The sequence below is a fragment of the Drosophila virilis genome, chromosome 2, assembly GCF_030788295.1.
Source record: "Drosophila virilis strain 15010-1051.87 chromosome 2, Dvir_AGI_RSII-ME, whole genome shotgun sequence".
NCBI lineage: Eukaryota > Metazoa > Arthropoda > Insecta > Diptera > Drosophilidae > Drosophila > Drosophila virilis.
In genome coordinates, this window is record NC_091544.1 from 29,303,792 (window position 1) to 29,860,652 (window position 556,861).

Here is a 556,861-nt window from a genome sequence, read left to right on the forward strand (position 1 = left end):
GGATGGCTCCATGTCGAACCCTTTGACAGGGCTTAAAAAAGAAAAAAAACAATTGATGTGCAAATAAAAACTCATTAAATATTAATTGAGTTCGATAATTAAAAGACAAAGTGGACGCGTAAAAAACAAACATAAATCTGTGGCCAAATGTTGCTGCAACATGTTGTTGACTCACAGTTGGCAACAGTTGCCGTTAGCTTCTGTGGCAACATTCGAACGTTTGAATTTTGTACCTGTAACTGCCATTGTCCAGAGTTTTTGTTTGGGGCAACATGTGAAGCCACCCACGAAGGTGCGTGCCGCATGGTTTCATTCATAACTAGACGCGTGGCGAAATGTTGAGGCTTCGTTCTCGTCCTGGTGCTCGTCCATTCGTCGTCGCTGCTCGGCTACGTGCTGTGGCACTTCGTGCAGCGCTCAGCGTCCTTGCCTTGCAATATAAAAACAAGCGTTCTACGCTTCGAGCTCTGAGTTCTTCGCTCGTCGTCAGCCTGTTGCGTTCTGGGACACAGCCCAAAAAAAAAAGACAGAAAAAGCCCAGCTCCGTCAGAATAGGACCAGGTCCTTAAGACCGTCTTTATAGCCCCCAGTTAAGACTTGAATTTCAATATAATTTTTGTGCAAACAAGAAATACTCAAAATATTCAAATTTCAAAATTTCTCTTGTCTCATTTGGTTTAAGTGCCGTCGCGCGTGAGCACATAAAATAAAATTTGTGAGCCAATTTAATAGGCAAACGAGTCGCAAATCTTGAAAACCATAAATATTTACCCAGTGTTAAGATCAAACGAAATATTTTCCCGGCCAATTACCAAATTGATAAGGTGCTAACGTTTTTATGTGAGAAAATTGTTACCACACAGGCAGAAAAAATAAAATAAACGAAACTTATTCGCTTTTTGGTGTCATTTAACGCGTTATCAAGCGGACGATTTGCATTTTGGTGGATTAGTCCATATCAACGATATAACTGGTGGGTAAAATGCATATTTTGAAAAGATTATCGATAAAAAGAAGAAGAATATGTATTAATGTTTCAATTTAAGCAAATTAAGTTAAAATAAATTTCAAAAAACTTAAATAAAGTAAAATATCGGTTAAATTGTGGAAAGGAAAAACTCTGATTTATTCGAATCTATTTTTATTTTAAAATGAATTTAAAATTGTATTAAAAAATATAGTCGAATATGGTGAAAAGTGAAAAATTCATTCAAAAATAGCAAAAAGCTTACAATCTTCTTGTAATGTTGCGATTAAATGCTACAAATGAGAACTTTTGACATAAAATGGATCGATATAATAACTTTTGCAAGGGACTACAAGAAGATTAAAGAAAAACTCTTAATCTTTGACGAGTTTTTTTTAGAATTAGTGAAATTGCTTAGTAACTTACAGACTTACGTTAAATCAAGCAAAAAATAAACAGTTTTTATAAACATGATGGAGAGCTCAAATACTTCTGCGTTAATCTAGAAAATACTTTAAGCATCAAATAATGTGAATATATCAAATAAATCGTTTAGGAATTGAGAAAGTTAAATCGCCTTTTTTAAAAGAAGTAACATTTAATAATTAATCATGTAGTAATTAAAAAAATATTAAGCATTTTCAACTTTTGTGTGTATTTTGTACCCATGCCAATTTACCTTTGTTTGAGGCACACAGCTTAACCCGAAAGAAAGCATCAGTTAAATGAAATGACTTGCAATTAATTATGCCTGAGGCTTCATTTATAGATGTCCATTGGTACAGGAAGATTGGCCAATTTCATTATTTGTAGGCGATTAATTTGCTGGTGGTAGAAAATGTAAAGAATCGCAAACACCAGAAATGGTATTCAACTTCACAGGCAAAATGTGGCCTTTAATTTGAATTTTTATATAAAAGGAGGGAATTCATGGTTTGTTTAGTTGACAGAGTGCCAATGGAAGACACTAGCCAGCTAATTAGTTTTTCCCTTTATGTAATTTTGACATTGTTCGGCAACTTCTGCTGCGGCTCCTTGTGCTCGTTCTGTTCGTCCTGTGTGTCCTGAGCCTGTAATTTAATAGATTGCAAACAAGATTTGAAGAGAATTTTCCACTTTTGATTGGCAACGAAAACTTGCCGTCCTGCTACTTCCATCAAGAAGCGCACAGCTATAGGTCACGTTTGTTGGAGGTCATAAAAGATTGTTTAAGATCGTAATTGAAAGACTTGCGGCAACATTTCCAATTCGATATTGATTTAATTTTTAAATCTTTGCTGCTGTGCAATTTAAGTGTAAGGCTTATCTTGTAGATACGAATATGGTATACCCTAGTATATTTTAGAGAGCGAAATATTTGATAATAATTGCAAAATTATGTATGTGAATAATCTATTTTACCCCGTGAACATTTTGAAAAATGTATAAAATCTGTAGACGTTCAATTGTGGACTATTAGTTACTAAACGAATAGGAAGTAGTCTCAAATAAATCTTTTGCCAGCCAATGGATATTTGCCTAGTCTAGCATACCCGCTAGGCTGGGCTGAAAGACGATTGAATCACAGCATTGCAATTGAATCGCAACATTGAGTAGCAGTGAAAACATTCATTCGCTCATTTATTCACTCACTCGTTTATTTACCATGGATCAGCGGGCAAATCAAATTGTTCGCTCGTAAAAATCTTTTTATCGACCGAAACTTTTGCCTAACTTCGCAGCTATTTGCATACATGTTAAATGCAAATAGACAACAAGACTTTTGCTGTATTATTTTCTTATATATTTTATATATTATTTTATATTTTTATGCATACTTTTTGGTTGTGTTTACAGCACAGATAAAAGCGAGTGAATTCATAGGCACAATCGCTGCAGGCAATCACGATTTCTCAGTGGGGCAGTTCCTTTATTTAACGAAACCGTCGGCAAGGGGGCAGGTGGGACACACAGTGGGGCAGGGCAGTTTTTGTAGGCCCATATCATGCCAAGCATTGTTTAACGCTCAAACAAAATATATTTATTTGCTGAACTTCAAATGCAGCCATTTTCATATGCTGGCATTTAAACAATGTAATTTCATTTTAGACGGCCGACGAATGGTATTTTTTCAACATTTTTTGGCTCCAATAGAGCACAGGAAGCGCACAGAATTGACACATCTATGAATTTGGCTCTCATGCAACTGCTGTCAACATTTCAATATTCGAATATTCCCTAACATTCGCAAATCCTGGCACATGAAATGGCCCCAAATATGACAGCTGCCCGAATCCCGAATGTCATTGCTGCCACTTATTACAGTTACTTACATATGTCTCCTGGGCGTGTCGTAAGCTTCCCAAATAGTTAAACATCCAGAGATTTGCGCCAAAGTCTTACGCTGACAGCTCAGCTTTACTAGAGCTCAGTGTTTGATGGCCAGGGGTGCAAAGGTAATAGAAATAAGTTAGAGGAAAACGATAGTAAAACCACATGGAATAAAATGTGCCCTGCCTTTCGATAACTATTTATTTAATGCGTGCAAAAAGACATTAGAAATTATTATTATTATGATTATTATAAATATTATTATTATGATAAATATTATTACTATTATTATTATTATTATTATTATTCTTATTATTAATATTATTATTATTATTATTTTTATTATTATTATTATTATTATTATTATTATTATTATTATTATTATTATTATTATTATTATTATTATTATTATTATTATTATTATTATTATTATTATTATTATTATAATTATTATTATTATTATTTTACAATAATTTCAAATTATCAGAACTAAGTATTTCATTTCACTAAGGACGTCCTATTGTCTATTAAAAAATGCCATAACTTGTATGACGTTTATCCATTAAACAATATTATATTTTCCGTAAAATTATATTATAAACCGCAAACCAGTCATTTTCCGAACACAATTAAGGCCAAGAGATCCGACTAAATTTATATATAAGGGTTCTGTTTGCGCCCAAAAGTATGCAACAGAAACTAAACACAAAGCCCGTTGCGTATACGTCACGATGTTATAATTGAAAAGAAAAAAGAAGAACTTATCTCGATTTGATGACAATTCAAAGAGCAGCTAACAGACAGATGACGCACGATAACTTGAGACTGACATTTGGCCGAATTTCAATTAACAGTTGGACCTTAAACTCGAGATATGTGTGTATGTATAGAAAGTGAGTGCAGTTTGTACAGTATTAAAGCTTTTTGCTGGCCGTAACAAAACGCATTAATAAATATGTGTATGCGGGTCAAAGGAAAGTAGATTTTTTTGTGCGTCAATGGGAGCCCTCATAAACATTGCTGAAAGCTAATCAAAATAGTCAAAGGATGTGACGATGAATAAATGAGAGGAAGTTACAGTGGGCACCAAGTGAAGGCAAAATCAATTTCCATGCGCCCAACCCATTTAGGGTTTGCAAAAATAGGCACTCGGCAAAGCCACAGCGCTTCCAAAACTGTATTTAGACGGTTTTTGCGTCTATTTATAGATATCGAAAGACTTGAGAGATGCATGCTCTTTCCTGCTCTAAGGTCAATCGGAAATTGTAAGCCAATTTCAAGTCATTGGACTTTTGAGCTTTTGTATACAATTGGTCCCTTTATACTCTGCCCGTGGGCTATTATAAATTTGTCATGCAATGACAGCTACAAGTCGTGTCGATTTTGGCGAGTTTTCAGTCAGTGCTGTCCATTTGTGTCTCTTTATTAACTTGTCTTTCGCTTTTAAATCTTTCTTTAAAATAAATTAAAAAAAATTTAATCAATTCTTAACGAACCTCTGTTCTGAACAATCAATTAGAATTAGTTTTTTTTCTAAGATAAACTCTTTTTAATATGAAAATCAATTGCAGATTTGCTAAAAGTCCGCAAGCGTATTTTGTCTATGGCCTAAAGCCGAAAGCTAATTGTTCATTTTTGTTTGCATAATCAAGCTGGCGCACAAATTGTCCTGTGGCCACAAATCGAATCCCTTTGGCTAACTGCATCCTTATGATGCCTCATTCTGTCAGTTTCTATACACTTCACAGCTCCAGAGCGCCACGTGCCCATCTTCATCTTCATCTCAACCCAACCACAACCCAACCGAAGCTCGTCAGATCCTTCCATCTGTTTATGTTATTTCCACACATTACGTTTATGTTTCGCTGTCGCTGGGCAGAGTCATTTGGCGCGTCCATCCAGCTGAAGTGTTCAGTTCAGTTGAATGTGGGGTTAGAAGAGGTCATGCATGTGCATGAGCCATAAATTATAAGTACACTTCACGATGTCAAAAGGTTGCATATTTCCACGGAGCGTTTCTCACATATTCACGACACGCTTGCAACGTGCAATATCAATGTCAAACTCCAGATACGTTGCGTGCTTATATATTTTATATATATTCTAACAATAAATATTCCCTGATGTTGATAGATTGCCCCTGAATTATGCTCTAAACTGTTGTTGTGCGAGCGAGCGCACGAAATTATAAATGTTATGAAGAGCTTAACATGTGTAGGTGTCAGAACTGGTAAATCGAAATGTTATAAGTCTGAAACAGTTCTTTTAGTATAAATATATGGCTGCTTAGCTGGCTACTTAAAGTAATTTTAAAAAAATAATAGCAAACCGATTGCACATTTACAAACGTCTGGTCAGTAGTAAGTCGTAAGAAGTTTAAAAGCTAGTTATAAATTATGAAGAAGCTTAGTATATATAGCATTTATTACCTGTTAGGTCGTTAAAATCAAGTTTATTTAACCAACCTCATTTTAAGGTGTTAAAATTCCGAAATCAAATTCGGTATAAAAACGCACGGATAAATTGTTAGACCATGAAATGTTAGAGCATGTGGACATATTTTTTAAAGAAAGAAAGAACTGAAATTCAGAAATTCTCATTGTACAAATATAAACACTTTTTTTTTAAAATTTAATTTATGTTTTTTCTTTCGAAAGAGTTTCTATCGAACATGCAATCTAATAGATTAGCTTACTCGCCAAAACTTTTTGATAAAAAATTGTATTACATTTCAGATATTTTCAGGCAATGCATATTTTATAAATTACAGAGACATGCATTTTGATGCTTGATTTTTGCACAACATAAAAAATGATGCTTCCAGATGATGGGTCAGGGTCGGTCCAGCATGCAATTATTCAAACGAAACGATGAAATTCGATTTTCATGTAATTTTATGCAATTTGTGGCTCGGCATGCTGTTAATCGCCCGATTCATGCATCCATTGATTTTGCATGCAAATATTATTGTTTTTATTTATTTATTTACATTTTTTTTGTTCAATTGCAGAATGATGAAAGCCACAGCGTGGTTTTGCCCGGTGCTATTGACTTTACTCAGCGCCACGAGGTTCGTTTGTACCGCACAGCGGGGTGCGGCGACAACAGCAGCGGGTGGTGGTGATGCTGGTGGTGCTGATGGTGCAGGCGGTGGTTCAGCACCAGCAGCAGCAGCAGCTGGCGGCGCGGGCTATGCCAACGGATATCCGCTGGACTATCTGGATGCACAGGCCGTACAGGTGAGTAAGTCGTGTCCCAACAACTTTTCATTCTCGTTCACCTGCCTTTTGTGGCTTTTACCAGTTGTCGCTCATTTTTGTGACAGTTTTTTGTTTTCGGTCTCATATTTCATTGGACATTTTAAAGTGAAAAAATTGATGAATGCTTTGATGTTGCCATCAGAGCATTTATCTGTATGCATTTCATTTACAAAAGTTTACTGGAAAACCCGTAGAAGAAATTCTTTTTTACTCTCACTTAAAATAAAATACAACGTATTTAACCTTATACATAATATACTCTATATATAGTCAAGACATAGCAATAGAGTGTTTACAATTTGTGATTAAGTTTATAAAAGTTTTTGGAATTTTAACTAACAGTAGGCCAAAGCTCTCCTTCTTAGGCACACTTCTCAAATATATGAGAATTTTAAGCCAAATTTGCAACGTGGGCTCTTCTAGTTCATTTCACTTATTGAAAAAAAAAACGGACTCCATAAAAATTCAAACAAAATTTGATTCAAAATATTCAAAAAAAAAATTTCAAGACATTTAAGTGTGCGCCTTACAACTTTTTAAGGTTGGACTCACTGCTGAGGCCAAACACTGCAAATCATATATCTTGATATAATTGGTAAATATATCTCCTATATAAGGCAGTTAGCTTACAGTAACCCCATTTAATTAAGTAGCTTATCGCAAGTTAGTTTGCCTAGCTCTCACAGAATGCATCAGAGTTTCCTGGTAAGTTTTTTATCAGATAACAATTATTGAAGTAGGATTTCCGATGAAATAGCTGTTGATTTCTGCCAGAGACGCAATAAATACGAAGTAATGGAAGTATCTCAATGCTATTGGCAAGTGAAACGCATTTTTTCCGAATACTGCCAACTTATCTTATCGACAGACCGAGCGTGACCACCGACCAAACATGAAGATTGAAAAGCCTGTAAAACAAACAAATTAGTCAATGTATAAAAATGGATTCCACATTTATTTTTTGTTCCTTGTTGAATTTGCTCAATGGAAAATTTTTAATAACGATTTATGTACGCTTCATTAGACAGCTGGAAAAAAAAACTTGTAAACAAGAAGTAAACAAAACATATTATTACCTTGTTTATTACATTTGACAAGAAGATAAATAAAACTTGTAGCTTTGTTGTTTTACGGTGCGAATAAATCGCCAAACAAAGTTGACAAGAAAAGTTCAAGTTTTCGTGCTGTTTAATTTGGCCAACGTGTGCGTTCCACTGAAAACAATAGAGCTGAATGCCTGGAGGTATGCGTCCAACACTTGTCAAACCGACAGCTTAGCTGACGAACATTTCAAAGGACCAACTTCTGGGCCACTCAACACCTGCGAATGTGCTCTTCATATTTATACATTCACTTTTCATAGGGGCCATCATATTTTATCAGCCATTTGCATTGTGAATATTCTATCCGGTCGAGCATTCAAAACAATGAAAACTATTTAAGGCCGAGCTAAAAGTTTTCCAGCGTAAATATTTTAGTCAAATTGAAACTTATGCGATAAGTTTGTTAAAACAATTTATAACAATTTGGGCTGAAACCGTGCAAAGAAGATTTTGATGAATAGTTGATACCTTGTACTCTGCACTTCCATTAATTATTGCAGCTGCCTTAGATAACAAATAATAATCACGGAGTTGTATTCGATTTTCTCAATGAATCAAGGCACCGAACTGTTTATTTGTCCTAAGATCAATTGAAAATAGGTCAAATTAGCAGTAAGAAAACAAATTTTTTATACTGAATGACATTTTGGAAGAGGGAACATTGGGAATCGCACTTTAGTGCATCGAAACTCTAAGCATCCTGATCAGCGTCATCGTCAGCATCTTCATCCTGATCATCATCATCATCATTATCATCGTTTTCATCTGCATCATCATCAGCATCGTCGTCATTGTCGTCATCGTTATTGTCATCGTTATCATCATCGTTATCATTATCATTGTCATCGTCATTATCATCATCCTGCTGAGGTCCACGCGATGGCCCATGTCCAGGTGGACCACGTGGTGGTCCGTGTCCGGGCGGACCACGCGATGGTCCCTGAGCAGGTGGTCCACCTGGACGACCCGGTGGTCCCTGGCCGCCGGGACCACGCTGCGCCAAAACGGCGACAAACAAGACGGCAAAGATGGCTAATGTAATAGCTCTCATGATTAACTTTTAATTGCATTAACTCCGACAAACGCTCTTTTATAGACCCAGCTCCAGTTGTCGCTTATTTGAACAGTTGCCCCCGGGTCAATAGAACAAGACAGTTGGTTATGCCAATCTATTGGCATTGGGCAAATAATTCTCGCAACTAATGCAGTCTGAATGCTTACGTAGAAAGTTTTCCATTGCCATAGTGCGAACATAAATCGATCGAATGGCATGACTAATAGACCCGGTTTATTGTTTTATGTGCTGAGATAAGAGCTACGTTGGAAACATTGTGCGATCTATCGGAACTGACAATTGTTCAACGATTAAAAAGCTGAAATAGCAACGAGAAACATTTACTTATTTATGAAAGCTACTTGGTAACTTATCTTAAGTGCTCTTGGCATTACGATAATGTCATGTTGACATAACAAATTGAAAGTCTGGACAAATTCTTTGCTTTAATCTTTTCGAGTGCCTTTTTGAAAAGTAGTCAAAAGTAGAATGTGTGATTTATCAATCGTATAATTAGAATAAAACCAACTACTTATAATAACATATCATTTCGTTCCTTAATAATACAAAAAACCAACACTTGGTTTTCAATTGTCTTCTTTTGCTATCCTCACGTTACATCGAACTTATAATTAAATTCCTACTTCTGCTTTTAAGGGAGTACTTATGCACTTGCCGATCCGCTGCCCTCCACTGATTCAGTCGTTGACTCAGCGGATTCGCCGGAACCCTCGGTCGTTGATGCTTCGGGTGCCTTGGTAGTCTCGACCGGCTCCTCGGGTGCCTTGGTTGACTCCTCAGGCTCCTGTGTTCCCTTGGTAGACACTTCAGGCTCTTCCGGTGCCTGTGTAGTTTCTGTCGGTTCATCGGTTGCCTTAGTAGACTCCTCAGGCTCCTCTGTTCCCTTGGTAGACACTTCAGGCTCTTCGGGTGCCTGGGTAGACTCTTCGGGTGCCTTGGTTGACTCCTCAGGCTCCTCTGTTCCCTTGGTAGACACTTCAGGCTCTTCTGGTGCCTGTGTAGTTTCTGTCGGTTCTTCGGGTACCTTTGTTGACTTCTCAGGCTCTTCGGGTGTCTGGGTAGTCTCAGTTGGGTCTTCTGGTGCCTGAGTGGTTTCGTCAGTGTCACCCGAACCTTCGGTTGTTGAATCCTCTGGTTCCTCTGGGGTTTTAGTGGTTTCTACGGGCTCTTCTGGCGCCGGGGTAGTCTCCTCAGGTACATCAGGAGTAGATTCTTCTGGTGCTTGGGTAGATTTCTCTGGCGTTTCCGGGGTAGACTCTTCCGGGGCCTGGGTGGATTGCGTTTGAGGTTCCTCAGGCGTTGATTCTACTGGACCCTGAGTAGGCTCCGATTCCACTGGAGGTTCTGGGGTGCTTGGCGGTGCTGGCGGATGTTCAGTGCGAATTTCATGCTTGTTATGATGTTCCCAGCCCTCGTCTCTATGCCAACCGTTCACATCGCTATGCCATCCGCCAAAGTTGCCATGCCATCTGTCCCCATTACGATTCCAGCGGCCATGATCCAAATTGTTGCCCCAGCTACCTGAGTTACCATGCCACTGATCAGCGTTGCCATTCCAGCCGCCACGCTGAACATTTCCTGCCCAGCCTCCGTGGTAGCGTTCCCAACCAAAGCCATTGGGCCTGGCAGCGACCACGGCGCAGAGAACCGCGAATACCGCAATTGTTAGAAGCTTCATTTTGCTATTGTTCGATGTATACTAATCGGCACTGAGTATAGAACGGCTTTTTATATGAAGAAAGCAGGTGGTCATTGTCAGCGCAGTTACCATGGCTCTCAGACATTCTGTCCATTCACTACAAAATATTATCTAATCGCAATCTCAATTATAGTGTCTGATAAGCAAAACGGCGAAAAAAAAGAAAATAAAGTAAATTTCATTGCGTACTAACCACCGACAGGTCTGCGTGTAGCAATACGTGTTCTGCTGATTTCTTTGGGGATTGTGTTTTCAACTGTGTACTTTTTTTTATTTTATTCGAAACATAGATTAAGTTAATCTTTCGATGATGAACTGGTTAAGGCCTTGGTGACTTGAGTTGGACAGGTTAAGGTCTCTTATAACCTCAAGTTATTTTCCATTGTAAAGTAAACAAGGTTTAGGTTTAAGATCTTACTCTGTTTGGCAGCTATCGAACCTTCGGTTATTTTCCATATTCAGTTTGACTTTATCACAACTCAATTGGCGGGGTCTATGGTTGGACTGAGTGATCGATAATGAATTACCAATCGGAATGCGTTAAAATTCGCTTGACTTGATAGCTGGGGGCGTTAACATTTCTCAAGGCTTATCAGATTGAAATGAAAGAGCGTACCTTTAGTTTTGTACGACAGCTTTTAAGAACCTTTAACTTCTACAGACTAGGTTTATTGAACTAAAGACAACACACGCATACAAAGATAATTCTACATAAGCCAAAATGCCGTCCATTTTAATACCACTTAAGCTGCATTTGAGCTAACATCACGATTTGAGTCAAATCATCAAGTTTTATCAAAATGTCGATAACAATTATTTTGGTAACTATTAAGTGCCTCACTATATCTTATCCATATCTTACAATTGTAATCTATATATTTTCCTACGTATAAATACTCCATATTATCATTTGATAAAAGAATTTCCCACACTTAACATTTATGTCTGGCCCTGATCATGATTCCTTTACGTGTTTTCTTTCATGAGTCACACACAAATCATCTAGAATTTTTCGTTGTTATCTGCACTGAATTGTTTACACTATTTTTTTATCTGAAAGCTGCTCGACTTTGCAAATTATTGTAAATATTTATTTATGTGCCTGCAAACAGCAGCGAGAACATATCCCATTATGTTTTTTTAATTAGGCAAATAAAAATATAAGAAAAAAGTGAAGTAGTTCCACGGAAGCGCTTATCAGTGTGAGGGGCTTACCCATCACGCAAAATGATTAATCATCTGATCATTTAAAACTCATTTCCCAAATTGACATTCAATAATTTAAATGTCGGCGCATGATAAGATATTTGAATATTTTTGAATGTGTTCCGAGTTTCACTTTCTCCTTATAATAGAACAAATTTTCAGATCATAGATGTTCCAGAATGTTCCAGAATGTGTGGCTGTCAATTTATGGATAGGAAATATCTTCTTTTATTATAAAAATCAAAACTGATTAGAGCTAGAATATTATTTAATTTATCTCTCTCTTGGACTCTCTCTCTCTCTCCCTCTCATTATATGTATTATTATTATGAAGTCCATGAAGAACTTTTTTTATAGCTTCTATAAATTTGCCATTCATGCTGATATTTCTTCCAGACAACTGTTTAACCAAGTCAAACATTTGCTAACTTGAAAACTTTTTGTATTAAGAACTTCTTATGCGTTGCAATCAGAAGTTGAAAATGAATGCATATAAATGGATCTATCCCCCTCTTTATCTTTTTTCAGGCTGAGTACTCCCTGGTGAAGCGAAATAAACCGTCGCTGTCCATTGTCAATCCGTTGGATGTGCTGCGCCAGCGGCTGCTGCTGGAAATAGCGCGCAGGCAGATGAAGGAGAACACACGGCAGGTGAGGAGTGCACAATGTGGTCTGAGTTGGCCACCATTGTCCACTTTGGTATTTTTAATAAGCGCAAATGAGCACAAGGAAAACTTTTCAGTTTTGTTCCATTCAACCTGCAAGATAAACAAAGGAAAAACCAACGCAAAGAACAATTTTATTTTATACTCTCTGGCAGTTGCGAGTTGAAAGTGCGATTTGATGTAAATGGAAAATTGTTGCAGCTAATCAAAATTAGAGCTGCAAATGGTAAAAAGAAAATAGTTGGAAAGAAACTTAAAAGGTCATGCGCATCGTTTGCGTAAACTTTTTTCATTTAGCGAGCAGCTAAAAGAACAATAAATTTATGTATTTGCAAATAAGCGTCAAATGCCTAGCCAGTGGCAAGGTCGTCTCACGCTTTCCATTTCCCATTTTCCTGTTGCCCGTCTCTCGTTACGCAGTGGTCCATTTGTCAGACACTCGCCCAAAGGCGCATCTTATCGCTGGGCATTGAAAAGCCCGCATGCTAGCCATGTAAATAACACATAGGTAGATATCAAAAGGAAAGCTGATATAAGCAGGAAAGTGTGAATGGGTGTCAATGACTTGAAGATGCCCTCTGACCTTCGCAAATGTAGCCTGAAAACTTACCTATAGACTCGCTTAAATATTAATACTTCTTCAACACATAAAGATGCAAACATTTCCTTACCCGAATCTTTAAGAAATATGTTTCTTGGATATGCACAACATGCTCAAATCTAAACCATATTTTTATAAGGAAACCCATTTGGGCCTTGGCTTAAAACTAAAGAAAACTTCTTTGAAGCCCTATAACACAACATACCAAATATTTTCCATATACAGGGTACAAAATAAAAAGCTTCTGGAGCTTAAGGCTGTTGGCAGCCAACAAGCAAAGGCTTAGTGGCATCCTGTTTGCGTGTATGGGGAAACCTACGCGTCGTATGCGTAATATAAATATTTCACCCTGGCAACAAAGCGAAATTTATTTGGTTACCAAAATGTTGATGCACCCCACAGCGTTAGGTAAAATGTGGCAAGAAAATCAAACGATTTAATGGCAGGAATTCAAACGATTTGGCCCTTGGGTGCCTCTCGAACAAAGATCTCGACTAAGGAGAGGCTGTGCGCTCCATTTACACATGTCAAATCATATGTATATTGATTTGTCAAAGGGACACCATAAAGTGCGGCATAAATACGAGCTCCGTGAAAGGCAAACTCTTCAGTGCACTGAAATAATTGAGTTTTGGGTGTAGAAAAGGAGGAATACTCGTGTGCTTGAATAACAAATTGTGATTCATTTAATAAAGTATTCAATAAGAAATATTTTCATATATTGGAGAATATTTAGTGTTCTATAGTGTAGTATTTTCCTCAGGCGCCAAGGTCGTGGAGTTCTCAGGCTCAGCTGTGGTGGAATCTTCAGGTTCAAGTGTGGTGCTATCCTCCAGCGGCGGTGGTGTGGGGCGATGTCCATGTGGTGGACGCTGTCCGTGTGGTGGACGCTGTTCGTGGTCGTGAGGAGGTCGTTGTCCCTGCGGTGGACGCTGATCCTGGTCCTGAGGAGGACGCTGACCATGGCCTGGTCGCTTGTCTGTGCGTTCTAATAGAACACCAGCATTAAAAATAGATCACTTAAGAACGAACTTAAAGGACTCACCATTCGAATCCTCATCACTGCTTGGAGGGCCTACTGGCCGCTGGTTCTCGCCTCCTTCCTGTGGTGGCCTCTGCTGTTCAAGAGCTCCGTCGTGACCAAGCCTTTGTGGGTAGGCTGCTACCAGCACCACCAAAAGGCTAGCTGCCAGCACTGTAATTGCTATAGATTTCATTGTTGGATTGTTGGTTGTAACTGTTTGAGCATTTGGCTTTTCTGGTGGCTTTTATAAGACTGCGCTCATGTGGGAATACAGAATTCCCAGGCATGCGATACATGTTGGTATAATCTTATCGCGCCCAGACATTCCAGGGAATATCCCAAAAAATGACTAAATTGTTTTTCTTTTATCTAGCAGCAATTTAAGTCGTCATAACATAACAACACGAACTGCAATTCCTCAAGTGTATCACTTCTGTGTACGTCGCTCTTAACAACTATCTTATGGGGTATTCCGATTACTAACTGCAAATTGTTTGCTGATAAGAACATTGATAATACAGCTATTGTATAAATGCAATTAGCTTTTACAATTATATGCCGTGATTACCTATATTATTTTTGTACTTAATATAATGATTGAACAAAAGAAGTAGAAGAAGAAGGGAATAATAAAAATTCGATTTAGAATATATTCAAATAGTGCAAAAAATGAAAATCAAATTAAAAAAAAAAAAAATGTACATGAAAGTAAAACAAGATATATTTTATATTAAACGCGAAACAAGTTACATTACTTCTCACATTTATCTAAACTCGATAAATATCGCTTTGTGGCTCCAATTAAATATATCGTTGACATATATCGTTGACAGAAAGTGCCACGGATTAGAAATTTTTGCGCTCAAAAAAGTAAAATATAATAATATTTTGAGATATTACCTTGATTATTGGTATATATCCATACGTATCTAAATAGCATCTTTATATATTCGGCATATATTCGATAGATATCTGATAAAGTAAACAGTTGTCTGCACAGAGTATTTATTTTACGGCTCAGCCTGGTTCAAACAAGTATTGTAGCATACTTTTCAGGCGATTCCATTGCGCACAATTCGTAGCGTACTTTTTAGAGTATTCAAGTAAAATTGTTTTGCAAACAATTTAGATGAAGATGCATTAAAATTCAGCAAAATTTCCTCTTAAGTATACGGCAAATATAACAAAAAAATATATTCAGTCATGCGAAAATGAATTTAGACCGGAAATAAACAAACTGAAATACTGTAAGTTTAAAATGCAATTAAAATTGTTTAATTAGAGCAAAAATCTAATTGACAGTGTGATAAATTAAATATTTATGCTATTTATGTGCCTGTGGGGCGGAAAGTGGAGCGAATCCCCAAGGAGCTGTGGCGTGGCACACATTGCGAATTGCTCGCAACATTCCCTCTACTCATTTCCTTTAATGTCAAACGTTTTACCTCTTTACTTTTCACACCCTGCGCACAGGTTGAGTTGAATCGGGCCATACTGAAGAACGTGGGTAAACGTGTGTTTCTGGAGCCGGCGACTTGGGGCAACAGCCGCTACCAGCAGCAGCAACAGCAGCAGCAATTGGAGCGACAGCGTGAGCTGCTCCGTCGCGAGCAGCTGCAGCAGCAGCATTTCCCCAGTCAACTCTGGAGCTACGGCTGGCCGCAGTCCGACTCCGGCTCTGTCGCCGGCTCTGTCGCTGGCAACGCAGCAACCCCTCCCGTCTCCTCCTCGGCGATGGCTGCCTCACGGTTTTTTGATTTTCTACAGCCACCGGCGAAACAGCAGCAGCTGCTCGACGATGCTAACAAATCCCTAAACGCCGGCGCCCTCGGCCAGGGCATGGCCAAACATCAGCAGCCAAACGGAAATGAAATTGCAAACGAAACAAATCATTTAAATGGCAATCGCAAAAGCGCAACAAGCCTTCTGGCTGGCATGGAGGAGGATCAAGAGGATAATGGCGAGGACCAAGACGAAATGTTGGATGAGCTTAACTTGAACTGGGCCAACGAGCAGCCGATGGATGATATGGACAGACCCCTAGAAGCAGCAAATGCAAATGGACGGCTTCCCTGGCGTCTAATCTATCGCATGCACAAAAATCCACACTATGCTAATTAAGTGACAGCAGCTAAAGATACAGATACAAATGCAGATGTAGATGCAGATACAGATACAGATACAGATACAGACACAAATACATATACACAACGAACACAGACAGACACTGTTACAGATACAGCAAACAGTTTTAGAGTTTAACTAGATGTTAGTAGTTGCTAAATTGACGGTTCCTAATGGCTGGCTATAAGGCAGGCATATTGTGTGTGCAACCCTCCGATAAAGAAATCCTCCCTCCCCCCCTTAAACGACCTGTTACTTAACGTACTCAAAGCTCACACTCAGACTCACTATTTGAATTTCGTATCGGTATTTGTGACTAAATGGTTTATGTAACGATTCATGCTACCTCTTTCTCAGATGCTCCACTAAAACAAAATATATAAAAACCACATGAAACGAACGTTCCCTTTACTCAACGTAATTATACTCAACAATTGTATTTATTGACTAGAAAAAATATTTTAAAAAAAATATATATAAAAATAATACCACAAAAAAAATTATATATATATATGTATATGTATATGAATTTGTTTAATAGCATAAATGATGTTGATTAATAAAAATAAATAACATGTGTAGTTTTTAAATAAATATTATAAAGTGCAATATGCATGCTTAAAAACATATACCATATAATGTATGTGTGGATCATTAAATGCTTTAGCTATTGAGTTAAATATTAATTTATTAAATAATGTACTTTTAAATTTTAATTATGCTTTTTATGCAAAAAATGTCGCTGAATTCTATTTCTTTGAGAGCAATTTAAATTCTCCGCTGGCGGAATTCGTATTTTCTTTAAGCTTAATATTTTTTCAACATTTTCAATGAGCAAACAGGAATTTTAGCTGCACTATTTATAATGTTCAGATGCTCAAAATGAAAAATAAATTGTTCTGATTGAATTTTAAAGAATATTTACAATAGTAAAAACCTTAAGGATCTCACAGAGTTAAAACTTACTGTCAAATCTGAATGTAACTGTTAACCTAGTCATGCATATTATATCATTATTTTCATTAATCTCTTCTTTTAGCTAATATACGAAAGTTGTAACAAAGTTAAGAAAGATGTTAAAGACACAAAAAATGGTTGCAAGTCATACAAAATACGACTAACGATTTTAATGTAGATGAGCTACTTAATCCTAACCTAAAGTTATGCATGTGAAAACGAAAACTCAATTAAACTATCTACATATATATGATAAACAAATATATTAAAGCTATGTGTTGGAAATGGATCGAGTCGACAAACAAATACACTACTTAACACACACACACACACACTTTTATGTTAATTTATGAGTTTTATGCAAAACGAAAAGGAAATAAAGATAATTTTCTATATGTAAATAAACGATTTTCTCATACATATATAAAGCTGAAGAAATGAAATGTAACGCGACATCAAATGATTCAAAATTATATATATAAATGTTTATATATTACATGGATTATAATCGTATATGTACGCATGTATGTGTATGTATTTATTTTAATGAAACCAGTGAATAATAAAAAACACAAAATATGGAAACGGCATTCAATACCAAAACGCTTGATTTATAATGGGTGCGATTCAAGAATAAAACAATATTATAAGCCACTAACCTAGGGAATCGAACCAGGGCACATGAGACAGACCAAGGAATATATGAGCATTAGTTAGTGTACTGCGCAATCGAAACTAAGACTTTGTTTTAAATTTAACAAAATAAGTCATTTATTTCATTCTCGCACTAGAAGTAATATTATTGTGGCTTTAAGCATCTATTGATTATTTCAAGCGTCTAAAGAACATTTATTTAAGTTCTTTAAACACACAAGCGATTTGATGTATCTTTCGTACCAGCTTTTATGTTTGCTTTGTACAACATATTTTAAAACAAGCTTCCGCAGAACCTAGTAATAAATTAATTTAGGCATGCTAGATAATAAGAGGGGAAACGTTTATTTTCAGTTGACAAGTGTATTTGAAGTGCAGATTGTGCCCAAAACACTTAAGCGTAATTCTAGACATGGGCCAACAGCTAATTATGGTGTACGATGGATGTGCCCTTGGGGTTGCCACTTGAATAGCTCGAGGGCATAATTAATAAACTTGTAGTATCTCTGACGTCTCTTACACGAGACGCTCAACAGACACACAAAACTGTGCCCGGTGTCTCCGTCATAGGGGCCCAAAGAATAGGAATAGGACTCCCAAAAACGATAATTATCACAGTACCATTACGAGCACGAAGCACGTACAAAACAGTCGACAGCAGAACAAACAATGACAGGGACAACAAGTGGAGTGTGTGCTGTGGTGGTGTGCATTTTGTTGTGTGTGGTTGGTTTTTGTTTTTTTTTTTTCTTTTTTTTTTTCTTCCTTTTGAGTCTCAGTATTCATTTGATGTCACAGAGCAACGCAACGCCGCGCAGTGTCCAGTGTTTGGGATTGAAATCGGTCTCGAAATCAATGGAACCCACATACTTGAGGTCGGTACGCTGCGGCTTCCTATAAATTGGGCATTCATACAGCTTGGGATCCTTGCCGGCGGTTGTGTTAATGGCATATATATATATAACCGGCATTTGTTCATACAGGACCTTCATTTTCGACTCAATCAGCTTGCCGCTGCGTCGATCCAGTGAGGCGCCTGCAATAAAAGACCATAAAAAACCAATGTTTAAATCCACGCCAAGTTATGCTTACACCTAATTGTCCGCATGTTAATATGTTGACCAGCATAAAGTTGGCCTACGTTCGGGGAATATGTGTTTGGGCCCACGCATGTGTTTCCCTTTTTGCGGACCCAAATCTTTATTAGCCTGGCAACAAGATTGCCGTGTTTTAATAGACGGGCATAAAGCCAGGAGAAGCGCCCATTCTAATTGTCCCCATTGGCGGGACACGTGCAAAAAACAGTCAAAATTTATGTACTATAGAAAAAATACAGTAGACCATATATGTGTACCACGCTGCGTATGTGTTATTTAATTTCCCCCCCAATTGTGCACACACATTTGGCACTGCAGTCGGATGTGTGCAGTATGCAAATGCCAGCATTGTCGAATTCAACTGTAAGTGCATTCCCTTTTTATTGTCATATGCTTGAATTTGTCTTATCACGTCACTTATAAGCCACGTATAAGCCATAAGAGAACTGCTAGTTGGCACTTATCTATCGCTCCAGCATTCAATGCAATTTTTTGGCTATTGTATAGATAGATCCATTGAGAATACAAAGCTTTGTGTGCCGTGCAAGTTTTGAATAAGTTGTCAAAACACCTGAGAAACTCCATTAACAATGCACGTCATTTTATTATTTGGTTGTGACCGACGGAAGCTACCCTGCACTACATATAGAAGTTGAGGAAATGTCAATCATATGTATTAAGTTCTATTTAAGCCAATTAAGCTTTGATTTACAAGAGTTACATTCTCTGTTTCTCTGTAAGGATGGGAGATTGATATTATATTTCAGAGAATACTCCTAATACTCTATTGTTTGGTAATTTAAAAGTGGCACGTAACATCAAACAACGTACATTTTAACTTATTAATTAAGTTAAGCTAGCTTGTGAAGCATAAATGTTCTTTTACAAAGAATTAAAAACTAGCCGCAAAAAGCTCGTACGAGTTTGGCAAAAAAAAAAACCGCTATACCCATTCTAGAAACAATATACATGTAAAATATGTGACAAATATGCACAAAAGAGGCGCTCGTTTACCTGTTCGTTGGAAAAATGTACAAATTTTGGGTCTCCCACGACCCCAGCTAATCAACAGCTGACCACAACAAAGATTTGCAGGATAAGCAGAACGCAAGCAACACAAATTATGCCTTTAACATTCGTATTATCACACACAGAATTTAGTCAAGCAAAAAAAAATAATAATAAGAAGGATAGAAACCGCACAAACAAGCCGGCACCAATTTGTGGGGTCAACAAAAGGGCATGAGCCTAGGACAAGGACTAAGGAAGCAGATGACATTGTAAAGCAAATATATAAATATATACTTATATATGGCAAATGCGGATACATTAGGTGCAATATATACAAATACAAATGAGATCCTGAATGTGAAGTGTAGCAAAAGAAACTAACAATTCGCACCGGCTTAGCATTTGAATGAGAAGATGATAACGCGCGGTGGTAAAGGCAGGTGTTGATACTTACCTTCCAGAAATAGTCCATGCACGTATACACCCTCTGTGGGATACTCGGTAATGTCCTCCTTGTTGTATCGCGTTATTTGATTCTGCAGCACAACCGAGTCGAGTGCCCAGCCTTTGTGCGCTCGTGTTACCTCCTGACAATTCCAGCGGCACACGCGACGTATACGCAATGCCAAAGCAGCACCAGTTCAGTAAGCACCATCAATGGCCCCAAGCCAGCGCCCGAGTTGTGGCATATAATAAAAAAGAGAAAAAATAATTGCACAAATGTGTGAATAACTTGAAGCATATTGAATATCAATAAATGGTTAGAGGAACATAGTTTCTTTTAAATGTGACAGGAATATAAATCTTTGTTATTTACCTAGAATAATTTACCACAGGATTTACAGATATATGACATATTTCGTTGATTATTAACTTGATGCGAGCCAAGCAATATTCAAAAATCAATGCAAGGTCTGTAACTTATTATTTGTAATAATTTGTCTGTATCAAGGATAACCTAACAATAATAACTATAAAATGTATGTACAATTCATTGGGTATCTTTAAGTACAGCGCTTTATCGTACACCGGATTTTAAAGTTAAATGTTTATCATATCGCTCGAGCAAAAACACGCCACGTATGAGTAATTATTGACAGGACTGCCCCAACAACTAGCAATAGTTTATCCAGCTTAAGTATAACTATTAAATCCGTTTAGCTTCTTAGGACTTGTGTATGACTTCTTCTGTTGGCTCTTTTGTTATTCAAGAACTTTTTTTGAAATACGTTGTCATAGCAAATGGCAACAAATGCAATTTTATTTTTTTCTACTCACTTGCCGCATGGCGGTCAGAAAACCTTGTGGATTAAAGAACCCCGTCATCCAGAATACCTTTTTTGACAAACATTAAAAAAGAAAGATGAAAAGACAACAAAAAGAATTCAACAATTAGCGAGTCTGCTTGCAAAGTTTATCCCAAACTGGTCAAATGGGGGTAGCTATTAGACGGGGCTTACCTTTGGACGATCCGTGGATATCCAGTTACGAAATTGTCCATTGCGCTCCAGCAGCTCAGTATACCAAAAGCCAAGCGTTGTGGACTCCCAGGATATCTGAAAGGTACAAGTGACATGACAGCAATTACCAGAACTCGCCGATACAAGGAAAACTTTTTGCCAGTTGTTTATTAACTCAGAATATGTGTTTGAACAAAAATATACGTGTATGAGCAATATGTGTAATAAAGTGTAAAAAGTGTTACATTTGTATCTAATTGTCAAAGCCCTTGCTAATCTTGATGTTCATAGCACGACAGTACTCCTCCATTTCTTGCAAGGCATGCTGGTGAGAGTCTCGCTTGGAATACTTGGGCAGTTTATATTCAATTGTGGGATGAAACATATCGCTGGTTTTCTTGCCGCGCGTTATGGTGAATTCGCCCTGATCGAATAACTTTCGTTTCATTTCAAACGTCATTTCCGTATTGTGCAAAGGGGCTTGTGTTAGTAGCGCGAGTGAAGATTCACTGGAAATCGTTGTCTTCGATTCAGATATCATCGAAGTAACTGAACTCCGGTGGGCACTTTGCAGTCGGTCCGTCAGCATTTGTGGATTGAAGGGAACCGTTTTCTTTGGAAACGGAGTGCCTGCTTTGCTGGTCTTCATGAATCCATAATCACGATTTCTCAGCGGAATATGTGAGGTGGCCTCCACATTCTCCCTCGCGAAATCCAGGTGCCTCGCCGTGGAAGGTTTTTCGCGCGATTCATGTCCAGTCCCCTTCAACATGTTCACCATTGAATTCTTTAGCTACACCTATTATAAATATCTTCGTATTAAGGTGATCTAAATGCTTAAGAGACATACCGTAAAAAATAAATATATAAAATTTACGATTTGCTTTCTTTGATACAACTGCTCGTATTTTGATAGTGTATTTTTTGTTTTGGCGTGTGAACTGCTTCAGTAAGGGAATAGAACTGAATTTAAGTCTCATTATTTTTACGATCTCCCATTTTCAAATCCCCCAACGCTTGCTTTTCATCTTTATTTGTTTTCTAAAGCGACATCAAATCAAAATTTTAAAAAATGAATCTATCTATTAATAGATTTTAAAACTTAATATTTTTTTAACGATTTTTTCCAAACTCTTTACTAATATTCTAAGCGTAGCTCTTAAATGTACCATTATTTCAAACTTGCATTTAATTTTCCCATTATATTTAATAATTTGCTTTTAAAACTCATCCAATTTATCCAATAATTTACACATCGTTTCATCCCAAAATCGACCACCAAAATGTCGTTAATTATCTCACATTATTATCATAAGTAATTTGCTACATTTATTTGCTTTGATCGCAACCCCCAACTGAGTTGGCAATTATTGTCCTGACCCAAGTAAAAGAGACAACCCAAATATGGAAAAAAATCCCACAATCGTCTGCCCTCCTCCTAAACCGCGTGTCAATTAAAGAAGGTGCGGCGAGGCGTTAAACGTTTACACGCATAAATATTAAAGGCCCAAGACCCACCGCTCAAAATCAATCAAAATTTTATAAGCGGCAATTGAAAACGCGCCAACAATTTGGCAGCCGACTAAACAGTCCCAGCACTGGGACAGCAGGAGCTGTTTATATGCTATGTATAGTATCGTATATAAGATATATATAATATGTTATATATACATTTATTTGAGCAGCTCTGTGCCCAGTTTCGGGTCCAAATTTGTTTGTGCGCCGATAAAAATCTCGTGAGACAATAAAAATAAAAAGAACCAGGCAATGGCCCACGCTGAGCAAATCGCACGTTAAGATTACTTTCGGCCACGTTTCTCTGTGGGACACCACGAACTGTGCATAAACTGGATACAGTTGGCCGGCACCTGAGAGACCATAAAATGTGCCCACACTTAAAGTTAAAGCAAATGCTAGTGCGTAAAATGTGCTCTAATTTAATACACGCGCACACACACCTTCATCCAGGTCTCCGGTATACGGGCATCATACATGGCATCCAGTGACTCCTTGAGCGCCGGACTCATCACAATGGTTCCATCTATGGCCAGCTTCAGATCGCATAAGCATGTGTGGACGCGTTTGATGACGCGTTGCATGCGATCGATTTCCTGCCTAAAAACGTATACAAGTAGGTTAATCAAAACGGGTCTGGACTGGACTGGACTGGATGTCCCGTTCTTGGCTTACCTGAGAAAGATGTTCATGGGCAGCAGGATGCCCATGCGTGTCAGATTCTCACGCACCTCGTACTCATTATACTGGGCCGGCAGCTTGCGCAGCATATCCTCAGCCAGTTGATAGACGATGCTTTCCCGGGTCTCGCCACCCCCGCCGCCACCCTCCTTGGGCTGCACACTAAGTATGGTATCGAGTATGCCTGCAACAACAAAAAAAAAAAAAACAAAAGTGGGCTGTAAGCGATTGCGCAATACTCTGTTCAAATTATTGAGTGGACGACTCCAAAACTGTGGTCAACAATAATTTAAAGCTGTATAGACAAGATCCGTATACCACATTCTGAACAGAGAACAAATACAATGAGTCGCCCGTAGGTCACTTATGCAAATGCGTTAATTGGCTCGCGTGGGTCGCTAATTGGTTTTAGCTTTTGGGAATAAGCCACAAATTCCGCAACTAAAATGTATGGAATTTATTTATCGTTTTCACACAACACAGCACACACCACACACGCGAACACACACCTTCCCACGCACTCAAATGCAAATTGTGTATAAAATCGAGTGCATTTCTAATTTATTGTCTGGTTTTCTATGCGCTGACGTCACAGAAACGAAGTGTAGCACGACTAATTAATAGGCCACCAGATATAAATAGCAACAACTAAAAGCTGTCTGCTGTCGACTACGAGATATCCTGTATGCAGTATTGTAATACTAATAAACTGTACTTACCCTCTATCTCTTACCTTATAATCTTCGAGATATGCTTGAAAACCCAAGCCTGCATATCTGTACATACATATATATTTTGGGGGCAACGAGGGTGGAAAATGTCTGAATATCAAAAGCTATACTAAAAAATTGTAGCTGTTAAAGGCTTTTAGATATTAGCTAATTGACACAACAAACAAAATTAATAAATCCAACTGCAAGAAGTTGAAGTATTGAAAACCTTCTTAGACGGCCTCCCAGTGGGAAAAAAGCAAATTGTGTAAGCTTTAGACCAGAAAACCTTCAACAGACGATGTCATTGACCTGACCACACAAACAGAACGTTAATTTCAATTCCCTAAATAAAAGCCAAAAAAAAAAATGAAAATTGAAATCAGGCTCACCTTTGGCCGAGTTAATCTGGTACGTGATGTCAGCATTAGAATGCAAGCCAAACACTTCAGGCGTGTCGTAGGCGGGCAGACTATTGATGTAATCGATGAAACCCTGCAGACTCTTTGTGCTGGGCACCTTGTAGCCCTTGTAGAACTCAAAGGAATTGGACAACAGCTGTTCGCAGAACCAAACCGAGGTGAATGTGGTCAAAAGGCGCTTGTCAAAATCATCTGTGACACGGCCGCCGTATTGCACTTCGCCAATCATATAGACAAGCGTTTGCCAAGAGACGCCCTTCTTGGGATCCATTTCATCCAGATGATTCTGTATAAACTGCACGCTAGCGGCAAAGTCCGCTTGATTGAATTCATAGGGTATATTCCAGCCGAGTGGACCGAATTTGCGTCGTTCCTGGACGATGGTGTGCAAAAAGGCAACTGTATACAGCAAGCAAGGCCATTGCGTCGCGGAGGTGTAGTCCAAAAAGTCCTGCGTAAAGGCCTGCAAAAGGGTAATGACAAAAAATGTGAGAGCGTCGAGATAAGATTGGCTACACTTAAAACTAATTCTGCTAAACTCTACTTTTTTTTTGGTGTATGTATAGAGAATATTGGATGACGATGACTTCGACAGAGATGAAATTTAAGCACATGAAATTACAGACTTTTTTAAGTTTACTTTAAAATAAATTTGTTTAATATGTGCAAAAGTTAAATATGAAAACATGATGTGATATATAAAAACCTCGTTTAATCGAATTTTTCATTTTTAAGCCTCATTAAATGAAAATCTCCATTAATCGAATTCCTGTGTAAATTGTAAGAGACGTAATTCCCTTGCCACTTCGAATTATCGCCGTTTAATGTACATAACGTTATGAACTGGTCCCTCAATCAGTATATTGAGAGTATTAAGGTATCTAAAGGGTGCTGCTTATTTAAAATAAACTTTTGTAAGAAATTTAAATTTTAAACAAACCATAACTAAATATGTTGATTCTGATTGGGCTGGGAGTGAGTCTTACAAAAAAAGTACAACTGGATACTTCTTTTAAATGTTTGGGACATGTCTGATATGTTGGAACATAGTTATGGAAGCTCTATATCTTAAATCGTAGATATCTAGTATAAAACTTGAATCAAGTGGGTTTATAAAAATACTAGAGGTTAATAAAGATTGCAATTTGTCTGGACAAATGTGTAATATTGTTGCCAGAAGCTGGTTATTTAATTGTGCGCAACATAAGGCTAATCTAAACATTTATAAATTGGTTTGAATATTATTCATATGTTGCTTTAAAGCAATGTTTTGAGCAGTCTAGCAAAGGACTTACCTGGTAGCTGCGCTTCAGACTGGCGCGTATGCCCTGCGGCGGCTCGTTAGTAAATTTGAGCGCCATCTGGAGCAGGCCAATGGGAAACTCCGAGTGTGGCTCGGTGGTGACCCACATGCGAAAGGTATCATCAATATGCTCCGTCTCGACCAGCATATCAATAACCTCCGAGCAGAAGGGCAACGATAGATGCACATTTTGAAGCAACACCCAGCCGCCATTGGCCATAGACTCCATGATCATTTTGCGCGCATGATACTCCTGGCCCTGGCCCATGGAAACGCATTTAAGGGCTGCCGAAAGAAGATATATGGTAAATATGAAATGGCTTAAAGCTGCACTCTAATTGCACATACTGATGCCCTTCTGCTTAGCCAGTGCACCAATTTGTGTAGTCGGATCAGAGCCAATGGACAGTAGGCAGACAAAAGGTGTGCGTGGCTCCGACTCAGCCCAGGTAGCCTCCAAATCTAAGATTTGCATCTCACTATACTCGGAGCCCAAGGATTCTGTGTTAAGTAGAACATTAGAAGTGGTCGAAGTGAATGCTTAAATCAAAAACATACCTTCTATATACTTCTTGGCCTGGGATATTGTGCGATCAGGACACCAGGAACGAATGAGCAACAGCTTGCGAAAGCTGTCTAATAAAGCATTATAGCCACAAGGTATCTCTTCATTCTCCGGTTTCTCGCACTCATACCAGCTGCGCCAGTCTCGCTCGTTTAGCTCTATGATTTGCAACACCGTGGAGAAGGTTTCCAGCTTGCTAATCTCCACCAAGTTCAACCAGGTGATATCCAAAATCCAGCGGAATGGCTTGGGCGCCACAGCATTCAAATCCAACGAAGCGCCACCCTTGATAAAAGTCAAGAACTCCTCATGGCTAATATTGCCATTATGGTAATCAATCTTAATAGCCAGCATCAGGGTGAAGAGCTGCTTGTGGCGCTCGTAGAGACTGCGATTGGTGAACTTGTAGACCTCATAGGTGAGATAGCGTAGGATAATATTGATGCGCTCCTCGGTGACGCTCGACTTGGTTGACTTGGTAATTGAGTTGTTGAATATGACTAGAAACTGTTTCAGAGAGTTCTGATACATGGCATTCACATTGCTCATCTCGACAATCAGAAAATAGAGAATGGAACCCCGCTTTGCCACCGCACGGAACTCCTCGCGCGCCTTCATAATCTTTCGTTCGGTTACCTCAGAGATTTTAAGCTTCTGATTGACCTCCTCGGCGGTGGTTTTAGTCACGCGCAGCACCTCGATCAGCGCCTCATCATCCACCAGAGAGCCCTGGGAAGAGCTGAGGCGCAGCAATAGATTCGCCTCGAGTTCCTTCATGTTGCGCTGATTCTGCATGACCGTCTCGAAGAGCGCTACTCGTTCCGCTTCCAGATCGGACTTCTCCATGAGTATGACACGTCCTAGCAGCTGATCCTCCAAACCACGCATTGTCACTGTGAAATCAATAATTGAGGTCTTGGCGCTGACCTCCGGACTGAAGGCAGGATTGGGCAGCTTGGTGGTTATGTAAAGCATAAAGCCAGGCATTACATCGCACTCCTTATCGCCCACCAGCACCTTTTCAATGCTGCCCGACTTAATGAAGTTCTTCTCCAGCACATTGTCTATAACCGGATCCAGATCTATGCCCACATCCTCAATAAGCAAGGGTCTGCCCAGAGACAACGAGTCCTCAAGATGCGTGCGAAAGTATTTGTGATTCAGCGAGGTTATCTGCAGCTCATTGCGATCCTCCTTGCACTTGATCCAGATCTTGCCCTGTGTCTGCGGATCCACCAGCAGCGGATAGCTACTCGACTTGGTCGCAATGAGCGCATTCTGCACGGATAAATCATCATTGGGTAGTCCCTGGAGCGTCCATTCGGACACAGTTGAGGAGTCCACCAGCATATTGATAATGTTTAGACCTGTGGTGAAGGGTATGCACTTCTGCTTCAGTATGCCCATCCAGGTCCTAATTAGATTAGCTCGAAATTCTTGGTTGTAGGGGCCGCAATAGGATAGAAATCCTGTGGCTAGAAGCACATCGCCCACCAGCTTGCCAAGCTGTATTTTGAACTCCTTACTCTGGTTGGTCCAGCGATGCTTCTCATCGGACAAGCCATTGATAAGGGCCGTGGCGGCCGTCATCTTGCGCAGACATACATTTGCTGCATCCATAAGGCGTTGCTTTTCACCTACGGCCTTGTCGTACTGATCCTTGACAGCCTGGAGTGCATCCTCGCGCTCGCGCAGCTGCTCTTCGGCACCAGCCAGATCGTCCATAGCAAGCTGGAGGAATATACGTGCGAGTTTTGGGCTTTTCACATTCTGCTTATTAAACCTACCTTGAGGCGCGCCTCCTGCAACGTGAGATTTGCCTTCAGCGGAAGCACCTCTTTGTTGACGCTATGAAAGAAGCCCATGGCCTTTGTCCAGGAAAGGAGACCGGCAACGTCACCGCATACACGACGCGCCATGTCCATGTTGTAATCCTCCATGCGGAAGTAGGGCTGCAGCAAATCAATCATCTCATCATTGATGGTATCCTTGGGGTAGTTCTGCAGCTGCAGCAGGAACGTGGCGCTAGCCATCATCTAGGGATTATCAGAGAATAGCCTGGAGTAAGAATTAGTTTGGAAGAGAACGTGACTGACCTTAAGCGACTCCTGCCAGGAGGGTTTGGGGCACGGTGTACCGGAGTCGGGTATGCACGGATGCAGCTTACGTTTGAATAGGATGAGCACGCAGTCCATGATGCGCATGATGAGATGCGGCGGTCTACCTAGCTTGCGCACCGTGGCTATGTGAGCGGGTTTGATAGTGTTAAGCGCATTCTCGGCCTCCTCCAAGGCAGGCTTTGCCGCCTCCAACTTTTCCTCGGCCAAGGCCTTCTCATTAGCAATACATGCAACGAGAGCCTCGGCCTTGTCCTTGACAATGAGCACCTGATTCTTGACTATCTCCGCTTGCATTGCACGCTCGGTAACCTCAACTAGCACAGATTCAGCGTTCTTGGAGGCTTCGACTAGCTCTTCCTCCATGACGACTAGATCTTTTTTAAGGATCTCAACAGAGGCGGAGGCCTCTTTCAGTTTCTCCAAACCCGTATCCATCTTCTCCACACCATCGCGCAGCTCTTGCTGCTTGAGCTGGTAAATGTTCTTGTAACCGGCAATGAAGTTCAGATAAGACTTGGGTGTCACGTGAGTGGCGCGACGGAAACGCTGGAAATATTCGTGCGATGTTTCCGCAACAATGTCCTGAATGGAGCCGAGCGCATTAACCAGCTCTTCCTTAACGGCCGGTGTACACTCAATCTCGAAGTGGCTGAGAAAGTGTCTGGCAACCGAGACCAATGCGTCCTTGGGCCACGGATGCAGCCAATCGATGGTGCAGCCGGAGACCAAGGCGGGAAAACGCTGCACCCGCGACCTAAATGTCTCACCCACTGGCGAGAAACAAAATGCCACATGCAAATTGGTGCAGGTGCGCGCCAAAAAGAATTCCATCACACTTTCCGGGGTCGCTGTTTTGCGTTGATTCTCGCGTTTCATGACCGGCGTCAACTCCTGCACGATTTCGGCCTGCTCATCGCGCGAGAAGAGATTTGATATGACACCGCTCGAGAGTATATTATTTAGATACTCGAGGAAACCTTCCTCTTTGATATCCATATCGGTGAAGAGAAAGGTTGTGCCCTTGCCCTGAACGCCGCAGGTGCGATAGAGCAGCTTTAGGTCCTCTAAAAAGTTGGCCACATTGTACGAACGCGTCAACGCAATTTGGAATGTCTTGTAGCCGGCAATAAAGGATGCCAATTTCGTCAGCGACTGTTTTCCAGAACCTCCGACCCCGACCAGCATGACGTTGCCTCTCGGATGCCGAATGATGCGGGAGATCTTCACCAAATGCAGCATTGCATCTGGGAAGAACACCAAATCCATTCCGGAGCCTCGCACCATCTCATTGAATTGGGCGAGAAACATAACGAGACGCTCGCGAAGCGCTTCATACGAGTTATGAGAGTTCACCGGTTCATAGACCTTGGGTAATTCCATATCAGTGTCCTCACCCTCCTCGCCAGTCGGCTCGGGGGCATCCCGCATGAAGTCCACAAACACCGGATTCGGTATTATCATTTGGGAATGGGACTCACCCAGCTCCTCGCGCACTAGCGCCGCCAACTCTGAGCCGAACCATTCCTTGTCCTGGAATGTGGTAAAACGATCGGCAAATACACGCGTACACTCATGCTTCCACAATGACATGAGTACGCTCTCCGCGGTAATCACTGTGGATAAGGTGCCAACCATGCCCTGCCAGATGCGCGACAAGTCGCGCAGACTGAATACGTAGTGGAATTTGGCCGGCGTAGGCAATAGTTTTTCGCGCGTGCGCTGCCACAGATGGCGTGTCACCAGGATCAATTTCTTGACCAGATTCCGAACTTCGGGCACAAACCCGCGCTTGGCATTGTAATGACCCTCACCGATAACGCGGAAGATCTTATCAATGGAGTCGTTGTCGGGTATATTGCAATTAAAGACGCAAAACTGTCGCTTCAGGCGAGATGGTATATCATTGCGTCCACCGCCGGGCAGGCCCATGGCCGCCACATATTGTACATCCACAATGGTGGTGAAATCGCCTGGTTTCTCCAGGCTATAGAAGCCCTTCATGTCCATGGACTGTCGCACAATCTCGTTGGTTATCTGATCGCCCCATTCATTGATCTCGGGCAAATTGATGTCATCGATGAAGACGATCAATTTACGACCACCGGGTGGTCCAAATGTGACACCAACACGCTTCTCCACATAGCTTTCGATTGTGCGCTGAAACTGATAGGGACTGGTTGCTGATGAGAAATTAAACGACCTGCCCATGTAGGTCTCAATGTTCATTTTCCTCATGAAGTTCTTCATAATGACAGTCTTGCCGGTGCCCTGTTCGCCGATGACCATCACGGCGCGCTCCTGATTGGCAATGGTGCCGATCAGATAGTCGATACGCACATTGTCCACAATGGGCACCAGAATGCTTAAATAGTCCGGTGTGGAAAGCTCCGGATACATGTAGGGTGTGACTAGCGTCTTCCACGACTGCCACACGCCCGTTGGAGAAACGAAAAAGTCAAATATTGTATTCTCATGGGCACTACCCTTCGGATAGTCCAACAGCGGAAACGATGCCTTAACAAACAGATGCATTTTAACGCGATCGCTAGTTGAGAGATAACCCCCTAGACCCCAGGCCAACGCGAATACATACAAGCGCTGCAAATGCTCCGGCGTACACATATCCTCCTTCTCCAGTACGGCGCTTTCGTCGGGCACATCGTCTGTTAAAGTAAAGCTCATCATTTATAATGACTGTAGTTATTCGTTAAGCTACGAACACACATATAGCATACACATAGACGACACAAACGATGAAACACAAATATTGGAGAGGTTAGTGAAAGACAGAGACACAGGCTTACATAGGACCTACAACAATTGGACGCACACAAGGTGGGAAGGAGAAGCGAGTTTGTATCAAAACGTATCCAGAACTTATTAAAATAAAGATCAAATAACATGAAATACCCATGAAATACAGTTAGTCGCCTAATTGAAAAGCAAGTCCGTTAGAAAATAAAAACATTTAATTTAGTGGAGGATACGTTTTAAAAACAAACGCCAGTTTCCTTCCCTGAACACACATGGAATAGTTAAGAGGGTGCAATTAGTAGGATTATTTAGGGAATTATTAAAGGGTTACAGCACCAGCTCAATACAAGCATACAGAAGCAGTTTTTAGCAGAGTTAATTTAAAAGATTTTTTGGAAAGTTAGCTCTACGAGTAAAGTTTTACGTTTTACATTTATCTATTAGGTATTACGGATTGTATACTTTACCGACAATCTGACTGCCAATCGATTGCCGTCGCGCTTCTTCGATTTGTTTTTGATGCTCAAAACGCTTGGCCGCTGATGATTGAATGTTTCGGATGGGTATAGATGCTATAGCTGCTAACTCGCTTTCAATAACAACTTACCATCTTGACTCTCCTTGCTGGATAAGCTCACAGCCTGCTCATCATCCTTTTTGGAGGGTATTAGACCCTCCAATATAAACAGCATCTGCTGCACTATGTTGCACTGTAGCACAGGCATTTGTAGCTTCACATTCTGTGCACCCCAATTATAGACCTCGACAAAGGTCTGCTCAAAGAGATGGGAGAACGTAGATTTCTCACCAGGCGCGCGATTCTTGAGCCACGCCTGAACAACTGCCGGATTCAAAATTGTGAATAAAAACAAGCAATTTTCTGGTAGAAAAACTTACTCGGTCGAGAATCCAAGCCAGAGGAGCTCATGTAGACCATGCCGTTGCGTGAAACCGTTGCCGGCGATGCATTATCAATATTATGTGGCTCAAAGATGATCTTAACCGTAGGCGCCATGGTCAGCCGATCGCCATTGGCCAGGGTTAGGGTCTTATTATCATCCAGCACAGAGTTCAAGTTCTCTATCCAAATGCTGTCCACAGGTCCATCCAGAACCAGCCACACATGTTCGCCAGCTTTTAGCTTAAGCGTCTTCCGCCACAATGCCGAGAAGATGCCATCGGTCCAGTCATTGGTGGCCACATCGAGGCGTCCAAACATCTGAGCCGCCGTTATGGCCTTGGGATTCATGCGCATCTCCCGATGGCTATCACCCATTTGTGTCATGGCTTTCATTAGGGTGTGGATGCAGGTGCTTTTGCCTGCGCCACTGGGACCCAAAGTCATGATGCCATGTCGCACATTCTGCGTCTCATAGAGCTGTATTAGCTTAAGAACCCATGGAGGATGGTAGACCAGACTAGCCTCTTCCGTTTGGTGTAGTATAGCTGCTTCCAATTCAGGGTAGTTGGTCTTTTCGAGAGTCTGTTAGAGAAATTGATTAGGAATACCCATTCATTTTTTATAGACATCGATTTTTAGGTCACCTGATTGGGAAACAAATCCGACACCAGCGAAATGAATAATGGCTCATCGTCGTCTATCAGCTTGGATAGATTCATGTCGCGCAGGACCCGCATCACAATCGTACTCTCGCTATCCTTAGAGTTCCGGCGCTTTGCTGCGCCCAATGTGCGCAGCACCGATAATATGTTTCTTAGACCGAAATCATAGTGAACCTGTTTGGTTAGCTGCTCCTCGCACAGCTTGTAAAGGGTATAGAATTTGCGTGCCAACGTGATGTTCTCCAAAAAGCCACAACTAGCCAATTTAACTCTTATGATTATCTGTCTATCCGGCACCATCATGGCCACCGTGCGAAATTGAATTTTCAAGTTCTCCGGCAGCTCCTTGCGACCAGCATATCCAGGATTCTGAATGCCACGTGGGTAAACATTTAAAATCGCTTTACACAAGTTTCTATTGCACTGGCTGTGTGTAGAGCAAATAAATAGCAAATGCTTGCAAATATTGTGCATGGCTTACGTTAAATCCTAACACACACATACATAGTACGATAAAACCACACACACCTCTAAAATCCCCTCCACATCCCACCCTTTCGCCTTCTCCACCTGGCAGCCATTACTCAACCACCTGGTGGTACATTTTGATGCATCTGCGAGCGATTCGCATAAGTCGCAACCATCAATAAGTTTATCAAATACAAATTGATTTATCATACTCGCACTTTATGCGCTTCTCACTCATTCACAAGTTCAGTCAGTCAGCCAGTCTGTCAGTCAGTCAGTCAGTCACTCAGTCTGGCTTTCTGTCAGTTCGCGAGCTTAGAGACTGTTAGGGAATGAAATATAGTTAGAGTATGAACATGTTAATGGTGTACATTTTATTTAGACTAAGGCTGGCTGAAAGGAATCCTGGTGGGGTTTTTAACAAAAATGTTATTTAATAACTTGTATAAGAGTATTAGAGTAAAGATAGTTAGATGGACAAATATATAAATGGATTAATTTTAACCATGCTTTAAAGAAAAGTTTGCGCCCATTTATAAACAATCTTTAAAAACAAACTATATGCTCTTGTCTAAACAGTTTTAAGCCTCGTAAAGACTGGACTTGAGTTGAAATGATATTCGATTGCCAGCATATTCCATCAAATTAGTAGCAAGTGCTTATAGATAAATTTGGGGAACATAATCTAGACATGCAATCAACTTGTTAGACGGAAAAGCTGTCCCATGTTAGCCAAAAGTGAAAACTCATTTGTCATGTTACGGGGACATTTGATATGAGCAGCATTTGAAATACTAGCTATAAAAAAAAAAAAAACAAAACTAAACAAAATAGCCCCAATCGATTTTGAGCTACGCTAATCTAAATGTAAACAGTGTCCATGCGTTGGAGGAGCGAGGTGGGCGTGGCAAGCGCATGTGACAAGCGTTATTGTTGGGCTGCCTGCCTGGTTGTTGCCTACAGAAATAAGCAAAGCAGCCACAACAAAGGATTTAGCCAATAAACTGGGACGCACATACAGGGACTGCGACAGCGACAGAGTGTGTGTGTGTGTGGGTGTGGGTGTGTTTATGTGTGTTAGCTGTCACATAATGTTTCATCAGAATCAAAATGCACACTAAAGGGGCTAAAAATGTTACATAAATGCGACCAATAATTCAGTTAAGCAAATTAAAATTGCGCATACGATCCGAATACCCAAAGCCAGCCAAAAACTGCCCCGTTGCCAGCCACTGTATGTGTGTGTGCACATTATATAAGAGTTCCGGCTTTATCACTAGTCGGCAGCAGCTAATCACATTACCCATTGATAGTTGCCAACGTTGGTAATTAAAATACGGCACTCGCCAGTTTTTGGCTGTCTGTGAATAAACCATTTACTCGTCTAAAAGCCAGGAATAATCACATTCTGTATACGCTCTCGTAGAGAGCGAGAGGGTAGCCCAATGCAAATGTGGCCCAAAGTAAATACATGTCTAGCTGGTCTGTGTGTATGTGTTGCTGTCAATTTTATTATCGCTTAAGTTGAGCAAAATTTCACATGACTAATAACGCGGCATTGCAAAAGCTGCTGTCACTTTCTCTCACCCCCCAGCGACATTAATGTGTTTGCTTTTTTATGCTTTTTTTTTCCAGACCAGAGCTTGCTGACGCTTCTTTACAACATTTTTTTTTACGGGAACCTATATGTATTTTTAATAAATATCAATTTGGCTTGAAAGCCTTGCGCTTGACACATCTTTTTGGCATTTAATTTGTTTTTTTTTTTTTTTTGAGCGTCTGTTTGTGGTGCGTTGCATTTTTGTCTGGTTTTTAAATTTGGATTGACTGAAAAAACGCTTTTGCAAAATATATTCACATAGCGTTTATAAAATCGCCTGGTATTTATTATAGCAAGCAATACAAATAGTTCACGATTCGAAACTGACTTCAATCCCTTAATATCGCCTAATATATGATTTTATTGGCACTAGTTTGAGCTAAGCAACAGTTGGCGTTTGGTTTATTGTAAAAATAAAATTAGAAGTCTTGAGCCTTATCTTTTTTTTTGATAAGTTTAAAAGTCCACGTCAGGCTATATTTAGTACATTAAAATCTATGTACAAAGTACACATTCTGGTGTGTCAGCCTTAATGGATACGGACGACATGAAACGCACACAGACAAAGGGATAACGTGTCTTATTTAAAAATAAATTTAAGTACATAATACAGACAGCTGCCTGTTATATATCCATATAAAAATTAGGCATGCTGAAGAATACCCTTTATATACTTTTTATGTGTACTGGGTATAATCAAAATATTTATATATCAATTTATGCCTTATATAAATGGACCGTTCATTGAACTGGGAGGTAAAAAAGCAAAAAGCGTTACTTGAGTTGTCAAAGCCCGCACACACACTTTTTCTCAGACACAACACAAGGTACGCATCAGGTGCAATTTGCGATGCAATTTAATGAAATAAGCGTAAAGTAAATTTGAAGAAAATGCAATTGAGCTGAGTTGAGTACGTGATAAAGTGAACTAGTTGAATTAGAAGACCTATTAGCTAGGCACCATGGGCTGATAGATAGTGTAGAAGAAAGTAATAGAAAATACAAACCATGGTTATGAAGATGCCAAACTCGGGATTCATTTCGATGGTGTCGCCATCCGTGAATAGGAATGTCTTCTTTTTCTCCTTCTTGGCGGTAAGGACAACGGCCACCTGTTGGGCGGCCACAGAGAGAACGGGCAGCTCAATGCGATTGAATTCGTCGAAACAGCCCCAGCTGCCGGACTGCGCCAGACCCTTGTAGATGCGTCCCAGACCCCTGGACAAAGAGAGTTGTGCGAAATTGAATGAGTTGTTACCCACCGATGTGGGCTGCATTTTAAGTACCTTGCTTGTGGGCGTTTTACCTGTAATCCATTTGATCGGAACAATTAAAAACGACAACATACTTGGCCAACGTCTTGCCCATATCCTTCACTGTTTCCGTTTTTCCCGTGCCCGCCGGTCCACATGGTGCGCCGCCCATACTGAGTGTCAGCGCCTGGGCCAAAGTAATGTAGCAACTGGAAGATGAAGACGAAGGGGACGGTACATGGTAAGGCCACAGAAAATTGCATTTAAAATGCAAAAGTCTAGAAATTAATACGCTATATATATTATTTCTATAATATTTATTTCCTTGGAGGCAACTGAACTTAACATGAGCATGAATTTCGTATACGCCGCATAACACACAGCCCATTTAGCTAAAGCAGGTGCTGGCAGCCAAAAGCTAAGCTATTCCCTTTGGCATCCTTGCTGCCAGGATATCAAAATAGGCGCGAAATTTACAATGACGTACAGCAAAGCATCGAGCCCAAGGACTACGTTGAGACAAACAATGGTGGTGCAGGAGGCAGTGCGAAAAAAACGAAAGTTAGGCAGAAGAGCTGTCGGCGGCAAGGCAAAGTTTAAATATCCTTGCAGGTATACACGAATAAAAATTATATTTTGATAAGGGGACTTGAAATAATTCATTATATAGCTTAAAGTTTCCTATATTAATTTTAATTCTGACTGAAGTCGGCTATATCTAATAAAATTTCTTTATTTATTATCGTTAATTGAGAAGTTGGATTATGACTCCTAAAGAAACCTACAAGAACTCCATCTTCAACCAAATAATACTATGGTAGCATTACGATATAGTTCTTCGATTCATCAGAAAGATATATACCAAATGTATCCAAGGCAGCCTGAAAGCTGAGATATGATGATGAGCAAATGGGATGCAGTTCTCAATAGACGAGTTGTATTTTTTATTTTGCTGGCTGAACAAACAAAATATATTGTTTATAAATAATAATAATGTACATATGTCTGCCTAACTTTCACCGCGAATAACACCCACGCTTTGCGACCTAATCATAATACCCGTTGTAAGTGTATGGAGAAAAACGCCTCGGGATGTTTGATGAAATATGCCGTCACTTGGCTGGCTTTCCGCGGGGCCCTCAACAACGTTTTGGGTGTCCAAAAACTTTATTTATATTCCGCTAAGTGAAATTTATCTTTGCGAGCATGTCAACGACGTCGTCCTAGTAGTAGTAGTCGTCGTCGTCGTCGTCGCCGTCGTCATCGTCCTGCGTGGGCTGCCAGTCGTTGAGTAGGACCATAAAAAGGATACCAATGCTGCCACAGTGGCTGCCACTGTTTGTTGCCACTGTCTGTTGCCATTTGGTATCGACTTTGAACTTGTTTAAGTGCCGACCAGCAATTGTTGCCCATGTTTAAGTTTTGTTTGGCCAGCGCAAGGAAGTGCGGTAAATGCCCAACCCAAAAATTTGTCGATTGCTTTGCAAAAGTTTTAGCACGTGCCACAAGAAATGTAAATACAATAAATTAATTTATCTTAAGTTCTTCCCTTGGTACGCTGCGTGCAGGCAATCAAGTTGAATGATATGACAGTAGCTACGAGACTGAATTTTAATTGGGATTCCAAGTGAAGCTATGGGTAAGCCAAGGTGTATGTGAGTAATCTGTTAGTTACGCATTATTTGTGGCATGTACTGTCTAGGGGAGCAAAATATAGATTATAATTGAAGCTTTAATGTCTTTACTCTTTTGGTTGCTTAATGCTTGTAATTCCCAACATGTTAAGCACTTGAAAAGATGACAAGGCAACCTTCAGGTTCATAGAACCATAAGGTTTTTGATATAACTAAATATATGCTCATTTTTTAGCTTTTATAACTTTTTAGATGTTAGTAATTATTTATATAAAAAACGCCAGCCGGCCAAACTAATATTCATAGTAGAGGACTAGTGCAAATCCTGTCTAACCTATAGAACTTTATGGAGCATTTGCGGGAATGTAAACAGAGAATTTCTGTTTGAGATAACATAATTAATTAATTCATTTAGATGAAATCTTAGGCCAACTTCCAGTAAGTATTCTACACAAAAACTCATTAATTTGCATTACATAGGTATGAAATATGTTCACAAGCTAAACTATCTCAGACCTCGCATGTGGTTTCACTTGACATTGTTTCTATGCAAAACCTGAATGATGCCACAATTCTGCGCACAGATTGTGATTTACCATTAGCTTTTCTCTTTTAGTTACTTACAATATGGTTAAAGCTTCAAAGTTAAAATTAACTTTACCAAGCTGCCAGTTTTATGCAATTTAAACGGAAACTTTTTAATTCAATTTAAAACAACACACACACATGACAAGAACTGAAGCGTATAACGTTGACGAAAAATTGAATTAAATTGTAAAAAAAAATATATATATATTGTGTTGATAAATCACATACCGATCCGTTAATGGCGTTATGACCAAACGGTCTGTGCAACCCAGATACTCATTCTGATAGGTAAAGGTAACATCTGTGACAGATATCCAGGTCTTGTCCAGATCCTCCTTGAAATAGAAGCGGCATTGCTTCAGCCACTCAAAGTCATTCGACGATTTGATGTTCATGCGGCACTAAAGGATGGAGAATATATTAGAGAAGTGTATGCCTTAGTCATTAATGTCCTACCAGTATATCAAAGATATCACGCTGATGCACATGAATAGTGATTAATGTTTCAAAATTGGTTCGCTCGCGCTTGGATAGATTGCGTGTCGTCTGATCGATAAGGGTGTTGAGCATCTCGAGGAATTTATTATTCGTCTCAGACATGACCTTCCTCTCATGCCTGGCCTGCATCAGAGCCATTTCTGCATCGCGTGTCCAAATCATTTGTATACCCAATAAACCGATTTGAGCCGGCACCTTCTCGAGGAAAGTCAACAGCGTAAAATTCGGATCGTTTATTGTCGCATATGCGGTGCGTATTATTGAATGCAGTGACTGCTGTGCTGTGACCAGCAATTGAGTTAGCCATGTCTCGACCGAACCCTCAGCACGTATGGCCCGATCCAGCTGTATCATCTCACCTTCACTGCTAATAATCGCCATCATTTTATTGTACTCAACATCATGGAATCTGAAAGAGTATAGTATTTAATTGGTGTATGTGTGCTGGCTTTCATTTTATTTGTACTCACTTGACGCATTTGGTATTGTCGAAGATGTTCAGCAAATGATTCTGTATGGTATGCGAATCGGAACCCTGCCCAAGTATCTCGAGCAGCGCTGGATCCGATACGAAAAAGAAACGCGGAAACATAATGCGTTTGCGTTCCAAATAACCACTCAAAGATTTCTATGGTACGAAACAAATATAAATAATAAATTTAATGTAGATAAAGATTAAATACATAGACGTTATTTTTTCTTATTAGTTTTATTAAATAAGTACCTGGCAAATTTCCAGCTGCTCCTGAAGATGAGGCAGCAGTTGCTTGAGTAGGTCATCGCCCACGCAACAGGCCACAACGCCTGTTTTATTTATTCAAAGGATTTATAATTATAGTTACAATTATGTTTAAGGGAAAATGAAATAGTTAGATTTAGAGCTTTGTAATACTTTAATAAAAACATTAAATTTCTATGAAAAATATTCGAAAGTTATTTCGTTTGACTAACCTGGAGTCTCGTGAGCGCGCTGTACGAAAGAATTTGAAAAATGCGACACATGAAAATCAAGTAAAAACTATTTTGTACCTGCATGATTTTTTGCCAGGACTTGTCGATTTTCGAGAAGCGCTTGGCCTCTTTGGGCAGCTGCTTGGCTATGTCGCCGCCCACAAAGACAGCCTCCAGATAGACCCACATGTTTTGCACAAGCAGCCAGCGTTCCAGTATCTCGTTGGAGTTGGACAGATCGTAGACCCATTGCTGGATTTGTTTGCGGAAGGGCGCATTATAGCGATTCGATAGCAGTGAGCCAAGCACCATGAGACTATCCTCTAGCTGGCCAATGGTCTCCGCAGTTGTATCGCCACGCAGCAGCAGTTCGCCGCGATTGTTGAAGCTCATGAATTGCAGCTCGTGTACGGACCATTCGTTGGTCACCTGCTTCAGCTTGGCCTCTATATCCTTCTCCTTCATGGCACTAATGCAAATGTCTTCGATGTCCTCTTTGTGCTTGAGTAGCGGCGCCTCCAGTATGTTCTTGAGCGAGAAACCCTCCGAGTCGAACTCGAAGATGTAGCGAGTAACGTCCATGATCCGCTGCCAATGGCGTGGCTTCATGGCTTTATTCGCCATCAACTCCAATAACGGGCACATGTCATTGAAATCATCGATGGTCTTCTTCAGAGCATGAAAGGCGGGCCATTCCTTCAACCCCTTGGGCAGCTTGCGACATCGATTCTGGAACTCCATCAGCTCATTGTTAATCTCCTCAATGTCCACCTCGTTCCAGGGTATATCATAGTAGCTGCTAACCCTATCAATAACATCATTATAGAGCTTGTAGAGCTTTTGCAGCAAATTAAGCTCCTTGCGTATTTGGCCCAGCTCTGGGTAATCCGTTTGTGGCAGACCGAAGAGTTCCTCGCCGCTTTGGTACGTCTGTAGGCGGCGCCACATGCCCTCAAAACGATTCTGGAACAAAATCAAACGGTCGGAAGCTTCACGCGGCGTCAGACCCGCCTGCATGGGTCCCGCTGTCCGATATTCCGTCACATAGGCAATCTTATCCTGCTTAAAGTTGTCTAGATTGTTGCGCAAATCGCCCTGGAACGCCGGCTGCATATCCAACAGCTTCACCTGCGCCTGCAGTGCTCCAGCTAGCAAATTCTGAAACGTTGCCCGCAAATTGTCCACCAAATCGAATTGTTCCCGCTCCACCTGCACCTCATAACGGGTGAGAACATTGAAGGCCTCCTGGTAGTTGGGACAAAAAATGAGCAAGAATCTTTTGGCAGATCTAGAACGCACCTCAATGGGATCTATACGCATCTCCATGTCCACCTCCTGTTCCCTTATCTTGCTTAATGTCTCCATTATCATGCGCACGTCGTCCAGGTCACGTATGGGCCGGTCCAGTTTACGATCCATTTCATTGATCACCGCATAAACATAATCCATTTCCTTCTTGTACTTCTTCTTCATGGCCTGGCCAATTTTGTGGTTACAGGCTGAAAATAGAAACAACCGAAAAGTGTTTACACCTACGAAGGATATCGAAACCCATTAATCAATGCGCGCCAAGCTGACAATGCGGGGCAGGGGGCTAATTGATTTTCGCTTTGGCATTCATGGATTCAGACACGGCAGCCTATCCGGTGCTGTCTGTTGCTCACAAACACACATTTATTACCCGGTGCTTCCTTTGCACAGCTAATTCGGCCAAATATATTTTATCACTTAATTGGAAACCAATAAATTTGAATAGCTGCCTGCTTAAGACTATTTGTCTAGCAATCGTGAGTGCGTGTGGGTGTCAAATTTGTGGCTGATAAGCTGCTAAATGTCGTAGGTGTTGCCGTTGGGAATTAGAAACGAATTTCATGTGGTTTAGGCAACACAACAAGGTAAATAGGTGAGGAAATAAATTGTTGGGGTAGCCGTAGGTACGAAAAACGCAAAGAAGCTTTATTAAGGCGCAAGAAGGATGTGGCTGAACATATGACCCATACACTCATCAATATATAGATTTATACTTTCACAAAACGCACAGATTACATGCGAAAAACGTTTAAATACTGCGTATAATCTATGATAGGCTTGGAAGACAAAACTGCAAGCAAAATGTCAATCTAAGTCCGTTTTAAATGAAACTTGATCTACATCAACACTATCAATAAATAAATCAAAATGATGTTAAAGTTGTTGTGCTTTTTAAATTGTACTTATCATAGATATATGATATAAACCAGCTGGACTACTCACACTTGATCTCAATGGCCAAACCATACTTGAGCCTTTCATTATAGACAGCTACGCATTGTCCAAAGATCTCCATGTCCGGTTCAACGAGCAGATTTGCATCCAGTTCCGCCAGGCAACGCAAAGTGGACTCAAATTGCTGCAGTCCAAACTCCATCAGCTGCCGCGTGGTGCGATCGTTTTTCCAAAGAAAGTGATAGGGCTTCCAGCGTTTGATGTAGGTTTGAATCTCCAGCTTGATGTTCTTGGTGCAGCTGGAGAGCTGATTGAGTGCCTTGGCCACCTCTTTGTTATCCATAATAGCCGAGTAGAAGCTCTTGAGCATGTGCGGCATCTGTGGTCGTTCCTCAGAGGCTAGGCAATAGATTTTGCGGCGTCGATTCTTTGATCCGCCAGCGGCGTCCGTGTGATTGCGTCCGACGCGCGGCTGCGCCGTCATCGAAACTTGCTGCGGTTGGTAAGACAAGATTTTTGTGAACATTGCGAAGCTATTTAGCGGTGTGGTACGAACCGGCGGATCCTTGCCGCTAGTCCATTGCGCCACACCCTTCGCAATGCCCGTGATATTCTTGCCAGCCGTCACCAATATATCCTGCAGCTCGTCCAGACTCGGCTTGATAACCACATTTGGTATCTGCAGCTGCGCGTGTAACGCAAAGATCGGCTTCTTTGATGCCGTCTCATGCTCATCGGCGATGAACCGACGCCGCATTGTGTCCAGCGCCGCACGTATCACCTTAATCAGCACATCGATGACCTTGCGACTATAATAGCGACGCATTTCGACGACGGCATTGCATACCATATCCTAACACAGATAAAAGGTTATTAAATGCGTCTCTAGTTAGCCATAAGAACTCACTTGCATGCCCTTGGGCAAACTATCTGAAGTGGAGAGCAGCGTCAGCGGATTCTCAAAACAGGACCACAAAATGCTCCAGTCCTGCTGCTGACCGCCCCCACCTGTACCAGTTCCAGATGTTGCTCCTGCTCCTGACGTGTTTGCACCTGAAGTTCCTGCAGCTGCAGCGCCGTCCTCCACTTTGCGCCCTCCCGAGCCCGTCTGTTCACCCTTGGGCGTGGCTATTGGCCAGGTTTTGCATATATTTAGTTTAGCTACATAACAATTGCACGACTTACCATCGAACAACGTAACCACATCATCCCCGGCAATCTCCTTAAACGTCTCCGTTGCCTTGTCCACCAAGTTCAAGACTTCCTCCACTGCCTCCGAGACCATTTGACTTTTCCGATTAAGTTCAATGGCAGCTTTTCTGTGGATCACAAATATATTTTAATTATATATGTATATAGTTGCACGTTAAAACAAAAAACTTTTATTTGCTGCTGATTGACTACACATTCACCTGTAAAATCGTTTAAAAATAGTGAATAGAAGAGCAAATCAAATAGTTTGGGGGCAATTCAACTGCACTTAATGATGAATGCCCTGAGAATATGCTTTCATTAAACCTAAAAGTTGAGTGCAAAGAAAAAACCAATTGTGCTTCCCTAACCCACTCACACACACACCGCACACAAACACACTCTTTCACATGCAGATCAAGTTTTCTATCTATGCAAATGGAAAATCTCATACATAAATTAAAATTGATAAATTCAATAAATCACACAAAAGCCAACAAAGTCTACCGCAGGCAGCCAAGTTGATGGCAAAGTTCAAACGAGTTTTGTTGCCACATGCCACACACACACACACACACCAGCGCTAGCTGAGCTGACAGGTAGCAAATTTACCTGCACGCCTCCTCGCTGCGCTCCAAAAATTCATCAACTGTCCAGATCTCATCGTCTGCGTCAGGAAACAAATGTGCAAAGTTTTCGAGAGCATAAAATTATATAAAGACCCAGGAGTGGGGTTCAGCAATTAGATACTGGCAGCTGTGGCAGTAGAGCACCCACCTGCTGGCAGTATTTGGAGCGATACCTCCTGCATCCACATGAGCACGTTGAGTATGCGGTTCGAGTAGATGTCATGTACGCGCGCCACCAGCACCTCAAAGGTCTCAATGGCCTGCTTGCAGCGCTCATAGAATTGTGTCCAGTTCTGGTTGGTCCACTACAAAACGGAAGCGTAATTGTCAGGTGCTGACGTCAGCGTACCAAATGCGCCACTTACATTGATGCTATGCAGACCCGGCTTCAGCATGGCCGTTAGACGAACCAGCTGTGGCAGGAACAGTGGACGCACCTCCAGCTTGACAGCCTTGACCGTTGACAGAAACATTTTGATAAGGCTCTGCGCACAGATATGCAAATTAACAAAGGAAATAGTTGAGGTACTTCTTGTGCAGACTCACGTTTAGCGAGTCCTGAATGGTAATGAAGTACTGTTGTCGACTCATCAGCGTGGCTGCCACAATGGGCAGCTCGATTTTCAGCTTGGCCAGCATCTTGGCCTCCCGTATAAGCAATGGAATTGTCGGATGCAAATTTACAAACAAGCGATCGCCCTGCAGACAGAGCAGCGGCTGGAGCAAGCAGGCATCTGCGACACTTATGTCCTGATCCAACCAAATGGATACAATCTCATCCTCATATTCCTGCAGCACGTCCAGCACATTATTAAAGCGTACATCGAGATCTCTGGCCAGCGGCAGAGTGCTAAGAACCCCATGGTCCATTACCGCATCCATCAGCTCGGTAAGATGTAAACTTAAAGCGCGACACCAGTGAATGCGACCTGCGATGGGGGGAAAATTGCGCGCCAGTGGCGGATCGTCACGCTGCCGGCGAAAGGTCTTTAAAATGCGATCGACCTCCTTTTCCACATAGCGTAAAATTCTCGTATACTTCTCATCCATTCGGGTCAGTGGTATCTTCTCGCTGACCTTCTCGAAGCGCACCAGGAAGCGTATGCATTGGGGCGTCTCCCAGACAGTGTCAAAGTCACGCTCGATCAGCGTGGCGATCGTATCCTTTAGGGAATCGGTTTTATTCATGAACCGATCAAAGTCATCATTAAATTCGGCATTGCGATGATCCAGATAATCATATTTCTTCGATGTGATCTCCTTTTTGGCTTCCTCAAAATGATTGGAAGCATCCTCCAAGGCCTCGCCCAGCAGCAGACCCTCCAAGCGACGCTCAAACAAGTGATTATAATCGTCAATCAGATTGAACATATTTATTATCTTTGAGAGACGCTCGCAGAATGTGTCGAACTTGCCTAGAGTGGAGCGATGAATAGGATTAGGTATACTAAACCATTTTTTCACATACCAAAAACAAAGTTTTCAGAGAAGCCAAATGGTGTCTGATGCGGCAGAAAAGGCTGCTCCCGAACTGTATAATAGGTCTCATGATAAATGTGGTTCAGTTTGATGCAGTTGCTCAGCTTTGTGCGTATGAGGCTACGATCTTGAGACCAAATTGTTTCCTTGCAGCGACAAGTGATGTAGGATTTGCATGTTTCGATCATCTGGTTTGTTATCTGTTAAAAATGTAAAGCAAGCTTTTAATTAAAAATGTAACGTTTTCTGCGCCATAATAAACATCAATAACAGGGCAGCAATTAATACCAGGGCTGCCAATCTGCTTACATTTACTTGCCAATGCAACCGTGTGTCTTATTTAACGATGCAAAATGAAATTTATTTTGAAAACACCTTTTAGGTAATTTTTTATTTTTGCATATTCAACGCAAATATCAATGCACTTATTATTGACAGTCCGATGTTTTGACACGCGCGGGCTATAAACAGAAGCTAACAGCCACAGCAAGGTGCAAAAGGTCAGCGAACCAATAATATCCTGGAAGCTATTCAAGCAGCTCTATGGCAAATTCCAGGGTAAGTGAACTTTATAGACTCAACAAGCACCATATAAGCTGGTGCCCCGCAGAAAATCAATCAATTCAGCTGCCTTAATAAAATAGAGAGCTTATGGCAAAAGTGGCGCCACGAGCAGAAAAAGTATAAGGCATAAAGGTAAACGGAAATTGCGCTCTTGAATGACGACAGCAGTGCCAATAAGTATCTCTATTTGAAAGTTAAAGATAACCAATATTTAACTGCCTTTCAGGTACTCACCTTAACCATGAGCGCCGAGGTGCGCTCGGAAGTATTGTAGAATTGTGAGACACTGTAGATGAGACGCACCGTCTGAAGCAAAGCCAATATGGACTCCTTCATGCTGACCGGATCGTCCAGATACAATGAATGGCAGCATGTCTCCATGGCCTGTATAAACTTTGAATTGTCGCGCGCTTCGTTGTAGCAGAATGTTATCTTGCGATCGGTTTCCTTCCACTGCCGCATTACCCTTGAACCGGCGAGAAAGAGACAATGGAGCGTGAATTGCACTTCCTTGTCCTGCAGATGGGCGAGCAGCTGTGAGAATTGAGCGCCACGCTTCTTCCAATACTCAAGCTCATCCTGGGGTCCGCTGTGATCGTTCTCCTTGCGCAGCTGCTCACTCTCGCCCAGTATTTTGAGTATGCCCTTTGTCCAGTTGTTGACGCGCTCCTCCAGCTGCGTGCAGAACTCCTGATTCTTGGCCATGTCCTTGACCTCCTCGACAGCTATACAGCCATCAAACATGTCGCATCCGTCGGCAAACACATTATAATGATCGCAGACCTGCTCACAAACGCGCAGAGCGCTGCAGAAGGAGCGCAATCCCGGCAGCAGTTGCCCCTTTATGAGACCGCAGCTCACGTCCTCCTCATCGCCTTCGAGGCTGGGAAAGGCCAATGCCTGCATAAACACAAACTCCACAATACGCTCTATGGATGTGACCAGGCCAATATTCTTGGCATCGATGACGCCACAGTATCTGAATAAATTAGGGAAGAGAATTCAACCAAAATATTCAATTACCAATACCCTCAAGGCCTGTCAGTCAATCGTGTGTGCGTGTGTGTGTGTGTGTGTGTGTGTGTGTGTGTGTGTGTGTGTGTGTGTGTGTGTGTGTGTGTGTGAGTGGAATAAATCCCCGATAATCCGCGTGCCAACAAATAAACCAAAAATTGGCTATTCTTAGATAACAGTTTTTAAGTTTAGCCGAAACAAAAGGAAATCTATGAAAGATAAACAAAGGCGCAAACTAAAACGGAAAACAAAAGCGACTCATTCAAGAGTTTCCGACGAGCAGATACCACGTACTGGGAGTTGATTCGAAGCGAAGATAAACTGGTTGAAGGTATTTAACTCTTATCGATATTTACAAATTTTGATACTAATATCCACTGTTTTATACAAACGGAATGCACACGACCATTATACCCCTTAAAACATTTTCAATGGGTACAGGATATATCAACAGCAGCGAAAAACTTACAAATCCTTTTGAAATCCCTCCTCGGGCAGCTGCTTTGACGTGTTCACCCGAAAGATATAAATACAGACGCCGGTAAAAGCGCAGGTCCAGCCATCGGTAAGGAACAGTTTCTTATGCTTGGATGCCGGCAGGCCGCTGGGCGAGGCACCACCTAAAGGGGAAGGCAATATATGGACTAGATATTGGTTTATCCATTTGATGTGCAACATACCCTGTGGCGTCTTCGAGCTGCTTGATGCCATGCCTGTGCGTGAAGGTCCTGGCTTATTGGCATCCACAACTGGCGGAGGCTCTGGCTCATCCACCTCCTGATAGAACCACAGAAGCTTGTTCTTCATGTTCGGCAGAAATAGCTGATTAATCTCATCGAGCTGGTAAAACATATACAATTCAATACAATGCGGCCTAGGCTTATAAAATGAAAAGCTACCATATCCCCTTCGAATATGTAGTCCATGAGCTGATGCCGCGGCAGCTGAGTGGCATCTATCAGCAGCTGGAATGTGAACTCCAAACGGGGATCCATCTCCCCACGGCGCGCCTTGCGCTCGCATTCTTCGCGTCGACGCTGCGCTTCGTCAGGGTCCATGGCCATGTTTATTGTTTTATTTTATTTATTCAAATATCCATGTTAATGGATTATATTATTTGTTATTACGCGTATTAAACGCGTTGAACCGTTGGAGTTACCAAAAAATACGCGCAGTAAAAGGTTATCAGGTGCCGCAGAATTTTCATATATCGATATTGATTTCAATATTATCAAATATAATTTATTTAATTATAGATTGTTTTGGTTTATCATTTTAGTGTTTTTCGCCATTGCAAAATTCAAAATTGGGGAAAGACCAAAAATATATTAGTTTCAAAAACAAATTTCTTGTCGTTGCTTGCGTTGCAAAAACTGTTGACGCAATAATAATATAAATAAAATATTTGCAAAATACAAAACTACTTACAACAATTGCCATAACAAGAACAACAACTAGAACAACTTTTACTTGAACTTTTGCTTTAACGGTGCAGCTAGAAAAAACAACAGGAACAAACAACGTGTGGGCACAAAAACAAAAATTTGTTTTTCAGCTCACTAAAAAAACACAAAAACACAACGCATTTAACAGTTACGATTGTTTATAGTTTTTAGTGTGTGTGTATATAGTTTTTCAATATTTTAAGCTCGAGGGTTATTTCTGCAACGAGAGTGAAGTTTCATAAGATTGCATTACAAGTGTACTAAAAAAAAAAATCGAAATTTATGGATTAGTTGAATATATTTATCTTATTTATAAGCCAAATTCCTTTTTAGCTTAGTTCAACTACAGCGCATTCCTATAAGTTAATTTGCAATTTTTAATTTTTCTCTTTCGTTTTTACACCATTTTAAGGATTACATAATCAGCCAACGAGTACAAGGAGCTAAAGGGTTACATTACATTTCATACTGAAGCAATAATTATTTATAATAATCTTGCATTGAACATGTTACAAATTTAATTGGCAACTAATTAATTAGTTAATTGTTTAGTTGTCTCTCAATTGGCACCTGCAAAATGTCGCCCTCGTCCTCCTCCTCCTCATCATCATCGCTGCCACTGCCACCATTTGCACGCATTGCAAGCACATGCTCAACCAGTTTTTTCTTTTGCACGAACATTGCGCCAGCAATATTAATGCAAAGAAATAAATAAAACGCAAAAAACGCAAATAATTCTATAAATTTACTAGTTTTGCAAATGAATTTTCGGTCACTGTGTTATTTTGCACTGCTCTCTGACAAAAATCAATGCACAAACTTTATTGAACAAACAAACTCTCACAGGAATCGAATTGCGCGCCAATTGTCATGACAACAAAAGTCTCCAAATGGTCTCCAATCCGACTGCCACGATCAATGGAAGGGCCAAAATTCAAACTGCCTTCGTAAGTGCGATGTTTTTGGCCAATATTTATATGGAATTAAAGAACGATTTCAGCTTTAAAAGTCTTACTTTCCAAAAATATATTTAAGAACCCTTATATATAGTATTTATCTCTTTAAAGTTGTGCTTAAACGCTCTCCAACACTATCATACCGATAGCCACTGACATCGATACTTCGACACATCGATGATTTACTTCAGCCCTGCTCAGCGCCTCGCTCATTTATATCGATAGGATGACAAGCTTGTTCCGTGTCATGCCTCTGTTAAATTTAAATTCGATAAGCGCCAACATTTTCTATTGCATTATCTAGAAGCTTAAACTATTTATAAACGAATTGTAATATTCAATATAACTTGGAAAATATCAGCTATAGTCGAAAATGCAAAATTTTTCAGAAATAATAGTATTTCAGCCGACTGTTAATATAACAGTGACAAGGGCAGAACAAAACGATGCGAACTAGATGAACAAAAAATCGTTCATTCAGTTGAGTGAGTCGCTCCGTCGAGCTGAAAGATTCGATACAACTCTAATCTGGACGCGTGCTGTTCCTTATACATAAAAATTGTGCAAAAAGTGCCCAAACAAATTAATAAAAAGATTAGTAACAAATTCAAAACATCCAAAAGGAGGTAAGCTTTGAGCTGTGCATATGTATAAATAAATTTTAGAAATTTCGAGCTTGAAAAAGCTGTAATTGTGGAAAAAACTTCGACAGAAAAATGAGACTGGCAAAGCAAAATCAAAATGGCGTAAGCGCCGCAAAAAAAAAAAGCAAAACGAAGCGGCATTATAGGCAAACGTTAAAATACGTAAAAGCAATAAAATTGAATATAAATTAATGGTTATTTGCTGAATAGTACGAATTGATATATCTGCATATTATACTTGCTTTCTTTCGCTCACAGAATTGCCGCCCTCTGAAAACAACAACCATGTCGAACGCAGACGTGCAGTATAATCAAGGATTTGCCCAGAATCAGGACAACAATGAGGACAACTATAACGACAATGACAATGAACAGCAGCAAGAGGATGATGACCAATACGATAATGATCAGAATGATGCTGACGATGATTCCAACGTAAAAATCGGCAATGTTGGCGAGAGTCCCAAATTTATACGACTACGCGGTCTGCCGTGGTCGGCAACACACAAGGAGATTCTTGACTTTTTGGTCAATGTTGAAGTTCTCAATGGATCGCAGGGCATTCATTTGGTCACGAGCCGTGTGGATGGCAAGAATACCGGTGAGGCATACGTCGAAGTTGCCAGCCAGGATGATGTCGAGGAGGCACGGAAACTTAACAAGGCCAGCATGGGTCATCGCTATATTGAGGGTGAGGGTCTCTAGTCTCCAGTTATCTGTCCCAAATATTAACTTGTAACTGTTCTGTGCTCCCAAGTCTTTGTTGCCACGCCCAAGGAGGCTAAGGAGGCAATGCGCAAGACGGGCGGCCATGGCCACGCCTTCGTTGTTAAGCTGCGTGGCCTGCCTTATGCTGTCACAGAGCAGCAGATCGAGGAGTTCTTTACCGGTGAGTCCATGCGCTAATCGTGTGTGTGTGTCTGTTTTTCCTTACACGTATTTAGTGGGTAAAGGAGAACTCGTAAAACTTACTGATGCGAATGCATCTATAAAACATGTGCATATACTATATATAATATTATATATATTATAAATATATATTTATATATATATATAAATGTATTTATATAAATATAAATATATATATTTATATATATATATATATAAATATAAATATATATATTTATATATATATATAGAAATCTATAGCGTTGTGCCGCGAATTGAGTGTTAGTCTTGGGCTCTATTTGAGTTGTGTACCCAAACGTCTGGGGTGTTTGCATCCAAGGACCAGGGGTCGTTATATGATCAAGCCTTATTCAAAATTCATTTCATTTCCATTTCCAATACGCACACATACACAAGCACACACACACACACGCTAAAATTGGAATTTATCTAACCAAGTACAACGTTTCTATTTTTTAATGCATTTAGAATTGTTAATATTTGATACCAGTATGAACAATATTAATTGATATATGTTGTCTTGCCCTCTAATCATTTCTTTAGCAATTAAATATTTTGTTTTATTTTAACAAGTTTATTCTGTTAAATTTTGTATGATCTTTATATTAACAATTCAACTGCATACATGATATTAAACTAAACAAAATATTGATTTCATCGTCGTATTGATAATATAACTTGAAGGCAATCCTTTAAATTAGATGGCCCTCAAGGAACTGTTACAGTTGCCTTCGAGGGACAACAATAAGACAAGCAAACAATTCACTACTTCTCTATAAAACCAATATATGTATATATATATATATATAAATATATATATATATATATATATATCGTCCAATCTCTATCTCTCATTCTTTGTATCTATCGTTAAGTGCATTATATATATATATATATAAATATATATATATCTCTATATATTTGTATAAATCTTTGTTGGTTATCGTCATGGGCAGGGTTGGAAATCAAAACGGATCGGGAGGGCATACTTTTTGTTATGGACAGAAGGGGTCGTGCAACTGGGGAAGCTTTCGTTCAGTTCGAAAGCCAAGATGACACTGAGCAAGCCTTGGGCCGAAATCGGGAAAAAATTGGGCACAGGTGGGTTTCTTACACATCATATTTACCAACTACAACAACAACAGCACAACAGCCAATAAACATTCAACATTCAAATGGTAACATGAATCAACAACAAATAAAACTTTTCAAATGTTGCAATTATCAGCAAATGAAAAAATAAAACAAAGCTAATTTATATACATTCCTATTTCAGTACAAACAAAAAACGTAACTTAATTGTGCATATATATATACACATAGTTTATATATAAAGCACAGGCTATGGGTCTGGTTGGGTGCAACAACAATAGCAAATTGATAACACCTATTAACCAGAGAAAGTCTTTTGATAAGTTCTATATACTTTAATTAATTTAACTGTTTTACCCATTTAGTATATTCTTATCAAAAGTCTCAGAGCATTGACTGTCTGTGTTTATCTAACCAAGGACATTCTTTAACAACATGGATTATTGTGTCATTAACTCACAAATAAAAAAAAAAACGCCACCGGCCATAGCAAACCTTTTCTATAAGCATGGTACTTTTCTCTCCACAAGCCTGCTAATATGATTTCACCTTCTTCTCATTTTCACTGCTCCTAGGTATATTGAGATCTTCCGCAGCTCCATTGCTGAGATGAAGCGTGCCACGGGCGGCGGCGGCGGTGGTGGCGGTGGACGCCCTGGACCATATGATATACGTGATCGCGGCGCCAATCGTGGCGGCAACGATTTCGGTGGACGAAATGGTAAGTTTGGCCCCAGAATACCCTAAAATGGGTTAGCCTTTGAAACAATTTAGATATATACATCAGAATATAATGATTGACTCACTCTTTAATTAAAGTTTAACGTACGAAAAGTTCCTTGCGAAAGTTGTTTAGAAATGTTTTTCAAATTTTATGGTATATTCCACTTAAATGGATGGAAAATGGGGATTCCATTTTTGTCTGATTGGCATAATTTTCGTAGATATACCTATATATATATATATATATATTACATTATTCACCGATTTTAGAAAATCCACCATAGCGGAAAACGAAGATGTAGAATTGCGGGCTTAACGAAAAGCACTTGGCCTGGGAAAAGCCTTCACGGCTTACCCCTGTATTAAATCATCTAGAACCTTGACTCAGTTTCCTAAGCATATGATGACTAATTAGGAGCTCGACTAATGTTCAAATTTGGAACATTCTCTTTTGCAGACTGGGGCAACAACAGCAACTTTGGCGTGGGCGCCAATAATATGTTGGGCTTTAACAATTTGCCCAGTTTAATGAACTCGGGTAATTTTGGCAATAACTCCGGCGGCGTCGGCGGCGGTGGTGGTGGTGGCGGCGGCGGCAACAATGGCAATTTTGGTCAAAACACTGGGAATTTTGGCAATTTTGGCAACGATTTTGGCGATTTTAATAATTTTGGAAACAATCGCAACAACAACATTGGTAACAACTTTGGTAAGTAATAATTGAAGAACCAACAAAAAAAAAAAATACTCGTAATCGTTGGGCTTGCGTTTAATTCTATACAAAATCTTCGGGCATTCAGGGGCTTTGGTTTGACTTCACTTCTTAGTGCAAGCGGCATTTTGGGCAGCTCCTAATAATCCTCCTGCTCTAACTAAAGCAAAACCAACTTGTATTGTAGACTTTTCACTTCCTATTTAAAGTGCCATATTAGATAGTTAAATATTTTTAACCCATTTTGGCCAAACCTAAACCAACCAACTCATTTGGTTTTTTCTAATGAAAAATTTGCTTTCCATTACAGACATGCCTGGAAATTTCGGCAACAACGGCGGCGGTGGCGGCGGAGGCTTTGGTAATTTTGGTAACAACTCTGTTGGCGGAGGAGGTAATGGCTTCAATAATGGCGGCGGTGTCGGAGGCTTCAACAACGGCGGAAATGGCGGTGGTTTCAATAACAGCGGCAACTCCGGCGGTGGCTTCAACAATGGCGGTGGCGGCGGAGGCTTTGGTAACTTTGGCAACAATTCCGGCGGCGGTGGAGGAGGCTTTAACAATGGTGGCGGCTTCAACAATGGCGGCGGTGGCTTCAACAATGGTGGCGGCGGCTTCAACAATGGTGGTGGCGGCTTCAACAATGGCGGCGGCGGCTTTAACAATGGAGGCGGCAATTTTGGATCGGTTGGAGGTAATTTCGGTCCCATTGGGGGCGGTCGCAACAATGATGTAGAGTATTACACCATCCACATGCGCGGTCTTCCCTACAATTCGTTTGAAAATGATGTGTTCAAGGTAAGCATCAAAGCAGAGCCGTTGAAGTGATTCTTTAAGTTAACCTGCTTTCATCATCTTGCAGTTCTTTGATCCCATACGCCCAGCTAACGTGCGCATTAACTATAATAAGAAAGGCCTGCACAGCGGCACCGCGGACGCCTATTTTGACACGTACGACGATTCGCAACTGGCTATGAAGCGGCACCGCGAGCAAATGGGCTCCCGCTACATTGAGCTCTTCTATGATGGCAAAACACGCGGCGGCGTTAATGTCGGTGGAGGCGGCGGCGGCGGCGGTGCCGGTGGTGGTCCTGGCAACATTGGTGGCGGCGGTGGTAGTGGCTTCTCACGTCGCATTTAAACGCTTACCTTTACATTAATTCCTTACTTTTACATACGCTAATGTAAACGCAAGTATTTTATAAGATTGCGGACCACCACCGCAACCGTCGAACGCACCTTGTAAGCAGGCACGAAGGACATAACATGTCGCTAGTACATAGAATTGCAACGTTTCGATTGCATATGAAACAAATACACATCTTTTATATAATTTAAGCAAAAATGTATCTATACGAACCAAATGGTTTACACTTAGTTTTGGTCGCAAATGTAAAACGATGTTGGCCTCCCTTCCACAAGAATGAAATGATAACAGGACAAAAGGAAAAAGATTTGGACAAAAAAGATATGTCAATTTTTTGTAATTTCTGAATCAATCCTGACATGACAACAAGAAATTATAAACATTTAAAAGCAATAAAATTTATAAACCAATACATCGATTCGTACTCCACAACAAAAGATTGTTTTATACTACATAGTATGGGGTTCGACTCTTTCTCGTTAAAAGATATTCATAATGACAAGATGAACATCAATTCTTATTTAAACATAGGAAGATCTGTTCATGCTACACAATGAAGATCAGTTTTTACTGCATACGAATCGAATTGTAGTCGACAAGATGTGGATTATTTTTAGTCTCGATGTGTTTCTTAATATATGTTCAAGCAGTTTCCCAGAAGTGAGCCGCGCCAAGCCGAATGGGTTCTCAGTTTCCTCAGCACACGTTCGACTTGAAGCAGCAAGTATTTCCCAGACTATACCAATTACAAAGCTATACTATAGATGTCTCGATCAGCAATAGATCGTGCAATACTGTAGACTTGGTCAACAAACGCCGCGGCACTTGCATTATTGTTTTTGTTGCTGTGGCGAACGCGCGCGCGCATTCCACGAGTCTAAAATTTTACCCACATGCCAACAATTGGCGGGGAAAAGGGTAACAAATTGTAATTTCGTTAAACGTCGCTTTTGAATTAGTCGAGCTCAACTAAAACAATTGTTGAGACAGAAAAAAAAGTGTGCATGGTATATTTGAAGCAAAAATGGAATATTTTTTTATAACACTATTTGGTTTGCAAAAGTGTGTGAACTTCGATGGGTTGTTTCTAATATTATTTCTACTCTCCGGCTGAAATGGGCCGTAGAAAATGTGCTAACTTGAAGCTTGTTAACAGAGCTGCAACAAGTGGGCTCTAAAAAATATAGCGGCTTCTACGTCTAATGAATGGAAGTGTTAAAACGAAAGTATTGAATAAGTCAGGTGAAAAATATGAGAACTATTTGACATGTACACTCAGCGAAAAAGAAGCCATGAATTTATAATCTAAACAAGTTCGGACAAGGTTAGAACTTATTAAACTAATGAAGTTTGTGTTTTTAAGAAAAAATTTGGATACAACTGTGATCCAAACTTGAAACTTAGTTCTGGAATGGTCATAGTCAACATATTCTCATCATATATAATATATTAAAAGAAAAACTGCCTCGGGTATATTCGAATTTGGCACAGCAATTTTTTCTGAGTGTACTATGTACAGTACATCTGGAGGCATGCCAGCAGTTCAGGTGGGCATTATGACATACAAATTAGCAATTCCTGAACTAGCTTCAGGTTGTAAGCTCTGGGTGGTCTGATGTACATTTCAAACTGACAAGCTGCTTGAATAACTCATTATAAATATTAAATAATAATGAGGGTATAACTATATTCTTTATAACGTTTATCTTCCAAGTTATTTGTGACTTGTGCATTCGCTAATTTACGATTACGAAGACTCAATTGGGTTCTGTTTTATGTACATCTTATAGACTATGCACTTGTGTTCTTACCCTCACATTTCACTTTCTTTCATCTGCTATCGACATCTCTCCCCATCCATCTCTCTCTCTCTCTCTCTCCTCGCTCTCTCTCCCTCTGGTACGTCAGCTAGATAAGTTTTACTCAAGAGACAATGACAATAATAATTTTCGCTAATTATGTCAATAAAATATGTACGAGAGCAAGAAACCCAAAATAGATAATGCCGTCACATTCCAGAACGTAGACTCGTTCCATGGCGTCCATATAAATTCTGATCACACTTGAAGATGTGATTGTTGGCCAATTCTTTGCGATTGTGCACGCAGTTATTGCAGACCTGTGGGTGGGGTCTATCAATAAAATCGGGCATTTTTATTGTGGGTATAATAAATTCACATGCCCAAGAACTTGGATGGGGGATGGGGCGAGTATCTTTACATAAGTCCAAAATTATAATGCTCTAATCAGTTGTATCTATTTGCCAGGTTATTTATGCGCTTCACGATGCGAACAAAAAAAATGTTAAAAACCAACAGACGAGAAATAATTGTCAGATACTGTTCTCTTTTTTATATTTCCCCATCTGATTGTTGCGGCGTGTGTGCAAAGTTTATTTATGAAAGTACTCGTAATTTATAAATCAAATCGTTTTCGTGTCTAAGTTGGCAATTTTCTTTAAGTATGCGAAAGCACGATATTTTTTAAGCAAGAGTCGACTTCAAGCTATAATATGCCATTGTAGGTACTTGAAATAATTCATAAATCACATAAATCTTGTAGATATATATTTACAGAACAATTCATTTAAAATCTACTAGAAGTATGTAAGATTATTAATATTACATCAAAAATAATCAAAAGAAACAACTGCAAGTTTATTATTTTGGAATATGATAATGTCTTGTAAGACCTTTTGGATCATTTTCTAATTATGTTTAGTTTTATTGTTTAAACAAATTGCATCACATATGTATTTATCAAGCGATCACATATTTGCTTGTCATCTTTAGAAGCACACAACAATTTCCAGAGTGCTAATGAAATGCACGTTCAATTATTTATTTTATATGGTAATTATAACAATAAAAATTATTGAATTTTACGCAACAAGCGTGAATATGTCATGATAGTAAATATTTGTAAATATGGCAAGGCTGCAAAAAAAATAAACCAAGTAACATTTAGCCTTACCTATTGTAATCGTGGAAAAAACCAATTACGTAATTCTAGATACTCATATCGTGTAGGCTATGGATCATCTTAATCTGCCTGTGCATCATTAGTTCTAGTGTTATGGCATCGATGATAGTCGCCATAAATAACGGTAATTAAAGCACAGTTATCAGCTGGGATATCAAAGATTTAGTGCCCTTGCGGGCGTGTTAATTAAATAAAGCTAAGCGATATGATGATCAGATTTCGATTAACATGTTTCTGTCGAGTAGCAAAAAATAATTAAATTAAGTGCACGCAATAAAGCTTTTAAAGAGGCATATTAATGTTTAGTCTGTTACATAAGCATTGGCTAAATTATAATATTAATGCTAGATTATAAAAATAAAATAGCGAATGGAGACAGTTAGCTTTTACTAGCACTTAGTTTTAAATAAAGACTACGATTAAACCAAGGTTTAATTGCCAAATCAAACACTTGGCGTGGAGAAATTTGTTCGGCGCTTAAGAAATCCAATCAGAAAGCCAATCAGTAAAGCGAAACTGTAAAAATGCAAATCAGCTGATCGCAGCGCACGCTAAAAAGCTCTCGTTTTGTAGATCAACGTCATCAATCGAAACGGAACGAATTGTCGAACTGACCGAAGGTGATAACCGGGTCTGGAGCAACAAAACACCTAACAACGGCGACAACGCCAGCAGCAGCAGCGGCAGCAGCAGCAGCAGCGACAGCGGCGACGCCGCCAGCAGTCAATGTCAGAACGCGAAGCGGCCGCGTTGACAACGGAGCTGCTCTAGAATCGCTCTGCCAGCTGCCAACTTACAGCTTACAGCTTACGCAAAGCGAACGCGGCTAACGGCAAAATAAAACAACAACAACAACAACAAGTCAATCGACGCGTCAATCAAACGCATATCAATCAAACGTAATATGTGCGATCACAACAAGTGTCGGTGCCAACAACAATAGCAACAAAAGTGAGCAAAATCAAAGCAAAGCACGCGTTCACCAGGTGTCGCAGGTGTGGCTAAAGGGAAGAGTTGTTCGCTTGTGTTTCAGCTTTTATATTATTCGGATGTTTTTGACGCTGTTGTTTTAATTATATTTAAATGCAAGTAAATTATGTGCTGTAATTACAGGCTCGGAAATTGACTTTAAACAAATATACACAACAAAATAGATAACAACTAATGAGTACTCTGAGTACTCTGAGTACTTTGTATATTCGACGAGTATGTGCTACATTTGTTCAAGCAATCACACAAAATATTTGCCTCCACTCAATTTTACATTCATTAGATGTGATTTGTTTTGAATATTTTCTTGTTTTTAAGGCTAAATAATATTGATTTTTATGCACAAATGTTTAACTAAAGTGCAGCTGCTGCAAATGTATCTCATTTGGCAAAAGCGAAGAGAGTTACTTTTTGTTAAATGGACTTTCTTTGAGTATTAATTTGTGGGCACAACAACAAAGGTCTCCGTTTTGAAGACCTAAAGATACTTTTTTCCCACCGACTGCCCATATCTGTTTCAAGTACACGAGGGGGAAGTTAAGCTTAGTTCTTCAGGCCTAAGAGTTAGCTTTAACTGTTGACTATTGAACACTTAATGAGGTAATTAAACAATATCAAAACTTTAGCAAGCACTTATAGACATCCGAATTCCTTATAAAACAACAGCCATAAGAAACGCAAATAATCTTATCGATAAGAGCTGACAAATGTGAATAAATATGTGGAATTTACATTGTAATAAATCAGAATTATATTGCTTATATAGAATGAGAAAATCGCAAAAAAATAAATAAAAATTGAATATACAATCCTCTGGTACCATTATATTATATATAATATATTACCCTATGCCGCGTTAAATTGAAACGCAACCCAAAAAAAAAAAATGGAAGCGTCAACAATAACATTTTATTGGCGATTTAAAAGTTCTTATGTACGAACATGAAAAAAATAAAAACTTAATGGAATCGAGAATTATTTAAAGAAACAATGTATATATAGCATGCGAACGACACACATTTGTATAATGCAGTTTTTTTTGCTTGTTTTTTATACATATGTATATATTTTTACATAAACTCCCAAAGCAAAACGAAAAGGCATTATTTTCCGAGTATTTGCGGCTTATTATCAGCGCGCGGATGAAGTGAAAAAAATAAAATAAAAACCGGCTAAAACCGCTTTATTCTCGATTTGTTCTTGTTACTCTTAACAAAAATGCTCTATGCAAATTCCAGAAGTTGTTTAAGGGCCATGGGTTGCTTATTTCCTATTTGTGCAAAAATAAATACGCCTAGGTTCATAAATCTTTCAGCCATGTTGCTGACAAAAGATTAAAGCATTTTAATAAATCTTTGTAGCTAAACATGCTCCAAGTATTTTTATTATTAGGAGATCGTAAATCAAAACGAATTTGGCCACTTGGCTTTGGGACTCCTGGGCTACTCGGTTTTGGGCATGGCGATAAGACCTGCTAGAGTAGGAAAAGGCCTCGTGAACTAAACAAATTATTGCACTAAGATAAAAGCGTACATAAACTGTTTTCTAAATGTTCTCGCTGTGCTATACGATATCATTCAGAGTGAGTACGCAAGCTGTTTTTACACAGCTCAGCATTGTTGTGGTTATAAGGTTAACATTTTTACATATATTATGGTTTGTTTTTACTGTCACAAATATGTGCTAAGCAATCACTCTAGTTCTTAACTGCGCTTGTAAAAAATACAAATTTAATGGAGCACAATCTCGTCTATACTTTTACTTTCCAACGTTATCTTCGCTTGCCACAAACAACAATAACAGGACCTTTTGGTGAAAACTTCCTAATACAGTATGCCTGTCTCTCTCTCACGATAAATCTCCATTTTGTTTTAGTTGCCTTCAGACAGTACATTTTACTCATTTATCGGTAATCCTGTTTATTAGTGTAAGCTTCACACACACACACGCAACCCGCGAGCGCAATGCGCTCTCAATTTACACTCTCTGCATTTTCGCACTCACTCTCCAACGCGCACAACTCTGTCTTTCTCTCTCTAACAAACATCAAACATGTTTTGCATACCAAGTCACAGCACATTTACATGTGTGGGCGATCGTTGGGTGGCGTGTGTAGAGAGTGAGGTGAGTGAGGAGTGCTGCTTGCCCATGCATAATTTAATTAGCTTAGCTAATAAAGCGGTTCATATTCTGTTATTTACAACAGGCTATTTATATTTTTATCATTTCAGGCTAGAACAATAAATAGCCATCCGATGTGACCACCTAATAATGAGCACGGCTAATTAAATTTCCAAAAAGGGTAGTTGCTAATTTCTGTCTGCAGTTGCCGTTAATCCAGCGCACAGATAAAGCAGATAATGAAACTGTGATACATTTGGCAGTTTCGGTTGTCGCCGTTGTTAATTAAGCCTTCACACGCTCAAGTGCGCCACTTCAAATAGAACGCATAACGCCACACCACCCCGCGCTACACTATCGCATTTCGAAAGAGGCAACAACAAAAAGAAAAGGAAGCAGACCAAGAGGAACAACAACAACAAGTCAGTAGCGCACAAAGCTATCACCGGCAGTCGCAGAAGTCCCCGTCGCCGTCGCAGTAGCAGAGCGGCAACAACAGTTTTGCAAAGCATAAACGCTGTCAACGCCGCAGTCGTAGTGAGCTGCGCCGCTGCCGCTGCAAGCTTAACGCATTTTTCTGTTATTGTTCGTAGAGAAACTTTTCGTGCGCGACTGCGCGCGATCGTCGGCTGCACTCCCGCACAGTGCGCCCAACTTAACTCACTCGAGTCGCAGCAGCGCTTTGTGATGCGTTGGCGTCGCTGCCGCTGCAAAGGAAGTCGATCTTGTGACTTGTGCTTGGTGCAACAAAAGTGCAGCTAATTGAATTTAATGCACAAGCAAAAGGAATTTGATTTCATTTTCACATGTGACGCATACGCAGAGCCCAGCAGAAGCGAACGCAATGCGGAAAGAAAACGCGAGTGACAATCGAAGCAACAGCAGAAACCGCACAACAAGCGAATCTGCACAGTGTATGTGAATGCAATGCCAAAATAAACAAAATAAATTAAGTGCAAATACAAAACAATATAAATTAACTACATATTACAGCGACACATTAACATTCAAGTCGTCAGCTTTTTATTGTGATATTGCAACTTGTTAAACGAAAACTCAAACATGAAGATAAATAAAAACGGACACGAAGCTCTGCTGCTGGTGCCCTCGCCGAACCACACGTTGCCCGTGCGCACGTGCTCCAATGCGTCCTCGCTGCGCTTCAATATGGGTCATGAGCGCGACAAGAGCCCGGATGGTTCCGAGGAGGGCCTAGGCTATACGCACACGCTGGTAAGTTTCAAATAAAGGACAGTCTTCGGCCTGAACCTATTTAGAAAGAAAACCCTGTATATGTATATTTACTTTATCGTCCGACATTAAAGTATTATTCTAGCATTTCAGCAAAGCCAAACTTCAAATGAATATCAATTAATTCTAAGAAATTCCCAAAGAGAAGCAAGAATCTTGAATCCATTTTTTACATCTCTAAATTGCAAGGTTTTTGTGTTATCTGCTCTATATATTATAACATATATTTCCTACAAATAATTCTTATATATAACTTGCACCGATCCCTTCAACAAAGTCAGTCATTGTTCTCCATATTCTATATATACGTTATGTTATATATTTTATAGATTTGTAATCGTATTGATTTTGGTTTTGCATTGCGATCACATGACAGCCCGATCATATGTACGAAGATCGAGCACCTGATCTGGCTAGGCCAGCAAGACAACCAGTTGAGTTAGGACGTTATACATGTATGTGGTAAATATGTTGTACTACAGGTGTGGGCACATCACAGCGTTGTCTGACTGCGGTCAGGTTTGTTTTTACACTCCATACCTGTTGATAGGCTTAACGTATTTCATTTTAAATACGCATTAGACTCATTGAGTTTTTTTGCATACCTAATTATTGGGAATTTACAAGGGAATCCCCTAAGCATTTTGTTGGCAATAACAAGATAATTTGAACTTTGAATCTGTATATACATACATATATAATAATATTCCGAATTTCTGCCTTGTCATCGAAAGCTTTCGTTGATACTGTTTTGGTCTTTTTTGTTGCTTTTTTGACTCTAAATGCTGACGGCATGGCATTCAACACTTTGTTGTTATACCCTGTTAACAAATTTAGTGCGCAAAGGGTATCTTCTGCATTAGTAAGCAATTTGACTTGAAAATAGCTATAAATCTATCCATCTAGCTAGTTATAACAAATATGGTATCTAGATACTCTACAATGATTCGTGCCTCGGAACTGAGGCAGAACTGAGTACAGGGCATCTTCCAGTCTGTATACACATACTTTCTAAACTAAATTTGCGTCATCGAAGCAAACGCACATAAAAAATTATGAATATAATTTTATTTAATTTTCTACAAATGGTGGGATGGGCGGCTGTGGGGGTGGCGCCCCCTTTGAAGTCGCTTGACCTTTGCTGCGAGTGGGTCGCCAATTTATCTGTTTGCCTTAAGAATTTTATTCGTAAGCGTTTTGCGTGCGATAAGAAGCAATTAGCGTCTGCGAGTTGCCCCCCAAAACAGCAAATATTTATAGAGCAAACATTTACACAGATCTTTGGCGAGCTCAGATGCTTCTTGAAAGCTGCCAGAGATCTTTCCTGCAGTTCAAAGGCAGATAAAATGGCACACGCTAATGGAAAGATATGGGATTATATTCATAATATATGTACGCATCTGGGTCTTATGTCTTCTTAATGTCAATTTCAACAAGTATTTTATAAATGTACAATATGGTAACAGACGGACTTTAAGCACATTGCTCACACTTTCGTACATAGTATTAATAGAAATTTTTAACTGATTGACGGGCAAATTTTTCGCAGTTTTATACAAATTACCCAAATTTTTGCCACTCATAAATTGTTTCAAACTTATTTTTTGTTACGCTTACCGATTGAATTCTAATTGATTGATTGATTTAGCACAATGATTGAAATATCACAATTATCGTTTAATGAGTAAACAAAGGTAGCTAAAGAAAACAACCATATGATTAGTTTTTATTTTACCTCGAAAGGAACTGGGCTTGGCCTATTAATTAGTCGCTGGGCATATAAAATGTTTACTTTTCCCGTAAGCTCCACTGATAACAGCCATTGCCGTGGCTCATTTATCAATTATTTGGCATTAGCTGGAGAATCCAAATTGTTGTTCAATTGTAGTTTTAATGAGTTAAGGTATTTGAATCGGTTATTTGGAGATTTGCTGCTTGACTTGTTTTAACCTGCCGACAACTGCGCTTGTAAGTCTAAAAGCTGTTTAAATATGTAAAAGATCATTATTATATTTGCCGCCTATTGACAAGGCCTCTGAAGAGATACAATCAATATGTAATTAGGTTAACATTTTTGTGAGCAAATGTTTGCACTCAACTGGGCGTATGGGTAATATTTGACGCCTAATAAGTAGAGGGGCAAAGACCTATATGTATAATATGTAGAGGAGAATTGTTAACTGCGGATTGTCTCATACCAAAAACTGAATACCCTTTAATACACTAACATACAACAGAGGTTGATTTTTCGCACAAACGAATTTCGTTTAACGGGACGTATGAGTAATGTGCAAGTCGCTTACCCAAGTTCGTTCAGATTCATCCCCAAAACCTAACAACGTTTACTAATTAATTATTGAATAATTAACCCAAGGCCACAAAATTACACTTTTGTACACATTTGTAATTAGCACCTGCGGAGATGCACATAAATAAATGCCAGTCGCGATAGCTAAAAAAATGGTTACATTTCTGTATTGAGATATTTCTTTGTATGTATATATGTACTAAGTAATATTTATTTTTGTAATTATAGTCAAATGAAGCAAAGTATAGAATACTCTTAAAGCAAAATATTGCTTAATAAATTATATAATTAAATCTAATTATAAACTGATCTAAAGACCAAGGCCAAAAACGTGAATATCGAGCTTGAACTCTGAACACAGCCTTAAGCTAAAGGTGTGGCAATTATAGTGCTATATACTAGACTAATTATTAAACTAAGCACAATATTTTTTAGTTGGGCTTACCTAAAGACCACGACTTGTTATGATTCATATAGAGAGAGAGAAGCAAGCTTGAGCTGTGGACACCGCCTTGCTAAATCCTTCGACAAAAAGCTTTGTGGTTAATATTTAAATCAATTAATACTTTTTTCTAGCCCATTTAGCTATTGTATCTTAGATTATCGGTGTCGGCTATCGGCACTGCGGTCTGAGCCATCATCAATCAAATGGGCTTTGCTATCGCCCCGGCACTTTGATTTAGTGCCGGGATCGATGGGGCGTAAAATCCGAATAGATTTGATTTCTAGCGTTCAATTGGCGGCCCGGACCGCTGCTGCATTCATTGATTATGAATTTTTATGGCCGGTTTATTGTTAAATACAATTAACAATGTGCTTTATTGTGGGGGCCTTAAAAGCTGTCGACAGCCAGTTCGCCGCGTTCGGCTGCCAAACAGTTGGCACGGGCCATAAATGTGAATTGTGCTTGGGATAATATTGTGTTCCATGCTATTTGAACTTACATAAGTTCAAATTTATCTCGTGCATCTATGCAAATATTACATGATCACGGTATTTGTTTAGCGATCGCATTCTGAATTTTTAATTAATTTTCCTTCTTCTGTTCGGCTTTTGAGTTTTGCACAGGTGTTGTTCTTGTTGCTGTTATTCACGCCTTTATCTTGGCCGGAATTTGGGGGTGGGAGGGCGTCAAAATTGGTTTCCGCGGCAGCGCCCAAAGATGCCGTGTTCTTTAGTTGCCGCCCAATTGTTGCCAGATCCACTTTGCGTTGTGGTCCAAATTCAATATTTCCATACAAGTATAAAAAGTAATACAAGACTAAGCTGTGCCATGTTTAACAGAAATCGTAAGGTTTGTTAACTAACAAGAACAATTTTATTAATTCTTAAAAAAAAAAAAAAACAAAAGCAATACATTTTATATAGACAGCACGACCTTTATTGCCGGAGAATTTCTTTGAAATTCCAAATTGAATTATGATCAAAATAAAGTCTGAAACAATCGTAAAATAATTTTGCAACATTTGTTTACATTCGCTTTTAATAATTAATCGCGTTATTCGATTAAATACCACAGCTTTAAATTAAATTCTTATAATTGCAATACACTACAATTTTTGAAAAATCTACAATTCATAAATTTTTAAAAAATATATAAATATTTCATTACCTTAGACAGAATAAAAGCCTTTCAAGATTTTCCTTTTAAAATATGCAAAACAATTTTGTATATTCTAAAAAGCTAAATACATAAATATATATATTAAATATTATATATTTTAATTGATAAAATTGATCAAATTCTTAAAAATCTGCTCAACACTGAGTACATAAAAAAAAGCACAGCTTGCCTGCTTGATATATTTATTTTATTTACGAAATAGAAATCGTTTTGCCTGCTTAAAAGTTATTTATTCAATTTAAAATAATAAAAACTTGTTGCTTGCTCTTTTCTGGCTTAGCTTTGCGAGCTTACAGAGTTCTTTATAAGAGATCTATATAATGAAGAGATCTTAATAACATTAATCTCTGTAATCAATTTTGTCGTTCACTTAAAACTTAAGATTGAATCAATCGATTTTATCAGCGCTCTCAGATCGCTTATCAACAAAGTTTTCAGCGCAGCGCTCTTAATTTACGCTCTCTTTGATTCTCTTAACAAACGAAATTTTAAAAAGCTTTCAATTAAATTGACGCATTTTAAAGCGACCCAAACAAAGCTGTAGAGCACTAAATTAAAAATTAAATGCAGGCAACTTTCAGCTGTTGTAAAATATATAAAAATATATAATCAAATAAATATTTCAAAAATATATAAGTACTGTGCTTGGTGCTTATCTGCGATATGTGTCCAAAACTGATTTATGCATGTAATAGAAGTGGCAGGCTATTCAATTTGAAGCCCCTTAATCTGAATTTATGTTCACGAAACTTAACAACTACGACAATAATAAAATAGTTGTTGCACCGCTCAGGTAATATTAGCCTTATTAAACTAGCAGAATTTCAAATACACGGTATCCTTTTTTATATAAAGAATTTACTAAGAGGGACATTATTTATTATTTTAATTCTATATTAACTTATTATATTTAACCTCTACAATATCATTTATCTAATGAAAAATTTTCCCTATATGCCTCCATCTCATATATTTTTTTCATTTTAATTTATTCGTATTGTTTGTAATTTGTTATTTTTCGGGCTTTTCTAGTTACCTACTTGGCCATATTCCTATATCCACCACTTCCGTAAATAATTGATTTGTTGCACTTCTTCTTTGCATAACTTCCTTAAACGTTTTACTGGCTTCCCTTTTTATGGGTGACATGGGAATGCCCTTAAGTCCTTTAAGAATAAGAGCAACATATTTTAAATAGGTAGTTAAGGTACTTGTAATCCTCGGCGATCTCCCATAAATCTGCGACAGTGTATTCAACCTAGTTAGGGTTAGGCATATCATTAATGCCGTCATTTGAACGGGCGTCGTACTAAATTGAGCAACTCAATCAAAGCGAAACTTTGCACTGCGTTCACGACACTTACTTACAGAGAAACAAAAAGCAGAAAAGATACATTTGTATCTGAGAAAATGCCGCATAGAAAATCACAAACATGTGACTCCGTGCCATGTGCATAATCCACCTACACATAACTGTAGAAAACACTTGAAGAGATTAAAGCAAGATGATGTCGTCGAAAAGTCAGCTCAATTTGAGCTCTTTAAGTGACATGGCACAGTGGGGCAAGTCGCAAGAACTAATCGAACTGTAAAATTAGGTGCTCGGCTAACCACATGCCGGCACTGTGCAGCATTCACTTTATCATAATCAAAATCATATTTTGCCAAAGCAGCTGTTTGCAATTGCTTTTGTCCCACTGTGCGTCGTGGCTTGTTGTCAACCCAACAGACTCATTTTCACTTTTGCTCTAGCACTGGCGGCACAAATTATTAAATTTATGAAATTTTATTGATGTCTTACACACAAACTTTGAACGCTCGAGTGCGGATGGTTGTGCGGGTGTGCGGGTGTGCGGGTGTGTGTGTGTGGGAATGAGGGGAGCCGTGGGCAAATGCAAGTGGCTTCTAAGCACTTGAGACTGTAAGCCCGGGTCCCAGACTACTACGAGTACACTGGTATTGGTGTGCTAAATTCCGTAAAGTCTTGAGCCTAAACGGGACAATATCGTCGAGTATGCTAAAGATTCAGTTGAGTTCTAAGCTCGGTGCGAGTCGCACGCAGCAAAAAGTATCTGGCGGATACAAAAGTGCAATAGATACAATCAGGACGGGAAGCGCTCAATTAATGCAATTGCATAAGCTGCGCGCTTTGGTAGAAAATATCGTAAACTGATTAGCCCGTTAAGGCTTTTAGCCATGGCAATAGCCACGCTCGGTCACCCAGACTGTTGATTAGTTCCTGGCTCGTTTTTCGTATCGATATCGCGGCACTCTCTGCTGCCTACTTATACACACACACACACACACACACACACACACACACACACACCAAATAGGCACCATGGTGTACTTTGCCACTCGCGACAATCGTGATCGGAACGGCAAAGCCAAAGCCAAAGCCAAACAGCAAGTCGAACGCATCATACACGATGAAGAGTTTGGCGAAGAGAATGTCGAGCTGGTCGATTCCGAGTGGGCCGATTTTGAGAAGTTCATTCGTCAGTTGCGCCAGCGACGCAACAGCAACATATCCATGGAGGTGGAGCTGCGTCATGTTCCGCGTCATCCCAAAGTCAAGTCGCAGGCATTCTATCCCTGTCCGCCGCCGGCCGAGAATGGGCCCGACTCCGACTCATCGGACGATGATGATCCGTTTGGATACATCGATACACTTGTAAGCAACACAATTTCTATCTATCATCTGTCACTGGTTCTGGCAGGTTCAGTTCTATAGTGCACAAACTGTTGTTAATCTATTCCATTAAGACATCCGTTTTAGTGATAAGATTTCTCGACCTACATATATGTAGCTTACCTAGTAACGAGTCCAACAAGAGCGTTATCTTTATATCGATCATGAGTGGCCTATGCACCACGCAATCCAATCAACAATCATGTCTGGTTATAACCAGGCTATATATCAATTTAATTGATCTTGTTCAGTTTAACAATATGTGATTTGTATAATCATAATTATCGGTATCAGACAGCAAATGGGAAAATCGTTTAAATTTCTTTGCATAGACTCAATAACCATAAGAAAAAGCGGAATTTCCAGAACCACAAAACGTACAAAGATTAAATTGTATGCACTAAGACGTTCATCATAAACTGGGTAAGAAAAAATATTAGGAGCATTTTCTAAAATATATTAACAAGGCATTCAGAAAATTTCCAGAATATGATTCCTCATTAAATTTGGTTCAGTTTAATCTGATTAATAGAAGTTTAAAGTCTACGCAGAGCATACATTTCACATAATTTCATTATTTTTTAAAAGGTTATATTTTATCTATCGAATCTGAATTTTACACGATTTGATTTAATGAAAATAATTAAAGATTCTAAAATCGAAGCCAGATTGAGCATTAATTGTGAATTGAGAACATTCAAAGTTATTTACGAAAAGATTTTAGAATTTGTGAAAACAGGAAAATTTAATTTACAAAACATTTACATTTTTGGTACAGTCAAGAGTTAGGGTATAGAGCTTGTTGTTTTAACCAAACTCAACGTTTTCATCATTTTCTTGAGTGTTTCGATTCCCTTTTCCTATCCGAGTCTTTGTGTGAAAGCAATGAAAAATAGTGAATGGGAATGGGAAGACTAGCAAAAATTATGCTGCTATTTATAATCGGATTATAATGAATAATATTTAGTGTTAATTATAAGTTAAGAAATTATTTCAATGTAGAAGGTAGTAGGCTGCAAGGAACAGGGTGACCATGCTGCCCAAAGAATTTTTAACATTAAGTTTATTTTGAGGTTAAGAGAGCTAAGAAAACGTTATGAACAACAGTTAAAATAATGAGGAAAATTGAAGTGTTTACAGTTTAACAGAATGTAGAGAAACGCCAGCAAAAAAAAAAATAATTATTTTTTATCAAACATTCTTTACGCACACACAGTTTATTTTTATAAGTCCTATGGGATTTTGAAATAATATCAGTTTAATTGTTTTGAAATTTATTAAGAATTAAGAAACTTAAGCTTCCAACAAGTGGCAAGAACTCTTGAGAGCTTTCTAAACATTCTAACAATTGAGATTTTGTCAGCATAGCTGGTTACCCTGGCCCATGCAAAGCGTTGAAAGAAAATTTTCAATAATTTTTCACACAAACGGAAAAGCTTGAGAGCGTCCGTTTTAGTTTGAAAAAAGTTTTCACAAAGTTTAGAACGTTGTGTGAATGTCGGACAAACACGCGTAAATCAATAGAAAAAACTAAGAAAGAAATTATAATCGATGTGAAAGTGTATGGAAAAATATTTATAAATATTAATTGATATTTATCCATAAATCAAAATTGTGCGTTCGGGAAAAATCAAGTGAAAAATTATGGTGCATCAATAATATAATTAAAGGCCGAGCAGCGTTGTAAATATGTTAAAAATAAATTGCAATAAAAATTACAACTGTTGACGGGACGGGCCTCAAGGGCAGCGACATGTAATTCCGACGACTTGCAATGAGAGATATCAACTGAGCAGAAGAAGAAGAAGAAGCACAACAACAACAACGATAACAACAACATCGGCGAAAACTAAAAATAATTGGCAACAAAATGCGAAACAGAAATTCGGCCAACAGCCGCAGGCATGTCAAAGGCCGCAATACGGATCTATGCGACTGACACAAAACACGCTTGCAGCAGCAGCAGCAACAAAAACAGCAACAACAACAACAACAACAACGAGAACAACAAGAGCACGATCAAATATAGAACAATCAGATTCGTCAATTCGAATTGCAATTCGCAACGTATTTGTGTGCGGTAGTCAAATCGGTTTGCTTCATGTTCAACAACAGTCGCACTCACCAGGATGAGTACATTCGGGAATACGCCTTTGAGCCGGAGCTGCTGATTAATCGCGCGGATTATCTGCGCGAAGAGGAGCTTGCCCACAAGTTAGCCTCCACGCCCGTCCGCCTGCGCTGGGATGAGGCCATTGCCAAACAGAAGCAACAACAGAAACGGAAACCCAAACCCAAACCCGCCGAAACAGTCAGCGATGACAAGAATCAAATTGAGTTCGAAATTGAGGCTTTCTACTATGTAAGCATATGAATTAAAGGATTTAGGTATGAGTCGGTTAATAGCCAAGCCGGTTCGAACCTGAATTTTCTGAGCTGTATTAGAAGCTTTCATTAAAAAATACTTTTACAAATTGTATAACATTTGTGTATACAATATTTAATGCAAAATTCGATAAATGAAACTGAGTAAATATAAAAAAAAGCGACATTTATTTTTTTTAAGAAAGTATGGATGTGCTCAACACTGTTAAAAACTAGCTTTACGCTGAGATCGCACTGGTTCGAATCATACATAGAATAGAGTATTATCTAGTCAAAGCGAAGACACATCGCATATTCCCAGCCAAAGCAGACCTTCGCCCAGACCTCTGGGAAATTAGCGTCGCTCTTGATTTTTGCTTTCTTTTTTTTTTTTTGCCTACATTTTCTTTTATTTTCTTATAATTTTCTTTGGTTCTTGCTGGTTTTTCTTGTCGCATGCCTGAGCAATTTTTATTTATTTATGTAGTTCATTTTTGTTTTGACCGTGGCAAATGTCTTAGACACCTTTCGAAACATATTTTCGGATTGCATTTCGAATGGGTTTTACTTGAAGCACTCGCGGAATGAAACAACTATTTAAATTTTTTAATGAGAGATTAAAAACTATCATGTATATTCAGAGAACACAAGTTGATGCAGACTTTAAAAATTAAAAACTGATTTTAGGTACAGATTAACAAATATTTATAATAAAATATAACTAAAATAATGGCCGACATATTTTTCTTGTAGTTTACTTTAAAAATGAATTTGTTGAACATTTTTGGTAACAAATAGAGAAGGTTATTTCAATTTTGAAAAGATATCATGTTTGTTATAAATTGTTGACAGCATTCTTACCTCACCTTTTTGCTCTTTAAGTAGAGTTAGCCAAATGATTTTTCCTCTATTATGACATATCCTAAAAAGACTTGAAAGCGCTTTTATCTGGCTTATCATTGTCGACCTCTTTGGAAATGCTAAGGTTTTCTTTTACTTTGTTATTGTTATGGGAATTTCCGTGCATGAAAAATCGTTTCATGACGAAAATTCTTTGCCCATGGGATATGTTCTCTTTCTGTGTGTTTGTTGCTTTGTTTATTTTAAAAGATGAGAGTTTTTTAAGTTATTTATATTGTATATTGGACTCTTGCCTGGTGCCAAACTGATCAACAAGTGAAACGAATGCGTTAGTAAGTGTTTGGCATTCTTGGAGGATGGTGAAAAATGTCTATTTATTTGTACGCTCAATCTCCATATAAAATTAAGCAAGCGCATAAAGACGTGTAATAGATATAGAAAAAATATATAGAATATATACTATAATGCTTTTTTTTATATTTATGCACAGATGTATGGTCGTTACACGAAAGATCTAGGAGAATTTGCTAAAGATGAAGCCCGAAAACTCAAACTACTCGAAAAGCGACGAAAGCAAGAAGATAAACAAAGGAATAAGGTAAATTTTAAATATATGAACATTGTTCAAAGACTTTATTTGTTTAATCATGTGACAATTCACATAATATTCAATGCAAACGTAATGAGCAATATATAAATACTTAAGGTAAATCTCTTGTTTGTATATAGAATATATAATCTAAAATATAAATTCATTTGACATCATGTTCAATGGCGACCAAATTATGCTAACTACTCGCATTCATGAATTCATGAACGCCATTTTGATTCAGCACACAAAAATAATTTGGCATCCATCCCAATAGACAGACCCATCGACAGTAGTAGCTATATTATAAATACACAAGCAATATCCATATAACACATAGTTTGAGAGCATTTCGAGTGCATCGGTTTATAAAGCAGCAGTGCTGGGAAATATTTACAGGAATTGCTGGGCAAGCGAGCGACGCGTATAAAGCGCATCTCATCATGGGTCTGGAAGCATACACTGGCACGCCTGGGCGAGGACTGGGTGTTCCTAGCCCTGCTCGGCATCATAATGGCCCTGCTCTCCTTCATCATGGACAAGGGCATATCGATATGTACAAATGGTAAAAGCGCATCACAAGTCAACCTATAGTTGAGCCCTTCGCCTTTTTAGGCACTAACTATTTTGGTCTGATATCATTTTAGCTCGTATTTGGCTCTATCGCGATCTTACCTCACAGCCCTTCATACAGTATATTGCTTGGGTCTCATTGCCGGTCTGTTTAATATTATTCTCAGCCGGCTTTGTGCATCTAATCGCACCACAAAGTATAGGTAAGTGCCCAGCTATCTATGCTAAGTAGACTTTGGTATTTAGTTTTGTTCCTCTTTTAAGTAAACAGTATTTGGTAGTTTTTGTTAACAGTATATTTCGTATATTCGAGAGTATTTTTTGTGTTTTATTTAACTAATCTGCCGAACACGAAAGTAGTCTAGTTTATAGCTCTAGAATGAATTGATATATTGTAGTTATTTGGGTTTTCCAATGCAAAAACTAACTACAAAACTGAAAACTATATTAATTTTTTTACTTACTTACTTACTTCGATGGTTGTCTAGGTTTTAGTTAGTAAGACCAATTTATACAGATTCAAGTGTTTCGGAAGATGTGTTTATCTAAATCATTTTTCAACAATTCGAACCCCTCAAAATATTCTCTTTGGGTTTATGCATCCAGTTACCAGCTTCTTTGATACCTCAATGTTATATATATATATTTATCTGTTTTCCAAGGCATAGATTACCATAGATTACCCTGTACCACTGCACTCCGGCAGCTGCCCACACCAAGCACACTTGGCACTTCCAATAACTGATATATCCCCTGTGTCTATATGTTATATACTCGAATTGAACACCTTATAAAAGAATCAAGAATAATATATTTCTGTACATACCCAAGCACTATGCATATGCTCAATGCAAATTTCACATACATATTGTATTGTATTGTATTACCCTAACTGTGTCTAGGTTCCGGTATACCTGAAATGAAGACCATTCTGCGTGGCGTTGCGCTGAAAGAGTATCTCACATTTAAGACATTAGTGGCCAAGGTAATTGGTTTAACGGCAACTCTGGGCAGCGGTATGCCATTAGGAAAGGAAGTAAGTATGAAAAATTGATGCTAGCTTAAAAAGCGGCACACACACACACACACACACACACATACGAACACACTCACAATGTTTGGAAAACTCTTAAAAAAGTTTAAAAAAAAAACTACTAACTTCGTCTCTAGGGTCCCTTCGTACATATAGCAAGTATTGTAGCACAATTATTAAGTAAACTCGTCACATCATTCCAAGGCATCTATGAGAACGAGTCCCGCAACTCTGAAATGCTGGCGGCGGCCTGTGCCGTCGGTGTGGGCGCCTGTTTTGCCGCGCCCGTTGGTGGTGAGTACAGGAGAGATCGATTAGATCCTCATTGATTAGCTGAGTAACAGCAGAAAAAAAAAACCGAGCAAAACGATCCACCTGCAGGCGTTTTGTTCAGCATTGAGGTAACCACAACCTATTTTGCGGTGCGCAATTATTGGCGCGGTTTCTTTGCGGCTGTCTGTGGTGCCACGGTTTTTCGACTGCTCGCCGTTTGGTTTCAAAATGCGGACACTGTGCGTGCGCTGTTTCTGACCAATTTCACCACCGAATTTCCCTTTGATCCGCAGGAGTTGTTTGTTTTTGCATTGATTGGGTGAGTCTTCAAGTGTTTATTATTAAAATTAGCATTTAAGGATTCTTGCCTTTGAACAGCTTCGTTTGCGGCTTGGGTGGCGCCACCTATGTTTGGGTGCATCGTCGCTACGTCCTTTTCATGCGCTCCAACAAACGCATGAACAAATTTCTGCAGAAAAAGTGAGTACACAAGTCATCGATTACTTATGTCAGGCAAATTTATCGATAGCTATTTAATTATCGATAGTGAGCGCTAAGAAACTGTCTCTGCATAAAGCTCCGTTACATCATTGAATTATTTAACACATGTTCATCCATTTCAGTCGCTTTTTGTATCCTGGCTTTCTGGCACTGTTGGTCTCCAGCATTTCATTTCCCCTGGGCACGGGTCAGTTTCTGGCTGGTGAGCTCAGCACACATGAGCAGGTGACACAGCTGTTCAGCAATTTTAGCTGGTCACGCGAAGATTTGACCGTGGAACAGGCTGCCGTCGTAACCCACTGGATGACCAGCTACACCAGCGTCTTTGCCAATCTGGTGATCTTTACCATCTTCACGGCAAGTATTATAAAATATATTTTGCGTATATGCACAACTAATTGAATGTTTCGTTGCGCAGTTCTTCTTTTCCATCATTGCGTCCACGATACCTGTGCCCTCGGGCATGTTCATACCGGTATTTAAAATTGGCGCCGCATTTGGTCGCTTGGTGGGCGAACTGATGGCCTCCTGGTTTCCACATGGCGTGCGCTACGGCGGTCGATTGTCACCCATTATGCCAGGTGGCTATGCCGTTGTCGGCGCAGCTGCCTTCTCTGGCTCTGTGACGCATACGGTATCCGTGGCAGTGATTATCTTTGAGATGACCGGTCAGATAACGCATGTTGTGCCCGTGATGATAGCCGTGCTGGTGGCCAATGCGGTGGCAGCGCTGCTGCAGCCCTCGATCTACGACAGTATTATACTGATTAAGAAGCTGCCGTATCTGCCTGATCTGCTCCCCTCCAGCTCCGGCATGTACAGCATCTTTGTGGAGGACTTCATGGTGCGAGACGTGAAGTACATTTGGCAAGGCATCTCCTATCAAAAGCTCAAGGAGGTGCTCAAGATCAATAAGACGCTGCGCTCGCTGCCGCTGGTCGACAGTCCGGAGAACATGATTCTGCTGGGCTCCGTTCAGCGCTACGAGCTAATCAAGATCATTGAGAAGCACATAGGACGCGAGAAGCGCATGGAGGTGGCTCAAAAGTGGCAAAAGGAGGCCGAGGAGCGGGCCCTGGAGGAGGAGAAAAAGAAGCTGGAAGCGGAGCTCAAGCAACGTCGACCCTCACGCTTCGAGGTGCTGCCCGCACCGGATATACTCAGTCTGCGTCAGATTGCCAACGATGAGATGCTGCCGCCCAAGAAGCGCGCCGAAACCATACACAGTTCCCTAACGCCACGCAAATCCATACTGAAGAAGACCAACTCCTTCAACTTGAAGACCTATGCGCCCGCCTCGCCGCACAGCCCCAGCATTACGCCCTACACCACCATCACGGGCAACTCAGAGTTCCGCATACGCTCCGCCTTTGAGGCCATATTTAAGAAGTCCACCACGCTGCAGGATGTGCAACCGGATCCGGAAATGGGCTCCATCTCGCCGGTGGCCAGCAACAATGAGATGCAAGTTCAGCGTGCGCCCAGTGCACCCAGTACACCCGGCATATCTAAGAAGGTTCAGCTGGTAAGTCCAATATCCTTTCATACTACAATCTATGGTTCCGGGGGGAGCGCACGCTTAACTACTAATGGAGCTAAGCTCCACCATGTGCTTTATCTGTTACGCTTATTTGTACAAATTTTGCATTCCAAGCAAGCACAAAACAATTGGAACTTTGTGACCGATCAGATCATGCTGGTAAGTAGCTTCTCTGAAAAAAGGAATGAAAGGAACCCTCACATTCATCTTTGGTATTCTGATGAAACTCTCTCTCTCTCTTTCTCTCTCTCTCTCTCTCTCTCTCGCCCTCTCTCTTTGCCCCTCTGTGTCTGGCATACTACTAATCCTATTCTATATCTGCAAGCAAGTAAATCCCATAACAATGCAAACGAAGGGCACCAAACAAATGGTAATATATCTTTAACTGAAGAATCTTGTTAGGATAGGCTTCACAGATATCGCTTTCAATTAAATCCGAACTCAATTCCAAATTTCTTTTGTTGACTCATAAATATTTAAGCTAATTTGTTTTTGAGTAATAGATACCTATTGTGGGCTAAAGCTAGTCAAAGAAAAATAAAATATCTATAATTTAGCCGAAATGCGACAATAATATTTAGGGATTTGTCAAATGCAATCTCTTAAGATATCTGTGACAGTCCTGAATAGTCCTGAAAGTAGCTGCAGCTCTTGTTTTTCTTTTCGCTCCGCTGCTTAGCTGTATTTGTATGCTCAGAAATCATGTGATACAAAATAATATCTATAAAATTTAACGCTTTGTGTATGCCGCCCGATAAGGATGACAAAGATGATGCCATAACAGACAATAGAGATTCGCATAAGCCAATTAATTTGCCGCTCAACGATGTGAATACAGATAAGACCTGCATTAAATACAAAACAAATAAAGTTTCAGATATTAATAGACATACCCACGAACCGGCTGCTGTGTTCCATGTTAACGAGAATCACATAGATAAACAGAAAAAGCCAAAGAAAAAGATTCAATTCAGCAGCGATGTGAGAGTCAAAGATTCACCAAATCGTAGCTATACGTTGGATAAGTTATCCGATAAGCAAGAATCAAATGAAATGGATCTAAATATAGAAGATGACGATCAGAAATCGATTGTTGACAACGAACCGAATGGAGCTAAGGTAAGTAGAGTCTGTTCCATGCAGTGTATTGTAATCCATACTAACCGATCTAATGTATATACATATATATGTCCAACATTTAACCCACAACATTTTCTATTCTCTCTATTGTTCCAATCGTAACTGTTCTTGTATACACATATATATCTCAATGCGCACACACACACACAAACAAACACAAACAAACACATTAAACAGAATACGACTATTAAAAAGACGAAATCGGTGCAATTGGTATGTATCAATAAATAGATAGACTCATCGATAAATCATATATATAAGTTGTAGCTCACATAAACGTTCACTCCTATGCATCTGCCTCTTTTAGCCTAGGGAGCGCGTCATAGACATGTCCCCGGAGGATCAGAAGCAATGGGAACTGGAAGAGATGCTTAAGCCCATCGATTTGGAAAAGACACAGATACACATTGATCCCTCGCCCTTTCAGCTGGTCGAACGCACCTCCATACTCAAGGTGCATTCACTGTTCTCCATGGTGGGCATCAATCATGCGTATGTAACAAAAATAGGACGACTTGTCGGCGTGGTAGGCCTCAAGGAGGTTGGTTCATAGCAAATATTTGAACATGCACTTTAACAGCTGATTATTAAAACCGTATTTGACAGCTTCGCAAGGCCATCGAGGACATCAATAGCAACAGCTTTGTGGCACATCCGCGTGACGACGAGATCGACTCCAAGCCAGCGGTGGAGAAGCCACTGCTCGCAGCCAGTGCCAGTGACAAGGCCGTAGACATGACCATCACTTCAATGGATTCGGCGCTTTCCAATTCCGACAATTGTTCCGACATTGAAATGGAGCATCTCAAGTCTTTGGATACGCCGGAAGTAACGCTCACAATGCCGCCAACCGATACAAATGCAAATTCAACAATACAAGACACAAACAATACACAGAACATAAACAAATCTGTTTAGGTTAAGCGAACATCTTTCGAACCACATATGTTAACTCGTTAGCCACGGCAACAATGCGTGTTTAATGCCGTTGCAAAGTCTGTAAAGATACAGTTAAACACTAAACTAAGTTATGTCATAATTAATTAATTAGCTTATCAAGTTGTTATGTATTTATATCTCGTTAGTGCATAAAGTCAAAGATATCGTGATCTATTTTTAAGTTACAAGCAATGCGAAATAAAAGTTTAACAAATATTCAAATTAATATTGAAAAAATTATTCGAAACGTTAAATTTGTCTTAATGCCTATCTGTAAACTCAAACAAAAAGACAAGGTCAAGCCTTAAACTGCGGATCGAATCAAGTTGGAACCTCGACATTGGATTCTTTTCATGCGCCTGGTTGTCCTCGAACCAAGTTTCCTTATTTATTTTTAATTTTAAAGTTAAGTTATTCTCAAGCAAAAATTAATATTTATCGAACTGGGTTAATTGCAATGCAATCTCCCGAGTTAAAAGGTATTCTGTTATATCTAAAGATAACACTTCACAAAAATACGGATTAAGATTCTGTTAAAGTTCTAGGTCGGAATCGGCCTGTTTTTAATCAAAAGGTAAGCTTATAACTCTTATTTTTATTTCAGCTATTGAGTAATTCCGGGCTTAAAAAATGATCATATTACGGCCACTTGAAATATTTAACCCAACGAATTTTGGCAACAGGTTTGCAATGAGTACATTTTACTATTTCAACTATTTCAATCAAAAGCGCTTAACCAGGCTAATTCTGTATCGAATCATAGATTAGCTTGCAATATTGTAAACAATCATTCACGAAGATGCTAAATTATTAGACCATTGTTGAATATTTGCTAATAACAAATAATTGAACTGTTAGATCTAGAACTCAAGCAAAAAATATTAAAATAATTTTAAGAAAAAATCAACTTTCCATACAAAAGTAATAGGTTTGGATTGATATAAAAATATATTGTTGAAGAATATTTGTTTAATTTAAAGTGCAAGTATTTATGCTTAAAATGTAGAGCTAAATAATGATTGGGTTCTAAAATGAAGCAGAGAGTCGAAACAGAAATGTCATACATCACTTTTTAGTCTTAAAGAATAAAAATAAAGTTTTTCAGATATATACATTCATTATAGGTAATTGCTATATATTCAATTTTTGCAATAGATCAATTTTTTCAGTAATATCCATACAAATTCGACTTAATGTTTCGAGGCTGGAGCTGACAACTATTTCGTGAAGTGAACTCTCGTTAAGCACAAACAGATCAAATATTTTTTTATTTAAAATATAAGGGAACTGTGATTTTGTTTGTCTGAAAACATCAGACTTATAAGTCAATAAACTGAAGTATTTTTTGAAAATAGCAACTATTATAAATTGAGCCTGAGAAAATTGTTTTGGAGGCAGCACGAGATTATGAAAACCCGAAAACTCCCTAAAAGCTGCTCAGACATATTTGACGAAAATTGGACTAGGGTATGCAACGGCAATTACCCATTGAAGATAATCGAAAAATATATTGATAAATTAATGACAGCAGGCGAGCCATATGTAGTATTCAAAATTAAAGAAAGTGCTTATCTAATATCTATGGGCGAGTCGGCAATATTTAATGAGACCCAAATTGCATTAAATGTAAATGGACATTTTGTTAACCCAAAAACTGGGAAAACGATCGAGAACGTGGTCGCCCTTACATGTTTGCCCTATAGATTTCGCTATACTGAAGAACTCGTAGCGAACTGTTTATACCCCGAAAACATGTCCGATGCGAATTATACAATACTAAACTATCCACTCTATGAGAAGCAATCCATGCAAGCCCAAATGAAATACGGATATCAACTGGGCGGCGTGGTTGACGATGACGAAACCAGTTGTGCTATCTATTCAAAGAACTTCAATTGGTGGATTGCAGTTTTTATCGGCTTGCTGCTATGCTGGGCAATCATTTCCAGTCGTTTTCGAATATAAAGCAGCCAAAATTTCTGGATGTGAGCAGTAAAAAACTACTGCTGTTAAACTAGATGGAGCCTTAACATATTCTGTACAAATTAGCAGCACGTTAACAGAACTTCAAGGTGCGGCTTTACATAATTCAAAGATGTTAACGATATTAATAACAGAATTGCAAGCCCCACATACTGACGGCTTTTCAGCTAAATCAACTACAAGATACCCAGTAAATAAATTGTAAATAAATTGTAAAAATGTGAATTGATTTGACATTTGTAATAATATGTAAGAAATCGGAAGAATTTAAACGACACAAGAAAGCTATTCCGATTTGTATCTATTACAGAAATAAAACACAGCAAACAATAATTCATTTTTTCCTTCCTTGGTCGCTAAAATAAAAGCTCTCACTGGATATAATTGGTAGAGTGGACAAAATTTTCGATTATCTTCTTAAAAATAAATTGCTTTACATCTTAATAGAAAACAAACAATATTTTTAAATTAGTTTCTTTTTTAAATATGATCAAATAACTGGCGGTTATTGATCTTTTCTGTTTCACCCCTCTTGCTTTCAATGGTATTTAATCTTCAACCCAGAAAATTCTTTCAAGTCAAAATGCTTTCAAGTTTTATAGTTAGTTTTCAGTGAAGATTTCTTAACACTCAACAAACCCCATATCAAAAACGATTTTATAGGGCAGCTTTCGCAGCTTGGTGAAAAATGAGAGCGAATGTCGACAGCACCTAGTAGGCTTATTGGCCAGTTGGACTCGCACTGTTTCAGCTGCGTCCAAGTCGACTGAGGCAGCAGCCGCAGCAGCAGCAACCTGAGGGCAACAGCTGTGGAAACTCCAGCGCATTTATTGCTCTGGGTTGATAAACCTATTTTGGCAGCGCTGGTGGTCGGATGTCTTCCGCGATAGCCAATAAAAAATAAATAAATAATTAAAAAATATTAACTGAAGTAAAAAGTGCAAGTGTTGATTAAATAAAACTTAAAAATAACGTCAATAAATATTTCGATAATTAATATTATTAGGGCACTTATCGTGTGCGCCGTTCGATAGATATCAAAATGAAACGCGACGATGTGGAGCCCATTGTCTCGTCCTCGCGGCAGCCCGCGGCCAGCATCGTAGCGCCCCAATCGCCAGATACATATTCCAATGGCTCCACAGCGCGGCAGGAGCAGGAGAAACGCGAGATCGCCGGCGATGATCAGGAAGATTTCGGCTACACGCATACGCTGGTGAGCGATAAGTGGGCTTAAAAGAATATGAAAGTCGGCCGAAAGTCAAGTCTTTTTTCTTTGAGACTAAGAATACAAGTTCTGAGAGTCCTTTGAAAATAAAATAAAGCTGTGGTTCTTCATGTTGTACAACAGCTAGGTATAGCCTAAGAAATCGAACTCATGTAGTTCAAGCTCTTGCAAATACATTACGTTGCGCCTGAAATTCTAATTTAACTCTGTGCATCTACATTTTCTTAGTTCCAGTTTTTATTGAAGCAATGTGATTTTTGTTCAATTTCAATCAATTTAATTACAACTGAAATTGAGAAATTGCGCATCTAACGATCTGTTTCCACATATCCTGGCCCACTGGTGCTGAACTTAGATATATGCATGCACAGAGTAGCATAGCGAAGACACAAACCCAGCTAAAGCTTTCGCGCCATTAAAGCTATCAGGCTGGCAAATTCCGAAACTGAATCTAAACGCGCGCCTGGTACGAGCTTAGTTAAACAATTGTTATGACAAAAATATATAATCTGACAAATGGGTATAACCAAACATTTTATAATAAAAAAATTGTTGAATAAACAGCCGAAAGATATTCAATCAAACCAATTTTTTGCTGGCTGCTGTTCACAGCTTGTGTCTATTGTCTGACAACTAATTGGCAAACATCTAGTGATAATTTGTCACTTACCTGGTCTAATATTTGATGGCATTGTGACATGAGTGGGGAGCAGGCCCGAGGCCCCAATTGTTTGCATTGCTTTTTAGATATGCAAATATCCACTTTTTTTTTCCACCTGCTTTGATTAATGTCACGCTTTTTTTTTTCCTTTTTTCAAATTTGTTTTTTTTTTTTTCTTTGTAATTTTATCCATTATTTTCCGGGCAAGCTGCGTTAATTGTGGCTAATTAGCATCGCTTAAAGTGTTTAATTCGCTGCGCATGTGAAAAATGTGACTATATTATTTACAATTCTTTTATATTTTGCCAGAAAACATACATAAAAAAAATGTATATATATGTATGTGTATGTATGTGGCATGTATTGTGCGACTATCTAAATACGTTAATTTTTTAGCACCTCACATGTGACAAATTCTGTCTGTTTTTTATTTGTCCTACCGTCTGAAATATTGATGAGTCATGTCTTATTTTTTCGGTTTTTTCTTGTTTTTTTTTTTTTTTTTTGGTATTGATCTGTAGATGTATGGCCGTTATTCTAGGGATCTACAGCAATTTGCAGGCGATGAGGCACGAAGATTGCGCAAGCTCGCCAAGTTGCGCAAACAGGAGGATAAGCTCAGGAGTCAGGTTTGGATACAACTTACATAACATATAATTAATTAACAACAAACGCCCTTCCCTACGTACAGCTGCTGCAGCTGGAGTCCAATGACCCGACGAGATTGCACAGCATGTCCTCGTGGGCGTGGCACCATGTCTCCGATCGCCTGAGCAAGGATTGGATCTTTCTTACCACATGCGCCATTATAATGGCCCTCATATCCCTGGCCATGGACGAAGGCATACGCTTGTTTGTGGCAGGTAATACCAGCTTATAGCCTGATGTGCAGATATATAAATTAACTTTTCGTTTTCATTTCAGCGCGCTTCTGGTTCTATAAGGATATTACTGCCGATCCATTTGCCCAGTATTTGACTTGGGTCACAATACCCGTGCTAATGATATTATTTTCAGCCACTTTTGTGCATTACTTGGCACCCCAAGCTGCAGGTAGGAGCTGTCTGTTGACAATTCTTTCTCCTAAACCAGCACTATAATTTAAACTTTAAGGTTCTGGCATACCTGAAATGAAGACCATTCTGCGTGGCGTTCCACTGAAGAACTATCTCACATTTAAGACGCTGGTGGCCAAGGTTTTGGGCCTAACATTCGTGTTGGGCAGCGGCATGCCACTGGGCAAGGAGGTGAGCTGAAAAATACAGCTTTTTGCTTACAATTCGCAACTAGTTAAGGCTTACCTCGGTTTAGGGTCCCTATGTGCACATCGCCAGCATTGTGGCGCATCTCCTAAGCAAACTGGCAACGCCATTTCGCAGCATCTATCAGAATGAGTCGCGCAGCACCGAAATGCTGGCCGCTGCCTGCGCCTTGGGTCTGGGCACCTGCTTTGCGGCGCCCATCGGAGGTGAGGCGGAAGCTGATCTAAGACTCAGTATATGTAAACTAATGAATGTCATGCTTCAGCTGTGCTTTTCAGCATTGAGGTGACAACCACATACTTTGCGGTGCGCAATTATTGGCGTGGTTTCTTTGGCTGTGTGGTGGGCGCTTCGGCGGTGCGACTTTTGGCCGTGTGGTTCCAGGGCGCTGACACAGTTACCGCTGTCTATCCTACCAATATCAGCACAGAGTTTCCTTTCGATTCGCGGGAGCTTGTCTTCTTCGCCTTGACTGGGTAAGCTCTTTGTTAGACTTGTAATCTTTCGTCCTTTCTTCAAATATATATATCTCGTTATATTCTTCAAGTGCACTCTGCGGCTTGCTGGGCGCCTCCTTTGTCTGGGTGCATCGTCAGTATGTGCTCTTCATACGCTCCAGCAAGAAATTGAATAAGTTTCTGCAAAAGAAGTAAGTTTATTTTGTGATCGAAAAACGCGCTATTTCTCATAAGTCCTAATCAGTCCGATAGTTAGTCCATCGGTCAGTCAGTTAATCCGTCAATCACTCGGTAAATCAGTCAGTCAATTAATCAGTCAGTTAACCTCATGGTCAATCACTCAATCAGTCAGTCAATCAGACAAACAGTTTTCTGTATATAGATAATATCATGAACGATTAATTCAATGCCGAGTCTCGCTCTTTAACAGTCGCCTCTTATATCCCGGCCTGCTGGCCCTGCTGATATCCACGCTGACCTTCCCGTTGGGCACCGGCAAGTTTCTGGGCGGTGATCTCAGCACTGAGGATCAGTTGATTGAGCTCTTTAGTAACTTTACCTGGACCGAGAAGGATATGAGCGCGGAGCAGGCGAACATTGTCGCCCACTGGCAAACCAACTACACCAGCATCTTTGGCAATCTGATTAGCTATACGCTCTTCCATGTAGGTAGCTGTTGACCCAGCCAGAGAACCAACTACTCATCCATTACTTCCGCTTCCCGCAGTACTTCTTCTCCATCATTGGCTCCACGATGGCCGTGCCGCATGGCATGTTCATACCAGCTCTGAAGATTGGCAGCGGCTTTGGTCGTTTGATTGGCGAATTTGTGGCCTGGACTTTTCCGCTGGGCGTGCGTTATGGCGAGTGCATGTCACCTATTATGCCGGCGGCGTATGCCATTGTGGGCGCTGCTGCCTTTGCCGGCTCGGTGACCCATTCCATTTCGGTGGCCGTGGTCGTGTTTGAGATCACGGGACAAATTGCGTTTGTGGTGCCCGTGCTGGTGGCTGTGCTGGTGGCCAATGCGGTGGCCTCGCTGCTGCAGCCGTCCATGTACGAGAGTGTGATAATGATCAAGAAGCTGCCCTATCTACCCGATCTGCTCTACACAAACTCCTCGCTGTACAACAAGTATGTGGCGGACTTTATGCTGCGCGATGTCAAGTACATTTGGCAGGGCATCTCCTACCAGAGCCTCAAGGATCTGTTGCGGCAGAACAAGAAGCTACGCTCGCTGCCCTTGGTTGAGAGTCCAGAAAATATGATTCTTCTGGGCTCCGTGCAGCGTCTGGAGTTGGTTAAATTAATCGAGGATCAGGTTGGACGCGAGAAGCGCATGGAAATGGCGCAAAGATGGCGCGAAGAGGAGATCAAGGAGCAGTCTTCTGTGCGACGCCCGTCACGCTTCGACGTTGTGGCCACCCAGGACATGCTGAATCTGCACCAGCTTAACGCTGCGGAAGCCGAGACGCACAAGTCCATATTGAAGAAAAGCAATCAGCAATCCAGCGACTCGCTAAACAGCGTTCACAGCAATTCCGAGTCCCCGCTGCGCACGGCTTTTCAGTCCATTTTCAAGAAATCCTCGGATCCGGTGCTCGATCTCGAAACTGGTTCCAATGAGCAGCTGCAGCCCGTGGCCAGTCCATCAAAGCGTGTGCACCTGGTAACTGCTGTTGAATGTTTTGAAAAACTTAAGTCTCTAATCATTGCCCAACATTAGATTGGCGATCGTGTCGTCGACATGTCACCCGAGGGCAAGAAGCTTTGGGAGCTAGATCAATTGGCCAAGCCTATAGACTTTTACAACTGTGCGGCACGCGTGGATCCTTCACCCTTTCAGCTGGTGGAACGCACCTCATTGCTGCGCGTGCACTCCCTGTTCTCCATGATGGGCGTTAATCACGCCTACGTGACAAATATTGGTCGCCTTGTGGGCGTGGTAAGCCTTAAGGAGGTGAGTCAACGTTGGCACAACTATCCAAACTATTTCCGCCAATGAGCCGTTGTTTTCTAGCTTCGCAAAGCCATTGAGGACATTAACAATCAGAGCTTTGAGCCTTCAGCCCGCGAACATCCGCCAGATGTGAAGCCCCTGCTCGCAGGCAGCTCCAGTGACGAGGGCGTCAATAGCACCATCACCTCTGTAAACTCCATGTCTGGCGACATTCGAGCCAATCTCATGGAGGCACAAGGAAACGGCGCAGTCAATCAGGGCGCACACACCAGCGTTTAGCTGAGGATCACCTGAGAAACAAAAAAGTTTAGCGCTTACCTAAACGAAAACTATTATAGCTAGTAAGGAGCAGGACTCAAAGCACACTTGCTTGATATGCAAAAATATAAATCAACTATCTATAGAAATGTTGAAACTTAAATCCAAATGACTGGACTCATCTGGTGCGCCGCCTACGAAACGAAACTGAAAAATACTTATACTACATATATTTTAAGTGGTTGTACCTTAAAAATGTTCAAAAGTTTTGCTTGTTATGTATTAGAATTATGTTGATGTGTCTTACGTCAATAAATGTCTCGCAATTTTGTTAATAATTTATGATTTTATGAGAGCCATCAGTAGAAACGGGCGACCATTAGGCAAACACTATTTGTGCAAAACTTCATACGATCCACAATCAAAAGAAATTCGTGGGAACGGATAAAGCTGCATTTTTATACCCTTGCAGAGGGTATTATAATTTTGTCGTGAAATGTGTAACGCATAGAAGGAGACATCTCCGACCCCATAAAGTATATATATTCTTAATCAGCATCAACAGCCGAGTCGATATAGTCATGTCCGTCTGTCTGTTTCTATGCGAACTAGTCCCTCAGTTTTAAAGCTATCTTAATGAAACTTTGCAGAACTCCCTCTTTCTGTTGCACGCAGCACATATGTGAAAACCAGCTGGATCGGACCACTATATCATATAGCTGCCATAGGAACGATCGGTCGAAAATTAAGTTTTTGTATGAAAAAACATTTTGTTTATCAAGATATCTTGACCAAACTCGGCATTTACTATTTTCCCGGTACTTCTTAGATGGGGGCAAAGCACTATAAGCATTATGAAAATGTTGGGTCTGCAAGGGTATTAAGTCTTTGGCGTGCCGAAGATAGCCCTTTTTTCTCGTTTTAATTTAATTTAAAACGCGAATAAGAATAAGTTAACTTTGAGCGTCTGAAAATCGAATACATATTTACTTTCTTGAACATATTTACAGATCATACTTATATACAGAACAATTTTTTAAATGATTCCATAAATTTCGATTTTAGGATATGTTTTATAGAGAGAGAATTGATTGCATTAAAAAAGTAATTTACTTTACAGCCAACTCTACTTTCGTCAAATTGTTAGCAACCCCTTTGACATTTGTGTCAAATTTAGTAAATTTATAGAATTTAATTTTTGATCCGTATGAGTTTTAAATGTTGTCCCACTTCCAAATCGAATTTTATAGCCGATAATCGTTAAAAATTGTTCATTGCAGACCGAAAAGAACTTGCCCCGGGCTAAGCCGGGTAATGCTTGCTAGTGCTCAGTTAAGTAAAACTCGAACCATTTAACATTTTGTATATTTTGCATTTTTATTGACTTTTTCTTCGTTTTTATGTATAAAACAATATATCTTCTTTTTTTAGTATGTTTTTTTTTGTTTTTGTTTTTACTTTTGCATCATTTCGATCTGTTTTTTGCTGTGTTATTGATTATTTAAAAAAGGAAAAAACAATTCTTCGCATAGAAATATATTCGGACATTTTTGTTTGCATTCATTTCAAACATTCCTGCGGTTCACAACGCTCTCAAATACTCGCTCGATGGCTATGCACACACTTAAATATACTCTACTCCCAGTGGGACAAAGTGTATATTGGCTTTCCTTTTTTTCATTTATTTCTTTTTTGTTTCAATGAGTAAAGCAGCGCGTTTTTAGTATAAATGTTTGCGGCCAAATATTACTCGTTTTTGAATGGACATTTTCTTGCCAAAGAATAAAAATTAAAGTAAACTTGTGTAGTATATGTAAATGTGTGTGTGTGTGTGTGTGTGTCAGTTTGTGTAGTATAGTGCTGTGTAGTGTTGTGTAAAGTAGTGTTGTGTATAGTATACGATTCTTTTTTGGAGCGCTGCTTGCTTAACATGCCTCTCGTTTAGTTCCCTTTACTTATAATTGTTATTACATATATTTTTTTTGTTTCGTTGCGAAACATTTCTCACAGTTTTACAAATTAAAACAAGAGCGTTCCTTAGTTTGTTTTTTTTTTTTTTTTTTTTTTTGTTTTGCCATCATTATCAAATATCATCGTGAGTTCCTGTTTACAATGCAAACAAACTAGTTGTTTTTTTGTTTTGTTTCATAGGAATACATATTTGTATAAATTAGTTTTAAATTATCTGGGGTACTCGCACTTAAATATTAAAAATAATTCTTTCAAATTGTAAGTGAATTTATTGTTTTTTAAAAAAGTTTGATATTAATAGGATTGTTTTTTTTTTTTGTTGATGTATTTTATGCATAGCAATAGTTAGATTCTCATTTAAATTATTTTTGTTTGTTTGTGGAAGTATTGTATTTTGTTTTGTTTTTTTTTTTTTTATAGTTTTTAGTAACAGTTTTGTTGTTTGGAAAAATAGAAGTATGTTCTTATGTATACAATTAATTGAGGCGCAAAGCATTCCGACATTCTCTGATCTCGTTGGGGCGTAAACGTATGCAAAAAACAAAATTATTATAATAATAATTAAACAAATTTCTGTCTCCCTTAAACTCTGTTTACTACTTTTATTAGTATTTTTATGTAGTTGTTGTTGTGGTCGTGTTTTGTTGTTGTTGTTAATGGCACAGCGTCAGTTGATAGTTTTTTTTTCTTTTTCTTCATTCTTCAGGTGCATTTTACATTTACATTTTATATCACAATTTTTATTATTATTTTTTTTTATTTTGTAATTAACACATTTTTCCATTTCAATATTGTTATTTACGCCCAGCAAAAAACCTGTTGAGCAATGTGTCAAGAATTCTCTCTGCTTTTTTTGTTTGTTATATTTTAATAAATGTTTGTGTTTAGTGTTGGAAAAGTTGAAATTTAGTTGGTAAAAAAGTGTTGGGGTATGCCCTTTTTTAGAATTTGTAGCACTCAATATGCGTTTAACATGCATGTTAAAGGAATGGGAATTTGTTTTTTTTTTTTTGTTTGTTTTATGTTTTATTTTTTAACATAAACGTTAAGCGCATATTAAGTAAAATTGCCTGAGTGGAGTTTAAAACAATAGTCAGCTATTTTATATGCAACTGTTATATTACATTTATTTGTTCCAAATCAATTTTTTATAAAAATTGCGTATAAAATAGCTAGGAATTCTCAAAAGTCTCACTAGGCAAACGCAACGTCTGTGTACATGTGTGTTTGAGTGTGGCGACTCGAACTTTTGTTCAGAGCCCGTCAAAAATGTAACTAAGTTCGTCAACTTTTTAATGTTCGTTTTGGGTTCTTTCTTCTTTTTTTTTTAGGCATTTTTGTAACAATTCTTGTTAATTGAAATGAAAATGATCAAAATTTCAACAGTTTTTCGTGTTGTACATTTTGGTTTTCCTTAATTGTTTACAAATTTTTCATAATTGATATATTTCGGCCAAAAACAGAAAATAACTAACAATCACTTCTGCTTCTTCTAGTCTCAACAGAAAAGCACAAAAAGTTAAACATTTTTTTTGGCGCCAACTGGGTTTCTTTCTTTTCAAAAATAGAAATAGTTTCTACGTTTAGTTATTTGTGTGTATGTGTGTGTGTGTGTGTGTGTGTGTATGTGTGTAACTCGCTTAAACACAATTTTCATTCATGTTTTTGTTTTTATTTTCATAATAAAAAAATTATAGCGATTAATTACATGTTCTTTTTTCACTTTTTTAAATCTTTTTTATAAAAAAAGGTTTTGTTTATATATTTTTTTTTGTTTTTTTTTTTTTTTTTCGAACGACTGTTTGGTTTTTCTTCGTTAACTTTCACGATTAAACAGCACGTTTGGATTGCTTTTTTAAGGCGCTCTTTGCTTCTTCTTCTTTCAGCTCGTTTCTTAAGAATCTCATTAACAGAATTTTAAACTTTGCATTAAATGAAAACGGATTTTAAGTAGTTTCTTTCTGTAAACAGTTTTTGTAGAAAGTTTCAAGAATTTGTGTATTGCAAATGAATAATTATAGTCTGTTTGCTATTTTTGTTTGTTTGTTGTTTTGCGATTTGTATGTAAAAAAAAGAATTATACAAAGAAAAAAAACAAAAAAAAAATCGGGCAAAAAAAGAAAACATTTAACATGTTTCTTTTTTTTTTTTGGCCAAAACGCCGCAAGAGTTTCCACAATGTCGGGCCAAACATTGTGCTGCCCAGTAGCAGCCGACGCCTGCTCACATCTGCTCTTGTTGTTGTGGATGTTGCGGTTCCAGCGCCCGTTTAGCCACTGGCCGTGGCGGTCTCACAGTACTCGGGCAAGTCACCGGGTCGCTGTTGCTGCCGCATGCGCCGTTGCAGCAACAGGCTCTCGCTGGGCGGCGACAGACCTATGCCCAATGTGGGCGGCTCATCCAACAGATGCGGCGGCACCTGCGATGAGTGCGTAAAGCGCCCGGAACCAATGCGCCCAGGCGGCTGCTGGTGCTGTTGATGGGCGCGTTGCATGCCTCTGGGCTGGTTCATGCCGCAGCTGCGCATCGGCGCATAGACGCAGTCCTGCCGCCAGTTGCGTATCTGTGTGGCGGGCGAATGCTCATCGGATGGTGGCGAACCGCCGCTGCTGCTCCCGGCGCTATTGTGCCGCTGCTGCTGTTGCTTTACCGCCAGCGGTGGCTGTGGTGCTGTTGTTGGCGCTATTTTGTAGCCAGCGGCACCGCCGCTGTGCGAGAAGCTGCCCAAATAGTTGCGCTGCTGATTGCCATAGTGACCGCCACCGCCGCCAGTGCTAAATGGTGGACGATATTTGCGAAAACCGCCGGCGGCAACAAGTGTATGCTGCTGCGGCTGCTCCGATTGATGGCTGCTGCGATAGCGCCAGTTCTCTAGCCGCTGTTCGGGCCGTGGTGCTATATAGCGCTGTTGCTGCTGCTGCCGTTGCTTGCGCGTGTAAGCGTTGCAAATGGCAGGTGGCGTGGCCTTAAAACCATTTCCAGTTAGCTTTAACTCGTGCTCATCATCGTCATCATCCTCGTAATCGTCATCCTCCTCATCAATGTCGGCGTCCTCGTCATTTTGATATGCATCCAATGCAAAGTAAACATTTCGCTGTTGTTTGTTTGTGTTGCCAGCAGGCAGATGTTGTTGTTGTTGTTGTTCTGGCTGCTGCTGTTGTTGTTGTTGTTGTTGTTTGCCAAAAGTCGTTCGCATTGTTGTCCCCTCAGCTGCAGCTGTCGGCGCTTTCGAATCATTTACATGGTTATCATCTTTTGGTGGGCATGTTGCACTTGTTGCTGCTGCTGCTGCTGCTGCTGTTGTTGTTGTTGTTGTTGCTGCTGGCACTGCCGCTGAGTTGACAACAATATTTGCAGTCTCATAAATTTCAGGTAGCTTTTCATTTAAATCACTAATACTATCCAATAGTTTAACATAATCATCATTATCATCATCATCATCATTATCGTAATCGTTAGCATAATCGTTATCCCTTTCATTGTCAGTTGTTGTTGTTGTTGTTGTTGTTGTTGATGCTGTAACTGGTGTTGGTTGCTTTTTGTTGTTGCTGCTGCTGTTGGTATTGGTGTTTTTGTTGGTGTTGGTGTTGGTGATTGTAGTAGCACTAATATCACTTGATGCTGTTTGTTGCTTTTTAGCCCCATCAACATCATCGTTCTCCTGCCTCGCCTCATCCTTAAACATTTCGATCTCCTGCGCATTGTTGCGCATTGTTGTTGTTGTTGTTGTAGCAAATTCGCTTTGCTTCGATTTTTCCATATTATCAATAATAAGTTTATCCTTCTTCTCCTCCTCTTTCTCCATTTTCTGCTCCTTCTCTACTACCTTTACCTCTTCGTTCTCATCAACTTTAGCTTTCAATTCTTTTCGATTGTCGGCTTCCTCATCCTCTTCCTCATCCTCCTCCTCGTCCTCGTCGTACTCATCTTCTTCAGCTATGTCATCCACGCGCTGCTGCTGTTCATAAAGATAATCATCACCCTCATCTTCGTCCAGCTCGCGCCAATAATGCTTGTAGTGCTGATAGTTCTCGCCATCTCTCTCCTCCTCACCCAACTCATAATCTTCATCATCCTCCATCTCGTCGCCGTCAGCTTCGCTGCTGCTGCCATGGCCAATTTGGTGATGTTTCTCCTGCTGCTGTTGCAGTTCACGTTGCTCCTCATAGCGACGCGTCGCCTGCGCCCACTCATCATCGACACCTTCGTCCAGGCGTCCAAAAGCCTCCAGCGCCTCATCATCATCGTCATCCTCCTCATGCACATTGAGCGTCTTAAAGCCGCCACTGTTATTGAATATGCCGGAGGCATTCCTTGAAGATTGACGACTGAGACTGCTGCTGGCGTTCCGCTGAGCCGTGGACAAGCGGCCGCCATAGCTGGATGATGAGGCTGGGGCGGCGGCAGCAGCAGCTGCTGTTGCCTTGCGCTGCGAGCGGCTGCGTGTGAAATGAGCCGGCGGCTTTGGATTATAATTCTCATCGCTATACGCATCCATGTAGGCCTGCGACGGCTGATAGATATTCGGGCGCTCCTTCATATAATCGTAGCGCATCGAGAAATGCTGCAGAATCACACGCTTCACGGCCATTGCAGACTCGGCAAACTGCGAGATCTCACGCGCGGATTGATGATTGCTGTGGGAAGAGGTCAGAGAATTGTAGTTAATGTATGCTTTCTTTAGTGGATAATTCGAACCCTACCGTCGTATATTGTTGGGCGTTTGAAGCGCCTTGTGGCGACCCGCCTGTTTGCTGACTGGTGGCTCCTGTTCGCACATGCGTATCCAATTATGATTGAGCACAGCTTCGGCACTGAGACGCTTGGAAGCCTGCTTAACTAGCAGACGGCAAATTAAATCTTTGGCCTCATCGCTCACATCATGCCATTCGGCTTCAGGAAAGGAAAAACGTCCTGTGATAAACGAAAATATAAATAAAAATCGTTTCGAAATTTGTTTAAATTTGTTGGATATACCCTCTTGAATGGACTCAAAAAGCAGCTCCTGGCACGTGCGACAGTTTTCACCGCGATTCCAGCCGCAATCCTCGCCGCAATTGCCTGAAAATGGCGGATAGCCACAAAGCAAAATGTACGCAATAACACCCAAGGACCATAAATCGCAGCGCTTATCATAATAGTTGGCCTCGCCGACAAACAGATCGACAACTTCGGGCGCCATAAACTCGGCGCTGCCGACCTGTGAATATGCCAAAATCGATAAGCAATCAGGAAAAACTATATATATATATTATATATATATATATATATATATATAAATTAGTCCAAGCTAACTCACTGGTGTCATTAGCTGCGGCGTGGCGGCTGGCGATGAAATGTCCGTGGTGAACTTAATGCCAGAGCCCAAATCGAAATCACAAATTTTAATTGGGCACAGCGAATCCGTTTTTACGCACAATATATTCTCTGGCTTGAGATCACGATGAGCAATGCCCTTCTTGTGCAGAAAATCTAAGCCGGACGCAATCTCTTTAATGATCTGCGCCGCCTCATGCTCCGAAAAACAGATATGCTCCTGGATACGTGTCAGCAATGGGCCGCCGTTAATTTTCTCAAACACCAAATAGAATTTCTCATCATCCTCGAAGAACTCGATCAATTGCAAGATGCCCGGATGTCCCTGACAGTGATGGAATGTCTCCACTTCGCGAAAGACACGCGCACGCGCATGTCCCGGTATCTTATCGATAACCTTCACAGCATACTCCAGATCGGTGTAAATGTTAACACATGTCTGCACCGATGCATACGCGCCCTCGCCCAGTATTTCGCCAGTCAGCTTGTACAGCTCTAGAGTGAGAACAGAGAAAACGGATTTCATTATAAACGATCTTGGAGAATTATCATAAAAATATAATACTTGCCTTGAAATGTTGACGAGTGCATCGAGGAGCTGATGCGTTTCTTACGCCTCTTCTTTTGCATCTCCTCCTTGTGCCGATTGAGCTCCGCCTGACGCTCCACTTCGGTCATGTTGGGCGCTTCGCTTGACTCGTTGCCGGACACATCTTCGCTGCTGTAGCGCGTTAGCTCATTCTGACCGTCTGCAAAATGGAAGAATTACAGATATTTGTTATTATTAACTGAAGTTTAAGGAGATAACTAACTTATTTGCAGTAGGTAGAGTATTTAGGAAATATGATGAAATAGCAGGCGTTCGATCTTTATTTATGGTAGATCGAAAATTACTGTAGTTGCTGATTGCAACTGCTTTGCGCAACGTTTGAAAGCGAACTGAAGCATTTGTTAAAACTATTGCCCAACTAATTGTAGGTTCAAAAATTAATTTCGTTATGCAGAATAAGATATGTTTATAAAAAAAGTTGTTTACACGTTGTTTTATATCACAATGTTTATTATGTATGCTTTTTTATTCACATGATTAGCCGATTGCTTTTGATTTTGATTTCTTGTTTATAAAATCATGCAGATTAGAAACTATAGATGCGTATAATCATATTTATTTTTATTTCCTTTCTAGTTAATCTAATTTCAAAAATTTTCCTTCGGTTTCTAATCATAATTTGAAACAGCGTGTAAACATTTTGTCACTTATTCTGCTATTCAACTCTTCGTTTGAGTCACCTTCTTTTTTTTTAAAGGGGTTCCTACTCGGCTCGCCGTAGATCGTATCGTGAGCGTAACCAAAGATTGTCGGCAGCTGCTTGCAAATCATGACGAAATCCCCTTTTATCGAATTAAAATACCATACGAAATTAGAAATTGCACCATATACTACTTTGATTTACATATGAAAGAAGCAAAATTTTGAATAAATATTCATAAGGGTGTCGGTGTAATGAAGAAACATAGACAAAACTAGCCGAAAGAAAGCAACTTTAGTTACTCAGGAGACAGTTTGGAAGGTATCATAAAAATATAAGTAGAAACAGGTTAAGTCTGGGAGAGCACAGAATCTAGAATCTACATTCATAGCTAAAAGAAAACTTAATGCTTTACAAACGCTCTACTAAAAACAAACGATAAGTCAAACATTTTTTGCAATCTTGAAAATCGCATAGAAAGGCAGCTGAGCTAACGGCAAAAACAGTATTTATGTATTGTTTTAGCTTTTGTCCTGGGCATCGCTGTGTTCAAAGAGGCACACACGCGAATTTGTCTAACATATACATACTTTATACTTATTTTACAGTCTAACTTTCTAAACATCTGTTGCTGCCGTCCATCTCGAAAACTTCAAAGCGTGACATTTTAATTTTTTGCCAAAATAATTATTATCAATCTTGCGACTTCGTAGGCTAGAAATGTTAATCAAATAAGTCAACAAGTACTTATCAAGAGACACAGCTACAACACAACAAATATATAGAGACACGGCCCATTGGGCTTTGGCTTTTGGCTTTGCGCTCGCTCGGGGCACAACAACAAACAGCAATACACATATTTGCGCACATTTATCGGCGACCACTTGCCATATTTGTATGCCTATTTTCAAGTTTTTATCAATGCATAAATGTTTATAAATAAACGGGTATATTGAAAAATAATATACATACATTTATGTATATATTATAGATAGATCGCCATAGCGAGTACATAATTTCAGCGCAACTGCGTAGAAAGCAAATCGCGTGTCGTAAACAAGTCGCCACAGATGCAAAAGCGAGCCAGTAAAAATAATAAGAAACAAAAACAAACAAAATAAAAAATAAAATATGTAAATTCCAAATAAAATAAATGCTAAATGCAGGGCAGGGCACATAACAAAAAGTGTATTAAAAAATCAACAAACGTAGGGAGCGGGAAAACGGAAGAGGAAAGTGAGGAGCGGAGCCAGTGACTGAGCAAAGCCTGACAGTAATTATTACAATAATGTTGTTGATAATGACGATACGAAAACGATGCATTGCTAAGTATCTATACTCTTGCCGGCGATGGGAATATGTTATGTTATACATATCCATGTCAGTATAAATCCAGTTTATCTTCATGCGTAGGCCTTCATCAGCAATCGATTGATAGTGGAATATTTTCATATAAACCAGCGTGCAAGGGTATTTGCACTTCGGCGTGCCCAAGATAAACGTTCTGTCATTTTTAATTGTCATCATAAACCAGGCACACGAATCGGTTGTGCGTTCGATGTTCTATTTATAGATTCCATGGCACTTACGATTCTGTCTGACCACGTACTTATATGTGCACAGGCAGGGGGTGGATCACAGGGAGGAGCAACTGACAGATCGCCGGCCCAGCCAATCGCCAATCTTCAATTGCATTGCAAATGCAAGGCGCAATATCAGCAGCATATGCTGTCGAGAGTTCAATGGGGTGTAGTTAAGTTGTGGGCATTTCGGGCGGGGCGGAGTGTCCATTATAATAATAATAAATCTAATGCTAATATGCATTGTTGCATGCTGTTGGACCTTTGAGCGCCAGAGGTAGTTGGCCTTTTGCGAGTGGCTCGTGATGTTGTTGTTGAGACGCATAATAAAATAAATAAACGACCACTCGAGTAGTATATATAGATACTTAAGGATTATATAGATGGTGTGCATAGACACACACACACACACACACACACATAATTGAATAGGGCTGCACAACAACAAAAGCTCGCATCAGATGACAAGATCATTGAGCATTATAGACGTGCATAAAAAGACAAAAAATGCAGTTTGAGCAAATATATAAAATAATAAATAATGCATATAATATAAATTAATATAAATTAGTGTTCCCTATTGGAACTTTATGGTCGGACTAATACTTATAGCATTACTGATCACTGATTAAAAAAAGAACCCGTCCCTCGAACCAGCCAAAGAAACAATTATATTAAATAAAGCGCATGTCTTTCCCCTAATCATAATCTCGATTGTAACTACATGTTTTGGATATACAAAATAAGGGAATGTTGTTATGTGCGATCAGTGATCGGCACTGAAATCGAACACATTCAAATTCTGTTTGCTTACAATTTTACATTCTTTTACTCTTGAGCACGCTTAGAGAATCTAGCGAATCAGCGAAAGGTTACCCCGCATTTTCTATAGATACTGCAGAACTGAAGGCGATCGATCATTCTTATCGCATGCTTCATAAATCCACTTGTCAATCGCATACACCTACATGCTATATAGTATATAGTGTTTTCTTGTGTGACCCAATTTCTATCTAGACAATCTCTTGTATACTCTTCCGCCTTCTCGACGGCTGGCAGCAACTATTTCTCTAGAACGCAATATACGCAAAACCCCGCAAATACGTTGATAAACAAATACTTTTAAATATTTAGACAAGCTTTCATTTTTCTTTTTTAGATTTTCCGCCTTTTCTTTTTGGTTCCGGTGCAGACCAACGCAACCAATAGCCAATTCGCGTCGAACGTCATTTCAGTTGCTCTCATCGAATGATATTGCGATTATAAAATTCTTCTCGTTTTGTTGTTGTTTCTTTGATTTTAATTGTGTCTCGCCTCGAGTGAAATTTTGGCTGAGAGCCCACCCAAAGTCTACATCCCCTGAAACGCGTCATCCTGCGCTGCCACGCCCAGCGCGCACACGTTGGTTGCGCCCACTTGACGCACACACCTACACACACACCTACACACACACACGCGCACACACGTTTTAATAGCTGTGGTAATACGGTCCTATCTAAATTTAAATTTGGCCTAATTAGTGAGTTTTTATTCTCTTATTTCTGTTGTTAATTCTTATCAATTACGTAAATTGAATTGTGGCAAAAACAAAGACGCGTGCTGCCAGAAATATTAAAAATATATAAATATGTGTATTCTTGCTCTTTGATTATATATATTTTCAATGCTTTCGTTTATTCCTCGTTTTTTGCGCATTGCTTTTCGAATTTTTGTGCAAATCATTTTGTTTATTTGTTGCATATATTTTATTTTTCTGTTCATTTTCCACACAAACCTGTTTTTCTAACGATTTGCTGTCGTTGGAAAATTAATTATAATAAATAGCCGGCGATTTGTTGCCGAAAAGCTGTTGACAATTTACATGGATTTTCATTTGCTTCGAATGATTTCAGCTCTTGCATTCTTCTAGAAACTATTTAAAAGTACGTTTCGCTAGCTAGAAAAGTGAAATTCATGCTGAAAACTTTTAGTTTCGTTTCTTAGCAGAAAGAAAATGATTGTAAATGAAAAGCTTCTCATCAATGCTTCACGCTGACACGTGCAACGCTTTTTATTACATATGATTAAATCAGCAGCTTATCTTTCGGAAGACATCACCTGATGTGTCTTTATTGAATCGATTAAGAGACGCCTTATGAAACATGTTCATCTTATTTCATCAGCTTGTTTTTAGTCAAAAAAAAAAAAAATAAACACCTTAAAATTGTGGACATTATTTTGACGCGACAAAGACAGGCGAGAGAATCATTCGATGTTGCCAGCTTATCTAAGAGCCGGGAGAAGCGTTAACAGTTTTTTGTATTGCTTTTGACCTCTCGCATTACCGATCATCGAATCACCTTGAGTGTGGTTCGGGAACCCTATTATATATACATATAGTATATATATACTACGTAAGAGACCCTATTGCGAAAAAAAAAACATAAAAGTAAAACGGCTTGTCTGTTTTGTTTTCAGTTCTCGTTATATGTATGTACGTCAATTCGAAGCCGTAGAAAACTGAAACTGAAAAACAAGCTTACAAATAGTTGCTGCTTTTAGCTTTCATCTTCTTTCTTTCAGTCTAAAATTTCTAGCTCTTGACTCAACTTATCTCTGACGTGTTTGCCGGCCGGTAAAGCGGCGACGGCGACGGCGGCGCGGATTGCGGATCAGGGGCTGGCGAGAGCATATTGAGACTCTTGAAGCTGTCAGTCGTCGGTCGTACTATCTGGTTCTAGCTATGTCTCAAGTTTGCGGCATGTGCCCCGACTCGATTTAAATTAATTGCGTCGTACTCTCCCAGCTCACAAAGTTGTTTTTCTTTTTGCACTGAGCCGCAAAAAAAAAATAAAGTTAATTTAAATATTTGTAGAACAGCAGATAAAGTTTTTAAATAAAATAAATAAAGAAAAATCGAAAGTTTGCAAATTCAGTTGAGATTGTTTGACTAACGTATACCCTGTACACGGTGGTAGAAACTGCTCTAAAGATTTGGGCAAAGCTCCACCTTGATTATGGTTTACCTGTAGATTTTTGGTATGGGAAGAGTTGCCTGGATTCAAGCATATATGTATTTACACCTTAGGGTGAGTGGAGTCGAGTTTGCTTGATTAACAGATACCCTGTACACAATGGGAAAACGATTCTAAACAAGGGTCCTCCTTGAATATTGTAAAGTCAAGAATTTTCGAATGAGAGTTGGCTGGATTCTAGATTTATATACCTTAGAGAACAAAGTAGAGTTTGTTGTCGACTTTGTTTGATTAACGGAACACCCTGTACACGGAGGGAAATTAGTTCTTAGCGGTTGGTCAAAGGTCCTCCGTGAGTTGGCTGGATTCTAGCTTATATACATCCAAAGAAACAGAGTATCGACTCCAATGCTTTATTCTACAAATTAAATGAGTATCTGAAAACGTAACGAGCTCTTTAGCGAGCGTCTACTGTCAACTTCTGGTGGGTTTCTCCCTCTGCAAGCAAACACAAATGTTTAACTCAACTTACCCGTGATAACAAAGTTTTTTTTCTTTACCCGCTTAGACAACAATTCAATTATCCAGAGTTCTATATACCCCTCATTAATTATTTTTGTTAGGGTGTTTGCTTGCTCTGAGCACACACAAAAAGCCCAGAGGAAATAAATAAATTGTTTTCTGCTGCTGCTACTGCCATATTTTTTTGCATTAAATTGCCAGAACAACTCTATAAACAAAACTATGCAACAAATATTTGCCAAGAGATTGTGCCTACGTATACACATGTGGATATGAATATATAAAATGCAAGAATTATTAAACTGCGTTTCAGATATGAGGCCATAAATAGACTATTAAAAAACAAAACCAGCAACAACAATAACAATAAAAATTGCTGTCATGTGTTTGCCCAAGAATTGCAAACTGAAACAGTTGTCTGTTGTTGTTATTTTCTCTAGGTAGAACTGATGATGCAACATGTGGCAAGTAAATGGAACATTCTAGTTAAAAGCGAGACGTAGATAATGCATTTCAGTTTAGCCTGGGTTAGGAAACCAACATCGAAGCCAAATAAATGCCAAGAATACAAGAATTACATGACTAAAAAAAAAACAGCTAGAGTGCATTCGAAAAACTTTTCCACACACTACGAAATGCTTGTACCCTATACCCTATAGCCTAGACGGGGTACTGAAAATATTTACATGTAAGCACATGACGCTTGATGCGAGCCCCCAGAGCCTATAGGAACTTAGACAACAAATGAAAATAATAATGGGGCAAATTAACTATTCCAAAAACTTGTTTTTTTAAAAATAGAAACAACAGCACACTTATTTAACGCGGAGACATTTCCGACCCCATTAAGTTTTTATATGTATTCTTGATCAATATCGAGTCGATTTACTATACATATTTAGGAACCGGCTGGATCGGATCACCAGGAACGATTGGTCGAAAATCAAGTTATTGAATAGAAAACTTGTTCATACTGCACTGCACTGCAAGAGTATTGAATCTTCGGTATGCCGAAGATAGCCCTTCTCTCTCGTTTTACATTTATTTTAAGTTTTCCAATAACCCAATTTACTGAATCAGTTAGAAAAATTAATTAAATAGCTATAATATTAGGCTAGCTAAAATGAACGATGCTCATAAAGAACTCGAAACAAGGTCAGACTCTGAAAACAAGTCACTTAAAAATAAACAGCCAGAGCAGAAGAAGACGAAGTAGTAAACGAAAATAACGCTTGACTAATATCAGCTCGTAATATCAGTCGATCTGATTGCGCTCCTCTTAAGGCACAAGGCGTCTGCCAATTTTTAATTGAAAGCCACGCCCTCGCCGCCTCTCGACCCAGCGGCTTATCAAAACGAAGCTGATAGCAAAACAACAATCAAAGAGAAGGAACAACACTATCAAAACGAACATAAATGGAAAGCAAATTATGAAAAGAAAAAAACATAAGAACCTTGAAACATTTTAGTTACGCTGCAAGCAAAAACAAGAATGACAAAATAAAAAGCAGTGTATGAGCCAGAGGGCCACAGAGCACCGGTACGGTACTCAAGATTAACAAAGCGTGGCAAAACGAAATTAAATAAAACAAAAAAAAGGGGGGATAACAGCAGTAAACAAATTGTATTGTAGCAAAAAATGTAAGCAAAGCAAAAAAGATAACTTGAAGCAAGAAAGTTCCCAATTGGAAAACACATGCGGCTAAATGCGAGAACGAGGCAGCAAAACGAGCAAAGACCATTCAAAGAGCAAACCCGCTACACGCGCCGCTCTCTTTAGCTGTCACGCTCTCTTGCGGTTGTCGCTCAATCTCATGGCGTGTTACTTCATACGGGCAGCAACAAACACAAATCCACCCAGAAGAAGAAGAAAATTATTGCGCCGCCGAATAAAATTGTAAAAGCAAAAGTTGAATAAAAATGGCGAGAAGTAAAAGAAAAGAGCAACAAATAAGCCGACCGGCAAAGCGTGTGCGGGGTGCTCTAATATTTGTATATATATGTGTGTGTGTGTGTGTTTGTAAAAACAAAAGCAAACTAAAATGCATAATTATATGAAAAGGAAAATATATATGTATATAATCACTAACTCACACACAAATACATGCATACAATGAACGGATATTTGTATATTTGTGGCTATGCCTGCCGGCGCAACGCTCAAGGTCGCCATTTCTACTATGCAGGGGGTGTTAGGGCGCTCAGACAGAAGAGCGGAACAGCAAAAGAAGGCACGCGCTACTGCCTCAACTTCCTCGCTCACTTTATTTACGCCTTCTTCGCCCCCAACTAGACTTTCGTTGAGCATGTTTGCTGCAACGCAATTTCGTATTGGAACGTACAGACTACTCTGGCTCAACGGGGCTGCTGCGAATAGAATTTGGTAGGGTTGTCATCGCTGGCCACAAATGTCTGATATAAGACAAATTTATGCAGATTCAAACGTCGTCAAATTCGGGTCCGTGTCACCAGATTTTGAAATTGAAACTAGTTACACTCGGTAACAATAGAAGTTGTTTTTAATTTTAATAGTCTTTTTCATTTAAATCCAATTTCATAGCTCAGTTCAGAATAGAACAGAAAGGCATTGGCCCCTCCAGTCAGGTTATAGTTGTAGTTGCCAAGTACTCTAATTGGAATTGCAAAACGTTGTTTACCGTTTGTTGTACTCATGCATATGCATAGCAAAATATTCGCAGGCCATTTATTTTTTTTCCTTACTTTGTTTGTGTTTTCTCGCAAAACAATGGGAGTAGAAAGAATTAAATATAATAGTAGCAGTAACAAGGAAATGCAACAGCAGAAGGCAGAGCAAATGGCAAACGACTCACACACACACACACGCACACACACGCGCGCACAAAGTTAGCGGAAAGGCAGCGAATGAAACAAAAGGCAAAACACAAATGCAAAACCGGCATTTTAATCGAATTCTGTTTTAGTGAGCACACTTATTAATATCCCCACACGTACGGATATGGGATATACATATGTACATATATGTGCATATACATACATACATATACATATGTACATAATCTACCACTTAAAGCTTCTTAAATGTGTAATTTTTTGTATTTACCCAACATGTTTGTGGATGTTGTTGTTGTTGTTGTTGCTGCCGCTGTGCTTTTAGCCGCAACGCAATTTATCTAAGCAACGCCCGCTGCTCAGTCAACGTCGCTGCTAGCGTCGCACGTTTTTTGCTACTATTTTTTTTTTGGCGTAGCTAAAAACTGTTTGTACACTTTTTGTTATGACTGTTGAAGTTATTTTTCAAATTTGTTGCATGCAATTTTAAAAGGCAATCGTCATCTTTAAGGCAACCACAATTCGATATCGAATCGAACGTGCGCTGATGAATGAACGTTGCCGAAAACACGCGGAAAAACTTTAGCTACTGAATGGTGTGCGGGAGAAGACGACGTGGTTTTTTTTTTTTTGCTTTTTCTGTTGTACTGCGGCCGCTGCGGGATATAGTATATATATATGTGCACGAATGTGATAAAACCGAATGGTGGAAAATATATAAAACAGAACAATTCTTAAAACACGGACGAAAATGTAGCCGGACTGTCGTCGCGCGGCGCAAACGAGGAAAGAAACAAACACGCGCCGTCGAGCAGTCAGCAGTGTCAGGCCCAGGCCAGGCGGCAGCAGCCGAAAAACTAACTCAACGAGAGAACGCGTCAGAGAGCAGCTGTGAGAGAACAACAGCACAGAGGGCAGAGCGCACATCACTGCGAATGAGTGGCAAACGCATTTCTAATAAGAGTATGGGCGAACAACTGCCCGCTGCCTTGTAATGTAACGGGTAAGGGCGAGGTGTAGAGCTTTGAAATATTTATGTTCAGCTTCGTACTCTTTGCACGTGCCAAAGAGCAAGTTAGTGCACGCTGACGTCGCAAATGTTTGTGCATATTTTTTGTGCTTACGTGACTTTTTTGACACATGAAGCGGTTTAAGAGATATGCAATACTTAACATACATACATATGTACACATTGCGGTTACACTCGTTATGTCAAAAAGTACACATGTATTTACGTACCCATGTACGCAAGCTTTTGCGGTTTTTGTTTACACAATATTTTTAACATTTTAACCAAATGCAAAAACGAGCAGCCGGAAGCAAAGCTGAGCCGGTTTTAAGAATTTTCGAGTTAGAAATAAATTTGCTCATGAGTCGTCTTTAAGCAAATTGCAGTATCAAATTATTGATTCCCTACTAAGTTGGGACCAATAAAAACAATCGAGTACTTTGGCATGGAAAGTTTTTCAATTTGATTCAATTTAGAGATTTGATGCCGGGATAGCTAAAAAAAAAAAAAACAAATCTGCACAGCAAAAAAGAGTGAAACTGAATGGCGTATGAAATTTGGCAACATAGCATGGGCGTGTGTGAAGTGGGAAGCGAAAGATGATGGCAGATCGTGTTAAATGTTTAACGAATTTAAATTGCGTTCTATTAAAAATAATGAAATAAACATTACACATACATAGGCAGATCAAAAAAAGAGCATTCAAGAGAGAAAGAACGAAAGAGAGCAGCTGACGATAACAGAGGGAATATTAGAGACTGACATAATCGCAGCAGTAAAGCACGTTTTTTTGTTTTTGTTTTGGGCTGGCCAAGTAATCACGAGCGAGAGAGCGAAAGGAAAGCCACACAGCAATATAGACGCGCAGACCGACAACCAGCTGAGCCAAAAGGCGACAGCCGCTTTGTCGCTGCAGATCAAAACACAAACAACAGCAGCAGCAATAACAGCAAAATAACAACAAAAGCGACAAGTGGTGGCCACAACACAGCCGTGCGCTGCTGCAGGACAGAGCGGGCGGATGAGCCGAGCAGACACTGGGAGAGAGAGAGAGAGAGAGAGGTAGCCCACTCATTGGGCTGCGCATTGAAAAAGACCGGTATGACCACGCAAAAAGCAGACAACGCCAGCAACGAATGAGCGAGTAAAAGACAAAAATGAACAAACAGACACGGCGCTGCCACTCGTTCGCTCTTTCTCTCTCGCTCTCTTCCTATCTTTCTCACACTCTTGCTTGTACCTGAATTGATGTGTGCGGCACACACACAAGCACAACATCACGTAGGCTGCTGACGTGCTGTTGAGGGCAGCGTGAAAAACGAGGTTAACGCAGACATCGACACCACTATATATACAAATACACGCGCACCAATATCGTCGCCTGATGTGCGAATTGCGTTCAAAAACAAATAAGTGGAAGGGCAAAAAGCAAAGCAAAACAACAAAAACACTTCTTTTTAATGGTGCTTTGTTTTCTCAAAAGAAAAAACGACAAAACGAATAAATATGTTTGAGGCTGGGATTTATTTTCCTTTTTTTAACAGTGCACGACAGCAACAGCGTTGCCATATGCACGAAATAACTTAACAGGGCAGCGTTTACATTTACATATATACGTTGCTTGTGTGCGTGTGTGTGTGGGAGGGGGTATTTGTAACAGATGCGTGTGAGAAGCTGCACGTACGCACGCAATTTTTGGGTGCCTGTTGTTTATACAAAACACACAGCCAGCGTGCATGAGGTTCTTGATAATAATGACGATACACTTTATATATGTATGTACATAGCTTGTCTGCCACTCATTAGACGTGGCACAGACCAACGCACGGTGGCAATTGGCCAAGCAACCACCCACAAAGTAGTCGTCAAATAGCGATGCTTGCTCACATACATACATACATATGCAGCAACTTTCATTGTTGCTTGCGCGAAAATTGCAAAATAAATTATCGGCACAGCGACAAACGACGCCTTCGCCTTTTCCCCACCAAATCCTGTTTTTTCTCCACAAGGCGCGTGTATCCAGCATGCAGCTGCAAATTGCTGAATATATGTACATATACACAGCGCTTCACCCGCTCCCTCCCCCTACACACACACACACAGCCTTCAATTCAATTGATATGCATTCAGCTCAGTTAAGGCGCTGATAAACGTGGTTTTTATTGTTTTTTTTTCTCTCAATTTTTTTTTTTTTTTAGGTTTGTCATCATCAACCTCTGCCGCCGCTGCTGTTGCACTAGTGGCAGCGCAGTCGCTACACGTCAGCAGACGTTGGCTCGAACTCGGTCAGCGTTGCTAGCAGAGAGCGGGCGGGCGGGCGGACGGCCGCAGCGCTCATCGCTTTGTCTTTGTTCGCATCGTTCGTTCATTTTTGTTTGCTCGCTTGCTTTGGCTGTCGTTCTATTTTGGGTTGCTGCTTGTTGTTGCTGCTGCTCGTTGCAGCGCCAAAGTGCAATAAACGTCATCAAGGTTGGTTATGCGCTGTCGCTGCGCTGCTCGCGTCGCTGTTGCAGTAGCTGCTTGCCGCAGCGCTAGTTTCGCTTTACAGTTTATTAACACTTTGATCCGTTTTCATTTGTTAAGCTCTTTGCGTGTTGAACAGCTCGCAGCGTGAATCATTTTGTATTAATTGCCTGAACACTCAGCTAAGATAGCCATGCATATGGCCGTCTCGCTTGCACGCGTTCAGCTCATTTCTATAGATGTATGTACTTCACAAAAATGCAAATGAATTTTGTTAATTTGTCAATTCCGGAAATAAGCTTCGGCGCGCAGCTAGCCCAAAAGCAACAACAGTAATTCATTTCACGCTGCCTGCCCACACATCGCCGCATCCCTACCCCTTACCAACCCGCCTCCTACACCAACAGACAGACTTGATAGGCAACATTCTGGGAAAGTTTCTTCGCTTTTGCCTGCGCCTCTCTCTTCTGAGGGCAGCTGTTTATATGTGGTGCGCATTTGCTTCCAGCTGTTCGCAGACGCGGGGGGAACACGCACTCTATCTTATCGCTGGCACTCTTTAATTTTCTTTTCCCATGCTTATTGCATAGATAAGCCAATCGTTTATTAATTTTTGAATATACGCGCACTTCGATTGCTGCTCAAGAGATAAATGCAGAGGCCTTTTAAAGCTGCTGGAAGAAAGTCCAATATTCTTTAGATAGGAACAAAATTAAATGTAGGATACAAAAAAATAATACTCTTATAAAACGTCAAACGTATTATGTCAGATTTTGAAAATGTTGGCTTGCAAAATTTTGGGCAAAGAAAGAATTTCTCTTCTATAGAAAAGCATGTCTTTTTCAATGGAAGGAACTTGATTTCGCGCGAAACATAGAAGCAAAAAGAAAAAACATTACAACTGGGGAGCCTCCATTTTCTTTTTACATTTCTTATTCATAACACAGATCTTATATAGTCTACATTAAGGTATTTATTAAGTGATGCAAGCTTTGTTATTGCCGTCGCAACGTTCATAAAAGACAATCAGGAACGACACGTGTTTGGATTACATACATATATAAATATATATGTTTTTATTAAATTAAATAGAGGCGACTGTGCTCTGTATATGCAAGACATAAAGACGCGACTATTATTCAAGCAAATAAAAATGCTTTTTGTCGTTAAAAGCGGGATTTGCGGTATTTGTTGTCGTAAGACCGCAAAATATGTGGTTCCCGAAGGTTATTGATTAGTTAAAAATTCTTGACCCAAAACTGTTTCTTAGTTGTTCAATTTCTCAACTTCTCCTTGTAGAGAGAAAATATATCAAACCGAATTTTCCACGTAATATTAGACAAACTATCAAATGGCAAAGCTGGGACAAATTCGTACGCATTTCAATAAGCTGTGGCCCACTGTAGATGCGTAATTGCTTACGAATAACGAGTGATAGGTTTGCGCAAATCAATAGCTGACGTGGCGCAATTGATGTACAAATTAGTATGCGCGGGATATACCCTACAATTTTCTAATGTCAAAGACCTTCATGGATGCCCAAATACATATACATGCATATATGCACTCTCTTTTCCTAGAAACGTGTTGGCAATTCTAGAAAACAGCATAGAAAACTCTATTCAATGGACTGTTGCCAGGGGCCTCAGCTGTTTGAGCGCAGCACTAAAAATATTGCATGAAAATTTATACGTAATGGATATGTGAAAACACACGCACACTGTTGCAAGTGCACTGCGTTTCCAGAACAATTTCGAACCGAACAATAAGAAGAAGAAACAAGTGGCAGGCATTACACAAACAGGGGCATAAAAACGTAACAGAACGTAACGAAAGAAGAGGCAGAAAAGTAGACGGCACACACACACACACACAGACAAGGGCAGCTAACACGCAAGGTAAAGGGATGAAGGGCGCCGCGCTCTTCAGTTCTGCGTCTATCTCTCTCGCTCCCTCTCACTCTGTTCATGTGCGTGGCAACCAGCGGCAGCTGCAAAACATTTCAATACACATACATATGTATGTAGCTCGCACAGTGGCTACAAAACCACTTAAAATGTAACGAAAAATAATGTACATAAATACATACGTTTACTGACAAGGGAAAGCCAAAGAGCAGAAGAGCGTAAGAGTAGCAAAAATGGAGTTTAGATTGGAGAAAAAAATAACTTGAAATTCAACACTCACCTGATTGACTTTGGCTGCAGCTGTTGTCGGTGTTGCTGCAAGAGACATTGCTGCCGCCTACGCCGCTGTCTGCGGAGCCGCTAGCGTTGTTGTTTGCGCTGCTGCTGCTGCTGCCGCAGCCGGTGTTGCGTCGCAGCGACGCAAACTCCTTGGCAGCAGCTGTGCTGGTATTTTTCTCCTCCAAAATGCGCTCAACCATTTTTTTTTTGGCCTTTCGGATTTTTCCCTTAAATTATTGGCACTCACACAGTCTCTCTGCTTCAATCGCACAAACAAGCAAAAGCACGCACTGCTTTTTTTGTTTTAATTTTTCCGGTCTAACAGCTGCAATGCTTGGGCCTGCACCTCCTCTCCGCTCTTATGCGACGCTAATAAGACACTATGTTGACGTCAACGTCGCTGCTGCGTTGTGCTCTCGCTCTCTCTGCTGCTGCGGCGTTAGTTGTTGTTGCTGCGCTCATTCAAAATGGTGGCTGATGAAAAGATTTTACTGCTGCTGCTCTGCCAAGAAATGATTTGAATTCTAGCTACTGCAATTGATGTTGCTGTAATTGCAGTCGGCGTCGTTGCGAATTGCGCAGCAGCATGAACAAATGTTTGAAGGAAAATTTAATTTGGCAAATACAATTTTTAGCCACTGTTCGGCAGCTGCTGCTCTGCTGGCGTTGGCTGCGCTGCACTGTTGTCGGTCGGTTGTTGGTAATTGTGGTTGTTATTGTTGGATTTGCTCATCACATCGGAAAAAGCGAGCAAAAAGTTGAATATTCCTTCTATTTTGTCAATTGAAATTAATCTGCTTTTCACTTTTCCTTTGTGGGGGCTTTCTATTGGGCTTTGATAGTGGTTGCTGTTATTGTAGTTGCAGTAAAATTTGATAGAATATTGCAAAATTGCTGTAGGTTATTGCCTGGGACTGACTGTGGTGGTGTTTGGTCGTTGTAGCTGTTGTTAAAAATTTTCTGCTGATTACAACACAAAAAAAATCGCTGAAATAGCGGACAAAAGCCGTTTTCTTTGCGTTTTTCGCTTTAAATTATCTCTTTTAGCTACCGATCCATTTTTTAACGTTCGAAGATGATTTCCGACTGACTAAAATTAGCGATGCACCGTGGAAGAAATATCGAAATATCGATACATTTTTCATTTCACTACATTTGCGATATTTGTTCAATGAGTCACTCGATGTATGTATGTAAACGGCAAAAGTGCATTTATAATTATGTTAGTACAACAAAATGCACTCAATTTAATTATTGCTATTTGTTATTTAATTTTATGCTTTGCTAACGTGTTTGCTGCTTGGCACTTAAGAAGCAGCTTATTATCGATTGCATATTCTGTTAGCTGAGGAGCGTAAACTCTGTCTGGTGTGGAGCAAATATGTTAAGTGGTTAGCAAACGTTAAATCACTTTATTTTCCCGCTTACCAACACACACTTAACGCGTTTTGCATTTAAATAATTACAAAATTCGCACGAGCACTCAAAATTGCAGCATTCCCTAAATTCGAAGTACAAAAGCGTACTTTTCTGGTATTTTATTTTTTAGCTATCACTTTTACCGCCTCCATTTTAGGCTCCGCCTTGTGGGTGGTGCCCTAACAACTTACAACCACCAATCACATTGTCCAGGACTTGCTGCTAGCGCATTTATCTAATGCGCCTGCGTAGATCAACAAAACGGCCAATTGAAAATTTGGTTTGAAACAATTCGACATCAAGTCAAGTGTTTCCAAAATTTAGTTTCTTTTCGCTTGGCATTTGCTGCGCTACGAAAGCCAACGGTCGCAACTTTTAACAATTATCACTTTGAATTGAATCCCTTCTGCTGCAATGGCCGATGATAGTGCGGTGGTTGGGCAGCTTAACGCGGCCAAGCGACCACGTCTCGCAGCCGGCTCGAAGTCGACGAAACCCATCGAGACGCAGCTGGCCAAAGCCTCGAATCGGGTGCCCAAGTGCGCCCGCTGCCGCAACCATGGCATCATCTCGGAACTACGCGGCCACAAAAAGCTCTGCACCTACAAGAGCTGCAAGTGTGCCAAGTGTGTCCTGATCTTCGAGCGACAGCGCATTATGGCAGCACAGGTGAGCTGTTGCAGAGAGAAAGTGAATGTTATTTATTTATTATAATAGTATATACAAAATACTAACTTATTGCAACAGTGCTTAAATGAATCTTGCAATTCTTAGCAAATCTTTAATCACGAGTTGGCTCCAATGTCTGCCTCAGGGTAAAGATGTTGATGTCTATCTATTCCTTGTTGTTACGCATTCATTAACGTTTTGTATATTGATTGCTGCAATGAACAATAAATGAATCCTCGTGTTTGCCCCAAGCTAACAGCTCCTGCTATAATTATACGCTTGTTAACCCTTGCCGCCTTAACTTTATAAACTATCGTAGTTCTTATCGGTTGCTTCGCACATATTAATAGTTATTCTATTAGTATTGTCTTTAGATTAACCACCGCACTGTTCTAATTTCAAAGATAAACATGCCACGGGCCAACTGCCAACTGCCCCTGCCCCTGCCCCCTTTTCTATGCTCCCGGCGAGCAAATGCAAACAAATGAAATACGAAATGCTGTCCAGATTTGGGTTAAACTTCTTCTGGTCTCGGACTTGGTGAATAATGACGACGATAATGATGATGATGATGATGGAAAGTTGTCAAAGCGTACGAACAAATCGAGCTAAAATATCCGCTTACCAAATGTTTGTACAACTGTTGCCAGGGCTCGCATTACATGAGGGGGAAATTAACTGGGCGAGCACTGTTCCTAAATTCACAGAAATTGAAGTTTAGAAATTGTTGCCTTTTACTGCCTTGCATAAATCAAAGCTTTTCACATCAACTTTGTTTTGTGTAAATCTCTTTAGTATTATTTCTAGAGCTAAATTGGAATTAGTTTAATTTAGCTTAAGCCTGGAGGCAGCTTTTTAATCCAATTTTAAGAACTTTCCATGAGCTTTTAAAATCGTTACGGAAACAGTTGCTAAAACGTTAAAATATCAAAACTTGTAAGCAGAAAATGTTACAATTTTTTTTTACTTGCCACCCTATAAAAGACTCAGAAGCTTATTTTAAGTTTTTACTGTCATTTTTTAATACTCTAAATACTTTAAATCTTACCTTTTTTACTTTTTTTAACCTAACACTATAAAACAAAAAATTTAAGATTAGCTTTAAAGAGAGCTTTTAACGAGCTTAAAATTGAATTAAAAACTTGAATACAAAAAGTTTAAAAGCAAGTAGATTTTAATCAATAAGAGTAAAGCTTCAAATGAGCTTTTATAGGGCTTTTAAGATTATTGAGTAATTGTATCTATAGATATATATTTAACCACATAATGTGCTTTCACATTTGACACGCTTAAATATTTCATTCCTTTTTTGGGCGGTTTCTGTATTTGGGAACACCCTGCCTTGATGCGAGTGTAATACCCAAAGGAATTGCAGTTGTTGTTGGCCGTTTGGCGGTTTGTTTTGTTTGTCTGTTTGCTGCACGCAAAGTCAAACAGAGATTCGGAAAAGTCGCGTCCAACACTTGTCGCATATTAATTTCAATCGGCATTTGGACATTCGCAGGTTGCCCTCAAGCGCCAGCAGGCGGTGGAGGATGCCATCGCGCTGCGCCTGGTGGCGAACAAGACGGGCCGCAAAATCGATGCTCTGCCGCCGGGCAGCATCTTTGGCCTGACCGTAACGCAGCCCAAGGACCAGGCAGCAGCAGCACACAGTCCACAGGAGGCAGCGGAGCAGCCGCAGCAGCAGCAGCCGACGTCAGTTGTTGCGGAGCCCGAAACCTTGGCTGTGGCCCAGGATCTGAGTGCACCGCGTCGCGAGATTGTCTCCCAAACGGCAATTGATATGCTGGCGCAGCTATTCCCACAGCGCAAGCGCTCCGTGCTGGAGCTGGTGCTCAAGCGCTGCGACCTGGACTTGATACGCGCCATTGAGAACGTCTCGCCGCCGGCGGAGCAGACGCTCGCGGAGCAGCTGCCGCCGCCGTTGCCGCAGCCCCCGTCGCTGCCCTTGCCGCAAGCACTGCAGCTGGCCATGCCGCCGCGCAGCAGCGCCTTCAGGCCAGTCATAGCCGAACAGGTGAGCCGCTGCAGCAGTTACCAACTTGCCCATACTCTGTTCACGAATCAGAAGGTGTATTTTGGGTTTATATCCGCTCGACTATCTGCTCATACATTCTCCCAACTTTACTCAATCAGAGTTAGACCTATTTATACCCCATTCCCATTGTAATGGGTAGATTATATGTAATACGAAATTTCAGTTATCAATCAATTTTTCTGGATATCTTTTTCCATTTTCGATAGATATCGATTTATGATTAAGACATATCTAGGGAAATATATGGGCTAGATGCGGTATGTGTCTACTTGCACCGCGTCTATATACCCTGTTCCCATTAAAAATTATGTAAAGCTTATGTGTTAGCTAATGCTAAATGGGGGGAGAGAGAGAGAGAGAGAAATTTGTAATACAATCGATTATTTACTTCGATATGTTTCCCTAACATCGATAAATATCGATTTTCGAAAAAAATGTTATTTAAATATATATCGGGCCATTTAAGAGCTAGAGACGCACAAATTTGGTTTGTATGATCTCGTCCCCGCCTCTATATACCCTGTTCCCAGTGGAAACGGTTTATATGGTAGGTATTTTTTATATGGTAGGTATTATATGAGAACTATCAGAGCTGGAGACAGCTGTAAGTTGTTGTGTCCGAGTCGGAGTCGGAGAACAGAGTATTGCGCAGTCGTTTTGAGTCGACTTGCAACTTACTTCATTGCTAACTTTTCAGTTTGCCTTGCTATTGCAGTATGCGGCAAAGGCCTCGTCGACGGCAGCCGCCGCCATTTGCGCGTATCCCAAGTGGTTTGTGCCGCTCTCCTTTCCCGTCACCATGGGCCACCTGTCCAATTTGGCGCCGCGCTGCAATCTGCCCAACTGCAGCTGCCTGGAGAGCTATCAGTTCCATTAACCACAACAACAAAGCAGAAACTATGCAAAAATTAATTAATTTATTTAAAGTAAATGTAAAGTAAAACTTAAATGAAATCTTTGTTGTATTCTGGTTGGCTGGCTACGTATCCACCCGATGTGCCTCGTTCTCCTCCTCCTCCTCCTCCTCGTCGTCATCGTCCTCATCCTCATCTGCCGACAGGTACATGCGATCCTCATCTTCGCTGTGCGCCTGCTGTTGCGCCCCTCTGCCCGTCCCCGTTCCCGTTCCTGTGCCCGTCGCTGCGCTGCTGCCGCTGCTGTTCGAAGTGGGCGTGGCTGCTGCGCTGCCGCTGCGTTTGGTCTGATTGGCACGTCGCCATTTGGCGCGACGATTCTGAAACCAGGTCTTCACCTGGCGATCCGTCAGCTTCAGCTGCAGCGCCAAATGCCGTCGCTCCTCGGGCGACAAATACTTTGAGCTGGAGAAACGATTCTCGAGATTTTTCGTCTGCTGCGACGTGAAACGGATTTGGCCACCTTTGCGCTTCACCCCGAAGTTGGACATGTAGAAACTGGCGCCCGGATAGGCTGCATTGCAGTAGAGGGCAGCGGCAGCAGATGCGGGATTGCTGAAACCTAGAGAAAAAGTTTGGCCACATAAATATCAAGGTAAACTAAATGGCAAGATTATCGGTTAGCGGTTTGCCCATATACCCCTGGCCCCTGTAAAGCATGAAAGGCAACGCCTCCGACCTGATAAGCTCCAGATCAGCATCAACAGCCGAGTTGAAATAGGCATGTCCACCTGTCCGTCCGTCCATCTGCCTGTCCATCGTTCTGCCCGGCTGTCTATTTCTATGCGAACTAGTCTCTCAAATCTCATCTGGGCGTCTTTCTGCTGCCGGCCGGATCAGACTACTCAATCATATAGCTGCCAGGGGAACGATTCCTCGAAAAGTAGGTTCTTCTAGGGAACACATTTTTGTATATGACACCAGCCTCGGCACTTGTAAGTTTCATTCTGCACCTTATATATGTGCAAAATCTTAGCAACATCGGAACACTATATCATATAGTTGCCATATAGTGAAGATCTTTAAAGGCACAGCAAATGCCTACAAGAGTATTAAATCTTCGGCATGCAGGAGATAAAGAAACCTTTTCGTTATAATTGAATTGAGTGAGTTCCATTGAGAGTAAACTTTTTCCAAATTTTAAAATTTCAATTTTAAAAATCGAAATAAGCATAAAGCAATATCTGTGGGATGTCTTTAAAGTGTTTGTGCATGTTGTTCGAACTATTTGTTTAAAGCTACCAAAAATTCAGTTATGTCAAGATAATAATTTCAAAACTAAGAAAATTTTAAAGCTGCCAACAGCTTGATTATGTAATTTTCCAATAAATTGTCGAATTTTGATGTATCTTAAGTTCATATTAGTCTGAAACATTTTTAGTTGTTTTTGTCAAAAATATTCAATTAAATAAATTAAAATTATTATATTATATTATTATTATTGTGATTTTTAATGAACCAAAATCTTTTTATTAATGTGTTTGAATTTTGCTTGCTTACGTTTTATTGTTATAAAAATAGAGCAAAATTTTCCGAGACTTTTGATTGGCTGCCTCGTCAGGGTTGAGTGCGTCTCTTTCGCACACCCAGAAGGGCCGTCTCTGTACGCATGGCAATGGGGCACTGGCCACGCCCACCAAACTGGCTGGGAACTGGCTGGGGCTAACGGCAATTGAGGAAGAATCAATTGCCATAATTGTTATCGCGGGGGCAGCTGGCCAACAACTAATTCGATTGTATATGGGCTCGCATAATGGAAGAGTGTCGAGTGGATGGCGTGATAAGGTGCCTAGGTCCAAAATTCGTATCGCTCCCGAGTGAAAAAAAAAAAAAACGCTTACTGTCGGACTGCGAGCGGAAATTCGCACTCACAATTCTAATTGAACGGAGACAACTTTATGGTAGAGAGCACGACGCTGAGATAACTATCCATACTTAGACCGACTGACCTCAGTCCATGGGGAATATCTAGACGTATAAATTGAAAATATTCGAACTTGAAACATATCGTAAAAATTAATAACGCTTGCGATTTAATGTCATAATTTAAATTGTACAAATACAATTATTAACGTTTATTTTTATTAAGTGGCGTATTGCGCGATAAGCCCTGAAACATGGTGCCAACAACCACCCACCCCCCACTTGTGGTTACCCCTGCTCTGCTTGCACTGGTTATTTTTTTTTATTTTTTTTTTTTTTTTGATTTCTTGCACTTGAGCACAATTTGTTGTTAATCGTTCAAATATTGAATGAAGAGGCAGCGACACTTGTGCCAAAAAAGAAAACAAAATAATATTGAAAGTGGAATTGAGGAACCCGTTCGCATAGACGACAGCGGACGCGTCTATCTCGATCTGAGTCGAATGGCAATTGTCGCCAGAAGATGATGGACAGCGCCTATTAATCGCCACTAATAGCATTTTTAGTTCAGATAAGCCCAAAAATATGGTATTACCACCGATTCGGACACGAATCGCACATGCTCTGTTTTGTTGGGCAAAGGAAAGTGAAATGAAGTTTAGTATTATAAAAATACTGAGTAAAAATACTGAATAAAAACAAATAGAGGAAAAAATCAAGCTTTAAAACGGCTCAATATTATGAATATGATTGCCAGGTAAGGGAGAAAGTAAAAAGTATACTTAAATAAATACAAATCAAGCTCTTCTCATCAGTTTAATATTATGAAAAATACTGCGATCCAAAGGGAAATAGTAAAAATATATTTTTATAATATATTTTAAAAGTAAAAATATAACCAAAGGATTCTGTTTGTGAGGAAAAAAAATACAATATATATATTATATAAGCCTTACATTAGTTCAATACTATGAAAAATACTAAGTGTAAATTTTAAGTATATTTTGAATAAAAATCAAGCTTCTCAGCAGTAAAATATTTTGAAAAATACTGTGATTCCAAGTAAGAAAAAAGAGTTAAAAAATATATTTTAAAATAAAAATCAAGCTTTTGATCCAAAATGCTTCTTCTGCCTTTTATTTAACACATGCATTTATTTATTAAATATATATATATATATAAATTAAATATATTCATTCTCATTGAACACGCAAAAACTTTATTCAAAAGTATTCTTGTATTTTTTTGAGATTATGTTCTAATGCGAAATTTGAAAATGAAATTCTAAGGAATTACTGGAAATCATTTCTCAGGCTTTATGCGGCTTCAGCAATTGGCTTAGAGAACAATAAATTAGAAATGGGTTTGAACCGCGTCGGTTCGAACTCGCAACTACAACCTTGCCTTTTAGTAAAACCGAAAACAGCCGAACCTGAAGCAATATTTGAAAAAAGAAAAAATATAACGAACCAAAATTTAAACTGGGAAGAAACATCCTGAATCTAGCTTCGATAAATTTGACGAGCCAAGATTCGAACTCAAGTTTGGATTTTGAGAAGTGAACATATATTTTATCAAACGTCTCTTTATCTATAAATGAGGAACCGAGTCTCGCAGCGAAACTTAGGTTTATGAAAGAGAAAAAAATATATAATTCACACGGCACTTGATCGATAAATGCCCGAAACTGTGGATTTCTTTTAAGCCCTTTTATTGAAATAATCTAAAATTCAGCTTCGTTTAAGCTGGGAACGGTAAACTTAGAGCGGCCTAATCCGCAGAATCAACATATATTTACATATGCATATATTTACAGGGTGTCTCTGGAACAGTCTTACCCAAAGAATGTCATAAACCTTTAGCTGGGCCATTTGCTTGTCTGGCTCTCACCTCAATTTCAAATATTTGTCATTTTGATAAGGCTCCCGAAAAAAAAGTGCGTGTCATATGTGAACGACAAGGGATCGAGCCCAGTTGATCCATATGCCAGACGACGGGCTAATCTGGCCGAACGCATTCCACTGGGAGCTGCACACAGCGGGAGAGGCGGTGGGAAAGGGAGAGGGAGTGGGAATCTCAAGTGGCAAGCGTTGGCGCCAACACTTGACTTTGACAAACATCGATGCACATTAATCATGTGTTGGGGGCAACTGTTAATGCCATAATATTTGATGCGGCTAAAAATGTTCGAAATGCATTTAAATATGCGACTTGCCTTTGAATACTCAATCAGCAAGGTCGTTGCGTATTTAAATGAAGCTAGTCTAATGGATTCCCATATGATATATATATAGATATTGGGGGGGCCTTATAATGTCAAGTTCGTTGACTTGAACTGGGGGCATGTGGACGCCCCAGAGCCAGGAGCCGGGCATGTTTTCAGCTCAGATCTTCCCAGTAACTGTTTTTCGTATATTTTCGCTTCTTCTTCCTTATTCATATACTCAATGGTATGGAATAAGAAGTTCTTGAAGCGTACGAAAATTGCTTTTCTCAATATTTTGAGCATTAGAAATTACGATTCTGAACATATCTTTAATGATTTTCTTTCCTTTTCTTACATTTCCAGTAAATGTTTTTCGTAGATTTTCGTTTCTTCTTTCTCCTTAATATCCCAGCTTTATGTAATGGAATAAAAAGTTCTTGAAACGTACGAAAATTACATTTCTCAATATCTTTAGCATTGGGCTTCAATTCATTATCAAATTGGGCAAGTTTCATTAGTTATTCTAGTTGGACTTTTACCCGCCTAAGTTATTAATTATGTATTTATATCGCTCGTTCATTATGGGTGCTACGAATGCCCTGACTCATATCCGGTATTTCATAACCCTGCATGATCGAATGATACCTTTTTAGTAGCCATTTGTATTAGCAGCTCCATTGAATATCTTTGGACTTTGGTAAAATACTATATATGCAGTCATCATTATAAAGGGTATTATAAAATTGGACTGTCGCCGACTGTGATTCCCTATTTTAAGTAAAACAAGTAAGAGGTTCTAGTCGGAAGCTCTCGACTAACCTGAACCCTCTTTTTCCAAAATCAAATATATATATATACATGTCAAGTTTGGTGACTCTAGCTCTTATTATTTACCAAAATTGCCTAAAAAAAAAGAGAATATCGATATCGATTCTTATCGATTGCTTGGAAACGGAGCAAGTTATCGATAATCGGAAACAAACTCGATCTGCGCAGGCACTAGGAGCACCTATATCTTTCAAGTCTCTAGCGCTTATAGGTTCTAAGATCCTTGCGTTCATACAGACGGACAGACGGACATGGCTAGATCGACTCGGCTATTGATCAAGAATATATACACTTTATGGGTTCGGAGATGCTTTCTTCTGTCTGTTACATACATTTGGATTTTGGATACAATATACCCTTAAACCCATTTTTAATGGGTTCAGGGTATAAAAATTCCCAACATCTTTAATTGATAGGTCTTAGCTTCGGTCTAAAATCATGAGTATTGAATTCTCCACTGAAATTTTGGTTAATCTAAAGTATATATTCTCATAAATAGCTCACCTTCACAATCCAGAAACGGGCTGTACTGATCACAATAGGCGCCTGGCTGTGCTGCCGCAGCGGCTGCCACCGCGGCGGCCTGAAAGTGTGGCATGAAGAGCGAAGAATTCTTCTGTAGATTCAGCATTTGCTGATAGAATAACGAGGCGGGATCTGAGTAGACGGGATTGAAGCGCAGCGTTGTCGGCGTCAGCAAAGTGCCCGTGCCGGGCTCCAGATTCTTGAGGGCATATTGTGCGGCCATCGCGTCGCGTGACAGATCGTATATGGACGTGGGACCGGATGTGGACGCAAAGGCCGTGGCAGGAGCTGCGGCGCCAGGAGACGACTGTGTTGAAGGTTTTTTAATGTGCCCTTGTGTGGCTTGTGTTTTATGCTCCAGAATGTTGTCTATGGAGAAGGCGGACCTATTCGCTTTAATTGTGTTGTTATCCATGTTCATGTTGTGCTACTCGTTGCTGGCGATCCCACAAAGAAACAAGCGCCGGGCAACGGTGAGAGGCGACGCGACTTGAACGGGCGCCGACGTTGAACTAATTGCTGGCCGTTCGCAGGGTCCAATAAATTGTACTAAATCTGATTTCACAGAATATAATAGATTGTACATATACACATAATGTTGTGCTAATGGGTATTGATATCTATATTAACAATATAATATAACCGACCCTATGTAGATACGCATGTACATAGATAATGAATGGGGGGCTACTATCAACGATAACGTCGCCGTCGCCCCGGTAGGCAGCCCCGATGGCTCGTTGGCTCGGCCCTCAGTAGTTGGCAGTCCAATCGAGCCGATCCACCAGTCATATAAATCAAAACACTCGGGGCTTATTAAACACACCAACACACACACACACACATGCACACACACGCACATGCACACACACGCACATTACCAACACTGGCTGCGGCAAAGTGTTGCCATCTCGCTCTGTGTATGGCCATCTCAGTTGCACGACAATATTGTCGGTACTTTTGATCGAGTAATTGTTAATCACCCGCTTATCAATATCGCTCGGACGTCGTTGTTTGTCGTTTGAATTCTCGTCGTTCTCATCCTCAGAGCACAACTACTGTTCGTTTTGCTATATACCCTGTAATATAATCAGAGGCTGGTCTGTGCTCTGATAAGAACACATATTATATCTATCCATGATCTAATGGGGGGAGAGCATGCATCTTTCGAAATGCTATTAAGTTAAAATGAGCACCAAGTTATATTTTTAAAGGAATTTTTCTTTCATTAATTTGTTTACAGCACTGTTTTTAAGTGTGCTAAAATATGCGAAAGCAAATACTGGCACGTTACATTACGTTAAAAAGAAAAGTTGTTGCATCTCTGCGTCTATAAATGCTTACTTCAGCTATCTAGAACAGTTTCACATTAAATTTATAGTTCTATTGTGGATCAATGTGGGTTAGCTTCCTCTTAAAACAAGTACTATACTAACCGAACTCAATATTTTGACTTTGATATTTTCCGAATGCATCCAAGTTCAACATTCTACAGAGTAACTCGTAGTCGTGCAATAACCCTGCAATCACCCACACTCTTCCATGCTCCCATGCGCTTATTGTAGTTGTAAACAAATTAAAATTACCAATAGGCTCTCACCGGCTGGCTGCCACCTCCCCCGCAGCACTTTCCACGCACCGCTGCGATCCACGAATGTCGCTTTTGATTGAGTAATCGACTTGCTGCTATGATTTGAGCCCTCTGGTTAACATATCTGTATTTTTGGGACTTTCGAAACAATTTATGCGTTCATACAACTGCTGTACGGCGAGGCGGGCAAGGGCGAGCGGGGCTGGCGGTCTCTTATCAGACGGGCTAGTCGGGGTCCCCTTAAAGCCTCTGAGATGATGGATTACTTTTGATTTTGGGCATTGGCGTTCGCGATAAAATATACAAAATAAATGCGTCTAATTGTTGTTATTGTTATTTACTCGCTACCTGAGCGCGATATTGTTTTCAGGTCGCCGTTTGTATCTTTTAGATACAAGTATCTACATAGATATCATTTCGAGGGCGAACTCTGAAGCGCCTATTCAACTATTGGAAATAAAAAAGTTTTTGTTAACCCAACTATACGACTTATTTCCCACAATGTGTTCTGAAGGCATAATTTTCCTAAAACATAATAAATATCTTCTAAATTTTCCTTATGTTTAACAGTCTTGAAATATGAAGTATGAAATATAAATGTTCCAATGAAAAGAATTTATCTGATTTCCACAAAACTATCACGATGTTGAGCGTACTTAAACGTATCCAATCAATTCCGATAAGCTTCTAGTTCCGGTTAATAATAAAAGTCGACTAACCTCATATAACCATACAAATTTCTCTATAAATAACAATAAGCTATTTTTGATTACCCGACGGGTTTTTTTTTTTTGTGACATTTTTCACTCAAATTCGGGGAAAGATAATCAAATTTGGTGATTCAATTGGTTCACATGGAAAACAAGAAGGTAATAAAAGACCAAAAATCGCGTAAAAGAAGAGGCACACGAGCAATTGATAAAAAAAAAAATTTTGAAATACTTGCCAGTTTATCGTAAGCATGATAATTTTATTATTTAATTCTTAATGTTATGAATGGGTCCGAGCATGACAATAATATTTTGATAATATGGTGCTATCAAAACTGGAAAAGTTCCATTTAAATCCACCCACTGGCAACATAGAATGGCCTCTAATGTTTCTAGCTTAAATATTTTGTATATTATCAGTAGAAGCTAGATAGATGGTGTACCCATTTCGAGCAAACGTACTAATTCAAAAAGTCAGTGTTGTAAAATGTTTGCTTATCTCGTTTACATGCGCCCAAATGTATGCTTTGTTTTTGAAAGCAGTTAGCCGAGTGGAAAACGTTTTTCTCGAAGATCGTATAACTATATACATACATTAGTTAGTTAAGCTTGTGTTTTTCATGTTGCTGTCAAAGCTAACATCTGCCTTAAAATGTTAAACTAGGTTTCGTAAAAGCTCGTGTTTTTGTCGTTATTGATTTATCTGACAATGCTCAAGTTTGACTCTAATTACTATTAAGCTCATGCCCATGCTCTTATCAAGTTTCACAAGTTGATCTGCCTGTCACTGCTTGGCTTAAAAGTTGACAAGCAGATAGCCTTGCAGAGTTGCCACCATTGCACATATGAGAATTGTATGTAAACGAAAAACAGCTTGTATTTGACAGCTTAGTCTGTTGATAGGTTATTTTCAAAGAAATGACGGCGTTGCCACATTTGTATTCAGTTACCTTACTTTACTTTCAGCTCGTGGCAACTTTGACAAGAGGTTAATATCTGGATAAATACTCAATGAAAAATCTATTTTGCGCACGGCATTTGCGGCCATTTTGAATATTGAACTACATGAATCACAATTAGTATTTAAGGTGCTTATAGGCATTGCATGGTATGACAATCGCTGCCTTCAAAATTGCTGCATAAACAAGCTTCCGAATTGTACTTAAACAAATTACCAAATAAAAACCTTGATAAAAAACATAACCGAAATTGTTTCGAATGTGAAACCTAATAAACAAACGCTTTGTGATAAATATAAATGCACCCGATTCGAGAGAATTGATCGCCGTCGGTGGGCCCCAAAATGCCAGTTGGCAAATAAATGATAATGGTATGTCGTTGGCGGTGGCTTAAGTTTCGTCAAGTGACACTAAATTATTAGCAATTATCGGAGACAAACGGTTCGCAACGACTTTAAAATTGGGCATAAATTTGCAGTACAATGAAACAAAAATAAAAAAAGAAAACTTAAATAATTTAGGAAGAGCTCTTCGAAATTTATGATGTGTCTGAAAATTGAAGCCCAGCCATGTGATAAGAAGCGTCAGAAATATAATTCTGATAGGCATGCTACAATAATTGGCATGTTTCACATTTTGAATGATCGTCAGGGGCGTCAATACATCAAATTTCAATCATTCATGCTAAGACTTAAATATGTTGGCTCTTTATTTATATAACTTGATTCATTCTCATGCTCCAACCACTGCATTATACATACATATTTATATATGTTCAATTGATTTCTGGTTCTTACAGCTTCGTATTCAGACATTTTATATATTTATATTTATATATATATATATATTTGAATAGTTTTGTAAAATTGTTGTTTTACAGTTATAAACTAATTGATTAAATTGTTTGCGCAGCATTGTCCGAATTAACCTCTTTTATAACATTTATTTATTTAATGCACACGAATAAATATTTATATATATAGCACTTAGTTGCTGCACGTAATTGTAAAGCAGGTTTCTATTTATTGAATTTAATCAGTTATTGCATTCGCTTCTTGTTTACAGTACATTTTTATTTATATTTATATTATTTATATATTTATATGCTTCACAAGTTGTTCTATGTTGCAGTAATTGAGAGTTGTTTTTTGTGTGTGTTTGAGTATTACGCTTGGCTTTATGTGTGAACTTTCATAAATTAGAATGCGAAATAAATAAATTATATTAAAATGTCACACACATTAGGTTAACACTTTTAAATTTAAATTCATATGTTTTGTAATTTCGGTATTGGATTAGATCTGTTTTATCTTTTTGGTTTGATAAGCACTACGCATTACAATGCCGATAAAAGTTCTGAGTATTTGCTGTTAAAAATTAGGCAGCCTAGGCATACAATAAAATTATTTGAATTAGATTAGAAAATTCAAGTAGCAAAAAATGATTAGTATAGTTAAAGTTAGGAGTTAGTTAGGAGCTTTTGACCTTCTCAATTTGTATAAATACAAATACAAGCAGGTAATTAAGTAAGTTTAGGATAGGAGGTTAATAACGTTTTACATATTTGTGTAGATATATATATATATATATATATATATATATATATGCATATATATATATAGGTATGCTCATTGGTATTTGATTAGTTATTTAAATAGCTATCAAAGCTCTCTAGACCAGATTGGCCACATGTGTTGTGTCCATGTGCTGTATTAAGACGTGTATAAAGGACATCTCCTTGCGCGCATTCTCCAGTATCACCTTGGGATCATCTGAAGTGCAGCGCAAACAATTTGGCGCAAACACCATGGCCAGATTCGATGAATCCATTTTGGTGCAGCTAACCACTTCCGAATTGGAGAATTGTTGCAGAAAGTGTATTAAATACGTTAGGACCTGTTGAAAGAAATAAACCGAAAATTATGTTAACTAGAGCGTTAATAAAAAGTAGGATTTGTTAACTTACCAGTTGATTAATTTGTGGCAACTTATTAACTATTTCTTTGGCTTTATCGGGATCCTCGGTATTCACACAATCCTCGTAATAATCATCGGGTATGAGCGGATCGTACAGTTCACGATACCACAACTTAAGCAGACTAGCGGGCGCATGTGCATCAACTGCAAATACAAATTAAAGGGTAAATACATATAAATAAAGTCTGGTTCAAAGTTAACACACCCATAGTATTCTTATAGTCAGGAACATCCCATCGATCCAAGCGATTCTTCATGCAATTGACCTCATCCACATCAGCGGATACACGAAAAATGCCCTCCGTTTGTTTGCCATTGAGCAGCAGCACCTAGAAAATATATGGAATATTAAGGAGCTGCATGCCAGACTTCAGATGGAGTATTACTTACATGCTCTGAGAGCGTGGTTTGTATCCAAGGCAGTTTACGCAATGGAAATTTGTCCTTTTGTAGATCCATCACCTCGGATAACGTATTGCCAAACATGCTATTTCGAAGGATTTGTTGCTGCAAATAAAAACAAGTTAATTATAAAACAACAATTAATGAAACAGACAGAAAGCAAAACATGGCCATATCAGCTGGGCTGCTGATCAAGAATATGTGTACTTAGGAAATACTATGTAAGGGTATAAAGGATACTAAAGAAAGTATTAAAACAATTGCCAACTAACCCGCGCCTGTTCCACCTCATCCTCGGTGGGTTTCTTAGCCAAACGGCGACCGCTGCTGCCAATGCGATCCAAGCGGCGACAACAAACAGTTGCATAATGCGATATCTGCACATGTATGGGCCATTTGCACACCTCCAGAAAGCCGGTGGCAAACGAAGGATCACGATGACGATTTACATAGCTGCAAATGAACAACCGGATTAGAAGCTATAATTGGCTAACGAACTGGTGGCACCTACTTGAGCAGCGTGGGCTGAAATGTGGGTGACGGCGGCACAAAGCTCAAACAAATGGCCATTAGCTCCCAGCCGCGTATAAGTGACTCGCGCTTGGGATTCTCTGTGGTCTGACGGCATAGCTGCACATAAAGCTCATCGCGTAGTCTGCCAAAGAAAAAGATAGGATAAGACTTTGAATTTGAAGTTAGATCGTGCTCTATACTAACTGCTGCTGCGGCAGGGAGGCGGTTATGATATCTATGGCCACCGAGTTTAGGCTCATGCCAATGCGTGCCTTGCGATCGCCCATGTAGATTTGGACCAGCTTAAATAGTTCAATGGCGGTCTTTTTGTCGGCCTTATCGCGCGACAGGGCCAACATGGGTCGGGTAATGGCCTCCGCCGTCCAGCTGAGCATATCGCGCACCGATGCCTTCTTGCGAAAGATGCCTTTCGAGTGCAGATTCAAATTATCCGCCGCGAATTTCTCAATATCACATTCCTTCATGCACGCCAACGTTGCGGCGCCGGGCGCCCGCTCGCTGGGCGGAAAGATCTGCTGTATGGTGGGCTTTAGCGATGGCGGCGCCAACTTATGATTGCCGCCACGACTCAGGCTGCTGCTGCCCGCCGCTGATTGTGCGACAGTTGCCAACAGCTGCGACTGCTGCTGCTGCTGCTGCAGCTGCTGGGGGTGCAACTGCTGGCCATGATTGGCTTCCTCTTTGGTTAACTGGCCGGTGACTAGACGCGAGATTTGACGATTGGGCGAGGGCAGAGTTTGTGATTGCTTCTGCTTGACGCTAGACGCATCGCTGGGATCCAAATGCAGCTGCTGCTGATGCGGTGGCGGCGGTGGCTGACCCAAGCCATGACCATGACCTGTGAACGGATAGGAGGGCGTATTCGAATACAGCTGTTGATTGTGCTGGTTATACTGATGACCCTGACCCGCCGACGATGCGGGGCTGTGCGAGACGGTGTCATAGTATGAGATCTGATAGCGAGCTTTCGGCTTGGGTGCAGCGGCGGGCTCCTGATTGCTGCCAATACCCTCGAGCACGGCCTCCACGTTATCGGAGCTACAAAATGGTAAAACAGAATTAGTGAATCATATTAATTATTAAAAGTATTTCAGCTATGTGGCTTACATTTCCTCGCGTCCAGCTGGATCGTATGGCGGATACTGATAGGCATAGTAGGACACGCTGTCGCCCATATTGGCATAGTCATCGATCATGCCATAATTGTGCTCCAAATAGCCGCCATGCGTATCCGAGCCACCGTCAGAGTCCTCATTGTCCGGCTCATGACCAGACAGTGAATGCTCCGACTGACTATCCGAGTGATACGAGTCCGAATCGCCCACGCCGTCGCCATCGCCGCGATAATCGTAACCACCACATAGCTTGGCCTGCTCAATGATGTAGTGCTTGAGCGGCAGCAGATGCGGCATCTCCTGGCCACAATTGCTATACAGCGGCGATATGTTGCCATTATCATACTCCACATCGCTGCTGTCCGCGTGCAAATGCTGCTGCGGATGATGATGCGTCTTGGCGCGACGCGAATCCCGCTTCTCACCAGCATTTTGTAGAGGATGATAGCCACGCTTGTCCAGGCTGGAGCTGGCGCTGTGCCGCAAGGAGCTCTGACCCGGATAATGATGCGATTGCGAGCGATTTGCCGTCGAGCTGTTCGATTTTTGCCGCCTGGCCGCTGAATCATTGGAGCCTCTGGACGAGTGTGTTAGCATACCAAGATTATCTGAGCCACCACTGGGCGAAATAGGCGCCGTTTTGCCCAGCGACATGCGCTCCAAGCTGAGCCGATCCAGGCCGCAGCCGGGCTCCTGAATGCGCGGTGAATGCTGCAGCTGCGCCAACTGTGGTGGCGGATTTGTGGCACTAGTTTTGGCCTGACGCGAGCTTTTCGTTTGCGGGCTAATCGGACTCTGTGGGCTGGAGTCGCTCGAGTGCTTCTTGTGGCCGCTGCTGCCGCTGCCGGCGGTGCTGGTGGCTGTATTGCTGCCACTTGCCGCACCGCCATGCCCCTTGGTATTGGTTGTGTGACGTCGCCGTGAGAGCGGTGTATTCTCCACCGATTTAAAGTACTTTTCGTGCATGGAATCATCACTGGCAGCGCCACCATAAACAGCACCGCCAACACCACTACCGACGCCGCCGCCGCCACCGCCGCCATTAGCCTCGGCGCTGCTTTTGCGATACGATTTGCTGTGATGTCCAGCGGCGGCAGGATTTATAGAGGAGGACATAAAGCTGCCGGAGCGTGCCAGTGCGACCTTGTAGTCGCGATCTGTCAAGATGAAAATGTTTAGTTCGATATTTAATAGATAAACGCATTTTAATTGAACTAACCGCCGATGGCCGCGCCAAAGGATTTGCCCGAGGTGGGCGCACCTGCTCCGCTGCGTTGTGCGTTGCGTTGTTGCTGCTGTTGCTGATGTTGTGCATAGTTGTACTGTCGCTCGGCATCTGGGGATATCTTTTTTTTCTGCGCCTGCGGCGTATGTATCGAATGTGTAGGTGAGGCAATATCGGATGACTTGGAGGAGCAATAGCCCTGCATATGGCCGGGCAGCAGCTGATGATCAAAGTATTTGTTGCTGTCAACGACGGCGACACTACCACCAACATAGGATGAGGACGTGGCCGAACCATGCGGTAAATTATGTGAACTGACGCTTTCTTGCAACATTTCAAAGCTGATGATAGCGAGAGAGATAGAGAGAGAGCGCGAGATGAAAAAACTATGAGATAGTTGTTTGTTTTTTTTTTTTTTTATGTATATATGTGTGTGTGTGTGTGTGCGTGTGTGTACAATGTAAGGCATAAATGTGTATTGGCAGGTGTAAAACAAAACAATATTCAACCTTTGCAACCATAACTATGGTATGCTAATCCTAGCTCGAAAAGAGCCCAATCTTATAGTAGCAAACTCTTAAGGATTGCTAGAAACATTCCCTATTGAGAAAGAATCTACTTTCTGCCTTGATTTTTAGTTTTAAGTGTTAAGTTCGAGCGCAGGTTTGCCCAGCTACCGAAAGGTTACATTGAATGAGAATCTCGAATTAAAGAACTTGTGGAATACAAGATGAAATCTGTAAAACACCAATTTGCAGTCTAGAGCTAATTGTGTTGAAAAGCATACAAGATCTGACATCTATGCATAATATATAAATGCATTACACATACGCCTAGTAGAACAATCGTTTATCATGAGCTAACATGACCATTTTATCTCATAGCTTTATGTAGAAAGCAAACCTTAACACCAAGCTTACGTCCAGCAAGCACTTGCAAAAGCCAAACCCATTAAAACCCAAACTTACGCGCCATTATCCTTGCCAGCGCGCTGCTGTTTCTGCAAGGAGCCTAGACGCATTGCCTCATTGGACCCGGGAGCACCATTGGCGGCATCATTGAAGCGCCGGTAGCCATGGGCGCTGGACAGACTCGAATCGCTCGACTTGCCCGATTCCTTGTAGTGATTGCAAGAGTCTGTGTGAGAGAAAGGTTAATTGAGAGAGATGATGCGGAAAGCGAAATGGAAGTGACTTACCCTGAGAGCGTCGGGAACCGTAACCCTGCAGTTGCTGCTGCTGTGGCGGCTGCTGCATGTCCATCGAACGGGCTGAGTCACCTGTGCCGACGCTGCAATGGAAGAGGACACGTTCGTAAATAAATCAACGAGTGGTAATTTAATGGGAAGCTTACCGAAAACTTTGACGCCCTCGTGGACTGGAGATCATTTCATTGCACGCGGAGCTGCTCAGCTTCTCCTCGGAGCTGGCCATGGTTCCGTTGCCGCGCGGGCCACGCCCCTTTTTATTGGCCGCTGACATAGGCGATGGCTGCTGCTGCTGTTGCTGGGTTTGCTGCTGCTGCTGCTTTGCCAGCGATTGCTTCTGGGGCGTAGTCTGCTCCCGTCGCTCGCTGGGATCGGTGTTCTGTTTGAGCGTCTGCAGCTTGGCCAGCGGTATGATGTCACACTTGCTCGGCCTATGCCACACGGTCTTCTGCGTGGCCGCATTATAGTAATAGAAGCGCTGCGTATTCGTATCAAACAATTCCCACCATTGCGATGAGTCGGTGCGCTTAATTGGCACATCCTGTACAGAGTCAGAGAAAAGCAGAGAGTGTGAGAGAGAGGGAGTGAGAGTGAGAGTGAGAGAGAAATGAAAATGAATCCAAGCGAATCAAATGAGCAAATCTCATATATCATAACTGCGTTTCATACAACTCTAACGCACAAGAGTGTGTGTGTGTGTGTGTGTGTGTGTGTGTGTGCGCGTGGGTGTGCGTGTGCCGTTGTGTGGGAGGTGTGTGTGCATTGGATTATGCGCTTATTGAATGAATATCATTCACATCATTCAAGCGCATAAGTCAAGCACATATCATTAGCATATGCATGCAAATTATTTTGAAAATGATAAAATCATGCTTTTGTTTTCCTTTTTCTACTGGCTTTGACCCAGGCCAATGTTTACTTATTTTATCAGACTTAAGTAACATATATGTTTTTACACATTTTCCTGAACGTGCTCGTGGATTTTGCATTTATATAAATAAAGCAAAATCAACTAATTCTCTAGTTGGATTTTTGCTAATGCAATCAGTTCCTGTGTCTCGTCTCCCACAGTGATAACCCATATATGAATACATATTTTCTTTTGAATAATTATTTCCTGGAGCCTATAGAAACACTAAACGTAACGAATAATAATTAGACCATATATCATAAAGCATTTTACAGCATCAGCATTTTACGAGTTGCATCATATAGGTCTCTGGGGTAATGGGCACGTTTGCACAAACACTCAAGCAGAAGCACCCCGCTTCCCTGCCCCTCCCTAACCATCCAGTCGTTTCAGTATTATATTTCAAGAGTCGTCGCTCAAAGCCTCTTTCACCGTCGCCCGCCCCTTAGGCTGATGTCTGTCGTTTGGTTTACTAAATTGTTATCCAACAATACTTTGGGAAACAGTTTTAACTCAAGGGTTCTCTGTGAATTGGGGCTTAATCAGCGAATTTCGACCTAATCAGCGGCATCTGTTGGCCTGTTTTATTGTGGGCTTCATAATCGTGACATCAGCTCTTGAACAAAAATACTCAAGTCTACTTTTTTGCCCAGGCTCAGTTTGTTTTTAGCTATCTCTTTCTGTTTGTCAGTGGCCCCTCCCTGTCCGGCCCGTGGCCAAGTCAGCTTCATTTTTCTGCGTTGACCTTGAACTTTGCAGCAGCAGCAGCAGCTGCGCCCAAGTGGAGCCACCCCCCCACCAGCTCGCTGCATCCGCGACGGAGGCCGATAGACAGGCCCTGACCCAGGCCCAGGCCCAGGCCCAGGCACAAGCGAGGGCCTCTTTCTTTCTCCTCTTCTCATCTGCGACATTGTTGTTGTGGTTTGTTGGTTTGTTGATAACAGCAACAATGCAGTCCGCCCACTGCGCGCTTTTGCATTGAAAGCTTTCGGCTCGGCTGCCTTTTCATTTCTGGTTTTCATTTCCATTTTCATACGTCGCGCGCATTGCATAATTTTTTGTGGGCGCACCCAACGCGTTGATTGGGACAAGGCTAACAGCAGAGAGAAGCGAGCAGCGAGTAGGGAGAAGCATCATCGTCGTTACGCTTTTTGCATTGTTGCGTTTCCAGCTGTCAGTCAGTCAGTCCGTCAGCCAGTCAGTCATTCATCCGTGCAGCCGTTGAGCCGGACAGTCGGATAGACTGACAGCGCTTAAGTGGGTCTATTTCATTGTGAGACCTTCCACTTTGAACCTCCCCAGCCCGCCTGACACGCCACACTCTGTTGTATATTCCAGCGCGTGCCACATGCAGCAGAGGCCACAGCAAAAGCAGCGAAAATAAAAATCTTAATTGCAGCAACACGAAGTTTGTATGCCCTTACCGCAATGCTTCTTATATTACAAGTTATTTACGATAAATGTAAGTCCGATATTAACAAAAATCAGATATATCGATAAATTGTCGAACTATCGATTGTTAGTACTTTGGCTTGAAAATAAAAAATTAAACGCAATACAATACGGAATATGTCAAGTTCCAGTATAAAACATTAAATATCGATAAATTTCAAATATCGATAGTCCGATAAAAATACAAAGTATTTAGTTCTGTGCTTGACCCCACCTATTTGTGACGCTCTTTCGATAAATATTAGTAAAAAAGTATCGATAGTTGCGATAGTTGAATTTTCAAAATGTTCTTGTGAGATTAAACTATGCAAACAAAATGAAATAAAACTTCACAGTATTCCCTCTACTGATTCGTACACTAAATAAAAGCATGGACTTAAGTCCGCGTCTCAATTCGCTGCCTTCGACACGTCCTCATTTCGGCCTTGTGCGATATACCGAATATTTTGTAATTATGGAAATACAACAAAAACAATAACAACAATAGAAATAACAACAACAACGAGGCTACATCTTTATCTCATTGATGGAATTTGTGTTTTTGCCTCCATTTAAGAAAATGAAATTAGAGCAACGCGCACACTGTCAAAAAATATCTGAGGAAAATCTGTCAAAATTAATATGCATGGATTATATTTGTGTACAAATTTACGGAACAGTGGATAAAAGCATAGCAGAAGCTGACAATATTTATAATTATTACTCATACGCAAATACGCACCACAATATTTAACTATGAGTCAAATGCATACGATATATATTTAAGATTTTTTAAGATTTTTTTAAACGAAAGAAACCGAAAAATGGCAATGTTTTCTATATATCTTAATGTTAAGAGAGATGAATAAGTTTTTGTAAATATCTCACAAATTGGATTAAATGGAAAAATGTTTCTTAAAAGACTAAGAAACAATACTTTTTTTATTTTTCAATATTTTATGGCAGCGGAAGATGCGTGGAAATGGCATAGCTATAAATTTGATCGAAAGTCCTGATATATTATGTAAAGCCTGGCAGAGCTTAATCAATTGAAACTTTATCTGGAGGCAGCATATTTTTGGCATTTAATTGCCCAAATTCCATTACTTCAATGAAATTCAATTGCTTCGAAAGACTCATGGTTAATGTGCATTCCTGCTCTTTATAAATTCATTAAATTTGCTAAATTTAGATCGCATACCATATTACTCTCTCGGCCCTATTGAAAAACAATTAAGCTTTTAATCAGCGCAGGAAAAATACAAATGGGCCGTGCACTGAAGGCACGCACAAATTCTAATCAGCTCCGAACGGGGCCTATCGGCGCTGCCCGCCTATTGCCGAGGTCAGGAATGGAACCCAATCCGAAGCCCCCTCAACATAAATGGGCAGCACATCTGTGAATCATGTGCAAAGAGCCGGAGAGGTTGGCACCATAATAAATGGAACGTACACAAAAATTTGTAAATTAGGTCATCGTCGATATTAAAAAAAAAAAAAACCCAAAAGAAAAAACAAATAGAAATAAGAAAAAAACATAAACTTCAAGCGCAGCACAGGCCTAAAAATAACACGAGCGATAACATCTGACTGCAATAACAACAACAATCGAAATATTTCAAGAATTTTTTGCAAATTAAATTGAAATTGTGTCATCAGTTGGCAAACATGTAATTTGAACAGCATTTTTATAGAGTTTATTAATATTGTCATTCATGTTTTCTTCCTATTCATTTTATACATATTTGTTCTCCCAGCCGTCTGGCGTCTGCCTGTCTGCAAAAGGAGTATTACCTAAAATATCTAAATAATTTAATATAAAACGAAGTGTTTCACAAATTAAAATAACTTCGGGTCAAGGTAAATGTCCTCTATTTTAATTCCAAATATTAAGATGCAAAATTTCTTTCAGCATTTCAATAATAATCATTTCTACAGTTACTAAAAGTTAACTAAATTTTGTATGATTTTTAAGCAATTTGTAGAGCATCAGAAAAGTTGCATAGATTCGACTCTGGCACAGTTTTAATTGCCGTCGATTGATAATGAATTGAATTAATGGCGCGTGCACAGTTGTGGACAATATTTCTAAGCAAAATTGTAAAATCTATAAAAAAAAAAAAATATAGATATATAAGAAAACATTGCTAATTATAGATTATAGCATTATAGTATTTTCTTTTAGGGGAACTGATAAAAACATGTGTTTGACATTACAAATTATTATTTTTTTTTTTGACATAAGTAAATCCGTTAAAATCTTTGAGAAAGTGATTCCAAATAAAACCCTCTAAGCTCCTAATTTCTTTATATGGTGTTTCTTAAGTCCCCTAGGGCCTTCTTATAGTTCCATTAATGACGCAAACTCTGAACTGGATTCTATTGAATTAGCTTTGGATATGATAATTGGGAAACATTCAACGAATTTGAATGACAAATGGTTTCATTTGTAATATTCCCCATTCTTTCATGTGAGGAAGCATTTGTTGAATGTGCAACTGATCAAAGAGAAATACAGTAAGCATTCACTTAAGCGAACACCTAGAGTTCAAATGATCAATTTGGGTTAAAAACAAAAGGGACAAGAAACACGATGGCTGTCCGTCAGTAGAGCTTTCACTGTACCACCGAAATATTCAACTACTATAATTATTTAATTATCAACAGATATTAGCTTAAACGCAATCAACAAGTCGTAATATTTCCTGTAACCGATGCATGACGTGGGCCTCGAGCTACCTCTAATAACCGAAATCTATTAGCGATATTTATGCGCGTTTAATTGCCAATGTAATTGCCAACAAATTTATGCAGGCCGTGCAACTTGGCCAAGCTTATAACCCACTTGGCAAGAAGAGAAAAATACACAGGAAGTCGCTGTGGCCAAAAACGGTAATGGCGATAACTATGCAATAGTCTAACGATTGTTTGTATAATGAAAAAGAAAACTGAACAACAATTTGAAATATTTTGACGATTGCGTAGCACGGCCCCAAACCCAAAAGACACCCTCTGCGGATCAACTGCAGCCTTTACGAGCTTTGCCTTTGGCTTTGGCGGACGCACGTAAGCATTATCGTTGACTGCTTCTTTGCGCTTCTCTCCTCTTCTCTTGTGGCGTTTTGTAACACTAAACGAGCGTGTGGGCAACTTCTCTGTGCTTCTTTCCTAACCGGAAGTTTTACAAAGGCAAATGAGCAAAAAGTATGAAAAAAACAAAAATAAAGCAGCCCGGCAACGAGCACTGAGGGGAAGTAAGCCAAGAGTTATAATAAAAAGCTTAGGTGCAACTTAAAGCAAGCATGCACGAGCAAGAAATACCCTTTAACTGGTGAGAAATATATGAAATAGAACTGGCTTATGGTTTGGTTCGGGGCACAAAGTTCGCACAACGAACCAACCGAACCATCCGTGATCCGGTTCAAGGTTCCGTTTAGAGCAATATGAAAAACGGTACTTTTGAAATTGGCTTTCAGCCTTATTACCAATATACCCCATTTCTAATTATGCTTACAGGGCATACAAAAAATAGGCAGTGGACTCAACTTGCTGTGCATAAATTTCAAATCACGTACAATGAACGCAGCAATTGTTGCTGTCTTTCTCTTCTATTATTGTTTTTGTTGCAACTGCTGGTGACACAAAAAAAAAAGAGCAGCAGCAGCAGCAGCAGCGGCAAGAAGAAGCAGAAAAAAAAGAAGCGACGACGTCATTAAAACAAAAAGCTGCCAACGGCAAAGCGACAAAAAAAAAAAAGTTGTTGCTAATTTAAAGCGCGTTTGCAGCTGGGTGGGCGTGAGAGAGAGAGAGAGAGAGGTGGAGAGAGAGAATGTGAAAGAGTGCATGTGTGTGTGAGTGCTGTGTTCCTTTTGTGCCCAGTGCCTGTCCCTGTGCACGGTATGCTGCATCAGCTGAATAGATTATATTGCGCAGCTAAAAGGATTCTTCGTTCACTTCCTCATGGCAACTCGGCAATAACTGCAGTGACATCTGCGTCGGCGCCAGCAACATTGCTGCAGCAGAATTTAGGGCATATGCTAGGGCTATTCGTTGTGCCAGTAGGGTGCAGTAAGGGTATACTCGAAATGAAGATTTTTATATACATATTTAGCTGTAACTGTCTGTGCTGACTGCTTGACTGACTGTTATAAACTGTTAGCCCAAACCATAAAGCAAACAATGCTGATTTCCTAAAGTAGAAATACCTCCCTGCCAGGTCTCAAATTATGTGCAGAATGAAAAAAAAGGGACTTGATAATTTGGTCATAGAAAAAGCTGTAATAATATATATATCTTTTAATAAAATGATGTTTGCATGAATTCTGCCCAACACTATTTGTAGTGTATTAAAAGGTGCGACCTGTCGTTGGTGATACTTCGTTTGACGCTCACTTCCTGCAGCGCAACACGCGGTCACACGGCGAACACCAGGCAAAAGTGTTGTGAAGTGTGGGCGATGACTCAAAAGAGAGCGAGAGTGACAAAAACCGAAACACAGCGTACAAAAACACAACACACACACACACACACACACAGGGCACACACACACACATTGACGAGAGAGTGCATTCAGAAGGCTTCGCATTTTAGCTGCTGTGCAACTGCTTAATGTACATACACATACGCATGTGGGTGAGCATGTATGTGTGCATCTACATAGCTGCAAAAGGGTCGCAATAAATCTCAGCGTTAAATGGACAATAACACCCTAGTGAAGCCAAAGGCAAGGCAAGCGCCATGCACTGCATGTCCTGTGCACTATGCATGCGAGTCCTTTCAGTAAGGACGCACACACAAACACACACATACATATAACACACGCATACATGAAAAACGAGGACGCAGTCGGGGACATTGCAGAGCCAAACAACAAAATCAATGAAATTTTCACTACTTCCGGCAGTACAAAAACAACGAAGCCAGCTCTAATCGAGTGTGATCGAATAGAATATACTCTGTGTTAATAATCAGCAACAGATGTGCCTCTTCTTCTTCACAACACGTTTCCACATTACAAAATATGTATTCAATAATAACTTCTAATAACAACACTTACATATGGATTTCGAGTGGAATCGAATATCCCCATATTCATTTTGTAAGTACAGGGTATACAAAAAAAAAAAAAAAGCTAAGCTAAAAAAACACACAGGTATGTTATGACATGTGCTGAAAGAACTTTTGCTTCTGTTGAATTTGTTTGCTTTAGAGCTTTGCCGCTCTGGCCAGACGTCTAAAGTTATTAGCCTGCGACACCTTTTGCTAATGCCGCATGGCAAAGGGGAGCAGGTGGGTGCAGCGGAGAAAGGACAAAGCGTCTAAAGGAGCTGTGCAAACAGCTCGCCGCCGTCTCCGATGATGATGTTTTGTGTGCTCAGAAAGCAAAAGTTGTGACTGCAAGCGAGCAAAAAAGGAAAAAAGTAGGGTATAACCTATGCACATATGTAAGATATATACATGTATGTAATCACAGGCATTCGATATTGATCCGTCTCTATTTCTCTTTAATCTCCACTGTCAATAGATTTCAAACCTAAACTGAAGTAACATTAAGTTTTATTTGGTTTGTATGCCCTAACAGAGAGTTTTAAGGAAATCTAAAACGACCATTAAGGAAATTAAGTCAAAGAACTCAACTAACGGGTAATTTTCCTGGCCCACTTTATCTTTTTAATTGAATATTGAAGGTGGGTATTCCTTTAAGAGCTCGTTCACTGTATTCTTCACGGGGTATTTAAACAATTTTCTATAGAATAAAAAAGTGTTATCTAACTTTTAACCCAGTTGTTATTAACCGATTACATAGCTCACGCCCTATGCCAATCGAACGAATGTTACGCCAAGAATTGGTTTAAATACAATTAATTAACATTGTTTACGCCATTGACGAACTGGGTCAAATAATTTTCCATTAACATATGTATATGTGTGCATATTTGTAGGTTTTGCTGTAACATTTGCAAAACAAGTGACCCATGTCAATTAAGCAAAAGCCGAACAAAAAGGCAAAAGTTATGTGCAGCATACCGAACATTCTATGCCCTTACTACATAGTAAATGCACCCACATTAGCACTGTTCGCTGGTTATAAGTTTTCCTTACAGAAAGCTCAAACAAACACACATAATTTTTCTTTAAAAACTGCAGAAACGCTTGTATTTAAAATAGAATAACTTTTTTGAAGATTTAAACTACTCGAATTTCAATACGATATTGTATGATTGCCCCGGAGTATTATTGCTTTAATTATAATATCCAAGCTAAGGGTATATAATATAAGCCTGATAAAAACAAATGAGTTCATTAATCCCAATATGGCAATTGGCATGAGAGTGTTAATGAAGCGTACTGTATGTACTATGTGTAAATAAAATAATTAATTTCATTATTTACACGTAGATCGTAAACGTTTTGAGAAACTTACCTCGGGTGGATCCCAGACGCACTCGCCAGTTGTTAAATTGGCGTACATGTGCTCCTTGGTGCGTGGTTCGATAATTTCTACCCATTCTATTCTGTAAGCCAGAAAGAGAGCGTGAGAGTGTGTTAGAAAACGTAACATAAATAAAGATATTCAAAAGGCGAGATGCGAGTGTGTTGCTATTTTAAAGGCAAAAAGCATCTCTGGAATGCAGCACACAACGCACTGTGGAAGCTGAAACAACAACAACAACAACAAAATTTAGAGATCTGAGTGCACACGCAGACAAATTTCATTCAATATATCATTCATTCATTCATGAATGCAAACACGCAAAAGATGTGTTGCAAAAAAGGCACAAGCCAGAAAAATTACCCAAAAATAAAAATACCACCCACAAAAAAAGTACCACCCAAATTGCCCTGTGCGTGAGTCGTCGCCCTATTTTGTGTGCGTGTGTGTGTGTGTCCGTTGTTGGTTTTCCCCCATGAATGCCTTGTTTTGGGCTTTTCTCTATACACAAGCATACAAATATATTTTGTCAAACATTTTCCGGTTTTTCCTTATTCGAAGCTGCAGCTAGGAACGCCGCACCGTCCTTACACACACATGTAGGCACGACAAATATACATATACAGAGAGCGGGCGCTCTCTCTCTCTCTCTCTCGCTCTCTCGTATATGTATATGTACTTGAACGGCCGCGGATGCCAAACAAAACGACGCTTGTTGCCGCGCCTTGCAAGAAATCGATTTTGCAGGCCAAAATGCATAAATTTTGAAGCAACTAGCATTTAATTAAGCGAGGGGGAAAATGGCTAAGTGGCTGCGGTGGAGTTCGGGGCAGGGCGACAAAGGAGCAATGCAATCCACACGCACACATTCACGCACGCACGCACACACGCACACAGAGACAGGCTGCGGTTGGCGTTGCCATCGTTGGGCTAGCCTTAAGGGGAAGGAGCTCCTGCTGTACAATCATTTGAGTTGCATTGCGTATATATTTTCGCACTTCTCAACACACGCACAAAACAGTCGTATGCTTTGTTATAAGGCAACTTTTTAAACAAAACATTCAACAATATACTCTGTTGTTTTTGTTGTTGTTGTTGCTAGCAAATTTGTATACTCATTTCAACACTTCGTTTCGTTGTAGCTGTTGTTGTTCTTTTTTTTCAGTGCTGGATATAGTGTAACGGCACACACCTTTCACAACTTGAACTCATTTTTCCAACGCTTTATTACACTTGGCCGCTGTCGTCGCTGTCTCCTTTTGCTATTTCTGCAGCTGCTTTTCTTCTTCTTTTCTTAGCACATGCACCCGACTGACTCTCAGCGCACAAACACGTACAACAACTTAATATATTTTCACTACTACAACTACACTTTTATTTGATTCGTATTCGGGGGCTGGGGCAGCGAAATGCAATTTTTCCTTTTCAATTGATTTTTCTTCCACTCGCACTCCTTTTTTCACTTTGCGTTTGCCGCAGACGCTTGGCGAACACTTTCACATTTATGATATAATTTACAGGCCATATTTTCGCTTTGCTCTTTGCTTGCACAAATGCATTTTCTTTTTTTTTTTTTCAATTATTTATGTGACCGTGTTTATAATTAAAAATAATTCATCCGCCTTGCATTCACACGCCGCCGCCGCTGTTAATCAACTGTAAACGTCAGCTGTTTTCGATTGAGAGCACAATCGATAAGAAAAACTATATCGTCTTAACATCGTTTACAGTCTCTGTTAAATGTTAACATGCATGTAATCAGCAGCTGTTTTCGATTTTAATGGAAAAGTTATTGTCGATAACGCCTAAAGAGCTCTACCAAATATTTGTTCTCAAACTCAAAAATGTATTCTTTATTGACCTTTACATTTACATAATTTAGGCAAAAAATGTATTCGCAATTGCCTTATAAACTCTGCAAACATAATTGTCAGAAGCTGGGTGACCACTTTTACAGAACTAACGGATTATCGCTTAGTTCATCTGGCCACACTTTTTACAACTGTTCACAAGTTCAACTACTTTAGTTTTCAATGAAACGAAATTAAAATTAAAGTAGACTTTAGTAAAATCAGGTAGATTTCATTTATTTTTTACGTTCATTGAATTTTATTGAAATTTTGCGAGTTAATACAAAAACAAAACTGAAATTATTGCAATTAACATTAAAAACGCCCGCTCACCATTACAATGCCATTGAAAAAGGTTTGTTTAATACTATGGTTAACTGATTTTTACAATTACTTTAAGAGTGTCTCGGTTCTTGTCTACAAAAATGTAAAATAATAGTCACATTTAAAATTGCATAATTCTAGACAATTCTAGACAAGTGATGTTAGATTATGACGTACATATTGTTTGGAGAAGTTCTCATGCATAAAATGTTTTTATTATTTTTATTTGTTTTTTTTTTATTATTATTATTTCTTTTTTAATCGGTTTTCGACGTAATAATTTCGAATAATTATGCTTTTATATGCTTGCATTTTTATTGCATTTTATGTAATTAAATATATATAACGTACATCTACATCACGAATCACAGCAAAACTTTATATTATAATTTTGTTTTATTTTCTTTTCATATAATTTACGAGAAGCTTTTGATTTTTTTATTTTTTTTTTTTTTGGTGTTTTTAAACTAATAAAAAAATAAAGTTGAGAAAGTGCTGTTATTATTGTAGATACCATAGATACCACAGAAAGATGGTAAGAAATTCAATAAAAGAGAAATTGGAAATTATAAAATTGCAATAGGGAAATAAGCTTAAAAAATGTTCATTTAAACTGTTTGCTTCTTAGTTCGGTTGATTGAGAGTTTATTCATATACTCGTAGGTAAGTATGTCAGTGCACGTATAAAAGGTATTCAATTCATATTCATGTATATATATATATATATATATATATATATATATTTGTTTTTATCTTTTTTTTTTTTCATTATAACGTTTTTTTATTCGGTTTTAATTTATATGGTTTTGTTATTGTGACAAAAAATAAACATTTTTCTTCTACTAATAAAATTCTAGAAAAGCACAACACCTTTATAATGGTCTTTTGAAAATACCATTTACATTTAAGTAGATTTAAAATAAATACACACACATTTCACATACATATATATATATATATATATATATATATATATACATGTGTATATATATATATATATGTGTGTGTGTGTGTGTGTGTGTGTTAATATATACTATGTATCAAGAATTGTTTCCTTATTTCTTCACTTTTATGCATAGCTTTTAATAAGAATTGAAAACATTATATTGTTTTTCAAGGGGATGGGGAGAGGGGTAGGAGGCAATCTGAAAAGTGCTTATCGTTGTCGTTATTCTTCTCCTTCTTCTTCTTGTCAATACTTGGCAAACGGACCCAATAGTAATGCGAAATACTTTGATTTTCTGGGTGGGTACCGGAAATTGTAGAATCATATTTATAGCAGCATATAGCATAGAGATTTAAGAAAAAGAGCTTTCGCTATAAGCAAATCATCTGCTATTTGTTATTTAGTACTGTCTGAAAATGCTAATCTATTTTCCTTTTATATATATATATATATGTTTGTATGCTCCATATAGGCATTTGTCACAAAAAAAAATCAATGCCATACATGTGTTTTATATAAAAAACGCTTTGAGTTAGTTTCAATGGTTTGATACGAATGGAGGGCAGGAATCATTTCAATTTACTTGGTAATTCTGTATTCTGTATTTTTAAGTGTATATAAACATATTACTTGTCAATGTTAATCATTGTTATTGTTATTTAATATATGTATGTATATTGTTAAAAACCGCAAGGATTTACAGGCTAGTCAAGTGCATGTAAATATCGTACACATTATGCATATACATATAATTAAGTTATACCATTATAATAGAAGAAAACTCTATATAGATAGAGCTATATATGTATATATATATATAACTACATATATGCATCTGATGCTCGGCCAGCGTGCTACTTTTAATAGACAAGTCACATTGATTCAAATTCAAGGAGGTTTTTGGTGTCGGTTATGATGTACATACATATATGTATACCATATAACATAGAGCCTGGTTAAACACGATTATTATTAATTATTATTTGTTTATTTTTTTATTTTTTTTCGAAAAAGGCAAAACTACGGAACTGTGGAGCTGTGGAGCTGCCGGAGCTCCCCACTCAAAAGTTGCGTCTATATATGTATGCGGATGTACGTACGTATGTATGTATGTATGTATAAATTTAGCGAATTGCTCACGTCTACGACAATACAGTTAAATAAGCCCACCAATATATGTATGTATTTATATGCATGTATATGTATTACGAGGCTATATTCATATTATTATTATTATTATTGTTATTGTTATTATAATTGTATGTCTGCTCATTTTGTATATATGCATATATAAATGTTTTGTTAAACGTTACGTTCATATTTTTTTAGTTTAATTTTAGTCGATTTCAAAGATTGCTTATATGTTTCAGAGTTAGTTGCTTTGTTTATATAGTTATTAATACTAGTAATAAAATAAAAATGTTTAAACAGTTGCAACGCAAAAATAGTAAGAGTTTTTATAAAGTTGTTTTTTTTTTTTTTTTTTTTTGTGTACTTTTCTTTGCTTAGTGCAAAAAGAAGAAGAACTTCTTCAGTGGGTTCAGTTCGTACAATATACAGGACTTTCCAATGGGTACGTGTTGAATCTGACAGCCGAAGGCCTCCATGTAGTTCTATCTCGAGTGCAAACAACATGGCCGCCATGCACTTTCAAAATCAACAAATACGAATTGGATATATATATTTGTTTTTGTTTTGTTGTAAGTATAAAATTAAAATGCAATGCAAGTATTATGTATGCATGTATGTATATAAGAAAACATAAAGCACAAACAAGTACAAATATAATTTTTTTTTTAATTTTCTTCACTTTTTTTTTGTAATTTGCAGATATAGTGTTAATTAATATAATATATATATATGTGTGTATGCATGTATGTGGACAGCAACATTTTAAAATACGCCATTTAGTATAGATAATGTATGTTTTGTATATATGTATATGTATAGTATGCACTCGTTTTTAATGGAGCTGTTGCAATGTAATGCATAAGGAAAATATAAGCACAGGCGGCAGCCGAATTACATTATTGACATAGTTTTTTAATTTTGTTTTTGTTTCAACTTGCACTGTACTACATAAAAAACAGTAAATTTTGAATTGAATTTTTTGTTTCTCAGTTTTCTCAACACATTTAACAAAACTATCGATTGTATTTATCGATAATTGTGTTGTGTATTCCTTATGTATGTATGAAATCTTGGTGGTATGCATATTTGATTATAATTACATTCTTGTTACAAATTACTGTACTTTTTAAACCATTTACCATTAACCGTTACTTACATACAACTACCGCCTAAGTAGAGTTCTACGACAAGCTATTGAAGTGTTCTGGTTTAAAGGGAAGCGTTTTGGCAGTTGGATTCGTTGCGCGTTATATCAATTATTTAAATAGGCTATCTGTGAGTGTTTTGTTGTTGTTTTTGTTTTTGTTTGCGTGTGTGCTCCATTACTTGCTGCACCTGGACGACGTGGCGAAAGCGTTTGGTTATGGTTGTGTTGTCTTTGTTGCAAGCATCGCCCTAAGCGGCCTGACTCTGCTGCGAGTTGGCGCCGGTTGCTGCAACGGTCACTGCCGGATTCCCGGCAACCGTGGCAGCGTTGCCAGCTATTGTGGTTGTGCCCGCAGTGGCAGCTGCTGCCTGCGCCTGCTGCTGCTGCTGCTGCTGCTGATGATCGGCACTGTCAAAGTAATCGGAGGCATTGCCGCGACAAATGGGGCACGTGCGATTCGACTGCAAAAGTAAAAAATCAAGTTAGTAGCCGCAATTGCTTGACAGTGCTGATAAATTTCTGATTGATATTGTACAGTGTACACAGTTCAGAATGCGTTTCCATCTACATCTAAATTTGTATTATTTGTAAGCAGTAAACAAAAAATATAAAGTTATTAAATTTTCATTTTAAAATAGTGCGTCGATAGTGATGACAAACTTTATATTATTGATAAGTGCTGCCGGTATTAATAATGTTTGTTTTCCGCAGTCAGTAGAGCTGGCAGCACTGGTGGGCAGGACATATCGATAAGTACAATTCGCCAACTGGCTATCGTCCGTTCACACATATTGCACAGTGTTGCCAGCTTGGAATACAGTGCCAGGTGGCAGCACTGCAGTTCTAACCAGAACATTTTTGAAATGATGAAAATTACTGATTCAACTTACGCGCAGCCATTTATCCACACACTTGGCATGGAACTCGTGGGAGCAGGGCAAAACGCGCAGTAGCTGCCGCAGTTCAAAGTCGCACATGCAGACCACGCAGGAGGATTGATCGCCTATTGAGGGTTCATAGGAAAAAGAGGTTTATGTGAGACAAGACATAAAAGAAATGAATAAGTCTTACCATTATGTGCTTCCGGATTGTACTTGTAGCTGGGCAGCTGATCAACTTCGTTGCGTGTGAGACCGCGCGGCTTGGCCTCGCCCAGACGCTCCGCCAGACTGAGCAGCGCCTCATAGTTCTCCGTCTCGTTGGTGTCCGCGGAGCTCAGATCGTGCTGGTTATAGGGAGACAGCGGGAACATGGCACTGCAAACAGGCAAGATGATTAAGGATATGAATAAATTAATGCTAATAAGGACATACAGGAAATTGAGCAAGAAGCCTGGATTGATAATGCCAGCGGTGGTTTGGATCTGCACGGGCGCCTGATGAGGTCCCAACGATTGCGGCGGCAGGACATGCCGATGAGGACCATGATTTGCCGGCCAGAAGCGCGGTAAACGCCTATGTGGCGGGAATGTGCGTCGCTCCGACGATATGATTATCTGCTGCGGTGCTGCCGCCGCCGACATCTGGGTAACATGGGCAGCAGCTGCCGCCGCCGCGGCATTGGAATGTAGATGCTGTGCGGCAGCCGCAGCGGCGGCGTTCATCGAAGCGATGTGGATGTGACTTGCCGGCAACTGATGTGCATGTGGATGTGGATGCGGCGCTTGTCCGCCGACTGGAACGGATGCAGCAGCTGCTGCGGCTGCTGCAGCCGCCGCTGCAGCGGCTGCCTGATGCCCGTCCAAATGATGTGCACTGGGCGGCTCAGTTAATGTTAAATTGGCCACCGCAATCGCGGTTACATCTCGTTGCTGCTGCTGTGCCGTAATCGTTGCCTGCTGTATCATGTGCTGTGCCGCGGCCGCAGCAGCCGCCACCTGTGTGGGCGTTGGCACCTGGGCCACCTGTAGTGGGGCGGCCGCCAGGCCGGCGGGCGCCGCCGAGAAGGGCTGCGTATAGATGCCGTGCAGATGGCAGGGCGCCAGACGCGCCTGCGCTGGCAGCGGATACGTGCAAAAGGAGGCCCAGATGGGCTCATGGCGCAACGCCAAATTGAGGTCAACCATTACCGAGGCGGGTGGCGGTGGTGGCGGCCCAGCGTTCACTTGCTGCTGATGAGTGGGAGCCTGCGGCGGTGCCGGTACCTGCTGCAATATCGCGCCAACGGAGCTGTTCGGGGGCGGCCCGCCAACGACATTGCCGCCGGCATTTCCCACCGACGGCACATTGCCGGCCAGATCCCAGGGTGAGCGATGCGTGTGCGTATGCGGGTGTGGATGCGGATGTGGCGCCTGCTGTTGCTGCTGCGGCGCATAGTGCGGCTGTGGCTGATGATGATGCATTGGATGGTAGTTGGGTGGCGCCTGCTGCTGTTGTTGCTGCGAGTGGTGCAACTGTGGTGCGTATTGCTGCTGGTGCTGCTGCTGTTGCTGCTGCTGCTGGGTGGAGGTGGCCACATCACGCAGGCGTGGCCGACGCAGCGGTGGACTGCCTTGTTGCATCTGCGAAAAATAAAAATACATTAGAGCTCTGACCTGACATTGAGCCCAATGCTCGGAGTTTTACCATGACACGTTGTGAGCGTCGCGGTTCCCAAATGGCTGGCGGCGATTGACTTGGTCGTCCCGAAATTCGGCGACGCTTGCGCGATGGACTGTCCGAGTTCAGGCCGTTGGGACCAGGTCCGAGCCCATTGTTAAGCGAAAGTGTGGAGCCGGACAAACCAGAACCGGAGGGCACATCGCCCATTAAACCTGGACCAGCGGCGGATGTGGAGGCACCATTGTTATTGCCATAACCATTGCCCATGTGCTGATAGTGTGGACCATTCCGGCCATAGCCGCTGCGCATAAAGCTGTAGCCACCATCGGATCTATGATCCAGACCCTGTTCCGAGCTGCCATTGCCAAAGTGCTGCAAGAATTCGAAAATATAATTAAATCTGTAGATGAGGAGAAAATACCCTATAAATAGTGTGGTAAAAATACCCTATAAATATGCTTAAGAGATATAGCTTCTGCTTGATTAAAAGCATCTGCAGACTAGAAATTATTAAACAGCTTAAGACCAACTAAATTGTATCGGAATACATTCTTATCTATCCTTATTTTTTGAATGTGCACAACAAACGAAAAAGTTATTTAAAGAAACAATTTCTCACAGAGAGACAAGAGCAACAGGGCATCTTCTAGTTATGATAACCTTCGCAAAGGTTTTATTTTTTAGTTAATAAATACTTTTATGAACTGACTTGCTAACTCACATTGTTGTTTGGATTTCTATCGTAGTTTCCATTGTGACGACGATTGTTGTTGTTGTTGTTGTTGTTGTGGCCATTGCCCGGATTGTTGTTGTTACCATTGTTGTTGTTGTTGTGATGTTGCTGATAGTCGCGGGACAAAGCGGGGCAAGCTCGACGATAATTCATATAGTCGGGATTGTTGCCATTGCTTAAGCCGTTCGCATTGTTGTTGCTGTTGCTGTTGATGATAATATTGTTGTTGTTGCCGTTGCGATTGTTGTAGTTGCGTTGGCTGTGATGCCCATGGCCCGTTGGTCCTGCCTGTGGGCCGGAAGGTCCTTGGCTATGGCTATTGATAGGTGCGTGGTTAATATGAGAATCAGTCAATTGGTTGTGGTTTATCATAAGAGGCGACGGCGACAGTTGTTGTTGTTGTTGGGTTTGAGATCGTCGTTGACGTTGTTGTCGTTGTGAACACATTTGTTGGGGTTGTCGTTGTGGTTGTTGGTGTTGTTGTTGTTGTTGTTGTGGTTGTTGTGGCGCAGACGACCCATGAGGAATTATATCGGTACAAGAATTGACATTCACAACATCAGTAGGGTTACTATTTGTTGTTGTATTGGTTGAATTGAAAGTTGTTGCGGTTGTTGAATTTGAATTCGTACGTGTTAGCGGGAGGGATTGGCGATTAGTCGGTTGTTGTTGTTGTTGTTCTTGTTGTTGGTGTGGTTGGTGATGTTGGTTGTTGTTGTTATTGTTGTAGCTGTGATGGGTGCTGTGATATTGATGATTATGATTGAAATTATGGGCATGATTGTTATCGTGATTGGCTGGAAGGGATAGCAGAGCAAGGGGCGTGCTACGGCGCTGCTGATTTGGGTTTGGTATAGGCATTAGCGTGGATGTGGGCGGGGCGGCAACAGTTAAACATAAGCGTGCTGGATTCAGTCTAACAACGGACACGGACATTGAACCAAAAGCGGGCGGCGCACTCGGCGCACTGTTGCACATATCAATATAGCTGTGATAGCCGTGATTCACAATTGGGCTCTGATTGGGATTTGGGCACTGATTGGGATTGTGGTTTTCATTGTGTGCTGTTCGTAAGCTATTCAGATTATTGCTGCTAATGTTATCAGTGCAATTGTTGTTATTGTGTGCAGTGTTGGTAATTGAATGATGATAACTGTTATGATTAACGTTACTGTTACTGTTATTGTTACTGTTACTGTTATACTGTGTGTGGTTATGTTGGGCTTGCGACTGATGACTGTTTTGTGGGGCATTGCGACTGTGATTGAGGTTAAGGCTGTTGTTGTGATGATGCGTTTTGCTATTGTTATAAATACAAGTTCCGCTAGAATTACTTGTTTGTACATCGCTGGATTTTCGATTTAGGTTTGCAATTGCGTTTTTTTTTTTGTTTTTTTTTCAGATAATATGTAATACATATAATAAGATATACGTATATAATATATATATTCGGTTTTACGAGATACATTTGAAAATTGTTCAATCAAATCAATGCAGTAGCAGTGTGGTGGTAGTATTAAAACACAACCCATATATAGTTATTTTTGTATGCATATACATGTACAGGTAGTAGGTAGTAGTAGTAGTAGTGTATATATGCAGAGTGATAGCCACACATATACGTTATTTATATAGTTTTTTATTATTATTATTTTGCAGTTTTTTCGGTTTTTTTTTTTTTATGAAGAAGAAAGAAAAACGAAAAAGATAAAAATAATATATATGTAAATGGCAAAATGCAATAATTAGATTATTAGTTTAATATAGATATATATATATATTTTTGTAATTATATAATATCAATATATACACACACATATAGTTTATAATAATATTATGGCAATGGGTGTATATGTAGCGAGAATTTGTTATTAATAATATTATTCAATAGTTAACTACATATACACACATATACAATATGCATTTAGTAGGAACAAATACGTACTAATTTTGCACAATTGGTTTTTTTTTTTTTTGTTTCTTTTTCTTATTGTTTTTGTTGTACTTATGCATTTTAAATAGAAATTGTTAGTTTGCTATTTTATTTATTTATTTGTTTGGCTTTCGCTTTAATGCACACTACGCTTACGAACAGAAATGAATAATAAATTTTAAAGAAGGAATTAAACAACAAATGCGAGTATCACAGTTTTTAGGACACTTTTCAACGCAACACTTTCACTAGCTAAACATGAGAGATACAGAGAGAGAGTTATATGAACTTATAAGAGAGATAGAGAGAGAGAGAGTGCTGTACATGCTCAAAAATATACAAAAGAGAACGCAAAAAACGTAAACCGTTAATCCAAGTACAAGTACTTTCTTTTCAAAAAAAAAAAAGCTTAGGGAGCATGTGGGTGTGGCGCGCTCTGAAGAATCAGCTTTGGGTACGCAACGCACGACGTAATCGTTAACGTAATGTAAACGTGAGCACAACAGCATGCGAATGCAAAGCTTAAGACAATATCATAGGGTGACACAGGTCGACAGATCGAGCTGGGGTATACAATATAATACCTACACACACACACACACACACACACACAGACATACATACATACAGACAGACAGCAGTAGGGTGGGCGTGAGCGAAAAAGCGCCAAAAATTATACGTTAACGTTTAACACTTACGCACTAATTGCAAAAGCTGCGACTGCAACTCATTCGCTTACGTGTCCAAAAAACTTAAGAGGAGAAATCATATGGTATATGCTTAAATAGTTAACTATTTGAAACAGACAGTGTGGGAAAAGTACAAAAGTTATAGATTATAGTTGTTGCTCTGATTTTGATGTAGCGCTCACACACAATCAAATATTGAATATATTGATATCGAGAAATAGTAACGCATTTACTATATACTTTGAGAGTTGTTTAGTAGCTTTGGTTTTTCGACATGTTTTGTTTTTATTTTTTTTTTTTGAATTTCTAGTTAGGTACATTAAAACTGTTTATTAAACATTCTAAGCCGCAGTGTGCATAATGCAAATAAATAAGTAAAACATTAAGCTGAGTTTCTTGATCATTGAATATGATTTTTCAACATTGTCAAACAAATTTTAGATTTTTACCAGCACCAAAAATGCAGTTAAGCGTTTATACAAAATACACCAATCTATAAAATTTTATCAATAACAATCAATAAACTCAACTAAAATGCAAATATCATTCATAAAATGTTGAATTGAAAAAATATTACAACTAAGTATTTACTGTACGGTTTGGATAAAGAGGAAATTTTGTAACTAAATTTTTATATATATGTATATTTGGCTTGCACTTTGACGGTTGCATTTATAATAATCACATGGATTTCAAACATCACAATATTTGTTTTCAAAAGTATTTAGGTTTGGTTTAATTTTTTTTTTTTTTTTTTTTGTAAAGTTCATTTAGCATAAACGTGAAGCGAAACTAAGCGCATGAAATCAAAAAATATAATTATACAAAATATGTTTAAGAATAAAAAATAAAAAAAAAAATAGGAAAGCAAATAGCAGCCCAATGAGCTATACTATTGTTAAGAAGTACATTTGTGCTGATTTAGCTCCACTTGGAACTAGTTCGCGTTGCGAGTGGAACGACTAAATGTGGTGTGCTTCTTGTTGTTTTTATTTTCTTGACTGAATATGCATGAAAAACACTTTCAGGTAAAACGTAGTCTTTGCTTTCTCCTTTTTATAATTCTACTCGTTTTCCCTGAGTCGCACTGTGTCCAATTCATGTACTACTTGTAGTACCTAACCTCACATAAAGATTCATTTTTTATATTACAGCTATAAACACGGTATGCATAGTTAAAGAGATGAATGTGTATGTATATTTTGATACTAGCGGTAAAGCTCCATGGAAAGAAAATTATTTTGAATTTTTTTAAATTATAATTTAAACTCGTTTTTACAGACATTCTGCAGGTGCTCTGCAGGATCACTCTAAAGATATATAAAAAGCTGCTTTGTTTTCTTAATATCCATACCAAAAATCGTTAAAAATATACATTAAAAATGACATACACACGCAGCATTAAACTAGTTTTTAAATAAAAGCAAACAAGTTATATGCAAATTGTAATCGTAAATTATTTACCAACTACAAGTACGAATTTACACAGATATTAGTCTTATATTTGGCTCTTGGCCAAGAAAATTGCTTTGGCCCAAACTTTTAAAGTAAATGTTTTTGTATTTTTTTTTTCTTTTTTTATTGTTGATGATGGCATGCTTGGTAATAAACCGTTAAGCGCGCTTTTCATATGTACGAGAGTATTTAAAAGTATTTAATAAGTACGAGAAATTAAGAAGCTTTTTTTTTGGACAAAGAAACAACTACTTAAAAACTTAGGACATTTGCTACGTATAAAGTTTTGTTCGCCATTTTTAAGTGCTCTTCATGCATTTTTCATTGGGTTTTTTTGAGTTTTTTTTTTTGATTAACGGTTGAAAATTAAAAACTTTCTGATAATAGTTCTGTTAGATGTAAATATATATGTATCTACTATGGAATTTCGCCTGGTATGTATACATATTTGTAATTGAAGCGGTTAGAAAATGTACATACGATACAATTAAGAATGTATTGTTTAACATTTTATTATTTTTTTTTTTTGGATCAAAACGAAAGTTGTGTATTGTTTTTCAATTGAATGTAAATGCAGAGAGATAATAGATACAACGATAATTAGTAGTTAGAATTAATACATAGTATGTGCCAATTGACAAGAACAAAACATAAAGAAAATGTACAGTACGAAAGAGAACAAAAATTACAAATGAACACGAATTTATAAACGTTGAGAAAACAACAAAACAGCTGCAGCTGCAAACCATTGTGCAACACGTGCAGTACTGCACAGCTGCCAAAGAGAGCGAGAGCAAAAGAGCGAGCGAGAGAGCGCACGAAATAGAGAGCGGGTTTGTGTTGTAAAAGCTTGCACTCTCTTGATGTGCTGAGCCTGCAGCTGTATTGTTGTTAATGCAAGTTTGTTGAGTGCTTCGAAAATTCAACGGTAAAAGGAGGCCAACGAAATGTTTTGGCTTTGGATGATCAATTTTGTTGTTTACTTTTTACTCTATTGGACAACACGCAATTAATTACAAAATTCTCCCTTTACCCTAAAAGCGATTTTTATATCTGAGGTGTAGTTACGTAGAAGTAGTTAGATATATATATATATATAGAGAGAGAGAGAGAGAGATAGATATAGATTGAAGAGTAGAGAAAACTGTTCTATAGTTGTCGTGGGGAGCGTGGGGAACGAGTAACAAGGATGTTGTTGTTGTTGTTGTTGTTATTATTTTTATGGCAGGTCGTAGGCATAGTACGGTGTGGGATAGCGGCGGGATAAAGGGCACTTGGATAGGGTACTTCAAATTCGCTTTTATGTCACTTAAAGCTAACGTAATTTGCAAAATTTATTGGTATTTTTAAATTGTTGTTGTTTTTTTTTTTTTTTATATATATTTATATTCATATACCATAAGCTGCGTAGCTCTTACCAATTTGAGTTTCTGCCATCGATTGCGTCTTTGTTATTGTTGGCATTGTTGTTGTTGTTGTTGTTGTTGCTGTTGTCATTATTGTGGCGATTCAGATTGACATTGCACCAGGGACTATGACCCGGCACAAGGCCATTGTTGTTATTGTTATTCCGCTGCTGCTGTTGCTGTTGTTGTTGTTGTTGCTGTTGCTGCTGTCCGTGTGGATGCGGCGAGTAGACCATGCGGCCGCGCTGGGAGCGCGCAGATGAGGAATTGCGAGAAAATGGCCGCCGGCTGTTGCCCGAATGATTCGCATTGGAGTTCAGCATGTTGCGGCTGCTGTTGCTGCTGCTGCTGCTTGAGACTTAGTTGCTGTTGTTGTTTTTAGTAATTTGTTTATTCAAACTTTGTTTTGTTCATTTATAGCTGCAAGTTGTACAAAAGGAAAAACGGAAAACGTTTGCGTTTTGAAAAACTTGAACTGAGTTAAGTTTAAAGCCGCGCCCGCGCCCTCCAGTACACAAAGCAATAACAACCAACAAAGCCAACATGCTCAAATATTATAGATAAATAAATAATAAACAAAACCCAAACGATACGATAAACAAAACATTTATGCATGGGGCTAAACACTAGTACTTACTGAGAAAAAGAGCATAAAAATGTATGTGTCTGTGTCTGTGTCTGTGTGTGTGTGTGTGTGTGTAGTGGTAAATATGTAAAGAAGATAGAGTATATATACTTTCTTGATCATAAATAAAACAGCAACAATTTGAGTTTGGTTTTAAAACGTGTAGCTTTAATAGTTTGTCAATAATTGAAGAAAAAATAAATAAAATGTAATTTCATGATTGGATACGTGCGTGATTAGTTTCTGGGTACTACATATACATATATATATATATATATAGAGTATACAATATGCCTGATATATGCGTTTTATTTAATGGGTGAAAATTCTTGTCATACAGAGCTAAAAGTTATATATTTAAAATGCATGGGTGTGTGTGTTTGTGTGAGAGCATGGATGAATATAGGTATGAGATAATACAATAATAAACAAAACACATTATTAGTAAATGTTCTCTTTTCTTCCTGGGAGTCGGGTGGGTTTATTACAAAAATTACTTATCAATTGTTTAGGAGTAGTTAGTACTATTGAGAGCTTTAGAGTTGAGAGAATATAACACTTATCTTACGTGTATATATATATGTCTTGTATTTATATATATGTACGTACATGTTTCTAGGCGACAGTACAACTTTGATAACATATCTATGTATACTTAGAAAGCTATTACAATGGCTTTACAGCTATCACGAAACTGTTTGGAATTAGTTCCAAATTCATATAACAATGCTTTAACAAAAAAACAGTCTTTTTCTTGGGAAATAATGTTTGATGTAAAATTACTTTAAACGACTTAGCTTAAGTTTATCTGTACTGCTCTGACCCATATATTTATATTGAAATCTTATGCTGCTTTAGGTTTAGTTTCACTCCATACTATTGTTTCTTTTGCGCCTGCTCAACTGCTCTTTCAAACTACTTAAAATATTTGCTTGACTCTAGACCAGGGCTCTATAAAATTATCCAGATCAACAAGGCATACATGGGCAATTCCAGGAAATCACCAAAACAGAAAAGTTCTTAAATAAATTTCGATACAATTAAAGGTAAGCTTAAACAATTACAAAAAGGCGCATTTCCCACTACAACTACAACTATTTGACGATAAAGACAACATATCCTCTTCAATTCAGATTTGTATATAGTAAATTCATTTGACAATCTATCAAAGTTGTACTGTAAGATGTATATACATATATATATATATATGTGTGTGTGTGTGTGTGCAAAAACAAATATGTGTGTATGTAGTTGTTGGATGGTATAAATGGGGTTAGAGCAGTATTGGAACCAAAGAACGTAGGACAAATACAAAAAGTTACAAGTTACAAGCTCTAAGCCATGCGAAGTCAAAGAGAAAAACAACTATTTCTATTAATTTGTAATGTTTCGAGAGATTTTGTGTGTTTGTCTTTCATTTCGCATGACTTATTTTGAATAGTACATATTAAAGATAGTATAAATGTTTATCAAATTTACAAAAACAAGCTTACAATCTAAAGCCGAGTCTTTTGCCAAGTTGCAGTAGAATGTTGTTGTTGTTGTTGGTTGTTGATGGTGGTGGTGGTGGTTGTTGTTGTTGTTCTTGTTGTTGTAGTTGTTGGTAGTAGTAGTTGGTAGGCGGTACGAGGAATAATACAATATATATAGATATATAAGTTGGCATTTATGGAGGCGAGCGAGCGATAGATAGCGCTCTATTTGTATTTTTTTGTTGTTTATGTTTATAATTTTAACATGAGCTTGAGGCTGAGGTTGAGGTGTGTGCAGTTTGCGCTTGCAGTTACAGTTGCAGTTGCGGTAGTTGGTCAGTGAGATACAGATACAGATACAGATACAGATACACGCGCGGCAAAATGGCAGTCTTATGTGCTATATCGTACTTAGCATACATTTCGGTTTAGTTTCAGTATTTATTTTTACATGTGGGGATAGTCAATAGATAAAAAACACTTGATGAACAGTTTTCATTGTTGTTGTTGTTGTTTTTTTTTTTTTTTTTGTGTGTGTTAAAAAGCTGGCACGTCTGGCCACGGCCATTAACAAATGCAAATTTACCACCAAAACCAGCAATAAAATATTGTATGTATGCTAAAAACAAAGAAAAAATAAAAGTAAAAGAAACATTTGCAATTACATTCATAGTTTTTGAGACTAATTTACTTTTTTAAGAAACTTTCCATATATACCCTTGCAGTATGGATTATAATCCTATATTATTGATCAATTGCAACAGAAGTGAGTGAAGTAACACTCTACTGCCGGCTTCTGGCATAAGAGCAAAGTGTCATCGACATCGGACCACTATAACATACGGATCGTATGGGAACAATCGGTTAAAATATTGAATTTTATTGTGGACCTTACTCAACAACAAACGAACAGGCGACTGGAGTGTTAGGTTATCTCAATCAAATGATCGCCAATCTCCTGTTTATCTGCAAGGGTATTCAATTTTCGACATTCCGAAAATAACTAAATGATTCTTTTTAGTTGGGTTAGTAATAAATACATAGTATACATGTGTAATATGTGTTTTTGGACATAGCTATGAATGTATTTATATATATATATATATATATAGAAATTTATATTTATATAAAAAGCGAGGTTTTAATTGCCAAATAGTAAAATGCTCATGTTATATAAAGTAAAATACTATGTAAGTTAAGCAGGCAGTTAAAATATATATATATGTGGGTATGTATGTTTGTATGAACCAAATGCACACACTGGACAGCAATTGCAGAGTCCTAAAACCTGGCAACAAAAACAAAATACGTTTTATTTGTGTTTACATATAAATGTACATACATACATTTAGATGTATGAACGCATTTATGTAAAACACCAAACTTTGCATTAATGTATGTGTGAGCGTGTGTTGGCCCCACACAAAAAAAGCTGAACACACTTTGCCACCCTCTCAAAATGAAAACAATAAATTATCAAAAGGAAAATATGTACGTATATAAAAGTGTACATATGTATGTATATACATCAGTCGTCTTTTATTCTCCACACAACTCAAAGCCAAATTATGATGAGAGAATGAGAGATAAGCACAAGCAAACCAAACAGACGGGCAAACATACACACATACATAAAGCTGAATGAGAGTGCGACGGCAATGAGCAGAAGAGAAAAGCAAAAACCCACCTAACCAAGTCTCGCTGTCTCTTGTTGTTGCTATTGCGTAGTCATGGTAGTCGAACTTCAACGACGATTGCTCTTTTTTGAAGCACACACACACATACGCATACGCACATCGATTATATGAATATATATGTATACCATAAAAATGTTTGCCTGCCTTTTGTTAACTATGCACATACAGATAATTACGTTCCATATTATTGTATATACGTTAACAAGATTCACAATAACGCGCACACCACATACACACAGGCACAAACGATTGCAAAATCAACGGGGGAAAAATAAATAATTTTACACATCAACGCGAGCGAGTAAAATACCAGCACGAGAGCTCGCTTGAACAGACAAAGAGGTAGTGTGGTAAAATGCTCAGACGGACCATTTATTTGCTCCCCCGTTTACTTGAACTCTCACCACTCGTCTGCCTCTCTCTCTCTCTCTCTCGCTCTTTGTGTGGGGAGCCAAAGCGTATCAATTGTAAATGCGTTGTGGGTATACATAGATATGGGTAAAAAAAAAAAATCGAAACTTTATGCCCCACAGTGGCTTCGAACCGCTCCCCTTTGACCATAGCTCACTTAAATCAACACAAGTTCACATATTTATAGGTGCATGTGTGTGTGTACACATGCATTCAGACACACATACATACGCACATATGTATATGAATTCACAATGACAACCACTTCGTCACCATCCACAGAAAAACTGGCATTAAACAATTGCGTTTTATATAATTTCACTACATCTATGTGTTAATGTTGAAGAGCACTATTTGCATTAGAGATAACCTCAAGAAAAATAGTCCTTTTAAAAACAAATTACATTTGGTATAAAATGTATCCAAATTTTTTATGGGAGTTTACCTCTGCACGATTCTCGACCTGACAAAGCGCTGTATATGTATGCACATATGTATTTCTTACTTCAACAAAACGGTCACACTAACTAGCAGGGTTGCATGGCGCATATATCGAATGTGTTTGGGGTACTTATGCACATAAAAGCATTCAATACAGTCCTGCACAGTTTGTTGAACTGACATCGATATGTTATCGGCAAATAAAAAATATACATCGATGCCCGAACGCCATTGAATATTTAACTTGGTATTTTCGTGTTTTAAAAAGTTTTGTTTTTGCAACAAATTTGTTAACAATTTGACAACTTATCACTGGATAACTAATTAAGTTACAGCTCAAGTGCAAAATGTAAGTAAAAGTCGCATTTTCGTAGCGGTGTTTCATGACCGACATTTTTTCCCCATTAGGGCGCGTGCCCGGTCTCCCACCGCCGAGGGCGAAAAGGAAAATAAAGAGAAAGATATTAAAGAGAAGGACGCAAAGGCCGCTACATCCAATTCGTCGCGCCGAGAGCGAGAACGCAAGCGTCGAGGCTCCGCCTCCTCAAGCAGCGACTCCAGCAGAAGGTGCACATTTATTTCACGTATTTTTGCCGGTCTAACACAAACGTTTACTCCATTTTGTACAGCTCATCGAACAGCACATCATCGCGCAGCAGCTCCGGCTCCAACTCACGCTCCAGTTCGAGCAGCTCAAGTGATTCGTCTAGCTCGTCGTCCTCATCGACTAGCGATACCGATCGCAGCGAGAAAAATCGACGTCGTGGTGCCGGCGGCAGCGCAGCAGCCGGCAAGGATACCTCTCGTTCACCGCGCAGAGCTTCCAAATCGCCACGCCCCAATAGCAAGGTTCGCAAGGAATCAGAACGTGAACGCACGGAACGTGATCGGGATCGTGTGCAGCGTAGTCGTAGCCGTTCCAGAGATCGAGCACGTCGCAGCTCCAACGATCGTGGTGCTGGAGGCGGCGGGGTAGCTGGTGGCGAGGTAAATAACGTGAAACGCGAACGTTCCCGCTCGATCAGCCGCTCGCGTTCGCCACGTCGCCGTGGAGGTCGCGGCACCGTCGATCGCACCCCGCCGCCCAAGCGCCGCGAGCGTTCACGTAGTCGCAGTCGCACCCGTTCACGCTCACCCACACCAAAGCCGGTGCGCATCCATGTCGGCCGACTGACACGCAACGTGACCAAGGATCATGTGTTGGAGATCTTTAGCAGCTTTGGCACTGTAAAGAATGTAGAATTCCCGACTGATCGTTATCATCCTAATTTTGGACGTGGCATGGCCTATGTAGAGTATGCCACGGCCGAGGACTGCGAGTCGGCCATGAAGCACATGGATGGCGGCCAGATCGATGGCCAGGAAATAACAGTATCGCCAGTTATTGTGCCAAAGCAGCGACCGCCCATGCGACGACCATCGCCACAGATGCGCCGTCCTCAGGGCGGTCGCTGGCGTTCCCCGCCGCAGTTCAATCGCTTCAATAATCGTGGCGGCGGCGGAGGCGGCGGACGTCGCAATTCACCGCCGCGCGGCCGTCGCTCACCGCGACGTCGTTCACGTTCACCCATACGCCGCCGGCGTCGCAGCAACAGTTCGGACAGTTCCCGTTGAAGAGAATTTAGTAACACTATTTCATTTGAATTGGTAAACATAAAAAAAAACAATAACAACAAACCAACAGCAATAACAACAAATGCATTTGAATTACAATTTATATCCGAAACAATTATTTAAATGTAGAAACGAAATATATATTAAATTACAAAACTGAACCCTAAGAAGATTCTATGTTATAAAAGCTGGAAAATATGTTATATATAATTAACTTTGGGATTCCGAAAATCCAATACCCAAACTGGGCTAGACAAGATATAATAATTTTGCCATAGGGACGTCGTTCTTATGGTAATCCTTAATTCAGTTGTGTTTTCCTATTGTAATAATTATATTATTTTCGACAACTAAAACTCCAAATATAATACATAGATAACAATTATTTTTGCTGATTTTTATCAAAAAAATAGCTCTAAATTTCCATATCTTTCGCAAATAAATAATACCAATTCAAGCATTTTAACTGACAAACATGCACTATATTAATAAATTGTTTGAAATTAAGTTTGATTTTTTTTTAATTTGGTTTTAATGACGAATGTTTACAATTAATGTATAAAGGAGCACTCGTTACCTTTTAACGGACAGCCCTGAGGATGGTGTTGCTTAAAGAAACAGGGTCGTTTCTTAGTCGTTACCTGCTTTCCAGTGCTTTCAGTCGCCGCAGCAGCAGCTTTGGGCTTACGTATGCGAATACGATCTTCGCCGCAAAACTCAAAAACTTCGTGCTTATTGCGCAGCAGTGTCTTAATACCGCCGCACTCGGACTTGATGCCGCTAAGCTCCGCTTTGGTGAGGCCCTGTGCTATGTCACGCATTGTCAACTGTTGTCCTGGCAGCCAATCGTTATCCATAGCATTGCTGGTTGTATTTGCATTGGCCAACAACATGCAAAAGATTTTCAAAACTAACGCGTCAATTATGCTCTTTTCCACTTGCGTGCAATTTCTTACGCTCTCTGCTTTCTCGCGCAGCTTTACTGAATTCGCCGCGCTGTCGACGCCCGCTTTGTGCTTTTGCAGCTCTTGCTGCACAAAATGTTCCAGGCACTGGTTCGCTTTTGTTGTGTGCTTTAAGCCAATTAAAGCTAAGCGTTTGGTGCTTGGTATCTTCAGCCGATCCTGCAGCGTTTCAAAGCCACACTTATCCGAGATTTGTCGTGCATATATCAGAAAATCCTGATAAGCGCTGATGCTAGTGTTGCGCCGCTGATACTTGACGCCGGAAAGCTCAAATGGGCAGCACGGCAGCAGAAAAAAGCTGGTTTTTAGGCGCGCCGCCAACACTGGCAACCAGGGTGACAACTCATCAGAATGATTACCTATTAGCCAGTCAATGTCCGGATAATCCAATGAAAAGCTATTTGGCTCCACGGTTTGCTCAATGAGACTTGCATTTGTTTGCGCCGGATAAAGTGACCACAGTTTACGCCTGCGTACATCGTAGCCGTATCCCCTGTAGCCCTCCGCATTGAGCACATGGACGAGCAGCCCATTGCCGCAGCCCAAGTCAGCAAATGCTGTAGGCTGCGACTGTGTGCAGTTCCACAGGGTGATTAGGTATGCGGCAATGGCTAAATCCTCATATATAAACTTTAACGGATCTGTCGATTCGTTTGCCGTTTGCCAGCACTGCAGCAGACGCTGCGCGTGTTTTTGCTTGAGTTTTTTGTACAGTTCGCTGTACATTTCCACATCTAATAAACGCAACGATTTCTGTGCGCTTTCGTCCCGCTTGCCCTGGGACCACTTGTAAAGTTTAGGCTTTAGCACAAACTGCGCCCAGCAAGAGCTTTGCTCGCAGCCCAATTCCACTCGATGCGGCAGCGTAACAGCTTCCAGCTGGTCACCAATTAAATTAACGGAGAAATCATCAAAACCGTCGTACCCTAGGAAATGGCATTCATAGCTTTGTTTGCTAAAATCTGTCAATTAGTTTATATTTTTTAATTATATCATTCAAAGTTAATTTAGATTAAACTCACCCACAGTTCCATTGGCCAAAATATTTGTGGCCAACTTTTTGGTCAGCATTTTGTAGCCAATCCTAAAACCCTCACATGTTCTCTCATTAGCATTGGTTCGCAGCTGCTGTTCCAGCTCCGCCTCGTTGGATTCATATAGTTTACCCTGCTGCAGCTTTTGCACCTGTGTTATAAGCACCTCAAATAGTTTTTTATTCAACGCATGATAGTTTTTTATTAATATGGCTATGGACTGCCAGAATTGCGCCTCGTCGAGCTGCACAGCTGCCATGTCTTGCAATGTTTACCAACACTTGTGCGGACTAGTATGCTAATCAAAGGCAAAGCAAAATATGCCATAAATATATTATATAAATATTTTGCATAGGAAACAGTCTTCTGCATAAGGTGATTAAATGTAATTTAAAACCACTTGTTCAATGTTATCTGCTCAAAAAATGTCGTGAATATTAATTCATAAGAATTTTGTTCATGCAAATTAAGCGCGCAAAGGTTATATGCTGCATACTAAGCCTAAGCGCATACCTGTTGCGTAACGCAGCTGATTTGTAGCACAAGGCAGCAACAGAACACGACGCAGCATAAAAAAACATACAATATTTCTTTTGCATTTTGTCCTGTTGCAGTCTCCGTTTTCCTTTTTCATTCGTAAACATGTCATTCCTGCGCAAATCCGTTCATCTTTTAACTGCTGCCAGACAAAATGTCAAAACGGTGCGTATTCCAATTGGAATTTATAATACCTTGCGGTTAGTTGTTTTTGTTATTGACTCTTTTTACGTTTGAGCTTAGCTTGGGGCAGCGGGTGCACACCGAGGCTACAGTTCCAGTGGAAAGTCAGTGGACGATCGTTACGCGTTTCCAGGCGCACGTGATGCGCCATTTATTAACAATCTGAAGCTGACACTGCCCGAGGACTATTCGCCCATACCCATCTACCGGGTGTTGGATCGCGATGGTTACATTCTCAATGAACAGGAGGATCCACATCTTAGTCAGGAAGTCGTTGAGAAAATGTTCCGCGACATGCTCCTGCTGTCTACAATGGATAAAATACTGTACGAATCGCAGCGACAGGGACGCATCTCCTTCTACATGACGAACTTTGGTGAGGAGGCATCCCATATTGGCAGCGCCGCTGCCTTGGAGATGCGCGACATCATCTACGGCCAGTATCGGGAGGCGGGTGTCCTGGTCTGGCGCGGTTTTCGCATTGATCAATTCATCGATCAGTGCTATGGCAACGATGATGATCTTGGACGCGGAAAGCAAATGCCCGTGCATTATGGCTCCAAGGAGCTGAACTTTGTGACTATCTCCAGTCCGTTGTGTAAGCCGCAGCTTTTCTTTATCCTCATAAATTAATGCTAATCTTTGCTCATGCACTTGCCACTGTTTAGCCACGCAAATACCGCAGGCAGTGGGCGCCGCCTACGCGTTGAAACGTCAGCCCAACAACGATTCCTGCGTTGTTTGTTACTTTGGTGAGGGCGCTGCTTCCGAGGGTGATGCACATGCTGCATTCAATTTTGCCGCCACGCTAGAGTGTCCAGTCATATTGTTCTGGTGGGTATTACAGTCGCATCTCAGTGAATGTTATGCCTGACAAACTACTCACATTCCCTTGATTGCAGCCGCAACAATGGATTTGCCATATCCACGCCGTCGAACGAACAATACCGGGGCGATGGCATTGCTGGGCGTGGTCCGATGGGCTATGGCATTGCTACCATAAGAGTGGATGGCACCGATGTCTTTGCCGTTTATAATGCGATGAAGCTGGCACGCGAGTACGTGTTGCGAGAGAACAAGCCGATTGTGTTTGAGGCGCTGGCCTATCGTGTGGGTCATCATTCCACGTCGGATGACAGCACAGCTTACCGTTCGGCGGAGGAAATCGAAGTGTGGAACACACTGGAGCACCCCATCTCAAAGCTGAAGAGCTACATGGTGCACAAGGGCTGGTTCAATGAGCAGCAGGAAACGGAATTTGTGAGTGGTGTGCGCAAGCAGGTGCTCAAGCAAATCGCCATCTCCGAGAAGAAATTGAAGCCCAATTGGCGTGAGATGTTCGAGGGTGTGTACGATGTGATGCCCGACCATCTGAAGCAGCAGCAGCGCGAGCTCGAGCAGCACATCGAGGCGCACAAGCAGCACTATCCGCTGAAGAGCTTCAAGCAGTAAAAGCATGGACCAAAAAGCAAACGCTTCAATATACTACAAAACATAACCGGAGAGACTCATTAAAAAGTGCATTTATTAAGCTTAAGCGATCTTTTGTTCAGTTTTAAGGGTTCCAAACCATTTGCGATTTGTTGTTAAATATGTAAACAAAACTGAAAACATGTTTTTTATTAAGAGGCATGCCATGCAAAACCGTTATAATATACATTTTCTGGGCTTTTATAGTCGTACATTTTTCGAAAACACATATTTACTCGAGCTTAGCCTTAAGTACATTTGAAAAATGTTTTTCAAAAATTTATTAGCTTGATTTACATATAAAATACAAATACAATACGCAAAAATAACACAATACATCTGTAATAATAGTTAAGGGTATTCCGGCAAACGTCTAAGCTGAAATTTATTGAACAAAGTTGTGCAGAAATGAACTCAGATCGTTACGTTAAGTTTTTTTTTTTGCGGTATGCAACAATAGCTAAATTTATCAACAAATGTAACAATATTACAAAGGGCGTTTCATAAAATCTATATTGAAGTGTTTAAAATCGATGCAACTTGTAGAAACTATGTCTCAAAAAAAAGATTTTCTAAATTTTTTTATTTATATAATCAATGTCAAGTTTTTAAAAGATAATTTTAAAAGGTGTGTGCGGGCGTTGACTTTAGTTGTTTTCAGCCACATTACATTTATTTTACCACATTTTGAATTTTTAAAACCTATAACAAATTATATATTTCTTCGCAAGTTTAAATTCAAAATATGGCTAATTTGTTGAAGTTTTAGTAAGTACAGCCTAGGCCGGCTAATATTTGACCAAATTTAAAGCTTAACAAAATGTTTAAAAAGTTTGATATTAAACGCTGAAAAATCGATTTACTAATCAGCTGGAAAAGCTGGGCGCTTGCGGGAACACCCTTTTCAATATGCTTTCGACTTAACGCACTATGTGAAGGTGAGGCAGCTAATTAACATACTCCTAACTCAAATTGGACACAACAAGGTTTTTCGCTTAAGCTTGGCTGGAATGCGCGCGTTTGTGTGTGTGTGTGTGGACAGGGATTAGTTGGTACGCAGCTGATAATCGCCGTTTTGGGTGATATAACGGACCCAGGGCAATGCCTGGTAGCCGCTCTTCTCAATGATCTTCAGATAGCGCACCTGTATGCCCGACGTCGTGAAATAGGGTATCTCGAAGCGCACCTGTATCGGTGGCTTGCCTTCGGTGTTGTCCTCGCTCTCCACGCTGGGCAGGCCAAAGTGTGCACGCATTAAATACTCCTTGCCGCCTGGGAACGATTTGATTGTCCATATGATGGCATTTTGCTCCGGAGCATATTTGCAGCTGCCAATGGTTGTTTTGAATTTGGGTGAATCCGCATCTGCGGGCACGGGTATAACAATTTCCACATTATTGGCCGTTGATCTGCGCTTGAATTGAGATTTTGCCTTAATCATGTACTCGACGCGCGAGTGTGCATGCCGCTCAATTACCGATTCAATCCAGATCAGTGGCTTGACCTGTCGTGAAGCCAAGGGATGGGGGACAGCGGTATTACATAAATTATTCTAGATAACATATATGGGATTCACACTCACATGCGTGTTGAGGCGATAGGACATCAGCTCGAATTCGCCATCCGGTGGTATAAACGAGATTGTGCGATCATTTTCGAATCGCGACAGTCGCACACACTGATGAAATTTGACATCCTCCAGCTCCACGGACTTGGATTTGCCACGCCCAGTGCTCTCGAAGAGCACCTTATCGTTGAGGCCCAAACGCAGCTCTGGCATGCCAGACAAATAGACGCGCATTTTAATGGCGCCAACGATTTCGCTGCGCAGCACATTGCCATTGGCATTGGCAAGCAGATTGACCGACTCGATGACATCAAGGAAAACCTCATTTTTGCGATATTTGATGCCCTCTGAGCGCCAGGAGACGGCATTTGTTACAGCTACGGGTATGCGCGGTTGCAGCTCTAATTTGTGACCCTCTTGCGTGATATACTCCTGCAGTATTTTGGAGTCCGTCGTTTGTGGATAGCCAAAGTCAATGAGCTCGTCGAGCAACTCGTATATGATAACGAAATTATCTCGGATGGATTCCTCCTCCAGCTCCTTGAAATACTCCACAAACACCTGTGCGATTTTGTGCAGAAATACAAAGACCAGGGCAATATTCACATTCTTATTACGTGGCGTCGTAGACACAATATACAAATTATTTGTCTTTATATAGGCAAAAGTGGTCTCTGAAGTCTGCAGAATGGGCGTGACGAGACCTTCCTCTTCGCGTTCCATGAGCAGTGGCATGAATTTATCGATTACAGCCATGTCAATGTTGTCGCCGCGATAATTACGGGATATCAACACCTTGCCCTTAACGTCCAGCACAAATATGGCTGATGAAGACATGTTTCCTCTTTTTTCTTTCAGTGGTTTTTTTTTTTGTCAAAAATCTTCCAGCTGCCACTTGTTCTTGTTGCCCCAAAACGATGACTGTCAAACTCTTGTGTTTAGGAGCCTGTGAAGTTGATGAAACCATGTTAAAATTGCTTGATAAACCCTTGCGAACTTATATATTACATTATTACTATAATAACTGAGAAATTGTTGATTAACCGCACAAGTGGAATTAATGTTTAGTCACACGAAAATTACTTACGTCGTCGACTGGATCTTCTTCTTTATCCGCTGATTCGCGTTCACCATTATAACATTTTCCAACACTGTCATTTTAGCAACGAGTACAAAAGTATATAAATGCTGGCATGTACAAGGTTACGCCGGTATCGTTAATCAAAGTTGTAGTTTACCGAATCTACTAAACTATGTAGCCAACTTGACTTTGAATGATACAACAATTTAATATTTCTTCTATATTTAGTACAATAAAAACAGAATGTAAATAGAGCTGAATCATCATAGAATAGATAATCGTATGCAACTGTGACGTCACGGGCAACTGTTGCCACTACTGTCAGTGCCTGGCGAATCTTCTAACACCTATTATTCCTGTGAGTACATATTTCTCTAAGCAAGAGTATCGAAAAAGACGTTCTCTTCGAATGTTAAAAAAAAAATAAACAAAACGGGCAGACATAATTAAATATTTGGAGCATGCAAATGAATCCGAGCATTACAATCGAAAGGAAACGCGTTGATTGCACCGCACTACCAAAGGGCTGGCAGCGCGAGGAAGTGCACAAGAAATCAGGCTGTAACACGGGCGTTGATGTATTCTACTACAGGTAACCAAGCGAATTACTTGGCTGAACTTTAAGCAGGTACACGGTGAAGGTGAAACCTGGAAACTAACGTAAATTGTAATATAAACACACACATACACACAGCGAGTGCACGTGCGATAACGAATACGTTTAACTCACTCTCACTACTTTTTTTGTTATTACATTTACTACACACACAAACACGCACACACACACACACCACACATTACCTACCCTCAACCATACCTGCCCGTTCACCAATTGGATGTGTACAGCCCCACAGGCAAAAGAATTGAAAGCAAGCCGCAATTAGCACGCCAATTAAGCGCCGAAATGTTCGACGTTAGCAATTTTGACTTTCAAACTGGCAAAATGCAAATACAACGGCAAATGCCCTCGCCATCCATATCACTATATCGTTGCAATGCAGCGGGCGCCATTATCAGTAACGCTAGCCTAGGTGGCAACGCTGCCAATGCGCTCAAACGTAAATATAGCCGAGCTCAAGCACAAAGCTTCAGCAACAACAACAGCAGCGGTGGGTTTATTGCAGCATCGATAACGCCAGCAGCATCGATAACAGCGACTTCAGCAACGACGACAACATCTGCAGCTAATCTGCGCCAGCAGCAGCAGCAGCAGCAGCAACAGCAGCAGCAACAACAGCAGCAGCAACAATTTGAATTCAGGTATAGCCAAGTTGATTGTCCTTGGCTGACCGAGCTCTTGCATGCGCCTATCAACCTAATTTTGTTAAACTAACCAATCAAATTCTTAGTACAATCACAGCAATTGGCCAAATTGTAAATAATTGCTATCATTTTCTATTTTCCTTCATAGTTCTTACTCGACAAATATGTTATTGCATGTACTCTCATATTTCTTATGTGTTGTCAAAATTTGTACACGTCTTCCATAACGCTGATATCTAATTGGTAGTCCCATTTTTACAGCCGTGCTCTGCGCACAGATGTCTCCCTGGTACCGCCTATACGACAGACTGCCTCCATATTTAAGCAGCCGGTGACCGTGGTGCGCAATCATGAACCCAGCAAAGTGAAGCACGATGCCAAACACGGTGGCCAGGAGAAGCCAAAGCAGCTGTTTTGGGAAAAGCGTCTGGAGCGTTTGCGTGCCTGCCATGACAATGGCGAGGAACTGGACGACATAACACTGCCAAAAACCATACGCACCGTCGGTCCCAATGTCAATGAACAGACCGTATTGCAGTCGGTGGCCACAGCGCTGCATATGCTCAATGCCGGCGTGCATGGCCAGAGCTCCACAAAGGCGGAACTAACCAAGAATGCGATGGCTTTCATGAATCCTGAACAACCGCTAATGCATGCGGTTATCATCTCCGAAGATGATATACGCAAGCAGGAAGATCGCGTGGGCGTAGCACGACGAAAACTACAAGATGCGCTCAAGACATGAATGCCAATAGCTTGGTCATTCACTTAGATATTCCATTATGGCTTCTATATATTGTATAACTTATTATATTCACTTCCAATTCATGAGGTAAACCAATAGCTTGATTTTCGTTTCCTCTGCAAAAATCAATGTGAAAACTATTTTAATACTTAGCTTAGATTTTTAATAAACATTAATATAGTCAAGCAAAAAACACACATATAAAATGGTGGTTACTGTATATACTATATGCAAGATTGCATCTGTGGGTATATATCATTAAAATAACTGAATAATTCAATCTAGTTACAATTAACGTTAGCAGCGTCAGTTGTACGTTTTATTACGCTTTGGTTGCTGCTTATTTTTCCTTTAAACATACAATTTCATATAGGGTAAATAGTTTTAAAAAACAATGAATAATGGTGGAGGGCGCATTATTAATTTATATAGCTTCAAATCGTATATACATAAATATATATGCGTGCTTTTTTAACGAATTGCTTAAAGACAAATTTCTGCTGTGCCTTCCGATTCGCTCATTTTCGAAATATTTATAAATATACATCGTTGGTTAAAATTATAAATGTACAGAGCTGAAGCTAATCCAAGACCTCCTCCAACTCATCGTCCTCATAGTCGATGCCGTCATAATCCGTTGACGAGCGTGTTAACTGCAAGTGAAAAATGTGCATAAAGCAAAAAATATCAACATAACTTAAAGTTACCTTAAAATTTGTTTGCACCTAAATTTAAATTTGATCTATTTATTTTTCGATTACAGCATTCGCTTTGCAGTCAAGCAAAATATTTAATCTTGAGCTTGCGGCAAAATGATGTTAAGAAAATAGATTTAAAATATCGCAACTGTTGCCTACCTGGGTATAAATGCCACGCCAAGCTGCAAATGCGCCCATCGCCAGCACAGCGCCAACGCCAGCGACAATCTTTGTATTTAGCTCCGTCTCCAAGAATTTGCGCTCCGACGGGGTCATCGTATTGTCTGTGTGGCTGGAGGCTTTGGTTAGTTTGGTGGAACTATAACATTCATTGCGGAATATATCCTTGGTGATGCGATTAATGAAATTGACTAGATTTTGACAGCCTTTTATGTGATTCTGTAGCGGATTATTGGGCAGTGTTATTTTGTAAATAATCGCCAAATAACTGTAGACAATGGCGTCCAATTCGCTGTAGGTGTCACCAAAGAACCAAACCTTGCGTCCCAATTTACGAGAAAGTAAGTTAACACACTTTTTGGCATTAGCTGTCAGCTGGAAACAAGAAATTTATAAATTTAATTAATATATCTGGTTGCCGAAGTATAAATTTTCCTGTAGACATATAATAGGCCGATGCTAGGGACAGTTTTGTCTTCCATATAAGGACTTATGTGAAACCCAAAATTGCTGAGTTTGATGACGAAATCAAAACAAAACATAAAAACGTAGTACACAAGAGTTTTTCGTTTGACAAATTCTTCCAACGTCAGCCTATATAATAAAGGGTTTCTACGCGAAGTATTATCAAGTTAGCTTCCAAACTGTGTACTATGTTTTTATAGATATAAACTTAATGACATTAAATATGTTTGCTTCAATGGGTTTAATGGGTATACACTTACATATTCGGCCTCATGCTTCTCCAGCTTATCGTTAATGTCGAAACCACCCAGCACCTGGACTACATCGGTGGCTTCGCGCTGGTAAGTTGAAGGATAGTAGAAATTAAATGGGAATGGTGTGCGCTTTGCGTACAAGCCACGTGTGGTTGTATCATAGTTGTGGGGTTCACCGTACAGGAAGTAATGGTAGTAGGCATGCAGTTGTGTGAATACCCAGTTCGAGTATGTGGTGGACAAGTGCTTTTGTTTTATATTTAAGTGCGCATCGACCGGATAACCCTGAAATATACAAAAAAAAAGAACATCAAATGAATTTTGCGCTCAATTGGAATAAATGCAGAGATAAGTAAGAGCTGCGGCACGTGCTATAAATAGACAACAGGTTTATTCACCCGGCTATTTCATGCTTTGTTCACCTCTAGATCCAGCACGCGTTTAATTTCCTTATATCCAAGAAATTTATCATTGCCAATCTGTAGATAGGGCAATTTTCCAGCGCCCGAACGCAATGGGTTTGTGTTTGTTTCAATGTCCATGGGGCAGCGGGTGAAGCGCAGCAGACACTGTCAACAATTTCGTCAAATGACAAATATATTAATATATATAAATACCAGTTGATATTGCTGATAGCGAGGAGTTGCTGATTGTGATGCAACTGAACTTACCAAGGCACGCATACATTCGAAATCAATGGACGGCAGTCCCCACTCGCCCTTGTACACATGAAGCTTGGAGCCTAATTGCATTTTGTGCTTCTTTATATTTCTAGTCACTAAATACACTCTTTTGTCGGTCGTTTAGCAATGCACATGCATTTGCATTGTTGAAAAATATTAATCAAAAAATAAATAGATCTGCCTAAATGTGCCGGACGATTTGGAGAGAGACTTTTGATTGACACTCAGTGCGAGTGTGAACGTAGGCAGAAAATTCAAAAATAGCCGAAATTAAAAAATATTATATTCCACAAAAATACCATAGAAAAAGTCGAAATGTCTTGTCACCTACAAAATATGGATTTTATCTAGACATATGGTCACTCTTTAAAATGGTGGCAAGAGTAGCAAAATACATGTAAATAAAAAAAATAAAGAAAACTTATCAGCATGATGGCTCTGGTGGATTATGGCAACAGCTCAAGCTCAGAAAGCGACGAAACAGAAAACAAAGCTCCTGCGCCGATCAGTCTGAAGAGGTAATGTTAATTAGTTTTAATATACTATGTTTCCTTAATTAAAAACCCGCAAGACCGGCGTTACCCGCAGCTGTTTCTTTGCTGGGCTCTAAGATAACAAAACCTGCCGAAGATGAGGAGCAGGAGGACGATTTTGATAATTCTGAGTTACATGGCGGGCGCATACGTAGCTTTAAGCACGAGCGCGGCAATTGGGCAACTTTTGTTTATATGCCCGTTCTGGCTTGTGCCGAGCAGCTGGAGGATTTTCAAATAGAAGCTATAAAGAGGCTTTCCCCGGACCTGGAGCTAAGGGCCAATGAATCACTACATCTGAGTTTGAGCAAAACTGTGGTGCTACAATATCATCAAATTGATGAGTTTCACCGATCGCTGCAGCAGGCGTTGCACAGCTGCGTGGGGTGCGTAGTTTTAATCCCTTAACTATCCTGTTAATGTATATTCCAGTTGTATATTCTCTGAATTTACACAGCTTCAACAGTACGCTGAATTTGGTATGTACCTTACGCTGCAACAGACGGCTAATGATTTATAGACGTATAAAGTATTTTCTCACCTAGCTACGAGTCTACACAAATGAGGAGCGTACGAGAACCTTTCTGGCCGTGCAGCTTGATGCTGCCTATGGGACAAAAATGTCTGCCCTTTTGCGACCCGTTGACTTGGTTATGCGTGACTATCGCCTAGCGCAATTCTATGACAATCCTTCATTTCATGTCAGTCTCCTGTGGTGTGTTGGTGATCAGCAGCTCTTGCTGCAGGATAAGCTGCAGGAGTTGCAGCAACTGCTGGAGGATCATGAGACGCTCAAACTTGCCGTTCGTGAGCTGCGCTGCAAATGCGGCAATAAAGACTTTATTTTTAAGTTAAAATTGTAATAGAAAGCTCAGAAACTGTGTTTAGCTTAATTTAAGCCTTTCTTTTTGTTGCCGTTGCCCTGTTTGGCCTGCTGTGCCTGCTCCTCGAGCAGGCGTTCCTCTTCTAGTTCCAGAAAGCGTTGTCTACGTCGACCCAGCGGCGTTTTAGACCACCATGATTCGAAGGCCTCTTCTTCCTCCCGATAAACGGGATCACGAGCGCTGCAAGGATTAGATAAAGATGAGCACAGCCTGGCTGGATCAACCATCATACCTACCAGAGCACATTGATGATCTCCGCGTTGGTCAACGGTTGTGAACGCAGCTGCAGCTTCCGCTTGCAGGTCATCACCTCGCGTAGGCAAGCATCCACAGCACCTATGGTATATCCATCGGATATTTTGGCCATGGCACTGGTGTCCAAATTGGAGATACCGCCAGAGTATTCGCTGCAAAGCATTGGGATTAAGAACAACCACAAAGTAATATCCAATACTCACTGGAGCAGCGTTTTCCAGGCGTGCGACATAGCGCCATAATCTGGACGTGGAATGTATATAAACCGATTGTACACAGACTGCAGTAGCTTCTGATCCGCCTCCCACGGCAAGTTAGAGGTACCTATAAAGATAACCCTATCCTCCGGAGCAATATTCTTAATCATCTTGGGCAAATCCTTTTTCAAGCGTTTCGGATCGGTTCGATCCGTTTTGGGTATTTTCTTCATAAACGGACGTTCTGCATCGCCCATGTATATAACCGCCGGCTGCAGAAGCCTGGACACTTTAAGGACTAGATGTATAAGCATGATCAATCCAGATTTGCCCGGATATTTGCCAACAATGTTAGCTGGCGTTAGGTCAAACAAAACGGCGCCAACCTCCGTGCAGATGGCATGCAGCAGCGCCTTTTTGCCAGATCCTCGCGGACCGGCCAGCAGTACAGACCGTATAAGTGGCGTACAATTGTGTATGGCCTCCGAGCCAAGCGGCAGGATGCAGTATTCGGTAAGCACCTGGCGTATGTCACCCGGAGAAGGATTTGTACCGTTGCGTGCGGTTAGCGCCTTGTCGCCCAGAAATTGCTTCAATTTGAGCTCAGGATGCTTGCGTATAATGCCATTGGTGACCAGCTCTTCGTACAGCGATTCCGTAGTCCGATCGGGGGTCAGATCCTTTTCCTTCTTCTTTTTGTTCTTCTTGCCGGAACGGCGAGTCTTCTTGTTGCTTTTCTTGACTTTTTTGCCCACCATGGTCTGGAGTAGCTCGAGCTCTTGGCGCATAACATCGTCGACGGCGCGTCGGAATTCCAGCTCCACTTCCTGATACTTTTCGGCATAGATCATGTCCTCGTAGGGCGCCTGGCTGGTCACGCCCGACTCATCCTTGTCACGCCAGGTGTCATTGAAGCTGTGAAAGGACTATTTATTTTTTTGATTGGATTAGAATCTCTTGGGATTGCTTACTATTCAATTTCCGCACGTATATCGGGCAGGCAAACCGATGGAGCCGGTTGAAAGTTCATATCCTCATCCTGATTTTCATTAACATTCAAATCACCGCTGCGCGCCGGCGATTTAGATTTATCCTTGGTTTTGCGCGACTCCTTGGAAGAACGCGCCGAGGAGCGACTGTGCTCGCTCTCTGTACCGGGACGACTGAATATGTGCAGCGAACCGCCCTGATCCTCTGAGGGGAAATCGGGCAGCTTACCCGTCTTGTCATAACAATCCTTTATCCAGGCGCGTATTTCATCGGCAATATCCTCCTTCATGGTGGGGCCATGCTTCAGCCTAATCTCCTCCTGTATGGCCACCTGGCGCGCCTCGAACTGCGCCGCATAGGCTTGTTGTGCAACATACCGGCGTCGCACGTCTGTCGCGTTGTGCCTCTGCACCTTATCGGCACGTTCCTTGAGCACCGACGCCGGTGGCGGAACCATGCCAATCAGTATCATCTCATCCATCTTACGGCGTCGGGTGATGCGACGTGCCGTATGGCCCCGCCACATTTTCTGTATTTTCATGGCTGCCAGTAGGCCGGAGTCGGTACGCTCCTTATCGCTCCGATCCTCCATTTTGCCCTTTTCCTTGCGTATCTCCTTCATAAAGTGCGCACGGAGACGACCCTGACGCGCACGCTCGTGCATCTGCAGCAGTCGTATGGCCTCGATCTCGGTGAGCGGCTCTTCCAGGGCATGCTCCTCCAGCCAGCCCAACTTAATCAGAAGCTCATGCATGGTGCGCTTACGGAACTCCAGCTCCTGTTCACGCTCGCGCAAAAAGTAGCGTGGAATGCGCAGTTCCGTTTCTATGGGCGTAAGACGCAGACGCTCCACCACCTCGTCATTGTAGCTGAACTCCATGAGATCAATGTTAACCAGATCATGTTTCAGTTCAACGACACGGCCCAGGCAAGCGTCCAACAGCTTACGCACCAATTCACGTTTCTGGGGTTGAATCATCTGCGGTGCAAGATATGGGGAATCGGGAAGAAGAACTTCACTTAGATAAATAATTAATTTTCACTTTAATAAAAAATGTTAAAGCTCATCTGAATCAAGGAATAAATAAAAACATATTCCAACTCTTTGTGTAATGTGTTTGGGCGGATTCCCAGGTCCAATAATGACCTACGAATCATCTAAATGGATTCTTTCTTCTCGAGCAATAAGCCCTGATACTTGCATTATCATAGACTTCCTCCAGGCGATTGCTCAGGCATATGTAGCGCAGATAGAACTCATAGAGGCTGGCCTGCAGCAGGGCTTTAGATTCGGCCGCAGCGGCCACGGAGCTGGTAATGACACCGGCAACACCACTTATGGTGGCCACCGTGGTGTCCACATTTTGGTGCTGTCGCTCATAGTCGATAATGGCCAGTTGCTCGCATTCGTGCTGCGCCTGATGCCAGATCTCGTTGAAATAGGTGCTGGACATGGCTAGCTTAATTTTCACAATGTTTGTTATTTATGATTAGTTTTTGCAGGTGCATTGGGCAGCCGGCGCAACCATTGTCATGGCAATAGAGAACCCTACCCTGTAGTTGTTTACATTTGCTTTAGGCAATCATTTTTTGAACAACTACAAAACGTAGCTAATTTTATCTCTTTATGTATATATAAAGTATGTTACATATATTTTTTACATAGTATTTAGCAAAGAATTAAAAATATAATAAATGGATTAGATTATACATAAATAGTTAACAATAGCAATAGGTTTTTTTTTGAAAAGGAATAAGCTCTGGCTCTTATATGTTATCTGGGGAGCAATATTTTAACATGGATTTGGTATGTTTGAATTGGGTGCCGCTTGTGGCTGCCAGCACTTCGTTAATGAAACTCTGGGAATTGTGTATGGTGGTGCCGCCCAGAATCACCCTATAGCCGGCATTATTGAGCTGATGTACTGTGAGGGCTTCCTCGTAGGTGGCGCCACCGATGATAAAGACAACCACCTCTTGTGGTGGCCTTCGGTATGGCACAAGCTCCGAATTGATGGCTGGATAAACTGGTTCCAGCTCGCGGCCTTTGAAGACATCATCCAGTGTTTCCTTCAGAAGCGGCGTGTGCTGTGTGAACACATTCTCCACACCCTTGAGGCCCTTGATCAGAATCCTTGTCAACTTGACGGCATCCGTGATGCGCACCATATTAAATAAATCGCCCTGGCGCACATGCATGCCCGCATACTCAATCAAAGCGGGCACAATTTGTGTGTTACCGCCGCGTGTCTTGATTATCTGCAGGAGACCGGATGTATCGCAATTCGCATGGCGCTCGTAGCGCAATGCATACAGTGCTACCAATTTGATGGCATCATCAACGTTGACGCGCTCGTCGGCTATCAGTTTCTTGATGCGCTGCAGCTGTGCCGAATGCTCCGCCTTGCAGGCAATCTCCTGCTCCAGTTCGGATACTTCGAACAGATTACGCTTATTGGATATGCTGGACAACTCACCCATGACGCACAAATGCTTTTGCACGGTGCCCGACATTTTCTTGAACTGCGGATAGGAATCAATGAAGTTCTTCATATCGGCTATGCTCTCGACTTTCTTGTGATCGTTTGCCTTGCGCTGAAACTCCTCCATTAGCTGTTTAATTGTGGAGCCAATTTCACCATAGTTTGCATACATGTTGCTGCCATAAAACTCATCCTGATCACCGGATAGCACCAGCTCCTTGAACTCTTTGGGCACATTGGGACGCTCAGACAAGTCGACTCGATTGTTGCGTATATTGAGTAGCTCATGCACCATGGCCTGATACGACCACTGATGTAGCAAGGGTGTTACTGGATCATCCCTACGATCCAGCAGCAAGAGCAAAGGTGGCGCAGCACCATCCACATTGCCGCGAAAATCAAATAGCGATGATTCCTTGGTCGTTTGATCGTAGATCAACTTGGCCAGCAGCTGCGCCACCTGCGATCCGGCGCGATAGCGTATGACCGGATTAAGTTTTAGCGATAGCAGCACGGCCGTAATGCCCTGCACGCTGCGAGTCAATGCGTCTGGCAGCCAGTTAAGGTTTGTCATGCAATTCGGCATGTTTATGGAAAATAAATTGGGATTAACGCACAAATAATCCGCATACAATTCTTTCACTTCGCGCACCGACTCTGACTCATCGCACTCAGCAAGGTATTTGATATCAGTGCGTGGTATAATGTTGCTGAAGTCTATATAACAGGATTAATTTACGTTATCAGGCAATCCTTGGCAACTGTTATAGCACACTTACATATAAAATAGGAGCTATATTTCGGATTGCGAAGCTCATTGGCCAGCAGCTGGATGTTTTGCTTTGTGGGGCGTATGAAAACAATGCACTTGAGATACTTCAAACGCTCGTTGGAACGGCCGGAATCCAAGCGTTCGAAGAGATAGACCTCGCGTTGCAACATATCAGATTGGCTAAAGGCCATAGAAATTATGCTTGTCTAAAAAATATTAAAAAGTTGGCAGTGAAAAATTAGTCACATGCAAAATGGGATTCTTATTACCGTCTCCTTGTCTAGCAATATAATTTTCATGCCCGGTCCAGACTCTGTGCACATCTTTTCAATGTACAATTTAATACCACTTATTAAATTCATAATTGAAGCTAGTTTTTTACTAAGCGCATCAAATTGCAAATATTTTATTTGTGTGAACAGCTGTTGACAGCATTGTGTAGAGTTTATATCACACACCTCAGCCAAAGTACTCATTAGTTATCGATACTTATCGAGCGGCGCAAGCGCGCCACGATTCAACTTAAAAGCTCGTTCATTTTACATTACCATCTACAGTCCTGAGAATGTATTTGTTTATTTCTCTTTTTACTTGACAGAAATCACAAAAAGTCTATTAAAGCTACAAGTAATTACAAATATACGCGAAGCCTCCAACATTTACAAACTTAAGTAATACGAATCACGTTTTGTAAGGCAACAATAAACCACCGATTAAAAATGGTCAGTCGCTGAAACTTAAACAACTTAATATAAAACGCAGTGGTTCGATATGCGTCTGTTATGTTATACGGTGTGCGTGTTCACATCCAAGGGTCAGCTTTGTGCAGTGGTTCATTGAGTTATCGCTGGCTTTTCACTCTGCTCTTTCTTCAGCTTTTCCTGCTCCAACTGATAGTTATACGCACGTCCCAATTGTACCAATTGCGTTAGGCCCACAAACAAATTGACGGCAAACAAACTGTAATTTTTCGGTATAATCACCAGCGAATACCGTGACCAGATAATACCCGTCGCAGCCAGTGCAGCGCATCCAGAAACGGAAATGGTGTCCGCAGGACGGGCCAAATCACTTAGTCCAGCGGCGACTAGACCCTATTTTTACGTTGATAGAAAAAAATTAAAACATTAACAAAAGTAAACATATTCATGTTAATTAACATTAAAAGTTGCGATTACAGCGCTAGCTTATGCTATCGTCATTTTGGCGTGTGCAATAAAATAAATATATGTAAATAAATACTTATAAAGCAATAAAAATTTCCACACATACAACCACACACACACACACATAAACACACACTAACAAACCCTGATGTAGACTTATCGCGTGCGCTCTCTAAACGGGCAGCTGTCTAAAACAACACCCAACAAGATTATTCTGCTCGAATAAACAAATAATCATAAAAAGCAATTCGCACACACTCGCAGATATCTGTATTAATGTCATTAGATTTTGTATATCAGCAGCAGACAGAGATAATGAAAATTAGCGAAGGTCACGCAGTCGAAATTATGTAACAGGCTGTCCGTCAGTCTGTCTGATAGGTAACTTACCCATTTGAAAATTGGTGCCCAGAAGAAAATCGTTTTTGGACCTAAAAACGGTTTATGTTAAGCAAATGCGACACGTGGTATATTTCATTTAATTGTTGTTGTTGAATTTAGCCCACCTGCAGGATGCATCCAAAGTGGCCGCATTTTAGCTGGCACAAATTTGTCGCAGACACCAATCAAGCCATTGTAGAGCTTTGTATGGATGCCCTTTCCAGCAGCGGCAGCAGCTGATGAGGGTGGCGGCGGTGCGGGTGCGGGTGGTGGCGGCTGTACGGCGGTCGACGACATTTTGTTTGTGCGAAATCAGCGGCGATTTCAGGCAGAAATATAATTCAGACAACTGCGAGCAGTGACTAGTGTACGGACAGACAGCCTTACCCGTACTAAACTGATTCAGTGGCGGACCTGTGTGAATAACGAAAGCGCGTTGACTTGATTAACATTAGCGTCGGCGCTCTTGCTCTCATTGTGTGCATATGAGAGCGGGTATGAGGGGGCGCGAGAGCTCACACTTATACACACACACTTATACACACACACGCAAAAACAGCTGAGAGCGCTATTACATGAGTTTTTTACTTTCCAAATATTCCAACAGAAACAAAAAGAACAACAAAAACTGGTTTGACGATCCACTTTCAGACTGCTCTATTTTCCCGTAAAACTCTCAACTCAAATGGGAAACGCAACGTCCTTGGCCTTGACAATCGTTTAATGCCAGTGCCAATTTCCGCAGAGCATCGTTGACGGAAGCAGCTAAATACGCACTTAAATGCATTCACAAATACATTTATACAATTCTAAAAATAGACATTCAAATGCAGGTTGTGTCGCTTTTTGCTCTGACTGCATCACGCGACAATCTTATACATATGTATGTATGCATGTGTGTACTTGCTCGCCAAGCACATATCTGTATGTATATGTAGCGCGTTTTAAAATCATGTTAATAAACCACTTCTTTGTAAATGCGCCAACAAATTCAAAGCTACATAAAGCTTTTTTCATTGCACGTGATACTTTTAGAAGCGACTAAAAAATAACCTATATAATGTTTTATTTGATCCATTTGAAAAACTACAATAAATAAAAGTCCACAACAATTCCAGAAGCAAATCAAATCAATTTGTAGACAGCAAATTTAAAACCCAGCTCAAATTGGACTTAAACCCTTGCATGACGAAAAGGTCAAGACACTTAAAAAACACTTTAGTTTATACCAACTTAGAGACTATGAGCTTTAGAAGTCGTGAATCGTCTGAAAAGTCTACCAATTTAATATTGAATGTTTTCAAAAATCTTTAAAGAATTTTCTATAAATTTAATGTGTTTTAAGCGTTAATATTTAAAGATGACATACATTAGCGTTTTGTGACTCACAAATGATTTTAAATGAAGCTACGGAAAGCTTTCGCAAATTGATGAAAAATGAAAAAAACTTGAACTAAAAACTATCGAATAGTACATAACTTCAAGATCAATCGATATTATCTGAGTGTTTTAGAACATTTTTGTGTACCCATCGATAATTGTTTGGTCTAAGCTGGTTAATGGATTAACTACCCAACACTTATCGTGTCGGTAAGGCTCACCCTAATGCTATGTGTGTATGTGTTGCACAGCCTCTATCAAATTGGAATATGTATACACATCGTGTGATTTACATATACAAAGCAAACAATCAACTCTCAGCACAGTGTGGCAAAATTGATGAATTATATATACATTTTGGAGCGCCTATTGCGCATCAACATATACCGTACGTACATATATTTATGCCTGTGCGTATATACACGTGTATGTATGTACACCTTCTGTAACTTGATTAGCTGTTTGCCCCACCTTAAAGCCGCAGACAAATAAACACAAGTGTTTTCTTATTTTCTTTTTAGACTGCACACATCAGGTGAATGTTTAGAATTTTCCTGTAAATGTAAATAAAACTGGAGAATATGTCCGCTTTTTTTTTATCGTTTTTCATGTTAGAAATGTATATGTAATTTCAATTACAAATCAAAGGCGTACATGTCATTAAAATTATTCATTACAAATCAAATAGTTCTACAAATTTTATCATTCCTGTGTAATTTTTTGTTTGTTATTGTTATTTTTGCTTTATTTTTTAGCACATTTGTTGCAGTTGCAATATTTCGTTTGCGCCTTTACAGCCCGTTTGAAGAAGTATATACTAAATATTGAATGACATATGATTTTTAAACTTATTCAATTGAATGAAAACATAAATAATCTAAAAAAGGATTTCGCTATTGCAACATGCATCAGACAAAGTTTAACAAATCATAATTTTTTTCGTTCTTATTTTGTTATATGTTGACATACATAGAGTTATGTATGTTTGAAAACACAAATTATTTAAAAAAAAAAACTGTTTTGCTGCAACGATTTTAGTTCGTGTGTTTGTGTGTGTATGTATAATTGTTATTGTATAATATAACCAAGCTGTCATATAGAATGTGCATAATAATTATCCTTTTTTTTCGCTGTCAGTGTGGCTGTTGTTTTTTTGTTGGTAAATGGGCAGAGTATCGCTCGAAATCGTATTGCTTTATGCTTTCAATCGAGTATACACCAAATCAGAAGTGTGTGTGTGTGTTTGTTTTTTGTGTGTGCATACGGTACTGGTCTCAGCCATTGGTATTAAAAGTTGAACGAGTTCATTGGTAGTTTGTCTGTATTCGGATCAAAGTTGTATTCTGTGCCATCAGAAGTCGGTGCCAGGTTAGATTGTTCGCCCTGCAAATGCCAAGTGGGGAGGGGGTTAATATTTTGCTGAAGCAGCTACAAGTTAAATGTCCTACCTCTGTAAAGTATTTCTCAATAATTTCGTATGCCAGCTTGTAGATCTCAATATTCTCATGGTTTTGCAGACGTTCAATTTTGGCGAGTCCTTCGCATTCCTCAATCAAATTGGCAACCTCCTCCACATGTGATGCAGCCACTTTGAGCATATTGTTGAGACCATCCAGCACAACCTGCAAAAATCAACATTAGTGAATATTAGATGCCAGTTGTATTATTTATGATTTCAGCTTACATTGATCACTTGTGTGTCCTGGCACGAGAGCAGATCGCAGAATGGCGGTATAACACCCTCCTTGATTAATGTAAACACTTGCTCGGGTCTGCCGCTAATGGTTAGATTACTTATGGCCCAAGCTGCCTCTTTCTGTGTCTGGAATTCGCCCTTGCTTAGGTTGTCAATGATTTTCGGCAGCAGGCCAACATTGATGACAGCCTGCACCTGGGATTCGTTGCCGGCGGTGATGTTCGATAGAAACCAGACAGCTTCCTTGCGTATCTTTTCCTTCGGATGCGACAGCAGCGCTGGGAAATACGATAGTGCATCGTAATTGAGTACCACTTGTGTCTGCTCATCCGATCCGGTAACAATGTTGCCCACAGCACGCAATGCTGCCGTCTGTACCTTAACCTCGCTGTTGCCCAGCAGCGGTATCAGCTTGGGGACCACACCGCTATCGATAACCATTTGGATTTGTTCGTTGCCGCCATCGGTCAAATAACTGATGGCCCAAACCGTATCGACCAAGATGTTTGTGTCAGTGTGATGGATCAGCACATTGAGTGCAGGCAGGATTTCATGTATTGTGGCAGCTGGTGGCGGCGGATCCTTGTTTCTGCACAAATTCACAATCACCCAGGTGACATTACGTAAGAAAGATATGGGTATATCGGGCTTAATGAACGACAGCAGCGGCTGCACAACGCCAAGCTTAATAACGAAATCACGCAACAAGGGTCCATCGCCAATGATATTGCCCAGCGCCCATACGGCTTGTTCGCAGACATTCGGAGCGGGTGAGTTCAGTAATTGAAGGAAGAGCGGCACAGCACCTGCAGCAACCACCTGCAAAAAAACATATATATTGACAAATATTATAGATGCGGGTTTTCAACTGCTGACAAATCTGATAATTCATTTTGTTTTCTAATAGCTATATCAGCAATATGTATTACATATATAAATGTATCAGTATATATGTAAATGTAAATACAAATGTTTGTATTTCTTAAGCACAGAACCTGTGAAATATTCGATGCCCTCTCTATTTGTTTATACCGTATATACAGATATTATAGAATAGTATTCAGGGCAGATTTATTTGCCAAGCTAAATTAATGAAATTTGTATAGGAAATATCTTTCTTGTGATGTAAATCAAGCTTGATAATTCAAAGATCATCTAGGTATGAGCCAACATCTACTTTATCATGTATGGCTTTTTTAGGTACAAACGAAACCAATAAATTTATGTATTTTATATTGTATATAAAATATACCTAAATTACGCACAATCTGCTAAATTCTGTAATATTACGTTGAAGGTTATCGACAACTCACCTGATTGGTTTGATCGGAAGTCCCTGATGCAATGTTGGTCAATGCCCATGCGGCCTCAAACTGGAGCATTGTGTGATTATGTTGCTTCAGGCATTCAACCAGAATGGGCAATATATCGCTGTTGATCAGATCATTGATGGGTGGATTTTTGTCCGATGATAGCAATTTGCGTGCCGCTTGAACGGCGGCCAACTGTTGATCCGGTTTCGATGGATCAGCGGCGGCCTGAGCAAGTTTCTTGAGATTTATCGAGTTGGGCAATTGCTCATCCTCATCTGTGTTGGAGTCCAGGTTGGGCACATTGCGACGCTTCAGAATCGTTTCGTCGCGCTTATTTTTGCGCAATTCCACGGTAACTTCATTGCGGCGACGACGCATCTCCTGTTAATTAGTAATTAATTAATTGTAATTAATTAATGCAAACCAATAGAGAAGCGCAACATACATCTTGATCCTTTCCTTTGTTTTTAAAGTTTTGCAAGCGATTTTGATCCAGCGATGTCATTTTCACTGTTTATGTGTGTATATGTGTATATATGCGACTTCCAACAACTTGCAATCTAAATCGAAATGCCTTTCCTGTTAATTTTCTAAATAAGTTCGTGGCTTTTATATTTTATTCGTTGTCCACTTCTGCTTCAGTTATTTCAATTACACGCGCAACGAAAATTTAACCACATAGAAACGCACATACACACAGACAAATACCGACACAATCATAAGGCCAGAGCACGGGCATGGCAGAGAGTAGCGTAGACAGACGTCCGTTCGTTCGTTCCGACAAAATCGACATCGAGAGAACCAACACAGTTGCATGGCAGAGCAGCACGGGCAGCACGATGACAATGACAGTGGCAAAAGAGAAGAAAGAGGAGGAGGGCAAAGCCACCAGGCGAAGAGGAAAAAGAAATAAAAAGAAATGGCGTTTAAAAACGTTGCCAATTTACAGCCAGGTGTACGAATCACCATTGTAAAATAGAGTTGTCGAAATATTCACTTACATTTTCAACTTGTGTTCTCCGTAATTATCGCTGGACTGACACCGTACAGGCCTATGATATAGTGATTAAACCTTTTCTTTTTTTTTTGATATAAAAATTGCAATTCGTGACAGCGACGTGACTAAAGTTGGCTGCGCTTCAAATTGACAGGGCTGTCAACTTACAGCTACATAGCTGCAAAAAAATGTATCGTTATTGTAACATCACTATTAGGTATGTGCAATATATTTTTTGTAATATTTTGGCCATCAAATCTATCGATTGATATGATTTAGGCGTGCAAAAACTAAACCATTTCTGTATATATGCACATATTAATTATATTCGCTGCATGTTGTTCGATGTGCATGCAATTTCTTAAACGCTATCAGATGACGCCGATGCGATAATGACTGAAAATACGGAGAGCGCCAGCACGCTGGAGCAGCAGCCACAACAATCAACGCCCGCAGGAGATGTACCACTGTCCGTCATGGTGAAACGTGAGAAGATTGATGCAGAGATCGAGGCGAAACTTGTCGCAATAAATGCGAATGTCAAAACTGAAAGTACCACGCCCCCAACGGCATCGGGCACCGACAGCGACGCGAGCAACAGCAACGACTCATCGCAAGACGATAAAAAGCAAATAGCGCCAGTGAAATCCTCCAATGAAATACTCGCCGAGCTATTTAGCGTGTTCAATGCGGCACCGCCCGTGGAGCTGCTGGACGACAAAAATCTGTTGAAGAAACACAAGAAATCAAAAAAAGAGAAGAAGAAAAAGTCGCGCAGCAAGCCGACCAGATCCGATGGGGAATGTAGCGATACAGATGTGGCGCCCGCTGAGGAAAAGTCTAAGCACAAGCACAAGCGGAAGAAGCACAAGCACAAACATAAGGACAGCAAAGACAAGCTCAAGGATAAAGATCGCGAAAAGTCTAAGGAAAGGACGAGCTCGGTTACAGTCAAGGCGGAGGAACGGACGGAAAATCGCAAAAGACACGCGCCAGTGGATGAGGAAAAGGCGCCTGTGCCGGCCAAGAAGGAAACAGTAGTAGAGCACGAACAAAGTGACGAACGGGAGAGGGAACGAGCACGTGAGCGGGAGCGTGATCGGGAGAGGGAGCGAGATCGCGAACGTGAGCGTGAACGTGGTCACAATAGCTTCTATAACGGTTACCACGAGGACAAACATGCGCGTTCCAAGGCGAACAACAACAACAACAACAGGTCCTCAAAGATAAAGATGGAACGGCGTGAGTCCGACGAATTGTCGTTGTCCGATGAGGAGACATATCTGCGGGAGAAGGCAAACGAACGACGTAGTTTCTACGGCGCCGCCAAGCTGGAACCCAGCGATAATAAGCGCCACAGTGTCAATACTCGTCACCAGAGCGGCAGGCAGCGAACGCGTTCCCGTTCTCGTTCCCGAGATTTGGGAATAGATAAAAAGCGTTTGCTGGAGATCGCTCGTCGCAATGCAATCAGCATGTTTAAGCGTGGCAACATGGCCGGAGTGGCCGAGATGACGCCAGAGGTAAAGGATAAGGTGCTGCTCAAGATGCGCTACGGTGGACGCACCGTGCAGGATCTAACAGATTTCTGCAAGAAGATCTCCAACGGCGAAATGTTGTCCGATTTTAGTTCCGACGAAGATTCGGATGTGGATAAGAACGGCAATGCCAAGGCCTTTCATCATCCGTTTCAGCTAAAGGAGCGCGAGCCCATTGTCATGCATATACGCAACTCCACTCCAATAGTGCCGTCCACGCGTCGCGATGAGCAGACCAAGGCTATTACCATGCAATTTCCAGTCTCCTCCGGTCAGGTGCATCGCATGTCCGAGGTGTGGGTGCCTGTAGAGCCAAAGGACTCACTGGCACCGCTGCCTACCCTGCCGCCGGCCAAACAGGCCACTAACATTTTCAAAGATGTGCAGCGCAATGTCTTTGCCAAGACTATACCGCATCAGGAGCAGCAGGAGCCCGCCTTCAAGTCTGCAACTAATCAGCCGGATGTCGTCGCCGGCGCAGTCGAGACCAATAGCCTACAGAGCAGCGCAATGCTGACATTGGCCGTGCCGCAGCCCGTGCCTGCTCCAGCATCTGCTCCTGTTCCGCCGGCAGTTGTCCAGAAGCCGCCGCCGGCTCTCAGAGCGCCAACACCTTTTGTGCCCGAAGTACCCATACCATCCACAGCACTAGCCGCGCCGAGTACTTCCATATTTCCGCAGGCCACGGCGCCAAGCATGGATGTGTCCAGCATTATTACACAGCGTTTGAGTGCCATACGACGCCTGCAGGTAAGCAGCTGGTAACTTAAATCCAATAAAAAGATCTTACTACTAATATGTTAAACGTTCAACAGGATAATCCTGCCGATTCTGAGGCTCTGAAAATGATGTTCAATGCGCAGCGGGACATGTCTTCGTGGGCGTCTTCAAAATTTTTGCCCGGCCAGTTTACGGGCAGCACTGGTGCTCAGGTGATGAAGGTACATGAGCTGAATAGCGGGCCGCAGCTGTGGGCGCGCCGAGATCAGCTTACTTCAAACAAGCCCGTTACGGGCGGCATGGGCATGGCTCTATTGCAGAAAATGGGCTGGAAGCCGGGCGAGGGCTTGGGACGCAGCAAGACCGGCTCACTGCAGCCACTGCAGTTGACGGTTAAGCTGGACAAGCGTGGCCTAATCTCCCGCGAAGATCTTAAACAGCCACCGGCTCGCGCCCAGGCCCCACGTGCACCCAAAAACACAAGTGCTACAAATATCGCACAGGCTGCGCTCACCGCCCACGACAAGCATCCGGTTTGTGTGCTCAACGAACTGACATCGAAAAACAAATGGACGCCACCGCAATATACGCTAAGGGACGATTCAGGTCCCTCGCACAGCCGCATGTTTCGCTTCTCCGTGGAGATAAATGGACAGACATATACGCCCGCCCAGGGCTGCAACAGCAAAAAGGAAGCCAAACTGAATGCGGCCAAGTTGTGTTTACGAGCTTTGGGTATTTTGCCGCCCAGTTAGTAGGAAATCTTTGATCTGCTGGCGGCATTCTTAATTTCTGCCTATTGTAAGTGTTTAGTTAGAAAAAAAAAAAATATATATATTGTTTGGTCAAGTAACAGCAGAGATAACACCGACGGCTGCGGACATCATCCAACAGCAGAAAATAACAATCATAATTACAGCCTAAGAGCAAATAGTTTTTTTGCGCGCTCTTTGTAAGCTGCTGTCCACTCTCCTTCTGAATTGCTTTGCTTGCATTGCTGCCCTTCGCTCTAACCGGCGAGCGTCTTATTGGAGTTTCGTTTCGATTCGCTTTACATATTGTCATAACCAGTCAGTCTTTCGTTTTGATCGCAACCTAGGCACAACTAATTCGAGTTGGCTGCCAAGCAACAATTTAAAACTTATAATTTCTAATAAGTGCCCTGCGCGGCAAATAAATCCATTTGAAAACTAATCTAAGTGTTTGAATTTCGCTGCACAAGCAGTTAGAATTAATTGGTTGCAAAAAAGCTTGCAACTACACATTTTGGTGACCCCGACGTGATTTTTTCTTTCTTTCATTTTTTCTATTTTTTCTTGTACTTCGTTCTTGTCGTGTCAACGGACAGTTATCAGTTCGGGCAAAGCTGTGTGGTGAGCCGTTTGCTTGCGCATCTGCATACAGTTGGTTGTTATACATAAACGCCGTAGCAAATCCCCGCTAATCGTTGCGCGCTATAACCCGCTATACGCTATCTCGCTCGAACGAACACTTGCGCGATCAGACTTGTATTGTAGTTCGGCTGTGTGAACCTTGTTGTGCGCTACATTCATAATGTTTGATGAAGGTGCAAGTGCAAATGGAAATGATGAGGCGACATCAGCTAGTCAAGTGGCGGTTGGAACCCAGGCTGCTGTTTTTAAAATAAAGATCAAGAATTTAACTGATCGACTCAATAGATTGTCCTCGGAACTTGATCCCGCTCGACTTCGCGATGTTGATGACTACGAGCTGCAAGATTACATAAGCATGGCATCTGACTTGCAGGCGAAATTTGAGATAGTCTGTGATGGTTTGTTGGAGGTGGATCATGCCAGCGTTGATGAGGATCTTCAGACAAGTTTTGAGTCAACTATTAGGCAGCTACGGCTGTCCCTTCAACGCGAGCGCGGAAATCGAAGCAAGGTTCAGCAGATTCCGCATTGTTCCACCTTCAATTCAGCCGCAGCCGATGACTCGCGTTCTACCTTTGTTGTTCCAAACCACTCTCGATTGCCTCAACTTAAATTGCCGGAGTTTAGTGGAGGCTACACAGAATGGGCCGATTTCTCGAACCTGTTCACCACGGTCATTGACAAGGATCCGTATTTGACCAACATTGAAAAACTCCAGCATCTACGGTCATGCCTTAAAGGAACAGCGCTGGATACAATTCGCTCATTGGAAATTTCAAACGCAAATTATGCTGCCGCTTTAGAACTGCTTGATAAGCGTTTTAATAACAAGCGTCTTATTTTTCAGGCACACATCTCTGAAATTTTGGGTTTGAGAAAGGTGGACAAGGGCGCGACTGCACAGCTGCGCGAATTTTCAGATAAGCTCAACTCTCATCTACGTGCTTTAAAATCGATGGGCAGTGTGGAACAGATCGCCGGTTGCGTCATAGTACATACGTTGCTGCAAAAACTAGATAGCGTTACGCAGGCTAGCTGGGAGGATGATGCGCCGTTGGACGTCATACCATCATGCGAGCGGTTTACAACCTTCATAGAGAGGCGTTGCCAAAGGCTGGAAAATGCGGATCACGCTACGGCAATGTACACGCCTAGCTCCCAGGTGGGCCAGAACAACAGTAGTAGAAGAACGTTTGTAGTGACTAGGAATGGAACGAGTGCTTGTGTGTTTTGTGAAGTCGCAGGCCACTCTATTTATAAATGTTTGCAATTCGCAAATTTATCGCCCTTGCTGCGCCTTCACGAAGCCAAGCGGCTTGCGCTGTGCCTAAACTGCCTGCAAAGGGGACATCAGCTGAGAGTCTGCGGCTCCAGCGCTTGCAGAGTTTGTGGAAGCAAACATCATAGCTTGTTGCATCTTGGCAACACAAGCAGTCACATCGCTGCTTCTAGCCCAAACAATGCTCAAGATACCGAAACTTATTCGTCATCCCAAAACACCTTGGCGGCACTTTTATCTTCGCCTCTCACTACCGCCCAGCATCTCAAGCACGATGTGGTCCTGCTTGCCACTGCCGTCATCAACGTGAAAAATCGCGCTGGCTCCTTGGTGCCTTGCCGTGCGTTGCTCGACTCTGGGTCGCAGTTGCACATCATCACCTCTCGTCTTGCTCATCAGCTCCAGCTGCGCAAATTCAAGTCAACAGCAATCGTCTCTGGCATTGGTGATGCAGCATTTGCGTCCGATGGGTTTTCGGTCAACATCAATGTCAAATCTCGAGTGTCGGAGTACTCCACATGCATCCCGGCCTTGATTGCACCATCCATCACCGATAATCAGCCTGGCTTCACTCTTGACCCTGCATCATGGAACATTCCATCAAATATACAACTAGCTGATCCTGAATTCTTTAAATCTCAGCAAATCGACATGTTGATTGGAGCCAGTCTGTTCTTCGATCTGCTATGCGTCGGCCAGATTAAACTAGCTGCTGGACTGCCGATATTGCAAAAGACTCGCCTTGGTTGGGTGGCTACGGGAGGTGCCTCACATGCTGGAAAATCATCATTCATGGCCATGAGATCAATGGAGAATCCAGATCTGCTGGTTGACTCGCATCTGCAGCCTAATACACAGATTGATGAATTAATCCGTCGTTTTTGGGAATTGGAATGCTGCACCGACCCTGAGTCCTTACCAAACAAGGAGGAACGCGACTGTGAGGCACACTTTCAGGCCAATTTTAAACGTCTGTCGACTGGCGACTATTCAGTTCGTTTACCGCTACGTCTAGGCATGTATCCGCTGGGTGACTCCTATCAACAGGCGGTTCGTCGATTCCTGAACTTAGAAAGAAAACTAGACCGTAATCCACTATTGAAACCCCAGTATGCAGCATTTATCAAGGAGTATCTTGACTTGGGTCACATGTCACTTGTTACCTCAGCTGCACTGGGCCAATGCAAGTACTACCTGCCACATCACTGCGTGCTGAAGGAGGATAGCACTACAACCAAGCTAAGGGTCGTGTTTGATGGCTCAGCAGTTACTACCTCTGGACACTCGCTGAATGATGCACTGATGGCAGGTCCTACCATCCAACCGAAGCTGTTTTCGATACTGATGCGGTTTCGTACATTTGCAGTCGCCCTGACAGGCGATATATGCAAAATGTATCGATGCGTACGAGTCGAACCCGCAGACAGTTATTTTCAATGTATCTTGTGGCGTGAGTCTCAGCATCAGAAGATACAGATTTACAAATTAGACACCGTCACCTACGGCACAAAACCAGCATCGTTTCTCTCAGTGCGAGCTATGCACCAACTGGCCATGGATGAGCAGAAAACTTTCCCTATTGGCTCTGACATTGTTAAAAGAGATTTCTACGTGGATGACCTCATTTCTGGTGGTAGCTGTGTTCAAGAAGCAATTGAGATATTGAAACAAACATCTGGACTACTCGCCAAGGGGAACTTTAGGCTGCGCAAATGGTGTTCTAGCGACACATCTGTACTCCAAAACATACCGGAAGAGGATAGAGAAACGCTGCTTAAGTTTGACGATGGCAGTGACATCACGAAAACGTTAGGCCTCGTTTGGGATCCCGCTTCAGACTGTTTCCTTTTCTCCTTCTCTCCACTGAGGTTGCCCTCCAGACTGACAAAACGGTCAATACTCTCCGCAATTGCTCGCTTTTACGACCCCCTTGGTCTTGTTGGTCCCGTAATAACAAAATCGAAAATTTTTATGCAGGATCTCTGGAGAGAAAAGCTGGACTGGGATGAGAGCCTGCCCGTACACTTAAGCACAGCCTGGGTCAACTTCTGCGCTGATTTTGAGTATACTCAGCAATTCCAGTATCCCCGTCGAGCACTCTCATCAGACAGTACAGTGGAGATTCACGGATTTTGTGATGCCAGCCTAAGCGCTTATGGAGCATGCGTCTATACAGTCTCAAAGTGCAATGGCAACACCAGCGTGCGTCTCTTATGCTCCAAATCGCGTGTCGCGCCTGTGAAAACCATCACGGTACCAAAGCTGGAACTCTGCGGAGCTGCATTACTGGCTCAACTTCTCAGCGAAATATGCCAAATGAAAGTGTTCGACTGTCGGTATTACTGTTGGTCAGACTCTGCCGTGACTTTGGCTTGGATTCGCAATGATGCTTCGAAATTCAATGTTTTCGTTGCCAACCGAGTCGCAGCCATCCAAGAGCTCACCACTGGAATGGAATGGCATCATATTCCCACCGAATTAAACCCGGCGGATATAATTTCACGAGGAGCGCTGCCTAGTGAGCTCTTCCGGTCTCCATTATGGGCCCATGGTCCGAGTTTTCTCAGTAAGGGAAAGGAAGAGTGGCCTGCCTCCTGTGTACCTGTCGAATCCTTACCAGAACTTCGACACAAGGTACTCCTCGGAACTGCAGCGCAACCGGATCTCTCGATTGGTTGCAAGTTCATCAATTCGTTTTCCAAGCTGCAGCGGGTCTTTGCTTATGTTTACAAATTTGTAAATCGAATCCGAGGAGCTGAACTAACCGTTGACCACTTGCATCATGGCACACATTGGTTGCTGCGGTCAGTGCAAATGGCTACTCTCAGCGATGACTACAAGGCATTGAAGGAAGGAAGGCATGTCAAACCGTCTAGCTCAATGGCCTCTCTTGCACCATTCCTTGACGACTTCGGCCTACTTCGCATCGGTGGACGGCTGAAAAACTCGTCGTTGGACTTCTCAGCGCGACATCCGATTATATTGCCCCGTCAGCATCCTGTGACGCGAGCAATCATAGTTTACTTTCATAAACGAAACTTACACGCTGGACCTCGCGCTTTATTGTCTTCGATTCGGCTCCAGTACTGGCCCATTGGCGGTCGAAAAACAGTCTCCAGTATTGTTGCCAAATGCATAATCTGTTTTCGTGCCAAGCCACGATTGGCCGAGCATATAATGGCAGACCTACCAGCTGATCGTCTTAATACATCGTATCCCTTTATGGTCACTGGCGTTGATTACTGTGGACCATTTTACTACAAGAACGAAGTGCGCAACAGGCCACCAGTGAAATGCTATATCAGTCTGTTCATATGCTTCGCTACAAAGGCGGTGCACTTAGAGCTTGTAAAGGACTTGTCCACAACATCGTTTCTAAACGCCCTAAAACGTTTCATCCTGACTCGCTCTCGACCTTCAAGGATCTGGTCTGACAATGCGACAAACTTCGTAGGTGCCAAGAACGAACTAGCAGATCTGAACCGCCTGTTCCTGAGAGACGAGCATGTCAAGGCCGTTAACGAGTTTTGCCTAACCGAATCAATTGAATGGTTGTTCATCCCTCCTCGCTCTCCGCACTTTGGTGGACTATGGGAAGCCGCTGTGAAGACTGCTAAGCACCACTTTTATCGATCTGTTTGCTCTTCCATTTTGGATTTCGATTCGCTGCGTACGCTCGTCTGCCACATCACGGCAATTATTAATTCTCGACCATTACTTCCACTTTCAGAGCATCCAGGTGATCTTGACGTCTTGACACCCGCACACTTCCTGGGTACAGCGCCATCTTCATCATACATTGAGCCCGATCTAAGGCAGCTTAACTTCAATCGGCTTAATTATTTTCAGCGCGTCACATATCTCCAACAAGTATTCTGGGCCCGTTGGCGCGAAGAGTATTTGACGCTTCTTCAACAGCGCTCCAAATGGCGCACTCCTCAGCCTGGACTCTCCATTAACGATGTTGTCCTTGTAAAGGATGAGAATCTACCGCCGCTGAAGTGGCCACTCGCCAGAGTGCAAGAGCTGATCTCTGGATCTGATGGGGTATCCAGAGTTGCTGTGCTTCAAACTGCGACTGGAGTCATACGTAGAGCTGTACGAAAGCTGTGTTTGCTGCCCAAACAGGATGATGTTGAAAGCCCTTGCCTTCCAACGGGGGGAGAATGTTTGGTCAAGTAACAGCAGAGATAACACCGACGGCTGCGGACATCATCCAACAGCAGAAAATAACAATCATAATTACAGCCTAAGAGCAAATAGTTTTTTTGCGCGCTCTTTGTAAGCTGCTGTCCACTCTCCTTCTGAATTGCTTTGCTTGCATTGCTGCCCTTCGCTCTAACCGGCGAGCGTCTTATTGGAGTTTCGTTTCGATTCGCTTTACATATTGTCATAACCAGTCAGTCTTTCGTTTTGATCGCAACCTAGGCACAACTAATTCGAGTTGGCTGCCAAGCAACAATTTAAAACTTATAATTTCTAATAAGTGCCCTGCGCGGCAAATAAATCCATTTGAAAACTAATCTAAGTGTTTGAATTTCGCTGCACAAGCAGTTAGAATTAATTGGTTGCAAAAAAGCTTGCAACTACACATATATATATATATATATATATATATATATACATGTATGTATACGCTTCTGTATATAATTAAGAATAAACTACGATTAAGTAAAACATTAATAGCACGCTTTATTTTAGAGAGATTATATAACTTTTTAAATTTTAGAAAAAGAGAAAGGCCAATGGAACTGGAAACACTTAAGAATATGCATAAGTGTTAGGTTCAAGAGATCTTCTATGCGGAGTAAAAAAACTTCACCATAAAAGCTTTTGTGAACAAATATCGAATTTTATCGACCGTTAGAGTTAAAAAGCTTTTGTGGTATGTGGCCAATGGGAGAGGACAGTGGTACAGCATTGTTGGGAGGCAAACCTCTTGTCCGAAACGTATCTCTTGTTTTGCAAATTATTAAAGCTTTTGCTGGCTTTTGCGCAAGTACACAAACAAATCAAATCAGCTGAGCGGGGCAGAAAGCTGGGGTTGGCCAACACCGACACATGCGCCCGTTGCAGTTCTGTGGGCGAGTGTATACGTGTGTGTGTGTGTGTGTGTGTGTGTGTGTGTGTGTGTGTAGGTGCTTGTGTGTGGGAATTCAATCTCTACACGGAATGGCTTAAGCACACATTGAAGGTCAGTTCAGGCGGGAGTGTGGCACAGACAACATCTCGAATTGCTCAGGATGTGGCTAAAGCATCCCGATTGCTGCTCCCTTCAATTGGTGTACAGGCACAAATTTTTTTCGAGTGGCCCAGGTTCGCATGGCACAGTTAGGCAGCATCCAATTGCTTAACTTTGGCATAAAATTGCACATGTAACAGATGTTGGCAGCCGATGCCAGCTGTGGCCAAGTTTACAAGTTGTATGTGTGCGGTTGTATGTTTTAGAGTTATTTCTGAAGTTGCATAACTTTGCATGGGCACAAAAACAAACCCATAAGTACACATGTATGTACGTATGTATGTATGTATACATGCAACCATTTACATATGTACATATGTATGTACAAAACTATTGTGTGCATGCTTTTAGGTTTGCTGACTGTTGCAATTTGGACCTGGGCGTCACGGATTGATGTTGACTGCTCAGTTTGTTTATTGCTGCAGCCATGGAAACGTGTCGCACTTGTGCAAGGTGCGATTTCGAAAATGGCAACAACTATTGGCTGGACATGTTCCATCCAACGCGTTGGCAGAGCGAGATGGCGCAAATACGCTTGGAGTTTGTCAACTGGAAGTTACAGGTGAGTCTACGTTGCAGCTGCCATAAAAAAAAGAAGCTAAAAACATCATGGAAAATCCAATTTGTGAAAGTTTGTGCGTTGCATTTTAATTAAGCTTTTGATCGTGCAACGGCGCGTATTCGTTATCGATAACATTCATTTATCGGTTTATGCAAATGTAACGTATTCGTATGCGTGCATGTAACGTTTATTCGTTTAAATTAGCGATTGCAATGAGAGTGTGTGCGTGTTTGATCGTTGCATGTGTATGTGTGCTGTATCGATAAGCGAAATATAACTGTTTTTTTTTTCAAATGTACTTGATTTGATTAGCAAATGCTTTGAGTGGAGTTCGACAAGTTTGATTCGTGCAGTGATGTCTGCTGTATTAACATAATTTACATATTAATAGGTTACTAAAAATGTTTAAAGTAACTAACTAACTTTCCTGTATTATTTTTAGATATCACCAAACGATGGACTGCCACAAAAAATTTGCAGCGATTGCTTTACAAAATTCTGCTCCATATACACATTTCGCATGGCCTGCCAGGACGCACAGTTAAAGTTGTCGAATATTTTTGATAAAATCGATGCGAATTCGCTCTATGATAAAAACGACGAGGACAATATTGAGGTGGATGTGGATGAAATAGTAACAGAAACAACGACAACAACACAAAACACTGCCAATATTGAGGCCAACACGCAAACACCCATAGAAATCTTTGTGGAAACGATTAGCATCAACGAATCTGAATCCTTACAGCCAGATGAGGAAACCGATTTAGCTTCTGATTACAACACATTAAACATAAGCTATGCTTGTAAATTTTGTCACAAGCCACAGGAAAGCTATGAGCTGCAGCACCTATTACTCGAGCACATCAGTAACGCACACGATCCGGATCAGCCATACAACTGTCCGGAGTGCACAGAGTGCTTCCAAGATGCCGCCTCACGTACGGTGCATATGAAGAGCGTTCATGTCGTTAAGCATCACACCTGTGAGGTGTGCGGCAAAAAGTACGGAGATCGTCATAATCTCGACCATCATATTGAGAAATATCACTCGGAAACGGATTTCGAGTGCAGCCTGTGCGAGAAACGTTTCTTTACGCGCAAAAGCCTGCACTACCACATGAACTGGCACAATCCGGAGCGCCAGCTCAGATGTCGCCACAGCGGCTGCGACAGGCTGTTTATCAACCAACGACATCTCAAGTGTCACGAGGCAACGCACTCAACGGGCCCCCGCAAGAGCGAATACTGCGGCTTCTGTGGTAAAGGTGGGTGGCCTGCTTTCATTTTAATAATATACACTGGCAAATAAGCTATGAACTGGTCTGAATTACTTTAATATATGTTTTTATTAACGTACGTACATACTTCCAAAATCGCGCGAATATTAAACTCTCATCTGATAGTAGCAGGGATATACTCTTTTGAAGGGAGGGAAGGAGGAGGAGAGATTTTACGATTACCAAGACATGTTAATAAAACATCTAAAATCTGAACATGAAAGCCTGGTTGGCTTTTCTAAATTTATGAGAATCGCATAGAAAGGTCCGTCTGGTCTGCGAGAGAGAACAGACACATCGGGTGTTATTCGGACTCGAGCGGGCTAAGTTTTTATCTTATCGCATACTCGCTATATTCTTTTTTAAATCTCATTCTAAATAGATGTAAATTGAGATTGACGAAAAACAAAAGGTGCAAACAACAAGCCATTCAGTCACTAGGGACAGCTATATATATATATATATATATATATATGGAATAATTTAATTATTTATTCAATATCACTTAACAGCTTTCATACACGTTAAAACTCTACGTTGGCACATCTATCGACAGCATGGCGGAGAGAAGCCTTTTAAATGCGCCAACTGCACTGAGGGTAAGTTGATCTAGACAAGATGCAAGGCACCTAAGCCTAATTTAGACAATCAGTCAGTTGCTGTCAAAGATGTTTTTTACATTTCATTTTTCATTTTCACATTTGTTTTGTACAAATTAAATTTTGTAAATATTGTTATTTGAGATTGATTTAAGCATAAGCCTGAACGTTAACGTTTTCTTTGAGATGCGCACCCTTGACAGCTTCTAAAAGATTTCTAAATAGGTTTCAAGTGCACACATATAATAAAGTTCTTTTGTTTTGTGAGTTTAAAATCGGATTGAGATTTGCATAAGACATTGATAAGAACTCAAATCAAATACAGCTCACACAGCAAAAGTTCACATTTTACCAATAATAATAATATTAATAACTCATTAATGCCAAATCATTTGTCGCATCATCAAAACATTTATCGCAAAAGCTTTAAGATTTGCCCAAAAACTCTGAAGAAGTCAAATGCTGCTTTTTATTGTGTGTTAGTCAAGTTATTCGCAAACTAAGGGTAAACATGGCTCAGCTTTTTTTTAATACACCTATTAGCTAAAAAAAGAAGCATGCGAACAAACTTCATACATAATTCATATACAATTTATTGTACAATTAGTTTTTCAAATAATTTAATAAAAAACACCTTGCATAAATAAATATGTCCACACCCGAACCCCTCTGGAGCGCCGCATGCAAGCAATTATTACTAATTAATTATTGTTACATGACACCCCCAAGAATAGTTTCATAGTTTCAATCATTTATTTCGCCATACTAAGAGTTTTATTTTCCTTTGATTTTCTTTAACAAGTTTTTGGCTCCTATGCGGAAAAGCGCTTACACATGCTGGAGCAGCACACGGAAAATCTGACGCATCAGGAGCGCAGCGAATGCATGTTTCAGTCCTGTCGCCAGGAGTTCGACACCGAACGGGAGCTCATCCAGCACATGAGCGTTGAGCATGTGCAGCGCGAACCCTCCACTCCGATAATTGCGAATAATAAACGCGTGCTCCAGTGCAAACGGGAGCGACAGTATACGGGCCTCTTCCAGTGCGGCAGCTGTACGCAACGTTTCAACATGAAGTCCGCCCTGGAGCGGCACATGGCTGTCCATTCCGCTGACCGGCTGCATGCCTGTCCGCACTGCTCCAAGCGGTACAAGCGTGCCCAGGACCTGAAGTGGCACATGAAGACGCACGCCAATGAGAAGCCCAATGTGTGCGATGTGTGCGGCAAGGCGTTTGCCCTGAAATATGTGCTCACCCAGCATATGCGCAGTCATGAGGGTGAGTGGTCCCTTTTAGCCACTGTAGATGCATTTAAGTCATAGTAGACATAGTTGCTCTTAATATATATAAAATAGGCCAAATTTGAACCTGAGTTAAATAGTTTTCGAAAACAAGAAGAAATAGATTTCGAACTAAAGCATAGTTTGAACAATGTGGAGTGTCTAGAAGGCGAGGCATTCGGCTCGCAATTTTATTATATTTTTGACTTTTCTTTCAGTTCTTGAGAAGAACTTCAAGTGCGAGACCTGCGGACGGGCCTATCTCTTTGAGAAGTCTCTGCGTCTGCATCAACGCGTTCACACGGGCAACACCTACTACAAGTGCGATCTGTGCCAGGAGCGTTTTGTCACTCACATCAAATTTAAAAGTATTTGAGACATTTCTCTTATAATCATCGGAAATGAAAAATGTTTTCGAACTCTACTATAATTTCAGCTCATATGAAAAAGACACATGATAGCAGCCAGTCGAATGCCAAAGATACGCTGGATGATTTGATCAACATTGTGATTTCCTGAATTGTACCAATGATATAGTCCAAGTGGAACAGCAAAATGAAAACTATTATTCAGTTAGCAAAGCATCAAAAATACTGGAATACTATAAGGGTGAAAACGCTTTCAAAAAGTCACGCCCAGCACAGAATTTTTAAATCGTAGACCCTCCATTCAATCCTATCATTAGTCTTAACTTTAATACACATTCATAGTTGGATCATGCACAGGGTACTGTTATCTGTATGTAAAATTCATAGAACTACATATATTTCCTTTTTACTTTACTCACATTCTGCAGCATTAGCTCTAAGCTCTAACATAGCGTATTTTTTCCATCCAAATCTTTAATCTTGAATACCTATTTCCATGCCTCTCACATAATGCACAAACAAGACCATTTGGCGACCATTTTAGTGATAAGAAAAAAGGTAAAAAAAATGTATTTATGCTCGAAAATGAAATTGCATTTATTTAAAAAAAGTAAACACACATATTTACAATTACAATGAGATAAAACGTATTTTAAGAAATATCAACACCTGTAGTAATACCATGTATATAAGTTGTGTTAGTGCAATATATTTACCAAATACGAGTTCCATATACATGCAAAACATAAAATTAGAACAAAATGCGTTTTTTTTTGTTATGGCACCTTTAATTTAAATAAGAAATCGCGATAAATATCGAATATGCTCGAATATGTTAAAACGTCCCGTATATTTGACAGCCCTGTTTTTAATGGAGCTGCCAGAAGGTGTTAAAAGCATATGCCGCTAGTCTGTCTGGCAACTCTATTTCTTCGGTCTCTTGCAGCTCGCATAACACGTCAGTGTTTAGGTTTTTAAGAGGCCAGTTCCACCAAAATTGAGGCAAACGTATTTGCTAAGGTGCAATAACGAGTCGGTTACCGATCAAAATGGACACAAAGCCACAAATTGCGTGGTGATATTTATATATTTAAAACAAAGAATCGATTACGTTTATATTTTTGTTCTTCCCTAAAACGGACAAAATTAATCGTCAAGCGCGAAAACAACAAGCAGCATCTAGTAAGCAGGTGCAACGGCAAAGATTAGCAGCTGTGATATACAGACAATTGGAGGAGGAAGCAACCGTTAGCTGCCACGACATAACGTGTGACGTGTGTATCGCATTTAAATTTGATAATTCGCCTCGTCTCTCAATCCCAACTGGTTCAGACGCCCACAAACACGCACACGCCCACACACAGACATACAACACATACACGCACACAGCATAATGGCTTTGCCATTAAGCGATCTGCTGCTACTTGGCAGCGGCGAAAAGAAATTGGCAGCCTGTGTCCTGCTGCTGCTGCTGGAGCTCTTCATGGAAGGTACTTTACGGGTGGCCTAGTGGGGAGGGTTTTGGCAGTGTTCTAGAGATCAAGGCGTGTCAGAATTCAAAAACACCTTGCCTAGGCTTTAATTTGACAGTGCGTTTTGCATTCGTTCGACACACGCCTATCTCTTTTGTGCACTCTAATTGAAATAATCAAATTGATAACACTTGAATTCTATATGCTTTGGCACACGTCATTTGCAGGCGCCGATGCGGCATCACCAACTCAGGCGGACATCGACAATCATCTGGAGCTTGGCAAAGACTTTTTGGCACGTGGTCAGCTGTCGGATGCACTGACGCATTATCATGCAGCTGTTGGTGAGTAAAGAAGTATTTGCACACCACTTGGCCAGATATTCATACAACTGCATCCATTTTCAGAGGGCGATCCCAACAATTATTTGACACTCTTCAAACGAGGAACTGTCTACCTAGCGCTGGGCAAGACACGCTTTGCCATCCAGGACTTCAATCGCGTGCTAGAACTTAAGCCAGACTTTACAGCCGCTCGCAGCCAGCGTGGCACTGTGCACATGAAGAGCGGCGATTATGATAACGCTTTGCTAGACTTTGAGTATGTGCTCGGCGAGGAGCCACAAAATGCGCTCGTGCAAGAGCACTATTCAAGACTGAGGCCGGCTAAGGAGCAGTGGCAGCTGGTGCAGCATCTGCTGAACAATAATGATGAACAGAATGCCATAGGCATGATAACACAGCTGCTAGAGATCTCACCCTGGTCCGTGGCATTTAGACAGGCTCGCTCTGATGCCTACCTGAAGACAAACGATCCGCTTTCGGCCATTGCGGATTTGCGGCAGGTCAACCGCCTGTCACAGGACAGCACCGAGGGGCATTACAATATAGCAAAACTGCTATACACTATAGGACATGCTACTAATGCGCTGAAGGAGATACGCGAATGCCTCAAATTCGATCCCGAGCACAAGCTCTGCTTTCCATTCTACAAGAAACTGCGCAAAGTGGAAAAACAGCTAGTTACAGCGGAAACAGCGCGAGAGGAAAAACAGGCGGCGGAGTGCATAATCGCTGGCGAGGCGGTGCTTAAACATGAGCCCGAGGAGACCATGATACGCTACGAGGCGCACAAGCTGCTCTGCTCGTGCTACACCACAGACGAGCAGTATGTCAAAGCGTTGTCGCACTGCAAACAGGCGCTGGAGATTATGAAGGATGCGCAGCTGTATTGTGATCGCGCTGAGGCGCTGCTGGGCAGCGAGATGTATGACGATGCCATACACGACTACCAGGCGGCGCTCGAGATTGACGAAAACAATTCCCGCGCCAAGGAGGGCATACAGAAGGCGAAGAAACTGCAAAAACAGGCAGAGCGCCGCGATTACTACAAAATCTTAGGCGTGAAACGCAACGCCAGCAAACAGGAGATTGTGAAGGCGTATCGCAAGGCGGCACAGAAATGGCATCCGGACAATTTTAAGGATGACGAGAAAAAGGTGGCCGAGAAGAAGTTCATTGATATTGCCGCTGCCAAGGAAGTGCTCACAGATCCGGAGAAGCGACGTCAGTTTGATAATGGCGAAGATCCGCTCGATCCGGAGAGTAATCAACATGGTTTCCGTGGAGCAGATCCATTCGCACACTTCCAGCACGGTTCGCCGTTCCAATTCAAGTTCCATTTTAATTAAATGGATCTGTCGAGCACTGCGGCCAGTTGCCATTGTTCAGCCAGGGTTTATTTTTCGTGTTTTCCCCCACTTAATGCAGTCACTATAATATCCACAATCTATCCCTCCGCTGCCCGCAATTGTTTACGCACAACAATCGCGGCACTTTCTGTTTTGCCTACGCCCCCCAGGATAACCCCAAGCCTTACGATTTTACACTTGTTTGTGTTGCAACTCTTGAATAGCGTGTAAATATTAGCCTAAAGACAAAATCCGATAACTGAAACACACAACAACACAAAACTGAAAAACAATTAAATTTAATTAGTTTATTTAATATTATAATTGTAATGTAGTACATTTTTCTAATTATATATACATAAAAAACGATTAAGCAAAGCAAGACGAACTGAAATTGTTGATCAAAGTTTGGGTGGGAAAAGGACTAACGACAACGACTTGTCCAATTGCAACCGTCTCCATGCTCTCCAAAAAAAAAGGGACAATTTTATCAATATCCGAACAGTGTATCAAATGCCTACAATAGGAAATTTTCTTTCAAATTTTATCAAAATCGGACTAGCATATCATTTATATTTTGTACAAAAATATAATGCTTGAAATACAATATGCAGTATAAATCATTGGCTATTTATTCTGTAGAATATCCAGTCTTTTCGGCAAAGATAACTATGCTTTTTTGTTTATTAGGGATAAACAAATTATATAACAGAAGAGAGAATATTCATTGGTTTAATTATTGTTTTTATTAAACAATTTATAAGCAACAATTATGTTCAGATTTTATAAATTATAAATCTTAAATGCCAAATTAATTGTTACAATTCTAACAAAAACACAACCGAGCAAAGTTTAAAAACAAAAATGGATTCTTTAAATTAATAAAGAGCAAAATGTTTTTCCTTTTTTGGTTAGAAACTTACCTAATTTTTATATTTTAAATATTAAGCAAGTGCCAGATTTATAGTCATTAACTCATGATTACCAAATGAACCAGAAAACGAGAATATAATAAAGTTATGTATATAGGAGTTTTACATACAATGCTTTTACAGATGAGAGAAATTACAAACTAATTATTTGAAGAAGTCATTGTAATCCCTCAGACAGCGGGCGTGACTATCACATAAATAAGCGTGGCGAGCACAACAGCCAGCATCAGAAAGAAATAAAACTTGAGATGATATTGACGATCCAATGACGTAATTAGTGCACGAAACTGATTCATAGGAGCATTCGGATCCTCTTGCTGAATGGTGGACCGCATTTGTGGTCTGGCCAGTGGCGATGAACGTTTTCTCGTATCCAGCTGACGCGAAAAGTGGCTCAAATATGGCGAATCAGTGCTGTCGCCAGGTGAACGCTGATGTTGACGCCGCTGCTGAATCTCCGCCTCCGATTCGCTGTCTGTGTCCAGGTCCATGGGCTGTACGGTGTTGTTGTGCTGATCATAGAAATCGTTCAGTTGAGGATACAGCGAGTTCACTTTGTATGTGGGCTGCAAAAGGCGACCCCTGGCAAAGCCGCTGTCTCCAATGGTCTGGCGCTGACGCACCGCGGATGAGGATGTTCCCCCCAAATTAAAAGGCGCCGCAGAGCCACTGAAAGTGTTGCGCGGCGCCTGTTGCATGAGCGGCTCATTGTACTCGTTGCTTGCTTCCAAATAGCTGGTCGAGTTTAGCTGCGTTTGGGTGAGGCTTTGCCTGGACAGATCCGGGCGATAGCTGCGCTCAATACGTGGCTCATAGATGGGCAGCGTGCGCGCAGGCGCCGCCGCTACCTGTGGACGTTGATATGTATAGCTTTGCGGCTGTTCCTCTTCCTCGTAATGTGGCTTCTCCACCTCGCGAGTATATGAGGTGGTCAGCACGCCTGATTTGGTTAAGGAAACAGAGCGACGCAGTCGAGTGTCATCACGTTTCTGGGGTTTAACGCTAGGTGAATTAACTTGGTAGAAATCATCATCCTCCGACTGTGAGCCCACATCAGACACGGTTGTTGTCGTTTGTACAGTGCGCACAGGTGAACTATCCAACGGATAGTATTCGCGAGGTGTCACTCCAATTGTGCGACGACTATTGTTGTTGTTACGGCTCGGGCTTTTACCTGCCACACGCGGCACACTCGTGTCTATCACAGCTGCTGGTGTCGCCTTACTGCTGTGTATGGTTTCGCGTCTCGGCGTCTTCTTTGTTGCTGCAGCAGCATTTTTGCTTGGAACGCCTAAAATGGATGACTGCAAGCGACGCAATATAACTTTGCGACTGGAATCGGTGACCGGTATATTGGGCAGGCCATATTCTAGGCATTTGGCGTGAAGTTCCTTGTTCGAGATCGTTTCGAGATAGGATAGATCCGACATGCTTACGTCTGCTTGTGAAATATGTAAACAGAATTAGCGATGTCGTCACCGTTTGGAATGCTGTTGCGATTGACCTTTAGTTGTACACAAATTAGCGAACAAATTGTTAAATAAGCACAGTATTTATAAAGTGCACAAGCACAATTTTTTGCTCCAAATTAATTTTCCAGACTTTTCCAGAAAAAAGGATGCTTCAGATATAAACGACTTGCTGCCTTGCTGTTTAAAAACATACTAATCGACACTTAATAACACTAAATACTCGATATTCGTAAGTCATATGATAATCGAGGCCTATCGAAAATGGCGAAATCAGCTGCCATCCCTGGATAAAAATTGACTATCGACCGAAAAATACCACAACAAAAACAATTGTAATTTTTGTTTCCGACAATTAATTTGTGTGCCGCAAACATGTCGCTAACAATGCGAATTTTCACAGTATCGCGCAATGGTTAGTGAAAAGCTGGGCTTTCAATTAATTCAATTCGATAAACATATTTATATTCAAATTCATTAAATGAGGTTACGTAACCTTATGTCATAGTAAATCAGATTTGCTAGTGTCAATTTTTTGCTTGGATTCAATAATATAATATGTTTTCTGCACAGGTCAGCGGATGTTTGGCACTAACGGCGCACGTATGCTGTCTGCCAATAGAGCCGAGCCTAAAGACATCGTTAGTGTGCCCAAGGGCTATGTTTATGTTAACAATAAGGAGCTGAGCATGGAAATGGAGGACATCACAGATCGTGCTGCTACCACAATGTTCTTTGGTGAGCTCTTTCGAGGCTTTGCCGTCACACTGGCGCACATCTTCAAGGAGCCGGCCACAATTAATTACCCATTCGAGAAAGGACCGCTGAGTCCACGGTTCCGTGGTGAGCATGCCCTGCGCCGTTATCCAAGCGGTGAGGAGCGTTGCATTGCGTGCAAGCTTTGCGAAGCTATTTGCCCCGCTCAGGCAATAACCATTGAGGCAGAGGAACGTGCCGATGGCAGCAGGCGCACTACGCGATACGATATTGACATGACCAAATGCATCTATTGCGGTTTTTGTCAGGTAATTATTACCCATAAGTATCCCATATAAAACTCATGGTGTGTTTCCTTTGCAGGAGGCCTGTCCAGTCGATGCGATTGTTGAGGGCCCCAATTTTGAATTCTCGACAGAGACCCACGAAGAATTGCTCTACAATAAGGAAAAGCTCTTGTGCAATGGCGATAAATGGGAATCGGAGATAGCATCCAATCTGCAGGCCGATCATCTGTACCGTTAACTCTTATTGTACATATTAGAATTTTTGTTTAGAAATGTTTTTCCAATTAAAAAACGAAGTTGACCGGGCCACACTTACAACGTAAACACATTTGCGTGATTATTGTATTCGAAATAAAAAACAATCGCCATTACTAAATAATACAATTCGATATTGGAATATAATGCACTTGTAAATTCCTTGCTAAATTTTAATTTACTGGCCTGGACCGGCCAGGCTCTTCTCCATAAACTTCTTCTTGGCAAAGCAAGTCCACCATTTGTTTGGCTTGCCATCTTCTGTGCTAAATACTTTCTCGACTACCCGATTGCCTGTCTCGTGACGCAGCTGCAACAAATACTGACGCATAAGATCGGCATCCTGGGCGGACTGGGGCTTGGCGTAGACCGAATTTAATGGAAAACCAGCCTCGCCGGGTATATCGAATTTGGAGATGGCCAAACTGTACATCTCCTGTTGACCCTGAGCTTTGCTAGTGCAGCGGGTCAGTCTTTTAAGACATTCGGTTATATACAGCGTAATATAGATGAGTACACGATCCACTTCCGACTGTATGAACGACATAAGATATATAAATATATACACAAAGCACATGTACCTAGTCCAACACCTACCTTTACTTCGTATGTGCGAAAGAAAACATTTGCTTTAAAAAAATAAAGTGACTCATCAATAATATCACTCTCTACATTGGCGCTTGGGGCTGGTCCGCGTACCTGGGTTCGCAATGGCAGGATGGCCATGTTGCCCACCTGTTGGCGAAAGTCCTTGATTTGCGAGTGGTATGCCTGGAAATAGGTAAACAATAGATACGAATTTTATGAAGTACTTCACGTGTGGTCTAGCGTTTTAACGAAAACCAATCACAACTAGCTGGTATACCTATTTGGAATTGTTGTTGGCTACGCAAATTACATTAAATACTCACCGGCATTCTACAAATTTAATAGTTCGCGGCTTTAAACTGTAATTATTTGAGTTTTCTGTAAAAAAGAACTGGCGAAGCACTCACAACAATTTTCAGTATGAGTGCATTCGGTGTTTTGCAAAATACCAAAAAAATATATAAAAAATACCATCAACTTTCAAGTATTTAAGCCTGACGATGTTTTTCGATATATAAATATAATTTTTTTAAAAATATATTTACGCTCTCCAAGGGAAGGGTTTTTTGCGCATAATAAACATTAAAGATGTTTATTTCCCCCAATTTTTAAAATGAGATTGCTGTGAATATACTGTCATTACGGTAAAATAGCCTTTTGACATATTCTCATTATTTTACAGCAATAAGTAAATTCATTAATAATATTGATTTCAATCTTGAGAGTTTACAGAAATGCCGAAAATGAATAAATCAAATGCTGCTCAAAAGAAGGTAACTAGAAGGTATAAATTAAAAGCTAAAATTGAAAACGATCTTATTTGGTTACAGTCAGCTGGCAAAGGAGCTGTTAAAAAGCAAACGAAGGGGCAAACCAAATCTCCAAAGTCTGGTAATATTCCACCAGCTCCTGTAGTAAGAAATGAGGAATGCGCTGATGATACAGGCATCGATGTGATGGATATTAGTTTGGATAAGACAGCTTCAGAAAACAAGGATGATCAACACAAGGCGCAGTTGGCCTCTATTGCCTCGATGTCGACCCGTGTTGATGAGCATATAATAAATATTACGGCTTTGCAAAAGCAGTTGTCTGAACTTCAACTGAAGCAAATTAGTTTACTTGATGGATGCGTTAATTTCTTTCACGAGCTTCAAACATTCCAGGCCGAAAACGAAGAGGAAGAGAAACTTGTCCTGGAAACATTTATCGAGCTAAAAACTAAGGTCAAGATTGTGTTTAAACATTACTTGCCCACTGAAATAGATATATTGGAGCGCGATATGAAGATGATGCAATTAAACAATAGAAAACAATTCTAGCTCGAATATGATATTTAGTGTTGTTATATGCATTTGAATTGAAATAAAATCGAAAAATCGATAAAAAAATAAGGCCACTTTTATTGATATCGATAACAGTTGGAAGAGGAAGCAAAGCGCCAAAAACGGTATCTAAATAAGTGCATATTTAAAAATTGTGTTGCGAAATTAATATGAATCCGCCATCAGGTGGACGACCAGCTTCGAGATTTGTGCGCGGCAGAGCGCGCGGCGGCGGTGGCTATCGTCCATATTTCTATTTTCGTCGCAATGGCCGCGTTATACCTGCTGGTGGCAATCGTCAACCGGCAGCAGACCAAGCTTCAGTTCCAAGGGGTGCTCCACAGCCCCGCGGGTGGAGTCGTAGTCGGGCCGGGGGCGATGCAGCGAGAAAGCGAATGTCAAATGCGGCAATAGACTGTAGTTACTTGCGTCCTGAAAACTATGCTGCTCCAGAGGATGCATTGGAAGTGCGCAGTCTACTTGTCGACAATCCACAAGCTTATCCCGGTTGGCGTCTGTACTTTTTGCGTGAGGAGTACGTAGCGAACAGCGACCTGGCCAAGCGCATTGTTGCCGTGGAGGCGCACTACCAGCGTAATCCGCATATATATGACGCGGCTCGCATTCGGCAACGCGGCTACTTTCAGCTCTTAGCTCCGGGAATAGTGCAAGACGAACAACTCAAGGCAGTATGGCCAACGCTGACAGAAGATTTGCAAAGGCAGCCGCTACGTACACTCTCCACAATAGGTGTGGCCATGCACACAGTGGTCGTTAACAATGGCCTGGATGCTGCCGAAGAAGCTGTAGACAGCATACTGCCTTTGGGGACCACAAAAGAAATGTATGTGCCGCGCACTGAACGCACACGGAAGATTTATGCGCGTCTGGAAGACTTTGTGCCCGTCGAGCTGGTTAGTAGCATTACACATGCGCGCGTTGACAGCCTGTTTGCGGTGCGTGGCATTGTGAGAAGCGTGGGTGAACCCACATTGGGCCTAGCCTGGCAAGCATTTCGCTGTACACGTTGCCGTACGGAGCAGACGCTGCGTCAGCGAGGCAACTACACGCCGCGTCCGTATCACTGTCTGAAGCCACGGTGCGGTGCCAAGGACAATTTTCTGGCGCTGCGCAGCTCGCCGTATACGCGTCTCTCGGTGCGACAGATCATACGGCTGGAGGAGTCTAGTCTTGCCCTGCTGACGGACTATGACAGCACGCTGCCTGGTGAACTAGACATAGAACTACGTCACGATCTGGTTGATGCTGTGCACGTCGGGCAGGAGATTATAGTCACGGGTGTCGTAAAGTTGCGCGAGCTGTGCGACAACAGCGAACAGCCGTCGACTTCTGTTGGAGCAGCAACAACAACAGCCAGCGGAAATTTGCAGGTGTATTTACGCGCTTGCAGCGTGCAGCAGGCGCGGCACGTAAAGCTGGAATTTAGCGAACGTGATTTAGAGGCTATTTCGACGATAAACACGGAGCCCAATTGCTTTAAGCTGCTGGTGCAATCGCTGGCGCCGGAGTTGCACGGTCACGAGTTGGCCAAGGCCGCCTGCTTGTTGTCGTTGCTCGGCGAGAACATTAATGTGCTACTGGTCGGTGATCCGGGCATTGGCAAATCCATGATGCTGCAGAACTGTGCACAGATCACTGAGCGTGGCGCTCACGTAAGCGGCAAACGTGGCGCCCAAGCAGCCAATCAATTGGGCATTAGCTTTTGCGGACGCAACAAGCGGGTCATGGATGCGGGCGCACTACTCATGGCCGGCACAGCAGGTACTTGCCTTGTGGACGGTGTGGACAAGTTGGCCTCCAAGCAGACGCTGCTGCTACAGTGCATGCAAGCCGGAGAGCTGAATATGCCGTTACCAGGTCTCTTTGCCTCCTTTGAAGCACAACCCGCGATTATTGCCTGCGCCAATCCGCAGCGTGGGCAGTACGACCAGGCACGTTATTTGCTGCAGAATATTCGCATCACTGCGGCCTTGCTCAAGGAGTTTCATCTGGTCTATGTGCTGCTGGACAGACAATCGACCACGCGCGATAAATCCTTAACGGAGCATGTGCGTGCCCTCCACGCTGGCTCCAAGAGGCGCGAACAGATTGCCGCACGCTATGCACTGAAGCCCAAGAAGAGTGAGTCCGTGTGTGAGGCCACCTTTCATGACGCGCCCGTTGTGCCGAACGATGATAAGGATAGCATTATGCAGCAGGATTATGATCTGGATAAGCGTTTGGAGTGTAATGTTCTAGAGCCTGAATTGGATCTGCTGCCGCCTATATTGATGAAGAAATTCATTGCCTATGCGCGCCAGAATGTCAAGCCGCTGCTTAACGATGAGGCCGCCAATATCATTAAGTGGCATTTCATGGAGCTGTGTCGTCGCAGTGAGCTGGAGCACGAGCAGAGTCAGATTGGCATGGGGTGAGTTACATATATGTATGTACATAACTCTTTTACTTTTTCATTTCCTAAGCATTTTTTTCTTAATGCTGTAATCGATTTACTTCGATAAGTATCGAGTGCAAGTTTTCTTGCATGCGTCGAGTAACTCAATAGATTTGTGTATTGTGACTGACACTGACACTGAATATCCCATATATAAGTATTGATTGAATTAACAAAAAAATGTTTTCATTCAAACGTTAAACATACTTCATGATTTTATCGATTAATTTCGATAAGTATCGAGTGCAAGTTTTCTTGCATGCGTCGAGCAACTCAATAGATTTGTGTATTGTGACACTGACACTTTATGCCTTTATGCCTTTATTGATCAACTTCGATAAGTATTGAATTAACAAAATATATATGTTTTCAATCAAACGTTAAAAATACTTCATGATTTTATCGATATGTATCGTTTTAAGTACACTTCGATACCGATAACTCCAAGGTATTTAACGACACTTTGGGCTTTATTAAGCTTAAGTTACTTAAATTTAGGTTTTACTAACAAAAATCTTTAGCATAAGTTAAAAGTTTCATTTACACAGTGCTGACACTTGCTTGAAGTAAGAATTAAAAGAATTAATTCGAAATCTTTTATATTTGAATCTAATAAACCCTTTGCTTAGGTTTTGTCGGCAAATTTGTCTTTTAACAAGCTGATATTCCCAAAGCTTTCATAAAACTTTAAGCTTTCAGTTACTTGCTTGAATCGACGCTTAATAAAACTAATCTTTAGAGAGTTACTTTAAGCAAATGTCAACAACATTTTAGTTTAGCTTGGACTAGCGCAACAGCTTAAGACATGATGATACAGGCAACTCCACAAAAATAGCCAGTAGCAGGGAACTCAGATACGAGGCGCATAACACGTAGAATATATAAGCAAACTGTGTATGAGATATGCAAAATATTAAGTGCCCAAACTGGAACATATTAGAATCATCTTCAACTCACCATAGTGCCCGTGCCAAAGTATATAGGCTCACGTACGGTAGCCAGCGCTAGACGTGCCACCAGGAGATGCACAATGAAGGCGCCATAGGTCAGTCGACCCAGTATGCGAAAGATGGGCAGGCAGGCAAACTTGCGTAGAATCCCTGGAAAATTAAATAATTTATAATATAATTTCAATTACTCTGAAGTAATTTCTGGAGAACGTAAATAATTCAAATATAAGAAGTTTAATGAAATGACAGCTCCACTGCTCACAAGTAATTACTGGTAAAAATTATTATTCAATTAATCAAAGGTAATTAATGTAATTAAGTTTGCAAATTAAAGCATGAATAATTGTGCAAGGAGTTAAATGCTGACAAAATAGTAATATGTAAAAATTTTACAGGAACAAATAATTACATTTTAATTACTCAACTAATTACTAGTAAGGTGTGCCAGGAACATTAAGGATTCCATTTGCATGTTCCACTACAATTTAAATATGAAAATAAATTGTTAGATAAACAAGAATTTAAGTGGAATTTCGAATTACATTCTAATTACTCAATGGTTACTAGTTGTTATTAGAAGCATTTAAATACCAGGAATAATTTAGAACGATTGTTACTTCAAAATAAATAATTATATGTTAATGACTTAAAGGTAAGGTGGAAAGAAATGTAAATGTGATTTGGATTTATACTTACAACCTACTTTGGCAGCCATTCCCACAACGAATATGCTCAGACCAAAGGCCCAAAAGTTGCGCTGTACGGTCGCATAGATGGCGCCCCAAAAGCGCGGAGTTTCCGTATAATAATGCTGATAAATCGGATGCGCCGTAAAGAGCCACAGGACACCAACTGGAATCAAACTAAACCAGAACACCTGAAAGCTGCGCAGCTCACGCAGTTTGTACTGCTTCAGGGACAGCTGATCATAGGCAATGGCCGCCAGGACGCCACAGAAATAGGCGCCGAAATTCATTTGAAAGGATGTATAAAACTCAGTAAACTGACGATCGCCAATAAACGAGTCCTTCTGTATTCTGTAAGGGAGACACAAATTAACAAACACAAACGAAGCCAAGTCGATCCAGTTCTCGGTTACTTACTGCGGCGTCGGCAGGAAGATGGGATAGTAGTCGAAGACATATGTCAGCACAGCGGGCAGCAGCATAAAGATGCCCAGCACGATGCCATAGAGCTGCTTGCTCCAGCGTCCAAAGCGATGTCCCAGTATTAGTACCAACAAGCTCAAGGCAAAGGATTGCGTGTCCGCGGCCAAATACCAGCCTTGCAGCAGGCACTGCAAACATAAACTAAGACTTTAGCCAGCTCTGGGTGAATCCAGTTAATCCTGCGCTGCACTTACACGCTCATCGGTTTGCACATAATTGTTAATAAATAGAAAATTGGTCCACCAGTTCTTGCGGCAGGCTAGCTGCTCCCGCTGGTAAATGTGTCGCCAGAGCGGACCGCCTGCGTTCTCAAAGTAAACGCCGCTCAGCAGCAGCACAAAGCCATAGGGCACGGTGAGGCGTATATAGCGAAACACATTGAACTTGACAAAGAGTGCCGCATATTTGGCTAGGCTCCACGTCTCGTTTTTGTCGCCCGCCAGCGCCCGAGTCACCGCCAGCCAGTTGACGGTGAGCAGCAAGCCGCTAATCACAAAGAAGGTGACGGTGATGAGAGAGCCGGAGATAAGGAGCGTGCCGACAGCCGTATGCAGCATGCGCTCGGGATCTTGGGGATTACTGATGGCGCTCTCGTAGATCACCCAATTGGTGTGCGCAAAGATGACCAGAAACATGGCAAAGAACTTGAAGCAATCAAGAAAACGTAATTCGCGTCCGATCTTGCCATTTGGCTCCTGATTCAATCGATACCAATTCCTAGCAATCGAAAACGTCAGCAGCAGGCGCGTGACCAGGCTACGTGGCGGCGTCTTATAATGATCGCGCTCCTTCAACATTTTATCATGTCGCCGGCGCTTCAAATGCAAATCGACGAGGCTGCTGAGGCAGGAGAACAGGATGAGGGCACAGACCAACACATAGAAGCCCAAGTTCCAGGGATCATCTGTGGAGAGGCAGAACTCTTGTTATACGTTTGTTAAGCAATTTATAAATTTGCCAGGGAATGTGAGCGAATAGCAGGATATATTTCCGAATCCATAAACTATATACATTTATTCTTGATCCGTAAAAATAGTAGAATATATAACAGTAAGGATCGGGCTGCAATCAACAATAAATTCGGGTGTATTCGGTACTACGAATGTAATTATTGTTGTTAGCATAAAAAATGTCACCTGCTTTCCCTGTGACTCACCTTCTTCGCTGACCTTGCCGGCGGTCGCTGTCGTATCGCAATACTCCACCACACTCTTGGCCTGAACTCCAAAGTTGCGCTGCTGCAAGCGCCAGTTAAGGCAGGCGTTGCTCAGTTCGTTGTAACGCGCCCGATTGGCCGACTCCATGGCGAACAGTTCCAGATACACGTTCACCTGCAGCAAACAAACGAACAAAATCAAAAGATGTCACATCAAATAGCCAGCCAATCGGCCATTAAATGTCATAGCCTTGGCCCTGAAAGAAATGCAGCTGCTCCAATTTTTTGTTGCCGTCATTAAATAGACCACGCTGCTTTTTGTGTAACCCAAAAATGTAAAACTGCATTTCATTGGCTACTCCAGCAACTGACATCGGTCAATCAGTGGGTTTTCCTCGTTCGCATCGTTTGATTATGCAGCAGACCCACCTAGTTGATGGCCAACTCTTGATAAGATGATGTGGACCTGGACAGCGGCACAACGCACAAAGGGGGTCTACTCAGAAACATACAAACGAATAAATTCTACCTTGTATCTGAAATATTTACTTTGGCTTCAATATTTAGTATATAATATTTTTGAGTTTAGTTCTTAATCTTCTAAATCTCTATGAGTAGCACTCCCCTTAACTAAGCCACTGTTAAAACCAACGTTGAGTTGAATAAACTGTGAGCTATTCAATAATTGCAGTCTTCTTAGGTACATAGACTATCTAAGTCTGTTTGCTACATATGAAAGAATTTCTAACTTTGTAGTGTAGAGACATTAAGTCTGTACAACTTTTAAGAATGTCACACAAAGTGAATTTAAGGAAAACATTTAAGAATGACACACAAAGCGTATTGCAAAATACGACAGTATAAAATCCAGACGAGAGTATAACTTGTTACCAAAAGAGTTTGATACATTTGAATAGGAGATTTTTGTATATTCCAGAACTTCTTCTGTAACGTTTACGAATGACGCACAAAACAGAATAAAGAAGTCAGCTGTGCAATGAACTGTGACAAAAAAGGATTGGAAAAACTAAAAGAAACTTTCATATCATACTGTGCCTTGTCAAGGGTATACACTGTTCGTTGCGCCCGAAATATACATTTTCAGCATTTTGTTTGTTTTGTTTATTTCTTGTGCACATTTGTCTGGCTCTTTTTATACCCTTGCAGAGGGTATTATAATTTTGTCGTGAAATGTGTTACCCATAGAAGGAGATATATCCGACCCCATTAAGTATATATATTCTTGATCGAGTCGATATAGCCATGTCCGTCTGTCCGCCTGTCTGTCTCTATGCGAACTTGTCTCCCAGCTTTGAAGCTACCGTCATGAAAGTGTGCTTTACGCACTTCGGAACCAGCTGATCGGAGGAGAACTTTTTGTTTTCAATATATCTTGATCAAACTCAGGACTTATAAGTTTCACTATGTTCCCTTTATTTATGCAAAATCTTACTTACATCGGACCACTATATTATATAGTTTTCATGGGGCTGATCGGTCTAAAATTAAGTTGTATGACAAATTTTTTGTTTTTCAAGTTATCTATGCCATACTCTCAACTAACTATTTTCCCTATGTTTCTTAGATACGGGCAAAGCAATATGCAAGGGTATTAAATCTTAAGCATGCCGAAGATAGCTTTTTTTTCTCGTTTCATTTATTGTTGTTAGCTTGAACGTTGTTGTTTTTCATTCAATACTTTATTTTCGTTTCGTTTGCTTTTTTTTGTTCAATCTTTTTTATTGGTCGATGTGACAGATTGGGAAATCTTTGTTTTTCTTTAGGCTGCAGTTGGTGGCGGTTGGGCAAAGGCGTAAAATTAAATTAAATTGTGTGCGATCTTCCAAATGCATTGAAAAGCGGTTTTCGATTTTATGGCATAGCCATTGAATACATTTTTATGGTTTCATATGATTGTGTTAATTGAATCTAAACTATAAGGCTGATAGAATTCCATTGAACCATCTTAATCAGCCGAAGCTGTTCATTTCATAAGTTGTTAATAATTACTAGAAAATTGACGATTCATTGCCAGAGAATATCCAACACAAATCAAGTCTTGAAATATGCTTAGTTTCTAATATAATATATTTCTATGCATATTCACCTTGGCATTGTCTGTGAGAACGCCTGCCTGCAGCTGCTGAATGGCATCTGCATCCAGTTCCGCCAGCTGCGCCTCGCACTTGTGCACGCACAGGCCAAAGTAGAGTTGGCGATGGTCAAAGTGATGTCGATCATACTTGGAGATCTCCTGTATGGCACGCCAGGCGGCGGTTGTGTCATTTGGTTGCACCTCGGCGCGCACAAAGCAATAGGTGGCTGTGTCGTCGCTTGAACCGAACTCCTGTAGACAGCGATCATAGTCATCAAAGTCGTAAAGCTGCGGCATCTCGAAGTACTGCGTCACTGTGGATGCAAACAAATGCACAGTCATCAGGGAAGCAAAACTTGTTTTGTTGGAATAAAATCCAACAAATTAGCCAAGAACATGGTATCCTTAACTAGCCATAACCGTATCTACTCGTATGATCAGTCAAGTGAAGGGAAACTCGTTTTCCTGACTTGCAGTTCTGTGAATTAGTCGAAAAGACTTAGGACACAAACTTGAACTTGAATTTCAGGTGATTCACCTTTGCGGATTGCATGCCAAAAGGAATCTTCTGGAATTCGCACATTAAGCAGAAAAAAACTGAGGTGACGAGCATGAAATTAGTTACAAATAGCATTGAAGGAAGGGAAACCTTTTAAAAGAGTTTTTGCTAAAAAGACTTAGGACACGAACTTGGCTGTGAATTGCAAATTCCTTGCAACATTCAACAAATAGGCTGTAATGCATTGGGCCTTGCATGTGAATTCTGAATCCTTGGCGGGCAAAAAAAGAATTAACTGAAAGTTCAATTGTTTTTGGGCTAGTCCCAAATTTTTCAAACAGACTTAGGACAAAAACTGGATTTTAAATTTGCATAATGCATAAATTTTTATGTTATGCATCGAATAACAAATACGCTGTTAAACACAAAACTGAACTCATATTTCCAGTCCTTGAACTTTGCCGGATTTTAGGCTCAACGCAAATAAATTCCATAAATTTGTATTCACAAAAAAAAAAACAGGTATCCTAAGTACTTCGCAGTTTGATTTGTGATGTGCAAATCAGTATGCAAATAGTGCAAAGTCATCTTGCTCCTGTCTCGACCAGATAGAAAAGTCAAATATTACCCTCGATTTATACTCGTTAATATGCAAAGTGAAAAGAGTATATTGGCCTGTGTTACCGTTCGTCCGTCTTTCTGTATGAAAGACCACGAGGAGGGGAGGAAGGGAAAAATTGTATAACAAATGGTTCAGAGTTCTCTAAAGATCGAGACTAGAATATTTATGTATATAGCCTGTCTAAAACTTTTGTTGGACTGTGACTAGAGTATTAAGCAGTCGGTTGCACCTGACTGCAAGATTTTGTGCCTTTGGTGCTTTACTTTATTTGTTGTTGTTATCGTAACGCAAAATGAATGAATTGTAATCGCTTAATTTGGGATGCGTTCAGTAAAGCGTGTCACGCAAAAGAGAAAAAAAATGTGCAAATAAAAAACCAGATTCTCAAAGCTGAGATTTGACAATTGGCCAGAACCCAAAAATTCGCAGTGGGCAATCGTTTCGGGTAAAAAACCTTTTTTGAATGGAATGTTTTTGCTGCCTGTTTATTTAATAGATTTATGACAATTAAAATATCCAATCGCTTTTGTGTATCTAGTGCGTATTGTCAAATCATCTGACGTTAATACGAAATGCAAGTGTCTGTCTAAAATCTTTCATTGTCACTGTTTGTGAATTATGAGTGTAGAGTGTGGGGCCTTGAAGATAAATCTTTATTATGCACATCAGGGAATATTTTTCAATTAAGTGAATCTTTTAATTACATTTACATAACTTGTTTGATCTCAGGATTAAGCTTAAGCTCTGGGAAGTTGATAGAAATTGGGTAAAAATTACGTGATAATAGCTGTGCTTGACTCGAAAGATTATATATGTTATTGAAAAAAATAAAACATTCAAGTGTTCTCTTAATTTAATACATCACTTTTTTAACATTAGAATTTATCAAAAGTCTTCAAATATATGATGTAATACTTAGTTAAGAAAATTTAGTTTTTAAGGCTGTTTAAAGAGCTTTGTAACGGAATCTATATCTATATCTATATCTATATCTATATCTATATCTATATCTATATCTATATCTATATCTATATCTATATCTATATCTATATCTATATCTATATCTATATCTATATCTATATCTATATCTATATCTATATATCTATATCTATATCTATATCTATATCTATATCTATATCTATATCTATATCTATATCTATATCTATATCTATATCTATATCTATATCTATATCTATATCTATATCTATATCTATATCTATATCTATATCTATATCTATATCTATATCTATATCTATATCTATATCTATATCTATATCTATATCTATATCTATATCTATATCTATATCTATATCTATATCTATATCTATATCTATATCTATATCTATATCTATATCTATATCTATATCTATATCTATATCTATATCTATATCTATATCTATATCTATATCTATATCTATATCTATATCTATATCTATATCTATATCTATATCTATATCTATATCTATATCTATATCTATATCTATATCTATATCTATATCTATATCTATATCTATATCTATATCTATATCTATATCTATATCTATATCTATATCTATATCTATATCTATATCTATATCTATATCTATATCTATATCTATATCTATATCTATATCTATATCTATATCTATATCTATATCTATATCTATATCTATATCTATATCTATATCTATATCTATATCTATATCTATATCTATATCTATATCTATATCTATATCTATATCTATATCTATATCTATATCTATATCTATATCTATATCTATATCTATATCTATATCTATATCTATATCTATATCTATATCTATATCTATATCTATATCTATATCTATATCTATATCTATATCTATATCTATATCTATATCTATATCTATATCTATATCTATATCTATATCTATATCTATATCTATATCTATATCTATATCTATATCTATATCTATATCTATATCTATATCTATATCTATATCTATATCTATATCTATATCTAAATATATCTATATCTATATCTATATCTATATCTATATCTATATCTATATCTATATCTATATCTATATCTATATCTATATCTATAGCTATATCTTATATCTATATCTATATCTATATCTATATCTATATCTATATCTATATCTATATCTATATCTATATCTATATCTATATCTATATCTATATCTATATCTATATCTATATCTATATCTATATCTATATCTATATCTATATCTATATCTATATCTATATCTATATCTATATCTATATCTATACTCTATATCTATATCTATATCTATATCTATATCTATATCTATATCTATATCTATATCTATATCTATATCTATATCTATATCTATATCTATATCTATATCTATATCTATATCTATATCTATATCTATATCTATATCTATATCTATATCTATATCTATATCTATATCTATATCTATATCTATATCTATATCTATATCTATATCTATATCTATATCTATATCTATATCTATATCTATATCTATATCTATATCTATATCTATATATATATATATATATATATCTATATCTATCTATATCTATATCTATATCTATATCTATATCTATATCTATATCTATATCTATATCTATATCTATATCTAATATCTATATCTATATCTATATCTGATCTATATCTATATCTATACTATATCTATATCATATCTATATCTATATCTATATCTATATCTATATCTATATCTATATCTATATCTATATCTATATCTATATATCTATATCTATATCTATATCTATATCTTTAGCTGTCTTTTTATATATATAGCTCTTGGTATATTTCTAAGTATGCCAATATATTTTTCTATTTCTATATCAAATTTATTTTATAGCCAATATATTCTATATGTATGCAATATTAACACATTCCTAAGACTATAGATTTGAATGATATGCATGATGTACATAGTCATAAAAATTGTGCTCAAGTTCGTATTCAATTCTTTAATTCCCATCAGGCTTCAATGATTGAAAACAAAATTGTTTAATTTAATTTGAATTCCATAAATTAGATTTGCATTTAAACTGAATTTATTTTGCGTTGTATCACAGATACTTGCACATGATATAAGCAACTGTCAGGCATTAAAAAAACTGTCGTAAATCTAAACGTTCCCAATTGTAATTAGAATCATTTGATGGATAACAATTTAATGCGACGAAATCGCCCGCCAATCGTTGCGTGCGGGCGAGTATATTTTATTCTCTAACAACAAAAAAACTATAAAAAATCCCATTACAGTAGCAATAATAATACCCAATGTACTGTAGCATGTAGTAAAAGATTACTTACTGTTCATCTCAAAGCATTGAACCGCCGCCAGGAGCACGCCCCAGCTTACAATAAGCCTTAGCGGACACATGTTGATGCCTTACAATAGCACAGTGCACTCTAAATAACAATAACGACACCTACTTAATTGTTTTCGCTGCACTTTTAAATATTTATTTCTTGTTTTTGTTTTTTTGTTTTGTGATAAACTCTTTAGACTTGCGACACCCGACAAAAAAAGTCTCTCGCCGCTGGGCAACTTAAATTTCATCAACGAAAACCTGAGCATTCAACAAAAGCCGCTTCAATGCCAACTGTTAGGAAATTGCGCTGCGCTTCCGATAGCTGTTCACGATGCGCTTTTCCACAGTGCGAGGGAAATGCTGTTTAAACCAGCCCGTAACCGAACTGAACCATGCGCGGCAACGTGCGAGCCGAGAATGAAAATACGAAATTGATAAATTCAAATGAAAGGTGCGTGTGCGCCGTGATGTTTGGGATCGATTTGTTGAGCCCGGTTTGCCGCTGGGCAGCCAACCAGTTGGCCAGTTCAGCTAGCCAGCATCATCGTCTGTAATACACAAATTTATTAACGTTTCAAAACTCTTCCGTTAAATTGCATTGGAACATGTTCGATGCGCCCACATTCAACTGAATTATAGAGTATGAGTTTGTCGTTAACTCGATGAAACGAGTTTGATCCCTTTACCATAGCTGACCAATCAATTGGCCGTATATGGAGCGTGGCAGCTGGTTTCATCAAATGTTCTATTACCAAATAATAAAAAGTTGCCAAAAAATTAGCATATATTTTTACAGACCAAAATACATATAGAAATTTACAAATAAGTGTAAAGAGTCGAAACAGGTTGTGTTTCAGCTGTTTTTATATGGGCTTAATGTTAAATATTAGTCAGAACAACTGAAATTTTATAATCACTATGCAGAATATCGGCTAAAGCATAACAAAAAAAAATCAAAATATGGCACATGGCGTTTTGCTACAATCATAATTAAAACAAACAAGAAGCAGAAGAGCCTCCAAGGCTAGAAATGAAATAGGCAAAACGAAAGACTGAGGCAGCGAACTTCTGTTCTGTACACCAAACGAATGACTTGGGCAACGAACTTCTTCTCTCACCCAAAACGAAAGATTTAGGCAACGAACTATCTTCATTTATCCCTTTTTTTTTTGTTTCAACTCTTTGCAGCCAGTTGCTCGGCTTGATTAGCCTTTCGCAGGCACGTGCCCGCCTGGATCTGTCCAGCGTTGTGACGCCGCTGCACGTGCGCGATGTGATTGCTGTGTTGACGGAGAGTATGGCGCAGACACGTCTTGCCACCGCTGAAGCAGCTGCCCCAAGTAGTTCCGGCAAAAGTTCACAGCTTCAGAGTTTTGTGCACATGATGCAGTTGCGCTCGGCTGCGCTGGGTCGGCGGATCTTTGAGTTCGAGGAGCTGAAAGATATGGGCACGCGTGCGGGCATCATGACGGGCATCGCAAAGTTGGTGGAGATTGCCAACATAGGCGGCTATTTGCTTAAGAAGGGCGCAAACATGTACGAAGTGGTGCCCGACTAAGCAAATGTCTATGTAAATATTGTAACAATGTTGTTGTTAAACTAATACATTAAGTTGGTTTTAAGTTTCGCGAAGTCAAGAATCATGTTTAGCCAAGTTCCTTATTTAATTTCAATCAGTTTAAATATTTACTAAATGTTCACTTAAACAACAACCAATTTTGTTCAATTTTGCACTTGATTCATTATCCAAGTGCTTTAAATAAATTCAGGCAACATTATAGCCGCAAATATCTAATCATTTTATTCGTTAGTCGTATATTGTTGATAACGTTTTGCTTTATTTTGCCTTCTAAGAGACAAACAACTTTTGAGATGTTAATCAAAACTTTTGTATAATTAAAAGAAGAATCACAAATCATCAGATGCGAACTGCAAATCATACGCTTGAAATCCCCAATTGGTGTGGGCAATGTTAGCGCCATCTTGCGACATGTAGTGAAACTAAATAATAGTGTATAAACTTTAAATTGCATACTTTCGCGCTGCATTTGAAGCAAAAAATGCTTAGCCAAACTTGAACAAAATAGAATCCTGACACATTTTTAAAGGACATGGTGCGTTGCTTTTAAATGATTTGGGTTCCAAGCAAAAAAAATCCTGAATAACTCGTTGACTAACTGAAACATTTGTCCCATAGCTAGTTGATAGATAGCTCGGGCCCATACGAGTTTGACACAGGACTTGAATGTTTCTTTCTCAACGGAACATTCTATTTAGAGCTCTATCTCAGCCAGGATTTGCAGGTTTGGGAAGAACATGGTGCGTTAGGTTCGCAAGGACCAGCACTAACGATATGGATTCAAGTTTATTGGGGTCATCTAAGAATCCAGGCTGTGTACAATTTTAAGTCGCGGACCTCAAGAAAAGAGGCTAAAAATACAAAATCCACAATTTGTCAGAAACTATATTGGCAGTTTGGATGTCGTTTGGCCAGTTGATAGCCCTGGCCAGTATTAATTATTTGACACATAATTTATCAGGATCCGTAAGGATGCGGCCCTATTGAAAGAAGTAGCCAATCCTTAAAGGCTTTTCTTCCTTTTTTATTGTTTATTGAAAATTGGTAGGATAAGGTCTGTTTGCTGCCCAAAGGATATCAGGATTGTCCGTGAAATGACCAAGTTATGCCCGATATTGTGATAAGTAGAAATTGAAATTTTATCCTAGTAGATCTTTATAGTACGTGTTCCTTAAGGATTCCAAGTACTCCACTATAGATATAACGTCTCAGGATTAGATATAAAATTAATGTTGAATGGTTAACTACCTGCTTAACCTGATTACATTTGGTTTCAATTAATACTTTATTCTTTTTGAATTCATAAAATTACATTGAATTTGTCACGCTAATATTTCCATATATATTATCAAATATAAATACATATATGTTTAAAATCCAACTCATAAAATGTCTGTTCTTGCTTAGCTTTCGTCTTTTTTCATTCAGTGTATTATCCTATGTAGTTTCATAATATATTTGCTTGGTTTGAATGCATTTTGTTTTCGGTACATGTGAGGCTTTACAATTGTAAATATTTTGTTTAGTTAGTAACTATGTAATATTTTGTATGTATTTTATATCAAAGATTCGTTTACGTTTATAAAGTACAGCACTACAGGTAATGTTGCTTAGCCTAAATGGGTTAGTTTCGGTTTTATATTAGAGCTATCGTTTACCGTGCCTTTTAGAACTATATACAAGAAAAATAAAAAAAAATTAGAGCGAACATAATTATAGGGTATTAGGTATTTAATGTACTTCAATATTTGGCTTAACTCTTTTTCCTTTTTGTTCTGCTATCCATCCGTCCGTTAGTCAAGTGTCTTTCTTTAATTGAGATATTTGCTAAATAAGCATTGATTAATTTTTGTTTTTCTTCCTTTTTTTCTTCGTTTTGCGTATATTTTAAGCTAATCAGTCTAAATAAATAGAAGGCAACAAAAATTCAACATTTGTGGCTAAAACTGAACAAATTTTCACTAATACGCGGTCTAAATATTTTCAGCTAAATATTTATATGCTATAAGTATTATCTTTAAGCTCTACTAATTGTAACCAAGGCCAATCTGGCAAGCTACAAAAGAAAAAAAATGTTTAAATCAATTTCAAATTAGAATAAATGTAGATATTGTCTGTTGGCCTTAAGTTAGATAAATTATGTATATAAGAATTTGCATATTAGATCCACCAAAATTGGATTTTATCTAGTCAGAGGTTATGTCCAAGGAGCTTACAAACCAAAAGTTATGTATAATTATCTAGAAAAAATATTAGAATAGTTTGAGACATAATCTGTTGGTTTTAGCTTAACAAACTTTGCAAAATAAACAGAAGATTTAACTTTATCTAGTTTATAGAACTTAAGAATTTGTAGGAGTTAACTAAGATTATATTAGGATTATTGCACAAATTGTGGACCGCACAGTTAGAGTTATAGATTTTTATAGAGCTCGGATATGACAGTTGCTTAAACGGAATGCTGACGGGCAGTAAAATGATCTATTGCATATACATTCACATAGATAAATTTGGTATATGATAACAATGCTCTGGGCTTTGTACTTTGAAATGTGTGAGACGCGAAAGAGAGTGTACGATCTGTTAATAAAGCTAAATAACATGCACTTGTCCGTACGTAAAAGCTAAATATATAAGAACTTAAATCAACCATCAAATAAATACAATAAATATTTTGTCGTTTGTTACACATGAGATACAACGCAAGCATAGGAGCTACACTAACTGCCACTGCTGTCCAGTAGCCTCGCGGGGCTTACAGTTCCCCACGAAAGGTAAGATTAAAGGTTCGCAGCTCCATGGGCTCCAGCGTGATCTGTGCCAGCGAGCGCATGGTCTGCGGCTGCATATGCTTGGGCAAGCCCGTCAGGCTGGTCGCCTCGATGCTCAGCAGACGCAGATCGCCAAAGCGCACGTCGCCCAGACCGTTGCCGGTCAGCGGGCACAGACTGCTCATGTCCAGATGCTGTGAGCTGATACTGCAATCGTAGCCCTGACGATGCAACACCATTAGCGCCGAGGCGGACGGAAACAGCTGCAGCTGTGACTCGGAGAGCGTGCGCAACGTGGTCAGATGCACATCGCAGGGCAGCGCGCCATGTGGAAGCAGGCGCACCAGCGGCTGTAGCGCCGCTTGCGGCTGCTCAAAATTGCTCAAAAAGTAGATGTTCGGTGGGTAGCGCAGTCCATTGGATAATTGTTGAGCCTGCAAGCTGAGTACCTTGTAGCTGGGCGGTTTATCCACATTCTGAGTTAGCGGCACGTCCTCTACCAGCAGCCAAAACTTGTGACGCGTCAGGCGACTGTCGACAACGCCCTCGCCCATGCCGCGATAATCGTCATAGAGTGTGCGACGGTCCAACATGACCTCCAGCTGGCCAGGCTCATAGCTGGCGGCGCCTTGAGCGTGCGTGGTGAGCAGTGTCAGCCGCAGGCGAGCATCCTGCAAAAATGCGGCCGAGGTAATGGGAAAATAGTTGCCCTCAATTCCAATCGCAGGCACCTTGATGCGCCTGTTGAGAGAGCACAGATTTAGATCTATATAATCGTTGATATACCAGCACTTACTGATGAAATTGGAAACCATTTTGATCGCTGTAGAAAACGGGCAATTCGGGCATGCTTGTCTCGGTGGGCTCCTTGAGCGGATCACGCTGCAGTGGCGCCGGCGCAATGTTGTCAATGTTCGTGATCAGGCGCATGAACAGCTCCGTTTCACGATTCTTTGGCGGCGGCTCAAAGTCAATGTCGTTCTCTATATAAATAGCCGCATCCAGATGGGTGCGCGTGTTGAAAATGCGCACAGTATGTGCCAGGAAGGGTCCATAGATGACCGTCACATCGCTGGCAATGGGTCCCGAGGTGATTATGATGCGCACATCGTCATACTGTTCCAGCACATCCCTCTCGGCCTCGCTCTGCTCGGGATCTGTCTTAAAGAGATACGCGCCCGAATGGAACTGGGCGCTCCGATAGGCGGAAAATTTAACAGCGCATTGCATCGGCTGCAGCAGCTGCTGCTGCTTGTTCTTTCTGGTGATGGTCTTGAGGAAGCCGCTCTTCTCATCGAACAGCAAACGCATGTGGGCATTCTCCAGCTGGATGTCACCTGGCGGTGTTCAAACGAATGTCTCAATTAATAAATCGATTGAAAACTGACTTATATTATTTATATGTGATATATAGTTAAATATTTAACAAGAGTTACGAGGTGTACACACTCTGTTTGCAAAGATTGCAAGAGTTTATTGGATGGAAGTGTAATATCATTAAATTTTGGGTCAATTCCAGATGGATACGTAGAATACTTATGAGCTTTTTTACAGCTCAAGCCAAATATATTCTCTGCCGCCTTTATACTACACTCTCGAGATGGGTTTGGGAGGTAGGTTAAGGTCGACTTGTATTAACGCTTCATTAGTACTGTGATTAGTATTATTGTGTATCTATTTACTGTATATGCTTACCCGCTGGCTTGGCCTTCGCTTCAAACTCCACAACATTGACGTTGCGCGGCGTGGCACTGCCTGTTGCCGTCTGAGGCTGAGGCTCGACGACGGCCGCCTTCTCCGTGCAGTCGTCGCAGTAGATGGTAGCGATGTTGCGCTTGTAGTTGAACTCGTCCACTTGGACGCGATAGGTGCTCAATGATAGGGGTTCCAGTTCGGCCACGAACATGACCTCGAATTGGCGGATGGAGGTGCGTATGCGGCCGCTATTCGCCTGCAGCCGCTCATTGAAACCCTGCTCATAGACGTTGGTGATATTCCAGACGGGATTGATCTGGATGTGCTTGAGCTCCACGCCGTGGTCGTTGTAGATGCGCACATTGGGCTGCTGGACGCGCAACGTGACAATTTCAATGCGCCGCTGGGTGAGCGCATTGAAGATCACAAAGCTGGCCTCGGCATTCTTGGCCAACGGCACAGATGTCTCTTCCTCGTCGACTGCGTTGGTGTCGCTGGCCTCGTCGCTGCTAGAAGAAGCGCTCGGATTGGTCAGCTGTATGGGCATTTTGCGTGGCAATTTGCTAAAATTATCCCGCTCGAATTCACTGAGCAGAAAGCCGTGCTGATGTGAGCTGGAGTTCTGCAACAGCAGCTCCACACACGCCTCCTGCATCTTGACCATGTTCTGGGTGCTGTCGAACAGGCGCATGGCATAATCACGCATCACCGCTCCCTTGGAGGTGCCCGTAATGGCATCGTGATGCTGGAACAGGCCCAGATTGCGCCGGGCGTGTATTATCTGCTCGTAGTTCTTCTCATAGATCTTGATGGCATCCTCGTGATGCGCTTGGCGTGCCGTATTGTAGGCAATGGTAAAGAGTATCTCGGCGGCACGCAAATTATGCTCCAGCTCGGTGCTTAGCAGCTTGTAGAAGGGCCGTGTCGTAAAGTAGCCTGACCAATAGGCGGGCCTACCCTCCGAGAAGATGTCCGAGTAGACAAAGAAATCGCCCTTGAAGCTGGGAAACGCCTTGTTGTCGCCCATGCGCTGACGTATGGCCGCAAAATAGTCGCTGGGCGTGCCAAATTTAATGTCCACATTGTACAGACGCTTGTTGGCCATAATGTGGCTGATGAGCTTCTTGTAGTTGCTGTACTGTTGGTCCACCTCGCGCTCCCTGTTGTAACGGAAATCATCGCCGACAGGAATGAGGGCCACATTGTGCGGAAATAGGGAGGCGGTGCGTGCATATTGCTCCAGCAGCAGCTGGGCCTTCTCCTCCACATTCTCATCGGTTATATATTGGGCCTTTAGAGAGTATTCCGTGTATTCGCCGGGTATTTTGCGAAAGTCAAAGTTCAGGCAGATGGAGGGATGCGGGCCACAGGAGCCCTTGATGGAGTATATGTCAAAGGGCATATTGTGTGTCAGCAGCTTGCCCTGATCCTTGGCCGAGCGCCAGTAGGGAGTCCATATAAAATCGCCGCTTTGCTGGCGCGCGAACCACTCTTTCCATGCATAGTGGATGCGCTGTATAATCGCACCCTCGAATTGTGCGCCGGATAGCAGATATGGCACCGTGCTGCCATGCCCAAAGGGATCAATGGACCAGCCCACCTTGGGCGTGACATTCAAATTGTTCCTCAGCCACTGATGACCTTCGATGAGTTGATCCAGCATGGGATAAATGTGTACATTGGCCTCATCCGTCATCACCCAGCCGCCGGTGGTGATTTCTATGCGTCCAGAGTTTACCAGGCGCTTCAAAGCGCGTTGCTTGGTGGGATGTGCCTGATCCCACCAGAGCTGCAGGAAACTAATCTCCGACCAGATAAAGGTCATGTCCTTGTACTCCTGCATTTTGGTCACCAGCAAATTGAGTATCTGCCGCGAGTCCGACTGGAAGTAGTTGAAGAAGGTCTTCAGCCAACCGGGATCATTATGCGAATGCGGCACCACTATGACCTTCAAAGGTGGCCGCTGTTTATCCTTCTTCTGCGCCTCGTAGCGCTCCTCAAAGCCGCGATCCCAGTACTCCTTGGAGCGCATCCATTCGGGCTGTGGATGGAGATAAGAATTATGGGCTTGTCTTACATATAATAGAGGAGATATATATGTATTTTGGACATCATGTCTCTAGCTTATTACATAGTTGGAAAGGCGGTTGTACATGATTAGGTCGACTGATAAATACTCTGGCAATGCCTTCTTCTGGCTGTTATAGCTCTTTTGTCTATTGACAGGGGCTTCAGGGCATTAGTACTTGACCCGGATGAAGCCGGGTATTAGCCGCATTAGTATAAGGGCAATCTGTGCGTACATACCTGAAAATCAAACCTGCTGTGCTCCTCTGACGCTGTTATGTTTGTTTTGCTTTGGAGCAGCACGTAACACTTGTCGCCCCAGTGCACATTCCGCACCGTCTCAGCGTCTGCATTCGAGTCCAGATTCTCGTGTTGCTGCGTGCTGGGATAATGCTTTTGCTGCTGTGGCAACTGTTGCTGCTGGTGTTGCGGCTGCTGCTTCTGCTGCAACTGATGGGCGGCACTTTTGCCAGCGTCCACATTGAAGCTGTTGAGAGACGACTCGTGGGCACGATTCACGCTCACAGCCAGACCCAGTGCATTGGTATCCGTGCTGTGCGCCTGATTGGGCTGGCCAATTGAAATGTAGTACAGGCACAGCAAAATGGTCACAAATGCCGACAGGAGGCCAATGCAGCGCGCCGAGCCGCGTCGGAAGAGCTTAAAGGACATGTTGCGCGCGGGCCTCTACGGCGGATTAGGCCAGCTTTCCTCGTTGCTCCTTTGTTGCGCTGCTTTTGTATGTCGCGATGGACGTCTTTGAAAACTGCTCCTTTGTGCCTGTATCTGCAACGGCTAAAAAAAGAATATCATTATCATCATCGCAATGGAAGCCAAAGGATTTAAGTGCGAATTTCAAAAGGATTTTATAATTGGCAGCCAGACAGTTGCTGAACTGGTTGACTAACAAATACTCAGTTAACGGGCAAGTAATTTACTATATAAATATTTTTATAAAGAAAGTGTTTCCTGCAAGACCATCATTTAAATTTTGTTAAGAAAAATATAAGATTGATTTGTGCATATGAGGAAAGCAAAGTCTTAAGCTCTTATTCAATTATTAATGGTCGTAAAAAGGAGAGCCAACCCGAGTATTGCACTTTAATGCACTATTAAAATGAAAAGCTTAAAGCCCAAGCAGAATTCAAGGATCTCTCAGAACCGTGGTCTGGAACGTGTTAGCAAACGCTCAAACCATATGAATTCGAACACAATATGACCACAACCTCAACAAAGACTTGAAGCAGATAGAGTGAAAATAGGGGAACACAGCAGAGCAGCTGAAGAGTAGATTACCAATTAAATAATTTATGAACTAACGATGCACAACAGACAAACGATTTAACAAAGCACAGCCATGCGGAATTTAGAATATATAAGGCACACAAATCTCAAGCATTAAATGCTATTGATTCTCGCCATTAAAAAAGAAAGTTTCTGGATAAAATAATTGCTGAAAGCTTGCAGTGCAAGGCATGAACTCTAACAGTTAGAAACTCTTTAGACTGTACGAAAGCCTTATTAAAAAATCATTTTATAATCCTTGATTTCAGTTGTGTTCATAAATTAAAGATGTTGCCACGCAACGCCCATTCCTTTCATCGATTCTGCTTTGTCTCGATTCGACATCAAGTGCTATAATATTTTACATCACATTGAATATTTCTTGCATACAATACACGCCAGGATAAGCCAAGCAGTTGGGCGGTAAGGAGCACACAGAGCAGAGAGAAGAAACAAACACGCAAACCCAGCCAAATGCGCTGCCTGCGAAAATTTAATTAAGGCACATCCCGAAAATGCTTCGCATGTCTGTCACGCATATTGCGCATACATGTGGAATAGTTCTTGGTCACGTTGAACAGAGTAGGGGGGTAGGGCGGCTGTTGTGGGTGGGACCTGGTTTCAGGACCTGCGCGCTTGTGGCATAAGTAAATTTGCCAATGTGTAAAGCATTAAATTCGAAATTCCGCACACCGAATGCTGAACGCAATTTGCATTTAATAAACTATAAATAGTTTGCGGGCAAATGCGGGTAATTGCCTAATTATTAAATTATTACAAATTACGTTCTATCAATTATGCTAATAACAGTCGGTACAGATGAGGGCGCCTGTATTTCGGCTACCTAATGCAATGTGTATCAAAATAATATAATAATACTTCAAGTAACAAATGTTCTCTTGGGAGAGCATTCAGAATTTTTCACTTCCTTTTTGCGTTGAATTCTTAAACGTTTTTTGTATTTTATAGTTAACTATGCAAATATAATTATCATAAAATCATTATTATTCTATTCTATTCTGCAGGAGTTGTTAAGATTCGTAGACAATTCCTGCTCTACGCACGTCTCTCCCCTGTGCTCATTTACATATCATAAGTGAAGGCTTCATTATATGTATCATAAATTCAGTCAACTACATTACTTTATTTTTCACAATTAATTTAAACTTAGTCCGTAATAAAATATACTTTATGCCGCAATTTTTGCACTCACACAAAGCGCAGCAAAATGCAAGTTTGGCAAAGTCAAAAAGTCAAGGCAAGCAAATTACTTTACCCTCGACGATCTAACGAACCAGAAGTACCTAAAATAGAAGAAAAAAGTAGAATATTCAAAACTCAATCAGAAACTATTCACACACAAACGCGTGCATACTGGCATAAAGTTTGTGAAAACTTTGCCTGGGCTGGCCACAAAATTGGTTGCCTGTGCGTTGGCACACAGTGCGTATGTGTGTTGGGAACAGGGAAATGCATTACGCATCCGCCATGCAAAACAATTTTCAAATAATTGTTTAATAGGCTCGCCGAGAGGAACATACAGAGAGAGAGAGAGAGAAAGGGAAAGAGGGTTAGAGACATTAGAGACATTTATGGAAGCTAAATTTGAATTGCATTAATTTTAATCTGAAGCGAAAAGCTTTACTAAACTACACAGTCAAGAGCTTAAGTGTCAGCTGCTGCTGGGACCCCCCTTAACCAATGTTTCAATTAGCCACACACACATCAAGCGCACACACTCACATACACACACACACACACAATTAGCACAGCCACAGTCAAAGCCCCTCGCATGCTGATCAGCGGCCATTAAATGACGTTTGCTCTGAGCCCCCCTTCTCTCCGGAGAGCACCTGCCACTGGCAACATGCAAATATGTGTCTCCCTCTCGACACGTTCAGCAGTTAAGTTAAACGTTGTACCCTTCCCCTGCGCACCTTACCAACAACAAGTCACAATGTGCCAAGCGTATAAAAAAAGTGTAAAACTCTTGCTTAAGCTCATTAGAAGTGCGGCGGGCGGTTGGGTTGCGGAAGGGGGTAAACTGGAACTGGAACTAACATTGCGCGTGTTACACGTCAGTTGGGGATTTTTTACCCATTTTCTTTGCATGTCATCTTAACGTTTAAAGACGCGCTTCGTCTAGAGTCCCATTGGCAGTATTATAAAAAATAATATATACAAACATTTATCAAGTGCCACTCAAGTGCCTTTCAATTGACATTGCAAAATATCATTCGCTTCGCTGTCATAACTTTTCTCAAGTTGCAGGAAAACTGAGAAATAATTCAAGAGGGCTTTCAGCTTAAGAAGAGAAGCTGATGCTTAAGTTGAAGCATGCAATTGATTGCGTTTCTGTTAGAATTTTCATTATCAGCGGGGGGTTTTTTTTATGCCATCTTTCATTTCAATTTCTTCACTGATTTTAAAAAAATTTGAATGGATTGCTTCTCTTACTTCACCTGCCCTTCTTTTTCGACAGCAAAAGTTAGTTGTTAAGTTTTTACTTGATTTTCTGTTATTTAATACTTGTTAAGAATAATGTAGTAAATTGCGCTTGAAGTTGGTCTCAATAAATTATTTAATTTAAATTACATAAATTGATATATATATATATAGATGTATATATATATACTTGCTCGTAAATTCACATGCACACGCACGGATATTTTATTGCCATCTTCTATAGGCAGGAGGCGGACAAACTCTCTTATATGCACATTACTTAAAACAAAAGAAGTACAGAGCATGTTAGAATACGGCTAAATGAAGAGGTATTTAATAAAGGAGAGAGAGAAGGCAGTTAATTGGCGTGATCAGCGATCGAGTTTATCAGGTGAGAGCACAACATGTTAATGGAACACTAATATTCAAAGCATAAGAACCGGTTGTTCTTACTCAAAATAATGAGATTTGCATAGTAGGGCAGTAGCTAAAAAATACTATTTATTTAAACTTGACTTAAAACTTGAAAAACTGTTCTTCTTACTCGCATCTATGAGAATTGCATAGTAGGGCACTACGTCAAAATATGATTTACTTTAATTTCCCCTTTGGTCAAAGAGAACATCTACACATTTATACATACACACATTCCCACATATAAATGGTACACGCATTTTAACAACACGCTTATCAATCTGAATAGCTGCGAAACATTTCCATGCTTAACGCGCAATTCCCAAATCTAAGACTGGTATTTTATGAGTCTAGAAGAGTATTTTTCAAAGCTTATTTCCATATGATTTATCCTAATCAGCAAGTTTGTGCCTAACTTTAGCGAAGCGATAATGTACGGGCCCAAGAGATTTTAAATTTCTGCATTTCCGTAAATGTGGGAAATGTTTAAACGTAGCTTCGTTTTAAGTCAACTGTCGAAATGTTTGCAAATCAAACCGTCTGCTGACACATTCCGACTTATTAGTTGGACGAAAGGGCAAAAACTTTTTAGCCAAATTTGATTTCATCGTAAATTGCTCTGGCCATAGCCAAGGGACGGACAGTTGTTTTCAGTAGCTCGTCTGGTTGATGTCCTGTTTGACATGGTAGCTCGTTGCCATTGCTTGGTTTTTGGTTTGTCGCCAGTCCTTTTGCGCAATATGCGAGTCATTCCAGCTCAAAAATGTTTTGGTTCGGTTTTAACACCCTGTGGCTAAGACGCCTTGAATTAGGCTATGCACGGTCTGTGACAATGTTTGTAACAGGTAGAGGAGCTAACAGCTCTTATTACTATACATAATACACATGCATGTATATGTTTATATGTTCTAAAGTATCATTGTAAGTCAAGTTCATTTAGCCTTGTTTGTCAATTTTTTATAACCTTTGGTCTGCACGATCTGTAAGAACTGTAAGTTTTAAATAGTCTATCTCTCAATCTCAATCTACAGCCATAAATAGGCAGGAGATGAATTTATGAGTTGCTAAAACTGTTGCAATTACCGAAACGGAAAAGAATAAAAAACATGATATGAAATTAAGATGTTATAATTTCAGCAGGGTATCGCGTAGTCGACCATGCAATTCACAAACTGCTTTTCCTGTGATTATTGTGCTGCAAACCGTTTTGCATGCATCCAAAACAACAACAACAGCAAGAAACATAACAACCAACAATGACAAACTGATGCCCAGGTCGAAAACCAAAAGTCCTGAAGTTTTTCCGCCTGCCACTGGAGCTGAGTTTTCCCTTTGTTTTGCTGCCACAAAGTCAACGTATTGTAGTTCACATTTCCCATATGTAGTTGTGGCTGCGTATAGCCGAACGCATTGATTGCTGCCTACCCGAAAAAAGTTACAATTTTGTTTTTAGTTTTTGTTTTTGATCTTTTTTTTTTTTGCCCGGTTTACGAAAACTTTCTGAAAGCACTCGAATTCAATTTTTAACTTTGTTTATCAGAGTTCACAGCGTGTTATGCAGTCTAAACTGTTGTTGTTGTTCTTTGTGCTAGTAAATTTTGGTAATAATTTCAATTCGAATTGGATTTGACTGGCAGGAAATTGCCAGAGTTGGTAAAATGCATGGAAACGATGGCTTGCTCCTTTTGCTGTCAGCATACAAATGGAAAACTAAGGTACAAATAGAAATAAATGAAAACTTTATTTTCATCGAAGGTATTTGTTTATACGTATTGGAATAGCTGTAAGGGAAATCGTAGTAATTAGCTTCGAATCTATGAAGTCTGTATATTGGATAAAAACCGTAAACTTACTTTAGACTTTTTTGTCAGTGTGTCTGTGTAGACAAACGCTTAACATTAATATAAATAATAATAATTTCATAATATCTATGAAAGCTGCAAATTTCGCAACCATCACAAAAGCTAGCCAAACTAAAGAGAGAAACATTGATAAGTTCTGTGCACGAAATATCTGCAAAGCTCAAGTAAAGTTCATGTACGTCTCTTAGTGCTTAAATATTAGTTATACTTTGATCCGACCCAAAGTTTGAATACAAAGATAACTCACAAATTCACAATAGGAAAGTAAGTATTAGAACGAGAGAAACTTGTTAAAGACAGAAAATGTTGTAAACAATAACAACACTTTGGCATTTATCAATTGCAACTGCAGTTGAGAGCCAAATTGAGAATTTCACAAAAGTTTCCGCCGGAAAATGCAGTAGCGAACCTCTGGAAAATAAGTGTGTGTGTGTGAGTGTGTATTTGTGTTTGCGGCGATTATGTGAAGGGCTCTGCTGTTGACACCAGCACAAAAGCACTCAGGAACTCTGTGGAAAGTTTAAGATTTTAATTAAACAAAGCAGCCAAGCACTGAAAATCGACAGAGACAGGCACAGACTGAACGAGGGAAGATAGGCCCAGCGGGACCGGTAATAGAGCTTAAGATAGTTAGTCATCTTCCGCTCTCAACTACGATGAGCGTGAGCTTCAGTGCAGGGCGGGGTCTTTAGGGGTCTGAGCTCGTGGGCACGACATGTGCGCCAAAACATAACCGAAAAAGGCCCATTAGCATAGGCAACGACCCAACAAACAAGGTAAAAACAACATCAACAGCTTCTATATATTGTGGGTATAAATAAAAATATATATATATATATTCATACGTATATATTTATATATATATTATTACTATAGTTAGGAGAGTTTTTAATCTGTTCAGGCACATGCCCGGAAAAATTAACTTTACTAGCTGCTGCATGCTCTAAATGATGTATGCAGGCATTAAAGATAATCTCGGCCGACTGTGTGGCGCTCACCCACTACCAACAGTTAACTACAAAAAACAACAATAAGTGCAACAACAATCACATAGCACAAATTGCTTTATGTCGATGTCAGTTGCAATTGAGCCAAAAGCAGTTTAAGCGAACTGAACAGCAACAGCGCCATTGGGACTCAAAAGCCGTTAGACGCGCACAAACAGATACAGATACAGATACAGATATAGATACAGTCACAGACACACATATACAGATGATACAAATAAAAGTACACATACAGATATATATCGAATAAAGTCACAACAGACCTGCGGACTAGTTAGTCATTTTTACAGCGTCGCTTTATGACATATGGAGAACAACAACAACAATAATAGCAACAACGACAAGCTCCAAAGGGTCGCCAACTAAGGGACCCATCTAAACTTATGCACAGCGAGAAAAAAGGTTTGCCAAAATATAATATGTCTTTTAGGGTTTACATGCTTAAATACCCTGTACCCATTGAAAAGTAGAAAGCGAAGGCTATAATGGATATGTATATAACCTGATCCCGTAAGGAATATATTATATGCCCTATACGCATCAACAGCTGAGTCTATATATTCATGTTTGAGCTGGCAACTATATATATAACTCGACGATCTGAGAGTCTTATTCAAACAAGACTCAAATTTGTCATAAAAATTCGAGTAACGATTAGAAGGAGACCACTTCGACCCATAAAGTATATTCCTGATCAACATTCAAGTTGATATAGTCATGTTTCTCATTTATAGTAACTTTGCATTCGTTGCGCACAGTAAGTTGTTAACTTAAGTTGTTGCATGGAAAACTTTTTTGTTTTCTAGATATCTTGATCAAACTCGGCATTAATAAGCTTAACACTTATGCAAAATATTCTTTTCATCGGATCACTTAAGCATACAGGTGCCATAGGAACGATTGGTCGAAAATAAGGTTCTCGTATGAAAAACTTTTTGTTTTTCAAGATACCTTAATCATACTCAGCATTAACTGTGTGCCCTATACTTCTTAAATACGAGCTATAAAAAGGGCGACATTATGAGAAGGCTCGGTCTGCAAGATAGCTCTTGTTTCTCGAGGTGTTTAGAAACTATCAGACAGATTCTTTTAACGCAACAGTTCTTTGTTTATTTCGATAATGCCAACATGGCCAGCTGCAGATGGTTTCTTTTAACTTTTTCTAACTCCTGGCTTTTTGGATTCTTTGCAGCTGCCAAGCCTAAGGAGCTGAGTCAGTTTAAGAAATGTTATGTTCTCTTAAATGAAACTTGTGATTGTGGTTGTGCTTAATTCGAGAATAATGTCACCAGTTTTAATAATAAACTCGAATCTCTGTAGCTACAAAAAGCACATTCAAGGCAATCAAATCATAATGTGTGAGTCGAATTCCCAAACGGTTTAAGCGCAAACTTGATGAAATGATTTCACATGAGAATTCTGTGCAAACTTTCCACAAGAAGGACATTTGTCTGCTTAACTGAAAGATGAGCTTTTATACATGCGGCATATAAAATGCCACAACAAATATATATAATATTACACAAATAGAAAAACTGTTAAGACACGATGTTAGCATATCAAATTTGTTGACAAAAATTCACCGAAGAAACCAGTGTATGTATATTTTTTTTCTACCAGTTGGGGTCGCAAGCCCATATTCAAAATAGGAAGGCACTTGGGTTGGGCTTGGGTCACAAAACGATTGCCTAATGGGTCTGAGCTTTGTTTAGTTTTATTGTGTGTGTTCTATTACCCTTGCAGAGAGTATTATAATAATGTTTTGAGGTTGTAACGCATAAATACATATATATATATATATATATAGCTTATAATAAATATAATATTAGCTTATAATATAATATAATATATATATATATATATATATATATATATATATATATATATATTATATATATTATATTATATTATATATATATATATATATATATATTATATTATATTATAAGTAATCATATACATTCTTGATCAGTCGAGTCTATATAGCCATGTCAATCTGTCTGTTTCTATGCGAAGTAGTCTCTCAGCTTTAAAGCTATCGTCATGCACGGCCAGATCGGGCGACTATATCATATGATCGCTCGAAAATTAACTTGTTTGCAAGACTTGTTGTTTTTGAAGATATTTTTACCATTCTCGACATTAACTATTTTCCTTTGCTTCTTAGATATGAGCAAAGCATTATGTGCACTATGAAAGGTTCGCTCTGCAAGGGTATTAAATCTTCGACGTGCCGAAGATAGACAATCTTTTCGGTTTTTTTTTTTCAGTTTACAGAACCATTAAATCGACTCTTTTTCGTCAGGCCAGGGCGTTATGGCCATAACCCGGTTCTGTCCAACGACATTAGCTAATGACTGTGAAATGGCCTGTGAAAGTGGCTCGCAGATATTTGCATAAAGACTTCCTTGGTGTACAACAAAGCAGAAATTAATTAATCATGCCATTTAATTATACAACATTTTGCAATTAAATTGCAGAAAACAGCGATTGATTAAATGGAAAGTCATTGGCAACGGCTCTTTAGAGAGGATAATGTCAGGAGAGATTACGGACATTTAATTAAATGCATAAATCACAAAGAGAGGACGATTAAGATAATATGTCTCTGAAGAGAAATTCAACTTAATAAGTGCTCAAGAAAAAGTAAAATATAAATAATATGAATTAACAGTTAAGATATTGCGAACAAGTTAAATATTAGACTAGATATTGTGATTAAATAAAGAATCAATATTGAAAATATAAATGAGATACTATATTACTATATTACTATATTACTATATTACTATATTACTATATTACTATATTTCTATATTACTATATTACTATATTACTATATTATATTTCATGGCATAACTTTCTCTGCAAGTCGTGGATCTTCCATGGTCACTTTAAGTACTTTATTAAGAGCCTAACAGCGACCCATATATACAATGTCACTTTGCAACACTAATCCCGTTTAAGTGCTGTGTTTTGTATGCAAATAATGGAACCCATTTCGCAGGCTTCTTGTAAGTTTGTAGTTTTAAACGACTTGCAATTATTTTCTCATGAATTAGCCATCTAAGAAACAACAAAGTGAATTCCAGAAGCCGTTAAGGCACTCAAGTACTTGTATTAAAGCATTTGGCGAGAAATTTCAATGCACGTTTTAGCCTTAAAGCAGAGCAATAAGTGCTGGAAAGCGCTGATAAAGCACAAAAATGCCTGGTCATAAAATTTAAAACGTGAGAGTTTAACGTTGTGGAGCACTCCACAAAGGGGCGTGAAGAATTTTTTTTTTTTTGCCTTTTTTCTATTTTTCTTTCTGTGAAAAACATACGCAGAGGAAAGGAAATTTATTCGTGTGTTTTAATATACCCTAACAGTAGCAACGAGGCAATTGAATGGGGCATAACCGACACCATAGAATAAATATACACTACATTTTAGCATATGTATATGTATATAAATATTCCTGATGCGAGATTTTTCTGCTTATTTCTGACTTAACTTGATTTCCAATTAACGAAATGTTGCATGAAAAGTACCTCATAATTTAAATTAGAAGGGTATTTTAGCTTCGGATAGCAGTAGTTCTTTTCGATTCATTCTGTTTTCCTTGGAGCGTTAAAACAAAAACAAAAGCTATGAAAGCGACGAGCACAAACAATAGAGTCGTTTATTGCATTGATTATGAAATTTTTCATTTTATTATTATTTTTTTTTCCATTTTCATGCAGTTTAAATGCTGGGAAATAACACACACATTGTTTGCTACAGTTATATGTACATGTATAACAGGTTTCCAGTTACTTATCATGTAATTTCATACACATAAGTGTGCGTGTGTGTAAACGTGTGTAAACCAAACGCAACTCTGTGGGAACTGGAAAGTATTTTCCTTATATCAAATAGTTACTTCATTTTTGGTATCTGAAGTACTAAAGAACTGAAAGTACTCACTTGAAGTAGTCTTTAGATTCATTTGAGCCGCTCAATGGATTTTCATTATCAATTGATTCATATAATGAATGAGTGATATCACGGCCGAAATTGGTTCTGGTTCCGCACCTGTTGGAAATGTTCTGCCAACGTGTATTAACTGTAGCAGTAGTCAGTTAACTGTAACTAAATGGGCCTTACTAGATCTGATAATGTCATGAAATCGTAACACATGGCATACGTGTACCAAACCCTTTTAGCCAACTCATGATCCCCACATATCACCATGCAGCCCCCTCTGCTTTTGTAACGCATCATTAGCAACTGCCTGAATTGTAGGCCAAAGAGTTGTTGTCAGCGGTACCATCGGCGCTTATTGCGAGAGCACTACCGATGCCGTGACCAAAACTGAAGCCCAAGCCGTCGGCTGATATGTTGATTATATTGCGCCCCGCATTTTATATGGTAAAACGATATGATTGCATGATGACATGACATATAATAAAGTCTATTGAAGAGGCACACAACCACAGGGACTCAGACGGCACACAATGCCCAAACAACTTAAAGACAAAATTCCAAATAGAGATGGGCGTGTACCAAAAAGCACGAAAGACAACAAATTTAGAAAAACAATAGACAATAGACGAAAAGTAAATATTCTCATAAGCAATATTTTCATATTCAAATTTCATATTTAAATATTTTGAGTAAATGTTTTCAAAGAATTTATATAAATGGCACTTACTTATATATTTGATTAATAGCTAGAAAAACATTAATATTATTCCATATATTGCTACTTTACTTTCACTTCTAGAGCCACAAAGTGTTATGTATTGTTATGCTTAACAGAATCATATGGGATTTCTGTAATATTTAATTTTCCACTCACGACACGACACGGACCCATCTCTAATGATAAGCTGGAAACGGCAATGCCACCGGAAAATTGACAGCACGCCAACAACAATAACCGCATCGAATGGAAGCGAAACAAACATGCGGGGGAGTTGTGAGAGGGCAACAAAATCCAAGTATGAGAAGTAATGGAATAAATGGAACACAGCATGCAGCGAGTGCGCTTTGTGGGGGTCTAGTGGCTAATTTTAGTGACACAAGTTATTAGCTGCAAGCATGTGTGTGTGCGATAATATCTAGAGCCTTAACTAAATAAAGAGATATAGGTAATCGATAGGCCTCTATTGAGGCAGCACAGAAAAGCTAAAGAGCGAAATGAAAAGAAGGACTTTGTAAACAGTTGATTAATAGAAAAATGTATATATAACAGAAAACATAGTTTATTTTGTGTAGATCCAAGAAATACACGCAAAAACCCCCATGCTGCAATTTTTGGTAGCAAAATAATGTTTCCTATTATGGAAAATCCAGAACTAACTTGGAAAAACTATGTATACTATACTCATATAGAACATTTTAATATATACAGAGCTAAGTAATATAAACAAAAGAATATTAAGTGAAGAACGAAATGAAACCAAAGGACCCAGCTTAGATACAGGAAGCTGCTGCAATGAGGAAGAAAATTAAATACTCAAATTAAAAAATATATGTTGTGAGTGCAGCAAACGGAAATAACTTAATGAATAGCACATCATATCTCGGTTGTAGATCAAAATTTATGTGGCAACACCCTCTCTAGAGGGTTCTCACCCACCTCCTTCCCCCACATCCATACCCAACAACATATTTAAATGCACATGTTAAAAATGCCAACTAACACACACAGAAATCAGAAAATCAGAAAAGTTGTGCTGCAACTTTTAATGGCATGCCACCGAGTCCTGGCCACACCAAGGACAACAGAGGCGTCGACAAAAAAAAAAAGTAAAATAAATCAGGAACATAAATCAAGGCAAACGTACACAGTGTAAATGCCTGGTGGAAGGGAATTAAAGAACAATGCGGCACTTTAAATGGGTTGCCCGCTTCCAGGAACCAGATTCGCTCCACTTAATGCTCCAGCAACTGGGCGTTGAATTTGTTGTGGTAATTGCATTTACCGTACAAATAATTAAGAACACGGCACACTCAAAAGGTTAAAATCGTTAAAACGTTTAGTTTACTTTGAAGCTGACACGTTCCTAATTTTCAACGTCCTGCAAACGGGACGCCCGTTAAGGTCCAGGTGTCAAGAGAAAACAACAACAGATAATATGCGACTTTTCGGAATAATATATGACTTTTCGCGTTTGCCCAACCGTTGCCGATGCCGCACAAAACGCAACTGAGCGCAGCCAACGAGCGAACGGCTTTAACAACTTCGACTTCGACTTTTACTTCGCTCGTTGACTCGGCTCCAGCAACAACGACAACAACAACAACAACAACAATAACAGCAACAACTAGCAACAGCTGCTCTCCTTTTAGCTAGCGACCAATGCGCGGGCCCGACGGCATGCACTTTGCCTCGGCTAACAACAACAGCAATGCGTTTGTTTTTATCTTTATTCAGCTCGTGTGCTCGTGTGCTCGCTCGTGTATTTGCAACTGTAAATTTTGGAGTCTTGCATTCATTTAGGCAACTGAAAAACTAAGATTCGAATTCGAATCTTATCCTATATGAATAAAGTATTGTTTCAACTAAAGACCAAAGTATAGCCACTGTTGTTTAAAAATTAGTTAAGATAGTTAATTAAAATACTTTGATCTATTTTAATATTTGCAAGAAAAGCGGCCATTCATCAGTATTCTATGCGTCGCAAACTAATACACTTTCCACTTCTTAACAATGAACCGATTTTCTAACTAATTCTACATTTTCTGCATATTTGTACAAATCCTATTTTTCAGGATAATGTGCTATCTCAAACCTGAACCGATTTGCAGCCGTTGTGACATTCGTTATATCTTCTCTGCAGTAAATTATCAAATATATCTAAATAATATATTCTAAGTATATAGGGAATTTGTCCCTTACTTACATTTGTTGTAAAGTTCTTGAACCTTGTTGCCTATGAGCCATTTAACTTGTTAAGTACTCAAACGGCAACAACGTGGAAATCTTTACCATGGCATTAATCTGCGAACTGCTTAGCGCTGTGAGTTCATGCCTTCGGGTAGATTGGCAAGACTCAAGGGTGCAACTTGTTCGCTTGAAAGGGGCTTACCTGGGCTCAGTTGAGTGCAGCAATTAACCGTTAAGGAATGCCTGCAAATAAAACCGCAAGGGCGGCGAGTTGCAGCCATGTGCGGACTGAATGGGAGAGAGCCTCCCCTCCACCAAACAGAAGGCTGCCGCTCGAGTGGCCCTAAAAGCGAAAAGCGAAACGAGCGGAGAGCTTAAGAAACAAAGAATCAAGTAACTTTTAAGTGGAGAAGGTCGCCGTGTATTGAATGCGGACGACGCAGACGAAGGCAATGAGAACGATGGCAAAAGCAAACGCTAAAGCAGAAACCAAAACAGACAACACGAAAAGCACCAGCAAGCCGGGAATTGGCACAGGCCCTTGAACAAATCCGTTGAGCCCACGCAAGATGCGGCGCGACACGACGTGAATATGACGACCAAGTGCAAATGGCATTTACTGACAAACAAAATGCTCGCACAACGAATTCGCGCATGCCCTACACACAATAGAGGTTATTTCAACACCTAGTTCTAGTCTCGTTTTCTTCTTATTTCTGATTCATACTACATTTTGGAATATTCAAATATGGAATTTACTATTTTTATAGCAAAATTCATCAGGTTCGTTTTAACAGTCTCATTAAAATGTTGGCTATAGTTATACTAGCCTGATTCTTCTGCTTGTGATACAACTATATGAGAAAGTTTTGGTTTAATTCAATTTATAAGACCCATGGAGTATTCTAATACTGTGGGACTAGGATTTAATAGGAATTACATAAAGCTTATGTAGCAGATCTAAGCAACACTTGAGCCATACCTACTACAGTTTCTGCCTTAGAAAAATTGATGACATAGTCTTTGTGTGTGCCACAAATCGGGCATGTCAATGGACGGCAAATTGCAGCAGCTTCAAAGACGACAATCTTCTCAAGAGCTGTTGTTAATGTTGGGGCATAAATGCTTTCTGAGAGCAGCTAGCAACTTGGCTGTGCCCCCAAATGCTGGCGTCTCATTCAACCAAGTGGCACAAACACATAAAAAATCAAATATGTAGCCAACGTTTGCAATCGACTGCACAATACTCTAAAAATGTGTGTTGTGTTCGAACAAGTTCGAGTCGAATGTTCCACTTAAAGTTGCAAAGAATATGATGGACCGAGGTTCGAACCAAGAACTGTGTTCGTTGATGTGGAAAGCCCGCGTGCTGAACTCAATCTGAATACAAAATATTGGTTCCAACCGCAAAAATCAACAGCCAGACTTTTCTTTCGGTTGCAGCCATTTGTTACACAAAACAAATATACGCTCTTGCATCTTTTTTTACAGTGTATAATCATCGCCAACGATGCAGTCGGCAGGACATTTCTCTTGATTTGCAGGTCAATTGGGCTGCAGACAGCAGTCGGTCACTGTCCTCGTTCAAGTCAACGTCAACGTTGCCGTTCACATTTTCCCCCGAGTTGGCAATACGTTCTGGGCCAGGTCCGAAGCGCCCGTTGAGCTGCACTCAACTAAAACGTAACGGTAGAAAAGAGCCAGTCAGTCGTCAGTCAGTCCGTCAGTTAGTCAGTGAGCACTCGAAGTGCGTGCAACGTTTGTCAAATTGCAAACTTCAAGCGACGACGACGACGACGGCGGCGGCGGCAGTGCCAGCGGTTGCCACTTTCTGTTCCCATGCCCAACATGGCCCATACCGATCCCCATATAGCCGCAACCGGTAGCCGCATCGCCAGCAGTTGACAAAACCCAACCAAGCAAACCAGCAACAACAATAACAACAACATCAACCGCAGCATTTGTAATGGAAATGGAAATTCCTGCATTGAAATCTCGTTTTATATGCTTTCTTGTTGTTGCCGTTTATGACTGTTATTATACCCTAACAATGAGTGTAATATTATTGAGACTAACTAAAGAACACATTGAAGGATACCAGCTCAGGATACCTTTAAGCTAAATAGTTGTAACCAAGTCTCGCTATCTCTATTCTAGTCTATACAAACTGGTCTTCTTCTTTTTGCTCCAGGCTATTGTCATAGATCTTGCCATTCGATCTGTTGAAAACCGGGTTCTTATATGAACATAACTATCCTTAAATGTTTCACCAAAATCTACAATATAACCCTAACGCGATACGATGCTCCTAAGATATGGGATACAAGATCTGATTAACATCGGATAGTACCCATAGGAACAATAGGTAATAATTCCAATAGTTTTGCATAGAAATATATTGCAAATGAGTTAAATTTTTGTCAGGGTATTTTATCTTCGGCATTCGAAAGTTTATCAGTTCCTTCTTGGCCGACTGCAAGTGACATTACCCATCAGTCGTCGTCTTTTGTTATTTTTGTTGTCTTTATTGTTATTTTAACTGTTGCACTTTTGTCCACGTTGCATTCTCCACTCCAGGTTTTCGACTGAATTGTGTCCATTATATAGATTTTCTCAATTCACGTCACGATAAACGAAATACCACCCAAAAAGCGAAACTCAATTGCAATAAGGAAATGATATTTAAAACCTTTTTTTTTTTTTTTTGAGTCTCATTTTACCGGTTAATAAAAAAATGTATTTCTTCTGGGGATTTTGCTGTTAGGGAGTCTGCTGATTCATGGAAAAATCAGATAATTATAATTATTGTAATACTTCGCGATAAGGTAGACACTAGTTTTTCTCATTTTTAATTAATGCTTTTTGTTTTTTATTACGTGTTGAATTCCGTGATTGAAGCGACCTAATCAACTTTATCTTTCAGTCTTCAAAATTAGTTACTAGTATATTTATTGATTTAAACAACAACAACAACAAACTAGCGTATTTACGAGTATACAACTTTTACCCAATTGGATATTTGCGAATTCAGAAACAAGAAATGCCAATTCTTCTATTTGTCAACTTGTCTACTTTAGGCAACTTTAAAGAAACCGAAAGTAATTTGAGGCAGTTCTTGAATCTTCAAAGTATTTTATAGATTATCTTGCTTGTTCAATATTGGTTCGGGGTATTCCGTGGTATTTGTTTCATGCTTTTTAATCGAGTACTAAAATATTTTGGTTTGTCTGGTCGTTTTTTAATTTTCGAATAATATGTTTTATCTTTGGATATCAACAAATCTCGCTTAGATACGAATTGTTAAGTTAATTGTACTCTAAAATAATTGTTCCAGGCCAGGTTTGCGTGTTGGAATGCAATTGTTCCAAATCATTAATTCACATTTCGCTAATAGCAAAAAAAAATGTTTTACAAGTATTTTTAGCGTGTCATTGGCAAAAGTTGCTAAATGTAGCTCTAATATTTCAAGCTGTACCCACTAAAAAAGAGTATAAAACAGGGTACAGTTTAACTTGGCAAGAGTATGTAACAGAACAGACATTTTTCAGAGCGATTGTTAAATAAACATGAACCTTATTTAACAATTAATATTATGTAAACTGATGGAAAAAGAATCACACTCAATGATACAAATTATACAAAAGTTAAGTAAATGTCAATATAAATAGGTCTCGTAGCAAAATACACGGTATCACTTAGTCGGGCACAGTTAATAGTTGTCATTTAATAGTGTATTTGCGGTTCAGTTGCAATCTTAACTGAAACATTTATGTTAAAAACCTATGAAAACTCAAATACTTAACTTCGAATTAAATCATTTGACACAAATTAACTAAGGAAGTGAATTTTCGGAAACATGATAATTGTTTAAAATTGATGAGTCTAAGAATTTCACACGCTTGAAAGTGATTTATTGATATTCATTGATTCCGAATATAAATTGTTTATTCGCAGCTTTACCCGACAAACAGGGCAAACCTTTCTTTGATCACAACAACGATTATCCATATATAAATACATACACACATACATACATACATACATACATACATACACACATACATACATACATATGTATATGCGCAATACAAGAACATCAAACAAGCAAGCAGCAGAAGGCAACAACAACAACAACAAGCCAAAACGAGATTAGAAATGGACAACGAAGTTCAAGAGCAGAAACAAGCGTGTAGTGGTTAATGGAGCCACGCGGGGGTCGGCGGCAACGGCGGCAACGCCGGCGTTGCCAATAGTGTGTGAAAAAAGGTCAAAGAAAGCAAAGAAAAGGGAACATATTAAACGTATGACAAAGGGGAAAGCAGAAGACACAAAGCATTTGCAAAACAGTATAAGCACAGAAGCGTCGGTAGAAAATCAATTTAAATTGAATTATACAATAAAAAAAATAAACGATTATTGCATGCAAAGAATTGAGAAACGAGCTCAGCATTGAGCGAGAGAATTGAAGCAAAGCATAAGAAAACTGAATGAATGAATTTAATTCGAACGCGAACGAGTAGCTAAAAAGCTAAATAAAGACAAGCTGTCGCTGCGGCTGCTGCTGCTGCTGCTGCTGCGACGGCGGCGACTGCATAAATTAAAGATGCCGCAATTTTGTAACAATTTGTAAATGCAGCAGCAGCGGCGCAGGCAACAAAAAGGAGATGCAAATATTGTGGTGTGGCCAGACTGTCTGGGTCACTTTTTTTTTTTATTTTTTTTTTTATTTTTATTTTGGGCCAAACAAATTTCTGATAATGCTGGTGGGGGGTAGGCAAGTGATAGACAACCTTGACGCACAGCGTCAGGTGCGCTGTAACGGTAATTGAACGTGCATACATTCACGCAAGCACACATTCGCAAAATCAACAACGTGCAGCAATTTTGATAATTTGATTCAAGTCAAGCAAAATACAAATTTAGTTGTCTCGTCTGGTTGGTTTGCGCTGCCGCTCAACTAAACTTGAATCCGGTTTCTTATTTTTTTTTTTTGGTCGGGATTATAAACAGAGGGTTGCATTTGAATGTGTGCGTGCTTGTGTGTGTGTGTATGTGTGGGTGTGTGGTTGTTATTGTGTCTGTGTTGAAAGGATGAAAATACTATTGATTGTTGTGACCTGCACATTTTACTCACCTTTTTGTATAGCGTCGCACTTGTTTTATTCACTGCTTTTGCCGCAGTTTTGTTTAACAAATACACTGCATTTTGTTAAATTGGACTTACACACATGCACATACACACATAGCGTCGCGTAATCCTTGCACCAACAATGCGCGCACACACCGTTACAAACACTCAACAGACTTGTTTCAATTATCAAATAATTTGAAGTTTTGTTAAAAGGACCGTTAAATGAGCGGCTTAACGAGCGTTGTTTTTGTTAATCAAATGTAAACATAACGCTTAATCAATTAAAACGCGCAGCACGCTCAGTTCGGCCGCTGTTGTTGAGCAAGACTAAGCGCGAGGCTGCTGGACAGTGTGACCGTGCAACGCAAACGGCAAAAAAGCAACCAATTTGCAAATGTTGTAAGATCTATCGATAAATCTCAATTACAAATATCGAACAGTAATCGAGTATTTTAACGGTTCAATTAGATATTTCAATTTAACGAAGATAATTCTTAAATTAATGTAAACTATAAACATGCTTCTAGAGTTATAATTAATGATGTGCACGAAAAGTCGTAAAACATGGTTTGTAGCAACAACGTCATTGCTATTAATAAATATGCTGTTTAACCAAAGTGTTTGAAACCTGGGGGTAATTCCATTACCACTTAGAATAACCCAAAGAGAAGTTCATTGCCGCCGTTAATAACAAAAAAAAAAATCAGAGAAAACAAATCAAACCAACAGACTTATTGACAATTGTTAATTATAGACAACGTTTGAATTCAGTTGAAACGAACTACATGAGCTGATAACAAAGAGTTTTGATAATGAAGACGTAAAGTGCAACTCGTCGAGACTGTTTGATCAAAATGTTTCTGCCCAGCAAAAATCCCAACAGCTGTCGTTCAGTTACGTTGAATCAGCGACGCGATGCGGAACATAGCACCAGTTGTTGCTCTAATATTTGCACTCCTTTGGACTGGCAGCGAGGCGGCTGCTCAGCGTCGGCCCGACGGACGCATTGTCAATGGCCGGGAGGCCAATGAGGGCGAGTTTCCCTATCAACTGTCGCTGCGTCGCCTCACCGTGCACATCTGCGGCGCTTCTGTGCTGGACGGCAGCTGGGCGATAACCGCCGCCCATTGCATTGACGGACACGAAAACCAACCGCAGGAGTTCACCTTGCGGCTGGGCAGCGTCAAGCGTGCCAGCGGCGGCAGCCTGATGCCTGTGCGTACGATCTACAAGCATCCCTCATACGATTCCAGGGACATGAACTTCGATGTGGCACTGCTGCGCACCCAGCCTGGCGCCCTGACCATGGATCCAAATGTGTCGCCCATTGGCTTGCCCGAGTCGGGTGAGCCGATTGAGGAGAATCTGTATGCTGTGGTATCCGGCTGGGGCTACATGAGCAGCACCGAATCGGTGCTATCCTCTGTGCTAAAATACACAACAGTGCAAACGGTTAATCAGGAAAAATGTCACAACGACTTGAGATATCATGGCGGTGTCACTGAGGCGTGAGTAATGCGAGATATGTCTCTAAAATATCCAATTAATAACGAACTGTATCTGTTTGTGTTAGCATGTTCTGTGCGTCAGCACGTAACACGGATGCATGTCAGGGTGAGTAGTTGTTAAAGAAGAGTTCAAATTATTATTAACAGTAACATTTTATTATTTTTTAATTATAGGCGACAGCGGCGGCCCACTTACCGCTCAAGGCCGACTGATTGGCATTGTGTCCTGGGGCGTAGGCTGTGCTGGTGGGTTTCACCTCTTGTTTTTTATACATCTTTGTATAATCTTTAATTTGCTTGCAGATCCCTACTATCCGGGTGTTTATACGCGCTTGTCACATCCATCTATCAGGCGTTGGGTGCGTTTGCTAACTAAATTATAAATTTAATTGTGCTTTGACTGCTAATCAAAACTAATAAATACATTCAGACTCATTGAATTGCGTGCAATGGTTCTTGCTTACAAAGTACTCACTTTCAAAATGCGCGCACAACACATTGCCTGTTATCGATAGTTACGTGCTGCGCTTACTTGCATTTGGCACATCGCTAAGACAACTTCTTATTGGAAAATTTACGCACACATCGTTTGGGCTGCGTTTGTGCTTGATTGATTGGTTTAGTTTAGAAATAATTTATAAATTTATTTGCGATTAAAAGTGCATTTAAACGAAACGAATTGTGCAGACAAGCAAAGACTAACAAATCGCACAATATAACGAAAAACTGTCGGCACAAACGCAAAGCAGCTGAGTGGGAGTGGCAACGGGCGTTAGTTGGCGGCGCGCATTTCTTATTGGGGTAAATGCAAATAAACCAACTAACAAAATAGATGTTTATAAATAAACCAAAACAACAACAATTTCTCTCTCTCTCTCTCTCTGTGTGTGTGGATTTAGCAGCAGTCTCGTGGTGAATGTGGTGGCGCTGGTGCTGGCTGTGCCTGAAAATGATCTATAAGCTATTCTGCTGTTCCGTGAGCCTGATATTCTTCTGCTTCAACGTGCTGTGGTTCTTCTGCAATTTGGCTATACCATGGTGCACACTGACCCTGGTCATTATTTGTGTGGCTTCCAAGTTCGTCAAGCTGCAGCGCAGCCCGAACGAGAAGCGTTTGCTTAGCCTGCTCAATACGCCGGACGACTGGCCCAATTATTGGCCCATTGCGAATCGTGGTGCCGGCTACGATGCGCCCGAGAATTCGCAGGCAGCTGTGAAAAAGGTGCGTGTGTGTGTGTGTGTGACGTCAGCGCCAGCCGGTGGTTGGTTTCGGCAGATCAAAAATCAATAACAACCCCACTTTGATGTTTTTTTTTGTTGTTTTTTTTTTTTTATAGTGCCTAGCACGTGGCTACCGAAATGTCCTGCTGGATGCCAGCATAACGGCATGCAGTGAAATTGTTATTGCCAATCGCCTGACCGTGGAGCGTGCCGGCCTAACGGGCAGCCTAACGCACCACACGCTCCACGAACTGCAGCAGCTGAGCATCACGGAGCAGCATCCCATGGGGTACGTTTAACCAGCTCAGGATTGCAAACACGAAACGAATCTATCTTCTACTCTTGCATTTTAGCTCGCAATACGAGAGGGAATCCGTGGCCACAATCAAGCAATTGGCCGAATTTCTTGAGGAGCAGAACACAGCGCCCACGTTATTTCTGCATCTGCAGGACACCAGCGCGATCATGATTGATCAGCTGCAGAAATTTATGGCCGCAAATGAGACATTCACACAGCGCACAATTGTGGTCAGTCGCTCGCCGTTGGCCATTTATCAGGTATGCAGAACCAGTGCCACAGTGCACTATCGTTATGGTGCACCCATCATGTATATTGTGAAACTTTTGCATTAACTACGTTTAAACCAATAATTTGACAGCTGCGTAAATTGAGGCCCGAAATCATTTGCGGTCTATGGCACGAGAGTTATTTATCGCTGTCCATACTCAAATCCTCAACGCTTATTACCTCTATTTATGGCGCAATTTTGCGTAATATAATTGCACCTGTAATTGGTATAAGTGTTGTTTTTCTCAACAAGGAGGAGTTCAATTTGTAAGTTTCATACTCAATTTATATTTGTTACCAAAAAATAAGCAAAATCAAATTTGATTTTTTAATGTTCAAAAAACGGTAAAAGTTGTTTTGAATTTTGGCAACGCCCCAAAAACTAAGTTGGCAAAGCGGTTCGATAAATTTGTAAAACTCAGAATACCGAAATGCAATCAATCGGAAGCTGTTGTTTTGTTTGAAAAGGTGGCAACACTGCCTTTGATTATATTTAAATGTAAACATGACAATTAGCCGTTACGTGAGAAAATCAAATCAAGTTTGGCTGAAAACTGACCCATATTTATATATTTGTGCATACTTTTTGTTAACATACAAATTCGTTGCAGGCACATTGGTGATCTCTGGCGTAATGTGGGCGTGCGTCCAATTGTTTACATGGTAAATTCGCCCAACGAGAAACGCTATTTTCAGAAAACAATGAAAACGCAATACCTCACGGACTCATTGCGCTCCGAGCCGCATCTCTTGATGAAAGCCTAAGAAAATGAACAAACGTATTTTCAAGATAAAAACGAAACACACACACACACACACACACACACACAATTCATTTGCATTTAGATTTATTTGTATAGATTCTGTGCACAGTTTGATTTTAAAGGTTTTTCCATTTCATTTGAAGTGCGAACATGAATTGTTCATGCACATTTGTTGTGTGCCTAAAGTGAGTTCTTGAATACTTCGAAGCTTTTGAAAGTATTACCCAGTAAAATTGAAGCTACTTTTATACTCTATGTTTTATACACAAACGTATTTATGTTTTATGCTAAGTTATTTATGCTTTATTCGATGTAGACGCTATTTATGAGGCGCAGGTGCTGCAATTTATATTTGCTATACAATTCCCACACGTCCTTTTATTTTTATTGAATATACTTTATTTATTTATCGCTATTTCTTGTTATAAATATATGTTTTTGACATTTTTTATATAGAACTTCATATGCTTTCATTAAACTAACAACAGAAAACTCTGCCGCATTATGTTCTCAAGCCTTGTAAGCTAAGGTTATTAGCAACTTATGTGTTAAATATACATAATATATATATATATATATATATATATATATATGAATACATTTTATAGGCAGCTTTTATATGCGAGCGTTTACTCAGATATACTTAAATTTTGTAGTCCCTTGTTATCTAGAGCCCACAACCCAAACATAAATATATATATATATATAAATATATACATAACTAAGCTTAAACTTAAAAAAGAAATATTCTTATGTATTTGGATGAGCACAAGCTAGAACGAATTAGCTATACGATTATACCAAAAAGCAAAAAGCATTTTATAACGATTCAGCATGAAGAATAATTATAAAAATCAAATAAACGAAAGTAAAGGCAATCGAAAAACAATTTTTATTTTTATTCTTTAAACTTGAACCATGGGAATTTTCTTAATGCAAGTCGGGACATATTGGATTGATCTCTGGATTACCTTCATTCCAAAGGCAGTTGCGGCTCCCACATATTGTCTATTGGTGATCTACCATTCCGGAGAAGCTTGATTATATTGAAACTATATTCTGAAGAATATAAATATCATTTACCTTTATCCGCTCTATAGATTTTTTCCACGCCCGGGATAATCAAAGTATTATCTCTTGTCTTTTCAACATTCCGAAAATTGCCATTTCATTTTAAGGTATTAATTTTTTTTTTAATTTCTTTATTAGGTATTTGATCTTTCTGAGAATTCTTACAAGGTAAGTTATTTGTGTATATCTATATTTATATATATATATATGTATTCATATGCATTCTGTTATGTATTATTATAACTCATATATGTATGCTTGAGCGAGCGAGTGTCTTTTATCTTAAACGTACAGCTCTCGCTCCGCCTCTCTCATCTGTTTCCGGAATTTTTAAACTTAAAAATTAACAATACGTAGATACATATATTACCATGCTGTAAACCTTTTTTTTTTTGTACACAGGAGGCATAAACAATAAACAAAAACTTATGAACTTTAAACGGAATTGTAAATATGCTAAAATATAAAATATATGTTGATTTATTTACGACGAGAGCGTGTGGCACGTTTGGGCGCTTCGGATTGTTCCGGCTGGGCTGTTGCCTCTTCCGTCGTCTCAAAGTGCACCTTGCGACCGCGTCCGGCGCGTGTGGGTGCCGGCGTCTCCGACGCATCTGCGACTTCCTGGACGGCCTTGGTGGTGCGTGCAGCACGTCCACGTGCAACCGGTGCTCGCTTGGTGGCCGGCATTTCCGCTGAATCGATCTCCACATCGTTGGCCTTAGTTGGCTCCGCCACAACGACTGGCGTCTTGGCGCGTGCACCGCCTCGGGCTTTTTTGGTAGCCGGCTGATCGTCTGCCTCCGCCTCAGCTGCTTTGGCTTTGCGTGCGTTCGAAGCGCCGCGTGCAGTGCGCTTCGCTGGCGTCTGCTTAGGCTCCGCATCATCCACATCGGCCTCTTCCTGTTGACTGGTGGCACTCTCCTTGCGACTGCGTGCAACGCGTTTGGCTGCTGCTGTCGGCGCTGCGGCTATAACTTCGGCCTCAACTTGCTCTTCAGGTGCCTTGCGTCGCGCACCGCCACGCGGTTTAGTTACCACAGGCATGGCCTCATCTGCTGCGACCTTTTTCTCTGGCGGCTGTTCGGCTTCGTCTTCAGCGGCAGCCTTGCCCTTGCGCCGCTTGGGCGTAGCAGAACGATGCGTAGCTGTATCCACCAAAAGCTCCAGTGCCTTGGCTGTCGGCTGACGGACACGACGTCCCCGCGATGTGGCCGGCTTCTCGTCGTCGGACGTTTCATTGTAATTCTTGCGCGGCACATTGCGTCCCTCACGTCGCTGTGAACTTGTTTGATCTGGCAGTACAATGGTCTGTCCAGTGGGCGTGTGTGGTGCCACAGGCTCCACAGTCGATTCCGCAATTGTATTTTGCTTGGTGGGCAACGGCGTGTTGGGCTTTGGTATGGGCGATGTCCCTGCACCCGGTGATTTGGCAGCTGTAGTTGCGGTCGTCTTGCTGGCTACAGGTTTACGCACTCGGCGAGACGAGCCTAACTTATCCTCATCTGATGTTTCGTCATAGTTCTTGCGCGGTAAATTCCGTCCTTCGCGACGTCGCGGCGTTAGCTCATCCTCTGAGCTTGGCAGCTGTGTTTTCGGCGATGCAGCAACAACAACTATGGCTGGTTCCGGCAGCTGCGCGTGCAAATTCTGCAAATCGAGATGCTGTTCCAGATCATCAACCGGTGTGGACAAAGAAGCTTTGCGTCCACGACGCGCGGTTGCCTTCTTTGCCTGCGGCGGCTCCTCCACTGAGGTTTCCATATGAACTGAAGGTTTGTGACCGCGTCGTTGGTGTTTCTTTTCAACTGGTGGCTCTGCTTCTGCGGCAGCTTTGTGCTCTACGTCAGCGCTGGGCTTGCGACCACGCCTAGCTTGTTTCTCTGCTGGCTCCTGCGTCGTTTCATCCGATTGCATTCCGTCGTCCGATGCCTTACGACCGCGTCGCTTTGGCTTAAGTTCGGCCGTCTCAGCTAGCGCATCCGTATCGGCTGTGGCTTTACGTCCGCGTCGCGTTGCACTTTTCTCCCGTGAACCGGATGCCACGACCAGCTCCTGGGCTAGCGTTGCTGGCTGCACAGATTCCACAGAGATAGATGGGCGTCGACCACGCTTTTTGACTGGATCGTCCAAACGCACGCTCTTTAACACCGGGTCGGCTGCTTCTTCAATTATAGCAAGATGCTCTTTGGATGCTGCTTGTTGCTCCACAGTTTCCGCTGAAGCTTTGCGTACATGACGCGTGGGTTTGCGCTCTGGCAGCTCCGCTGTTTCGGTTGTTTCTGTCACCTCTAATGATGCCTTGCGAACGCGTCGTTTGGGCTTCTCCTTGATTGGCTCCTCAATGGGCTTTACGGATGTCACGACTTCTGGCGCTTCATCTTCAACCGCTGTCGGTTTTCGACCGCGTCTCGTCCTCGGCTTATCCGGCTTATCTGTTGTTTTTTCCACAAGCACTTCTTTCATCTTCTCCTCTTGCTCCTTAGTTTCATTACCCTCAACTGTAGCTTTTCTTACACGACGTTTTGTTTTGGGCAGATTGTTTGGTTCTTCGGACTTCTCTTCATGCGTTTCAGTTTCTCCGCCAATAGCTTCTTCCACTTTCTTCTCTACAGGGGATTCCGTTTCAACTGCCTCAACTGTAGCTTTTCTTCCTCGACGTTTGGGTTTGGGCAGATTGTTTACATCCTCCGACTTCTCTTCATGCATTTCACTTTCTCCTCCAATAGCTTCTTCCACTTTCTGCTCTGCAGAGGATTCTGTAGCTTTTCTTCCTCGACGTTTGGTTTTGAGCAGGTTGTTTGCTTCATCGGACTTCTCTTCATGCGTTTCACTTTCTGCTTCTATAGCTACCACTTTCTGCTCTGCAGGGGATTCCGTTTCAACTGCCTCCGCCGCTGCTTTTCTCCCTCGACGTTTTGTTTTGATTAGATCGCTCGCTTCGGCGGACATCTCTCCCTGTGTGACAACTCCTGCTGCGATCGTCACTTCAACTTCCTTCTCAACTGTTCCAATATCCACTGTTGGTTTTCTACCACGGCGTTTGGGATTATGCTTAACGGCTTCTTCTGCGATTGTGGCTTTTACATTCTTTTCGACTTCGACATCAACTGTTGATCTTCTTTCCTGCCGTGTCGTTTTGCTTAAATCGCTTGTCTCATCAGACTTATTCTCTGTACTGATTTCGATTCCTTCTGCGATCTTTTCAGCTTCCTGCTTTTCAGCGGATTCTTGCCTTTCTTCCGTCTCCAACGCAGATTTACGTCCACACCTTTTAGTCCTGTCGTCCGTTTTCCCTTCTACTTGGGTATCAACATTTTCAGCGGCAAGTTTTTTGCCACGCCGCTTAGGCTTTTCCTGTTCAGTCGTAGGCATTTTCTCCACTTGTTCTTCATTTTCCGCAACCTTCGCCATAGATTTGCGTCTATGTCGCTTGGGCTTTTCCATCGCTTTATCATCACATTTCACATTCGTCACACTCACAACATCGTCCACGACATCCTCATCTTGCTGCACTTCTTCTTTTTCAATTATTTCTTGATCTTGAATTTCGGCAAACATATCTGTTGATAAGCGTCCGCTTAGCTTGGAACTGTCTTCCTTCACAGTAGGTGTTGCGTTTCTGTTGCCACGTTTGGTAGACTTCGGTTCGGAAGGTGCAGCTTCGGTTTCCACAAGAATTGATGGCCTGCGGCCACGTCGCACTTTCTTTGGCTCTTCCTCCATTTTGTTCTCCAAATTTTCAGTTACGTTTACTTTCTGGGCTTCAGTAGCTACTGCCTCCATTCGAACTTGTTCAGAGACTGCCTGTCGTTCGGACCCGTCGCCTACTTGTTCATCAACTGTTACTTGATTCAAGTTGTCATTCGATACTGCATCGGCATTTTCTATATTAGAAATCGAACTGCTATATTCAGGCAATTCGATTGGGACTTGCATTGGCGGTGATTCAAGAGGAGATTCAGCTTTTGTGTCCTCACTTCGTTTATCCAGCGCAGAGTTGGTGTCCGTAGAGGAATCATTCAGTTCAATTACCGCTTCATCAAAACGTGCAATAACTGTTGCATCAGCAACAGAGTTGGAGTCTGCTGTAGTAGAGTCATCTAATTCAATCACAGTCGCAGCTACAGAGCTGGAGTCAACTGTGGAATCATCCAATTCAATTACTGCCTCGTTTTCAACAGGTAACTCTTCTGCAGGCAACTTTTCAGTAATCTCCACCTCATCCTCATCTTGTTTGTCTAGGCTTTCCACTTGAGACGAGCTTAAATTGATCTCTTCTGCTGCTTCCATTGCAACAATATCTTCCGCTTCTTCGGATTGATCAGTTTCAGTTTCCTGTGCAATATTCGGTTGTTCTGCAATTTTATCAACTCCTTTATCATGCTGTCCAGCCAATTCTTCTTTACATAAAAGTTCTTCAACGCCAGTCAATAAATCTTTCGACTGCTCTTCTTTATCCATTGCTAAGCTTTGTTCAATTGGATTATCTGCTACAGATTCGGGATCATTCTCCAAATTAATGACTGTCTCAACTATTTCTGGTTCTTCAGAAGACTCTTCCTCGGCAATCGTGGGCTTCTTTTGATCACTTGCAGCTATTACATTTAGCTCCGACTGATCAGTGCTTTCTTCAATTGGATTATCTGCTACAGATTCGGGATTATTCCCAGCTGTAGAGCTGACATCCAAATTAAGGACTGTCTCAACTATTTCTGGTTCTTCAGAAGACTCTTCCTCGGCAATCGTGGGCTTCTTCTGATCACTTGCAGCTATTACATTTAGCTCCGACTGATCAGTGCTTTCTTCAATTGGATTATCTGCTACACATTCAGGATCCTTCCCAACCGCGGAGCTGACATCCAAAGCAATGACTGTCTCAAATATTTCTGGTTCTTCAGAAGACTCTTCCTCGGCAATCGTGGGCTTCTTCAGATCACTTGCAGCTATTACATTTAGCTCCGACTGATCAGCGCTTTCTTCAATTGGATTTTCTGCTACAGATTCGGGCTTATTCCCAGCTTTTTCTGGTTCTTCAGAAGACTCTTCCTTGGCAATCATGGACTTCTTTAGATTATTTTCGGCTACTGCATTTTGCTCTGACTGAGCTTGACTACTTTTACCTTGAACTCCAAGTTCTTCGTCAGGCGCAGCTTCAACTTTCTCATTTTCATCCGCTTTGATTACACTTGAGGCGGGTTCATTCAAAATGGAAATTGAAGCGTCAACTTGTAGTTCTGTAGACTCTGCGACGGGATTTGGTTTTTCTTCTTCGGTGTCCTTCTCTGCTACATTATCAGCCGTGTCATCTAAGTTTGTATTTGACTCTTCAGCCTGTACTGATGATTCTGGAACAGGGCTTGATTTTGCCAGTAGGTTTTCATTTACTTCAATAATGTCAGCTTGAGCTTCGCATGTAGCATCTAAATCGATTGTTTTGTAGTGAGCTGACGTTTCATGATCGGATTTTATATCTTCCGAGACTTCATCAGGTTTCTCAAGTTCTGACGCATTTGCTGTTGAAGCATCTAAAACAATATCCTCCGTTTCTTCTATAATAGGTGGAATTTTCTCTATCGGCTCATCTTGTTTGTCATTGGTCATATTTTCTTCTTCTGTCTGGTTTTCGTTTATGGGTACTTCAAGAGATTCCCGTCCTTTCATCTTAGCATTCAATGTAAGCAAGGCATCTTTGTACGTAACTTCCACCGATGCTTTTTCTGTAGATGAACATGGAATTTCATTTGCTGTTACAACTGAAGCATCCAATTCAACAACAGACTCATCGAAAGCTTCATCAGTGACTTGCATTTCATGTGCGTCCGTAGCCTCAGTCGAAGCTTTTTCAGCAGTTGCTTCCATCATTTCAGGAGTTTCACCAAGTTGTTTGCTTACATTAGCCGTTTCTCCCACAACTGATGTGTTCTGTTCTATCAACGACTCATCAACATTCGCGACTTCAGATGGAGCCGGTGCTTGTGCTTGGGGTTCATCCAAAGTCTTATCAGTTTCTGCTAAAACTGAAGCATTTAATTCGATGAGGGACTCATCTACATTTGTGACTTCCTCATCAATTGATTTTTCGCTTGTTTCGCTAACCTGTTCATTGACATTTTGCTCATTCTTATCGCCTTCGCCTACAACAGATGCATCTGGTTTAATCAGTGGCGCATTTACATTCGCAGAAGCCTCAATAGCAGGAGCTTCGTTCGTGTCCGCTGAGGATTCTTCGGAATATCTGGGCAGAATATCATCAAACGCTGCATTAAATTTATTTTTGTTTTCATCATCAAGCTGAACTATCGACTCATTCTTATTGGTTATACTGCTTTCAAGGATAGCTAGAGAAGTAGATTCCTCAGAGAGCATTTCAGATTCGACAGTTTTCCTCTCGTGCGGTTGTATTTGTGCCTTCTTTTCCTCATTGTCAGATTCGCTGCATGCTTCAAAAGCAAGTAGCGCTTCACGTTGATCGGTGGGATTCAATTGGTTTAACAACTCTTCGGCAGATCCTGGGTTAGGTTCTTGGACATCTGCTTGATAAACTGATTTGGCTGCTGAGTCATTAATCTCCACTTTCGGCTCATCTTCGATGGAGGTGGCCTCGCCTTTTGGTTCAATTTCAGCCACCGTTGAGGCACTGATTTCAATCAACAACTCATTAAGTTGGATAGTTTCCACCTCAGCTTCATCTGAATCTAGTATTTCACTGGGCGATGTTATTACAATCTCTGGAATTTGCTCCTCTAACTGTTCAATTAGAATGTCTGCTTCTTCTAGTACAGAGGCATCCAATTCAATTACGGACTCTTCTAGATCGACTGTAATCGTTACATTTTTAACAATTGCGTTCCCATCAGCAGGTGTTTTTGTAATTTCCTCAGCATGTGCATCAGCAGTTTCCCTAGATGCGCTTGTGGTACTTAATGCGGTTTCTTTGGACTCCATAATTTCACGCTGAGCTGTCGCTGCTTCCAGAATAGAGTCATGCGCATTTGTGGCTTCAAGTGTCCCAGGTATTTTGGCTTCATTTGTATCATTTGCCAAATTATTTTCAAGGGATTCTTTGGATACATTCGATTGAAGCTCCGGACTTCTCTCTTTTTGAAACTCGCCCTTTTCTTTGCTGGAGAGTTCACTTTCCAGAACTTCTTTTTCATTTGTGGCAATCGATATGTCTTCGACAGATGTATCGACGGCTTCCAGTTCTTTTTCTAGATGCTGAATATCTTGAGATTTATTGAACTGCACATCTTTATTTTTGTCATTAACTGTTGATGTATTCAATTCCCCAACATCCAGATCTATTATGGACTCATCTTCGCACACGTCTGGAGCTTCAGTTGTATTTTGGCGCAACGATTCTTCAGCTGCGTTTGAAGCGTTCAATTCATTTGTGGACTCTTCCTGTACTTTGCTTAGATTGTGTTCTAAAGATTCTTCTAAGCTTGTATCAAGTTCACCCTGGCTAACATTAATGGTATAAATTGTAGATTTTCTTTTGATATCAATCTGAGATAACGTTTCGTCTATGTTCGTTGCCTCCAGATCAATCTCGGATACGGTTTGATTTGATACTTCAAGTTGAACGGATAATTCTTCGACAATTGAGACTGTAGATTGCTGGCCGTTCTTCTGAGAATTTTCTAAGATAGTTGATTTATTTTCAATGCAGTCTTGCTCCTTGACCGATGAGCTCTCGGGTATATCAAAATCGCTTTTATCTTGTTCCGGTTCTTGGATAGTTACATGATGAGAATGCTCCTGTTCAAGTTGAGTTTTTTCTACTTGAACGACAGATTTGTTGGCATTTGGCTTCTCTAATTGCTCATTGCCATCTGGTACAACTTCCACCACATCCTCATCGTCGCTAAGTACTAGAGGCTCAGTCAGACCCACCATCGAATCCGTATCAAAACTTTCTTCCAGCCGCTCTTTCCTGGGCGTTCGCAATTTTACACGACCCGTGGCTTTTGTTTCCTCCAATGTCACATCGCGCGAGTCCACGCCGGAAACAATTAATTGCTCAGAGAACATGGAATCCGATGTTTGATCGAGTAGTTGTATGCCGCTTACTTCGCAAATTTCCGAAGATTTGGCAATTTCCGAATAACGCTCATCGATCAGCGCACTCATTTGAAGTTCCCCACCAGCGCCAGGCTTAAATGCGGTGCTTGTTAAAGGATCCCGATTGCTGGCATCAATGTTAGCAATTGACATCAGCGCCTCGGAGTTCATAGTGTCACTCGGTTCCACAGACTCGGCTCTTGCTATAGATGTGGACAACGGATCCGGAGCGGTAGTATTGGCTACGCTAACAGCAGTCACGTTTATCTCGGCCTCCGATTCCTCAACAGTGATGACGGGATTCGTTGCTTCGGCAGTTAGCACATCATCAAAGATTTTATCCAAGTGTAACGTAGTATTTGTTGCATTCAAATCGTATTCAGTTGTGGTGGCTAGCGAATTCTCACACGTATTCAGCACAGCGCTGGCGGGCTCATTTGGTATCATTAAATTCTTGCCACGTGGCGTCTTGAAATACAAGTCCTGTGCATCGCCCGGCGCTTCAGAATGTGTCAGCTGCAATGTAATACGATTTACAGTTTGTTGACGTTTGGGCGTGCCAGTTGCATCATTTGAATCAGCTTCCAGTAGCTCCTCAATGTTGCCCAGTATGGGAGAATTGGGCACCTTGGGTGTGCGCATCATTTCGCGGAGTCCCTTGAAACGCGGTGTGCTGCAGTTTTTGGGCGTCTTCAACAGTTCCCGCATGCCATAGTCAATTTTATCTGGTTCATCTGCATCAGCTGTCACTTCATTGCCGTAATCTTCATCTGCCGGCAATTTATCAGCTATAAAAAAATTGTTCAATACTAAAAACCTTTTCACCGCATCTAGGTACTCACCTTCTATCTGTAGTGCATCCTCCTCTTCTACTATGACGCCCATGTCACCCACTGATTCATCCACTTCCGCTGCTGGCTTCGGTGTATGGGTTGGGAGGCGTAGCGACTTGCGAGCTGGCGTAGACAGCTCCTCCGTAAGGCGCCTCTTACGTTTGGGCGTGGCGGACGCCATGACGTTTACTTGATTTTCCAGACTAGCAGAGCACGAGGCACGACGTGTGGGCTTGCTGCACTGCTGCAGCTTGTTGCTGGCTTCCATGGAGGCGCGGCGAACGCTGCGTCTGGTCGTTAAGCCAACTGCACTCTGTTCCACTGAAAGGCGTCGCATGCTGCGTCTTGGTGTTTTTCCTGACGTTGCAATCTGTTCCGCACCTTCCTCTGGCGGATCTGTATTCATATAATAAAAACATGAAAAGTATCTTAATGGAAAATACTATAAAATTTGTTTAAAAAAATATGTTGTAAAATGGAAAGTTACTTTTTTCCATGATTTTTGATTAATAACTTATGAGGCTATGTTTTTTTATTCCAATATTCGATTAAATTTCTATGAAACTTTAGTTCGACATAAGGTTAATATGTAACTATACAAAGAAAGAACGTTTTAGGGTACTTTATACCCTTTACCCAGGTCCAAACTGTCATAAAATAAATTTTACTAAACTAGATACCAGCTGCACATTTTAGACAGGGGCTACTTCCACCCTTAGCTTCACTTTAAAAAATGTATGCTTAAATAGATTCTCTGTTTAAAAACAGATCGTTATACAATTTGTAGGGTATAAAAAGGGCCATTGTTATTTGTTGTCTGTTAATTGCATTTTATCAATTCCTGACTCACCATTATCTTGGGCAGCATTCTCCTCGCTGGTGGGCACCTCCTCGCAAATGGCGTCCTCTGCTAGATGCAGGTCTGTATTACCATCCTCAACTGTGTGTAGAATTGCTTACATTAGTAAAGTTTTAATTAATAAACCATGATAGACTTTACCTTCTTGATATGTTGTTGTTGTGGCGACCTCCTCGCAGATGCTATCGTCAATAACATCAACTGTTGTCACATTGCACACGCTTACAGGGTGTGGATCCTCAACCAATTCCTGGTCTGTTTCTTGTGATCTAATAGATTTATCATGGCTGGTAACTTTTTTCTCAACACCGGTGGGTTGAAGATTCTCTTCATGAATTAAACTCTCATTTGTAGGCTCAACTGTTGTCGAATGTCCCACACCTGTCTTTAGGGGTTCGTTATTTTTGTTTTCAACAAAAATATCAGCAGGCAAATCCTGGGAAACATTCGCATCAATGGTTCTGTCTATTGCATGATTTTCCGTTTCATCATGGGTTTTATTCGCGGGCTCATTGTTTTCGCTGTTTGTTCTGGAAATTTCAGTATCTTTGGTGCCTGCTACAGACACTATTTCTTTGCTGCTCTCATTAAGCTCCAATCGTGCAGCATTGCCATTACTTTGACGTTCATTAAGAGATGCATCTAGCTGTTTGCTGTTATCCACACTGCTGTCCAGCAAACCAACTAGGCAAGGCTTTCCATTATCTTCATCGTTTATTAAAGCAGCCACTGCCTCCAAAGCTGCTGCTTCCATGGGCTGCTCCACATTTGCGACATTATCATCTATGGTAAACGTGTGACTCAGCACAGCCGAAGAATTTAGTTCAAGATCTGTTGTAAAGGTTTCATTGTCTGCTTGGTCTGGTGCTCCCATTGTCTGTGCGGTATCAACTTTGGGCGAGGCAATGCGCTGCGGTGTATTTTGCTTGGGCGAGTTGAGAGCACGACGTGCTCTGGCCACCAGCTTGTTGCTCATACCCATGCCGGGACTTAGCTTGGCGGCGGCGGCCAGCGTTTTGCGCACCTGCGAGATTTTGTTGTCGCGCGGACTGCTTAAGCATACTGACTGGCGTTTGCGTGGCGATGTCATCGGTGCTTTAGCGGGCACTCCGGACTGCTGACGACGGCCCACTGTGCGCCATTGCGGCTGCGGGTGGAAGGGTAGGCGTCGTGGCGCGGTCAGGCACTGACGACGTGCCTCGAGCAGCGACTGCCTGGCAGGCATTGCCGCCGGCGTGGTGCATTTGCTGTTAGTTGTGGGCACTTGCTTCTTAGCGCTGGTGATCAGTGCACGTTTCATCAGAGATTGCGGCGTACGCTTCGGCGTGGAGCCGGCCGCCAGCAACTTCTCCTTGGGCGTTTTAGCCAAAAGACGTGGCTGTTGTTTTGATGATGAAGGCGTGGATGAGTTGGTTATATCTATGACCAGCGGCGAAGCATCAGAGGATTCATCGGTGGAGTCGACACTGATAATACCAGTACTGCCGGGCGTATGTTTGGGCGTTACGGCCAATGTGGGCCGCAACCGTTGCGGCGTTGTCAAATCAATTAGAAACATGGATGATGGACGTTTGCCAGTCAGAGCCTTCTTCGACGTGGACGGCGTGCTGAACTCCATTAGATCGCGACTGCAGCTATCATCGTTCTGCTCGGAGAGCACACTCTTCGGTGTATTATAGACGCTTTTTGGCGTTGTCGCCGCCGACAGCAGTCCGATTGCTGTGCTGGGTTTCATGATGCGCGTAAAGGACTTTTCAATCCTGACGCCCGTTTCGCGTGGTGAAAACGATGTGACTACCACATCCGACCGGGCACACAACTGTAACATTAACTTATTGCAGGGCGTGCTGGTGTTCTCCTTATTCTGTGTCGCCTCCAGCAGATTCACTTTGGGCATCGTATCATCCCCTTCTTTGGCTGGTGGTGTTATACAGCGTTCCGGCTCTGCCACAACTGAAGGCTCTGCTGCATTGCTGCTTGTGCTAAGCTCCAGTTCGCGCGATTCAATGGATGTGTTGCCCTCATCGTCCGAATTTATTGCATATCGAAAGCTGTAAGCAACCGCATATAAGTAAAGCACATACATAGCATATATAAGAGAATAATTTTCGCAAGTATTTACTAAAATCCCGTGAGTTGTAAAATCGGCAAAATAATTCTTCATGTGTTTAAGCTCTTTTCAATTAGAGCTTTTGCTCAATCTTTTTTAGTTTTTAAGATCTGGTCATAGGAGTCACGTTTAAGTGAAGTATACTAATTATTACTCTAAAATATTAATAAGACCATTTGCTAGACTATATACTAGTTCGCTTTATTTAGGTAAAACACGTCATATAACTTTTGTCACATAACGTGTTATAATTTTGCTTGTATTAAAAAACAAAGTTAAAATAAAATAGTAGCAAACTCTATCAGCAGCTGATTATTTTATAAAACAGGTCCCACATATTCAGCAGAAATGGAAATTTTTTTCTACTTAAGGACTATTCTAAAATATTCCTTTTGGAAAATAGACTTTTGCCCTGTTTATGGCTCTCGCTCTATTGCACATTTACCCATAAACATACATAAGATTAATATTTATATATTTAAAAGAATGATAACTTAAAAATGCATTTGCCAGTTAACAAATATTTGCCGCATTTATCAAATTACGTATTTTTTCTATATCTCTACAAATATAACGAAATTTTGAATAAAAATCGCATTTTATTTTTGTTGCCTTGCGTATAAACGTAGTTATTCTAGACAACATATAAAACTCCTGTACTATATTTATCAATATGTGTGCATATATACATATTGTATTTGTAAGGGTCCTAAATAATAAGTCTTTATGCACACATTTTTATGTGTTACCAAATTACTACATAATATTTATGTTTAATAAAATAATATTACAATAAACTAACAAATGAAGTTTTCTAATCTTGTGCAGCGCCGAATATTTCTTGATTGTTCTGCAATGTCTTGATTTGTTCTTGAGTTTTCTTTTCTGTCAGAGCATATGTTAGCGCATTTAGGGGTTAAATGTGTGTTTGTCCTTAGACAGTCTCTGACTACCTGGGTCGCCAGCTGCCTGCTGCCTGCTACCAGCTTCATGCTGTTCGCTGTTACTTACTTGTGGACGGTGAGGCGATTGTCGAATTGACGACGCTGTCGGTGTGCCTGTAAAATGCGCCAAAGCCAGCCAGATTAGCGTCTATAGCTGAACCAGCAATAAGACTGTACTCACTTTCAAACTGGGCGATGAATTTGGCGCCTGTTCCGGTGCCGGTCGATCCGGTGTGTTAGCCTCTTCACTTTTGGGAAAATGCCAGGTGTACGATTCATTCAGTATTTGAATGCGGGCGCCATGCAGCAGTGGACGCTTGGTCTTCCCCTGGACAATCTGATCGTTAAGCAGGATTGGCTCGTTGCTAGAGTGATTGTAGATAACCACCTAGATGGCACATGTGAACAGATTTGACAATTATAAACATTCTTATTATTAATGTTACGGCAAATCGATACGCGCGCATTTCATTTACATACAAGCGCACACCCACACACACACACACACACTCAGCAGACGAATGCACACACTGTACTCACCCTGCCAAAGGCGTCGCATTGTATCTCGCAGTGAATGCGCTCGGCATCGGGCAGCACCAAATCGCAGCCCAAAAAGGAGCCCACATTGAAATTACGTCCTTTCGCGGTGTATGCGACTGTAGTGCCAGCGGCATTTACATAGTTTAATTGTGCGCCATCCAGCGACATTATACATTTAGCATTAAATTAATTACAATGCAGCTGCGATGAAAAAATTGTGAGCTTGTGGGCGGTGTGAGCGTCGGCGACGGCGGCGGCTGCAACTTTCGCTTGGTGCAGAAGAAAATGAACAGAAAAAGGAAGCGAAAAGCAAAGCTAGACTTGTACAGTGCACATAAAAACACGTTTAACACTATAACTGATACTCGCGCAACACTAACCGAACACTTTTTCAGTGGACTAAACGTTTATTACGCACTTTATACTGTGTTTTTTTTAGCACAAACAGCCCGGTTTTCTGTACAGGAATTCTTTTTGCAAGGGACGCGCGGCTCAGACATGCCAATCTGACTAAAAGCGCTGTTAAATTCAAATGCTCGAAATTGCTAGTTGTGTAAGTGCTGCCAACCTGCTTGCATGGATTTGTTTATTATAATAATTGCTAAAATTGAAAATGTCTTGTAATATAGTTAGTTTACAAACGATATTTATGGGTTGTAAACGGTTATTCCGAAAGCTATTTTTTCTTCTAACATTTTTAGTTAATAGTCATTTTCGATATATTCCACGATATATCGATAATTCGTAGACATGTTTCCACCCCTGGGTTTGACTGGCCGCCTGGCGCAGCAAGTTGTTATTATAATATAAGATTTTGTTATTCATATATGGAACAGATTTAAGTATATTTATTAAAAAAATAACACTATGTCAAAAATAACAATGAGTCAATTGACGCACCCGCAGCGCGTGCGTTTACTGTACAAAACCATATTGCGGCTGCATCGAGGTGAGTGCAACAATCGAGTAAACATAACCAGATCTTAATTCAAAACATTCCGAAATCAAGGTCTGCCCACAGAACTGCGCGCTTTGGGCGATAACTATGTACGCGATGAGTTCAGGCGGCATCTCAAATGCAATCCCATGGAGGCACAACTCTTTATGACCGAGTGGGCTGTAAGATTTACGTAAGCGTGTTCAAAGCTTTCTGATTGCCACGCCTCTTCTTTTAGCGCTACGCCTCCACCATCACAAAACAGCTGGGACTGCGCGGCAAACCGAAGGGAGAACTGGGCGAGCCACTGGATGCCCAGTCTGTGGAAATGCTCAAGGATGACCAAGTAGTACAGCTATACGAGCTAATGCTGGCCACCAAGGCTCTTAATGGCGATACGATTACGGCAGATGATGTGAGAGGCAGTAATCAATAAATTGTAGTTTTATTATTAGTTATTGTTTTTCCAATATTTTGTATTCGTATTTAATACCGTTCTCCTCCTGTACACCATGTGGCGTGTCCTCATCGAGCGGTACCTCATGAAAATCCGCCGGTATATTGGGAAAGAATGTGTCGCATTCGAACTGTTCTTGGATTTTCGTAATATACAGGCGATAACAACGCGGCGATGCCATCGCCTCCTCATACACTCCGCTGCCGCCCACAATCCAAATGTTCTCTATCTGATCGCACCAAGGCTCACTTTCACTTTCCAACATTTTCATCGCCTCCTCCAGACTGCGGCACAACAGCACATCATTTGGTAGCTCTGCCCTAGACATCGTCGTGCTGAGCACAATGTTCAGGCGGTCTGGCAGCGGTCGCTTACTGGGCGGTACACCAAAATAGGTCTTCCGGCCCATGATGACAACATTGCGCTTCGCGGGATCTCTAGTGCGTTTCGTCGTGCGACTAAAATACTTGAGTTCGGATCTGTCGATGGAAAATGTTAAATATATCAAACAAATCAGAATGCGCATGACTTTGAAACTTACTTGAGACGCCAGGGCAGATCGCCCTTGAGGCCAATGCCAAAGTTTTCGCAAACTGCAACAATTAAATTATACCTAAGCATCTTGACAGTCTGATTCTACTAATTGAGATAATACGGATGCTATCTTTATATCATTAAATTCAAACACAAGTTTCATGGGAAGAAGCAGATCAGTTATCGGTCTAATTTTCCATGACGTTGTGTGATGGGCGTCAACTTAGCGTCGATTTTTGGTAATTGGTATCGGAAAAGGAATCGGTGACTTTTAAATGCATTTATTTATGTTTTTAAGCACAGAACCTAATAAATTTAAATGCAGAATTGTACAAAATTAAATTATTTACTGCCTACATTCATTTGTTTTTGAATTTTAATTTATAATATGGGTAAACCAAGGGGTTGAAATATTAGGCTTCCACCATTCCATAAAAATCGAAATTTATACACACATAATTTAAATTGAATTGGTTCCCGCCCAATTCTGTACAAAATTGTTCAACACTGATGCCAGGCAGTGCTTTAGCTCACGTAGGAACTAGCAGTTCGATAGACTTTATGAATGAACTATATGAGTTTGGTTTACAATTAATTAATTAATTTTAAATCTGTACCCTCCATTTATTTAAAATTAGTGCCTAAAGCTTCCTAAATATGTACTTACAATAGGGTATAGCGTGCATTGAGGTCCATTGTCTCTGAGTTAAGAAATAAGGGCTCGAAGAGAAGGTTGATTTTTGCGGTCATTTTATATGGGGCTGACGTGGGGGTTGTTGCACTCTTTTCCAAATATCTTAAAAATGGGACCGACGATTTTAATCAAATTTTCACAGTTGGCTAGGTGAAACTCCAGGCTTTAATCGTGTATATGCGGTTTTCGGTGCCGTTATCCCTAAATTTAGATATTTATGGAATGGTGCAAACCTAATATTTCAACCCCTTGGCTTACCCATATTATAAATTAAAATTCAAAAACAAATGTATGTAGGCAGTAAACAATTAAATTGATTAGGTTCTGTGCTTAAAAACATAAATAAATGCATTTAAAAGTGACCGATTCCTTTTCCGATACCAAGTACCAAAAATCGACGCTGTCACCGCCGCTAATTTGACGCACATCCGATAATTACAGTTGATGTTTATCGGCTTATCGGTTTACCACTTATCGCACATTTTAGGTATTCAAACTTGGAGTGTTTTCTTTATTAAAATGCCAAATCTTCACATTAAAGTGTCGTTTAGTACTACAAAGATAGATATATTGACTTGCACTTTTACATAGTAAGTATATTACTCTGGTCCTCCGATTAGCCAATAGGTTTCCATATCCCCTTTGCCCTTAACTTTCACAAAGCCGCGCGCCTCCACTTTGTATCCCACTTCCCGCACCTTCATGGCCGTGTAGTTGGACAATTGTATCTTCCAGGGATCGCAGCTACTTTCCATGCGCGAGGCCGTATTCACAGTATCCCCAAAGAGGCAGTACCGTGGCACCTTCATGCCAACTACACCAGCTACCACTGGACCAGAGTTGATGCCCACACGAATAGCCACGTCTGGCAGATTATGGGCCTTGACCTTCTTAATAACGCGCAACGCCAAGTCGCAGGCGTGTTCCGCATGCAGAGGATTGGTATCCGGCGCTCCAGACACGGCCATATAGACCATGCCCACGGTTTCTACCTTATAGACAAACGGCGATATGATCTCTTCGTCCAGAGCAGAGAACACCTTGTTTAAGGTGTTGACAGCCTGCATGGCTTCCTGTACATTGGTTGAACCGCTGTCATAAATATTCATTACTTCAATGAAAATGACGGAGACCTCCTCAAAGCTTTGACAAACGTGCTCTTGTCCCATTCGCATTCGCTCGGCAATGGGTCGAGGTATCATGGAGTAGAGCAGTTCGTCACCCTGACGCTTCCAGGAATCGGCCAACTCCAAGGACTTTTCCAGCTCATCGGATCGCTGCTCCTCCTTCTCGAACATAATTTCGAGCTTGGAGCAATGCTGCCAGCCTGCCATGACCAGCTCGCGGCTCAGGCCATGTGGATTGAGATCATTCAGGTACAGGCCGATGCCATGCAGCTCGTCCAGATTCTCTATCAAGGGGCTGCACAGAAAGATCAACGAGTCGACATCCTTGATATAGAACATCTGACCCTTGAGCAGAATAGAACGGAGACCTACTGAAGCCCTGCGCAGTCCTGTGGCTGGATCGATTTCCTTCGTTGCCGCGGCCGCTTCTTCTTCATCTTTTTCATGCTCCTTTTCAAACTCCTGAGCCTTAGCCAGTGCCATGGTCTGTGCCTCGTTCAAGCTCGAGTCGTCGTAGTTTTCATAATCTATGTTGAGGGCCGCATCATAGGCGGCTCGACTGTGCCCGGTGCGTATCAGCTCCATCTCGAATAGCACGGTTCGCATCTGTAAAATGGTATCCCAGTCGATCTTGGTGTCTTTTGGCCGCCGGCAGTTGAACACATCCATGACATGTGTGCCAATAAAGCTCTTGGGATTAACGCCCGGATTATGCAGTATCCAAGTCTCAATTATCTTCTCGCCAGCCAGCGTTATTTTCATGTCGTGATTTAAAACAATCGTAAAGGGAAACAGCTCGAGGAACACATTCAGGTCCACCGACGGCATCTTAAGTTGCGATGGATGGGCGACAACGTTCACACGTTGGGCCATATAGTCGCGGTTGTCAAAGTCCAGGCGATACTTAACAATGACCGTTAAAGGACCGTCCGATAGCTTAATAGGTCCCGCGGTGCCACCGCATATATCATTCTGACTCTCAATAACATAAGCTGTCATTTCCAGGCCATAGAACTCCCTGGCCACCTCCGTCATCTGTCCAATGAGATATTTGGACATGCCTGTGCGCCCGCTGCGATATAATATAACCGCTCCATTGTCATCCATATTGGTCAGCTGCATGCTGGGCGATTTCATTTTCGGATATGTGAATCTCATCTGTAGATGTATATTATCGATGGACTGCAGGAAATCGCAAAAATAGCGACCCGTCGAGCGTATCATCTTGTCATAGCCAAAGTTACTGAAGAAGCGCACGAAACATTTGCCAAAGAAGTTCATGCAAAAGTCAAAGGACTCGCCCGTACAGGCGGAAAGCGCTGCGGCAATATCCGGCATCAGCTTGTCCGGATATATCTGATGCGTCTTAAAGCTATTGTGCTTACAATCGACTATCTGGCAAATCTTCCTCCACGTCTCCATGCCGTATTCCTCCTGTATATAGTGCTGAACGCTCTCGTATAGCATTCCGTACATGATGAAGGCTGTGGTTTCTTCAGTTTACGTGGCACCCCTGCGGGCTAAGGCAGGATACGACGAGTGACTGGGCGGGCAGGTGCTTCTGTGCGCTTAAATTGTTTGCGTCAAGTTTATCTGTAACGAGAAAAAGTTTGTAAGCGCATAATAAGGGTAGACTATTACAAAGTTTTTCCATTATTCAAAGCGTTGAAAAAGAACTTAAGTCAATTTGTCTGGGATTACCGAAAGTCAAGTCTTTGATATTAGATTAGGCAAAATAAATTGGATACTTTTGAGCATTAAGTTTTTATATATTATGGACCTGCAAATATTTTATAGTTATAAATAAATAAATTAAGTAGATTCGACACAGCCCATCGATCTCTTATCTAGAACATTTAGAACATTGATTGATGGCTGATTAAGTTTATTACATTAAGATTATACGCACGAGTTGTTAACCCGTTAAAACACACTGCTCTCAAGCATTAAATTGAATTAAGGATTTGACAAATGTCTGATGTGCATCCGCAACCATAACATAGGGACACATAAGGACGCTGCTCGGTACATAAACTCAGCCAAGTATATCTTTCGCGGCACATGCACAAAAAGTTAAGAGGCTTCGGCGCAAATACATATATCTTTTGATTTATGGCTCTGGCAGTTTAATTTGGTTTTACTTTCGCGCTCGCCTGCTTGCCAGGCTGCCCCGGTTCCCGTTCCAGGAGTCGTGTCCTGGCGCCTGTCACGTTCACAAAGCAACAGCAGCTCGTTGTTTCTTAACTTATTTCAGTTGCTTTCGCTTTAGCTCTTGTTAATTCTTTTTGTTGGGCTCTTTTATTTTTCAATTTGCCCTTGTAAAACATTTGTCAAACCAATTGAGAAGCCATCAATTTTGAGCGCAATTAATACGGCGGGCTTTTAATAAATTTAAACGTTGCTAACTTACCGAAAACTTGTCAAACATTTTATGAATTTAATATGGCGCAAATATTTAATTGGGTATATACCAAATTTTAGAGAGTTTTTAAAAAATGTTAATGGCTCGAGCTGGAGCTTTTATTATTCCCGATTTATATCCGTTTAATGCACAAAATTCTTATCAATAAAATCCGTGGCGTGTTTTAAATGTGCTCAAATATTTAAAGATCGAAACCCATAAATAAATAATTCAATATCCAAAGCTCTTCCAACTAAGGTCTTTCGCTAAAAATGTAAATATAAATATAAAAGTACTGGTTTTCTTTATAATGCACAATCTATGTCCTGAATACGTATATAATATTGTTATATTGTAATTGTTTTATGTAAAACAGTTTAAGAAACAGGAACGAAAAAGTAACAGGTAAGAAAAAGCAACACAATATCATTCAGGTGATAGAACCTAATTTTTCATTTTTCTCTTGGTTAATGAGAATAATTATGCTTTAAGCTGTATTAAAAATAGTATGTAGTTAATGCTTATGGATGTTATAGCGCTGTGCAGTTATCATAATATCTCCAAATGTTTGTTTTCTTAAAGCTTAGATAATACTGTTAGCTGCTTAACATAAACATTAGCTTATTAATTGCCTGTTTATTACGCCGAAAAGTGGCTTACATTATGCGCTAAAATTCTCACATAAATTCCATACATATATAATATATGTATATTTGTATGCCTTGCAGCAGATCAAACATTTAAATTACTTCCGTGTGCATTTCAGTTTTAAATTTATCATCGTCGACCTGTGCACACTGTTTATTTATAATTTACAGTTAGCTAGCACAAGCATATGCTCCACACACTCTCACTCTCACTCACACGCACATCAATTTGCCCGGATTTGTCGCAGTTTTGCGTTGTTTAACACTGAGCTTTAGCTGTTGACGCACCGTCGCTCTCGGCAGCTGTTATTGTACTAATTTGTTGTTGTTGCCACTCCGCGCCTAACGACCATGCTTCGACTTGCGGCGACAGTCATACGCATCGGCTTGCCTTGAACTTCGTTCGAAATCGTCTCGTGTGATTGCTTCGGTTGGCGATTTGCACCGTTCGCGCTGCGTCGTGCGAATGGAGCGTGTTTCGTTGGCGTCCAGGTCTTTTATAGCCGACTCCCGGATCAAACACTGCTCGCCATTTCCGCGCACTTTACGCCTTTTTCTTTTCCTCCTCCTTGCAGACACGCACTGCACGACACGCCGCACCGCTCCCGCCCCCGTCATTATCGTTAGTGTTTCATTTCATGTCAATGTGCTCGCCCCCCCCTCCCTAACTGCCCCTGTGGGTTTGATGCCAATTGACGCTCGCTGTTCGATAAAGCATCAAATGAAAGCGAGTTTATTCCTTGCTCCTTTTCCGTTACGTGCTTATGCGCTCTTGGCGTTTCCTACAGATATTGTCCCTTGGCCCTTGTTCCGTTACATTAAAGTGTTACAATAGGGACGGACAGACACACACAAGCTGTAAGGCATTAGTTCTTTGTGTTCGGGAGGGAATCATATTATTGTAATGTAATAGTTAAGAGAGCAGGAAATTGATTTATGTTCCATGTTAAACACATTAAGGACAAATAACATTTTAAACTAATTTAAACATTCATAAAAGCCTAAGGCTGTCACTTGTCCCTACAAAACTATTCTCTAACAACACTATTAGGTACTGATATTGCTGGTGAAGATTAAGTCATTTTTAAGTTATCAAAAAGCTAACTTAAGCCTGGTTTACCAGCAAGTCTATTTAAACCTTCTATGTGAACTAGTTCTCTTATACCAACTCCAGTTCCTTGAGCGCGCAGCCCTGTGCTATTTTCTTACAGTTCATGAAATGTATCATTTTTGAAGCCTTTGCCTTTGCCCTCTGTGGATACGCTTTGGGTCCTGCTGCTGTGTTTAATACTTTGACATTTTCACACATACCTATAAAGCACAGAAGACATGCGTATGTGTGTGTGTGTGTGTGTAAGTATTTGTTATGTCTTTACGCATTTCGAGTTGTGTTTTAAAGCAATTTAATGGGAATTTTTGTCATTGGGTAAACCAAAGTCTTGACAGCAAACGCATCTTTTACCCGAAAAGGATTTGAGGATAAACGCTAAGCAATTTTATGGGACAACATTTGTATAGTCAAACAGATGATGTTGATAAGACTGGATGGGTCCTTAAGCGATTCGAGCTATATTCGATATATTCAGTTTAAGAACAGGTTGAAGGGGCCAGAGAGCTCAAATTGCGAACGTTTAAAAGCTACTCAAAATATTATTAATGAAACACAACAATGAATTATTTACAGATAGAATTTCCTCGGAAAGATTATTTTGATATATATACACGCAAACAACTCAACTCGGTCCCTTTCGAAATTCGAACCGGCAACGGAAATTAATTGGCTTAACATAGCTTAAATAGTACGTGCGACTTTGGGCTCCCCTTTGGTCACGCAGAATGTCTTTATTTAATTGCAGTGGCACATCCCAAGGGCCAGGCAGGCGGATGGGTAGCCACAATTGCCACTTAAATTCGCCAGAAAGTATGCTATGCTCTTATGATGAGCTACAGTGTCCGTGTCTACGGGCAGACCTTGACACGCGAACAGCTCATAAAAGTTATTAAAAATGATATTCGGATGGGTACAGCATGTCTGGGAGTACGGTTCGGCGACAGTGCGTTGCCGCTACGTTACGAACACGGACGTCGAGCCATTACGTTTTATGGCACATAATGATAGCAATCGAGTTCATCAAAGCATCATAAGCGGGCTGTGCGGAGGCTGACAACCAGTTTGTGGAATCAGTAAAAAAAGAAATTTGTAAAAGCTAATATTACGTACGTATTTCTTTAAAATTATTAAAGTCTTTTTTACCCTTCTTTGAACAGGAAATACAGAGTCCAATAGGAAACCATCTTAATAAAACATAAAAGTATAACACTAGGAATCCAAACTTCGAACAATCTGGCAGCCTCCGCTAGATGAGTTTACAAAGTAGCAAAGCAATGTGGATTTTATTTCTTTAAGTCTTCAAGTCTAATTTACCCTTCTTTTAACAGGAAAAACAGAGTACAATAGGAAAGCATAATTAAGTAGCTCAAATATACCTTGAGATAGTTTTCCTTATATAAAAGTATAACACTAGGAATCAAAGCTTCAAAAACTCTGGCAACCTTCGCTAGATGAGCTTACAGAGTACAAAAACAATGGACCAGGCATCACTATCTTAAAGCAACTTGAATAGTTTGTTATACTTAACTCCTAACTAAATTTAAAAAACACAGCACAAAAGACGAAAATTCAATTTTAATGCAATTCAGAAAACTCACGAGTGACTAAGAAAAGTGTAAGCAGTGTGCTGATTATTTCGTATCTTTGAAGACTACAAGTGTGCATACATAATAGAGGATTACAATAGCATATAATAATGAGAATATTTCAAAACTTCAATCTTGTGGACCTCCAAGCAGCCAGTAGGTTTCCATTTCACCTTTACCTTTGACCTGAACTGTACCGCGTGACTCAACCTTATAGCCTACATCTCGCACTTTCTCGGCCGTATAGGTGGACAATTGAATCTTCCACGGATCGCAGCTGCTCTCCATGCGTGAGGCCGTGTTCACAGTATCCCCGAAGAGGCAGTACCGTGGCACCTTTAGACCCACCACCCCCGCCACCACTGGACCAGAGTTGATGCCCACGCGAATAGCCACATCTGGCAAATGTAGCGACTTCACCTTCTTGATGACTCGCATTGCCAAGTCGCAGGCGTGTTCGGCATGCAGAGGATTGATATCCGGCGCTCCAGACACTGCCATATAGACCATGCCCACGGTTTCTACCTTATAGACAAATGGCGATATGATCTCCTCGTCCAGCGCAGAGAACACCTTGTTTAAGGCGTTGACAGCCTGCATGGCTTCCTGTACATTGGTTGAGCCGCTGTCGTAGATATTCATGACCTCCATGAAAATGACGGAGACTTCTTCAAAGCTCTGGCAGACGTGCTCATGACCCATGCGCATACGTTCCGCAATGGGTCGTGGTATCATGGAATAAAGTAGATCATCTCCTTGGCGCTTCCAGGAATCGGCCAACTCCAAGGACTTTTCCAGCTCATCGGATCGTTGCTCCTCCTTCTCGAACATCATTTCTAGCTTGGAACAATGCTGCCAGCCTGCCATGACCAGCTCGCGGCTCAGGCCATGTGGATTGAGATCATTCAGGTACAGGCCGATGCCATGCAGCTCGTCCAGATTCTCGATCAAGGGGCTGCACAGAAAGATCAACGAGTCGACATCCTTGATATAGAACATCTGACCCTTGAGCAGAATAGAGCGCAGGCCCTGTGAAGCACGACGTTCGCCTGTCGCCGGATCGATTTCCTCCTCGCTGGGCTCCTCATCCGGATTATCTGCATTCTTCTCAGTTAATTCCTTGGCCTTGGCCAACGCCACATTCTGGGCCTCGTTGAGCAGCATGTCATCATAGTTCTCAAAGTCCATGTTGATCACAGCATCATAAGCAGCCCGATTATGGCCAGTGCGTATGAGCTCAAACTCAAAGAGGACCGCGCGCATCTGTATCAAGGTGTCCCAGTTGATGGTGGTGTCCTTGGGCCGACGACAGTAAAAGAGATCCATGATGTGCGTGCCGATAAACGCCTTAGGATTGGCGCCTGGATTATGCATGATCCAGGTCTCGACAATTTTCTCGCCCGCATGCGTTATTTTCATTTCATGATTGAGCACAAAGGTAAAGGGAAACAGCTCCAGGAACACATTCAAATTGACTGTGGGCATCTTCAGCTGTGACGGATGCGCCGCAGTATTGACACGCTTCGCCATATACTCGCGATTATCAAAGTCCAGCCGATATTTGACTATAACCGTGAGAGGACCATCTGTCAGCTTAATGGGTCCCGCGGTGCCGCCGGAAATATCATTCTGGCTCTCGACCACATAGGCCTTGATCTCCAGCCCATAGAACTCCCTGGCCACCTCTGTCATCTGGCCAATTAGGTACTTCGACATGCCCGTACGTCCACTACGATATAATATAATCGCTCCACTGTCGTCCATGCTGGTCAGCTGCATGCTCGGCGACTTCATCTTCGGGTATGTGAAGCGCATGATCAGATGAATGTTGTCAATGGACTGCAGGAAATCGCAAAAATAGCGACCCGTCGAGCGTATCATCTTGTCATAGCCAAAGTTACTGAAGAAGCGCACGAAACATTTGCCAAAGAAGTTCATGCAAAAGTCAAAGGACTCGCCCGTACAGGCGGAAAGCGCTGCGGCAATATCCGGCATCAGCTTGTCCGGATATATCTGATGCGTTTTAAAGGTATTGTGCTTGCAGTCAACAATGCGACAAACCTTCTTCCAAACCTCCATGCCGTACTCCTTCTGCACATAGTGCTGCACACTCTCATACAACATTCCATACATGATTCAGCAGATTTTATTGTGCCTTAAAAAATGATATATGGAATTTTAGTCTTTAATCCCTTTGGGAAAACAAAACGAAGATGCTATAATTTAAGTGTATATTAATTGTTTATAATTGCTGTAAAAGCTCGCAAAGCATGCCGGCATATCCGACTGTGCAATACTCTGTTCGCATTGTAAATTTAGGTTCTTCGAAATTCTTGTTCGAGGGAAAGAAATGCACAAATTAATATGCTCGATTTCACTTTGTGAACAGTGTATAAGAATCGGACAACTATAACATATATTTAGTTGGTTATCAGTTATTGAAGTCGAAGGAAATTTATTCTTAAAACTGTAGTATTTTGAAATAATTAAATTTAAGATTTTTTGTCATTTTATGAACATCTCGATTGTTTAAGCTTAAGCTAAAATTAATTTTCTATTTAATTTACACACATGTTCACTTACTTAATGTTCTGTTCTGCTTTAAAGGAGCAACAGGTGTGCGCTTTATATAAGTTTAAAATTCTGAGCCCTCTCACTTTTTAATGGCTTGTAGTTTTCCGCTCATTTCCCAGTGGCATTATTTATTTATGGCCTGAACAAAATGTAGCCTGAAATCCTTAATTTAATTTTCACAGGCTTCTCTTTTCCATGCGACCGGCTTCTTTGCCCGAGGATGTTTTCGTTGTTGCTTTTGTGATTTTTTTCTCTTCCTTTTTTTTTTTTTGCCAAATAATTGTGCGTCGTACTGCGTGCGTTTGCGTCCTGCGAATGAACCGCCTGCCTTCGCTGGCCAGGACTTTTATAGCCAGATGCCTGGTGAGCATTTCGTACCGTTCGCTCGACCCACTCGTAACCCTTTCGGGCCTTTCTTCGGCTGTCAGCAGCGACACCCACTCCCTTGACTCACTCGACTGGTCGTTGACAATGTTTCATTACATGTCATTGCTCCTCGTTGATGCCAATTGACGCTTACTTAGTCGATAAAGTATCCACAATGAAGTATCCTTCCTCGATTTTATGGCTTTAATAACAATAGCTCACACGCACATAATGCGTTCTTTGCATTCTTATCTCTTCAATATTTCGTTAAGGGGTTGAGGTCCGTTGGGTGGGGTGTTCCTTTGGCATTTAAACATTCCAAAGTGACGAAAGTTTATATCCTGCGTACAGGTGACATGGAACTACATACAAAAATTTGTCTTTCAAAACCTTTGAGATGTCCTCTACGACTTTGCCTAGAAGTCAATATACGATAAATTGCATTCCAATGCGAATTCTCTAGTTTCTATAGCATCGAAGATCGGGCACACAGGCTGACAGAGAAGAGGGGCAGACAAGCATATGTACACCTAATCACCTCGAGGCTGTCTAAATGCTGCCTGTTGCATATATATAGCACATAGTTAAACAATTTATCAGCTATAATGAATAGGGTTAATCTTCTCTCTCTGTCTCCCTTTTAAATACAATATATACATGAATTATGGAAGTTAGTTATATCATTTATTCTATTGTACAAATGTGCTAACTATTTTTTTATTATTATTTTTTTAAGGTTATTAAAAATTGTCAATTAGCAGCGATAACCTGTTGCATTTGCGGAAGATATGGCAACTCTGTTTAATCAGCGTCTTTGGTAGCTGGCACATGCTCTGTCTCTTTCACATGTTGCATGATTTCCAGTCGGCTGCTCGGCTTTCCACTGCCTGTGCTTGCGACTACATTGCAGCATAACAAACTAAAATTTCTAAAGATCGGAGATATGCAACCTTTTTGGAAGCTTGAAGTTGAGAAAATAACGATATTGTGGATGCAGTTTTGTTGTATGTTTACCAGCACTATAAATAAAATGGCGCGAAACGGTTAAGCCTATTCCTGTTATATATACAAAAAGCCCAACTCCTTAACATTTTAAGTAATATGGTAACGCTTCGGCATCAAGACATTGAAAGTTATAAACAATTTCAAAAAATGTTAAATTCCCGAGATGAACATTTATTTTAATAGGGTTATGGATGATTTAAATAGAAGATAGAATTTGGACATTACACATTCTCAGTTATTCGCTAAAATTGTAAATTGCTTTTTCCAAGCGACATAACATTATAACTGCATGCACATACATATATTCACATACATATATTCGTTTAAAGAATTCTTTGAAAAAGCACCACAAAACAAATCACAAAACACTTTTACAAGTGGAATTTATGCGGAGCACAAAAACAAATGTTGACAGTTGATGACAACGGTAAAGCGTTAAGGACGTTATTTATATTAGCTGCCACGTAGATAACACATACATGCATACATACACAAATACACACACAGGGCCTGGCGCGTGACAGCGCACTTAATTAGGAGCCCCCCCTATTACCTCGCTCCCCGCTGGATGGCATCGATTCGGCAAACAATTCGGAACGTTAATATTTCACTTGTGGCTTATGCGGTTACTAGGATTCATGTTGGCGGTGGGACAACTGCCACGCCCACGCCTACATTGATACAGACAACATACAAATCATGATGTGGCAAATAAGGCTGCATTTATCATGGAAAATGCCCCCAATTGGAGATTTATATTATATATTTATATGAATACAATGTCATTTCTGACAATTACAAAAGTCTAAGCTTTCAGTCCAGCCTATTTGCCCAGGCCCACTTTGTTGAAGAGCTTGTCCTTGACAATTTGTGCCATCAGGCCGTGTATGAGCTCAATTGTGGAGCGGCTGCAGTCGCGCGTTGCCTTGGACAGTTTATCCTCGGATCGCTTCTCATTGACATCGGTGCCTGTGTGTAAAGCAAATTGTTAATTATAAAATACAAATGAACAAATTGAAAAGAACCAAGTGTATGTACCGCGACCTAAAAAGTTTTCACTTTGCTCCAGCTTCTCAGACAAGTCCATGATTTGGCCGGTCGTGTACTCGGTATTGGTTAGGAGACCGGAGCTGCCCAACGTATTGACCCAATACTTGTTCCACAGTGAATCGAGCAGTTTGCGATCCAAATCCGACTTAAAATAGCTTATTTCCAGTGGATAGTATTGCTTGCAATGAACTCCAAAATCCTCAATTTTGTTAAGCGGTATCGTTTGATATTCGGATGGCTCCTCATTTGGTGGCTTGTAGCCTTTTGGATATGTGCGGAATGCACCGAGGCATACCTTGCCAGCGGAGACGGTGCGCACCGGATCCACAACAATGGCTACGAATGGCTCCTGATAGGTCTGATTGAGCATCTGGGTGGACACATCGATGCCCGACAACCAGCAGCCATAGCCTGGATGGCTGTGATACCAGCCAACGGCATGCTCCAACCGTCCAACTTCTTTGGCTGCCTCCATATAGGCGGTCATGTACTCATATGCCTGTGCCTGGGCATTAACGCGCGTCTCAGTGCCCTCAACGGGCAGCGCAAATGCGTCCATCACAATCTGCAATTAAATTTATTTCATGCTGTAACAGTCAAGACAATTGAACATTCGAAACTGGTAAATATTTTAATTACCATTGTGTTGTCCTCCACCTTGCCCAACATTAGACCCATAATCTCCAATGTGCCACCGGAGCGAGCGTGCATGACCATCTTGAGCAGCGCGAGAGCTGATATTTTAATGTCCTTAAAGTAATGTGGATCTTTCTCCCAGGGCTTGGCGTCGATTATCTGGCGCTGTTGTTCGGCATCATAACGAAAAATATCATCGCAGCTGGGCAACGTTTGTATATTATTTTCCAGCTCCCATTTCTTTTGTGCAGCATCAACATCCATTTTATAGTTTATTTTGTGCTGCTGCTATTTTTCCGGCTCGACAATTCTTTATGTTGCTGCTATTGTACTCAAAAGAGTGCACCGTTCATGTGGCAACGCTGTGCCGCATTAACAGACGCCTTTATGCGTTAACACCGTTCATATTTGCGTCAGTTATCGATAATTCCTTTTGCGTTAACAGCTCAAATTACTTTCGTATACACCACTTACTAATCAATGTGAAATATAGTTGCACCGAACTTATAAATTACGAGCTTTACAATTCTTTATACCTACATAAATATATGCATGCGTGAGCCATAATTCTGTAAGGGCATTTGATAGTGTACTTCTATCTGTTAAGGCGATTTTGTGTGTTTTTATATTGTGGTCTCGTGACTTTCGTCAGCTGACATTTTGCTTGGTGTAAGACAAAAACACTGATTAAACGTAACACCAAATTAAACGTAACAGAAGTACAATGGCTTTGCATTCGGCAATCAAAGGAAAATTAATCTCTGTTATTGGAGACGAGGACACTTGTGTGGGATTTCTTCTTGGTGGTATTGGTGAAATCAATAAAAATCGTCATCCAAACTTTATGGTCGTTGATAAAAATACCGCCGTGAGCGAAATCGAAGATTGCTTTAAGCGTTTCTTAAAACGCGATGACATCGACATCATCTTGATAAATCAAACATATGCTGAACTCATTCGTCACATAATCGATGCACACACTTCGCCAGTGCCAGCAGTTCTTGAAATCCCATCAAAGGATCATCCCTACGATGCCAGTAAGGACTCTATTTTACGACGTGCACGAGGCATGTTCAATCCCGAGGATTTGGTGCGCTGAATTATAAAATGTTGCGCTACATATATTTAAAATTGTTCAATGTTTTCCAATACCTTTAACCACAGTGTTTAATCTTGTAAATTGTATGTTGAAAGTATTAAAGCACAAGTGAATATTATAAAAACTTAAAATACCGAATCTTATATCTGGACATATTATTTTAACTTATATTTAAGGCATACATTTATTTATTTTTATCTAAGGCTTCGACAACTAGTTTCAAAATATTTCTCTTCAGTTGATCAGCTATTTGTGGTTTAAGCTGGCGCATTTGATCTGCCACAAAATCGCCAAAAATTTGGGGGGAATTATGATTATGATTTGTCTCGGGCGGAGAATCCGTTTTATCCGATTTGCTTCGATCATTCAACTCCGGCGATTTGTTCAGCTCCTCTTTAGTCTTAACTCCATGCGTGGACGTGGAAAACGAACTGGAGCAGGTGTCCAAATCATCCATGAAATGCATATGGCTCTGTGAAAGCGGACGATTGATAGATATTGTATCATTGATGTTATTCGAAGCCAGGTTTATCTGGAATTTCATTAAAAAAAAAAGAGTTCTATAAAGTATTATTGATATACGTGTGCTAACCCACCGAATTGGCTTTGGACTTGCGAGGCTCGCAGACTTTTTGCAGAAAACTTAATGATTCAAAGTATTGCCATTTGACTTCAATGTTATGATTCGCCTTGGCCTGGTAGCTTCTGTATTGGTTACGCAGATTATCCCACTTGGCCTTGCAGTCGGGCGTTGTGCGATCCAGAGTTTTGGCAATAGATTGAAATGTGTTCTCCCGCAACTTGCTATCTTTGTGGTTCGATTTGCTGAGATCCCACAAGACTTTGCGCTGCTCAACCAGGTGAATTAGCAACCGGACATCGTTTGGTAACCACTCCCGTTCGATTTTTCGTATCCTGCGCGGACGTTTGGTTTCGCTTGTCTCCTGGAGTGTACTTTATATGGTTAAGAACAATTTCATTAAAAACAATTGTGAAATTACCCAATTCAGAAATTCATTATTTCGAGACTCCATTTTTGTTAGGCTTGTTATCTGGCAATGAATGTATGCCCGCACGCGCTTGGACAGTGCTGCCAGACTTAATCGTGAACGCAGACAGTTTTGTATGGCAACATCTGGCTAGGTAGTTGCCAGATCCGTGTTGTCAGCTAATTACAATATCTGGCAAAACTTTGCCAGTTAGATATTAAATTAAATTTCAATTTAATAGAAATATAAAGTGAAATATAATTGTTTATTTCCAGTTTCTATTGTTAATAAATTCAAAACAAACCGATTCTTATAGCCATATTCATGTAGCGCGGCGCTGCCAGACTTGGCCACATTCTCTGACAACATACGTGCGTGATGCTAACAAATTTATGTTCATACATTTATGGCAGACGACAACGAAATATGGCACAGAATTGCCGGCTGTTGGTGCTAAGTAAAATCAACAGATGGCGCCACCAACTTTACAATTCCACATATTTTTTTTATTATTGTTTTTTCATGTTTGTATACATATATATACACACATATGTATATAATTAATCACACGTGCTGAATCTACATAGAAGGGAAAACTTAAGGCCAATTGTAATAATTGTACAACTGAGTACAGAACTCGCCGCTACAGAATCAAAAAATCAACCAGTAATAAATACATACACACACTTGAATTAACTTTGGCTAACTATTGCACGCCACATCGCTCCGTTGAATGGCTGAGCTCTCCCCTTTTTCTCGCTATATTTTGTTCAATATGTACCTTATCTTACCAAGCACCAAGTGAAAGGTGGCGGAGGAGTCTTAACTTAACATTTTCGTCGTCTCTTTCAAATTCCGTGTCTTTGTTAGGGCGCATAATAAAAAATGTATCAACAACTTGGTACACATAATTGTGTTTGTTATTGAGCTGCCGCTGGCGGTTGCTCCCCTGCATCCTGGGCTTGATTGTGCTCTGGCTCTGGTTCTAGCGGCTGTCCCTCGCCACCCCACATAAAGCCTCCGGGACGATCCTCTGCGGGTGCTTGAAAATTGCGTTCGATGTGCTCGTTGAAAATCCTCTTACTGCAAAATACAAATAAAAATGAGATTTTGATTTGGTCTATAGATGTCAAGACTGCAAACCAGGCCCAAACTGAACCGGTTTGTAGCTTACAGAAAATATGGCGTCTTGATCAGTCGGAAGCCGTTGGACAGCTGCGGATAAACATCTTCCAACACATAGTAGATGTGGCCAACGCCCATGCCAATGATGTCCACCCAAACGGTGTTGCCCAAAATCATAGAACAGCATAGCAGCACCCACGGCAGATATGGCGCCTGTTGCATGTAGATAGCAAAATACATACAAATTATATAATAATTCAATGAAATTGCAATGTTTTTAAAACACATGCCTGAAAGTTTAGCACGCCGAAAAAGTTCATGGGCACCATAGGATTTCGCCTGGACCACACATAGACCAGCATTAACGTAAATGCCTGGCCGAGGAACAACAGGTTGACAAAGATGCCAAAGAAGGTCATTAGCACGCCGCCAAATACGAACATCATCACAAAATCGGAGCTGCGACCGCGGAATGAGCCATCCTCCAGCATGCGGCAGTAGCGATATGTGAATACCATATTAAAAAAGAAACTAATGCCAATGGTGCCGAAGTATAGGAATGTGGTGGCCAGACGCCAAATTTGAAATTTTCGCACTATCAATGTGGGATTAAAGTACAGCTGCAGCGGCGACACCAGATCCAAGTGCTGGCAAGAAAAGATAAAAAGAAAAAATATCAGATTCAGGGTACACGTCAGCGCCGATCTGCAAATTATTTGCAAAGGACTAACCACCGCAAGCGTTGTGAGCACGCAGACTGTGGTATAGGCCCGGGTGACTATGGGTATATCCATGTAGAACTGACGCAGTGCATTCATCCTTGGGCTGTTTTGTGGGTGGGTCTGTTTTGGGAGTAGTTGAACGAGTTGCTGTTGTGCGTTTTGTGGTTGGCGCTTTGGAAGCGCAAGCGTTCACATCTGCTGCAGTTAAGTGTCCTGTCCCGGTTGATTGTGGCTTTCAGGAACTGACAGATCGACGAGCTGAGGGTTCTGTAGTCGGTTTTTCAGATTATATTGTTGTTTCCTTTAATTTTTATTTTTGCTGCTTTGTAGCGATAGAAATAATAATGTTATCGTATATCGTATATCGCACCCACAGCCTGACAGAGTGTGACCTTCCAGCTGGTGATTATATTCTATCGACATTATTTTTGTATATTACTCTATATTATGACATACAGCTCAATAAACTTTTATTTAAAGCCACAAGAACATTGCCTTACAAAAGTTGCAACCAACCAACCAACATAAGCTTGTACAGATAATAAAGCTAACATCCAAATTAAGGAATACCTCTAGTAAAGCAATATCGCATAACAAATATCGATAGGACTCATATCTCACTCACAAGAATTCATCGACATACCAGCGCTCATTATTCTTATCGGCTGCAAAAGTGCTGGTCGCCATTATCGATTTGTGGCAAAAAGAAAAAAATAGAGAATTAAAGATTGCGTTACAGCGTTACGCACCGGTTAAAGAGCGCATTAAACGCGACGTTAAATCGAATTGTGCAGTAGCTGCAACTGATGAATAGTTTTGTGTGGCACCAGCTAGTCGTGTTTTTTTCGTTTAATATTTGCCACAACAACTAATCAATATCAATACGTCTCCCAGCCTCTGAGGTGTGCCTGTGTGTGTGCGTGTACTGGCCTGTGTCACAGTGTGTGTGTGTGCTTTTTGGTCCATTCTTTGCAGCACATAATCAAATTAGATTGGAAATATAACTAGTGTAAATTAAGTGAAAACTACAACAACAAAAACAGCTTCATCATGACTATGGCTGGTCAAACAATCAACGACAGGCTGTTGGCTGCCCGTCACAGCCTTGCTGGCCAAGGACTGGCCAAATCTGTGTGCAAGGCCACAACTGAAGAATGCATTGGGCCGAAGAAGAAGCATTTGGATTGTAAGTGCTATGCAAAACGAAGAAAAACCACATAAACTATGACTAAATATGCTAACAAGAGCGAACAACGTTTGGAAATTAACGGTTAACTGGCGCAGTTTTGCTTGGTATATGCATGAACAAATTTGTCGTCTTGTCAAATATTTTGCCATTCATTGAATTACACAGAGAAGCACTTTGCCCTCTTCCCCCCTGCTTGGCGGTAGTTTTTTTTTATTGTTCATTTTTGTGTGATTTTTAACGTAACATACGTATAATATATGTGCGTGTGTGTGTGAGCGTGTTTGTCTTAGGGCCCAGGGCTGGGTTTTCTTCTTTTATCATGCCTGTGTCGCTATTCCAATTACTGTAAACTTTTATCATTTTGTGCATGTGTAACTGTGCTTAGTAACTCATAGCAGTAAAAAAAAAAAAACAGCAGACGCTCCGCTCTCCGCATTTACGCCCACTCGATATATATATAGTTTTTGCAATGCACCTGCTGCCTCGCCTCAGCTGCTGTTTGTGGTCTTTCCTTTTGGCTGCTTCGTCATTCGCTCTCAATGCTGTAGGCCTCTCTTTCTAATGTTACGTCACTTTCTCACGGCTGCACGTGTGTAAGATTTACAATGACAGTATGCCTGTGTGTGTGTGTGTGTGTGTGTGTGTGTGTGTGTGTGTGTGTGTGTGTAACAGCATTTGATATTATTTTTGTTGTTGTTAAGCTATGTGCCGTTTCAACGGTGTCATTGCCTTTTAAATTTATGCACAAGTTGGATACAACAACAACAACAACAACAATAAAGGCTACAACAAAAATTAGGCTCGTCTATGTTTTATATTGAATTTCTGATTGGCTAAGCAACGTGATCTTTTGTGCGTCTTCTTATTGGATTTTGACATTTTTGCTGTTGCTGCCGTTGTCAGTGTTTGCTTTGACCTGTTTCTTATTTGAGTTTGCCGCTTTGGCACGTTTGCAACTTATGCGCGAAATGACTCATGAGAAATTTTTGTTAATATCTTGTACCGTACATAAAGCATAATTTACACACATGCATTCATTGGTATGCATATGTATTTGTATGGGAATTACTTGAATCAGTCCCATATTGAGCATAGATTTACTAGTATGCGATTATAATTGTGTGTATGTGTGAGTTTGTTGTTGCCATCATGATAATAAAAATAAACCAAGTTAAAGCTTGCGGTCATTACATATGTACATATGCGTCAAGTGTGCCCGCATCATGCTTCAGTTGCAAACAAAAGAGTGGCCACATTGACCCCACCAGAATTTTTGCCCTCGAAGCGAAGTTTGCAGATCCCTAACAAAATTTTATGGGAAGCTTCTTGTTCTTAAGGATTTACCATTTTGATGGCTGGGTTCAGATCTCTATGATCACTGATTCTGATTATTGATCAGCATACTTTTCTTATTTTAAAATAAACAATTCACTACGCAAGTCCGAAGTTTGTAATTAAAACTAAAGTCAATCAAAAGTTGGTCATTAAAAACGAACATAAGCTACAATTTAGAAATTGAGAAAGAAACATAAAAAAAAAACAAAACCTGTTCTCAGATTACATTTTGCCATATCAGGTAGAATACGATTCATTTCTCTTCTTTACCTTTTCAACCGTTTTCATTTGCCAATAACTAAATAAACTAAAACTGTGAAGGAAACCAGTTGGAAATTCGTAGAAACGGAGAACATCAAACAAGGGTTTCGCAGGTAATTGGGTTCTGAAAAAATGCCTAGCACGATTTCCTGTGGAATTCCAATTAATGTAAATTAAATGGTGAATAAAATAACCTCTAGCAGTAACATGCACTAAAGCGTTAATAAAAATATGTTATGAAATTTTGGTATATAAATAAAGTGGACACAAAATATTTGTGGAAATTAGGAAATTATTTTCCATGGACAAAAAGCCAATCAATTGGATTTGGGTCAATGAGTCATCTCTCAAATTTGTATACCCTGTAGCATCTCAAGCTCCTAAAGAGTATTTACAAACACTCGAATATATCGTTTACTTTTACATAGAATTTAGGCTATTGTATAATTATTTATTTAGCTAGGCTAATAAAAAGTTGTAATTATCTATTATAGAGTAGATATATAATAAAAAAATAGAGTAAATTGTAATAATTTCTGTGGAAAATCAATCGCAACTTGTCTTCAAGCGTTAATTAAACGAGTAAATATTGATATTACCATATGGTTTAATATATTTCAATTAATGCACACACATGCGCACGTATATCAATTATTGAATTGAATGAATCATATTGTGTGTGTGGCGTGTGTGTGTGTGTAAGCAATCAGTGAGTGCATTGCGAGTCGGTCTCAAAGCAGCTGCTTGGGCCATCTGTAAACAAACGCCCCTCTTTAAATGTCGATAACAAGCGGTCGGAAACAAAATGATGATACTTATATAATATCCATTATATATAGTATATTGCCATATATTGTATTTAGCTTATGCATTTCATTTCAATATGTCGCCCCAGACATAAAAGCTTATCACAATTTAAATGCACTGCGAGTCTCTAGGGGCGACATTAAATGTCATATGTGCAGAACATAAGAACGATAAGAACAACAATGAACAATAGGCCGTATAAGTCGGCTACAAGATGATAACACCATATGGATTAAAGTACAGTGAAAGTTCTTTTTAACGGTCGCCCACAAACGACAAGCAAGATGTTCGCTGGGAGAAAGGAAAATGTGCTTAAGCCAGGCAAATATTTGAAATTAAAAAGTTGATATCGATAGCAACTGCGCATTTCGGATGTTTTCAGAGTATGCGCGTCCCTCGGCGCAAGATCAGAAATTTTGAAAAAAGAGTACCAAAAACTATATTTTATGAAAATTGTTCACCTAAAGTAGTTAGGCGAATTGAATTATCTGTTACTTATTTGAATATACTTATTTTCTTTTGCTTCTCTTGCAGATCTGGTGCACTGCACAAACGAACCGAATGTCTCGATACCCCATTTGGCCAATTTACTTATCGAACGCTCACAGAACGCCAACTGGGTGGTCGTCTATAAATCGCTGATAACTACACATCATTTGATGGCATACGGCAATGAGGTTTGTATGCCCCCCAGAACAAAATAACACCTTAAATGTCTCCCCCCCCCCTTTTCTCTCTCTCTCTTTCTCTCTGTTTGAGCAGGGGGTGTATCGCGCTTAAAACTTTTACTTTTATTCATTTCACTTTTCGTTTGCGCCAGCCGTAATTGTGGGGCGTTGCTTTTATACTATAAAAAGGTCACGTTCGTTGTCGCTTTGTTTATTTTATTTTTTTTTATTTTGTTTTATTTCATTTATTTTTTGTTAGATTTGCTCATTTTTTGAACTTGCGTGCAGTTTAGTTCTTTATGTTATCTTTTTTTATTTTTATATTTTGGTTGAGTGTTGCCTGGTTTCCTCTTCTACCCATTTTTTTTGGCGACGAAATTGCAAAGCTTTCTTTGTTTCCGATTGCGGCATGGTTTTAAATTGGGACCCCTCCCAGCAGCTTTTCTCGAGTGCCTTTGAAAGCGTACATGATTTCAGTCGGCGCTTAGCGACTTGTGTGCTTTGTGTATTCAATATGATTCCCATAACATTTTAAAAAGGAACGTAATCTTTCCATATTTATATAAAACATTCTCTCAAAACCTCAAACTGAGATTACTCTGTCAAAACTTAATTGGTGCTTAATGGATTTTTTTTTTGATGATTTGAGCTCTGGACGCAGATTTTGCATCTCAAAATGATGTATATTTCATTCATTCATATTAATAAATTTTTAAAATTGGTTTCTATTCGGAATTTTCAAAATATGTGCAAAACGCGCAACGTAAATAAATTCTACATTGATCTCATAACCTTGTCATAATTCTAGCAAATATTTATAAATAATACTATATTGTAAACGGTAAAAACAAAGCATCTTGAATATACATTTTTTCCTTAATTTGTATATATTATTAATACAAGCTATAATTGAAATTTTGTTGTTAATCAGTATAAACTTGTTTTGCTCTCTTTTTGCAGCGTTTTATGCAATATCTCGCATCAAGCAACTCAACATTCAATCTCAGCTCCTTTCTGGACAAAGGAACTGTGCAAGGTATAACCGAATGAATTTCACAAACAAAAAACAAACCAAAAAAGAAGAGCCTTTAAGGGACACACAAATAATCATCCGTGATTTGATGCTTTCTAACATTTACTCATGCTATCAACAAACAAAACAATATTTAACTACTTAACTATATTTGAAATTGAATATTACATGGCTTACCATATCTTTTTTCTCTTCTCTTTCTATTTTCACTCATTTTATTCGAATAATCACATGTGAATGCTGCGAATTGCGTTTGGCTTATTCATTTGTGTATTCGTTCTAATGATAACATTTCAATAATATATTGTGCCTCAAATTTAAACTAAATTGCGCTGCTTACACATACACAAACGCAAACACACACAAACACATAAAATAAATCTAATTATTAATAACTTTGAAATTCATTCCTAATACATATATAAAAAAAACATATAAATAATATATGCAAATGCGAATTATGAACCTATACTGCAGATGGTGGCATGGGCATTCCGGGTGGCAGAATGGGTGAGTATTTGTTTCAAAAACAGAATTTTCCTTACGGTTAATGGGTCACCAACAACAACAACAACAACAAAAACAACAACAAACACATATTGTACACTAACTTTTGTGGCCTTGGCTGTAAACTAAAACCAAAAACCATTTCCTCCAGATACAACAAGAAAATTTGACTAACTAATTTAATTTAACCAACATATCCCTAGACCTATATTTGGCCCTCGAAATTGACTGTCCGACTGGCGTATATTAAATGTGTCTTATTTAATTCCCGATAATCTGCCTAATAATACCCTATAATTATAATGTACAATAGGTTATGATATGTCGCCGTTTATAAGACGCTATGCCAAGTATTTGAATGAGAAATCGCTCTCCTATCGCGCCATGGCTTTCGATTTTTGCAAAGTGAAGCGCGGGTAAGTTGGAAAGCTATATTTATATTACGATTACCATTAAATGATGGATTTGTATATATTGTGGTCTTTAGTAAAGAGGAGGGCTCGTTGCGTAATATGAACGCGGAGAAACTCTTGAAGACTTTGCCAGTTTTGCAGGCACAATTGGATGGGCTACTGGAGTTTGATTGCCAGTCCAATGATTTGACTAATGGTATGTATAATCTACTATATCCTGACATTTATTCCTGAATTCTTAATCCACCTTCAACAGGTGTCATCAATATGAGCTTCATGCTGCTGTTTCGTGACTTGATTCGTCTGTTTGCCTGCTATAATGATGGCATTATCAATTTACTGGAGAAATACTTCGATATGAACAAGAAGCATGCACGCGATGCTCTAGATTTATATAAAAAGTTTTTGGTGCGCATGGATCGTGTCGGGGAATTCCTGAAGGTTGCTGAGGTATGTACATATAATAAATAATCATCATAAATATATTGAAAATAAACAATTATTTTAATTGCAGAACGTGGGCATTGACAAGGGCGATATACCCGACTTGACAAAGGCGCCCAGCTCTTTGCTGGACGCTTTGGAGCAGCATTTGGCTACGTTAGAGGGACGCAAGGTCTCCGCAGCCAATACGCCTACACAATCATCGAGGTGTGTTGCGGTTTTTAGTTATTTATTTATTTATTATAAGTTTCTTACTTTATTAACTGTTTAGTTTAGCTTTTCATTTTGTATACTCTCGCAGAGGGATTTGTAAGCTTGTTGCGTAATGCAGTAGGATAGATTATTTAAAGTTGATTTGTATGTATAGACGAGACGATTTAGTTCGAGTCGGTTTGCTAGACTTTTCGGTCTTTGGCATTCCGAATATGTATTTACTGCTTCTGTTTGATTAATTTATTTTTTCTTTTACTCCTTTTGTCTCTCTATGATTTTGCATTTGATTTTGTCACATGCTTTTGGTTGCATTTGATTTGTTGGCGCAGCTATCAACGCACGAATGTTAAATCCGCTGTCTCTGCACTCTCTTCAACTAGTTCGGCATTTGGAACTGCAGCCGCATCCAGTAAATTTGATACCAGCAACGGCATTGATGAGCAGCTAAAGGCACAGGTGCTCGCCGAAGAGGAGGCGGCCATGAATCAGTACAAGGTGAGTGCGAATGCCAAATGCATTTTATTGATTTCAATTGATGGTGATCTAAACAATCTATTTTGTTGCATTCTTCCCCGTTTTTCCCAATCCCACGCCCAACATCAGTCCAAGGTATCGTCGCCCACCAGTAGCGGTGCTGCTGGCGCTAGCGCTGCACTAACAAATCCATTCCTATCGTCACCGCCAGCCTCACAGGCTGGTCAGCCGATAGTTGATCTGTTTGGTGCCGCGTCGGCACAGCCCGCTGCTGCTGCAGCAGGTGCGCCACAGGCGCATGCCACAAAGGCATCCGATGATTTGCTGCAGTTGGGCAATCCGTTCGCTGACATGTTTGAGGCCAGTGGCAATAGTGGCGGCAATGCGGCAACTGCCGCCGGAGCAACAGGTGCTGCACTAAATGCCAGTAATTTATGGATGCATAATAACGGTAGCATGCTATGATTTTCTTATGATTTAATTAATTAATATTTTCAATTGAGATTAGTTCGTTACGTGCTTTCCAGTTAGTTGTTTAAGTGTTGGTTTTTATTGTATAAGTCTATATCTATATGTATATTTGTATTACCCATGTTGTGTCTTGTAGCTGTCTCAGACCCAGAAATTTATATATCCAAAAGGCGCGCACTCCGTCCAATCTATTTCTCTCTGGCCGTCTTTAAGCACAATCTTTTGATGCACATATATTTCCCCCATCATAAATAACATAAAATCTTAATTATATTTATTTTGTATATTATGTATTTCATATTATTTTGTAAGTTTTTATTTATTCATTTTTCAATTTCTTCTCTAATGTATTGTTGCTCTTCATTTTCATCACTGGTTTTCTTTCTCCACACCAACGAAAAAAAAAAAAAAATACCAAAACAACCTACAACAACTAAAACAACAACAACAACTGCAACGCTAAACATGACTCGATACATCGCACACACAAACACACATGAAAATCCAATCAACAACCTCCCTAAAAAAAACACCATAAAATAGGTTTCAATGGCTCTACAGTTTCCTCCGCTGCTGCTACAAATGCATTCGTTTCCGATAGTAATTTTACGTCCGTTTTTGGTAATACGGAACCAGCAGGTAAGTGTTCCAAAAATGAAAAAAAAAAAAAACCATTCAAAACATAAAACAATTAAATAACATTCAGATAATTTTTCTCATTAATACATTAACAATTGTAATGCAACTTAATGTTTGTAAAACAAAGTTCTAATTTTTGGGGATGGGCTAAAGTTTCGTTTTTATATTCATATATATGGCGCGGTGCTCTTAACTTGCACTTTTTAACGAACTTAAATGTAATTTTCTTCGATATTCTATAATATACATATATATATATATATATATTAATTGCTAATAAGTTTGGCATGTTGTACTAACTAACTATATAATAAACACAGTCTACAGTTTTTCTTTTATATTGTACACAATGTGAGCAGAAACCCCATAAAGGCTAGACAACAAACCCATATATCAAACCTAGTCTTAAGCTTCCAGACACATGATACTTTTGATGTATGCGTGAAACTCAATTCTACACATTTTTCAACTCAATTTTTGAATTTTGTGCGTACGATTTAATTTAGTTAAAATTATAATTTAATTCATTTTCTTTATGGCTACCCCCAATAAAATCCTTGCAAATATATTTGTGTTGAATGACACACGACGTCGTCGTCAGCCGTATTGCCAAATCCCTTTTTTGATGATATACAACCCAGTGTTCATTATATGGAGCCACATCAGCCGCAACAACAACAAGCCGCCTTTTTTTATATGCAACAACAGCAACAGCTCCAAGAGCAGCAACAATACCAACAACAACAACAACACCAGCAAGAGCTGGCCTTATTATCAACTTCCACGATGCCACAATTCTCCACAGGTGAACTTTCGAGACCAAAATGTAACACAAAGAACGCAGAACCCAATTTTACGTTGCGTGCTTTGTTTTTGTACAAAGTTTCAATTGTCAATATTGGCCTCATTTGATTGTGCTTTTAGTGCTGCTGACACAAACTTACACAAACACACGTCCAGTTCCACAGTTCAAGACACCCAACGAACCATCTACAGATCGCATAATCTGTACAAAAGTCTGTCTTCACTTCATTTATTGAGTCTTGCACAAATGCATTTCAAACCAAGTATTTCCGAATGTTGTAAATGGAAGAAATTTTCAACTCATTTTAGAATGAACAGAAGCATTTGCTACACTCAGGCAATTTTTATTATTTGCTTTATATTCGGAAGTTAATTCAGTTAACCTGATGTAATTTTGATAAACTTTCAAATATTTAAGCTACATTTGCTTAACAAGTCAACAACTTTCAAAGTCAACAAACTACTTGCAAGTAGTTATTATTTCTAAATGCATACATTTCATTTGTGCAAAACAACATGCTATTTCTGAATGCATTCATTTGATTTATTCAAAATTACTTGGTATTTCTGAATGCATTCATTTGTTCAATCAAAGCTTTATTGGCATTTGAAATGTATTTGTAAAAGACTCAACATAAGTGCTTGAGTATATCACTAGTGAAATATCCTTAAAAGCTTAAGTATTCATATAAATCTCGTATTCGATTATTTTGTGTAAATTTTGATTTATTGTCAGTTTATTTCCGTTTTGCTTATGTAAATATTATTAATATTATTATGAATATTTATTTTATTTATCAATATCATTTAAATGTTAAAAAAAATTGCGTGATTGTGTCTTGATTGTGTTGTTCGGTGTAAGTTGAATTTAGTTTAAAAATTTGAAAAGAAAAGGAAGAAGCTCAAAGGTAACAATATCAAAGAACTATTCAAAAGAGAAATATAAACTGAAATGCTAAAAAACATATTATGGGCTTTGTTTAGATCCTGACCGACGTCTGTTATAGTAAAAATATCGTGAAGCACTTTGTCTTGGTATAAGAGTAAAAGTTGTGTTAATATCTTAAAGAAGTCTGTGGATAGTCTGGGTTTTGTAAATGTTTTTAGTCTAGTAAAATGTGATTTCAAGGCTTAAATCTAAGTCTTTTAACTCTTTCGCTTCTAATTAAAGTATATAATCAATTGATATTTGCACCTGTATATTATATTACCTGCTTTATAACCTGCTTTACTAATTATATACATATTTATTAACAATTCCCACTATCGCATAAATCTTTCTGTAATATGCCATTTATATTAAATTGAAAACAATTAACAATTTTTAAATTAAACATTGATAACGCACTTAACATAATACAGAAAAAAAGAAGTATTCACAACATTTATTTTGTCAATATATTTTTTCTCTTTTCTCCTTTTTATGTTCTTTGTACGTAACATAAAAAACAAAACGAAAAAAAAAATATTGTTTCATGTTTACAATATGTTAATGTTGGTGGCACAAATCCATTAAAAATTCAATTTTTCTTATACATATTGCTATGTATGTGTGTTCGCAATAAAAAAAAAAAAAAAACAAACAAACAATAAATATATAAACTATTGCAAAAACGGGCAAAATTTTAAAAACGGAAAAACAAATCGCAAAACTCATTAAATTTTCTTGTGGGCTTGCATTTATCATATGCTCTATCCATATAAAAATCCACAACTGTGTATGTCTCTTTGTGTAAATGTCTGCCTCAAACGGTGCACTGGCTATATCTCACAACAACAACAACAACATCAACAAAAAATATCATATACACACATATATGTATGTGTGACAACACGATAAAAAAGGCTTCGATGCTTTGGGCGATGTTCTAAAACCGGCCACAGCCAACAGCAACAACAGCAATCAAATAAATGTTGTCACCGCAGGTGCTGCGTATCAGGGCTACAATAGCAGCAATCCAGCCCTGACACTGCAACAACAACAACAGCAGAGCACACAGCAACAACTGTTACAACAACAACAACAACAGCAGCAACAACAACAACAACCAGCTGGCACTGGCAAGATAATAACCGGCGATCTGGATAGTTCACTAATGTCATTAGTTGATAATTTAAATATAAATAAAACGGCAAGTGCAAAGTGAGTAAAATCGTCAAGAAACCCAACCAACAAATAATGTGTGTGTATGTGTGTGTGTGCGTTTGTTTGTGTTTGTATGTGACAAAAGTCTGAGAAACTCATCACGATATCATCTCAAGACACTTTTCATTAAACAAAGCTCAAAAAATCAGTCTTTTTTAAGTCTTCAAGAAGTTTATATTTTTTTTTACAAAGACGAATAACTTAAGACCCAAAAAACAAATACAATAATACAACGCAAATAACGCGTGTCTTTTATCATCAAAGGATGAATATTAAATTGATTAAATTTATAGTAGTTGACTCACCTTGAATTTCAAATAGAGCAAAATACGTGAATATAAGTATATTGTTGATAGGCTGTAGAGTTTATAGCCTTGAGTATGTTTGCCTATTTTAGATGTTTGAGTATAGTGAATATTTAAGCATACAAGAACCTACTTCTCGACCGATCCTGTCAGCTATATGTTGCAAAGTTTCAATCGATCGTTTCGGACGCTTTAATAGTAAGCAGATTAGTTCGAATAGAAATGCTGACAAATGGTCAGAAGGACTGATAACAACTGGACTGTTGTGGGAGATGTCTCCCTCTAAGCATTATACATTTCGTGACAAAATAATAATACCTTCTACAAGGGCAGATGAGACGTCGAGTACTTTACATAGAATTCACACACAACTTTTGACTTGAAATCATGACAAGGGAAAATAGTTGGAATATTTGTTAATTTTCTAACTGGAATTGCCCATATTCGCGCGTAACCCTAACCACCATCCATATCCATAACCATATTTATTCATGTTCCATTCGTGTACATAACCAATTCCCGTCCCATAGTCCATTTGGTTTCGATTAATTCGAAAATTCCTTTAGAAACGTAACTAGAAAATCGAATTCAAAAACAAACAGTTTCATTGATTTCGTCTCTCTATATACCATTACTCTCTTACAACATTATATCTCATAGACCCGTGCAATGGAATTCACCCAAAAATACAGCGAAACCAGGTGCTAATTGGACACCACAACCAATGGCGGCTACAACTGGTGCTGGCTATCGTCCAATGGTGAGTTTTGACCACAACTAACTCTCTACTCTTTCTCTCTTTCTCTCGCTTTCTCTCTCAACTCAAACGTAACTCCACTAAATACAACAAGAACAACAACAACATCAATTGTATGAGACAATAAACTAAACTGCAGATTTATGAGGGTTATAAAACGATATATACATAGATAGAGTATTTGTGCCCTAAAAGTAAAAAATAATGTTAGAATTCTCGAGACAATTGCACATAGCAGCATATCAGCATATCTTATCCAGATAAGATTCATAAGATTGTGTCAAACAACAGTTTAGGCTCACAAGCCATAACACATACGAGTTCTCTTATCGTTATTGTTATAATTTTATTTAATTTATTTTTCTGTTATATTTATTTATCATTTATGAACATGATATTTTTTTTCGAATTGCACCTAGCATTTACCTAACAATTACAGCTACTTGGTTTATTTATTTATTGTCTTGATCTGTATGGACATTATTCTGACTTGCGCCTAAGATTAACCTCAAATAAATTTATCTAGATGTTGTGGACATTTTTTATCTTTATACATATGTATATACATATCAGCTTGAATTGGTATAAAGCGAACTAGGAGTAAAACCAAGTTGTTGCAAGTTGTAAGTTTATTTAACGTTCCTTTCTTTTCTCTCTCTATTATAATGCATATATGATACATTGGTTAAGGTCTCTCATTTAAACACTGCATCACAAACCACACAGCGACAACAATAACTACACCTAGCACTAGGGCTAACTGTTCTGGCACACCTTTTAAGTGTAGGTACTGATTAAAAAAAAAGCAAAAACAAAACAAGCGGCTACTTGATTCAGCTATCCTATACATGCAGGCCAATTATTCACAAATTCCGTATAATACTCGTACACGTGCATAAACATAATTGTATTTATCCCGTTTTCCCTTTATTTTCTTCTTTATTTTGGTATTAATAAAACATTATATATATATACATACATATATATAAACTATCACTTTCTTTTCTTTATTTTATGTTGCTTTATATATTTCAACTATCCAACGCATACCGCAATATTGAAACATATCAAAAATAACAAAAATAAAATTACAATAATAATATAATAAAATTACACCACCTAAAAATTTGACAAAAACTCACGATGCGCCTGTGTTAATGCTGTCTGTATGTTTGTGTTATATATATATATATATATATTCGATATATACACACACACACTAAATGTATATTTATATATATATATATATATATATATATATATATGCATTCACACACATATATATATATTTATGTATAAATATGTATATAAAGGCACATGGCATGACCGTAAGTCCTGCGCCAATCACAATCAATCATCCGTATATACATGCTAGTTATCCTGTAATGCCAAATTATATGCAGGTAAGAAAAAGAATGATACAAACGAACAAAACAAAACAAAAACAAATGTATCAAACAGAAAAACAACAAATCCAACGTATTACAAAAACAAAACAAACTTTGATAAAAACATAATCAAATATAAAATAAATGTTTGTACTTAATGTGTTCTATGAGTTGCTATTATTTATTTTCAGTTTATTTTAACGTTATATATATACTTTATTTTTGATTATGTTTGTGTTATATATATATTTTTTATTTTAATTTTGATTTTTGCCTACTACTTCACTATCACTATCGAGTCTACTTACGCTGACTTCTGCCTATGCACTGAGCTTTAAGAACGGCTGCTCCGTGCTCTATTTTTCCGGTTATGGTACCCACTTATATAACTACCTGCCCTTTCTATAGGCATCTCCCTCTCTCTCTCTCACTCTCTCTCTCTTTCTCTCTTGGCCAATCAGTTGAGAAAATATAAATTTTATTATTTTCGTATACACACATTTTTGAAAATTTACGATTTTTAATTTCTATTAGGTGTTGAAGTTTTGAATTTTTAGTATTATATATTGTAGCGAGTTTTTTCACTGAGATTTTAATTTTCCTTATTTTTACAATGTTGAAATCGTATACCTATGTAGAGCTCACTAACCCAGCCTGTCTGAAGTTAAAAAAAAAACCGATTATATATTACACATATATGTCTACATATATGTATGTTTGTAGCTCACGGCGGCCAATCTCTGAAAGCCAACTACTTGTTAACCCACATCTCTCTCTATCTCTCTCTCTATCCCCCCGATCTGATGTAGCCCTTTGGCATATGTTTTGAGTCGTTCAATTAAACCTCCAACTCCTGCATGATTTGGAATTTTGGATATGAATATAAAATAAAAAAAAAAGACGTATTATTTTGAAATATACTAATTCTATATTTTAATTATTATAGGGCATGCCGGTGATGGGTCAGCAGCCGAATATGCTGGCACAGGCAGCCCCTTTGACTGGGGGGCAACCGACGATGATGGGCGCGCCGCACAGTAATGCTGCGGGGCCAACGACGGGCATTATGCAACCCACGCAGACGACACAGAATGGAGGCAATAAAAATGTTCCACTCGATCCTTTTGGGGCGTTATAAGGCGCCATCGCAACACGCACTCACACAAACACGCGCACACACACACATACACACACACACACATACACACACACTCACATACACACATGTTAAGCGCTATAACCTCATAGACCAGCAAACATTACAAAATCACACACACACACACACACACACACACACACACACACACACACACACACACACACAGACATAATATAATATATATAAATATATATTTGCAGATATTATAGAAAAAATGAAATTCACGAAAAAACTAAGAAATTATATATGTTTACAATATGCTTCATACGAAAAGGAAATGTTAAGAATTCTATAATAATGTTGAGCAAAAACACACACACATTTATATATAAATATATAAATGAAATTGCTATATACATATACGTATATATATACATATATATTTATATTATTACTACAAAATATAAAATGAGTTTGACTATATGTATACATCTATTTATGTAAGTGTATGCAAATATTTCCATATTTAGCTAAAGTGAAACAAAACAACAACAAATTATTAAAAAAAAAGGAGCAAATAGCCTATGTGAAATATACCTACGTATATGTATGTACATCCTTCATAATAAGTGTAAGCAAAAACCTGTAGTTGTGTCCTACGCCAATCACTAAACCTAAAGGTAAACAAAAAAAAAAAAACACGTTTAATGGAATCTGTTAAATACTGAAAATATTGTACACTGTCAGAAATGATATATAAATATTGAAATCAAGTCTTTTATAGACGCCATAAAGCTATAAACTATGTTATAATTATGCTTAAGTGAGAGCAAATCTGATAAATGTGTTAGCGCCTCGTAACATTTTGCAATACTTTGATCCGTCTGCAAACAAAAAACAAAAAAGAAACTTAACTATTTTTCTATTGTTATGTGTAGTCTATTCTATTTTATTTTCACACACGATTTTGTTTATTGTTAAAAATTCTTGTTGATTTCAAGGCAGTATAAAATATGCAAAAAATAAGAAATAACTCGTATTTGTAAAGCATTCCAAGCTAGTTTCAATTTGGTCCCAAATTCAATTTATAAATGTTAAGTATTATTTCAATTTGTGAGGAGTTGCATTATTACATTCGTATATTTAAAACGAATAGAAATCAACTATTCATATATTTATGTGTGTATATGTATTATGTTATAAGGCATGCGTTGTATTAGCCATTTATTTAATTGTTTGCTGCACTATTATTTAAAAAAGAAACACTAAATCAAATCCAATATAGATGTAGTGCAAATATATCTATATATAGTTGATTTATAAATTGTGTAAATAACACAGGGGCAGCAATATGCTGAACTATGTTTAAATAAATTTCGCATACAATTCACGTTGTAACAGATTTGTTTTTAATATAATTTTATTAAGCATAATGGGTCCGTAAAACTGAATCCATCTATCTTGATATAGATAATTCATTTCGTTATAGTTGGCTAGCAAAATCATAAAGCAGAATTATTTATTGTTAAAACAAGTTTTTTTTTTATTGGTTTTGATTTTGCCAATATAAATCAAATGTTCTCACTTAAGCCTTAAAATTTTATATAAAATTTCCTCATAAAAGGTTTCTGCAACATACCAATAAACTATCTTTTATGAGTCTATCGAAAAATTGTGTTTATTTTTAAAATTTCCACTTTGCGAATTTGTGATTATTTTTAAGATATTGAAAACAAATATGTACCTAAACTATATTTTAATAATTTGTGCTATGCCTAAAGGTAGACAACACTTTTAAATAAACAGCGGGGCGCCGTAGAGTAGGAAACTCTCTCACATATATACACATAAATGCAATAATTTAGAGGCAACAATCAGGCATGGAATTTTCATGAAAGCTATAGCTACAAAAAATCCGAATAAATCGATATAAATCTAGCTAAATTTTACACGAACTATAACAAAACGACAAACTTAAAAAAGGTGTTTTATGACAATATTTCTACGCTGCTGTTCGAGCTATACCTTACTCAAAGGAAAATCTTACTCTAGGTCTATAAGATACCAAATTAAAAAAAAACTGACGTTCTTACGAGTACTATCTACATGAACAAAGCATGTACTATCTGGATAAAACTAAGAATTCCCAAAGAAATGTTGGTGTTTTCAATAAACACAGGAATTAGCTCGCAAGCCTAAAGAAAGGTAAAGATATAACTTAAATATTTACATTAAAAAGCACATGCAATTCCCAATAAAAGCTTAGCGTGTTAGCTATTCTCGTACATACATACATACATAACTTGTAGTTTATTATGAGAAGTGAAATACAGTTTGTCGAACACATCATGTAAACAATTAAAAGAAACGCCAGAAATTTATTTGTAAACGAATTGTTAATGCATTTCCATAAGGTAAATTTTACCCAGCGAAAGTAAAAGAAAGAATGTACACCAAATATTTTCACGAAAAGCAGAATCATTTTTATTAACATAAGTAATATTACATACTCAACAGAGCGTCAACAGAAACTTCTATTGACACATTTTACGAACTGTATGAAAACTTCTGTTGAAAAAAAAGAAGAAAAACGAAAAAAAAAATACAAAAAGAAATGTTAGTGCAAAATAAATGTGTAAAAAAATTACTTTAGTCTTTTTATACATTTGTAAAATTATATAAGTGCATCAAATAGCAGATCGTCATGTATTTAAACTGGGTGGCAGCTCTTTGAGGTTAGGTGACGTAGTTTTAGTAGTAATCTAGCAATCCAGGAATAGTTATCAACTCTTTGAACATAGTAAAACTGGAAATATTCATTACAAATATACGACTCACTCAAGATATAGATAAAACATAATACTCCAACATATTATAAAACACAAATAAATATATACACAATGCCGTGTTTTAAGCAAGAGAAGAGCCTAGATTTCCGTCCCCGGCGGGATACCACGAATGATACGGATCCAATGGCCCCGAAGCCGGTTCGTCCGCGCGCCTTAAAATACCATGGACTCTTCGGCATGTCCATTGCGGCCCAGCATCTCATTGTTGACGATAACTGGTCTCCGAGCTCGATCAATGAGCAATTTACAAACATGAGCGAGCTGCTAAGTACGTACTGCACGCTATTGGCGCACATATCCTGTTGTCCTGATCATAAAATGCTTCCTTAGATCGCTTCTTAATATACAAACGGCATGAGACGAGGACGAATCAGTCGAAACTCTTGGTGGAGAGTAAGCGTTTGAAAACGCAGTGCTCTGATGGGCGCATCAAGCTGAAGTATATCTCGTCTGCGAATAACGCCCATAAGATACGCAACCTTTTGATCGAGCACAAGAACATGCAGCGTCTCTACCAGAAGATGCCCATTCACCAGATTGCGGACAATATCAATCAGCGCACCTTTGTCCTGCGCAAGGAGCGAGATCGTCTGGAGGACCGTTTGACGGGGCTAAAAATGAAATATAAAATCCTATTAGTTAGTCACAAGTTAGAAGTTCAATGATCAAACACATATGAAGACTTCACTTTCTTACAGATAAACCGATCGAAGGTGGAAAATATGATCAAGTACGAGAATGAGTTTATGCTGGAGGAGGAGCGCCTATCGCGTGTATTTCAGAAGAAAATAGAAAACTCTAATATGCGTTTAAAAGCCATTCGCACCATTAACATCACATACAAGAAAATGGTGCAGGTGCTATTGCAGGATGAAATATTTTATGAGCCTATTTTGCGCTCTCTCGACCACGACATGGAGGATCAGGTGAATTTTATAAAGCACATACTCTACCTTGGCATGCCAGCGATAGCCAAGTTCAGGGAGCTCAACCACGAGTTCTTACAATTGGAGTCGAAGTCGCGAAAAAATCTTCAAGCTAAAATACAAATATTGAACTCCCTGAAAAAGCCTGTTGTTACCGGCCCGCCGGTAGTCAAGGTCAGAGAGATATTAGCAGACCCCAAGCGCTATGTGCGTGAGACCGAGAGCATGCACACTCTCAAGGTGCAGCTGCTGGCCATTGAAAAAACGATTAAAAACCTAAAATTAACGACCTTATGCTCGCAAGCGAAGGAGATTTATCCGCGGTAAGTCTTCAAGTCTTCAAGTCAGTTAAAAACTGTATCTAAATTCTTTCCACAGCATTAAGAGTAAATTTGAGGAAAATGTAAAACTGTGTCGTAAGACCGAACATGATTGGCAATGTAAGCGAATGTTGCTCACCAAAAAGCAATGCGCCAGAATGCTCTCGGACTTATTAATAAATAATCTATCCGAGGAGGAAATTAAGTAAGAAGCCTTTACAATTTATTTATTCATATTGTTCTTTAATAAATTATTTTATTTATCTTATCTGCTCGACAGTCGCCTGGAGCGCATTGAAGAATTGAAAAAACTTCTGAAAGCTGAAAACGAATTTGAGGAGGAAAATGTCTCGTATATTAGGAATCGCGCCGATCTGTATGTGATGTTGCGGTGAGCTGTTAAAAAATGCACCGTATTTCAATCAGATTTGTAATTTCTATTTGTTTTCACAGCCTATTTCTTTGGAATTTGATGGAAGTTCTCCGCCATATAGATCGAAGTCCGAAACAAGTTCATAGAGATTATCCAAATTCGTATTTGAGGCTACCACTTCTCAAATTCGAGCTGTACCAGATGTACGCAGTGCCCCCAGAGCTATATCCGACAAATAGTTGAGTTGAGTTATCCTCTTGAAGGAATCGTATAACATTTTGTGTTTTCTGATATACACAGTTGATGTATTAATGCATTTACTTAAGCGTTCGGTATACAAGCTGATGAAGGGCTACAGTCCGAAGATGAATGCAAGATTAAAGGAGAGTGAAAATAGTTACCATCTTGCTTTTTTGGCTACTTTTGAGCCGCTCGAAAACATCCATGACGAAGAGCAAGATAAACCTACGACGGGAAATGATTTAATTACCGACAAGGCCATGGCCAACATTCCGAATAGCAAAAAGATTAAGGCACTGAGTGCTAAAATTGTGGAGGAAGCTTTCAAACGGGAATTACAATAGCTTTTGTTTGGCTTTGTGTCTATAAATATTATTTTGTTTGAGATACACATTTTCATATTACTTCTTACATCTAACACATTACATATATACATATACATATGTAATTTGAACTATCCTCTCAAAATTTTTGTCTATTTAACTTGTCAATTCTTTTTTAAATAAAACGATGGCTTTTCTAGCATTGAAGATATTACAATTAATTTTTAACTAAAACTACAGAAACAAGTAAGTTCTAGTCGGGAGCTCCCGACTAGGGAATACCCTGAACCCTCCTTTTTCAACACCATGTTCAGCTAGCGTTATGTGCTCTTTTGCTTTAGTCCCTTGGCAGGGCTCGAACGTCAAACTAACCGTACTACTTGCCGCCGTCTCTCCTCAACAACCGCACCAGTCATAAAAAAAAATTGTTACCCCGGTAGGACTAGAACTCGCGACAGACAACTCCACTTGCCACCGCCTTTACTCAACAGCCACACCAATTAGTGAGAAAAAAACCAAATAAAATAGTAGCACAGAAAACAACACAATAGCAACTATAATGCTGTTGATGAATACGAAGCAGTCGCGCATGAATGTGTGTGTGTATATGCATACAGATATTCTTTGAATTGGTGTCGTAAACACGTGTTTCTTAACCGATTTTCATGAAATTTTCTACAAAATTCAATTGCATTAAGTTCGGTTATTACCTTGATTAAGGTGGTGATAGGTATCTATATCCATCTGCGCGGGCACTAGGAGGACCTACAGCTATTTTAAGTCGCTCTTATAGCTTCTAATATCTTTGCGGTCATACATACGGACAGGCAGACGGACGGACATGGCTAGATCGACTCGGATAATGATGCTGATCAAGAATATATATACTTTATGGGGTCGAAGATTCTTCCTTTTGCCTTTTACATACATTTGCACAAATACATTATACCCCATTTACCCATTTTCAATGGGTTCAGGGTATACAAAATATTTTTCCAAAATATTTGATCAACGATAGTGGGTATAACCCGACCTTGCCCGTGGCACGTATGTTGTCCATAAGCTTTGGCAATGATTTTATAACTGTGAAACAATGTGAAACAAGTCAAAAATGATTTTTCATGTAGATCTTTGGAAATGAATTTGAGCGCGAAACGTTGCCCACCAAATCTTTGACCCTCATTTATTCCGAGAGAGGGATTTTCCAAAAAATACGAAACTACCCTCAAATGAATTTGACCAAAGAACATTGAAATTGAGTTTAAGGCCGAAACAAACATTTTTTATATAGAGATTGCAAGGATTTTTAAATTAATTTAGTAGTATGTCGTACCGCCTTTGTTGACAATCGCTTCGTACATTCGATTGGGAATTGAATTATAAAGTTATTTTTAATGTACTGTAAGCAAATTGTGGACCCAGCGTGTCTGATGCCTTCGGTTAACTCAGATTTTGTTCTATATTGTTTTCCGGACTCGTATATTTTTTGAGCCATCCATCCCCAAACAGTCTTGACATTAAGTCAGGCGAATATGGTGGTTTTCAAGGAGCGGGCAATATGAACTGGGCTATTATCGTGCTGGAAATGCCATTTCAGATCCCTAAATAATTTGGGAAATGGGGAAAGGCTGTTGCAGCTTTCTGCGTTCATACGAGATGTTAAGAATGCAATTCGCAGGTGTAATAGTATGATATAGCTCCCCACACCATCATAAACCCCCTAACGATCGCTCTTTGAACCGTGGATAAAATCACTTTAGCTTCTGTTTTTTCCTTTATTATGAAAGACGAATAGTGTGATTTTATAGATTCCCTCAATATAGCTCTCCTATCCGCTTGGGAAACCACACGATTGTTGCCGCCCCATTAAGAGTTAATTTAAAGAAATTGTATAATTCAAACTGCGCAAAAAGACAACTGAATTTTCAATTGCAGTTTATGACTCACAATAATTGCAAACTTTTGCAAAAACATAAAACAACAAAAATATTTCATTATATATATAATTATTGCTCAAAGCTTTTGAAAATTCGAATTATCATGAAAAAATGTTCAGCTTTTTAATATTTCGATACTCTGAAAGCAGGAATGGGCCAATAAATTTCATATTTAATTTGAAAACATATTTTATAAGATTTTTTATACCCTGAACCCATTAAAAATGGGCATAAGGATATATTGTATTTGTGCAAAATCCAAATGTGTGTAACAGGCAGAAGGAAGCATCTCCGACCCCATAAAGTATATATATTCTTGATGAGCATCAATAGCCGAGTCGATCTAGCCATTTCCGTCTGTCTGTCCGTCCGTCCGTCCGTATGTATGAACGCAAGGATCTCAGAGCCTATAAGAGCTAGAGACTTGAAATTTAGATGAAGGTGCTCCTAGTGCCTGCGCAGATCGAGTTTCTTTCCGATAATCGATAACTTACTCCTTTTCCAAGCAATCGATACAAATCGATATTGATATTCTGTTTTTTGGGCAATTTTGATAAATAATAAGAGCTAGAGTTACCAAACTTGACATATAGCTTCTAAAATAGAATATATATATGCATTTGATGTTGGATGAAGAGGGTTCAGGGTATCCCCTAGTCGGGAGCTCCCGACTAGAACCTGTTACTTGTTTTTTTTAAGTCATGTTCTTATCCGTTCAGAATGTTGGCTGTGGAAAAACTTTCATCTTAATGAACTTATTCAAAACGCGAAGCTAACATTCAAAGCATACAACTCATTCCAATTGAGACGCACATAACAATACAAACATATATATTAAAAAATATATTAACTACATTTATCTAAAATGCCGTGCTTTAAGCGAGAGAGGAATCTATCAGTGGGCCCGCAGCGGGGTAAGCGGAATGGGAAAGACGTCGTGATTAAGCCAGTTCGTCCACGGTCCATGAAATACCATGGACTTCTGGGCATGGGGTTTGTGAGCCAACATCTCGTTGTTGACAATAACTGGTCGCCCGATTCGCTAAACGAGCAGTTCACGCTCATGAATGACTTGCTGAGTAAGTGCCTGTTTCATCAGATTCTATGATTCTGAACCTATGCTGTTCCTTAGCCCGTCGCCGCATATACAGTCTGCATCAAAAGGAAGCTAACCGCAGGCGTCTCTGCAGCGAGAGTAAACGATTGAAAGCGCAGTGCGTCGATGGCCGCCTTAAGTTGCAGAATATCTCGACCGGGAATAATGCCCATGAGATACGCAACTATTTGATCAAACGGACAGACATGCAGCGTCTCTACCAGAGGATGCCCATAGATCAGATCTTGGAAAATATCAATCAGCGTACTTTTGTCATGCGTAAGGAGCGAGATCGTTTAAGTAATCGCTTGGATCAGCTAAAACGTAAATACAATCAACTTCTGGTACGTATAAGGCTCCGAGAAGGTGAATTATGGATCAATATACCTACTTTAACAGATAGATCGCTCCGATGTGGAGAATCGGATCATATACGAAAACGAGTTTGTTCTAGAGGAGGAAGTCATGTCGCGTGTGTTGCTTAAAAAAATAGAAAACTCTAGTGTGCGGCTCAGAGCCATTCGTACCATTAATACTACATATAAAAAAATGGTGCAAGTTCTGTCGCAGGATGAAATATTTTATGAGCCCATTCTGCGTTCGCTCGATGACGACATCGAGGATCAGACAAATATGATTAAACATATCCTCTATCTCGGCATGCCAGCCATTAACGAGTTTAATGAGCTCAATCGTGAGTTCAAGCTTTTGGATGAAAGGTCGCGGAAAAATCTGCGGGAAAAGCTGAAAATCTTAGTTTCATTGCAAAAGCCTGCTGCTGTTGTGGGTCCACCGAAGGATAAATTGAAACCGGTCACCGCCGAAGATACCCAACGCTATGTGCGAGAGACGCGCAGCATGGCATCGCTGAAGAACCAGTCAAGGTCCATCGAAGAAACCATCAAAAACTTAAAATATGTAACACTTTGCTCTCAAGCCAAGGAGATTTTTCCACGGTTAGTACACAGATATTCTAGGCAAAATTTAACCAAATTTAAGCATTTTTGCGTTTTGCAGCGTTAAAGGTCAAGTCCAGAACAATAAAAGCCTTCGCAGGAAGATCGAAAACGATCTGCAGGCTCATCACATGCTCAGGTCCAAAATGAAATGCACGACTGTGCTGGACGAGGTGCTAGTAAACAATCTATCCGAAGAGGAAGTCAAGTGTGTACTGTTTGGAATTATTTCATATATCCTTGTATATATATATACATATATTATTATTAATATTATTCGACAGTCGACTAGAACGCATTCGAGAATTGAAAATTATTTTAAATAAGGATGAGGATTTCGAGCAATCTGTTATGGACCATATCAATAATTGCGCGGATATTTACGTAATGTTACGGTAAAGTATATATATTTCTGATCAGCATTAACATCCGATTCGATATCGGGATATCCTCTCAATTTCAACACGAACTTTGATTTAGCAATTTATTTGGTATCATATATGCGTATATCTACAGTGGTATTCAATCTTCGGCATGCCAAGGATATCTACACTTTCTTACCTTTTTTTCTGTTCTAATCCGTTTTACTTATTTAATGCAGCGTTAGCATTTGGAACCTTAATGCTATTTTGCAAAATGTTGATCATGATCCCAGGAATTTCACTTGTAGATATCCCAATTCGTATTTGAAGTTACCATTGCTTAAATTCGAATTGTTTGATATGCGCGCCTTGCCGCCAGGCTTTTACGAGGAAGACAGTTAAGTTAAGCTACGTACCACATAAAAATCATTACAAATATTAATTATTTTGAAATACGCAGTTGATAAACTCATGCATGTTCTCAAGCGTAAGGTTTTCAAGCTGGTAAAGGCCTACAAGGTGCAGATGGAATCGGAGACGCGGATCTGCCGCAATAAATATCATCAGGCTTTTCTGGCTACTCGCCAAATGTATTCAAATGTCAATGAAGACGATGAGCACATGGCTGTGGCTGGTCTCGACTATGAGAAAGAGAATGCCACGATTCCGTCTCGAAAGCAAATTAAGGCTTTCAGTGCAAAAGTTGTGGAATCGGCCAGAGTCAATGAAGACAACTAAGATAATATTTTTAACAAAAAAAAAAAAGACAAAAAAATTAGATAAATGGTATTTTCTATACTTTTAAATAATATATATTTGTTGACTATTATAATAAACTATACACGAATCTTATACAACATTTTTTGAGGGAAACATGATGAATTTGAGAGAAACCTTATTGGTTTCTTTAATTCGATTTTATGTATTTATGTGTATTAAAAAATATATAGAAAAAAAAAGATTTAAGCTGAATAGAAATTAATAAAGTAAGCTTCAAGCAAAAAGCCCAGAATTAGACAGATGACAGACGCGATGGCTCCCAAGTCATTGCGTGCACGTGCCATCAGATATTATGGACTCTTCAGCATCTCATTGTGGATGAGAAGTAGACGCCCACCGCGCTATGCCCCCAATTTATTGGCGTGAGTGGCTTCTTAGTGCGTTGCTTCACCTGGCAAGAGATAAAAAAAGCGTTCGAAAAAGCAGTGGATGGCCGCATTAAGCTGGACAATATCTTGTCCCGCAATAACGCCTATAAGATACGCAACTTTTTGATCAACCACAGGGATATGCAACGTCTATTCCAGAGGATGCCTATTCACCAGATTGCGGACGGCGCAGAATACTTAATTTTCCAATGCCATAAATTTAACATATTAAGAAGAAAATATACAATTTTCCCTCTAGCCAACACAACTGAAGATATCCTAAAAAAAAAGAGCAACTATATTTAAGGGAACTAACTGAATTCTTAAATGAACCAAGAATAAATATTTCAAAATAATCATTTAACAATCAAAATTACAGATACACACAGGACAGCTGCGCTGTCCTAGCTACAACGTATCTGGTTATCTTCCGCATTGCTTTGCGACGACCAATCCCACCGAAAGTTCTCGCAACTGTTTTTAAATCAAAAACAAAACAAAAAAAGCGCCAAGAGCTTCTAGTCGGGAGTTCTTGTCTAGGGGATACCTTGAACCCTCTTATTCCAACACCCAAATGCAGCACGCGCTAAGCGCTCGTTTGTAGCGCGAGCTGAGTTTGGTGTTGGAATACGAGGGTTTAGGGCATTTCCTAGACTAGAACCTCTTGTTTTTGTATAGTTTTACTTAAAAACTAATTGTAACATCTTAAATGCTAGAAAAGTCATTGTGGTTTTATTGTAAGAAAGTTGATAAGTTAAGTGGACAAAAATTTTGAGAGGTTTTTGACAATATTGAGCAATTGCTAAGAATGTAATCTGATGAATCGCAGTGTATATATGTAATGTGTAAGATGTAATATGAAAATGTGTATCTCAAGCTAAATAATATTTTTAGACACAAAGCCAAAAAAAGCTATTGTAATTCCCGTTTGAAAGCTTCCTCCACAATTTTGGCACTCAGTGCCTTAATCTTTTTGCTATTCGGAATGTTGGCCATGGCCTTGTCGTTAATTAAATCATCCCCCATCGTAGGTCTATCTTGCTCTTCATCTTTGGTGGTTTCGCGCGGCTCAAAAGTAGCCAGAAAAGCGAGATGATAACTATTTTTACTTTCCTTTAATCTTGCACTCATCTTCGGACTGTAGCCCTTCATCAGCTTGTATACCGAACGCTTAAGTAAATGCATAATTACGTCAACTGTGTATAGCAGAAAACACAAAATGTTATACGATTCCTTCAAGAGGATAACTCAACTCAACTATTAGTCGGATACAGCTCTGGGGGCACAGCGTATGTGTGGTACAGCTCGAATTTGAGAAGTGGCAGCCTCAAATACGAATTTGGATAATCTCTATGAACTTGTTTCGGACTTCGATCTATATGGCGGAGGACTTCCATCAAATTCCAAAGAAATAGGCTGTGAAAACAAATAGAAATTACAAATCTGATTGAAATACGGTGCATTTTTTAACAGCTCACCGCAACATCACATACAGATCGGCGCGATTCCTAATATACGAGACATTTTCCTCCTCAAATTCGTTTTCAGATTTCAGAAGTTTTTTTAATTCTTCAATGCGCTCCAGGCGACTGTCGAGCAGATAAGATAAATATAATAATTTATTAAAGAACAATATGAATAAATTAAAAAGGCTTCTTACTTAATTTCCTCCTCGGATAGATTATTTATTAATAAGTCCGAGAGCATACTGGCGCATTGCTTTTTGGTGTGCAGCATTTGCTTACATTGCCAATCATGATCGGTCTTACGACACAGTTTTACATTTTCCTCAAATTTACTCTTAATGCTGTGGAAAGAATTTAGATACAGTTTTTAACTGACTTGAAGACTTGAAGACTTACCGCGGATAAATCTCCTTCGCTTGCGAGCATAAGGTCGTTAATTTTAGGTTTTTAATCGTTTTTTCAATGGCCAGCAGCTGCACCTTGAGAGTGTGCATGCTCTCGGTCTCACGCACATACCGCTTGGGGTCTGCTAATATCTCTCTGACCTTGACTACCGGCGGGCCGGTAACAACAGGCTTTTTCAGGGAGTTCAATATTTGTATTTTAGCTTGAAGATTTTTTCGCGACTTCGACTCCAATTGCAAGAACTCGTAATTTAGTTGCTTAAACTTGGCGATCGCTGGCATGCCAAGGTAGAGTATGTGCTTTATAAAATTCACCTGATCCTCCATGTCGTGGTCGAGAGAGCGCAAAATAGGCTCATAAAATATTTCATCCTGCAATAGCACCTGCACCATTTTCTTGTATGTGATGTTAATGGTGCGAAAGGCTTTCAAACGCATGTTGGAGTTTTCTATTCTCTTCTGAAATACACGTGATAGGCGCTCCTCCTCCAGCATAAACTCATTCTCGTACTTGATCATATTTTCCACCTTCGATCGGTTTATCTGTAAGAAAGTGAAGTCTTCATATGTGTTTGATCATTGAACTTCTAACTTGTGACCAACTAATAGGATTTTATATTTCATTTTTAGCCCCGTCAAACGGTCCTCCAGACGATCCCGCTCCTTGCGCAGGACAAAGGTGCGCTGATTGATATTGTCCGCTATCAGGTGAATGGGCATCTTCTGGTAGAGACGCTGCATGCCCTTGTGCTCGATCAAAAGGTTGCGTATCTTATGGGCGTTATTCCCAGACGAGATATTTTTCAGCTTGATGCGCCCATCAGTGCACTGCGTTTTCAAACGCTTACTCTCCACCAAGAGGCGCGAATGATTCGTCTTCGTCTCATGCCGTTTGTATATTAAGAATCGATCTAAGGAAGCATTTTATGATCAGGACAACAGGATATGTGCGCAAATAGCGTGCATTACTCACTTAGCAGCTCGCTCATGTTTGTAAATTGCTCATTGATCGAGCTCGGAGACCAGTTATCGTCAACAATGAGATGCTGGGCCGCAATAGACATGCCGAAGAGTCCATGGTATTTTAAGGCGCGCGGACGAACCGGCTTCGGGGCCATTGGATCCGTATCATTCGTGGTATCCCGCCGGGGACGGAAATCTAGGCTCTTCTCTTGCTTATAACACGGCATTGTGTATATATTTATTTGTGTTTTATAATATGTTTGAGTGTTATGTTTGATGTTTATCTTGAGTGAGTCGTATATTTGTAATGAATATTTCCAGTTTAACTATGTTCCAAGAGTTGATAACTATTCCTGAATTGCTAGATTACTACTAAAACTACGTCACCTAACCTCAATATATTTAAACAGAGTTGCCACCCAGTTTAAATACATGACGATCTGCTATTTTATGCACTTATATAATTTTACAAATGTATAAAAGACTAAAGTAATTTTTTTACACATTTATTTTGCACTTACGGGACCAAATTGAAACTAGCTTGGAATGCTTTACAAATACGAGTTATTTCTCATTTTTTGCATATTTTATACTGCCTTGAAATCAACAAGAATTTTTAACAATAAACAAAATCGTGTGTGAAAATAAAATAGAATAGATTACACATAACAATACAAAATTAGTTATGTTTCTTTTATATACCCTGAACCAATTAAAAATGGGTATAAGGGTATATTGTATTTGTGCAAAATCCAAATGTATGTAACAGGCAGAAGGAAGCATCTCCGACCCCATAAAGTATATATATTCTTGATCAGCATCAATAGCCGAGTCGATCTAGCCATTTCCGTCTGTCTGTCCGTCCGTCCGTCCGTATGTATGAACGCAAGGATCTCAGAACATATAAGAGCTATAGACTTGAAGTTTTGTATGTAGGTGCTTCTAGTGCCTGCGCAGATCGAGTTTGTTTACGATAATCGATAACATATTCCGTTTCCTAGAAATCGATCAAAATCGATATCGATATCCTGTTTTTTGGGCAATTTTGATAAATAATAAGAGCTAGAGTTACCAAACTTGACATAAAGCTTCTAAAATAGAATATATATATATGCATTTGATGTTGGATGAAGAGGGTTCGGGGTATCCCCTATTCGGGAGCTCCCGACTAGAACCTCTTACTTGTTTTTAAGTTGACAATGACCGCTTGAATGGCACTAAGTTTATTTGTCTAAATAAAGTTGTTAAATTTTTATGATACTAGCTCATATACAATACAATTTTCGGTTTCTCCCTAGAGGAAGTGGCTTTTTGGGGTCAGAGGAAATGATAATTGGGGTCTATTATAATGCTTATGCACACTATAACGAGCTTATTGCTGAATATTATTTAAATATTTAGCACCCAAGTGTTATAAGGTATGTCATTGAACCCACAGATCGTATAATATCCAAAACTATTTTTTAAATGAAGAACAATCGCAGCTTTAATCTATAAGATAGGTATCTGTGTACACAGCTCATAAATAAAATGAGAGACTCTCTTGTCCACAATTATATTGTGTGGCAACCGGGGCGCAATTCTTCCTACAATTGTGGCGACTACTGAAACCCCAAACGGGAGGGCGTCGCATTGCAGCCGAAATCCAAAGCAAAAGCCAAAGTTGAGGCGATGAAATCCCAGACAGCGCTGCCAACCGACTGTTTGCAGCAATTTTGGATCAATTATATGAAGTTAACTAGCGGCTTCTGCAGACAACGTCATAGCCTCAACGCTTCCATTGTTTGGCTGGCGATTGTCCAATGCAGCTCACGATTTATTCAATTTTTCTTCTTGTGTTTTTTTTTTCCTCTCGTTACTATTTATTATGACCAAATTCATTGCATTACTCTACAATCGGATGTATATGGACTCTTAAAAAAAAATTTGGCCATCTGCTCTCTAAAAAATTGAAGACTTAAAATTTTGTTGGTTTAAACTAAAAGAGATATATGTGGGTTATTCATCCCGTTTTGCCAGCTCCTCTAAGAATTTGCTACTCTGCGCCTTTATCTGTTTGCGATTCGGCACATTTGCCATTGTCTTGTTCTCCGTAAGTAGATCATCTCCGGGCGACACAACCTGCTGCTCATCCTCATCGATTTGCTCGAACAATTCGAGGCTGGCAAGGAAATCGGCATGATACTCTTCCCTATTGCGAGCTAAAATTGCCGGTTTCATTTCCATCAAGTAGCCCTTCATCAGTTTGTACACCTTACGCTTCAATACGTGCATCACAATATCAACTGTGGGATCAAAATAATTTAAGATATATTATATTGCTATATATCATATTGTTTGTACTCAACTGTTTTCCTCGTAAATCTCTGGTGCTGCGGCGCGCATATTGAGCATTTCGAATTTGAGAAGTGGCAACTTCAAATACGAGTTCGGATAGTGAGAGCGTAATAATTTTGGCTGGCGATCTACGTGCCGCAGTATTTCAATAAGATTCCAAATACTTACGCTGTAAAAGTAAATTTATTTAGGTTTATTTATTAATAATAAATCGAATGCTGGGAAGTCTTGCGTAAATAAAATATCCACTAATCTTAACGCCATGGCTATGGAAAATATTGCAAACTTAAAAATATTCCTTTATCTTAACTGGGTTCAAAATATCTCACATGCTCAACGGCTATGACATAGTCTGACAACACAATGATACATCTTACACACTTAACAAAAATTCCGTATTCTTCGCTGCCAATGGCTTAGTTTGGCAACATAGTGCATAATTTTAAAGTCTTCCATGGTTATGGAAAGTCTTGGTCAGAGTGATTGTTTAATTATTTTTTATTTCGTTATCACCTCATTAGGCATATTGGATAAATGATAAATACCGAGTATTCGCTTAGCCATGGAACTAAAAAACTTTGTAGTTAGAGTTCAAATGAATAAGCATATTTGCAGGTTATTTTTCTGTTGGGTATTTAAACTACTTTATTCTATTTTAGTCTCTCGAATGCAGGCACCTTAGTTCTAATTCAGAAATTTAATAAAGATTGTGTGTACTTACCGCAGCATTACATAGGCATCGCCGCGATTTTTCAGATAGGTTAAAGTGGACTGCTCGTACTCCGTTTCGGTTGCAAGCATTTTGCGCAAATCCTTAATGCGCTCAAGTCGACTGTTGAGCATGATTTTGACAAATAAGTAACAAATTAGATTTTAAAATGTATCTTACTTGATCTCCTCCTCGGATAGATTGTTCACCAGAACACCCTTTAACACATTGGCGCATTTCATTTTCGTCTCGAGCATCTCATGAGCCAACATATCGCACTCAATGATGCGATGGAGCTTCTCATTGTTGTCCACCTGGCTCTTCATGCTGCAATCGGAATATTTAACTTGGATTGTTTATTGTGTCGGAACGCTTACCGTGGATAAATCTCCCGCGCCTGCGAGCAAAGTGTCACAAACTTTACCTCCTTAATGGTCTTCTCGACAGACTTTAGCATTAGCTTGAGCACCAGCATGCTGCGCGTTTCCCGCAAATAGCGCTTGGGATCTGCGCTGGGTGGGATCTCCTCTTTTGCCTTGCCACGCGTTACCAGCAAAGAACCGAGTGGCTTTGCGATTTTAAATGACGACAACATATGTAGCTTGGCCTGAAGACTTTTCCGAGACTTATCCTCCAACTGTCGGTACTCGTAGTTAAGCTCCTTAAACTTGGCTATGGCCGGCATACCCAAATAGAGTATGTGCTTTATGAAATTCGCCTGATCCTCCATGTCACCATCAAGAGAACGCAGAATTGGCTCATAAAAGATAGCATCGTGACGTAGCACTTGTATCATTTTCATATATGTCGAGTTGATGGCCTTGATGGCCTTCAGGCGCACGTTCGAATTCTCAATCCTTTTGATGAAACCTCGCGATTTGATCTCCTCATCCAACACATATTCATTTTGATACTTAATGCGATTTTCCAGCATGGCGCGTTCCATCTGCATTTAAGAAATTAATCACAATAGCTAGACCTTAGTCGGCGACTTACCAGCATATCTCGGTATCGACTTTTTAGTTGAACCAATCGACACTCCAGACGATCCCGCTCCTTGCGCAGGACAAATGTACGCTGATTGATATTGTCCACGACCAGATGTATGGGCATTCTTTGGTACAGACGCTGCATGTCCCTGTGGTTGGTCAAGAAATTTCGAATCTTGTGGGTATTATCTCCGGTAAGTATTTTCTGAAGCTTAGACCGTCCATCGCGACACTGTAATTTCAACCGTTTACTTTCTAGAAAGTAGCGCTGCCGATTGGCCTTTGTCTCGTGCCGCTTGAAGACCGCACGACGGGCTATCAGTAAGTAGTATTTGGCATTAAGGTGTATATGTACAATGTACGTCAAAGACTTACCTAACAATTGGGACATGCCCCCGAATTCCTCCGTCAAGGAGTTGGGCGTCCATCGATCATCAACCATCACATGCTGGCGCACATAGGACATACCAAAGAGTCCATGGAATCTCAAGGCACGAGGATGCACTGGCTTGGGCGCCAATACATCTCGTTCGGGTGCTTTATCACGCCGAGGGCGGTGTGAAAGACTCTTCTCACGCATGAAGCAGGGCATTGCAAGTGTTCTTATTTATTCGTTTTTTTTTATATATTTTTATCTCAAAAAAAAAAAAAATAAAAATGAAATGTACTTAATGTACGTATGAAGAACTAACAGTCAGAAATTAGTAAGTAAATAGAAAGTAAATTCATTGCTTACCTAAATTGAAAACTCCAAAAACCTATTTCTGCCTCGAAATCTAGTGTATGTTTTAAACAAAAACCATTGTTGCAAGAGCTATCGTATCATTTTTGTATTAACAATGCTAAAATTACATTTTCTTGGTTATATTTAAAATTGACGACAAACGTATTTGGCTAAGCAATATTTGCGAACGCGACAAAGTAATTGAACTGGTGACGCTTTTGTCATGAAAGACTGTTAGTACTGTTGAACGTAGATCCGCGTAGGGAGCGTTATCAGCGGCCACCAACCTCAGCTATCGGCCGGTCTGCGTAAGCCGCCTCCGCGCTTTATAAACATTAAACAGCCCCATACTCACCCACCGCCCAGAATCTGCGCTTATTCGGCGAATTAGTTTGCTAAAAGTTGGCATCGGCCCTTTTCATAGCTTGTTTTTGTGTCGTTCATAACTTATCTTACTCGGTAGAGTATAGCCGCGCTTGGAAACGTATAACGTAGGTGTGACACAATCCACAAAGGAGTGAAAAAAGAAAAGTCATTTTCTGGAAACGAAATAAAGTTAACCGCACTCGAATAGTCTAGCTCTCTCGATACCTCACGCATATGCGTTCTAATTGGAATTTATTTGCTGCATAGGATTATTAGCTATTTGATGTTGTCGGGAGGCCAGCCAATCTTTCATTTTAATTATTTTCCTTTGCTTTTTTTTTATTATTTTAATGTAATCTTAATATACGAATTTTGTGTGAGTACATAGTAGTGTTACCCGTATCAGCGACTTTCGATAAAATTACTTTCATTATGCGCAGATACCGAAAACTTTAAAGAACCTGCACAGATGGATATAACCGTGAGTGACAAATTTAAATCTTACTAATAGTGAGTACGGCCTATAATTGGCAAACAAATTATTTACTCGAATTTATTGCCTTCGAAATGCATATGTACCACCATGATTGTATTTAATAAGTAATCACTGCTCTATACGCCTTAGTTTAGGTAGAAAATGCTAAGGAGTAAAGCATTCTCATTTAGATCATATGTTTATTATTTCAAGTTTACTTTAATTAAAATGTACCAATAAATTGAATATAAAGGTCCCTCGCCAACACGATATGACCGATACGATACGCTGTGGTCATATTGCTTATGCTGAATTAAATAAAACATTAGTTCAGGGGTAACCACCCAAAATAATCACGAGTTATCAATTTTGGGAATGTAAAGAATAGGGACCGATCAACATCTACGGCACCCTAGCCACTGGAATTCCCACATAGAAGTCCGCTGTTTTCATTTATTTTAATTCTCAGAATACAGTCAGTGCACCTAACCTCTCTGAACACTAAAGGAGTGATATGTGAAGGGAAGAGGAAAAGACTCACGCCAAATCCGACGAGCAGAGTTTAGAGCAACGCTAGAAGTGCACGCCTTCCGAATCGTTTTACCTCCGAGAACATCAACCGCACGATGCTGGTGAGCTCTTGAATAGAGATCACATATATACCCTTCTGCATGCTTCAAGCTCTACATCCATCTAATACTCCCGAGTTAAGATCTTACAAAACAGAATAGCCGTCTTAGCAACTGTTAATTACTCTTCGATTGTAATTTAAACAAGTAAGAGTTTCTAGTCGGAAGCTTCTGACTAGCGAATACCTGAATCCTCTTATTCCAACACCAAACGCAGTTCGCGCAACGCGCTCGTTTGAAGTAATAAAGATAAATTTAAAAAAAAATGCCCTTTGCAGGGTTCAAGGTCGAAACTGACCGCATTAATTTCTGACAACTCTACACAACAGCCACACCAGCCAAAAAAAAAAAACAAGAGGTTCAAATCGGGAGCTCCCGACTAAGGAATAGCCTGGACGATCTTATTCCAACATCAAATGCAGTTAGCGCAACGAAAATAAAAAGTTCCCTTGGCAGGGTTCGAACTCGCAACTGACCGCATTACTTGCTGACGACACTACTCAATAGCCAAACCAGCAAAGAAATTAAAACAAAACAAATCCCCCGGGCGCGCGACAGGATGAACCACTTGATATACCTCTACTCAACAGCCACATCTATAATTAAGTATTATTGGAAAAAAAATAATTAAAGTAGCAGCACAGAATCCAATTGCAATTGGAATGCTGTTGATAGACTTCGAAGCAACGCGCATGCATGTGTGTGTGAACATGTATACAGAAATTTTTGGAATTTGCACTGGCTGCCCCATCCAATTGCGCAGTAAAAATTAAATTTGGTATTTTCTTAACCGATCCTAACGAAATTTTCTACAGTATATCTTATATACCATAGAATATTTGTGTATTCTCAAAAAGTCAATTGCACTAACATTTTGTCTTAAATTAGTGGGCAATATAATTTGGATTAATAATTTGATTTACAGTAGCGGGAAAGTGACGATAGGTATAAAATGAAAGATACTTGATATAATATTCTAAAGGATACATGTTAAAATTGATAGTTTTAGCTTAATATTTATTCAACTTGCTCAAAAAAACAGCATGTCGATATCGATTGCTTGGAAACGGAGCGAGTTATCGATTACCGAAAACAAACACGAACTGCGCAGGTACTAGGAGGACCTACATCTATATCTCTGGCTTATAGGATCTGATATCCTTGGGTTCATACATATGGACGGACGGACGCTTCCTTATTCTCGTTACATACATTGAAACAAAAACATACCATTTTTACCCATTGTTAATGGGTTCAGGGTATAAGAACCTGCTCAATCGATATTGATAAATTTCCGCTTTAATGGCAGCAAAATCTTTCAACTCTATCGATCCCCATTTTTGCGAATTCGGATATTTATACGATTTACTGCAAATGTATTGTAATATTTATCGTAAATACAAATGCATAAAAGATTTTTGTACAGTATTATTGTTCTTCACGTCTGACAGCTTTCTCGACAACTCTGCTGCTCAGCATCTTGATCTGCTTGCGATTCGGTATATTGGCCATAATCTTCTGGTCATGTATTATATCATCATCAGCAATTGCTGTCTGATCCTCGTCATCGCCCATGAATTCGTTAGTATTAACGGTGGCCAAATAAGCGGAATGATACTTTTCTTTACAGTTCTGCCTCGACGATTCCATATCCGCCTTGAAGAGCTTCATCATCTTATATACTTTACGCTTTAGCACGTGCATAACTTTCTCAACTGTGTACAAATAAAAAAAAATGGGGTAAAAATTACAAACAATTCTTTTTTAGCAGATCTCTCAACTAACGATCTTCCTCGTAAAGCTCTGGCGGCGCGGCGTACATGGTTAGCATATCGAATTTGAGAAGTGGCAGTTTCAAATACGAGTTCGGATATGTCATCTGGAATTTTTTGGGATTGCGATCGACATGTCGCAATATTTCAATAAGATTCCAAAGACTTAAGCTGTATGACCAAATAAAATGTAATAGTCACTTGCAAGAGAAAATGATAGACTTACCGGAACATAATAAAGGCATTGCCGCGATTCTTTAAATACTCCATTATTTCCAACTCGATATTCTCCTCGTCTTTCACAGATTTTCTCAAGTCCTTAATGTACTCCAGGCGACTGTGGCATTATAGTTGAAAAGATTATTGCAAATTATTGTTCTTCACGTTGTTGTTATGTGCATACTTAATTTCCTCCTCAGATAGATTGTTGACTAAAACGCCTTGTAGCACAGAGGCCAATTTCATTCGGTCCTCCAGCGCATATCTAGTCATCACCTCGCGCTCGGCGATGCGTCGTATATTCTCATTGTTCTCCATCTGGCTCTTCAAACTGCAAACAGGAGTTAAAGCTTCAGCCGTTCATGATTGTGGTGGACTTACCGCGGATAAATCTCCCTGGCCTGGGAGCAGAGTGTACCAAACTTTACCTCCTTGATTATTTCCTCGACGACTTTCAGCACATTCTTGAGCAACAACATGCTGTGCGTCTCCCGCAAATAACGCTTAGGATCTGCTGTTGCAGAGAGCTCTCGTTCGGGCTTAGCACGCATAGGTACCACAGAACCAGCTGGCTTGTGATCTACTAATGAGGCGAGCATTTGTTGCTTTTCCAAAAGATTTTTACGTGATTTGATCTCCAACTGGCGATACTGGACGTTGAGCTCCCTGAACTTGGCTATCGCTGGCATGCCAAGGTAGAGTATATGCTTTATGAAATTCGCTTGATCCTCCATGTCGTCAGCGAGAGACCGGATAATGGGCTCATAAAATATTTCATCCTGCAACAGCACCTGCACCATTTTCTGGTATGCAGAGTTAATGACCTTGATGGCCTTCAGGCGAATATTTGAGTTTTCAATCCTCTTGATGAACCCTTGCGACTTCACCTCCTCTTCTAAGACAAACTCATTCTGATACTTGATGCGGTTTTCTAGAAATGCACGATCAATCTGCAAACAAATTTATAAATATTTCATTTCTTATTTCTTCACTGAAGACCTACCAGCATTTTTCTGTACCGACACTTTAGTTGACTCAATCGACACTCCAGACGATCCCGCTCCTTGCGCAGCACAAAGGTGCGCTGATTGATATTATCCACAACTAGATGTATGGGCATTCGCTGGTACAGACGCTGCATATCCCTGTGTTTGATCAACAGGTTGCGAATGTTGTGTGTATTATCTCCAGTTACGGTGTTCAACAGCTTTGTCCGGCCCAGGCGGCATTGCAGCTTAAGTCGCTTTTTATCCGTAAAAAAGCGCTGGCGATTGGCCCTGTTCTCCAGCCGCTTGAAGATCGCATGACGGTCTGTCAAAGTGGTAATTAATCCCAGGAGATTTGCATATATCGATCACTTACCCAACAATGCTGACATGCCACTAAACTGTTCGGTCAAAGAGTTGGGCGTCCAACGCTCGTCGACCACCAAATGCTGGCGCACAAAGCCCTCGCCAAGGAATCCATGGTAGCTGAGGGCGCGTGGATGCACTGGCCGCGGTGCCATAGCATCTCTGTCATTTTGCTTATCCCGCCGCGAGACGCATGATAAGCTCTTCTCTCGATTAAAGCAGGGCATGGTGTTTTATTTTTTTGTGTATATATATATATATTATTTTATTTTTAAAATTTTTTTTATTGTTGTGAAACTGTTGGAAGTGTACCTAATAATTAAAATAAGGAATATTCACAATGAAGTATATAAAATTGAGTAGAAACTTAATCCATGGGCTCCTATGAAAAGTCTTAAATGTATTTAATAAGTTTTTTTTAGGCTTTCTGAAGCCAAAGCACATCTTTGGTCCATTCTAATCTAATGCATTAAAATGTTCTTGTATTGGAAATAAAAAGATAGTTTAAAAGTTTATTAATGTTATTAAAAGTAATCTGCACACTTTTTCATTCATTGATCTGCTTGCGATTCGGTACATTGTTCAAGGTCTTCTGAGGTTCCTGCAGCAGATCCTCTCCAACTGTTATACCCAGTTGCTCATCCTGACCGAAATATTCGTATTAATCAATTGTGGTCAAAAAGTCGGTATATTTTTGTTTGTAGCCTTTTATTAGCTTTTAATAATATAGATTCAAAAGGCATACCCTATCTCAGGAAATTAAACAAAGAATAAGAAAATTAAAATAAACAAATAAAGCTTACGATTTATGTTAGGAAAGCTTAAAAAGCTGCTTACTTGATCTCTCCATCAGATAGATTGTTCATTAAAACCCCTCGCAGCACTGTAGCGAAAGTCAGTTTGTTCGTCTGCATTTGAAGTTCGATCAACGCTGTAGACTCGAAACTAAGCAAGGTTAAAGGCTATTTAAATGATGGCCAGATTTAAAACTTGCCGTCAAGATTCTTGCGTGACTTCTCCAACAGTCGAAACTCGAAACTGAGATCCTTAAACTTGGCTATAGCAAAGCTACAAATAATTAACTTTAGTTGAGTGATCCTCTATATGCTGATGCTGGGCTACAGTCCGATGAATGGCTACTTTTGAGCCGCTCGGAACCACCCGAGACATAAAGTCTATTTAATGCGACAAGGTCATGGCCAATATTCCGAATCGCAAAAAGATTCCGTCCGTCTATCCATATGAATGAACGCAAGGATATCAGAGCCTATAAGTGTTAGAGACTTGGAAGCTGTAGGCCCTCCTAGTTCCCGCACAGATCGAGTTTGTTTTCGTTATTCGATAACCTGCCCGGTTTTCGATTAATCGATTTTTTAAAACTCTTTTTTAAGCAATTTCGGTAAATAATAACGGCTTTAGTCACCAATTTTGACGTGTTGTTTCTAGAATAGTATATATATATATATACTAGCGGGGATAGCCCGGCCTTGCCCGTGGCACTTATGTTATAAAATCGATCTTCTCGAATAGCTTTGAAACTGAGCGGACAGTAAACAAACTACTCTCATACAAACGTTTTCCGTCATTTTACCACTGTGGAATTTCCCAAATCGCTGAAACATGTATTCATTATATTCTTATATAGAGCTTTGAAAATAAGTTTGATGCAAATCGGACACAGCTTAAAATTCTCAAAAAATTACTTTAAAATGCCCTTTCCACCGAAGAAGCTTAGATTTTACAAAAAATGTGAAAGAGTTTCATTCCAACGTTTTTCGCTAATTAACCACTGTTGTGGGTGGAATTGCTGAAACACATATTCATTTAGTTCTTATGTAGAGCTTTAAACATAAGTTTGAAGCATATCGGACACCACTTAAAACTTCGCCCAAAAAATCTTTAAATCGCATTTTTACCGAAGGAGTTTAGATTTTGCGAAAAATGTGAAACACGTCTCAAATGATTTTTCATATAGAGCTTTGATAATGAATTTGAGTGCGAAACGTCACCCACCAAATCTTTGACCTCCATTTCCACCAAGGGGAATACATTTTTAGAAAAGTGTGAAACACCCCTCAAATGAATTAGAACAAAGAACTTTGAAATTGATCGGGCCAATCGTATGGTAAACAAAAAGTTTGTATAAAACGCTTTTCGCAATTTTTCATACTTGCGGGTGGAATTTCCCGAATCCCCGTCTTAACGTGCACATTCACTACATAAGATAGCTATAGTGAAAATATTAGCTTCCTAGCTCTTAGGGTTTCGGCTGTGCGTTGATCACCAATCAGTCAGTCAGGACAAACAGTTTTATAAATAGAGATATAACAAGTATCTTTCATTATATAGCAATTATCACCTCCCCACTACTACCTAAAAGCTATAAATCAAGTAATTAAGTCAATTTAAGCTAACCACCTATATAAGCTCGAATATTTTATACACGAATATTTAATAGTACAATAATTTCTACTGCTAAAAATTATATCAAAATCGGCTAAAAAACACAAAATAAAACGTGTTTTCGCTGCCAACGTGTCCCTAGTTAAGTGCTCCCGACTAGAACCTCTCACTTCTTTTTCCATATATATGTATTTAAATATCGTTTATATTATGTGCGTCCCAATTGGAATAAGTTGTATGCTTTGCATAAGTGCATCACTATGAGAGTATTTCCATAGCAAACATTTTGATCGAAGAGCAACAAGACTAAAAATATGCAGACTAAAAATATGCAGTTTATGCAGATATATTCAAAAGAACATTCCTTTCTTCAGGCTTTGGGCAATAAATACAAGTAAATAATATTTTTGAATTTTTGTGTTTTAGTTTATTAATATGAAATGTCTAAGATGTAATACAAAAATGAACGTTTATATACACAAAGCCAAACAAAAAGCTATTGTTCTTCCCGTTTGCAAGCTTCCTCTACAAATTTGGCACTCTGTGCCTTTATCTTTTTGCGATTCGGAATGTTGGCCATGGCCCTGTCGGTAATTAAATCGTCCCCCATCGCAGCTATATCTTGCTCTTCGTCTTGGGTGGTTCCGTGTGGTTCAAAAGTAGCCAGAAAAGCGAGATGGTAACTATTTTCACTCTCCTTTAATCTTGCATTCATCTTCGGACTGTAGCCCTTCATCAGCTTGTATACCGAACGCTTAAGTAAATGCATAATTACGTCAACTGTGTATAGCAGAAAACACAAAATGTTATACGATTCCTTCAAGAGGATGACTCAACTCAACTATTTGTCGGATACAGCTCTGGGGGCACAGCGTACATCTGGTACAGCTCGAATTTGAGAAGTGGCAGCCTCAAATACGAATTTGGATAATCTCTATGAACTTGTTTCGGACTTCGATCTACATGGCGGAGGACTTCCATCAAATTCCAAAGAAATAGGCTGCGAAAACAAATAGAAATTACAAATCTGATTGAAATACGGTGCATTTTTTAACAGCTCACCGCAACATCACATACAGATCGGCGCGATTCCTAATATACGAGACATTTTCCTCCTCAAATTCGTTTTCAGCTTTCAGAATTCTTTTTAATTCTTTAATGCGCTCCAGGCGACTGTCGAGCAGATAAGATAAATATAATAATTTATTAAAGAACAATATGAATAAATAAATTGAAAAGGCTTCTTACTTAATTTCCTCCTCGGATAGATTATTTATTAATAAGTCCGAGAGCATACTGGCGCATTGCTTTTTGGTGTGCAGCATTCGCTTACATTGCCAATCATGTTCGGTCTTACGATGCAGTTTTACATTTTCCTTAAATCTACCCTTAATGCTGTGAAAAGAATAAAGATACAGTTTTTAAATGACTTTTGAAGACTTACCGCGGATAAATCTCCTTCGCTTGCGAGCATAAGGTCGTTAATTTTAGGTTTTTAATCGTTTTTTCAATGGCCAGCAGCTGCACCTTGAGAGTGTGCATGCTCTCGGTCTCACGCACATAGCGCTTGGGGTCTGCTAATATCTCTCTGACCTTGACTTCCGGCGGGCCGTTAACAACAGGCTTTTTCAGGGAGTTCAATATTTGTATTTTAGCTTGAAGATTTTTTCGCGACTTCGACTCCAATTGTAAGAACTCGTGGTTGAGCTCCCTGAACTTGGCTATCGCTGGCATGCCAAGGTAGAGTATGTGCTTTATAAAATTCATCTGATCCTCCATGTCGTCGTCGAGGGAGCGCAAAATTGGCTCATAAAATATTTCATCCTGCAACAGCACCTGCACCATTTTCTTGTATGTGATGTTAATGGTGCGAATGGCTTTTAAACGCATATTAGAGTTTTCTATTTTCTTCTGAAATACACGCGATAGGCGCTCCTCCTCCAGCACAAACTCATTCTCGTACTTGATCAGATTTTCCACCTTCGATCGGTTTATCTGTAAGAAAGTGAAGTCTTCATATGTGTTTGATCATTGAACTTTTAACTTGTGACTGACTAATAGTTTTTTATATTTCATTTTTAGGCCGGTTAAACGGTCCTCCAGACGATCTCGCTCCTTGCGCAGGACAAATGTGCGCTGATTGATATTGTCCGCAATCTGGTGAATGGGCATCTTCTGGTAGAGACGCTGCATATCCCTGTGCTCGATCAAAAGGTTGCGTATCTTATGGGCGTTATTCCCAGACGAGATATTTTTCAGCTTGATGCGCCCATCAGTGCACTGCGTTTTCAAACGCTTACTCTCCACCAAGAGGCGCGAATGATTCGTCTTCGTCTCATGCTGTTTGTATATTAAAAATCGATCTAAGGAAGCATAAGCATAAGCATATGGAAGGATATGTGCGCAAATAGCGTGCATTACTCACTTAGCAGTTCGGTCATGTTTGTAAATTGCTCATTGATCGAGCTCGGAGACCAGTTATCGTCAACAATGAGATGCTGGGCCGCAATGGACATGCCGAAGAGTCCATGGTATTTTAAGGCGCGCGGACGAACCGGCTTCGGGGCCATTGGATCCGTATCATTCGTGGTATCCCGCCGGGGACGGAAATCTAGGCTCTTCTCTTGCTTAAAACACGGCATTGTGAATATATCTATTTGTATTTTTTATTATGTTTGAGTGTTATGTTTTATGTTTATCTTGAGTGAGTCGTATATTTGTAATGAATATTTCCAGTTTAACTATGTTCCAAGAGTTGATAACTATTCCTGGATTGCTAGATTAATCCAAAAACTACTTCACCTAACCTAAATATATTTAAACAGAGATGCCACTCAGTTTAAATACATGACGATCTGATATTTTATGCACTTATTAGGCTCTGAACCCATTAAAAATTGGTAAAAGAGCATAATGTATCACGCTGAAGTAGCATATCCAATCAGCATCAACAGCCGAGTCGATCTACCCATTTCCGTCTGCCTGTCCGTCTGTCCGTATGTATGAACGCAAGGATCTTAGAAACTATAAGAGCCAAAGACTTGAAATTTTAGCTGTAGGTCCTCCTACTCCATTGGCAGATCGAGTTTCCGTGTACATGCACACACACAATTTCATGCGCGTCTGCTTCGAATTATGTCCTCTGCAATTGCGATTTTATTGCTTTGCGTGCTGATATTTTAATTCGTTTTGCTCTTAACAGGACTCAATTATGGGTGTGGTTCTTGAGTAGAGGCGGTGGCAAGTGGTATTATCTGTCGTGAGTTTGCGACCTATCGATGAATCTATTTTTTGTGGCTGGTGTGTCTAGTGCGGTTAGTTGCGAGTTCGAGCCCTGCCAATGTAATGCAAAAAAATCGCTTAGCGCGTGCTGAATTTGGTGTTGGAATAAGTGGGTTCAGGGTATCCCCTTGTCGGGAGCTCACGCCTAGAACATCTTACTTGTCTAATTTTACAAATGTATAAGATGACGAAAGTTTTTTTTACACATTTATTTTTTGGTTTTTGTGGTGTTTTTCCTTTTTTTTTCCAATTTTTTTTCCCCCAAGGGGGGAAGCATATTGCTGCCCCTGTGTTATTTACACAATTTATAAATCAACTAAATATAGATATATTTGGACAGCTACAGATTTGTACTTACATTTATTATGAACGATGTGCATACGTTGGATGTACATATACGTAGGTATATTTCACATAGGCTATGTGCTCCTTTTTTTAAATATTTTTTTGCTGTTTTGTTTCACTTTAGCTAACTATGGAAATTTTTGTATACATATGCTTTATATGCTATACGTATACGAACATATATATACATATATTTATGCAAAAATTTCCAGCCTTAACGTGTGTGTTTCTGTGTGTGACTGCGTGTTGCGATGGAATGGATTGTAGTGGTGCTTGTTACCAAAATTAGTTAAGACCATTTTTGAAATGTGCCCAAAAGTAGGCAATGTATTTTTTTAATGCATTTGTGATTAACAATAGGTTTGATATTCAGTATCAGATTTCTTTAAGTTTTAGTAGTATTTATGTTGATTATTGTAGCTGGCATAACTACATAAAATCTCTGAATATGTTGGTTACCACTTTTGCTGACAACAAAAATATAATAATAATAATATATAAATAGAAAAAAAAGTGGGAAATACTCCACAGATGAATATTGACAAAGATCTTTAAAAGTTTAGTTTTTAGACAATAAAGCTTCATGCAACCGTCTTACCAATTGCAATTTACCACTGTTGTTGGTGAAATTTCCCAAAACTCTGAAAAATGTATTCATTAAGATCTTATGTTAAGCTTTGAAAATAAATAAAGAAAATCGGACGCGACTTCAAAATGTATCAAACACATTTAATAATCATTTGTTTATTTTTGCTTTATAGTTTTTGACTAAATTCCTTGTTCATTTGAGATAGCTGAGATAGCGTATACCTTTGGAATCTTAATGATATATTATCTAACGTAGATCGCAATCTGGGCATAATTAAAATAGCCTCTAGCCCTGCTTAGTTTAGAGTCTATAGCGTTGAGAGTCAAGTGAAAAACAATGTTAAGCTGCATCGCATGATCGAACATGAAACGAAGAAGCAGAAAATGAAATTCGCCACAGTGCTGCACGGGGCTTTAATGAACAATCTATCTGAGGGAAAGATCAAGTAAGCAGCATTTTAAGCTTTCCAAACGTTAATCGTAAGCTTTATTTGTTTATTTTAATTTTTAAATTATTTGTTTCACTATTTATTTGTTGCACTAACAATCCGAATTCATAATTGAAATTGCCTCTTCTCAAATTTGAGAGAAATAGACGAATTAAGCTAATCGATACAAAAGAATTTATTTTAATATATGTTGTCTGTTTTCATATAGTTTATAAGCTTATGCATCTAGTCAAGCGTAAGGTATTAAAAGCTAATAAAAGGCTACAAACAAAAATATACCGATTATTTGACCACGAAAATACGAATATTTCGGTCAGGATGAGCAACTGGGTATAACAGTTGTAGAGGATCTGCTGCAGGAACCTCAGAAGACCTTGAACAATGTACCGAATCGCAAGCAGATCGAGGCATAGATTAGATAGATAGTGTAGATTAATTTTAATAACATTAATAAGCCTTTAAACTATCTTTTTATTTCCAATACACGAACATTTTAATGCACTCCAATGCAAAGATTAGATTGGACCCTAGATGTGCTTTGTCTTTATAGTTACCTCGTTTTTGGCTATCAATTTGTGATAAGAAAGCCTAAAAAAAACTTATTAAATACATTTAAGACTTTTCATAGGAGCCCATGTATTAGGCTTCTACTCAATTTTATATACTTCATTGTGAATATTCCTTATTTTAATTATTAGGTACACTTCATTCCAACAGTTTCACAACAATAAAAAAAAAATTAAAAAAATAAAATAATATATATATACACAAAAAAATAAAACACCATGCCCTGCTTTAATCGAGAGAAGAAGATTTATCATGCGTCTCGCGGCGGGATAAGCAAAATGACAGAGATGCTATGGCACCGCGGCCAGTGCATCCACGCGCCCTCAGCTACCATGGATTCCTTGGCGAGGGCTTTGTGCGCCAGCATTTGGTGGTCGACGAGCGTTGGACGCCCAACTCTTTGACCGAACAGTTTAGTGGCATGTCAGCATTGTTGGGTAAGTGATCGATATATGCAAATCTCCTGGGATTAATTACCACTTTATTGACAGACCGTCATGCGATCTTCAAGCGGCTGGAGAACAGGGCCAATCGCCAGCGCTTTTTTACGGATAAAAAGCGACTTAAGCTGCAATGCCGCCTGGGCCGCACAAAGCTGTTGAACACCGTAACTGGAGATAATACCCACAACATTCGCAACCTGTTGATCAAACACAGGGATATGCAGCGTCTGTACCAGAGAATGCCCATACATCTAGTTGTGGATAATATCAATCAGCGCACCTTTGTGCTGCGCAAGGAGCGGGATCGTCTGGAGTGTCGATTGAGTCAACTAAAGTGTCGGTACAGAAAAATGCTGGTAGGTCTTCAGTGAAGAAATAAGAAATGAAATATTTATAAATTTGTTTGCAGATTGATCGTGCATTTCTAGAAAACCGCATCAAGTATCAGAATGAGTTTGTCTTAGAAGAGGAGGTGAAGTCGCAAGGGTTCATCAAGAGGATTGAAAACTCAAATATTCGCCTGAAGGCCATCAAGGTCATTAACTCTGCATACCAGAAAATGGTGCAGGTGCTGTTGCAGGATGAAATATTTTATGAGCCCATTATCCGGTCTCTCGCTGACGACATGGAGGATCAAGCGAATTTCATAAAGCATATACTCTACCTTGGCATGCCAGCGATAGCCAAGTTCAGGGAGCTCAACGTCCAGTATCGCCAGTTGGAGATCAAATCACGTAAAAATCTTTTGGAAAAGCAACAAATGCTCGCCTCATTAGTAGATCACAAGCCAGCTGGTTCTGTGGTACCTATGCGTGCTAAGCCCGAACGAGAGCTCTCTGCAACAGCAGATCCTAAGCGTTATTTGCGGGAGACGCACAGCATGTTGTTGCTCAAGAATGTGCTGAAAGTCGTCGAGGAAATAATCAAGGAGGTAAAGTTTGGTACACTCTGCTCCCAGGCCAGGGAGATTTATCCGCGGTAAGTCCACCACAATCATGAACGGCTGAAGCTTTAACTCCTGTTTGCAGTATGAAGAGCCAGATGGAGAACAATGAGAATATACGACGCATCGCCGAGCGCGAGGTGATGACTAGATATGCGCTGGAGGACCGAATGAAATTGGCCTCTGTGCTACAAGGCGTTTTAGTCAACAATCTATCTGAGGAGGAAATTAAGTATGCACATAACAACAACGAGAAGAACAATAATTTGCAATAGTCTTTTCAACTATAATGCCACAGTCGCCTGGAGTACATTAAGGACTTGAGAAAATCTGTGAAAGACGAGGAGAATATCGAGTTGGAAATAATGGAGTATTTAAAGAATCGCGGCGATGCCTTTATTATGTTCCGGTAAATCTATCATTTTCTCTTGCAAGTGACTATTACATTTTATTTGGCCATACAGCTTAAGTCTTTGGAATCTTATTGAAATATTGCGACATGTCGATCGCAGTCCCAAAAAATTCCAGATGATATATCCGAACTCGTATTTGAAACTGCCGCTTCTCAAATTCGATATGCTAACCATGTACGCTGCGCCGCCAGAGCTTTACGAGGAAGATCGTTAGTTGAGAGATCTGCTGAAAAAGAATTGTTTGTAATTTTTACCCCATTTTTTTTTTATTTGTACACAGTTGAGAAAGTTATGCACGTGCTAAAGCGTAAAGTATATAAGATGATGAAGCTCTTCAAGGCGGATATGGAATCGTCGAGGCAGAACTGTAAAGAAAAGTATCATTCCGCTTATTTGGCCACCGTTAATACTAACGAATTCATGGGCGATGACGAGGATCAGACAGCAATTGCTGATGATGATATAATACAGGACCAGAAGTTCATGGCCAATGTACCGAATCGCAAGCAGATCAAGATGCTGAGCAGCAGAGTTGTCGAGAAAGCTGTCAGACGTGAAGAACAATAATACTGTACAAAAATCTTTTATGCATTTGTATTTACGATAAATATTACAATACATTTGCAGTAAATCGTATAAATATCCGAATTCGCAAAAATGGGGATCGATAGAGTTGAAAGATTTTGCTGCCATTAAAGCGGAAATTTATCAATATCGATTGAGCAGGTTTTTATACCCTGAACCCATTAACAATGGGTAAAAATGGTATGTTTTTGTTTCAATGTATGTAACGAGAATAAGGAAGCGTCCGTCCGTCCATATGTATGAACCCAAGGATATCAGATCCTATAAGCCAGAGAAATAGATGTAGGTCCTCCTAGTACCTGCGCAGTTCGTGTTTGTTTTCGGTAATCGATAACTCGCTCCGTTTCCAAGCAATCGATATCGACATGCTGTTTTTTTGAGCAAGTTGAATAAATAAGCTAAAACTATCAATTTTAACATGTATCCTTTAGAATTTTATATCAAGTATCTTTCATTTTATACCTATCGTCACTTTCCCGCTACTGTAAATCAAATTAATAATCCAAATAATTTTGCCCACTAATTTAAGAGAAAATGTTAGTGCACTTGACTTTTTGAGAATACACAAATATTCTATGGTATATAAGATATACTGTAGAAAATTTCGTTAGGATCGGTTAAGAAAATACCAAATTTAATAATTACTGCGCAATTGGATGGGGCAGCCAGTGCAAATTCCAAAAGTTTCTGTATACATGCATGCGCGTTGCTTCGAAGTCTATCAACAGCATTCCAATTGCAATTGGATTCTGTGCTGCTACTTTAATTATTTTTTTTCCAATAATACTTAATTATAGATGTGGTTGTTGAGTAGAGGTATATCAAGTGGTTCATCCTGTCGCGCGCCCGGGGGATTTGTTTTGTTTTAATTTCTTTGCTGGTTTGGCTATTGAGTAGTGTCGTCAGCAAGTAATGCGGTCAGTTGCGAGTTCGAACCCTGCCAAGGGAACTTTTTATTTTCGTTGCGCTAACTGCATTTGATGTTGGAATAAGATCGTCCAGGCTATTCCTTAGTCGGGAGCTCCCGATTTGAACCTCTTACTTGTTTTTTTTTTGGCTGGTGTGGCTGTTGTGTAGAGTTGCCAGAAATTAATGCGGTCAGTTTCGACCTTGAACCCTGCAAAGGGCATTTTTTTTTAAATTTATCTTTATTACTTCAAACGAGCGCGTTGCGCGAACTGCGTTTGGTGTTGGAATAAGAGGATTCAGGTATTCGCTAGTCAGAAGCTTCCGACTAGAAACTCTTACTTGTTTAAATTACAATCGAAGGGTAATTAACAGTTGCTAAGACGGCTATTCTGTTTTGTAAGATCTTAACTCGGGAGTATTAGATGGATGTAGAGCTTGAAGCATGCAGAAGGGTATATATGCGATCTCTATTCAAGAGCTCACCAGCATCGTGCGGTTGATGTTCTCGGAGGTAAAACGATTCGGAAGGCGTGCACTTCTAGCGTTGCTCTAAACTCTGCTCGTCGGATTTGGCGTGAGTCTTTTCCTCTTCCCTTCACATATCACTCCTTTAGTGTTCAGAGAGGTTAGGTGCACTGACTGTATTCTGAGAATTAAAATAAATGAAAACAGCGGACTTCTATGTGGGAATTCCAGTGGCTAGGGTGCCGTAGATGTTGATCGGTCCCTATTCTTTACATTCCCAAACTTGATAACTCGTGATTATTTTGGGTGGTTACCCCTGAACTAATGTTTTATTTAATTCAGCATAAGCAATATGACCACAGCGTATCGTATCGGTCATATCGTGTTGGCGAGGGACCTTTATATTCAATTTATTGGTACATTTTAATTGAAGTAAACTTGAAATAATAAACATATGATCTAAATGAGAATGCTTTACTCCTTAGCATTTTCTACCTAAACTAAGGCGTATAGAGCAGTGATTACTTATTAAATACAATCATGGTGGTACATATGCATTTCGAAGGCAATAAATTCGAGTAAATAATTTGTTTGCCAATTATAGGCCGTACTCACTATTAGTAAGATTTAAATTTGTCACTCACGGTTATATCCATCTGTGCAGGTTCTTTAAAGTTTTCGGTATCTGCGCATAATGAAAGTAATTTTATCGAAAGTCGCTGATACGGGTAACACTACTATGTACTCACACAAAATTCGTATATTAAGATTACATTAAAATAATAAAAATAAAGCAAAGGAAAATAATTAAAATGAAAGATTGGCTGGCCTCCCGACAACATCAAATAGCTAATAATCCTATGCAGCAAATAAATTCCAATTAGAACGCATATGCGTGAGGTATCGAGAGAGCTAGACTATTCGAGTGCGGTTAACTTTATTTCGTTTCCAGAAAATGACTTTTCTTTTTTCACTCCTTTGTGGATTGTGTCACACCTACGTTATACGTTTCCAAACGCGGCTATACTCTACCGAGTAAGATAAGTTATGAACGACACAAAAACAAGCTATGAAAAGGGCCGATGCCAACTTTTAGCAAACTAATTCGCCGAATAAGCGCAGATTTTGGGCGGTGGGTGAGTGTGGGGCTGTTTAATGTTTATAAAGCGCGGAGGCGGCTTACGCAGACCGGCCGATAGCTGAGGTTGGTGGCCGCTGCTAACGCTCCCTACGCGGATCTACGTTCAACAGTACTAACAGTCTTTCCTGACAAAAGCGTCACCAGTTCAATTACTTTGTCGCGTTCGCAAATATTGCTTAGCCAAATACGTTTGTCGTCAATTTTAATTATAACCAAGAAAATGTAATTTTAGCATTGTTAATACAAAAATGATACGATAGCTCTTGCAACAATGGTTTTTGTTTAAAACATACACTAGATTTCGAGGCAGAAATAGGTTTTTGGAGTTTTCAATTTAGGTAAGCAATGAATTTACTTTCTATTTACTTACTAATTTCTGACTGTTAGTTCTTCAAACGGTTAAGTACATTTCATTTTTTTTTTTTTTGAGATAAAAATATATTAAAGAAACGAATAAATAAGAACACTTGCAATGCCCTGCTTCATGCGTGAGAAGAGTCTTTCACACCTCCCTCGGCGTGTTAAGGCACCCGACCGAGATGTATTGGCGCCCAAGCCAGTACATCCTCGAGCCTTGAGATTCCATGGACTCTTTGGTATGTCCTATGTGCGCCAGCATGTGATGGTTGATGATCGATGGACGCCAAACTCCTTGACGGAGGAATTCGGGGGCATGTCCCAATTGTTAGGTAAGTCTTTGACGTACATTCTACATATACACCTTAATGCCAAATACTACTTACTGATAGCCCGTCGTGCGGTCTTCAAGCGGCACGAGACAAAGGCCAATCGGCAGCGCTACTTTCTAGAAAGAAAACGGTTGAAATTACAGTGTCGCGATGGACGGTCTAAGCTTCAGAAAATACTTACCGGAGATAATACCCACAAGATTCGAAATTTCTTGAACAACCACTGGGAAATGCAGCGTCTGTACCAAAGAATGCCCATACATCTGGTCGTGGACAATATCAGTCAGCGTAATTGAATTTTTACGAGCCAATTCTGCGCTCCCTCCATGGTGACATGGAGGAGCAGGCGAATTTCATAAAGCACATACTCTATATGTATAGAGTATGTGCTTTATGAAATTCGCCTGATCCTTTATGTCACCATCGAGAGAGCGCAGAATTGGCTCAAAAAAATTTGCATCGCGACGTTAATAAATTAACTTAAGCAAATTTACTATAACAGCGTGAGTTTTTGGAATCTTATTAAAATACTGCGGCACGTTGATCACCAGCCAAAATTATTAAGCTCTCACTATCCCAATTCGTATTTGAAGTTGCCACTTCTCAAATTCGAAATGATCAATATGCTCAGCACCATAGATTTAAGATGAAAACAGTTGAGTACAAATAAAATAATACATCTAATAATCTCTATACATACAACTATTTGTCCTCACTGACTGACTGACTGATTGCTGATCAACGCGCAGTCCACACCGTAAGAGCTAGGAAGCTACAATTTTAACTGTAGTTACCTTATTTGATGAAGGTACACGTTAATACGGGGTTTCGGGAAATTCCAGCCGGAAAAGTGGAAAAATCGCAACAAATGTTTGTATGAAACTTTATTGTTTACCATAATTGGTCAATTTATTCCTCCTTGGTGGAAATGCCATTTAAGACGGGTTTCACATTTTTCACAAATTCAAAGCTTACTAAGTGGAATGATCGTTTTGCTTCAAACTTATTTTCATAGCTCTATTATAATTATAATTTGCTTATTTTTTTTTGTCATTTTTATACCCTGAACCCATTCGTCCGTCCGTCCGTCTGTCCCTCTGTCCGCATGTATGCACCCTATAAGAGCTAGAGAATTGAAAGCTGTAGGTCCTTCTAGTGCCTCCGCAGATCGAGTTTGTTTCCGATTATCGATAATTTACTCCGTTTCCAATCAATCGATTAAAATCGACATCGTCAGTTTTTGAGTATCGATAGTTTTTGAGTAAATTTTGATGGTTCGCTTTACGGAGAGTTTATCCAGGAGCTCGTATGGAACTTCTGTAACAGACGCGTGTTGTATTAATCAGTAAGGCATCGGGGTCGTGTTGAAACAGGCGTTACAATACACTATTTTCAGGCCAAGTTTAAAGCCGTGTGTTTTTGAAGGCAAGGTTAGTGAGGCTCCTTACATCCTTGACCATTCCTCTAATCTCCTCTAGGAGATTGGGTTAAGCATTCCATCATTTAAGAAATTTCTCTGAAGGAATTGGACAGCATTGAACACGCTTATCACAAGCTGCGTTGATGTACCATTTGGTGGGTGTAGCAGGGAGTTCAGAAGCGGCGGCCATAGGACGAGAACGTTGTCTTCGGCATACATTGCCTTTATTTCTTTTGGAAGACACGACCACTGGCTGCAATCTGCAATGGTAGTGTTGGTAGTTATTTGTGAAGCCTCTTGAGCTGTTGATTTTCTTTATGACGCATCTAAACGGCCTGTCTTCGCGCTGCTGGTAGTGTTGGAATTCGGTACCGAACTGAATCAGCATAAAAGTCATCTTTCTGTACGACTCAGTATCCTTACATTGGATGAACATGTCGCCCCTCATATTTTAGGCATTCAAAGAAAAAAAGTACTGCTGTGCGGTCATGCTAAACGTGAAGCAAGCCTTTGCTGGGTATGGCACCCCGATCTACTCCGTAAACTTAGGGCAAACTCACCAAACTGAATTGCATATATGGAGATGCTATCTCGTCTATAAAGAATATCAGATCCGAAATCCCGTAATTCAGCGTTCTCCACGGTGTACACAGCCGACATGCCTGTCAGCCATCTTTGGGATACCGCAAGCAGGAGCAACCTGAGCATTGTTCACCGGTTTTAAAATAAAACTAACGCGTATATCATCAAAATAAGGTAATTCACAACCAGCTAAATATTCCTTGGTTAAACCAGGTTATTGCTGAGTGATCGCCACATTTTTAAACTCATTTTCAAAGATTTTTGTTCAAATTTATTTATTTGAGGGCTGTTTTACAATTTTCGAAAAAGCCATTTCTCCTAGGTGGAAATGAGGGCCAAAGATATATACGAAAAATCGTGTCTCAAACTTTTCGCAAAAATTCATGCTTTGTCGATAGAAAATGCGATTCTAAGATTTTTTGGTGAGTTTTTAGACTTACTATGTATAGCAATATGCTGAACTATGTTTAAATAAAGTTCGCATACAATACACGTTGTAACAGATTTGTTTTAAATTTAATTTTATTAAGCATAATCGGTCCGGAAAACTGAATCCATCTATCTTTATATAGATAATTCATTTCGTTATAGTTGGCTAGCAAAATCATAAAGCAGAATTATTTATTGTTAAAACAAGTTTTTTTTTATTGGTTTTGATTTTGCCAATATAAATCAAATGTTCTCACTTAAGCCTTAAAATTTTATATAAAATTTCCTCATAAAAGGTTTCTGCAACATACCAATAAACTATCTATCAAAATATTGTGTTTATTTTTAAAATGTCCACTTTTCGAATTTGTGATTATTTTTAAGATATTGAAAACAAATATGTAGCTAAAGTATATTTTAATAATTTGTGCTATGCCTATAAGTAGACAACACTTTTAAATAAACAGCGGGGCGCCGTAGAGTAGGAAACTCTCTCACATATATACACATAAATGCAATAATTTAGAGGCAACAATCAGGCATGGAATTTTCATGAAAGCTATAGCTACAAAAAATCCGAATCTAGCTAAATTTTACAGGAACTATAACAAAACGGCAAACTTAAAAAAGTGTTTATGCCAATATTTTCACGCTGCTGTTCAAGCTATACTTTACTCTTACTCAAAGGAAAATCTTATTCTAGGTCTATAAAAAACCATATTAAAAAAAACTTAAATTCTTACGAGTACTTTCTACATGAACAAAGTACAAAGTACATGTACTATCTGGATAAAACTAAAAATTCCCAAAAAAATGTTGGTGTTTTCAATAAACACAGAAATTAGCATGCAAACCTAAAGAAAGGTAAAAAAAATAACTTAATTATTTACATTAAAAAAAACATGGTTTAAACTGGGTGGCAACTCTGCTCAAATATATTGAGTTTAGGTGACGCAGTTTTTGGATTAATCTAGCAATCCAGGAATATTTATTAACTCTTGGAACATACATACATATATGTACGCTCAAGATGTACATTAAACATAACACTCATATAAGAAACACAACATATAATAAAATGCAAAGCATTCGCTCGCCGTCAAATAGACTGAACACTAGCCAGCTAGTGTGTTTTACATAAATTATATATATATAATTAAAATCCCAAACAAATAAGCAAAATATCAATTCCTTCACTTACTGTGGTAAGTCTTAGACTAAAAAGTGCTAAAAAGAATGGGATGATTTTATCATCTTTGGAGAAGCCTCTGAACTCAAGAAATTAGCCATATCAGCAAAAATTAATAAATATTAAAGCAAATAAAACAGCGAAGCACAACAGTGAAGCAAAACCATCCAAAACAAATTTAAAAGAGAATACAAATAGATAAATAAAAAAAATTGACAGCTCAGTGAGTGACACATCAATAAGCAGCGCTCACTCGATTAAAAAAACTTGCATATATACTAATGTTAATATGGGTTCAGCGGAAATTATATTAAGAAGGTACCTTACCTAGCAATTAAATACCTGAAAGTCCCAATAACAAACAGCAACAAATACAACGAAAATAAGAATAAACACTTGATTTTAAACACATATAACTCGGATATCGTCACCAAAGGTTCTAATACTGAAAACCCAACTCTCCTATATGATGACACAAGTCAAAATGAAGCCATTCAAAACAAAAACATAAAGAATGGTCTACTCCTTTTTGAAAAAAACTCGTCACCTTAAAATCAACATTCTGAAGAACATAACGGCGCTTGGAGTAATTCTATATACATTGTTTTTTGATGATGCCACCAATGCAAATCACATAATTAACAAGAGGTTCTGGTCTGGAGCTCCCGACTACGGGATACCCTGAACCCTCTTCCAACACCAAATGCAAATGTATATACTATTCTAGAAGCTTTATGTTAAGTTTGGTGACTCTATCTCTTATTATTTAAGAGAAATTGACCAAAAACGAGAATTTCGAAATAGATTTTTATCGATTGCTTGGAAACGAGGCAAGCTTTCATCCCGAGGAACTAAACGGTCAGACGAGGAAATTTACAATAACATCCAATCTGAAGATAAAATTAAATCTTTCAAAAGAATGAGGAGAAAAAATAATGAAGCGATTGAACTATTAAAAGAGAATATATTAGAACCAACTGAAATAGTGGAACTTTTTAACATGTGCTCCCCAAAAGTATTGCACTTCTACCTAAGTGCCAGACAATGCTTTAATTGTGGAGGACTGGGACGCATAAACTCTATGTGTAAATCCAAGAAATTATTTCTCCGCTGTGGTAAAGCAAATTGATGCGCCCTGGATGAAAAAGTGAGAGATGTATCTTATGTAAATGTAGTGGACATCACTCCTGGGAGAAGAGTTCCTGCCCAGTGTGGATCAAGGAAACTGATATTTTGAAAATTATGACAATAAACAAACTGACCGGAAAAGAAGTTATAGAAAGCTATTCTCTGAACAACAATGAAATGTACACCCAAAAAACAATGACGACAATTTCCCACAACTAAGTCCAAAAATAAAAAACGTGATCAGCAATGACACAAGTGTCAATCAAATCATTAATAAAACGTTATTCAGCAAGGTGGTGCAGCAGGTCCACGCCCATCTTTAATCTATCCTCATACACCTAAGATACAAGCCAACATCTCTTGTCACCAAGGATCTTTTTCCACGGCTAGTGCACATTCTTGGCAAAATTTAAGCATTTTGTCGCGTTTTGCAGCGTTAAAGCTCAAGTCCAGAACAATAAAAGCCTTTACAGGGAGATCGAAAACGATCTGCAGGCTCATCACATGCTCAGGTCCAAAATGAAATGCACGACTGTGCTGGACGAGGCGCTATTAAATAATCTTATCCGAAGAGGAAGTCAAGTGTGTACTGTTTGGAATTATTTCATATATCCTTGTGTATATATATATATACATATATATATATATCTTGTATTATTCGACAGTCGACTAGAACGCATTCGAGAATTGAAAATTATTTTAAAAAAGGATGAGGATTTCGAGCAATCTGTAATGGACCATATCAATAATTTCGCGGATATTTACGTAATGTTACGGTATATATATTTCTGATCAGCATTAACATCCGATTCGATATATATGCGTATATCTACAATGGTATTCAATCTTCGGCATGCCAAGGATATCCACACTTTCTTACCTTTTCTTCTGTTCTAATCCGTTTTACTTATTTAATGCAGCGTTAGCATTTGGAACATTATTGCTATTTTGCAAAATGTTGATCATGATCCCAGGAATTTCACTTGTAGATATCCCAATTCGTATTTGAAGTTACCATTGCTTAAATTCGAATTGTTTGATATGCGCGCCTTGCCGCCAGGCTTCTACGAAGAAGACAGTTAAGTTAAGCTACGCACCACATAAAATCCATTACAAATATTAATTATTTTGAAATTTGAAATACGCAGTTGACAAACACATGCATGTTCTCAGGGGGCAAATGGAATCGGAGACGCGGATCTGCCGCAATAAATATCATCAGGCTTTTCTGGCTACTCGCCAAATGTATTCAAATGTCAATTAAGACGATGAGCACATGGCTGTGCCTGGTCTCGACTATGAGAAAGAGAATGCGATTCCGATTCCACGATTCCGTCTCGAAAGCAAATTAAGGCTTTCAGTGCTACAGCTATGGAATCGGCCAGATTCAATGAAGACAACTGAGATATAATTTTTATCAAAAAAATATAATATTTAGATAAATATATATATAGAATTAGATTTGATTTAACGCTTGATCGCGGCCAAGTTGAAAATCTTATCAGTAATGAAAAATATTGCTGGAGGAGAAGATAGTATTGCGTATATTATGAAAGGAAATAGAAAACGCGAGGTTCGACCGGTGGAGCTGAAATCACGAAAGAATCTTCACGGAAAGTTTGGTACCATTAAAATCGACTCCAGCCGCTGGCCAGTAGCATTCCTAGTGAAGGCCAAAAAGATTCTATCAGCGGACCCGAAACGTTATGTGCGGGAAACTCGGAGCATGACAATGCTCAAGGTGGAGCTGCAGTCGAGCCAATCTACGAACTAAAGTTAGTGATACCCTGCTCACAGGCGAAGGGGATATATTCACTGTGAGTATAATGAAAGGCCTTCAACAATAGCTTGCATAGTTTTAAGTCTACAGCGTTGATGGCCAAGTGAAAAACAATGTTAAGTTGAAATGCAGAAGCACAAAATTTAATTCGCCACAATGCTGCAAGGGGAACAATCTATCTGAGGGAGAGATCAAGTAAGCAGCTTGTTAAGGTTTCCAAACATAAATCGTAAACTTTATTTGTTTATTTTAATTTTTAAATTCTTTGTTTTATTTGCTGAGATAGGGTAAGCCTTTTGCATCTTATTGATATATTATGGCACGTAAGTCGCAATCCTAAAGTCTTTCGTACTAACTATCTGAATTCGTAATTGAAATTGACATTCCTCAAATTTGAGAGAAGTGGACAAAGACGGTAAATTATGCTAATCGATACAAAATCTAGTCAAGCGTAAGGTATTAAAAACCGCCAACAAGCTGCTTTAGCACCCGAACGCGGCCGCCAGGGTTCTGGCTGACCCCATCACGGTGAGGCACCTTCGAAGGCTACACCCCGACCACCTACCCACAAGGCGTATTACTTAAACACCATCACTGGATATATCATCTTTGTAAATATAATATAAGTTAAATTATTCGCTTGGTAGAGATCAGAATGCACTGATCGATTCCTGCGCACAAATAAAAACAAGTAAGAGGTTCTAGTCGGGAGCTCTCGATTAGGGGATACCCTGAATCATCTTATTCCAACACCAAATAAATTAATAAAAAAAAACTCCCTTGGCAGGGCTCGAATTTGAACTGACCGCATTACTTACTGTCGACTCAACTCACTGGCCACACCAGCAAAAAAAAATAATAATACTTTCCCCGGTAGGGCTCGAACTCGAAAAAAGGAACTAAAATAACATTACAAAAAAAAGTACAATTACCATGCTATTAGAATGCGAAGCAGACGCGCATGAATGTGTGTGTATACATGTATACAGAAATTCTTAAAGCTGCTGCCCCATTTAATTGTGCAGTTGCATATAACTTTGCTTTTTCTTAACCGATCTTTATGAAATTTTCTACATTATATCTTATTGTACCATAGAATATTTGTGTATTCTGAAAAATGCAATTGCATTTAAATTGTGGTCTAAATTGGTTGGCTATAAAAGTTGGGTTATTAACTTGATTTATAGCTCTGGGGTGGTAGCGGGGAGGTGGCGATAGGTATAATATGAAAGATACTTGAAATATTTATAATATTCTAGAAGCAACATATCATGTTTGGTGGCTCTAGCTCTTATTATTTACCCAATTTGCTAAAATAAACAGGATGTCGATATCGATTTTTATCGACTGCTTGGAAACGGAATAAGTTATCGATTATCGGAAACAAACTCGATCTGCGCAGGCACTAAAAGCACCTACATCCAAAACTTCAAGTCTATAGCTCTTATATGTTCTGACATCCTTGCGTTCATAAATACGGACGGACGGACGGACAGACAGGCGGACATGTCTAGATCGACTCGGCTATTGGTGCTGATTAAGAATATATACTTTATGGGGTCGGAGATACTTCCGTCTGCCTGTTACATACATTTGGATTTTGCACAAATACAATATACCCTTTTACCCATTTTTAATGCGTTCAGGGTATAAAAACGAGGTAGCTATCTATCTATCTGGACATTGAAGTGCATTAAAATCGAGTGCCTGCACAGATCGAGTTTGTTTCCGATTATCGAGAACTTACTCCGTTTCTAAGCAATCGATAAAAATCGATATCGATATCCTGTTTTTTTTGGCCAATTTTGGTAAATAATAAGAGCTAGAGTCACCAAACTTGACATATAGCTTCTAAAATAGAATATATATATGCATTTCATGTTGGAAGACGAGGGTTCAGGGTATCCCCTAGTCGGGAGCTCCCGACTAGAACCTCCCACTTGTTTGCTTTCAATTTGTGACTAGAAAGTCTGAAAAAAAAAATTTGTGAAATACATTTTACACTTTTCATAGGAGCCCATGGATTAGGTTTCTACTCATTTTTATAAACTTCATTGTACATATTCATTATTTTAATTGTTAGGTACACTTCATTCCAACAGTTTCACAAAAAAAAAAAAAATAAATAAAAAAAATTAAAAAAATAAAATAACATATATATATACAAAAAAATAATACACAATGCCCTGCTTTACGCGAGAGAAGAGCATATCATACGTCTCGCGGCGGGATAAGCAAAATGACAGAGATGCTATGGCACCGCGGCCAGTGCATCCACGCGCCCTTAGCTACCATGGATTCCTTGGCGAGGGCTTTGTGCGCCAGCATTTGGTGGTCGACGAGCGTTGGACGCCCAACTCTTTGACCGAACAGTTTAGTGGCATGTCAGCATTGTTGGGTAAGTGATCGATATATGCAAATCTCCTCGGATTAATTACCACTTAATTGACAGACCGTCATGCGATCTTCAAGCGGCTGGAGACCAAGGCCAGTCGTCAGCGCTTCTTTACGGATAGTAAGCGACTTAAACTGCAATGCCGCCTGGGCCGTACAAAGCTGTTGAACATCGTAACTGGAGATAATACACACAGCATTCGCAACCTGTTGATCAAACATAGGGATATGCAGCGTCTGTACCAGAGAATGCCCATACATCTAGTTGTGGATAATATCAATCAGCGCACCTTTGTGCTGCGCAAGGAGCGGGATCGTCTGGAGTGTCGGTTGAGTCAACTAAAGTGTCGGTACAGAAAAATGCTGGTAGGTCTTCAGTGAAGAAATAAGAAATGAAATATTTATAAATTTGTTTGCAGATTGATCGTGCATTTCTAGAAAACCGCATCAAGTATCAGAATGAGTTTGTCTTAGAAGAGGAGGTGAAGTCGCAAGGGTTCATCAAGAGGATTGAAAACTCAAATATTCGCCTGAAGGCCATCAAGGTCATTAACTCTGCATACCAGAAAATGGTGCAGGTGCTGTTGCAGGATGAAATATTTTATGAGCCCATTATCCGGTCTCTCGCTGACGACATGGAGGATCAAGCGAATTTCATAAAGCATATACTCTACCTTGGCATGCCAGCGATAGCCAAGTTCAGGGAGCTCAACTTCCAGTATCGACAGTTGGAGATCAAGTCACGTAAAAATCTTTTGGAAAAGCAAAAAATGCTCGCCTCATTAGTTAACAACAAGCCAAGTGGTTCTGTGGTTCCTATGCGTGCTAAGGCCGCACAAGAGCTTTCGGCAACAGCAGATCCTAAGCGTTATTTGCGAGAGACGCGCAACATGTTGTTGCTAAAGAATGTGCTGAAAGTCGTCGAGGAAATAATCAAGGAGGTAAAGTTTGGTACACTCTGCTCCCAGGCCAGGGAGATTTATCCGCGGTAAGTCCACCACAATCATGAACGGCTGAAGCTTTAACTCCTGTTTGCAGTATGAAGAGCCAGATGGAGAACAATGAGAATATACGACGCATCGCCGAGCGCGAGGTGATGACTAGATATGCGCTGGAGGACCGAATGAAATTGGCCTCTGTGCTACAAGGCGTTTTAGTCAACAATCTATCTGAGGAGGAAATTAAGTATGCACATAACAACGTGAAGAACAATAATTTGCAATAATCTTTTCAACTATAATGCCACAGTCGCCTGGAGTACATTAAGGACTTGAGAAAATCTGTGAAAGACGAGGAGAATATCGAGTTGGAAATAATGGAGTATTTAAAGAATCGCGGCAATGCCTTTATTATGTTCCGGTAAGTCTATCATTTTCTCTTGCAAGTGACTATTACATTTTATTTGGCCATACAGCTTAAGTCTTTGGAATCTTATTGAAATATTGCGACATGTCGATCGCAGTCCCAAAAAATTCCAGATGATATATCCGAACTCGTATTTGAAACTGCCCCTTCTCAAATTCGATATGCTAACAATGTACGCTGCGCCGCCAGAGCTTTACGAGGAAGATCGTTAAGTTGTGAAATCTGCTAGAAGCGAATTGTTATTTTTACCCTATTTTTTTTTTTTTTTACACAGTTGAGAAAGTTATGCACGTGCTAAAGCGAAAAGTATATAAGATGATGAAGCTTTTCAACGCGGATATGGAATCGTCGAGGCAGAACTGTAAAGAAAAGTATCATTCCGCTTATTTGGCCACCGTTAATACTAACGAATTCATGGGCGATGACGAGGATCAGACAGCAATTGCTGATGATGATATAATACAGGACCAGAAGATCATGGCCAATGTACCGAATCGCAAGCAGATCAAGATGCTGAGCAGCAGAGTTGTCGAGCAAGCTGTCAGACGTGAAGAACAATAATAATAATATTGTATTTACAATAAACATTACCGAATATCCGAATTCGCAAGAATGGGGATCGATACAGTTGGAAAATTTCCCTGCTATTAAAGCGGGCGTTTAGTGAAATTTATCAATATCGATTGACCAGGTTTTTATACCCTGAACCCATTAACAATAGGTAAAAATGGTATGTTTTTGTTTTAATGTATATAACGGGCATAAGGAAGCGTCTGTCCGTCCGTCCGTCCGTATGTATGAACGCAAGGATCTCGGAACCTATAAAAGCTAGACTTGAAATAGCTGTAGGTCCTCCTAGTACCTGCGCAGATCGTGTTTGTTTTCGGTAATCGATAACTCGCTCCGTTTCCAAGCAATCGATTTCGACATGCTATTTTTTGAGCAAATTGAATAAATTTTAAGAGCTAAAAATAGCATTTTTAACATGTATCCTTTAGAATATTCTATCAAGTATCTTTCATTTTATACCTATCGTCACTTTCCCGCTACTGTAAATCAAGTTAATAACCCAAATTATATTGCCCACTAATTTAACACACAATGTGAGTGCAATTGCCTTTTGAGAATACACGAATATGGTGTAATAAGATATACTGTAGAAAATTTCGTTAACATAAGTTAATAAAAAAACATAACTTAATTTTTACTGCGGATGGAGCTAGTGCAAATTCGAAGAATTTCCTTATACATGACACGCACACATTCATGCGCGTTTGCTTCGAAGTCTATCAACAGCATTGCAACTTCGATTGTATTCTGTGCTGCTATTTGAATTGGTTAGTTTTTTTTCAATAATACTTAACTATTGGTATGGCTGTTGAGTAGAGGTATATCAAGTGGTTCAGCCTGTCGCGCGCCCGGGGGATGGCTATTGAGTAGTGTCGTCAGCAAGTAATGCGGTCAGTTGCGAGTTCACGACCTACCGGGGAAAGTTTTTTTTTTTTTTTTTAAGAAAGAAAAGCTGTTAGTTGCTTGAACCATACCAAGGAAACTTTTTTTATTTTTCATTATTACTTGAAACGAGCGCGTTGCGCGAAGTGTGTTTGGTGTTGGAATAAGGGGGTTCAGGGTATTCCCTAGTCAGGCGCTTCCGAATAGAAACTCTTACTTGTTTAAATTACAATCGAAGGGTAATTAACCGTTGTTAAGACGGCCATTCTGTTTTGTAAGATCTAAACTAGGGAGTATTAGATGGATGTAGAGCTGTCTTAAATTGAATAGGAAACATTATTTATATTTGGATTTGAGTTATTATTTAAATGAAAATGAAATAGCTCTTGCAACAATGATCTTTATTTAAAACATACCCTGGAATGCGAGGCGACCTATGTTTTTGGAGTTTTCAATTTAGGTAAGCAATGAATTTACTTTCTATTTACTTACTAATTTCTTTCGTTTTTTATTCAGACTGTTAGTTCTACATACAGTTAAGTACATTTCATTTATTTATTTTTTTGTTTTTTTGAGATAAAAATATATATAAAAACGAATAAATAAGAACACTTGCAATGCCCTGCTTCATGCGTGAGAAGAATCTTTCACACCGCCCTCGGCGTGATAAAGCACCCGAACGAGATGTATTGGCGCCCAAGCCAGTGCATCCTCGTGCCTTGAGATTCCATGGACTCTTTGGTATGTCCTATGTGCGCCAGCATGTGATGGTTGATGATCGATGGACGCCCAACTCCTTGACGGAGGAATTCGGGGGCATGTCCCAATTGTTAGGTAAGTCTTTGACGTACATTCTACAAATACACCTTAATGCCAAATACTACTTACTGATAGCCCGTCGTGCGGTCTTCAAGCGGCACGAGACAAAGGCCAATCGGCAGCGCTACTTTCTAGAAAGTAAACGGTTGAAATTACAGTGTCGCGATGGACGGTCTAAGCTTCAGAAAATACTTACCGGAGATAATACCCACAAGATTCGAAATTTCTTGACCAACCACAGGGACATGCAGCGTCTGTACCAAAGAATGCCCATACATCTGGTCGTGGACAATATCAATCAGCGTACATTTGTCCTGCGCAAGGAGCGGGATCGTCTGGAGTGTCGATTGGTTCAACTAAAAAGTCGATACCGAGATATGCTGGTAAGTCGCCGACTAAGGTCTAGCTATTGTGATTAATTTCTTAAATGCAGATGGAACGCGCCATGCTGGAAAATCGCATTAAGTATCAAAATGAATATGTGTTGGATGAGGAGATCAAATCGCGAGGTTTCATCAAAAGGATTGAGAATTCGAACGTGCGCCTGAAGGCCATCAAGGCCATCAACTCGACATATATGAAAATGATACAAGTGCTACGTCACGATGCTATCTTTTATGAGCCAATTCTGCGTTCTCTTGATGGTGACATGGAGGATCAGGCGAATTTCATAAAGCACATACTCTATTTGGGTATGCCGGCCATAGCCAAGTTTAAGGAGCTTAACTACGAGTACCGACAGTTGGAGGATAAGTCTCGGAAAAATCTTCAAGCCAAGCTATATATGGTGTCATCCTTTAAAATTGCAAAGCCACTCGGTTCTTTGCTGGTAACGCGTGGCAAGGCAAAAGAGGAGATCCCACCCAGCGCAGATCCCAAGCGCTATTTGCGGGAAACGCGCAGCATGCTGGTGCTCAAGCTAATGCTAAAGTCTGTCGAGAAGACCATTAAGGAGGTAAAGTTTGTGACACTTTGCTCGCAGGCGCGGGAGATTTATCCACGGTAAGCGTTCCGACACAATAAACAATCCAAGTTAAATTTTCCGATTGCAGAATGAAGAGCCAGGTGGACAACAATGAGAAGCTCCATCGCATCATTGAGTGCGATATGTTGGCTCATGAGATGCTCGAGACGAAAATGAAATGCGCCAATGTGTTAAAGGGTGTTCTGGTGAACAATCTATCCGAGGAGGAGATCAAGTAAGATACATTTTAAAATCTAATTTGTTACTTATTTGTCAAAATCATGCTCAACAGTCGACTTGAGCGCATTAAGGATTTGCGCAAAATGCTTGCAACCGAAACGGAGTACGAGCAGTCTACTTTAACCTATCTGAAAAATCGCGGCGATGCCTATGTAATGCTGCGGTAAGTACACACAATCTTTATTAAATTTCTGAACTAGAACTAAGGTGCCTGCATTCGAGAGACTAAAATAGAATAAAGTAATGTTTCAAGTGTTGCTTGACATGGCTAAAATATGTTTAAACAAACACTCTGACCAAGACTTTCCATAACCATGGAAGATTTTAAAATTATGCACTATGTTGCCAGACTTAGCCATTGGCAGCGAAGAATACGGAATTTTTGTTAAGTGTGTAAGATGTATCATTGTGTTGTCAGACTATGTCATTAGCCGTTGAGCATGTGAGATATTTTGAACCCAGTTAAGATAAAGGAATATTTTTAAGTTTGCAATATTTTCCATAGCCATGGCGTTAAGATTAGTGGATATTTTATTTACGGAAGACTTCCCAGCATTCGATTTATTGTTAATAAATAAACTTAAATAAATTTACTTTTACAGCGTAAGTATTTGGAATCTTATTGAAATACTGCGGCACGTAGATCGCCAGCCAAAATTATTACGCTCTCACTATCCGAACTCGTATTTGAAGTTGCCACTTCTCAAATTCGAAATGCTCAATATGCGCGCCGCAGCACCAGAGATTTACGAGGAAAACAGTTGAGTACAAACAATATGATATATAGCAATATAATATATCTTAAATTATTTTGATCCCACAGTTGATATTGTGATGCACGTATTGAAGCGTAAGGTGTACAAACTGATGAAGGGCTACTTGATGGAAATGAAACCGGCAATTTTAGCTCGCAATAGGGAAGAGTATCATGCCGATTTCCTTGCCAGCCTCGAATTGTTCGAGCAAATCGATGAGGATGAGCAGCAGGTTGTGTCGCCCGGAGATGATCTACTTACGGAGAACAAGACAATGGCAAATGTGCCGAATCGCAAACAGATAAAGGCGCAGAGTAGCAAATTCTTAGAGGAGCTGGCAAAACGGGATGAATAACCCACATATATCTCTTTTAGTTTAAACCAACAAAATTTTAAGTCTTCAATTTTTTAGAGAGCAGATGGCCAAATTTTTTTTAAGAGTCCATATACATCCGATTGTAGAGTAATGCAATGAATTTGGTCATAATAAATAGTAACGAGAGGAAAAAAAAAACACAAGAAAAATTGAATAAATCGTGAGCTGCATTGGACAATCGCCAGCCAAACAATGGAAGCGTTGAGGCTATGACGTTGTCTGCAGAAGCCGCTAGTTAACTTCATATAATTGATCCAAAATTGCTGCAAACAGTCGGTTGGCAGCGCTGTCTGGGATTTCATCGCCTCAACTTTGGCTTTTGCTTTGGATTACGGCTGCAGTGCGACGCCCTCCCGTTTGGGGTTTCAGTAGTCGCCACAATTGTAGGAAGAATTGCGCCCCGGTTGCCACACAATATAATTGTGGACAAGAGAGTCTCTCATTTTATTTATGAGCTGTGTACACAGATACCTATCTTATAGATTAAAGCTGCGATTGTTCTTCATTTAAAAAATAGTTTTGGATATTATACGATCTGTGGGTTCAATGACATACCTTATAACACTTGGGTGCTAAATATTTAAATAATATTCAGCATTAAGCTCGTTATAGTGTGCATAAGCATTATAATAGACCCCAATTATCATTTCCTCTGACCCCAAAAAGCCACTTCCTCTAGGGAGAAACCGAAAATTGTATTGTATATGAGCGAGTATCATAAAAATTTAACAACTTTATTTAGACAAAATAAACTTAGTGCCATTCAAGCGGTCATTGTCAACTTAAAAATAAACCAGTAAGAGTGTCCGACTGGTAGATACCCTAAACACACGACGCATGCACGGAGAGGCGCATCAAGTTGCTTTCTTTACGCTGCAGCTGTGCCATTTTTTTCATTTTCCTTAGATTGATACTGACCTATAAAATAAAATATAAAAATGACCTAATAATACTGTTCAGAGTGTGATCTGGATTAAATTTCTATCGAGTTCGTGAAGTCAATCATTTAACAAACTACATCTGCGGAGTAACAGAGGAAACAGTGTAACAAATTTAAAGTCTATGTGTTTTAGTCTCTGAGATCGATTCGCTAATACAAGACGGATAGACAGACAGATATATTCAGCTCAGTAGACTCGACTGTTGATTTTGATTAGGAATATATACTTGATGGAATCAGAGATGCCTTAATCTGCCGTTACTAACATATCCATAATACCCTTCCTTAGCCAATTTCAATGGGTGCTTAGTTTCAATGAGTAGCGCACGCTTCAACTTCAAAACTAGTGTAGTGCACTTGTTTGTGTATCGTTTTTTTTCTTTCACATTTTTATCTGCGTACACGATATCACGCCGACACCGAGGTCGAAAGCACGCGAGCTCCACATACATACATATCCTCACAGATGAGGTTATGTAAGTCCGCTCAGACAATCGACTCGCCAACTTTTACAGCCGCAGACATGGCAGTGCCCAATGTTTATTCATAGTAAAGTGTTCATTCAAAAATGTATTCATATTGTGTACATTTCATCCGCCCCTTAAGCGGTTTTCACTGATCGCGTTGTAGGTGGTGGAGGGGGGGGGGGGGTTAAAGCTCCCGAACCGGAGGAGCAATTGGGTACAAGTGCTAAAAATTAGCTGATGATATTTTGCGGTTGCCCTTAAAAGTTAATTTTGTGGCCGCTCAATAAAAAAAATATGATTTTCGCTCGAAATGCATTATTTAATACAAATAGTTTGCTTTGGATCACTTCTTTTGTATGTAAGTGCTTAATTAGTTTGTTGTGTAAATATAAAACATAAATACAGTTATTGTCGGTTGGTGAGGTTCGGTAGGTAATTTGTATTCTTTAGCAAATTGTCATGTAATGTTAAAAATAAAATAAATAAGCTTAGCACATTTCTTTAATACCTTGTTTACAAAAATAACCTATATTTCTTAGCTAAATATAATTAGGTTTTAGTTTGTTTACTATATAAAAAGTATTTAATTGTATAATACCAAAACCCAACGAACTCTAACATATTTTATTGTGTTTAATGCTTAATTAATTCTTTATTCTAAATCTAACGATTTGTTATTTAAATATATATAAGACAGCGTTATGATTTTCTCAACTTTGCTTATACAAGTTTCTATTCAAGTGCCCAGTAGTGTATAAAGAGATAAATGAGGGCTGCTGTCAGCTGTGAGTTGTGATTGACCTGCATGTTATATACACACAGCTATCTATAGGCATTAGTAGAAAAACTAATTTGTTATGCCTCGCCCCAAATATGTTTAAGTACATATACATAATTCAATTAAAAACATATTTATCATCGAACATAAGCTAAGGCAGATCGTAATAAATCACAAGCGCGTCTATATTCATATAGGTACGAAAATATTGAGCAATAAAATAGGCTCATTTAGGTGTGCTCCCAATGGATGGGATTCATTTCATATGACCCCATGTATACGAAGCCAAACGAATATCATAAGATTGTGTGCCAGTGGAGTAGACCTATTTAACCCGATACTTTGCACTCTTAGCCCAAAAGTAGCAGCAGCAGCAGCAGCAATTGGCAGCTCCTATAGTTACATTTTTTGTTGTATTTTCTTTTGCAATCGAAACGGTTACAACATTTTCAGAAGCCACAGCCCCACTAAAGACCGTAGCCCCGGCCACAACGAACCGTTTGGGGTATCGATAATTATGAACCTTCTTGAATGTTGGCGGCAGTTTGTGTTTGAAATCGTTCGTGAAGGAGTCGCAGTTTCGTGGCTAAAAAACAATTGGTAGTCAGTCAAGTTAACGCGAACTACGAAACTAGCCAATTTTAGGCATTTTACTCAGCTGGCTGAGTCGTGGCCAGCGTTTGTCTTCTTCTTACCATTTCGTACAAATTGTAAAACGAAGACGGACAATGAATATGAAAAGCCAGATTTAGCATGGGCATCTTTATATACTCTATATGGGCGCTTCTACATATGTATGTGGTAGGAGTGTATTCCGAACTTTTACGGCTGTATATAAAATTCTTTAAATAAGTTTACACAAATAAAAAACATGTATTTAAGAGTTAGAGTTTTAAGAGTTGGCACTTGTTTTCATATAAAAATGTAGGTTAGGGCATTTGAAAGCTCTTAGTAATAAACATACATATATCGATTCGTTTTGTTTCTAGAATTTTATTATATTCTATTTTACTTTTATATCTACCATTGTTTATTATAAATTATTGTTTATATACAAAATATCATCATTACTTGTTTTAAATATTTTGTTACAGTGTCAGTCTCCATTTGTGAAGTGTATTTGAATGGATTTACTGCGCGCATGCAGCTCCTAGGAAATTATCTTGTCAATGGCTGCGCTTCAATTGCGGTCCATGGGCTGGGCCAATGTTGAACCCACGTGTACGTAGATAGATGGAATAAGGGAGAGTGGGGGGTGGGGGTGGGGTTCGTGTGTGTGTGTGTGAGTGTGTGCAAGCTGAAGGCTGCTACCAACTTAAGCTTCCCTTTTTGCGAGCTGTCTTTTTTTTGAGGTGTGTTCCTCCTGTGCATGCAATGCTCGCATCGCTTCGGATTCGTGCAATATTTCTTCTTCATTTGTTGGCATAATTTACATATGGTTATGTAAGCGGCATCTATTGCCAGAGACCCAACAGCGGCATGTTTTATTTAATTGCCAAAAACGGTAAATGGCTAAAGAAAGAAAGACCCATAAATTGAGTACACCATGTAAGACTAATATAATTTTTAAAACACTCCATGCAGTGCCAATTTGTTTTGTTTTTCTTTTCGGCGAGCAGTGCGTAGACGTTGTGCCCAATTTGTTGGCCATTTCGCGTGAACAGCATGATAGCGAAGCAACGAGTTATCAACTAACATAATCCTAATTAACCATTCAATTATGTACTTTCCAATGGATTGGTTTAAGAGATGTGGTCAATAGAGCAATGCTTTTTATTTAGTATTGGCAATAAATGCTTTTAATCTTTTGTTATCGCAACCATTTCGCCTGATTGCTTCAAACCGGCTTTTTTTGTGCACAAAACAAAACTTGACAAATTTCTGCTATAAATAAATCTGTGTCACCAACAAAGCCGGGCGACAAAGGCCCAAAATGAATACATTCAAGCCATTCATGATTATGCAATTTATAACATTAAATGAGAATGTCAAACACGCAAACGAAGACAACTGCTTTATTTTGTTTTGTGATTTGGTCAATAAACTTGCTTTGGTTCTAACTGATATTTCGCAAAAACTTTCCCAGCATTAACGAATGACTCAAGCAGCGAACTTTGCGATCAACATTGGAAAATGTCATGCATAAATATAGTCATAATATTGTTAAGGCCGCCTAATTAAGTGCGCCTCATAAATATTCAAAATCATTGATCAAGAATTACAGCTAGAAAAAAAAACTCCATGCTGCACGTTCCATTTCGTGTTGGGATGCCATTAAAACTGAGCTCCAGTCTGACCGCCGAATTTGATTCTAAGATGCAGCTGGATATTTTGAAATTACTCTCACAATCTTTTTTTAAATTTTGAATTCGTCGTTGTATGAGCGCTATAACCACTGATTATTTTAATTAAATTTTATGATAAAAGACAAAGCCAAACAAACGCCCCGTTGTCAATGGCAAAGGCAAAACAAATGCCAAAAATATATGCTTGTTATACCCTGTTATTTCAAAGATAGTTCTTACCTTGTTAGAAGGGTAGCCACAGTCAGCAAATAACTTTGTACCTAAGCGTAAATCTATGCAGTGATTTATTAAGCCAACAATATACGAATCTACAGCAGGTAGGTAATTTTAGGTTCTTGTTATTTGATTTACATATATCTATCTATAAGTCAAGGAAAAATAAACTGACGTTCAAAATCAATCATATGGTAGTCCGTAACCGATTTTTAAAAATCATAAAACAGAATAAATTTCATTCCATTCATTGCTTAAATAAATAAAAATAATCCATAGTAGTGTGATCTGTTCTCAGTATCAGTTCTAATTTGGGCTTAGCTGTATTTGGCGTACAAGGAAAATTTGATTGTTTCCAAATGGAGGATATCTGTTAGTCGGACATAGCCTGTCTTGTGGTTGCAATTATGCAATTGTATAGCTTGCTTTGACTAGTACGCTTCTCGCGTTCTTACCGTCAGCTGCTGGTCTATGCAAATGTTATGACTTTATGCCAAAGCGAAATAATTATACATACAGCTGTAGTTATCAGCAAATTGAAACAACAGCCGCAACGACAAGACCTTAGGACCCCCAAAATCCATTGTCGATTGCAGCAACGCCCACGATTTTGGCCAAGTCAAATGCAAGGCAACAACAACAAAGTTGTCTCTTAGCTTTGCCCTTCAACAGCAGCGGCAGCTACCTGGGATTGTAATTGCATTGTATTGCATAGTTGTTGTTGTTTTTTGTGGCTAACTGCAAAGCGTGATAATGCAAACATTATGCACTTCATTTCATTTGGATTGAAGATTAAAGCTATAGTTCTGTGTGTGTGGATGTGTGTGTGTGTGTGTATGTGCGCGTTCATCGTCTCATGTTTTTCTTTTTCAATACCTCAATTAACTCATTATGCGCATGCGCAACTTCTGTTTGCCCAAAAAATGTTCAGCTTTGTTTGCTCAAGATGTCTATCCGACGAAAAGCTTACACGACCATTTGCCAGCATCTTAGATTTTAGATTGCCTTTTGAATCACTCTCCGAGTATTCTGAGATTGGGGATAGTCGTTATTGTTTTACTATTTAAAGTTAAGCAATCTTGAGGGCTTGCCAAAAAGAGTTCCGTTTTAAATTTGAACTTGATTTAATTGTTTAAACACAAGCTTAATATATAATATACTATATTTTTCAAATGCCGAAAGAAGTCACTTTATCTTTGAATAATAAGGAAACGTTTTAGTTAAGCCAGAAATAGTGAAGAGATTATAGATTATATATAAGCCACATAATTAGTCGCTGTTTTTAGCGGGTCTTTTTTTGCCAATTCAATTATCAGTTCTGTAAAGCGTGGCTTGTCAAATGAACAGATCCTGACATGAACAGAGTGATCTACCCAGATATGCTGGGAAACATGATCCCCATACCTAAAAACGAATAAAAAAAGGGGAACATGTAAATTTCAGGCCGATATGGTCGATAGGCTGTTCTTATATTCCTGTCAACTAACACATTTTAATTGGTAAATTTAAGTTAAATGCATGGCATCTTTTCTTTTATGTATGTATTATTTTTTATGAACCTTGAACATATAAGCTGTCATAGCATTAGAAATATATTAAAAAGTTTATTGGGATCTCTAAAAATTTGTATTTTCATGTAAACAATTTGTCAATTTGCTTAAAAATTGCGTTCGGATTGTGGACTTGGTCCTTGAATTTCCAGAATGAAAGCAACAGCTATAGTCAGAAAATTAGAAAACTTATTTTTTCGATTTGTATTCCGTTAGGACTTACCTTTGTCAATCGAGCAAAAAAAAAAGGTCGAATGCCGGACGTCAGGTAATGCAATAATACTAGTCGCCATTTGAGAGTTGCTTGTTGCTCGCCTCATAGTTGGGAATTGGGAAACCCTTTATAAAATGTTGAGGGTGTTTTAAATAAAATATTGACCCGGGACAACATATGTCTCAATCTTGATGAGAAACATTAGCCCGGTGGCATATGTAATATAAATATATACATATATACTAGGAGCATATATATGTATATATTTATATATGAGTGTAAGCTAATCAGGGACGACCCGATAGTTCGGTCTGGTGAGTGACGTCACAAGCATTACTAAATATATTTGAACAAGAATGACTAGATGGGCTGCCGATTTAAAAGAGGTGGCCGCATACTCAATTGATAGTCCGAAAAATATCTGAGTACACCTCATTAAAATGTATACAATATTTGGACATACGAATTGCTTACCCAAAAAAAAGCAATTTTTTTTACGATGTGTCCAGTTGCTCCAAGTTGAAAGGCACCTCCAGTACTTCGTTGGCGACAGGCGGCTGTTGCTCCACTTCTTTTCGTGGGTGTTGATGCACCAGGAACTTTATAATTTCAGACTTACTATGCACTGCTGTTGAGCACGGCGGTACGTCTGGCTGTAGTTGCTGGGTCTGTTGTTGTTTGGAAGTCGATTGCCTGCGCATTGGCTCTTTCCAGTCGCAATTGTACAGAATGCGACACCAATCCGAGGGCCAATAACAACGACCGTTGCGTGTTTTGTTCTCGCTACAGTTTTCCAAGCGCAAGTTTTGTCTTTTCCTTAGCTTGGCTATATCGTCCATGGCAACGACAACGGTAAAGATAATCAGCAAAGCTATTGCGCTCAGAACTAGGAAACAGAATATACGACTCAACAGTGTGTCCAAGTAGCCGCCAACTGTGAACAGCAGCCGAGGTCTCGACGCGAGCTTATTTTTGTCCAACTTCATTTCCGTAAGCTAAGAAAACATCTAAAAATCATGAACAATTTTATTTCAAATTTCCTGCCGAAAAGTTTAAATTAGTACGAATGGAACGGAATATATATAAGAAAACATTTTTTGACAGCTTACACTTCAGTTTGTTCACCTACATTTGAGTAATTCGGTGCATTCCCTAACTGAAATATCAAGACATTCCATGCTTTGGATACATCCTGTTACCAAGTGCATCGTTGCAAATCTACCAGCGCTGGCGAAATGCCATGCTGCTATGTGCTTGAGCCAGCTTGTTAAGAGCTTTGTCCTAGTGTCATTCATCAGGAACAAAGTCGAAGTATTCAATTATTCGTTTTCATTTATATATATATATATATGGTAGAGGTTCTAATCGGGAGTTCCCGACTAGGTAATACCGTGAACACTCTTCCAACATCAAACGCATATGTAAATTCTATTTTAGAAGCTATGTCAAGTTTGGTGACTAGCTCTTATTATTTACCAAATTTGCTCAAACAGGATATCGATATCGATTTTTATTCGATTGCTTGGAAATGCAGTAAGTTATCGATTATCGAAAACAATCTGCGCGGGGACTATGAGCATCTACAATACAATACACCCATTTATACAAGACCTTTAGTATATCCCCTGTCCATTTAAAGATTACCAGATGCAAATTTAAATAACCAATGATCATTTATTTATTTTATTTATGGTAAATATAATTATGCAATTTATTTGTTCAGAGAATGGGGGGGATGTGTATTTATATAATTAACAAGTTGTAGTTATTTTTTTGTTAGGGGGTATGGATTTTGTTGTATATTGGAAGACATCTTTGGAAATGAATCGGGATGCAGCTGTGGATTTGCAATTTAGAATAATAAATAAATTTATAATTATACTTGCCTTAACTGCCACCGAAACGCATTGAAAAGCTGGGCGTCAGAACACATGTATTGATAATGGCCATTTGAGAGTTGCGTGCTGCTCATCTCATAGTTGAGGTTACGTATTTTTATGTAAATTTTTGAGAATTGTATCCGTTAGTGCATATATTATATATGCATATATTGTTTATATTGACCCGGGACTATGTCTCAATCTTGACGAGAGACATTTGCCCGGTGGCATATATATAATTTAACTTCAAACTTCATCAGGAAAGACCCGACAGTTCGGAACGCTTAAGTGACGCCACAGTTGTGGAGAACATACGATGTGTGCATAATGACAAGTAAGGTGCTGTCGGTTAACCATGTATTATATGTACAGAATATTTTATGTATTTATTATTGTGCCGCTATGTGGCTCTAAACATGTAATCTATAAAATATAGCAAGATGAAGATACATATCGCAAGTAGATTTATCTTTACTCACCCAAAAAACGATCATATTTTGGCCGCGACCGTTCTATATGCTGTTGCTGCATGACGAGTGACTCCGGCTCATGCAGCTTGGGCTGCTTGTTGAGTATACTGCACCATTCTTTGGGCCATAAACAATATTTAAAGGGTCGTGGCTTATTTGTGGCCATCATGGCAAAACTATTCAACGCCGAGAAGAACACGAAGAAAACCACCGCCGATATCGAAAAGAACAACAGAAATATCAGCACTTCATGCAGTAAAGTCCTGCAGAAGCTGACAATCGTCACGGGCTCCACGACATCACTTGAATTTAGTTTTTTACTATTCATTAGCAGCAACAAAAATACAATTTTATATTTAAACGGTCGCAAGACCAAAAAAAAAAACTATTTCACAAAAATAATTTTAGTGTAAACAAATTTTGAAGCCGAAAATAAATGAGAAAAATGCGTATTGTTCTTCCAAAATTGAACGAGTCCAAAAGAACTAAAAGGTATAGAAAACCTCCATATATAATTTTAGAAGTACAAATTTTGTGCAATAAAAAATCTAAAAATTATAATTAACTAATTTTCCTTTTAATTTTAAGTTTTTTTTTTTTAGAATTTTGAAATCAAAACAGTTGTGTTTCGCTCGAGCTGAGCATGTAGAATGAATGTATATAATTTGTGTGTAGAGCTCGAGCGTATTTTACGTTTCGATGAAAATCAATGCCTACTGTCGGCACTGTTTGGACATTTTCCAACTTTCTCAACATTTTGAACAAATTGGTGTAATTGAAAGCCTTTTAACGGCGTTTTAGAGAGCCATTAGACTGGCGTTTGATGTGATTGAATTATTGGACACTTAAATGGGCGTCCCAAGCCGGCCCAACTAGCTGATGTCCAATACGATTCCCGACTAAGTTGGAAAAGCGTGAAAACTCTTTTTGTGCCCATTTGGCAGCACTCTCTAACTGAACGCCTGTAAGCGTCAACACATCTGCGCCTTTCTTTTCCCCCTACTCTCTGGCCTTCAATTGAAATGGAAGCCTTCACATATCGTATTATTGTCGGCGGCGCTGCTAATGAAGATGTTGCCGAATGGGCTGGCTCGTCTGGCCTTTCATTAGTCCGGAAGTGTTATACTACATGTTGGAATCTGCGCATCTGAGACAGTTGAGCTAAGGTGCGAGGGTTTGGTTACTTGGATTCATGTTAAGGGTAATTGGAATTTAATTTGATTATAGCATAGCAGATTATATAATGCCTGTTATTTAACAGTTATGTTTAGGGATCTCTAAAGATACTATCGAGTAGCATATAAGTCGGTAGAAATACCCTGCAGTCAGGCAAAGAGGTAGTACAGTGTAACAGTTGACAGGCAACAGGCGACTCTTTAAATAGTATATACTATATACATGATTAACATCAACAGTCAATCCCATCCAGACTTTGTATAGTCTCTAAAACGTGATAAAAATTAATTGGCATAGGGTATATATTAATTATAATTATTGCAGGAAATTTTGGGTACTTTACTATATGCATACATATATTTTAACGCATTCTTCTCCCAGCTAATAACTTTCTTATAAATCGAAAAATAATAATAAAATATTTACTTTTAAGTACAGGGTATTTATACGGAGCCTTGTCATGTTCTGTAACAATAATTGACAATTGATTTTTTAACAACCGGAAGATGTTTGTAACAAAACGTAACACAACGGAAATGGTAACAAAATTGATAATTGTTATAAGAATTATCAAGTACTTGAAAATCTTTTTCTAATTTCCGATCAATATACATTTTTTTTCTGCTTAAGCCTTATTTAATAGCTGCTGGCATTCAATTACGCTGACTATTATATCATTCGGTGTACAGCCCCGAGTGCAGCCAAGTGCTGATAAGGGGCAGCACAAGCCCAATTGCTGCTGCACACAGGCCGCAACAATGGCAGACGGGAATTGTTGCACAATAATCCACAAAAGAGCCCAACTGAGACCCAGAGCTCGAGTAACCCAAAAATTGTCGTAATACAGTTTACAGCTTTGAGCTTCTAACAACAACCAGAAAAAAAATATATATAGTCGCTTATGTGTGTGGGAAACGACAAATAAATTACAACAATGCTTAAGGTCAAGTGATTTGTGCAGAAAATAAGGTATATAGAAAACATATTGTTTGAATGCCCGAGATGCCAGCCATGGCTGCTTTTTTTGATAACCAAAGAAATGAATGGGCTCGGCCCGCCAAGGAAACGTGGCTAACTCTCCAAACGCTTGGGGGTCAAATGCCGTTAAGGTAACGAGCGAGCGACTTGCCGTTGGATCATCGCGCATTTCAACACCGTCGCAGCCCCACAGTCGCAACACGTGGTTAACTTTTTTGCTCAAAAAGAAGAAGACGACAGAAAACCATAAAAATAAAACAGAGAGAGGGAGAGAGAGAAAAAATTGATTGCCACTTTAGAAGGCCATTTGGCTGCCGTATGAATCAAGAATGTCTGGCAATTGCAGACAACTCTTAAGTTCATTGGGTGCCTGCACTCAGCTATTTGCGCCCAAGTCAATTGCCTCTGACATTAGCTATAGGTTACGGGGAGTGCTGACTGCCAGTTAATTTGGGCGTCAATTTGTACTGCGGCTGCTCCATTAATTATATTCGCATTAGCTGCTAAATTATTGACTGGGAACAGATTCTTAGTAAATTGTATGAACTAGTTGCTTAATAATTCGATGGTTCTAATCTTAGAGCCATAAATGCAAAGGTAGTTTATTTACCTATTAAACTTAAGCATTGCCAGACCTGCGCTGTATTATAATTTCTCTACAAATATTTAACTGGATCTTAAGCTGCATGATAAGTGTGAGGCAGTCAAAGTTACCTTGCGTTGGGAAAAGTATTTTAGATATACAAACGTTTGAAAAATATAAAAATACACTGCCTAATACTTATTATTTTCCTTAAACTGTTTAACATTCTTTTATCACTCAGGTACATCAAGCAATCCGTCAGTTTCTTTCGCCCACATCAACAGCATGATTAAAAAAACTTGTACAACGGCAGATTTTTGTTAGCTTTGTAATTTTGCTCGCGTGCACAACGTATTTTTTTGTGATTTGTATCGTTCCTTAAAAAATAAAATAAAGTAATGAAAAAACCCAAAAAACATTATCACAAGCAACAACGTGATTTCCGGAAGTTAAAGCGCAACAAAGGCGCCTGCGCAAATGTCGTCGCTGTCGAATTGATTGTTAATGTTGTTTTTGTTGTTTTTGTAGCTGCAGCTACGAAGAAGCTAAAGAAGAAAGTCGTGCCTCAACAGCTGCCGCAGTTGCAGTTGCAGTTGCAACTTCGACCGCAGCCATCCTGTTTTTCGTGCGAATAATGTCATTTGTGTTTGTTTTATAACCAAATTTACAACAACTTGCCAGAGCCAAACGACAAGGGGCCAAAATAAACATGCAGCCAGCATAATTGTCGTCTAGCTCAAATCAGCCTGAGGCGGGGGGCACAGTTCCATTGTCATTCGCTTAACTGCAGTTACTGCAGTCAAGAATATGGCATTCATATATGGATATTTGATGTTTTATCAGCAGCTAGTGTGGAGCCAGTTCGTGTTTTGGCCATATACAGGTGCCACGTGGCAGCTGACTGCTCTTTTGGATTGTCAGCTGAGCAGCAGACTGACACCGGACGACGGCTAGACCCCACAGACGTCCACAAAATTAGCTGACAAGCGGGCAACAATTTAAATTGTTTAACTTTTCTTTAAGCAAACACCTGTCTACAATTTAATATGGGTCTTTCAGTTCCTCTACGGAATGGGTTGGATTTTGTTAGCTTTACTGAGCGGCGGCAGGTGTGTTGGTTATTTAAGACTTCTAAGAAAGGCGCACTTAAAGCAAAATACCTGATGCAAAGTTCAGAAACGAGGCCAAAGAAGAATCTTAAAATAGGTGTATCAATTAAAGTAGCCAGTAGATGCTATCAATACTACGTTTAAGAATCCGACACAGAGTTAAAAATTCTATTTGGATTTATAACCCAGTAAGCCTTTCTGAATGCTTCTTTTTTTTTGGGACTTAAAGGAAATAGATATTTCAAATCGAATTGCCTTCTAGCAAATGTTTTATATACCATTGTTATTTATTAAAAATATATTTACTTATTATTTTTATTTATTTTAATTTTTTATGTTCTAAACTTCACTTTTTATAGGGAAGTAACTAAAGCTTCTCCTCTTTACCAAATGAAAACGATTTAACTTTCGGTTATATACGTTAGAATTTCCCTTGCAGCACATGGTCATCATTCATTGTATAAGATCTCTGATTGCATAACCCAAAGTCATGGCTAAAAAAACAAAAAATTCCGTCACTCGCTGAGGTTCCTTTCCATTTTTTGTATTTGACCAAAAGATTAATATCGTATTAACTTTTTGTTCTTTCTATAGAATCTTCACAGCGATAAAGCTGTCAGATACAGACATAAATAAGAATTAAAGAAAAGAGAAAAGAAACCCATCAAATTGAAAGTTATTGGCAGTTAATTAGTTGTTGGACCAATCCGAATGGTGCTTATGCCTTCTAGAACATTCTTTCCTTGACCATTCTTTGATCATAGCTAATTTTGTGCTACACCGGCATCGGAGTATTTCATAAGTCGCGATGTCTATGGCGCAATTGGACCCTCGGAGTCTGGCACTTAATTAATGTTCTTAAATAAATTCATATTTTCGGAGTGTGTGTTGATGTTCTGTAAGAAATTATTTTCGGCTACCTGTCGTGACTTAATGACCTTTTCGCAGCTGAAGCCTGGCATCAACTTAAGTATATTAATTATTATTGGCAGACACTTTACAAAGCAGCCAACACGAGAAACAATAAAATATCAAGTTAAAATGTTGCAATTGAAAGGGTTAGACTGCAAGATACTCCGCAATATAAAGATATGGACTAATAAATGCATTGTATTTCATTCTTACAAGTATCCCAAAATTAGTTTTGTTATTTTTACTCCTTTTATAAATATTTCAAAAGCTTGCATTTAGTAAAAGAAAAAGACTGACAAAGATTGTGTAAACTAATATACGCTCCGGCCCTTTCAAAAAAAAAAAAAAAAAACAGAGTAAAATAAAAGGTATTAATGAGGCGCAGCGTTAATTGTAGTCAAATTTTCTATGCACTTCAGTCGTCGGCATTAAATTAATTAAAAGTCTAGTTCTTTAAATGGCCAAAACCCGTACCATCCCGACTGCCTATCCACAGATCACTGAAGGTCACATTGGCATAGCAGACGAATTATTTGTGCTGCGCATCCGCGAAACACATCCGAACAATTGCCAATTAACGCAGCATTTTTTAGTTTCAGTTGAGACACTGCCTTGATGAAGTCTTCACAGCTTCCAGCTCTTTGCTCGGTCTTCATGCAGTTCACAGCCGCTGCTCAACGCTTGACCTTTCAATTAATCATGGTTAATTTATTTGTGCATTCACAAGACAATTTTTCCAGTTTTAAGTCGTTTATTATTTTTTTTTTTTTTCATTTTTTCATATTTTGAACGGTAGCTGCTTGTCAGCTCGTCCAGTTTTTCATATTCACAATAAGTTTTGAGCCGAGCATCTATTAATTTTCACACCAAACGGCAGGTTTTGAAGTGAACCCCAAAAATGGCTTTGCATATTTGCATATTTTAGATTTTATTTTTATTTTCTTTTGTTTTGGTTTGCATTTAAATAAAATGTAAATGAAACTAGTTTATAAATGTTGCTTTCTAGGGTTTTTAAGAGTTCAATCAACTCTTTGCTTGGCACGCAAGGAAGCTTGACTTGATTTTGAACATAATACGCTTATGAAATTCTTGTTGCTCGCAAAATAGAAGAGTGTGAACCTTTTGCATACATAGAGTAAGAATAAGATTCAACAATCTATTAATATATCTATGAGTGCACATTGTATTATCGTTAACGTAATATTAAATGTCGTCTTACTTTGTGATTCCCAGAAACTCAAGTTAGCCTTTCAGGTTTTCATACTTTTAAGTCCCTAGTGCTAACTACTTTTGTATTTGTATATTAATGAATGCATGAATGTATGCTGCGGATAATATGGTATAATAGAAAATACACTCTACCATATGTACACGAACATACAGATGTACAGATAAATACATAAATACAGATGTATGCTTATATGTGTTTACGTATAGGCAACTGAATTTCCCGAGCTCCCGTCTTAATGTGCACCTTCATTATATAAGGTAACTACAGTAAAAATTTGTGCTATATATATATATATATGTATATATATATTTATATTTTTATCAATTAATTTACGCAGAAAAGCACATCTCAAATAATTGTATAACATTCCATAAATATAATGCCGAACTCCATAAGCTCCGGCTTCTATTTACAACACCCTTTCGAAAACGTAGCGCCCCGAAATTAGAGCAGATAAATAGTTGAAATTATATTTTACAATTGCATAAATTGATTTCAAGCAAAGAAGTGCGGACAAAAGAAACGACGCATCATCAAAAGAAAGGCGTTAATAATAAATAATAAATACGATATTTGCAATGACACAATAAATAAATCGAAAAAAAATATTTTGTTGGCAATTGTGTGAAATTCAAAATTATTTCTCTTGCAATCTGAAGTGGTATCAATGGAGATCAGTGGGTGAGTGGCGAAAAATTATAATAAAATGATACAAAAAATGCGAAAGGTGCGGATATTGCTACTGTTGCCACACACACACACACATACAAAGAATGACAGCTTGCATCGCAAATGGTCTATTAATGGTCAATGGGCGCATAGGCCGGGCTCAGACAATAGCCGGCTGCTGATGCTGCTGCTGCCACTCGCAGCACTTTCTTTCAACAATCCAGAGTAAACAATCGGATTTGTGGAACCACAAATCAAACACTCCTAACAATGAGAAATCGCTCGCATTAGCCGCAATTGTTTGGCACTTTTCTTATTTTCAAAGGCGATTTAAATTGCATTTGGCCACACACAATGTGAATGTGTCGGAAATGCCCTAACTGAGTGTATAATAGTGTTGTCGTTTAGAATATAACTAATTTTTTTTGTTATGCATCAAAAACAAACTAGCCCGTATTGGAAGTATATAGCTTGGTTCGAAAAGAGATATATTAAAATTAAGCTGGTAATAATTTCATATATTGAAGAAATGGAAGGTTAAACAAACAGCTTAAAGTTGTTTATTTAATTAGGTCACGTCGAAATGGGTTTATTGATAAGACTTGTTAAAATAGGGTTAAACATATTTAAAAATAAATATGCTTATATAAAATATTCTTAAAGAGTTCAAATAATTTTGGAGCAATGGAACACGTAATTTTTTTATTATTATAATTTTTAATACTTATCTAGTTAAGTTAAGTTATTTCTATTTATTAATTTTTTTAAATTTTTGTATTTTTTTTGTCGTTATAGAATACATTTTTTAGCAGCAAAATGGATGAGAGGGTATTTAGTCTTCGTCACCTTTCTGATTCATTTCATTTTTAGCTTCCGGCAAGTCATCCGCAGTGGGAGTTGGACGAGTTGTGTGCACTAGGTCAATATATGCGCTTATCAATCCAATCAGTGCCCGCAATTAGCTGAAATTGCATTTAAGCCACTCGTGAGTGCAACCCAAAAAAAAAAACTGTTACAAATTCTCCTCATTGCGGTTAATTTCCGCTTGTCAGCAACTGTAAAAACGGCTCCCAGTTAAAAGCTGACGTTTCGAAAAACGTGTGAAAATTATGAAATTGCATTTGAAGGCAGCATTTGCAGACGCTGTTGCACTTAAGTGGACTCCACTCCCGAAAGCCCAAATGCAAGCTGCAAAGTGGGGTTAATTGCGCCTTTTGTGGGTCTTGTATGGACGCTTGGGCTTCATTTATCATCACTTGTGATCTGGGCTGAGATCTACGGAGATTTGTGTGTCCTCCTGTCAGAAAGTTCACTTTTACGTGCACATCCCTTTGCATTTGGGCTAAAACAAAGCCGAAATAAATAATTTCTCGGAATAAATGTGTCTTTGTTTGTTTGTTGAAGCGAATTCATTAATTCGCATTTATCATTTCATAATCGCAAAAAGCGGCTGCCAAAATGTTTTCTTGCCGCGTTTTTCATAGTATCATATCAACTGCAGACTGCATTTGATTAAAAATAATTATTTGGTACCATGCAAGTTTGTTCAAAATCTTTGGATTGCACTTTCAAGCCTCACAGTGAAATTTCGAGTCATTTTTAGTCTCCAGGAAATGTCTCCGATTTTACGATTTTTATATATTACACTTGATAAAGACGAATCTATATGTAGATGAAATTTGTAAAAAAATAAAGCAGATTAAATATTTCTTCTCTCGTATTTTGTTTATTGTGTCTAAAATGTAGTACTTACGTTAGCTATGCTTAAGTCTTATTGAACTATTTGTTTTTTATTCACAATACGTTCAGTCTAGCGAAATATATATAACTATAGCTAAATGATTTGGTTATGCTAAATTTAAACTCATATCACAGCGCTCATACTTTCTCCAAGCAAAATTAAATAATATTTAACAAAGGTACATACAGACCGTCTACACACATACACAATGGACGCGAAACTGAGCCAAGCAACAGCAACAACAACAACAACAGCAGAAAAGCCGCAAAAACTAAAATTGAATTAAGTTCAAGAGTTCAGGATGAGCCATGCCCCCATGCTATTTGTGGCAAGCTGTTGAGTGAGCTGCTTTGGCGGCGAATCTTGACAAGCAAGTACTCGTAACCGTATTTGTATTTGTGCGCACACACACACAGTCATAATGGTAATCCCAACTTATGCAATGAGTCGCCCATACAAAAGCGACAATTTGGCGTGGTCGCTGGGATTGATGCCGTCGCTGAAGTCATCATCAACATATTTCACACGCGTCAACAATTAGTGCGTCAGCTGTTTGCCTTTGGTCTCCGGCAGAAATAGACCCAATATGATAAATCCGATGGTGCAAACGCTGGCTGACATATACATGGTGGCTGGCAGGCCGGGGCCAAAGATCATCATCGGATAGATTTTGAGCGAGACAAAGATGAAGGTGCTCAACGTGGCCATGCAGATGGAGGTTCCCAGAGAGCGTATCTGTTGAGATCATATATAAGAGTTACTCTGTGATATGGTCATCGTATCTAATCGGAACTCACCTTGGCGGGCAGCTGTTCGATAATAATAACAAATATAAGCGGTATAACGCCTAGGGATGCAATATAGGCCACCCAGCACATGAGTAGCAAGGACAACCAATTGGTTCCGGATAGAAACTCCTTGGAGGCAAATTCCTTGAGCAGTCCAATGCCTAGCTCACCCAGACCCATGCCCGCCAAGGATGTAAGCAGCAGCTTCCGCCGACCCACACGATCTACCAAAATAACGGCACATATTATGCCCAAGACCTGAACAGCACCCACTATAATGGTGCAGGTATTCGCAGCCATTTGGGTCTCCAGCTCGTTGAACATGTGCGAGGTGTAGTTGAAGAACGCAAAGCTGCCCGACAGCTGATTGCAAACGAGCAAAGTAAAGTTCAAAGCAAAGATCTTCATGGTAGGCAGATTAACTGTAAGCATAAGGTACACACACACACACGCAGAATCCAGTAAATTCGGATACTATCATTATGTTTGTCTAGCTACTCACAGAAATCTTTCCAGCCGACGTCTTGCTGTACACCACCGTTAAGCACTTGTTGCTTGAATGTCTCAAACTCCTTTTTAGCTGCATCATTGTGAGCTGATTCATTATCTGGATGTGCTGCTGGCAGATTTTTATAGAAGTAATACGATTTCTCGGCCTGCTCGTTGCGTCCCTTGCGCAGCAAGTGCTGTGGCGTCTCAGATAAGCCACAGATGGCCAGCAGATAAACAACTGGCAGTAATATAGCTATGCACGGCATCAGATAATAACTGAGATAGGTGGTGAGTATATATCCCATAATCATGCCAATGCTAACATACATCATGGCCATGGAAGATAGTGCGCCACGTATGCTGGAAGAGTCCAGAAAAAAACAGAATCGTATTACAAACAATAATGAAATTGTATAGGAGAAAATATTAAATAGAGTTAGTTGAGACTATTACAGTTTAGGTATGATCTAATATATCATTGGAATTTATATGATAAAGTGATATGAACCGAGCAGCACTGACATATGCACTGCCTTTAGCAACAATTTATTACAAATTCTCATTAAGATCCAAAGCCTAGGCTTGACAGAACTAATTTAAACTATAAAATGTTCTAGTAAGAAACGGAAATATACACTAGAGTTTACACTTCGCAAAGTAACATAACAATAATCAAAAACACTTTCTATCTAAATGTATTAGACAATCAGTAAATATAATCATAATTACGTGCTTAACCTAATCTATAACACTCACTTACTTGTTATCAGAGATTTCAGCAACGAATATTGGTAATACCACATAACAGCCGCCGCCCGAAATGCCGGCTAGGAAACGACCCGCATATAGATACGTCACATCTTGTGCCGTATAGATAAGAATCCAATAGGTCTACGTTTTAGGAAGTGCTTGAGTCATGGTGCTGCACCACATATATAAAAGTTTATTTACCATATTGGGTATAGCCAGAAAGTACATGCTCAATTTGCGACCCAAACGATCCAGCAGCAGTCCAAAGATTATATTGCCCGAGAGCGCGCCCAGGCCGATCAAGGAGCCCACCCAGGAGGCCTCATCAATACTGATGGGTCTGTCGAGCGGCGACAGTTCGGAGCCCAGCAGTGGAAGCGATGGCGCCAACCAGCCCACACCAATGCCGTGGGTTAAGGTCATGATATGCACTATTTATCAGATCAGATTATTATAATGCAGGAAGCACATACATATATAAATCACTCTGGGTATTCACCTGTCATGGTGGCTATGACCTGCCAGCGATAACGCGCACTAAACACACTCAACTTTTGCTCGCCAACACTGTGAACCATTTTGGTTTAGATTTAACCGTTTTTCAACACCAACTAATTAATATGGAATGCTCTACGGTCGTGTGTCTACTGAACGTTCTGAATGCGTTTCTCATTTGCTTTTATAGTAAAAATCTCAACCTCTGGTCGTTATAAACGCCCCATAAAACGTATTGCTAAGATTAGATACGTGCGTAAGTATATAAATTTTAGGTATAGCTGTTGACTTTTTGACTACCGACTGATATACTTAGCTCGAACAGGGTTTATCGGTTGAACGTGAGCATTTTGAGTGGGTGTTGGGGAATTTCTTTAATTTTCCTTAAGAGCAACGCAGCGAAAAATAAATAGAATCGAGAATTTATTCTGGATTATATAGACAAATACCCAAACTGTCAAGAGATAAGTAAGTCGTGTGTAGACTGTAAAGTGTAGTTGGGTTGTAATCACACAAAAGGCAATCTCATTGTGTGAAAATTAAAGATTTTTTCGTTGCTGTCAACGTTGTAAAAGTAATTAGCTTTCCAGATACATTATTTACTTGGGCATCGTTATCTTTATTATACCAACAATTGCACTCTGGCTTTCTATATGTACATATTGTTGATATTCTGCTCTTGTATATCTTTCATAATTGTAGAAGGTTGTAGAGCAACTAGATATATTGTGTATATTATTTGATACTTCCCATATATCACATAAATAATTATAAAGTTACCTAGTTCCAATGGGACTTACTTTTGGAAACAAATCATGTGTGTCACATTTCTTAGTTATGATAACATTACTTTTGATTTTGTTATTATTATTTTATACTATTTTGAAATAATATTGTAGGCGAACTACTGTGTGATAAGCTTATTAATAATCTTCAGATATAAAATGTGAAAACGTGCAAAGAAAAGTGGTTTTTGTTTGTGGCCTTCATCTATATAATCGGCGTCAACAGATGAATCGGACTTCAGAATATTAAAAACTTCAATAGATATAGTGTAATTAATTTATTTTATAAATTATTTTATAATTTTTAATTGATTTTCTAAACATTTGTTTTATTAACGATTACAAATAATATTGGAACCAATTTTTATTTCAATTTTTTGTAAACAGCTATGTTTCTTTCTGCCCAACACCTTTATATTAATGACAAGAAAATCTTTCAATGTATAGCAATTATCAACTCTTTGTAGTACATTAAGGAATTAAAACCTTTCTATAAAATTAGATAATACATAAATTATAGAAGAATCGTTAAGAAATCATACCAGAGCTGAGATAAAACAAGCTTAGCTTTATCTATATTTTAGTTATTTGCTTAACAACCAAAAAAAAAGAAGAAGTATAGGCAAATTATTGCACGTTCCCAGGCAAATTATAAAATGGTAATATAAAACTCATTACGCAAAAAAAGAGAAGAGATGAGTTTAACTCTTATACTTATATATAAGTACAATAAGATCCAACGTCTTGGCAACGAGATGCGCTGAGAGCTGCAGCCAATCGGCAAGAAGTATCAGACTGAACTGAACAAGTTGGCAATTTGGAGATTTATTGCATTGATAAACTCAATTTACAATTGATGATCGTGTCACAATAAATGATTTTCCTGCGATCAAGTTATTATGTATAGTTCCTGGCAAAAATCCTCTGCGACGTCTGCGATCCCATCACAGAAACAAAAACTTATGTCGTTCGATAATGATGGATTCGCTGTGCTACCAGCTTGTTGGCAACTCTACACCGAACTTGCATAAATAGTTTTTTTTTTTTTTTTTGACTGGCGGCTGCTTCGTGATTCGTGGCCAGAGTTGGAGTTTGTGCAGGGTCAGAGTTCAGGCCCTGCGGTTTGATGTGCAGTTTTGTAAAATGCTCAATAAAAGATACATTTTTGTTGTTGCTGTTGTTGGCCTGGAATTGAGTAGCCATTAGCCAGGCATATTATGTCGCCGTGTCTGTCTTTTGATTTCAATATATTCGTATAGCCAACTAAGACAAGGATCCTACATCATTAGCACACGATTGTTTGATAATTTGCAAATGTTGGCCTGTCACTTTCAATTGCGACTTGTTTAACATTATTTTGCGATCATTTGTTTCATTTCGTTTCTCTAGAAATTTACTCATTGACATTCTCATTGGATGAGAGCGGCTGGTTCGATTTCAAGTTTGCTTGGATCTGAAATTGATGATGTGGTGAACACAAAATTGGTGCTATATATTTATAGGTTTGGTTAATAGATAAGATCTGATTTCGTGTATAAAATTCGAATTTCATGTTTTTTCAATTTTTTCCAATAAGTACTTATACGAAATGTTTTAATATCTATTCATTTACAAAGACTTTTAATAAATCAATTCCTATATAATTTATACGAGTGTTTGTTTAATTTATTTTAGAAAATTTATTCTAAGCTTAGTATATACATTTTCTAAAATAAATTTAAAATTAAAATCAAATTTATGTACATTATTTGTATGCAAATTTGGTTAATACCGAAATTCAACCTAGATTTCAGCCATTATTATCTATATTATATATGATTCATTCGGACTTTCAAGAATCTGGTTTATTTAAATTTAAAGCACACAAATGTGTGTCGTTTATAACAAGTTAATTAATCAAACTGTCTTCTTATCATTTAGCTTTGATCTTGACATTTTTCGGCCAGAATAAAACCCAAGCTCAGACATTTTTGGGTCTACGAAATTCGCAAATATAAAAAATGTTTGTCGTATGTTAAAAATGTGCCCACATACACACATAACGAATGAGGGCATTACTTTGTAAATACCAAAACCAGGAGGCACAACAATGGATGAACAAACGAAAAGACCTTTTGGTCGCTAAAAATTAATTAGATTAATTGCAGTTATTTGCAATTAGTTAAAGAAGCTGCTGAAAATTCAACTATAAAATCAACAAATTGCCACTGAGGCAGCTAGAAATCCACGAGTGGCTTCTTGCTGCTGTGGAAATGACGGCATGAATGGATGAATAATTGAAGGCAGTAGCAGAATAAACCAACGGTAGAGCGAATACAAATTCGTTGTTTTTATTGTTCTCATGCTGTGACTGAGGTCTGAACATGTTGACAGCAGGCGCGACAAACGATGCCGACTGCTGCTGCAGCTACTGCTGTTGCTGTGTGTAGTTGCAACGTTCCAGTGGCAGATACAAAGGCTATCTGCTAGATAGAGGCCAACATGTGCCGCTAGCAGCACACCGAAAATCGCACGTTTCTATGCAAATCTTTGTTGCTTTTCAATCATCTACACTGCGGCAGCTTCTCGCTACTATTATGTTTTATTTTTTATTTTTGGGGAATCTCCCTCTATTCGTCTCTCTCTCTCTCTCTCTCTCTCTGTTTCTCTGGGTCTGTAGGGTCTTTGGGGCCTGCAGGTAATAATTATCGCTTGCATTACGTATTTCGGCTGCTTCTCGCTTTTGTTTACGATGCCAGCGTTGCGCCTTATTTTTTTTCATTCGAGATTCTGTTTGGCAATCTAAGCTAAGCCGCTGGCACAGAAAATGGGTGTTAAAATTAACGGGACTTAAATGGTTTTTCAATTTTACAAAAGGCTTCGCTGTCTCGCATTCGATTGCAAGAGAAACAGAAGCCCTCATTCCATGTACTTTGATGGATAGTTTGAGGTTAAATATAGGTTAGTTTATGGCTCCTTAACTGCTATGGCGATGATTTGACACTTTGCTGTAAAATGGCAAAACGACCTTTTAAGGTTGTTGCCCAATGTGCACAAGCATCCAACTATCTGGCTCGCCTTTAAAGATATGCAGCTGCAATGCGCTCTGTTGTAAAATGAATTAATTGTGGCAATGAGTTTGCCTACAAATTGCCAAATAATTTTCTTATTATCTAGATAAACTCGGGTCTTCAATGTTGTGCTGCATTTTATGCACATATCCTTGAACTGTTATGAGTTGCTAAAATTCGCACTTAGAAATTAAAGAATTTAATGGTAGGAATTTTATTCTATCTCGCCTAGGCTTAAAGATACAACGAGATTAAATCTGAGCTCGTGATTGCCACGGGATTCTCAAACCACACCAACCTCCACTTAGGAAATATTTTGCAGTTATAACTCAGCACGCTTATAAACATAATTATGACTGAAATACTTAATAAAAAATTGTTAATTCCAAATATTAAAAGTTAAATGAATCAATCAATTATAATAAAAAATTCTTTTAAATTAAATATGATGTAAGTTGAGTGATCACAAGATACCCTGTTTCAGTCTACAGATATTAAAACTAAACTCCGAACTTATAGTTGAAGAATATTAACGATAGCTAATAGTAACTATACCATAATAATAAAAATAATATTAAAAAATTCTCAGCTACTTTATCAACGTGTATAGAAAATTCCCCCTATAAATCTGCAGTATTCATTAGAAAACAAATAAACATCATGAGATTAAATATATTATAATTATTCATAAATAATAAATTTAACGCCTAAAATTGTTATTTAATCTTTTAATAGGGATTTACATAGTCTTGTTAGAATCCTATTCTAATTAGAGCTCAAGTTATTGATTACAGGGTATTAAAAATGTTCAATTTCATTTGCATGAGCCAATTTACCGTCTATATACATAACTATACATATTTATTTATGCTTGATGGTGAAGAAGGAATATGAAATGCAGAACCGACTCGCTATTAAAATCACGTTAAGTTAAGCATGCACGGCAAGTTCGTTTCTGCAGTCTTTCGTTTTGGGTCTTGGCGGTGATTACCAGCATCGCTTCTGACGATTACCGGCGCTTTTAATAGAATCCAATGCGGATTCGTTCATGTAGCAGACAATCAGACGCTGCTGATGTCTGGAAGTAGATAGCAGCTACAAAAAAAATAAAAATTGAAAAAAAGATGAAAAAACTCGTGGGAATATTTGCGACTGCGATTATTTAAGCATTTCCTATAGCAAAATCATAATCGAAGGCGCAATGAATGCGGCGTGTAATGCTGCCATCTGCATCGCGTGGAGTTGGAGATTGAGATGGAGATGGAGGTGTAGTTGGAGAAGGAAGCGACAGAAGCTGTGCCCAAGAAGCGGCCGTCACAAAGCCGAAAACTCAAACAGTTTGTTATGCAACAGCGGCGCTTGTCAGGGCTTCGAGTCGCAGTCAAAATCACTGCGCCCATCATCTTCAAGAAGCTAGCAAATCATAATAAAAACTGTCCACTATCAACTCTTCAGCTGCCTCGCATCTCTTCTGTCTTTGGCCTGAACAACACTAAAATCAACATAAGTCATAAACTTGTCAATGACAGCGTTTCGAATCAATAATTTAGAAATTTGCCTTTACCCCGCACCTCGACAGCTGCTGAAGGGCCCCCACAAGCGTGCTCGCATTAATGATATGTCTGCCCGCTTCCCTTTCCCAGCAGCAATTAAATGAGTCATTCGAATGTTTTTGTTTTATAATGAAGCTATTAAATCTTGAGCTTACATTTTTTGATTTATATATTTTTATATTATTAATTAATAGGCCAACTCTGTCAATATACATAAAAAAAATGTATATTCGTTCAACATATATTAGATTTGTATGTGTAAAAAGAAATAGTTTCAAATATTTCTTTTTAATAAAAGAATATGATAAAATAAATATAAATAAAATATATTTTCTAAAGTAACATCAAACTACAATTATCGTATATTCTTTCTTTTAACATGCTTTATGCTTATTTTTAATCAGTACTTTTCTTAACCATTGGCTTCCTTTGACACACAGAGACGTTTACAGATATCTGTGAACAGTTAACAGCAATGTAACAGCTTAACGGCGCTCTGTTAACTGTCTTGCTGTCTTTAGCATCAACAGCTGATCGCTGGACCGGTCGCAAAGTCAACTGGATTTGTTTTGTATTTCTGGTTTTTTAGTTTTTGCTTTTTGATTTGACTTTGTTTTTGGCTGGTTAACAGAAAAATGTTGTTGTAGATGTCGAGGAAGATGCTCACTTGCTTCGGCGAAGATTTGCGGTAGCTTCGGCGACTTTGCCGACTGCTTTTCTTGGGTGACTTTGCTGGGAGTCGTTGTTTGTGCGTTTTCGCTGGAGAAGAGTGCGCCGAGTCGGAGTTGTAGTCGGGGGCCGAGTCGCAGCCGCTCAACTACTAAAGTTGGACGCCGCATTTGCCAATTGAAACATTCAAATGTGAATATCGTACGGGTGAAGACGTCTTCTGTGCGGCCTGGCATCACATTTTGTACTTTAATTCAAAAGATTTTTTATACAATTTTATTGTATCTCGAAACTGTTTTGTGCTTAAACAAAATTAATTGTGCATTGTTTCAAGTGTATTTTCATAAAGCGTCTTAGGCTTGGAACTTGGCTTGATATTATTTTTTAAAATAAAATACCTTATATACCAGACTTTGTGCAGAACAATAATACATTTTACAAATGTCGTGAAATGAGATTACTATGAATTTCTTTAACAAAGTCACTTCAAAATTTGTCCAAAATTGTTGTCAGATTTTGTAGAAAATTTTCAGAAATTTAAATAAAAGTTCCTGAGAATTCATGTTCTTCAAGTAAACTTTTCTGATTAACAGTTTTCTTAATTTTAAAATTGAAATTTCTGTTATTTTGATGGCATACACCACAACTTGAATTATTAAACTAATTACCATTGCTGATGATGTGTGGGTGCCACCGACATCATATTTGAAGAGACTTTGTTTTTTTCTTTCGCCTAACTACAACTTAATCGTAATATTTGTGCATTAGACAAACAAAACCTTAGTGAGACATATAAAAGTATAAAAAAAAAAAAACAACTAAAAAATCGAATAAAAAATGCAACATTAAAGCTAATATACAACGAGAGAGAAAAAACTACGAAAACAGCGGAAAACTCTATAATAATAAAGCAAAACATATTACTTCACTCACGAAACCGAAAGCAAAACCACTTTGCGGGCACAGGAAGAAGTTGCTGCCACAGTTTGTTGCCACAGAAAAAAAATATCCACGCACACACACATAAATCTGACATTGAGGCTGCTGCTGATGCTGCCGTCTAAAGGTAAGTGAATGCTCAGCAGCCTGGAATCTTGTCAGCTGTAACTTCTTAGCTGTCCATAAATGGCAAAAGTGCTCAGCCAACTGCTGCCTTTCACAAACGAACCTAGTTTTTTTATGGACTTTAATTTAGCATGTGATTTTAATAAGTGTTTTTCATAATTAACTTTGGGATTGAAGCGTGATTGCAGTGCTTTAATCAGCTTATTTCTGAGGCGCATAGTTCTTGCATAAGTTTTTCTTTACTCGTTATTAATTTCAAGGAATTATCTTTCAGAATTTACTCCGAATATGTCTTTTTGTGTTCGGCTTAAGAAATGCCTTGATTTAAATCATTTGAATTATTTTAATCAATCAAATCAATATCTTTGTGAATAGCCAACGCATGAAAAAATTATTTATGAATTTTGTATGTTTTAATATTAAGACAGTTTCTAGATCTAGGATTAGTTTAATATTATTAGGTTTTTTTATATTTGTATTTTGTTTTGTTTTTAGTTTTGTGTAAAAAATTGATATTGAGAAATGCGTTTTATTCATTTTGGGATACGAATTTGTTTCATTTTACTTATTATATCTTTTTATATTTTCGTTTAAATATTATTGCAAAATGTTTTTATTATTAATTGTTACATCTAATTAGTTAAAGATTCTTTTAAAAATTGCATTCTCATTGCATGGCGTGCTAATATTAGTTTAGGTTTTCTTTAAATTGTTTAATAATTAATTTTTGCAAAACTGAGAAATCTTCCATTTGTCCTTAAATATATTTGATTGTTAATATTAATTGCAATTTTATCCTATATATAAAATGCAAATTCATAAAATCTTAATCAGTTAATAATCATACGCAAAGTCATAGCAATTAAATGTCAACGACCTCAGCAGCAGCTGCAGTCGTTTCTTCTTTTTGCCTAAATTAGCTGGGTGTAATTAACGAATATACTAAATATTTAAATTGTTCTAACAAGATATTCAAAAACTCTGCTTATGTTTTTAGCAAGTGGACTGTCTGATTAATAAATCAACAGATATGTTTTTTAGCATAGATGCATAGATAGAGAAAAATTAGACAGCCTTAAAAGTGATGGCATACATTTCAATAATAATTATTATTTTTTTTTTTTTGGCTCTACCAGTTTTTAATTGTATATTTGTTTTTGCTCTACCGCATAAATTTGCCATTGCCGAATTGGCCACAGCTGAATTTTTTAGCATTGTTAGTAAATCATCTTAGATAAAGTACCAGCAGTTCAAGGATGTACAGCAGTCGCAGCCGGGGCAGCAGTGGCTCAGAATGGGCTGCTTGGGGCACTTGGGGCAGCTGCAAATGCTTGGGTAAGATAATTTTTTGTATTACAGCGCCTAAAATTACAGCCGAGGCGACAGCACAGACACAGAAAGTACTTGTGCAGGAATTAGGAAATGCTGCTTAAATGTCAAGAGTTGCTACAGATTTTTCCAGCCTTGTGGCGCAAATGAACAAAAGAAAAGCGCCAAGTTGCCGCAGACATTGCTTAGCCATAGCCAAGGAAAAGACAAATTTAGGCCAAATGTGTGACTTAACATCTTTCACATCACACACAAGCCTACACACACACACAGTTGTCCACCCGCACCAAGCGAAGGTGTTTTAGTTATTTTGTTTTATGTGGCAGAGGGTTAAAGTTGAGCTGGCAGAAAGAAATAAAGCTAGGGGGAATCAAAGAGAAAAAAAAAGAAAACACCAAACTGGCTGCTTTAAGTGTAAGCAAATGCTGTATACAATATAATTTTGCCCGCCAGTTGTTGTGTTGTTGTTGCTGTTGCAGATGGCCAGATAAAAGTTCAAAATGCGAATGTTGTTGCCTGCCTGGTTCGGTTTGAGTACGACTTGGTCTGCTTTGCTCATTAACGTTCGCCAGCAAAGAAATGGCAAATAAATTTAAAAGTCATTCAAGCAACAATGCCCAAAAGCAGACCTACGCCCCATACACATTCCCCCCAGCCACCCTGTCTACGCTCGTATTCACAAACGGTTACAACTTTGTTGTCTTATACTTTAGTTGCTGTTGCTGTTGTTGTTGTTGTTGCTGCTGCTGTGCTGGTATTCCATTCAAGTGTTGATGCGTTAACTGGCGCTGCGTGCACATCGCTGAAAAGCCAATGAGCCGCATCTGTTGCCGACAGTCGACGGCAGAGGGTACGATCAAGTAAAAGTAACCTAATCTATCTTGTTTTCCCCACCTCCTAGACATCTAACCTTACGTTTGCTGTTGGCATTTTTTTCTTTAGTACCCATCTTTAGTGATTAATGAAGTGTGTAAATAATGTACATGTTTTCTGCTTTTGATGCTGCCTCAAGATTACAACATATTCTAAGCATCAGGTTTGTTTATGTTTTTGTTTTGCTCCCCCTAACATAACGCATGTTGTTGTTGTTGTTATCGCATTGTGTTGTTGGTGTTGCTATTCTTGAAGTGCGCAACATGTTTGCTTTGTCTTGGGCGCTTAGCTACATTACAAGTTATGAAAACACTAGGAAATACAAAAGACTTTGACAACGAACTTGCCCAGGCGCAAAAAAACACTCTTAAACAACACATCAACGTGAGTTTTTTCTTTCTATTTATTTTTTGTCATTTGGTCAAATGTCAGCTACGCTTCAAGTGTAATAAATAAATCGTTTGTCAACTTTTTTGGCGGCAAAACGAAAGACTTAGGCAACGAACTTGAACTTTTGTCTGCCGTTTTTGTTTTGTTTGTTTTTTCTTCTTTTTCGCCGATGTTTATGAACTTTAAGTCAACCCAACTGTAACTGTTTATGTCTAAAGTATTATTGCCACATCAAGTTACAGCTTCCCACCGTACATAGCATGCGTAAAAAGTTGTATTACACCACGATTTTAAATATGATCATTATGTGTGCATTTAACAACCAAATGCCAAGTTCTTAAATTACAGCATGCAACATGATTGCAGAAAAAAAATAAGGAAAAAACCAGCATGTTAAAAAAGCCACGTGCGTTGCAAATTGCGTAGAAACAACTTTAACTATAAATGCTGACCGCTTTGTATATGGCAGCCCAGCGCTTAATATACGGGCAGCAGCGGCATGCGGCTAAATGTCAGAGCATAATGCTGACCTCCATGCGCTGACAGGCCACACTTTGCGTCATGCCATTTTAGAGTTAACATTGAATGGCATTTGCTTTGGCCAACTTCAAGTCTTAGATTGAACCAACGTGTTTGAAGAGCAGCAGCCAATTGATTATTAGAAATTGGAGCATCTTTTTTTCTGGTAAATATATTTTATGCACAACTATAACTCAGTGTCAGGAAATTCTTTATATAAATAGTTTTTGATTAAGACCCGCATGACGAATCGTTTTGGCTGTGATGCAAGATGCTAAAATATATAAATATGTTATTTTTCAAATTTTATAAACTTAATTATCGGCTTTAATATGCCAATATGCTTGATATTTATTCTAGCAAACAAGTTTGATGCTTAAAAGTCTATAAACTTATCAGATTTGTTTTGTTAAAAAATTCACTTTGCAGTTAGTGTTAACAAAAGAGCACAGAACTTGTTTTGAAGAGAGCTATATTACGCCTCGTCAGGATTTATATTGGGCTAATGACATCACTTAACCAAAAGGATGCTGTGAGACTGGCTCTTATTCGAATGATTCATTAATATTATGTTTATGTTAATAGTATACTTAGCTGATGTCTCAACAGTAGGTGGCTTCAAATTATGCAACTTAATTTGATCATAAACTAACCTCTTGTTTAAGTTGTCGCTTAATTTTATGCTCCACACATCTTCATGTGTATGGTTTATGGAGGCTCAAAACAAAGTCTGTTGGCCAACTTTAAGTTCCGTATACTTCTTCTCAGGCTGACTGCAATAGCGAACTGTCATTGCCACGTTTCCACAAGTACTTTAAAAGTAGCTGCCAAAGATACGTCTATTAGGCAACTACTTAAGTAGGCATCATAGACTTCTACTTCGCTGCTTTAAGCCAATTAGAAACGCCTCACCCTGTGAATCATAAATCAAAAGCACCTATAATTCCTCATATATATATATATATATATATATATATATAGATATATATATATTACGTACATATATTTTTGATATGGTCGGGTAGGTCATTTTGATTATGTGCTTCAGGCACAATAAAAAGCGTGAAGGCAACGAAGAGACTAGAGCTCTTAACAGTCATAATCGAGGCACTTTGATGTTTTCGACAACTTGTTGGCTTTGTCATCGTTCGATAGTAGCACAAAGAACCAAAAAACACGGCAAAGAATAACAGCTTCTAAGACGGAGTGTCCGCCACAGTCAAGTTCGTTGCCTAAGTCTCTTGTTGTTGCTTCTTTTTATTTGGAATTTGGAAAGGTGCACAAAAGCCGATAAATTATTCATTTAATTATTAATGTATAATCGCAGGGTTTTAATTTTTGTTTACTTGCATTTGCATATTAAAAGAAAGGTTAAATAAATGAATAATTATAAGAGTCAGCATTTTATGCAACAGGAATTAAATTAAACTTTCATTATGATAAAAGTATACAGAAGAAGTTTTCGAAAATACAATTTCTTGTGCTGTCAAATTTAAAATATTTATTTTGCACTGCTTAACTTTCTCCATTGTCTACATTTATTGTTATTGTTATTATTTATTTTTTGCTTGTTATTATTATTATTATCCTTTTTATTATTATTATTATTATAATTATAATTATAATTATTCTTATTATTATTATTATTATTTGTTTTTTTTTTTTTGCCATTTCCGCTTTTATTACATTTTCCTCTACTAACCCAGACTAAAATTGCACAAACAAAAACGAGCGTTAAAATCATAACAAAATGAATATCAAAACTGACTTTCGTTTGCGTAGCAAAACCCCAAAAAAAAAAGAAAAAAAGAAAAGATAAAGGCAACAACAGTGTCGGCAACAAGAAACAATTACTCCAAACAATAAGCGACTAATTCGCATCTTCAGTTGAGATGTTGGCGGGGAATGAGCAATGCAGATTGAAACAGTATCTGTGTATGTACTTGTGTGTGTATGTGTGTGTGAGCAGAAAGTGTATAGAGATGAGTGCGAGTAATCATAAAAAGGCCATCACTATGAGGAAAAGTGCGCTGGTGTTGTATAAATTAGAGGAAAGCTGCAAAGGCAAAGAAAATTGTGAGCCATTGTTGTTGGTTAATTAACAACTACAGCAGCAGCAGCAACAACAACAACAACAACAACAACAGCCACAGCTGATTATTTAACCAAGTGACATAAATCAGCAGTTGGGCTGAGCATGCAATACTGACCCATATTTTGTGGGTGGTTCATAAATCAGATATCGAGCTTAAAGAAAATAACCGAAGGAATCGAAATGCAATGCAAGACTTGCCACCGGTTTTTTTTTGATACAGATTGTGGCAACTCCCGAGCAGACAAACTGGAGGCAGAACAACACCAATTACCTATTAATTGTTGTAGTCGGCTTTGTTATTGTTGTTTTCGTTGTTGCTGTTGTTTTTGTTTTCGTTGTTGTTTTTGGCGTTCGACTGCTGCAATTGTTGGCGGCATGGCAGGCACCGCCTTTGCTTGTCATAAATTGCAGCGCTGCTGTTTTCGCTTGCCGGCAATTGCCTCATAACAATTGAAACTGTGGCGCTGCAACTGCGACTTTTGTTTGTTTTCGATGGCGGCATTGCGAACTTATTTATATTCCTTTCAGTTTTAACATTTCTTTTTATTTTCAAGTGTTTTGAAATTGCTAAAAGTAATTTTTTAAAGCATTCAATTGCATTTTTAATAAATATTTACTTTTATTTTTCCTGGCCATCACATCAATCCACCTGCCTAACGGAAGTTTAAGAATATTAATATTTCAATGCTGACATTAAAATTTAATACTCTTTTTTTAATATATTTGCACATATATATTTTGTATAAATCTTTATAGCCAACTATAACTAAATTTATATGTTGCGGAAAGCTTGAACGCTTGTCTGTGGTCGAAGATTAATTGCTACATGATAGATTTAAGGCATATTTTAATGTTGGAATAAAATATTCCACCCGAAATAACACATACGACTTGAACTTTTTTATAAAAACAGGTTCGTTTCCACAGTCTTTTGTATACAGCTCGCTGTTTGGGCCATTTGATTTAAGTCTTATTTTTTTTTCAATTGCTTTTGCTTTATGTTCTTTGTCGTTGTATTAAAATTTACAATATATATACCTTAAATTATGTGCAATTTTATAACTTCTCAATTTAAATTCAAATGATTTGTGCGATAATTGAACTCATATATGTTACTTGAATAATGATATAGGTTATTCTGAATTCTTCAGTCTTTGTATTATATCCAGTTAATAAACTTATAATAGCAGCTCTAAAATTTTAATAGTCCGGAGAAAACAATTTTTAAACAATTGCCCAGAAAAAAAATAGTGTATGTTATAATTAAATTCAAAAAGTCAAAAAGCCCTCAAAAATAAACAAATACGTAATAAAGATGAACTATAGATAATTGGCGGCTACAATTTTCAACATCCCATAAAGTGGGCGATTGTTGGCCAGCGGAACGAGCCCACAGCAGGGGGCGGTCAATTAGCGCCCTTCGGCGGGCGGTCCATTGCCGTGGGGCCAGTGTTTGCATGAATAATTGCTTCGGCGGCAGAGTGTACCACGAAACAAGGAAAAATCTAAAGCGTTAAGTGCTTCGGCTTGCTTTACAAAACTCAACCGAGTTCCAATTAGCCACTGCGCATATATATTATACGTATACGATGGGCGGCGCTGTGGGCGGTCCTGGTAGGGGGCAAGTGTGAAACATGCAGACAGGCATGCTGGCACGACGCGTCGAACTGTCTGCCGGGCAGCCAGTTTTTGCACCGAACACAATTTGCAAATGAGCAGCGGGCAAAAAAACAGAGCTGCGGAAATGCACAAGAATTTTTGTGCAAAAAAAGCACACAAAACACAAAAACATACCGAAATCGTATCACAAGCAGAACACACCGAAAAAAAAGCTGCTGGCCAAAACCAAGACCAAAAAAAAAATCTCTTGCATATGACCTCAAAATCTATTAGCACGTCGAACTCTGGCGGCTATGAAATGCAATCGCAGCCGCCGCCCCCCTAGGGCATTTTTTCTGGTCCAATTTTTTGGTCGACTACAAACATTAATGTCCAAAAAACTGTGAAGTTGCCCCAAAGCCAAACAACATCACCAGCAGCAGCAGCAACATCAGCATTAGCAGCAACAACAACAGCTACAACACTTACATCAGTTGAGCATCTGAGCGTCTGTCTGAGCATCTGAATCTGTGGCACGTAGGTCAACGCATCAGCAATCGCAGCGACTACATCGTCTGGCTGAGCAGCAGCCAGCTCCGTCCGCTTGTCCAGCTGTCTATCTAGTTGCCTATCTGGCGGCCTTTAGCTACATCTTCGTTATACAAGACAAAAAATTGTTTAAGTTTTGTTATTGCAAAATTTACATGGTTTTTTGTTTGACGCATATTCACACCTGACTGTGTATGTTGTTTGTGCTTTGCCGAACTCTTGGGCGCCTTAACATTATACTTAAATACACGTTAAGAGTGCTTAAATTATTTTGAAATTTTCTAAAATACAAATATTTTTAAATGAATACATTATATTCTTATTTGTTTTCAAGGAAGTTTCTAAACCCCATTTTTATTTTATTTATAAATTATTATTATTATGTTCAACTTTTAAAGTATTTTTGGTTTTGATATCAAATAAATTAAAAATGTTTATTGATCTTTAATAAACAACTTTTCATTCTGAGAAATTAAAGGATATTTCAAAGGGTTCAAGAACCCCCATTAAATAAATTTATTTTTGCATAAGTTTATAAGATCAGTAAAGCAATATTTTAAAATAATTTTGAAATACGTTTACGCAGTAATTTAAGGTTTTGTATAATGCTGCGCTCGCCAGTTTTTATTTTTATTTTGGAAAGGCTTAAGCATTTGTAAATTGCACCCCAACTAATCAAAATGTGGTTGTTGTTTTTTGGGCTAATCATTCACCCGTTATCTGTGCGCTTGATTTACCGTATTTGGCATTTAGCTGTTAATAACACAACGATATAAACAACAATTTAACCCGATTCACAGGCCTTACAACATCTGACGTTAAATTATTCAACTTAATTATATTTAAAAATTATGCAAATACTTAAACGCACAAATGATTTAGCAGCTAAACGTTCAGATAGAAGACACAACGAGTTGAAAAATGACAAACTGCGTCACAATTGTGCAGGGGTTCCATCGACCAAATGAAGTAAGCATATAATTGCTCAGCTCTTGATTCTTCTCTTTTTATTAAGAAAAGCGAAAACAAAAAGCAAAAACAAAATGAGTAGAGTAAATACAATGGTAATTTTGTGACTTTCAAAAAAGTTGTAGTTGTTGCAGTTGCCTGTGAAACGTAGCGCAAGTTGAGTTGTTGGCGCGATTTATGCTTTTTTAATAACGTTTTTCACACAATTAATTTTAAAGCGCGGGTAGTAAAAAAAAAACAAAAAATTAATTTTAATTGTTTAGCATATAAATTTGCATTGTTTTTAGCAGCAAATGTTGCGATTGATAACTAATTGTGAAAATTAACAAAGTTGCCTATTCGATAGTGTTAAAACAAAAGACAGAAGACACGAACTTGAACTTGCCAAACTGCAACGCAGCGTTTAATTTATAAATGTGATCTATCGCTGGCACAGCTGCCTCTTCCCGACTTATAGACAACATTTTAAGTTACACACCATAAGCCAAAAAAAAAAAAAAAAATGACCAGCTGCATCGCGACGCTCCCACATCAAGTTTTAACATTATCTTTCGCTTTTTTTGGCGTTTTTCTCTGGCGATTGCACTGAAGATGCGGCAATTTTATGCAATTTTCGCAACAGGAATTGTCAGCAATTCCCTGTCCGCCCCTCTGGCTGCCGTTTCATAATGCAGTGAATGCAGTAGGTGCACATTTCGCATGCCATTCGATAAAGGTGAAATTTTTGCTTGGCATATTCAGACACAATGCAAAAAATATATGCAACAACAAATTGGAATGAAAACAATTTATCTTTTTGGTACCCTAACGGGCGGTTATTATATTATTGTCATAAGATGTACATGACATTTATGAGAACATAAATTAAGTAGATCAGGATAAAGAGTTGAGTCGACATGGTATGACTGCCTCCTAGTGATGGGATATGAAGTTATTTATTTAGTAAAGGGCAACACGTAAGATGAAGTCGTTTGGATCGGATCAACATATAATATAGCTATAAAAGATTATTTAATTTTTTTTTTTAATTATATGTTAACCAGAATTTATTTATTTTGAATGGAATTGTATTCATAATATAATATAACTGCAAGGGTATTAAATCTTCGACCCATCTGCCGATAAGAGTTCCTCTTCTTGCTTTGTTTTGGCCGCACACAAAGACGCTGCTAAAGGTTCGCTTGAATAAACAACATGCGGCGCGGCGAGACGAGATAAAAATGGCAAAACAAATAAATCAAAACTACAAATAACACGTATACGACACGTTGCACGTTGCGAGCCCAAGACAAAAGTAAGCAAAATATTTTGACTAGGCATGGCACTGCCTCAGTTTCAATTTCAGTTGGTGTTTGTGCTAAATGTGTGTGTATGTTTGAATGTTTGTGTGTGCTGCATGCAGTTTCAACACTTGCGCAGACAACAACAAATGCTTCCTTCATGTCAGCGAGGCAACCGTAAAGGTTAAGCGGCAACTTGACAAAAAGGTTAAAACGATTTAACAGACATTTGGCAGCGCTAGCTGAAAGCTAGACGACGCGCAGATTGGACGATACATGCAGCGAACACCCGCAATGCGTCCTGGACAGCAGCACCTTTCAGTGTCTATGTGTGTGTGTGTGTGTGCTTGAAGGCGGAACAAATTTTGTTTGATTGTCGCGGCCCTTGTCTAGCCGAATGCAAGAGCCTGGCCGGTGTTGCTTTATTATTATTTTTATGGCTGCTGCAAACACCTGTTGCCCTGGCCCGTGTTGACAGTTTTTTTTCGCTCTCTTGCCGCTTGTTTTGCTGCTGTTGTTGTTAACTGATAATGATTCAGCAGCAGCAGCAGCCGCTTCAGCATCTCAGCAGTTGCAACTTCCTTATTTGTCATTGTAGTCTTTGGATATTTCGCTTTTTACCTGCTGCTCTTTTATCTCTTTTCACTTTCGTTGAGGCACTCTGCCATGTGAATGGCCAGGTATATCCCATTTATCATTTTTCGTCTCTCTTTTGAAGATGATTGCATTGAATTTCTTGTTTTGCCAGTGCGTTCGAAATTGTGTAAACATTTTGCTGGCAAGTGTAGCTAATTAATAAATGTTTTTGAATGACTCTCAAAATTGATTTAATAAAAAGCACACAACTTGGGCTTAGTCTAAAATAAAAGTAAAATTAGAGATTTACTAATTTTGTACAGCAAATATTTATTGAATTTCAAAAAGAATTGAAGACAAGCTTGCTTATTTTTAGTTTCACATAATTCATATTTACAGCAAAATCGACATTTGAACTTTGATTTATCTAAATTATTTTATAAAAATAATCAAAAAAATGAATTCATTAATTATAAATTGCTTAAGCTCTGATTTATTTAGGAGAATACCTCAAAATTTCAATTTACAATTGTATTTAGACTCCAATAACTTAAACGAAATGCAACCCAATCTTCGGAAGAAAAATTAAATACTTGGCCACAAACGATTGCAATCAATTTCAATTCGCTGTTGCCGATAAATGAACCTTGGCAATGACAAAAACTCTTGCAGGTAATTGCAAATTGAAAAACGTGCATTTTGGCTAAAACGATTTGCAGCAATCAATTTAAATATGTGGAAGAAGCATGCAACGCTTGAACTTTAAATAATAAAATTGTGAATTTTTTCATTGGCGCATTAAAAACGTTTTATCAAATTTTCAAAGCCAGCTGTTTCTTGAGTATTTTTGTATTATGTAATTTGTGCATTTGATGAAATGCAGAAAAAATATAATTAAATTTAGATGTGAGAACGGCAAATCTAAACAAGAACCCGAAATCCAAGGCAGGCAACTAATTTAAATACAAAGAAGCACCTAACAGACAATGCATACAAAAAAAAAATACGTTTTCGCAAAACCGCACCCGCGAGCTTCTAGAGGGGCACCACACTACACTTAATGTTAAATTGAAATTGATGTGCACATAAATAGTATATTTCGATATATTTGTTGTTCAATTTGCATTGTTATTGAAAAGTAAAGAGAATTAAATATTTGGCAGAAAAAACTAGAAGCTTAGAAATAGATTTAGCTGCGAAAATTGTTTAATTGAATGCATAGAGTGTTACTAGGCAAGCCGGTTGCCTGCTCGCTTCTCGCTCCTCCATTTTATATTGTTTGCAGTTGTGCAAATTAAAACAATTATATGAAATTATGCAAAGTACGCAGCAGCAGCAGCATCAGCAGCAGCAGCAACCGTAGCCGCAACAACAACAAAAACAGCTGCATAAATGAGCTGACGGAAGTGACAACGATGCCAAAGTGAATGTCTGCAGCGATTGACTGACTGAATGACTTTGTGACTGACTGACTTAGTGACTGACTAACTTACCAAGCGCCTGGTACAGCTGCCGCGCAGCTCTGCTTATTTACTTTTGCCATGCGCCCAGGCTTAAGCACATTTTATTACACATACGCCCTGTAGGCGCCTTTGTTGGCCTTATCCATTATTAAATATCCAGATAAGGCTTACATAGGTATGTGTAGCTTATTGACTGCTTGATTGATAAATTGACCGTTTACCGCTTCGCACAGCGACATGTAGTCATTTGCAGGCCTGAAATCAACCTTTGGCATATTTTATTACACATACGCCCTGTGGCGCCTTTAAGCGCCGCATGTATCCAGCTAAGGCAGCTACAATTGTCTACGTAAAACTGACTTACTGTTTAATTTGGTAGCTGTCTGAGTGCCTTACACAGTATCACTTATATGACCCTTTACTTTATCACACGTACGCCCTGTGGCGCCATTGGCTGCCTGTCGCATCATTTGCGCTTTATCTCCATAGCTATTTATGTGTATATTCATTTGTATTTATCTATTCATCTCAGACAAACTCTACCTATCTATAACTTGTCTATGGTGTGTATGCAATTGCATTATGTAATCAATTTCCAGCGACTTTGTGTCCATGCTGCGCGTACGCTCGCACAATTATACATTTTTTGTCTTTGTAGTATTTTTTTTTTTGGGAGTTCGTACAATTTTCATTATCTAATATGCCAGCGTGCATTCGTTGTCTAGTATGTGACTTTATTTGTTATTTTATTTTTGTGGCATCCCACGAGCTGTAGCAATAAATATTCATAATTTTGTTAACAAGCCAGCAACAAATTTTAATCTTAATTTTTTGCTGTTGTTTATTTTTAGGCATTTCAGTACATAAAATGCGGCGTACACAAATACATTTGCTGTGCTGTGGTAAGTTAATTATTTATAAGAAATTAATTTAAAAATAAAAGTTTAAAAGTATACAAAGTTGTTGTTACATTATTATACCCAGAACCCATTAAAAATGGGTATAAGGGTATATTGTATTTGTGCAAAATCCAAATGTATGTTACAGGCAGAAGGAAGCATTTCAGACCCCATAAAGTATATATATTCTTGATCAGCATTAATAGCCGAGTCGATCTAGCCATGTCCGTCTGTCTGTCTGTCCGTCTGTCCGTCCGTCCGTATGTATGAACTTAAGGATCTCAGAACATATAAGAGCTAGAGACTTAAAATTTTAGATGTAGGTGCTCCCAGTCCCGCGCAGATCGATCGAAGATGTTTCCGATATTCGATAACTTACTCCGTTTCCAAGGAATCTCTAAAAATCGATATCGATATCCTGTTTTTTGGGCAATTTTGGTAAATAATAAGAGCTAGAGTCACCAAACTTTACATATAGCTTCTAAAATAGAATATATATATATATATATATATATATTTGATGTTGGAAGAAGAGGGTTCAGGGTATCCCCTAGTCGGGAGCTCCCGACTAGAACCTCTTACTTGTTATTATTGTGCTCTTGTTTATCTTCAACTGCCAAACATATATGCACAAATAGGCAAATGCAGGTGTGAATATAAGAGGTAGATGATATAAGTGATATATTTAGTATATGATACGCAAATAAGTGTCAAAAGCATATATTGCAGTCGATTTTAATTCTCTTGAAGAAACCAATATAATTTTATGAAATAAACACGCTTTTGTTTTTCGACAATAACCCAACGCATCTTATACTTAATATATATTATATATATCAAATACCATATATATGATTTTGTATATCATTTAACAGCCATAAGATGTAGGTCATCTTTCATACTCACACAATATAACGGTTAATCAGAGCTGTCTCATTATAATTGTGAAAGTCCGTTTCTGTTTTAGATCTCCTTGAGGGGCTGTCAACACAATCTTTGTTTATTCAATTTTCTGGCAGAATGCAAATTATTTATTTTTAAATTTATTGCGCCTTTCAATTCGTTGTCACAACTTTGTGTTAAAAGAGAAGTGTAAGTAAATACAAAAGACGACGCCCACATTTTGCAACAATCCTTGACCTTGTCAACGCAGCGCAGATTCCCACAATCCATTAACGCTAACGGCACATTTAAGCCAGGCTAAAACCAAAGCTCGACGCGTGACGCGTGACGCATGCGTAGGCAGCAAATCGGCGGAAAAAAGCATCATAAAAAAGACGCATAAAAGAGGCGGATTGCGTGTCTTTGTTTGATGTTGTATGCGTGCGACAAATAAAAAAAAAAAACGTGAAGACCTGGGTTAAAGACATGCGTTTGGGCTGAGCTGTTAATTAACGTACAGCTATCCCAGGTGAATGCCTGGGAAATACCCAAAGAAAATGCCACACTTAAACGCTCATTAGCCGCTGACCCAGACCCAAATGTCGGGACGCAGACAAAGATATTGCTGCTTAACTAACCGTCTGAAATCAACAATAAATGCCGAAAATAATATGTAAGCTATTGGACAATGCAAATATTTGTGTAATTGGCAAGTGTGCGACGCTTCATCACGCCTGCTCGACACTGTCCACATGGCGTATGCTTAATGTTTGCTCATTCGCCTCGCGTTTTATTTCTTCTTTTTGGGGCGTTTCAATCAACGTGCACAAATTATAGGCAATTGTTTAATTATCTGTGGCAGCAACACCCTCGATAAAGCACACGCTGCCATCTTCGGTTACTTCGGTTATTCATGGACAATTGAATAATGATTCATATAATTACGACGATTATGCAGCAATCGAACCTTGAATCTTGCGGTTACGTTTTTGGTGGTGTCGTCTTCAATTCCAGCCGTTGATCCATCAGCCACATCTGTTACTTTACCCTCTGCCACATACATTTAATTGTTTGTATGCTTTGAAAATTTAATTATTGCATTTGCTGGCCTAAGGTCAGTAACTCGCCACAACATCGTTATCGCCATCGCCATCGCAGTCACAGTCACGTTCACAGTGACAGTCACTGTCACACTTTTTGTGTAATTCGGCAATGAATATACAAAAGTCAAGGTTGCTTCAGTGTTCAGCAATCGGGAAGTTAATATTATATCATATTAAATCAAATTTATCAAAATTTCAAGACATAGCTCGGATAATAAATGGCTTGAAACTGCAATTAGTTATATTTAGATTCGTTGAATAGACAGCTTGATATTAGTTGAATCTTGAAGTAAATGAATAGCTAAGCTATTACTAACGGTACATGATGCTCTTTTGTTCCTTGATGTAATTCATTTCACTTTTATTATTTTTAAGATGGTACTTAACATTTTAAATGTTATTCATACATGTTTCTTTTACTCGTTCTCAGCGCTCCTCCTGGTGGCATATTTAAGCCAAGCCAGTGCAGAAACCAAGGTAAGAGATTTTAAAGCTTAAGTCCAAGCTGAATCCTTATAAACTTACTTCACTGTTTGCAGCTCCGCACGCCGGCCCGCATTCTGGCTAAGCAGACAGGCGCCACACAGTTTGAGGAGGAACGCTATGAGACACACACGAACTGTAATGAGCACAAGCATCATCTGAAGAAGCGAGCCTCCGACGAGGATGTGGACTATGAGGTTTATCAGGGCGTAGTAGGACGACCGGGCATTGATTTTCCCATCTATCCGCGCATACCAAAGACCACGTTCAGTTGTCGCTCCTACGGCAACGGCTACTTTGCAGATATGGAAACGGATTGTCAGGTGGGTGTGCAGCGGAAGATGGGTGTCAAAAGGCAGTTAATTTTTTCTGTTCCTGCAGGTCTTTCACATTTGCGAGGAAGGTCGCAAAATCTCGTTCCTCTGTCCCAATGGTACCATATTCCAGCAGAGCGAACTCACCTGCGACTGGTGGTTCAAGGTCAATTGCCTCGGCTCCTCGGGCTACTACGCTGAAAGCGCTGAGATCCTCAACAAGCAGCGCGTGCACCGCGTTCGCCCCTCGGTGCCAGTGCAGGGCTTCAATATTGTGGGCGGCGGCTTGAATATCAAGCCCAAGGTGACACCTGCTGTGGGTCAGGGGCGTGCGAGCACACGTGCGGGCAGCAAATCCGATAGGCGCATCGATTCCACGGAGGATCTGCATGCCTCGCTGGAGAGCGTTGACTTCGATGATGTCTCTGGGGAGAAGCAGCGCAAGGTGCTGCCCAGCATTGATAACAACAACAATGAACATGAGACGCAAATCGCAGCCGAGAGCTCATCCTTTGTCAGTGGTGCGAACAAGAGACGCAACAACAACAACAGCAATGGCAATAGCAATTCCAATCCCAACAGCAATGATGATGCAACCATATTGAAGCCTACACGCAGTCGCAGCAGTAGCAGCTCCTCACAGGAGCGCAGCACAAAGGTGCGCGGTGAGTCCAGAGAGCGTGCGCGCAACGGACAACGTGGACAGCAGCGGTATAAGGAGCTAGACAGCGAGGAGCAACAGAGCAAGGAGAAGAACAGGGATAAGCTAAAGGATAAACCCGAGTTCTACGAGACACACTCGATCCGCCCCGTGCAGCACACTACGCCCTATTACACACCCAGCAGCTACTCAACGGTGCGCCGCCTGGAGCCCAGCAAATCGACGCCCTACTACACTCCCACTGTGCCCAGCGTACCGAAATCCAAGTCCACCGAGGGTAAGCTGAATTACATTAAAGGCGTCCATTCCGCAACCACGCCCAATCCGAATCGCTTTGGCAGCGCTGGCATCTCAAGTCTATTCCTGGAATCCTCTCAGGCGCCCAAGAGCGCCAAGCCCACGGCCAGCGCGAGCCTGGAGCTGGACAGCACATATAGGCCTGTGATCATAGGCATGCGCCATCATTATGATGTGGCCGGCTCTGGGGAGCTGAAGCGTCTCGCGCTGAGCATCAACTCGAATACGGAGCAGGCGGCAAAAAAGAGCGAAAGCAATCGTGTAATCGTGCCCACAACACCAGCGCCGACAGCGACGAGCAGTGGACCCACCTATTTGCCCAAAGTAGGTGCCGTTGTGCCCAGATCCAATGCAGAGGCAGCTGGGGGTGAATCGCTGCTGTTTGCACCGAATCCCGTAAATGAGGAGTCCGTTTATCGCAATGTGCAGGATATGCTGAAGACTGTAAGTCTTCTGAAGGATCAATTCGAAGATGTCGAGTTAAATGCACAGCCTGCATCAAATGCACGCGCTGGCCTAGAAATACCGCCCTCATCCGGCCCAGATGCGCTCGTCTCGCTGGCCAAGTACTTTGCCCAGGAGCACAATGAGTCAAGCAATGCTCTGCTCAAGCCGGTGAAGAGTGTGGTGCATACCAAGCTCTCCGCGAAGCCGCCGGCACCGGCACCCTTATTGCCAACGGTGAAGCCATCGGATACGACAGCCACACTGACCACTTCCGAGACACCTCCCAGCATTAGCGAGCAGGCGGACGATATCAAGCAAAGTCTGCTCAGCGCAAAGACCGTGCAGAAATATAGCAATCTCTTTGGCCTAAAGGTAGCCAAGGGTCGTGGCTCAGCTGAGGGTCAGGCTGATATTAGCACAGGCCTGCTCTCTGCCCAGCTGAATGAGACGCAGCTGCCGGCCAAGTCAGCGGACTACCAGCCCTTTCCACAAATTGGCAGCACGGGCTCAACAATAGGCGCACTGGCAGAGAAGCCGGAGTCGCGCAAAATAGCGCAAATATTCTCAAACGCTTTGACCAGCTATCTGGACAACCCCGGCAGCTTTCGGGCAGAGCTAGCGGCGCGTGCGCGACCCACCGAGCCGCCAAACTTCAAGCCAGTGACGACAACAGATTCCACCTTATTCAGCGACGGCACGGCCAAGTATTATCTGCCCACGAAGCCCTCGCCGGATGTGACCACGCCGCAAAACATTGCGTTCGAAATCAATCACAAGTTCGACTCAACGCCAGCTCCGGAGTACTCCACCACCACAGAGCTGTACGAGCTGAGCACCAGCAGAGCACACGATTCGGAGCTGGAGCTGTCAGGGGAGCTGTCGCCGGCCAGTCTCGATTCCGGCGAAGGAGATGAGTCTCTGCAACAGCAGCAGACGCAGTCGTTTGTCAAATCACGCAACGATTTGCTGCAGGATGCACGTCCTCAAAAGCTCATCACAACGCACAAGCCCACCGAAAATCCGTGGGCGCTGAAATCTCAAACGGATTTCCTCGATCCGCTGACCATCAACGATGCTTTAATGAAGGAGCAGCGCACAACGACCACAACGACAACAACAACCAGCACGTCCACGCCATTTACTTATTCGCCCAGATCGCTGGGCGGTAGCACGACAGGCGCACAGACGACCACGAGCACGCCAGCGCACTATGAGTGGGATGATATATTCCGGAGCTATGATATACCACGAGATGCGCTTCCCTCGAGCACCGGTCTGCAGCGCATAGCCAATAAGCTGTTCGGCGGACTCAACGAGCAGGAAGCGCTGCATTTGCGCAATGTCATGGCCAAGGCAGAGCACGATCGCCAGGTGCTAAGCCTGTTACTGCTGCTTATCCAAACCTGTGATGATAGCAATGGCAAGGCACTGGAACGCTCCCGCAAGCATCTGTTAAATGCGCTCATCGACATCGACAGCAAGTTGCCCGGCAAAAACGTAGCCAGGCAGCAGCTGGCAACGACTACGACGCGTGTGCCCGTAACCACATTCCGGCGCACCGGTAATGCGGATTACTATACGAGCACCACGGCACCCGGCTATACGACCAGCACTGAGCAGCCGCTCTCGACCAGCACCAGCACGGCGCCGGGCAGCTATGAGGAGACCACAAAATTCGAGATACGTGTCGAGGATGTGGACGATGCTGACTTGGCCGCAACAACGCCAGCGACGGCGCCAGCGCCAGCGCACACAGAGATCCATTCGGATCGTCGTGCCCTGGAGCTGCTAAAGTCATTATATTCGCTGGCATCGAAGTTTAGCAGCAGGCGATAGAGTTGCCAATGCCAACGGTTGCCGATTCCTAATGGCAGTGTGGCCAGCGCTGCGAAAGTGTGCGAGTAAATGCTTAACTTTTAGTCAACTCTCTATGCCCCCCGGCGCCCACGAACCGTCCAATACCCTCCACTCACTTGGCTTGCAAACTGAGTATTTTAGCTTAAATTTGATATTAAACATATATATTGTATACCCTGTTCTATTGACAGTTCTTCTTTTTCGCAACTAGTTTGTAAATATGTAAAAGTTTGAAAACGAAATACTCGTAGAAAATACTCGAATATCACAATACTCTAACTTTACATTATATCGAGTTGTATTTAATTAGTTTCTTTTAGTTTTAACTACAAATTACGAGTATTTTCCACCTTTTTCCAATTAATTCTGTACAATCCATATGCCCATATATACATATGTTGTCTTTATGTCTTGCTCTGTTTTGTAAATATTTATTTAACGTTAATAAAGTACATATACAAATAAATAAAAACAAAAAAATATTAACACGTCTTGAGTTATTTGAATAATTTCATACTATAGACAATCAAAAAGGAAACTTAATAAAAAAATGTTAGTAGCTAAGAAACAAGTGTGTAAAATGAGAAATTTGATAAAACTTTATATTTGGCTTGCATTAAGTTATTTTCATGTAGTTATTATTCGTTTCTTCATTAATTACTCTTTATATTTAAAAATTTACTGTACCAGAAGGAGACGCTACGGATATTGTCAATTATACTTAAATTTTGTTTTAATTTACCTCAATAATCATAGCTGTTACCCGCCAAAAGAATCTAGATAATTATATATAGGCAAAATAATTCATGGTTCAGTTCAGCCACGGAGCAGCCTGCTAGGCACGTACAAAATGTTTACGCATATTGTAGCCGCATAAAAAGATAATTCAACAAGCCGTAGAATAAACAACCATCAACAATAAATCAATAAGAATTGGTTACACATTAAATAACTCAACTTGGATAATCGAAAAACTCTGAACAAAAATGCGATTGTCTTGGCCTGCCAGTTTCAAGTAAAACTGCTGGCCAAGCGGGAAAGGTCAAATAGAACAAAAAGACATAAAGCGCTCATGTAATCAGGCAAAAATTTAAATATTTTTGTCATTTTCTATTTTAAGCGAAAAGAAAAAAAAAAAAGAAAAAACAAATTGTCAATGGCTCAAGGGCGCAACGGAATCAGATTTCAATTGGATTGCACTTGAAATGCAATACATATATAATTAAATTACGTATACGTAACGTAGCGAATTGTTACGTATACGTACGGTTGTACAAGCATCTATGATAGCTGGGTAACAATGGTTAATTCAGTGTCATAAATCTGCTAAAGCGCAAGCACGAAACCAACTGACGAACTGTCAAACCGACAAACTGTCGATCCACATAAACATAAATATCGCAAAGATGCCGCAACCGGGCTGCAGCCAGCTTAGAACATTTTCATCTATAAATGTCTCTTGCCGTTTGCATGTGGCTTGCAGTTGGTTCTGACGAGTGGTGCTGCTCACTGGCAAAAGGTCTTAAGGACTCGAAATACGAAAACAACTAGAACTAGAAATTGTTTATTTATTTTGCCATGCTGCTACAACGTTACGCCGCCCTCTTGGCAGGTGAGTAAAGCCCAACATAGCTGCGGCTCAGGGTCGGTTTCGGCATGCGGAGCCGCAGCGCGTAACTCAACAGTGACCGACCCGCCTCATCATTATTAGCACTTCCTTTGGAGCTGCTGTTGCCAGTTGTTGTTGTTGTTGTTGTGGGCGTCTGTCTGTCTAAGTTTTTGCTGCCTTGCATATTTACGAGGCATGCGTCTTGTTTTTGGCCACAAGCGAACAGCAATCGCAATTCTTAACAGCCCATAGATGTGGCAGTGTGTTGTTGTGCCACAGTGGCACGTGCAACATTCTAAGTTGAGTTTCCAATTCAAATTAGTCTGTGTATATAATTAATTGTACATTCAATTCAATTTATTGAATTATTTATATATGCTATTGAATATAGTAAGGTTTAACTTAAATCAACATTGCAATCAAATAATTAAGAATAAGATAATTCTATGTGAAATTAATTTTTCCAATCAACAAATTCAACACAGCTAAACTGAAAACATTTTTTTATGGAAAGTTGTTTTTATTCAATTTTTAATTTATTTATTTCAAAAGGGCACTTCCTTTAGCATTGTTTACTCAATTCATGCATCAATTGAAAACAATTTCGCTTCAACTTCAAATCAAAAAAATAGTTAAATATTAAATTTAACGCATTTCATTTTGTTTTTAAAGAAAGCAATAAGTTTGCCGAAATTGCAATATTTTTAATACGTTTATTTAATTTACAAGCCAACTAAATTAAATACAATTTACCTTCAGCCTCAAAACACATTCTAAATATTAAATTAAACGCACACATTATTTATGTAATTGAAAGTTTAATTAAATCGAATTGAATTCACCCATTTAATTTCAATCTCGCGGTTTTCAACTAATTTTTCATTAATTCAACTTGAACCACTGTGCTAGACACCTGAGTAGGAAACTGATAAATAAAGATCGCAATGTAGAACCGTCCGCATTTGCTATCAGTGGCAAGCATCGCATCTGGCATCGTACTTGGCCCTAAATTGAACATGGGCCGAACGCTGTCGAAGCTGCGGCTCAGTTCATTTCGATTTGTTGCGTCGACTGGTTCGAAACTCGGAGCGATCAGCCAAAATCTTTACCAGATTTTACGCAATTAGAAAGCTTTAATGTTCTTGAATTCAATTGTTCCAGTTTTCCTGCTGCTCTGGTGCGGAAGTGGCGCCCAATTGCAGGTGCAGGTGAGTTGGCAATACTGTCGTAAAAGAAGACATATAAAATTCCCCTTCTCTTTCGCGTCAGGCACAAAGCGGCTATAACTATGTGCGCCCGGAGCTTCCCACCACGGCAGGCGGCGGAGCAATAGCGACTCGTTTGCAGCCTGGTGCCTATCCCACGGGCACAGCTCTGCCCTTGACGCCTGCGCCGGCCACAGCCTATGGCGCCGGATTGTTTCCTTCGCCAGCTGTGAGCTATACGCCGAGTGGACAGGCAACGACTGCTTTTGGAGCACCTGCCACAGCTCCCGTTGGCAGCGTCCCCAATCTGCCAAGACGCCCTACTGGCTCTGGTTTACAGAGCGCATCATCTGCAGCCCGCGGCGGTCCTTACGGCCCACAGCCGCAGTATAGCAACACAGCAGGGGCATCGTCGGGTGCACGTGTGCCCCTTGCGGATGATTACAACGACGGCGCCGATGGTGACTACTCAGCCATACCCGGAGAGCCCGGCGTGGACTATCCCGTATACGCCCAAGTGCCACGCACCAATTTCGACTGCTCACAACAACCACTTCCGGGCTACTATGCGGACATTGAAGCCCAGTGCCAGGTATTTCACATATGTGCACTCAATCGCACCTACTCCTTCCTGTGTCCCAATGGCACAGTGTTTAGCCAGGAGACGCTGGTCTGTGTGTGGTGGAATCAATATGACTGCGTCTCGGCGCCCAGTCTGTACGCTAACAATGCCTACATCTATGACTATAGTGGTACCAGCTCTAGCTCCAGTTCCAGCAATCTAAATCTGAATGCCAATGTATATCGAGGTGGTTCGCAGCCTGTGAATACGGCCTACGGTGCAGTTGCTCCATCTACCCCTGCAGGTGGCGCGTTGCGGGCTACTGGTGCCCCACAGATTGCAGGCTACAATGCACAACGTGGAGCCTATGCCTCACCCTCACCCACGCCCACACAAGCGCAATCTTTGTATGGTGCAGGCGCCATTATACGCCCGGCTGGTGTCTCAGGCACTGTGTCTGCTCCGGGTGCCAATCGCTTAGCGCCAGCCACAGCTGCTGCTGGTCTGGCGGCCACCGCGGCGGGCTTACTGCCCGACAACGCTGTGGGCAGCTTTGCTCAACCTGTCGTTGCCGTTGGCAATCGTGAGTATCTGCCACCGGCCACCGTAAGCCAACGCCAACAACGCACTCAAGCATAGGCGTAAAGAAATCCAAGCATCTGTACCCGGTTAAATGGCAATAGACTCGGTTGACCCTAGGCTTAGCATATTTAGCATTTACATCCACACACTTAGGAGCTCCTTACACAACTATTGTAGTTAAAACTAAATTCATATGTATTCAGTTCTTATACTATATATAAATTGCATTTGCTTAAAAGAATTTTCTTTAATATTTACAAGGACAAACTTGAAACGTTAATTGACTTCTTTAAATTTAAGCTTAAGACGAACAGAATTAAGTAAAAAAAACTGAAATGCTCAGTTTTAATGTTTTTATAACAGCTTCAAAGTTCTAAACCTTAAAAAAAGATACTTAATCCCTTAGAAAATAGTTCGTCTTCTTGCTGACAGTTAGGCTCAAGGTTGTGGGCTCCTGAATTATAAATTTAGTGTTTACTAAGCTCACTAAGAAAATCTAATTGCAGCATCTTTTTGGACATGGTTCGTTTTGCCCTAGCGTCTTTTAACAACTTTCCATAGTGCTGTTTAAAATCTGAACGTAAATACATATGTCTGCCCCTTTTCAACTTGGGTTCACCTTGCTTGGGCAGAGGTATAGTGGGATTAAAAGCCATTTGCGTGCTGTCGTACTGTACAAAGAGTTCATGTGCATTGCTGGAGATGATAAACAGATACGTTAACAAACATTTAAGCTGTGTATATAAGACTATATTACTCACAGTTTGCCAATATCTGTGGGCAGCGCACCCTCACCGGATGCAGGCACGCCATTGGCTATATGCGCAGCCATGCGACGCACCGTGGGATGATAATGCCGCGCCAGCAGCGAGAGCTCATAAAGCGAAGTGCTCGCCGCATTACAGTACTCAGGATCATCCAGTTCAGGATCATAGCGACCGGAGCCAATAGTGGTGTCTGTATCGAGTAGCGCATCCAGCACCGAGGTCAGCTGGAACGTCTGCTTAATTGTGCCAAGCGTGGCCAGTGTGCCATTGTGCAGTAGATGAAGACTGCCTGTAAGCAGACGCTTAACAAAGGCCATCAGCCGCTGTTGGCTCATGTTGCGCCGTCTCTTAACCAGTACCTCATCCAGTGTGCGTAGAATAATGGCAAAATCATCATGATTCTTGCCCGCCTGAACGACCAACATATTGCGATAGAAATGCTGATAAAAGCGAATTGGATCTATGTTTAAGACTTCACCCTGGCCGGAGAGTATAACGAAAATGGTTTGGATGCAATGCAGCTGCTCGCGATAACCCAATTCCTGTTCCTCAAGTATGCGATTTAGCACATCTATGAGATCGGAAAAGAACTCCAGATTGATAACATGAGCGAATCTGTAAGTCAATATATAAGTTATATTCTCTAATCGGGATGTCAATTGCAGTACTCACTCCGCCAGACCCTCCAGTATCGCGCTTAGCACCCGCGACGTGGGATCATTCTTGAGCACACGGAAATATATTGTGAAGACCATTTTGATAATTTCCGTCAGTTTGTGGTGCTTGGTCTGCTTATTTTCTTCGGCACGCGTCTCCTCTAGTTCTTTATTGACCTCAGTGAGTTTCTTGCGACGCTTGCGCTCCTTCTTGGACAAGCTAAGCAGACGCTGGCGATGCGACTCCAACTTCTTTTGCTTCAGTTCATTTTCCTTTTCAGCATCCAGGTTGACATGCTTGATCTTAAGGCCCATCATGCACGTTATGCACTCGACATGCACGTTGTTCTGCTTGGACTTGATCAGGTGATTGATGCGACGCACAATAAACAATGTCATATCCAGCCGCTTGTCGTTGCCGAACAAGGTGCGGAAGCATTGATTGACTGCCACACGCATCGTTCCATAGTTGCAGTTTAGCATATAGACCAGCAGCTGGGCAATGTTTTGGACGTAGTTGAAGTAGGGATGTGCTATTAGCAGATCGCACATGCATTGCACTGCTACAGTGGCCATTTTGATGGTTTGTGGTGTCTTTTGGCCACCACGTTTGTTCACCTGGGCCGTCAGCTGTTCCAACTTCTGCAAAAACTTCTTGAACTGCTGCAGCAGCGCATTTTCAAAGGTAACACGATCTAGTGTGGCTTTGCGTACGGTTTGCATCTTGGTGTCCACCTGACCAACACGATATTCGGGCAGAATGTCCTTAAATATTTCCGTTATCGAAATGATTGCCAGTTTGCGCACAGCGAGAAGATTGGGAATGCCAGTTTCTGCATTAATTTCATCCATGAGTTCATAGAGCGCATTAATGTTGCGCATTTTATCCTCTGGTCTCTCCAGAATACCAGAACAAATGATGCCTATGCGATATTTTTGACGCTCTATTTCCTGCTGTCGGGCAATTAACAAATCTGTGGTCGATACCAGCTTCTGTTTGGGCATGGGCACCTCATCATTGACAACATCATCGTCGCTGTCTTCAAATACAGCATCGCTGTCTTCCTCTTCGTCCTCTTCAGCCTCTACTTCCTCCTCATCTAGCTCTGGCTTGCGTTTTGGTTTCGGTACATAGTCAACTTCTGTGGTTCGCGTTATGATCTCACCATCGCGAGATTTAATAGGCAACAAGTTGACTTTTACCTTTTGAGCTGACTGCTCTTTTTTGCTGGCTGTAGCATAGGCCATTTCCAGACTCACAGACTGCTGCTGCTCCTCCAATGGCACTGCCTTTGCCTTTCGCTTGCGTTTGTTTGCCTGCAGCAGGGCCAGATCATCACCGTCCAACATGTCCGCAACGTTGTCCAGTAGGTGCTCCCCGCCAAGCTCATCTCCATCCTCATCAGCATCGAGTTCTCGGAGCAGTCCAAGCGACTGCTGCTTATTATGTTTCTTGCGCTGCGCCAGATTGTCACGCTTGTGCGCCTTCTGAGAGAAGATGTTTTGTCCATGTTCACGTTTCGAGCTTAACTGCTCGCGTTTCTGTTTTATTTTTTGTTGTTGCTGTTTGCTCAGCGGTGCCTTCTTTGATTTCAAGTGAGCGGCTCGCTTCACAGAACTTATTTTTACCTTCTTCTGCAAGTGTCAATTATATATAAAGTTACTGAGTACAAATTAGTGCTTTATTTAACACTTACCGTACCCATTTTATTTAAATTTTAGTAGATAAAAGCGGCTATTAACAAAATTTAAAGCGAGCACATGGCATTTTCAGTTGCCAATAGCGATGGGAATTAATCGTTGCATATTATCGATAGTACTAACTAATCTATCGAATTTGTCACGTATCGACTGCCGCCGTGCTATTATAGTTCAGTGTTAATCAGCTGTGCGGTGATATTTGCATTTTACCACTAACAAAACAACAACCATATGTTGTTTGGTTGGAGTTTTTTCGATACATACGTTTATTATCAGAATGTCAGACGAAGAAGAGGACTACATGTCCGACAAGTTCTTAGCGGGGTGAGTAAATTATTAGATTTCTAGTTAGTTGGCTTTATTAATATATATACTCTTGCAGTCTACATGAAGTACGCCCCAGCTTAGTAAATAATCGCGCCAAAAAGCGTCAAATGCAAGTGCACACAAAACAGGAAGAAAACAGCAAGCGACAACGCGAAGCAGCTAATGCCACCACAGTAGATAATACGAGGCTACAACAGTCTTTAAATAAGCCGCTCGCAGCGGATAACAAAGGCTTTCAGCTGTTAGCCAAAATGGGCTACACGGCAGGCAGCGGCCTGGGTAAACAGGCAGATGCACGCATAGAGCCCATAGGCATTACTATTAAAAACGATCGCGGTGGGCTGGGACGGGAGGCAGCGATTGCTGAGCTGGCTGCCAAGCGACAGGAGCTGCGGCGAGAGCATTTGCTGCGCAAAGCAGGCATTGGACCCGGCGAGGAAATCAGTACAGAAGAATATCGCCGGAGAGCTACACAAAAAGCCGAAGAACGAAAGCGTAACTATGATGTAAAGCGTTGTCAGCAAACGTGCGAGTCGCTGGATCTGGCAGCAGGCGTTACAGAACCAGATCTAGACTTTTTCTGGCCGCCCAAACCCACAGAGTTAAGTGAAGACACAGAAGCCGAGGCAGTAGTTGAAGCAGCAGAGCCAGAAGAGAAGGAGGAACAGTACAGTGCAGGGGAGCAGCTGGAACTGCTGACCAGCTATCTGCGCACCTCCTACAAATTTTGTTATTGGTGTGGCACGCACTACGAAAGCGCCGATGATTTGGACAGCAACTGTCCCGGTTCGACACGCGATGAGCATTAGCATTAGAATAGGATCTAAATTAATAATTTAAGCGCCAGTTTCACAAAATACGTGCACATTTATATATTACAACAAATGGTAGTCAAAAAACAGTTATATATAGCGGTGTACTATGATTGAGTCGGGTTGAGGCGTACAATTAGAATGCGGCTACACGCGTCCTTCTAATTTCTGTATAAGATCGTGCGTCTGCTCGATGACGCTGTAGATAAATGGTCGCTCCATTGGATCGATGCGCAGCATGTACTTAATCAGTTCATGCATGTCCTGTGAAATCAAAAGTATTGAAGTAACGTTTATGTTTGTACTGATTGAGTTACCTCTGTATAAATTGAATCCTCAGGAATGTTTACATTGCCGCTGAGCACGGCCAAGGCAACGCTATCGCCACGCTCATAGATGGGATCAAATGGACTGTTAAAGTAGCACATGGCATACAGCACGCAGCCGAGACTCTAGTGGAAAGAAACAGTAAGCAAGTACTACAAAATTGATAATCAGTAACTCACCCAAATATCCGTGCGCTCGTCGATGGTGCAATACGTTTTCACCGTAAAAAGCTCGGGTGCTCGATAGACAATTGAGCTGCGCTCCTCAGCCTCGTCCTGTAGCCGTTGCGCATCTGATTGACCGCAAATTTGCAGGCGCGCCTCTGTCATGGAGCCGAGGTCCACAATGATTGGCTCAAAGGAGTCTGATAAGCATATGTTGGCAGTTTTCAAATCACGGTGCGCCAGCGGCACTGGCTTTGCCTCATGTATGGCCCGGAGACCTTCGCAAACGCCCAAAAAGATTTGCAATATTTGTGCCTCGGGCATATGATCCTGTTTCCGTGCGCGCAGCTGCAAGTGATCCGACAGCGAGCCATGCTTGTAGTAGGGCAACACAATGAACAAGGTGTTCGTCGTGTTTATCACAATGTCCGCCTGGCCTTTCAGCTCGTAGTCAACGACACGTATGACATGCTCCGAATCGATTTTACGACAATTTTCGATTTCACGCAGGGCGATATTCTGATCCTCGATGCTGTGGCAAGTTATGCGCTTTATCGCGTAGCTGCGCCGCGTTGCCGCATTCACCGCAAGGTCAATCAAACTGAAGCCTCTGCAGCAGATAGTGTAAACATTGAGATTAGATAGCAGTAGCTATGTAACGGGAATAATTGTACCCTTTGGGAGGGCACAACGAAATGGGCTAGAGATCTAGCGCAACTGTGACTGATAAGTATGACCTTTTGATGTTAGCAAGAGCTATTTACTAAGTTTAAATAAGTTTAGTGCTGACTTGAAGCTGTTACAGGGTATCTACCAGTCAAAAACCTTTCAAAACTCTCTGTAACGGGGCTTTTTATTTGTGGTTTGATTTTACCCTTGTGCCAGGCGTTCGCGTACTGTGTAGCGGGAGCCATTGATGTTAAGCTTTTCTTTGCTGCAAAAGCAGCCACGTTTTACAATCAGTGTCCATCCAATGCTGTGCATTTTACTTTCTCTAATTATTTATTTACAAGATGCACAAACTTCGAGCTTAAGAAACTACCTAAACAACAACAACTAATTAATATCGCGCTGCACAGCTGTTCGCAAAGACAGGGCTGTTAACTGCAACACATGCCACATGCCGATGTGGTGTTGCCACCTGGTGCAATATAATCAACTAAGTTAAACTCTATATTTTTAAACGCAATTTCAAACGCTTTTCTTTAATTTAATTAATAATGATAACCACGGAAGACGCTTGGCAGGATCTCATTGGCATCAGCGCCGATCCGCCTGACAGGCGCAATAAATGCGAGCAATGCAAGTAAGTCAATAAAACATAAACAAACTCACTTTAATGCACAGCCTTTCACAGACGACCCGTAGTTGTCTGCTGGTGCTCCGCATTACCTCAGCCGCCCCTGGCAGTGGCTTCGCAAATTGTGATACTGCAACATCCCGCGGAGGAGAAGCGTTCGCTGCGCACAGCTCTTATGCTGCAGCTGGGACTAAAACCTGGAAAATGTGTGGTTTACAAGGGCAAGCGATTTCCCAATGCCCGCCACCCAGCTGAGCTGCAGCGTGTGCTTGATTCGCCACAGACGCTACTCCTGTATCCTAGTAAAGATTCAGTGCCATTGGAGCAGATCAATCGGAGCACGGGACCGTATACTCTCGTGCTCATTGACGGCACTTGGCCACAAGCGAAGGCTATCTATGCCAGCAGTCCGGCACTGCATCGCTTGCGCCAAATCAAACTAATTGCGGTGGGCATTAGCGATTACATTATACGTACACAACCCACTGAGGGATGCTTAAGCACACTGGAAACGGCGGCGCAGTGTCTGGCAGTGCTAGAAGCGCAGCCTGAGCTGCGCCAAGTGCTAGTGCAACCGTTGCATGCACTATGCAAATACCAGCTCGATAATGGTGCCGTGGAGCACCAGTCAAAGGAGTTCCTGATGAAAACTAATCAATATCCCAAACCTATTGGTAAGAGGCTAAGTCGCTTATTGAACTACAGTAATACAGTGTGCGGCAGTGCCAGTCCTCTAGAGCAACAGGCGGTTGAGCAGAAGTCTTGATGAACGCGGTCACAATATGGTTAATGCTCTGTGCGGAAACGTGCTTTTACTTTTAATACATACTATAAACTATTTGTAATTTATATACACAATTATGTGTGCATATATGTGTTTCCAAGTGATTTTTGGAATTTAAACCATGGGTGTGTTTCTGGCATCTGTTAAAGCACGCATCATAGCACACTGTGCAATTGTATAGGTCCTAACACATGCATTCTGTTCATCCACTGCAATAATTATAAATTAAGAGTTAATCATGTTTTGTATATTTTTGCTGATTGCTCTACTTACTGGCCTGGGATTCACAAAACTCTATGGAATCACCCGTTGCTGGCCACATATATTTACGCACCACATCCGGATTCAGCTTGAAGTTTTCTATTATGCCAGCTTTTTCGAAGAAGCAGCGAAAGTAGCACTAGAACATATTCAATGAGAAGTATCTCTTCAGTTTTGGAGTCAGTCACATACCATGCTGGTCATATCCTTCTCATCGAATAGCTTGCCTGTGGTATTAAACTGCAGCACATTCGCTGGAATGATAAAATGTTTAGATGCATAGAAATATTTAATTTGTCCTTACAGGACTCACACATGGGCGTAACAAAACTAGCATTACAGGCATGCATAATCTCGTCAAAATCAATATAGCCCGCTTCTCTAGGCGCTTGGGTTGTGGTCGATATGTCATCCACATCGCCATCGAAGCTATCGTAATTTATTATAAATATATCGCCATTGTCCCGGGCGCGATCACTGAAAGCACTAGTAAGCCCGAGACTCATGCCCAGCACGGTCAACAGAGCAACAAAAATTTGAATTTTTAGAAACATTTTCGCAACGGTAAACCGACTTTAATGGAGGTTACGAGTTTGAAACTTATTTTATATGAAATATCGACCGTCAATTAGATAAACAAATTGCTCTAGTGACTTTAACACTACACGCAATAGACAGTTTCATAAGCAGAATAATATTTACGGAAATGGCGTGATAACAAATTGGTAAATATTATAATAACTTTGACACAATAGTTATAAATATTTAGTTTTGGTTGAACAACCTATAAGAGAGCGTTTCTCGGAATAAATATACAATTTATAATACAACTAAATAGGTTAGCCAATTTTGGTTAACTTTTCATTATTAGTGAGTGCAACTTGTATGTTAATAAATTAAAATAAATAGTTCTTTTCGGACTATATTATGATTGAAGTTCAATTCAAAGGGCAACTATACGGTACGCTACATTCAATTCTATCAAAAAATAATAGAGATAATCCCAGAGGGATTTGATACGTTTTTATGTTTATAGTCGATTCTTCTTCTTAATTAACTTACCATATGGTAGTAAGAACTCCTCGGCACAGGCCGTCCTAACCTCAAGGAAATGCGCATGAAATGCGCGCTGCACTTCCGGACTATCCGGTTCCGGTTGCAGATCCTGAGCGCGCGCCTCGATTAAGTATAAGCCGTATATTAACAGAATTCGAAGCAAATGGAGCCGTGACATCTTTACTTAGCCCAAGACTTTACTGTTTAACAACCTAGAGAATCGTTTAGCTTTTATAGAACGAATCAAACTGAGTTAACTATAGATCGATTTGAATTAAAAAAACGTTTAACTAAATAGTTGCAGTTTAATCGAACAATAAATACATGCGACAGCAATATTCTCATTCATATAATACAAAACTAATAATATTTTAATGAATGTTAAACGAATTCTATAAAATTCAATGGGTGTTTTTTTTCTTTTTTTTTTTTTTGAAAACCGTTTACGAAAATTAGTTAAAATAGCGTAAAGTTAACTTAATGAGTGTCGGGAACTTTAGTATAGATCGCGCAACGAGGTCAGTGCTTAGAGTGAGGATTACGTATAGATATAGTTGAATTAGTATAGCCAAAGGGTTTAAATTTACAAGTACATAATTGTAAGATAATATGTAGTATAGTTTGTGTTGTTGCCTTATAATTAATTTCGCTTAATTTTGCAGTAATTCTTGATGGAATTTTCATTAAATTACTCTATGCAGCGTCCACGTTGCATCCACACGTCAGACCTTGGCGCCCCAGGCCCGTTTCAATAGATAGGCGCCCTTCTCCGCGATCATCACCGCCGGTGCGTGTGTATTACCCGCTGTTACCTTGGGCATAATGCTTGTGTCCATCACACGCAATCCTCGTATGCCATGTACCCTCAGCTCGTGATTGACAACGGCCATGGGATCTTGCTGCGGACCCATTTTGCAGCTACCCGCCTGATGATTCTCTGGTCCGGTGTTCTGACGCACCGCACACTCCCAGTAAGCATCGCTGCCAAAGGTGTGCGATTCGCAACCCTTTACGACGGTCTTGTCCAGGCGCATGCCGTACTGCTTGAGAGGCGAGCTCTGCGATAGTCTTATGGCAAACTTAATGCCATCCACCAGGGCCTTCACATCATGATCATCGGTCAGGTAGTTGGCAAAAATGCGTGGCGGATCCAGGGGATCGGCGGATCGTAGCTGAATATAACCGCGGGATCTAGGATTCAGTACGGCAGGAAAGATTTGTATGGAGCGTGAGTTGTTCGTGAGCAGTTCACCCACTTGACCTGTGCGTGCGCAGCTGGCCAAATAGCCGCCAAAGTACAGCTGTAGATCAGGCAGATCTGGTCGATCGGCATAGCGCGAGGACACCTTGGCGGTAACATCAGAAATGCCCGTGCCCGACATCAACCCATCGCGGAAAAGTAAATACTCCATGGCGGTGGCCCAGTTGAGCGGCGCTGTGTCCGCATCATCGATAAAGAAGTTGGTAAAAAAGGCCACGTGATTCTGCAGATTCTTGCCCACGCCTGGCAAATTGTGCACGGGTCGCACATTCACCTGTTTCAGCTCCTCCTTGGGTCCCACGCCGCTGAGCAGGAGTATTTGTGGGGAATTGACGGCACCCGCGCTGAGAATCACCTCCTTCTTGGCCATAATCTTGCGCATGCTGCCAAACTGATCGCTGACCTCCACACCCAGCACGTTCTTTGTGTGCGGATGAATCAGCACCTTCGTAACGGTTGTGTTCAGCAAAATATGCAAATTGCTGCGCATGCGTGCGGGTCGTAGGAACGCTCTCGCTGAACTATAGCGAATGCCATTACGTGCGGTCATTTGGGCGATCATGAATCCCGTGGAGTTCTGCCCGTTGAGGTCTTGCACCGAGTAACCCAATTCCTCGCCAGCCTTGAGTATGGCATAGGACAGTGGCGGATTGTAGGGGAACTTGCCCACAGGCAAAAGGCCGCCCTTGGCATGGTATTCGGTGCCAACCGCATCTAGCTCGAGATTATCTTCGGATTTTTTAAAGAACGGCAACACATCGTTGTACGACCAGCCGGGATTGCCCTGTGCCGCCCAGTTATCATAGTCCTCACGATTGCCGCGTATGTACATCATGCCATTCATTACCGACGTTCCACCCAAGACCTTGCCACGCGGCCAATAGCACCGCTGCTCCATCGAGGACAAGCAAGCCATGGGCTCTGGTTCTGTGTTATAACGGTAGTCGATGTCGCTGCCAATGAAGTTTAGGAACATGGAGGGTATTTGAGCGCCCACGGGTTCATCGCCACCTGCGAAGAAACAAAAAATGAAGGGTATTTAGCTACATTTAATTGCATCCTAAACTAGTTTCACATCCTCATTGCGTAATGGCAAAAAAGCACACAGGCAAAGTGCTGCCTTAACTATTATTCAAATTGTAAACACTTTGTACACATAGCTACTAGCTTAAGTGTAAGCTCAATAAGACAAGATCACTGAGATCTTAGCTTTTCAGAGATCCGCATAGTACTTAGCAATGAATATGCACATTGAAATATTTTATAATTTACAACTGGTTTTTGCGTAGACCTTAGACAATTGCTGGTTATAGCATGGTACAAAGATCACAAGGTAAGGGACACTATTATGCTTTAAAAAAGTATTTACATGCCCAAGACAAGTAAAGATTTTTAACGGGAGTAAGGCCGGCCCTAACAGTGGGTGTGCATCTCCCGCAACAGTAAATCGATTCATTGTTTTTGTTATTTTCGCTGGAAGTCATTTTTGTGACTAACATGTTTGTAGCAATCAGAACAAATTATGCTGATTAGAAATCAATTCACAAAAATTCGAATAGCTATTTTAATGATTGTTGACATTTCCTAACGCGGATTGTTAATTTCTTGTTGTATTCCTTTTTTAATTTTGAATCAGTCTTCTAGAATTTCCGTTGTGCATGGGCCCACGACATTTGAGCAATTCGGTGATCATCAATTAATTAAATCAATTTAAATAAAAGGGTATTTGATTGCTATTTAAACCGTGGGAGCTAAAAATTCACCGCAAGCTGTCCAAATAATAATTTAGCTTGTCATTTTGTCAGTTGAACTGAAGCCAAAACAAACAACCTACAATTGCAACAAATTTCTACCAGTTCAACAAAAAGTTACTTCGACTAATAACTTGTTCTACAAAAACTTAAATAAATTAATTTAACATGCTTATAAGTTGCAAATACAATCAAACAACATTTCTTCACAATTGAAAACTCGCAGTTGTTGTTGTTACGCCGTGATCACCAAAAAAAAGGAATTAGCACAAAAGAGTTGATTGAATTGATTGAATTGATTGTTTAAAATGAAATAAAACTTATATATAAACGTGCATATAAATTCTCGTTATATTATGCAATTTTCAATTGCGAATGACAAATTAATATCGTTAACATAAATAATTAGATGAAAAAAATGTTTTTGCTAACAAAAGAACAAAAAAACCAAGCAAAATATATAACAGGGTGAAACACCTTTCAAGTGTATTAATTAATATATATTATTTAAGACTCATAAACAAAATACACACGTAAAACACGTAAAAAATCTAAATTAGAACACAAACTTGCACGTAATACGCTAAGATATTTTATATTTTTTATATATTGTACAAGATGTTGGTATTATTTAACACATATACAAATTTAATTTACGCGTAAATAAGACTCTTGGGACACAAACTTGTACTAAGCGTGAACAAAAAAATATGGTGCTAGTTTAAATATTATATTAATTTGCTTATAAAAACCAAAGCTACTTATTTGACCTCTAGAAAAATACATCCGCTTGATGATGCACAACTTGTGCAGATGGTTGACATTGAAAATGAATTATGAACCAAGAAACAAAACGTCTATTGTCAGAATTGGAAATCAAAAAAAGTGTCAACCCGGTGATTATTAAAACTATGCGTGCAACCAAGTGGAACCAACGCACTTAGCCAAAACGAGCACTTAACAAGCACTCATGGTAATATGGTATGGCCAACTAAGCAATCACAATAATAGCCACTGTTAATTGTACTCTAGGCATTGTTAGATCATTAGCACCAACGCAGTAACAATTATTTTTCTATCTATATTTATATATTTTATATTTTTTGTTTAATTTCAGTTGCGCAATTATTATAATTAGTGACAAGGCATAATAATTGTTGCACTGTAATATTTAATGAAAAGGGTTACCAGCGACACTAACCCCAAAATCAACTCCACTAATGCCAAAGTACTCCTGCCCATAGGCTTATGTTAATGGACATGTTCAAGGTTAAAATCATTCGACCAAAAAAAAGTCGAGCTGTGGGGCATGAATCTTTGCTGCCATGTTGCTACCTGCAATTGAGCTGAGTTAACAGCAAATCAACATCCTTATCGGTCTTTGACCCAAACTTCTTGCTGCCTGGTACCGACTGGAGTCTGGTAAGCTTGCAAAAAATAAAAGAACAAAACTTTTTTTGATTTATGGCACACCAAAGTTTAATGCTTGGCACGTATGTGCACAGCTTTTATTTTAACTGGATATACAAGTTAATTAAAGACTTTGAGCCAAATGCGTTGAACTAAGTACAGCATATATATTTACGTGTCCGTTAAAATGTAAAGCTTTTTAGCTTCTTAACTGCTGGTGGTTTCCACTAAGAGCGCTTAATCTCATTTGTTCTCTTCATTAAAAATAAATGAGTTTAATGTATTTTTAAACTTGTCCCACAAGAAAAGATTCCAAGTAGTTGGCATTTTCTGGCGAATCCACGCAGAGATTTTGCCAGTGAATTTGAGCCAATAAATTAGTTTTGTAAAAGTGTTATAATTTAACCTTTAAAGCTTATTAACTGCTGGTGGTTTTCATAAAGAGTGCATAAATTCTTTTGTTCTCTACATTAAAAAAAGAGTTTTATGTATTTTTAAGCTTGTCTCACAATAAAAAATACCAAGTCTTTGACATTTTCTTGCGAATTCACGCTAAGAGTTTTTGACAATAAATTTGAGCCAATAAATCAGGTTTACCTTATACCTTGATCTTGCTCTGATGAACTTAACATGCTTGTATTAAATAAGGTTAATATAAAAAAGCGTTAACTGCTTTTATTAAAGCACGCGAGCAAGTCATGTTTAAATATTCGTCAAGGTGCATTGGGCTAAATGAATGCCCCCCATTGAGCGAAAATATCGCTCTACCCACGCGCATACATGCGTTAAGTACGCGCATCTTAATTCATTCATAAACGCATTTGTAAATTGATACAAAAACAATTGCCAATTTTTAATTGCAAAAAAGCATTGAAGCGTTTAATAAATAACGTTGTAACTGAACTCCAAGACCAAGTGGCATATAAGCCCATAAACAATATATATATGTATATATAGTTATTTGCATAGGCGCAAATTACCGGCAGGGTAAAACTGAATGTAAGAGCTGCCAGTCGGGTGGGAGGGGGACAGCTCGTTTATTTTACATAATGCTCAAAGCAGTTGCGGTTGCTTCTTTGCCACATTGTTGTTAGTGTTGCATGTTGTTGCTATTGTTAAGCGTTGCTCAAGTTTCATTAATGTTGTTGCCTTTGTCTTTTCTATTCGGTTTGGTGTGTGGCTGTTGCGGTTAAGCTTCAATTACTTCTAAACAAATGCCACATAACGCGCGTCTAATTGCCCACAGCTCAACCAGCTGGCGACATGTATACATACATATACGGCAACATGTTGCACGGCCACAGCAACAACATTGCCGCTTCTGGCAAGTAAACAGCTGTAAAAATCAATGGTTTACCACTTACCGGCTTCAATGAGTAGCACTTTCCACTGCGGCACCTCGGAGAGACGCGACGCAACCACAGAGCCCGCCGAGCCGCCGCCAATGACAATGAAATCGTACTCATAGTCTGGCTCCGAACGAAACTGCATGAATACATCATTAAGCTCCAGATTTGCTATTATTTTAGGATAAACTATGACCTACCCTTGAGCTGGCGCGTCCACAGGGATCCTCCAGATCGCATTGGGAGCGTATGAACACCTCAAGTAGACCCATGAACAGCATAAATGCGCTGCCGCCGCATGTAGAAGCGAGTGTTGGGCCGGTGGGCACGCCCACCAAACAATCACAGGCTGATGTGCTGGTGGACATGTTGTATTAAATCACTGGAAATAGCATTTAAAAAACCAAAGACTTAGGCAACAAACTTGACAGGCATATAGCATCAAAAGACTTTGGCAACGAACTTGACTGGTTATAAAATAAAATATTTTTTAGTTTTGGCAAATTAATGTTAATCATCAATAGGAATTAAACACACATTTTACAATTAGATTTGGCCTTGCAACTGGCATCCATTGCAGAGATCCAAGAGCCCAACAGTAGTTTGGCTGGCGTCGCAAAAGAGGCGTCGCCTGTGCACGCGAAATGTCCATAAAACCAAACAGAAACAAAAACAATTTTTGATACCTTTGGCTAAATGCCGGCAGCATTGGTAATAACAAAAGGCCAACATAGGCAGTAGACCGACAGAAGTCATAGCTCATCATCAGCGGTCCAAAAGAGCTTGGCCCGTTGGCTTGCCTTTGTTGTTTGCATAGTTTCACATGACCTTAGCCCAATGTAGCTGAAGTGCTGGCTATCTTTTATCTTATATCTGCTTTTGACTCTTTTCCAAAAATTTCAAAACATTGCACGTTGAGTTCATGGCGCCTGTGCCTAAAACAGAAGCAATTGTTAAACAACACGAGTACTCGCTGTAGCCCACAATCATTGAGTAATAATTATGCCATTTGGTAATCCAATTGCATTTTTGGTGCTGGCCTCTGAACTGGTGGGTGAAATTAAAAGTGATCTTTGCTGCTTGTGTTGAATTTGAGGGGTTGGACCTAAGTCCAATCTATCTTGTTTTTACAAAATAGAAAAATATTTTTTAATGAGTTTTTAATGGTTAGTGTCCTGTTTCTGTGTAGAAAAATTAATTTCGATAAATATTTTTATTATAGCGACAGAAAAATATTTTTTGCGATAATTAGGACCTGCGCGTCCCCGGGCATCTCGCTTAAAACTCTGTATGAAAATTTGTTTTTAATCGTCTAGCTCTTTTATATAATCAGCTAAATGTTTTTTAAATTACCGAAAATCGCTTATCCATTAGTTGCATACCCGAAATATCTCAATTTGTTAGCTGCACATTTTTTCACACAATTTCGGTAAACAATTACAGCGCCGCCCGCCTGAAATCAGCATCAAAAGTGGCTATACAATTTTTTTTATTTTTGTTTTAAGGTTTTGGAGATGTGTACAACGTTTTTGACCTCAATTAGACTGAGCAACTTGGTTGATTTGGATACAGCAATCAAATTGCAATTTGTAAGCGCAAAACCAAAAACAGAAAGTTAAACAAGAGAATCAAAAACCAAAAAATAAAAAACAAACCGATCTGAGTTGAGAAGTGCAAGCAATAGCTACAATTCGAGATCGCCAGATCGACTTGGGACAATGATGGTGCGCACATTTGACATTTGAAACACGATTTTTTTTTCAGTTACCATTTGTATTCGGATTTTGGCCTCAGTTCGTGTCTCAGTTACAGTTTTCAACTCACATTGGTAACGGCAAAGTTGAAGGATGCCTCGAAAGTAATGCAAAGCGTACGCAGCACGCACGCGAGCGTGAAAAATCAAAAAGAGAGGCAGTTGACCTCGCAACGAGTTTTTCCTTTAAGCAAAAAAACAAAAGCAAATCAACAAAACGAAAAATCAGCAACAACTGCCTAAAAAGTAACCAAGCGAACTTCGGAGCACACAAAATGCGTGCAAAAATCGTGCACAGTTGTGTCCATAAAAAAAAAACAAACAAACAAAAATAAATAAATACTTAAAAGTTGTTCCGATCAACTTCTGGCTTCAATGACGTGGTTAATATAAAAATGTGTTGGAAAAGCAAGCTAGGGGTGAGTTAAATTTTTTACTAAGATTTTAACTACCAGCCATAAATAATCGACAAGATTGTATAGCAACAGAAAAGGAATACAAAAATCTTCATCTCTAATATTAATTTATTATATTTAACTAAGAAATATATTTTAAATTAACAAATATTCATAATTTATTTCAGCCTAAATTAAAATGTTAAGTTAATTGTATAATAAACTAAAAAATATAATAATAAAATAAATGTAACAAACTTCTGATATATTATGATTGATTAAAAAAGAATTATGTAAATAATTGCGATAACTTCTTTCAAGAGAGCAAACATAGTTTTCAGCTTGTTAGTCATTAAGTAGGTTTGCAATAATAAAAGATTTAAATCTTTATGCTTGGCACTTCCTTTGGCTGCCTTAACAATTGACATGGTGCCACTTCATAATTAACTGTTGTATATATGGTATATCTATGTATCGCCTGGGCGTCAAACGTCTTGTGCACTGAAGCGATGAGCCTGTCAATTACACGAGTGCCACATATCAATTGTTGTTGCTGTTGCGGTTGCTACGAGCACTCACATTGTATTCGTGCTATGCGTTTGCATGATATCTTCATTGATAGGGTTGGCATTGTCTGCATTGCTGTTGCTTTTGAAGGTTTCTTTCAGCTGCTGTCAGTCTGTCAGTCCGTCAGTCAGTCAGTCAGTGAGTCAGTGAGTCAGTTCAGCGTGTTGGACTCGTGCTCATTGACTTGTTGCGTTGGTGTGAACAAGATAGTTATTAAATAAAGACACGACTGCAATCTGGCATATGTAGTGTGCCCCCTACTGGCTGACTGTATATTTGGGAGATTTTCATTTTTGGTGCTTATTAATGTGGGAAATATGCATTTATTAGAATAATAATAATAAACTAACGGAATTTATGCGTACCATGACAAAGGCCTCAGATTAAAGCGTGCGATTTTGTGTGTGGCTTGCGTAATGCTTTTCAAGGCTTATAGACAGGGAGCTCTGCCCAGGAAATCTGGCTGGTATCCCAGGGTTTTTAGATCTTACTGCATCTTAACTAGCGTATAACAATTAATTGTAGATATTGTTGACACTATGCTTGTTGGAAGAAAATATAAATAATCTAATCAGTAACTAACAGCCGCAACCAATTTAATGCTCTGCACATTGTGTGGCACTTTGTAGTAATTAATTTCACCAATGTGACTCAGATTGGTGCCGCGCTATAATTTGAAACTGGTTTGGCAAATCGAAAACAACCGTTAACGGGGGCACAACAAAAAATAGCTAAATAAATGAATAAAATAGCGAAAGAAAAAAACGCGTCATAAGGTTTTCACGTTCGGGCGCGTCAAAATGACAAGGTGACCAAATGTGCGCATAATTTAAAATAGATGCAAATAAAGTGCATCATAAAAAAGAAATTGAGAGATAAAATGGAAAACAAAAACTATCATAATACCCAAATAAGCCACGGCATGTTGCTGCTGTGCAGCCGCTTAAAGCGGATCTATAAATTAGCGGCAACATCTGCGTGGCGTGGCGCGGCGCGGCGTGGCAGCAACAATTTAATGCAATGCAAACATTGCATATACATATGCTGCCGCGGTATTGATAACTGAACTGCTCTGCGGCTATTATGCGGCTGCAATGCCGGCGGTTGGCCATTAGAAATTGGCCAAGAAACCAAACAGTGTGGCGGCTAACAACATTAACAACAACAGCAACAAGCAGCAGCGGCAGCAATTGCATTCGCAATTCGAAGGAAGCAGCCGCGCAATGTTTGGCTAAACTTGGCGAATGCATCTCAGACTATGGGCTGTGTGTCTGTGACTCTTTCGCAGCTCGGATGCCGGTGCCGGTCGCATGGCTTAACTTCCTATTTTCACTTTCATTCGTCTTGCGCCCAGGCTGGCCATGGAAATACAACAACAACGACAACAACTCAACTACTGCCAAACTGCAGCCAAGTGATTCGTATTTTTTTGTATTTTATTTTTGTTTCTTTTGTTTTGCGCATTGTCAACGCGCTTTCAACAATGTGCGAATATTTTTATGTGAGAATTTGACAATTGTTAATGTTATTTTCTTGTTGTCATGCCCATCACGTAATTGTTGATTTTGTCTTGAATGCGCTTTGCTTTACTGGATCTTGGGTTTTTTTTTGACATAGGTGTTGATAAGTTTTACATTTGTAAAAAGCATTTACAGATTACGTAAGAAAGCTTAAATTCTTTTCCCACTCTTTGATAATATTGGAAATGCTATGCAACTTGTTGGCATTTATTTATCTTTTTTTAATTTTTCTAAGTTGTGCTAAAAATTTGTGTCTATTTTTTGGGGTGTTAAAATTTGTATACATTTAACATTTTCACATATATTTATAGCTATCAAAATTATTGGTATTTATTTATTTATTTTTTTCATTTAGCTGTTGACTGTTGTCGGGTTTTTCATTATAATATATGAAGATACTATTGTTTTGTAGTCACTACAGGCACGCTAAAATAGCGATAAAAATCTCAAATAAAACAATAAAATCTAAGAAAAGCTATTGAAAGGGCATAGAGCACAGCAGAATTGTAAAATTGTTAATTTTTAATTATTTGCAGTTAATACAGACCCATAATTTACATAGCACGAATCGTTTTTATGGACTATACGTATTTCGTAGAAACGGAAATACCACAAACAATAGTTAAAATTTGCTTCCACTAAAAATACCAGCTCGAAACGTGAATTTTGTGTTTTATAAAGCTTATTTAAATTTTTGCTATGTTGCACGAACTACGTGATTGAATATTTGCAACATTTTGCTGCATTTGCATTTTCCCGAAAATTTACAGTTGCAGTTTTCTTATTTTTTTTTTTTTTTCTTCTTGGGCTGTTGCAACTGCAACGCCATGTAATACCCTTGGCTGCCCAGTGCACGGCCGCTGGGCTGATGCTTGCCAATTACGCTTGCGCTGCCAACAACTACCAACAACAATGAACTGCAACAACAACTAGCAACAACAACAGCGTTGTGACCACAATTAAGTTTAAAGTGAAATTCTGCAATTGCTGGCACACCATTTGAGGCTATGCTGAGATGAGCTTTGCGCCTTTGATTGATCGCTGGTTACGTGCTGAATAAGGTAAAAAACGGGCAGCAACAACTGCAGCAGCATCAGCAATAGCAGCAAATGAAATGTGTTGCTGTTTTGGCCTCCAGGCGGATGCAAAAGTGGGCAGCCCATCAACAGCGCTCAGGAGCTGCCTGTCAACTATGTTGGAGCTTGACTCCGGCTTGAATGTGGCACCATGATTTCTGCCAAATGCCCGACACTAACAACACTTTTAGTTTCATTGCTAAATGAATGAATTTGTTAACAGAGCTATTGTTGTTGCTGCTGCTGCTGTAATTGATGTTTTATACAAAGTTCTCACGCTTGTCGCTAGGATACAATTTTTTATATCGCTTAACCGGCCGGACAGACAGCTAGAGGCTAAAAGCATGTTTGCTGAACTCTCAGCTTAAGCTGATAACCAGCTTTGATAATATTCGCATCAATATGCTCAAGCGCAGGCGATTATAATTTTTTATGATATTTTTAAAGCTGAGAAAACAGGAACTTAATTGTTCTTAAAACCACTTAAACAAGCGAACATGTTGCATTGGAGCCTATTGACTATGGGATACTCTTCGTATATAAATTAATAAATAACTATTTGATATTTAAATTGCAATATAGATACAAAATGTACATTTATACTATGTATTAATCAATTTGATTTTATCATAAGGCGAAAATAGGGTATATTTTATTAAGATCTTAAATGAACAATAATGGGCCTCATAAATATTGGGATAAAATAAATTGTCATGTGCCCTATGCACCTAGTAAGGTGATACATATTTATATACATATGTATATAATGCTAAAGAAAAAACAATAAATAATGAACTAGCAACTTAAGCCTTTGACTTAAACCTTTCGACTTTCTAAAAAGTAAATATGCATAAAATGATATGCTAATCAACATTTTGAAGCATTCTTAAATGCCAACGTCAAGTCAAGCCTAGACTACAACCAATTGCCCGTCTCATGTGACCCAGTTAGGGTTTATTTTGTTAGTGTCACCGTCTCTGGCTTATAAAGTGTGCCACTTCTAAAATAAAAATCTGCCATAACGAATTGTAAACAAATGGAGTCCAAACCGAAGATCGTTTAAATGGCAAAAGGCAAATGGAAACAACTACAACAGCCGCGCAAGGAGCCAAGTAAAAGGCACACAGATCGCAGATGAATGAATGAATGAGTGAGTGCCAGCCAAAACAAAAAAAAAAAGGGAGCCAACAGCAAGCCAGATAAACAAACAGATAGCAGCAAAAAGTCAATCGTTGCCGTTCAAGAGTAGCAACAATAGGCAACAAAAATCCTATAAAAATAGTAACAGCAACAACAATGGGAGGTAGCCGTTCAGCACGCTCCCAAAAAAACATGGGGAGATACAAATTGTATCTTTAGCTGACATTTCAACATGACTGCAACTACAATTCCAACTGTGACTCGTGTGTTTGCTTGTGGCTGTGTGTGTGTGTGTGTGTGTGTGTGTTGGCAAATACGTTTTCAAAGTTTTCGGTTTAACTACATGCCAAATCTGTCAAGACGCCACAAAAGAAAGCGGGCATCGGCGTGGGTGACTGGCGGTCAAAGCACTCGCCAATTCAATATGAAGCTGAACATTTCATTTCAGTGCCCGCAGTGGGCACATGTTAGAGATACCCTAGATAAAGAGCAAGCACACCGATTGGCAATTGCTTTTTAACCAAAGTTTGGCCTCAATACCAAAATGTGATTGATCATCGCTTCACGCGCTGTTCCCCCTTTAAGCATCACACCTTAAGATCGTGTGCTCTTCAAAATATCATAAGTTTGATATGCAGTATACAGAAAAAATGTGCGCATTCGAACTTTTGATTAATGAGTTCAGGTAAAGTCAGAATTTTGTAAATTATTTTTTATGTATATTATTCATTTTATTTGAAATTTATTGCATTTATTTAAATCAATGTGAATCGCAAATAACGCCTTTTATTTTTATGTTACCGATGAGCAAAAATTTGATTTAATATGCGACATTTTTTGGCATGATTTGATACTACATTTTGTATACCCAGCAACATATTTAAAAACACACTAAGAAGAGCATGATCATATTTTGAGATCTGTCATCCTATCAAATATATTTGAGTCTTCAAAATAGACGGGCCACTTGGTCAAGTAGATCTAAGATAAACTTTACTTAAACATGTGAAGTGTGGCTTGTTTGGGTTCCTCGCAGATTTCATATAATTCCTAGACAAGCTTAAACTTAAATCTAATTTATTAATACATTTTAGGTTGAAGCTTAAAATTAAACTGTACTGTGATATGTTAATTTATAATATATGTAGAGGGTATCTGTAAAGTAAGTAAATGCTCTAGTTTATAGGGTATTACCAAGTCAAGCACACTCATCTAGCGTACCCTTGCCAATTGTAGGTAAAATGCACTTAAAAACGGATATTCACATGCATTCAAATCGATTGCAGATCTTTTACACACACTAAATAAAGTGCTCTGAAGTCTTTTACAAAGCCGAACGCTTCCGTTGGCAACAGAAAAAATCAAAAAAAAAAAAAACCGGGCTAATTTCCTATTACTGTAATGAACGTTTTATGAACTGCTATAACGCAACACCTTAATTCGAGTACGATACGGTATTTTTTTTGTTGTTGCTACAGAGCAGAAAAATCGAACCGATTAGCGAGCACATGGGTCACTTAGGTATAAAAAAGAAAAACATGTACAATGGGCAAACTAAAATTAGAAGCATGTTTAAAAAATCGTGAGACACACACACACACACAAACACATACATAATGCTCGTTAATTGTGTCAATATGAAACGTAATAAAGCACTTTTTAGAATGTAACTGCAAAAGGTGCAAACACTAAATTTAAAGCAACTTCGTTGCCAAGTTCCGTTTCGGGATTGCAAGCGACGCTTCCTCAACTGCCAAGACTATGGTCAATCACAGAAATAAAAGTTACTCACAGTTTTCTATGCCCGTGTCCAGTTGTTGGCCAGTTTCCTTTTCGGTTTGCCGCAAAACAAACAATTAGCTCTTTTGGCTTTTATTTTCTTATTGTGCCTCTCCTTATCGGTAATGCCTTTTTGGCAAATTGCACAACCCACCGAAGACGTGCACAATAATTTGACAAAAACTATTTTTTAAATGTTTTTCGGTGTATTTTTTGGTGGTTATTTTTCTTTTTCATTCGTTAGCACACACAGTAGCACAGTAACACACGCACAGTACTAAGTTTTGCCTTCTTTGGCTTGAACGGGCAGCTCACAAGTCTGCATGCAGTTTAGGCCTTGCTAAGATTTTAGCAACTTGTTTTGAACTGCGCGCAATCGCAGACCGTCGTCGACTCAGTGTTTGGCCGGCAAGCGCGGCTCTTTTTAAACTCCCCCCAAAAACGCCAATACGAAGCTTGAGCTGTTGGCTGGTTCGTTTTTCAGTTGGTTCGGGAGCAACTGGTTCCAGATGCGCTCACGTTGTGTAGCTTAAAGCTCGCTTGTCTCTCTCCAATTGCTTGCTGGCATAATATTTATTTTTTAATTTAATATAAATACATATTCTAACTATCGAAATGACTATTTATTAACATGCAAACATTAAAGTTACGAGCGTTAGCAAATATATACTTTGAATGAAAACGATCAATAATATATATTAAACTAACGGGTATAGCTTTGAAAATGATTTTAAAACTGAAAATGATTTTCACGGTAAGTAAACAACTTTCATACAAACGTTTTCCCCAAATTTACCAATGTTGCCGACTTAAATTTTCCAAATCGTTAAAACACGTATTCATAACGTTTTTATGTATAGCTTTAAATAATACGTTTGAAGCAAATCCGAAAAAATTTAAATATCACCAAAAAATATCCTCGAAGTGCACTTTTTACCGAGGATGCTTCGATCCTGCGATATGTGAAACACGTCTCAAAAGATTTTCGAGATAGATCCTTAAAATGAATTTGAGGGCGGAACGTTATCCACCAAATCTTTGACCCTCATTTCGACCAAGGAGGAATACATTTTTGGAAAAGTGTGAAACACCCCTCAAATGAATTTGAACAAAGAACGTTGAAATTGAGTTTGAGGCCGATCGGATGTAAAAAAAATTATTCGTAGTGGTGGAATTTATTTAAATATATTTAATATTTCATTGTCAGGTTAAACTACTTGTGTGTGGTTTACTGGTGCAACGAATATTTATTAATATTAAAATGGATTGATATATTTTTATGCATATTTCTTCAAATTTTATCACCATAAATAATATTCCTACTCTATTCCAATTGCGAAGTGTAACTGAAATCTTTTCATTTCAACTGAGATTATTGGGGTTCCTCATGCAAAATTGTTTGGTAAATCTATTTAAATGCAGCCAGTGCTGTATAGCCTAAACATAGCGAGTCATAACCAACTGTTATATTCTCAAAATGCGTCACAGGATTCTTCAACCACCGCTTACAGGCAAATGCCTAGCCACGCAAATCGTAACGAGTGCCAAGGCACTCGCTCAGCAGCCCACACGTAAAAGTATCGAATGCATTCAGTGCGCGTGCGCAGAATTAACGATTTGCAGCTGGACAAAGAGTTGGCTCAAGACACTTGAAAGGCAAAATAAGGTACAACGGCTGTGGAACTGCGTTGTACACTTTGAGCAGATAAATTTTGAAAAATATTAACAAAATAACAAGAAAGAAAGTAAGCAGGTAAAAAAGTAAGAATAAAATAGGATTAACTAAAAGAAACTTTTAGAAAAAGTTTTGAAAATGCTAAAAGGAACCGAACTAAATACGGCAAAAGAAGAGAAAAATTGGTATACATTTTAAAACAAGTGTTAAGAAAGCTCTTAAAGCACATTTCAAAGATTGAGTGAATAAACTTAAGCAAAAATACGTAAGTTTAGTAAATTTGGAGAAAAAGCGTGGTGAACAATTTTTATTGATCTTGAAAAAAACCCATAAAGTAATGCAAACTGTGTTTTAGCGGGGGTGGGTGTATGAATCATGCGAATTACCCACACAAATATGGATGTACAGGTTTTCCAACTGTGTGAGTGTGTGTGTGTGTGCGTTTGTGAGTGTGTGAGTGTCTCAAGTAATGAAAATAACAACAAGAGTGTGCGAAAAACGTAAAAACCCCATCAGCAGCTGGCAAAAAAGAAAGAAAAGGCATAGATTTGTGGTAAAATCGATGTGAGGAGTCGAGGCAAAAATGTTCTTTTCATGTTCCTTTTTTCAACTTCTTTTTTCACCTGAAGTACTCATTCTGACTAATTGTTCTTCCGTACAGCTACGCGAAACTTTAAAGCAGCTAAGACAAGCGCAGGGCGGCCCAAGCCACAAGGCACTTAAAATGGCTGACGAGTATATGCCAGATGTCAGCATGATGGACACAAGTGAGTAACATATTGTGGTCAAAACTAATGACCATAATTAGCATTGTCTAAATGTTAGAAAGTTGCAGCAGAATTTTAGTCTTTAGAAGATTTCTTTGTTAAACGGGAATCGAGTAATAAAATATCTTGTGGTATTATTAAACTGTTACGAAAGATGTAACTCATTAAGCGTGGCATGTCAGACCCTTCATATTATGTTTACATATATATATATTATATTAACATATATATTATATTTACATATATGTATATATATATATACATATATATATATATATATATATATATATTTTAAGTCGATAAAGTCATATCAATTCGAATGTCTGTCTGCTTCTATTTAAAAAAACTTGATTTTCAGAGGCTTTTCGAAGCTTGATCTCTCGATTTTTGGTTTGTTAGTTTTTTGTAAGTATAAGTTTCAGCCTGTTAAATTTTAAATAACTTTTATCAGAGTCGGCTTTTTTTTAGACGGAAAATATAAAGCTATATAGTTGATAATAATAATAATTTATATTAGTTTATCAAGTTTGAGGAAGCATCTGAGTGATTTGGCTTGAATATAGTTTAGTCTTCAGCACTTATCTGAATACAACCAATATAAATATAAGAGCAATTAATTTTTTCCCACCAAGGTTAGCTCTACCAAAATAATTTTTAATTTCTAATTATTTTTTTCTGTCTGCTACAGTTGTGCCCGCCATATTGGGCCTCACTGCGGCCGCAGTGCTCTCGACGGTGGCCTGCATCTGTGCCAAGCAGATGCGCATACGCAACAAGAAGCAAAACCAACACGATGCGTCATTCCCATTCCAACCGACACGACGTCCGACCGCAGTTCGTTCGCCAAGCGGCCAGCCGCCGCACTATCTGAAGAAATCACCATCGCCCACTGGTGGCAAGCAGATGGGCTTGCTCTCACCCATGCAGGATCAGTCAACATCCCCGACAGCGCCGCCAAACATGAAATATAACGAGGAGGATGAGGTGACACAGCCGCAGCTTGCACAGCAGCAGCAGCAAAATTCCAACAAGCTCCACGTTGTTGACAATGCCAAACACCACAATCAACATCATTCGCCAGTGGAGACCATTGCCAATGGTAATGTGACCATCACACTGGACGAGACGCTGTCCAATGGCAAGGAGCTGACCGTATGCGACCAATATGGCAAGCTGGGCACCATTTACTTCAAGCTGCGCTACTTGGCTGAGCGGAATGCACTCATGGTATCCATCATACGCTGCCGCGGGCTGCCTTGCAAGGGTGGTGCTGGCGGCACTGGGGATATACCCACTGGCATGAATGGACGCACCCAGGCGGCAACCGATCCGTATGTAAAGCTGCAGCTGCTGCCGGACAAACAGCACAAGGTGAAGACTCGCGTGGTGCGCAACACCAGGAATCCTGTTTACGATGAGGACTTTACCTTTTATGGCTTGAATATGAATGATCTGCAAAACATGAGCCTGCACTTTGTTATACTAAGCTTTGATCGTTATTCGCGAGATGATGTTATTGGCGAGGTTGTCTGCCCATTGTCTTCCATCGAGATTGGTGATATATCGAAGGAGGCGCTCTCGATTAGCAAGGAGATACAGCCACGCAGCCTGAAGATACGCGCCCAAGGACGTGGCGAGCTGCTCATCTCACTCTGCTGGCAGCCGGCAGCTGGACGCTTGACCGTCGTTTTATTAAAGGCCCGCAATTTGCCCCGTATGGACGTCACCGGCCTCGCTGATCCCTATGTCAAGATATACTTGCTTTACAATGGGCAGCGTATAGCCAAGAAGAAGACTCATGTCAAGAAGCGCACGCTGAGTCCTGTCTTCAATGAGAGCTTTGCTTTTGATATACCCGCTGCAGAGGTGAGTTGAACTAATAGATTTTTATGCGTATTTTCATTTTGCTATTTGTGCATCTTTTTTAGGGCACTGGCGCCACCTTGGAAGGTGTCTCATTGGAGCTAATGCTACTCGACTGGGATCGCGTGACCAAGAATGAGGTAAGAGACCATATTATACTTTAAGTAGGCAGCCAATGAAAGCTCTCACCCTCTTGTGTCCACCTAGGTTATTGGACGCTTAGAGCTGGGTGGACCCAATTCAAGCAGTACCGCTTTGAACCATTGGAATGAAGTTTGCAGTTCGCCACGTCGCCAAATTGCCGAATGGCACAAGCTAAATGAGTAAAACTCTTCAATTTTATTTGGGGCAGCGACCCGGCGCTGGCGCCGCCTATTCAACCACAAAAACAACAACAGGCAAACCAAGTTAAATATATTCTAATTTTTATTTTCATTTTTATACTGCGTGCATAACCATAATTTAAATGAATTAAAGATTTTAAAATATTTATTTTGATTATGCTCAATATATTTCTTTTGTGGCATAAGGCACACAACATTTGAAAATAAAAAAGTTGAAGAAAAAGTAATTTACAAAAAGACACAAGAAAACTTAAGTAAATTAAATGTATTAGAAAATGTTTAGTATGTAACAACGCGAGTAAATGTAAGAAAATTAATTTAAAAAAAAAACATGATACACACATACTTATAATGAAAATTAAAACAGGTACACATACGTATAAAAAACTTCAATTTGTTGCTGTATAAAAATCATTAATTAAACGTTGGGCTAAAGTTTTTAATTATATACAAAAATAATTGAGCTTGAATTTTTTTTTGCATTGTAAAATTACATATTACCTGAAGAAAATTGTTTGTAGTCCATTTATTATGACTCTGCCCACCATGAATACATTTGGTATTTGTTTAATATGTATTTATATTGTAGCTTAAATTTAAAGCATATATTTATTTCATATTTACCACAAACTGAGTTCCGAACACCAAACACAACTAGGAAACCCCGAAGAAACTATTTGAACAGTGCTTTACACAACAAATTTTCCAAATGTGTCCGCAGTGAGACAAACGCTTACCGCTTATATCTTTATATACATATAAACAAACATTAAAAACAAGAGAAAAATAACAACAAAAAAATCCAATCAAAATAAATCGAAAAGATAACGAAACTTGAGAGAACACGCAGCAATTTGCTTAGGCACCAAAAAGCTACAAAATCACACACAAAAAAAGAACGAAACAAGTCAAAACCCAAAAAACTAAACAACACAATAGAATAGTACTTATAAGATGGCAAATCATATTGTATGTAGAAACCACAAAAGTAATTATATTATGTAGAGTTACGAAATACATAGATGGCATAGCTCAAATGAAACCAAAAGGCATTATACAAATCTTACGGCACTTACCCAAACCTACTTCGATAATATTTCTAAGCCCAACTAAGCAAAGCTTACTACGCAAACTCTACAACAATTGAACCGTTTAATTGGATGCTATGAGAGACATTTATAACAGCAGTTTGATAAGACATGGACAGAAAATGCAAAAAAATAAAAACAAAATGAAAAGGAAACAAATGCGAGCACAAAATGCATACTTTAATATAATCATAGCCCCAAAAAAGAAAACAAAAATTCAAATTGTGTCCACAATCAATCTTCAATTCGTCTAAAGTGCATACAATAATTAAAAAAAAAAAACACGATTTTCATATACATAGAAATATATATACATACATCAAAATATAGTATATACATACTTGATGCAAATGAATATATATATACTTACTGACATATATACTAACATCATACATGCACACATATAAAGTGAATGTATAATTCTATATATACATATGTAATAGGAATGTAAGAGACATTGAATGGTTAATTTCAGTAATAAAAACATATATAATATATAAAAAAATGATAAATTATTTTAATTTCGAATTTATTAGAGTTGAGAATATATTCAGTACTCTTTAATTTTGATAATTCGAAAATGTACTTGAATTTCTATTCGGGAAACACAATTATATGGATGGAAGCCAGCAGTGGGATGTGATGTAAGTTACAACTTAAGAAATATGTTGGAAAACAGTTGTAAGATTCTTTTTGGTTTACTTGCATGGAAAGCTGGTTTTGACGACCTTTCCATTTTCAAATATTCAATTAGCTGCCTCGATTTTTTGTTTGAATGTAATTTTAACCTTCTACACACTATGCAATTATATTGAATTAAAGTATGATTTTCATTTCTTCAAGCTGTGACTATAAATTTTAATTGGGCACGACTTATCCCTTTGTTAGTAGAAAAATTAAGTTTATCTAAAACCCATTACTTACTTTATATATGTATACATTCAGTCTACTCTGACGTTTTTATACCCTGAATTAAGTTTTTGTATCTTGCTTTCAAAATTTGCTTAATTCTTTTAATATCTGACAAATACTTAATTAAAAAAGAATTATGTTTCGTGAATCATCGAAAAGGTTCGGCAAAGTATTAGTAAACTTTTTCAGTGCTGACCGATTTTGAAGTCCCTAAACCATAAATAATAAATGCTTGCAATATATATGTCTAATCGTAACTTTTACCTCTAATGGATTATAGCAAAAAAATCTTACCTTAAGATTTGGTCCCTAGTCTGACCTATGGGATTGTTGCCAATCAAGCTATAGCCCAAGATAGTCAGAGCAGACCGTATGCCTTGAAGTCTTCCATAAACAACTGTTGGCTGTGGGACACATGCTATGTGAGAACTATAACGCACATTGTGGACAGCGATTTGGGCATATATACTATCATATGTTTATGAAAATGATAATGCATGAGCGATCTAAATCCTTGAACATTGAATTCACTTTATTATAGTTTCATTTAAGAGCTAGAAATAAATGTGAATTTACATTAACTAAAACACACACACATCTACTACTTGGCAATTACACAAGTATATTATATATATGTAATTAGTTTTATTTACTTATATTTTGTAAAGTACTAAATTTTTTCTGCCGCATAAACCTTTGACGCCTCTTTATTTGTGGCCTGCTTCCATTTGCTATGCTTAAGTATAGTATTTAATATTTTTGCCTTTTCCTGTTATTGATTATTATTTTTTCGCGTTTAGCATTTATACATTGAGATTTGCGGAATTATATTATATTTATTTAAATTATTTTCTTTTATCTGCATTTTTTATTTAGAATTTTTGTCAAATAATGCATATTTGATAATTCATTAATTACTGACTTTAAGTTTGAATTTTAGGACACATTTAGTTGACTTCGCTTAGCTAATACTTTAGTTTTCTATAAAAACTTTATATTTAAATTTGTATTCAAATTTTTGCTCTTGATTTTTCAATTTTGATCACTTCAGTCTTACCAAAAATATTTATTTCAATAGTATTTTTTCTCGCGGTTTTGAACATTCGAAATTTAGTGTTATTTAGTATTAACTCTTAGGCTTAATTCAAAATAGTTTGTTTTTACTTCTTTAAGCTATCGCATAGTTTCTTTAATAGGTTGTAAACACATCAATATTCTAATGCTCAACTGTGTTTTTCTGTTTTTATTTGCAAATTTGGAAATTTCTTTAAGAAATTTTTGTATTCAATACGATACACGTAGATACATAATGGATTACTTATCTCTTGCCAGTACTAATCGTAGTAGTTGTATATGTACATAACTTTTATATTTTATAGTTTACATTAGCTTTGATTTCAATGCTGCCATTTGATTTAAGATATTACTGCGAGATCTGTTTTGCGCATGGAATAAAACTACATCTTAAGAATGTGACGGTTAAATATGTACATATGCACTTCAAGAGCTCTGAGAACTGAAATATGTGTAAATTAAAGTTCACAAGGATTTTGGAAATGGTATTGAAATGATAAAGCTACCTTTGAGGTTTATAGGCTATTTAAACTTCCAAGGGGCCAAAGTTGAATTTGACGTGAAGTTGATCAGACGGTTCATAATATCTCTTTTGCTTAACAAGCTTATTTGGTGCTGTCACAAGCACAGTGAATTTGTTGTATACCAGGTGTTTTCAATTCAAGTCATCATTTCAAATATTTACCAGGTAAATAAAGCAGCTTGTAAGCCTAATATGAATATTATAAGTATTAATCAAATTTGCTTGCAGTATGCAAATCCGTATGTCAACTATTTACTAGGAAAATTAACCACCTTGTAAGCTTAAGCTAAACATGAGCACCTGGAAGAGAAATCGACATTAACAACACGTTAAACTACATGTTGAGATTATGACGATGTCCAGGGAGCTAAACAAATCGGAAAGATAGAAATATGTAAGCAAGTTCTGAAATAGCTCCAACCTGCATTCCTATTTATACAAATTCAGCAAATGCACACAAAGTATAGTTCCTTTGTTCCCTTAGGAACTTCAATCAGTAATTGAGTTCTAAAATTAATTTGGACGGTGTAGTTAAATTAGAATAATTAATACGTATAATTGGCAATTTACAGATTTGTTTATCGTTATATAACTTAAAAGAACTGTGTGTGTGTGTATGTATATATATATATGAAATGATATATATATATATATATAAATATATATTTATATAACCTAGGTCATAGTACGCACTAAGAGTTACTAACTACAAATTAATACTGTACAGGATACGCGACACTTCTAATAGAAACTAATTAAACGGGCCTCAGCTCGTATTGCATACAAATCGGCGGTTAACGAAATATCTGACAATTGTATACATATATGTACTGTATCAAATATGTAGCTAAGTACAATAACTTAAGAAGATGGGGCGTGGCCAACTTAAAAATACGACGTTAGCTATCCTTTATCCTTGCCAGGCCCGACGCTTACGCCGAGCAGGTGCTCCCCGGCCATCAGGCCCGCCGGCTGATGCGCATAGTTGCGTATCTGATGTAGCGAGATCAGCTGATTGGGAAAGGCATTGGCATTATTCTGGTTCACATTCTTATTGGGAAAACTGATGGCATCATAGAGATAGGGACGCTGTGCCATCGGATGGTGGCTCAGTGAGTTAAGGTGCGGCGGCATCGAGTTGATCGGCGTAAAGGCCGAATTGCTGGTGGTTTTCGTTATGGATGCCGCATCATATGGCCCGACAGTGCTGGGCGTGGTTACTGCAGATGGAGAACATTGCCTAAGCTGTTCCTAATTTATAAGTTGCAAGCATGAAACTTACCAATATCCTCGCGCACAGCGTCGGGCATGATGCGATGATGCGGCTGCAGCTGCTCCGGCGGATGGCCATTGCTCTGGTTGCTGTTGGGCGCTGTCGGTTGGGCATAGTGCGCCTCCATGCTGTGCTGGGGCGGTGGTTGTTGTTGCTGCTGCTGTGGGTGATGGTGCTGCGGCTGTTGCTGCTGCTGTGGCGGGCCATGCTGCTGCGGTGGTACGCCCAGTTGCGTGTGATGGTGATGCGGCTGCTGTTGCTGCTGCTGTTGTTGCTGCTGTTGTTGTTGCTGTTGCTGTTGCTGTTGCTGCTGCTGCTGTTGCTGTTGCTGCTGATGCATAACCTCCATGGCATTGGCTGCAGCTGCAGAGTCCGGACTTACCTTTGGCCAGTAGCTGTTGTCGCTAGGCGCTATCGAAACGGGTGGCAACACCAGATTGTTGCGCTGATGCTGTGTGTTGCTGGCCGCCGCTGTTGATGTATTGCTAGGCTGCCCGCCGGCAGCAGCAGCAGCAGCAGCGGCAACAGCTGCTGCGCTGCCCGGCGCAATGGGCGGCCGCTTGTCCGTGCGCTCCGCATGCTTCTGCATGTGCTTGGTCAGGTAGGTCTCCTGGGTATACGACTTGCCACAGTATTGACAGATGTGCGTCTTCAGATGCTTCGACTCTTTGTGCTTGGGTATGTGCTCCAGCAGCGAGGGCTCATCCGAGAAGCACTTGTAACAGGAGTTGCACTTGAACGGTTTGTCCGTCTGGTGGCAGCGCGAATGCGACTGCAGATTGGACAGTTGCGAGAAGGCCTTCTGACAGCCGGGATGCCGGCACTTGTACGGCTTATCGCCAGTATGCGTGCGTATATGCTGCTGCAGGTGCGATAGCTGCGTAAACTTGCGCTGACAAATCTCGCAGCGATACGGCTTAATACCCAAATGGATGCGCGTGTGCTGTGATAGATACGAAGAGTTGGCAAACGCCTTAGAGCATTGCGTGCACTTGTATGGTTTCGCCTCACGCATATGGATCTGCGTGTGCAGCTGCAAGTCCGCCTTTGAGCTAAAGATCTGCAATTGAGAGATTTTGAAAATTCTAAGAGTCGGACATGGCTGTGGCTTGGCTGGTTAGGATTTAGGTTTTTATATTTTGCTTAACTTGCATTGCACTTGGCTGAAGCTATCGATTGTTTATTTTTGTTAAAATCAAAGCTGGTTTAAAAATATGACATTTTCAATATTTAATAATATTTCATACTAAATAATGCACCACAAATGTTGCAAATCTATCAAACAATTATTATTTAAGGTGTGAAATCAAGAGCCCTATCCGAATCGAAACAGTTTCGAATCAGCGGAAAGGCATTTACTTAGTACTTGAGTTCGTTACAAGTTAAAATTTTTTTACTCTTATCTTGATTGGAATTTCCAGGAAACTGTTTATAAATGGATTTTAGGATTCTCAATTTAAAAAAAAAATTCCAAAAATATAGAAATAGACAATATTTAAAAAAAATCAGAAAATTCCCAAGAAACATACAGGTTTTCACAATTTTTTGCATACTCGATTTAAAGCCAATTTCGAAATTTTAAATTTTGAAAAACAAATATCCCCAAGAAAAAGTACACATTTTTTTCAGGCATTCGAGGTTGCTTTAAATTAAAAAAAAATATTTTCATCAATAATGAAGGTAAACCTCCTCCAGAATAGCATCGCGTATAGAAGTCGATTGAGATTTCAATAATTCAATTAATGTTTAAATCCGCAAAAAGTATTAGCTACGAACTGTACAAATCAAAATTTTTGTCAATGTTAACTACAGTTTGGCCCAGATGAATTTCTTTGTATTGCGGGTAACCTGAAGCCTTCACCTTGTTATCCTTCACATCATGCGGCATGTGATGCGGTGAACTGGTAGATGATGAGATGCCACTAGCATTGGCAACGCTTCCACTGACTGCAGTTGGGATTGGATTCGAATTTGTATTGGGATTAGAATTCGGATTACGCTCATTGATCGTTGCGTTTTGCATGCGTATGCCGCCGTTGTCCACGCTGTTGCTGGTGACCACAATGTGCTGGTTGGGATTGGGATAAATGCGGGACTTGCGACCACGTGTCGAGCCCGTGGGTGCTGTGGGGCCGGCGCCAGCAGAGCTACTGCTGCTGCTCACGACGGCATCGTTGACTAGCTTGGAGCTGCTGCTGGTGCCGTCGGCAATAGCTAGAGTGGAGCTGCTTTCCAGACTCGGCTTGGACTGATGCAGTGGCTCCCCGCCACCACTCAGGTGATATTGATGCTGCTGCTGCTGCTGCTGCTGTTGTTGTTGCTGCTGCTGTTGTGGCTGCTGTGGCACCTGCGGTTGCTGCTGCTGTGGCTGCGGATGTTGGCTATAGCTAAGCACCGAGCTGCGCAAATCAGGTGTGTTGGAAAAGACGCTAAGGGGTCCCAGGGCCACGCGCTCGTTCAAACTGTTGCGTAGATGATCTATGGAGCGATGTACTGCGTGGGAGTAGTCGCCTCCAGAGGGCGGAATCTCGCCAATTAGCGGGGAATTGTGATGGTAATCGAGGCCACCGCCAATTGGACGATACTCAATCAAACGGCCCTCCATTTGTTCTTAATATTTTTATTTAAGCTCGTTTATTTCAACCGTTTTAGTAATATTATATAAATATATTTTTTACAAGTCTTTAAAATGAGTTTTAAGCACAATTTTTATATCTGTGAAGAAAATGTTCCGCGCGCAATTTTAATAATTATTCTTTTTATTTCGTTGTTTATTTTTTTGTACTTTATTTAAAAGTTATATTTAGCTATTTTTATGGGTTTTTAAGCCGTGGGCTTTCAATTGATTTATATTTTGTGGCTAACAAATGTATATGCACAACAAGTGTAAATGATGTAATAACCGCAAGGCACACAAGTATTTTTATAAAATTAAAGAACAAATTTCAAATATAAAATTAAAATAAAATTTTAAATATACATTAATTAATTGAAAGTAATATATTCAGAAGACATAACATAAAACCCAAAATAAAAAAAAAAAAAACAGAAAGTATTTTATGCTGACGATAATGTCTTTAATATTATATGAGCTATCGGCATAGGTGTTACCATTTTTGCTTTTATCAAGCATATGCTTAGTTTAGGTTAAGGTATTCTGCCTGTTGCACAGCCTTTTTTAGCGGTCTTTTTTTCTCCAAATTTATAGGTGACGGTTTTTTTAAAAATTCAAAATCTGCGATACGCGACCGCAAAAACGTTTAGGTCTCGACTCGCTGCACCAGTCACAGCAATTTTGGATAGAATTTTATTCCCTTTTTGGTCATTCTTTTTTATTTTTTGTACTTGCCTAAATCTAACACCAGTTTTTCTATGCTTTCTATTTATTTTTTTGTTATTTTGCATTTTCAATTGCTTCGTTTGCGCTGCACGTTGGTATTTTTTTAAATTTTTTTTACGCGGAAATATTTTTTCGCCACGCATTTGACTTTTCAGATTTTATGCGACCAGCGCCCCCCCCCTCGCACTCTGTGGCCGGGAGCGTGCTTTTTTCAATTTGACTATTTTCTATTTTCCATGCGGCCTTTCCTCTGCTCGCTTTTGGAGCGCTTCGATTAGAATTTTTTCCCCACATAAAAATCCGCAATGTGTTTCCCTCTGCTGTTGACTGTCTGTGATTTTATAGAGCATTGATATTTTTTTCTATTTCTTCTTTTTTATTTTTTGCTATTTGTTGTGGGACAAGTCATTGAAGCGCAGACAAGCAGCAGACAATCTGCGTATATATCAGGTGAAAGTCCTCGTTGTTTTTATTTGTATTGTTCCATATTTTCTGTTTTTGTGGGGTTTTTCTATTTCTAAGCGCCGCGAATAATTCATTCATTTGTTGCATATTTCACATTTTTTTATGAACTCTGTGACTGTTGATTTTTGATATGATTGAAACGGTCTGTGAGTACTCGTGGCTGTATTTTGTTTATTTTGCGTTTAGATGGAATTGCAAGTTCGTTAGCCATTCACGACATTGACCTTGAATGACATTTTTATGGTTTAACATTTTAACAAAGCCACAGTTTGATTTATTTTTTATTTGCCAAATTGTGTTTATTGGCAACAAATTTTTAAGACTATGGATATGTAATAAATCTGCAGATTTATTATTTATCTGTGAACTAATATAAGTTAGTCAAAAATGACAGTTTACCAGATACTCAAGATACTCAGATACTCAATTACAGCTAAAAGTTGATCTGACAAATGAGCAGCAGATAAACTGTCTAAATCTTTCCGCAGAACTTATAATCTTCATTGTAAGGAATTTTTTTAAATTTCATTTACACTTATATGTATACCTAGATGCTCAGGATTTTTAAATATGTAGGGGGAATTATCTACATATGTGGATGACAGGTAACACAAAGAAAAATGCTTTATTAATTTGTAGAAATAATATTACAGCAAATACAAATTTTCAAAAATATTTCAACCTTGCTGCTGTACTTTTATAATTCTAACAAATGGAGCAGATAATATATAAATATATATATATATATATATATATATATATATATATATATATATATATATATATCAATGTGTAAGCATTAAATAACAATCTTCTTTGCATATAAACTGCTACTTTATATACATACATATGTAGATTATACACACTGATGCATTATTATTTTTTTCCTTTCAATTTTTATTTGTTAGCTAAATAATTATTTGTGTACAAATTACGACATTTAAAATCGGCTCTTCCTTCTTTTTAATGGCTTTCAAAGTGTTATATAAAACAGTATATAAATTGGAGTGAGAGTTACATATGTATGCGTTTTATTACAGACTTATCTGCATATACGCTGCACATAATGTAGGCCCCGTCCTAAATCAATTAACAATAAAAAAAAAAAAAAATACAAATACAAAAAAATACAAAAAATCAGCAAAAACTGGGGAATGCTCTTATGTACTTATGTGCATGTGCTTCTGTGTGTTTGTTTGTTTGTGTGTTTGTGGGCTGAAGTTCGGGTTAATGCATAGTTCGGGCTTTTAACTAATTAACATTTAGCGGTTTCGCCTGCCCTCATGACTCAGACTCTAGATTTATTTTTAATATTAATTGAAAATTGTTGAAAAATTGAAAAAATGAAAGAATTCGCCCGCTCTTTTATTATTCATAACTTTTTGCTATTGTTGTTGCCTGATTAATGCATTTTTCACACCACTTTTTAGCTTGTTTTTATTAAATTGTACAACATCACAAAAATGTTTCCGTTTCGTTTTTTTTTTGTTTTTTATTTAGTTTATGTTTTTTTTTTGAACTTAATGTCAGTTAATGAAAAATGCATTGCAGGGTGCCATTTGATCCGTGCAAATATTTTTTCAATACATTTAATTATTATTTTTATTCATTTTAAGGATATTTAATTTCACATTTATCGCGTTTATTTTTTTTCTTATTTGGGGTCACGCTTGTTTGCACTAATCATTAATTATTTTCACATCACTTCAAATATGCAATTAATTTTTGCTCTGCTCCTTTATTAAGGTAACATATATTATTTTAATTATTAGAAGCGTAAATCCGAAATTCTTGCCGTTACGTTGTGAACGCCGCAATTGCCATTGATTAACTGATCGTTGGCAAAATTAATTTTGTGGTCAGCAGGCTCCACAAAAACCGCTAGTAACTGTTATGAATGTGTGTATGCCTGTGCGTGTGTATGGAGGCGTGGCACATCTTTTAACGCGCAGCTGTGTGTCATTAACGGGCTATGCAGCGATTTGTGTGGCGCTTGCTCTGCATATTCTCAGCATATCAAATTCCCGAGCCTGGATCATGCGTGCCTCAGGCTTAGGCTCAGGCTCGGACTCATATATTTATTCAGATTCAGGTGTTTATGCTGCCTAATTAGCTTAAGCTTGAATGGTTTTTTTCTCCCGCAAAACTCACAGTTGCAAAGACGCAGGCGAGCAACATCAGACCGAGTTAGTGTGAAGTTAGCTTGAAAAAGATGACCCATGCCTGAGCCTGGGTAATCGAGCCTGGGATTATGCCAACTATGTGCTTAAAGAAAGCCATAAGGGCATGAATATTAATATCAGCTTGAAGTACGATGTCACAATTTCATTAATATAAAATGCGATCTTTATAAGCTTTTTTTGCTTAGTCATACATAATATAAAAACTCTTAAATGGAGGCTCAAACATATTTAGACCTTGTTTTTTTTACATTTTAGTCTATTAAATCTAGTGGAAGGATCTAAGAACTTCTTTATAATCTTTGTCCAAAATGGTACTGAAAAAATGATAGATTTTAGGCTTACAATTTTTTTTTACATATATTTCGTAACATTAATTTATCAATGCTATTGGAACTGATTTAAAAAGTAACTCTGACCTAATTTGAAAATATAGTTAGTAGATAAATCAATAGGGGAATCAATTTAATTACGTACTAAAATTGAATAAACGAATGAATTAAAAAATTTGGACAAGAGAATATTGAACATTTAATATTTATATATAGAGAATATTTAAATGTTATAAATATTTGTTAAAATAACATAAATAACGTTTTATAATTAAACAACATTTTTCAGAAAAACTTTTTTAAACAATATATTATTGTTTAATAATCATACTTGTAACTCTAAAGGAGATTCTAAATTGAATTTTAAATGCCAATCAGATGAAGCGACACTAAACATAATTTGTTACTATTAAAAATAAACAGAAAATTGTAGCCTTGGCTAATAATTTTATTGAGCACCAAAAACGGATACAAAAAAAAAAACAACAATTTACTACTTGGCGTTGCAAAAATTTAAGAAATACTTGTTGGTACTATTAGATATTATGAACTCCAGAGCGTAGTTTTAACAATTTTTTATTCTCATACCGTCGGAATATTTGTTATGTTTCGCCGGGTTAAAGGCGGAAACGAAGAGTAATTGTGACCTTGATATTGAACACAAGAACAGCTGATATACAGCACCCACACACGCACACCCACCAGCATTGGCTGCGCCGTAAAGAACATTTATTATTTATATGCACACACAGCCACACATACACATGCACATGCACAAAGGCAAGTGTGTGGCAAGGAAAACAAAAGCCAGCTGCTGCGCCGCTTCGCTTTCTTCTTAGCGCCAAAGCACGTGACGGGCAGCCACGTTGCATTAGAAGTTCGCGTATCTTAAAGATACACAAACACACACACACACACGCGCGCGCTTACGTTGTTTGTGTGCTGCAGCAATAAATAAACACACAGTCCGCAATTGAATCGAAACGCAGAAGCCGGAAAAAGTCTAAAAGCGCGCACCGGAAACGGAAACCGAAACCGAGTCAAGTGCGAGTTTGAGGTTGTTTCTCTATTTTTTTTCTAGTTGTTGTTGTATATATTGCTACTTTTTCTTAGCCTTGTCGGGGCAACAACAACAACAACAACAACAACAACGAAAACGTCGACAAGAACGACGCCAGCCGAAGACGCTGTGCGCTGTTTGTTGTGGTTGTGTTAGTGCTTGTTGTTGTCGCTGTTGTTGTAGTTGCTGCGGCTGTTACTTTTATTGGCGGCGTCTCAAGGAACATGTTGCGCACACAGAAAAACACACAGCTGAACTGAAAGTCGCGCGCTTTGGCCCTGTCGAGCAGCGAGCGTCCAAAGCGTCGAGCGTCGAGAGTCGTTTCGTTGAAGCAGCACCGCGCGTGCCGAGCCGAAAGCACGATCCGTCACCAATGTAAAAACTCAACTAAAGCGATGATGAAAAAATCTGAAACAATATATTTTCGGGGGGTCGCACACACACACATACGCACACACATACAAAGAGAGAGATGCAAAGCAACGCAGCGGCGACGGCGGCGGCGGCATCGACAGGCACGAGGTGGCAGCCAGACAGACAAAACGCGCACTAACACAAGCGCAGCTGCGCTCCAAAACGCAGCAGCAGCAGCATAATGTAGTTGTGTGTGTGTGTGGGTGGCGGCCTGGCTTACTAAAGGCCGCCGCCGGCCGACACAGCGGCAACAACAACAACAACAACAACAACAATAACAACCTACACACACACACACACAGCAAAGGGGCAAGCGCCAACCAACACGCTCTCACAAACAGGCAACGGCAACTTCGCAAAAAAAAGCAGCAGCGACAACAACAACAACCAACTAAACGGGCAAAAAAATGCCACGCACACACACACACTCACACACACAGCGAAAAAAGCAAAAAAAAAGATTCGGTTGCATAGGCGGCGTCGCTGCTGGCGCTATTCAAATGCTGCGCCGTCCACAGCAGCAGCGCTGCCAGCGTCGCAGCCACCTGACAGAGCAACGCCAAAACAACGATAACAACAACAAGAGCAGCAGCAACAACAACAAACAGGCAAGCGGGCAGGCAGGCAGTCGCCGTCAACATTGACCCAAACTCAATTTGGTGTGGGGCAAGTTTGGAGCCAACCGATGGGCTCTAAAAAACGCGCAAAATACAAAAAAAAAGTATTGTGTGTGTAAAAAATTTAAAAAGGGGAATTTTTGCCCACGCACACACACACACGCGCACAAAGCAGCATGCGCACACACACATAAAGACATACAAACGCATGGAATTTTTTCGCTGCCAGCGTCGTGTTAGCCTTTGCCTCCCCCAAATTCGCAGCCAGCCCGCAACCCACACCTAACGCAGTCGCCGCCCCCGCACTCAAGCCAATGGTCTGCCATTTTTTCCAGCATTTTGTTTTGTTCGACTTTGATGCTGTCTGGTTTTTTATCCCTTTTTTTGCTGTTTGCATTGAAAAGCTCTTTGCAATTTGACTTTGCGTTTTGCTTTTGTCTTTGCTTTTGGCTTTTCTGTGGGTTTTGGCGGAGTGGAGGTGTGATAGCATGTAAAAAATGTCAGCTTCATAAATTAACTAATTATGCGGCTAACAATTGTGATTATAATTGCAATTATTTGTATATAATTTCTAATTTTGATAGCATTTTCAACAAATTTAAATGTTGCGCTTAAAAGTAGACAATATTTTGTCCGCCGCATGGTTAACGCTACGCACGTGCAGCGCTGGTCACACTAAAACATGGGGCAGTGTTGGCAACCGGCGCGACTGGCATTTTGAAGCACTCTATCAGTCTGGCGTCGAATTACGCCAGGGGAAAACAAAAAAAAATAAAATAAATAGAAAAGCACAGCTCGAAGCGCAGCAAAACTGAAAAAATGTTTCAAACACACACACTCACACATATACAGTTACGCAGAGTACACCTCAGGCAATCTCCGCCCTGACCTAAGCCATCTCGTGGCTTAACTGCCAGCAGCAATCCCCAAGCTCACACTCCAGTACACACACTCACACTCCTCGCCCACACCCCCACTCCCCCCCACTTCCAACACACACACACACACACACACACACACCTCCACACAGACAGGCCACAAAGCGCACTCCTTCCGCTGCGTTGCAGCCGTCGTTTGTCTGCTGCTCGTCGCCGTCGCCGTCGCCGTCGTCGTGGTCGCTGCTATTCCTAAGTTGTTTTTTTTTCCTTCTTCTCCTCCTCCTGCTGCTATGGTGGCTGCTGCTGCCACATTGCAACCTTGCCTCAACTTCTACTTCATACGCTTCAGCTGCTCTGCTTGCCCCTCTCACTGCGCATTTTCTTTTATTTTTTTCACATCTTCCATTTCCATTTGCTGTGCATTTTTTCCATGCAGCCTCCCCTTCAACATTTTTTTTCCACCGCCGCCTTGTCACAGGAAACAATTTTTTCCATTGCCTCGTGCCATCTCACTCGCACGCCGCACTTCTGACCCGCTCAAAAACAGCATTTTTTACTGTTTCGTTTTACTTTGGCTTTGCTTTTGCCCACTTTTATCGCCCCTCCTGCACGTTGTTGCATTTGTTTTTGTATTTTGTGTTTTGTATTTGCATTTGCTTTTAGATTGTGTTATTTTTTTTTTTTTAGTTTGTTTCAATTGAGTCACACGGAAAATTGTGCGGCGGTAGAGTTGCCATTGAAAAATTTATTTATTATAAATTGCCGTTTTTAGTGTTAGAGAATTGGGTTAGACTATTGTGGCCACTGAGTACAGCAGCAAATATAGAGTCTATCAGTTTTAACAGATTTCGGCATTAGCGAAGTGTTCTTTAAAATATGCTTGCAAGCCTATATGTATATATACCATATCCTCAGTATAGCACTAATTACAATACCATATTTTATGAAAAGTTTTTACTGTTTCAAAAATTGGTTAAGTTTTGAAATAGCGTCTGTAGATCGTTTAGTTAGCCCAATGATAATTATAAGCCTAAAAATAATTTAAAAATAAATAATAATAATCAAAATAATTGATCCCTAACATAGAATCTAACTAGGAATACTGTGCCTGCATTTCAATTGAAATGACCATATGCATATGTAAAATGCACAAGCAATATTTTAATGACAATTTTAAAAAATTTTCAAAAGTACGCTAATTTTCTTGTTAATTTTAATTTTGTGGTATATTATAAAGTTATAAAATTGTTTAAAGATGAGGTAAATATATTCATTTTAAAATGAATTGAATAAACATATAATGATTTTGATTGGTTGGGTCAATACAAATTTTCATAAATATATAATATATATATATAACTTTTAAATCGTTTTTTAAAAGTTTCTTTATTTGCGTAGACGTAGTTGTAAAACCTTTTCCTGTTTCTAATTTGTTTACCTTGAAAGGATTATTAGCTTTTAACACTTATCAAACATCAGCTGCAACATTTTCACTTAAAGTAGTAAAAAAAAAAACTTTTTAGAAAAACTGTGGCAACATTTGTGTGTGTGTGAAAAATTAATTAACACCACGTGGCAACACTGTCAGTGGATTTTGATGTAATATTTCCTTGTTTTATTATTGTATGTGTGAGGTCAGTGTGTGTGTGTGTGTGTGCGCGTTCTACGTTTGGCATTTTGCTTTGGTTTGCTTTATTTTTTGTTTCTTTTTTGCATGTCACAGAGATTTTTTAGTTGTTTTGTTGTGTTGTTGTATTCGAACACAGTGGGCAGTCAAAATCACACACACACACATACGCATACGCAAGGTAGGTTTGTTGGTGGCGGGGTTAGATGGGAGTGGGGCAGTATGGTGGTTTTTGGGGGCAAAGCCCGCATATTTGCTATGGTTACTTGCATGGGCTTATGCCGATGCGTGACTGGCGTTTGTGGACTTGGAATACAAATAAAACAGACGCACACACTCAAACGCACTCACACACGGCCCACTTATACACACATGCATGGAAAGGGAGAGGTTTGTAGATATATATGCATATACATGTGCATTTCAATACGCATTAATAACTACGAATTCAATGCGACGCCCATCAAACACATACACACACACACACACACACACACACACACACACACACACACACACATACATACACACACAGAAGCAGGCACCCCAACCAATCACACACACACACACAGATGTGCTGTCGCTGCCGCTGCTGCTGCAACTGACGCCTAAAAAACGGCAACAAAATATAAAAATCAAATTCTTTTGCCTTTTACTCGCGTTGTTCGTTTATTTCGCAAATTGCTGTGCCTCATTCGCACCCACCCCCCTCCCCTCCTCTGCTGCCCACCTAGGGCTGTGGCCGTTGTTCGATCAAAAATTGATGCCAAAAGGCTGCGCCGGCAGTATGCAACACATTTGTCAGACTCCAAAATCAAAAATCAAATAAAAAATGTTCAACATTTTTATTTTTTAACTACGCTTAGTTCTCACTTTTTCGCTTTTTAGATGTGCTCGCGTAAATTTCATTTTGCTTTCTTTTGTTTTCGTGTTTAGTTTTTCATTTGATTTTGCAATTTTTTGACGTATTTTGTTTGTCGGTCGCAAAACGTTCTCCCCATGAATTTTTCATCCATTTAGCGCGGCCATTGAGCGATTTTCATCGCGCTTAGAATTCATTGATACTTTCGCAAATTGTTATTCCATCAGATTTTTTTTACACCAATCTCGTCGTCGTGACATTGAATTCTCGAGAGTGCCACACAAATATTTAAAAGAGAGTTTTTCTAAAGTGCTTTTAGAGATGAATCCTAAGCTTACTTTAAATTTAGGGTTTTTGTCTTTAAAAATGGAGAAAAACTGCTAAAAATAAAATTTGTTGAGCATATTTTGGCTTAACTTCAACTATACATTTTATAACAATTTCTTTAAGAATAAGCATTGCTTCTATATTGAAAAATATTTCCCATAAATTGACTTTGGAATTTTTTTTGTAGATATTTCTTTTTCTATCAATTAATTATACAAATTTTTAAGGTTACATTGGGTGCACCAAGTAAACTGAATATAGCACAAAGATAAATCGTAATCAAGATTAATCAAGTTATAAAGATCATGTTCTTGCAAATGTTTTGAAGATTATTTTAAAAATAATTATACGATGATTTTAAACAATATATCGTAGCAGCATCGATGCTTTCAAATTCGATTCAGTTGTCTAATCAAAAAACAGCTTCAGTTCAACGGAGCTGTCATCGAGTGAAGCGTCTGAGTTTATATTCTATTCTGAATTGTAACTTTTTTTCAGTCATTGTTTGAATGCGGTTCAGTACTGCAAGAGACTATTGAGACGAGCCGTTCAACTCGAAGTCGTTGTTGAAGTCGAGCGACTAGCAATAGGCAAACATTCTGCGAAGTTAACTTTTGCTGGAAAAATATTGGCAGCCAGGCAGCTGACTCAATGAAAAGTGACAGCTGATTTGGTGAGTACATGGGCGGGCGAGGTATACATATGTGGTTAAGTATCAGAAGTTGGCGATAACTGGGCAAAACAGACGCTAATCGTTGAGTGGGCGACAATTGCAATTTGGTTAGTTGTTGCCACAACGCGCTGCAATGCAGACCAAGGATCGTTTGCGCCGCGAATATAATTCGTACAATGATCTGAGCAGAGAGTTTCGCATGTACGATGAGCAATCGATGGACTCGCTGCTGGATGACCGCCTGCGTATTCACATGAATCCCAATGGCAGCGATGAGCTATCCTTGCAACGCGACGATTTCTACGCATCCGCCTATCCGCAGTCGCCGCAACTGTTGCTGCGCCAGCACAACTTCAAGCTGAAGGTCTACTACTCCAATGTGGGCAATTGTGTGCAGTGCAACAAACGGTGAGTGGCTGCCACAGCTTGAATATCTGTTAGTGTGTTGCATGATCCGGCTACTTGCAGCATACGCTTTGCGGTGGCCAGTTTGAGGTGCCGCGACTGTCCGCTGCGCTGCCACACGGACTGCTGCAGCCAGCTAACGGTTAACTGCATACCACAGCCGCTGGTCAGCACGAAGCGCGGCCACTTGAGCGACTTTGTGCCACGTGCAGCTCCCATGGTGCCTGCCCTGATAGTCCACTGTGTGACAGAGATTGAGGCACGCGGGCTGGAGCAGGAGGGTCTGTATCGCGTCTCCTCCACCAGGGAGAAGGTCAAGCGTTTGCGGCACAAGCTGCTGCGTGGCAAGGCAACGCCACATCTGGGCGACAAGGACACGCACACGCTATGCTGTTGTGTGAAGGAGTTTCTGCGCTCGCTGGAACGTCCCCTGATACCCATGTACCACAGACGCGACTTTGTGCTGGCCACACAGCAGACCGATCCGCTGGCTGCCGAGGAGCCATTGTATCTGGCCATGGTGGATCTGCCACAATCACATCGTGACACATTGGCCTTTCTCATGCTGCACTGGCAGCGCATTGCCCAGAGCCCAGCCGTAAAGATGTCCATTAATAATATTGCCGTCATATTTGCCCCAACACTCTTCGACGATGTCGATCTGAATCTGAGTAACATTGTACTCTGGCAGCAGGTGCTGCGCGTTTTGCTGCTCCAGTCGCCCGGCTTCTGGGCTCAATTCCTTGAGGTGGAGCCACTGCTGCCAGCTTGTTCGCTGGATGATGAAGAGTGGAAACGTGAAAATTACCATTCACCCAGCTGGCAATCCGTGAAAACCTATTTTAGATCGATGGTAGGTTACTCTCGAAGTCTCGAAGTCTTTCTCTGCTTTAATTTATAGAAGTCCGTTTCTCTTCAATAGGTTAATCTCGCTGACTGAGGCGGGCTCTATATGCAAGTTAGTTGACAATCTGACAAATTGATGGAATATAGTAGCCAATAGCCGTTAGCCTTGTAATTTTATAATTTTCCAAGAGCTAGTTAATATATCCATAGACTATTAGCTTGTTTTGGTTAATTGTAATTTGAGAACAATGCGCTTATCATTAACCTTATAACGCCACAGCTGGTTTTACAGAAATGAGTGTGTTTTATATGTGTGCATATAAACAGCTCCCGCAGAAAAAAACGGCGATAACTAAAGTAAGCCGCACTTGGAATAATAAGGTGTCCAGGAAAATATGGAACAGTGAAGATATGTCAAAAATTCCTACTAATTCTTTTTTACACAATGAGACTTGGCATTTTTTGTGAAGAAAAAACTATTTAAATTTTTTGGGTAATAAATCTTGTGACTCATCAATAAAATGCTAAAAGATTTTGCAAACAATCAATTGATTAATTTTATATATATATGTATATAATATAAAGGAGACGTGAAGAAAGGCCAAACTTGAAAATTGTAAAAGGTTGGAAGATTAAAAAATCTGTTTTTATGGGAATCTTCCAAGGCCTACGATTTGAATTTAAAGTACCTTTTAAAAAAGGGAAAGTGGTTTGTTTATATTAACATGAAATATATATTCATATTTATAATGTTCCATTCAACTAAAATTTTGACTATTTGTTTGCTAGAGCAGAAAAAGTTATCAAATATTTGCAAATTTAATTAACTTCAAATATTACTTTATAACCGATAATTCTTTTAGACAAACTCCTAACAGTGAAACCTTTTTATACCCTGAACCCATTAAAAATGGGTAAAAAGGGTATATTGTCTTTGTGCAAAATACAAATGTCTGTAACTGGCAGAAGGAAGCATCTCCGACCACATTTATTCTTGATCAGCATCAATAGCCGAGTCGATCTAGCCATATCCGTCTGCCTGTCCGTATGTATGAACGCAAGGATCTCACAATCTATAAGAGCTAGAGACTTGAAATTTTAGATGTAGCAAATTTTGTAAATAATAACAGCTAGATTTATGTCTTTTTTAGTTTCTTTTTTATCATAAGTACTTAATAATTGGTGTGGCTGCTTAGTAGAGGTTTTTTTTTTTTTTGCTGGTGTGGCTGTTGAGTATAGTCGACAGCAAGTAATGCTCAGTTGCGAGTTTGAACCCTGCCAAGGGAACTTTTTCGTTTTTAATTTATTTGGTGCTGGAATAAGAGGGTTCAGGTTATTCCTTAGTCGGTAGCTCCCGACGAGAACCTCTTGTTTGAAAGTTGTAATCGAAAAAAAATTCAAACTTTTTTAGCAGGTGCATTTTTCGTCAATGTTCAAAATTTAATATTGAATTTACAAAATTGATAAAATCTAAGAATATAACAATATTATTTCGCTCGAATGTTTTTCTGCATGTTGAATATTAATATTATTTTAAGCAGTAAGCACAACATAAACTGCATACACTTTCATGTAAATAAATATGTTGTTCGAAGCGTTAATACAATAACAAAAAAATAATAAACAAAACTAAAAAAAACTAGCTGTTTTAAAAACAATTTGCTGAGTGTAGAGTTCAGGCTGGAAAAAAAGTGTATGATTTCATGAAAAATGCAAAATACAAGCAAAACAAAACAAAGCACTTTAATGCAACGGTCAAGTGCATAAATAGACACACACACAGGCACACAGTCGTACATGTCAATGCATTGGAAAAATAATGTGCATATAATAAAATTAAAAATAAACAAGCTACAGACTGCTATCGAAAGAGATGGCAAAAGCTGTGGACGCGAGATAGCTGTCATAGATTTTCCTGCGTGCGTGGCTGTTCTGTCTCTTCTGTGTGTGTGTGTGTGTGCATCTGTGTTTGTGTGTACTGTTGCTAACCGCACTAAAAATGCATGTGAGGTAAACTTTTTTCGGTCGATAGAGGGCGACACGCGTTAACATTAACCAAATGCTAATGCCAAAGGCCGCTGACCACTACCCACACAAACACCCGGACACACACACACATACGTTGGCACGCATACATGCATATGCAGGGGCAATGACAATACGCAGGGGCCACCAATACGGGGACAGGAAAAATGGCAAAAAGCGAAAAAAAAAACATAAAAATAACAAAAATCAACGGCAACAATAAAAATAAATACAAAAATAGTTTACATATTTCATGCATTATATTGGATAAAATGTTAATGCCTGGCGCTCGGCATGCCTGTGTGCCTGAGTGTGTGTGTGTATGTGTGTGTGTGTGAGTAGTGTAAGCCGCGCAGTTTGGCAAAAACGTTGCCTACTTGGGGGCGCGTGTTAAAATTGTTTAACAAATGGCACGCGCGCAATGTATGTACGTGTTTGTGGGAGTGTGTTTGTGTGTGCGGCATGTATGCATAATCGCTTACAGTTTTAACTTTTTTTTTGGACTTTTTAGCCTATTTTTATTGTTAATTAAATGAGGGGAATTACATACAACAAGTGCACATGCGTGTGTGCGACATGAGTGTGTGCTAAACTTTTTTTATGCATTTTATAATTTTTTCTATTTTTTTTTTGTTTTTTTTTGCCTAACGTGGCAAAACATTTTGCGCTCGTTTTTCGCATGTAATTTTACTAATTGATAGTGTGAGCCATTTGAGCAGCACCCGACAAACCGCCGCTCATCACACTCTTCGGGCTGCACATGCGGCATGAACAGTGCTTCCGTGGCTTTTCTGTGCGTGTGTAATTGTGTTAGTGCACAGTATGTAGCTGGGCAGCTGAGCAAGTTGACTGAATGCATAAAACCAAAAAAAAAACAACAAAAAATAAACGCAAATGTAACTAAAAATTGCTGTGAAATATAATAAAAGAGGCATAACGGGGGACGAGGTGCATTGGATAGGGGTAGACGCCTAAGAGGCAGCAGCAATTTAATGCAGCACACACATGCATCCACATGTTATGCGTGCGCTAATAATAAACGCAGCGCAAAAAATAATGCATACTTGTGTGCGCATTTCCGTTCATTCTTTTTATATAATTTTATGTAAGCAGAGCCTTTTTTCTGGCTAGGGGGCGCAGCTACGCGTCTTCTTTTTCGATTAATATTGAATATATTTTTAAGGCACAAAAACAGATTATCGATAATCTTGAGTTTTAAATTAAACTAATATCTTGATGCAGATAAGTTCGGTTTACATTTGCATATAACTTTTTTACGAATACGTATATTAATCGTGTCGCATATTTGTCAAAGGCAATGATAGCATTCCTCATATAGAAGTAATTATCTTAAAATTGCATTTTTCCTAACTGCATTATCGAATTAAAATCGCATCAACATAATTGCACTGATTTCACACAGCATAATTTAATAACGTCATGAAGCGAGAAACATATAAGTATACCCCATCTACTACCTGCCCATACTCTCGCACATAATTTTTTGGCCAAAAACAAAAAATTGCAAAAATAACACTTGCCCCTCCTCTTTCAGAGTTAAAAAGCAAAGCCAAAAAAAACGAGAAAGCAGGCCAGCGCACACTAACATGATAGGCTGACTGCAGCTGTACCTGACACATGCACACACACAGGCAGACACACGTGCACATGCTATATACTATATGGATACGTAGATGTGGCCAGTCAAAGGCATTAAAGAAGACAAAAAAGTATATGCTGCTACTGCTGATGCTACTGCTGCTACAACACAGATGCGAGTGCCAAGTGAAGTAATTCCAATTGAAGCTTTAGCTGCATTGGCAACAACAGCAACAACAACAACAAGGACAACAAGGAGACTGCCAAAGCAGCGCCGTTGAAAAAATGCCAAGTGTGGGTAATTAAAAACGTAGCAACAGACCAGCAGACGCTTTTGAGCGTAGAAACGCACTAATTTTCAGTAGTGCAGCTCACACACACGCACACACTCATAAATTTATATGCATGCGTGTGCGCTACAAAAAGAAACATGAATTTGACACACACACACACACACCCGTACACACCCACACTCGCAGAACTGTGAATTCACTCGCACGCAGCGGCTGCTACAAAAAATGTTCACAGCATACTTTTAGGCATGCTGCTATTTCACTTCGCCTCGCACAAATGAACACCTCCTCGCCCCTGTGCTGTTGCCGTTACTGTTGTTGCTATTGTTGCTGGCTTTTCAGCAGCGTCATCAACATCATCAGTCGCCTACACACACACACACACACACACACACACCTACAAGCAAACGCACACACACTGTCCCTCATCAGCGCACGCTGCAAAAGCTGTTAGCTCCGCACCACAATTTGTGGGCGTTCTGGGTGTGGCATATCTGGCCGACATATCATTCGTCCAATGGACAACAAATTTTCGTTGCCGTTCTTGCTGCGGCTGTTGCCCAAAAATATACATAGCACCAACAACAATTACAACAATTTTTGCTATTCCAACATACATATTATTTTTTGCTTTTCTCTCGGGGCGTTGTTCAATTTACTTTCATTTGTTCGATCTTTTTAACAAACAAAAAAATACACACACTTACGTATGAGCAGCATATTGCATAAATTCTTAATAGTTTTTAAATGTTTGCCGTTTTTTTCCCCTTTTCTTTTAATTCCCCTTAAGCTTATTTTATTTACTAAATACAAAATATTTATGTTATTGTTTTACTAACGCACTTGATATTTTGGTGCTATTCAAATGCTAACCTTACAAAGAAGCTCAATAAAGCTGACTAAATTATAAACTCTGTAGGTTAGCGCAACATACCTGAAAGTGTGCGCATAATATAATCGTTCCACAATATATTTTTATTTACTTGTAAACTTTCAAGTTAATTGTTTTTCATAATCTCTAATGTCACCTTTTAGAAAAATGGGCATCTGTACGGATAACTATGCAATACAGATTAAAAGTCTTAGAATATCAAGCATGGCAAGCAACTAAATGTCTGTTGTATGAAGAGCTCATTTAATTTAATTTTTTATTGACATGTGCAAAGTATAAATGAAAAATAAAAATAAAGTAAGCATATTCGAATGTTACGACATTTGCAGGTTTTCAGCTTAAACAACTTTTAAGCTTCCAAGAAACTCTCTCTTTAAGAGCCCACCCGGTAATATGTCCCACGCATATCACTAACTTAACGCTCCGAAAATCTGATGAAAGCCACCTGCCACTGGTCAACCAACAATATGAGAAAAAAGCAAAACCGTTAAAAACAATAAGCTCAATTAGCTGCAATTAACACGCTGACGATTACAGGCACTCTCTCAGAAACACACACACATGTACTCTCCCACACACACACACACACACAAGCATACTGGTCGATGCATATTTGACATTTTATGAGCAGCTGCAGCATCTGCTGGACGCAGCTTGAGTATCATTAACGCCCTTTCTGTCCAGTTCTGTTTCTGGCCAAGTGCGTTGGCCGCCAAAAACTGAAGTTGAATGAAATGTATAAAAAAAGCACTTGATATGGAAACAGGGCACAGGGCGCAGAGCACTGCGCACGGCGCGAGGGGGAAGGAACCGAGACGGGTCGAATGAAATTCGAAACTTTGTTGCAAACAAATCAATTGGAAAATTGTAAACAAAGGCCGTCACATCGTTGTCCCGAAATGTTGTCAACACTTTGCTGCACGGCCAATTTACGCAAGGCCGTCGGCCAAAATATTGTTAAGCCTTATAGCCTTAACTTAATAGTTAAGTACAATGCAAATATCAGCGGGAGCAAAGGGGCTTCACTTACCTGCGGGCACATTTTGCATTGATACTTGCGTCCACTGCCGCCGGCGGGGGCATGTCCACCGCCAGCGCCCACACCGGGACCGCCCATTTTGCTGGCATTGATCGGCTGCGGGACGACGAGCAGCGCGGCAGCTGATGCAGCTGCCACTGCATTGTTGTGATGATGCGCTGCGGCCGCAGCGGCGGCGGAGGCATGGTTGCCATGATGCGAGCCACCGCCAAGGCCAGAGTTGCCACCCCCAGGGCCAGGGCCAGAGCCATTGACGGCGCTACCAAGTCCCAGGCTGCCTGTTGAGAAAATAGATTAGATAATTATTAATGAAAATTAAATAAACTATCAGTTAAGAGTGAAATGGAAATTTAAATTTAAGGAGAATGCTTTAAAAATATAGAGATTTTCATCCCATTAAAGAAGTTCTTGATTTGTCATTATAAATTGTATTTAACTTAACTTAAAGTAAAATTGTCGTTGTCTCACTCATTTCTCTCTATATATACAAATCAGTTTCTCTCATATTAAAAATAGATAAGAAAAAAATGATTTTACGTGTAAGATATATACATATTTAAAATAAATTCTACACGGAACGGAGTATCTCCTAGGCTTTCTATCTAGTTATATGTGCATGTTAAGACAACCTTAGTTCTAGTTTGAACTTAAATAACATCAAAATCTTTCTGAATTTAGACTGGACTTTTTAAAGCTTTCTCATCGTTGCAATTTATGTTTCTTAGTTTTTTCTTTTAAGTCCTTAACAATAGTAAAAAACATGAAAAGCATTAGAAAACTTGTTGACAAGTGTTGCAGGACCTTAAAAGGTAAAACTTTGACTTGCGGTTTTAGGACTTACCTTGTCCGGCGACCGCCGCATGATGCTCCAGACGGTTGTCATCCAGAAAGTGACCTGCAATTGAGTTGTTTGCTTCAGTTGCTGTTGAATTGTGTCAGCTGTGGCGCCATCTAATGTTGCCACGGCTGTCAGTCGAAACGAGTCGAATTGAGTCGGGTACAAGTCATGCCGCGCGTCTCTGTTGAAGTTGCCGACGTTCACTCACATCACGTTGCCGCCAGCCTGCTACCTGCCACCTGCCACCTGCCACCAGGCCAACAGCTTGCCACTTGCCCCCCCCGCCCATATTCCTGCACCGCGACGCTCGCTGGCTTCTCTAATTAAACTTGGCCGCTCTGATTGCCACTGGGAAATCGCGCGCGAGCAGAGTTCCAGTTTATGTGAAAATAGTTTCACAATTTTTATATTTTTTCAAATATTTTTTATGCCTGGGTTCCATTTATCCATCTAACCCATCCATCTATCCATAATTGAGTGCCTGGCGCATTTGCGTGCAAAAATTGTGTGAATCTGTTGATGAGGTAAAATGCTGAGTCTGGCCAGTCTGGAGAGGATTACCGACTGCTACAGTTGGACCAGCCGAGGCAGTTGCGGCAACTGAGGCAGTCGACGCGCCCCGTTGGCATGTCAAAAGCATTTCTAATAAAACATTTGCAGACAATTGTTGCCACCAAATTGGTAGCAAAGGCTACTCAAGTTGTTCAACATTTTTAGTGTTAATTACAGGCGGGCGAATGGCGCCAGCTCCGCAAAGTTGTCCAAACTGAATGAACGCGCACAAGCAACAGCCAGGCCAACAGATACACTCAAAGAAAATCAGAGTTATCAACTTTGTGAAAATATATAATCAAAACTGAGGTTAAAATAAGGACTTTATTGAAAAACCCTTTTTAAAAGGACAGTTTTATAACTATTTTGAATGAACTCCTTGCCAAAAATCCAATCGAATCCGTTTAAAATGTTGCTTGGAAGGAGTGGAATGGAGTTTAACAATAATATACTTTATCTACAATTTTATTCAGTTTGATTAAGATTTAATTTCGAACCAACTACCTGCCCTGGGATTCAGTTTGTGAACCTGGCTTTCCAAATCCTGGGCTGCATTTGGCTCAAAGCATATTTTAAACATTTTTTTTTATGTCCGCTCTACGGAAAATATTGTATATCTTGCATATTTTCATATAGAAATTGTGGGCTATATTTGATTTCTACCATGAAAGATATATATCTAGCATATTTGATATAAAAATGAATATGTTAGATGTTCCAATGATTGGGACTGAATACACATTGTTTTTTATATACTTAAGCTCTTTTATTAAGCTTATAAAAATGTTAAATGAAAAATAGATCCGTTTGATTTTTAATTTTGCTTTCATGAAATTCCACGCCCTTTTCAAAAAGTCATTGATATGGAGCCCTATTAAGGTTGTGGCTGATAATTTCCCACAATTTATGATTCATATATATATAATATTATTATTAATATTATTATTATTATAATTATTGTTATTAATATTATTATTATTATAATTATTGTTATTATTATTATTATTATTATTATTATTATTATTATTATTATTATTATTATTATTATTATTATTATTATTATTATTATTATTATTATTATTATTATTATTATTATTATTATGATATTATTATTATAATTATTATTGTTTTTGTTATGGTTATTAATATTAGTATTATTGTTGTTATTATAATTAGCAGTAATATACTATTATATTTTTCATTCTTATCATTGGTTATAACCAAAAACCAATTTGATTTTAGTTTTTTTCAGTGCAGCAATATGAGCTACGACATGCTAGTTGCAGTCAGGCAAAGTCTTAGTCCAGTCTCTGAGTCATGGCCAACATAGTTGAAGCCGTCCGTATTGTTAATTTGTACAGGTAAAAGCCAACAGGCATACAAGTAAAAGCCAATGAATCGCATAGATACATCTACATCTACATTGTTGCCCGCAATGTTGCTGCTGATGCTTATCGCAACAGCAGCAGCAGTAGCAACATCAACAGCAGCAACAGCAACAACAATGTTATTGGCCAATTGCCTAGCGTTGACATTATCGGGTCGAGATCATTGCCGCCAACGGAGCTACTAACCCGATATCGAACCCGTTTACCGAAAACCCTTTTGGAGCGTGTTGCTGTCAATGTTGCCGCCGTTGCTGCTGCTGTTGTTGTTGTTGCTGTACACAAAGATGTTGTTTGCATTTTAGGAATTTATGTAAACATGTTGTAAGCATCTTGTTGCCAATTGTTGTTGTTGTTCTTGTTATTGCTGCTGCTGTTCTTTCAGTTAAAGGTCAATTTTTCGTGGGAGTATCTGGGGTGTATCTGTCCTTTGCTGAATGGGGCCACATTGTCCGCTCGCCTTTGTCTTTGCTATCATCATGCCGCACGCGTGTTGCAATTTAACTTTTATATGCAACGTATGCATTTTTCGCTTTAGATTGCAATCTGAAGTCGCGCGCGCTCTCCCTGAAACCACATATCTGCTCGAGATTCGTGATTATCGTTTGTTGTTTTTGTGAGCAATTAATTAAGCATCGGAGCAGTGAGCTAAGCAACTGGAAGTCTCAGTTACCTGGGTCAGCTATTCCAGTTTTGGGGCAGGTCATTGTATTAGGCCAGAGTAGTGGCGGTTTCGATACGGTTTGCTATCTTTACTCACCTTTTTGCAGATTATTGTGATGGTGGTGATCATTCATTTTGGCCTGAAAAGTAAATGAAATCAGATGGCATTGAAGGGTTGGCAGAATTAAAAGCAGAGTACATTTATAAAGAATACGTCTTTATATGAATAGAAAACCAACCTCTTTCTACAAAAAGGTCCTGAGTGTTGTAATAAGTAGTTGTTGAAATGCAACTAATATTGACATTTGTAAAGATCTTTAAATAGAGAGTATTTATGTGTAGTCTTGAATCTTAAACACTAAATTAAACAATCTTCTTTTTAACAGGAAGCCGCATTAGAGCTTTGAGAAATTTTTAAGAAATGTTTAATTAGCTATCCCAATTAAATTTATTCCACTGCAATAAAAGTTAAACTATTTATTCATCAAACTCATCGACGTTCCTCCAAATTAAATTGAACATAATATAAACAACATTAATTTTATTCTTGACTGCACAACTTCAATTTAGGAAACCACTCAAAAACCTATAATTTAGATGACTTTTTAGCGTGCAGTTGTTTTATAAATTCAATGAACAATTACCAATTAATAATCATTAAATAACCGCTAGTTTCATTGAAAGCCAATCAAATGCAACGGTCAAAATAATAAAATAAATTTCTAATGATTGCGCATAAAAGGCCAAAATTGAAATATTAACGAATTAAAAAGGTCAACAATCGAAAGCAACATCAAATGAAATGAATGCCATACAAAATACAAAAACATGAGTATCTAAGCCAAAATATTGTTGGGCAAACGTTTTCAATGTGGTTGTCAAAACGATTTATGGCCAACAAAGACCCAGACAAATATCTGACAATCGCCACAAAATTCAAATTGAATGCGTGACAAAAATTCGCGTTGAAAACAAAACAAAATCAAAACGAGAAAATATAAATAAAACTAACGCGAAAAAAAGTAAACAAAAATCACATAAAAATAGAAAAGGAAAAGGCGGAATAACATGAAAAATTTAGCTGCGGCTTCTGCTCTCGATTGCATGTAAATTGTGAATATGGGTTAAAGGCCTCGAGACTAGCTCTCACTCTCACTCGTTTGCCCTCTCTCCTTCCCTCTTTTTCTCTTTCTCTCGCTCACCGCCTCTGTGCCAGACATGACCTACGACAGGGCAAATAAAATGAAATGTATTCCAAAACACCATCACAAAAAAATTCTCTCTAAATAAAAGCCGCGTCTGCTTTTGCCTAAACATATTCGATATGTTTAGAAAAAAAAAACAGCCAAACAAGGCAAAAGGTAAAAAACCAAAACAAACTGCCAGAAAAATGCAACAAGAAAATCCAGACCAACAACTACAACAACAAGCAAATACAGTTATTTGTATACAATATTGCACACAGCAACGAACCTTAACCTGGCTGATATGGTGGGGTCTAAATAAAAACAACAAATCCGGAAGCAAACGACGAGTCGCGCGAATTTTAGAAAATTTTATTTTTTTGACTTTGTCTGTTGTTGTCGTTGTTGTTGCTGCTGCTGTTGGTATCGTTTTTATGCATGTGGCATACAGCAATGCCAACAATCTATGGACATTTAACGGCACTTGCTTATGCCACTTAAACCACTTGCACCACTTACCTCGTATTCCTGTTTCAGGGACATCGGATGATGCTCGCTGGCATGCTGATGGCTGCGCGGCGTCGGTGGCCAAAGATTGTAATCGCTAATATCCTTGGCATGCTGCATGAAATGTAGTCATAAAATTTAAAATAGAATAAGAACAAAAAGATGAGCAATTAGTTTATTATAAATTAGATTAAAGACTAGCAAAAGTTCTGCCAGAATAATTGCCCTCTAAAGTAAATGCCTTAGAAGGAAAAAATCAATGGAATATCAATTTGAAATATATATTTAATTTTAAAGGCTTTTTAAATATATTTTACTTGTTTGTAATATTTAATTTGTATATTTAATTTTAATTTATTTTAAAGTAAGATAATTATGCTTTTCTCTTTGCTATTATTGTATTTCAATAACAATTCGGTATAAAGTGAAGTAGAGCCTAAACAGGGCTTACTAATAGAGATAAAAGAAAAATGCTCACATTTTTATATATTTTCAGACAGATTTATTATTCTTTTTTTTCTACTCAAATTCACTTTCTAGTTTAATTCTTGACTATACCATTCTTTGAAACTCTATATATTTAAAAGCATTTTTATATTTGTATTAAAATTGAATAATTTTACACAACTGAAAGTAGTTCAAGAATTCCATGAATAAAATATTCAACAAAAATTTCACTTGAACTGAAATCAATTAAAATTCCATATTTTTTTTAGACTCACTTGAACAATATCTACCCATTTATCTAGAGGTAATATGAGTTTTTAAAATAATAAATATATATAGAAAAAACTAAAATTTATAGAAATAAACATATCTTTGGACTTGTCACAATTTGAAACCGCTGGCAAATAAAATTGAAGTGACAATAGCAAAAAAAAAGAAGTTATATATAGGTATGTGTAGTTATTTATATATATAAATATTGGGGGGTGTCAATTGAAATAGAAAACCGCGTTACACACAATCGAAGGTGTCAAAGCGTCGGCGTTGGCGAGCGGCAAAAATGTGGCGGCGTTTGCTGCTGCCAACAAAAAGGGTGAAGAAAAATGTGGAGGAAAAAAGTGTTGCCTAGCGCAAGGGGAGTTGCAACGGCGTGTGAAAACGCAGCAGCGTGTGTGCTTGTGGGTGTGTGTGTGTGTGTGTGTGTTTAAGCCACGTAACGCTAGTTTTTGTTGGTTGTACAGCACCCAAACTCTGCAGTAGTGTTGGAAAGCGAGTTGTGGGCTGGGAATGTGTGTGTGCGTGTGTGTGCAGCAACGACTAGTTAGTAGGTGGACAAACGAAAAAGTAGAAGAAATATCTACAAAAAATGCAAACACAGCTACACACACACTAACACACACACACACACACACACACACGCACACTCTCAAACACGAACGTGCAATGCTGCGTTGGCAGCTGCTGATGAAGATGACCAGAACCAGAGCGAGCTTCAGCGCCCAGCACATGAACGGAAGTGCTCTCTAACCAACACGCCAGCCAGCGACAGCAACAACAACAGCAACAACAACAACAACAACAGCAGCAAGCTGTAGATGAAGGCGTCGCATGACCCACGCCAGCTTCCGGCCAGCCCCCGACGCTGCGTTCTGCAGCAGCAGCATCACGCAGCAAAATGGAACAAAACGAAATTTCAAAAAAATTCCCAAGGAAAAGTGGCAAAAAAAATTTGTAATATTGGTACAGCGCAGCAGCATCGCGCGCCATTGCTGTCTCGCTCTAACCACCGCGGGCTATCGTCTCTTTTCTCTCTCTCTCTCTCGCTCTCTCTCTCTCTCTCTCTTCCGCTGACCAGCGCCAAAACATTTGGAAGAGCAGGGAAAAGGTCTTCATTACTTTTTTTTTGCTAGTGGAAAAAAATCAAAACAACATTTTTTTTAACCCCTTCGCAGCGGCAGCGACGCCGACCGCAGCGTCGGCTCACTCTCTGGCAGCATTTTGACCGCTGGGTGGTGCAGTTTCTATGTCCAGTACGCTGTCTAGTAAAATAAAAAAAAGAACAGGAAAAAAACAAAAAAGAAATTGCAAAAAAATTAGGCGGAAAACGTGAATTTTTTCGCAATTGCAGCTCCGACAACCGGAGCCCCAAACCCCGTACGAAACGCGTTTTGCACATTGTAGCAAACCTTTTTGGCCATTCCAGACTCCAGCTTCAACATTTTGTTTACTGTAGCCTTTTTTTATGTTTTTGGGAAATTTTTAAAATTTTTTTTGGATTTTTTTTTTTTTGCATTTTGGTTCTATTTAACTTCTTCTTTTGCCGTCATCTTTTTATTCATGCCGCTGCTGTCTGGTTCTATTGATTTTTTTCGCATTCAGCGTCGGCTAGGAAAAAAACATTTTCTGTATTGTTCAATGCTCAAATGTTTTACTATTCCACCCCACCCCCCCAAAAACCACCATAGCCTTCCCCATACAACACCCCTTTACTGTCGCCTGAGGTTAGAATTTCGTAGCTATTGTTGCTGTGCACAAATTTGTTCAACTTTATTGCAATTACTTTAAAAATTGAAGTTGCCAGCGGTTTTCGCGGTTTTCGCGGTTCTTTTTTTCGGCGCCCTCCCTCCGCCCAAACAGCGTAGGAGTGGGGCACACCCACCGGCCATTGGCGTTTCGAATTCGTATTGTATCAGCCCTGACAACTGGCCCCATTAGTCAGTTTCAGTCCAGTTTTAGCCTCAAACCATGTTGCGCGTTTGCCCCGCTTGCCCTTTCAATTTTCACTTTTCCTGCTCTTTTCTACTTTAGTATTTTTTATTTTTATTTCTCTCCTTCGCTTTTCACTTTAGCGTCACGTTGACTTTTTTCTAATTGAAGTATATAAGTATTAATTGCAATGCTTTGTTGTGAGGCGTGCTGTGGTTTAGGGTCTTTCCTTTGGACGCCTGCCACTGTTGGCTGCACATTGGAACAACAAGCCTCAATGGCTTTTTAATTGGAATCTTAAAGTGAATCAGCTAGGAATTTACCAAATGTTTTACATTGCTTAAAGTCAAGCATCTACATTTATTATATATGTAAGGGCATGAAAGGTGATCAACAATTGTTTGCGGAATTTTCTGTTGGTGTATTTAAGCTGGAGGATAGCTGTTTATTATATTAAGTTTATCTACAAATTTTACTGGGTATCTTATGGATAACACAGGCTCAATATATTATTATTGCAGCTCTACTTAGGAATAAGGACACTTGATAGCCTTTTAAATATATTAAGCCGCAACCTTTATTCTCAATTTTTTTATTTTAATAAAATACTATTGAGCTAAATATTTTATCTATTCCAATTTATTACCTTTATAAATAAGGTATATATTTTTGCTGTGTACTCCCCATAATATTTTAATGTTAATATTCAAAAACGATGAAGATAATATCTTTAAAATTGATTGGCACGCAATACATGCATAAAAAGGCTAATAGTCTTTTTATTTTAACAAATGCATGCATCTTTCTTAGTTTCACAATCCCCCGCTTTCGTCTTCAATCAACTCTCCTCTAAAAGTGACTCTCCCCCATATCTCAACACTGTCAAGCTTGTGATGAGTAAATTGATAAGAAAATTTACCGCTGACTAGCAGCTAATTCGACCTATAGTAACCCTTAAAAAATACTGGATACAGCAGCGTGTTACAAAACTGAAGAGTTTTTAATGAAGAGAAATATATCCGTGCCAGTAAGAGTACGTATATAAAGTGCACTTCTTATTTACTATCTCTACTTTATGATTACTATACTATATTTACTATTCTTTTCTATATACTAAAAGAATTCTACCCTACATTCTTCGTACGTTCAATAAAACTCTTAATAGTTAAACACAATATATATTAATTATAATATATATATATTTAAATGAAGCACATTTTCATTTCTTCGTTTGTTTCAAGACGAAATCAATTTCAAGTTGGGTTACTTGTCAACTTAGCTCTGAGAAAATTAAGTGCAATTCCATTCAAAATTAATTAGTAAACTCTGCATTGCCCCTCTTTCACACTCACCCTCCTCTCTCTTGCGTCTGTTTTTCTCTTCATCTCTCTCTCTTTCTCACTCTCGTTGTTGCTATGTGCCGTTCAGTCAACAGCTAACTAATTTAACTAATGCAAGTGACAACATCAAGTCCAAGATTTTGCCTCGTTGATTGTTGATTTTAAGCTCCGCTTGTTCATGGTTGAAGTTTAAAAAATTAATTAACTGCGGATATCCTTTAAAAATCATTCGACAGGGTCGTCGCACGAGTTCTAAATTGCTTTCTTTACAGGGGCAAAGCACTCGATAACAAATGATTTCCATTGTGGGATGTGCACGGGACGCGGGGGAGACCTTTTCCAGCTGCAGACACGCTCGACCCGTCGTTGTCCTTGGAGACAATCAATCTCCATTCAAAACAATAATTTCAACGCACGAAAAAGTGAAAAGCGAGCCAATGCAAAGAACTCGACTCAGTGCAGGCCAAAAAAAAAAAAAAGAAATGAAAATCAAAACAAGAAGGCTACGAAAAAAAAAAACACAAGCAAAGTTTAGCGCGTCGCGTAAAGAAAAACTTGTTTACATCTTGAAAAACGAAAAAAAAAAAGGAAACACGCGAAAAATGCAACAAAAAAGAAAAAAGAAAAAAAACTCGAGGAACTTTTTTTACTGCGTGGCACGCGAAGCCAAACGCAGTCAAGAGCAAGGATATTCATGAAAGGAGCAGCAGGAAAGGTACGAGAAAAAGTTGTGTGTTGCGGGGAAAAAAGGGACAGCAAAAACTGGAGGATGGTGCTCAAAGGACACGCTTTTTTTTAACGTCGCGTCTGCTTGCCTAGCAGAGCAGGGGACAGCGCACTTGGTTAGCTGAACTTAGGACTGGAACTGGCCATGGGAAGGGGAACTGCGACAGGCTCTACCTCTCCCGCTCGTTCGTGTGGCAACAGACAGCAACGGTTTGGGTTTGGTCAGTTGCCGGCCGAAGTTTGTCGAGTGAAAGTGCAGAGGCTTGGCAGCGACTGCCCAAACGAGCTTAGTGGGTATGACGGGGGCTCGATGGGGGATGGAGGCCAGCTGAGGTGTTGCCAATAGAGGGTTTGGGGGAGACGCGGTAATGAGCTGACCTGAAGCTGCGCGCTGCTGTACGCTGCCCTGGAAAGGTACTTGCATTTGTAGTAGATCTTTGCGCAGGCCTTCGTCTTGCAACACTGCTAATTGATAAGGCGACTTGCAATACTTGAACGAAATGTTGGATCAATGAGTTTGTATAAAATCAACTGCAATATCTTCCTTGTTGTACTCTCAATTAAGCTTAAGTTTTAAGTGCATGAAAGCATTTCCTGTTTAAAGTAGTTTCGTGGAACCAGTGCTGTAAAACGAGGTTTACGGAATCGAACTTAAAGGCAGGGCATTGACTCAAGCCGTAGATGATTCAAACTGTAGTTATTTTAGCTAAGCAGTCATGCTTATTTTTATATTGAACAATATTATAAACTTGCAAGTAAGCTTTGAAATAAGACTAGCTTTAGCTGAGACAAATTAACCTAAGCCAAAGGCTGTTCGAATTGTAACCGGATCCTGGTTGCGCAGTCGCCTAAATGACCGGGTCGCTAGGATAACTGGTCTTTGCCTGAGCTGATGAAACATGAAACGTTTTGAAAGTTGACATATATTGAATTGTTCTGGAAAACAAGCCCCTAAGTTAACTACCATCAGCTGACATATTTTTAACCCGATAATTGGCGTAACGAAAATTTAAATTAAATCGAATTTTCTTGCCTCCTAAGGGTATTCTTTTTTAACTTGTCAATGAACACACTCTGTAATAACAACCCAACTATCCCATTGCTAGCTGCTCTGCTCTTTCTTTTAAAGCTGCGCTCATTTAATTCACTTAGCGCGACAAGTTCCAGGTCATATTAATTATGAGCACTTCCTTTTGGCCACTTTCAAACTCCTCCAAGCCGCCCACATTTAACACCGCTATAGTCGAGCGTCTTTCGTAGGCACCAGTCAGCGCCCACATCAGCTGCCAAATGCAGAATCGAGTGGCCAACTTTGGGCAAAGTTCGCGAAAGCCAAAAAGTAAAAAAAAAGCCTGTGAAAACTTTAAAAATATATAGGTTTTTTTTTGCTGCAGCTGACAAACAGTGCTCAAACGCCATGCCCAGTAAGACTAGGCAGGAGGGCAATTGGGATTCGGATACTCACATCGACATTCCCATTCCACATGTAGTGCATGCCAACGGCAGCGCCGGGATCGTGATGCGTCTGTCCGGTCATGTGCTCGGCCATCACGGCGCTCATCCAATGGACCAGGCCCTGGGTGGGATTCTGTCCCTGCACGCCGCCGATCGGCATGTTGACAGCGGCGGCAGCAGCGGCGGCAGCGGCCACAGCGGCAGCAGTTGCGTTGTTGTTGTTGTTGTTGTTGCAGTTGTTGTTGCTACTGATGCTGTCGTGAGTTTTGCAGGTGGCAGCAGCTGCTGATGGCTGAGCGTTGCCTGTTTCCGGTGGTGATTTTACGGAATTGCCGTAGTTCGTACGCGTCTGGGTTGCGGGCTGATTCAAATTAATTGCGGAACCAGCGGCTGTCGCTTGGCTGGCGTCCACGGGCGGCGTTGGCGGCGTCGCTGGAGCAGAGCTAGGCAATAGTCCTGATCCAGGTCCGGTCGCGCCTGTTTGGTGTGAATTGTGTTGATTGTTGTTGTTGTTGACGACTTCGCTTTGCGGCCCGTTGCTCGTTGACCAGGCGTAGCCGTTAATGCTGTTGTTGTTCTGTTGGGGTTTCTGCAAAGTACAAAATTTGTTGTTTTGTTTTGTTTGAAAAGGGTTTTTCATATTTTTCTTGTTAGCCCAAGCATTGAGCATGAAATATTAAATGATTTTTTGATGATTTTTTCTTGTAGTTGTTGTTGCTGCCAAGAAAAAATCTATTTTTTTTTGGGCTACCCATAATTAGCGTAAACAAACAAACCCAATTTTAAATTTTTCTTGCGCTTCTTTTCATTTAAGGTAAGGGCTCAACACAAGTTGGAGACGGGTCGCATTTTTTTATATATATTTTAATTGGATTTTAAAGCCAATTATGTCTATTCAGATGGGCTGTGAGGGGACTGAACGCATGTTCGCGTTTATATCTATGGAATTTAAGTTTTATATCACCTCAAAGCAAAGTTGTAAAAAGTTAGAGCTAACTATGGCATACAAATATATTTTAATACCCTTTTCGCGGCTTCTTTCTTAGAAAGTGTCGTTCAATAGTAGCAAGAAAATATGAGAAATTCCTATAGTCAGATTTAAGCAACAGCCCAATCAAAAATATTTAACTCAATGTAATTAAAAAGAAAATTTTTCGATGATTACAATAAAATCCCAATAAAATAATTCAAAACAAGTCAGAGGTTCTAGTCTGGAGCTCCCGACTAGGGGATACCCTGAACCCTCTTCTTCCAAAATCAAATACATATATATATTCTATTTTAGAAGTTATATGTCAAGTTTGGTGACTAGCTCTTATTATTTACCAAAAATGCCCAAAAAACACGATATCGATATCGATTTTTATCGATTGCTTGGAAACGGAGTAAGTTATCGATTATCGGAAACAATCTCGATCTGAAGGATATACATACTTTATGGGGTCGGAGATGTTTCCTTCTGTCTGTTACATACATTTGTATTTTGCACAAATACAATATACCCTTATACCCATTTTTAATTTGTTGAGGGTATACAAATGTGTCTAAAGGTGAAGCAGACGCAGCAATATTTGAAACAAAAAAATATAATTCCAAATATCTTTTGTTTTTCAATTGTTCTTATTTGTAGATTCTTTGACCTAAATTATAAATTTTAAATCAATGTTGATATAAAAAAAAAAAACATTTTCACACATAAATCGTCAGCAGAGAATGTATGTCAATTATGTATTTATTCACACGTAATTAATAAAAACTTTTGTTAAATAGTTGCCCAACTTTGCAGACAACTTTCATACTAACATGCTCTGCCAGCGCCACATTTGAAAGTTTCTCAAGGACACGCTGCTGCGCCTTAGTTTCTGCCACATCCTGCGGCTTCAACTGGCTGCGCTTGGCTGACTCGACGGCGGCAACACAAACAGCTGAGAACAACAAATTGCTCGACAGGTGGGCTGGCGGGGGCGTGCCAGTTGCTGTAAGCTTCGCCGGGGGCGTGGGCGATGGTGTTTGCGGGTACCAGCGGCTGGCCTCGCACTGTTGTTGCTGCTGCTGCTGCAGAACGGCACTGGCCAAGAGGCTCGTATAGAATTCAGCGGGCATAAGAAAGGGCGTTGGTGCGGGCGTGGCCCCACTTAGCGCTTCCATGTAGCTGCCCAATTCCTGGGCGCGACGACGCCGCAGCTGATCCTTCAGCATGACTGGCGCTCAAATGTAGGCAACACTTTTTCACACAGTCTGTGACAATTTCACTTTCGTTCGGCGCCGCAGGGCAGGGGCAATGGTTGGTGGGAATGTGTCTAGCTCGTGCGCCGCTCGTTCGATTTACACATGCAAACAAAACTGTGACCGAGCCGCAGGCGTACAACAAAAAACAACAAAAAGTGGCAAAAAAAAAACAAAAAATAAACACAAGTTTTTGCTGGCAATGTTTTTTTTTTATTATTTCTTTGGCTAAACTTTTATTTTATACGAGGGGCCGCACGAAAGAGTTTTGTAAGCATTTGATATGCTTTATTTGTAGCTGCGACGCGTCGCATTTTTTACCCTAACACTATTTTGTATTTTTAGATGCAGTTTTGTTCAAATAAAAAATCAAAAAAACCTCACGACAAATGACCTTGAAAAAGTTTTTGTTTTTTGTTTTAGTTTTTCTATTTTATTTCGCTTTTATTTGGCATTTTAGCGGGGCTCTTTGTTTAGTTTACATTCGGTTGAGAAATTGTGTATGATTTATTTGTTGCTTTAGTTGATTTGTTGTTGTTGCATTTCCATTTGCTGCCACATTTTGTGGCAGGTTGCGTGTGATGTGTGGTGAACGCTTTTTTCCTATGATTTCATTTAGATTGTCGCAGTTTGGAGTGTACGTATTTTAGATTGGCTTGTTGGTTGTCGGTTTCATTGAAGAGCTTAAAAGTATCAAAGGGCTAAGAGCCCTACTATTTTATTGGCTAAATGAAGCTTATAGAATTTGATCTAATAAACTATAGAAAACGTATTTCTAAATAAACTCTTAACACAAAACCACACATTTTTAAATATTATATCATTAAATAAATATTTGAATATATAGCAATAACATAATTAAAATTTAATTCCTGAAAACAAAGTTTGACTTACTTATAATAAATGCCTAAAACAAAATAGTAATAGTAATATAAAAAATATTAAAATAAACCTAAACATGTATAATAATATAATTTCTCATAAGTGAAAAATAATGAATAAAAAATAATGCATTTTACGAATGAAATGTTTTTAAATATCCATACTTTTATTTTTTTTATAATTATATTTACGCTTATTATTAATACTTGGTTTTATTTTGCAGCTTCATATATATTTTTTTATGTTTTATATTTATAATTATAATTAATACTTATTTATATATATTAAAATCCCATTAATTTTGTTGAAATATTTTGCACTTTGTGCGTTTTAGGAACTTTTTGTTGCAAATTTTACACTTGTTCTTTGGTTTAAACTTTTTACATGATTATTTAATTGTTTTGCACTTTCTTTAGGAACTTTTGTTGCGGCATAGATTGCGTTGTCTAAGCCAAAACACACGATGCGCGCATTTAGCACACGCTTTGATTTATTTCCGGATACATGTCGTATACGCGACGTGCACACACATATATATGTCTGATATATATCACATGTCCGATCTTAGACAAATCGAATGCGCGGTCTCTTGTTCACACTATGCTGGAAATTGAGGCGTTAGTCGTATGCATATTACGCATAAGCCTCGTTGCAGCTGCTGCTAAACGTTGCGGCTTGTCAAGTAGTATTTGTGTGAGTGTGTGTGTATGTATGTGTGTGCGTGGGATTTTATGTCGAGTCCTTGTCTCAGTCCCGTCCGTCTCTGTCATGCAGTCAGCGAGCGTGGGATAGCTTGCAACAACTGAACAACAGAAACTCAAAGTGCAGCAGCTGAAGCTGAAGCTGCCGCAAAAGAAATTGCGAGCGCGCGCGAAGCAGTCAAATATGTATACAAAGAAATATACACAAACCCATACACACACACACACACACACACACACATACATACGTGCTGAGTGTGTGTGTGTGTAAAAACTGTTTTGTATGTTGTGAATGTTTTCTTTTTTTTCCTTGCTCTGCTGCCGGCGTCCCTGCAATGGGAGAGCAATCTCAGAGTCAGCTCGAGGTTTTGTTGTTTTGTGTGTGTGTGCATTTCTTTTTATTTCTTTTTTTTTTTTGCTTTTTATTTTTATTTTTTCTTATTTTATAATTTTTGCTCCTTGCTCCTTTTTTATGCACGCTGCCGTTATAAAGACATACATTCGCAGCGCACTGCAGCATTTTCTTGTAAGAAAACGTAGCGTATATGAAAAAAATATAGCTGAATTTGCGCGATGTCCTGCAGGCCGTGGGATGTCCTGGCAATGGGGCGCAGAGAGTCGGGGAAGGGGTGCTTGGTTTATGTTACGAGCTGGGGGTGGGGGAGGCGCTGGTCTAGTAACTTTGTGCATTTGGTGTAAGGGTTTCGGTGCCTGGGCTGCACGGCACGGCAGATTGATTTTCTTTTATACGGTTTGCTCATCTTTGTGATTTTATTATGTTTTTCTTGCTGCTATTGCATCCTATGTGCGTGTGTGTGTGTGTGTTTTTTAAAAAGTTCTAAGTACTATAGTTATTGCAACTGAAGACGCGCTGCTGTTTAACATCCTTGTATACTCTATGTATGCGACCTCCAAACAAATCAAATAAAAAATGCTTAAGCTTCAAACGAGACAGCTTTATGCAAGTGGATAAACAAATGTATGGTTCTTAGAAGTCTCAGAATAGAAACAATCCCAGAATATAACGATTAAAATACTCAAGAATATGGTATAACGCCTATTCCAAGTCTAAATCGCATTTGTCTTACAGAATTATGTGCAAATTGTGTTTTTGCTGCCAATTAATGTATCAGGGGTGTTTATCTTATCTAAAATATGCGAACGAATCAAAGCGTCAACAAAATAAATAAAATAACACAATTAAATAACAAAATTTTAAAAGAACTGACTTAGTTTTTTATTTAAAAGCTTTTCCAATTTTTTAAGTTTTTTTGAAAAGTTTAATTTTTAAGGCTATATATTTAAAACTGTACCCTAATAATATGGATTTTAGAACAGCTTAATCAAGATCTTAAAGTCTGATGTGCCATATATTGCAAAATAAATAATGCAACACAACTTAATAAAAGCCTTAAGCTCCGTTTCTGATTATAAGCCATATTTGAAAATGGCTCAAGTCTAAAAATGTGTGTATATCACTTCTTTCGAAAAGTTATACAGTACTGTTTGCCATAATAAAAATTTGTTTTTCAAACTGGTGCTCTGTAAGGTTGTAATGTTAAAGCTAACTAGATTAGACAACACTGCAGTTAGTGTTGCACTTGCAGTTATTTTAGGTAGAAGAAACCAGATTACATAACACGAAACATGGGGAATTCGAATGTGAATAGACGGTCTTAGATTCTGCTTTTAACACAGATATATTGTTAGAAAAAAGAGTGTTGAGCAGTCATCAAATAGTGCTTCAGAGGTCAGCCACTAAAACTACGAAACTAGGATCTAAGTAGCGGAAAATTCTTGAAACGATATATAGAAAGATAGGATGCAACTAAAAGCTTGACTCCACCCTGTTCAGCTGGTCCTAAGTTGGAATTTCCCACGGCTCGTCAGGTGAGTCGAGTCAAGTTGTTGTTGCTGTTGTTGCAGTTGCAGCGTGTAGCACTTGTAGCTGTTGATGGTCCTTATAATTGGGGTGTATGTGCTTGTGTCTGTTTGTTGGTGTTGTGGCGCCCGCACCTAGCATGCGGGTCAGTTGGAAAACACGCGACGCGTACGCGGCACGTCGCGCCGACGACCAATAGATTTGGCCAAACGCAAGCGAACTGAAGACAACGACAGTTGCAGCGCGCCAAAGGCCACGGACACATGCAACAATCGTGAACGTCGCAGCTGACGTCGGCTGCGCCGGAAGCAGCAGGATAAAAGCGGCGACTTATGCTAGCAGCAGCAGCAGCATGAGCAGCAACAGCAGCAGGAGCAGCAACAGCCATGTTTGTTGTAAGTAGCAGAAGCAGCAGCAAAAATGGCGCGCGCGAAGAGGAAACTCAAGAAGTAGCAGCAGCTAGGTCGAGGGCCAGTACACACACAAACACACACATACACTGACACAGACACACACACAAGCGGCACTAGCATAAAAAAATTCAAGTGAAATTGTATTTTTTTTAGCTGCCTCCACATGAAGCAAAAAATAGCAGCGACTAAAAGAAAATACATTTCAAAAGGCAGCGGCGAGTAGCAAAAAACGAAATAATAACAAAAAGTTGTAAAAGAAAAGCGAAAACCGTGTGATGTCCTGACACACACACACACATACGCATTCATATATATATATATATATATATATATATATGTATATATATATAGTGCTGGCAGCAGAAGCAGCGCGGCGACAACACATTGAAGAAAGGATAAAAACATTCAACATTCAAGCGCGCTGCGCTGCCAGCAGCGACGCCGGCGTCGACGTCAAGCGTCAGCGCTTGGCCGTTAACATTTCATGAGCGCCAATTTCTTTGCCTTCATTTTGTTTATTATATGTTTGTTGTTTTTTTTTCCTATTCTTGCTGGTTGTTATTTCTGCTGCTTGCACATTTCGAGGACTTTTGTATTTTTTCTATATTTATTTCCCAAATTCATTTCTTCACTTTTAAAGCGCATTTGCTTGTGTTTTTTTTCGAACTCTCAACTTATTTCTTATTTTTTTTTTAAACTTTTACATGTTTTATTTTATTTTATTATCCGAAATAATTGCTCAATAAAGCTATATTGTTTCTGCCATGCTTACTTTGTAGCTATTACAGTATCAAGCTACGTAGTTACCCTCCCACTGCGTCCTAAGCTGGCTTTTCTTTACTGTTTTTCCTTTTTGTTAAGCGCCTTTGAAACAACTTAACAAACGAAACAAGAAAACTTTTAGCCCGCAACTGCAAGGCTTTGGCAGCGCTGCTCGCGTCGACGTCGACGTCAAAGGCGACGGTAACGTCGTAAATGCAATGCGCACAGAAAAATACAAAAAATAAAATAAGGGAAACAGAAAACAAGTATCCTGAACCAGGACCTGAAGCATATGTTTTTATGTGCGTTGCTTTTTTATGTGCTAGGACTTCGCTTGCTGCTTGCAACGCGAATATTCCCTTTACAGCACACACGCACACACACACCTAAGCCCCCACACACACACACGCACAGCAACATATCCAAGTAATATGGTTTTTCTTCTGCATTCGCTGATAACAGCAAAGGATATGCTCCTGCCACTACTCGCCGAAGATAAACCTAAGCGTCGCCTTTGAGGTGAGCTGCGTCCGGCGTTCAGCGGATGCGAGAGTCGTCGGAGAATAACGTTGACGGATAATTGAAATTAAAGGTCAGGCGTACAGGAAATGGTTCAGGGTAAGAAGTGAGCAACATAAATGTGGCAAAAAACAAGCTTTATAAACGCCTTAGTCTATAAAATATATAATTTCGAGCCAAGGGATAATATTTACGAATATCTCTTTCAATGTTATACTATAGAAATTCTTGATTAAAACATATATAATTAATAATATTATTAATACTAAGAGATATTCACGAATGTCTACTTTTACATTATTTTACAGAAATTCTAGGGAAAACTAATCTATAAGCTAAGCACATGAAAGTAAATACAACATAAGAACAAATTATATCTTCACTAAATTTCTTAGAGAACAAATTCATAAATATTGCCCGAAAGATATTAGATGTCAACTATATTCCTCAGAAAAGCTATCTCAAATTCATTTTGGTTTCTTTATGAGGCAAATCCCTTCGTATTTTGTCATTTTCCTTAAATGTAATTTTAATGGAATAAAATTAGAAGAACAAGATTCCGAGTGAGTTAAAGTCGAAAATGAATTTATATTTAAAAAAAAATTAAGTTTTAAAAGGCAGCCTCTTAATATAATATTTCTTAGGGTTATATTATAGGTTTAAGTTGTTTAGATCTGTTTTCAATTACTCTTTTTTAATTATTTAACATTTTTCTCAAATTCATAAGAGTCTACAGCTTCACTCGTATCTCCCTTAAGTTGAAGTGCTTTTTCACCCTGACCTGTCCCAGTTTATTGAGCTGTAGACAATATGTCTCGAGTTACATTCTTAGTTTAAGTCCCTTGGAGCTGGTTTTAGCTGTTTTATTAGATTCCATACGAATCTACAGCTTCACTCGTGTCTCTATAAAATGCAAGTGCTTTTTACCCTGACCTGCCTCTATTTAACTTGCTGCGGCCAAGTCAAAGCCTCAACAAGGCTCCACAAGTTGTTTTTGTCTTTTGCCATAAAGGACATTTTGATGTCTATATTCAGACCCAACTGTTGCATACTTTCTTAACATGCTGAGCGTAGCTTAAGTAAATTCAATTGAAGAGCTTTTCGTTGAAAGCTTTAAAGCGCAACACTTTCACTGACTAATTATAGCATATCCTGTGCACGAACCAACGCAGCAAAAAATGTCCTGCGTGCACAAAAAGCCAGCGCAAGCTTTTAGGCTTTGCGCTCAAGAGCACAAAAACAAGCTCAAATGTGGCCGCGCTCTTTAAATAAAACAAAGAGCATGCGTTGCTGCCTTTCTCTCGCTCTCTTTCTCTGTCTCTCTCGCTCTCTCTCTTACTGCGTGTGTGAATTTGGGGGCGTGTTTGTTGTCATGTTTTTTACTCGCTGTCATTTTTTGCCTATCGCTTTTTTGTCTCCCCCTTTTTTTGTGGCTTTTAAGTGTTATTGGATGATTTCATGAAAATTGATTTGGAGCACGCCCCCTTGACGATGGCGAGTGGCAAGTGGTAAGTGGCAAGTGGCAAGTGCTACTGTACTTAATTGCAACTCACCCGAAACTGATGCTCCACTGGACAGTCCAGGTTCAGGGCATAATCCTCGACAACGGCGCCCAGCGATGAGTTGGCAGATGCCTCGCCAAAAACCTGCTCGATTTTAATGGCCGGACTCAGCAGCGTGTTGCCAGATGCAGTTCCCGTTGCAGTCACTGTTCTCGTTCCCGTTCCCGTTCTCGTTACCGTTCCGGTAACTGGATTTATGCAACCGACGGCGGCAGCTGCAGCGGCTGCAGCAGCGGCGGCCGCAGCGAATGTGCCCTCGACAATTATTGGCGTTGCCTCAGCTGCGTTTTGGCCAAGTCCAAGACCGAGTCCAAGTCCAGTTGCGGCATGATTGCTGCTGCTGCTGGTGCTGGTGCTGCTGTTGCAGGGTGTACAGGGCGTGGGCGGGCAGGGCGTGGCCGCATGTCCCTCGTGATAGGGTGTCACAACGAACGAGGGATACGATCGGAACTGATGGTAGTCGGTGTGTGGATGATGCGACAGCTGTGGTCCTTTGTACCAGGTACCATGCATAATCATTTAAACAGATCAACTGCGGCGTTGTTCAACACTGCGTTTTGCACTTTGCACTTTTAGTATTAGCAATATTTCATTTATTTGCCACTGTTTCGTCTTTTCAAGCACTTTTGTATTGCTTTTTGCTTTTGGTAAACCATTTGATTTTTTTTATTGCAGGATGGGACAACTATAGACTTTATATTTAGATGAAAATTGGATATATTTAAATATGATAGAAATAATATTTGTAGTTCCCTTTTGCTTTAGGTTATGTAGTCGCTTTCGTTTTAGGCTTAGCTTTCGCATGCAGATAACAGCTGATGTATTTTAATTTTCATACTTTGTCTAAAGTTCCTTTAGTACATCTTTATAATCTCTAACTCCAAATTCTATATATTCCTCAGCTCTTTAAGCGAGTTTATATAAGATATGCTCAATAAATAAAGGCTATATTCTATTGATGGCATCCAATTCTTTCTATTTCTATGGAACAGACTTATATAATTGGTCTGCTAACTTTGAAAAAATGTTCAGCAAAGTTAGCAGATATTCCGTCTATAGACAGGATTCCATATGACTGATTCATTGAAAACTGATTTAGCCAAACTTAAATAAAGCCTTAGCTACAAGCAATTGGCTTGTTTGAAATTAATTTTACCGAATTCTTAGAAATAATTCCATAGAAAGATTTTACATATATTCGATAAATCTGATTAAAAAACAAAAAAAAAGAAATAATAATATATTGAATAGAAATTAAAAAGTTGTGTTATTTTGTTAACATTATTTAACCACAAGCTAACGTTACATTACTTTAGCATTTATTTTTAATTCCTTTATAAATGATTAACGAGTAGTTTAAAACACAAATTTACAGGATAATGAATACTTGAAATACATCGCTCTAACGTTCTGGATACTCTATTTCATGTAGACCCTAGTCGAATCCATTCAAATACTCACATTTTATTTACTCTATTTAATTTGTAGCCCAGTCAAATCTATTTGAAATACCCACGTCTTAAGTCCTCTATTTCATTTATAGCCCAGTCTATATCTATTTCGAATACTCGAATTCTGATTACTCTAATTCTCTCAGACCCTATCCAGAAATATTCTAAATACTCTAAATAATCCCGATATCCCACAAAAATATACTTGACTTTAGCATTTATTATTCGTAAACAGGTATTTTTATTTACTTGACTTTCACTTTGAAGCAGTCCACAATTGAAATGCTTGACAATTAGCACTTTTGTTATTCTGAGTGTACTCAAAATGGCGTCACAATATTCATTCACTTTTGACCGGCGATTCATTCACAAACGATTCATTACATTCGTTTTGACTGCACTTCTTCCACTTTTTTTTTTTTATTTGGTTAGCTTTTTTTTCTTGTTGTTGTTGTGTTTCACAATATGCACTTGCACTTGCTTCTTGTTTTTTGGTTGTTGTTGTTGTTGTTGTTGTTATGGTTGGTGCACTTTTTAACGCGCTTGTTAATTGTGGATGCAGAGCAAAGCCAGCTGCAACTGCGGTATGGCGAAAATGCGTTGCACTTGGCGACTGCAACAGAATTCTTGGCGTAACGCGCGAGCACAAAAAAACGCTCGACTCTTGGCAAACGCGCGCGAGACTGTTGGATATTATTGGTAACTGGATACTGGCTAGTGGCTAGTGGCTACTGGTCTACTGGGCTGCTGCCTGGTACAGTGGCTACTCGATAGTCTGTGGCCCGGTCTCTTGGCGCTGGCAAAAAAATTGCTGCCAGCTCGCAAGAATTCCGAACTCGAATGCTGACTGCGGCGACGAAAAAAACATTCAAATGCCTTCGCCGCCAAATCGCAGCCACTGCGACGACGTCGACGGCAGCAGTGGCCCCACTCACACACACACGCACACACACACACACAAACACGAAAGCACATATACACGAGGGCTCTCTCTTCGGGCGCTGTGCGCTCTCGCTCTGATGATGCAGCTTTTTCGGCAGAGTGAATTGGGGGGAAGCAGCGACGGCGGCGCATGCGCATCTTTTTACTCCTTTTTGGCGCGCGCAAGCAAAGCAAATAACAACAAAAACGACAGCAAAAACCGCGCGCTCACTCTCTCACTCTCTCACGCTCTCTGCTACAACAGCAGCAGCAACAGCAGCTGCTGTATTGAAAAAAATTGTTTGTGGTTTTTGCTCAGCTGCGCTCTTGAGCAGCTTTGATTTGATTGTGTGCTTTTTGCTTGAGTGCTTTTGCTCTTTGAGCATGAATGACCATGCTGCCACTGCTGCTGCTGCTATTGTTGGGCTTTGCCAGTAGGCGTAGGCGTTTTCCAACAAAAATGGAAAGTTCAAGCCAAACCGAACTATAATTAACTGCTCAAGTAGGCGTGTCATTCATTATTTATTTTTGTTTTGTCAAATTTGTAAAATGGTGTAGGGTTTTCTTTTCGGCAATCCATAAATTCCAAATTCTTTATTAATCTTCTTCATGGCAGATCCCAATGCTCAGGATGAGCCGCCGCCAGACGATCAGCAAGAGAACGGGGAAGATCAACCGCCTGCCAATGAAGAAGAACCACCCCCGCCGCCACCCCCAGAGAACCCGGAGGAGCCACCGCAGGCCAACAATGACAGCCCACCGCCAGCCGAAGATCAACCGCCTCCCGAAAACGCGGAAACCCCCCAACCACAGCCCAATCCCGAAGACCAGCCCAGACCCAGCAACCGAAGGTCCACCAGAAGGCGGTCCTCGATTAAAAGCAATAACGGGCGCAATGACAATATCTTATATGGATTCCGCATATTCCGTACTATAGTTCTGTTTGTGGTGGGTTGCAGCATCACCTGCGAGCTGACCGGCGTCGTCCTTTGGCGTTGTCTAGAGAGGAGCCGTGGTTAAGACCCAACATTTGGAAAATCGATATTTTTCTTTTTTTTTTAAGCTTTCCTTCCAGCATCTAAGTTGTTCGAAATGAAATAAAAGTTGTCTAAGACTCAATCCGATCGATGACTTTATATCCTTAATATCAATTATATACATATGATAATAATATATACACATAGTAATATACATATCTCGAGAAAAGGAGATTCTGAGATCTTCAGAAAGGGGGGTCTCTGTATTATTTAGAAAATAGATTATAATTTTAGTTGTGTTTAAAGTCTTCTCAGATAGATAATTTATAAAACAATATATCAAGACATATATCTAAGTTCTAATCAGAGCCCCTTTTCTCCTACAGTACAAATGAAGCTATATACGAAATAATATCATATATATATTTGTATATTATATCACATAACTAAAAATCTTAACTGTATCTTTATAAAAACCACAGTGAAACTTCTCCATTTCAGGGTTATTCTCCGACAAAAGTGGGCGTAGAACAGCAAAAAAAAAAAGACAACAACAAAAGCATCCGCAACGTTGGACGCACATTAGCCCATTGACCAACTTTTGCGGATCGGGCAACAATAATGAGTTTTTAATACATGTAATATTCAAATTAAAATTTTAGCAAAAGAAAAAAAGGCAGTAAAAGCCGTTAGCAAAAACGAAAATCAAATACATAAGCGCGTTTTTTCTTATTAGCTTTCATTTTTTTCACGCGGCCAATAATCGCACGTATTCATTTCAAGTGCACATAAAAACACTCAAACGAAAGCTCAAGAGCAGGCGCTGCAAAAAGCGCGCTCTTAAAAAAAAACGCCCGAGCGAGACAACAGGCGGCAGCAGCAACGCAGTCAGCGCCGTGGGAGCGAGCAGTGCAGCGTGTGCCAAAGGCGGCGGAATTTTTATTGGAGCACTTGACGTTGCTTTTTTTTTTTTGTCGATTTCATTCGTTTTTGTTGTTTCTCCGGCTGCTTGCCTTTGGATTGGCTTTTTTTCTTATATTTTGCGTAGCGGCTGGCAACGTTGGCATTTTTTTATGTGCTGCTGCTCTCTTCGCTCTTTTCTATGGCTGCTTTGGTTGTTGTTCTTGAAGAATTGAAGAAGACTTTTCGGCTCGTTCGCTGCGCCGCTGCGACAACTGCAACAATTCCGTGGGGAAAAAGCGCCCGCATAAAATTAAAAATTAAATAAAATATAGAAAATAAGGGTAAAATAAAGCAAGAAAAACAACAAGGCACTCGAGCTGCATGGCATTATGCAATGGCAGGTTAGTTAATCAATGCAACTGCAACGTTGCCACCTTTGGGGATTATGCCGCGCAGCGCGTCCAATTCAAGCCCAGCTCTGGTACACATGGAGCTCTACAAATGGAATGCGAAACGCTCGCAATGTTGTAATGCTTGCCATTTTTGCATTACTAGGAAATTGCTTTATTTAGCGCTCGATTTGCAAAGCCTCCGACGGCAAACATATGTATGTACATACATATAAAATATAAAGTCCAATTTATTCTATGCACATGCCCGAAGCTTATCGGCTAATTTGATTATTTCATTCAATCAACAGCAACAGCAACAACAACTGCAATTAGTTTTGTTTTCCCCCTTTTTTTTTTTAAATTATATTTTCATGTTCTGTCATTTGCTTAGTGCCAACATTTGTGCTCCATTCATTGGGTTCGTGCTAAATTTCCATTTGTTTGAGCGCCATTAAAACTCGCCTTATCGCCCAACGCGGCTGTCATTTCAATTGTTTGCACTGTCATCAATGCAATTTTTACCAGCTCTGTCATAAAGAAGGAAGGGCCGATATAAGTGAATCTCCATTGATAGATCCTGTAATGGGTTAATAATGGTTGTAGATAGCATACACAAACTGCTGTGTAGACCCTGAGAATGGATGGATACTAGACGCATAACTTACAAAGCTATTAAGATAGACCCCACAGGTATGGATTAGCAGCTATCATCTTAGTATAGAGTATGAGATGACAAAGAATTTTATTTACAAATCATTTGATTATAATCTAATTTATTTGTTTTTGTTTAACTGATTTATATTAAGGCGATTCAGTCCAAACTAAATCAGTCCAAACTCTATTTCTATATATAATCTCTATACACACACTGACTGACTGATTGACTGACTGATTGACTGACTGATTGACCGACTGATTGACTGGCTTACTGACTGACTGATGGGACAGGGATTTTGGGAACTTAGGTATATAAATTAATCAACATTCTCTATTTGAAATTATTTAAAACGTAGATCAAATCGATAATACAAAATCGATATATGCTATAATCGTATTTGGAAGTTAAAGTTGAATAGTTCATTGTGTTTATATTAAAATTGTGTTGGAACTATCAATGTGTAACAAAAACAGCACAAAGACATTAAATTGAGGCGATTCATCAATATTTCTATGCCAAAATAGGGCTGCCAGATTTTGCAATTTTTTTCAAATTGAAATAAACTTTGGATCCCAAGTATTCTCTATTTAGAGAGCCTTACCAAAATAGTTACTTCTAGTTTATACAAAATGTAAGAAACTAGTTATATCTACTCTTCCCCAATTAAAAAAAAACCCAATTAATTTTGTAAATACTAAGCCAATATAATAGAAAAAGATATGAATTACTTAATTTTTATAATGCATTTTTTGTCCTCTTCATAGTTTGCTTGCAATATTTATAAGATCACATATACAAATATTTTTAATCAGAAACGGCTCGAATTTAAATACTTTTTTTTTTTTTTTTGAGTGCTCTAAATGATTTTAAGTAATTTGCTTCCTGAAATACACTGAAAAAACCAGCAGATGCACAAAACGTTTTGACTTTTAAAACTGCTGCTGATAACGTGCAATTAACAGGGGAAACCGCAATGGGAAATCTTCGAAAATGCATTTTGTGCGTATTCAACAACTTATCCGTATTACAAAATTGCAGGGCCCAACCGCAGCTGGACTGGAATAGGATGGAGACAGACACAGCTGTGCGGCGCCATTGACGATGCGAGCGAAATGTCAAAATGCAAAGCCGCAACAGTTATGCTGGTGGAGAGGCAGCCGGAGCTGGAGTCAGAGCTGGAATTGGAGCTGGAGTCGGAGCTGGAGTCGTCATGGTTGGTCATGGACGCCAAATTGGTTGACAGACAGACTGGCAGCGCGGCAATGGCGCAGGGGCAGCGCTGCCATAGGGCTGGTGCACCTACGAGCCATTAGAGGGGAGCGGCTGCGAGGGAGCTTTTTGTGCTCCGCCTCGTTTTTGTGCGCACATGGCAAGCAGACTGGTCCTAGCCGCTTTTTGCCGATTGGTGGAAACGGGTTCAAACCAGTCGGCGAGCGAGATGGCAACACCGCACACGGGTCACGCGCAAGTGCGAGCGAGCCGCAAGACAAATGGACTTGAGAAGCCGCGTCATGTGGGGCTGTGCGAGTGAGAGAGCGCGTCTGCCAGTTAATAAGCTGTGGAAGCGAGAGCGCGTTAAGCTTAAGAGCATGCAGCGAGAGCGCGCACACACACGCTCTGCCGCTCGCTCTCTCTTTAGACGCTCTTAGTTGACAATGCTGAAAACACGTGTTGTTGTTGTTGGCGTGCAAAATATTCGAGTTTTTGTCTCTTATCGGTCGCGTATTTTGTTAATTTAATTAAACAAAAACGTTTTGTTTGTGTTTTTTTTTTGTAGCTGCCGTAAACTGCTTTTTGTGCGCGCAGAACTTGCAATTGGAATCAGCGCATTTGATTGCCCGTCGCGTCGAGCAGCTCGGCACAACTTTGAATATGTTGAGCACTCACACAAACAGAGAGAGAGAGAGAGAGAGAGAGGGAGAGACAGAGAGAGATATGTTGTTGTTGTACATGTTGTATTTGTTATTTAATGACTTGTGCCGTTAGGTTTTAATTGAAATATCACACATTTGCCATTGCAATTACAACTGCAATTGCATTTGTATTTGTGTGTGTGTGCTTGACTTTTGCCTCACTTTGTTTTTATACCCTGAATCTGTCCGTCCGTCCGTATCTCCGTCTGTCCGTATGTTTGGATCTCAGAACCTATAAGAGCTACAGATTTGGAATTGATATAGGTGCTCCTAGTGCCCGTGCAGATCGAGTTTATTCCCGATAATCGATAACTTACTGCGTTTCCAAGCAATCGATATCGATATCCTGTTTTTTGGGCAATTTTGGTAAATAATAAGAGCTAGAGTCACCAAACTTGACATGTGGCTTCTAAAATAGAATATATATATGCATTTGATGTTGCAAGAAGAGGGTTCAGGGTATCCCCTAGTCGGTAGCTCCCGAGTAGAACCCCTTACTTGTTTATTGTTGTGCTAACTGTAAATCTAACTAACTGTATTTTGCGCACCATTCGTATCTCTGATCGAGCTTTAAGCCGCAGCATGCACGGTGCGATACTTGAGAGAGGTTATGTTGAATTTGTTAGAAGAAGAGGAAGCAGAACATAATTTTAATAATGCATGACGAATGAAGAGGAAAAAGGTCTCATATCGTAAGGTTTTCTTAAGGATGAGCAATAGGTAAGAAAAAAAGGTGAGAGCCAGTCGTTTTATTTCCCCTCCGCGTTACTTGAGTAACTCAATAAACATCGTTGAAATATAAAAATAATGGTATCGTATTACTTTAATATATTCTAATCTCTCAAATCATCTTAGGAGATCGTTTAAGTCTAAAAGAATGCGAGTAGCTCAATCATAATTGACGAAACCCGATTTCTTTTACATCTAGATTGTAATTGATTGACATTAGAATGGAAATGCTGTAAAATAACGACTAGAACAGTAAATATATTAAAAGTTTAACCTAGTTCGTGTAACTAACGTAATACTAACAGCGTATAACACAACAAACATGCAACAAAAAAACAAAATTATAGAAATTTGGGTTAATTTCCACGGAAAATCAAAGTGTGTAAATGTTAAACGGAAGCCAAATTAGCTTTAATATAGAACTTGCATGTGAATACCCGGTCTCAAATCTCAAAATCGGTTAAGTATTGCAGGTACTTGAACATAAAGTAAAACTTCCGCACGTGACTTCCGCGACAGCTGCTGATGAGCCCAAGCCAAAGGTAACTAACGATGGAGCGGGCATTACAGAAGGCATCGCGTCGACAGGTAATTGGGCAGCCGAGCCAGGGCAGGCGAGGCGTAGGCGATTTAAAGGCGATTAAATCAATTGCGCAAAAGACAAGCGCTGACAGCGATGGATGGCCATAGAGGCAGCAACAGATACATCTTAAGATACAGATACAGATACAAATACAAATACGGCTGCAGATACAGATACAAATACAAATACAGCTACAGCTGGTGCCACATCTTGGGGCAAGCGTCAGCAGCTGTCAGCGGAATCGGCTTAGCTTCTATGTTAATGCGCCCCAAAAACGTTGACATTTATTGACAGTTATTTATGGTGGGCATGGTCGTTGGGATGCTGCTGGTGGTGCAGTTGCTCAACACCTATTTGGTGGGGCAGCTGCCACTCCAAATCGAGGCGGCCAGCACCGACTATGGAAAACTCTGGTAATTGCAGCGCTGGCTACGCGAAGGTGCCGCATTTGGCACATGTGCACGGCACGCGCTCTTGACGCTCATTAGAACCGGGTCCAAGCTGCTGCTCCAACTTGGTCCATGTCCGCCTCTTTAAGGCAGTCTCCAACTGCCAGTGTGTGTCCATAAATTGATTATTAATTATGACAATTTATGAGTAAAAGTGTTTGTTTCTATGGCGCTGCCTTAACTGGCGCTCTCCCCGGGGGCACTAGAACCAGCTCCAGTTCCAATTCCAGTTCCAGCCACACTAACCTGTCAATTGTGATTGACTAATGAGTCCATTAGCATTTTCCTGCACTGCATATTCAAATATTCTGCGTTCCTTGATCTCGTTCCTGGAACCATCTTGCTGCATTCAAGATCCTCCCATCTTGGCACGTGCCAGCGCTTTAGTTGGTTCTCAATGGCAACCCATGCCCATATTGGCTGGTGTTCGATTTGTCGCAGCCGCCATAAACAGAGCGCCCATTTCCAGCTACGCTCAAGCATTCTACAACCCTATACATACTCCCTACATACAAAACCATTGGGAATGCCAAGTCGGGTGCAAATGTATGGCGGCAATATTAGATATCTAAAATATTTTCTTATTAGGCACGTTTTATAAAAAGAACAGAATATTTGAATAACAAAAATTAATCCATTAGATAAAGCTACTTATATTCATTGAAATGTAAAAAATAATATAGCACTTTCTTTAATAGTAGCGGGTATATCCGGCCTTGCCCGTGGCACGTATAAAATGCATGTGCTCAAAAAGCTTTGAAAATGATCTTGAAACTAATCGGACGCTAACCAAAAAAGTTTCATACAAACGTTTTTCGCGATTTTTCAACACTAGCGGGTGGAATTTCCCGCAGCCCCGTCTCAACGTGCACTTTCATCACATGAGGTAAGGTACAGTGAAAATTTAGCTTCCTGGGTCTTACGGTTTGAGCTGTGCGTTGTTCACCAATCAGTCAGTCAGTCAGTGAGGACAAACAGTTTTATTTAAAGAGGTTAAAAAATAATTGTTATACCCTGAACCCATTAAAAATGGGTATAAGGGTATATTGTGTTTGTGCAAAATCCAAATGTATGTAACAGGCAGAAGAAGCCATCTCCGACCCCATAAAGTGTATATATTCCTGATCAGTATCAATAGCCGAGTCGATCTAGACATGTCCGTCTGTCTGTCTGTCCGTATGTATGAACGCAAGGATCTCAGAACCTATAAGAGTTAGAGACTTGAAATTAGAAAATTAGATGTAGGTGCTCCTAGTGCCCGCGCAGATCGAGTTTATTTCCGATAACCGATAACTTACTCCGTTTCCAAGCAATCGATAAAAATCAATATCGATATCCTGTTTTTTGGGCAATTTTGGTTAATAATAAGAGCTAGAGTCACCAAACTTGACATATAGCTTCTAAAATAGAATATATATATATGCATTTGATGTTCTAAGAAGAGGGTTCAGGGTATCGCCTAGTAGGGAGCTTCCGACTAAAATCTCTTACTTATTTATAAATATGTTTGCTAATTATTGTTGCATTAAATTATATTTTATTATATATTTATTAGTTTTTCGATTACTTAATTTTTTCATTTACATTTTCAAAATATTTTTTTAGTTATATCAGAATATTTAAGAACATTGCACTTAAGTAATAATTCATGCCAAAAATTGTTTATTCAATTTTCCTTTTGATTTCTTTTTTACTTATCGTAATTTTAATTATATTTTAGGTTGGTTTCATAGATAGCAACTGATATCACAATTCATCTTTGGCGAATGTATATCGACTTTTTGAAGGCAGCAGTTCCTTGAATTTGGACTCGGGTGCCATCGTTATCACGATCTCCGATTCCTCTGCACTTGCCGTAGTGCTCTGCTCGTTACCCTCATCGAAATGGTGGGCCCAGTGCAGCTCGCCAGTGTGGAGTCTGCGTACGAACTGCTTCAGTTTAGATGGCTTATGCAGATCCTTGTAGTTGGGAAAGAGAAACATGTGAACAAAACTGTCTATAGCTATAAAGGGTAGATCCGCATCCGTTTTGTTCAAATGGAAGACAGGATGGGCAAAGAGTTTCGCATCTGCAGTCAGAAAGATAACATTGTCCAGCTCATCCATTAAATCGGCATGAATAACCTTTTCAAATTCCTTTGGGGATATGCGATCATCTTTGTGATGAAAGAGTATAACAAAGGGTTTCCCCTCTTCCGATAATTCCTCGGCATTTTCGAATGTCAGCACGCGCACCGTTGGCACACACTTCTCCCTGAACCAGCTTAGAACCTCAGTGAAGTTGGACATGTTGCCGGAGTACTCGCTGTGGGAATCCGTATGATTCAGCTCGCGCCTGAATGTTAACTTATTGAGGAGATGTGTCTCAGCGAAATTCACATGAAACTGGCAGTGTTCCTTCATATTGGATGCTGCCTTTCGATAGATTTCATATTCAGCATGTTGTTTCCTCTCAAAGAAACCAATAACCATATACTTTTGGCCGACTAGACCGTTTAGCTCGTGCATAGAGTCAAACTGCTCGATGGGATTTCGCAGCTCGTTGAAGACAAATTGAATGAGAGCCTCCGTTGAGCGTTTTCCTCGATATTCTTTGCTGCTGACATACGTATGTCGCACGATCTTCACAGTCGGATATTTTCCTATATCGAAGTCAATCTCCATTTGCATTTCCTTCAGACAGTCGACCTTGCCCAGACTCACTTGGCCAGAGTCGACAATTAGAGACCTTAACTGATCGGCGGCTGCATCGAAGATGGGCAACATCTGCACGCTGAAACGGCATGTGTTCGAATAGAAGAGCAGCAGAACCAGCTCATTGGACTGAATTATATCACGCACATTTTTACTGTCCACTTGGACCGCTTCGCCATCTGCGGGCACAAGGAGTTGAGCGAGGGCCAAATGTAACACCAGACACAAGTAAAATTTCTCAGGCATTTTTATTCCAATGCAACTTTGGTAATGTCGACAAATCTTAAAAAACATTAGACTAGCAATTTCGTATGCTCATTAGTTGCGGCTGTTTAGCTATTCGTTCTGCTGGCGTATCTTAAACTGCACCTTTCCAGTTCAAGCTTAGCACTTTGACAAAAGAACTAAGATTTGATCTCTAGAAAGATCAATTTCGCATTTCAGCCCTTTAACTATTTGAGAATTATAAGCGAGAACAATTGCTAGTGCATTTTAATGTTACAGCCTTAAAGATTATATATTTTTGTTGAGAGCTACTTTTAGGTAACTACAAGTTGGCCTTGAATAAAAAGCTGATTGGTTTCTTATATTATTTTTCTTCTCTCCTAATATTTTTCACCTTCATAAGCTTAAGAGAGAAAACAGATATTTTATATGTGGTTTATGATATATCAAGAATATTTCAGCATTCACCTTGAGGTTTTCGAATACATTTATACATGGACTTTGCTCCTTCAGAAACTTTTCGGATGTTTGAATTAAGGGGCTTTACGTCATAAATATTTTATATTTAGAATAGTTTCTTGAACAGCCTATGTATAACAATTTTAATCCCAAAACTCCTTAAAGATGTATTAAAAAAACGCATAACAAGAAGCGCGTCTAATGAAATAATTGTATTAAAATATTTACAAGCATTTAATGCCAATACTATTCCAATAACAATTTCTAAATGCAATTAAAATATGCCATAATTACACAACGCACAACCGACTGAGCTCTCTAGATGCCCCATTAAACAATGAGAGCCTGCCTAGTCGGAGCCAGAATCAGAACCAGTTCCCGGCACCAGTTGCAATGTTAATGACATAATTTAAAAAAGCATTTCATGAATAGCCATTACCACAGCTCAAAGGGAGAGAGAGAGAGATAGAGAGAGAGAGAGAGGCACTGCGAGTTGACATAAATAGTTTTGATTTGAAATTCAAAGTGGAAAACAGGAGCCTAGGATACGCCTGGTGTTGCTGTGACCATGTTTCATATCATTTATTTATTCATTCAGCTGTGGATATGCCAGACTAACAGAAAGAAGTGCACTTCACTCTTTTAAAGAGCTGATTCTTGAAGCTGTTATAGACTTAGAAAGCGTATCGCTGGCAGGTTCAAACTTCGCTGGAACTGGAAATAAAAAACAGCCTATGAAAAGTATTTTAAAGGAAAATAAAAATATATTTCCATCTAAAATCCAGCACAGACTTATACTCAAACTTCGGGCAGATTTCTAATCAGCTCTCAAAATCTGAGACACGCCTCTGTCGCTGCAAGTTGTTGGCTCTGACCGTGCCAAAAAACACTATTTTCAATTACAAAGCACAAATAGTTGGGCTCACACACACACAAACACACCTCCGATATCCGCTTGGATAGTGCCAAAAAAGATGGCATAACAATTTAAACACAGCATGTGGTCGGAATATCTAATTTTCGGTATCGAAAAGGAATAACTTAGCGCTGAAATGGCAAAAGTCAGCAATTACTTAAAACGGAGCACAGCCTGCGAAAAGGATAATAGTGCTGAGGCCAACAATTTGCTCCGCTTCTAGTTGGAGAGGAATGTCTCTTATGTCGCCCGACTGCGACTTGGCATATTTATTTATAGGAGCAGCATTCGGTTACATTCTGTGCAGGCAGGAGACGCACATAAATCACTTGGCAGGACCTGCAAAAGGATGTGAATTATATACAAATAATTTGACATGCCGTACGCTTGTGGGCGCCGGAGAGGACTGAGAGGGAGAGGCGGCGGGGGCATGGCATGTCCTACCCCAGTGCCGCGAAAACGATGCCAGAGCAATAGATAAGCATAACTAGCAAATATTTTGGTGACGCTTTGGTTTTTTCTTGTTATTTTTTCCAAGCAGCAGAACATAAGCTTTAAGTGTTGTCAGAGCTGGGCGATTATCGTGCTCTTTAGCGTGACACGAATATTTCTTAATATATGTTTATAAGTTTTTTGTTAGTTTTTAAAATATTTCACAATCACAAGCACTCGAAGTCTTTTTTAGGTAATATAAAAAAATTATTTAAAATTAATTAAGATAACAAATTTAAAGATATATCTTTGAATATTTAATACACTTGTTAGCATTTACCTCGTGCGGATATGGGAGAATAGTAAGGCTCGTAAGGACAGAGATTGATGCAAATATCTTGAAAAAAAAGTAGATCGTTCCAGTGGCAGGTATATGCTATACTGGTCCGATATTATGATGATTTATAATGCTTACGAATAATTTATAAGGCGAATGACAAGCAAAATGGAAAGTTATATATATATAAATATATATTTGAAATATATATAATATTATTGTATAATATTCGATTAGCTTTAAAACTATGCAATGCTTAAAATAATATATCAAACATTTTTTAATTTAACTGTATTTAAATATTTTTCTATTTTTATTTTTATTTTATTAAATTCAAATAGCACAATAATTTACCTCATTGCTTATTTATATTTGAAGCCCACGATTATTTATTTCTCTTCCTATATCACTGTCCATTCCGCCAGCTGGGCCATATATCATATTGTACACACAATTTCATAACTTTTATGTTCGGCACAAAACTATGCGCAACACTTTGGAAATGCAAAATTTTAGTAAATTGAAAATCAGCGCCGCATTGCAAAACCGCAAAAGCCATCGACAAATAAGTTTTTGTTTCTGATGGGGCTCTGCCGGGGCTGGGCGGGGGGAGGTGTTGTCCAGATCTCGGTTCAGGTTCAAACTTCAAGACGAGCATGTGCATTTGTCATAAATTAGAAACTGTAACTGTAACTTGGGGGTGTTACCTTTTTGCCGTTTGGGGCACGAACCAGGTCCGAGCATAACACTTAAATTTATTACAAATAACTCTTGCCCTCTTTTTTGTAACGCTTTTGACCATGCTTAAAACTCGGTGTGGGCCACATTTTTTAGCCTGGCTAAGCAAACTAATCAACGCTCGTAATTTCGGTTGGCCAATGGGGGCTGCGACCGGTTCAGGCCAAAAAGGCACGCGGCTAAATGAAGTGTGCACATTGCGAAATCCCCTTTCAAATGAACTCTGGGAATGGGTGTGTGTGTGTGTGTGCAGTCAAAAGTAAACAACAACTTGGCTATTATAAATCTTGGCCTAAGTGTTGTGGTCATTTAGCAAATGTCCAGCAATGTCCGGCAGCAAAAGTTGTAAACTGGAAGCAGGTCCCCAAGGATGAGCAGCTCGGTGGTTGCCTGTGATTTATAAAATATATTAATTAAATGTAGCCCAAATGTAGCTTGAGATTGTGATAAAAGAGAATAAAGGGAAAGTTTGGGAGAGAAAGGGTACATAAATAGGGGAATACTCATCTTTAATTGTTCATAATTATTTAAGTTCTTACCGAAATAGAAACATTATTTTAAAGACAACTTAAACAGACATTAAAATGGTATAATGGCCATGCCTCGACGTTTGACACACACACACACACACACACACATGCACTAACACACACTCAAGTGTTTTAGCTGTCAGAGTCAAAATAAACGCAGCAACGAATAATGATTTATGTGCCAAAGCTAAGGAAAAAGGAAAAATGCCAAAAGAAAGCCAAGTAGCAGACCCTTTGCAAAAGCCTCAAGTGGTAGGCTGCGGGCGAAGGACGGGGCAAGGCGGCTGGTTACCACCACAAAGACATATGAGCGTATTTGTTGATATGCTAAAGTGTGTCGGAAAATTCTGCTCTTTGCCTGCAGATAGCAAGAAGCGCGACAAATCTGTGTATAATTCAAAGGGCGGTGGTGTGGTAGCAAGCGGCCGCACCACGCAGGGTATAGATATTGAAATATGCCTAGATTTATTAAATAGCTCAGGCGAGTCATAAATCTTAAAGCATCTGGTGCTAAAGTAAAAGCTATATAATTAGCTAACTCACAAATACAACAAATTGAGGCATATTCCTCAAGCACATCAGATCTTAAAGTTGGCAAATGCTCTGCAGAAATTGCCAACATAAAAAGTTTTTGCCAGGCAAGGGACTAGCACTTTCCTTTGGGTGGCAAATTGTCAATGATGTTGGTAATAAAACGATTTAAGATATTGACCAGCCCATTTCGAGATATTTATGAAGTGACAAAAAAAAATTGAAGGTTTGATAAGATAATAATAGTTCGATTATGGTTTATATTTGCAAGCAAAAATATCTTTTTGATGTTTGAAAGATCTTTGGGAAATTCTTTTAAAAATTTCGAGAATTTTGCATTTGGTGAATGGGGCCTATACTAATCAGCGTCACAGTAACATTTAAAGTTTTATGTTCCAAGCATTATCTACCGATGCTGCCAACAATTTCCTGCAAAACTTTAAACACAATGCAAACAATTTAAAGGACTTAATTGATTTCGGAAAACAAAAATAAATTCCAACAGCCATTACCAAAATTGAATTCGCATAACACAACACACACACACACACACACTGTGACTACAGACTGTGTAGATCCAATCAGGTTGGTATTGCCCCAGCCAGAGCAGAGCAGAGCAGTCCAGACCAGACCAAGTCGGGCCACGCCATGCCAGGCTTTACTAGCTAGAACGCGCGACCCTCTCGGTTGGCGTGCCAGCTCATAAGGCACAGAAATGCAAAACCGCCATAATAAAGGATAATGTTGGCGCATATTAAATAAATGACTTCCGTCGTCGTCTAGGTCTAGGTCTGTATGGTGCCCCCAGCCCAGCAACCCCTGCCCACAACGGCATTTACTCAATGAAAACAAGCGAAAGGATATTGAAATGAGTTGCTGAAAATGCAAATTCATGCCAATGGGAAATGACGTGTGCAGAATTTCACAGGCCGATGATGAGGCAAATTATATATATATATATATATATATATATATATAGTATTTACATACATATTACTCTCTCGAGTACCTAATTAAAAACTTTTAAAAACTTGCGGCAACACTTAAAACCGAATTAAAGGCGCGCAGGAAGTGCCCATATATCAGAAGCTTGCCAGATTTTTGGCTCTTTATTGACCTGTTGCCCCAGAAATCTGTATGTGCGAGCGGTTCTCACAGTGGCTCGACTGAGTGGTGGCTAATTACAAGAGCCCCACAACAGAGCCAGAGTCCGGGCTTAATCGCTGTTTAAGTACACGGTCGTGGCTTAAATGCGAATTACGCCCAATGCGCTCACTCGTCTCACTCGGCGCAGACTCATGACCATTTAATGTAAACAATAATTAAAACCATGAAGCGCTCGACGAGTCCGCGAGTCCATAGGCCTGGCTCGAAACTGGCCACTCTTCGCCCTGCCCGCAGTTTATGGCTTAATAGCCGCAAATGCAGATGCTAAGCGTTTCAGTTCTCTGCTTGATTATGCGAATTTACAGGTGGGCAAGAGGTAGCTATAAGGTAGCTACGAGATGTACTCGTCCATAAACCTCATCGGCTTCGGTGCTTTATTAGCCATTCAGCGGAACGGCAGACTTCTCTAGCGAAAGGCAGAAGCACTCGGCTAATATCTATTTGAACTGCACTTGGATTTCCATCAATTTTATATCCTAAATGTAATTATAATTGAATAATAATTAAATAATTCATAATCTTAAACTGCAAAATATTCTTTAATTAAATGTAAGTAATCAGAATTATAAAACTAAAATAAATTTAAATAAACAATAAATTAAATATAATTTATCATAATAAATAAAGAATTTAAATATCTTAACAATTTCCAAATTATATTAAAATATATATTACACAAAAGGTCTACAAATATTAAATAATTTAAATTAATTTAAAGAATTTGTTAAAATTTAATATAAAGTTTTGTTTAGGAATGTAATGTAATGTAATTTAACTTTTCCAATTGGCTTATTTCAGCTATTAAACATAATTATTAAATTGATTTTATTTTAAAATTGATTTGATTAGTTCTTAATATTATGCAAATTTATTCCAATATATTTTAACTTTCCCCTTAAAGGAAAGCCAACTTCTGAATATAAGTGTACATATATATTTACACCCAACTTCAACTTATATGCAACACCCTAACTCAGCCCGATATCATTACGGTTGCTGTAGAATATCAATGTCAACTTTGTTGTTTATCTTGTGTACAAAATCTATGTGAATAAATGCGGGAACATCCTTTTTGCTGCTGCAGTTGCAGTTGCTGCAACAAATCTAAATTCGTTTATTAAATTCACCCCTAAATTTGTGCTTTTTGTTGCAGTTGCGGGGCGTGGCCAGACTTGGATATGGCGCACTGCTTTGTGCGCAGCCAAGTTCTCCTCCAGGAAAAGTAGGCGTCTATGCAGATTTTGCAGACGCTGCAAGTGGCCCCAAGCCTTGCTTTTGGCAACGCCCACAACAAGGACAGAGATTGCTGTTGCTGCGCCCGCTGCAATCGCTGGGACTTCTAGTGAAGGGGTGAGTTTTCACTGTGGTTAGATTTATTTAGAAAATTGCATTTTTGACATTGCAGCTGGCTGCGTGGTGTCTTTTTTCTACCCAACTTTATTGTTGTCTTTGAGTCTCGAGGATGTCACTACTGTCTACGTGTTTGAGTTTTTTTTTTTCACTCAGTATCCTTTCAATTAAATTTAGCCACAAATAAGAAGTTTCTCTCAATCCTTAAATGCCACATAAACTTAGATAGAATGTTTAAAGAATTTAGCTTTTTCCCTAATTTACCGGGATTGTTGGGGAAATATAAATTTGATTTTAGTTCGAGCTTTACATTGAATATGTATAAACAGTTTATGCATTTCATAAATTTATACATTTTCCATGGATTATTATTAACGTACTTGCATGAGAATGATTATTATTATGTTTTAAAAATACAAATTTTTGAAAAAGTATTCTGTCTTATAAAGCTTATCCTTAGCCAAAGCCCATTTGCAAGATAAATATCAGATCATATCTAGATTGATCCCCTGACGAAATGTATTAATTTCTTTAATATTTAGAAACTTTAGCCTTTTTTCAAATGAAGATTTATTTCGAAAACATTCCATCAGCTGCTGGTAGTATTTGGTAGTATTTTAAGGAAGCCAAGTATTTTTACAAGCAAGAATCAGCACGATATGAATAACCCTATGCCAAAGCCAAACCTAAAACGTGTGTTTTATTATCTCTTAGTGCCCCATCCCCGCCAATTGAGTGCACCCGCAGCCATACGCGTCCAAGACAAACCAACATGCGCTTAGCAAGTTAAACATTTATCAAAACTATTCGTACGTGCTGGGCCAAGTGCCGGAGACTGGAAAACGGAGACGGAGTTTTAGGTTGTTTCACTTGTTTTCCCGTTGCCCCAGAGAGAAAGAGTACTAGCCCAAGGAGCTGCTGTGACTGCCATTGGGTATGGCTGGTCTCTGGTAATCGTATTTTTCAACGAAAATATTTTTGCATAAATTACAATAACAGCGACAGCAGCAGTAGTAGAACAATAAGCAAGATGTCTACCAGGAATAACAACAACAGCGACTGGTAAACATTCTTGGCATATAATTTAGTGTCGCGTATGAAATAAACTTATCTAAGCGGAAATAAAAAGCACGATATGTGTGTGTGTGTGTGTGGGTGTCTGTATTGTTGTGGGTGAGTGTGTACAAACAGGTTGTTTTAGCGTCTTACACATGCGAGCCCACACAACACCCCATTCAGCGCATAAATTTAAGCGCTGTGGTAAAAAAGTATCTTACAGATACTTTCAGTATCTGCTGTATCTGTTGTATCTTGAGGTAGCGCGGGCGTTGAAATTTAAATTCCTAAGAAAGTCGTAAATTATTTTTAGTGGTTTATCAAGTCAACTCACATGCTGGCTGTGTGAAAGCCTTCTGTAGCAACGGCTGCAGTCGCTTGGAAAAGTTAGCGCTGCGACCCTTTGGGCCAGTTTAATTGCCATTGTGAAATGACGCTTTACTTGAATAACTCATTACAGCTTCCGCTGTGACCGCAGGCGCTTATGAGTGCATTCTATGCACTCCTTGACAAATGATATGAATGGCAATCATCAGGGGCCGCGACTCATTCATTCAGCAGGCAACACTATGGGCCATGCTGTACAAATAGACAGACCTGGCCAGCGACTAGTAATTAAGGCGACAAAACTCTCATAAGTGGGCGTGGTACAAACACAATGTCTGCCATGCCCCGTTGATGTATGGCCCCAACAGCAGCTCAAGCCGCAATGGCTACCGATGCGACTGACCTGTACCGCAACTTCAGGCGCCAAGATTAAAGACATTTTTCTGTGATTTATTTTACTGCAGGCGCTACTGTCAGCTCCCCTTCCCCCTGCGTCCTGTCCCCTTACTTCAACAATGCTCAAGATGACTGCAGCTTGCCAGAGACTCTTTAAATCCATATATGAGGTTGAAGTTCTTAAAGTCTGCCCGCATTAGATACACAGTTATGATTTCATAAAGAAGGGTATATTCGCAAAACGAAAAAAGATGAAAATGGCAAATCCTATAGACTATTATAAGCCTGGGCTAAAAGTCTTCATTGCTGGGATTATGGCATATAATCTTTTTTTATTGAAAAAATATCAGATTGTAAGAAATGTTATAATTAAATCAACTTTGCTTTCCTTTTAGAGTTTATTATAATTTTTATGAAGCACAAATTTGGATATAGTAAGGTTTTGATAATATTTTAGACATAGTTACGCTATTGATTGATTAATTAATTAATTGATTAAAATAATCAATCTTTTAAAATAATTCAAATCATCAATTTGTACACATCAAAATCTTGTCTTAAGTAGTTGATTATTGTTTTCGAGCTGTAAAACTTCTAGTTTTAAAATGAACTCCGCAAATTCAAATCGTGTCAGCCCAATTATGTACCCATACTTCAAGAGTTTTTCAACTTTGCACAGAAATTGATTTAAATTCAATGACACATTAAGTGGCGCTATAAAGCAGCGCATTTAAATCAGTTGCCAAAGTGCTTGGAGCCCAAGCTCACAATCATACACACACACACACGAGAGTGCCACGAAAGTCAGGCTGAACCCCAAAAAGAGCGCCACTCAGGCACTGACAAGCAGACAAACAGACAGCCAAGGAGTCAAGCAGTCGAGCCGCCCAGCAGTCAAGGAGCTTGGTTCCGATACCCTGCAGCCATGCACTGCAACTGGGTATAAACGAGCTGTGCAAAAGTAGAATGCACTCAGCAAGTTATCTATCTACTACATAACGGCAAATATGTTATGTATTATCTGTATAAATGTATTTGCTGTATCTTCTATTTGAATATTCTATATCCAAGTCAAGTTTTGCTTCGACTTTTTCATCAGATTTGAGATATTTTGGCACTGTCTGCGTTTTATTTCAATTTGATTTTTATTTTAAAGCCATCTTGCTTAGGCTAAAAATGTTTCACTCTAAATATATACTCTACATAAATCTAAATTTGTTTAATCCAACGACATTTTCATCAGATTTGAAATATTTAAGGAATTATCTGCATTTTATTCAAATTTTATTTAAACACATTCAGCTCTCTTCTTATTGTAATAAAAAATATGTTACGTGACTTTTTGTATAAAAAAGACTAAAAGCTGTCTGTATTATTTTCCAATTTTATTTTAACCCATTCATCTAAGACTTAACTTATATCTCCATGTTTCGATTTAATGAGTACAGGGTATCTCAAAGTCAGGCGCTGTGCTAGTTCACAAGCTTGCTTGTTTAACATAATCCTGTGCCGTAAGGCTGACAAAATGCGTCGGCAATTTGTTTATTGGCGATGTTGTTGTTGTCGGCAAACATGCCACAAACTACGCGCTGCAAATAAATCACCAAAAATATTTCAACTACACTCGCTGCTTGAAGTCGAGCTAAGCTTTGTCTTGGGCAGGGGCTAGGTTGTGGCTGTGCCCACACCGCGGGCATATGTTTTCGCCAGTTCCTTTGGCAGTCGGAAGTTTGCAATGTTTCAACAGGAAGCGTTTGTTTGTTTGTCAGTTTGTCATTCTGCACACTGTTATTTCGACTGTGGCCTGACACTTTGACTTTTGCATTGAAAGACACGCATTGTATGCGACATCATTTCCCATTCGCTGTGCTCCGAGTGAATTGCGCTAATTCATTTGTCAAGTCGTGAATCATCGATATTTTGATGCTTTCCATTGTCTGCCCATAGACACGAGATATATGGCTCACCCCAGATAAAGGAGTTGGGTCGTTGACTCGCTTAAAGCTCAAATTAATTCAGATTTAATATTTTAAATTTATTACATATACACATAATAATTTTGTTGAATTTTCGCCAGAGCAAATTACAAGCGTTTTTACAATCTCATAAATCAGCGTGAAATTCTTTGCTCAGGAATTTTCATGTGCTGGCCAGAATTTTCAAAATTTCCTTGCATTGTTTTCAACTTTTTTCCTTTTTCGTTTGTTTTAAATGCCAAAGCGTTTTTTCTTTTAGCATTTTGGCTACTCATAAGTTTGTTACCTTTGTCAGGTAACATGTGGCACATAAATTACAAGAAACAAGAAGAACACACAGAAATATGTGTGATTTAAAGCAGCGGAAAAGTAAGTGAAATGCGAGCTGAATGAGGGGGACATCTGTGCCTCCCCCTGAAGGGGTTATGATGCGGAACGCGTTTTTACATACAGTTTTAATGAATGTGTGAAATCCTTGGAGTTCTTTTGTTCTCGATCCTTGGTGATAAGCTGTAGAAACGCAAATAGGCTTAGTCATAGCAAGGCTCTAAGTTAAAGTATTTGTAAATTCTTTAATTATGTTATGAGAAATTTATATATAAGTTTGTAATAAAAATAATTTTAGCATATTCACTTTAAATTTTACAGCAATTCTGCGTAATCTTAAGCTTATATGTTGGGCTGTATGGAATAATAATTATTTAAATATAATTCTTATTATGTAAAAACATTTTCAATAATGCCTCAGAACATTTATATTAAACAAAGTTAATATAATTTTGTTAATAAACTCATTTTAATAATAATTGTTTGCAGTAAGTAATGTACCTTTTTCTCAAATATTGACTGAAGTCTGAATTAAAAGTGCCTAATTTCTTTAATATTGACTTAATATAATCTTACACAGACAACATTATTTAAAGCAACACTTAAGTCCCATCTAATCCAGAACGCCCTAAAAAGTTGTGACCCCTGAAGTCGCAGTAGCAAACAAAAGCTGCCAGGACAGCCACAGGCATGTCAAGTGCCACACACACATGTGCGGCTACCTGTATGTGAGCGCTTGTATGTGAATGTGTGTGAGTGTAACCTGCCCCTTTTTAAACCGCTTAATAAAGTCACTTAAGCCCGACCTTTTGACTACGTTACAATTGACACGAGCGGAGTGTGTGTGTGTTGACAAAGGCTGTTCTGTCGCGCTGCCATTGTAGTTACAAGACACACAAACACTCGCACACACACACACAAATGCAGCTGTAGCCACAGGCAGCGTGACATCATGTCTTTTGTTGCGGTCAACCGGAAAACTGCAAAACATGTCGCCCAAAACAGGCGCAAGCCGACGAGTCCCTTGTGCTTGTCCTTGCTGCACGTTTGTCATAACAAACCCAACAACAACAACAGCAGCAGCAACAAAAAAAAAAGGATCACAAACAAGTCTGTCAAGTTTTCAACTTACAAAATACCTGTCGCCGTCTTTTATGTGTGCGTGCCAGTGTGTGTGTCGCACACTCAAATGTGATAAATACGCGCTACATAAAATTGTGAATCATTAATAAAGGCAGCCCCCAGCGTGGGGGTTGCTTGCTTGACGGCTGGCTGGCTTGCCCGGGCAACCCTCCTCTGGCGAGTCCTGCATCATGTTCCTATATAAACAACAAAAGTTGTGTCCGAAATGATTTTATTTTGTGCTCGCTGCTTGCTGGACTCAAGTAATTTGTACAATTTTTCAGCAGCATCATGTGTTGGCCCGTATCATGCGCATTATCTGGCGTATCCTCTACCTTGTCCTTGCTCTAGTCCTTGTTGCTGTTGTTGTTGGTGTTGTTATTGCTGTTGGTCATTACGGTCATTAAGCTGTGCGGTAGCTGCGGCCGTGGCTATGGCTGTGGCTATGCCGGCGGCTAACGCTACACGCGTCTTAATCCTTGGCCCATTTGACGGGTTCTCTCTCTCTCTCTCTCTTTCTCTGTGTGTGCGCTGAGCGCTCGTTAGTCAGCTGCACTTCTGCCGCAGGGATCTCCCTCGCCGGGCATCCAGGAGCCACTTTGTAGCTGCTAAGCCCACGTCCAACATTATGACGGATTGTGCTGTGTGTTACCTTTAATTTGATCTGATTTTGACCGTTAGAAAAATCGACCATTCTTTGTTAAGAGACGTCATTTTCATAGCTTTAAAAACAGATAAATCATAGGCAAAAAGAAGGTAATATACAAGGCCATCTTGAATAACAAACATCTTTGTGCTTTTGCTTGGCACAAAGATTTTTGAAAGCTGCTTAAAGCTCTATGAGATTGGTAGATACATTATCTAATGCGTAAATTCTAAGGCTAACCTCAAATCGTTAGGATTAAAATGTGTTTAGATACTGTAAGTCTAGCTTCTTAAAAAGTGAGTTTAATTTGGTAATTAAACTGTTCGATATAAGTGATCTGTATTCAGATGTTGCGAAAAGCTGGAGAGGTACGTGAAAGTATTGATAAAGATATAATATATTATCGTAGTAATAAACGTGTTAAAAACACATGTTAAAAAGAACATTAAAGCTTCAGGTAAGCGATATAAAAGCTCTAAGTTAGATTAAGAATATTAATGCTATTTAAGGAATTCTTAAACTCCAAGGATGGGTTAGCTAGAACGAATAAGCAAGCTTTTGCATAAACTGAAAGCAGGGCAAAATATTTAGTCTGCTGTAGACAGTTGGGCTTCGACTTGGGCTGTCATTGCTCCAAAATCCTTAAATATTAATCTTTTGCTCAAGTGCCACTTATCTGATTAGCCATCTGCACATGTTTTCGATATGATTGGGCATCACAATATGCGCAATCATTACTCACTGTTACTTTCACCCTGTCTCTCGCACTTTCACTAAGAATTTTGCTTGAGCCAATTTGGACATTTGTTGGCAGCCAAGGGCAACGTCTGGAACTGAGGCTAACAACAAATGTGTGTCGTGCGTGTCGCAAAACATCAAAGTCAAGTCGCTGCGAGTGCAGAGTGCTCTGGCTGGTCAACTGTTTGATCATAATCATGGGCATCATCATGGGCATTGGCTGCAAAATGCTTTTGTGAGTGCCGCCAACAGCCACGCAGAGCAGCTGCCGTCCTGCAGTGGGCAGCAGCAATAGACTCAACAAGATCGCGTAGAGATCGGCTGGTAGCCCAGTTTGGTCTACGCATAATTAGTGCAATGTTGCTGCTCATGATTAATTCGGCTTAATTAGAAATGCAGACGAATGACGAAATTAATTCAATAAAAATTCCAGCTTGTTTTCTCAGCCTCTAAAACCTTCAGTCTTTTTTTTTATACATTCGCTTCTTTTTTTGTTGCTCTCTCTTGTTGAGCCTAAAGATCGCAATCTAATAAATTATCATTTGCACTGCAATCGTCAATGTCCCCAGCCTTCAATCATGCTGCGGCCTTTGATCAAGCTCTCTGGGCCGCAGGCTTCTCGACTCTTCGACTCTTTGACTACAAGGCTCCTTGGCTGCCGGACTCCTCCTCCATTTTTGGCCTGATCAAAATTCTGTCCAGCTCGAGTCCGAGTGACAGACGTTTACTTAGTTGTTATAATTCTGGTCGTGTTGATGTTTTATTGGATTTCGTTTGCTGTAGTTTAGCTACCTGGGATAGGTAGCTTTGAGTTTTTTCTCTCTGACTTATCTTTTTTTATTTGATTTTTTTTTTTTTTTTGGGTAGACATTGCGCATTCCTGCCTCAGTCTGGGACCGAGGGCAATACCCAATACGTCACTGCAAAATTTGATGATCCTTTGATGGATTTCTGCTGCGTTCCAAAGCGCCGTTAGCTGCGGCAAAAGTTGCGCTAATCTAAAGCAAAATATTTCAAATATTTTTGCAACCAACGAACAAAAAATCCAAACGACAGCAGCCAAAAGCAAAAAGAGCTGCAGCAAAATGTGTGGCATCCATGTGAAGGGCAAATATACGAGTATTTTGAGGGTCATTTCGACGGCCTTTATTTTCCGCACTATTTGCGTCTAATTTTCAAAAGAGGTTTCGGCAGCTCTTTAGTTCGGGCAGTGAGCATAAATTGGAGCCGCACTCAATTGAACAAATCAACAGCTTTTCCAGCAGTGAAGGGGAGAGTGGGGTTCGGGGCCAGAAAATAACAATAATTCCAACACCTCGCGCTGTGTTGAGCGGCGATTGCTGCATCGCTGCGTTTGTTTACCCAGTCTCCCGGCCCCGGCCACTACCCCTGCCCCGCGAACACATTTAATTGCCACACTTCCTACTTCCGTTTTTAAAGCGTTTGCTCTTTTTATTTTTACATGGATTATCTTTTTTTCACACTGAGTGCTGGAAAAGTGGCTTTTCCAGCGGGTTTTGCCTATCGAAAGTGGTTGTGCGCGTTGGCAAAAATCGTTTTTATGTGGAGTATTCGTATGTGTGACACTTTCATTTTCATTGAGTTTTGCATTCATGAATATCAGAGAGCTTGACACTGCTTGGGAATTAAATTGGCATTTAATTGATATAATTAATTACAAATTTGTCATTTTTGTCATAAGTTGATACATTGAAATGCTAAAAATTACACATAAACCTATTATATTATCGTTATTTTATCTGTAATGCAGCATATTTTCAAACATAATTTAATAACATAATGACTATTAATCTATCAATAAATATCATAAATTAAGCAAAAAAGACAATTAAATATTTTGAAGCCAAGTCCATAAAAGGCAAACCTATGAAAAAGACATTTCCAAAAATTGTTACAAATTTTGTTGTTAATTAATAAAAAAATGGTCTGTTAATTAAATGCCACGTAAAAATAATTAATTAATTCAACAATTAATTTATTTATTAGCACAAAGCAAACAATATGAAACTGCACTGCTTCACACAGTCCTTTTATAAGCATTTTCACATGTCAATCGAGCATTTAAACTCAATAATTTACCATGTGCCATTCAAGTTGTCGGCGAATAAGTCGGAGTACTCGTATTCGTACTCGCACTCATACTCGTACTAGCACTCGACCAAGTAAAAGTTTTTGCCCCAACCTGTGGCAAATATAGCGCCGGCTCATATTAAGCTATGAATTTTCATGTTATTGCAGCTAATTTTCATTTAATGCATTTGCTACAAACAAAAAGAGAGTGGCGTAGTAAAAAGGGGCTCATCTATATAAATTAAATAGTGATTATAATTCTAAAAAAAAAATTATAAATATTCAAGGCTGTCATGAGAGAGTTTTCTTCTAAATGTATGTTTATCTTCAAATCTCATCCCCTTTGGCGAGCAGCTACGCCTCTGCCAGCTTTACTGTTGTGGCCAGCCGACAAACGTGCAATTTTAATTGTAGACCATAAACTATCGAACGTATCGCATGCGTATCACTGCAGTATCTAATGCCGGTGAAAACCCGTTCGCTCAGGAAACCGTTCAGACATTGGACATTAGATTCTCACAGTCAGCAGCAGCAGCCAGCAGCCGCAATCAGCAGCTCCGCCAGACGCAATCCTGAGCCAACGTCCACGTCGAACGGACGTCGTTGGCAAGCGAACGAAAGTGGCAGCACCTGATTTGAGCGCCAGTTGTCCGCCGTCTGTCACCCAGCCACTCAGGCGACCATTCAGTCAGTCATTCAGTCATTCAGGCGCTCATTCATGCATGCTTAGATACTTATTGGAGTTCCAATTGGAGTTGGAGTTGGTGTTGTAGTCGGAGTTGGAGCTGAGCGCTTCGACTGGGAGTATAATTCAATTTCCGTTGCAGTCGGACTGCTGGATTGCTGGATCTCTAGTGTATCAAATACCCATATTGACACATTGATTTAGTGCTTACATGGATCGCTGACCATTTGTTTTGATATTGATTTATATTTTTAAGTTATTGATACGTTTCGTTTTTTTTTTAATCATGTTTTTTAGCTCGCTGATTGAGCGATTAACGTTGCGTTCACTCGTAAACTTAGTCAATTTATGTCAGCCGCTTGAAAGCCTTCAGTCGAAAGAAATACCAATAGTTATACAAATAGCTAAGCTAACTATAAGATATGCCTAATGAGTGGCTGGGAGAAATGTTGCCGATAGCCGTTTTTATGAAAAATAAAACAATTCCGTTTTATTTTCTATTTAAATTTACATAAAATAACTTTACATTCAAGTTCTAGATTTCAAACTTCAAAATATTTGTATCTAATAAATATATAAATTACCAGCTAGAGATTAGGTGAAATGCTGATAAAAAATATGTGAACATTTCAAAAAGGTTTTTAAGGAAAACAAACTCAAATATGCTGAAGATTTTAAATGACAATCAAATATTAGGAAAACTGTGTTTGCATTAGTAAACGGATCAAATTTAAACTGTAAATACAATCTAATAAATAATCTATGCCATTAATTGAAGATTGTCTGCATATACATATGTATCTAGCATGTTGCTCATAGCTAATAATTATTCTGCACTTAACAAAGCAACACCTCTAAACAACTATGATTTCTAGTGCTCCAACTTCTGATTATTGTATGCGTGCGTATCTAAGAGAACGCCAACAAGAACAACAATAGCAACAGCAAATATCAACAACCTGTAACGAAACAGCCAACAACTTTATCGCGTGCAAAGTGCGAGACTCGTGCTGTCTCGTTTGGTCAGCAGTTTGGGGTTTGGTAATGATGATGATAGCTTTTTGATGCTAATGATAGACGAGGCAGCTAACACTAACTTACAAGCACACACACGCCCAGTGTATCTATGTGCACCATGTGTGTGTAATTGTGCTCATCGCAATCGGAAGTGACTGCGAGAACATTGATTGAAAGTGAAATTTTGCATAGGCAAAGCGAATGATAATCGTTCAATCAATTAAGGTTAATTACAATTTAATGCAATTGGCTAAAAGCACCAAAATTTGGCAAACTTAAGCGTTGTGGATAGAAAAAAGTAATCACAAACATTTGACGTCGATTATGCAAAAGTCTCAGCGAAGAACAGTTAGTTTTTGCAGTCAAAAACACGATGATCGGCGGCAAAATTTTTATTTTTTATTTTTATATATATAGTTTTTTATTTGAGCAACCCTTTCGTGCCGTGCCATAATTTTGGCTGAAGCTCATTTCGAAATTGCAGTAGCCGAAATTTTGGCAAAAACGTTGCTTGAACCAAAAAAATACGCATATGCAAGATATATTCTAATTTTGTTTTTGCGTTTTTATGAGTTATAATTTGAAATTATTGGGCTACTGGCTTTTGGCCCTGCGGCCAACTCTGGTTGAGGCATATGCAAATTTTTAAATACACTTACCAGAGGGTATTTTAAGTTTGCTGCATAATGTATACTCATTGTAGGTATTCTGAACTTAGTTATAGTAGCATAGTAACAGAAGTTAGAAATCAAACTTTAATTCTTGCCTGAAATCTTGAAAATCGCAAAGAAAAACGACATTTCAGAAATGCAGAGAGCAAGTGACAAAAACTCGCCAGCGTGAAAGGGAGGGCGGAAGATTATGGGGCACACAATTTGGATAAGTAAAAAGATGGAAAAAAGTTTACTTAAAAAATACCTTGAAAACAAGTAATAAAATTTCTTAAATGAATTTTCGATGTAACTATCCATATCTTTCCAATCTATATTATATAGATAAAGATACAATTGCTTGGCAGTGTATTTGATATTCGACTGTTGATACTTAGCTCTTTTTCTGCTTTCAACTTTGATTAGCTCTTTGGCGCTTCTAACGGTAATGCGTTTTGGACCAGTCGCTGATTGATCGTCGCGTAACGTTTATAGCCCGGGATATGTGTGTTTATCTGTCTGGGCCATTTGCATATCCGAAATGATAATTGAGCTGGGCTGGGTTAGCTGTGATCAAAACGTGTTCAAGGCTATCGAGATCTTTGGTAAAATCTCAGGCATTCAACCGCTGGCAATCTTTGTGGGCTTCTCTGTAAACTGTGCTGATTATCCACTCCAAGCTGAAACCACTTCCCAGCTAAATGCACAAAGGAGCAAATAAAACAAATTCGAACCGCAAAACAAATGTAGTTACAACAATGAGAGCTGCAAGTGTTCCTGCCGCTGCCACTGAACCTGGGGCAATGTTTGCGGAGTTTTCTGGTTTTCGTATCGCTTGATGATTGTCAATCAGAGCAGATTTAAACGAAGGTTAAGAGTTGCATACGTTTAATCTGGTACAACGAGGCTGCGGCCAGGCAGCAACCAAATCATTGAAGCGCGTAAAACGTAGCAACGGATGCTGCAACGTGCGCCCTCCCCCCTCCCTTTCTACCATCACCTCCGATTGCAGACCCCTTTCAAGAAGTGCATGGTAATGATGTTCGCTGTGATAGAGATGCGGCGCGCCGGCTGATTGCAATCGCTGGCCATTTGGCCATTTGGCCGTTTACTGTTTGCATTTGTGTTGCAAATTTACAGCTGCAACTGCAACTGGGCGGCATCATTAGCCGCCAAGGTCAGCCAGCGCGGTAGCAAGCCCCATTGCAACAAATTAACCAAAGTGATGATGCGTTAAGTGGCAAAAATGGCGCAACCACCAACAACCACTGAGCCGACACCAACCACCACCACCACCACCACAATACGGAAATTAGTTTTAGCGGTTTGCTCAGCGGAAGGACGGCCATGTCATGTTCCTGTGACAGCTGCTGTTGCGCCGGCACGCCCACATTTTGGCACTTTGTCTTTGGCCAATTAAAATCAAATTTCATCAATTTTAGACAATTTTCATGTGGCAACTTTCTGACACTGATGACAGTTTAATTGCCCTGCCTGAAACTCAGCCACGGAATTAAGCTCGACAGCTGCTTTCACTTGCAAAAAGGACATTCACTCATCGCTCGGTTAGAGTATTAGTATCATCAGCCATTGATGCGACTTGATAAGAAAGGACTGCGCCACATTTCTGACATTAATTAGTACTCATTTTGTGGCTACTCGAAATACTCGCAATTTTATTTCACTTTTCTGCCAACGTCATTGCCATTATTGAAGGGTGCCTTCACAAGGGTGAATAGTTTTTTAGATTGCAAATATATTCCATTATAATGCAGGATGGATGGGGTAATTGCAATTAATATTCTTGAATTATGATACATTTTAAGCTTTCCGACGCGACTTTAATGTGCATCATAACAAACAAAAGCAACAAGGTACTAATATTGAAAGCGAGCAGATGATATTTAAAGCTACTTTAAGTACCTCCTGTCTCATGACTTTCTTCTCAGTTAGAAAGCATAAAAAAATATTTTTATTAAGATTTTGGATAGTTTTATATTCTAATAGAAAAACGGATTATTTCGAGAGCGAATAGAATAGATTATAATAAGAATTTGTCGAACCGAGAATTTTCTAGTTAATGTCTAAACACCCAGCAACTGGTATTGAAATCGAACGTGTCTGTTAGGCACTTAAAGAATGTAAATCAAACTTTTCTGATTTCATATTTTAAATGCTAGCAAATAAACTCAGACTTAAAATACACTTCGATCAATAGCTAAAGAAATGGCCGTATATATTATGACCTGGCAGAATCTCAGAATAATTTGCTTCGTATGTCCTCTAAGATTATTGCTACACGATTTTAAAGCTTTTTTTTAATACTTCAACTTTCTTGTGCAAAAATTTGCGTAGAAAGACAACCAAGCTTCTTTCCCAGGTACTTAACGTAAGATAACCGTTAAGCTGTAATAAATATATGGTATTGTTTTATGAGCAAAGGTGCCGCCAACGAAATTACCTTGATGTTTGCTTTCTAAACGCTATCAAAATTTATATTCTTCATATAGGCAGCCTAACGCCTGTGTATTGCCAGAAATTGATGAGAATTTCGAGAAAGTTATTGACTTAGCTCTTTACCGGAAAAGAAATAAAGCAACCAAAGTGTCCGTCACTCGAACAATGGGGTATACGTAATGACAGCAGTAAAAACTGCAGGCACTCTGCTTATTATTGAAGGAGCTGCGAAGTAAAAGCTAGGTCCATTTGCATATGAACGACAGGCGGCGGGTCAGACTTACAGCACGTTTAGCTCAACTTAATTAGCCAAGTTGAGATCAAAGAGGCGAAACCACCCAGAAGCCCAAGCACTTAAACAGTAGTAGCTACCGTCCATGCTTGACACAAATTACCAAGTTTAATGCGACAGCCAACTGACTACCAGCCAGCAAGCCATCCAGTCAGTTAGCCAGGCTGCAAAATTAACATGACAACGGCAATACTTCAATAGCCCAAAACTGAAAACCAAACCCAAACCGAAAGACTCCGTGCAGGACACATATACATATAAACTTTTTGGTGTTAAAATGAGTATAGCTGCATTTTATTATGATTATTATGATTCTCAACTGGCAAACGGCGAAAAATTACAAATCATCGTACAGCGAGCGGCACTAAACTCATCAGACGAGTCAGTCAGACAGATAGCCAGACAGACGGGCATACAGCCACTGGCCATCAGCAGAACCATCAACAGACCCATCAGCAGTAGCCGCCGCAGCAGCCGCCGCTTTAGCGGTAGCAACGGTAGCCGATCGAGTGCAAGCCGAACAGCTTTAATGGCCAACCTTTTGGCTTGTACACTTAAACAAAAAGGAGGCGTGGATAATATATTAAGAAATAAAGAATTGCATATTATTGCATTGAATGGGTAATTGGATAAATGTTACTTGAGACAAAAATAAAAACAAATTTAAAAGGTTTGCAGGAACAATGAAAACAAGTTGTTAATAATAATTGTTTTCAGTATCTCCATCTTTTGTTTTTTAAAATATACAATAAAACAATAAAATAAAATTGATTAGATATGTGTATTGTATACTTTAATTAATATAATAATATTAATATTGATAACATAATCATTTAAATTTTAGATATATTATACTGTTAAGAAAATAATTATAATAATATTTTTAAATATAATATTATTTTTTTTGTTTATTTAGCAGGGTCGAGGTCCAGCTAACTTAATATTTTGAAAATAGAAAGTTCACCAAAATCAGCAATAAATAAATATTATAAAATATATTACAAAAAAAATTATCCACTACTTTTTGTGAGAATATAGGTTTTTGTAAATTATTTTATTTATTCAATTATATTTTAAAAATAAGAATTTAAGTAATTATATCACAACTATTTTTCTGAGTGTTGCAATGGTTAGTGGGGTCTTGCAGCAGGCTCGAATGTGAATTCCGTGCATTTGCAATCGCACTTGACTGCAAGCACTACGTCCGGTCGTTGGGTCAGTTGCTGCTGCTGCTGCTGCTGCAGTAGCTGTTGCTGCTGTTGTTGCTGCCGGGGGCCTCGGGGAGTTGCTGTTGCTGTTGCCGCTTGCCGCTTGCAGTTGCTGATGACGACGTTGCAAAGTTTAACGCGTTTTTCGCTTTTGTATGATCATTATCACAGTTTTCGCTTTACGCAACTTCTTCTACAGCTCATTTGGCATTTGTTGGCCGATTGTTGTTGCTGCTGTTGCCCCGTTGCTTTTTGGTGATCCATCAATAGCAACTGTTGCTCTTGCTTCAATGATATACGCTCATTGCATTCGCTTTGGCTTTTCGGTGTTCTGTTACCATTCGGGCCCTCTCGCGGTCTGCGGGCCAAGCTCGACTTGATTGGTTTGGCCTTTGGTGGCATCAAAAACAAATAAAAGCTTAAATTGTTTTCAGATCATAAAGCAAAAAGGGTTTTCAGCCCATTGATTGTCTGCCTGATTGCCATTTATTGCCCAGCCCCCAAGCCCCCCCAAACCTACCACAATTGTCTGATTTTGGTGGTTTTACAGCTTCACAGTTACAGTTATTGGGCTAATGAGACGCTGGCTGAGCAAGTTTTGCAGTCTATCAATACTTTGGCTACAACCACGCCCACTAAATATTATACAAGCACATTACGTATACGCAGCGTATGTAATTAAAAGCGATACACATGAAAATTGGCCAGTTGGGACATTTACGAGCCATAAACTCATGCCACATACATTGTTAACAGCACTAAAAACAGCAACAATAACAACAAGCACAACTAATTGGGTCAGTGCATAGGGTAGGGTAGGCGGGTAGGGGCGATTGACACACCTGTTTTGGCAGCTGAGCGCGTAGCGCGTAAATGTTGAACGCAAGCGATGTTTCACTTAGGGTCCGGCCCAGAGCTGTCATAAATAAATAAATAATTTTTGCCATTTTTGACAGACAGCAAATGGGTGACAATAGAAATGATGACATGACAGAGCGTTTTTTTTTTTTTTTAGTTGTGTGTTGTTGCACCTTTTGCTTTGAGCTCAACCTGTTGCCTAATTGCGTCCTGCGCATGTTTTTGGGGCCTTGCTGCACGCAGCATTGTTGCAACAACAGCAAATGGCATAAATTTAAATTTTAATTTACTGCGTCGCGTCGTCAATTGCAGTCGTGCCAAGGCACTTGCTGCTCCCGTAAACGGAGCCAGTCGCAGTTGCTTTCTCAGTCGCAGTCGCAGTCACAGTCGCAGTCGTGGTCGCAGTTCCAGTTCCAAGCTAAAGGTGGACGCTGCCTGCCTGCTATTTTATTTCATTTCATTTATTTATTTTGAGCTACTTGCAAAATAATTGCATAAATAAATATGTTAAGCAAAAGGTACGAGCCTCGCTTTTCCCTGGTGCTGCCTCCCTCTCCCTCTCCGTCTCTCTCTCTCTCTCTTCCTTTCTTACTATCTTCCTTACTCTCTCCCTCGCTCTCCTCAGTGCGCTGCTACCTCCTTAATTTGTTGCATTTTGATTACAATCGCTCCGCAGGTTGTCCACTTGCTCCGGGGGCAGATGTAGCCCAGACGCCGGACGCCTGTTGCTGCCTCTCACTCTCCTGCCGCCTGATTGAAGTGTAGTGATTATTTGTGTGTGTAACTGACATTTGCTACCTGTCCACCTATCATTGCTCCTCTTGTTATTGTTGCTGCTGTTGATGTTTGTCAGGGGGGCGCTGCCATTCTGTAGACAATTTATCAATGAAACGATGGATTTGCGGATGTACTCAGCTCAGCTCAGCTCGTCTGCTAACTGGCATTAGTTGCATGTAAATTTTGACATAGATATGCAAACTCTGGCCACAAATGGAGACAACTTCTTTGGGTCAACTGGGGCTAATGGCGTGCTACTAATGGCCGGGAATTAACAATTCAATTTGTTTGGTAACATTGCTTCCAATTAGAAAGTTAAATGCAGGTAAAGCAAATATTATGTATATTAAATGCCTAATAAATATGTTTGTTTATTGATTTTAATAGAAGAAATTTGAATGCAAAATATCTTACTAAACTATTGAAAAAAAAAAACAAAAAACTTTAAGTAACAACGATTTAAAGCTCATATTTATATTTCAGTACTCAAGCTAAAGATTTAAAAAATTGATTGGCAAACTCCTATCTTTCCCCTCGTTATTACATTTTAATTTTATTTTAAATTTAATTCTATATATTTTGGTCTTGTAATTAATATTTGAAGTAACTTGTTCCCATTTTGACTTTTTAAATTATTTAAATTAATGGTAATTATTTTCCTATTTTTTCTACTAATTGTTCGTTTTACTTATAGTTATTTTTATAGATGAAAAAAATTAAAATATGTGTTATATATGAGAATAAGTGTACAAAATAATATGCATGCTCTTATCGTCTTATATATGAATGCATCATCTTATCCAAAATATTAAATAAATTTAAGAATTATGTATTTCATCTGTAATTTAAGTCAAAGGAATTTTTTAAAGCAACGAAATAAAACATCAAGGTAATCCACTTACTAACCACTCCATAACTCCAGCCTCAAGGCAAATTGACAGTCATAAGCGTTTCCCGAAGACAACTTAATCCGGTAGCTACACAAAAAAAAAGTATCTTACCCAAACACGCACACATACACACACAACGACAGGCAATTGACATATGCACACACGATTAACAAGTGTTTAAATCACAATAAAACTTTAAATCCCACAGATGAAGCCATAAAAACTTATGAAAACAAAACAAGCCAAAAGAAACGAAAACCAAATAAACTGCCACTGGACCAGGGGCAAAGGCAGAAGGGGCAGCATGCAAAAACTTCCCGCAATGAGCGGGAGTATCAGAAGAAAAAAAAGCAAAAAAACTTACGCATCCAAAAATTGGTCAATAAAATCAACGACAAAACTTTTGTTTAGCGGAGTACAAAGGACACCCAGCCAGGACAGGACACACACACAAACACACAAATGCACACACACAATGGCAGTCAAGGCGAGTGAAGACGGAGAAAAAAAGTTTTTAGCGGGGCGTGTGCGTCTCTCACAATGGTGGACAAAAAACATTCCCAGGGCAATAAAAATGACAACAGTTACAAAGTGGCGGCGGGAGATACATATTACAAAGGCAAACAGACAGACAGTCAGACAGACAGACAGACAGAGAGCCAGAGGGGCAGACACTGGGACAGACACTCACACACTTGTGGAGATTAAGCCAATTTAACAGATGCTTTAAGTCAACCGTCCCATAATCTCATGTGGGATTAACGCGTGGTAGTGCGAACTGCAGGCAACTTGTCCGAGGATGCGCATATGAGGAGCACCTGTGAGCGTGTGTGTGCTTGTGTGTGGCAAGAAGGTGACGCACTTGTGGACTTTATAGATGCCCTGCAATGACAGTTGGGCATACTTAAATTGTGAACAATTTTGAGTTTGAGATAGAGTTTAAGTAAGAAAATTACATGAACAGCTGTTTTTTAGCTGTTCACAATTTTAATTTTTAGGACTATCTATTTTATTTTATGTTTAGAATTATTTAATTTTAGTAATTATATCTACCTACAGTAGATATCTAAAACTTGAATAAGAAGGCGCCTTGTTTAAGAATAAACCGAAAATAATGAATTAATTGAAACAAATATTAACACACAATTTTCGTTGAATTTGAACTGGCAACCTCTCGCTTATTTGTTCAACGCTCAGGCAATTTAAACACACCTGTTTAAAATGTATACATTTCCAAAGCATTACCTAAAATATATCTTTAGTTCTATCAGACTTGAAAATATTTTATTACAAGCGCTTTTTCTTACGCAATTATTTTTATATGCAAGTCTTAAATGTTAAGATGCCTGTGACCTTTACGTTATAATAATAATAACAAATATTAAAATATTAATGCATATAGCTAACTTTAGATAAGAATCTTAAACGTGACCAATCTTGTGTCTTTTTAACGCATGTATCTTTTATGTTGCCCTGACATTTAGCCAGCTACCGAATACGCAATTCTCTGACTTTTGCCGCCAGTGCGACTTGCATTTATTTCACTTTTCGTTAGCTTCTGTATTTTTTTATTACTTATTTTAAAATCGCAGCATAAATTCCCAAACACACACGCACACAGATAGGGACACACACTCGCTACACAGCTGCAGACAGAGCGACCTCAGCAAATCTTTTGCCATTGCCTTTGCCTGTGCCCGGCAGCTTTACAGATACTTTTTTCCACAGATACTTTGTCTTTGCTGCGTTGTCTGCGTTTGGCAAATCCTTTAGACGACGTCGCATGTTTGCCTTTTTTTGGCACTCTCTGTTTGTTTTTTTTTTCTTTTTGTTTTTTTTTTTTATTATTTCATTTCATATCATTTTTTGTTGTTGTATTTGCTTGAGTTGCCCATTTGCGGCGTTTTGATATGTTACCCGGTAGCGATCCTTTTTTTCTGGTGTTATTTCGCCCTAACCCCTGGTGCCCCTGGTGTTGCTTGCTTGCCTGCAGCTAGGGCTGTGGCCGTGCCCCAACTCTTTATTATTTTTGGGTGCCCCAGCCTCAAAATGAGCCACTTAAAGAGATGAGATTTTTGGCGTCTGACGATGTCGGCATTTATCAAATAAATATCTCTGAAATATATAACAAATAATGAAATGCAGTCGCACAAAATTGGTGTTATTAATTGTGGTCAATTGATTCGATTTGTTTATGGCTGGGAGTGAGCGGGCTTCTCCTCTTCTTCTCCAATCTCCAGCCAGCCCTATGAGCAGATAGATACAATGGATAGATACATCATCTAGTCCTCGTGAACTGCGCATCATTAGCAGCTAACCGCAGCAACAACAACTGTGCGCCACAAATGAATTAATTGAAACATTACCTAAGCAAACGTCGCCCCACAACTAGGTCCAATCATTGGGTTGGCTAATTGAATTTCCTCCACACAAAAAGGTCGAGCCACGGTCCACGTGTCCTGCCTTCTTCTGCCCGTTCCCCCTCTGTCAACGCTTGTTCATGTTTGTTCACTTGTAGAAAAATGAATGTCTCGCATTTTAAGTGTGCCTCGCATTGTCTCTTCTTCTTCTTTTGCTCTTTTTTTTTATACCAGGGTCCATGGGCATTGTTGCTATGTGTTTTCACGCATAAAAATTAAAGCCACCGCGCTTTTGTTTGTGTTGTGCTCCTGTGGGTGCCCTGTTGCCCTTTTGCTCCACCCTCTATCTGTCTGCCGCCCGGCAATCTTCATCAGCTTTATGGCAACAATTGGCCTTTGTTGTAAATGTGGCTATCATTAGTTCGCTGGCTACTTAACACGACATTGATGTAGCTTAATTATGCCTCAGCTCGAGACAGAGATGATCTCTTTGAGCATAGAGCATAGAGCATGAGCGTGCCAAAAGGGATGCACTGGACAGAAATATATATAAAGCTAAGATGATTATCCCACTGTAGCTGAGAAGGTAATTGATGTATACATTTTTGGCTTGATTATTTTATAGTCTAAGCACCCCTTGAGAATTTGAACATGACGATTATATAATTGCTCTGTAAATCTCTAGTGATTGGAAAAGTAGCAATAAAGAAGAGAAAAGCTTACTTTCCTAGTTATCAAAACTCTTCACTTGTTTTCGCCAAATGAAAATTATAAATAATTTTTTGTTTAAATGACGATAATATTTTAAATAATTATAAACTATATTTTCAAATCATTTTTAGCTGTAAAAATACAGTTATTTTTGGTAAACATTAAAACATATTAAGTTAATAAATAAAAACATAAACAAATTATATGAAATATTATTACAATCGTTTGTAGTATAATAAAAAAAATATGTTTAATATTAAGAAGAAATTAAATGAATATGTTTTTCCTACGTAATGTAAATGTATTAGCATAAGCTGGCTACCCTATATCCACCGATTTGTCAGCCCCTTTATGCGGCCCTGGTCTCTGCCCCTGTGCACTTTACACTAGATGTCGCCATAGCTCAAGTCCCGGAGTAGAGAACAACATCGAAAACAGCCGCTGACTGACTTTAATTACATTCAGGCCAAAAACTTTGGATGGTAACGAAACAATTCATTAAAGCTGGGTAAGTGGTAGGTGGATAGGTTCATAACAATTTGCCTGGGATAACAGCTAGATGAGCTCAACTGTCCAGCCGGCAGAGATTTGAAGCTGAGTAGGTGGAGCCGTGGCCACACCCCCGCCGGAACCGTTAATGATGTGCACCATGCTAGAAGATTGCGCTTGAAGTTGACTGAAATGAGATGGATGAACGGTTGTATATCTGGCGGGCTGTCTGTCAGTCTGGCTGGCTGGCTGGCTAGAATGGAATGTCTAGCTGAATGGGCTGTCTGGCCCCGGTTGACACCGAGTTCAAGTAGCGGGCTGCATCTCAAGATTGACTAATGGCAATGGAAGCGACGACATACCGTTGATTGATTGTTTTTCCATGTAAATCGTGCGACAAATTAATCAATGCTAATGACACTTTCAGACCGACAGAAACTAGTAGCCATCTTCAGGTTGCCCAAATGCGGAAATGGCACCGAACGGACCGAAGTGCGCTCTGGAAAAGCAAACAAATTGCATTTTAAGCGGCTGCCGCGTTGTCCTCTCGCAGGATCTGCTGGTACGTGTGTGCAATTTTTCAAAAAGGCTTTAGATAAAACTGATTTACACTAGCGCAATTGTTAATTACCCGGTAAGATGTTAGATGCCTTGAGTATCTCACAGATACTTTTCCACATTAAAGCAACGCATTCACTTGGCATAAATTTCACTTATCTTAACTCTGATTTTATGCTAATGTGTCGCAGCGTCTTGTTAGCTGCAAGATTTAAAGATAAAATGCGCCAAAAGATGCGAGACACGCCGGCAACTGTTAAGCTGGCCAAAACAACTACCAATACTCACACAAATATACAACAATCCTTCCATGCACTGTCCGTCTGGTTGACGCCCACTGTGCCCTGCATGGCACTGTCAACCCTTTCTGCACTTCAGCTCGCATATCCCATTTCCCATATTGCGATTCCCACTTAACAGTTTCGGTTGCTGTTTTGCACCCCGAGTTACGCTTTTTGTTATGCTAAACTGCAAGGGTTGCTTCGTGGCGTGCATTGCACTTTTGTGGGCTGGCTGTTTACCAGGCGCTGCTCACGAGTGCTGGTAGTACATCTATAATTACGTCACCTTGGCTCGGCGCAAGGCAGCGTGGCAGTCACAGCCAACACCCAAACAAGTTGGCTGGTTTTAAATTAATGACACGAGCTGCAAATGCCAACTTGAGCTTTCGTTGATTCTAGTGTACGAAACAAATTGTTATACAGTGTTGTGTAATAATTGTTAACAATATCTCATAATATATTACGAAACTTTATCACAGCTAGCCGCGGCTATAACTGCAGTTTTCAAAAGCATATAAAAGCTTTAAACCACATTACCTATATATTAAAAGCCTAACATTTTATTTCGCAACACTCTCATCTCATTCTTCCACATGTTGCACTATTGTATATTGAACTTTCAAAACACTTGAAAGCTTACAGTCGAATTAAGTACTAAGAAAGCTTTTTTAAATCTTTGAATCTATAATGAGCTTAAGAAGCTCGGCTCAGGTGACTATTGTTGGTGTATATTCCACCTTATCCGGAGATCTTTTAAAGCACAGCTAAGCGTTTGCTAGCTTATTCAAATCTTGAATAAATTACAACTAAAACTTGTTGTTATACTCTTAAAAATGTATATTTTTAGTGTTTCAATAAAAATAAAAGCCTTACTATCTAATACAGTTTGTTACTTTCAAAGCACCTTAAGTCCTTAAAACGAATAATATTAACCTCTTGATGTAAACTTTTATTCAGTTTATTATTCGCATGCATTAGTTCTCTGCTTAAATTCAACTATAAGCTAATGTCATGAGTAGTTTAAGCTTTAAATGTTTCACTTCAAGCCCAAAATAAATTCGGATAACCACAACTAAGTGAAGACGCTGCCAGACTCCCCCAACATCTTGACCGCAACGCATACCTAGAAGGGTGTTAAATGGGTATGGACATGGTTTTGGGTACTTATTTACCTATACGTTATGCCGGTCAATAAGCCGCTTGGAATATATTACTATAAAATTTGTAAGCCGCTTGCCAAAAGAAAATAGAAATATTTTGTGGATGCTAGTCAACTTATGCGAAGCGCTGTCCGCAGCAGTGAAGAAACTTTTTTCTGCCTCATGATTTATATATAGTCTAGATATATGATTCAATGTGTGTGTGTGTGTGTGTGTCTGTGTATCTGATGTGCAGCTGGGGCCAAAGTTGCGTATACGTAACGTCGCGTTGACACGTCTTGTGGTCAGGCAAAAGATAATAACAGCCCTGAACTGGAGCTGGAGCAGAAGCAGGAGTTGCAAGCGCCGGCCTAGTTTTTCCACAACATGCGAGTACTCATAAGTCGACACTCAGTTGTATTCAAAGTGAGGCATGTGAATGCTGTGAATGTTCTCACAGCTATCACAGTTTTTCGACGGCGCGTGGTTTTTGCTGATTTTTCACACTTGTTCGAGCCCTCGGCCAGCTGTTGTCCAGCGCCCTTGTCAGCCAGCTGGCACGCCCCTTGCTTCGCTTATTTTCATTTTTTTATTAACTTTTTGTCCATTTTGGTCACGTTTGATAAGCTGCAAGCAAATAATTCATGAATGGGCCACGCGCATTTCCCTGTGGCCAGCTGTTGCGCCTGCTAATGCTGCCGAGCGTTGATTTTTTTAAATATGATTTGAATGAGTTTATAAGTTTTGTTTATTTGCTTAAGCAGCAGCCAAGTGATGTCGCATTTCCCTTACTCAGCCTCCCCCTTCCCCCCTATTCCACAACAATTGGCTTACGGGGTTGATTCAATACAATTTGATTGATGTCTTTGCTCGCCAGCGTTTGTAGACAGTCATTAGCTGCGCATTCTCAACTGACGTTGTCTGTGTTCTATTCCAGCCCAGCCCAACCCAGCCCAACCCAGCCACGCCCCTGCCCCCTGACAGTGAGTGGCGCTGACAGCTTGCCAAATTGTCTGCTAAAATTTTAACTCACACACTAACTGATATATTACTAAAAAGACGCCGCTGAGGTCGTCACAGCACATCATTAACACCTACATACGTAGAATTCAGTCTGACAGTAATACTTACATTATTTTTTTTAAACTAAACCTTTTTAATTTAGATATACTTACTTAACTTAATAATAGCTAACTTAAAGAATATTTCAATATCTAGTTTCTTTTCAAAAGTTCTTAAGATTTTTTAAATTAAGCCCTAAAATAAGGAAAGTTTTGCATGTGCAAGCTTTTAATACATTAGAAGAATAGAATAAAAGAAGTTAAACTAAATTTAAAAAAAAAATCAAATTTTCAATGAACAGGAAATAAAAGCAGAAAAATAAAAAGAAAGCCTTTTCTACACATTCAAATTTAAGTAAATCGAAAAAAACTTAAGAATTATTTGGTATTTGGGAATTCAAGTGTTGTGCTTATCAAGGATTGCCTTAAGTGAGGGCGTACCCTACACATATATGATATACATTTAATTAAAAAAAATTGTATCATACTTGGCTTAGACTAAAAGACATCTGCTCTACAGCCTGGCTCTTAAGTCCGAAGTTTAATATAAATTGAATGTTTCATTCAAATGTATACTTATATACACATATGTTAATATATTTAATTATGTTTGCATACAAATGTCGATAGCTATTTATAAGGCTGTGTGTATTTTATTTCAAGTTCGCTGAAGCTAATTTTTGGCACTTGAAAGCAAGCCTTATGAAGGCCATATACCATGTCACAGACTTTTACACGAGGCTGGGCGTTTGATAAACTGTGCACTCAATTCCAGGCCAGTTTAGCTAGGAGCAAGACAAACTGAGAGAGAAAGAGAGAGAGAGGGAGAGAGAGGGGGAGAGCGCAAAAGAAATAAAGTTAAGTCTCTGCCACATGCGGTCGCGGTCATATTTGGCTTATTATAAATGACTGAATGTGAACTGCCTGTCATGTTTTATCTTTATTTTCGTGCATTTCTGGACACATTTCACTGGGAGTACTAGGCGGCGCAGAAGGATAGAAGGGGTGGGGGTAGGAGAGGAGTGTTGCTGCCGGCGTGTCTGCACATTTTCCATTTTTCGATGTTGGTTTTTTTTTTTTGTTTTCTTGCCCTGGCACACAATGTGATGATAATGGCGCTTGCAGGCCGACTGACGTTTCTAACAAAGTGAGTCGCATTAAGGATAATCGAGGCAACTAAAAGCAAAGCCAACAACAACAACAACAACAACATGAAACAAAGCAGAGACAGCGACAGCGACAGCGACTGCTGATGGGGCCCGATTTGCGCGTCATTATCCTTGCAGGCAGCAGCGTGTCTGCTGTGTGTGTGTATGTGTGAGTGTGAGTCCTATGGCCGCCAGGCCTGAATGTCCATCAGGAGTGAAGACGCTGCAACGCCCGTTGTCCTTGCCGCATCCTGTGCCTGACATTTTCGTCGTCATCGTTCGGCGTTACGAATGATTTATGGCCAACAGCTCGCCCGCAACAAGAACTCAAGAGCAGCCCAAACCAAGCAAACCACCCAAACCACCCGCCACCGCACCACCGCACTACTTGCCCCGCTGACATTGTGAAAATAGCTCTGCAATTGACAATTGTCCTCGGCCAGGTCTTTGAGTTCTGGCCAGGACTACCCAACTCGATGGCTATACAAATATTTATTAAGCAAATTAAAGGCGCGCTGGCAAATCCCACGAAACAAATGACTTGAGATTTTGTAGGGCATCTATCCACCTTCTGGATGATCTGGCACTTTCCCTTTACCATTTGCCATTTACCATTGGCCAGTCGAATTAAGCGCTCTAACGCGCCGCTCGTCATTAGTCAATGTTTTAAGCCGAATTTCAACCATGGCTAAGAAACACTTGGCTCTTGCTTAACACAGGTCCAGTTGTGTGCGTGTCTCGTTCTCTTGTTCTCGTTTTGGTTTTCCTGGCCGCAAAATTATCAAAATTAAATGGAATACCTCACGTGCCATATGCAATGTGCCAGCTGCTGCTGTCCTCAGCCGTCTGTCTCGGCTGCCATGTTGCCAAAAAAAAGAAAGAAAAAAAGGGAAAAAAATAAAAAAAATTATAAACATCGCCGCTTATACGCACTCGAGAGGAGGGAGCGGGACAGCAGTAGTGAGACTTGCACTCATTAAATAATTAAAGTTTTTTTTCCCTCTCCTTTCAGTTTTTGGTAATTCTTTTTGGTCTTAAATCACACCACTTTAAGCTGTGGCCTCTATAAATGGAACGTCTGCACGTACCACACATATGTCCCTTATTTTCACATTTCCTTAGCCTTTCCCTCAGCTTATTGTTAAAACTTTTGACAGAGCGCATTTCTTATGACAGCCAAACAATTGAATTGTCCAAGTAAACTCAATTGTTCTTCAGGCTCCAATGAAGAGCTCTAGCAGCTGCAAGGGGCGACGTCAAATGTATATACGACACATTATAGAATATATTTTCTTCCTTAAGATACATTCTGTATAATTAATATGAACTGTTCGGTTCAAATAAAATATTTCATTTAACTTTGTCATATTTTATACATTTCAAGAAAATATTTGAATAAATTATTTTTCGTGCTGAATTAAATCATTATTGAGACCTGAGCACCTGAGAGATTTTATTCGAAAGACACACACTTTAGCTTATTATTTTGTGGAGAGTGAAGACTCCGAATTGTAGTTTCACATCACGCTACAATTTCGTTCTGGTTCTAGGCGTAGTATCTATAATTGAGTCGCAACTAAACATATTAACTGTGTCCAGTTGATTCAGACCGAGCTTAGCTCAGAGCCCAACCAGCTGCCGAGTTGTGCAAACGATTTCCACAATGTCGGTAACACATTTAGGCAAAATTCTGCTGATCGCTGCGCTCCTCATGGTCGACAGTCAAGCTCAAAAGGACAGTGGAACAAGGCGTGAATTTGGTAACCAAACTCAATTAATCCCAGCTCTTGTAATCTCAAATTCTTCTTAGTGGCCTGGCCAGCGCGAGTGACTCAGAACGTGAAGACTGGCGTACCCGATGCAAATGGTTGCTTCAAGAAGACGATCACAACATGCCTAGTGCAACCGTTGAGAACCTAGCGCCGCAAAGTAGACACTAAAACGTTGTATGATAGCAATTTGTGAACCGATTTTCTACGTCTTGTATTATTTGCCAGTTTGTTTGATAAATAAATGGCAACGCCATCTAGCGGACAGTTGGCGCACTTAGCGTTCATGCAGCAATTGGGAAAATTTTCATTTTTCGGAAAATTAGGCCCTCCTACGGGGATGAGCCACGTTCACGTGTTGTCAGAGTAGAAATGAAGGAGTCAAGAGTTTCTTGTTATTTAAATTCCGTTCTGTTATTGTCAGCATTTTCTTGCTTAACTAAAGAGTGCTTGTAATAAATAGCTTAAAATAATATAAAGCTAGGAAGAATTCCCTTTTCCCTTCGCAAATAATTGCAATCTCAGTGCCATAGCAACGAGCTCTCAACCATGCACAGAAGCATTTAATACACACACACGCACACAAACACACATATTGATTTAAGTATTTGCGTATATTTGTACTTTAATTAAGTAAAAGCTGATCGAGTCGATCCAGTCTCTGAAGATCTTACCTGTACTGCATCTTTAGGTTTATATAATGCGCCTCGGATTGTGCTGCAGCAAATTGTTTAGTGCAAGAGATTAAATTATTAGTGTGGAGAATCTGAAATTGTTTAACAGCAAAAATAAAAACACAAAATTTGGTTCTGGTTTCTTCCTCGTCGGAAACTCTAACAAACAGCTAATGAGCGTACGATCGAGGCGTGAAATTTCAAATTAAGTCACAAGTTCTTGTGGCTGTCGCATTCGACGCAAAAACAACTGGACAAATATTTACAAAGACAAAACAGCATTTCGACTGTGCCCAGTCGATTGAGCTATTTCTTGGCTCAGAACCCAGCCAGCTGCCGAATTGTGCAAACCAACAAATTTCAGAATGTCAAGAGCTCGTCTAGCCAAAATGCTGCTGATCGTCGCGCTGCTAATTGTCGGCGGCCAAGCGAGACCCGGGCGTGGACGGAAGCGCGCCTTTGGTAAGGGATTCTAATCGAAACTAAGCCCACAGCTTAATCTCTCGCTCTTGCTCCGCACAGGCGTGGGTCTGCTCGGCGGCGCCTTGGCGGGCGCTGTCATTGGCAATGCTGTGGCCAAGGCGCCGGGCTCGGCGAACGCGGCTGCGCCAGCGCCAGCCCCAGCGCCAGTGGCCCAGGTGGTGGAGACGGGCGTGCCCGATGCCAATGGCTGCTATAGACAGACGATCAAGGAGCCCGTTCCTGGCAATGGCAAACTGTACACAGAAACGGTTCATCTAGTCTGTCCCCACAATACAGCGCCAGCTAATCCGCAGCCAGCGATGGTGGTGCTACCAGTCGCCCAGGCTGCTTCGGCAGCACATCCAGTGCTGGCTGCACCGGCGCCAGTTAGCCCAGCTGTGGTGGCAGCTGTGGCACCTGTGGCACCTGCTGTTGTTTACAATCACACGTCAGCGCTGAACTCGACGCATTTGAATGCCACTGTCACGGTGCCAGCTGCAGCTCCGGCTTCAGCTCCCGCTATGGTTCCTGTTCCGGCTGCAGCTCCTGCTCCGCAGTCTTCGTTAACTGTAGTGTACGCGGCTCCGCCGCAGCAGCAGCATCCGCCGCCTGCACAGCCCGGAACTGCGCACGTGATTCTGCTGTCGAAAACAGTAAAGAAGCAGAAATCTGCGGCTGGCTCCATAAATATATCGCAGGGTCTACTGATTCTGGTCGTTTTGTACTGTTTAATAAGCAAATAAGTTAAAATTTTTAAACGCTGTTTCTTCTAAAACAAACTATGTGGAGGTAGCTAAAACCAGTTTCGACAATAAAGCATATGCTATTCTTTAAGTTTTTGCAGCAGCTTTCCTGATATTTGCTATCTATACATACCAATTTTGATGTATCTTACAGAAATCGTTCAAAGAATGTTTATTGCATGCAGCTTTTAAAATTGGCGCACAGACAACTTCACTTGTGTTGAAAGTGTTGAATCGCAGCCAACTTACTGCTTGCCCTCAAATTTGCGCGCAGCTAACTTAACTTAAGGCACAACTGTGTGCGTTATGTAAGCTGGCCCACTATTTAATTAATTGAGATGTAGCTGGCGCCAGCTAAATGTAGCAAATTAGTGGCGCCACCTATTAACATATCTAAATATTAAAGGGGGAACTCAAAGGGCACTGTTAATCTAACTTAACTATGTAAAATAAAAGTTATGACGTTTGGTCACACTGTCTTGCAGCCGGCGTCGTTTTATTGTTTTCGTTGTGAAATTCCCGCAAATAAAATCAAAGAATAAATAAAATTAAAAATGAGCACTTGGAATCCGGAATACGATGTGGAGCTAACCGACTCCGAGGATGAGATTGCAATGAAACGCGACTTTCACGGACGCGAGGCAATACTCTTTGTTGTGGATGCCAATCTAGAGGTGGGCGAAAATTCCAAATTATTATAAATATTATTAATAAGCAATATAAATGGGCAGACAGAACGCCTGATGGATGCGCTGAAGCTAATACGCGGCGCCTTCATCTCGGGCATGCTGGTAAATGGCAAGGATCTGATGGGCCTGGTGTTTGCCAACACCAAACATAGTCCACCGCCGCAGGAGCTGCAATGCCTGGAGAATATTGTGGTGCCGGCAAACTGTGCCGTCTTCCTGCCGCTGCGACAGCTCACAAAGGCCATAGTGGAACACTATCTGGAATTTATGGCCAGCGCAGAGGAGCTGTTCGCCAGCGAATATGGCCTGGCGGAGCCAGATGGACGCGGCAGCTTTGCCTATATGATACGCCTCTGCATTGAGCTGCTGGAGAAGTGTGGCAAGAAGCTAAACAATGCCAAGATTGTGTACCTTACGGACGTCGAGGAGCCGCATCCGTCATCCAGCCGCGAGTTTCAAGCGGCGCTGCAAAAGGCCAGCGATCTAGAGGGCAAGGAGTTCGAGTTCCAGGTGGTGCCCATGACCGATGACTTCAACTATGACCCCTTCTACAAGGAGTTCATAACGCTGTCGAGAGGTAAGCAGCCCAAGCCTGGCCACAGGATGTGCGACATCTGTTCCCCTTGCTGGCGTGCAGTTGTAGCCAAAAAGGTTTTAAGATCTCGCAGAGCAAACTAAGCAAATGTTTCACTCGCAACCAATCGCAGTTGTATTGGGCTGCGCTTTTGTATTTGCTGACACTATTCATATACATATACATATATTTTGATAAGGAAATTAATTGATTGATGTTCAAGAGACTATTTAACTGAACTGCCAATATTATTTCTAGCCATTGAAATAGATTCGTTTCGCGTGCCCGATGCGCAGCTGCAGCGCGAGATTCTAGAAGATCGCAAACTCAGACAGGACTTCCTGCGCCGCTGCCTGGGCCACTTCACACTCTCGCTTGGTCCCAATGTGTCCATATCGGCGCAGTACTACAACTACTTTTATCGACACGTCTATCCAAAAAAGGTGCACATCATGCGGCGCGACAACAGCGTCGTGCAGAAGCGCCGTCAGATTATTGTGCGGCAGGAGGACAAGGACACGGAACAGATAACGCACGAGTATCAAATCAAGATGACGGGCGGCTGGTACGAATGCAAAGTGGGCGGTGAAGTTCTTCGTGTGACCACGGAACAATTAAATCGTGTACGCAATCTGCATCCGCCTGGCATGATGCTTCTAGGCTTCAAGCATCGATCCGCGCTGCCAGATGTTATCTACAGCAAGCCCTGCAACTTTATGTATCCGGATGACCAGAACATAATTGGCTCCAAGCGGCTGTTTCGCGCGCTGTGGCAGCGTTGCTTGGAGCGCGAAAAGATCGCCATTTGCCTGTTTCTGTGCAAGCGCAAGTCTGTGCCGCGCTATGTGGCGCTGGTGCCTGTGGAGGCCGCCCAGCCGGATGACAAAAACTATCGCTCGCTGCTATCGGGAGATGGCTTCAAGATTGTCTACTTGCCGGAGTCCAAGCATATACGTCGGATAGATTTGAGCGACTGGAACAAAATTGACAATACCGCAACGGACGAGGGCGTCGATTTCTTTCAAAAGGTCATCAGGAAACTGAGCGTCGACTACCAGCCCAATCTCATCAACGATCCCAATCTGGAGGTGCTGCAGGCCAATCTGCTTGCGCTCGCCTTAAACTTTAAAACCGAACAGGACGGTCTTACCCAGCTGCCCGATCCAGCGTTGCAAAACAAGCGCATCGAAAAGTTTTTGCCCACCTATGAGACGATCTTTGAACCCGAAATTGAACCGGCCAAAAAGCGTACAGCCAAGCCCAGTTCCGACGAGGGCAGTGCGCCAAAAATGCCAAAAATTGAAGAGTCGCAACTAAGCAGCTACGAATTTGTGGAAAGGCTAATCAAGGATAAGCTTCTGGGCTCCTGCACTGCCAACCAGCTCCGCCTCATACTCGATCAACACTTTGACGTCAAGCCAGCCAAATCTGCAACCAAGGCTGTGCTCATAGAACGCATCGAAACGCTGAGCGCTTAAACTGCTTTGTTGTAGACATTCGTCGTTAGTTGTTAAACTGAAATATGCTGAATGTTAATTAGACTAAGTGTTGTTAGATTGCAACAGGATCTGGATATCAGTGAATGAATTGTTATAAACTTAAATTTGTCAACCTGTGTCATAAGAGAAAAAGAGATAAGGAAAATGCGAGACTAGCCTATATATCCCGGATCAAGTGTATATATATATATAGTATTTGTATGGAAAATTACAAATTGTTAACTAATAATTATTTGTATGCTTTATATTATTTTTTCCAAGAAAACCTAATGTATATAATTAATTTCAAAACAGGTTTTTGCTTAATGTTTCTTATTTTTGTAAAATACTTTTAATTAAGATGGATTCTAGTCCACGTAGAGAGTCTTGAGTTGGATTATTTTCGTTGCCGGGCATAGTTTAATTCTTCAGTCAGTGCTAACTACATAATTTGACTCTTAACCCGAATAACACCGAATGAGATGTCCTTATGCAATGAAAAAGCGCAACTTTTCGGCGACTTTTGGACCAAAAAACTTTGCACTCGCCTTTGTCCAATTCATGAAACAAGCGCCAAATGGTGGAACGTTGGCGGTGGTTGTTGTGTTCCTCGAGTGCAAAATGAGTTAAAAAATTATAAAATGTGGGCAAAATGAGTGTCAGGTGTCGCAGGGGGCGGGAGGGGGTTGCGTTGCACACGCACTGCCAAACAGTACCCAGCAAATGGCAAAAAGTTGCAGCACGGAAGTTGCCGTTGGCTTTGGCCAACTTCAAGATGGCCAACATGAATGTGGCCAGCACTCGCCCGCCTTTTACTTTCTTGGCACTTTATTTTAATTTCTGCGGCGCCGCTGCTCGCTCCAAAGTTACTTTCTTCAGCTTTTTGCGTTCTGCTGCCACTTTTCTATGCTGCCCACAGTTAACTTCTAGTTAAGTGGAAATTACTTTAGCATGCGGTTTTATGATACCCATTAAAAAACAAGATGCCAGATCTACCATTTTGCAAAAGCATATACTATTTTGGCAAAGGTAATCTAGTTTTGTTTGCTAGTCTGGGCAACCTTAGAGATTGTGTAGACCGGAGACAGATATAGAAAGCAGTCTCAAAAATAAGTACAGACCTTCTCAGAGAGTCTACCTACAGCTTGTTTAGATATGAATGAAAAATGATTTACACCAAGCTCTATTATATCCTTCCTCATCCTCCCTTCCTACTAACTTTATTTGGTTGTCATTATGTTTACTAAAATAAAAATTTGGTTGTTCTGTGGGTCGGTTCTGCGACCAATTACTTGGTTTATACGTGCATGTCTTTTAGGATATTGCCAGCCTGCTGATAAAGCTTACTTTCAGTCAGATCGGGATGCGCGTCGAGATATTTCTTAAGCTTGCTCGATTGCTTTTGCAACTGTAAATTGCTCTCGTCCAGCAGCAGTTTGTATCCCCGTATGTGTGTTATATGCTCCAGATTCCGATGGCCTGATGACGATTTCGAGATCGATTTCTTCAGGCGATTCTCCTCGGTCTTGATCTGATGCAAGTGAAACTCTTGACGACTCAGCAAGAAGAGCAGTGTATTGACAAGCCCTTTCAAGTAATGATCGAAGTGATCAGCCATGTCGTTTTACAAATTACTTTTCTATTTTTTATATTTTAGTTCCCTACGGTTGAAATGATGTTTGTATAATGAATGGCAGGCGTGCGGCTCACAGCCCGACAGAAAATGTGACAGAAGAGGCAACGCTAGAGTTCAAATACAATTTGTAGTTTGCGTAAATTGCCGTAAAAAAAATGAAAATATATATTTCAGCAAAATCCAAAAACTAAAACGAACTTTTGGCCAACTGCAGCAAAAATAAAGTTAAACCATAATCAAGGTAACAAACAGCTAAATGACATGGCCACAAATGCACAACGATAAAACTACGAACAGTCAAGTCCGACGTGCAACGTGAACTGCATTGAGCTATAGCTGGCATTGCAACGAGCGAAGTTGCAAGTCCAAACCGACTTTTCCAACTTTGTTTTCACCATGTTCAGTTGAATGACAAGAAGAAGAAGTAGAAGTTGGCACATTTGCGATTATTTCCAATCAAGTTCTAAGCATGCGAGTAAGTCGAAACAGCTACTGCAATTGGAAATCGCTGATTGCATATAAGAATAAAAGTCGATGTTGAATTATTAATTGCAAAAAGGTATTTTTTCTAAAAAAACCAAATTCAATAATAAAAGTATGGTATGTAATTTGTCCCTTATAAATATATGTCTTAATTATTTTACATTATTATAATATTTAAATATATTCCAATTGCTCTTTAGCACTTAACATTAGTAATATGTTGAGCTCGTATCATATATTTTTTAAAATTGATTATTTAAGACTTTCTATTTTTTAAAAACTATCATTATATCATATGTATCTACGATATAGTGCAAAAATTTCCCAAGAGCAGACAATTAAGAACACTTCGTTTTCGATACACGAAATGGTGCTTGTTTGATTTGTCTTTGGGTTAATGCTGAATAGAATTTCGAATGGGAATGGGCGTGTGCAATAATTATTTCAATTAACACATTTGCTTTGCTCACACACATGTCATGCCAGTGTGTTTGGACTTTGTTGCGGCTGTTTAAATAAATGCAATCCTTTCACAAATTATTTTAACGACAGTTTTAATTGCTGGGTGGTGTGGCATGCCCCAAAGAGTTTGCCACCTTTGCCGCGAAAAACAGCATGGCGCGCAAAACTTAAAGCTACAAAAGTTAAATAAATACAAGAAACAAACACAAAAGCCACAAAACATACAATAAGTTTAGCTATAATCCCAAATATATGTTTGTATGTGTATGTGTGTGTGTGTGTGAGAGCGTTTCAATTGGGTCAAGCGGAAGTGGCGCTAAAATTCATTTCCGCTTTAGTCACACATGTGGCAAAGTTTCTGATAGTAAACGGCAGTAGATGGAAGCGTGCGTGGAGTGTCAATAAAAATATTCACATAAATAAGGAAAGAAATGAGAAAAAAAAACGAGAAAATAAAACAATATTCGCCTCACAGACATAAATAATAATTAATTCGTTTCTATGGTATTTAGTTAACGTAATCGTAATCAAATTATGAATTAATGATTATTATTAATTCGATATTCCATTAAAAGGTAAGTTTTGTATAATAATAGGCTCTCAATATATATATTTTTAATTGGTTTTAAAACGCTAGTCTTAAACCGTTTCACTAAAATGCATAATTAAGACTTCTCTAATTGTCTCAGACGCATATGGGTTATTATTTTGTAAATTCTAAAGCAGAGTCAAATAGATTTTGCCATTAATCATCATTTTATTTATCTTTCAAATTTAGTTTGGCATTAATTCCAATGAAAATAACTATGCAAGCTCTTAGGCTGTTTCCACAGTGTTGCCTTAGATAATAATTTTATGTCAATTAATTACAATTACCCCGTAGCTGGCTAACAATTATGCAACTTTGTCAATTGAACAGGTAAGGCAGAGGCAAAACTACATGCAGCTGCCCGAAGACAGCAGGCAGAAGTGTGCGTGAGTCTGTGTGTGTGTGTGTGTGTAATGTAGTTGACTTCTGCATTTGCAGGGCGTACTTCAGTGCATGCTTCCGTAAATGTAACAAAAGGCTATATATTTGCCAGGAGCCAATAGTCAAGGGTATTTGCCGAGCAGACTCGCAATTGAAAGCCTTCCTCAGTCAAACTGTGCACATTAAAATGTAGAAAATTTAAATTTAATCAACTTGCTGGAACCCTGTGGCGTATGCGTAATAAATGTTGCCATAGCCATAAATGTAATACTGCCTCAAAACACAAACAACGTGGAACTCAGCTGAATCAACTGTCCACAATGCAAACAAACAAAAGTGACAACAAAAGATTTGTCAAGTACCCTCAAGAGGGTGCGTGTGAGTGTGTCCGTAAATTGGTCACTAAACTACAAACAAGCTAACAAGAGTCAAAGCTGAAGTATATAGTTAAATAATTCTCTCTAAATTGGCCTAAACTTAAGTTAATTCTCTTATTTATGACAAATATTTGCAAAACATACTTTAAACGTGACAGCGCCTAATTTGTTTTGAGCTTAAATTTTAACTGAGTTCCAATTTGGCTTGCCTTTAATATTTTTATTTATTTAAATGTTGGCGTAAAATAAAAAAATCCAATTGCGTCGCTTTTGAGCTGCTTTTCGATTACGAAGACATTGAAAAAATTCATTTTCAGCTTAAATATGCCATACAAATACAAATGCAGTGCATAAGCTGCCTATAGACACCTCAGATTAGATGCGTATTAAGCACGCACAAGCATAAAAGCTTACAGCACGGCTTAGGTTGCGACGAAAGAAACGTTGCCTACTTCTTGGCGCAAAAGTAAGAGCCATATTTAAGGCATGTAAGAAATTTAAAAAGACGATTGAAAGTGTTTAAGAAATTGAATCAAACGTGTTTAAATGCTGGCAACTTAAGCAATATTTAAATTTTAATATATTTCCTTGGCATTCACGAATTTGATGTGCAGCTCTGAAGTACGAGCTTGGGATAAAAATGCTGTGAATTAGAAATATGTAAATATAACTAGCCCGGCCTTGCCCGTGGAACGTTTGGGCTACAAATTTTAGATATTTCCTTTTCACTACCTACACGCCCTTAAACTCCACTTCTATTTGAAAATATGTTTAAGGTGCATCGAATAAAGAATCAAATGTTGAAATCAGAGGTATCCGCTCTTGTAAATTTTCACCAAAAATGTTTGAATCGCACATTTTACCGAGGTAGCTTCTCTTTGGCGAAAAATGTTAAACACATCTCAAAGGAATGCATGAATGCAAATGATCTTTGAAAATAAGTTTGAGGCTGATCAGATGGTAAACAAAAATATTTTATACAGCCGTTTTTCGCTAATTAAACGCTGTTGTAGAAGGAAAAGTAAGATTGAAGCAAGTCTGACAAAACTTTGACCCCCATTTTTCCTGATGAGGAATACATTTTGGAAAATTTGTACAAAGATCTTTGAAATTGAGCTTGAGACCAATCAGACGGTAAACACAAAAATGTCATACAAACGTTTTTCTCGATTATTCGATACTTGCGGGTGGATCTTCCCGAAACTCCTTTTCAACGCGCACCTTCATCACATAAAGTAGATTTAGTAAAAATTTCAGACACCTGGCTCTTAAGGTGTGGACTGTGAGTTGATCAGCAATGAGACAGTCAGTCAGTCAGGACAATCAGTTTTATATATAGAGATTATTGAACTATATTTTCTTGAGAGTAGGCTCGGCATGTGATTTATCTTTATAAGCTGTCGATTGGGTAATACAGGCTTACCGGAAATTTTGTCAGCTGCTGATGCTGCTGCTGTATCATCTGCGTTTACACAGATCCTAATTTGTGCGGTTGGAGCAAAAAACAGTCCGCAACCGCACCACCCCAACCCACCCACCGACTTACAACTGTCAGCAAAACACCTTCTGCCTAGCAACTGCAAATGACTGATATGTGTGCGTGTGTGTGTGTGTGTGTGTGCGTTGTATATGTAAAGATGAAAACATGGATAGCACAAGAAAAAAGCGCAGCACAGCGTCAAACCGTTGGCGGTTGCGTTAAGCAACAGCTGCCAGCGACACCTTGCAAGAGTTGCTGTTGTAAAGTGTTGGGCGGAAAGAGAGAAAAGAATCGCTAGAAGGCTGACGTTGCTAATGCCACAATATGTGAGTGCATGCAGCCGCTGCTGCTGTGTGTGTGCGTGTGTGTGTGCATACCATGCGACAACACATGCACACATACAGAAACACAGACCGACACTAGCACAAATGCATTGTGGTTAAGCAATTTGTGCCAAACAAAATGAAAGTGCTAAGCGCATTGGCCGTCACATATATCTGCACCCAAACACATACACACACACACACACGCAAGCCCACGCATGCATACTCCCGCACACACTAACAACGACCCAGCCACTCTAATGAACCAGCCCACAGAATTCGAAAAACGAATGGAAAATGTAGCCGCTCTTATTATGATTAAATGCAAAAAAATATGAATGTTGTATAGTTCAACGCATTCTCTTTTCACTACCTTGTCGGGTTAAATATCAGCAGGTCACGCAACTACTGCTGCTTTTATCAATTGAATTACATTCGTTATATTTTATGTTAGTTCAATAAGCATCGTTCCTTTCTTTGCACAAAGAACTTTCCAAAGGAATATATGCTGCTAGCAGCACTTTTCGTATGCAATGGAGTCCTGTTGGGTTCTATCGGTTCGTGTGCAGCAGGTGCGATATGGCAAAGCTGTCATATAACTGTCTGTGCGTATGTGTGTAGCAGTCGGTTTTGTTTTTGTTGGTTGCTGCTGTTTTGTGGCTTGCACTAAATTTCATAATTTTTGCTGCCCCTACTGTTCCTGTTGCTATTGCTCCTCTTTCTGATCCTGGTTGTCTCTCAGTCACGTGTCATTCATATCAGAACGCGCCATAAACAAGAGTGCCGGCAATGGCCGACCAGTCCATGCCGGCGCCCCGTTGACATCCGCTGTCCTGCCACACACTGTTGCTCCTTCCGCTACACCTTCTGCTGTACCTCCTGCTGCTTCTGCTGTTTGGCGTTGGCAACGCGCATCGGTTGTTTGTCCGTTCGCCTTATTTCGATTTATTTTTATGTGCATTGCCTTGTGCACTTTGCGTTGCAACTTTTTTTATATATACATTTTTTTTTATACAATTTTTTCCTTATTTTTGTGGGCCAACCCTCGGACTTGTTAGCTGAAAATATTTTCTCATGCGTAAAATGCATGACAAGCGATGCAGACAGAGACGTTGACGCATTGAAATCCCAGCTGGGTGGTTACTGAGTGCAGGAGCGTTGCTTAGATTGCCGGCTTTGGCTGCCAAATTGTCTGGCTTTGAAAGGGGTGCACAGGTCTGGGGGAGTAGACTCGAGGGTGTTGCTCTGTCAGGTGTGTTTAGCGCGCAGGTGTATCGATTTGTTATATGCGTGAACTTGATGAAGTGCCGGGCAATCGGGCAAATCTTTTATGCGGGGCTGCTGAAAAACATTCTCAAACCATTCGCCTTGGGGTTTCTCTACGTTGCTAGGTGAGTGAGTAACTGATGAAATAACCTGCAAGTATTAAATTCATATTAACGTGAATTTGTTTGGGCATCTGATTGAATGTGAGTATACGATTTCCAGCGATATACCAAAATTAAGTTCAATTGATACTCCCTTTTCTTTTCATATATACACTTAAAGCCAAATTATTTATTCACTATTTTGTTTACTGGGCGAACTTCAGGGCGTTTTATCTAAATTCCAAAGTTAGTTTTGCGTTTAAGTAGTCAACGACTAAGCCTTTAATCTGCTTTCTGTATTCTTTAAAACTAGCAGGTGTTAAGGTTAAGTTATATGTAAAAATATTGACATTAAACAAAATCTGTTTAGCTTAAACACAACAGACCTTTTCAGCGATGTCTTTTAACTGTTGTGGCATTGATTGTCTCTCTGATTTTTTCTTGAAGTAATTTTGGCTTAAGATTAAAATGTATAGTTTTTTGACTACATCTAAAATAATCTTCAAATAAATACGACGAGTAATCGAACTGACAGCCCCTCCATATAGTACCCAATATCTACTAAGTATACAGAATATCCCCATTTAATTGAGCATCAAATGGCAGCTGAGCTCAAAAAAAGTTCGGCAAAGCTTTTGTTGAAACTTAGTTTTCACAGTAATTGATCGGAAATATAAACAAAAAAAAAACGAAAACAAAAATACGAACATTTAATTAAATATGCAATGTGAATTAGCCTACAAAACGAAGGCAAAAAACAAAACGGAAAATCAACAGCCAATTGCCAGCACAATATCAATGGATAAAATATGCAACAACAACAAACACACAATTGAAACTTTACCACGCTTGGAATATTTAAGCGAAGCTGGCAACAGCCAAAAAAATATATAAATAAAAGTTGCATTGGTCTGATATAAACAATTATTAAAAGCTACCCACAGTCGGGTTGTTGGCGGACGGGTCTGTGAGCCCAGGCAATATGCATAACAATGGCATGGCGGCAGCTGATTGTTGGCTTCCCGGACACCCGCACACCATACACAACCGCACACCTTCCATGCTGGACACACGAGTCCCCTTTGGCCAAATAATTAAGCCTGCCATTCATTAACCAAACTTGGACCGGGGCGTTACAGCACAACTGAGCAAAGTTGCGGCCACTTTTCTTGCATTGTGTAATGTAAAACAAAAGTTTTTATAGAGCTGTGTGCGTGTGTATGTGTGTGTGTGTGTGTGGAGAAATCAGCAAATCACAATCGACAGGGCAGACATGCTATATGTTTGTGTGTGAGTATTTGTGCAATGCAAATGCTTTCAGCTTTTAGCTAACGTTAAGCGTTGCATACTTTGAGGCAACTGCCCGTTGACCAGACCGAATTAATTTAGGCCTTCGGCCCTTTGGTCATTTGTGGCCAAGTTAAAGGCAAATTGCAAGCTGGCGCTAAACTTGGTCCACAGCACAACTTCGAATCGCAAGTGAAATAAAACACAAATATGCCCACTATATATTCGTATAGATGTGTGTGGGTGTGTTAAATGTGGAGCATTAAAGCAATCAGTGTATGTGTATGTGTGTGGGTGTAAGAAATGGAATGTGACGCATATTTGCGGCCTACTCTTTTTTATAGCACACTCCAAAGATCGAATGAAAAGTATTTTAATATTCAACTATCAAGTGCAGATAGATCGAAAGCTTAAATAAAATAATTCTAAGATTTAAATGGCATTTTCTAAATTTGCAGAAGTTCGCAGTTAGTTCAAATAGGCCAATGCAAAATTATATGGAAAATGGTAAATAAACTGGTGATAAGCTAAAATAATAATAATTATAAGATAGTGAAAGTTTACCTTAACAGCATATAAATATTAACTGTGCAGAAGAGTTAGAAAAGGGAAAGTTAAAAGACTTCACCCAGATTCTCGCTGCATTCCAAAAATAAATTGAGATTTGAGTTAATGTTTAATTAATACATGAAAATTGATTACCTTTATATTGAATATATAAATTGATTGATCTATTTTGAATGTATATATGTTAATATGGTAAAAAGAAAAGATTTTTAATATGGATAGAAAACAATTTAATATGAATAGAAAATATAACGGAGTTATTTAAAATACTAGTATTATTCGTGATATTTCTGTTTTAAATAAATATTTATTTGTCTACCTGATTTTGTTTTTTCAATTGAAAAACTCAATACGACAAATTTTTTAAAAATGTAGCTGCTGTGTGTTGCATTTCTTTGCTCAGTTTTCCGATTCTTGAATTTTTTACAACAACTACCGCTCAATTTGGCAACACATTCATATGTTGCTCCTTTTGCCACACAGCAACAACAATTTTTGTAGAGCCAGCAAAAAGGGAGAAAGTCGAGAGAGAAAAAGAGGGAACACACAAAATAAATGCAACACTTGACGGTACTTTAAGTAGCCACTGGAGAGCTGACCAACACAAGTTTTTGAAATTTTCAAAAGCTTCACGAACAAAGCGTATGCATATGCAATAGAAGGACCAACTGCAGGACAAGCCCAGTGGCTCTGCAAATGTGGTTGCATTGTCCAAGGGCGGTCAAGAGTTTATCAGGGGCACAAGGTTTATGTAACGGGCTACGACTGCAACAACTTGACACTTTGCTTAGCTCCCAAATGAGCAACAAATAGTGGGCTGGCACAGTGAAGCGTCGTGTAGGTGGCTGTAAAGATAAGCAAATGCGCGTTGCAAAATGCTCAATCAAGAAGGAGACGCCCAAGCGGCAGTTATTAATGCCACGTTATCAGCAGCGCGTCTCCAACTGTTGCCCATTACTCGCATCTCCCATCTCCCATTGCTTATAAATTTCAATGTCCTTCATGTTGCACGACCACCAACAACAATATCAACAGCAGCAGTAGTAGCAGTAACAGGGGCAGCGGCAGCTGGAGAATTCTGTTGCATAAAAGCCAAAAAATTAGCATAATTTTCAGGCGCTGCGGCGAGCACTTGCCACACTTGCGGCCACAGATAAAGCGCAAAATGAACGCGACTCTTCTCAGTGCCTGTGTGTATGTGCGTGTTGAATCTTTGCTTGTATGTGCGGCTCGCTTGTTATTTCCGCTGCATCGTGTTCTACTTGTTTCATACGTATGCCACTAGCTGCATATGAGTTTTTTGCGATTGGCCATGAAGTTGTTTTGGCTGCTCGCTCCATAAGGCACAGCTACGAATACTCACACACTTACACACATTCGACGTGGCATATGATTTGCATAAATGCACAACAGCGACACATTGCGTGGTGCTTGAAGATCCTGGACAATGCATCCTTAAAGGCACCAGAAGCGAAGCAGTCTAAAATGTCACTGTTTGCTGCTATGCCACTTCGAGAGAGAGAGAGAGAGAGAGAGAGAAAGAGAGAGTGAAAGAGAGGGAGACAGAGAGATAGAGAGAAAGAGAGAGAGAGAGAGAGAGAGAGCGACAGAGAGGGAGACAGAGAGATAGAGAGAGAGAGAGAGAGAGAGAGAGAGAGAGAGAGAGAGAGAGAGAGAGAGAGAGAGAGAGAGAGAGAGAGAGAGCGACAGAGAATTAGCGACAAAGAGGAGAAGACAGGAAGAGAGCGGCTATCCTTATTCTAATATTCACTATAAGAGTACATAAAGACAAATAAAAATTCGGTAAGCTCTAAGTGAATTTATGCAAATCGCATAGAAATGCGTTAAGGAGATGGGCAAGGCAATTAGTAGAAGCAAAATATAGAATAAGGAGTAGGAGTGAGAGAGACAAATTATAAAAGTAGGTCTTTTAATATATTATCCCCATCACCACAACACATTAATATCATGAAGATATTTTAAAATGTATGAAAATTACATAGAAAGGCGTTACCTCAGCAATGAAGCGTAAGTGAAAGATAGAGGCAAAAGATGGCTTAGCAGCCTTTTTTTTTCTATTCATTTGTCTTTCTAACAATATTTCCATGAATTCAGAACAAATTTTTTGGTACATTAAAAATTTTAACAACTAAACTGCCATGTCCTCGGTAGGAGAATCAAACAATCCGCTACGTTTTCCCATTCGCGCTGATTCACTGGCTAGTCCCTTTATGGCCAACATGATGCTGGCAACAACGCCGCACATTGTACAGAGCTTGCTGCCCCCTGCGACTACAACTGGCAGGGTGCGGGAGTACAGTCAAGTCGGTGATGGTGTTCACATGAGGCAACAATCATTGCCGCTGCTGCCGCTGGTGGAGCGCGCCCGTCCACGTCCACATACGCTGGTGCGCAAGGTGTCTGTGGTGGGCAGCCATGTGCTGCGCTATGTGGGCCGGCATAGCAGCTTGTCTACGAGGCGTCCCCAATTCCGAAACTTGCAGCGCTCGCGGATGTCTCCCATCGATCAGCAACTGAACTATGTGAATACCTTTAATTACGATCGGGTGGATGACATCGACTGGGTGGAGCACAATGATGAGGCGCCAACATCCAGTTCCGGATTGTTGCATATACAGCCAGAATCCTATGCGGTGCGTCTTATGCTGCCGCCCAATTCCGAGGATAACTCCTTGCTGGGGCTCTTCAATTGGAAAATTTACCTGGGCATGCTCTGTATTATAGCCGTGCAGGCTCTACTTAAACTGGCATACCAACAGATGTATAGCATTAGTTGAGCCCCTTACTGTTATACGATTGAGTTTATAAGATGTATAACATGAACTCTGACGGCTTGCTCCCAATTTAATCTTTACGTAGGACTTGGTAACGTTTAACACTGAAATTGAATCAAATTAGTTATGTTTATAAATAATTTCAAAATTTTTTAAATTAGTTTCATCTACACATATAAATAAACCGGACTGACCACATGAAAGACCAACCACATTTTGGTACATTTATTATACTATGTTCTAGCTACAATTTATGATTTTTAAAAAGCTCGTAATTAATTATTGGAGTAGAAAAGTAAAAATTAATAAATGATTTGAAAATTTTTAAATATGAATCATTGAATAATTCTTTTTATTTAAATGCCAGTTATATGCAAGCCTGTTTTAATATTAAAATATATTTTATTGCTTTTGCAGCAAAATTTTTCCTAGCTACTTTTTGAAAGATTTATAAAAAACATTTAAAATAAAAAATTTCAGCCCATATTTTGGCTTAAAAAATAAACTGTGCGTCCTTAGAGTCCTTTGACTTACGAAATTAGTTAGCTGGCGTCTTGCTTTTATCCATATGTGCATATGCGCAATATTCATATTACTTATTCATATCGATGTATATTCCGCTTATTAAACGCTTCGACTTGCCTGCCAGGATGGCCAGGAGAGTCTGGGGGCAGCTAAGGCAGGACGAGTCAAGTTCAGTTAACATGAGAGGAAACGTGTGAGTAGAAACAATTCATTTGCCTGCCACTCAGATTCTCAGCTGCTTATTCCCAAAGCTGCGTCATCTTCTTGTGTATCTGTGTGTTTTTGCGTTTGTGTGTATGTATGTGTGTGTATGTGTGTGTGTGTGTGTGTGTGTGTGGGATTACTTGTATGAATAGAGGTGGCCAATGATGATGCTAGCGTGTATACACTGGCTTCATAATTCAAAGTAGCAACACTTTTGCTAGCAGCTGAAAACTCAGCTCGACAGACGCCGCACTGCTGGAGGAAATGAATGATGGAAATCATCTCTCCAGGCATTTGGCCCCAACAATCTAATACGTGATATACAAAACAGACACCAGTGTGATCCGAAATGAATTGAAATGTCAGCAGACGGTCGACGGGGGTATTTGCCTTTTTCGTGTGTTGTACCACTTGCAGCAGCCATTAATAATTGCATGTGCCACATGGGGCGTATGAGCAACTTGGCTTGCAATTTACTTTGAACAACTCAATTGCTGACATCAACAATTGGCCACGACCCATGCGCATTCCTTATTTGTTCCCATTTCTGGGCAGCACTTGTTTCACTTGACATTAATTAAAATCGCTCGTTGGCGTATTTCAATGCCAAAACGCTTGTGAAAGCTTTCATTTTGCAGTTGCCACAATTACCTGTAGCATGTTGCAGCTTAAAAATAATTCCGTTACCTGACCCTGTCAGGCATTATGGCTGCTGCTTGGCATCGGTTTCGCTATGCCACATTACATTATTACAATTACAGTGGGCACACTCTACTCGTACTTGAGGCATGCACCACAGCAATTAAGCATCGAATGCATTGCTCCGACTTTCTAATAAGCTTCATTGAGTCTGCAGGTTGGCTTGCTACACATTTGTATTTATCAAAAATTCAAAGCAAATAATTGAACGTTGACTTTAATTTATATTCAACCCATTTTAAAATGGGTTTAAGATAAGTTAGAATCTGGTAGAGATACAGAAAATATACATGTACAAATGTTTGACAGTCTAAATCCACACTATTGCATTTATTTTAATATTTAACTACGCCTAAATTTGAAACTACATACACAATGTAGGTGAGTCGTGTATTTAATCCAGCCTTAGACGCGTCAATTTGTTGACATCAACAGCCGCTGGTCTTACTTGAACCGCCCAACGATCCACACGGTCAACCACAGCTAAGGAGTGCACGTGCAAGTGCTCTACAGTTAAAATAGATATTTTAACTAATTTCATTTAATAATTTAATCGTCTACCTTTCTGAACCTAGCCAATAAACTTTTTAAAAATTTAAATATACAGAATATTTGGAGGTTCTGTCGGAATCTGGAGCTAGACTGAATTAAAAATAAAACAAGTAAGAGGTACTAGTCGGGAGCCCCCGACTAGGGAATACCCTCTAATTCTAACACCAAATAAATTTAAAAAAAAATTCCCTTGGCAGGGTTCGAATTCTCAAATGACCGCATTACACCACAAAAAAAAAAAAAAAAAAAATTAATAAAAAATACTTTCTCCGTTAGGGCCTGAACTCGCGACAGACCGCACCACTTTATATGCCTCCACTCAGCAGCCACACAAAATAATTAAGTACTTATGAAAAAAAGGAACTGAGATATCACTACAGAAAAATGTCGCAACTACCATGCTGTTTGAATGCGAAGCAGACGTGAATGAATGTGTGTGTACTTGTATACAGAAATTCTTAAAGATGCAGCTCTATTCAATTGCGCAGTTGCATATAACTTTGGTTTACTTCTAACCGATCGTTATGAAATTTTCTACAGTATATCTTATTGTACCATATAATTTTTGTGTATACTGAAAAGGTCAATTGCATTTAAATTGTGGCTTAAGTTGGTTGGCAATAAAAGTTATTGAGTTAGGTTGAGTTAAAAAATTGATTTATAGTTGTCGGGTGGTAGAGGGCGGTGGGGATAGGTATAAAATTAAAGATACTTGACAAATGTATAATATTCTAGAAACAACATATCAATTTTTGTTGATTCTAGCTCTTATTATTTACCCAATTTGCTCAAAAAACAGGATGTCGATATCGATTTTTATAGATTGCTTGGAAACGGAGTAAGTTATCGATTATCGGAAACAAACTCGATCTGCGCAGGCACTAGGAGCACCTAAAATCATCTAAAATTTCAAGTCTCTAGCTCTTATAGGTTCTGAGATCCTTGCGTTCGTACATACGGACGGACGGACGGACAGACAGACAGACGGACATTTCTAGATCGACTCGGCTATTGGTGCTGATTAAGAATATATATATTTTATGAGGTCGGAGAAGCTGCCTTCTGGCTGTTACATACATTTGGATTTTGCAAATACAAAATACCCTTTTACCCATTTTTAATGGGCTCAGGGTATAAAAGTGCTCGAGACCACACCGTTTGCCACCGCCTCTACTCAAGAACCACACCAATCATAAATTTATAATGAGAAAAAAAACGGATTAAAATAACAACACAGAAAATAATGCAAGAATGAATGTAGACTGAATTTGTGTGCGTACATGTATACAGAAATTCTTGAAATTTGTGCTAGCTGCCCCGAACACGAATTTCTTAACAGATCTTAATGAAATTTTCTGCAGTGTATCTTATTGTTCTTTAGAATATTTACCTATTTTCGAAAAATTGCAATAAAATTGTAGCTATATATCTATATAGCTTTTACTATTTTCCCAATTTGATAAAAAATTGGATGTCGATATTGATTTTTATCGATTGCTTGGAAACTCAGTAAGTTATCGACTATCGGAAACAAACTTGATCTGCGTGGACTAGGGGGACCTACAGATTTTTTCAATGCATTTATCCGTGTTCCAAGTGCATCAAACTGGTCGGTGATTTGATTAAAATTGTATTTCAATATTTTATGAATGATTAAAATCGTTTGATGTATGTTTTATTAATATTCATAAATGTTGTATGTGTACTGTGGCAATCAGTTTATGCAGTATTACCATTAAAATAGAATATAGAAAACATGGCAATGATCTGTACAGTCAAATATGTAACAGGCCAGATATATTCATAGCCCCAATAAAAAGCGTGAAAATACTTAGGGATAAAATAATATAATTGTTACGAATTGTAACATTTCTTATTTCATTATATGTGAGTTTTGCCCACAGCGCCAACTACTACACTTGATCAACATCCCGATTATTATGACCATGGAGGTGCAAATTTTCAAGAGCTCTCCACGAACTCAAAAATTTGTCTTATGCAATGAAAAATAAATTTATTTTAAGCTTTAGTCCGTTAATAAAGTTTATTTATATTTAACATCTATTTTGTGTACTAGTTGTTCGAATTGACTATAAGAGACGTCCCTTCTTCATGCATTGGTCCATGTCCAAAGAGCAACAAACTAGCTGTTGATTTTAGCAGCTCCCGCTGGTATCGCACGGGCTGCTCAAAGATCCACATGGCCAACCGCAACCCAGGATCATGTTGTGCAAATGCTCTATGGGAGAATGATCATTAAATTTAATATATGAAAAAATATATGTATTTACCCTTCTGAACTGGACCAATAAACATTTTGAAGATAGAATTTTACAATAAATTTAGATGTTGCTTGCTTAGGATAAGTTTCAAGATTGAGACTCGAAAGTATTGTTGGGTCTTAGCTGGGTAAAATATACGACTGAATTTTCAAAGGTGCTCCGACCTATATTTTTTGTTTAAATTCATGAGATTTTATTTATGCAATTTAAATGAAGAGGCAGCTGAGACTTCTTAAATATATGCAATATAAAATGGGTAAAAGCCATGTCAGATTAGGTTGGATTAGATTCGAAGAGCACAACTCAAATAGTGGTTATGTTTGCAAGTTCTGGATTGTTATGGGTTTATCAGTTTTGCTATTTTAGAATAGTGTCCTTCACAATTTAGTACATTGGTTAACTCTATTGGCAAATACAGATACGACCAAAAAGTGGTGGTCAGTTTCGAGGGCCTTTAAAGGTCTAAATGATGTGCAGTTCAGTTTCTTTAATAATTTAAAATGCAGATCAACATGACCAATGTATGCTGCAATGTAGCTACCTGGCCCAAGATTAATGACTCAAAGGTCGGTTATTTGGCAGCATTTCATACTACCGCATTTTTATAATTTGACATTTGTTGCCTAAGGGAATTTCGGGGAAATTGTCTAATATCTATGCACTGGTGAAGGTGCAGCACCCGCCGTGTTCCCGGGTCCACTATGCGATCTATAGATCATACCACAACCCAAAAGTTCGAGTCATCTTTGAGTATCGGAAGAGAACTCAAAACGTGGAATGGCTTTGGGTTTATTCGCAATGTGTATGTGTCCGTCTAATTTAGGGGAATGGGCGAGACCCATTCTTTTCATATACCATCTCTAAATACCCAGCTGATCTACCGCTGCCCAGGAACAACTATGGCTGCAGCCATAGGATTAGTATTAAAAAAGGGAGTATTTGTGTTAAGTCTCACTTCGATTATTTATTAAAACATTCTTCACATTGAACAACAATGCCTTAAAATAGCGTTGGCCAGTGGATGTCGTTTGTGGTATATTTTCATATGGATCAAGGCAACTGTTGCGCATTGGTCCAAGTCCAAACCCCAGCTTAAATATCACCAGCCGCAGCCACCACAGCAGCCACCACAGCAACCTCCACAGCAGCTACCGCAGCAGGGTCCACTCAGTGATCCACAGGGCCAACCACATCCCAGGATCATGTTGTGCAGATGTTCTATAAAAAAGAAAATAAACAAAAATAATAAAAGATGAACTACCTTTTATCAAAAGTATTTTTACCTTTCTGGACCGGACCAATGAACATTTTGAAGATTTTAATTTGGAAAAAATTTAGGTGTTATTCCTTTGCTCACTTGGGTAAGACTGGAGAAGTTGAACAAGGAGCGGACTTGGGTCGAACAATTTGTGATTAGTTTTTCAAAGCTACTTTAATCAAAAGTTGTTAGTCAAATATTAAACTCATTTTTCCAAGAGTAAAATATGAAGGCTTCTTCTGATGCTTTAAGTCGCACTAATATTGGTAAAAATTTGGTATGCACTTTAAAAATAATTTTAATTTTGAACTGCTTATAAGATACGTAGGGTACGTATGTATGCTATCAAAAAATCAGCAACTCCTTGCAAGCATATATATTCCCCTTGACTCTTCTATAGCGAATGAAGCAGAGGTAATTGGCTGGCCAATGTCAATTGCAATGGCATTCCTCTCTTGGAACTGGAACTTCAGTTCCTTCAAAGAGCCAAGTGGGGTATTCGGACTGTCAATGCTTACATTATTTATAAAGCCCAGCGCTTAATTGCAAAGATTTAAATAAAAATATTGAAATATCGTGTAAAGGGAAAAGAACAAAGATTTTATTGTATTTTTTATTCTTGAAGAAAATAATCCTATGAAGAAATGGCAAAATGTAAACGAGCCCAGTTCTAAATTTTTATTCCAAAATGCTCGTTTATAGATGTCAAACCAGATTTTGTCTGGCTTCTAGGACTCCCGCCGACTGATGTGTGCATTAGTCCAGTTTCAAAAGACAGTAGCCGCAGCCACCGCAGAGAACTGCACAACACAGCGATTCACAGAATTTTATCCAGAAGAATTTTAATTGAAATTATTTCCAAACCTTTTAGGTCATACACCGTGTGCTTTGGGTTGTATTCGTTTGTCTTAGGATCAAAGTCATTCGAAATTTGTTTTGACCCAAACACGCCCCTATCGTAGCCCCATTAAAGCCCACAACAACAAATTTAAATAACGTCTCACAACCATTTATTAAACATATTCTTCATGCCGTGATTTTGCTCTTGCTTGCAGATGTTAATTGTGGTTTCATTTGCTTCGCAAAGATCCTGGCAATTGATGTGCATTGGTCCAGGTCTAAAGGTCTCGTTCAAGATCAACAGCAGCCGCCGCAACCGCCGCAGCCACCGCAACAGCTGCCACAGCACCCACCGCAGCAGGGTCCACTCAGTGATCCACAAGGCCAACCACAGCCAAGGATCATCATGTGGAGGTGCTCTTAGCAATGAAAACAAATTTAATTTAAAACAAAAACAAATATTAAATCACACATTTTACCTTTTTGAACTGGACCAATGAACATTTTGAAGACTAAATTTAAAAAATAAAATGTAGGTGTTTTACTTTTGAATGATGTCGTCAGACTGAAGCCATAGAAATTGGGACCGTACCTAGCTGGGAAAACTCATGATTGATATTTCAAAACTACTCTGATTTTAGTTTTTGCTAGTTACTTATATTTTGTGCGCTTCCATTATTATAGGTAGAGGTGTTATTTTTGTTATATCAATGCTTCAATTGAAAATACGCAGATTCACATTTGAATGAAAGTTCTATATGCAACATCTACCTTACCTTGACCATATCCATGCTTACGTGCTATTCTTAATGACTCAATCAAAATTAAAATAAGGCGATTATTATTTGGACGAGAGTTATATAAGCTAAAACTGCTTTCCCTTTACCATATCCATGTTTTTGGCTAATTCCTGATCACTCAATTAACCTATTGAGCTTACTTAATATACTCTGTCCGATTAACTAACTATATTTGGTAATTTTAATTGATAAATATTATGTTTATTAATGTAATTATTAATGTTCTGCAAAAATTCGTGTAAAATGTCAATTAATACCTTAGTTAAAGCACACGCTTTGTTACATTTATATCTTAATGAAACATTTTTATTTCATGCATCAACAAAACAATTTTTTTATAATAATTTAAAGAGTATTAAAGGATTTATTAATATTCATCATCAGCATCATATCCAATTTCCTGTTTAGTTGGAGTCTTTTGCTGATTTCTTTCATTGCTTTGATTACATTTAGCTAATTCTGCCCATTCCTTGATGCATTTCCTGCGCTTAACTGTTATACCGTTATACACATCAACACATCTCTTGCGCTTCTTCTTCATGGCGCCCCGCTCGACTTCTTCGTAAGTCCAGTAAAGCTTCACCTCCAGCGGATACATGCGGGCATTTTCGCTTTTCCGCTGAGACTCGCTTAGTTCTGGTGCCGATTGTACGCCCTCCGAATCGCTTGACTCATAACATTCAAATGAAGCTCCGTTTAAAATGCTGGGGGTGTCAGAATCATCTTGAAAACTAGATAATGCCGACAGTGCCTGTGCTTCGGGATCACCCAGAACCAAGTTCGACATCTTGTCCAGACAGTCGTTCACCGTCACGTTCATTTTTTTTGTTGTTTTTTATTTTGTTTTTTTTTTTTTTTGTTTTTGAGTGTGAGCTCTAAGGCAACCAAAACAAAAATGATATGAGGAGACGTAATATATTTGGTTAAACGTCAGAAGTTTGGCAGAGTTGCCCAGCTATTGGAAAGTAAATTATTTTATTTGTAAAGAGTTGCCAAGCAAAGGTTCAACTAGAAGATGCAAAAAAGAAAAAAGGTACTTACAAAGTATGTGTTTAAAAACACTTATTCTTTTATTAAATAAACAAATTGATTGAATTTAGCTGAAAATATGTTTGCTATGTTTCAAGTCTTTAGTTAAAAATAAGACACACACATTTCTGAAAACTTATCCGAACCTTCGGACAATGACAAAAAGCAATCAGCTTCAGATGGTCAGGAGGTGAATAGTTCGCAGTATGCTGTCTTTTTGTGGACCCTCAATACGCTTGCGTTGCAATTTAAATAATGCATCGAATGAATTAAGTCACCCGGTCAAATGGTTCTCTCCCAGCGTTTCCAGCTGCTAGCGGTGAGCTGGGCGGTAAAGGAGGTGTGGCCTTGTGAGCAAACTAAGCTAAAATAAGTATTTAAGCCAAATGGAGTAAATCCATTCACAGTTACCATAAAAAACGAATCATGTTAACAAAGAAATGAAATGAAGCACAGACAAAAAGCCAACCAAGTTAAGATGGCGACTGATTCTATATGTATATAAAAATAAGAAGATGTGTGGAGACAAAATCGAGAAGGTGTCTATGGAATACTCTGAAATGCATAACATTGCGTGACAATTTAATTTTTATTAAATTTTCCATAAACATGAATAGAATAATATATGATACTTTTTATATCAACATATTAAAATGCAAATAATTTAATTCTATCTTACTATAAGCCGTACTGCTATTTAAAAAACAGATATATAAATAAATATATTGTAATCGAATATACGCATATATTTAATTGTAATTATATATTAAAATTAAAATAATATATTTATATGTGTAGCATATGCAAGAAATATTGACTATCAATGTCTTAACCGATTCCATAAGTTAACATCTGTTTGCATTATTTCTAACAAAGTTATAAAACCCTCAGCAAGTGTATTTGAAGAAGTATTAAACTCTCTTTAGCAATAGTTGTAAGATGGATTTTATTGAAAAGGCAGCAGACAAAACGCTTAAGCAACTGGCCGGGAGCGTGAGAGAGAGAGAGAGAGAGAGATAGTGAGGGGAAATGGACAGACGTGTTTCCGAGGCGACATGCTAGTAGGTACATATATATACACACATAATGTTTTTAGTATATCGATATAAGGCATGTAGCGCGTGTGTCATTGATATATTGCTGGAGCACGAGACGGGCGACTCGTCGATACAGGAAACACACGCAGACACTGAAGACGCCAATAAAAGTGGTAATGATGCAGACGAGTGTGAGGATAGCAATGTGGGAGGGAGAGAGGGAGAGTCGGGCAAAAAATATATCAAATCGAAATGTTATCAAAAGTGAAATGCCAGCAGGCAAAAGGGGGTTGCGTTGAGTGAATGTGCGGCCAGGCAAGGTTGTCTATGTGAGTCAAATAAAACCAGTTTTTCTTGCGACTATTGCAACTCTTTCTGGCCACAAATATGATTATATCAATTGGTACGCCACATTTAACTGTGGCAGCTTAATTTGCAACTCGACGGATGTGCCACGTGCGCGAATCACGTATGCGCTGGCGCTGGAGGGCACGCCAGATATGTGACATGTGTAGCCAAATTACCGCAACTAGCGGCAACTTGCACCTAAATAAAACAGAATATATGTGTGCGCCATCTAATTAAATGTATCCGCATGTAATTTTGCAGTTTAAATTGCGCAAAAAGGTAGAAAAACTAAAATACATACCCTGCACACACACACGCACACAGCCGGAAAAGGGCTATAGCCACAGTGCGGGAAAAAAGTATGCCATCTGCTTAGAGCTCTGTTCTCTGCGACGGCATACTTTTGTGCTGTACTGTTTACACACGGCAGCACGGCAGCCCATGTTAAGGGCACACACCTACACACCCACACACGCACACACGCACACGTATGCACATTTGAAAAGCAGCTTCCGGCAAAATATTTCAGTTGAAAATTTTTAATGAGCTCGAAATTGTGAAGGGGTGCAAATAAAAATAATACGCAATAGCAAATAATACCAAATACGTAAGAAATACTTTTCGAATTGATTTTAATTGCCAAATACTACTATATATAGAACATAATGGCCAATCAGTAAGTACGTGCTTTGTTCCATAGGTTACGGGCAATGCAAAAAGTACATATTCGTATATTTAAACATATTTGTATATATCTTGTATTTGCAAACAATGCTGCATAAAAATATAAATATATCAAGTGCTATACGATTACTTGTACTATGCACTGAGAGAAGCCAAGCATTAAAAATGATATATATGAATACTGTGACTGGAAATTATTGTACATATTACATTATGTCATTGAGAATATTTATTTTTTTTTTAGTTGCTTAGCTTATAAACTGTGTGTTTGTTTGTTTTCATATGTTTGTGTATTAAGGCGTTGCACGCTTTTTTCTGGTTAAATTTAATGAATAAAACATAGCTTTGAATATTATTAAACTATTTGAAGTCGAAGTCATACAGCTATTACTTGCGGTCATAAACTTAATTTTGATTTGCATACTGTGTTACTTTTCCAATCAATTTCTCTCCGTGCAGCATATCGTTGCTTCTTTGGCATAAATATGGCACTTACATTTTTCGCCTGCCCCCCTATTAGTGGGTGTGTGCAGTATGTGTGCTTATAAATCTCGAAAGAATAACATGGCAGCAGTCAGCAGCAGCACAGGTCCTGCAGCATTTAAATAAGGACCAGACATACATATATGTATAAAATGTGCATATGTACACAGCTAATGCTGACGAATCTGACGCGTCTGACGTCGTGTGAGCTGCTCTTTTTTTAATGAAAACATATTTTATTTAATTTTTTTTAACTGGCAGTGTCAGCAGCCATAACTACAACAACGTTCAGTTTGAGCGTCTGTCTGACATTTTGTTTTAATTTTACAGATTTACTCAGATTTGTTCAGTTCGGCGACGACTGAAGCACTGCAACCCTCAGGCAGCCATCAATGCTGCATGTTTTCAAAAGTTGTTAACGGTTTTTCAAGCGAACCATTCATATATTCATAACTTACACACACAAACATTAAATTAAATATGTATGCATAGACATGCTGATATTTTGTCTCTGAGGGTGCGGCATGAACGCTAAGTGCCTCATACCTACCTCGTCTGTGTCTCTACACGCTCAATAAATACGAAATGCACATGTTCATAAATTAAATAATTTAACATATAAATGATTATTTTATTTGAATATAACAACTTTCAATGCGTGCATAGAGTTTTAGGATTTCCACCAAAATGTAAATAAAGTTAGTTGGCTCGACATTCGCGGCCGTTGTCATAAGTGTACGCAACTGGATTATTATAGGTATATAGATAAAAGAAGAAAGCCATTTATCTTTGATTTTCGATAAATATTGCAAAGAAACAAAATAAAATGAAATATGTTTAAACAGATAAAAACGTAGTTTCGCCATAAAAAAGTTTTTATTTGTTTTCCTTTTTTATTTTAATTAGGTTTAGTTCGTAGGATATATAAGTTCAAGATGTATGTGATATTTTAAATTTTATTTTTATTTGTTAACTCTTTATTATTGTATTATATAGTATATTTAACTATGAATTGAAAAACGATGATAAAAAACGTTAGTTTAAAAGTAGATGTTATTTTTAGAATATTTTTTAGCAGTTTCCTTGCCAAACGTTAGCTTAAACTCTTGAACCCATACAAATACATTTAAGCTTTTTAATGAGTGTTATTGATCTATTCCATAGCCATGTGCATTGCTATCTAAGTACATTTTTAACGAACAATTTCCTGTTTCCTGATTTGCACGCTTCAAAGCCGCTTCAAAGTCGAAGAGTGCAAACGCTTTAGTTCCGTTGGGCGCATCCGCTACACAATTACACTCCAGACCCATCCCAATTAGTGAGGCAGTTAAATATTTTGCTTTACATTTTGCAACGGAACTGAATTTGTCAAATTGTCGTCAGTTGTCAACTCAATTAGCACACAATTGTTTGTTATAATATATTATTAAAAGCCCAAATTACAGATAAATGCAAACATAATTAGGTGGATTTTGTATTTATCAGCTGAATAAGGCAGTCCATATATAAATATAAATATATATATGCAAGTATACTCGGTTTATCAGCACAAAGGGCTTTACCGTGCACATTCTGTCGAATCAAACCAAAATATGCTTTGGGGTTTGAATGGTTTTAAGCAGAACCACCCGTGGTCAACGGTTGATGCAGCACGCACCTAACCCAAATGGAAGCATCCCATATGTAATGCAACATGTTCAATAAACGTGTATGTTATGATTTGCAGTTACAGCTTTGATCATCAAACGTTGGCTGCGGGCATAGTTATAGAATTTGGGCACACAGCGTATACGCAGAATATGCGGAGAGAAATCCGTAATGCCTGCTGGTTATTAAATGGTTCCAACTCTATGCAGCTTAACAGGCCGGGTTTCAACTGTAGCCTGATGTTGGTCCAAGGTGCATACAAACGCACACACAGATACTCACGCACACACACACATACACAGATACACAGTTGTTTCTGTTTCTAAACGCGAGTTGACAATACACTGCGCTACATCAGCTACTCGCAGGCATCGCTCTTCATTTCGCCACAGCGATTGCCTTTTTTGTTGCTCTTTGGTCACTTTTTTTGTTCTGGTCCCTTGTATCGCTTTACGTTTTGGGCCTTATTGCTGTGTATTGTTTCCAGTTAACCGTGGGGCAAGGTTCAGGAGGCCATCGATTGTAGATGTGGCGTATGCGCTTTTATTTACAGCTCGTGCTCTATTGATGCGTTTTATATTGTTCCGCTGGGCAGTTGCTTTGCTGGCTTTTGGGAATTGTTGCGGTTTTTTTCAATATAGTTCCGACTAAGACCTGACCGGTTTAATTGAAGAGGGAGTCAAGCGGACCCTGGGCCAGAAGCCGTGTGTAACAACTGAATAAATCTAAAGGTTAGATTGCGGCCAAAGTGTTGCTGAGTTTCTGAACTCTACCTACCTACATTTTTATGAAGTCATTTTACCATGTGAGTTTAATTCACAGTTATTTATTATAATTTCCATTGAACGATTACCTTTTTAATTTCCCTGTTATTCATTACAATTTTCCTTGAAATAAGTTTGTTGGGAAGTTCCCTTTGAATTTCCTTTCAGGCTATGGTAATATTATTATTTTAATTTCCCCATATTGCTTGCTCATTTTCATTCGAATTTATGTTCAATAGTTTGTAGTTTTTCATTTTCTTATATTTTCAGAATCCTAAGGACGTTATTAATTCAATCCGCGAAAACTTAGCGAAAGTGAAAATAACCATTAGAGAAAAACAACTTTTTTTGTTTACATTCTTAGCCATTTATCTTTACTTCAAGTACATCAATTTCCAATTACGTTCACAATATGTTACGACGGTGTGAAATCAATAAACTGGCAACAAAAACTGATGGAAAACCTCTCCGAGAACTATATGTCAGTTTAACACCTTGAGGTTTAATCGAGTAGCACAAAATGCATGGCCAGCATGTGCAATTTAACCTTAGACCGCACGCCGAGATGTGCTGCAGGAGAAGAGCGGGACCATGATAAAAGTTACAAAAGCGCAAAGCAACAAAAACTATTTCTTGGGAAAAGCGGGAAGCCAGGTCAAAGGTAATGTTGAAACGAAACAATTTCGCCAGCACTTAGTCGTTTAAACCCTAACTGAACCGAGAGAGCACGTTTAACCCTGGAATGTGGAATAGCAACAGAAAAAAATATGAACCCTGAGACAAAGCATTCGCGTACGCGAATTGAGCGGGATGTTAGCTCAAGATTTGGTTGGGGCTTGTTTTGAAACCATCCGAAAAACGAAAAGCGAGATGAAAAAAAACTAACCGCATAGGGTTTAAATTTATAACCAACGCGATGCTGTGCTGCAGGGCGCTGTGCGGGGGCGTGGCTAACAAGCAGCAAAATGAAAGCCACTGTGAAATGCATTTTCAAAGTTGTTGTGCGGCGCAAAAAGTGTGTGTGTCGCCCGCTCATGTGACGGCGACGATTTGGGGTCCTGACCCCGCGTGGCATGCCATGCTATTTACCTTTTTTTCTTTTTTTTTTGCTGCTCTGGTCAGCTGGCGCCCAATTTGATATAGCAACTGCAAAAATGGCAGCTCACCTTAACGGGCAACTCAACTGAGCTGAGCTCAACTGAACGCTGAACACTTTTTGCCACTTGCAACAAAAACTTGTCACATGTGCAACGCAAAATTTGCGCTGTGTGTTTAGGTCTGCCTTTGTGTAGGTTTCTGTATGTGTGTAGGAGGGTTTGTGTGTGTGTGAGTGTGCTGTGCACCCTTTTTTTTGTATAGCTTTTGGTCGAATTTCAAATGTTGCTTACTCTGCTGAACAGTCGGACATTCGGACATTGCATGTGCCATAGCTGTTCAAGGTGCTCTACTTTTTATATAATGTCAGAGGGAGGGTACCATAGATTTGTCGTTGAATGTGCATTTTATTAAGTGAAATACTTAGCAGCTTAGCCCTGTATCTGCATCTATATATTTATATGTATTTACAGATGTCGTCTGGGTCTTTATGTTGAATTCTATGGTTACACAAGCTTTATTCTTTTTCTGCTATGTGCAAATATTTGTCTTATGATTTACTTATAAATTATAGTATTTTTGGTGCATGTTATGCTGCTTCAATACTATTTTAGACAATAAAATAATACATTTCTAAGTGTGTGTTCTCGTGTTCTAGCGTACTTTTTAGTTTGGCTTAAAGAGCTAACAACAACACCCAGTGAAGCTTAAACAAACTTCTTACTAGTTGCCAGACTATTATTAAACCTATAAATTTGAAGAACACATGTGCAGAACACTCATGTCGCATTAACAGCAACAGCTATAGTATTTTAATGCCAACAGCACGCAATTCTCGCATATTTTCGCTATATATGCAGCTGTTTCTCCAATTGCCACCAATTTTTGCATCTGTTTACATTAAATATGCGAAACAGTTTTGTATTTGCTTGCTTATCAGCAGGAATCCACATCACAGCCCTCGTATACCTTGCTTGTCACAATATTTTATGCAGTTCAAGAATAAACAATAATTTCCAATTGATTCTGATATCTAAGAGCACAAAAAAGCACGCGATTTGATTGTGAGAATATCCGGCGACCATTTGAGAGGGAGGAACTTTTCTTTTTGGAAAGTTAATATTTCTTTTATTTTCTTTTTTAAGATTTTTTTTTCAAAAAAAAATGTGATAAGTCGTGTGCTAAGCGAAAATACGACCGCTCACTTTAACGGACTCTACTCGACTCGCTATGTCTATATTTCGGTTAGTTAAAATACGTTCTTTGAATCGTTTGATATTTTAATCATATATATTTTTATAAATATAGCGCTTAAGGTGTGGCTTATGCTGCTTTTATCAGTTATAAACTACCAATTTTCGATTTTAAGTTTTAAATAATTATTAACGAACAAAAGAAAATGGACTTGTGAGTGTTTGCTTGCAGATAAAAATGTAAAAGACGTGAGCAGAATCAAAACTGGCAGCTTTCATTCAAAGAAAATAAATGCAATATAAAAAGCTGCCTAAAAAAAGAAAAGGTGTGTGCGTATGTGTATGTAGACATATGCAAGCAACGCAAGCAATGGATATCAAAAGCTTAAATTTTGAATAGCCGGTCTCGCATTTCTGGCTACTTATTGCAGCACAAAAACACCGTCGAGTTATTGCCTCTGTTATTGCTGTTGCTGCTGTCGCTTTGTTTTTGTTGTTGTTGTGGCTTGTACGACACACAAAACGCAATGTTAGACAGACCAATAGACAGACCAGATACAGCACGCAATGTGTGTCTGCCTGACTGCCCTACAACAGAGCACACACACACATGTATTTGTGTGTGCGTGTGCGTGTGTTGTGTGTAAAGTACTTTTTCTTGCTGCCTCGCTTGCTAGCTTGGTTTTTCCTTATCGGAAACAAGCTTATTCCGTTCAATGAACTGCAAAATATTGTTTACCTCTGAGCTTCGTCTACCGCCCCTTTTGCAAGAAGCTAAAATTGCGTATACGACTCGTTTTCTCTTATACAACTCCTGTTGCACACAGCTTTCTATTTTATTTTTTTTTGGTTTTGCTGCTGCTGCACATTGACATTGCATTTTGATAAATTTGTATTGCATGACCGTTCGAGTCGGCAGCTAAATTTGTCATTAGCGCCTACAAAAAAATAATATTGCACATAACTCATGCGCCCCGCTGGTGCAGTCTCAAGTGTGCACAGCTTGAGCGTTAGCTGAGTAAAGTTCAGATCAACCGAGTTCAATGAGTGGTGATTCTGTGGCAAATATTTAAAAAATGTTATTTGGCTTGTACGCAAACCGCTTTCAACAAACTTTTAATTTGTAACGCATTTGCTGGTAGCATGTCCGCATTTTAATGTCACTAACCACAACACAAAAACAAGGGCTTCACCGGCCAAAGAACTCATGTAGCTTTTTTTCCCAGCACGACATCTGACATATTTTGGGCAGAGAAGTTTGGTACCCTTCTCAATTAAGCTGACGTTGCGTATGCGAAGTGTGTGGCCAGAGGAATATGGTGGAAAGTAATATGGGCAAAAAATATTACGTTGATGACAAAAAGTTTAGCATGCTTTGCTTTTGAACTTTGATAAGGCAAAAAGCAACACGTAAGTACGCCAGCCTTTGTAAAAGTCGAACAAAAGTTTTTATAATAATAAACTGCTTTACAGTTTTAAACTGTGGTTTAGTCTAATTAACACTAACAATTTGTTAGACTTGGCAATCCCAAATTTCCCCTGCTGATTTATAAAAATGTTGATCCCTCTTTATTGTAATTTAAATATTTCCTTTGTTCTCTTAACGAACACTTTATCAAGGTCTGGTGAAAAGTTTTTAACTGCGGTTCGTCAACAGACGCATAGCTGCAGATTGAAATTGAAGATTATCTGATGTAGGCGGAACAGGCAAAAAGACGTCAAACTCAAGCATTATTGGTGGGCTAATAACAAAAAAGCACTTGAATATACGAGTGCCAAATGAACGTATTAATTATGGTGAAAATGCAAGTTTCCTTAGCATTAACATTTTATTTGCGAAATTCTCAGCCAAATACTGCGAATTTGTTTGCTTTGATCTAGGAGTTTATCTGAAACGATAACTTTATTGGGCATTAAAAACAGAAACGTGACGGCACATCAACGCCAGTTACATAATATTAAAAAGCTATACAAATGTCACATAAAAAAATGAACAAAACAAATACAACTTTGGCAAGAGTGTTTAGGCAGGGCAGCCAGCTTCTTAGCTTGAAACATGAGGCCAAAAGTTGGTAGCTACTGCGTGCGCTTGTAATGACAATAAAAACCACACACATACATATACGTATGTGTATGTATGTATACGTAGGCCAGTGTCACATATCCACACATATCATGTCCATCAGTCATAAACTACTGAAGGAGCTGCTGGCTTTGGCATATGCCCACGAAAGGACGATCGACTTTGCTTAACGCCAACATGACATAAAACGTAAATGGCATAAAAAGCTATAATGTCCCGTTACTTGTAAGATAAACAATAACAAACCGTTGACTTGTTTGTTACGGCCGCACAAAGACAAAAGGCCGAATCTGCTGCCAAGTAATAACTCAGTCTGGGCGTGCCACATGCAAGTGCCACAGCGACAGTCAGAGCCTGAAGCTGAGGCGCCCAAAAGCAGAGCAGGACACACTAAGCGTTCGGCCCATTGATGCACGACCGTACTTCGTACTCCTCATGTGGATGCCAGAGCTCTCTACGTGCGTGTCCCTGTGTATATGGAATACAGCAGTTGACGTGACTGAGTATAAAGTTCATATGAATTTAAGTAATTTATATGAGGGCTATTACGCCGTTCCTTATTAAGTAAGCATTTAAATATTAAGTCGGTAATATTTTACATAACAATAACATCACACGGGCAGGCTCAAGAAATGGCAACTGTTTTGAAACCTATTACATTTTTCAGACATTTAGATTGTAAACATTTATTGTACTTTAAATAATATTTTATAGTTAATTTATTATTTATTACCCATGACTAATTTAAGATTTGCATTATACATTTTTATAGACTCTTTCCATTTATTGCGTCACATTCAAAATACACAAACTGTATTTTTTGCTGTTATGTGAACATATTTTTTATCTGTCTATGGCTACATCATGTTTACAAATGTAAAATTCAATCAAATTTAACGATTATTTGTTTTCGACGATGATATTTCGATTGCTATTAATATATTCTTGCGATGCTTACAATTTGTTTATAGCATTTCGTGCCATTTCGCCTGACAATAAGAATATACACGCTAACCTCCTTCGCGATGACAAATGGCAACTTAATTCAATTGAGCACATTTTTTGACTCTGAACGTCTTTAAGTCCTCTTTGCGGATAATAGGTGAAGCTTTGAGCTATATATAATCAGAGTACAACAGCGTAGCGAAGCATATCGATGAAGTATAATACGTATACGCACTGTCTGTCGCCAAACAGTATAAATATTTCTTTAGATTTGACATCAGCAAATCGCTGCTCAGGCGTACAAATTTACAATCACAGCTGGGCAAATAGCCAAAAACAAAAAAAAACCTGACCATAAAAAAGTATCGAAAAAGCAAAATTTGATTTAAGTTAAAGGCAGCTTCACAATATTATTTGCTCTGCAATTTGAATATGCATTAAATAACAAGTAAGAGTTACTAGTCGGGAGCTTCCGACTAGGGGATACCCTGAACCCTCTTCCTTCAACATCAAATGCATATATATATTTTATTTTAGAAGCTATATGTCAAGTTTGGTGACTCTAGCTCTTATTATTCACCAAAATTGCCCAAAAAACAGGATATCGATATCGATTTTTATCGATTGCTTGGAAACGGAGTAAGTTATCGATTATCGGAAATAAACTCGATCTGCGCGGGAACTAGGAGCACCTACATCTAATTTCTCTAGCTCTTATAGGTTCTGAAATCCTTGCGTTCATACATACTGACGGACGGACGGACGGACGGACATGAAAGTCAGTGGGCTTAACGTGAGCACCTGTGGCAGGTGGCAGATGGCTTATTCTCACGGTTCTTAGTATAGGATTAATTTAAGTGTCAATCACCGCCCCCTTGGAACATCAATTCCGCAGGTACCAATTAAAGACACGACTGTTTGGTTGTGACTTCTACCTTGGTTTGGTACCAGGACTACCTAAGCGTCTTCCGTAATCTGGATCACGGAACCCGGTTGTATGACGCAACTCCACGTCGAGCGATGCTCTACTCGCACTTGGGTGTTAAACCACAACCACCACGATACTCCCCGAAGGCCCGCACCAACTAACCAGGACGGAACAAGTTCCGTGGGACGGACGGACAGACAGACGGACATTGCTAGATCGACTCGGCTATTGATGCTGATCAAGAATATATATACTTTATGGGGTCGGAGATGCTGCCTTCTAGCCTGTTACATACATTTGGATTTCGCACAAATACAATATACCCTTATACCCATTTTTAATGGGTTCAGGGTATACAAATCATAGCATTGTGTTAGATTGTGGGTCAGCGCAGCTCTAGTTGCCCTTGATATAAACATGGAGCATAAATTTATGATTGCAGCCATGTGTTGTGTCCCGTCTCTGCGGTTGTTTATTTATGCGCTGCCAGCAAATGCATTATTAAAATACAATAGATTTGTATCGCAGGTGTGACATCCATTGCACACTTTCTGCTATATGCTGAGCCGGCTCAACCCGTTGACCACACTTACAAGTTGCGTTGCCCACAAACCATTGTACAATAACTTATCGCATCCTGCCTGACGACAACCCACAGCTACCTACCTATAACCACCCACCGACCCACAAATTGCTTTAGCTTTAATATCCTCCCAGGCAGCAACAGGCCTGCATCATTTTGCGTGTGGTTATTGACAAATGTATATCCAATTGTTTTTGCTTCTCTTTCTATCCTACGCGTGTCCTCTCTCTCTTTTATTTCCCCCTTGGTATCAGCTGCCTGCTACGTGAGGCTTATTACAATTTTCCTCACCTGTGTGTTTGCTTACATGTTTTATTGAGCTGCAATAATTTCCGTTTTCCTCCCCTTTTTTTTGCAGAGCTCTCTAACACTTCATTGAGGTCAGTTGCCATGTGATGCTTAAATGTAAATGTTTATTTTAACATTAAAAAAAAAGGGCGAAAATGGCAGGTAGCTACCAAATGTTTGCGTTGCTCATATATTCGATTAAAATATATGAACAAAACATTAAGTGGATTGTTTTTAAATACTTTTTATACCTTGAATCCATTGATAATAGGTATCAAGGGCAATGGTGATGTGTAAATTTATGTACAAAGCACGATTTTTTTTTCGATAATAAATAACTTGCTTTTCCCAATCAATCAATAAAATTCAATATCAAATCCTGATATTGTATGCTATGATCATGGCGAGATATGTTGTGCGTAGATATGACGCTTTGAAACAACATAACTCCCCTTTGACCATGGAAAGATTATGTCTTTGAAAAACTATTTTTGATCGGCATGATTAAAGGTGGAGCTATATCGATTTTAGCAACGACGTAACACCGCCCCTGACAATGTCCAGATTATGTTGTTTTAAAATAATCAGAAGCGACATAATACCGTGGTTGACAATGCCGAGGCTATGTCCTATAAAAGCGACATAGCTCGAACGATCTTTAAACGATATAACTGCGCCGAGGATCATTGCGAGATGAGTCTTTAAAAGCGACATATCTCTGCCGATCAAAAAGTACAAGAAAGGAGGTGTCGTTTATAGAACAACAATTCTTGGTATGGTTGTAGAGTATGACGCGGTAGGGAGATTAAATGGGGTCAAGAGTTAGAGTTCGTTGACGGGGAAGCAACTTGTTCTCTTTTTTTTTTTTAATTGCCTTTTTAAATGAGCGCATAGCTCAAGCTGCATTTGGTATTGGTTGAAGATGGTTCAGGGTATCCCTCAGTCGTGAACTTCCGAGTAAGCACTTCTGAGTAAAGCACTATTACTTGTTAAGCAATGTGTTTTACTTTAAAGTGCTTTAAGTTTTCCTCCGCGAGTGCAGCCTAGCGAATTGAACATCTAAATGCCGTGCAAATGTTTTTTCAATTTCTGATTTGCCTGCCATAAAAATAATCAAATATGAACTTTTAATGCTGAGTTATAGTTCAAAAGGCTTTATATATCAAATGCCCGACCAAACCTCGTCCACGACACTCGTCGCGTATACGTAATGCCTGGAATTTATCCCATGTGCGCATCGTGGCCAAAATCTGAAAATCGAGTCTCCTCCATTTTTATTTGCCAGCATTTTTTTTTGCTTTATTTGCTACGGCTTAGTGTTTTTCTATCAAACATCGAAACATGGCGTTGCAATTGAAATTGCCTTCGAAAAAAAGGCAGACGAAGAGCTACTAAAAATTGACCCAAAACCTAACAATTGTAATAAAAAAATCTAATAAATTGTATTAAATTTTAATAAAAAACATTGTGATTTTTTTTTTCAAATGTGATAAAATTGTGTTGTGAAATTTCAACTACATAAACAAGTGTAATATATCATGCAGGCAAACGGAAGGTTGAAGCGTAATTAAGGCAATACAAAGGCTATACAATCAAAAAAGTCAGGAGTTAATTATCCGACCGTAATAAAGTGGATAAGATGCTAACAGACTATTCAATATTGTCCAAAATATGTAAAATCGCAGGGTATAAAAAGTTGCTGACCAGCAGATTGGGTCAAGAGAAATTAGATAAGACCTGGGTCACCCAAACAATTACATGCTCAAGAATGTGATCTAGGCCTGAATGAAGACACCACAATAGGAACCACAACGGTTTGTGGGCGTGCAAGAATGACAAATACAACAGCAAAACAAGCAACGGTAAGTAAAAAAGTATGAAATGTGAAAACCACAATTTTATCTGCCTCTTGTTTGTTGTTGTCTCTACCAATTTTTTCTGACCAAATGCAACAGCATTTTGTGGTTTCGACAGGACCAAAAAAAAAAAAAAACCAGGGATTTTCGAAATTGCACAAGAAAAAAAAATGTAAAAGACGCAGCAATTAAGCTGTATCAACAGGCAGGGAAGGAAGTTGTGTGGGGATTGCGTTCGTCACAAACGAAAATTGAGTTAGGTCGTATGCCCAAATTAAACGTCAGTCATGGACTGATCGATAAAGAAGCTGGACAGTTAAACGTAGATGCCGAATATATATGTGCATAAATGCTGTATGCCCATATTGGGCGCCGTTTGGCGAGTCGGTACTTTAGACACTGGTTGACCAAACAATGGCCAAGACAAGGACACAAATTTGCAAAACAATTCGTTTCAATTTGAATAGCACTTTCTTGAAGCATAACCACATAATGTTGGCCGTTATTAGCGCTAGCCAGGCCCAGATAGCCCCAGCTTCAGCAAAGTGAATAAATACGTAAGCAACCAATTGGACTCAAACAACAAGCAGCCAACAGCAGGCGCTGGCGCTGAAGTTGGCATTGGCCATGATTTAAGATGCAAGTGCAAGTGGCAATAAATCAAATCAAAGTTTTTTTCTGTACTCTCCCCCGCACGAGCATATCAAGGACTGCATATAGATAGAGGCAAATAGCGCATGGGTACTACCTGGATCTGAGATGGGCATGCGGGCAGGTGCCTTGTGGCCAACAATAACTTAATTGCAAAGTCATGTTTGCTTTGTGGCCATGTCTTAGATGTTACTACCTGATGCAGTTGTTGTTGTTGCTATAGCTGCCGCTCTGTGGTTAACTTAACCCAAGCACGCCAAGGGCCAGCTGCAGAAGGCAGCTGGCACACACCCCAACATACCGCCCATTATAGGCAGCTGTACATGACTGCAAGCACTGCAAGGCTGTATTCCCGTTGTAGACATGGTCTTTGGGAGAGTTCCTCCCAAGCAAATTTCTTGGAAATCTAGTGACCAGCTGCCGAAAGCATAACACTGTCAAAACCCAAATGTGTTAATGTGTCAATGTTTTTGGCTATAGCTTCATTTTAAAGCAAAAATTAGATTAAGGTCTGTTTGATTGACTAGACGTAGCCTAGTTTACAGTTGCAAACATTGTTGGTTCAAGAGCAATATTGTCCCTGTTTATCAAATCAATTATCGAACTATGCAATCGCTGAAATCTGTAAAGCTTAATGTATAGTTTAGTCAGAAAAGTCAATTAACTTGTGTTGCATTTAAAATACTTTTAGTTTCAAGGCATGCCAAAACTGTCCAGAATTTCTAAATGCCAAACATAGGAAAAAAAACAAGAAGCAAGTGCAAACTGCTATTAGCAGCACATTTAAAACAAGTTCCCCAAATAAAACGAAGAAACTCAAATATATATAATAAATATATTTGGCCAACATTGTGTTGTTGTTGTTGCTACTGATGCTACACATGGTTGCTGTCCAGGGCATAAACTTTAAAATTGTGTCAGGCCCAGAATAAAAAAAAAATAGCACCAGCAACTTCTAGTTTTATTGTCATTTCAATGTATTTCCGCACTCTTAACCGCAGTCGCACATGCCTTGTGACCCAGCTCTAAAAAAATAGCAAAAAAAAACGCAGCAATGAGAACAAAAAGTATTTGAAGCAGCTTCGAAGCCATAAAAAACTGCATTTGGCAGTTGTCGCCAAAGGCAAACTACATCAGAGAGCCCTCCACTATTGCTGTAGACCTCTAAGAAGACCTCTCAGTTTCTAGTCTTGATACCCAAATCTATTTCACTATCCTGTAATGCCCTGTAAACAGAAAAATGAATTTAAATGGTATCGGGAAGACTCATAAGTGCCGCTCAAAGGAAGAAGTAGGGATATCGGTATATACTTCTGATATTGTTTAGTAATGTGTAAGACACATATATGTATATTTCTATCAGTTTGAATAATTGTTTTACAATCTTCTGGATATTTAATAATTGTGTACAGGGCATCTTCCAGTCGGTAACCAAATGAAAACTGTATTTTTTTACTAACATTTGCCGCAATGTCGCACAGATTTGCGTGCCAACGACATATTTAAAATGTTGAAAATTATTTATAATTAAAAGTTGGAGGCCAGAAAGTTTTTCGGCTATGCCCGCTGCCAGCTTATACGAGCAAGTGCTTACACCCCGACCCTCACCACCCACCCCACCTACCCTTCTCATCGCAGACAGGCATAGCTGTGGCGCATGAAATTTTTTAATAAAAGTGCCAGGGCAGACCAGTCCGTTGGAGCCGTGAACGTAGCCGGAATGATTGTTATTTACGCAATGGCAATAATAATCCGTATTTCTGCACGCCCAACTCATATACCGGCAGACGCACACCAACACAGACACGAAGCTAAGTATGAGCCGTCTATCTGTACACATAACCAGCAGAAAATTCAATTTTCCATTTTCTTTATTCAAAATCGCAACAACTTACAATCAGAGGGAATTTCTGCCTTGTTCGCCTTGACTGCGACTGCGGCCTTGCCTTTCCCTCTCATTACGATTTATTTTTCATTTGTTTTACTTCTTATTATTTGTTTATTTTATATTTATTTATGTTTTTCTGGCCTGGTACTTGCACACAATCATATGTAAATATAGATTTTCATATGTGTTAGTAAATATTTTTATGCAGTTTATTGCTTTAGCATAATTGGGTGCTAAGTAACAATAAATCAACTGCGGATAACAGCAAGCAAAATACGAACGAATTAAAAACAAAAAAAAACAAACGTTTTAAATATTAAAAAATGTGGAAAAATAGTTTTTGTTAAAATTTGTTGCAACTACAATTCATTTTATAAAATGGCTTAACAAGCTGGAATTACTTTTACATTTTTATTTGATTTGTGTTTAATATTATTTTGTATGCGTATTGTATGTAAAGCTCTCTTCGCAATATTTATTATATATTTCAATAGCCTTATAATTCATTTTACAATATTTTCATTTACTTTTTTTTCATTAAATATAAATAAATATATAAGTTCAAACAATATATTATTATTTATTATTTTTATATATTGCTTTAACATTAGGGCTTGATTCAAAAGAAATATCTTGTATTGCTCACAAGCCTTTTCAGTTGTAACACATTATTTTATTGATTAGTGATTTAATTATGCAAGAAATCGCTCCAAGTTTAATGCTGACATTTAATTAACTACCTTGGCACTCTATGTCTGCCCAGAAAGCTTATTGTCATTAAAAATGCATTTATTTAAATGCCAATCAATTTAAGTGTTTCCAATCTATGGCCTACAAACAGCCCGACTAAAGTCGAACTGTCCAATAAAAGTCAATAAGCAAACTGTAAGATATGTGCATTTTTCAATTACGTATTCGTAAAGCGACGCCGAACTATGCAAAAGTTCAGCTAAGCAATAACAATAGATATAGCTATAGATATATCTGGAACTGTGAGTGCATTTGTGTGTATTTGTGTAGTGCATATAACAAAACACAAATTCAAATGGCATTTTATGCAACATACCCCAGCAAGCCGTGTGCGGACAAGGAGTGAAGCGTAGTGGAGCGGGGCTGGTTGCACTCGTTGAAACATGTTAGCCATGTATTTCATTATGTTACGACAAACTGCCTGACACGGGCGGCTAATAAAGGCAACGATGGACACAGACAGTTTTTGTTGCAGTGACCCAATCCAAGTCCCGGCGACGAAACCTATTCCAATTTCAAGCCCCATGCAAATTTTTGTTGGGGAAAAAGAAAAGTAAAAGCTAAGTTGATGCGGGTCAATAAGCAGTGCTTGCTTACAGAAAAATCAAATTAGTATTAGGCGATAAAAAAAGAAAACAAAATTAAGAAATAAAATGCTACGACTGGTCCATGACAAAGTCCTAGCACTTTTCACTGCCCAATCCCAAACGTTCCACCCCGCAACCACTTCGTAAACGCTTCCATGCACATGACTGACCAGCACAACTTTAAATAAAAGCCAGCAACTGCAGCTCGAACTTAGCACAGGGCCTGCTGGAAAGTCAATGTA

The 556,861-nt window shown here is 39.4% G+C and overlaps 74 protein-coding genes, 5 long non-coding RNA genes and 1 other non-coding gene across 150 annotated transcripts; 38 read left to right on the plus strand and 42 right to left on the minus strand.

Moving 5' to 3' along the window:
• Positions 1-266: 266 nt before the first annotated feature.
• On the plus strand, positions 267-17,581 carry Dh44 (diuretic hormone 44). The gene is made up of 4 exons (XM_002056309.4): positions 267-973; positions 6,288-6,516; positions 12,149-12,271; positions 15,384-17,581. The coding sequence occupies exons 2-4, from the start codon at positions 6,289-6,291 to the stop codon at positions 16,029-16,031; spliced, it is 999 nt and encodes a 332-aa protein (XP_002056345.1). The 5' UTR covers positions 267-973; position 6,288; the 3' UTR covers positions 16,032-17,581.
• On the minus strand, positions 9,187-10,416 carry Fst (Frost). The gene has a single exon (XM_032433534.2). The coding sequence runs from the start codon at positions 10,391-10,393 to the stop codon at positions 9,359-9,361; it is 1,035 nt and encodes a 344-aa protein (XP_032289425.1). The 5' UTR covers positions 10,394-10,416; the 3' UTR covers positions 9,187-9,358.
• On the minus strand, positions 13,542-14,140 carry LOC6632839 (acidic proline-rich protein PRP33). The gene is made up of 2 exons (XM_002056311.4): positions 13,932-14,140; positions 13,542-13,874 (listed from the first exon to the last, which is right to left on the minus strand). Exons 1-2 carry the CDS (start codon positions 14,101-14,103, stop codon positions 13,627-13,629), a joined length of 420 nt encoding a protein of 139 aa, XP_002056347.1. The 5' UTR covers positions 14,104-14,140; the 3' UTR covers positions 13,542-13,626.
• Positions 17,582-17,971: 390 nt separating the features above from the next.
• On the minus strand, positions 17,972-49,709 carry Dhc1 (Dynein heavy chain 1). 4 transcript variants are annotated; one of them, XM_070206755.1, is made up of 39 exons: positions 48,936-49,709; positions 47,820-47,957; positions 47,601-47,760; positions 47,390-47,540; positions 46,141-46,885; positions 45,332-45,542; positions 44,410-45,278; positions 44,229-44,348; positions 44,012-44,168; positions 43,847-43,901; positions 43,229-43,362; positions 42,951-43,171; positions 42,600-42,896; positions 42,092-42,536; positions 41,138-41,337; positions 39,917-41,083; positions 39,839-39,857; positions 39,612-39,691; positions 39,358-39,515; positions 38,846-39,296; positions 38,618-38,790; positions 36,221-36,376; positions 35,922-36,132; positions 32,829-33,215; positions 32,181-32,766; positions 31,891-32,124; positions 31,751-31,822; positions 28,506-31,192; positions 28,197-28,445; positions 26,403-28,140; positions 26,193-26,345; positions 25,837-26,129; positions 24,512-25,004; positions 23,404-23,593; positions 23,172-23,328; positions 21,214-21,309; positions 21,032-21,088; positions 20,208-20,340; positions 17,972-18,681 (listed from the first exon to the last, which is right to left on the minus strand). In XM_070206755.1, exons 1-39 carry the CDS (start codon positions 49,044-49,046, stop codon positions 18,428-18,430), a joined length of 14,208 nt encoding a protein of 4,735 aa, XP_070062856.1. In that variant the 5' UTR covers positions 49,047-49,709; the 3' UTR covers positions 17,972-18,427. The 4 variants fall into 4 exon arrangements, with proteins under 4 accessions (XP_070062856.1, XP_032289475.2, XP_070062855.1 ...); XM_032433584.2 differs by lacking the exon at positions 31,751-31,822; XM_070206754.1 differs by having other exon boundaries at positions 42,092-42,896.
• Positions 21,355-22,199, minus strand: I-t (inhibitor-t). The gene is made up of 2 exons (XM_015170772.3): positions 22,064-22,199; positions 21,355-22,012 (listed from the first exon to the last, which is right to left on the minus strand). Exon 2 carries the CDS (start codon positions 21,992-21,994, stop codon positions 21,467-21,469), a length of 528 nt encoding a protein of 175 aa, XP_015026258.1. The 5' UTR covers positions 21,995-22,012; positions 22,064-22,199; the 3' UTR covers positions 21,355-21,466.
• Positions 36,268-37,124, plus strand: LOC138910882 (uncharacterized). Its single transcript, XR_011416040.1, has 3 exons — positions 36,268-36,408; positions 36,499-36,779; positions 36,925-37,124. It is a non-coding gene; the product is annotated as an uncharacterized lncRNA (long non-coding RNA).
• An 88-nt stretch (positions 49,710-49,797) lies between the features above and the next one.
• On the plus strand, positions 49,798-54,960 carry glo (heterogeneous nuclear ribonucleoprotein glorund). 5 transcript variants are annotated; one of them, XM_032433585.2, is made up of 8 exons: positions 49,798-49,947; positions 50,224-50,656; positions 50,723-50,854; positions 51,831-51,975; positions 52,542-52,687; positions 53,147-53,398; positions 53,712-54,199; positions 54,264-54,960. In XM_032433585.2, the coding sequence occupies exons 2-8, from the start codon at positions 50,251-50,253 to the stop codon at positions 54,540-54,542; spliced, it is 1,848 nt and encodes a 615-aa protein (XP_032289476.1). In that variant the 5' UTR covers positions 49,798-49,947; positions 50,224-50,250; the 3' UTR covers positions 54,543-54,960. The 5 variants fall into 5 exon arrangements, 3 of the variants coding, with proteins under 3 accessions (XP_032289476.1, XP_015026100.1, XP_032289477.1); XM_015170614.3 differs by lacking the exon at positions 53,147-53,398; XR_011416039.1 differs by lacking the exons at positions 51,831-51,975; positions 53,147-53,398; positions 54,264-54,960 and having other exon boundaries at positions 49,799-49,947; positions 53,712-53,909.
• A 3,300-nt stretch (positions 54,961-58,260) lies between these two features.
• Positions 58,261-78,545, plus strand: ClC-a (chloride channel protein 2). Of its 14 annotated transcripts, XM_032433556.2 has the most exons (14): positions 58,269-58,481; positions 60,752-61,874; positions 72,232-72,339; positions 72,730-72,895; positions 72,978-73,106; positions 73,806-73,939; positions 74,074-74,230; positions 74,318-74,528; positions 74,588-74,689; positions 74,833-75,067; positions 75,129-76,235; positions 77,568-77,603; positions 77,698-77,931; positions 77,997-78,545. In XM_032433556.2, exons 2-14 carry the CDS (start codon positions 61,704-61,706, stop codon positions 78,306-78,308), a joined length of 3,102 nt encoding a protein of 1,033 aa, XP_032289447.1. In that variant the 5' UTR covers positions 58,269-58,481; positions 60,752-61,703; the 3' UTR covers positions 78,309-78,545. The 14 variants fall into 14 exon arrangements, 13 of the variants coding, with proteins under 13 accessions (XP_032289447.1, XP_015026107.1, XP_032289454.1 ...); XM_015170621.3 differs by lacking the exon at positions 77,568-77,603 and having other exon boundaries at positions 58,270-58,481; XM_032433563.2 differs by lacking the exon at positions 58,269-58,481 and having other exon boundaries at positions 61,732-61,874; positions 72,711-72,895.
• Positions 78,546-81,102: 2,557 nt separating this feature from the next.
• Positions 81,103-86,477, plus strand: LOC6632962 (chloride channel protein 2). The gene is made up of 12 exons (XM_070207393.1): positions 81,103-81,528; positions 82,723-82,830; positions 82,893-83,064; positions 83,126-83,254; positions 83,315-83,448; positions 83,513-83,669; positions 83,729-83,939; positions 84,011-84,112; positions 84,352-84,586; positions 84,649-85,590; positions 85,648-85,881; positions 85,942-86,477. Exons 1-12 carry the CDS (start codon positions 81,355-81,357, stop codon positions 86,158-86,160), a joined length of 2,817 nt encoding a protein of 938 aa, XP_070063494.1. The 5' UTR covers positions 81,103-81,354; the 3' UTR covers positions 86,161-86,477.
• An 818-nt stretch (positions 86,478-87,295) lies between these two features.
• On the plus strand, positions 87,296-113,256 carry dmrt93B (doublesex-Mab related 93B). Of its 2 annotated transcripts, XM_032433829.2 has the most exons (3): positions 109,999-110,292; positions 111,797-112,312; positions 113,049-113,256. In XM_032433829.2, exons 1-3 carry the CDS (start codon positions 110,038-110,040, stop codon positions 113,208-113,210), a joined length of 933 nt encoding a protein of 310 aa, XP_032289720.1. In that variant the 5' UTR covers positions 109,999-110,037; the 3' UTR covers positions 113,211-113,256. The 2 variants fall into 2 exon arrangements, 1 of the variants encoding a protein (XP_032289720.1); XR_004303331.2 differs by lacking the exons at positions 109,999-110,292; positions 113,049-113,256 and adding an exon at positions 87,296-87,470 and having other exon boundaries at positions 111,797-111,884.
• On the minus strand, positions 87,935-109,299 carry Lk6 (Lk6 kinase). Of its 2 annotated transcripts, none has more exons than XM_002056317.4 (6): positions 108,206-109,299; positions 93,996-94,175; positions 93,410-93,921; positions 93,088-93,310; positions 92,814-93,024; positions 87,935-92,747 (listed from the first exon to the last, which is right to left on the minus strand). In XM_002056317.4, the coding sequence occupies exons 1-6, from the start codon at positions 108,402-108,404 to the stop codon at positions 90,380-90,382; spliced, it is 3,693 nt and encodes a 1,230-aa protein (XP_002056353.2). In that variant the 5' UTR covers positions 108,405-109,299; the 3' UTR covers positions 87,935-90,379. The 2 variants fall into 2 exon arrangements, with proteins under 2 accessions (XP_002056353.2, XP_015025852.1); XM_015170366.3 differs by lacking the exon at positions 108,206-109,299 and adding an exon at positions 102,815-103,327.
• A 5-nt stretch (positions 113,257-113,261) lies between the features above and the next one.
• HHEX (Hematopoietically expressed homeobox) lies at positions 113,262-119,192 on the minus strand. Its single transcript, XM_002056319.4, has 2 exons — positions 118,649-119,192; positions 113,262-113,809 (listed from the first exon to the last, which is right to left on the minus strand). The coding sequence occupies exons 1-2, from the start codon at positions 119,088-119,090 to the stop codon at positions 113,313-113,315; spliced, it is 939 nt and encodes a 312-aa protein (XP_002056355.3). The 5' UTR covers positions 119,091-119,192; the 3' UTR covers positions 113,262-113,312.
• A 3,705-nt stretch (positions 119,193-122,897) lies between these two features.
• On the minus strand, positions 122,898-138,825 carry RhoGAP93B (MyTH4 and RhoGAP_KIAA1688 domain-containing protein RhoGAP93B). Its single transcript, XM_002056320.4, has 14 exons — positions 138,356-138,825; positions 137,155-137,245; positions 128,536-128,930; positions 128,381-128,472; positions 128,151-128,319; positions 127,177-127,523; positions 125,950-127,114; positions 125,026-125,880; positions 124,820-124,963; positions 124,581-124,761; positions 124,297-124,413; positions 124,112-124,235; positions 123,896-124,050; positions 122,898-123,825 (listed from the first exon to the last, which is right to left on the minus strand). The coding sequence occupies exons 1-14, from the start codon at positions 138,373-138,375 to the stop codon at positions 123,601-123,603; spliced, it is 4,080 nt and encodes a 1,359-aa protein (XP_002056356.1). The 5' UTR covers positions 138,376-138,825; the 3' UTR covers positions 122,898-123,600.
• A 418-nt stretch (positions 138,826-139,243) lies between these two features.
• mura (murashka) lies at positions 139,244-156,060 on the minus strand. Of its 5 annotated transcripts, none has more exons than XM_015170363.3 (9): positions 155,968-156,060; positions 153,436-154,033; positions 151,330-151,737; positions 145,823-147,182; positions 145,126-145,473; positions 143,875-145,061; positions 143,633-143,817; positions 143,452-143,564; positions 139,244-143,022 (listed from the first exon to the last, which is right to left on the minus strand). In XM_015170363.3, exons 3-9 carry the CDS (start codon positions 151,638-151,640, stop codon positions 142,810-142,812), a joined length of 3,717 nt encoding a protein of 1,238 aa, XP_015025849.1. In that variant the 5' UTR covers positions 151,641-151,737; positions 153,436-154,033; positions 155,968-156,060; the 3' UTR covers positions 139,244-142,809. The 5 variants fall into 5 exon arrangements, with proteins under 5 accessions (XP_015025849.1, XP_015025851.1, XP_070062995.1 ...); XM_015170365.3 differs by having other exon boundaries at positions 145,823-146,150; positions 155,968-156,059; XM_070206894.1 differs by lacking the exon at positions 155,968-156,060 and adding an exon at positions 155,102-155,880.
• A 90-nt stretch (positions 156,061-156,150) lies between these two features.
• RnpS1 (RNA-binding protein S1) lies at positions 156,151-157,738 on the plus strand. Its single transcript, XM_002056322.4, has 3 exons — positions 156,151-156,312; positions 156,372-156,530; positions 156,593-157,738. Coding segments are annotated over exons 1-3 (1,146 nt in total). The 5' UTR covers positions 156,151-156,310; the 3' UTR covers positions 157,578-157,738.
• LOC6633001 (probable tRNA (uracil-O(2)-)-methyltransferase) lies at positions 157,661-159,864 on the minus strand. Its single transcript, XM_002056323.4, has 2 exons — positions 159,565-159,864; positions 157,661-159,504 (listed from the first exon to the last, which is right to left on the minus strand). Exons 1-2 carry the CDS (start codon positions 159,833-159,835, stop codon positions 158,129-158,131), a joined length of 1,647 nt encoding a protein of 548 aa, XP_002056359.1. The 5' UTR covers positions 159,836-159,864; the 3' UTR covers positions 157,661-158,128.
• Positions 159,865-160,098: 234 nt separating this feature from the next.
• Positions 160,099-162,315, plus strand: BckdhA (Branched chain keto acid dehydrogenase E1 subunit alpha). The gene is made up of 4 exons (XM_002056324.4): positions 160,099-160,278; positions 160,357-160,894; positions 160,965-161,130; positions 161,199-162,315. The coding sequence occupies exons 1-4, from the start codon at positions 160,219-160,221 to the stop codon at positions 161,746-161,748; spliced, it is 1,314 nt and encodes a 437-aa protein (XP_002056360.1). The 5' UTR covers positions 160,099-160,218; the 3' UTR covers positions 161,749-162,315.
• On the minus strand, positions 162,146-164,519 carry AP-1mu (adaptor protein complex 1, mu subunit). 2 transcript variants are annotated; one of them, XM_015170362.3, is made up of 3 exons: positions 164,421-164,519; positions 163,349-164,279; positions 162,146-163,270 (listed from the first exon to the last, which is right to left on the minus strand). In XM_015170362.3, exons 2-3 carry the CDS (start codon positions 164,168-164,170, stop codon positions 162,812-162,814), a joined length of 1,281 nt encoding a protein of 426 aa, XP_015025848.1. In that variant the 5' UTR covers positions 164,171-164,279; positions 164,421-164,519; the 3' UTR covers positions 162,146-162,811. The 2 variants fall into 2 exon arrangements, with proteins under 2 accessions (XP_015025848.1, XP_002056361.1); XM_002056325.4 differs by having other exon boundaries at positions 164,342-164,427.
• Positions 164,520-164,763: 244 nt separating this feature from the next.
• MBD-like (methyl-CpG-binding domain protein 2) lies at positions 164,764-166,619 on the plus strand. Of its 3 annotated transcripts, none has more exons than XM_015170632.3 (3): positions 164,764-164,986; positions 165,599-165,691; positions 165,925-166,619. In XM_015170632.3, exons 1-3 carry the CDS (start codon positions 164,876-164,878, stop codon positions 166,420-166,422), a joined length of 702 nt encoding a protein of 233 aa, XP_015026118.1. In that variant the 5' UTR covers positions 164,764-164,875; the 3' UTR covers positions 166,423-166,619. The 3 variants fall into 3 exon arrangements, with proteins under 3 accessions (XP_015026118.1, XP_002056362.1, XP_015026119.1); XM_002056326.4 differs by having other exon boundaries at positions 164,766-165,006; positions 165,261-165,674; positions 165,939-166,619; XM_015170633.3 differs by lacking the exon at positions 165,599-165,691 and having other exon boundaries at positions 164,770-165,006; positions 165,939-166,619.
• A 202-nt stretch (positions 166,620-166,821) lies between these two features.
• On the minus strand, positions 166,822-168,926 carry LOC6633005 (metaxin-1 homolog). Of its 2 annotated transcripts, XR_004303243.2 has the most exons (6): positions 168,691-168,926; positions 168,442-168,588; positions 168,026-168,304; positions 167,280-167,675; positions 167,130-167,223; positions 166,822-167,075 (listed from the first exon to the last, which is right to left on the minus strand). XR_004303243.2 is itself a non-coding variant. In XM_002056327.4 (5 exons), exons 1-5 carry the CDS (start codon positions 168,769-168,771, stop codon positions 167,004-167,006), a joined length of 975 nt encoding a protein of 324 aa, XP_002056363.1. In that variant the 5' UTR covers positions 168,772-168,926; the 3' UTR covers positions 166,822-167,003. The 2 variants fall into 2 exon arrangements, 1 of the variants encoding a protein (XP_002056363.1); XM_002056327.4 differs by lacking the exon at positions 167,130-167,223.
• Positions 168,927-169,002: 76 nt separating this feature from the next.
• On the plus strand, positions 169,003-170,128 carry LOC6633006 (U6 snRNA phosphodiesterase 1). 3 transcript variants are annotated; one of them, XM_070206896.1, is made up of 4 exons: positions 169,003-169,220; positions 169,274-169,621; positions 169,693-169,714; positions 169,766-169,891. In XM_070206896.1, exons 1-4 carry the CDS (start codon positions 169,132-169,134, stop codon positions 169,778-169,780), a joined length of 474 nt encoding a protein of 157 aa, XP_070062997.1. In that variant the 5' UTR covers positions 169,003-169,131; the 3' UTR covers positions 169,781-169,891. The 3 variants fall into 3 exon arrangements, with proteins under 3 accessions (XP_070062997.1, XP_002056364.2, XP_015026120.1); XM_002056328.4 differs by having other exon boundaries at positions 169,007-169,220; positions 169,781-170,128; XM_015170634.3 differs by having other exon boundaries at positions 169,011-169,220; positions 169,291-169,621; positions 169,781-170,128.
• Positions 170,125-173,126, minus strand: LOC6632760 (IQ and AAA domain-containing protein 1-like). Its single transcript, XM_002056329.3, has 5 exons — positions 172,764-173,126; positions 171,543-172,540; positions 170,578-171,486; positions 170,356-170,526; positions 170,125-170,299 (listed from the first exon to the last, which is right to left on the minus strand). The coding sequence occupies exons 1-5, from the start codon at positions 173,013-173,015 to the stop codon at positions 170,125-170,127; spliced, it is 2,505 nt and encodes an 834-aa protein (XP_002056365.1). The 5' UTR covers positions 173,016-173,126.
• A 61-nt stretch (positions 173,127-173,187) lies between these two features.
• On the minus strand, positions 173,188-175,259 carry Vps45 (vacuolar protein sorting 45). The gene is made up of 3 exons (XM_002056330.4): positions 175,086-175,259; positions 174,824-175,022; positions 173,188-174,761 (listed from the first exon to the last, which is right to left on the minus strand). Exons 1-3 carry the CDS (start codon positions 175,176-175,178, stop codon positions 173,329-173,331), a joined length of 1,725 nt encoding a protein of 574 aa, XP_002056366.3. The 5' UTR covers positions 175,179-175,259; the 3' UTR covers positions 173,188-173,328.
• Positions 175,260-175,353: 94 nt separating this feature from the next.
• Positions 175,354-176,761, minus strand: LOC6632762 (mitochondrial pyruvate carrier 2). The gene is made up of 3 exons (XM_002056331.4): positions 176,489-176,761; positions 176,373-176,413; positions 175,354-175,910 (listed from the first exon to the last, which is right to left on the minus strand). The coding sequence occupies exons 1-3, from the start codon at positions 176,658-176,660 to the stop codon at positions 175,650-175,652; spliced, it is 474 nt and encodes a 157-aa protein (XP_002056367.1). The 5' UTR covers positions 176,661-176,761; the 3' UTR covers positions 175,354-175,649.
• A 920-nt stretch (positions 176,762-177,681) lies between these two features.
• LOC138910894 (uncharacterized) lies at positions 177,682-178,794 on the plus strand. The gene is made up of 2 exons (XR_011416072.1): positions 177,682-178,131; positions 178,265-178,794. It is a non-coding gene; the product is annotated as an uncharacterized lncRNA (long non-coding RNA).
• Positions 178,795-178,831: 37 nt separating this feature from the next.
• Positions 178,832-181,891, minus strand: Kap-alpha3 (karyopherin alpha3). 2 transcript variants are annotated; one of them, XM_002056332.4, is made up of 6 exons: positions 181,754-181,891; positions 181,198-181,385; positions 180,753-181,133; positions 179,428-180,258; positions 179,192-179,365; positions 178,832-179,126 (listed from the first exon to the last, which is right to left on the minus strand). In XM_002056332.4, exons 2-6 carry the CDS (start codon positions 181,255-181,257, stop codon positions 179,031-179,033), a joined length of 1,542 nt encoding a protein of 513 aa, XP_002056368.1. In that variant the 5' UTR covers positions 181,258-181,385; positions 181,754-181,891; the 3' UTR covers positions 178,832-179,030. The 2 variants fall into 2 exon arrangements, with proteins under 2 accessions (XP_002056368.1, XP_032289429.1); XM_032433538.2 differs by having other exon boundaries at positions 181,198-181,388; positions 181,754-181,888.
• On the plus strand, positions 181,848-184,839 carry Son (Son RNA binding protein). The gene is made up of 3 exons (XM_002056333.4): positions 181,848-181,966; positions 182,125-184,037; positions 184,103-184,839. The coding sequence occupies exons 2-3, from the start codon at positions 182,142-182,144 to the stop codon at positions 184,760-184,762; spliced, it is 2,556 nt and encodes an 851-aa protein (XP_002056369.1). The 5' UTR covers positions 181,848-181,966; positions 182,125-182,141; the 3' UTR covers positions 184,763-184,839.
• Positions 184,840-185,176: 337 nt separating this feature from the next.
• Positions 185,177-191,363, plus strand: LOC116650317 (uncharacterized). Its single transcript, XM_032433687.2, has 2 exons — positions 185,177-190,350; positions 190,411-191,363. Exons 1-2 carry the CDS (start codon positions 185,562-185,564, stop codon positions 190,860-190,862), a joined length of 5,241 nt encoding a protein of 1,746 aa, XP_032289578.2. The 5' UTR covers positions 185,177-185,561; the 3' UTR covers positions 190,863-191,363.
• A 504-nt stretch (positions 191,364-191,867) lies between these two features.
• Positions 191,868-196,781, plus strand: LOC6632765 (zinc finger protein 883). 4 transcript variants are annotated; one of them, XM_070207513.1, is made up of 7 exons: positions 191,868-192,204; positions 192,274-192,484; positions 192,927-193,752; positions 194,277-194,363; positions 195,166-195,642; positions 195,863-196,012; positions 196,081-196,781. In XM_070207513.1, the coding sequence occupies exons 2-7, from the start codon at positions 192,350-192,352 to the stop codon at positions 196,161-196,163; spliced, it is 1,758 nt and encodes a 585-aa protein (XP_070063614.1). In that variant the 5' UTR covers positions 191,868-192,204; positions 192,274-192,349; the 3' UTR covers positions 196,164-196,781. The 4 variants fall into 4 exon arrangements, with proteins under 4 accessions (XP_070063614.1, XP_032289688.1, XP_015026121.1 ...); XM_032433797.2 differs by having other exon boundaries at positions 191,868-192,192; XM_015170635.3 differs by having other exon boundaries at positions 191,868-192,188.
• A 165-nt stretch (positions 196,782-196,946) lies between these two features.
• Positions 196,947-199,562, plus strand: P58IPK (dnaJ homolog subfamily C member P58IPK). Its single transcript, XM_002056335.4, has 3 exons — positions 196,947-197,502; positions 197,712-197,828; positions 197,892-199,562. The coding sequence occupies exons 1-3, from the start codon at positions 197,406-197,408 to the stop codon at positions 199,172-199,174; spliced, it is 1,497 nt and encodes a 498-aa protein (XP_002056371.1). The 5' UTR covers positions 196,947-197,405; the 3' UTR covers positions 199,175-199,562.
• bocks (bocksbeutel) lies at positions 199,468-201,765 on the minus strand. Its single transcript, XM_032433798.2, has 2 exons — positions 201,611-201,765; positions 199,468-201,544 (listed from the first exon to the last, which is right to left on the minus strand). The coding sequence occupies exon 2, from the start codon at positions 201,534-201,536 to the stop codon at positions 200,277-200,279; it is 1,260 nt and encodes a 419-aa protein (XP_032289689.1). The 5' UTR covers positions 201,537-201,544; positions 201,611-201,765; the 3' UTR covers positions 199,468-200,276.
• Positions 201,766-201,837: 72 nt separating this feature from the next.
• LOC6632768 (NADH dehydrogenase (ubiquinone) 23 kDa subunit) lies at positions 201,838-202,903 on the plus strand. The gene is made up of 3 exons (XM_002056337.4): positions 201,838-201,990; positions 202,149-202,600; positions 202,656-202,903. The coding sequence occupies exons 1-3, from the start codon at positions 201,951-201,953 to the stop codon at positions 202,815-202,817; spliced, it is 654 nt and encodes a 217-aa protein (XP_002056373.1). The 5' UTR covers positions 201,838-201,950; the 3' UTR covers positions 202,818-202,903.
• LOC116650351 (actin-related protein 2/3 complex subunit 3) lies at positions 202,653-203,904 on the minus strand. Its single transcript, XM_032433801.2, has 3 exons — positions 203,746-203,904; positions 203,432-203,605; positions 202,653-203,366 (listed from the first exon to the last, which is right to left on the minus strand). Exons 1-3 carry the CDS (start codon positions 203,749-203,751, stop codon positions 203,013-203,015), a joined length of 534 nt encoding a protein of 177 aa, XP_032289692.1. The 5' UTR covers positions 203,752-203,904; the 3' UTR covers positions 202,653-203,012.
• A 132-nt stretch (positions 203,905-204,036) lies between these two features.
• LOC6633136 (uncharacterized) lies at positions 204,037-204,787 on the plus strand. The gene is made up of 2 exons (XM_002056339.4): positions 204,037-204,195; positions 204,253-204,787. The coding sequence occupies exons 1-2, from the start codon at positions 204,157-204,159 to the stop codon at positions 204,742-204,744; spliced, it is 531 nt and encodes a 176-aa protein (XP_002056375.1). The 5' UTR covers positions 204,037-204,156; the 3' UTR covers positions 204,745-204,787.
• Positions 204,788-204,850: 63 nt separating this feature from the next.
• LOC6633137 (DNA replication licensing factor REC) lies at positions 204,851-218,811 on the plus strand. The gene is made up of 2 exons (XM_002056340.4): positions 204,851-207,178; positions 218,197-218,811. Exons 1-2 carry the CDS (start codon positions 204,918-204,920, stop codon positions 218,564-218,566), a joined length of 2,631 nt encoding a protein of 876 aa, XP_002056376.1. The 5' UTR covers positions 204,851-204,917; the 3' UTR covers positions 218,567-218,811.
• Positions 207,490-217,434, minus strand: LOC6633138 (nose resistant to fluoxetine protein 6). Its single transcript, XM_002056341.4, has 8 exons — positions 217,007-217,434; positions 212,585-212,886; positions 210,478-210,652; positions 209,516-210,225; positions 209,256-209,449; positions 208,849-209,189; positions 208,160-208,302; positions 207,490-208,092 (listed from the first exon to the last, which is right to left on the minus strand). Exons 1-8 carry the CDS (start codon positions 217,074-217,076, stop codon positions 207,988-207,990), a joined length of 2,040 nt encoding a protein of 679 aa, XP_002056377.1. The 5' UTR covers positions 217,077-217,434; the 3' UTR covers positions 207,490-207,987.
• Positions 218,812-220,019: 1,208 nt separating the features above from the next.
• Positions 220,020-244,454, minus strand: LOC6633139 (alpha-mannosidase 2). Of its 2 annotated transcripts, none has more exons than XM_015170361.3 (5): positions 244,123-244,454; positions 225,361-225,915; positions 223,054-225,094; positions 222,155-222,695; positions 220,020-222,099 (listed from the first exon to the last, which is right to left on the minus strand). In XM_015170361.3, the coding sequence occupies exons 2-5, from the start codon at positions 225,790-225,792 to the stop codon at positions 221,343-221,345; spliced, it is 3,771 nt and encodes a 1,256-aa protein (XP_015025847.1). In that variant the 5' UTR covers positions 225,793-225,915; positions 244,123-244,454; the 3' UTR covers positions 220,020-221,342. The 2 variants fall into 2 exon arrangements, with proteins under 2 accessions (XP_015025847.1, XP_002056378.1); XM_002056342.4 differs by lacking the exon at positions 244,123-244,454 and adding an exon at positions 237,946-238,318.
• Positions 244,455-245,008: 554 nt separating this feature from the next.
• Positions 245,009-246,067, plus strand: LOC6633140 (trypsin-4). Its single transcript, XM_002056343.4, has 4 exons — positions 245,009-245,627; positions 245,693-245,733; positions 245,802-245,873; positions 245,931-246,067. Exons 1-4 carry the CDS (start codon positions 245,035-245,037, stop codon positions 246,008-246,010), a joined length of 786 nt encoding a protein of 261 aa, XP_002056379.1. The 5' UTR covers positions 245,009-245,034; the 3' UTR covers positions 246,011-246,067.
• A 122-nt stretch (positions 246,068-246,189) lies between these two features.
• Positions 246,190-248,638, plus strand: LOC6633141 (glycerophosphodiester phosphodiesterase 1). Of its 2 annotated transcripts, none has more exons than XM_002056344.4 (6): positions 246,190-246,428; positions 246,527-246,849; positions 246,965-247,137; positions 247,202-247,406; positions 247,508-247,683; positions 248,028-248,638. In XM_002056344.4, the coding sequence occupies exons 2-6, from the start codon at positions 246,544-246,546 to the stop codon at positions 248,179-248,181; spliced, it is 1,014 nt and encodes a 337-aa protein (XP_002056380.2). In that variant the 5' UTR covers positions 246,190-246,428; positions 246,527-246,543; the 3' UTR covers positions 248,182-248,638. The 2 variants fall into 2 exon arrangements, with proteins under 2 accessions (XP_002056380.2, XP_032289691.1); XM_032433800.2 differs by having other exon boundaries at positions 246,191-246,428; positions 246,530-246,849.
• Positions 248,639-249,613: 975 nt separating this feature from the next.
• On the minus strand, positions 249,614-263,157 carry LOC6633142 (microtubule-associated protein futsch). Of its 2 annotated transcripts, none has more exons than XM_015170360.3 (7): positions 262,605-263,157; positions 262,246-262,452; positions 262,132-262,178; positions 259,152-261,061; positions 259,002-259,091; positions 258,161-258,547; positions 249,614-258,088 (listed from the first exon to the last, which is right to left on the minus strand). In XM_015170360.3, the coding sequence occupies exons 1-7, from the start codon at positions 262,770-262,772 to the stop codon at positions 249,732-249,734; spliced, it is 11,166 nt and encodes a 3,721-aa protein (XP_015025846.1). In that variant the 5' UTR covers positions 262,773-263,157; the 3' UTR covers positions 249,614-249,731. The 2 variants fall into 2 exon arrangements, with proteins under 2 accessions (XP_015025846.1, XP_002056381.1); XM_002056345.4 differs by having other exon boundaries at positions 249,614-258,106; positions 262,605-263,156.
• Positions 263,158-263,363: 206 nt separating this feature from the next.
• Sdhaf3 (Succinate dehydrogenase assembly factor 3) lies at positions 263,364-263,995 on the plus strand. Its single transcript, XM_002056346.4, has 3 exons — positions 263,364-263,553; positions 263,614-263,723; positions 263,780-263,995. Exons 1-3 carry the CDS (start codon positions 263,472-263,474, stop codon positions 263,975-263,977), a joined length of 390 nt encoding a protein of 129 aa, XP_002056382.1. The 5' UTR covers positions 263,364-263,471; the 3' UTR covers positions 263,978-263,995.
• Positions 263,958-264,720, minus strand: Dhfr (dihydrofolate reductase). The gene is made up of 2 exons (XM_002056347.4): positions 264,540-264,720; positions 263,958-264,477 (listed from the first exon to the last, which is right to left on the minus strand). Exons 1-2 carry the CDS (start codon positions 264,617-264,619, stop codon positions 263,997-263,999), a joined length of 561 nt encoding a protein of 186 aa, XP_002056383.1. The 5' UTR covers positions 264,620-264,720; the 3' UTR covers positions 263,958-263,996.
• A 1,090-nt stretch (positions 264,721-265,810) lies between these two features.
• On the minus strand, positions 265,811-267,829 carry Gyc89Db (Guanylyl cyclase at 89Db). Its single transcript, XM_015170359.3, has one exon. The coding sequence runs from the start codon at positions 267,827-267,829 to the stop codon at positions 265,826-265,828; it is 2,004 nt and encodes a 667-aa protein (XP_015025845.1). The 3' UTR covers positions 265,811-265,825.
• A 4,019-nt stretch (positions 267,830-271,848) lies between these two features.
• On the minus strand, positions 271,849-275,000 carry LOC6632326 (soluble guanylate cyclase 89Da). Its single transcript, XM_002056350.3, has 2 exons — positions 274,682-275,000; positions 271,849-274,253 (listed from the first exon to the last, which is right to left on the minus strand). The coding sequence occupies exon 2, from the start codon at positions 274,229-274,231 to the stop codon at positions 272,228-272,230; it is 2,004 nt and encodes a 667-aa protein (XP_002056386.1). The 5' UTR covers positions 274,232-274,253; positions 274,682-275,000; the 3' UTR covers positions 271,849-272,227.
• A 1,765-nt stretch (positions 275,001-276,765) lies between these two features.
• On the minus strand, positions 276,766-278,075 carry CSN5 (COP9 signalosome subunit 5). 3 transcript variants are annotated; one of them, XM_015170358.3, is made up of 3 exons: positions 277,733-278,075; positions 277,085-277,658; positions 276,766-277,012 (listed from the first exon to the last, which is right to left on the minus strand). In XM_015170358.3, exons 1-3 carry the CDS (start codon positions 277,991-277,993, stop codon positions 276,867-276,869), a joined length of 981 nt encoding a protein of 326 aa, XP_015025844.1. In that variant the 5' UTR covers positions 277,994-278,075; the 3' UTR covers positions 276,766-276,866. The 3 variants fall into 3 exon arrangements, with proteins under 3 accessions (XP_015025844.1, XP_015025843.1, XP_002056387.1); XM_015170357.3 differs by having other exon boundaries at positions 277,088-277,658; positions 277,733-278,074; XM_002056351.4 differs by having other exon boundaries at positions 277,082-277,658; positions 277,733-278,073.
• Positions 278,076-278,175: 100 nt separating this feature from the next.
• LOC26531177 (uncharacterized) lies at positions 278,176-279,969 on the minus strand. The gene is made up of 3 exons (XM_015170791.3): positions 279,830-279,969; positions 279,425-279,772; positions 278,176-279,360 (listed from the first exon to the last, which is right to left on the minus strand). The coding sequence occupies exons 1-3, from the start codon at positions 279,860-279,862 to the stop codon at positions 279,013-279,015; spliced, it is 729 nt and encodes a 242-aa protein (XP_015026277.1). The 5' UTR covers positions 279,863-279,969; the 3' UTR covers positions 278,176-279,012.
• On the plus strand, positions 278,454-278,959 carry LOC6632328 (V-type proton ATPase subunit F 1). The gene has a single exon (XM_002056352.4). It carries the CDS (start codon positions 278,454-278,456, stop codon positions 278,826-278,828), a length of 375 nt encoding a protein of 124 aa, XP_002056388.1. The 3' UTR covers positions 278,829-278,959.
• A 540-nt stretch (positions 279,970-280,509) lies between the features above and the next one.
• Der-2 (Derlin 2) lies at positions 280,510-282,010 on the minus strand. The gene is made up of 4 exons (XM_002056353.4): positions 281,674-282,010; positions 281,233-281,589; positions 280,992-281,155; positions 280,510-280,900 (listed from the first exon to the last, which is right to left on the minus strand). Exons 1-4 carry the CDS (start codon positions 281,758-281,760, stop codon positions 280,738-280,740), a joined length of 771 nt encoding a protein of 256 aa, XP_002056389.1. The 5' UTR covers positions 281,761-282,010; the 3' UTR covers positions 280,510-280,737.
• Positions 282,011-282,317: 307 nt separating this feature from the next.
• lap (phosphatidylinositol-binding clathrin assembly protein lap) lies at positions 282,318-298,015 on the plus strand. 15 transcript variants are annotated; one of them, XM_015170646.3, is made up of 16 exons: positions 282,318-282,850; positions 285,791-285,933; positions 286,885-286,960; positions 287,435-287,467; positions 287,778-287,880; positions 287,952-288,073; positions 288,134-288,327; positions 288,392-288,528; positions 288,915-289,029; positions 289,138-289,459; positions 290,023-290,118; positions 290,720-290,923; positions 292,768-293,065; positions 294,034-294,133; positions 295,444-295,533; positions 296,465-298,015. In XM_015170646.3, exons 1-16 carry the CDS (start codon positions 282,715-282,717, stop codon positions 296,654-296,656), a joined length of 2,361 nt encoding a protein of 786 aa, XP_015026132.1. In that variant the 5' UTR covers positions 282,318-282,714; the 3' UTR covers positions 296,657-298,015. The 15 variants fall into 15 exon arrangements, with proteins under 15 accessions (XP_015026132.1, XP_015026122.1, XP_015026128.1 ...); XM_015170636.3 differs by having other exon boundaries at positions 289,138-289,417; XM_015170641.3 differs by having other exon boundaries at positions 282,319-282,850; positions 288,864-289,029.
• Positions 298,016-299,422: 1,407 nt separating this feature from the next.
• On the plus strand, positions 299,423-301,857 carry LOC6637140 (uncharacterized). The gene is made up of 7 exons (XM_032433805.2): positions 299,423-299,734; positions 299,797-300,104; positions 300,165-300,715; positions 300,771-300,917; positions 300,993-301,103; positions 301,166-301,323; positions 301,386-301,857. Exons 1-7 carry the CDS (start codon positions 299,518-299,520, stop codon positions 301,667-301,669), a joined length of 1,776 nt encoding a protein of 591 aa, XP_032289696.1. The 5' UTR covers positions 299,423-299,517; the 3' UTR covers positions 301,670-301,857.
• Positions 301,858-304,364: 2,507 nt separating this feature from the next.
• LOC6632331 (uncharacterized) lies at positions 304,365-306,817 on the plus strand. Its single transcript, XM_002056355.4, has 7 exons — positions 304,365-304,664; positions 304,718-305,025; positions 305,081-305,637; positions 305,699-305,845; positions 305,922-306,032; positions 306,239-306,396; positions 306,460-306,817. The coding sequence occupies exons 1-7, from the start codon at positions 304,451-304,453 to the stop codon at positions 306,735-306,737; spliced, it is 1,773 nt and encodes a 590-aa protein (XP_002056391.2). The 5' UTR covers positions 304,365-304,450; the 3' UTR covers positions 306,738-306,817.
• Positions 306,818-307,861: 1,044 nt separating this feature from the next.
• LOC6632332 (uncharacterized) lies at positions 307,862-310,311 on the minus strand. Its single transcript, XM_002056356.4, has 7 exons — positions 309,991-310,311; positions 309,621-309,928; positions 309,010-309,560; positions 308,808-308,954; positions 308,626-308,736; positions 308,406-308,563; positions 307,862-308,343 (listed from the first exon to the last, which is right to left on the minus strand). The coding sequence occupies exons 1-7, from the start codon at positions 310,205-310,207 to the stop codon at positions 308,060-308,062; spliced, it is 1,776 nt and encodes a 591-aa protein (XP_002056392.1). The 5' UTR covers positions 310,208-310,311; the 3' UTR covers positions 307,862-308,059.
• Positions 310,312-311,813: 1,502 nt separating this feature from the next.
• LOC6632333 (uncharacterized) lies at positions 311,814-314,657 on the minus strand. Its single transcript, XM_002056357.4, has 7 exons — positions 314,391-314,657; positions 314,023-314,330; positions 313,404-313,972; positions 313,207-313,353; positions 313,039-313,149; positions 312,329-312,486; positions 311,814-312,265 (listed from the first exon to the last, which is right to left on the minus strand). The coding sequence occupies exons 1-7, from the start codon at positions 314,605-314,607 to the stop codon at positions 311,979-311,981; spliced, it is 1,797 nt and encodes a 598-aa protein (XP_002056393.1). The 5' UTR covers positions 314,608-314,657; the 3' UTR covers positions 311,814-311,978.
• Positions 314,658-317,564: 2,907 nt separating this feature from the next.
• LOC6632266 (putative leucine-rich repeat-containing protein DDB_G0290503) lies at positions 317,565-319,840 on the minus strand. The gene is made up of 7 exons (XM_002056358.4): positions 319,563-319,840; positions 319,204-319,511; positions 318,582-319,150; positions 318,385-318,531; positions 318,208-318,318; positions 317,995-318,152; positions 317,565-317,924 (listed from the first exon to the last, which is right to left on the minus strand). Exons 1-7 carry the CDS (start codon positions 319,777-319,779, stop codon positions 317,638-317,640), a joined length of 1,797 nt encoding a protein of 598 aa, XP_002056394.1. The 5' UTR covers positions 319,780-319,840; the 3' UTR covers positions 317,565-317,637.
• A 2,517-nt stretch (positions 319,841-322,357) lies between these two features.
• Positions 322,358-324,683, minus strand: LOC6632267 (uncharacterized). The gene is made up of 7 exons (XM_002056359.4): positions 324,381-324,683; positions 324,011-324,318; positions 323,400-323,950; positions 323,204-323,350; positions 323,018-323,128; positions 322,798-322,955; positions 322,358-322,735 (listed from the first exon to the last, which is right to left on the minus strand). Exons 1-7 carry the CDS (start codon positions 324,595-324,597, stop codon positions 322,452-322,454), a joined length of 1,776 nt encoding a protein of 591 aa, XP_002056395.1. The 5' UTR covers positions 324,598-324,683; the 3' UTR covers positions 322,358-322,451.
• A 2,678-nt stretch (positions 324,684-327,361) lies between these two features.
• On the plus strand, positions 327,362-329,625 carry LOC6632268 (putative leucine-rich repeat-containing protein DDB_G0290503). Its single transcript, XM_002056360.4, has 7 exons — positions 327,362-327,623; positions 327,678-327,985; positions 328,039-328,607; positions 328,658-328,804; positions 328,871-328,981; positions 329,037-329,194; positions 329,266-329,625. Exons 1-7 carry the CDS (start codon positions 327,479-327,481, stop codon positions 329,550-329,552), a joined length of 1,725 nt encoding a protein of 574 aa, XP_002056396.1. The 5' UTR covers positions 327,362-327,478; the 3' UTR covers positions 329,553-329,625.
• Positions 329,626-332,504: 2,879 nt separating this feature from the next.
• LOC6632269 (uncharacterized) lies at positions 332,505-333,152 on the plus strand. Its single transcript, XM_002056361.4, has 2 exons — positions 332,505-332,774; positions 332,835-333,152. The coding sequence occupies exons 1-2, from the start codon at positions 332,558-332,560 to the stop codon at positions 333,068-333,070; spliced, it is 453 nt and encodes a 150-aa protein (XP_002056397.1). The 5' UTR covers positions 332,505-332,557; the 3' UTR covers positions 333,071-333,152.
• Positions 333,153-336,214: 3,062 nt separating this feature from the next.
• Positions 336,215-338,919, plus strand: LOC116650337 (uncharacterized). Its single transcript, XR_011416182.1, has 4 exons — positions 336,215-338,104; positions 338,188-338,298; positions 338,443-338,600; positions 338,671-338,919. It is a non-coding gene; the product is annotated as an uncharacterized lncRNA (long non-coding RNA).
• Positions 338,920-341,391: 2,472 nt separating this feature from the next.
• LOC6632271 (putative leucine-rich repeat-containing protein DDB_G0290503) lies at positions 341,392-343,664 on the plus strand. Its single transcript, XM_002056363.3, has 7 exons — positions 341,392-341,700; positions 341,755-342,062; positions 342,116-342,684; positions 342,735-342,881; positions 342,945-343,055; positions 343,111-343,268; positions 343,336-343,664. The coding sequence occupies exons 1-7, from the start codon at positions 341,484-341,486 to the stop codon at positions 343,620-343,622; spliced, it is 1,797 nt and encodes a 598-aa protein (XP_002056399.1). The 5' UTR covers positions 341,392-341,483; the 3' UTR covers positions 343,623-343,664.
• A 1,395-nt stretch (positions 343,665-345,059) lies between these two features.
• Positions 345,060-347,808, plus strand: LOC6632272 (uncharacterized). 2 transcript variants are annotated; one of them, XM_002056364.4, is made up of 7 exons: positions 345,065-345,347; positions 345,408-345,715; positions 345,766-346,334; positions 346,385-346,531; positions 346,589-346,699; positions 347,139-347,296; positions 347,360-347,808. In XM_002056364.4, the coding sequence occupies exons 1-7, from the start codon at positions 345,131-345,133 to the stop codon at positions 347,644-347,646; spliced, it is 1,797 nt and encodes a 598-aa protein (XP_002056400.1). In that variant the 5' UTR covers positions 345,065-345,130; the 3' UTR covers positions 347,647-347,808. The 2 variants fall into 2 exon arrangements, 1 of the variants encoding a protein (XP_002056400.1); XR_001449946.3 differs by lacking the exons at positions 347,139-347,296; positions 347,360-347,808 and having other exon boundaries at positions 345,060-345,347; positions 346,392-346,531.
• Positions 347,809-353,938: 6,130 nt separating this feature from the next.
• Positions 353,939-355,213, minus strand: LOC6632273 (uncharacterized). 2 transcript variants are annotated; one of them, XR_001449947.3, is made up of 3 exons: positions 354,610-355,212; positions 354,145-354,260; positions 353,939-354,087 (listed from the first exon to the last, which is right to left on the minus strand). XR_001449947.3 is itself a non-coding variant. In XM_002056365.4 (2 exons), the coding sequence occupies exon 1, from the start codon at positions 355,119-355,121 to the stop codon at positions 354,630-354,632; it is 492 nt and encodes a 163-aa protein (XP_002056401.1). In that variant the 5' UTR covers positions 355,122-355,213; the 3' UTR covers positions 354,277-354,556; positions 354,610-354,629. The 2 variants fall into 2 exon arrangements, 1 of the variants encoding a protein (XP_002056401.1); XM_002056365.4 differs by lacking the exons at positions 353,939-354,087; positions 354,145-354,260 and adding an exon at positions 354,277-354,556 and having other exon boundaries at positions 354,610-355,213.
• Positions 355,214-355,789: 576 nt separating this feature from the next.
• On the minus strand, positions 355,790-357,113 carry LOC26531192 (uncharacterized). Its single transcript, XR_011416153.1, has 3 exons — positions 356,495-357,113; positions 356,022-356,438; positions 355,790-355,972 (listed from the first exon to the last, which is right to left on the minus strand). It is a non-coding gene; the product is annotated as an uncharacterized lncRNA (long non-coding RNA).
• A 6,799-nt stretch (positions 357,114-363,912) lies between these two features.
• On the minus strand, positions 363,913-367,568 carry LOC6632334 (facilitated trehalose transporter Tret1). Of its 2 annotated transcripts, XM_002056366.3 has the most exons (6): positions 367,414-367,568; positions 367,116-367,345; positions 366,925-367,055; positions 366,175-366,524; positions 365,682-366,094; positions 363,913-365,619 (listed from the first exon to the last, which is right to left on the minus strand). In XM_002056366.3, the coding sequence occupies exons 1-6, from the start codon at positions 367,490-367,492 to the stop codon at positions 365,422-365,424; spliced, it is 1,401 nt and encodes a 466-aa protein (XP_002056402.1). In that variant the 5' UTR covers positions 367,493-367,568; the 3' UTR covers positions 363,913-365,421. The 2 variants fall into 2 exon arrangements, with proteins under 2 accessions (XP_002056402.1, XP_032289595.1); XM_032433704.2 differs by lacking the exon at positions 367,414-367,568 and having other exon boundaries at positions 366,921-367,055; positions 367,116-367,258.
• Positions 367,569-373,567: 5,999 nt separating this feature from the next.
• thw (thawb) lies at positions 373,568-393,563 on the plus strand. Of its 3 annotated transcripts, none has more exons than XM_032433895.2 (6): positions 373,568-373,710; positions 374,235-374,532; positions 387,025-387,075; positions 389,488-389,534; positions 389,597-389,863; positions 389,922-393,563. In XM_032433895.2, the coding sequence occupies exons 2-6, from the start codon at positions 374,517-374,519 to the stop codon at positions 393,093-393,095; spliced, it is 3,555 nt and encodes a 1,184-aa protein (XP_032289786.2). In that variant the 5' UTR covers positions 373,568-373,710; positions 374,235-374,516; the 3' UTR covers positions 393,096-393,563. The 3 variants fall into 3 exon arrangements, with proteins under 3 accessions (XP_032289786.2, XP_070063267.1, XP_070063268.1); XM_070207166.1 differs by having other exon boundaries at positions 373,595-373,688; XM_070207167.1 differs by having other exon boundaries at positions 373,600-373,658.
• Positions 393,564-394,589: 1,026 nt separating this feature from the next.
• On the plus strand, positions 394,590-397,287 carry LOC6632336 (uncharacterized). The gene is made up of 3 exons (XM_002056368.4): positions 394,590-394,728; positions 395,887-395,933; positions 395,995-397,287. The coding sequence occupies exons 1-3, from the start codon at positions 394,695-394,697 to the stop codon at positions 397,129-397,131; spliced, it is 1,218 nt and encodes a 405-aa protein (XP_002056404.1). The 5' UTR covers positions 394,590-394,694; the 3' UTR covers positions 397,132-397,287.
• A 5-nt stretch (positions 397,288-397,292) lies between these two features.
• On the minus strand, positions 397,293-400,304 carry Noc3 (Nucleolar complex protein 3). The gene is made up of 4 exons (XM_002056369.4): positions 400,195-400,304; positions 398,514-400,132; positions 397,836-398,456; positions 397,293-397,770 (listed from the first exon to the last, which is right to left on the minus strand). Exons 1-4 carry the CDS (start codon positions 400,201-400,203, stop codon positions 397,542-397,544), a joined length of 2,478 nt encoding a protein of 825 aa, XP_002056405.1. The 5' UTR covers positions 400,204-400,304; the 3' UTR covers positions 397,293-397,541.
• Positions 400,305-400,362: 58 nt separating this feature from the next.
• LOC6632338 (G patch domain-containing protein 11) lies at positions 400,363-401,432 on the plus strand. Its single transcript, XM_002056370.4, has 2 exons — positions 400,363-400,522; positions 400,581-401,432. Exons 1-2 carry the CDS (start codon positions 400,476-400,478, stop codon positions 401,332-401,334), a joined length of 801 nt encoding a protein of 266 aa, XP_002056406.1. The 5' UTR covers positions 400,363-400,475; the 3' UTR covers positions 401,335-401,432.
• Positions 401,373-402,895, minus strand: LOC6632339 (serine/threonine-protein kinase 16). Its single transcript, XM_002056371.4, has 4 exons — positions 402,703-402,895; positions 401,844-402,438; positions 401,655-401,789; positions 401,373-401,601 (listed from the first exon to the last, which is right to left on the minus strand). The coding sequence occupies exons 1-4, from the start codon at positions 402,810-402,812 to the stop codon at positions 401,485-401,487; spliced, it is 957 nt and encodes a 318-aa protein (XP_002056407.1). The 5' UTR covers positions 402,813-402,895; the 3' UTR covers positions 401,373-401,484.
• A 59-nt stretch (positions 402,896-402,954) lies between these two features.
• Dtwd2 (DTW domain containing 2) lies at positions 402,955-403,995 on the plus strand. 2 transcript variants are annotated; one of them, XM_002056372.4, is made up of 2 exons: positions 402,955-403,134; positions 403,186-403,995. In XM_002056372.4, exons 1-2 carry the CDS (start codon positions 403,049-403,051, stop codon positions 403,892-403,894), a joined length of 795 nt encoding a protein of 264 aa, XP_002056408.1. In that variant the 5' UTR covers positions 402,955-403,048; the 3' UTR covers positions 403,895-403,995. The 2 variants fall into 2 exon arrangements, with proteins under 2 accessions (XP_002056408.1, XP_070063844.1); XM_070207743.1 differs by having other exon boundaries at positions 402,956-403,130.
• Obp84a (Odorant-binding protein 84a) lies at positions 403,915-405,407 on the minus strand. Of its 2 annotated transcripts, none has more exons than XM_015170355.3 (4): positions 405,236-405,407; positions 404,366-404,427; positions 404,186-404,312; positions 403,915-404,121 (listed from the first exon to the last, which is right to left on the minus strand). In XM_015170355.3, exons 1-4 carry the CDS (start codon positions 405,405-405,407, stop codon positions 404,027-404,029), a joined length of 456 nt encoding a protein of 151 aa, XP_015025841.1. In that variant the 3' UTR covers positions 403,915-404,026. The 2 variants fall into 2 exon arrangements, with proteins under 2 accessions (XP_015025841.1, XP_002056409.1); XM_002056373.4 differs by lacking the exon at positions 405,236-405,407 and adding an exon at positions 404,487-404,727.
• A 148-nt stretch (positions 405,408-405,555) lies between these two features.
• Positions 405,556-419,625, minus strand: Gld (Glucose dehydrogenase). Of its 2 annotated transcripts, none has more exons than XM_070207741.1 (4): positions 419,241-419,625; positions 411,198-411,379; positions 411,016-411,136; positions 405,556-407,501 (listed from the first exon to the last, which is right to left on the minus strand). In XM_070207741.1, the coding sequence occupies exons 2-4, from the start codon at positions 411,363-411,365 to the stop codon at positions 405,913-405,915; spliced, it is 1,878 nt and encodes a 625-aa protein (XP_070063842.1). In that variant the 5' UTR covers positions 411,366-411,379; positions 419,241-419,625; the 3' UTR covers positions 405,556-405,912. The 2 variants fall into 2 exon arrangements, with proteins under 2 accessions (XP_070063842.1, XP_002056410.4); XM_002056374.4 differs by having other exon boundaries at positions 405,952-407,501.
• A 1,216-nt stretch (positions 419,626-420,841) lies between these two features.
• Syt4 (Synaptotagmin 4) lies at positions 420,842-424,711 on the plus strand. 4 transcript variants are annotated; one of them, XM_015170653.3, is made up of 5 exons: positions 420,842-420,980; positions 421,564-421,669; positions 422,358-423,535; positions 423,598-423,672; positions 423,740-424,711. In XM_015170653.3, the coding sequence occupies exons 2-5, from the start codon at positions 421,627-421,629 to the stop codon at positions 423,857-423,859; spliced, it is 1,416 nt and encodes a 471-aa protein (XP_015026139.1). In that variant the 5' UTR covers positions 420,842-420,980; positions 421,564-421,626; the 3' UTR covers positions 423,860-424,711. The 4 variants fall into 4 exon arrangements, with proteins under 4 accessions (XP_015026139.1, XP_015026138.1, XP_032289789.1 ...); XM_015170652.3 differs by having other exon boundaries at positions 420,868-420,972; XM_032433898.2 differs by having other exon boundaries at positions 420,869-420,988.
• Positions 424,712-428,127: 3,416 nt separating this feature from the next.
• rn (rotund) lies at positions 428,128-471,160 on the minus strand. Of its 3 annotated transcripts, XM_002056378.4 has the most exons (9): positions 470,570-471,160; positions 468,861-469,561; positions 459,933-460,511; positions 453,762-453,863; positions 452,156-452,198; positions 449,462-449,515; positions 448,612-448,898; positions 428,756-429,806; positions 428,128-428,693 (listed from the first exon to the last, which is right to left on the minus strand). In XM_002056378.4, exons 2-9 carry the CDS (start codon positions 469,386-469,388, stop codon positions 428,377-428,379), a joined length of 2,961 nt encoding a protein of 986 aa, XP_002056414.3. In that variant the 5' UTR covers positions 469,389-469,561; positions 470,570-471,160; the 3' UTR covers positions 428,128-428,376. The 3 variants fall into 3 exon arrangements, with proteins under 3 accessions (XP_002056414.3, XP_032289563.1, XP_032289564.1); XM_032433672.2 differs by lacking the exons at positions 468,861-469,561; positions 470,570-471,160 and adding an exon at positions 461,726-462,868; XM_032433673.2 differs by lacking the exons at positions 448,612-448,898; positions 449,462-449,515; positions 452,156-452,198; ... (2 more) ...; positions 468,861-469,561; positions 470,570-471,160 and adding an exon at positions 430,608-431,406.
• On the plus strand, positions 441,273-443,305 carry RacGAP84C (Rac GTPase activating protein at 84C). Of its 2 annotated transcripts, XM_032433675.2 has the most exons (4): positions 441,274-441,521; positions 441,634-441,929; positions 441,990-442,779; positions 442,849-443,303. In XM_032433675.2, exons 2-4 carry the CDS (start codon positions 441,655-441,657, stop codon positions 442,864-442,866), a joined length of 1,083 nt encoding a protein of 360 aa, XP_032289566.1. In that variant the 5' UTR covers positions 441,274-441,521; positions 441,634-441,654; the 3' UTR covers positions 442,867-443,303. The 2 variants fall into 2 exon arrangements, with proteins under 2 accessions (XP_032289565.1, XP_032289566.1); XM_032433674.2 differs by having other exon boundaries at positions 441,273-441,929; positions 442,831-443,305.
• Positions 471,161-479,591: 8,431 nt separating the features above from the next.
• On the minus strand, positions 479,592-480,785 carry LOC6632278 (endoplasmic reticulum resident protein 44). The gene has a single exon (XM_002056380.1). It carries the CDS (start codon positions 480,783-480,785, stop codon positions 479,592-479,594), a length of 1,194 nt encoding a protein of 397 aa, XP_002056416.1.
• A 34,422-nt stretch (positions 480,786-515,207) lies between these two features.
• Positions 515,208-516,223, plus strand: LOC6632279 (calphotin). Its single transcript, XM_002056381.4, has 2 exons — positions 515,208-515,389; positions 515,450-516,223. The coding sequence occupies exons 1-2, from the start codon at positions 515,293-515,295 to the stop codon at positions 516,130-516,132; spliced, it is 780 nt and encodes a 259-aa protein (XP_002056417.2). The 5' UTR covers positions 515,208-515,292; the 3' UTR covers positions 516,133-516,223.
• Positions 516,224-516,602: 379 nt separating this feature from the next.
• On the plus strand, positions 516,603-519,188 carry Irbp (Inverted repeat-binding protein). The gene is made up of 3 exons (XM_002056382.4): positions 516,603-516,806; positions 516,864-517,398; positions 517,654-519,188. Exons 1-3 carry the CDS (start codon positions 516,687-516,689, stop codon positions 518,871-518,873), a joined length of 1,875 nt encoding a protein of 624 aa, XP_002056418.1. The 5' UTR covers positions 516,603-516,686; the 3' UTR covers positions 518,874-519,188.
• Positions 519,189-520,055: 867 nt separating this feature from the next.
• LOC6632281 (uncharacterized) lies at positions 520,056-520,559 on the minus strand. The gene has a single exon (XM_002056383.4). It carries the CDS (start codon positions 520,489-520,491, stop codon positions 520,171-520,173), a length of 321 nt encoding a protein of 106 aa, XP_002056419.1. The 5' UTR covers positions 520,492-520,559; the 3' UTR covers positions 520,056-520,170.
• A 14,066-nt stretch (positions 520,560-534,625) lies between these two features.
• On the minus strand, positions 534,626-535,779 carry LOC26531325 (uncharacterized). The gene is made up of 2 exons (XR_011416123.1): positions 534,892-535,779; positions 534,626-534,839 (listed from the first exon to the last, which is right to left on the minus strand). It is a non-coding gene; the product is annotated as an uncharacterized protein (transcript).
• Positions 535,780-535,820: 41 nt separating this feature from the next.
• Positions 535,821-537,650, minus strand: LOC6632283 (uncharacterized). 2 transcript variants are annotated; one of them, XR_001449950.3, is made up of 4 exons: positions 537,636-537,650; positions 537,460-537,576; positions 536,166-537,399; positions 535,821-536,100 (listed from the first exon to the last, which is right to left on the minus strand). It is a non-coding gene; the product is annotated as an uncharacterized lncRNA (long non-coding RNA). The 2 variants fall into 2 exon arrangements; XR_011416178.1 differs by lacking the exon at positions 537,636-537,650 and having other exon boundaries at positions 537,460-537,591.
• Positions 537,651-556,861: the final 19,211 nt, after the last annotated feature.

Coding starts and splice junctions, on each gene's coding strand:
- Dh44 (XM_002056309.4), top strand. CDS start 6,289: ATGATGAAAGCCACAGCGTGGTTTTGCCCGGTGCTATTGACTTTACTC. Junction 6,517..12,148: donor TGGATGCACAGGCCGTACAG/GTGAGTAAGTCG, acceptor ATCTTTTTTCAG/GCTGAGTACTCCCTGGTGAA. Junction 12,272..15,383: donor TGAAGGAGAACACACGGCAG/GTGAGGAGTGCA, acceptor CCCTGCGCACAG/GTTGAGTTGAATCGGGCCAT.
- Fst (XM_032433534.2), bottom strand. CDS start 10,393: ATGAAGCTTCTAACAATTGCGGTATTCGCGGTTCTCTGCGCCGTGGTC.
- LOC6632839 (XM_002056311.4), bottom strand. CDS start 14,103: ATGAAATCTATAGCAATTACAGTGCTGGCAGCTAGCCTTTTGGTGGTG. Junction 13,875..13,931: donor CAGTGATGAGGATTCGAATG/GTGAGTCCTTTA, acceptor GTGTTCTATTAG/AACGCACAGACAAGCGACCA.
- I-t (XM_015170772.3), bottom strand. CDS start 21,994: ATGGTGAACATGTTGAAGGGGACTGGACATGAATCGCGCGAAAAACCT.
- Dhc1 (XM_070206754.1), bottom strand. CDS start 49,046: ATGTTCGTGCAAAAGAAAAAACTGGTTGAGCATGTGCTTGCAATGCGT. Junction 41,338..42,091: donor TTTGGCCATTGAGATCAAGT/GTGAGTAGTCCA, acceptor TTCTATTTTCAG/CCTGTAACCACAAAATTGGC. Junction 39,297..39,357: donor GACAATACCAAATGCGTCAA/GTGAGTACAAAT, acceptor ATACTCTTTCAG/ATTCCATGATGTTGAGTACA.
- glo (XM_032433585.2), top strand. CDS start 50,251: ATGTCGAACGCAGACGTGCAGTATAATCAAGGATTTGCCCAGAATCAG. Junction 50,657..50,722: donor GGGTCATCGCTATATTGAGG/GTGAGGGTCTCT, acceptor TGTGCTCCCAAG/TCTTTGTTGCCACGCCCAAG. Junction 51,976..52,541: donor CGGGAAAAAATTGGGCACAG/GTGGGTTTCTTA, acceptor CACTGCTCCTAG/GTATATTGAGATCTTCCGCA.
- ClC-a (XM_002056315.4), top strand. CDS start 68,166: ATGGTGTACTTTGCCACTCGCGACAATCGTGATCGGAACGGCAAAGCC. Junction 72,340..72,729: donor AAGATAAACAAAGGAATAAG/GTAAATTTTAAA, acceptor AAATATTTACAG/GAATTGCTGGGCAAGCGAGC. Junction 73,107..73,805: donor AATCGCACCACAAAGTATAG/GTAAGTGCCCAG, acceptor AACTGTGTCTAG/GTTCCGGTATACCTGAAATG.
- LOC6632962 (XM_070207393.1), top strand. CDS start 81,355: ATGAAACGCGACGATGTGGAGCCCATTGTCTCGTCCTCGCGGCAGCCC. Junction 82,831..82,892: donor AGGATAAGCTCAGGAGTCAG/GTTTGGATACAA, acceptor CCCTACGTACAG/CTGCTGCAGCTGGAGTCCAA. Junction 85,591..85,647: donor CATCAAAGCGTGTGCACCTG/GTAACTGCTGTT, acceptor GCCCAACATTAG/ATTGGCGATCGTGTCGTCGA.
- Lk6 (XM_002056317.4), bottom strand. CDS start 108,404: ATGGTTGAGCGCATTTTGGAGGAGAAAAATACCAGCACAGCTGCTGCC. Junction 93,922..93,995: donor GCACTCGTCAACATTTCAAG/GCAAGTATTATA, acceptor TTCTCACTCTAG/AGCTGTACAAGCTGACTGGC. Junction 92,748..92,813: donor ACGCCCAACAATATACGACG/GTAGGGTTCGAA, acceptor CTCTTCCCACAG/CAATCATCAATCCGCGCGTG.
- dmrt93B (XM_032433829.2), top strand. CDS start 110,038: ATGGCCGATGATAGTGCGGTGGTTGGGCAGCTTAACGCGGCCAAGCGA. Junction 110,293..111,796: donor AGCGCATTATGGCAGCACAG/GTGAGCTGTTGC, acceptor GGACATTCGCAG/GTTGCCCTCAAGCGCCAGCA. Junction 112,313..113,048: donor GGCCAGTCATAGCCGAACAG/GTGAGCCGCTGC, acceptor TTGCTATTGCAG/TATGCGGCAAAGGCCTCGTC.
- HHEX (XM_002056319.4), bottom strand. CDS start 119,090: ATGAACATGGATAACAACACAATTAAAGCGAATAGGTCCGCCTTCTCC. Junction 113,810..118,648: donor CCCGTTTCTGGATTGTGAAG/GTGAGCTATTTA, acceptor CTTTTTCTCTAG/GTTTCAGCAATCCCGCATCT.
- RhoGAP93B (XM_002056320.4), bottom strand. CDS start 138,375: ATGAGTTCAAGTTGTGAAAG. Junction 128,931..137,154: donor GCGTCTGGGATCCACCCGAG/GTAAGTTTCTCA, acceptor GACTCTGTACAG/GATGTGCCAATTAAGCGCAC. Junction 124,236..124,296: donor AAACCACGCTCTCAGAGCAT/GTAAGTAATACT, acceptor TATATTTTCTAG/GTGCTGCTGCTCAATGGCAA.
- mura (XM_015170363.3), bottom strand. CDS start 151,640: ATGCTGAACTCCAATGCGAATCATTCGGGCAACAGCCGGCGGCCATTT. Junction 145,062..145,125: donor GACGCTCACAACGTGTCATG/GTAAAACTCCGA, acceptor TATTTTTCGCAG/ATGCAACAAGGCAGTCCACC. Junction 143,023..143,451: donor GTGTGGATAAATGGCTGCGC/GTAAGTTGAATC, acceptor TTACTTTTGCAG/TCGAATCGCACGTGCCCCAT.
- RnpS1 (XM_002056322.4), top strand. Junction 156,531..156,592: donor AGCAGCGACTCCAGCAGAAG/GTGCACATTTAT, acceptor CATTTTGTACAG/CTCATCGAACAGCACATCAT.
- LOC6633001 (XM_002056323.4), bottom strand. CDS start 159,835: ATGGCAGCTGTGCAGCTCGACGAGGCGCAATTCTGGCAGTCCATAGCC. Junction 159,505..159,564: donor TTTGGCCAATGGAACTGTGG/GTGAGTTTAATC, acceptor ACTAATTGACAG/ATTTTAGCAAACAAAGCTAT.
- BckdhA (XM_002056324.4), top strand. CDS start 160,219: ATGTCATTCCTGCGCAAATCCGTTCATCTTTTAACTGCTGCCAGACAA. Junction 160,279..160,356: donor CCAGACAAAATGTCAAAACG/GTGCGTATTCCA, acceptor GTTTGAGCTTAG/CTTGGGGCAGCGGGTGCACA. Junction 161,131..161,198: donor TGTCCAGTCATATTGTTCTG/GTGGGTATTACA, acceptor CCTTGATTGCAG/CCGCAACAATGGATTTGCCA.
- AP-1mu (XM_015170362.3), bottom strand. CDS start 164,170: ATGTCTTCATCAGCCATATTTGTGCTGGACGTTAAGGGCAAGGTGTTG. Junction 163,271..163,348: donor CCTATCGCCTCAACACGCAT/GTGAGTGTGAAT, acceptor GCTTCACGACAG/GTCAAGCCACTGATCTGGAT.
- MBD-like (XM_002056326.4), top strand. CDS start 164,876: ATGCAAATGAATCCGAGCATTACAATCGAAAGGAAACGCGTTGATTGC. Junction 165,007..165,260: donor GTTGATGTATTCTACTACAG/GTAACCAAGCGA, acceptor GGATGTGTACAG/CCCCACAGGCAAAAGAATTG. Junction 165,675..165,938: donor CAGCAACAATTTGAATTCAG/GTATAGCCAAGT, acceptor CCATTTTTACAG/CCGTGCTCTGCGCACAGATG.
- LOC6633005 (XM_002056327.4), bottom strand. CDS start 168,771: ATGCAATTAGGCTCCAAGCTTCATGTGTACAAGGGCGAGTGGGGACTG. Junction 168,589..168,690: donor TCGAATGTATGCGTGCCTTG/GTAAGTTCAGTT, acceptor AATTGTTGACAG/TGTCTGCTGCGCTTCACCCG. Junction 168,305..168,441: donor AACGCGTGCTGGATCTAGAG/GTGAACAAAGCA, acceptor TGTATATTTCAG/GGTTATCCGGTCGATGCGCA.
- LOC6633006 (XM_002056328.4), top strand. CDS start 169,132: ATGATGGCTCTGGTGGATTATGGCAACAGCTCAAGCTCAGAAAGCGAC. Junction 169,221..169,273: donor GCGCCGATCAGTCTGAAGAG/GTAATGTTAATT, acceptor AAAACCCGCAAG/ACCGGCGTTACCCGCAGCTG. Junction 169,622..169,692: donor GCGTTGCACAGCTGCGTGGG/GTGCGTAGTTTT, acceptor GAATTTACACAG/CTTCAACAGTACGCTGAATT.
- LOC6632760 (XM_002056329.3), bottom strand. CDS start 173,015: ATGTCCAGCACCTATTTCAACGAGATCTGGCATCAGGCGCAGCACGAA. Junction 172,541..172,763: donor TGGAGGAAGTCTATGATAAT/GCAAGTATCAGG, acceptor CTTGCACCGCAG/ATGATTCAACCCCAGAAACG. Junction 170,527..170,577: donor GCCTGGAAAACGCTGCTCCA/GTGAGTATTGGA, acceptor AATGCTTTGCAG/CGAATACTCTGGCGGTATCT.
- Vps45 (XM_002056330.4), bottom strand. CDS start 175,178: ATGAATTTAATAAGTGGTATTAAATTGTACATTGAAAAGATGTGCACA. Junction 175,023..175,085: donor TATTGCTAGACAAGGAGACG/GTAATAAGAATC, acceptor AATATTTTTTAG/ACAAGCATAATTTCTATGGC. Junction 174,762..174,823: donor ATATAGCTCCTATTTTATAT/GTAAGTGTGCTA, acceptor CCTGTTATATAG/ACTTCAGCAACATTATACCA.
- LOC6632762 (XM_002056331.4), bottom strand. CDS start 176,660: ATGTCGTCGACCGCCGTACAGCCGCCACCACCCGCACCCGCACCGCCG. Junction 176,414..176,488: donor ACTTTGGATGCATCCTGCAG/GTGGGCTAAATT, acceptor AACCGTTTTTAG/GTCCAAAAACGATTTTCTTC. Junction 175,911..176,372: donor GGGCACCAATTTTCAAATGG/GTAAGTTACCTA, acceptor ACGTAAAAATAG/GGTCTAGTCGCCGCTGGACT.
- Kap-alpha3 (XM_002056332.4), bottom strand. CDS start 181,257: ATGACATCGCTGGATCAAAATCGCTTGCAAAACTTTAAAAACAAAGGA. Junction 181,134..181,197: donor ACAAAGGAAAGGATCAAGAT/GTATGTTGCGCT, acceptor ACTAATTAACAG/GAGATGCGTCGTCGCCGCAA. Junction 180,259..180,752: donor CTTCCGATCAAACCAATCAG/GTGAGTTGTCGA, acceptor GTTTTTTTGCAG/GTGGTTGCTGCAGGTGCTGT.
- Son (XM_002056333.4), top strand. CDS start 182,142: ATGACTGAAAATACGGAGAGCGCCAGCACGCTGGAGCAGCAGCCACAA. Junction 184,038..184,102: donor GTGCCATACGACGCCTGCAG/GTAAGCAGCTGG, acceptor AACGTTCAACAG/GATAATCCTGCCGATTCTGA.
- LOC116650317 (XM_032433687.2), top strand. CDS start 185,562: ATGTTTGATGAAGGTGCAAGTGCAAATGGAAATGATGAGGCGACATCA. Junction 190,351..190,410: donor TTTGGATTTCGATTCGCTGC/GTACGCTCGTCT, acceptor TTCCACTTTCAG/AGCATCCAGGTGATCTTGAC.
- LOC6632765 (XM_002056334.4), top strand. CDS start 192,350: ATGGAAACGTGTCGCACTTGTGCAAGGTGCGATTTCGAAAATGGCAAC. Junction 193,753..194,276: donor CTGCGGCTTCTGTGGTAAAG/GTGGGTGGCCTG, acceptor ATCACTTAACAG/CTTTCATACACGTTAAAACT. Junction 195,643..195,862: donor GCATATGCGCAGTCATGAGG/GTGAGTGGTCCC, acceptor CTTTTCTTTCAG/TTCTTGAGAAGAACTTCAAG.
- P58IPK (XM_002056335.4), top strand. CDS start 197,406: ATGGCTTTGCCATTAAGCGATCTGCTGCTACTTGGCAGCGGCGAAAAG. Junction 197,503..197,711: donor GCTGGAGCTCTTCATGGAAG/GTACTTTACGGG, acceptor CGTCATTTGCAG/GCGCCGATGCGGCATCACCA. Junction 197,829..197,891: donor GCATTATCATGCAGCTGTTG/GTGAGTAAAGAA, acceptor ATCCATTTTCAG/AGGGCGATCCCAACAATTAT.
- bocks (XM_032433798.2), bottom strand. CDS start 201,536: ATGTCGGATCTATCCTATCTCGAAACGATCTCGAACAAGGAACTTCAC.
- LOC6632768 (XM_002056337.4), top strand. CDS start 201,951: ATGTCGCTAACAATGCGAATTTTCACAGTATCGCGCAATG. Junction 201,991..202,148: donor TTTCACAGTATCGCGCAATG/GTTAGTGAAAAG, acceptor TTTTCTGCACAG/GTCAGCGGATGTTTGGCACT. Junction 202,601..202,655: donor TCTATTGCGGTTTTTGTCAG/GTAATTATTACC, acceptor TTTCCTTTGCAG/GAGGCCTGTCCAGTCGATGC.
- LOC116650351 (XM_032433801.2), bottom strand. Junction 203,367..203,431: donor TTCGCACATACGAAGTAAAG/GTAGGTGTTGGA, acceptor TCGTTCATACAG/TCGGAAGTGGATCGTGTACT.
- LOC6633136 (XM_002056339.4), top strand. CDS start 204,157: ATGCCGAAAATGAATAAATCAAATGCTGCTCAAAAGAAG. Junction 204,196..204,252: donor CAAATGCTGCTCAAAAGAAG/GTAACTAGAAGG, acceptor ATTTGGTTACAG/TCAGCTGGCAAAGGAGCTGT.
- LOC6633137 (XM_002056340.4), top strand. CDS start 204,918: ATGAATCCGCCATCAGGTGGACGACCAGCTTCGAGATTTGTGCGCGGC. Junction 207,179..218,196: donor CAGAGTCAGATTGGCATGGG/GTGAGTTACATA, acceptor AACTCTTTGCAG/CCAGTTGCTCGGCTTGATTA.
- LOC6633138 (XM_002056341.4), bottom strand. CDS start 217,076: ATGTGTCCGCTAAGGCTTATTGTAAGCTGGGGCGTGCTCCTGGCGGCG. Junction 210,226..210,477: donor CGGCAAGGTCAGCGAAGAAG/GTGAGTCACAGG, acceptor GCCTCTCCACAG/ATGATCCCTGGAACTTGGGC. Junction 209,450..209,515: donor ATGTGCAAACCGATGAGCGT/GTAAGTGCAGCG, acceptor TTATGTTTGCAG/TGCCTGCTGCAAGGCTGGTA.
- LOC6633139 (XM_015170361.3), bottom strand. CDS start 225,792: ATGTCCTTTAAGCTCTTCCGACGCGGCTCGGCGCGCTGCATTGGCCTC. Junction 225,095..225,360: donor ACAGCAGGTTTGATTTTCAG/GTATGTACGCAC, acceptor CTCCATCCACAG/CCCGAATGGATGCGCTCCAA. Junction 222,100..222,154: donor AATGGTTTCCAATTTCATCA/GTAAGTGCTGGT, acceptor CTCTCTCAACAG/GCGCATCAAGGTGCCTGCGA.
- LOC6633140 (XM_002056343.4), top strand. CDS start 245,035: ATGCGGAACATAGCACCAGTTGTTGCTCTAATATTTGCACTCCTTTGG. Junction 245,628..245,692: donor CATGGCGGTGTCACTGAGGC/GTGAGTAATGCG, acceptor TGTTTGTGTTAG/CATGTTCTGTGCGTCAGCAC. Junction 245,734..245,801: donor TAACACGGATGCATGTCAGG/GTGAGTAGTTGT, acceptor TTTTAATTATAG/GCGACAGCGGCGGCCCACTT.
- LOC6633141 (XM_002056344.4), top strand. CDS start 246,544: ATGTGGTGGCGCTGGTGCTGGCTGTGCCTGAAAATGATCTATAAGCTA. Junction 246,850..246,964: donor CGCAGGCAGCTGTGAAAAAG/GTGCGTGTGTGT, acceptor TTTTTTTTATAG/TGCCTAGCACGTGGCTACCG. Junction 247,407..247,507: donor CGCCGTTGGCCATTTATCAG/GTATGCAGAACC, acceptor ATAATTTGACAG/CTGCGTAAATTGAGGCCCGA.
- LOC6633142 (XM_002056345.4), bottom strand. CDS start 262,772: ATGTCGCTGGATGGCGCACAATTAAACTATGTAAATGCCGCTGGCACT. Junction 262,453..262,604: donor AATGCGACGCCTTTGGCAGG/GTGAGTACAGTG, acceptor TGTGCCATCTAG/GTGGTTATCTACAATCACTC. Junction 262,179..262,245: donor ATTCATCGCCCAGTTTGAAA/GTGAGTACAGTC, acceptor CGCATTTTACAG/GCACACCGACAGCGTCGTCA.
- Sdhaf3 (XM_002056346.4), top strand. CDS start 263,472: ATGTCAAAAATAACAATGAGTCAATTGACGCACCCGCAGCGCGTGCGT. Junction 263,554..263,613: donor CATATTGCGGCTGCATCGAG/GTGAGTGCAACA, acceptor TCCGAAATCAAG/GTCTGCCCACAGAACTGCGC. Junction 263,724..263,779: donor TCTTTATGACCGAGTGGGCT/GTAAGATTTACG, acceptor CTCTTCTTTTAG/CGCTACGCCTCCACCATCAC.
- Dhfr (XM_002056347.4), bottom strand. CDS start 264,619: ATGCTTAGGTATAATTTAATTGTTGCAGTTTGCGAAAACTTTGGCATT. Junction 264,478..264,539: donor GATCTGCCCTGGCGTCTCAA/GTAAGTTTCAAA, acceptor TTCCATCGACAG/ATCCGAACTCAAGTATTTTA.
- Gyc89Db (XM_015170359.3), bottom strand. CDS start 267,829: ATGTACGGAATGCTATACGAGAGCGTTCAGCACTATATACAGGAGGAA.
- LOC6632326 (XM_002056350.3), bottom strand. CDS start 274,231: ATGTATGGAATGTTGTATGAGAGTGTGCAGCACTATGTGCAGAAGGAG.
- CSN5 (XM_002056351.4), bottom strand. CDS start 277,993: ATGGATGTTGATGCTGCACAAAAGAAATGGGAGCTGGAAAATAATATA. Junction 277,659..277,732: donor AGGTGGAGGACAACACAATG/GTAATTAAAATA, acceptor ATTTAATTGCAG/ATTGTGATGGACGCATTTGC. Junction 277,013..277,081: donor TGAAAACTTTTTAGGTCGCG/GTACATACACTT, acceptor CTTTACACACAG/GCACCGATGTCAATGAGAAG.
- LOC6632328 (XM_002056352.4), top strand. CDS start 278,454: ATGGCTTTGCATTCGGCAATCAAAGGAAAATTAATCTCTGTTATTGGA.
- LOC26531177 (XM_015170791.3), bottom strand. CDS start 279,862: ATGGAGTCTCGAAATAATGAATTTCTGAATTGG. Junction 279,773..279,829: donor ATAATGAATTTCTGAATTGG/GTAATTTCACAA, acceptor AGTACACTCCAG/GAGACAAGCGAAACCAAACG. Junction 279,361..279,424: donor GCAAGTCCAAAGCCAATTCG/GTGGGTTAGCAC, acceptor ATGAAATTCCAG/ATAAACCTGGCTTCGAATAA.
- Der-2 (XM_002056353.4), bottom strand. CDS start 281,760: ATGAATGCACTGCGTCAGTTCTACATGGATATACCCATAGTCACCCGG. Junction 281,156..281,232: donor TCGGCGTGCTAAACTTTCAG/GCATGTGTTTTA, acceptor TACATGCAACAG/GCGCCATATCTGCCGTGGGT. Junction 280,901..280,991: donor ATCAAGACGCCATATTTTCT/GTAAGCTACAAA, acceptor TGTATTTTGCAG/TAAGAGGATTTTCAACGAGC.
- lap (XM_015170641.3), top strand. CDS start 282,715: ATGACTATGGCTGGTCAAACAATCAACGACAGGCTGTTGGCTGCCCGT. Junction 287,881..287,951: donor TTTTGCAAAGTGAAGCGCGG/GTAAGTTGGAAA, acceptor TGTGGTCTTTAG/TAAAGAGGAGGGCTCGTTGC. Junction 293,066..294,033: donor AATAAAACGGCAAGTGCAAA/GTGAGTAAAATC, acceptor TATATCTCATAG/ACCCGTGCAATGGAATTCAC.
- LOC6637140 (XM_032433805.2), top strand. CDS start 299,518: ATGCCGTGTTTTAAGCAAGAGAAGAGCCTAGATTTCCGTCCCCGGCGG. Junction 299,735..299,796: donor AAACATGAGCGAGCTGCTAA/GTACGTACTGCA, acceptor ATGCTTCCTTAG/ATCGCTTCTTAATATACAAA. Junction 300,918..300,992: donor CTATCCGAGGAGGAAATTAA/GTAAGAAGCCTT, acceptor TCTGCTCGACAG/TCGCCTGGAGCGCATTGAAG.
- LOC6632331 (XM_002056355.4), top strand. CDS start 304,451: ATGCCGTGCTTTAAGCGAGAGAGGAATCTATCAGTGGGCCCGCAGCGG. Junction 306,033..306,238: donor GATATTTACGTAATGTTACG/GTAAAGTATATA, acceptor TATTTAATGCAG/CGTTAGCATTTGGAACCTTA. Junction 306,397..306,459: donor AGGCTTTTACGAGGAAGACA/GTTAAGTTAAGC, acceptor TGAAATACGCAG/TTGATAAACTCATGCATGTT.
- LOC6632332 (XM_002056356.4), bottom strand. CDS start 310,207: ATGCCGTGTTATAAGCAAGAGAAGAGCCTAGATTTCCGTCCCCGGCGG. Junction 309,929..309,990: donor AAACATGAGCGAGCTGCTAA/GTGAGTAATGCA, acceptor ATGCTTCCTTAG/ATCGATTCTTAATATACAAA. Junction 308,737..308,807: donor CTATCCGAGGAGGAAATTAA/GTAAGAAGCCTT, acceptor TCTGCTCGACAG/TCGCCTGGAGCGCATTGAAG.
- LOC6632333 (XM_002056357.4), bottom strand. CDS start 314,607: ATGCCCTGCTTCATGCGTGAGAAGAGTCTTTCACACCGCCCTCGGCGT. Junction 313,973..314,022: donor GTCGATACCGAGATATGCTG/GTAAGTCGCCGA, acceptor TCTTAAATGCAG/ATGGAACGCGCCATGCTGGA. Junction 313,354..313,403: donor GCGCGGGAGATTTATCCACG/GTAAGCGTTCCG, acceptor TTCCGATTGCAG/CATGAAGAGCCAGGTGGACA.
- LOC6632266 (XM_002056358.4), bottom strand. CDS start 319,779: ATGCCCTGCTTTAATCGAGAGAAGAGCTTATCATGCGTCTCGCGGCGG. Junction 319,151..319,203: donor GTCGGTACAGAAAAATGCTG/GTAGGTCTTCAG, acceptor ATTTGTTTGCAG/ATTGATCGTGCATTTCTAGA. Junction 317,925..317,994: donor AGAGCTTTACGAGGAAGATC/GTTAGTTGAGAG, acceptor ATTTGTACACAG/TTGAGAAAGTTATGCACGTG.
- LOC6632267 (XM_002056359.4), bottom strand. CDS start 324,597: ATGCCGTGTTTTAAGCAAGAGAAGAGCCTAGATTTCCGTCCCCGGCGG. Junction 323,129..323,203: donor CTATCCGAGGAGGAAATTAA/GTAAGAAGCCTT, acceptor TCTGCTCGACAG/TCGCCTGGAGCGCATTAAAG. Junction 322,956..323,017: donor GATCTGTATGTGATGTTGCG/GTGAGCTGTTAA, acceptor TTGTTTTCGCAG/CCTATTTCTTTGGAATTTGA.
- LOC6632268 (XM_002056360.4), top strand. CDS start 327,479: ATGGCACCGCGGCCAGTGCATCCACGCGCCCTCAGCTACCATGGATTC. Junction 327,624..327,677: donor TGGCATGTCAGCATTGTTGG/GTAAGTGATCGA, acceptor CTTTATTGACAG/ACCGTCATGCGATCTTCAAG. Junction 328,805..328,870: donor CTATCTGAGGAGGAAATTAA/GTATGCACATAA, acceptor ATAATGCCACAG/TCGCCTGGAGTACATTAAGG.
- LOC6632269 (XM_002056361.4), top strand. CDS start 332,558: ATGCCCTGCTTCATGCGTGAGAAGAGTCTTTCACACCTCCCTCGGCGT. Junction 332,775..332,834: donor GGGCATGTCCCAATTGTTAG/GTAAGTCTTTGA, acceptor ACTTACTGATAG/CCCGTCGTGCGGTCTTCAAG.
- LOC6632271 (XM_002056363.3), top strand. CDS start 341,484: ATGCCCTGCTTTACGCGAGAGAAGAGCATATCATACGTCTCGCGGCGG. Junction 343,056..343,110: donor AATGCCTTTATTATGTTCCG/GTAAGTCTATCA, acceptor TTGGCCATACAG/CTTAAGTCTTTGGAATCTTA. Junction 343,269..343,335: donor AGAGCTTTACGAGGAAGATC/GTTAAGTTGTGA, acceptor TTTTTTACACAG/TTGAGAAAGTTATGCACGTG.
- LOC6632272 (XM_002056364.4), top strand. CDS start 345,131: ATGCCCTGCTTCATGCGTGAGAAGAATCTTTCACACCGCCCTCGGCGT. Junction 345,348..345,407: donor GGGCATGTCCCAATTGTTAG/GTAAGTCTTTGA, acceptor ACTTACTGATAG/CCCGTCGTGCGGTCTTCAAG. Junction 346,700..347,138: donor GATGCCTATGTAATGCTGCG/GTAAGTACACAC, acceptor TTACTTTTACAG/CGTAAGTATTTGGAATCTTA.
- LOC6632273 (XM_002056365.4), bottom strand. CDS start 355,121: ATGAAGTTGGACAAAAATAAGCTCGCGTCGAGACCTCGGCTGCTGTTC.
- LOC6632334 (XM_002056366.3), bottom strand. CDS start 367,492: ATGGTTCACAGTGTTGGCGAGCAAAAGTTGAGTGTGTTTAGTGCGCGT. Junction 366,525..366,924: donor GCTGAAATCTCTGATAACAA/GTAAGTGAGTGT, acceptor GGACTCTTCCAG/CATACGTGGCGCACTATCTT. Junction 366,095..366,174: donor CGTCGGCTGGAAAGATTTCT/GTGAGTAGCTAG, acceptor TTATGCTTACAG/TTAATCTGCCTACCATGAAG.
- thw (XM_032433895.2), top strand. Junction 387,076..389,487: donor AATACATTTGCTGTGCTGTG/GTAAGTTAATTA, acceptor ACTCGTTCTCAG/CGCTCCTCCTGGTGGCATAT. Junction 389,535..389,596: donor AAGCCAGTGCAGAAACCAAG/GTAAGAGATTTT, acceptor CACTGTTTGCAG/CTCCGCACGCCGGCCCGCAT.
- LOC6632336 (XM_002056368.4), top strand. CDS start 394,695: ATGCTGCTACAACGTTACGCCGCCCTCTTGGCAG. Junction 394,729..395,886: donor TTACGCCGCCCTCTTGGCAG/GTGAGTAAAGCC, acceptor CAATTGTTCCAG/TTTTCCTGCTGCTCTGGTGC. Junction 395,934..395,994: donor GCGCCCAATTGCAGGTGCAG/GTGAGTTGGCAA, acceptor CTTTCGCGTCAG/GCACAAAGCGGCTATAACTA.
- Noc3 (XM_002056369.4), bottom strand. Junction 398,457..398,513: donor ATACTGGAGGGTCTGGCGGA/GTGAGTACTGCA, acceptor ATTGACTTACAG/ATTCGCTCATGTTATCAATC. Junction 397,771..397,835: donor CCCACAGATATTGGCAAACT/GTGAGTAATATA, acceptor TATCATCTCCAG/CAATGCACATGAACTCTTTG.
- LOC6632338 (XM_002056370.4), top strand. CDS start 400,476: ATGTCAGACGAAGAAGAGGACTACATGTCCGACAAGTTCTTAGCGGG. Junction 400,523..400,580: donor TCCGACAAGTTCTTAGCGGG/GTGAGTAAATTA, acceptor ATACTCTTGCAG/TCTACATGAAGTACGCCCCA.
- LOC6632339 (XM_002056371.4), bottom strand. CDS start 402,812: ATGCACAGCATTGGATGGACACTGATTGTAAAACGTGGCTGCTTTTGC. Junction 401,790..401,843: donor ACGAGCGCACGGATATTTGG/GTGAGTTACTGA, acceptor TCTTTCCACTAG/AGTCTCGGCTGCGTGCTGTA. Junction 401,602..401,654: donor AGGATTCAATTTATACAGAG/GTAACTCAATCA, acceptor TTGATTTCACAG/GACATGCATGAACTGATTAA.
- Dtwd2 (XM_002056372.4), top strand. CDS start 403,049: ATGATAACCACGGAAGACGCTTGGCAGGATCTCATTGGCATCAGCGCC. Junction 403,135..403,185: donor AATAAATGCGAGCAATGCAA/GTAAGTCAATAA, acceptor AGCCTTTCACAG/ACGACCCGTAGTTGTCTGCT.
- Obp84a (XM_002056373.4), bottom strand. CDS start 404,727: ATGTTTCTAAAAATTCAAATTTTTGTTGCTCTGTTGACCGTGCTGGGC. Junction 404,428..404,486: donor TAGTTTTGTTACGCCCATGT/GTGAGTCCTGTA, acceptor TTATCATTCCAG/CGAATGTGCTGCAGTTTAAT. Junction 404,313..404,365: donor AGAAGGATATGACCAGCATG/GTATGTGACTGA, acceptor AATATGTTCTAG/TGCTACTTTCGCTGCTTCTT.
- Gld (XM_002056374.4), bottom strand. CDS start 411,365: ATGTCCACCAGCACATCAGCCTGTGATTGTTTGGTGGGCGTGCCCACC. Junction 411,137..411,197: donor GTGGACGCGCCAGCTCAAGG/GTAGGTCATAGT, acceptor GTATTCATGCAG/TTTCGTTCGGAGCCAGACTA. Junction 407,502..411,015: donor AGTGCTACTCATTGAAGCCG/GTAAGTGGTAAA, acceptor GTTTCTTCGCAG/GTGGCGATGAACCCGTGGGC.
- Syt4 (XM_015170653.3), top strand. CDS start 421,627: ATGGCTGACGAGTATATGCCAGATGTCAGCATGATGGACACAA. Junction 421,670..422,357: donor TGTCAGCATGATGGACACAA/GTGAGTAACATA, acceptor TGTCTGCTACAG/TTGTGCCCGCCATATTGGGC. Junction 423,673..423,739: donor ATCGCGTGACCAAGAATGAG/GTAAGAGACCAT, acceptor GTGTCCACCTAG/GTTATTGGACGCTTAGAGCT.
- RacGAP84C (XM_032433674.2), top strand. CDS start 441,655: ATGCAGACCAAGGATCGTTTGCGCCGCGAATATAATTCGTACAATGAT. Junction 441,930..441,989: donor TGTGTGCAGTGCAACAAACG/GTGAGTGGCTGC, acceptor GGCTACTTGCAG/CATACGCTTTGCGGTGGCCA.
- rn (XM_002056378.4), bottom strand. CDS start 469,388: ATGATTATGCATGGTACCTGGTACAAAGGACCACAGCTGTCGCATCAT. Junction 452,199..453,761: donor CCCTGAAACAGGAATACGAG/GTAAGTGGTGCA, acceptor TTTACTTTTCAG/GCCAAAATGAATGATCACCA. Junction 448,899..449,461: donor TGCGGCGGTCGCCGGACAAG/GTAAGTCCTAAA, acceptor TTTTCTCAACAG/GCAGCCTGGGACTTGGTAGC.
- LOC6632278 (XM_002056380.1), bottom strand. CDS start 480,785: ATGCCTGAGAAATTTTACTTGTGTCTGGTGTTACATTTGGCCCTCGCT.
- LOC6632279 (XM_002056381.4), top strand. CDS start 515,293: ATGTCAAGAGCTCGTCTAGCCAAAATGCTGCTGATCGTCGCGCTGCTA. Junction 515,390..515,449: donor TGGACGGAAGCGCGCCTTTG/GTAAGGGATTCT, acceptor TGCTCCGCACAG/GCGTGGGTCTGCTCGGCGGC.
- Irbp (XM_002056382.4), top strand. CDS start 516,687: ATGAGCACTTGGAATCCGGAATACGATGTGGAGCTAACCGACTCCGAG. Junction 516,807..516,863: donor TTGTGGATGCCAATCTAGAG/GTGGGCGAAAAT, acceptor ATAAATGGGCAG/ACAGAACGCCTGATGGATGC. Junction 517,399..517,653: donor GTTCATAACGCTGTCGAGAG/GTAAGCAGCCCA, acceptor TATTATTTCTAG/CCATTGAAATAGATTCGTTT.
- LOC6632281 (XM_002056383.4), bottom strand. CDS start 520,491: ATGGCTGATCACTTCGATCATTACTTGAAAGGGCTTGTCAATACACTG.